Raw genomic sequence first — 576,716 nt, 5'->3', positions numbered from 1 at the left:
CCAGTTCCTACAGGTTGCTTTCAGGTCCTCACCATATATCTCCTTCCACATCATCAACAGAGAGCTTCCTTCAGGTTGAATACATCTCATGCTTTGAATCTCTCTAGTTTATCCCTTTTCAACCAGGTAGAGAAAATGTCTTGCTTTTAAAGGACTCATGTGATTAGGTTAGGCCCACTTAGATAATCTCCCCATCTTAAGGTCAGCTGTGCCATTTGACAATCTGATCACAGGAGTAAAATCCATTATCTTTACAACTGTGGGAATGATATAGTGTGCATACACCAGGGGTGCAGAAAATCTTAGGGAACATAGGAGCCTGGGGGCTCATGCTTATCGTGGCATCTCTCTCCAACACCAAGTTCTTTGACATCCTATTGTTAGCTTGAAATTAACCATGTTGGGAGTATCTACACCATGAAAGTTAGTGAATGCTGTTAAGTCAGGGCTTCCCCCTCCCACCTCCATCCCAGAGAGCAGGTTTACCAACACATACTGAATAAATCTAATAAAAGTTGTGCAAGACCTTTATCATTGAAAACTACAAAGCATGGTTAAAGGAAAATAAAGATGACCTAAATAAATGGAGGCAATATACCTTGTCAGTGGATTGGGAGAGTTGATATTGTTAAGCTATCAGTTCTCCACAGATGATCTATAGATACAAACCAATCTCAGTCAAAATCTACTAGTCATTTGTGTGTAAATTATTATGTGATTCTAAAATTAATAAAGAAATGCAAAAACCTAGAATAGCCATGACAATTTTGAAGTAAGAAATCTGAAAAACAAAACAAACAAATAAACAAACAAAAAGAAACTCATAAATACAGGCAACAAACTGGTGGCTGCCAGAGGAGAGGTTGGTGGAGAGATGGGCAAAATAGGTGAAGGGGATTAAGAGGTACAAACTTCCAGTTATAAAATAAGTAAGTCACAGAAATGAAAAGTACTGCATAGAGAATATAGTCAATAATATATAACGTTCTATGGTGACAAACAGTAACTACACTAATTGTGATAAGCACTGTATAATGTATAGAATTGTCAAATCACTATGTTGTATGCCTGAAACTAATATAACATTGTATGTCAACTCTACTTCAATTAAAAAAAAAAAGTGAAGAGACTACCAAATGTCAAGGCATACTATAAAACCACAGTAAAGACAATGTAACACTGTCATAAGGTAAAGATAAAACCAATAGAATAGAATTTTTTAAATCCCAGAAAAAGACCCACACACATATATATAGTCATTTTATTCATGGCAGAGGCAGCTACAGTTCAGTAGGAGAAAGAATGATCTTTTCAATAAATGATACTGGAGCAGTTCGATACTCATAGGAAAAAATAAACCTCAACCTTTCCCCTACAAAAATGAATTTGTGAAAGATAATAGACCAAAATATGAAAAGTAAAAATACTAAAGATTCTCAAGAAAAATACAAGAGAATATCTTTATGGACTTAGGGTAGGAAAATTTCTTAAACAGAACACATTTAAAAAATGAAAGTTAAAATTGGTTAAAATTAAGAGCTTCTGTTCACCAAAAGACAACATTAAAACAGTAAGAATATGAACCACTAGAAGATATTTGCATTAAATAAATTCAGGATAGGACTTGTATCCAGAATATATAAAGAACTCTTAAAAATTGATTGTTTTTTAAGACAATCAACCCCAGAGGAAAATAAGCAAAAGACTTGTACTTTATAAAAGAGAACATCTGAATGACCAATAGGTTTATAAAAAGGTGTGAACACCTTTACTTCTCAGAAAAACAAATTAAAACCATCACAAGATACCACTATATGCCTTGAAAAGCTAAAATTCAAGGTACTTGTTGACAAAAGCAAATACTGGCAAGGATATGTCATTCTATACAGAAGTTTGTATATATGATGGTTCTTAGAAGGGTTTTTTTTTTTCTTTTTTTGGTCCTTCCATTTATTATAATGGGTGTCCACAAATGATTCTAAATATGTGTTCTTCATTTTTAACTGCTGGAAGTGTAAAAAAAACACAAATTAAGTTTTGTTGATTTTTTTTCCCCTAAACTCCAAAGTCCTGAAAATGTTTGTGGACAACGATTTTTTTAAAAAATAGTAAAATAATAGAATCTTGATCATAGCTTTACTTATAAATGGAAGACAACTCAATTATCTATCAGCAGTAGGCTGGATATATAATTTATAGTGTGTTCATACAATGAAATACTTCATAGCAATGAACAAAAACAAACTACAGCCACACATAAGTGAATTATTCAAATAAAACAATAAGTGAAAGCAGACACAAAAGAGTATATAAATATGATCCCATTTATATGAAATTTAAGAAGAAGCAAAGTAATCCTACATATCAAAAGCATTTTGGGGATAATTAGGGAAATAGAAATAAGTTCTGGATATCTGGCAGTATTAGGTATTTATTTATTAATTTTCTTAGGTGTGATGAAGGTATTGTTACCTTTCATCTGAAATAATTAAGAGTAAAATGTCATGACATTTGGAACCTAGTTTTAAATAGTCCTTGTGAGTGTGTGTGTGTGTGTGTGTGCAAAGCAACTACTAGAACCACCTATTTTTATTATCAGAGAAAAGTAAAACTATTACATTTGGGGAAAAAAAGGAAAAGAACTACAATTTTCTCATAAAAATACAATATAAACACTTCATTTTGGAATAAATTTCTAATCAGGCCATAAAGGGAAGAATTGATATATCTGACTATTTTAGAATTAAGAACTTCTTTCATCTAAAGATACAGTTAAGAAAGAGAAAGGATAGGGCACCTTTGTGGCTCAGTCGGTTAAGCATCTGCCTTCAGCTCAGGTCACGATCCCAGGGTTCTGGGATCGCGTCCCACATTGGACTCCCTGCTCAGCAGGGAGTCTCCTTCTGCCTGCCACTCCCCCTGCTTGTGCTCTCTCTCTGTCTCTCTCTGTCAAATAGATAAATAAAATCTTAGAAAAAGAAAAAAAAGAGAAAGAGAAAGGATAAGCCACAGAATGGGAGAAGATTTTCAGGAGTGCTGCTTTAGAATAACTCATTCGCTTGCATATATATATATCTTTTATGTACTTCTCCATATGGTTTTTGTATTTGGACCGGGTGGATTTGACTCAGCCAGTAGTGGCCCTAAAGAGGTTTTCATCATGCTTGTTAAATGGGTCATTTAGCTGCAAGGAGGGGTAGCATTGTTGCCTGTGGTAGCACTGAAAATAAACAAATAAATAAAACAAACAAGGGGCACCTGGGTGGCTCAGTCGTTAAGCATCTGCCTTCAGCTCAGGTCATGATCCCAGGCTCCTGGGATCGAGCCCCACATTGGGCTCCCTGCTCAGCGGGAAGCCTGCTTCTCTCTCTCCCGCTCCCCCTGCTTGTGTTTCCTCTCTCGCTGTGTCTCTCCCTGTCAAATAAATAAATAAAATCTTAAAAAAAATAAATAAATAAATAAATTTAGTACTGGGGACAAAAGAGCCTGAGGCTGGGAAGATGTGGGGGCCATGCCTGGGGAGCCCTACCTGGAAAATTTGACACATCATGAAGCCAATTAATTTTCCCTGATTGGCATGAAAATTAATTTGCTTAGAATTATTCACACTGGAGGGTTCTAATTATTCATCTCCATCAAGATGCAAATTGAGTTTTGCACAAAGAGAACTAGGGGGAGGCCAGAGGGGAATGGTGGGGTGTGGTGGGCAGGCCTGTGTTGGAGGAAAATCTGGGACCCAGGTGGTGCTGAAACCATAGGAATTCTGAGCTACAGCTTTGGTAGGAGAGACTCAGGGCCAGCTAGCTTGCTGTCTACATGAAATATACCCCCCTGGGAGGAGACACTGAAACAGAGGAGAAGCATGCTCGAAGTGCACATTGTGTACCAGCGTCATCACATCGTGCTCCTTATGCTGGAAACAGAGAGATGCCTGATGCTGGAGAGACCCCAGAGATGCTCTTTCAGCTGGAGACAGTTACATAACAAAATAAAAAGGATGTGCTTTATATGCATCCTTGCCTGTTATGGTGTCCAATAAATGTTTGATGACTCACTGCTGCATTATTAATCTTTTGGCAGACCACTGAAAAAGTTACCCTCTGTATGAGTAATAAAATTTATTAAGTTATGCAAGAAATATCTGTTACACAGCTACTCTGGGCCAGCCTGTGTTAGGTGCCAGGAATACAGAGGCGAAATCAGCATTTATACCCTCAGGGAGCTCACTGTCTGTGCTGAGACCTCAAAAGACCTGTAAAATGCCTAAGGGTGTTATTAAGGAGGAAAGATTTGTAAGACCCCTTCCTTCCACTGAAAAACACACAGCATTGTTGAGGAAAAATGAACACCTGCATAAATGGAAATGCAAAGGACCCAGATTAACCAGGGCATCCTTTAAAAAAAACAATAATAGAAGTTTACCATGGAACATTATTCAGACATTAAAAATGAGATCTTTCCATTTGCAATAACATGGATGGGTCTAGAGGGTATAATGCTAAGTGAAATAAGTCAGACAGAGGAAGACAAACACCATATAATTTCACTTGAGTGTGGAATTTAAGAAACAAAACAAATGAACAAAGAAAAAAGACAAACAAAAAACAGGTTCTTAAATACAGAGAACAAACTAGCGGTTGCCAGAGGGGAGGTGGGCGGGTGGGGGGTGAAATAGGCGAAGAGGATTAAGAGAATTAAAAATACACTTATTTTGGGGTGCCTGGGTGGCTTCATCAGCTGGGCATGTGCCTTCAGCTCAAGTCATGATCTCAGGGTCCTGGGATAGAGCCCCACATTGGGGTCCCTGCTCAGCGGGGAGTTTTTCCCTCTCCCTCGGCCCCTCTCCTTCGCTCATGCTTGCTCTCTCTCTCATATAAATAAATAAAATCTTTTTTAAAAAAAGAATACACTTATCTTGATGACCACAGAAAAATGTATAGAACTGTTGGATCAGGGCCCCTGGGTAGCTCAGTCGGTTAACCATGGGACTCTTGATTTTGACTCAGGCCATGAACTCAGGGTCCTGGGATCAACCGCATGCCAGGCTGCCTGCTCAGAAGGGAGTCTGCTTGTCTCCCTCCCCCGCTGCTCCTCCCCCTGCTCACACACTCTCTCTCAATAAATAAATAATAAATAAATAAATAAATAAATCTTGAAAAAAAAAGAATTGTTGAATCATTAAATTGTACACCTGAAACTAATATAGCACCATATGTTAATTATACCTCAATTTTAAAAAAGAATTTAAAAAGTGAATCCACTTGCTCTATTGACTATCAAAATATTATAATATCATGGTGTATTAGTAAGGTTTCTTCAGCCAGAATCAACAGGATGTGTACATGTGCAGAGACTTATTTTAAGGAATTGTCCCACATGATTATGGATTTGGTAAGTCCTAAATCTACAGGGTAGACTGGCAGGCTGGAGACCCAGAGAAGAGCTGCAGTTTGAATCCAAAGACAGTCTGCTCAGGTAATGTATGGAAGGGTTGAATCACTATATTGTACACCTGAAATTATTTTAATACTGTATGTTAATTATACAGGAATCAAAATAAAAACTTAATTAAAAAAAAAAAAAAAAGACTGCCTGCTGGCAGAATTCCTTCCTGCTTAGAAAAAGCCAGTCCTTGCTCTATTAAGGCCTTAACTGATTGGATGAGATTTACCCACATTATGGAGGACAATCTGCTTTACTCAAAGTCCTCCAATTTAAATGTTAATCTCATCCCAAAAGTACTTTCACAGAAACCTCCAGAATAATGTTTGAGCAAATATTTGGGCACCATGGTCCAGCCAAGTTAAATTAACCATCAAATATGGGAATTAAGAAAGCATGGTATTGGCACAAAGACAGACCAACAGGCCAATGGAAAATATTCAAAACTCTAGGAAAAAATCCCAAAAATATATAAACACTTGATAAATGAACAATGTGATACTGCAGAGCATTAAAGAAAGGTTAGCTTTGCATCAAATGGTGCTAGAACAACTAGAAATCCATATGAAAAAAACTTTGATCTTTACATCAGCCCATTCCCAAATATCAATACCAATTAGATCATAAATCTAAAAGAGAAAAGCAAAACAATAAATATTTAAGAAGACAATCCAGGAGAATATCTTCCATGACTTCAAGGTAGAGAAAGATTTCGTAAACAGGACACAGTAGGCACCAGACATAGAAGAAAGGACTCATAAATTTAGCTACGTTAAAATTAAGAACACTGTGGGCGCCTGGGTGGCTCAGTCGTTAAGTGTCTGCCTTTGGCTCAGGTCATGATCCCAGGGTCCTGGGATCGAGTCCCACATCGGGCTCCCTGCTCGGCAGGAAGCCTGCTTCTCGCTCTCCCACTCCCCCTGCTTGTGTTCCTGCTCTCGCTATCTCTCTCTCTGTCAAATAAATAAATAAAATCTTTTAAAAAAAAATTTAAGAACACTGTTTTATAAAAAGACACTATAATAGTGTGAAAAGCAAGCCACTGAGTGAAAGAAGGTGATGAATGTCAAAAAGCCTGTTACCAGCAAATGTAAAGAATACCCCAAATCATATGGTATTTGTCTTTCCTGACTGACTTATTTCATTTAGCATTACACTCTCTAGCTCCATCCATGTTGCAAAAAAGAGAGTTAAACCAAGAAACAGACTCTTAACTATAGAGAATAAACAGATGGTTACCAGAGGGGAGGTGCGTAGAGAGATGGGTGAAACAGGTAAAGGGGATTAAGGAGGGCACTTGTCATAATGAGCACTGGGTGATGTATGGAAGTCTTGACTCACTATATTGTACACCTGAAACTAATACAACATTGTATGTTAACTAACTGGAATTGAAATTGAAAACTTAATAAGGTAAGTAAATATAAAAGGCAAAAAAAAATTATCCCAAATCAATAAGAAAAAGGCAAAGACCAAGTAGAAAAACAGGCAAAAACTAGAAGAGCAGGCAAAATAAGTAAAGGGAATTAAGAGGTACAAACTTCCAGTTATAAAATAAATAAGCCACAGGGATGAAGAGTACAACATAAGGAATATAGTCAATAATATTGTAACAACTTTGAATGGTGACAGATGATGACTACAGTTATCACAGGGAGCATTTTGTAATGTACATAATTGTTGAATCACTATTTGTACACCTAAAACTAATATTATATGTCAGTGATAATACTTCAATTAGAAATTTTTTAATTAAAAAAATTAGAACAGGCACTGCATGAAAAAGAATATCCAAATCAACAATAAAAATATAAATACAGGTTCATCCTCACTGGTAATTAGGAAAATGCAAATTAAGACCACAGTGAATAATGTTACACACCAACCAGATAGGCAAAAATTTTAAAGTCTGACTATACCAGGTGTCAGTGAGGATGTGAAGCAATAAGGCCTATTATACATTGCTGGTACGAGTGTAATATGATGCTGCCACACTGGGGAAAATGTTGGTAATGTTCAGCCAATCTCACCCAACAATTTTGCTATTGGATATATACCTTATGGAAACACTTGATTATGTGCACTAGAATACATTTTGAAAAATGCCAAAATAGCCACAGTGGCAGCAACTCAAATGTCCATCAATGGCAGAAATGATAAACTGAGGTATACTCATGCAAAGGAATACTATACAGCAATGAAAATGAGTAAGTCTCAGATACACAGATACACACAACATAGATTCATCTTCAAAACATATTAAACAAAAAGAAATCAGATACAACAGAATGTCACTGTGCAATTTCATTGTATCATATTGAAGAATGGCAAAATTAAATTATAGGTTTAGAGATGACTACTTAGGTTGTAAAACAAACCAAAACCAAAACCAAACCCAAACAAACAAGCCAAGAAAAAGAATCCCATGGGAGCTGAGATTGTGGTTACTGCTGAGGAAGGGAGAGGGCCTGATTAAGAAGAGCCGTGCAGAGACTGCCAGGGGTGGCAGAACTCTATTTCTTCCATTCATGCAATTACACAGGTGTTCGCCACAGTTTGTTAAGCTGATATGTTTGTGTTTTACACACTTTCCTCTATGTTTACAATCTTTTTTTTGAAGATTTTATTTATTTATTTATTAGACAGAGACAGAGAGAGAGCACAAGCAGGAGGAGTGGCAGGCAGAGGGAGAGGGAGAAGCGGACTTCCCACTGAGCTGGGAGCCCAACGTGGGACTCAATCCCAGGACCCTGGGATCATGACCTGAGCCGAAGGCAGACGATTAACTGCCTTATGTTTACAATCATTAACAATATAGGCAAATGAGTGCACTGAGTATACAACTCCATGTTGATGGTTATTTTGTGCCCTATTTACAATCATTAACAATATAAAAGTTTATTTGTATTGCACCATAAAAAAAACACTCAATGGATGGGTTCAACAGCATATTATACACAACTGGAGAACTGGTACACCGGAAGAAAGATTTGAAAAAAATAAGTCAGAACACAGCACTGAGAACCAAAGTCATGGCCTCTCAGAAAAGGGAGGTTAAGATGGAGATTAGAGGGGAAGGGACTAACTTACACATAATCAGCTTTCCAGGATGAGACAGTAGAGAAAAGGTTTAAGAAAGGATGTTCAAACAGATAATGGCGTAGAGTTTTTCCAGAATTGATGAAAGGCACACATTCTCAGATTCAGAAGCCCAATAAATCCCAAACAGAATAAATAAAAAGAAATCCAAACCCAGATATTTGAGAGTAAAAGTGCAGGTAGCTAGAAACAGAGAAGATTTCAAAACCAATGAAGAAGAAAATAGAGATTGGTTACCAAGGAACAACAGTTAGATCAACAGTGAACTTTGAGCAAAGGCAATCAGGAAGACTGGAATAACACGCTTCTTATGTTCAGAGCAAAATAACCATCAACATGGAGTTGTATACTCAGTGCACTCATTTCCTAGGGCTGCTGTACAAATAAGCACAAACTGGGGGGCTGATTCTTTTCACAATTCTGGAGGTTCGAAGTCAAGGTGTCAACAGAGCCGTGTTCCCTCGAAAGCTCCAGGGATGAATACGTCCGTATCTTGTCCCAGTTTCTGGCACTTGCCAACAGCCCTTGTAGTTCTTTGGCTTTGTCTGCCTCTGTCATTAAGGGCTTCTTCCCTGTGTCCATGTCCCTTTTCCCTCTTCTTATAAGGACACTCTCGCTGCATTAGGACCCATACTAATCCAGTATGACCTCATCTTATCTTGATTACTTCTGCAAAGATCCCATTTCCAAATGAGGTCTCATTCATAGGTACCAAGGATTAGGACTTGAACATATCTTTGGGGGGCCACAGTTCAACTCACAGCACCTGATAAAACTATCTTCCAACACTGAGAGAGAAATTCAGAAATTTTCAGACCAAAAACTGAGAAAGTTTACCTTTACAGAAAGAAATTCTAAAGGAGGTACCTCCTACAGGAGTAGAATGATTACAAATATAACGCAGTAGATATAAGAACAAATACCAAGGACATAAAATTTTTAAATATGTGGATAAATGAAATGTGGAATAGCCATACAACAGATTATCTGGCGATTAAAATGAATGAAGTACTAACACGTGCTACAGCATGGATAAACTTGGTAAACATGACATTAATTGAAAGAAGCCAGGCACAAAAGATCACACGTATGATTTCATTTCTATGAAATGTCCATAATAGGCAGTTAATGCTTGCCAGGAACTAGAAGGGAAGAATAAGGAGTGACTGCTAATGAGAACGGGGTTTCTTTTGGGGGATGATGAAAACACTGCACAATTCGATTACAGAGATGATTGCACAACTCTGTAAATATAGCAAAAGCTAAGGAAATAGGCATTTTAAATGAGTGAACTCTATAGTATGTAAACTATATCCTGATAAAGCTGTTTTTAAAAAAACCAAGAGAGATTTAAAAAAAAAAAAAACTGCCAAACAACGGCATATAGCAGCTAGAGCTTCAGCCATCCCAAAAGCAAGATGGAGCAAAGGAAAGAAAACAAGTATGGCCATACTTTTAAAGAGATTTCCTGAAAGGACCACAAAATGTCCTGGTACATTTCATTATCCAGAACTTTTCCAAGCTCTCACACAGTGAGCAAGGAAAATCGAGAAATGTAATTTATAAGTGGGCACCTTATGCCCCAAATTTCTCCGTTAGCAAAGAGAAGGGGTAAGTAAAGTGGCTGTCGGGGAAGACGAAGAGCAGTGTGTCCACATCCTCGTACCTTTGATGTGTTCTGGTGCCCTTACCTTTAAGCCACCAACAGACAGCCGTGAGAGGGAGCTACCTCTAATCTGCTTTGACCGTACACTCATCTTGCCAGAGACAACTGAATCTGAGCTGTGTGAGCAAGTCCAGGGCCCACAGTTCACTTTCTGCTAAGGCTGTTTCAAAGAGCCATGTCTGTTTGAAACTTTCAACCTTGCAACACTGCAACTTGTAGGACACTTAGCCAATTTACAGTTCAGGCTGTGAGCAAAGAATGTTCTCTCAGTACAACATAGTCCCTCACATCTGCCGGTAGACTGGCTAGCTCCAGTCTGAGTTTATCCTTCTTCTTCCGCTCATTACTGAAAGCTTCACGTGCCAACATCTCACTAGCGGTGCGCAGACCTGCATCCTGAGGTCCTCGGGAGACAGTTGGCCCCGGTGTTCCGTCTGCTGCAGAACAGAGCAATCAGCTCTCCCACCTGCAATGTCTGTGTGCCCAGTGCCAGAAGCCAAACGTCCTCCACTTTTAGATTCCATTTCTTATAGCACCCCACCTTCAGATTCAGTTAAGAATAGATTCGGAAGGTCATTTCAAAATATTTTGCCCTAGAAGATAACAACTTTACTTAACAGCACAGCTTTAACCATACAAAGCAAAAGTTGGCCGAATTACAAGAAAAAAAGAACAGGGTCATAATCATAATGGGAGGTTTTAACAGGCGTCTGCTGGAAAATAAGTCAAGCCAATACAGGGAGAGAAGGATATAGAATAATAAACAACATAATAAATGATTTTGATTTAATGAATATAGTCACATAAATCCTTTTACTCAAAAATTACAGAATACATATTCTTTTCAAAACCTGATCATTGAAGAGACCAATAAAATAGAAAAATCCCTGACAAGAATGATTAAGAAGGAAAAAAAGCAAGTGCAAAATAAGTAACACTGGGTTGGGAAAGAGGAAGGGACTTAATTACAAATATGATAGAAATAATGTTTAAATCCTAAGAGATTATGTACAACTTTACATCAAAAAATTTGAAATTTAGGTATAATGGGAAATTCTCCAGAAATAATATAAATCACCAAATGTGGCTCAAGAAGAAAATTAAAACCCTGAAAGGGATCCTGCACTCCCACTTCTGGGTATGTACCCAAAGGACACAAAAACAGGATATCGAAGAGTTAAATGCACCCCCACCTTCATTGTAGCATTAGTCACCATAGCCAAGATAAGGAAACAACCAAACTGTCTGTGGATGAATGGATAAAGAAGATGTGGTATATATACATATACAATGGAATATTGTACACAAGAAATTTTGTATATGAGAAAGAAGGAAATCCTGCCATTTGCAACAACATGGATGGACTTTGAGGAAATTATACTAAATGAGCTAAGTCTAAAAGAGATCTAATGCATAGCATAGTGAATATAGACAACCATATTTTATTATAATCATCAAATTTGCTAAGAGAATAGATCTTAATTATTCCCACCACAGAAAAGAAATGATAATTATGCGCCATGATAGAGGTGTCAGTTATCACTATAATGGCAATCATTTTATATCAATGTACTAAATCAACATGTTGTATACCTTAGATTTATACAATGTCATATGTCAAATACACTTCAATAAAAAAAAAGCCTGAATGAGTTTCTCGCTATTAAAGACATTGAACTCATATTTAAAATTCAATCCACAAAATAAACTAAGTCCAGAAAGTTTTACTAGTGAGTTCCATTAGATTCATTTTATAGACTAGCAAAACCTCAAATACAAGACAGGAAAATAACAGTATAAGAAAGGAAAATTATAGCCAATCTTACCCTTGAATATGCAGAGAAAAGTACAAAAAAAAAGCCCACATCAATCCAGGAATAAATATTATAAACATTCAAATTCAGACATATACCCATGTGTGTGCCCATTCATGATAAAGGAGAAAAACAGAAAAATAATGTCAGCAAATGCAAAAAAATCATCTTAGAAAATTCGACGCTCTTTCATGATTTAAGAAAAAATTCTAGAAATAAAACTAGAAATAAAAACAAACTTTCTTAACATGGTAAAGTGCATTTCAAAAACCTATAGCAGTACCACAAACTACTCAAATAAACAAAACCTTGAAAACCAAAAAAAAACCCAAAAAACCTATAGCAGCAATTGTTGTCAATAGTGCAGCTGTAGGCCATCCCTTCAAAGCCTGGAACAAGACAAAGGTGACTGGCTATTGCATCTGTGGACTCAATGCTGTCATCTCTTCTATTTATCCTTGTCCTGGAGCTCCTGGCTGTCAAAATAACGTAAGAATAAATATAAGTATTCCAAAGGAAGTTTTTAAAAAAACACAATATGCCAATGATGATTTGCAGATGTCTCAAAGAGATTGACACAACAAATATTGTAAAAAATGAGAGCACTCAGCAGGTCGCCCAAGCTCTTCTACCCAAGAGCAGCAATCAATTAGAACATGAAATCCTACAAAGGACGGATTTTACCTTAGCAACAAAACAGTCAGTTACTGGGAATTAATGTAACAAAACATGTGCAAGGCCTTTACAGGTAAGAATTTCAAAAACTATCAAAAGAGAAAAGTTAAAATGAATGGAGAGAGAAAGCACATTCGTGTATGGGAAGACTCAAAAAGATGGCAGTTCTCTAAATCAGTCTATGAATTCACTGCAGTTTCAGCTAAAATTCCAAGGGATTATAGACATACAGTATAGTGCCATTTATGTAATTATCCTGTCTACATTTCTTTCCCATTTTGCAAGTTTTGGGTCCCTGTCCTGTTTGTCTTTCCCTCCTCTGTTCTAACCAAAGGAGTTCTAGTACTTAGCCTTAGAATGATAGAATCTTATAAAATGCTTATAAAATAAAATCTCAATGAGATAAGAAGCAAATTTTGCCTCTTTCCCAATAGGTTTAGAAAAGTATCATTAAATATCCTTACTCTTTCCTCTTTTTAACAAAGTATATACCTGTACTTCAGAAATTATCACTATGGCCTATGAAACTAATTTTGACTCCTAAGTATGTGATTATGATCCCTTTTCTTTTTTAATAATTTATTTTCCTTGGTAATAATATTTAAATATTCAACACCCTTGTTTCTAAATGATAAAAATTTGGGGTATTTTTTAATTAAGGCAGGAAATGACCATTTTTATTTTCCTCTTCTCTTGCTTACATAGAATTTTTTTTTAAAATAAAATCTTTAAGGTGCACCTGGGTGGCTCAGTTGGTTAAGCATCTGCCTTCAGTTCAGGTCATGATCCCAAGATCCTGGGATCGAGCCCCATGTCTGGCTCCCTGCTCAACAGGGAATCTGCTTCTCCCTCTTCCTCTGCCTCTCCCCCCGCTCGGGTTCTCTCTCTCTTTCTCTCTCAAATAAATAACAATCTTTAAAAATAAATAAAATAAAATCTTTAAGTCCATGGAATTTCTCATCTACATAAAAAATGTAAATCTCATTTAAATTAGTGCTTGCATTTCTATAATGATGGGTGATGTTGATCATCTTTTCATGCGCTTATTGGTCATTTGTATATCTTCCTTGATGAAATGTTTATTCAAATCCTTTGCTCTTTTTTTAATTGGTTTTCTTGGTTTTTTGTTGTTGTTGTTATTGAGTTGTAGGAGTTCTCTATATATTCTGGATAGTAATCCCTTATTAGAAATGTGATTTACAATTATTTTCTGCCATTCTGTGGATTGCCTTTTTATTCTATTGACAATGTTCTTTGATGAACAAAAGTTTTTAATTTTGATAGAGTCCAATTCACCTATTTTTTTGTTTGTTCTGTTGCCTGTCCTCTGGTGTCATATCCAAGAAATCATTGCTAAATTCAATGTCATGAAGATTTTGTCCTATGTTTTCTCCTAAGACTTTTATAGTTTTAGCCCTTACATTTAGGTCTTTGATCCATTTTTAAGTTAATTTTTGTATATGGTATAAGGTAAGGGACAAGCTTCATTCTTCAGGATGTGGACCTCAAGTTTCCCCGCCATCATTTGTTGACACCCTTGTCAAAAATCATATGCAAGTGTTTATTTCTGGGCTCTCTATTTTATTCCATTGGTCTATGTGTCTGTCTTTTATGCCAGTACCACACAGTTTTGATTATTGCTGCTTTGTAATAGGTTTTGAAATTAAAAAGTGTGAGTACTCCAATTTTGTTCCTCTTTCTCAAGTTTGTTTTGGCTATTCATGGTACCTTGAGATTCCATTTGAATTTTAAGATGCATTTTTTTAAATTTCTGCCAAAAGCATCATGGAGATTTTGATAAAGATTGTTTTGATTCTATATCTTGCTCTTTGGAAAGTATTGACACCTTAGCAATATTAAGTCTTCTAATCCATGAACATGTCTTTCCATTTATTTATGTCTTCTTTAATTTCTTTCAGCAATGTTTTATAATTTACATTGTACAAGTTTTTCACCTCCCTGTTAATTCCTGAGTATTTTATTCTTTTTGATGCTATTATAAATGGAACTGTCTTAAATTCCTTTTAGAATTGTTCATTGTTGGTGTATAGGAATGCAACTGATTTTTGCATGTTGATTTTGTATCCTCTTACTTTGTTGCATTTGTTTATTAGTTCTAATAGTTTTATATAAAATCTTTAGCATTTTCCGGGCACCTGGGTGGCTCAGTCGTTAAGCGTCTGCCTTCGGCTCAGGTCATGATCCCAGGGTCCTGGGATCGAGTCCCACATCGGGCTCCCTGCTCCGCAGGAAGCCTGCTTCTCCCTCTCCCACTTCCCCTGCTTGTGTTCCTGCTCTCGCTATCTCTCTCTCTGTCAAATAAATAAATAAAATCTTTAAAAAAAAATCTTTAGCATTTTCCACTATAAGATCATAAAATCTGGGAACAGAAATAATTTTACTTCTTCCTTTCCATGTCCTTTATTTTTTCTTCTTGCCTAATTACTCTGGCTAGAACTTTCAGTAGTATGTTGAATAAAAGTGGTAATAGTGGACATACTTGTCTTATTCCTGATCTTAGAGGAAAAGTTTCTGTCTTCCCCCATTGAGTATGATGTTAGCTAAGGGGTTTTCATATACGGGTTTTATTATGTTGAGACAGTTTTTTCCATTCCTAGTTTTTTGAGTGCTTTATCATGAAAGAATATCGGATTTTGTCAAATGCTTTTTCTGCATCAATTGAGATGGTCATGTGTTTTTCTTTCCTCCATTCTGTTAATGTGGTATATTATACTGATCAAGTTAATCTGTTGAAACATCCTTGCATTACAGGCATAAATCCCATTTGATCATGGTGTTATTTCTTTCAATATGCAGCTAAATTCAATTTGTTAGTATTTTGTTGAGGATTTTTGCATCAATGTTCATAAGGATATTGGTCTATAGTTTTCTTTATTCATTGTGTCTTTGTCAACTTTGTCATCAAAGAAATGCTGGCCTCAGAATAATTAGGAAGTGTTTTCTCCTTTACAATTTTTTGGGAAAGTTTGAGAAGGGTGGGTATTAGTTCTTCATTAAATGTCTGGTAGAATTCACCAATAAAGCCATCAGATCCAAGCCTTTTCTCTAATAGGAGGTTTTGGTTACTGATAAAATGTCCTTATGAGTTATAGGTCTACTCAGATGTTCTATTTCTTCATAATTCCATCTTGGTAGGTTCTGTGTTTCTAGGAATCTGTCCATTTCACCTAGGTTATCCAATATTTTGGCTTACCATTATACCATAATATTTGGCTTACTCTCTTACAATCCTTGGCAATAATAATTCCAATTTCATTTCTGATTTTAGTAATTTAGTAATTTGAGTCATCTTTTTTTCCTTATTTAATCTTATAAGTTTATTTTCAAAGTGTGAATTTGCTTAAATTCTGTTCCAACAGTGGGTGAGTGAATGTATCATATAATTCCTTTCTTATCCCAGTGCTCCCCAACCACCATGTATGGACATTGGAAAAAAAGAATGATGTTCAGAAAAGAATAAGATCCCAAAAGCCAGTTTTTCTTAGAGACCCATTCAGAATATCCACACCAACCTCTGGAACTGAGACTATTCTCAGGCTTATATTTTTCTTTCTAGTTCTTTGAAAATTTGCCCACAATTCTGAGCCAGTTTCCACTGGGTAGAGGAAAAGCAAGCACCTCTAATTCAGCACAGACTGGACAGCTGACCTGGGAAGAAAGTAACTTGTCTCCACAGGGCTCACTCTTCCCTCAGCATGGCCAGGGTCCTCTTCTTCTACCCTGGTGCATCCTCACTGCAGTCTTCCCTTCTCTCCTCCAAGTACAAGTTACTGTGTCCCAGGCTGGGGCACTGCTTCAGGGACTGACTAATCCAATGAAGTTATCCAGGCTAAGACTCTAATGAGCCATAACAGCTTAATGGACTCTGTCTTCCATAAAACACTTGAATTTTAATTCAGTCTGAGTGCATTAAGCCAAAGGAGGAAATAATCAAGTTTCATTTGCCATGGCAGGTCGGTGGAAGGAGAGGCTTGGGATGTGGGAAATACCTTCTTAGTAATGGCCATGATACTGAACAACACCTAAGAAACTGGAAGCACTGAAGAATCTTAGGGACATCAGTGGCCAGCAAGGGTCAGGGCTGGAAAGTGGGAGTAGAGAGGGATGATGGAGGCAAACTTTTTTGGAGCAGTCCAGGACAAATCACAAAATATTTCCAAAACCGCTTCATCTGTCTGTTCACTCTCCCTCCAAGAATTTCAGAAGAGAGTCTCAACACCTATTATGCTCGTACATTGTCCCTACCTGGGAATCACTAAATCAGTTCTGACTTATGGGATGACCGACCTTCCTGGTTTGCCTGGGACTTTCTTAATTTTAGCACTGAAAGTCTCATTTCCCAGGAAACCACTCAGTTCCAGGCAAACAGGGATGATTAGCCACCCCAGATCTGACAGACACCTTTGGGATGCCCATCAACACACCCCTGCCTCTCCAGAGGTCCACCTGTCTCCCTCACCCCTTCCCATCCTCATGGGTGGCACCCTAGCATAGGCTTTCACGCAGCTGATTGGACCAATTATACCAAATATACAGGCCAACATAAACTGGGCCAGCCAAAGTCTGGTTCCCAGAAACTCTCATTGGAATTGAGAGAGAGCAACAACAATGGCAAGAAGTGGAAGAAGATTCATTAATACTATTTGAATATTTGCCATGTGCCAGGTTCGGTTCTAAGTGTTCTGCATGTAGTAACTTACTCCTCACACTGACCCTGAGTGAGTGCTACTGTTCTCATCATTTTGTTGGAAAAGTGAGGTAACGTGCCCAAGTGGTACAGTTAGTAAATGGTAGTCCTGAGTTTGAAATCCAGGCAGAGTGCTTCCAGAATTCTCTCATTCAAATATTTAATCTACCCAGCTTGACCCCTCTACTTGGTTTCCACAAGGGATATTCCTAGGAGAAGAGTCAAATTTGGGCTCAGCAGCCATGTTTTTCTATGTCTGGAGGAGCAGAGGCGGCCAGTATATGTGAGGGAGGGAGACAGAGGGAGAAGGACCATGTGCCCCAGGGCTGGGGTACCCCTAAAGCCTGACCACATCCAGACTCAGTTCTAGGCATTACCCAGGCTTGGGCACATTCCAGCCCCATGGCTCTGTGGAGCACCCCTGAGCCCTTACATTTGTGGGGAAGCTGGTTGGACTTGGTTTCTGGTTCTGAAAACCAAGTAGTCCCAATCCAACAAGATTAAGAGTTGGTAAGGCATGGTAATTAAGAGCAGGCTAAAATTAAAACTGGCTGCACTCATATCCCAGCTTCCCACTGCCTAGCTGAACATCCCTGGACAAGTTTTATGACTGCTTGGAACTTCAGTTTGCCTTTACAGAGTATAAAGCAGGAGCCCAATTCTACCTTTGCCACTGGTCCTTGAGAATACTAAGTGAGATAAATTCTGCAGAAGAGATATTTGCCTCTTTATGAACCACGTGGTAGGGCCTCCTTCCGCCTGTCAGGAGTGGGAAGTTGTTTCTCTCTATCCTGGGCAGGAGATGGCAGGGAGAGACCAAGCCCTTCCTTGCAGCAGTCTCTGAGTGGGGGATTCACCTGGGGTTGGTCAGGACCTCCGCCTGAGATCCCTGAGGAGAGCATCCCTGGCAGCACGGGACCCGAGTTCTCTAATTTGAAGCCTGCAGGACTAGGAAAGCTGAATTTTTTGGCTCAAGTGGAAATGGAGGAAAGCTTATTAGCTGGAGACAAAGCTGGGGCAAAGACCACCCCGTGCCCCTCCATACACCCCCAGTGAGCATTTTCCAGCCTGACTACAGGAACTTTCACTAGAAAGTTGTCTCTGGGATGCAGCAGAGGGGTAGAGAACACACACACACACGCAACCTAGAGGCCAAGATGAAGGTAGAAGCCTTTAAAGTTAGATCCAACTTGGTTCTCAAAGTGTGTCCCTGGACCAGCAGCATCAGCAGCTCCAGGAAATGTATTAGAAATACAAATTCTCAGGCTCTTACTCCAGACCTACTGGATTCAAAACATGAGGGTGGGGATTCAGTACTCCATGTTCTAATAAGCCCTCCAGACAATTCTGGTACAGGCCCAAGTCTGAAAAGCACTGATCCAAGGACAATGGCTTGTCAGAAAGAGGAAGAAACTCCCAGACTCAAAGATTAAAACCAGATAAGATCTCTGACTGTGAGAACAGCCCAAAGCAAATAGATGAGAGGCTGAGCCTGGCTGACCACAGCCTGTGAACCCTTATGCCCCATGCAATATCCAAACCAGCAAGAAGTGGGCAGCACTACAGCCTGCTGATGGAGCCCCCCAGACCTGGATCCTGGACTTCACAGAAGTTAATGGCTACAGAGATGTGCAGGGGGCACTGCAGGGGCTGCTCAGTGGCTGGCCCTGGAACAGGAGCCTTACCATGCTTCTCCAGTCTTGTGTGCACTGTATAGGCCCATGACAGCTGTGAGCACATTCCCATGTTCCCCTTCACCAACAGGTAGTTTTTGTTCTTAACAGCCATCCTGTTCTTACTCTACCATTGCACATCTGGTGTTCTGCAGCTGAACTGAAAGTCTTTCAGCCATAGATGGCTGCACTAGAAGGCATTCCATTTAAAGCTAATTGGATTAGTGACCAGATACTAAATTCCGGCACAGAGTGCCTATCTCAGTCTTGACTCCTTTTGGGGAGTTCCCCATGGGTATGTGAGTGTCTTTGAAGGCATAGGTGTGGGGGCTATTGGTAGCCAGGGAAATAGACCCAGTGGACACTGACAGCTGCCTCCTCTGTATCCATCTTACTCTTCTTGATTAGGACACATTCAGATATCCACCGTCCAGCCTCCCATGATTCAAGGGAAGCTGACCTGCTCTGTAGTTCCAGGGGTAGAGTGTAAAGGTAATCCAACCACCCTCTTCAGTAACTGGCTTAGGAATATGGTTCGTCCTCGCCAAACAGCCTCCACACCACAAGGCATAGATACATGGCCCAACCATGGGAGAAGGGCTGCTAGAGCTTTCTGGGCTAGTTTTCTTACCCTTAAGAAAGAGCCACTGTAATTCTTTCTCTCTTAGACCAAAAATGTCCCTCTCTTCTGATTAATCCCATCATCAAAGAAACATACTATTACTCCTCTCACCTTAAATTCTCGTGATTCCTTTTCCCTGCTAGTTATCCCACATTTCTCTGCTCCCTTGGCAGCACAGCTCTTAGAATCACTCATACCAGCTATTGTTTCTCCCTTCCCTCTCACACCCACTCATTAGGGTTTCTCTCCCCACCACCCCACTCACACTGCCTTTGTTAATGTCATGACACCTGATGTGCTAAATCTGACCTCCGTCCCCCTCCTCTATGCCTGCTGGATAGCACCAGACACGGCAGGTAAACCCCCTCCTTTGTACCTTCTCTTCACTGGCTTCCAGAACATCCTTCTTCCTCCTGAAAACTTCTCAACGAGGCCTAACTACCCTGTGGAGTCCCACACCCTATCATCCCTTTCTCCTGCCTTCCTCTTATCACTTTCTGACACCCACATAATAGACTGACTTACCCCAGTTACTCCCATCTGCCTCCCCCTGCATAAGCTTCGTGGGCAAGGCATCTCCACCTGTTCTGTTCACTGATTTAACTCCAGCACCTAGAACAGTATTGTGCATGCAGTAGGTACCCAATAAATATTTGTTGAATGAATGAGTGAATGAATGAATGAGATGGTCTCTCTTCCTCTAGACACTGTGAGGCACATACACAAAGTCTGAAATGTGCTCCCAACCTGACATTGGTTCCCACACAAAGAAGAAGGCAGAGCCAGGAAAATGGCACAGGATGGATGTGGAGCTCAAGGATCTGAGCCTGATGCCTCAGCCCATCAGTCCCCTGTGCTGGGTAAGCTTCTTGACCAGACGTCTTTGCTACTAACAGCTAATACACCCCTGTGACCAAGGGTTTAGACGGTTGTTTATGAAGACTAAGAAATCACTCCTCAGTGGTAAGGAGTTAAAGCAGTGATGGACAGCTTGTGGGGTGAGGGGAGTGGGCTGGTGGGGCTCAGATTTGCCCACCATATCAGTCTGCAGACCCCCAATTCGTTATTCTTTCTGCTGACTAATCCCTTTGGCCACACTGCAAGTCCCATGTGGAATTTATTCTAATATCAACCCATGTAAACAATGGCCTCATTTGTTTTCATCCCAGTTAAAGTAAACTCCATGCTTGCAGTTCAAGAAGTACCAGCCATCAGAGGACGCAGCTCCTTCTTGAGCAAGGGCACAGGTGGGTGGGCAGGCACTTGAGGATATGGGCAAGTGTGTGAGGATGCTATGAAAACATTAGGGTCTTCATGAAAGCCTCACTGAGGCCTGTCTCCTCTTCATCCCACATTACCAGCAGTTCTCTCTTCAGCATGCCTGTCCATCCTCAGCCTCTTCAGTGCCTCTCCTCCACTCTGACAGAGGCCTCCTGGGCTTCCTCTGGCCCCCTGGCTCTCTCCCAACATGCACCTTGCCACAAAGTGGGTCTTCCCACAGGCACATGGCAACTGGTTTTTGGGAGGCTGCTCACTAGCAGTTAAAGCACAACTCTGTGCTCAGAGATCTGACCCCCAGTTCTGGCTCCTTCATCTCCTCCTGAGTGACCCCAGATGAACCCAACACTTCTCTGAGTCTTGGTTTCTCCACTGTGAAAGGGGCATGAACCAAGATTTTGTCTGCAATCTATAAGCCCCTCATCTGAGCAGGGCAGCCCCCAGAACCTGTTGAATTGTTCTGCTATCATTCCCTGCTATGCAGCTTTCTGTGGCCTTCTATTGCTCCTGCTTCCAGTCTAAGCCCCTTCACCACCTTTGGGCCACCCCTGATCTGGCCCTCCCTGCCACCCATGTGTCCTCTACTTAATCCAGGCTGGAACCCTCCCAGAATGCTTAGCCTACACTCTCTTCCTACCCAAACACCAACTGTCTTTCCCCTTCCAGGGTTCTCCTCATGCTCTGCTTCCTCCAGGAAGCCCTCTCTGATAACCAGCTCAACCTGAGCTCTCCTTTCTCTTGGCCCCTGCAGAGTTTTGGTCTATCTTCTCATATTTAGAACACTGTGTATGACAGAGTAACCTCTCCACCTACACTCCTCAGACTTTTGACCAGTCTCATGCTTGTAGCTTGCAGAAGTTTGCCAAAAAGGCAGATCAGTGATGTAATCAAGTTATAGACCACATAACTGTGTGGCCTTGGGTAAGCTACTCAGCATCGCTCAGTCTCAGGTTGGTTGTCAAGAGAAATGGGAATTAAAAAAATGTTCTTATGTACAATGGAATAGATTACTCCACCATAAAAAAGAATGAGATTGTGCCATTTGCAACAATGTGGTTGGAACTAGAGGGTATTATGCTAAGGGAAATAAGTCAAACAAAGACAAATACCATATGATTTCACCTATATGTGGAATCTAAAAAACAAACAAACAAACAAAAAAAAAAACAAAAAGCAGAAATAGACCCATAAATATAGGGAACAAACTGATGGTTGCCAGAAGAGGGGTGTGGGGAGGAGGGGTGTGGACAAAATGGGTGAGGGGGCATGGGAGGTACAGGCTTCCAGTTATGGAATGAATAAGTCACAGGGAATAAAGGCATAGCATAAGGAATATAGTCAATAATAATGTAATAGCATTCTATGGTGAAAGATGGCAGCCACACTTGTGGTGAGAATAGCATTACCTATAGACTTGTCCAATCACTATGTTGTACACCTGAAACTAATGTAACATTGTGTGTCAACTATACTTCAATTAAAAAAAAAAAAGATGTGTTTATGGGGACACTATGAAGATTAAATGAAGGAACATATATAAGGCACCTACCACAGTTTCTGGCACTTAATAGATGGAAACCAATATTTCTGTCACCATTGAAGGGGGCTTCTTTCCTCTCTGTTGCAAAAATCTACATTCCAAGTGTTTTCTCTGGGCTTTACTAACCAGTTCTTTAGATAAGTTATAAAGTATTCCAATGTTTACAAAATTGCTTCCCTTTCTGAGAATTCTATGCAGGGATGTCAAAGAAGGGACATGAGTGCTCCTACCACCTCCATCCACCATGACATTCTCCTCTACTGAACCTAAGTCTTGCCTCAGAATCTTTCGTAGGAAAGTTATCAAAGCAGTCACTACTAACAAATCAGAATTGGCATATGTTGAACAATAAAGAATTTCACTGATCTTTGCCCTTGGTTCCTGGGAGGTCATTTCTAAATCCTTGGGATTTCCTGAGTACCCGGAACATCTTGGCTATTCATGGTGGTCCCTGATAGTTTATGCTGACTAGGCAACTCCTGGCAGCCCTGAGATAGTTTCAGGATCAGGGTCAGCCACCCCAGAAAGACCAACCATGATCAGAGGGACGGGGCTTTGAGCTACATGATACCATGACCTTGAAGGTGTTGCGCTAAGCAAATAAGTCAAAGAAAGAAAGACAAAAGCTGTATGATTTCACTTATATGTGGAATCTAATGAAACAAACTAAACAATATGAAAACAAACTCATAGATACAGAGAACAGATTGACAGTTACCAGAAGAGAAAGGGATTAGAGGTGAGCAAAATGAGTGAAGGGGGTCAACTGTATGGTAATGGATGGTAACTAGACTTTTGGTGGCGATCACTTGGTAGTGTATATAGATGTCAAATTATAATGTTGTACACTTGAAATTTATATAATGTTTTATACCAGTTTTACTTCAATTTAAAAAAAAGAAAGGAAAAACAGAGTAAGCAGGAGCTGTGTGTCTGTCCACCTTCACCAAAGTTCATTATGAATGCCTCTGGGGACCACCCCAACCAGTGGGAGACAGAAGCAGAAAATGTCCCAGCTCCTGATCTTCCAGTGAATAATCCTTGGAAGTGAACCCATTACATGCAGTGACAACCTCAAAATCCTATCTGATACTGGTTTTGTCTACTTCCCTGTCTCACTCTGTCCCATCTTCTATGTCCTGCTTCCCTTTGGGACCAGTTCCCAAATAAACTTCCTGTACCCACGTGCTTCCTCAAAGTCTGTTTCCAAAAGAACACCAACTACAGCTGAAGGCTGGTCTCTGCAGTGCTATGCTCTGTAGTATGGTTGGAGAGGTCCAGAGCTCTCTGCCAGCCTCCAGGCTTCGAGAGTCTGGAGGGAAAGACAATGGTGGTGTGGCCTTCCCAGGGACAACAAAGGAATTCTGAGGACCTGTGGGTCTTTGAGTAGGTCACAAACACAGTGGGAGCTGCCTCAGTCCCTCCCAGCACGATGCCAGGCTGGACAAGAGGACTCCACGGGAGCAGCCCAAGGAAGGCTACAGGGGGAGTAGACCCCAGTTAGACCAAGAGCAGGCTGCCCTGTCTTGAGTCCATTGGACACCACTCCTCACTGGACCTAATGACCTGGGGACCTTTGCCAGACCCATCTACAGGGCAGTCTCTAGCCCATGTCAGGGCTCTTTTCCTGTGTGTGTAGATCATATTCTGTCCAAAAGTGCCTTCCAAGGTGTGAGGGGTGGACACTCACCCTGCTCAACATCAGCCAGGGTAATAGGGGTCTTTCCTGAGCCTTCCACCTGAGGGCATCCTATTTTAATTCAAAGAACCACCCTGCACATACCAGCAGAGGTTCTGACTCACTCATTTACCTGAGAGGGCTCCAGAGGGAAAGACCCCCTGGAGAAGAGTGCTGCGGGAGGAAGCACACCACCATCAGCTTCATTCTCGGGGCCCTCTCCAGGATTCACTGCCAGCCTCAGACCTGAAGAAAATGCCAACAGAGATTTTAGTGGTTAAGGGAGAGTGTGTGAGAGGACTGCTCTCTAGCTGCCCAAAAGAAGGTATGGAGTGGATGTCTCCCCAGACCCTGCCTCCCCAGCTACCCTGTGGGCTCCTGATAGACCAGTGGGTCATGTCTTCCGACTTCAGGGCCCTCCAGGAGGCTTGGCACAGAGCAGGTGCTCCCAAAACGATGACAGCTGAATGCCTCGAGACGTTCACTCTCCTTTTTCACGAAATGTAATCCAAGTTCCTTCACATATGGTCTGCATCTCTCATCTTAGCCCTGAGCGAGTGCCGAGCACCACCCAGCCCACCCCCCCAACCCCCCCACACACACCCTCCAAGAGGATGCCCACCTTCAGCTCCCCCTTATCACTGTCCATCCTTAAAGCCAGGCTTCTCTCGCTGCCACCATCCCAGCAAGCACTTGTGTCTTGACCTTGTTCTTCCTCTGCCCTTGCAGTGTGAAATAGATGGTTTATTCTGGGATCCAGGCCTTTTATAGAAACACATCCAATAGTAATGAGATGGGAACCCTCATGGAATGTCAGCTCTAGCTCCTCCCTGTGGCAGATTTAATGCAAAAAAAAAAATCATAATAGACAAAATTATCAAATTTCTCATTAGAAACAGGATCAGTATTACTGATTTCTCTTCCTTAGATTCTAATATGATTCGGCACCAATCCTGTCTGTAAAATTTTGGCATTTGGGGGGCACCTGGGTGGCTCAGTCAGTTAAGCGTTTGCTTTCACCTCAGGTTGTGATCCCAGGGTCTTGGGATCGAGCCCCACATCAGGCTTCCGGCTCAGCGGAGAGTCTGTTTCTCCCTCTCCCTCTGTCCCTCCCTCCAGCTTGTGCTCTCTCTCTCATTCTGTTCTCTTGCTCACTCTCTCAAATAAATAAATAAAATCTTAAGAAAAAAAAGAAATTTTGCCTTCATTTTCTTTTCTTTTTTTTTTTTTTGATGTTGAACATTTTTTTTAATTTTTTTTGTTCTTATGTTAATCCCCATACATTACATCATTAGTTTTAGATGAAGTGTTCCATGATTCATTGTTTGTGCATAACACCCAGTGCTCCATGCAGAATGTGCCCTCCTCAATACCCATCACCAGGCTAACCCATCCTCCCACCCCCTCCCCTCTAGAACCCTGTTTGTTTTTCAGAGTCCATCATCTCTCATGGTTCGTCTACCCCTCCGATTTCCCCTGCTTCATTCTTCCCCTCCTGCTACCTTCTTCTTCTTCTTTTTTTTTTCTTAACATACATTGCATTATTTGTCTCAGAGGTACAGATCTGAGATTCAACAGTCTTGCACAATTCACAGCGCTTACCAGAGCACATACCCTCCCCAGTGTCTATCACCCAGTCACCCCATCCCTCCCACCCCACCCCCCACTCCAACAACACTCAGTTTGTTTCCTGCGATTAAGAATTCCTCATATCAGTGAGATCATATGATACATGTCTTTCTCTGTTTGACTTATTTCACTCAACATAATACCCTCCAGTTCCATCTACATCGTTGCAAATGGCAAGATCTCATTCCTTTTGATGGCTGCATAATATTCCATTCTATATATATACCACCTCTTCTTTATCCAGTCATCTGTCGATGGACATCTTGGCTCTTTCCACAGTTTGGCTATTGTGGACATTGCTGCTATAAACATCGGGGTGCACGTACCCCTTCGGATCCCTACTTTTGTATCTTTGGGGTAAATACCCAGTAGTGCAATTGCTGGGTCATAGGGTAGCTCTATTTTCAACTTTTTGAGGAACCTCCATACTGTTTTCCAGAGTGGCTGCACCAGCTCACATTCCCACCAACAGTGTAGGAGGGTTCCCCTTTCTCCGCATCCCCACCAACATCTGTTGTTTCCTGACTTGTTCATTTTAGCCATTCTGACTGGTGTGAGGTGGTATCTCATTGAGGTTTTGATTTGGATTTCCCTGATGCTGAGCGATATTGAGCACTTTTTCATGTGTCTGTTGGCCATTTGGATGTCTTCTTTGGAGAAATGTCTGTTCATGTCTTCTGCCCATTTCTTGATTGGATTCTTTGTTCTTTGGGTGTTGAGTTTGATGAGTTCTTTATAGATTTTGGATATTAGCCCTTTATCTGATATGTCATTTGCAAATATCTTCTCCCATTCTGTCGGTTGTCTTTTGGTTTTGTTGACTGTTTCCTTTGCTTTTCAAAAGCTTTTTATCTTGATGAAGTCCCAATAGTTCATTTTTGCCCTTGCTTCCCTTGCCTTTGGCGATGTTTCTAGGAAGAAGTTGCTGTGGCTGAGGTTGAAGAGGTTGCTGCCTGTGTTCTCCTTTAGGATTTGGATGGACTCCTGTCTCACATTGAGGTCTTTCAACCACCTGGAGTCTATTTTTGTGTGTGGTGTAAGGAAATGGTCCAGTTTCATTCTTCTGCATGTGGCTATCCAATTTTCCCAACACCATTTGTTGAAGAGACTGTCTTTGTTCCATTGAACATTCTTTCCTGCTTTGTCGAAGATTAGTTGACCATAGAGTTGAGGGTCCATTTCTGGGCTCTCTCTTCTGTTCCATTGATCTATGTGTCTGTTTTTGTGCCAGTACCATGCTGTTCCATTTTCTTTTCTTAAATATAGCATTAAAATATTATATATCTTGATTACCGGGTTTTTTGGTGTCCTTCTAAATTTTACAGCCATGGCAATGCCCTCATTCCCCTCACCCTAGTGCCAGCCCTGCTCCAAAGCAAGCTTTTCCCTCTAACAGAAGGTGGCTCCAGATAAGTGTTTCCTGCCAAATGGTATTCTGCAAATCAGCTGGAACCCAAAGTAATTAAGTCAGCCATGGGAGAACAGACAGGACCAGAGAGAAATGGAGAAGAAAGACAAAGACACAAAAGCAGAAAGAGAGAAGTAGAAAACACAAAAGATTAAAGAGAAGAGAAAGGACCAGGTCGAAGCCAGTGACTGTAGGATTTATGCAAATGACCTCTTCCGGCTGATGCAGGCTTCCTCCAGGGTTTGAAGGCTTTCCCTTCAGAGAGCTAGTATTTGTAATTGGCAGACATAGTAGCAGGACTAAAGTGTGTAATTTAGTGGCTTCCAAAAACAAATCTACTTTTATCTTGAATTCTCTAAGAAGTTGATATAATTTCCACAGAGACCTAAAACACATATCAATTTACAAACGCATTTTTCACCCCACCTTTTCATGGCAGCCCCTTAGCCCTTCACTGCTGGGTTATCTGTAAAAGCAAAAGCCACAGTGTAGAGAAAGATGGCCCTCCACACGCAGAGTGCCAGACATCCCACCTTGCACCTGTTGTCCCTCTATAATTATGAATACTACCCAAAAGGAGGCAAATTGGCAGCTAAAAGGAGTCAGTTTCATTTCTTAAAACCCACTGTTTCCACTAACAGCAGGTGCCCTGTTTCCAAGTAGTAGGTTTGTGATAATAGATAGGACAGACTCTTCCAAAGTCTATGTTCCACAAGACTGGTACCAAATAACCTCCTTCTTGGCCAAGCCCATTTTCTTCAGTGAAACTAGAGTCAGAGCAGAGAGTGGGACAAGAGAAGGCAGGAGAGGTGGGCAAGGGTCAGACATGGTGAGCCCTGATGGCCCTATTACTGAATGTGTTTTTTAATCCCAAGAGCAATGGACAGCTACTGAAGAACTATAAGCAAAGGGGTGGTATCAGGAGATCCGTGTCCTTGGAGGATTGCAGGGAACTGAAATTGTCACCAGCTAGACCCCAAGACCTGACATTTACTGCCCACCTGCTTGTACTCACCTCTGTCCCACATTTTCCCTTAAGCTCTTCTTTCCACCTTATCTCTTAACTCAGGCAAATGGAAAGCAAAACTGGCTCTGAGCGATAGCGACTGCCAAGACCTCCCTCCAGCTCAAACCACCCAGACAATTTGAGTAACTCCTGACTCATGCCTGCACAGATGGACAATGGAGTGACCTCTAAAATGCCCCACAACTACCTTTACCTCATTATAATACTAAAATCTCTGCCCAAGGAGGAGCATAAGCCTCATTTACATAACATACTATGTGTGTATAGGCATGTTTCCTTAAGGTGCATGCACAACCTTGTGCCCTCCTCCACAGATCATGACAGAAACCCCCTTTTTAAATATTCATCCTGACCCTAAATAAAAGGAACCTCTCTACCCTTGCCTAGGGAGTCATAGTCTGGAAGTTATTCCTCATGAGCTCCTTATTTGCTGCAAATTAAGTTTCCTTTGTACAACAACTCACCTGGTCTAATTTCTATCTATGACTCACCAAGAAGTGAGCTCACATTGGTTCTGTTACAAAATGGGGAAAGAGTATATGCAATCTGGAGATAGAGGTGAGACTGATCAGACCTGGTTAGGATTGGCCCTGGGAGAGAAGAGGAGGAGGGGGAGTGTCCAAATGACTCCCAGATTCTGGGTGGAAGATAATAATTCTCACTGAAGGATAAGCAGGTTTGGGGGCACCTCAAGCCAGGCATTTTGTCTTATGTGGTGGGCCAGATCCAAGATGTCTTTGAGAAACCTGTGGTAAATGCCAGGTGAGCAGCTGGGTATTTCCATGTAAAGCTCAGAGGAGAGGGTTAAGCTAGAGATTAGAAGAAATGGAGAGCCATCTGCATATATACATGGTAAATTTACCATATAACAGCTCCCAGGCAGTGGGTTCACTTGAGTTCACAATCTCCAGTACAGGTTGGAGTGAGGCTATAATCAATTCATTCCTTTGCCCAAAATACAGCAGGCCCAACATATTGTAGCCAATAAATTGCTTAGAAGTTAAAATATTTACTCACCAAAACAACCTCTTCAAACCCTCCATTCCCTTCTCTTTGCTCAGACCATTTATTCTTCCTGGGCTATGCTGACCACCATCTTGGCCACTCCCCTAACCATCCAGAACCCTCCAGCCCTAGTTTATCTCCTTTTGTAAATTCCTTCAGTGGACTTCATTTCCAAAGTGCTCCTGGGAGGTGCGGGAAGCTTTGGAGGCACTTCAGGCACTGGGGTGGGCAACTTCAGCTGGTTTACTCCTCACTACCTCCTGAGAGACCAGGGTTACCCCTGGATAACAGACAGAAAGTCAAGGAACCCTGCCCGTTGCACAGCCAGCAGGAGCAGACCTCACACTGGAACCCAGCACTGCAGAAGAGATGGCACATGTGAGTCATGGGGGAAATGGCCTGGCACGGCCGGCAACAGTGACTAAAAAATGCCCAAATGTAGACCTTCAGCTTTGGCTTTGATTTCAAAAGAAATTTTTCCACTTTCATTTTCAAAGGGAATTTTTTTAGAATTCTTACTTGTAAAGATTGTGAGCACTTCATTCAGGTTACCAAAGATACTAGCACAAAAAAAAAAAAAAAAAAAAAAAAGGTCTGCTAAAGGTGTATCTGCTTAAAGCAGAAACTGAAATTCATTGGAAATAATAGGGATAAAATCATATATTTAGAATTTACTTGAAAAATAAAACTAAAAATTATAAAAATAATATTATTTCACCATATCTTAAATAAAACCTGTTTATAAGTATAATGGCTCCTTACTTTTGTGGATTTTTTTTTTACTTTATATTATAAAAAATTTCAAGCAAAAGAAGAAAGAGAATGGTAACAAAATTCCATATATCCATTACCTCGATTTAATACTTAATTTTATATATATTTAATATATTTTGGCTAAAGCGCTTTAACAGGTATTGTGACATTTCAATGTGAATCTTTTTTTTTTTTGAGATTTTATTTATTTATTTGACAGAGAAAGACACAGCAAGAGAGGGAACACAAGCAGACGGAGTGGGAGAGGGAGAAGCAGGCTTTCCACTGAGCAGAGAGCCTGATGTGGGGATCGATCCCAGGACCTTAGAATCATGACCTGAGCCAAAGGCAGATGCTTAATGACTGAGCCACCCAGGCACCCCTCAACGTGAATCTTTTTAAAATAACATTAACCTATATATACACAATGCCATCATCACACCTTAGAAAATCAACAAAAATTTCCTAATGTTATCTAATACCCAGAACACACTTAAATTTCCCCCAATAACCTCCCAAAACTGTCTTATGGTCATTTTGTTCAAATATCCAGTCATATATACAATGGAATATTACACAGCCATAAAAAGAATGAAATCTTGTCATTTGTGACAACGTGGGTGGACCTAGAGAGTATTATGCTAAATGAAGTAAGTCAGAAAGAGAAAGAAATACCATATAATTTTGCTTATATATGGAACCAAAACAAACAAACAAACAAAAACAAAAACAGAATCATAAATACAGAGAACAAAGTGGTGGTTGCCTGCCTGGGTGCAGGGGGGACAGTGATGGGTGAAATAGGTGAAGGGGATTAAGAGGCACAAACTTTCAGTTATAAAATAAATAAATCAAAGAGTTGAAAAGTACAGCACACAGAATATAGTCGATAATATTGTAATACCATTGTGTGGTGACAGAAGGTGAGTACACTCATAGTGGTGAGCAATGCATAATGCACAGAATTGTTGAATCACTATGTTGTACCTGAAACTAATAAAACATTGTATGTCAACTATACTTCAATAATAAAAAAGAAAAGATCCAATCAAGAAGCACTCATTGCATGCAGCTGCTACAAATTCTATATATCTTTTACTCTAAATATTGCACTGTCCAAAACAGTGGACACTGGCCACATGTAGCTATCTAAATTAATCAAAAATAAATAAATAATAATAATGAAGTGATACTGGGGGGAGGAGGCAAGATGGTGGAAGAGTAGGGGACCTTGTTTCATCTCATCCCTTGAATTTAGCTGGATAACTGTCAAACCATTCTGAATACCCACGAATTCAGCCTGAAATGTAAGAAAAAAATGTCTGGAACTCTACAAGTAGAAAAGTGACTGCTTTTGCAAGGTAAGAGGTGCAGAGATGTAACTCTAAGGGGAGATATCAGAAGATAAATGGAGTGGGGAAGCAGCCTCCATAAGCCAGTTACCAGAAAGTGATATAGCCCCAGAAGGCAAAATCAGAACTCTCAGAAATCTGATCCAGTGAGAGACATCCCTGTCTGGAAAGGTGCTCAGGGGATGAAAAGAGCAGAATTCTACGTGGGTCAGTGTGGTCTCAGGATCCCAGGAGTCACAGAACTAACAAGGGTGCCTGAGCCAGTAGAGTGCCCAAGTCATGGAGTGGGGAAACTGGTTACAGTCAGCAAGCCCAGGAGGGGAGTCTCAGCTCCAATCACCATAAACCGGGAGCCCAGCAGATGGGGTGACCACTTTCTGCCTGAGCACCCTGAAAAGGACTGGAATTCGAGGACCATCTGCCATCCCCCAGGAGGGGCGAAACAGGTGTGCCCACGATCAGGTAACAGCTCTCAGGGCAGCAGCCCCAGAAAGGACAATAAGGCGACACTCAGCAGTCCCCCAGGAATGGCAGAGCAGGTACATGCATGAGCCAGTAACTGATCTCAGCCCCAGAGCACTACAAAGGGCAGTAACACCAGACCCTTGGACTCCCCCAGGAGGACTGCTGTGGGCACACACCGCAGGAGTCTGTGGAGTTTAGCAATGTGAAGACTGTTTGTCCCAGAGTGTTTACTACAGAGGGGGAACAGCAATCTTTCAATCTTTCAGCTCTGGGGCTGGAGATCAGGGCATGGCCATTTTTATTCTGATCCTCTAAAGAGGCACAGAAAGCCTTCAGAGAAAAAAAGCCACACAGAAGACCAGCTTACACTGAGCCCAGCCTCATGGCAAGGGGTGGTGCAACTCCACCCAGGCAAAGACCCTTGAGAATCAGCACAGCAGGCCCCTCCCCCAGAAGACCAACTAGAAGAACAGGTGAGCAACTAGTTTACAGATCTCAGAAGACTGTAAAACTCCAGCACCAGGGACAATAGTGTATAGAACTTGAGGTTTTTTCTCATGATTAGTTTATCTTTTAGTCTAAAATTTTCCATTTCTTTTTTTTTCTTTTTTCCTATTTCAACTAGTTTCTTATTTTATCAATTCTTTGTTTTGAAGCTGCTTTTTAACTTTCATTTTTTGCATCTACATTTTATAAATATATCCTTCATTTTTGGCCTTTTTTCACTTCATTCAATTTTATTTTTGTACATATATATAAGTTTTGCTTTCTTTGCAATTTTGGGACTTAGTGTCTTCTAACACACAGACCAAAATTCACTCAGGAACAAGTGGATCACGCTGCTTTGTCCACCCTGTGAAATTATATTCTCTTTTCCTTCCCATTTTTGTTTTGTTTGGTTTTGTTTTAGTTTGCTTTTCTGTTTTGGTTTCTGACTGCTTTGGATTTGTCTAGTGTATACTTTGCTTGGGTCTTGGTTGACATTTTTGATTCTTCTCACTCACTCACCCATTCTTCTCTGGGAAAAATGATTAGAAGGAGGAATTCATAACAAAAGAAAGAACTGAAAGTAATGTTCTCTACCACAGATCTAATCAATATGGATATAAGTAAGATGTCAGAGATGGAATTCAGGATAACAATTATAAAGTTAATAGCTGGGCTTGAAAAAAGCATAAAAGACTCTAAAGAATTTCTTAGTGCAGAAATGAGATGTAATCAGGCCAAACTTAAAAATGGTATAATTGAGATGCAGTTTAAATTGGATGCTCTAACAGCTAGAGTGAATGAGGCAGAAGAAAGAGTAAGTGACTTGGAGACAGGCAGATGGAAAGGAAGGAAGTTGAGGAAAAGAGAGAAAAACAACTAATAGCCCATGAAGAAAGACTTTGAGAAACTAATGATGCCATGAGATGTAACAATGTCAGAATTATTGGGGTGCCTGAGGGTGAAGAGAGAGAGGGACCACAAAGTATATTTGAGCAAATCATAGCTGAGAACTTCCCTAATCTGGGGAAGGAAACAAGCATTCATGTCTAAGACACTGAGAGGAACCTCCCCAAAATCAATAAAAATAGATCAATACCCTGACATATAATAGTGAAGCTTGCAAATTTTAGAGAAAAAGAGAGAATTCTGAGAGCAGCATGACACAAGAGGCTCCTTACCTACAGAGGGAGGAACATCAGACTAACCTCAGATCTAGCCACAGAAACCTGGCAGGCCAGAAAGAGCTGGCATGATATGTTCAGGGTACAAAATGAGAAGAACATACAGCCAAGAATACTTTATCCAGCAAGGCTTCATTCAGAATGGAGGAAGAGACAAAGAGCTTCCAGGACAGAAACTGAAAGAATATGTGACCACCAAGCCAGCCCTGCAAGAAATATAAAGGGGAATCCTGGAAGTGAAGAGAGACCCCAATAGTCGCATAGCTCAGAAAGTAACAGAAACAATCTACAGCAACAGGGACTTTACACACAATACAATGACACTAAATTCATATCTTTCAGTAGTAACTCTGAATTTAAATGGGTTGAATGCTTCAATCAAAAGACAAAGGGCATCAGATTGAATAAAAAAGCAAGATCCATCCATATGCTGTCTACAAGAGACTCAATTTCGACCTAAAGTCACCTCCAGATTGAAAGTGAGGGGGTGGAGAACTATTTACCATGCTAATGGACACCAAAAGAAAGCTGGGGTAACAATCCTCATATCAGAAAAATTAGATTTTAAACCAAAGACTGTAATAAGAGGTGAGGAAGGACACTATATCCTACTTAAAGGGTCTATCCAACAAGAAGATCTAACAATTGTAAATATTTATGCCCCCAACATGGGAGCAGCCAAATATATAAACCAATTAATAACCAAAGTAAAGAAAGACATTGATAATAATACATTAATAGAATGGGACTTCAAGCACCCCACTCATAGCAATGGACAGTTCATCTAAGCAGATTATCAACAAAGAAACAAGAGCTTTGAATGACACACTGAACCAGTTGGACTTCACAGATATATACAGAACATTCCATATTAAAACAACAGAATACTCATTCTTCTTGAGTGCACATAGAACGTTCTTTAGAATAGATCACATACTGGGTCACAAATCAGGTCTCAACTGATACCAAAAGATTAGGATTATTCCCTTAATATTTTCAGACCACAGTGCTTTGAAACTGGAACTCAATTACAAGAGGAAATTTGGAAGGAACTCAAACACTTGGAGGTTAAAGAGCATACGACTAAAGAATGAATGGGTCAAACAGGAAATTATTTATGGAAACAAAAATTTATGGAAACTAATTAGAATGAAAACACAACTGTTCAAAACCTTTAGGATACAGCAAAGGCAGCCCTAAGAGAACAAGACTCTCTCTAGAATTAAGAAAAAATCAAATACACAAGCTAACCTTACACCTAAAGGAGCTGGAGAAAGAACAGCAAATAAAGCCTAAACCAAGCAAGAGAAGAGAAATAATGAAGATTAGAGCAGAAACCAATGAACTAGAAACCAGAAGAACTTTATCTTTATCTGTTGATAAAAGAAAACTAGAAGCTGGTTCTTTGAAAGAATAAGATCGATAAACCTCTAGCAAGACTTATCCAAAAGAAGAGAAAGGACCCAAATTAATAAAATCATGAATGAAAAAGAAGAGATCACAACTAACACCAAGGAAACACAGACAATTTAAGAACATATTATAAGCAACTATATGCCAACAAATTAGGCAATCTGGAAGAAAAGGATGCATTCTTGGACACTTAGAAACTACCAAAACTGAAACAGGAAGAAATAGAAAATCTGAACAGACCAATAACCAGCAAGGATCTTGAAGCAGTAATCAAAAACCTCTCAAAAACTAGTGTCCAGTGCCAGATGGCCTCCCAGGGGAATTCCACCAAACATCGAAAGAAGAAATAATACCTATTCTACTGAAGCTGTTTCAAAAAATAGAAATGGAAGGAAAACTTCCAAACTTGTTCTACAAGGCCAGCATTACCCTGATCCCAAAACCAAAGACCCCATCAAAAAGAATTATAGACCAATATCCCTGATGAACATGGTTGCCAAAATATTCACCAAGATACTAGCTAATAGGATCCAACAATATGATAAAAGGATTATTCACCATGACCAAATGGGATTTATTCCTAGGATGCAAGCGTGGTTCAACATCTGCAAATCAATTGATGTGATAGATCACATTAATAAAAGAAAAGACAAGAACCATATGATCCTCTCAATTGTTGCAGAAAAAGCATTTGACAAAATACAGCATCCTTTCTTGATTAAAACTTTTTTAAAAGTGTAGGAATAGAGAGAACATACTTCAATATCACAAAATCCATCTATGAAAAGCTCACAGCAAATATCATTCTCAATAGGGAAAAACTGAGAGCTTTTCTCCTAAGGTCAGGAACGCGACAGGGATGCCCATTCTCACCACAGTTGCTCAACATAGTATTAGAAGTCCTAGCCTCTGCAATCAAACAACAAAAAGAAATAAAAGGCATTCAAATTGGCAAAGAAGTCAAACTCTCTCTCTCTTCGCAGATGACATGATACTTTATGTGGAAAACATAGATTCCAACCCAAAACTGCTAGAACTCATACAGAAATTCAGCAACATGGCAGGACACAAGATCAATGCACAGAAATCAGTTGTATTTCTGTACACTAACAATGTGACTGAAGAAAGAGAAATTAAGGAATCAATCCCATTTACAATTGCACCAAAAACCATAAGCTACCTCGGAATAAACCTAACCCAAAGAGGCAAGGATCTATACTCTAAAAACTACAGAACACTTATGAAAGAAATTGAGGAAGACACAAAGAGATGGAAAAACATTCCATGCTAATGGATTGGAAGAATAAATATTGCTAAAATGTCTATGCTACCCAGAGCAATCTACACATTCAATGCAATCTCTATCAAAATACCATCGACATTTTTCAAAGTGCTGGAACAAACAATCCTAAAATTTGTATGGAACCAGAAAAGACCCCAAATAGCCAAGGGACTGTTGAAAAAGAAAACCAAAGCTGGGGACATCACAATGCCTGACTTCAAGCTATATTATAAAGCTGTGATCCTCAAGACAGCCTGGTACTGGCACAAAAACAGACACATAGATCAATGGAACAGAATAGAGAACTCAGAAATGGACCCTCAACTCTATGGTCAACTAATATTCAACAAAGCAGGAAAAAATATCCAATGGAAAAAAGTCTCTTCAATAAATGGTGCTGGGAAAATTGGACAGCCACATGGAGAAGAATGAAACTGGACAATTCTCTTACACCATACACAAAGACAAATTAAAAATGGATGAAAGACCTAAACGTGAGGCAGGAATCCATCAAAATCCTAGAGGAGAACACAGGCAGCAACCTCTTTGACCTCAGCTGCAGCAACTTCTTGTAAGACACATTTCCAAAGGCAAGGGGAAAAAAAGCAAAAATGAACTGTTGGGACTTCATCAAGATAAAAACCTTCTGCATAAGGAAGGAAACAGTCAGCAGAACTAAAAAAACCTATGGAATGGTAGAAGATATTTGCAAATGACATATCAGATAAGGGGCTAGTATCCAAGATCTAGAAAGAACTTATCCAACTCAACACCCAAAAACCAAATAATCCAATCAAGAAATGGACAGAAGACATGAACAGACATTTCTCCAAAGAAGACATACAAATGGCCAACAGACATATGAGAAAATGCTCCATATCACTTGGCATCAGGGAAATACTGATCAAAACCACAATGAGATACCACCTCACACCAGTCAGAATTGGCTAAAATTAACAAGTCAGGAAAAAATAAATGTTGGCGAGGATGTGGAGAAAGGAGAACCTTCTTACACTATTGGTGGGAATGCTGGTACAGCCACTCTGGGAACCAGTATGGAGGTTCCTCAAGAAAAGCTAAAAATGAGCTACCCTATGTAATGATCTGAAGGGCCACCTGCACCCCAATGTTCATAGAAGCAATAGCCACAATAGCCAAACTGTGGAAAGAGCCTAGATGTCCATCAACAGATGAATAGATAAAGAAGATGTGGTTTATATATACAATGGCATATTACTCAGCCTTCGGAAAGGATGAATACCTGCCATTTACACTGATGTGAATGGAATTGGAGGGTATTATGTTAAGTGAAATAAGTCAGTCAGAGAAAGACAATTATCATATGGTTTCACTCATATGTGGAATATAAGAAACAGCTCAGAGGATCATAGGGGAAGGGAGGGAAAATGGAATGGAAGTCATCAGAGAGGGAGACAAACCATGAGAGATACTTAACTATAGGGAACAAACTGAGGATTGCTGGAGGGGAGGTGGGGGGATAACTGGGTGACTGGCATTAAGGAGGGCACATGATGTGATGAGCACTGGTTGTTATACGCAACTGATGAATCATTGGACTCTACATCTGAAACTAATGATGTTCTATATGTTGGCTAATTGAATTTAAATTTTCAAAAATGAAGTGATATTAAAAATGCAGTTCCTCAGTCTCACTAACCACACTTCTAGTGCTTAACAATCACACCTATATGATAGAACATTTCCATCATCACAGAAAATTCTACTCCACAGTGCTAATCTAGAACATTCCCCTTGCTTTGAGCACCCTCACTCTGTCTTCTTTTTATATTTAACATTGACCTGTTGAAGAGATCTGGCCAGTTGTTACATAGAATGCCCCACCTTCTGGACTCACCTCACTGTTTCTTTGTGGTGTCATTTAATTCATTCCTTTATCCCCTGCATTGCTTACAAACTCTAAGTTGGAGCTAAAGGTTTGATTAAACTTAATTATTAGAGCAAGAGAAAGCAGCAAGTGTTGTTTGGGGTGGAGGGGTGATTTTTCCTTAAAAAGCATGCTAGCGGAATTGTGGGATACTCAGGAGCTCTTGCCTTCACACTGAACTTGTCCAGTAAAATTATACACTATCCGGGCTTTATGGTTTTAAGAGTCAAGTTGTTTATTTCTTTTTTAAGATTTTTTTATTCATTTGAGAGAGAGAGACAGAGAGAGCACAAGCAGGGGGAGAGGCAGAGAGACAGGCAGAAGCAGACTCCCCACTGAGCTGAGAGCCTGACGTGGGGCTTGATCCCAGGACCCTGAGATCACGACCTGAGCCGAAAGCAGATGCTTAACCATCTGAGCCACCCAGGTGCCCCTGTTCATTCTGTTGCACATAGTATTTTGACTGCTTCATAAAATTTTGTACCTTCTACAAGATCCTAATTTGGCTCAGCAGTATGTTTGCCCTGTATCCATCCATCAGTGGAAGGCTGGGCAGTAAGGGACTCCACCGCCAGGAGACAGGCTTCCCACAGCAGTGAGAGATGCTTGCATGAGGACTAGGGTCACACACGATGAGCCCAGCAATGAGCGTTCTCATGTGATGGCAACTTGAAATGCCCTGTGCACCCTCAGATTTTTTTTAAAATACCTCATTTAAGGAACTCTGACAAATAAAAATCAAAAATTTTAAAATACTCATTTGTTTGGTTCCTTAAATTTCACATATGAGTGAAATCATATGGCATTTGTCTTTCTCTGACTTATTTCACTTAGCATTATACTCTCTAGCTCCATCCATGTTGTTGCAAATGGCAAGATTTCATTCTTTTTTATGGCTGAGTAATATTCCACTCCACTCTTTACCCATTCATCAGTCAGTGAACATTTGGGCTCTATCTGTAATTTGGCTTTGTAGATAATGCTGCTATAAACATCAGGGTGCATGTATCCCTTTGAATTAATATTTTTGTATTCTTTGGGTAAATACCTAAAAGGGCAATTGCTGGATCGTAGGGTAGCAAACAAACAAAACAAATGAGCATAGAAGAAAAAGAGAGAGAAGCAAACCATGAAAAAGACTCTTAACTGTAGAGAACAAACTGATGGTTACCAGAGGGAGGTGGGTGGGGGGATGGGGGAAATGGATGATGGGGATTAAGGATGGCACTTGTGATGAGCACCAGGTGTTTCTACATCTGAAACTAATATTACACTGTATGTTAACCAATTGGCATTGAAGTGAAAACTTAAAAAAAATTTTAAGATAAACCATGGGAGGGATTTTTTTTTATTTGAATTCTTCACTTTAAAAATTTATTAAAATGACTTGAAAGGTAGAAATCATAAGAGAAAAGTGACTATAAGGCTTAAACCAGTGCAGGGGACTGACTGAATAAACTATGTTTCAGCCACACAAGAGAGTAATGAGCAGCTGTAACTAGAAATGGGGAATATCTCTATGTACTGATGGGGAGAAGAAATAAGATGAAAGAAGTAAGCAAGCAGAGCAGTGGTTATAATACAGTACCTTTTGTGTAAGAAAAGGGGGGAATTAGATAGATACATAGATCATTTACTTATAGTATAATAAGAAACAATGGAAGGATAAACCAAAAACCAATATTTTTAAATGGTTATCGAGGAAAAAAAGAGTGAAGAGGATAGCTATAAAGACAAGACTCCTGTGGATGCAATTTATTAAATGCTTTTTATTTTGGACTGTAAATGTCTTACATAATTTTTTAAAGTTTAGTCACAAAAGAAAAACAAACAATCCCTTAAAATCTGAAAGTACACCTAAATGAAGGAGCCTAACTGCATATAAAGTATGTGGCATACCACATAAAAAAAGCAATTACTTGAAGTGGCTTTAAAACACGGCATTTTGACTATACATCCCAAGTAGGAGTTATTCTATGGATAATAAAAATGGAAATAAATGATAAACTGCATTCAGTAGTCATGTGATTAGTATTGATATTTGTATTAAATGACTATGTTGCCATCATTAGGTACCATAATTTTCAGCATAAAAATGATACAGTATAAAATCAAGGAAGTTAAGTAAAAACCCTACAATCTTAAAAATCAATCAGGAATAGCATTACGAACTCATGTTGTATATTTCTCTTTAAAAATACATATGTCCTAGCTCTGTTCACTGAAAGGCCTAGAAGCAATGACCACAAAATAACAATGAGTAATACTTATAGCCAGGCTGGGCTCTCTAGATACCCTTTACCAGGGAAATGGCTAATTCCAGGTGCAGGGTGAAAAATGTACAAAATGAGACAGGTCTTGAAGATGGTGGAGGAGTAGGACACCTGGATTTCGTCTCCTCTCAGGAATTCAGCTGGATAGGGATCAAACCATTCTGAACACCTACAAACTCAACAGGAGATCGAAGAAAAGAATAGCAACAACCCTCTGAACAAAAAAGCGACCACTTTCTGGAAGGTAGGACGTGTGGATCCGAGGCGATATTCGGGAGGATAGACGGCGGGGGAAGGGCCTCCATCGGCCGCTTCTGGCAAGTGATAGAACCACGGAGCACAAAATCGGAACTTTTAAAAGTCTGCTCCGCTGAGGGACGTCACTCTGGTGGCTAAGCGGGGGGTGGAACCCTCCGGGACACTGTGGTCTCAGGACCCTCAGGGTCACAGAAACACCGGGGGTGCCTGAGTGTGGCAGAGCTCCCAGGTAACGGAGCAGGGAAGCCGGCTGCAGAGACGGAGCCGAGGCGCCATAAACTGTGATCCACAGCACAGTCGGGCCACTGCTCCTGCAGCACGGACCCAACAAGCGGCAGATCCGGGGAGACTCACCTTGCTTCCCCGGGAGGAGCCACGCAGGAGTGCACCACAGGGATCTGCTGGGTTTGGAGACTCCACCCGGGGTTGGGTGCCAGAGATAGAAAAGCGCGGTCACAGGCGGGGTGAGCACGGAGTGCGGCTGGAGACCGGGGAGACGGGAGTGACTGACGGCTTTTCTCTGGGGGCTCGCTGAGAAGCGGGGCCCTGAGTTCTCAGCTCCTCCGGGGCGGAGATTGGGAGGCCGCCATTTTCACTCTCCGCCTCCAAAGCTGTACGGAAAGCTTGCAGGGAACAAAAGCTCCAGAGAGCAAACCCGAGCAGATTACTTAGCCCAGACCGGGCAAGGGCGGGGCAATTCGGGGCAATTCCACTTCAGGCAGAGACATTTGGAAACCACGGCAACAGGCCCCTCGCCAGAAGATCAGCGAGAACCGCCAGCCAAGACCAAGTTTACTGATCAATGAGAACAGCAGAACTCCAGCGCTAGGGGAATACTGCACATAGAATCCATGGCTTTTTTACCATGATACTTTAGTCTTTCAAAGTTAATTTTTTTTAACTCTTTTTTTTTTTAATTTTTCTTTTTCCCTTTTTCAACCAACATCTTATCAATCCCTTTTTTAAAAAACATTTTTATTTTTCATTTTTACAGTCATATTCTATCCCTTCATAGTAGTTACCCGTATTTTTGGCATATATATATAAGTTGTTCTCTCTTTAAAATTTTGAGATAGTTTCTTCTAACAGATCAAAATATACCCTAAATCTATAGTGTATGGTTTTTTTCTACTCCCCTGCCTGATCACATTCTCCCCCTTTTTTTCTTTTTTTTTTAAATCCTCTTCTTTCAAACAACTTCTTATCAATTCCTTTTATAAAACTTTTTATAATTTCCATCTTTACAGTCATATTCCATCCCTTCATCATATCAACCCTTATTTTTGTACATATATAAGTTTTTCTTTCTTTAAAATTTTGGGAGGCACTTTCTTCTAAAAGACCAAAATACACCCCAAAGCTAGTGTGTGGCACTGATCTATATACCAGCCTGAACATATTTGATCACATTCTGGGTTTTTTTGTTGTTGTTGTTTTGTTTTGTTTGTTTTTGTTTGTTTTTATCTTTATCTTTTTCTTTTTCTTTTTTTTTCTTTTTCTTTTCTCTCTCTTTCCCTTTCTTTTCCCACTGCTTCAGGTCTTTTCTGATTTGTTTAGAGTATATTTTCTGGGGATATTGTTACCCTGTTAGCATTTTGTTCTCTCATTAATCAATTCTCCTCTGGACAAAATGACAAGATGGAAAAAATCACCTCAACAAAAAGAACAAGAGGTAGCACCGAATGCCAGGGACCTACTCAATACGGACATTAGTACAATGTCAGATCTAGAGTTCAGAATCATCACTTTAAAAATACTAGCTGGGCTTGAAAAAAGCATGGAAGTTATTAGAGAAACCCTTTCTGGAGAAGTAAAAGAACTAAAATCTAACCAAGCAGAAATCAAAAAGGCTATTAATGAGGTGCAATCAAAAATGGGGGCGCTAACTGCTAGGATAAATGAGGCAGAAGAGAGAATCAGTGATATAGAAGACCAAATGATGGAAAATAAAGAAGCTGAGAAAAAGACAGATAAACAACTACTGGATCAAGAGGGCAGAATTCAAGAGATAAGCGATACCATAAGACGAAACAACATTAGAATAATTGGGATCCGAGAAGAAGAAGAAAGAGAGAGGGGCAGAAGGTATAATGGAGCAAATTATAGCAGAGAACTTCCCTAATTTGGGGAAGGAAACAGGCATCAAAATCCAGGAAGCACAGAGAACCCCTCTCAAAATCAATAAGAATAGGTCAACACCCCAACATGTAATAGTAAAACTTACGAGTCTCAGAGACAAAGAGAAAATCCTGAAAGCAGCTTGGGAGAAGAGATATGTAACCTACAATGGTAGAAACATTAGATTGGCAACAGACCTATCCAGAGAGACCTGGCAGGCCAGAAATGACTGGCAGGATATATTCAGAGCACTAAATGAGAAAAATATGCAGCCAAGAATACTATATCCAGCTAGGCTGTCATTGAAAATTGAAGGAGAGAGAAAAATCTTCCAGGACAAACAAAAACTAAAGGAATTTGCAAACACAAAACCAGCCTTACAAGAAATCTTGAAAGGGGTCCTCTAAGCAAAGAGAGAGCCTAAAAGCAACATAGACCAGAAAGGAACACAGACAATATACAGTAACAGTCACCTTACAGGCAATACAATGGCACTAAATTCCTATCTTTCAATAGTTACCCTGAATGTAAATGGGCTAAATGCCCCAATCAAAAGACACAGGCCATCAGATTGGATTAAAAAACAAGACCCATTGATATGCTGTCTGCAAGAGACTCATTTTAGACACAAAGACACCCCCAGATTGAAAGTGAGGGGGTGGAAAACCATTGACCATGCTAATGGACACCAAAAGAAAGCTGGGGTGGCAATCCTTATATCAGACAAATTAGATTTAAAACCAAAGACTGTAATAAGAGATGAGGAAAGGGCGCGTGGGTGGCTCAGTTGGTTAAACGATTGCCTTTGGCTCAGGTCATGATCCTGGAGTCCCGGGATCGAGTCCCGCATCAGGCTCCCTGCTCGGCAGGGAGTCTGCTTCTCCCTCTGACTCTCCCCCCTCTCATGTACTCTCTCTCTCCCTCTCATTCTCGCTCTCTCAAATAAATAATCTTTAAAAAAAAAAAAAGAGATGAGGAAGGACACTATATCCTACTTAAAGGGTCTATCCAACAAGAAGACCTAACAATTGTAAATATCTATGCCCCTAACATGGGAGCAGCTGATTATATACGGCAATTGATAGCAAAAGCAAAGAAACACATCGACAACAATACAATAATAGTGGGAGACTTTAACACCCCCCCTCACTGAAATGGACAGATCGTCTAAGCAAAAGATCAACAAGGAAATAAAGACTTTAAATGACACACTGGACCAAATGGACTTCACAGACATATTCAGAACATTCCATCCCAAAGCAACGGAATACACATTCTTCTCTAGTGCTCAAGGAACATTCTCCAGAATTGATCACATCCTAGGTCATAAATCAGGTCTCAACTGGTACCAAAAGATTGGGATCATTCCCTGCCTATTTTCAGACCACAATGCTTTGAAACTAGAACTCAATCACAAGAGGAAAGTCGGAAAGAACTCAAATACATGGAGGCTACAGAGCATCCTACTAAAGAATGAATGGGTCAACCAGGAAATTAAAGAATTAAAAAAATTCATGGAAACCAATGAAAATGAAAACACAACTATTCAAAATCTTTGGGATGCAGCAAAGGCAGTCCTAAGAGGAAAGTATATAGCAATACAAGCCTTTCTCAAGAAACAAGAAAGGTCTCAAGTACACAACCTAACCCTCCACCTAAAGGAGCTGGAGAAAGAACAGCAAATAAAGCCTAAACCCAGCAGGAGAAGAGAAATAATAAAGATCAGAGCAGAAATCAATGAAATAGAAACTAAAAGAAGAGTAGAACAGATCAATGGAACTAGGAGCTGGTTCTTTGAAAGAATTAACAAGATTGATAAACCCCTGGCCAGACTTATCAAAAAGAGAAGAGAAATGACCCAAATCAACAAAATCATGAATGAAAGAGGAGAGATCACAACCAACACCAAAGAAATACAAACAATTATAAGAACATATTATGAGCAACTCTATGCCAGCAAATTAGATAACCTGGAAGTAATGGAGGCATTCCTAGAGATGTATCAACTACCAAAACTGAACCAGGAAGACATAGAAAACCTGAACAGACCTATAACCACTAAAGAAATTAAAGCAGTCATCAAAAATCTCCCAAAAAACAAAAGCCCAGGGCCAGATGGCTTCCCAGGGGAATTCTACCAAACATTTCAAGAAGAATTAATACCTATTCTTCTAAAACTGTTCCAAAAAATAGAAATGGAAGGAAAACTTCCAAACTCATTTTATGAGGCCACTATTACCTTGATCCCAAAACCAGACAAAGACCCTATCAAAAAGGAGAATTACAGACCAATACCCCTGATGAACATGGATGTAAAAATTCTCACCAAAATACTAGCCAATAGGATCCAACAGTACATTAAAAGGATTATTCACCAGGACCAAGTGGGATTTATCCCTGGGCTGCAAGGTTGGTTCAACATCTGCAAATCAATCAACGTGATACAATACATTAACAAAAGAAAGAACAAGATCATATGATCCTCTCAATAGATGCAGAAAAAGCTTTTGACAAAGTACAGCATCCTTTCTTGATCAAAACTCTTCAGAGTACAGGCATAGAGGGTACATACCTCAATATCATAAAAGCCATCTATGAAAAACCTACAGCAAATATCATTCTCAATGGGGAAAAACTGAGAGCTTTCCCCCTAAGGTCAGGAACGCGGCAGAGATGTCCACTATCACCACTGCTATTCAACATAGTATTGGAAGTCCTAGCCACAGCAATCAGACAACAAAAAGAAATAAAAGGCATCCAAATTAACAAAGAAGAAGTCAAACTCTCACTCTTTGCTGACGATATGATATTTTATGTGGAAAACCCAAAAGACTCCACCCCAAAACTGCTAGAACTCCTACAGGAATTCAGTAAAGTGGCAGGATATAAAATCAATGCACAGAAGTCAGTGGCATTCCTATACACCAACAACAAGACAGAAGAAAGAGAAATTAAGGAGTTGATCCCATTTACAATTGCACCCAAAACCATAAGATACCTAGGAATAAATCTAACCAAAGAGGCAAAGGATCTGTACTCAGAAAACTATAAAATACTCATGAAAGAAATTGAGGAAGATACAAAGAAATGGAAAAATGTTCCATGCTCATGGATTGAAAGAACAAATATTGTGAAGATGTCAATGCTACCTAGAGCAATCTACACATTCAATGCAATCCCTATCAAAATACCATCCACCTTTTTCAAAGAAATGGAACAAATAATCCTAAAATTTGTATGGAACCAGAAAAGACCCCGAATAGCCAGAGGAATGTTGAAAAAGAAAAGCAAAGCTGGCAGCATCACAATTCCGGACTTCCAACTCTATTACAAAGCTGTCATCATCAAGACAGTATGGTACTGGCACAAAAAGAGACACATAGATCAATGGAACAGAATAGAGAGCCCAGAAATGGACCCTCAACTTTATGGTCAACTCATCTTTGACAAGGCAGGGAAGAATGTCCAATGGAAAAAAGACAGTCTCTTCAACAAATGGTCTTGGGAAAATTGGATAGCCACATGCAGAAGAATGAAACTGGACCATTTCCTTACACCACACACAAAAATAGACTCCAAATGGTTGAAAGACCTCAATGTGAGACAGGAGTCCATCCAAATCCTAAAGGAGAACACAGGCAGCAACCTCTTCGACCTCAGCCGCAGCAACTTCTTCCTAGAAACATCGCAAAGGCAAGGGAAGCAAGGGCAAAAATGAACTATTGGGACTTCATCAAGATAAAAAGCTTTTGCAAAGCAAAGGAAACAGTCAACAAAACCAAAAGACAACCGACAGAATGGGAGAAGATATTTGCAAATGACATATTAGATAAAGGACTAGTATCCAAAATCTATAAAGAATTTATCAAACTCAACACCCAAAGAACAAAGAATCCAATCAAGAAATGGGCAGAAGAGATGAACAGACATTTCTCCAAAGAAGACATCCAAATGGCCAACAGACACATGAAAAAGTGCTCAACATCGCTCGGCATCAGGGAAATCCAAATCAAAACCTCAATGAGATACCACCTCACACCAGTCAGAATGGCTAAAATGAACAACTCAGGAAATGACAGATGTTGGCGGGGATGTGGAGAAAGGGGAACCCTGCTACACTGTTGGTGGGAATGCAAGCTGGTGCAGCCACTCTGGAAAACAGTATGGAGGTTCCTCAAAAAGTTGAAAATAGAGCTACCCTATGACCCAGCAATTGCACTACTGGGTATTTACCCCAAAGATACAAATGTAGGGATCTGAAGGGGTACGTGCACCCCGATGTTTATAGCAGCAATGTCCACAATAGCCAAACTGTGGAAAGAGCCAAGATGTCCATCGACAGATGAATGGATAAAGAAGAGGTGGTATATATATATACAATGGAATATTATGCAGCCATCAAAAAGAATGAGATCTTGCCATTTGCAATGACATGGATGGAACTGGAGGGTATTATGCTGAGTGAAATAAGTCAAACAGAGAAAGACATGTATCATATGACCTCACTGATATGAGGAATTCTTAATCTCAGGAAACAAACTGAGGGTTGCTGGAGTGGGGGGTGGGGTGGGAGGGATGGGGTGGCTGGGTGATAGACACTGGGGAGGGTATGTGCTCTGGTAAGCGCTGTGAATTGTGCAAGACTGTTGAATCTCAGATCTGTACCTCTGAGACAAATAATGCAATATATGTTAAGAAAAAAAGAAGAAGAAGATAGCAGGAAGGGAAGAATGAAGGGGGGAAATCGGAGGGGTAGACGAACCATGAGAGACAATGGACTCTGAAAAACAAACTGAGGGTTCTAGAGGGGAGGGGTTGGGAGGATGGGTTAGCCTGGTGATGGGTATTAAAGAAGACACGTTCTGCATGGAGCACTGGGTGTTACGCACAAACAATGAATCATGGAACACTACATCTAAAACTAATGATGTAATGTATTGGGATTAACATAACAATAAAAAAATTTTTTTTTTTAATGTACAAAATGAGACTGAGTCATCTTGCACCAGAAAGCCAGGGAGCTATCAAAGACTGATGAGGTCATATTGAAGTGATACAGGACAGCACCGGCAGCCTGTAGCAGCTGCTCAGTAATGAACAAATTGATGAATCCATGGCTGCAAGACTCATCTGAGACAGGGGTGAGGACTGCAGGGTGGAAGTGAGACAAGGAGGAGTCCCAGCACCAGCAGGGTGGGCCTGGGTGGGCACAGCAGGGAGGGTCGGATAGAAACCCAGCCCTAATGGGCACAAGCTCTGAACAAGGAACAGAACAAGAATGAGGATGCAAGAACCTTAGTATCTCAGGGGACGCAACCAACCCCAGACTGTAGGCAAGGAATAGCAGCAGGGTCTGGAGAAACTATTTGAAAAAGAGAGCTCCCTCCACCCAGGAGGAGCTGGGGTAAGGGGTGGAGGCCTGAGCACCAGTCTCAACCTGCAGGAACACCAAGAGCAGGTTTGGTTCAAGACCCGCAGGACCTGGGCACCTGGGTGGCTCAGTTGGCCGAGTGTCTGCCTTCAGCTCAGGTCATGATCCCAGGGTCCTCAGATGGAGCCCTGCATGTGTCTCTGGGCTCAGTGGGGAGTCTGCTTCTTCCTCTCCCTTTGCCCCTCCCACCACAGGCTCTCTCCTTCTCAAATAAATAAATAAAATCTTTAAAAAAAAAGAACACAGGACTAAATGCTCTAAAAAAGGCAGGGGCACCAGGGCAGCCAGGCCAGTGGGAGCCACTCCTGCACACACATTGTCTGAGTCCCCGTCTCTGCAGACCCATATTCCCCAGGGTCCCAGGTGTCTGCAGCACCCCTCTCCTACCCCTCCTTCCACCCCAGGGCCAGCTCCCCAGCAGCAGAACCCATTGCCTCCAGCCCCAGCCTGGGCTCAGACCCTTCTGTTTGGGACCCATGCCAGACCCAGTGTCATTCCTTGACCTGGCAGGGCTCCTCCACCCAAGGCCCCTTGGGGGATCCTCCTTGTCCCCCAGGACATCTGGATACTATGAGGAAGCTATAGTGGATGGAAGGACTCCCCCAGCAGAACGTTTTACTGAATTTCTGGGAGAGTCTCCTGCAGATGTCCCGGGAGCCCCAGGGGACCAGGTGCGCTCCCCTTGCGACCTATGCCCACAAGTGCCTGAGGCTGTGGTTGGTGGTCTTTCCTATTCTTTACTCTTCCACAGCATGAAAGCACCTGCCTTTATCCATCCAAACTGAGGGAGGGGCGCATTGCTTGTTTTTACTATGCAGCCATAAGTGGTTCTACTAGGCATGTCCCGCCTCATCATCTGGGGTCTTTTGGGTCCTGCATGAGCATTTGTGTTGGCACCCAGGGCTAGCATGCAACTGCTGCTCCAGGGTTGCGGATATTTAGATGGAGGGGATGCTGCAGAGCTCTCAGGAGAGCTTGACAGCCTCACTCTCCCATCCACCAGGTTTTCAGAGGGTGCATGACCCTCAGCCTCCTCGCTGACACCTTTGTGGGACTTTTCAACTTTTGCTGATCTGCTGACTGTGCCTTCCTGGTGGTTTTAGTGTTCACGTCCAGGAAGACAGAGAGGCTGGCCAGTTCTCACGTGTTGATCCTGCATTAAAAATCTTCATGTAGTGTGTGTTCATGGTTTTCTGCCCATCTTTCTTGATTTTTTTTATTGATTCTTATAGATTCTTGGCACCTAAAGTGTTGTAAAAACTTTTTCCATTTATGGGGTTTTTTTCTTTAGTGGAATTTCTTGATTTCTTGATTTTTGTGTTATCTATTTCAGTGCTTTCAAGTTATCTGTGGTGATAGATCAGTTGCTTTTTCTCTTTTTTTTTTTTTTTCATTTCCAACAGCGGCAGACTAATAAAAAATAAAATAGTTGGGCGCCTGGGTGGCTCAGTCGTTAAGCGTCTGCCTTCGGCTCAGGTCATGATCCCAGGGTCCTGGGATAGAGTCCCACATCGGGCTCCCTGCTCGGCAGGAAGCCTGCTTCTCCCTCTCCCACTCCCCCTGCTTGTGTTCCTGCTCTCGCTGTCTCTCTGTCAAATAAATAAATAAAATCTTTAAAAAAAATAAAATAAAATAGTTAATACAAATTTTAAAATGACATTCACAATCTAAGATAGATAGATGATGATAGATAGATGATAGATGATAGATGATAGATAGATAGATGGATGATAGATAGATAGATAGATGATAGATAGATAGATAGATAGATAGATAGAAATAGATAGAGTGGGTTTCTAAGTAAATACAGTGAGACAGAATAGAATCATAAAAAATGGATGGCAGGAAAAGACTTTTATTAAAGAGAAAATAGAATTAAATTTTTAATTACAGATGAAGCAGATATAAAATATACTGTCAAAATGACATCAATGTTTCTGAAAGCTGACTTCCAGTGTGTCTACTTGCCCAATCACAAACTAAAACCAGAGTTTACAAATGCCAGCAGTCTGAGATTTTCCACATACTACATTGAAAATAGCACAGTTTGTCTTATGTTTCCCCCTAGCATTAATGCTTCTTTCTTGTTTAAGAAATCTTTCAGGGGCACCTGGGTGGCTCAGTTGGTTAAGTGTCTGCCTTTGGCTCAGGTCATGATCCCAGGGTCCTGGGATCCAGCCCCTCATCGAGCTCCTTGCTAGCCTCCTTCTCCTTCTGCCTCTGCCCTTCCCCACTGCTCATGCTCACTCTCGCTCCCTGAAAAATACATAAATAGAATCTTTAAAAAAGAAAAAAAAGAGGGGCGCCTGGGTGGCGCAGTTGGTTAAGCGACTGCCTTCGGCTCAGGTCATGATCCTGGAGTCCCGGGATCGAGTCCCACATCGGGGTCCCTGCTCGGCCGGGAGTCTGCTTCTCCCTCTGACCCTCCCCCCTCTCGTGTGTGCTCTCTCTCTCTCTCTCTCTCTCACTCTCAAATAAATGAATAAATAAAATCTTTAAAAAAAAAAAAAAGAAAGAAATCTTTCACTATCGCAAGGTCATGAAGTTTTAGTTTCTAAAATTTTTTTATAGCTTTACCCTCCATATTTAGGTATTTAAGACATCTAGAAGAGATTATGTATTGTGCAAGGTAGAGAGATTCCATTTCATTTTTTTTTCTCATGGATTTCCACTTGTCACTTTATTGAGAAGTTTATAATTCATATTATCATAAATCAAAGGTCTATGAAAGTATGGGTCTGTATCTAAACTATATTTTGGGTCAATGGTCTATATTTCTTTTTTTTTATTATGTTATGTTAATCACCATACATTACATCATTAGTTTTTTATGTAGTGTTCCATGATACGGAAGTGTTCCACTTCATTATTTGCATATAACACCCAGTGCTCCATGCAGAATGTGCCCTTCTCAATACCCATCACCAGGCTAACCCATCCTCCCACCCCCCTCCCCTCTAGAACCCTCAGTTTGTTTTTCAGAGTCCATCATCTCTCATGGTTCATCTCCCCCTCCGATTTCTCCCCCTTCATTCTTCCCTCCTCCTTCTTTTTTTTTTCCTTTTTTTTTTTAACGGTCTATATTTCTATTCTTGCACCAATAACATGCTGCCTCAATTACTATAGCTTTACAATAGGTCTTGGTATCTGGCAGCTGAAGTCCTCCTACCCTGTTCTTTTTAAATAGTGTCTTTGTTTGGCCTTTGCATTTCCATATAAATTTTTAAGTGAATCTGGCCAGTTCTCCCAAGAAGTTTATTGGAATTTTAATTACAATTGCATTAAATCTATAAATGCATTTGGAGAAAATGGCACATTTAATACTACTGACCGAGTCTTCCAATCCTGAACATAGTTTATCTCTTCATTTATTTAGGTCTTTTTTTTTTTTTTAAGTAGGTTCCACACCCAGCGTGGAGCCCAATGTAGGACTGAACTCACGACCCTGGAGAGATCAAGACCTGAGCTGAGATCAAGAGTCAGACACTTAACCGACAGAGCCAAATGTTGTAATTTGAAAAGAAAAAAGAGATACAGGAGTAAATTTGAAAGACTACACTGGCTTAAGATGGGACCATTTGAGCACCAAAAAGTGAAGCGATTGACATGGAATGAAACACAACAAATATATAAAAGTTCATGAGTTCATAAAACATTTTTAAAAACTCTTCAGTTGGGGAGCCTGGGTGGCTCAGTCCATTAAGCATCTGCCTTCAGCTCAGGTCATGATCCCAGAGTCCTGTGATTGAGCCCCACGTCAGGCTCCCTATTCAGCAGGGAGTCTGCTTCTCCCTCTGCCTCTCCACTCCTGCCCCTGGCTTGTGCACTCTCTCTCACTCACTCTCTCTCAAATAAATAATAAAATCTTTAAAAAAAAATAAAAATAAAAAATACAAATAAAAACTCTTAAATCATCATGGGAAATTGTTAGGACATTGACTCATTACTCTGAAAATTGACAAATTGATAAAGGGACAAAATCAAGCATTCATTCCACCTTCCTTTATGAACTATATTTCAGAGGAACCAAAGAATCTATTAGGTGAAATTTTGATGGAGAGCTTTATAACAGAAGGAGCAGGTTGACCCCACTTGAACCTATGATCAATCTTATCATCACTAAAAAGACAACAAATGGCTGATAAACTTACAAAAATTAGAGAAAGTCACTAATTATCAAAGGAATCAAGTTAAAAGTGATGAAATATTATTTTTCAATTTTTTTTAATCATCACAGTGTGATGACAAATACACACACATGCTGCTGGGTAGATTATAAATTGTATAAACTTTCTGGCAGATAATTTGACAACATGTATTAAAGACCCTTAAAACTGTGTGCCCTGGGCACCTCAGAGAAATGACTGCTTCTATAACAGGAGGAGGAAATATTCAAGATGAGCCTGGAGCAAAGTGAAGAAGGGAAAAACGAAAAACCCACAATGATGGGGTTATGTCAAAGGGACACAAGAGTCAACTGAAAGAGATCCAAATGACCAAAGCTGGAACAATCTTAGCAACAAAATAAAGTAGCATTGGATAGTAACCCAGAGTATAAAATCAATAACCATGAGTCCATTCTGATATAAATGAACAATTGAATGCATAAGTAATTAAATTAATGGGGCAAACAGGCAAATATCCCATGCATTCCAAATAACTTGTATTGTACTCCCCCCTCAAGGAGGTAGAGCATAATTCCCCATCTCTTTTTTCCTTAAGATTTTATTTACTTATTTGTTTGTTTGTTTGTTTGCTTATTTATTTATTTGAGAGAGAGAGAGCACGCAAAATAAGGGGAGAGAAATAAGGGGAAGAGCGGAGGGGGAAGAATCTCAAGTAGACTCCAAGCTGAGTGCAAAGCCCCTTGCACGGCTCAATCCCACGACCCTGAGATCACGACCTGAGCTGAAACCAAGAGTCTGTCACTTACCTGACTAGCCACCCAGGTGCCCCAAATTCCCCATCTCTTAAATGCAGGTTGTGCATAATGACTTCCTTCCAGAGACCATGAAAAGAAGAGTAAAAAGAGAGTAACTTTACATTGGAGAAACCTAACAAACACTACCTATAGACAGTTATCAGACATATGGAGGGTGTTTCAGATACACACGTAGCTGATATTCTCCATATTTCATTTTAATTGCAAAATAACAGATAGTATTAATCCGTATTTGAAAGTAGAGATGTAGTGAAATACAGATAAATAGAAAAACTTCAAAGAATATGCACAAGATATTAACTGAAACTGTATTCCTTTGGAGCATTTTCTGATTTTTTTCTATAATGAGCAAGTTGAAATTTCCAGGAAGGAACTGGGTAGGCCAAAATGATCTAATGGGTCCAGAACCCACATCCATTCTCATCAGTCAGCACGGGGACTTAATTGTCACCGTCTGTGCCATTTGGTTGTTCAAAACTTTTTAAATCACTTCTGTAAGAAAAATAGTATATTTATTTTTGAACTATTATAATGTTCAACTCTGTGTAAACTCTAATACATTCAAGATAAATGTTTATTTGTGAACAGTCTGTTCAATTTTCCAGAAAAACAGAGGGACTAGGGGGACAACTGTACCTTCCTTCAGGAAGCCAGCAAGCCCATGTCCTTAGCTGATGTCCCCCTCCCCTCTCACCCCCTTTCTTTCCCCACCCTCATCAGCACTTACCTCTCTTTCCCAGGAAGAAAAGAAATCAATTCAGAGAAGCCAGGGCATGAGCCAAGTGTGGACAATGCCCTGGAGTATAGCTCCTTCCCTCCTGAAAAATTTGTGGAGCACCTGATGAGTCCTAGCCACTGGACTTGACCAACAGTTGTCATTTACCTGGCCTCTCCTCTGTGACAGGTGCACTTCTGCCTCCTTCTGTCAGGAAACATACTGGAAGGGAAAAAAGATTACAGGGTATCCTTTCAATGGAATACTGGCTAGCAGACCCTCCAGGAACTGTCTGATTCTGTGAGGATGTGTGCCTTTGGTTGTTTTTAGTGGGGTTGTTTGGCAAGCCTGTAGAGAGAGAAATTAACTTTTGGAGGGCTGATGGTGATGAAGATTTTTTTGTCCATAGCAATGCAGATGGATTGAATCCAGTGGAGAATGTAATCTCTGTAAATCCAATTATCATTTGAACTAGGGCTCCCTTGTTCACTAGTAGTTAAATAAAATCTTCAATGTGTTTATATCTGTATGAGAGTCATAATATCAGCTCTTTGAAAATTATCCTGTAGTAGTTTCAAAGGTCCCATGAGATACCCAATGGACTCACTGGACAGCCAAGTAAAACACATGCTGGAGAGGACATTTTCCAGGATGCTGAGCTCTGACATAGCCCTTCTAGGCCCCCAGAGTGAGTTCCGACCAGTAACAGAACTTTGGCTTTGCTCACCCTCTGCTTCTCTGGTTCTGTTTTAATCTTTACTGAATTTGTGTTTGTGTTTTTAGTTCTGGTCCTTGCATGACTGCTAAGTAATTCTCCATTCTTGGCAATGGTGGTTTAAAATTTGGTTTTATGGTTTGACCATTTGGTGATCTCTGTAGACAGATGATAGAAATCTATTCCCCTTTTCATGAGAAACAACAGAAAATACAGCTTGTTAGTCTTTGTCTATTTGGGGCTCAAGTCCATTAAGAATTCAGTGCCCGGGGTGCCTGGGTGGCTCAGCCGGTTAAGCGGCTGCCTTCGGCTCAGGTCACGATCCCAGGGTCCTGGGATCGAGCCCTGCATCGGGCTCCCTGCTCAGCGGGGAGCCTGCTTCTCCCTCTCCCTCTGCCTGTCTCTCTGCCTACTTGTTCTCTCTCTCTGTCTGTCAGATAAATAAATAAAATCTTTAAAAAAAAAAAAAAGAATTCAGTGCCCACTGGGGAGAATATCTCTTTGAGATCTAGGATTGGTCAAATTTTGTGTTTATTTTTGGCCTGTGGCTGAAACTGTGGAACTGAAGTCAAAATCTCTCAATGTATCTGTCCATCCCTGTGTCTATGAGCCTACTGTGAGAAAGGACTTGACCTCTTGGTGCATGAGTGTACAATACATTAGGATATTATGTCTCTTAAATCAAAGGAGCCCTATTCTGATTAGTTTATAGAAAAAAAAATAAGCACTTACTAAATCTAATATTCCTAACCTGTAATACTTTCAAGTGTTAGGCTTTGAAAAAATAGCCATCATAAAAAAACTGCTAACTTAAAAAACGTTTTCTAAATCCACATACAGTAAATCATATTAGCTTAATAATTTTGGTTTTAAAAAAAGAGATATGTCTTTTCTTCGATTTGTCATTGTCAAGTATAATGCAAGTACACATTTCTTTTGGTTTGCTTTATCATGAAGAAAATAGTTCATCTGAACTTCCCAAATAGTTTACTGATCAAAGATCAAAAAGCTAGCCTTACTCTTACATGGTACAATGAAAACTGTAAATTGACGTTCTTCTAAATTGAATGGTTATTCAGACAAACTTATCATGTAATGTATCTGATTGAGTAAATTTCCAGTATCTTCGGATAACTTAAAACCCTAAACTAATGTTGAATGGAGCTAATTGATGGATAATCATGGGCTACCTAGGTAATTTCCAAGCTATGATACTAAAATATAATTACTAAGCATAACTTTGTTTATGTTATTTTGTTCTTATTTTTATATGCTACAGAAACACTATGTATTTAGGTCATGTTGATAAACCTATTCATATTTGCCACTTTAAGAGAAGGTAAAATGGATTCACGTGACTGCAGAAACGTGTGCGTGTGTACTCAAACGCATTGCTCATCTGCGCTCATGCTCATCTGCACACAGGCTGGCCAGAGATGGTTCTCAATTTTCCACCCACCTCCTGGATTTTTTTCTGGATAAAAGAAGTTGGTTACTTTGGATAAAAGTTATCTTTAATATGGGTAGTTGATGCTGTACACTAAGCAATAGTAACAAAGAAATACAACTGTGTATGTGCTTTTGTTCTGTGAGGCAGTAAAGAGCAGTTTCCTTCCCGAATGTAAAAGAGAACAGTGAAGGACAAAACTGAAAAAGTACAGTTTATTTGTCCTGGTTTATAATACCTGAGTCTGAAATGAAACCATGAAATATGTTAAAGATTTAGCAAAACTCATTCATTGTTGATGGGTTTGCTGCCTCGGTTCATGGGTAAGTGCCTTTGTCTACCATGTGGAAGCGATTCTTCACTTGTGTGTAATCTGCCCCCATTGCGGATAGTTTGTGTCCTACCATAAAAATTGCTGTGCTTTATGTTGACTTTATTACATCCCTGATTATCAAAAAACAAAATACACACAAAACCTCACTTGTGAAAGAGATGTCAGTCTTCAAAATTATATCACCTTCTATGTTCACTTTACAATTTTCCTTTTTCTCTTTTTATTTTTTAAAGTTTTTATTTTAATTCCAGCTAGTGAACATACAGTGTTATATGAGTTTTGGGTGTGCAATATAGTGATTCAACACTTGCATACATCACCCAGTGCTCATCACAGCAAATGGCCTCCTTAACCCCATCACCTATTTCACCCATCCCCCACCCACTTCCCCACTGGTAACCATCAGAGTGTTTTTTTTCTTTCTTTTTTTTAATATTTTATTTATTTATTTGAGAGAGAGAGAGAGCAGAAGTTGGGGGGAAGGGCAGAGGAAGAGAGAGAAGCAGGCTCCCTGCTGATCAGGGAGCCCAGGACAGGGCTCTATTCCAGGATCCCAGGGTCACGACCTGAGCCCAAGGAAGATGCTTAACTGACTCAGCCACCCAGATGCCCCCATCAGTGTGTTTTCTATAGTTAAGAGTCTGTTTCTTGGTTTGTCTCTCTCTCTCTCTTATTTTTTCTGTCTGCTTGTTTGTTTTGTTTCTTAAATTCTACATATGAGTAAAATCATACAGTATTTGTCTTCCTCTGACTGACCTATTTTGCTTATTTTATACTCTCTAGTTCCATCCATGTCGTTGCAAATGGCAGCAATTTCATTCTTTTTTTTATGGTTGAGTAATATTCTATCATATATATACCACATCTTTTTTATCCATTCATCAGTCAACGGACACTTGGGCTGCTTCCATATTGTGGAATACACATAAGGGCGCTATAAACATATACTATACTGCTAACATATACTGCTATAAACATAAGGGCGCATGTATTCCTTTGAATTAATGCTGTTTTATTCTTTGGGTAAATACCCAGTAGTGCAATTGCTGGATCATAAGGTAGCTCTATTTTTAATTTTTTGAGGAAACTCCATACTGTTTTCCAGTGGCTGCACCAGTTTGCATTCCCACCAACAGTGCGCAAGTGTTCCTTTTACTCCACATCCTCACGATACTTACTGTTTCTTGTGTTTTTTATTTTAGCCATTCTGACAGGTGTGAGGTGATCTCATTGTAGTTTTGATTTGTATTTCCCTGATGGCAAGTGATGTGGAGCATTTTTTCATGTGTCTGTTGGCCATCTCTATGTCTTCTTTAGATAAATGTCTATTTATGTCTTCTGTCCATTTTTAAGTGGATTATTTGTTTGGGGGGGGTGTTGAGTTTGATAAGTTCTTCATATATTTTGGATCCTAACCCTTTGTCAGATATGTCATTTGCAGATATCTTCTACCATTCCATAGGTTTTTTTAGTTCTGCTGACTGTTTCCTTCCTTATGCAGAAGGTTTTTATCTTGATGAAGTCCCAACAGTTCATTTTTGCTTTTGTTTTCCTTGCCTTTGGAAATGTGTCTTGCAAGAAGTTGCTGCGGTTAAGGTCAAAGAGGTTGCTGCCTGTGTTCTCCTCTAGGATTTTGATGGATTCCTGCCTCACGTTTAGGTCTTTCATCCGTTTTTAATTTATCTTTGTGTATGGTGTAAGAGAATTGTCCAGTTTCATTCTTCTGCATATGGCTGTCCAATTTTCCCAGCACCACTTATTGAAGAGACTGTCTTTTTTCCATTGGATATTTTTTCCTGCTTTGTTGAATATTAGTTGACCATATAATTGTGGGTCCACGTCTGGGTTCTCTATTGTGTTCCATTGATCTCTGTGTCTGTTTTTGTGCTAATACCATACTGTCTTGACGACTACAGCTTTGTAATCTAACTTGAAGTCTGGAATCGTGATGCCTCCAGCTTTGCTTTTCTTTTTTCAAGATTGCTTTGTCTGAATAATCTGAAAGAGTTGTGGTTCCACACAAAATTTTAGGATTGTTCTAGTTCTGTGAAAAATGCTGTTGGCATTTTTTTGCCAGCAAAGATTGCTTTGGGTAGTATAGACATTGTAATAATATTTGTTCTTCCAATCCATGAGCACGGAATGTCTTTCCATTTCTTTGTGTTGTCTTCAATTTCTTTCATCAATGTTTTATAGTTTTCAGAGTACAAGTCTTTCACCTCTTCGGTTAGATTTATTCCTAAGTCTTATTGTTTTTGGTGTGACAGTAAATGGGATTGTTTTCTTCATTTCTCTTTCTGTTCCTTCATTATTGATGTATAGAAATGCAACAGATTTCTGCACATTGATTTTGTATCCTGCAACCTTACTGAATTCATATATCAGTGTTTTGGTGGAGTCTTTCAGGTTTTCTACAGATAATATCATGTCATTTTCAAATAATGAAAGTTTACTTCTTCCTTGCTGATTTGGATGCCTTCCATTTCTTTTTGTCATCTGACTGTTGTGGCTAGAACTTCCAGTACTATGTTGAATAAAAGTGGTAAGAGTGGCATCCTCATCTTTTTCCTGATCTTAGGGGAAAAGCTCTCAGTTTTTCCCCATTGAAGTTGATGTTTGCTGTGGGTTTTTCATATATGGTATTTGTCATATTGAGGTATGTTCCCTCCAGACCTACTTTATTGAGGGCTTTTATCATGAATGGGTATTGTACTTTGTCAAATGCTTTTTCTGCATCTAAAGAGAGGATCATATGGTTTTATCCTTTCTTTTATTAATGTGATGTATCACATTGATTGATTTGTAAATACTGAACCAAGCTTGCAACCCTACAATTTCCTTTAGTACTAAATAGGTGAACAAGGATTTTTTCTGGGGACCCATGATATTTTCTTAATCAAGCACCCAAATATCCTCTGGCAACTCTTTTTTTTTTTTTTTTTTTTTTTTTTTTTTTTGACAGAGAGAGACACAGCGAGAAAGGGAACACAAGCAGGGGGAGTCGGGGCGGGGGAGAAGCAGGTTTCCCGCTGAGCAGGGAGCCTGATGCTGGGCTTGATCCCAGGACCCTGGGATCATGACCTGAGCCAAAGGCAGATGCTTAACAACTGAGCCACCAAGGTGCCCGAGCTGACAACTCTTGATTTCTCCTTAAGACCAGATCCTAAATACAGAAACAGTAAAAACAAAACTTTCAGCTATCTTCAGCTAAAACATTCTTTGAAACTTCCCAGAAAGCCCCTGGAAACTCACAAAGATTTGTTCCTTCACCTTATAAAACAAGGACAAGAGATGCTAAGTCACTATGTTTTTTAAATGGGTTCCATCTTCCTTCATCAGAACTGTATTGGAAGTGTTGTCACATCAGAAGAGATCCTCAGCCTTCCCTAGGTTAAGGTTGTCTCTGTAAATGTCATCGGTATGACTATTACAGACATCGTAGGTTTTATGGGAAGGCCCTGAAGGTTTGTCAGTGCCCTCAGGGTGAAGTAGAGTATTTTATACTCTTCCGTCTTTGTATTACTGGCTACTATAAAAAATTAGCCACAGTTTTGTCACAGGTTGTTCTTAGTTAACTCTGTTTGTCTGGAAGCTCTGCTAATCAGCTGCAGGCCAGGCACAGTGTCCAGCACAGAAGGGCAGCCTCAGGTCCTCATGAAGAGAATGTACCAGCGGCTCCAACCACCAACACTTGAGTGAGTCACCTCTGGGGACAGACTGCTTAGCTGGCCCTCGCCTGGACAAACTTCAGACCACACCAGCAGATGGATCAGGATTTCTAGGACACAGTTCAGAGCAGAAGCTTTCCGAAAGCCAACAAGGAACGAGAATTAATTCAGATTGAACAAGGTCATTTTATTGTGATTATTTTTTGGAACGTTGTTGATGTTGCTTTAGTTATCTTTCATTTACAGATCTGTGAGGGAGCCCTTCCTCTTCCTTCTTAACCTGCAATTTAATAGACTTTGCTTTTGTATATTGAAAAGAAACATTTTTTTCCCCAGAAATGACTAAAAGTCCTTGGATGCATTTTCTCCCATGTACCTCCCTCCACAGAGGTGGCTATTCATTTGAATTTAATATATATTATCCCCATGCAATTTTGAACACTTTGTTACGGATAGATACCCATTAGTAATAGATGGCATAGTTTTCAAGCTTTTAATCTTCATAAAATTGGAAGCATGTTGTAACTCTCCCTCTGCAGTTTTCTCTTCTGGGAAGAAGGTGGTGAATATTTTTGAGATTTGTCCATACTGATATATGTAGTTCTCGCTCATTCATTTTTCCCATCATGTGACCATATTCTATCCATTTCTTGTTGGTGGACATTTAGGTTTTGGCATTGTTTGTCTATATAAGTGGTGCTGCCCTAAACATTTTGTACAGATCTGATGACCTATTTACTGAGTAGAAGAATGTCCAGTGGAAAACAGGGACTGGTTTTAGCTGTTAAACAACTCATAGCTGTGCATGAAAAGAAACATTTTCATCTGATTCCCACTGACCAGCCAGAGTTCAGAAACTCCTACTTAGTTCTTTCAACTTTTCATGGAAGTGTAGTTATTGTCATAGGTTCAATGAGAAACTGTCCTCCTTTTTACTGAAATATAATTGGACTGTGCATTTGGGATGCCATACCTGGGGATAATTGTCATTTAACCAGGTATGATGAGCCACTTTATGTACAAAATCAATGCCACCAAGCCCTCCCCAGAGAGCGTATCGGGTGCCGGCCTCACGGGTGGAAAATAAGGTGGCTTCCTGCCAGCAGCATTCCCCCATCTCAGGAAGCTTGAAAAGAGAGGAAATCATCCAGTCACCTGGTGTTGACAGCTTCTTGGGCTCCGTTTCCTAGCAAATAATAGAAATTTTTAAAAATCCAGGCTGAGGGCCCTTATGAAAACTCGCAGACCGACACTAATTCCAGGGCCTTTGCTGTCGCTCGATGCTGAATGGTTCCCTAGATTTGAAAGCAAACTCAAGGAGGCCTGTAAATTAATGAACATTAATTTACTCACTGCACCTATGTAAATAATAAGGCCAAGCCTGATCAGACCCATTGGTTGGAGATCAAGAATAATTTTTGGAGATTATTATGACCCTGGGCTGGGGGTGGGGTGGGGGGGTGGAGACTGTTCTTTAAAAAATGTGAACGACTTTAAATAGGCAAAAGAATTACTGTATGTCTCTTCGCTGAAAATCTGGACATGACTTAGTGGACCTTGGGGTTGTCTGATTCTATGGGGTGCATGCCTTTGACTCCCTAGGCCTGGGCTGTTTTGTAGCTCTGTAGAGATGGAGTGAGCTAATGTGGGCTAACAGAGACGTACATAAGTATTGTCCAGGAGAAACTATAAATCTCTGTAAACGCAGTTCTCGTGTAGACTGCCTGTAGCAGCTCACTGGCTCCTCACTAATTAGTTAAATAAAATGTGTTGCAGTTCTATTTGCATGAGACGTATGTGGATACGTATGCATGGTTTTACTTTTTCTAAATATTCTGTAATACTTTGGGGGGCCTGGGGGGCTCAGTCAGTTAAGCATCTGACTTTGGCTCAGGTCATGATTTCAGGGTCTTGGGATTGAACCTCCAGTCCTGCTCCATGCTCAGCGGAGAGTCTGCTTCCCTCACCCTCAGCCCCTCCCCCTCCCCTGCTCATACTCGCTTTCTCAAATTTTTTTTTTTTTTAAAGATTTTTATTTATTTGAGACAGAGAGAATGAGAGAGAGAGCACATGAGAGGGGGGGAGGGTCAGAGGGAGAAGCAGGCTCCTTGCCGAGCAGGGAGCCCGATGCGGGACTCGATCCAGGGACTCCAGGATCATGACCTGAGCCGAAGGCAGTCGCTTAACCAACTGAGCCACCCAGGCGCCCTCAAATTTTTTTTAAATAAATAAAATATTCTGTAATACTTCTTAATTCCCACAACTACTCTGTGAATTAAGTTTTGTCACCACAAACTGAAACCCAAGGCTGGGAAACAAACTGAGACCCAAGGCACCATTAAGGCTAGATGCCTCCAGTGCCAGAGCCCAGTTCTCAAGCACCCCCACGCCTGCTTGCAGGTGCCTGGATACAATTCAGACATCCATCTTGTCAGTGCCCTGCACCTTGTTCCCTCTGGAATCACCCTTTCCTCTGCTCCTGAGTGAAACAGCTCACTGTCCCTTCCCTACATATTTTGAAAATTTCAGCTCCTGCCCCACTATCTCCTAGGGCTTCCTCTGGGCAGAGGGCTGGGGGGAGAGTGGTTTTTTTGCCATGCATGTCTGTCCTCTGTTCCCAGCGAGTGGCTGGCTCACTGCCACCTCCTCAGGCCCCTGTCTTCTTCCAGATTCCTCCATCTCTCCCCACCCTGCCCCTGGTGGGGTCCCCACACCCACCTCCCTCACCCCCCACAGGCAGAGGCAAAATTACTTTATCATGAAGAACAACTCACCTCTTTGGCTTCTGCTATCCAGGCCATATGGGAGAGAGAGGGAGAATCATGTTTCAGAAGGAAACAGATCTTACAGTTGGTTTTTTTATCCCAACAAATGACCTTTTGACTCTGTTAGAGGAATTTTTTGTTTCCTGCTGGCCCAATCCTTTCCAACTTCAAACTATGGCAACTTTTCTAATAGAAATTGTTTTCTTCCTATTATACAAAAATCGAATTCCCTGACAGAAGGTGATAATCTTTCAGCATGGAATGCACCCAAACAACGTTGCCACCAGCCTGAAGATGCTTCCCACAGAGGAAATTCTAGAATGTGCTGAGCAACTGCAGTTTTTTGTTCAAATAAGGACACATACACACAGCACACTATTTTGAAAGATTTTAAATGTAAATCTTGCCTATGGTCTCTCAAAAAAATTCTTGTGAACAAAATAAAAATTTTCAGCTCACAGGACAGTGGGCAGGGGGTGGGTGTCAAACTGGGGAAACCAACATTTCAAAAGAGAATATCTGAGCAAGCATGAGTCTATGGTGGGTGTGCCTCAGGGCTCTGCAGGAGGTGGCTCTGTAGAGTTCAGTGATTTTATTACAACTGATCATATCACTGGTCTCCTGTCCACCATTGGTGCACCACCCTGGGTGCCCGGCTTCACCAGAGTTAGGACACAGGCTGAGACAGAAGACGGCTGTGACAGATTCAGAGTCCACAGATCGCTGACAAGGCTCAGTCATTTGGGTCAAATTAACCAGGCAAAATGCAACCAGGAGAAGTGCCAGTCTGCCTTTGAGTATTAAAAACCACAATCCCAAACAGGCAAAAATGAAACAGGTTGCTGGGTTGGGTGATGGGATTGGCGCTCCTTTGCTCCAGTTTCTAGCAAACAATGCCCCCTGGCTTCTGCAATTAGCTGTGGTGGCCACAGCGCAGGGTCCAAGCAGAGCATGGTGGAGCACCACACTCTGAGCACCCTGAGGCAAGACCCTGACCTGGATAGAGCCAGGGGACACAGAGGGCTCCTGCTGCAGGGGGGTCAGAGGAGGGAGCAGCTAAGCTCAGCCCACTACCTGCAGCACGACAAACACCAGGACAGAGAAATGGACTGATGGGGGTGAGCTCAGAGGAGGTGGCTGACTCCTGGGGCTGGGCACTCAGGTCTAGAGGGGAGTGGGTGTCAATAGGAGAAGAGAGGGCCAGTCTCTGAGGGCACTTGGCCACAGCATGACAGAGAAAAGTGGGACAGCGGGAAGAGGCCAGGTGGTTCAGCTATGCCACTGAGACAGTAGATTCAAGACAGGGAGTGGAGGAAGATGGGGTAGAGAGATGGTCAGGAGCCAGCTCCTAAAGGGTCTGGATGAGGGAGCAGCCTTGTGTGGGAAAACACAGGAGCTATGTGGTCAGGAATGAGTCTCTGAAAAATTCCTTTGGCAGCCATGGTTCACTCCAGGGATGGACTGGAGGGAGACACCAGAGTGGCAGCGAGACCCACAAGAACACTGTGGCATGACTGCCGGAGGAGGTGACAGAACCTGAACCAGGAGGAAGGGGAGATGGGCAGGAAGACACCGATTCAGAACTCTTTAAGAGTCCAATCAGAGAACTCAGTGGCAGACACGGGAACATGGAGCAATCGAGAACACTTCAAGTAACAAACCGCCCCCCCCAAGATGTGACGGGCTTATTTGTTTCACATGCCAAGTCAGGAGATGGCAGGCAGGTTGGAATGAACACAGCTCTGGGATGCTATCCCTTCACCTTTCCATTCTGTCATCCTCAGTGACTGGTTCTTTGTCCTTATGCATGTGGCCTCGGGCTCACAAGATAGCTGCTGTGCCTCCAGCCTTCCTTCTAGGCAGGGAAGGAGGCAAGGACCTTTCTGTTGAACAGGCTTTGACTTTTTTTTTTATGTTATGTTAATCGCCATACATTACATCATTAGTTTTTGATGTAGTGTTCCATGATTTATTGTTTGTGATAACACCCAGTGCTCCATGTAGAACGTGCCCTCTTTAATACCCATCACCAGGCTAAGCCACCCCCCACCCCCTCCCCTCTAGAACCCTCAGTTTGTTTCTCAGAGTCCATAGTCTCTCATGGTTTGTCTCCCCCTTCGATTCCCCCCCCTTCATTTTTCCCTTCCTGCTATCTTCTTCTCTTTTTTTAACATATAATATATTTGTTTCAGAGGTACAGGTCTGTGATTCAACAGTCTTGCACAATTCACAGTGCTCACCATAGCACATACCCTCCCCAGTGTCTATCACCCAGCCACCCCATCCCTCCCACCCACCCCCACTCCAGCAACCTTCAGTTTGTTTCCTGAGATTAAGAATTCCTCATATCAGTGAGGTCATATGATACATGTCTTTCTCCGATTGACTTATTTCACTCAGAATAATAACCTCCAGTTCACGTCATTGCAAATGGCAAGATCTCATTCCTTTTGATGGCTGCATAATATTCCATTGTATATATATACCACTTCTTCTTTATCCATTCATCTGTCAATGGACATCTTGGCTCTTTCCATAGTTTGGCTATTGTGGACATTGCTGCTATAAACATCGGGGTGCACGTACCCCTTTGGATCCCTACATTTGTATCTTTGGGGTAAATACCCAGGAGTGCAATTGCTGGGTCATAGGGTAGCTCTATTTACAACTTTTTGAGGAACCTCCATGCTGTTTTCCAGAGGGGCTGCACCAGCTTGCATTCCCACCAACAGTGTAGGAGGGCTCCCCTTTCTCCACATCCCCGCCAACATCTGTCGTTTCCTGACTTGTTAATTTTAGCCATTCTGACTGGTGTGAGCTGGTATCTCATTGAGGTTTTGATTTGGATTTCCCTGATGCCGAGCGATGTTGAGCACTTTTTCATGTGTCTGTTGGCCATTTGGATATCTTCTTTGGAAAAATATCTGTTTATGTCTTCTGCCCATTTCTTGATTGGATCATTTGTTCTTTGGGTGTTGAGTTTGATAAGTTCTTCATAGATTTTGGATACTAGCCCTTTATATGATGTGTCATTTGCAAATATCTTCTCCCGTTCTGTCGGTTGTCTTTTGGTTTTGTTGACTGTTTCTTTTGCTGTGCAGAAGCTTTTTATCTTGATGAAGTCCCAATAGTTCATTTTTGCCCTTGCTTCCCTTGGAAAAGGCTTTGACTTTTTAATTGGGAAGGGATGCCCTCCTTGATCTCATTGGCCAGGACTGTGTCATAAAGCCACCTGTAACTGCAAGGAAGGCTGAGGGACTTTTGTGGAGTTCATTGGTACCCTGAAAACAATCAGCGTTTGGTTAGAGAGGAGAAACACAGGAGTATTGGCTGGGTACCTAGCAGTGTCTGCCCCTGGGGGAGGTGGCAGGTGGGGGGTGTCTAGGGGACACTGCAGGTTTGACAAGCCCAGCTTAGAGGCATAAACAGTTTGAGATGCCCGCTGGCCTCCAGAGAAGATGGGCAATTGGATACACCCTCCTGAAGCTTCAGTGAGGACAGTCTCCTGAAGCAATAGATTTGGAGTCACCAGCTCATGATGAAGGAGGGCCTTCCCAGCGCATTCCATGACTCTGCTCTAGAGAAACCATGCATCCTCCAGAACGACCAAAGTAAGAATGGTAGTGTTGTATCAGGCTTCCAGAGGAAGGAATCTCATCGCCTTGGTTCTAGGGTGGTTTCTGTGTATGAACCTTGACCCACCATGAGGTTATCATCTCCTTGGGGAAGAGCTCGCCTCCTTCCTGGTTGCCTCCAGTGGTTCACACAGAGCAGGGCACATCAAGGACATGAGATAAACACTGGAGGCCGACAGGCTGGGGGACAGGACCTCCGCCACCCCGGGACTCAAACAAAGTGTTTCCTTGAGCAAGACTTAATGTCCGTCTTTGTCACTGTGTGTTGACCTTGGCTGGCTGGGACAGGGGATCTTCCCCCATCTCCCGCCGCAGCCAGGGTCCTCATCTGTAATCAGCATTGTCAGGAAGGCCACTTCTTTGCTTGGTAATTATCCTCTCTAATCATGCTGAGAAGGCCCCTTCCTCAGTGATTTGCTCGTCCGCAGCCTGAGCTGGGCCGGGGATGCCGCTGGGAGCAGCCTGCCCCGTCTGCCAACAGGCCTGCAGGGGCCCCTCCCAGGAGCCCGGCCTGAGAGCAGGCCAGGCAGGCTGTCTTGACTGCCTTGCCCCTCTCCGGCCTCATGGACCATAAACGGCTTCTGAAGGAGCTTTTCTTAAAGCAAGGTGTTTCTCCGCTCCTCAGCAGTCCTGCCTCGAAACCTCTTCCTCCCTCCTGATGTTGGTGGTCAGGCTGCCCCAAGTCCCTCCCCCTGCCTCCTCTACAAATTCCCCCAGGTGCCCTCATTCGTTCCCTGGCCCCAGTCTCCACCTCAGTGCCCCTCAGCCTCGACCTCTCTCCTGAGCTCCGGGCTCCCCAGCGAGAGCCTGAACCCCCACAGGCCTCTTCAACTGGCCCCCTCCTCTTGCCCAGGCTTGCCTCCTCTTCCACTTGTGTGGGATGGAACCTCCCTGCATCAACTCCTGGAGATGCCTGTCACCTCGACAGGCTCAGCAGAGACTCCTTCTCCCATGTGAAGCCAGAGTGCTAGCTCCTTTTTGTCTGCAGAGCCTTGACCACACAACCACGATAGCCCCTATTGTGGTCCTTTTTTGCCCAATTTCCCCCAAACTGTGAGTGCCTCAGGGATAGGAACCACACCTGAATCTTCTCTGTAATCTCAGGGACTGTGTGGGAGATGGCTGGTTAGTGAATGAATGAATGAGCAAGTGAATAAATGCTCAGGAGACTGGATCTGTACAGACTCAGATGTATCCTCAACCACACAGGCTGAGGAAGACAGCACACTGTCTATACCATCTCCCGTGGTGGGGCAAGTTCTGGGGTGAGGGGGTCAGATGACTATTCCTTCTGGAACACGAGAAACAGCCCCACATGTGTTATGTCCCCTGGTCACACACTGACCCTCTTGAGGTGAGTAAAGTAAGGGTTTCCCAAGACTCACACACACACTCACACTCACAAACACACACACACAAACACCCATTTGTAGCCTCCATCCAGTCACATTCCCTGGTCTCATGGCCCCTTCTGGAAGACACCATAATGCAGTGCACATTCACTGGTTTGAGCTCCTAGAACCCATTCCCCATCTCCTTGGAAGCCATGCCCAAATTTGCATTCAGGAGTCCACCCTCCTCCATTTGACCCAGCCCCACCTCCGGCTCAAGGCCTTGTAACTTTGGGGCCAATCAGAAGCCCCACCCCCAGCCACAGAAACTGACTCAGCCCTGGGGACTCAGGCCAATGAGACAAAGATTTGCTGAGGGGCTTCTGGGAAGGAAGACTCGTGTCACTCTGCGGAGGTCTTTTCTGTACAGTGCAGTGCACAGACATCAAACCTGAAACTGTTGGGAACCCTGTCCAAAGATGAAGCCAATACCCAGGGAAGAGGGTACCCAAGAGCATCATGGAAGGTCTGAGCTATAGCCCGAGTGCCCACCTACTTTAGATGCCAAGAATGCCCAGCCAAGGCTTGCTGAGCAAATGAGCCCAAGGTTTGGTCACAATGTCCCAGTTCAGACCTGGTGTTTAGGAGTGGGTGAGACTAGAGGTGTGAATACTTAAATTCCCAGAGGCAGAACCACGGGTGTCAGGGCCAGGGGGACCAAGAGAAGCAATGCCAGTGTGGTCTCCAAATCCAACCAAAGATGAGGAACAAGAGGCCGGCCAGAGCTGGCCAGTGTCTGAGTCGCTGTGGAAGGGCTTGGGAGCTGGCAGGAGGGAGGGGAGACCAGGGGGAGTTCCCAGAGATGGGCTGGGGCCTTCTGAAATAGTCTGGTCACTGTTTGTGCAGAGTCTGTGGCCTTGGGCAAGGAGAGGGAGGGGCCATTAGCACTGACAAGGTATGTGCTGCTCGCCTCTCTCAGACAGACACAAACCTGGTAGTGTCCCAGCTCCCAGACACTCGGCCCAGCTCAGGCTTCAGGCCAACTGCCTACCCACTTGGGCAGGGGGTACTGCACCCAGCTCCAGCAGCTATGAGCTGTTAGTGTGGGAAGAGTGGACGAACGAATGAAAAGCTAAAGCTTCCGAAACAGGGGTAACTGGAAATGAGCTCCGTGTGCCTCCCCGGACTCACGGAAACCACGGCGGTCAGGCCAACAGTATCGGCCACAGACAAGGCAGGGCCACGGCAGTGACTACCCTGCTACCTGAAGCAAAGCTCAGGGGTTTTACCCAAAAATAAAGCTAAGATTCTGACGTTTGTCTCCTTCACCGGCTTTTCACCACTATCCAGAGTTATGTAGACAGAAGTCCCTTCCAGGGCGCCTGGGTGGCTCAGTTGGTTAAGCGACTGCCTTTAGCTCAGGTCATGATCCTGGAGTCCCGGGATCGAGTCCCGCATCGGGCTCCCTGCTCAGCAGGGAGTCTGCTTCTCCCTCTGACCTTCCTCCTTCTCATGCTCTCTGTCTCTCATTCTCTCTCTCTCAAATAAATAAATAAAATCTTTAAAAAAAAAAAAAAAGAAGAAGTCCCTTCCACCTGGAAGTCCAGCTGGTCCCTGGGCCCACGAGCACAGCTCCGGACCCGGGCCAGCCCTATGTGTGTCACAGGCTTGCTCACAGCAGCCCAAGCTCACTGAGGAGCTGAAGAACTGGGCTGCGTGCAGTGGGGACCTTCTTGCTGGAAAGCAAGGCAGGCAGCATGAAGAGGGAGAAGCTGGGCCATCTGGGCTTGTCCTTCCTGGCGCCAGGCTCAGGCCTTCCCCCATGCACCCGAGGCCAGCTGTGCAGGTTCAGAACCCTGTACCACTACTTACCAGCAAGCCACCAACCCTCCTTGGGCCTCAGTTTCTTCATCTGGGAAATGGAGTCCTGGCACCTGACCCTGGAATTCTCACACATATCAAATAATGTCACTTAGGGCGGCACCTAGCTGGCTCTTCAAGCACCTTCCCTGCCCGCCTCTCAGCCCCCATCACCTGCACCCCACCAACCACCAGTCAAAAGACCAGGGGGCAGGGGCTGAAGCTGTCAGTGGGGCCGGAGGAACTCAAATGGAGGTGGCATGCATGCCGCAGCTGGTGGGGGAACTGCGAGAATGGAGCCTCTTGACCAGCAAAACTTGCCCTGGCAGAGGGTTGAGGGAGCGGACTGTCTCGGGAGAAAATCATTGATAATCACAGTGTCATCACACTGCAGACAGAAACGGAGGGAGGACAAATAAATGGACATAGGTTTTCTGAGTGTCTTTGTCAGTTTGTTTCATTTTGTTTGGAACACTAAGATTTATTTTCAAACAGCACACAGACGGTCTGCGGGGCAGGGTCAGGCCGGGCTGATGTCTGGGCCCTGAGGTCTCTGGAGAGACCCAACCCCACCCACAGCAGCTGCCAGAAAAAAGAGGACCCTTGCCCAGGCTGCTCGGCCGAAGCTTCAGGCAAGCGTGGTGGCTCGGCAGCCCCCAGGCCCCGCCCTGCAGCCAGGCACACATGCAGGCGCAGTTGGGGGGGCGGCCGGGAACTAACTAGGGGACACAGCAGCTTCAGGAACACTGGTGATTCCACTGGACTTGCCGAAAACAGGCTCTTTGGAAAACAACCTAATCTTTGGGAGAATACCTCTTGGCTTAGGTCTCTCCTCTCAATTTCCCTTTGCTTTTCAGAAGTTTAAAAACAAAATCAAAAAAAAAAAAAAAAAACCACACATTTTTCGGGAAAAGGTGTTCTTCACACGCCCAGAGAGCCACACCAGCCGCTCACTGAACCCGCTCGGTGAAGTTCTCGGGGAAGACGCCCCGGCATTTCTCCAGCTCCTTGTGCTGGTTCCAGTCACTCTCCTTCACGCCCATGAGCCAGCCTTCATCCTGAGAGTGAAACGGAGCACCCAGGTCACATGGGGTTGGGGACAGAGGGCACTCAAACCCTGCAGGGCATGGATCTCACTGGAGATCTGCTGGGAGGATGTCCCCTCCTTCTTCCTGATCATTTCCTCCAGCCTATCATACCCACCTGAAAGAATGCCTCCTCCAGGCAGCATTCCCTGCTACCCCAGACCCAATCCCACCCAAGCTAGGAGCCATCTGCCCTTTAGCAGGTGGCTTTAACTCTGGCATTTGGGTGAGTCCTCCTCTCTCTAGAAAGGCAGCCTGATGGCTGCACTGGTCTGAATGTGTCTAAACGCCCTCAATCCCAGGCCAAGGAGTTTCCCACTGTCTGGTACCCACAGAGCACACATTTGCTTTCATATTGACCCCTCACAGGGACCACCTACCCAAGCCCTGACAAGTTCCCTAGCCCCAGACCCTGATCCCTGGGCCTGTAGGGGCCATCCATCCCTGCCCAGGGTGGAGGCCATCACTGACCATGCTAAGCCTGGGATCTCCCTAGGTCTTCATTATGTCATTGCCTGTCACAGAGCCTATGCATGTCCTCTCTGACCCATGTCCACCCACCTACATGACCCCCACTGTGGGCCGGGAGCCAGGATTCTGCTTCTTAAAATCCCACCCAGTCCAGAGTTGGCCCAGGGAGGACATGAGTGGAGACCCCGGGGGTTGAGGGGAATTGGCAGATTTAGCACTGGGCCCAGGAAATCCTTGTTACTCAAACCTCCCAGCCCTTGTGGCCTCAGTCAGTACCTGCTGCCCTCAAGTCCCAGCTCACTGAGCCCCACAGTGAGGTTCCTGCTGAGAAGCCACAGCGACCCGAAGCAAGCAGCCTGTCCGAATTTAGGAGGGAGTCCCTGCTCTGTGCCAGCCCCAGTCTCCACCGGGAGCTCACTCTGAGATTGACTAACAAGGAGAAGCCACAGCAGAGGGAGGGTCTGGGAGGTATTTGGCCTGGGAAACAGTTGGGGACACAGCTGGGGCTGTTCAGGGGTCCTGCAGGAAACCACACACTGCCCCTGTGGGCAGGGGGCAAAGCCAGCCTGGAGGAGGCAGCCCAAAGTTGGGCTGCCGAGCGGGCACCTCACCAGCTCACTGCCGGGCAGGAGGGCTCAGTGAGAGGTGGCTCAGGGATCCTGTCCTAGGAAGGGAAGGAGACCTTGAGGGGTAGGGGAGGAGGAGGGGAGAAAGACACCTAGATGCAAAAAAAACTGAGACAAAGGCAGAGCCAAGGAAGGAGGAAGCAAGAAGGAAAGCTGACAGTCCGAAGAGACGGACAGAGGGTCCACGGAGACGGGCGGGGGGAGGCAGAGAGACCCAGGGAAATGTGACAGCACGGGAGAAGGGGCCAAAGGGAAGGGAGAGAAATGGGGGAGAGGCAAAGGGAGGGGAAAATGAGTAAGGGGAGAAGAGAAAAGGAAAGAGGAGGAGGAGGGGTGAGCCGCCACGTGCTGGGCCTGTGGGTCTGCAGCTGGTCGGTCTCTGCTGCCCCCTGCTGGCCACTCCCGCCCCAGCCGGCCGGGGCCCTCACCTGCTCCTCCGGGTTCTGGAAGGGGATCACCAGCACCACGTCACCAGCCTTCAGTTGCAGCTCGTCCGTGTCAGTGGCCACGTAGTCGTGCTGGGCCTGTACCTGCAGAGGTTGGGCGAGAGCTCAACACCCCTTTCCTCCGAGGCCTTTGGTCCCACCTGCAACCTAGCGCAGTGCACCAGGCCTCGTGGTGGCTTCAGTGTGCCCTGGAAACATGGTGACCAGGAGCATGCAAAAGCGGCAGGACCAGGGCTCAAGATACCACCTTGACAACTGGGTAGCAGGGGTAGTGGGGGCAGGGGGGCTTTGGGCACACCCACATAGCCTCCCAGCTCAGTGTCCTCATCTGTAAAAGGGCACTGTCGGGTCAGATGGAGGCTGTGGGGTCAGCTGGCCTGGGCTTACCTTGAACATGAACCCCGGGGGCAGGTCCAAGCGTCCCACCCCGCTGCCACCCTCCACGGTGCCGTTCACAGTTGCTGAGAAGGTCTCTACCACCACCGCAGGGAGAGAGCTCTGGGGGGGGAGGGGAGGAAGCACAGTCAGCATGTGGGGAGCTGGTCGCGGGAGGGCAGGGACCACAGGGGCAAGGGAAGGGGAGGGTCTCTGTGACTGATGCCAGACTGGTGTGCCTCCGGGTTCCTCGACAGGAACTGTGACCTGGACCAGCACAGAGCAAGGAGCACAGGCAAGACACGGGGCTGGGGAGCCACGAGCGGGAGGGTAGGTGGACAGCAGGAAATAAAAGACAGGGCCTTGGTCCCTGTCATCTTACGGACGCCGCTTCACTTGCTGCTGTCTCCCCGGGCTCTTGGGCTCCAGCCGCAGGGTGGGTCCCACCCGCCACCTCCGAGGCCTCCGCTGGCTGCAACATAAATGCCAGCATGGGGTCAGACACAGGACAGACGCTGTAACCAGGACAAGGAAAGGGGCCATGGAGGGCAGCACCCCGAGTGGTGTCTAGAGCTCGCCAGTGCCTCTGTGTGGTACAGGGAGCCCCTGGAGGAAAGGCCAGGTCCCTGCCATGGGAAGCAGCTGGAGAAGGTGCTGGCAGCACAGAGATGCCAAGTGATGGGCCGCACAGGCCCCTGGATGCCACCAAGACCCCCCCCTCACAGGCCCTGCCCTCTATGCCCAAGACCTGGCCAAGCCTCAGCTTCTTCCCACCTGACTGGCCTGGTGGCTGAGCCAGCAGCCAGCACCTGTCCCAGCCCGAACAACGCAGGGCAGGTCAAGCAGCCCTTGCCTGGCCCTGGACACCGGCTCCCCGAGGAGGGGGCAGCACCGTGCTGGGCACCATGGTGGGGGCCCGGCCAAGGCAGAGTGGACACTGCCCAGCCTCCGTCAGGCTGACCTGGGCCAACACTCACACTCAGCCACTTCCGAGCTCTGGGATCAATCACTCAAGCTTCCTAGCCCCCACTTCCTCATCTGTAAAAGGAGGAAATGTCTAGGTTAGGGTGAAAATTAAATGAGAAAATCCTGGAAAGTGCCTGCTATAAATCAGTGGATGCTCTGACCACTCCTCCCTCTCTCTGTGGAAGGCCTGAGCTGGGAGGCTGGGGCTGGCGAGGAGGAGAAGGGCCCATGTGGCCTGAATCACTGCAAGCAGGAGTGACAGGCCCCATCCAGGGGCCTCTTGGCTCATGGCCCTGGCCTCACCCTCAGGCCCACAGCGGCCTTGTCCATCCTGTGCCCCTCCTCCAGGCTCTTCCTCGCGGCCACACCCCCAGAGACTGGGGTAAGGTGGGGGCTGGCGGGTGGACACTTACTTGGGCAGGCCCCGGCTCGGCCGTCTGGCTGGGCCAGGCCACAGCAAAGGTGCCCTCGGCAGCGCTGGGCTCCCTGGAAGGCAGGCTGCCAGCTGGACTCTCTGTGGGCTAGTGATGGGCCACCAGGGAAAACAGGGCGGGAGGGGTGGGAGACCAGGGAGGAGAGGGTGTTGGGCAAGGGCACGAGACAAGAGAAGAGAGTCGTGAGCAGCCCAGTGTTGGCAGAAGGGAGACTGGGTACCTGCGGCAGGCAGCCTGGCCCAACGGGGGGCAGACATGGAACCCCTAAAGGGAAAACCACTCCCACCTCCTTGCTCCTAGCACTGCCAAGGGGATGAGCAGGTGCAAATGAGCCTCACCCAGCTCAGCACCCACCCAAATCCACTCATCAGGATGGCTGCCCGCACCAGGCTCTCTCTGGCCTCCTCCAGAGCAAGGCTATCCGGAGCCTTCAAGCTCCTGGGAGAATATGCTACCAGCACTCCCACGCCAGCTGCTCCTGCTCCTGCTCCTGCAGAAGCTGCATCGTGGCTGCTGACGAAGTCCCATGCCCCCCTGAGCCTCATGCCCGAGCCACCCAGTGAGGATGACACCGGCCCAGCAGGACGGCTCACATAAGGACACCTGGCCTCACCCTGCTTCTCCTGCGTCTCAAGCCACCCTCCTTCTCTCCCCTGTCCCAACAGCTCCCTGATGCCGCCGCCCTGTAGGGCCCCCACAGACAGACAACTCCTCAAGGACAAAGACCCGCCACCCCAAGGCCCCCCTCATGGGCCTCAGCCCAGCATGAGGGCACCACATCCATCCCAGGCGACCACTCACAGACCCTGACTACTGAGCCGAACCACAGAGGACCCTCTTCTCTGACTAAACTGAGGAGCCCCTTCCCCATGGGGTCTGGCTGAGGGGCAGTTTCTCCGCAGATGGGAAGCAGTGGGGCCGCTGGAGACAAGCAGTGATGGCCGGCTCCCTGTGCACATGAGCACCGGGCCCTGCGTGCCCATGCATGCCCCTGTGAACGGGCTAGGTGCAGGACCGGGCAGGGTGGGCCGGGCGCACACGGAGGAGCAGCTCCCCCCGGGGGTGGGCACAGAGCAAACACGGCTTACCTCCCAGAGGTCCCACGGAATTGACTAAGCGCAGCAGAGAGGGAGAAGGACAGAGTTAGTACAGAGGTTCGTGATGGGGGGTGGGCAAGCAGTCCCCAGTGACCCCCCCACCCCAGGTCCTTAGAGTCCAGCAGGCACAGGGCAGCACGGAGCCAGGCTCCAAGGTCTCCAGAGAGCCAAGTCCTGGACGCCTGCCAGGGGGCTGAGACCCCAGGCCAGGCAGTGCCCAGACACGGAGCTGCTGCCAGGAGACGGGCAGGATGCTGCCAGGGGCCATAAGTTACCAAGTGAGTGTTCAGCTGACCCTCCTTCTGAGGGTCTTCCCCCTGACCTGTGTCTGCCCTTCCCGTCCTCATGTTCAGGGCTGGAGGAGGTGACAAGAGCTGGGGGCCAGGGGAAGGTCAGTGAGTGGGAGGAGAGCCTGTTGACCCTAGACCCCAAAGGCCTGGCTCAGATGGGCACACGTGGCCAGACATGAGCCCACGACCCGGTGCCCCAGAGACCCATGGGCCCGCAGGTGCTGGTGGACTCAGACCAACCTGACCAGAGGGCGTGGGCGCCTTCACAGGGCTCGCCACAGGCGGGAGGGGGTCAAAGTCCAGGTCCAGCAGACTGGCCTGCTCCGAGAAAGGCCCCGGGGCCTCAAACTTGGCAGCGTGGCAGAGGAGGACGGCAGTTAGTGACAGGCCAGGAGCATTCCACAGGGTGCCCACGGCAGGCGCACACGCTCACAGACACGTCCGCCTCACACACAAAGACGGCACTCGCCACCCACCTCAGACAGCAGCAACAGACCCAGCGGGCAACAGCCACCAGCCCAGCACCACCCCCAGCTCTGCCGTCAGTCTCCGTCCCGCAGGCCGAGACCGTCTCCCGGGGCCTGCTCCTCCTCCCTGCCCCCCCAGCCCGCGCCCACGGGCTCTCCCAGCGTCCCCACCCGCCCTCCCCAGAAGCAGTACAGTCCCCCACCCGGGCTGGACAAGACCACACACGCCCCCTCTAACTGAGAGGGCCCCTAGGACAGGCACTGGCCTCCCCTCGCTGCCCCATTCAGACAGGTCACCTGTGGCGACACCCACCCAGCAGCCAGCCCCACAGAATGAGGACAGGGCTGAGCCCTGGGCACACTGCCTAGGAGCCCAATCTTAAGTGCAGGTTCCCCAACACTGGGGGCAGCTGTGCTCAACCTGCAGGTGCTACCCCAGCCACGCCCAGAGATTCCCATTCAGTGGGCCCGAGCGCAGCCCAGGAAAATGCTTGTACCAGGCATGGCCCCAGGAGACTGTGTTCACACTGTGAGAAGCCAGCCCCACGGTAAGCTGGGCAGGATGATCGAGGGAGAGTTGCTCTTGAGGGGGATGGGCTGGGTGAGCACCAGCGCTCAGAGGACACACTGTCCTCTGAGGAGGCGGGGCCTGCTCAGTGGCACCTCCAGCTCATACACAGGGTTTCCCTTTGGGGGCCAGGGAGCACTTTGCCCGAGAGAAAAGGACCCTGGCTTGGCCCTGGGTCCTCCTGCCCTACTTCAGGGTGCTAGGAGGGCCATAGCCCAGCAGCCCAGGCCAGCCCAGCTTCCCACGTCTACTCGCTCTTGATGGTGCCCAGTGCTGACAGGAGCACCCTCCCCACCTGTGTCCACCTGAGGTCTTCCAGCAAGAAGGACCCAAGGTTTGGGTCCTGGGGAGACAGTCTCCCCAGGAAGGCCTTTACAGCTGAGCTGTGGCCCAGCAGGAGAGACCCAAGACTCTCAGTTCTGAGAACACAAGGCACCAGCTGTCCCACAGCTCGGAGGACCAGGCATCCAGTCTGGGCCAAGCTACAGACCTCAGAGGGCCCAGGCCGAGTGGTCTCACTTCCCGGACATGGGTCCCCACCCCCAAGCCCCTGCCCTAGGCTCACCCCCAGCCACTAACTTTCCTTAGGTTGGTCCCTGTCTAATGAGCCAGGCACGGGGCCGCGGCGGGGAGGGGGGCGGTCACTGCTCTGTCCCCATAACCCTGCCCTCTCTGAGCGAGGGAGTGCTCAAGACTCCATGAGTGCATGGCTTTTAGGTGCCCTCCCGCCGGCTGGCAGCAGCAGTTCCCTCCGCCAGTAGCCCCACCACCAGCCCCTTGTCAGAAGTCCATCAAGCCCTGACAGCTGCCCTCTCACGCTCCAAGGGGACAGCGCCACCCGGCCAAAGGGCAGACCACATCCTCCTGCCCTGCCGCCCAGCCGGCCAGCCTCCCCACCACGCAGGATCAGAACTGTCCTTCGGGGCAGGGACGCAGGCTACTCACCTGAGCCCTGAAGAGCAGCCCTGTTAGCACAGCATCACGGACAGCCCACCCCAGCCCCGGGCAGCAGCACCCACGGTGGACACGTCCCACCCTCGGGGCAGAGACCTGGCCCCCCGGAGTGGGCAGACGGGGTGGCAAGGCAGGCATGCAGCAAGCACGAGCACGGAAAGGCCGACACGCTCGGTGCAGGCAGTCTGGCTGCAGGGCAGACCCGTGGGTTCCTCACCTGTTAAATGGGGCAACAACCCCTCCCGGAGCATAGTTGAAACCCAACAAGGTCGCGTAGGCCAGTGGCTGGCGCCATTCCCTACTAAGTGTTTACCAGCGCTCTGCGTCCCCGTCTCCCTTGTGTGCACGGCCAGGGTGGAGACATACTCCAGCTGGAGAGCGTTCCGGCAGCACGCTGCCCCAGACGCCGTGCCAACAGGTTTCCTCACCGCTCAGGAGCACCCCTGGACCAGCCTTGGCCACCTTCTACAGAGAGGAGCTCCCCTGCCTCCCAGGGCCCTGAGCCAGGGGGTCACCCACCTGCCCACCAGCCACCCTGTGGTGAAAGCTCCTACTTCTAACTTGGAGTCCTCCTGCTGGGGCTTGAGGCCTACTCACCCCAGGCCCCTCCTAGCAGAGACCACTGTCCTCAGGTCCCAACTGCCTCTCCCTCCGCACTTGGAACCTCTGGCCCTGCCCCTCCCCTCCAGGCCTCTGAGCTCGGGCAAAGGAGCCTTAAGGGGGCAGAGCCCAGAGGCCCTAGGCAGAGCAACTCTACGGCAGTGCTCCGGAGCAAGGGGTGGCCACAGCCTGGGACGAGCCGGCCTGCACCACAAGTGAGGCCCCTAGTGGGAAGGGCCCTGGCTGCAAGGCTTGGAGACGTGGCTTGGAGGGGTGAGCACAGTGTGGCCTCTGTGAGCTGATCTGACAGTGTGCAGCCCACTCCCGTGCCACCACGGGGACCTTCCTGCTCAGCCCTCCTTCTGTCCATCTGTGGGCAGGCATGACATAGCTTCTCGGGGCACTAACAAGCAGCAGCCCTGCTCTGTGACCCAAGCACGGTCCCAGCGCCAAAGCCAGTCAGCAGCTCTGGGAGCTCAAGTCTAGATGCCTTGGCCGGACATTCCAGAGTCTTCCCAACTATGTTCCCACTGCCTCCTCCTACTGCCCCACTGCAGCACTCTGCAGACACACTGAACTCCCAGAAGTCACCCCTCCTGGCCTATACACATGCTGCTATCTCTGGCTAAAGCGATGCGTCTGCTTGCAGCCACCTGGCAAATGTCACCTGCTCCAGGAAGCCTTCCCTGACTGGCACGAGTCCTCCCCACTTCCCGCTCTCCCCTCCGGCCATCGCATCAGTGGAGGTACAAGGCCGCTACTGAGCTGACCGGCTCCACAACAACCACCCACCCGTGTCCCTGCGTCTGGCCACAGTACATGCTCAGAGATGGATGAGGGAGGATGGATGGAGGGATGGATGAATGAGCAAGGGGGAGGCTCTGGGCCAACCTCTAGGGCCAGATTCTGGCTCTTGAGGCAGAGGCGCAGGGCATGGGATGAAGGAAGAAGGCCATGCACACCCCGAGAGAGCAAGAGAGAGCTGGGCCGCGGTGGCCGCGGCTGACCTGGGAGGGGGTGGTCACGCTGATCTCAGGGACAAACGTGTCATCAAACAGGCTGAGGATCTGCTCTTGCTTGACCTCCTTGGACGGGGTGTGTTTGGGAGGCGGAGGGACTGGTGGCCCTTTCCGGAGCTGTGGGTCGGCGGGTGAGGGGCCGCACAGGGAGGCCCAGCGGAGCGTGGGGGCGGGGCAGACAGACAGAGACAAAGCCACGGTTAGTCACACCCTAGGCCATGGCTGCACCCAGGCAACTGAAGAAGATGAAGCAAGAGGAATCACTGCTGCCCAAGGCACAGACACCAGGACTACAGGACCACCCCCAGAGGGAGACTGAGGCAGGAGGCCCAGAAATGCTGTACAGAGAGAGAGAGGATGAGGGGAGGGGATAGAAGGGGGAGAAGTGAAAAGAGAAAGACAGGGAGAGGACAGAAAAGAAGAGGAGAAAAAAGGAAGAGCATGCCGGCCGCCCAGGGGCCACTGGAGGAGGTCTGTGCTGACCCCCAGCTGGGTGAGACACTGCAGAGAGAAGCCGTAGCTGAGAAACAGCCTCCCTCCCAGCCTGGGCTCTGCCCTCCCAGCCTGGGCTCTGCCTTCCCGGGATCCTCCCTGCACCTCCAGCTGGAGGAACTCTGGCTCGCCTATCACCTGGGGGTCCAGCACAGAGCCGGAGCCAGTGCCCGGCGTGGGCCCGGGCAGGACAGCCACACGCCTGCCCACTTGGGGGGCCTCAGGCAAGTCAGGAAACCCCCCAAGCCTGGGTTTCCTCAGATGTCGAGCTGGGGTGGGCATCCGCCTCCCAGAGTGGTTGTGAGGATTTAATGTATGACAGTGTAGAAAGTGCTAGCACAGTGTCGGCCCGGAGCAAGTGCTATTCAAGTGTGGACTCTCGTCACACTCTTCACATCATTATCCGAATCAGCTGCGGGACGGGCGACGGCCCGCCACCAAGAGGGCTGCTGCCAGGAGCGGAAGGCTGGGGGAAGGCGGACAGCTCAGACAGAGCCGCAGGCCGGCTCCTGGGGACGGGGCGGAAACCTGGAGAAGCCGGCGAGGGTGCGGGCCGGGCTTCAGGGGGCTTCCAGAAGCTCAGGGCCTGTCCCCTTGGCTACTTCATACTCCCCTCACTGCGCCCTTTCCCTTGCTGACCCTGGAAAGGTCCTGCATGGCCCACGCCAAGGGAGACGGTGAGGAGGAGGGAAAGCAGCCACCTCCGCAGATCTGGATTGCCCCCGGGGCTGAGGGCCCCGGAGCCTGAACCGAAAGGAAAGGAAGATGGAGGAAGTCAACAGCCCCAAGGGCCAGGGAGAAAGGGAAGGAGAGGGTGCTGCAGGGGGTAGAGGGAGAGACACAGTCACAGGTCTCAAGGCAGAGTCACTGAGGGGAATCCTGGCCAGAGTTGGGGACGGAAGACTGGGAAGCAGGGGCACACGGGTAATGCAGGAGGAAGAAGAGGGCGGAGAACGGACATGGTGCCTACCTGAGATGGGGACTTGGGGAGGGAGGCCCCGGCTGTGGCCGAGCTAGGCGGCTCAGGCTCGTGGTTGACTCTGATCTCTGGGGTGGCGGCAGGGGAGCCATCTGGCGGAGGCGAAGGGCTCTTGTTCCCTTTTGCAGGGGCGTTGTCACTGTGGAGGTAAGACCAGAGAGGAAGGCTGATGGAGGGAGGTCACCGCTTACAAGAGGGAATGTACGAACCCACAGGTGTGCATGGGATGGGATGTGTGCCCCAGAATCCCTGTGTGGAAGTGTGTGTCCATGTGTGTATGCACGTGTGTCCATCAACGTGTGGAAAGGAGGGGGGGGTGTGTCCACATAGGTTTGCTGCGAAAATGTGATGTCCATGTGTGCATGAGTGGATGTCCCTGTGCTTACATGTGAGAAATGCACGTGCACGTGTATCAGAATGGGGGGGAACGAAGGGGCGTGGGCACAGGGCCTGCCTTGGAGACAGTGACAGCCCCAGGCGGAACTCCAAGCTGGAGGTCTTCGATCCCCAGGGAAGCCACCCCACAGGCCGCTGCCAGGCTCCACCAGGGAGCCCAGCTCCACAGCACAAGAAAGCCAAACATCCTAGAGGCAAATGAGTCTCATCCCACACGTCACGTCACGCAGCAGCCCCTGTGCCCACTCCTCAGCCAGCCCCCAAATGCCTCGTCCGGCCTCCCTGCCTGTCCACCCACTCACACCAAGACACCAACCACTGCCCCGCTCCCAGGGTCCCCACTCCCCACCCATACCGCAGTCACCAGCTCCACACCTTTGCTCCCACAGACCCTTTGGGGGAAAACAAAAGAAGCCAACCAGAGACCACAGGGAGAATGGCTGCTGGGGATGGAGGGGAGGTCTCCCAGCCATATCGTTCGGTATAGAATAGAGAACAAGGGCAAACAGTGTGCATAACCAGCCACTTGGGTGCGAGGGGGCAGGAAATAAAAACGTGTATTTGTTCTTGCATCAGGAAACTCCAGAAGGGCGCTGACGAAGACTAGCCACTGGCCACAGGCAGGCAGCTGTTTGAATTTATATTTAAATTAAGTGAAATTAAAAGTTCAGCTGCTCAGTCACACCGGCCACATTTCAAGTGCTCACCAGCCTCCTGAGGCAAATGTCAGACAGGGCAGCTCTGGAAGGCTACAAAGAAGCTAGCGACCGCATCACCCGGGGGGCGTTTAGATGATGGGACAGGCGACAGGCGTGTGAGGGACATCGTGGTCCCTCCTCATCTCTAGTGAATTTGTGCTTCACGGGAACGTATTTGCCTCCTTACACACACACACACACACACACACACACACACACACACACACACACAACTTTTAAAAACCAGCACTGTGCTACCAGAGCCCTTCCCCTGGGCCTCGCCAGGCCTCCTTTCTGGCTACATTCCCCGTTAGCCTCCTGGTCTGGGCCACAGCCAGGAGGACACGCTGTGGTACAGAGAAGAATACACTCAGCTGAGCTCAGGCCATCTGCCCCCCTCATTCCCACCTGACAGCCCCTGAGCCCTCTGCCCCCCACAACACACACAGGACACAGCGCAGCCCTGCCGCCCTGCCCTGCCGGCCCCTCCCACCAGCATCCCTGCCCACAGCACCACACACAGGAAGACAGGTTAGGGGTTAGTGGCACCCTCCCAGGGCAGGGTGCTAGGCGCATGCACGGGGACCGGCCAGCCAGGGTGCTGGCCTCAGACATCCCCACAAGGCAGCACTCGGTGCTGGTACCTGTTCTTCTTTCTGAGCAGCCGGGAGAGCAGTTTAGTTTTCTTTCTGTGGGAACGGACGGGACGCGGAGGCCTTCGTTTTGGGCACGAATCAGGTCTGATTTGAGGCTGGACTGTTCCCTTCCCTCATCAGCAACCCCTCTGCTCTGAGGAGTGCCACAGGGCGAAGCCTCCCCTGATACTCAAAGGCCATGCAGAGGGCCTGACCTTGCCCTCAGAGCCCCATAGCCCAGTCCTGAGGACCCCACTGGCCTCGGCCCTGGGATGGAGCTGAAAAAAGGAGCAAAAGGAGCAGGCCCGAAAATGGGCCTAATGAGCTGGGGAGACTGCCGGCCACCCACCCTGCCTGTGGCTCGGCACACAGGGGCTCTGGGGGCCCGTAGTGCCAGGAGGGAGTAGTGGGGGGCAGCTGGCTGGCGTGGGGCCTGGGAAAGGGGGCAACCAGGCCGCAAAATGGGCCACAGTGGTGTAAAGGAGGTTCACAAAGTTCCACTTCCCTCCCTGTCGGCTCAGACCAGCCTTCTCCCCCAGGAAGCACGCATCTGGCAGTTGCACCACCCAGGCGGGGGGGGGGGGGGGGGGGGGGGGGGAGGGGGGGCGCTCACCCGCCCCCCTCACCCGTCCTGACCCTCCCACCATTTCCCAGAGGCCTTTCCTCCCTGCAGGGACCTGGGAATGGCCTTCTGGCCTTTATTCCCCACCCCCGCCTGCCCCCTGTGCACTCCTTGCCTCAGGGCCCCCTGCGGGCCCCTTTCTCTCAGCCGCACATATTCGGTCTTATTTTTGGGGAGAAGAGGAGCAGCAACATTTACTGAATACCTTCTCAGTCCTAGGTGACACCCCAGTTACCCTGGGCACAGATACACTCAGCAGTTTTACAGCGAGGAAAGCGAGGGCCGTCCATGCTCTCCACACCGTGCTGCCACAGGTTCAAGCCAGGAAGGAAGGGAGATCCCAGACTCGCTATTGTTTCCCCTGAGCCACAGCCAGAGGGCAAGGCACGTCCCCCCGCCCTCGCGGTTTCCCCTCAGGAAGCAGGAATCTCCTTGCAGCTGGAGGGGCCCTGCGAGGCCAGGCCAGGCCAAAGACAGGAACCAGGATGCTTTTGTGGGTGTGCAGAATGCCAACTTCCAGGGACTGGGGCTTTCCCAGGAGCAGGAGAGGGGAAAGGAGGAAGGCTCACCTTCCAGGGGGCTCTGCCACCAGCACTGAATCATTTAGTTCCTGGGCCCCTGCTGCTCCAGCCCCCTGTTGGGGGAGCTGGGGGGGGGGGGGCGGCGGGGGCGGGGGGGGGTGCGGGGCGCAGGGCCCAGGCTCAGGTGATACGCAGACGGCCCAGGAGTGCTCCTTCCCTGATAGGACACACCAGAGGAAACGGGGGTGCCCTACCCTGCTCCCCCGAGCACAGAGAGGCCAAACCCCCGGCGGCGGCGGCGGCGGCGGCGGGACATGCGAGCCTTGCCCTGGCCTGGCAGGAATGAGGGACCCCGGGACACCTCCCCCCAGCCACCTACAGCCAGAGGGCAGGGGGCGTCACACACCTGGGCTGGGCCTTGACTGTGAAGGTGTTGCTTCCGTGCTGCTTCTCCAGGCTGACCAGCACATCGTTGAGGTTCTGATTGAGCTGCAGGATGATCGGCAAGTAGGCGGGGAGCACCTCTGGGGCCACCAAACAGCCCCACTCTCCCCAGTAACATCCCTGCTTCTCTCAGTCCCCTAGCCCCTTCCTTGCACCCTTGTCCCCTGCCAGGAATAAGCTTTCCTTACCGCCTGAGTGGGAACTGGGAACTGCCCACCAAACCCAGACAAACAAAGGGGAAAGATGGAGGAAATGGGCTACACTGCTAATCGTTACTGTTTCGGAGAACTATCTTTTCCTTTCTTTCTACTTGTAGAAATTTCCTAAAATGGCTCTCACCGCTTATACTGTTTTTAAATTTTTTTAATTGTTTCTGCAAGTTAACTGTTGATTCTAATTGTTAAGCACATTTTGCCAAGATGTTTTCAGGCCACATTACTACTGCCAGAGATTTCACCAAAAGCACCAAGGCAAGACAAGAGGTTTACCTCATGTACATGTACATAGGACATTCTCACTACTGAGAAAATTTCCCTCTTTTGCTTTGGCCACCAGGAAGCTCAGAACTGAATTTTCTTCCTACTTTATAAATGTTTCCTTCCCCCCAAACACCTCTTTCTGTTTGTTTGGATTTTTTTTTTTTTTTAATTTTTCATTAAGTTGTCTCAAATCTTTAAAGGGAGGAAGGAAAAGAAAGGGAAGACCAAAAAGGCAGGAAACCATAGTCAGGGAGGTGACTCAGCAGGCCCCAAGCTGCTTTTCCTCCTCCCGCCCTGGGCCTGGAATCCACTACCATCACTTTGTTCCTCTGGGGCCAAGAGACAGAGGAGTTTCTCCAACTCTGCTTTGCAAGTTTAACTGCCAGTTAAGTTAAAATTAAAATAACACAACACAGGAATTTGAGCTAATCAGACCCCTTCTTACACCAGATTCTGGCAGATAAAGCAGACATGCTTCAATGTCTTAAGAAACATGAGAGACAAATTGAGAAAACTCCAGTATTTTATTGATTATTTGCCTACGAACTGGGAAAGGGTGCCACCATTCTCTGACCCGGAGCTCCCTGAGCCAACATTGACAGCTCCAGAGGGGCCGGCTCTGTCCAGGCAGGAGGACTGAACTGGGGGCAGAAGGGGGGCAGGGGCCGGGCCTATGGGTCCTGCTCACAGCCTCCCCAGCACTCCCAATGGGGCTAGACACTCTAGAATGGAGAGCTCCTGGAAGGCAGGGCAAGGTGGCACCTCCCCAGGGCCCAGAGGCAGTATTGTGGTCACTCGCGTGTACCAAACCCCAAGGGGAAAGAGGGAGCTTGGCCGGCCCGTTGCATGCCTCTGCCCCGGCCCTTGGCAGCAGAGCACGGCCCAAGGCCTGAGGCCCCCAGGGGTCACCAGGACCTACCTTACTCATCTCCTTGTGGAAGTTCTCCTCCAGGCCCGCAATGCTCTGAAACGTGTTCACATAAAAACCTACACGGCTGAGGGAGGGAGGGAGGGAAGGGAAAGGGCAAAGTGAACACACGGATCAGTGCAGACGGCCCAGGAGAGCCACACACGCACTGATACCCCTCCAACCCTCCCCAGAGACACAAACCGCGGGAGGGCCCGGGGCCCAGTGGACAGACACAGGAAGACACCTCGGGCAGCCCCGGGAGGGAAGCCAAGGCTCAGCCCCATGACCTCCCAGCACTCACCTGTTCCACAGGGACGGCAGCTCTTCCTGCAGATCCACGTTCATCTCCTCAAACACTTTCTGGGCTTTGATGAGCTCCTCCTCTGCCTGAGGGGCGGGACTGGTCATTCCCTTCTGCTGGGCCTCTGTCCCAGCCAGCCCAGGCCAGGCCAAGCCCACCCCCCAAGACCTGCTCCCTCTAACCTCCCACCCAGTGCACTGGGACCAGGGCTCTGGGCAAGATGGGAGTGAACCAGATGAGGACACTCAGGGGGCCTTCCCCATGCAGCTCCTTGGCACCTGCAGCTAGGTATGTAAGGTCTGCTCCAGGAAGGGGAAAGCAGGGCAGCCGTGGCTGGAGGGAGAAGCCCCCTATCAGGCCCAGGTGGGCCAGGAGGGAGATGAGGGGTGAGCAGGGCACAACAAGAAGGCTTGAGACAAGGGGGCCAGGAGCTGGGGCCCAGGAAGGAGGCAGGGGCAGACCCCAGACCCAGCAGGGACTCTGCCCACTTACATGTGAACCCCTCTCAGGCTAAGCATCAGCCTACTGTCCAGCCCCCTCGGCCTTGCCCTGCTGTCCCTGCTTGAGTATCCCTTTCTCAAAGCGGGTCCTACTCAGCCTCAGCCACCTCCCTGTAGGATGTGGCAGCAGTATTTCCCATGCCTACCCCTCTCTCCTCGGTGACCTGTCCCCACCAGCCAGAGGCCAGAGGCAGCAGCTCAGGCACATCCAGGAAAGACGGGGGAAAGATGGGGGAGAGGGCAGGGCCAAGGGAGGGGGGCGCTAGGCTGCTGGGCAGGATGCCTGTGCTCACCCACGAAGCCCTCACCCTACCCAGTCAGGCCCAGTGCCTTCCGGGCCTGCTCATACCCACCAGCAGGTGGCGCTAAGGCCCCATCCCACAACGGAAGACCGTAGGGAACAGGGCAGCAGGCTGCGGCCGAGGCAAGGGCAGGGGTGAGTCACAGACCCTGGGCAGAGAAGGGGCTCTACTAGCTCACTTGGAGGGTGCTGCTGGAAACAGTGACTCAGTTGGGTGACTTGGATTCAGGGTCTGAATCACAACCCAGGAACGTGGCAGGCCCCTCCCCGGAGAACACTTCCCGCCTGCATCCTTACATTTTCAGGCCTTCTGGCAAAGGCTGCCAACTGGCCAGAATGCCAAACTGCCACAAAGCACACGATTTCCCCAGCCCACCCAGCTGTCCCATCCAGCTTCAGGCACCAGGTCAGCCCCAGTCAGCCCGTACCTCGGCCAGCCCAGCCTTGGTGGTGGGGGTGGGGCTGGAGGAGAGAGAGGGGCCACCTCGCTCCTGACTACAATTACCTTCACGCTGTCAGAACTTGCTAGAATGAACATAAGCTCCATGCCTAACTTTTTAAAATCTAATTTAAAAATTGAAGGTAAAGTAGGAAAAGAAAGAAAGAAAGAAAGAAAGAAAGAAAGAAAGAAAGAAAGAAAGAAAGAAAGAAAAGAAATGTCTGTTTGAACATGCATGCCTTGGGCAGCTCCTGCAGAGGATCAGATCCAGCAGGCCCTCCCTGCCTTACCCCACTGGGCATCCCAGCACCCGAGTGGAGGCCACTAATGTGAGTCTCTACAACCCACAGAATGAGAGACTTTCACCACAGGTCTAACCATGAGTGCTGACACTCTCACACACCCAACTGCCGAGGGTCTGGCTCAAGGCCCATGTTCCCCAGCTCCCATGCCCCCCAGAGACCAGCTCAACATCAGCCACCACCCCACGATGCTGGTCCTAACTCCTCAATGAACATCCGTGACAATGACACGCAGCTCATTGCCGTAGGCCGAGCCCTAGTCACACGCCCAGCAGTGCTGCAAAGAACAGGGTGGCTCTGTTTTAATGTTCCTGGAACTCAGGGCCTGTGTCTGTTATTCCCTTTGGGTCCCATTCCTCATATTCTGGCTGTTTCAGAAACACTTGGGGTGGCAGGAAGTGGGGGGAAAGCTGTCCATTGTTGGGCAGGCTTTGCAGCCCCGGTGGCTCGGCTAGATGCTGACGGACACATAGAGCAGGCCAAAACAGTCCTGCTTACCAGGCTGCAGAGCACCAGGGTCCTGCAGGCAGGTTTGAGGGGACTGTGGCCGGTGCAGACAGCAGCTCAGAACGAGCCCACAGGATATGTGGTGCTGGTCAGCTTGAGAGAGCACAGCTCTCTCAAGGGGAGGGGTCACATTCCCTCCCCAAAGTCAAGTCAGCCAGCAGGGCAGTCCCAGGACCCCAGTGCCCCAGCTCACAGCCAGCCAGCTGCACATGGGAACTCAAAGGCTCCCCAGCTTCCAGCCAGGCATGAGGCAGGGTGGGGGCAGAAAGAGGATATGCTCAAATAAAAATTGCATCCAAATGGGAAAGCCAATTTGGCCAAAAGGCCAAACATCTGCAGTCCAACAACCAGAAATGAGATCATGAGCCTTAGCCTCCCTAGTGGCTCCCCTGAGGTAGGGGTGTGGGGCCCTCCCACCAGGATCCCCCACCCACACCCATCTCAGGAGCCCAAAAACAGCCATGGGCACTACCCCCAAGCCCCACAGTCTCTCAGGGGCAACAAAAATTTTCACCTGGTCTCCTGCCAAACCCACTTCAGGGAAAATTATGCAGAAACCCTGGCTCTGGGTCAGTGGCCCCATCCTCCTCCAGCCAGAAGTCCTGAACTCTACAGGCAGGGCTGGTGCTCCAGCCTCCAGCTCCTCCCCACCTCCCACGGACCATCTCCCCCAGACTTCGGAGATCCAGGGTCACCCCAGCGTCACGGTGGGGCTGTCACCAACTCCAAAGTCAGCCCATAACTTTGGCCTACAATAAATCAGGCAGCAAGTCAGGTAAGAAATTGGGCCACGAGCCCATGCTGAGCCCTGAGCTCTCCACATCACAGGCATTCAACACATGTGGGTTGAAGATGATGAAATGAGGAGTTGGCCCAGAAAAAATAGGGCAGCTGCCCAAAGAGAAACCCAACCTTGTGGGTCAGGGCTCCGTTGCCCGCCCCCACCTCAGGACCATGAGGGGTGCTGGAGTCCTGTCAGTTTCACTGGAGAGAAAACCATGAGGCCACCTCTCGCAGAGTATATCTAGCAGTCCCCGGCCACACTGTGCTCACCCAGAACCCAGCCTGTCCCGAGGGCAGAGGGCTGAAAAGAGTGAAGTATTGCCAGGGAAATAGGATCAATCAGGAGTTTTGTACAAAGAGCCTCCTCCGAGAAGCCCTCCAGAACCACTGTGGTGCCTAGTTTGCCCTTCATGAAACTCCCAAAGAGCAGACCCTTTAGGCCCCAGGTCTCAGCATCCCAGCCACACTTGAAGAGCCTTGCCAGGGCTCCCTGTCCAGGAGCACCATGAAGGCCCACAGGTCCCAGGGGTCCCTATGAGCTGGGGTTTTGCCTCTCTGGGCAGGTTTGTCTCTTCAATAAATTTTGGATAGCCTCACAGTTTCTATGAGGCTTGAAGGACAACACATGTTAGGACAGGAGCCCTCAGAGAGGACAAATGGCTCAGAGGCTTTCCTGCGTTCCCAGAGGCTAGGATTTCATAGAGTCTCAGGACTACCAGAGACTCGGGCATGAACCAACAGACCGGGGCCCTCCCCAGGTTAACCAGAGCCCCAAACCTCTCTCAGCCCCCCACATTTGACCTCAGGTCTCATCTGAAGTAGGAGCTCTCTCAGCAGAGACATTTGTAAACGGCCCTGCCCCCCAACCCAGGAAAGGGACTAAGCCCTCCCCCGCCCTGGGCAGTGCAAGACAGGCGCCCAGTGCCAAGGACAGGACAACAGACCAGAAGGCGCCAGCACGTGCAAGGTTAGAAGCCAGTGTCACCTGATTTCGGAGCAGGTTAGTTTGAGCTACGAGATGAGCCTGCAGTTTGCCTTGGCACCACTGGGGGGCAGCTTTCTCAAGCAGCGAGACAGGCTGGGGGTGGGGAGGGGAGGTCAAGGCAAAGGAGAGTGGAGAAACAGGAGGGAGATGGGGAGAGAGAAACAAAGACACAGATATTAAACACGAAGTCCAAACGTCCCAAATGCAATGACAGACAAGCTGGCCACCCCTCCAGGGGGCCAGCCCCCCAGCAGGTAAAGGCCCCTGGAGGCTAAAATAATTAAGGGGAGCCCTGGGCAAGGGGCAGAGAAAGGGGTGAACTCCAACTGCAAAGCAAAATGTGAGAGTCGTTAGCAGGGGCAAAGGGGCTCAGCAAGCTTGGTCCTGCCCCGGGGTGGGCTGGGGAGAGGGGAGCCACCCTCAACCCCTCACTTGTGGACAGCGTGACCAGCTCAAGCCCTGTGCCCTCAGGCTTGTTCCAGCAGAGACAGGGTCACATGGGATCCCATGACAGAATTCCACTCAGAGCACGCCAGTTCGGGTGGGGCTGTTCCAGTGAAACCCAAGCCAGGCCTGTTCTCATCCTGGAAAGTGGCCTCAGAGCAGGGTGGAGGGCCCAGGGCCCAGGGCAAGCACGACAGGATAGGCAGGAAGTGGACCCTCACCCAGGTGCCCACAAAGGCCTTTCCCTCAACCTGCCGTGAGCCCAGCAGCATCCCTCACCCCTCTTACTACCTGGGACTAGTCACCAGCTGTAAACCCATCTGCAAGTGGGGTTGATGATTCCTGCCCCAGGGGAGCAGTGATAACCAACAGTGCAAAAGGGTGCAGTGAGTACAGCACAAGAAGGCCCCTCCAGGGGACTTGGGTACCCCCGTTTAGGCTCTCCCCCAACCCTGCCCTCCAGCCCTTACCTTGGCAATTTTGGCTTCATCCTTCTTTTTGGCGGTTTGAAGGGACTCGTAATGGTGCCGGGCACTGTCATAGTCCACCAGCTTCCGCCCTCGCTTGGCAATGCGTGACTGAGGACAGACGGAGGTGAGGGGGTTGCTGGGATGCTGACCCAGGCTGGGCTCAGAGAAACTGGGCTGTGGGCACTGGGAGTTGGATGAAGCCAAAGGGCCCAGGGCAGTCGACCCCAGGCTCAAGAAGTGCATCTAATGCATGCTTGAAACACTTCCTCCAGCATTTCTGGGGGCAAAGAGCTCACCCCTTCAAGGCGACCCATGCCCTCGGGGTGTCCTTTCTTATGCAGAGGTCAAACCACTGTCTTCAATATTCAGCCACTTTTGCCAGGACAAACCAGCCAGTACTGTGTGCGATACGCCTCCCGCTCCTGGACCCCAGGCTGCTCTACTGGTAGGCTACCACCATTGGCCTCCCTTGCACACTCCCCATAAGGCATCTTGAGGGCCCGGGGCATCTGCATTGGGTGGCCACGGGGGCCAGCATGGAGCCCAACCCCCAGGGGCTCAGGTCCAGCGCAACAGTCACCACCTAGCCTCAACACCTCTGCTTCCATGTCTGAAGCACCTGGGGCCCGCTGGCTGCAGTGGAGGGCACCTATCAGGCCCCCATTCTCAGGCCTTACATCCCCTTAATATACCTTATACAACCCTATAGTCACTCCACAGTGACACGGCCACACAGACGTACATGCACCATGGGGTCTCTTCCCCAAGTCCGGAGACCCAAAGCCCTCAGCTCAGAAAGGCCCAGGTCTGGGGGCTGGTGGGCTGTCCTCCGAGGAAGCAGCCCTGGAGGGATGAATTGCCAGGTGAGGGAGATGCCAGCCTTCAGGGCAGAGTCACCTCAGTGCCTGAGCCAGCCCTAGGCTGACCCCTTCCCCCCATCCTTCTATCCCCGCTTCAACTCCCCTGCACAGGCTACCAGGCCAGAGCACGACAGATCTACAAAAAGTGCCTCTCACCTTGATGTCAGGGAACTGGCCCAGGTATGTGTCCATGGTCAGCAGCGCCTGGTCCACCAGCTTCTGATGGTAATCCAGCCAGAGGAGGTCATTGTTCTGAAGGAGGTGAGAGCTCATGAGTATACGGCCCGGGGAGCTGGGCCACACCAAGTCCCCAGCTCTCTCCTCCCAGAGACCTGGGGTTCACAGCCCAGAGGCTTCTCAGAACCTCAGGTCCCTTGGCTGTAAAATGAGGGTAGTAACTCCTGCCCTCTAGCCTCTCACAGGGCAAGTATAAGGAACAGATAAGCCCAGGGCTGGTAGGTCAGGGAGGGGAGGTGACTTGCCCAAGGGCACACAGCATGTGAATGCCCGAAAACCAGAAGGGCTTGTCCCAGAGGGCAAGGCAGGGCGGAATAGGCCTGGGGCTGAAACCAGAGGGCCCTCTGGGAAGGACCGAGGTCACCTGCCTCACGCTCACCTCAGCTATCTTGTTTGCTTCATCCCTGCCAGGCCAGTCGGGCTCATACACCTCCTGCAGACATTCGTTCAGTTTCTTGGAGGCCTCATGCATGGCTGTGGGGCAGAAGGGCCATGCTGCAGCCAGGGCCATGGGGCAGGGGGCGGGGACGAAGGTGGGGGCAAGGAAGGGACAGGGAGGGTCACCCTTGCCCCCACCTCCTAAGGCCCCACTGTCAGCGCTTACCGCTCCGTCACAAACCCTGGTCCCCATCCCAGCTCTGCCCCCATCACCTTCATGGGGCAAAGGCCCCTCAGTGTCCCATGAAGCCCACTACCCAGACCAGGTCTGCCCTGCCTGCCCCTCACCCTTGACTGAGGCCAGGTAAGTCCGGAGATCCTTCTGCAGTCGAGTGCCCTCAGTCTGCAAAGAGAAAGCCAAGGCCAGGGTGAGGGCCCGGGGCACACGCTGTACCCGGCCCTGTCCTCCCTGCACTCCCGTGTGGACAAACACAGGCTGCTCCTGACGGCCGCCCCAGATCCGCTGGACTCATCAGGGCAGGACTGGAGAAGACAAGACATGAGCGACAGCTCCTGGGCACGGCCTGGCCCGGAGCGCCCCTCAGAGCCGGCAGCTACTGTCTCTAGCAGCAAGCGCCTACTGAGCATCCAGTGCTTCTCAGCACCATCCCTGCCTCAGGAGCCCTGTGCGCCATGGGGTATTCCTCCTGGTTTGTCAGCACCTGTCTCTTCCGGGCAGTGTCCTCAGCCCTGTAAGGAAGGCAGGAAAGTAGAGACCCCTCCACCCTAAACAAGGCACCAGGGGCACAGGCTGAATGACAGGTATGATGCAGCACACATGTACAATGGGACTGGCGTACATACGAGGCATGCCCCCAGACAACCACGGACCAGAGGACCAATGAGCACAGAACACAGGAGTGGAACACCCAGCACCTTGCCCCAAAAGCTTAGGCCAGCACGCTCCCACTGCATGGTGCCAGGGACAGAGGATGGCTCTGGAAGGACCAGGGGAGGTAGGCTGTGGGAGGTGGAAGGGAATGGCTTAGCCAGGCTGCACAGAAGCGGCAGGTCATGCCCACAACTCTCAGACACTGGCCCAGCCAAGAGGGAGGATGTAGGATGTAAGAGGAAAAGATTGGCCAGGGGACTGGGCCAGACAGTGAAGGCCCTGAGCTGGGGAGACAGCCCCAGGGACTTGCTGAGACAGCAGGACCAGCAGAGAGGATGGACCCATAGGCAAAACCTCCAGTTCCTCTGGATTATCAATGCCACACAAGGCAGGAGCAAGAAAACTGAGCCCCAGGTGAGAGGGGGTAAACAGGCTGAGGCAACAGGTGAGGTGTGAGAGCACCAACAGTGAGATGCTGGAGTTTCCAGAAGCCATGTGCAAAGGGGTCTCAGAGAGCACACTGGCTTTGGGGTTATGAAGACCCGCCCAACTCTGGCCCTCACTAGACATATAGCCCTAAGCAAGTGACCAAACCTCTCTGAGCCTTGGTCTCTTCATCCGTCAGCTGGGATGACTGACCCCTGCCTGCCTGGCAGACCACCAGCTAGTGTACGCTCAGGAAGAACAGCCTAAGTGGCCAGACCCCTAGCCTTGAAGGCCAGCTCCAAGCGATGGGCTTTATGCTGAGGATGGTGATGTGGGGCAGTGAGGGAACCTGAGGAGAGAGGACTTCTGGAGGGCCAAGGATGGCAGTGCCAGAAGCCGGTTTCTTCGGGGGATGAGCACCCTCCTGGCGTCTCCCTGCCTGATGCTGCTCACATCTCAGCAACACCCTTGTTTTGGATTCCCTTGCCCTGGTGAAGGGTTAGACAGACACAGACCCACAAGCAGCCACAGTCCCGCTCCTGGACTGCCTGGCGCCTCTGCAGGAGATGAAAAGTGGTCTCCACTCCAGCTGAGGGCAAGCAGGAACACAACCAGCCTTCTAGGTGCACCCCAGGCACACTCAAACCTCTCCAACCCCCCCCAAACAGGCTCTCCCTCCTCATAGCCAGGGCCTGCTCTTCCTCTCCCAGTGTGCTCAGAGCATCACGTATCACCTGCCCAGTGGGGCTGGCTCTTTCCTGCATCCATCTCCATATCATCACCGTCCCTACCTGAAATATGAGGGAGCTGAGAGGTTCAGTGACTTGCCCAGTGCGACACAGACTGGTAGAACTAGTGAGAACCCCCACAGCCTGGGCACTCAGGCGCCCCAGGTAGCTGCCTGTTTATCATGATGGGTGCTTCCAGAAGATAATAGAGGTGTCATGCAGGGAGGGTTCCAGGGCAGTGCATAAGATGTACAATTAGAAAAAAACAAAAAAACAAGGGGTGGTGGGAAAAAAAAAAAAAACCTCTCCAAAATTGCTTGAATCCCCATAGACCACAGAGTAGCCTAGAGAAGCCTGGCCACACGGAATTCTGAGGAACTTCAAAGATCGAGGCCCGCTGATTAAAGATTAAAGGCCAATCCACAGCATCCTAACCTCTCTGGAATTCCATCAGGGATCAGATGTGGGCCTTGTGGGACTGGGAATGGGGAAGTGCCCATCCCACTCTTGATGCTTTGGTGATGGAGATGAGGATTCAAACGTGTTCATGACTCAAGGCTATTGCATTCATCTGATGCCACAGAATCTTCCAGACTCAGTTTCTCTTCCTGCCAAGCCTCCGTCATCTCACTCCCCTCCCCACCATCCTGCGAGCGCCTGTCTACTCTGCACCCCGAGGAAGGGGTCTCCCGAGGGGCGGGTTGCTGTGCTTGCCCGGGCCTCAGGCAGTACCAGGGCCCCTTGTGCTTCCCGAACAAGGCCACGCTGTGAGCAGGCACCCTGGGCACAGATGTGCAAGGGGCCGCCCAGAGCTCTGCCTCGCACATGCCAACTGCAGCTGGGCCCCTAAGCCACACTCCCCAGTCAGTCCCCAGGATCAGGCACAGCCGTCCCCCATGCAGCTGCCTCCTGCAGGGCAGCGCCCAGGCAGGCCAGCACAGAACCTATGTGTTTGCTCCCAAACTGGCTCCCTTGGCCCTCCACATAGGGCACCTAAGAAACAACTCTCTGGAGGTTCCTAGGGCTTTAATAGACTCCTTGAAGAGCAGCTGAGGGAAGAATAAAGTTCTGGAGCACAGTCCCTTCAGCCTGCTCTCCTGGCTCTGGACTCAGGAGTCTGGAAGGACACCACAACCCAGTACCAACACCTAGTATAACTCCACGGGGGTGGCTTGGCCAGCACCTCACATCCCTGCTGTACCTTCCTTCAAAGGGTGCTCCCTGCCTCCCCTGACATCAGCCCCCACCAGTGGTCTGAAGACCCAAGCCCTCATCTTCCCAGTGGGTCTAGGGGGCAGGGACATCCCTCCTGCAGGACTCCCTCTGGCCCCAGCTGACTTGCGCCCCTCTGCAGTCCATTCCAGAGGATCTTCATGCAATAGCCAGGGATGCCCTCTTTGAGCAGAGCAGGCCCTAAGAACAAGAAGGAATCCGACCTGCCGCACCTCAGCAACAGACAAGCAATAATGAGCGCTGGGGTGCAAGCTACAGGTCGTCCCAGGGGGAAGAGCTTGACCCATTCACCTCCCCCCTCCACTGCCCCCCAGCTCAGGTTCAACTCAGGCCCTCCTGGGAGCCATCCTGGGTCCTCTGAGTGGGCCAAGCTGTTTCTCAGTGCAGGGACAGAGGGCAGGAGTGCCAAGACAGGTGCTGAGTGGGCCCAGGAAGGGCTATGAAACCTGTCCCTTGTGAGAGCCGGCGACAGCAAGGTGACCTACGCCCTCACCTAGGGCACCTGTAGGAAGGGGTAGGAGATTTACTTCCTTGAAGCCCATATTCCCCTGCCAGCCTAGTCCCCGACTAGCATGGGGCTCACCGCGCTTGGTGTTCACAGATAAGGAGCAGGAGAACACTCAGCTTCCAGACTTCCCACACTCAACCTCCACCCCCTCTTTCCCAGGGTCGCCCACGCCCAGGGCTCCAGCCACCCACACACACCCATCAAATCCAGAACCACATGGCTGCCTTAACCCCCAAGAGAGGGTTACCCAAGTCTCAAATGAGACCTCAAATCTACCCCCTCTTACTTGGCCCCTGAAAAGCCAGCCACCCCACCTAACCTGAAGGCAGACAGCCCCAGCTCAAGTGCCCACTCCATGTCCACCTCCAGGGAGCCACCAGCACTGACTATCTTCAGCACTGGCCTCACTGCCTGGCCCCTCTGCCCAAGGATCACTGAGTGACTCCTTGTCCAGGGCCGGGACCCAGAGGGGGTGACTCTGAGGGACAAAAGTGGACAGTAACGCTCTGGCCCCAGCACTGGGGCCAGGCCACAGGGAACCTCAGCTCCCAGACATGTACTTTGCTCACCTTCTGCCAAAGAGCCCAGCTGATGGGGCAGCCCCATCACCCCCACCCAGCTCAGGAGCTGCCCTAATCTTTCTCCCCAGCCCAGCCAGTCATCCTCAGGATTGGGGCTCGGCTCCAGAGAGCCGACCTGAGAGTGGACAGATCTGGACACCACACACTGTGTGTCCTTGGAAAAGTCGCTGAACCCCACTGGGCTTCAAGTACCTCCTCTATAAAATGAAGAGACTATCAGCATCCGCCTCAGGAATGCAAGGTTCAGATCTGTAAAACACAAGCAGTACCTAGTCTAGAGTAGGGACTCTAGAAACAGTGATTTCCTAAAAGACTTTCAGAGCATCCCATAACCTGAGGAAGCCAGCTGAGTAGGGGACGTACCCCAGGGGCTTTCAGCAGAAAGAGTCAGAAGCAACGACTTCAGGCTTCTTGTCCAAGCCTCATTTTGCAAAACTGACGCCCAGGGAGCAGGGGCTCACCCAGGGCCACAGGGGCAGTAGATGGCTCTGACATGGCACATACCTGGGCCTTGAAACACCTCCCATTCATGGCCTGGGGGACAAGCAGCCATGAGCGCTCCCATTCCTGCCCTAAGGAGCCTCTCCATTGAGCTCCTCTGGCAGGCGAGAGTGGACTTGGCCCTGGAGACTTTCCCAGCTGCTCTCCGCACCCCTCTCTTCAATCATGCGTCCGCCCAACCCCAGGCGCTCTCCCATCATGCCCCCTACCCTATGGCCCTCTCCCAGAATGCTCCCTGGGCCTCTCCCAGCTTGCCCCCTGGCCTTTTCCCAGCATGCTCTCCAGCCCTCTGCCAGCATGCCCCCCCCACCGCTTTCACCCAGCATGCCCCCTACTCTTTCCCAGCATGCCCCTCAGGCCTCTCCTAGCATACCCCCCATTCTCTCCCAGCATGCCCCCTACTCTCCCAGCATGGCCCACAGGCCTCTGCTAGCATACCCACCTCCCCGACTCTCTCCCAGCATGCCCCCTCCCAGCCCTCTCCCAGCATGCCCCTTACTCTCTCCCAGCATGCCCCTGGCCTTTTCCCAGCATGCTCTCCAGCCCTCTGCCAGCATGCCCCCCCACCGCTTTCACCCAGCATGCCCCCTACTCTCTCCCAGCATGCCCCCTACTCTCCCAGCATGGCCCACAGGCCTCTGCTAGCATACCCACCCCCCCGACTCTCTCCCAGCATGCCCCCTCCCAGCCCTCTCCCAGCATGCCCCTTACTCTCTCCCAGCATGCCCCTGGCCCTTTCCCAGCATGCTCGCCAGCACTCTGCCAGCATGGCGCCCACTCTTACCCAGCATGCCCCCTACTCTCCCAGCATGCCCCTCAGGCCTCTCCTAGCATACCTCCCACTCTCTCCCAGCATGCCCCCTACTCTCTCCCATCATGGCCCACAGGCCTCTGCTAGCATACCCCCCACTCTCTCCCAGCATGCCCCCTACTCTCCCAGCATGGCCCACAGGCCTCTGCTAGCATACCCACCCCCCCAACTCTCTCCCAGCATGCCCCTTACTCTCTCCCAGCATGCCCCTGGCCCTTTCCCAGCATGCTCGCCAGCACTCTGCCAGCATGGCGCCCACTCTTACCCAGCATGCCCCCTACTCTCCCAGCATGCCCCTCAGGCCTCTCCTAGCATACCTCCCACTCTCTCCCAGCATGCCCCCTACTCTCTCCCATCATGGCCCACAGGCCTCTGCTAGCATACCCCCCACTCTCTCCCAGCATGCCCCCTACTCTCCCAGCATGGCCCACAGGCCTCTGCTAGCATACCCACCCCCCCACTCTCTCCCAGCATGCCCCCTACTCTCCCAGCATGGCCCACAGGCCTCTGCTAGCATACCCACCCCCCCACTCTCTCCCAGCATGCCCCCTACTCTCCCAGCATGGCCCACAGGCCTCTGCTAGCATACCCACCCCCCCAACTCTCTCCCAGCATGCCCCCTACTCTCCCCCAGCATGGCCCGTGGGCCTCTCCTAGCATGCCCCTGTCCCTCTCCCAGCATGCTCCCCAGCTCCCAGCTCCTGGCCAGTGGACTGTCAAAGTTCTCCAAAGAAAGCCCCCTCCCCCGGGTTTAATTCCAGTTGCAGAGGTATTGGTGGGCACCTTTAGTGCTTTCAGAGGGCTCAGGCATAAACGAGGAGTAGGGAGAGGCCTGGTCCTTCCCAGCCCCAAGTCTGGGCCTATTTGGCCCCTTTCCTAGCACAGCTTAGACCATGACCCCACCCCCCATGCCCATTCCCATTCCCTGTGGCCCCTGCTGGCCTCCATCCCCATCTGTTCTCACTGGGGGCTGGCCTGCAGAAGCCACAGGGCCATGGCCCAGCTCTCCCTCACTTCCTGCCACCAGGCCCTTCCCAGAGAGGGGAGAACCACCAGGGTCATCTCATTCCCCCCCCTTCCATATCTTCAGATACACCCACAGAAATGGCTAATTCTAGGGGCACCTGGGTGGCCAGTAGGTTAAGCGTCTGACTCTTGATCTCAGCTCAGGTCTTGATCTCAGGGTCATGGAAAAAAAAAAAGTGGCTAATTTTAGACTTAGCAGATTTATGTGAGGGAAAAGGTTTCAGGGACATCCCAGTTAAGGTATTCAGGGTCCTTCAGTCAGGAAGTCCTCCCTTGCATCTAACCACTGCCCCCAGGCTGCCAACCTGATTAAGCCCCTTCTGTCACTGGTCTCTGAACTATCTAAAGGAATTTGGTAAGGGTGCCATTTCAATCTTTGGAACCAAACAAGTATGGATCTAAATCCACTCCCAAAGCAGGATGGCCTTGGGCAAATTACCCAACTTCTCTGAGCCTCAACTTCATCTATAAAAGGGGAACGATGATACTGGATGCCTTACAGGGCTGTTGGGAGGCATCCATAGGCCATGCTCAGCAGGTGCTCAAATCAGATCCTGTCTGCTCTGCTCCCACAGTAAATTCTGCAAACGCCACTCTCCTCACAAGAAGCTTCTTTAGCTCCTACTTGCTTTGACATTCAAGGTTTTCCAGAGTCTGGCCAAAATCTATTGCCTGCTCCCCGCCCAACCCCTACCACCCCCCCAACCTGCCCCAGGCCTTCATATGCCTTATCAAAGACCTAAAGTATACCCCCCAGCCCTCCCTCCTATTGCCCTTTGTCCATGCCCAGAGCCAGTGCTCCCTCTTCCAGGAAGTCTTCCATGACTTTGCCAGCCCACACTGGCCCCTTCTCCCAACTCTCTAACTCCACAAACTCAGCTCTTGACATTTTTTACCTGGCAGCCTCACTTCCACTTTGCACAAGCTCCCTAAGGCCAAAGGCCACCCACACTCACCAACTGCTTGTTGAAATTCTGGACACACTGTTCAAACTGCTCATCCTTTGTCTCATCTGCCTTTCCCAGTTTCTGGAGGACCTGCCAAGGCAGCGGGAGAAGGGAAGCGTTACCATGAGAAAGAGGGTGGCCAAACCAAGAGTGCCCAATCACCAATACCACAGATGGCTTCCCACCCCAGCCAGCGTCCTGGGGGCCCACAGCCAGCATCATGCAGCCCAGGGCACTGGGACCATCAGAAGATTTCATGGCTGCTGTGATCCCCAAAAGCAACCCTGAGTCCACCAAGTCTTGAGACCTCCTCACCCTCTACCGGCCAAGCGGAGGAGCTTAGGTCAGGCTTGCTGGAGTGATTGAAACCAGGAGGAGGGGGATACCCTCAAAGAAAGCTTGAGGGGTCAGGCACCCCTCCTTGCTGATCTCACACTACACCCCTGGGGGCTCCACCCCAACCCTGGCGGCTAAAAAGTGAGCTGAACACAAGAGGGCCCACGTAAGGGCAGCCCCACCGCCCCACATGACTCCATTTCCTGGGCCCAAGACTCAGGAATACCAGAGGGAGGAGCAGAGCAGCCCTGAGCAGGAGGTAACCACCCCAGGACACGGAGGGCAGCGAGGGGCGGCCAGGGGTCAGGCTCTTCATGTCAGTGGGAGCCAGCTCGCAATCTGACTAGATTTTCAGATGTGACCTGCTCCCTTCTCTACAGCCCAGAGGGCCAAGCTGGGCCCACTCCTGGCACTCACACTCACACTCACACACACACTCACACACACACACACACAGTCGCACACATGGGTTCACAGCTACCCGCTCTACCCCCAACTAGACATCTCAGAGGCGGACTCTCCCCCTGATGAGTCACAACTGTGCTTTCTCAGCTGTGTGGGGAGAGTGGGAGGGGAGGGCAGAGGTGGGAAGAGGGCTGGGTAGCGGCAGAGAGACCCAGGGCCAGAAGAGGGGGAAAGACTTAGAAAAAGGAGCTGGATCAGGAGACTGAGAGGAAGTATGATGGGAGGGTGGAGGCGAGGAAGGGCGAGGGCAACAGGGGAGGGGAGGGCACGCAAAGAGAAAGAGGAGAGATAGGGTGCAGAAAGGGGAAGCTGGGGCGCCTGGGTGTCTCAGTCATTAAGCGTCTGCCTTCGGCTCAGGTCATGATCTCCAGGTCCCGGGATCGAGCCCCACGTCGGACTCTTTGCTCAGCGGGGAATCTGATTCTCCCTCTCCCACTCCCCCTGCTTGTATTCCTACTTTCTCTCTCTGTCAAATAAATAAATAAAATCTTTTAAAAAAAAAAAAAAAAAGAAAGGGGAAGCTGAAGCAGAGGTGGGGTGGGTTTGCCGGAAGAGAGGTCGGCAGAGACCAAGATGGAGAGAGACAGACTCCCACTTACAGCACCTCCTTAGGACGCAGAAAGACAGCACTGAGATGTTCAGCAGAGGCAGTGGCCAAAGCCCAACAAGAAGGAGAAGGAAAGAGCGCCTGGGTGGCTCAGTCGTTAAGCATCTGCCTTCGGCTCAGGTCATGATCCCAGGATCCTGGGATTGAGCCCCGCATCGGGCTCCCTGCTCACTGGGGAGTCTGTTTGTCTCTCTCCCTCTGCCCCTCCCCCATGCTCATGTGCTCTCTCTCTCTCTCTTTCTCAAATAAATAAATAAAATTTTAAAAACAAACAAACAAACAAAAACGAATGAGAAGAAAGGTGGCAATGGGTGGGGGTGGCAGGAGGAGGGAAAATTGGCAGCCTGAACCGAGGGATGCCCTGTCCCAGAACAGAGAGCCCGGACCCTTCCCAGCCCTGACTGGCCCTAGGATGGCCTAGGCCGCCTGCTGCACCATCTCCAGCAGGCTCGGGGGCCACGGCCAGACCTTCTCTCAGCGTGTTCATTTAGCCACCTCACCAAGTGCCGGCTCTGTGAACAGCCATGGGCCCCTCTGCTGGGGTAGTAGACATCAATCGGACATGGATCCAGACAGAGGGAAGCACACAGCACTGCAGGAGCCTGGGGTGGAGAGCCCATGCAGCCTGGGCAATCAGGGAAGACTTCCTAGGGGAAGTGGCAGCTCAATAGCAGGGAGAGCATGCAGCAAAGGCGAGGAGACCAGAGAGATGTGAGGTACATGACCAGGGAATTTCAAATAGCTCGAGGTGACCACAAGTCACAGAGGATGGTGAGGGAGGATATATGCAGCAGGAGGAGCAGGGGTAGGCCTGGGAGAGGAGCCCACCAACAACTTTGCACTGTAATGGCCACAGCACAGTTTATTGGGCAAGTGCAGCTGTAGGCCAAGGGCTGACACTGAGGTGAGAGGCAAAAAGCAAAACAAAACCACCAAGAGCAAGAAAATCAGCACTTCCTGCCAGCCACAGGCTCCCCCCCACCTCCCCCTTGGCAACCATACCCAGCTGGTCCTGTGGAAATGGGGTGGAGCTGTTGGAGGCGCCTGGCCCACTCTGCATGGAGCTTGAGTGGGTGACTCACCCCACTATCAGACGCCAGCCCCTTGGCCCCACCACCTCCAAAGACAGAAATGGAACACCAGGTGGAAAAGAACTTCCAGAAGTCAACAGAGGCCACTGGAGTGGGCAAGAGGCTCCCAGGAAGCAGGATCAAGGCCTGGTCGGCCCTCAAGACAGGAGGACTGGGAAGTGGCCCCGTCCAACCCCTTCCTCTCTTCTCCCTGAGGAGATGTACGCAGTCAGCAAAAGGTCCCTAATCCCAGTCCTGCCACCAGAGTGCCCGAGGGCTCCAAGCCCCCAGATCTGCACCCAGACACGCACACCTGGGCCCAGTTCCCCAACCGTGCTCCACCAGGGAGATGGTCAGGCCAGCTACAGCGAGCCAGGCCTGGCAGTGAGAAGACACTGAGAAAGGGGACTTTCTCTCTGAGCCTCAAGGGCATTGTCTGGAAAATACAGGGAACACTGGCACCCACCTGAAGGGCAGCTTCACGGGGGAGTCACCTGAACCAAGGTTTGAAGGATGGTTAGGAGTTTATAAGGCACATACTATCCATCCTTCAAAACCTGGCTCAGATGACACCCCTGTGAAGCTGCCCTGCCCTCTCTCCCCCACACACCCCAGAGCAGTTAGGGCCGGGGACCTACTCTCCTCACTACTCTGTAATGTGCCCATGCATCTGCCTCTGGCTCTGCACCAGCCATATGAAAAGTGTGAGGTCACAGACAGCATCCAGCCTTTTCCATGTCCCCGGCTCCTGCAGAGGGCTGGGGACAGGCCCGACACACCGCTTGCTCTTGGTGGCTGCTGGCTAATCTAAGCCGTGAGCTGTGAGGACAGAGTCAAGACCTTGAACAAAACATCCCATCTCTCAGATGAAGTATCCTCTTCTGCAAAATAGAAAGGTTGTGTACAGAAGGCACCCAGCCTGACTCATGGCCAGAAAGCTCACCGTGAAAGGTCACCCTTGAAACTTGGGCTAGAGGGGCGCCTGGGTGGCTCAGTCGTTAAGCGTCTGCCTTCGGCTCAGGTCATGATCACAGGGTCCTGGGATCGAGCCCCGCATCGGGCTCCCTGCTCGGCGGGGGGCCTGCTTCTCCCTCTCCCACTCCCCCTGCTTGTGTTCCCTCTCTCGCTGTGTCTCTCTCTGTCAAATAAATAAATAAAATCTTAAAAAAAAAAAAAAAAGAAAAAAAGAAACTAGGGCTAGAGCTAGCACTCACATTAATCTGAGGTCTGGTCTTGGGTGACGTGGGCCTGACAAGGCAGTGTGCAAGGGGGTGGCCAGCACAGGAAGGTGGGCCAGGTTCCTGGCTCCACATGACCTCAGGCTAACTGCTTAACCTCTCCACACCTCAAACGGTGACCACCGTGGGGCCAAGGCTTGAGAAAATGCGTGGTGAGTGCGTGCTGGCCTTGGCCTTGGCCTTGTTAATCCTCACTGTACCCACCCCCATTTTACAGATGACAGGAGGGCACACAGCCTGGGTCCCCGACCTCAAGGCGCTGCTGGAATGGCTAGTGGGGGAAACACAAGCTGGGCGTGCCTGCCTCGAAGAGGCACCAGGACAAAATTTGGTCCAGTAAAATCCCACAACCTCCCGCTACCAGCTTCCTTTTGTCCACCCTCTGTAACTGGAACCCCTGATCAGCTGCTGGCTGACCATGACCAATCCCCTCCCCACCACCTGAAAGCTATTCAGCCATGCTGCCATCTGCCCCATCCCCAGGAGAGGCGCCAAGGTTGCGCTCTTCAGCCCCCACCAGTGCCTTCACCTCGGACACACACGCATGCACTCAGCCCTCTACTCAGCAAGAGGGAAGCTGTGGCCACGGACATGGTGCTCCACCCATTCAATACACGGTTAGTGGAGCCTCCTTGTCCCAAGCTCACACACAGACCACTGAGAGCAGCAGGGGAACTCTGGGTGTCCAGAGGGGCTGGCTTCCCGGGGGGCTCAGAGAATGCAGGACAGCCAAGGTGGGTTCAAAGGATGAGCAGGAGTCAGGTGGGCAGGAGGGCCTGGTGGCCGAGAGGCAGGATTCCCACTGTCTGTCCAGGGTTATGTAGGGGGAGGGCCCCAGACACTCTGGTGTCACACACACTTACACACTTGTCACACATGTCTCCCTTTGTAATAAACACAGGGAGCCTCTCTGACGATGGGACAGAGGACAGGTGCACAGGCCCTGCCACACCTTGGTGTTAGCCCAGGGGCAGGGAGTGGGGACGGTTCAGCAGCCCAGCGGCCAGCAGTCCAGAAAGCCTCATCGGGGCCACGGCTTCTCAACACGTCCTCAGCCCAGCCAGATAGCAGTGGCGCCCACCTGCCTCAGAAGGGACAGTCCGGCGCAGGGCAGAGCCGGGCAGCTGGTGGCAGAAACAAAGCCGCCTCTGACAGCATCCACACTTCAGCCTCACTGAGCCTGGGCCGTGACCCGGGGCCAGCAGCCCCTCCCGGAGCAGGGTAGGAGGCTCCCCAGGGCTCGGGCGAAGCTTCGGAGGAGGCAGGTGCCCCTTTCCCAGCCTCTCTGCTGTGACCTTACTCACAGCCCAGAGCATCCCACTCCCACGGCCCGTGTGGGGAGTCCTGCCAAACCCTCACCTCTCCTCCTCCCAGCCAGCAAATGACCCCTGGGACAAGGCGCTGTGTCTCTGCACAGTCACACTTGCGTGACCACCGACCCCAGAGGAACAGGAAGGTCCCTGGGGGCCAGGCTTGTTTGAACTAGGAGCAGTTGATCACTTACTACTCACGGAGCACTGAACAAAGCACTTTACAGTCACCAAGCGCTCCCTCTTACAGGTGAGCGTCTTCACCTCCATGTGACAGATGGCAGGTGAGCACAGATAAATCAGGACACATAGCCTAAGGTCTTACACTCAGGAGTAAGCTCTGAGCTTCTCTGCCACTCCCAGCCCCCAAAACTGGAGGAGGGGCACCCAGTAGGCCTCATCGGGCATAAGGCACTCCAGCCCAGCTGATACAGTGTGGATAAGCATGTCTGCGGGCACTCACCCACTGGGCTGACAGCGGGTGGCCCTGCCTGGAGCCCTGAACTCAGGGCAATCCCCTCCCAGGGGCTCTAACCCCTCCTTCCTCCAGGGAGGGACCGGGTTCTCCTGCATTGAGGGGACACACACTCACATCTGAATGGCATGGCACAGGGCAGGAGTAAGTGCTTTCTAGAACCCAAGGTTGGGGAAAAGAGCCAAGTCCAGAGGCCCAGGAGGGAAGCCCAAGGGAGGCAGGGCCCATGTTCCCAGTCAGCCCTGGTCCCCAGGCTCTGGGCCAGACAGGAAAGCTGGGGGCTCCTCCAGCAGCTACAGCACCCCTTGTCATGGCTGCAGCAGAGGCATCTCACACAGCCAGCCAAGATGGGGACCCACTCACACCTCACCCCGAGCGTCCCCAGAACCCCAACCCCTCCACACACACACACACACACACTCACACACACACACTCACACACACACAAGCGGTGGGGAGGGGCCTCGCCCAGCTCCCCTCCAAGAACCCACCGCCCAGCTGCTGAGACCCCAACAGACCTGCACCTTTCTCATCATCTCCTCCAGGCACCTGCCCGGTCACTGCCTCCGACAGGGTTGGTGGCGAAGTGAGCTGTACCCGGGGGGCTGGGCGTTACCACCTCACTGCTTCCTCCCAGGAGAGCTTGCGGTCCGGGGGACCACAGCAACAGGATGCACGTCCTCGCACCTCACACACACCTCCCAGACAGGCAGGACAGGCAGACCGACAGACAGATGGGCAGGCAGGTGTAAGGCCAGGTTTTCCCCTGTACAGATTGCTCAGCACACACAGCTGGGTCCTCTTCTGAGGGATACTCCCCAAGAGGCGAAAGGCCAGAGCTGCCCCCTCCCCCAGGCAGACATGCCAGTCTGGCATATTCTGCCCCCTCTGCCCACGGGCCTCTGGGTTTCTGGCTCCCTCCCTGTCACCCTGGGGCTTTCTCTCTGGGTTCAGCTCTGGCTGCCTCCTTCTCCTCCATCTCTGCCACACAGAGCAGGGGTGGGCCATGTTAGGGAGCTCTGTGGGCACTGCAGAGCTGGGCCCCTGTTCCCCCTGTTCCTATGTTGCAGGGCCCCTCGACCCACGGGATGGGCCCTGACACTAGTGGCTGAGCCTGTTCCCACGCTCCTCTCAGACCCTCTGGCAACCCAGGAGCTGGGAAGGACCCCCCAGCAGCACCCACAAGAGAGCACAGGAGAGAAAGGAGGTAGGCCCCCAAGCCCACCACTCTCTGACACGTTGCATCTGCCCCTAAAATCAGCCATTTCTCCAAGGGGCCCTGGTTGTCTTCAGGGGGAGGTGTGTTCATTGCTACTGGGTAGCCTTGCTCCTGAGTATCTCATTTAATCTTGAGGCCATGTCCTGAGCTACATATTCTTAGCCCCACTTTAGAGATAAGAAAGGTAAGGCTGAGACATTAAGTAATTCGGCCACATGGCTAAGAAGGAGCAAAGCCAGGACACTGTGGCTTTGCAGTGGCCGTGAACATGTGGCTCAGATCTCATCTGCTGTGGCAAATGAGCTAGACCATCACTGGGTCCCAGCTGAGGCCACACTGCCCATGGGCTGCTCTAGCCAGTGACTGAGTGGGGGTGGGGGGGTGGCAGAGGCAATGGGCTCCAACAAGTAAGTCTGGCCTGAGGATACCCCACCAGCCTTGCTGAACCCTGCTGTGCTGCAGGCTGAGGCCCTTCCCCAGGACCCTCCTCCCCTGGCCCCTTCTTCTACAGTGGGCCCCTGGCACTCTCACTTAACGAGAAAGAAGAGGGAGGCAAGAGTGCGGAGGTAGCCTGTTGCCTGGCCAAGGCTAGACCCAGGGCTCCTGACTCCTGGGTCCTTTCTACCGGGTGCCCCTCCAGGGCTGTGGCTCTTGCCCCTGGGCACAAGGAAGTGGCTGCATCTTCTCATCTAGCATGCAGCCCCAGCAAAGTCTGCCCCTCCTCCCGGAGAGCCCGGTGAACGAACTCACAGAGCAGTCAGGCAGCTCTGCCTTCAGAGCAGGCAGCCGTGCTTCCCCCAAAGGCTGGGGGTCTCCCAGGGACCAGTCTGTCATGGTGAGCAGCCCCAGAGCTGCTGCTGTGCTTTTGGGTTGTGCAAAGGGGAGAGGGGGAGAATGAGGGGCCTGACCTCTCCGGGAAGGAGTGTGGCCCCACTCCAGGCCCGCTGCAGCCGGCAGTAGGGAGAAACCACTGAGGCTCCTGCCTGGGAGCAGAGCCCAGGGTCCCAGAAAGCGAGTCCAGAAGACACAGCAGAGTGGCCCTGGCCAATAAAACTCCTTAGCCCTCCTGCAGTGCCGGGCTGGCCGCACATCAGGCTTTCCCTTACAACTTCCCAAACGCTCCAAGACTTTTGAAGAAAGATAAATGTTGAAACACGAGCCTTGGGCAAGAGCCAGGAACAGCATTCCATCCCCGGGAGGCAAGAATGCTCCCCAGCACCGAGGCCCCCCACGCAGCAACTGTCTGCACACTCCCAGGCTCCCATGAGCAGGCCACAGGAGCACCCAATACCCTCGTGTTCACGTGCTGATGCTTGCCCACGTGTCTATGCACACACACTCACACACACTTCCTCGTGGGGCTCCTGCCCACGGCCCTTCAGTCGCCCCCAGGCACGGTAGGAAGGCGGAGGGAACCACAAAGGGGCTGCAGAGCCAGGCGAGAAGCAGAGTAGAGACCAGGAGATGCTGTGCAAGGAGAAGCCAGAATGAGGAAGGGGAAATGGAGAGAAAACCAGAGAAAGGGAAACCAACAGTAGCTCAGACGGCAAGCAAGCAGGGCTCCAGGCCAGGCAAGGACCTAGCAGACCCAGGCAGGTGGGTCTCAGGGAGGAGAGAGAGCCTCCAGACTCCAGCTCCCTCTCCCCACCCAAACACACACACACACTCATGCACACACGCACGCACACACACACACTTCTGCCCCCAAAAAACAAGCCTGGCCAAGGGGCCCTGGTCCCTTCTCTTGGTCTTGCTGTATCCCCATCCTAGGACCTCCATTTCCCCAGGCTGGCTGCAAGGTGGTGGCAAGAGAGGCTGGCTCTGAGGACTGGCATCTGACATCCTGCCTTCCTCCCAGGGGAAAAGTGTTGCTAGCTCACCTCCCACTCTGGAGCGGTCCCCTCACCGTCAGATCGCAGCCCAGCTGGGCTCCCCCTCCTCCTGAGCTCCATGAAGATCACACTGCAAGGCATGACCCCGGGGAGCCAGGTCCGAGGACGTACCTTGAGGGGGCCCACCACCTCTGACACCCCCTTCCGGCTGGGCTCACATCAGCAGGATTTCCTGAGGTGAGCACTGTTGTCTCATTTTACAGATGAAGGAACTGAGGCTCAGGGAGATCACTCGGCTGATGAGTGGCAGAGCCAGGCCCCCAAACCTGATGGACTCCAAAGCCCAAACTCAACTTGTAATTCTCAAGTGGGGAGTACACAGATGCCCAGCCATCACAGGCGGTATGTTTAGAGTTTACTACAAAAGATTCATTTTGCTGCGACTCCACTTGCTGCATTCCAAAGATTTAGCTGCTAAAGAAAGCACTTTTGAAGGGGCGCCTGGGTGGCTCAGTCGGTTAAGCATCTGACCCTTGATTTCGGCTTAGATCCTGATCTCAGGGTTGTGGGATTGAGCTCTGCGCTGGGCGTGGAGCCTGCTTAGGATTCTCTCTCTCCCTTTCCCTCTGTCCCCAACTCTCTCTCTCCCTCTCTAAAAACAAAAAAGCACTTTTGTGACATAACCAACACAGATAGATTGTGTAGCAGAATGCAAAGTTTGCAAAGATTTTGCCATGAAATACAAAACTAGAAAAACATTTCCACATTCCTACTGGCCAACTGAGGTGGGGCTGGGCACACACCCTGCCCCTCCCCCAACCCAGGAAGCTCCTCACCTCACCCCCACTTGGTGATCTGTTTTTTTAACAAGTCCTCGTGCTCTGGAAGTCACTGTTCCCTGACACCAGTCCACAAAGACTCATCATCTTTTTCTGTGGGGCCCCAGTAAGAACTGGCTGAGGAAGCCAACTGGCCTTGCTTGGGAGACAGTCACTCTAAAATTACCTCCTTCCTCTTTTAGCGATTTTCCCTTTCCTTTACGAAACACTGGTGAGAGTGAAGAGCAATGTTTGGTTTTCTTTTTTACATCCTTAACTGGATTTATAAAAACTTGGCCGCCACAGATATCGCCCCACCACAATGCCTTGAAATGTGACTCATTGGTCAAAAGCCAGAGTGCAGAGAGCTCTATGGCCCTCGTCAGTTGTCAGTCCGTCAGTCCCAGGGCTGGAAGCCTAACCCCCGAGACAGGTGGGGGGGCCGGGGGCTGCTCTTCCTCCATACCCACCTCTCCAGGTGGAAGGGAAGGCTCCCTCCCCAGGGACTGCGGATGAAAGCCTCCCCTTCCCTTCTCCCCTCCCCTCCCAGGGGGCCTGAAATTCCAGCCTGTTCAGCAGATAAGCGTGTGGCCAGTGGCCAGGCTAGGGCCACCCAGAGCCCAGGGGAAGCTACGGTGGGCTGGGGTGGGGAGGCTGGAACAGCCCCGAACAGAGCACAGGGGAGCAGAGGCAGCAGGGCCAACGTCAGGATGGGGAAGGGGTTAGGGAGAGCCAGAAGGGCCCAGCTGAGCTCGGGTGGGTGAGCTGGAAGCCACAAAACAGCAGCAGTCACTCATCCAAAGGCATCCTAAAGGCTTACAGGTGTTCTCCAAATCCGTGAGAAGAGATGAGGAGACTGAGGCCCAAAGCCCATGATCTCAGGGCCAAGTCAGCAGAAAGGAGGTTTAGGCTAAAAGAAGCACTGGAGGCCCGAGGGAGTGCTGGAGGGGCCCAGGCTGGGGAAAGGCGCCCCTCCCCTCAGGGACCACCCACCAAGCTGAGCCCCTCCCTAGTCGACAGCAGAACTAGTCTTCCATGTGAGTAGGAGGTCTTCTGGAAGGGCCAGAACCACCCAGACAGAGGCAGGCCTCCCCCTTCCACAATCAGAAACCACCCAACTGTCCAGACCTCCCCAAAGAGCCCTCCACTCCTCCCATCCACACTCCAGGGGGAGAAAGGAACTTTTACCAACTTTCCAGGAGGGCCAAAGCTGCTCCCTCCTCGGGAGCTCCCACTTGATTTTGCCCCTCACATGCTGTCCATGGTAAGGAGTCCCTACCCCTGGACTCCGGGATGCAGCCCCCTGGGCTGGGAGAGCTCTCATGGGGGCTCATCTTGAACACCCTCCCCCAGCCTGCCTGGCTCTGTTCTTCAGGGAGCGAAGCAAGATCCTGAGCCAACACTCTGAAGAAGAGGCATGACTGGTGGTAATACAAGTCTCTAAACAAAAATACGGCAGTGCACAGAAAGAGTGAGGCAAGGGAGGTGCTGTTCTTAGGAAGTAGCTCAGGGAAGTGACAGCTGAGACCTGATGAAGGAGAGAGAGCTTGCCAAACAGAAGACAAGCAAGTGCAAAGACCCTGAGGTCGGAAGAGCAAGGTCAGCGCAAAGGGAAAGTAAGAGGGTGGGTGAAGGAGGAAGAAGTCCTAAAACGCCAGGTGCTGAGCACTTCACCTGATTCATCTATCTATCTCCCCAAATCCTCAAAAAGGAATACTAGTATTATCCCCACTTTGCAGATGAAGAAACTGAGGCACTGCTTTAAAATCTCCCCAGGGTTACACAGCCAGCCAGCTGGGTGGCTGGAATCCAAACCCCAAGCCTGGTTCCAAAGGCCATGTGCTCTCACCACTGCACAAACTGCCCTAACAGCAAGGGCCAGACCACAGGGCCTTAGCTGGACGCCCCTGGAAGACTCTGGCTTTGAATCTCTGCATGGAATAGGAAGCCCTGGGGAGCTCTGACCTGACCCTCAGTGTTAGAACACCCAGGCTACTGTGTGGGGACAGACTCAAGAGCAGGGTGAAGCAGGGAGCCCATTTAAAAGGTGTCTGCAATGGCCCAGGTAGAGCTAAAGGTGGTTTGGCAAAGGCAGGAAATGGTGAGAAGTGGCTGAATTTGGGGTGACAGAGAGAAGCAAAGGAGACTCCAGGATTTGAGCAACAAGAGGGAAGGAGCAGTCATCACCCAAGACAGGGACAGCTGAGGGTTGTGGTGAGTCTGAGGTGCCCAGAGATGTCGGGGAGGGAGGTGGGGACACAACAGCCAGGACCCCAGGGCGGCCAGGGCAGACCCCACCATCAGGCTCCTGAACTCCCCATTCCCTGCCCACTTTCCCCCTCAGCCACTCCTGCTCTGGGACGTCCAGCTCAGGGTGTCTGGTCGCAACAGCTGCTAAGAGGAGAGAGGGCGGAGCATCTCCCGCTCAGGACCTCTTCTGCTATGAGAGGCCCCACAACAGAAGATTCAGGGAGCAGGCCCAGGCTGTGCAACCCTGGGCAGGGAGTACCCCTTTCTGAGCCCTGAGCTTCATCAGTAAAATGGAGCCAAGACCTCTCCCTCAAGGGGAGGATTAAGGATGAAGAATGGTTGAGTAGGTAAGAGGGCCCAGCACAAAGTGGTGGCTGATTTCCTTTCTATTCCTTTACTCCTATCTTGACCTGGGATTCCTTATCCCGAAGCCAGAAATTCAGGCAGCCTCTCCCACCTAGTCCCCACCCTGCCCCACCCTCCCACCCCCAGCCCACACACGCCTTCCCTGGTGCCTGCCACCAAGCGCACCTACTCCCTGTGACTCACTCAGGCTTAGGCACTCCTGGTGGACGGCAAACACCAATCCACCTCCCCTCAGCAGCCTCCTCTACCCCAAGGCTCTGCAGGGACCCTACACGCCACCCCCTTACCCTGGCCCCCTTTGGTAGTAAGAGGCTAAAACGGTAGATCCCGTGGAAACCAAACAGCAGCTATGACCAGCAGCAGCCACCATTAGTAGCCCTGATGCACCTGGACATTCCTGGCATGGACCTGGGATACAGCCCACTCTATGAACAGGCCCAGAGAAGGCTCGAAGCCAGGGCATCTGAGTGACACAGGGCCTCCTGTCATGCTGCATGGGGCCTGCAGAGGGCAGGAACGACCCCACCCTTGGCCCAACACCCCACACCACCTGTTCAGAGATGTCAGCACAACCACCCCCAGGGCCACCACCCACCCCATCTGTCCCTTCCATGCATGTGTGGGTGCTATTCTCAGCCCGAGGCTCCAGGACTTAGGCCATCGACAGAGGGGTGGACTCTGCCCCTCCAGTGCACCGCCTCCCACAGACCCCTCATCGGCTGCTTCCTTAGCTCAGTGGGGGAACGGCCTGCGTGGAAGAGCAACAAAGCACGCGCCCAGCCCACAGCTCAGCAGGGTACAAAGCCAGGGCCAGGGGAAGAGAGGGTCAAGTACCCACCTGCATTGGGACCAAGAAAGTTCAGCCCTGGGTGCCCACAAGCTCCACAAGGAGACAGGCCCTTCTTCCTTAATGATGCCAGCCCATGCTGGCCTTTCAAATGACCTCTTCCAGGCAGGCTTCCCTGACTCCACCCCATGCACAGGGGCTCACTTGCCCCTCCAGATGCCCTAAGCCCTTTGGATATGTCTGTTTCTATCAGAGAAGTTCGACCTAAATATGCAAACAGGTCATTCATTTATTTCACCAGTTGGAATCCTCCATGTCCACATCTGTGAAATTGGAACTATTAAACAGTACTTAAAGGAGATAAGATATGTGGTATTTTTTTCCAAACACATTATTGCTACTATTTTGGTTATTGTTACTTTTGTTATTCAAAGGAGCAACGCCCACAATCACCTTTAAATAGCTCCCACCCAGTCCAGCCCACCAAAGTGCAGACAATCCACACATGGCCCAGCAGTCAGTGGGGAGGGGGGCCTCACCCCGGTCCCTGTGTTCACTCCCAGGCCGCCCTCTGCCCCAAAGCCGTGCTCGAGACGTCCCTGCCTCAGCCCTGGACTGTCCACAAGTCCCCAGTACCTGTGAGGGCACCGCAGGGATCCCCAACTTCACAGATGGGGAATCAACAGGTGAGGACTGGCTAGTTCAGTGCTCCCCAGCAGACGAGGACTAGTTCCACTGCATTTCACTAGTGGAGGCAGGGGGAGATTTGATAAGGGACCGGAGGGGAAGGGGTGTTTGACCACCTGGTAATCCAGTAATCCGGTGGAGAGTGAAGGCTGGAGTCAGGAAAGCAAGTGGGACCATCCACAGACTGGGGGACGTCACATGGCTGCCCCTGCCCCTGGGAGATGGAATGAATATTCAGGGGCCAGGACAGGCTTTTGCAGGCTTCCTTCTGCTGATCCTGCATCCTGTTTTTCTGCGCTTCTGGGGGGAGGTTAAAGCAATGGGTGGGCAAGGGGCAGACTGAGGGGGAAGGCACCACCCCCCCAAGCCCCGGCAGACACAGGAGGTCGGTGCACAGGAACAGAGGGCTGGAGGCCTCGCTGGCGCCGGGGACAGCTCAGGGGGATGACGTGGGGCCCACAGAGACCTGGGCATGTCATCACTTCTCAGGTCTCAGAGTCCTACCTCTATAACCAAAGGAGGGAAGTGAGGACCAGGTGACCGTGAAAGACCTGTCCAACTTGGCTTCCCGGGGCTCATGCAGACCATCAGCCTTGGAACCCCTGTCTCACCAACTAAGGAGGGACCCCAGGGATCTCGCCTGTATCCCTCCACTCAACACATCCAAGCTCCCACCAAGGTTCCAGAAGGGCTGAGGCAGTGAGGACAGGGAGGGATGGCAAAGACCCCCCAAAATCATAGCAAACACCAGAACACCCTCTATGCCTGCTGGAGAGGGTTTCATGCCCACCTGTCCCTTCCTCCCCTGGGGCCCTCCTTACCAGAAGAAACACAATTCAACACAAAGGGGAAGTTGAACAGCCAGACAGAGTTACCAATCCTTTTTAAAAAAAAAAATTTTTTAAATCATGGGATGGGGCCAGGAGAAGCAAACAGGAAAGATCACAGTGGGGCAAGGCCTGGGGATGGACACCCGATCCCAGATTCTGAAGGTTGGCCCCTGGCCACCCTGTGCTACAGCTCTGGACACTTCTGGATCGTCTATAAGCTGGAAGGGATTCTGTTGCCTACAGGGAGAGGAAATCAGAGTGGGAGAGCTGAAAGGGTGGGAAGTAAAGGGGGGGGCATGTTGTCACCCAGCGCCCCACCCCCGCCCCCATGAGGTCCTCTCCAAGCAATGCCTCCTTCCTTCCTCCTTGAAGGCCTCAGGCCCACCATCTAGATTTCACGCTGGGTCTGGACTCCTGCACCACCGGTGGGCCAAGGTTGGCCTAGACTTGGCCAAGATGGCCCAACAAGACACACACAAAGTGCCAAGGCACAGTCCAACACTCCACACCCACCTAAGGCACCTCAGCCACCCCCACCCCAGAGTAGAGCTGGCTCCGGGAGCTGGCACCCCAACTTTCTGTCCTTGGTGTGAAATGGAGACACCATTCTCCCATTTAATCCTCGCAAAGAGGCAAACTGAAGCTCGGAGGGGATAAGTAACTTGCCCAAGTTCAAGGGCTTGAGAGCAACAGAGCTGGGATTTGAACCCGAGCCTTTGACCTTGCCACCCCGCATAAGGTGCTTTGTAAAACCTTTACCACTGCTTCTCCGCTGGAGCCTCACTCCAACTCACTTAGCATTAAGTGTCTACTGTGTGCAGGTGACAGGGTCACAGACTTACCATGGGACCAGCCTCCACCCTCAAAGACTCTGGGTCTAGCAGGGAGGATGGTTACCCCATTCTACGGAGGAGCAAACCAAAGCAGGAAGGGTTAAGTAGCTGGCCCAGGTCCCAGATAAAAGAGAAGGAGAACAGGAGCTAGAATCTCGGGTCTCAGGGTGTGCTGACAGCGCCTGACTCCTAGAGGCTTCTCTCTCTACCGCATTGCTCAGGAGCAGCACCGCGCTGGCTGCAGAATGTGGTGGCGGCCTCCCCAGCTCTCCTGGAGTGCACAACGGGCAGGGTGACCTGTGAGTGCAGTGGCACAAAGCAGGAATGCAGGCACCAGGTTCTGCCCTGCTGCTGACCATGGGTTTCCCATGGTGCTGACTCAGCTCTCCCTCAAGGTAATTTCTGCAGCGCCCTGGGCCAGCAGTGCCAGGATCAGACATGAGGATGCGGCCCCCACCGGTCCACCAGATCCAAGGCAGGGCCTCCCCCAACGTCCTCAGGAAGGACCCGGGGCTGCCTTGGTCGTGGCCTCCTCCAGACTCACAGTCCACTCAACCAGGTGGGCTAGACAGTCAGCTTGGGGAAGGTGGTGACATTCTAGCTCAGCCAAGCCCACTGCCAGGACAGACTGCTAGACTGTCCTTGTGGGGGTGGGGAGGGGATGCAAATTAATAACCCCAGGGCTTAGTTTATATTTCAGAAAAACAACAGTATTTGGATCCTGTCCTAGGTTCAGCAAATGCATCCAATTAATTGTGGATTTTGTTTCTCATTTCAGATCAGGACTCAGCTCACACCCCCAGCCATTAGCTCATCCTTAAGTGTCCCCTGCCCCAGGATCCCCCAACTCTTTCTTAGTGGGAGGTGGGAGCTATGGTGCCTGTGCTCAGCTCCTTCTCTACCTTTGGGCTTCCCAAGGAGTGCAGATCAGGCCAGCTCTGTCCAAATCTGACCCTCTTGGGTCCCTTGATTCCTGGGGGCAGCCAGGTTCCCGCCTCCCTCATGGAGCTGGTTGGTGGATGCCAAGCTATGAGGAAACCCCTGACTCAGGGAAGGGCCAGCTCTGCAGCTTCACCTTCTCCTCTGATGTGCCAGCCTCCTGGGGCAACCAAGGGTCAGCATCCCCACCATACACATACACACACACACACACACACACAGAGGCATGCACATTTGCACTTCAATAGTCTCCCCCTAGGGGAGCCTGGCTGACCTGGCTGGCTCTGTAGGTAGAGCTCTTGACCTCAAGCCCCTTAGGTGTGGAGATTACTTAAAAAAAAAAAAAAAAGTCTCTCCCTAGCCCTGGATTCAGGGATGGGAGGGGCAGCACCTAGGAAAGACCAACCTAGGGCCAAGTCTGATGGCTGGAAGGTAGGAAATCCCAGGGCTTCCCTGAGCCTCAGTGCTCTCATCTGCCAAATGGAACCATAATCCCGTCCTGCCTACCTCACAGGTCAGCGAGACAACGAATCAAATGAAAAAAGGTGGGTGTGAGGGTTCTTCATAGAATTACACAATGCCACAGAGATAAGAAGACTGTGTTTCCCCCCCGCCCCCGCCCCCGGAACCCTCTAAAGCCAGCTGGACCCAGCAGAGACACAGCTCTGCCACGAGCAGAGTTCACCTTATCTCCCTTGATAAGAGGATCTCAGGTTTCTCAGTTCCCAGATGGGCATGCTGGGGTTCGGAGGCCCAGCCAGGGTTCAAGCCAGGTCTCTCAAGCCTGTGCTCTTCTGCTGCACATCAGGCTCCCAGAGTAAATGAATGATGGGAGACCCCTCACCTCTGTCCCCCGCTCCATGCCCCGCATCTGGTCCCTGAAAGCACAGCCCCCCTGGAACCGTGTGTCCTTCCCCAACCTCATTCAACGGGGCTCTGGCTCAGGGGGCTCTGACTTCCCTCCTGGAGGAGATGATACCACCCCCTCCCAATTAAGCTTTTTCAGCCAGTACAGGAAAAAAGAGGGAAAAAAGGTACACTGCAGCTCAATTTCAAGAATCCTGTCATATACAAAACAAAAAGCTCAAAACACAAAAGCCAGAATGGTTCATACCTGTGGGTTCTCAGGGGTTTCCCCAAGATGCTCCCTGGGAAAAAACCCGTGTGTCAGCACCCACCAGGGACCAGGCATTGATCACATCACTTCCTCCTGGGCCCTATCCACAAGCCCGTGGGGGCAGGAACTCTTGTTCCCATGTACAGAGGAGGAAAGAGGGGCGCAGCTTGCCCTGGACCACAGAGGAGGCAAGTGGTCACTGGGGCCACACTCCATCCTCCCACACACACCTCTTAACCCCGGTTAGATCTGTCCTCTGTCCTTGCCCAGCTACCAATGTTCCGGGGCCCCGGGTTAGCACCTGCATCCACACACCACCTAGATCTGGCCCCAAGATAGTTAACATGTCCTGGCAGAGTGGATGCCATCCCAGAGCAGAGACTAGCGGCGCCATGGCAGATGTGGGTGGGGAGCGGGGGTCCCCTTGAGGGGCCTCTCCCGGCCCAGGTCTCCTGTGCCAGGTCTGTCCCCAGTGCCCAATGGCAGGCCCAGGCTCGTCCAGGGCTCAGGCATGTTGGCGACGGTCCTGAGGAGAGGCTGAGCTGACCAAAGGGTCCAAAGAAAGTAGCAGCAGCTGTTGGAAAAGGGGCCAGTCTGACAAAGGCTCTACCGTCACCCGATCCCCCTTCCGGCCCCACAGCCTCTGATGGCTCCTCCAGCCTCAGGCCTGAGTGGAAACCCCAACGTGCCTCACCAGCCAGCGCTGCCCCCTGAGCCTCCATCCGTACAACATTACCGACATTACTGTTCCTGTTGTCCACGCCTCTCCCAGCAGTCTGCGCTTACAGCCAGAGGCCCCCACCCGCTGGCATGACCCCTCCTCCCCTGAGGACCCTCCTCTTCTGAGGACCCTCCCCTGCTCTGACCCAGGAGCTAGGGGACGCCCCCCCATGGCCATCTGACCAGTGGCCTGGCCACGAAGGACAGAGCACACAGGAGTGCCGGAAGAGGGGTGAACTGATGCACTGATGGCCCCTCCCAGCTGTTAGGCTCTCCAAGCCTAGTGGTGTCACCCCCCCTCAGTGTCACCTTGGGGCCCCAAAACAAAGAAGCAGTACACATGTGGGGTGGGGACTATAGGATGTTGTGCCTTTCTAGCAAGCCTGGGAAACAGACATCACCCAGCCCCTGTGATCCCAGCCCTGACAGGGTAGACTCCAGGATGGCAGCCCGACCCAAGATCCCCTTGTGCCTTCCTGGGCACACCTGGATCCTACCCTGGCCAAGCCTGAGGTCATTCCCTTAGGGGACTCAGGACTCACCCCCTCACCCCGGGTGGGTCTCCTTTTCCTCAGAAAGCCAGGGGCTCCCTCAGCCCTAGACAGTGACACACCGGGTTCTCGGCTAAGCCCAGACTGGAAGACAGACAAACAGACAAATTGCTCAGGCAACATATGAGGAAGAAAGGTGAGCAGGCTGAGGCACACAGGGGCCTGGGGTCCCTCCCGGCCCTCCAGGGCCTGCTCTCCCCCATCTATCCTTTCGGTCTTGGGCCTCATCCCGACCACCCTCACTCACACACATTCCAGCCACCCTGGAAAAGTCCAGCCACCCAGTCTGCCAAAAACGTCCCTGCCCTCCCCACAACCCACCTCCTCTGCCTTTCAAACCCAGCTCAGGTGCCTCCTCCTCCGAGGAGACTTCCTTGATTGCCCTGGCTGGATGAGAAGCTCTTTAGCACCAGCACCCTTGCCTCGATCTCTCCCCAGTGCTGTGACGGGCTCTGGGAGCTCCTTGAGGACAGGGGCAGGTTCTCTCTCAGTACCCTCAGCACCTCAGCATCCTGGGCCACAGTGGGCAAGCCACAAACAAGGGAATGACAGCCAGAATAAATAAGGTCATCCCAACCTGAGAGAATTAATTCAATGTAAGTTGAGGCATCTGAAACAAGGAGCCAGCAGGGACATCCCTAAGAAGACACCCTGGCATCTCCAGGTCAGGGAGGCCTGCAGGGGCCCAGAAGGCCTCGGAGCCCTGGCCTCACACCAGCTGGTACACGTCCCTCCCTGTGGTGGTTGTTGCTGCCCACTCACTCCCCAGCCCAGGGGGCTCAGCCCAGAGCCACTGCGGCCCTCACCCTGCAGAGGCGGGCATGTCTGCCGCTCACCACCCTTCGGTGGAGGCAGCGGTGGGGGGCTGGCCCGTGGCCCCAGGCTTGGGCACAGCATGGGAGGCACAAAGGCCCACCCCCAGGGCACCATGGCTCTCTGTGCCCTGAGGCCACTGTCTGTAGCCAGGCTCCAACTCCCACTCTTGGCCCACGCTGGGGCCCCAATCCCACCCCATCTGCTGAGCAGCAGGGTTGAAGGTAAGGTCCAGGAAGCGGAGGGAAGAAGGCCTGCAGAGAGTACGGTGGAAATGGGTCTGAGGGCAGCCTCTCACTGGCCCTAACAGTGAAGTCATGGTCCAGCAAACCACGCAGGCCCCCAGGTCAGCAATCCCTGGCATTTCTGTCACCCAAAGCTGCCTCAGGTTGGAAGAAGACTCTGGCAGAGGGCTCAGGCCAAGGCCTCTCTGGCATCTGGCCTAAAGCCAGGCAGGGCTCCCCAGCAAGGCCCCTGCCCACTCCTGAGAACCTCAGTTTCTGGGCCCAAGCACTGCAGCCCCTGGCTCAGGTAAGCTCCACCACAGTCCTGGGCCCTTTTACTGTGGGAGATGGTATTTGCTGTGATGCCTGAGTCCCTCCGAATGGCCTGTGGAGGGGGGCAGGGGCCCCCCTCCATCCGACTCCAAGCCCTCAGCTCTTACTATGGCCTCCTTTGCTCTCTGAAGGCCTGAAATCCTACAGCCCCAGCTGCCCTACCCCACCCACCCTGTACCCCGAAAACCCAGGGGATCTCCCGGGCCTCTGCCAGGCCTGCCTGAAGAATCCATGCATCCCTGTGAGCACACACAGCGCGCTGAGCTGGAGAAGCCACAGCCACCGCAGGAAGCAGCACCCACCCTCAGGGAGCAGGTATTCTAGGAGGCTGGCCCCAGGCTACCATGGGCCGGACTCAAGCCTGGACCCAGGAGAGCTGCCTTCCCACTCCACACAGCCAGTCCACAAGGATGGGCAGCAAGCTCCCCCAGGGCAGTGGGTCCCAGACTTTTAGATTCCACTCCAGGAAAAGGTGTGTGTGTATGTGTGTGTGTGTGTGTGTGTGTTCAACTGCATGACTATTTCTTCCCCCAAGAACATTAAAAAATAACTAGTATTAACATCATTTCATAAAAGAAACACTGTTGCAACAACATAAACAAAAGGAGACAGACTCTCAGAATAAAGATGGTTTCTTTATACTGAATGAACTGGATGCGGCTTTTATATTTGGGAAAACATACACTCACATACACACCACATTGCCTCCTTTGTCCTCATTTTCTTGCAGAAACTCTTGTGTTAGACTGCATCAGGAAAGCTCAGGCCATCCCCTCACCCCAGAGCCCACCACACATCTCAAAAGGGTAAAGGTCATACTCAGGTGAGGATCCAGTGGGGGACAAGGGCCCTCAAATCTCCTTTAATGGGGGAGGAAGAAGGTCTTGGGGACCCAAACCTGTCAAATGATTCCCCTAATAGACAAGGCCTTCTTGATCAGGAGAGGTCAGGAAGGGTCACTAGAGATTCATATCTCATTTGCATGGCTCCACCAGAGACGTGGTAAGCCAGACAGTTGACTGGGAGAGCCCATGGGCAAGTCACACCACTGCTCAGGCTCAGTTTCTTCATCTGCTCAATGGGAATCAGCATGACCTCACCTGGTTGCAGTGGGATGAGAATTTTTACCAAGCACCTGGCACTCAGCAGGTACACAATAAACCATGGCTGTTATCACTAAGTTAATATTTGACAAAGGCTTCCCTTGGAGAAAGAAGAGCCTGCCTTTCCCTTTTCAACTGCCCAGCACTGACCCCTGTCAGCCCTCAGCATGGAGCCAGCTTTGCTGCCCAGTCCACAAGTGGGTGGCCTCTTTGGGAGGTGGCAGTCTCTTTGGAGAGGCCCCAAGGGCCCCAGGTACCAGCCAGTTCCCATGAGAGGGCCCCCTCCACGGCACAAGACCAGCTCCTCTGGGAAATGATGAGCCCTGTCCTCCACTTCAGTCCACTTAATCTGCACAGCATGCTCCGTGGCATATGTCGTCTAGATCAGGTGAGGAAACAGGCTCAGAGAGGTGAACAAGACTTACCCAAAGGCAGCAAGGCCTGGGGAGAGTTTTGTAAACTCAGCTTTCTCAAAAGTCTTCCAAGAGCCTGCCCCCAAGTCTGGGCCATCTTCGGTGCCTCCCTCTTCCTCTTTCAGGGTCCCCCCGCCTTTGTCTTCCCATCCTACATCCAGAGCCCCTGCCCAGCCTCCGAAGCTGCCCAGGCCTGTCCTCTGTCAGTGACCTGCTGAGTGGTTTTAGCATTGGCATCCTTTTCTTTGTACCTTTAATCCCAAAAGGAGACTTGCCAAAGAGGCTGTAGAAAAACACAACATACCAGAGTGGCATCCAACAGAAAGCCTTCCTCCCCCAGGTGCCCTCTTACCTGGAGACCAGAAGCTTCCACTCAGCCTCCCCCTGGCCAATCCCATGAACTGTGTGAGCACCCACATTCACAGCCCCACCTGAGTCCTCAGCAGGGGTACTTGGGATGCTCAGGAAAGGCTGAGCCCATTCATCAGACTCCACTGAGCAAAAGTGAAGGGCCACCTCCTGTTCACTACCCGCCAGCACAGTTGCTTGCTTCTCTACCATCTTCCCCCCACCCCTCCGCCCTCCCTGATGGCTCAGCTCCCTGAGGGTAGGGCATGGTTTTGTTCAGCCCTGTATCCCCTGTCCCTAGAAGAATGCCCAGCACCTAGTAGGTGCTTGATGTTCATTTCATGAATAGAAGAATAAATAAGCAACCCCCCATTACTTTACTGAGGGCCAAAATGAGGAAGCCCAGAGAGAGGGGGGATACTTACCCAGAGCCACCGAGTTTATGCGGAAGGTGAATTAAGATTCACTCCAGAAGCGTCTGATTCCCTCCCCTGCTGTAGGCTGCCCGTCTACACATACACACACACCACCACCACCACCACCACCACCACCCAGGCACTGGGGCATCATAAGCCCTGATCAGCTAAGGGCTCAGCAGGGATTAGCTGTCTATAGAGGCCTGAAATGGACACTCGCAGGGAAGCAGGCCTAGGCAGGGACAGCGGGCTCCTGGGTCGCTTCATTGTACTGCCCTGCCCCACAGAGTGGGCATTTAGTGAGCACTTGCCTTGTGCTGGGCCCTGTCCAAGGCTTTACTCTCCAAAATGAATATGTGCAGAGGAACCATTATTGCCCCATTTTATACATGAATGTCCTGCAACTTGCCCAAGGTCCTAGCTAGACAGGGAAACTGAGGACTACCTCAGAAACTGAGGACTGCCTGCCTGCCAAGCCCATGCATGTTGTCTCTCCCATGCGCCCTTGTAGTCTCTTCTCCTGTGGTAAGAAAGAGGCCTAATGCAGAGGGTAGGACCCAGGGATTCTAGAACCTGATGGAAACAGAACTATGCAAGGCCTGGCCTTGGGTTAAGGCAGGAGGGAGGGACAGAAGCATTCTCTTCATGTTGTCCAAGTCACACAGCTTCTAAGGGACAAAATGGATCAAGACTGCCTAGTCCAGGGGCAGGGACCTGAAATTGGAGGTGGGAAGAGGGCCCCTGACGGGGTCATCTGCAAAGAAGGGAGGAGAAGCGTTCAAACCTCGGCTTCTCTGAGAATCCAAGAGATACACAGATTTCCCCACAAGACTTGATCAAATCTGGCCCACATCTACCACCCAGCCACCCCTCACCACTCCCAACACACTGGGCCCCTTCTCTTTAAGTGAACTAGTGGCCTCCTGTCCTCACTCTCACCCCACACCTTGGCCACACAGACCCTCCCAGAACACCTTCTCCAGGCCCCATGTAGCCCAGGAAGCATACCCTTCTCCGCAGGCCCCTGGGTAAAACAGCCTTTGCCTCACCCTGAGCCCCGGCATGAGCCAGCAGACTCACCTGAGTGGAGACTCCTCTCCCCCCAGGGCACACTGGAGCTCAGGGAATTCTGGAGGCCATGTTTCCAACCTCTCCATGCCCACATTCCTTAGCCAAATGTCCCCCAAGTCCCCATAGACACCCTACCAGAAATGATGGCTGGCTCAGAAGCCTTCCCTCCAGCGGGCAAGGTGAACCACAACCACCTGCACCGATAATTCAGGTTCAGGGAGAAGCTGCTCTGAGGGTAGAGAGGGGCAAGAGCCTTGTGCCAGCTCAGAGGAAAGAGACACAGAGCAGGGAGATAGAGAGAGGCTGAGGGAAAGGGGACACTGGGTGGGGTATGGGCACTGCAAGAGAGGGACAGGAAGAGTCCTCAGAGACCCAGGGACAGAGAGAGGGACACCAAGATGAGGAAAGAGAAATGCAGAATGTGGGGGGAGAGGAGCAACTTTTGGCTGGGCCCTGGGGAAGCAGGGAGGTGAGAGGAGCCTGGTGCCTCACAGGCCCTCCCGCAGACCCAGATGGACCCCCTCCCAGGGCACCTGCTCTTCCGCATGGCGTGGCTCCTCTTAAGGCTGTCGTGAGGGTAAGGATTGGTTGTACAGGCCTGGCTCCAGCTGAGGCCCATACGGCTACTTTGTTAGGAGACCTTGACCACCAGACGAGCATGGTGCCATCATGGCCATGTGTCAGGGTCCTATAAATAACTGCCATTGCACCTTCCCTCTGGGGAGCATCTACTCCAACTTGCCGGCCCTGGGCCCTGCCCCCTCCCAGCTGGGCCTCCCCACTCCCAGCAGGCTCAGGGCCTGCCACAGGGGACAGAAGGAGTGCACACTCCCACCTCCCGCCAGAGCCTTCTTCCTTGTGCTCATCATCAGCCCAGCTCTGGCCTCCCTCCATGAGGACTCCTAAGCAGTGGGCCTCAGGAGCAGGGGCCAGCGGGCCAGATTCCACCCCCACCCCAGCTGTCCCTTCTCCCCCACCTACCCCTCCCCCAAGGGGCCCAGCCAGCCAACCTCTAATCCTCTGTCATCTGACCCAGGCTCCACCCTACATTGGTTCTGCCCAGCCACCCTACTGAGGCCCAAAAATGGATAAAGTCATTCACAGAGGGTCCAACAAGCCAAATGCAATAGGAAGATGACCTCATGACGCCCCCGAGCCCAAGCTCCAGGCACACGCTCTGTACCCCAGCACTCTGGGGGCAGCCAGGGGCTAGGAGGCAAGGAGTGCAGTGCCATGCTCAGACCCTGGTGACCCTTCCAATATACTCTTATGCCTCCTCATGGCCAGAGGCCCCAGGACCTTACAGCAGTAAGCTCCACAGCAGTCACAACCACCCATACCACGCTCCCCACTGCACCCCGGGCTCGGCCCAGGGCCAGGCGCACAGCGCATGTCCAAGGCAGGGTTTGCTGAACGGGGGAAAGCAGAGAACACAGCACAAATCAGCCCACCCACAGGACTGCACCAGGGCTGCCAAGCAAGCCCCCAAATGCCCTTGTTTGTCCATAAACAGTCACTCGGCACCTGCTGGGGCCAGGTAAATGCCTGGGTACACACACAGATCTGCCCTCCCCTCCGGGAGAGCACCCAGACCAGTGATGCATGGGTCAAGGGAGGATGAGATGGGTAATGCCAAGCCAAGACCCATGGAGAGACGCACTAAGCTGGGGGCACAGGAGAGCTGGCTCCACAGACACCAGAGGGTAAGCTTTCCTTGACCACACTGTCACCCTCTGAGTCCTGGTGGATATTTGGGCTGAGACGGGAAACTGGGAAAGAAGAAAAGGAGAGATGAGGCCCTTCTACCTATGGGGATAGTATCCAGGCCCTGCACCAAAGCTACCACTTGTCCCTGGTCAGGAAATGCCTTCCTATGGCAACACAACTGGAATTGCCCCCATTACTGATTGATTCGGCCGAGGCGAGGCGGGAGCAGGGGTGCCTGTGAGACCACTGGCAATGTGAATTAGACAGGGTCCTGAACACCACCAGAAGGTGCTAGGGAGGCAGCCGTTGACCCATGCTGCAACAGACTCTGAACCACAGGAGGGCAAAGGGGAGAGGCTGGTGTGGGTTGAGGCATCAGGCTTCCCCAGAAGGGGGTACGGCTGCAGGGCCAACAAGGGAGGGGACCGAAGGAAGGCTACTCTCCGACTTCTGATGGGGGAGGGTCTCCTAACCAGCGCCCAGTGTCGGAGGGGAAGAGAGCAGCAGTACCACTAAACAACTCCAGTCCCCTGCAGCCCAGGCTTGGAAGGGCCAGCCTTTGGCCAAGGCCAGCGTCCATGGCCGACCAGCTGTCAGCCAACTGCCCAGGCCACGGAACAGGAGCTGAAGAGGGAGGGGAGGAGGCTCAGTGGGGTCAGTGATGACGTACTACCACTTACAAGGAGGGGACACAGCTCATGCCTACTGCCCCTGAAATTAGTGAAAGATGCTGATGCAGAGACAAGGCTGGCAGCCAGGGCAAAGGGGACACTGAAAGAGCAAAGGGGAGCCAGAGAAGAGTAGGACATCAGTGGAGTGGGGGCAGGAAACTCATCTCAGCTAACCTGCTTCCCATTCATCTTCCTCAGCCCCTGAGGAGCAGGAAGTCGGCTTAGCCCAGAGCTGCCGGCTCCAGGCACCTAGATGGATTACCCAGTCCTGGGCAGGAGGGGGGTGGGGGGAGGAAGCAACGGCAGCAGCATCTGCCCCCCTCCACCACCACCAGCGCTTACTGAAGTCTTCCCAGCCCCCAGCCAGCTATCTGTGGTGCTCTAATCCCTCCTCCCGCCGGGGCAGGAGTGGGTGGGGGCGGTGGGAAGGGTGTACAGCTGCTGGGGCCGGCCAGTTCTGGAGCTTGGCTGAGGGCCCTAACCTCCACGCACACCCACCCATCTCCTTAGCTTGCGGACTACAAGGATGAGCAGCGGGACTCTTGGGGAGGCGCTGAGGAAGCTCTAGCCCCTGGCCCCCCATCACGTGGCTGCATCCTTAGGGAACCCGCAGGTCTCAGCTGCAAAAGTCATTGTTTATAAACAGCCACAGACTGGCTGGAGGAGGCCGGCCTGTCCCCGAGTTCCCACTCTTGGCTGAGCATCGGGTGGGAGAGAAGGCAGACTCCGCTGGGGGGCACTGGGGGACCACCCTGGCTGGAGCAGATTCTGCAATCCTAGATTTCAGAGTCCGAGTCGGCAGGGGAAGTGGCGTCAGCAGCTGGCGTGATCCAATTCAATGAACCAGAGGTGGCTTGGGATAGAAAGCTGAACGGGTGCGGACCCCCGCCCCCCAATACTGCATTTCCTGCACTGTCAGGGTGCCAGGGGAAGCCCTGGCTCCATCCCTTCGCCTGCTGCCAGTTGCTCTGGGCACTGAGGGGCCAGGTTTCCTGCGGCGCCCTCCACGCCCCCGGTGTGGCCCCAGCTCCTTCGGGCCAGCTCCCCAACCAGGTGGTGGGCTCCCAAAGCCGGAGCCACCACTCCCTCCCCAGCCGCCGGAAACGCGAAGCCCAGGCTCGGACGAAGGCACCTCCCCGTGGGGCGCGCAGTGCTGTGCTCCCCAGGGGCCGGGCCGGAGCGTCCAGGCCTCGGGCACCTCTCAGGAAAGGAAACCCGATCCTTCCTTCGGCCGGCGGGGACAGAAGGTGGAGAGGCGGCTGGGGAGGAGGGAACGGCGGGCTCAGGAAGTGCCCAGGGGCCTGGAGCTACCGCGCTGGCACCCGAAGGCTGAGGGGCAGCCTCGGGATTCCCGGAGCAGAGAGGCCCTGGGACACAAGGGGCAGACTCCCTCCCCCCAGCGCCGGCCCCGCCCGCGTGGCCCGAGTGGGGCCGGGGGGCTGGGGGCGCCACCTCGCCTCCCAGCCTCCGGGCCCTCGGCCTCCAGGGTGGGATTTACTGGACCTCGCGCCCCGAGAAGAGCGTGGGCCGCCTCTTCCCTGCAGAAAGACGAAGAAGATACAAAGCCGGGGGTGGGGGGAGCCGGGGGACCCGCGGGAGGGGGGGTGAGGGGACAGCTGCGCCCTCTTCTGCCCCCGCTGGGGGTGGGGAGACAGAAGACGCGGACCCGAGAGGCGCCCAGAACGCTGGGGGCCGCAGCCTATGGACCCCCGAAGGCCCTCGGCGCGGTCGTCCGGAGGTGACAGCGCCGGATCCCGGGTGAGGACCAGCCCCTGGAGGGGGAGGGGGGGCAGGTGGCCCGGACCGCGCGGAGGCCGGGGATCGGGCTTGCTCACCTTCTCCTGCGCGCGCGTGAGCTTCTTCTGCACGTTGCTGGCGATCTTCCCTGCCGTCACCCCCTTGCTGCCCATCTCGGCCATCGCGGCTCAGGCCCGGCCCGGTGGCGGGAGCCGATCTCCCAGCCCCCAGCCCCTAGCCGCGCGTCCGGCCCCGGCTTCGGCTCCACGCCGCGCGCTAGACAGCCGAGCCGACTGACGGAGGCGGAGCGTGCGCCCGGCGAGCGAGCGAGCGGCCGAGCGACGCGGGGACCCAGGGAGGGACAGACCGAGGGAGGGGCAGGGAGGAGGGGCCGGGCCTCGGGCGGCGGTCAGTGCCCCCCGCCCGCCCCCTCTGGACTAGACTCTGCCTTTTAAAGGGCCATTGCGGGCTCCGGAACGCTTGGCTAAGAAGGAGCGAGCGGTGCGCGCGGGTGCCGGGAGCTGCGGCGAGTGGGACTCCTGGGACGCTCCTATGACACCGCCCCGGGGCGGAGACTAAGATGCCAGTCTTCCCGGGAGAGGAGGCCACTTTGAGACCGGTGCGTTCAAACACCGGGGTTTAAGTGCTGCGATTGGTGCGTGCCCCTGGAATCGGAGAGCCCCGGCTGCGAGCGCGCGGCAGGAGCCCACTCTCCTGCCTGGGGCTTGGGTCTGGCCTCACGCTGGACTTTCCGCCTCCTCCTGGCCTATAGACTCACCGGTTTCCACCTGGGTTCTCTGGGGGCCCCTAGGACAACTTCACATCTCTGTCCCTGGCACCTAGTTCCATGCCAACCAGGCGCTCCATCTTCCCATTTGCTGATTATTATTATTATTATTATTATTATTATTATTATTATTATTATTATAACAATTTAACATTACTGAGCTCTTACTGTGTGCCTGGCACTCTGCTAAGTGCCTCCACGACAGCCCTAGGAGGTGGGTACTATTATCATTTCCATTTTACAAATGGGGCACAGACAGGCCTGAAACCAAATCTCTTGATTCTGCGTTCCAGGGTCTCAACCACTACCCTGTGGGCTGTCTTCTCTTCCGTGCTGGGGGGGAAAAAAAAAAATGATTGATGATAATTATTCAAAGAGAAGATAAGGTTATTGCTAACCAGCTTTGCCAACAAATCAATGACACATTCGAAATTTATAAATATGTATTGAATCTACTGATCCCACTCACACCCCTCCCCCAAATCATGTCAGAGACTATGAAGGATGCCACAGCCCTTTGCTGTCCTGGAGGCCAGGGACAGCCCTGGAAGATTTCTCAGGGACTGTTGGTGGAGCTGAGTGGAGAAAGGAGTCCTGAAGGCCCTGCTGAGGAGAATGGACAGAAGCCAGGGCAGGGGTCTCTGGGAGGAGCAGGAAAGGCTTTGCAGACCATACACCAAGAGCCCTGCCCATACAAATGGAGAAACTGAGGCCCAGGAGTAAAAGGTTCTGGCTTCCCTCTGCCTGGAAGGCCTCCTGAACTCTGGCTACTCCTCCTGGTTCTTCCCATTACTGCTTAACGCCCATAGGGGATGATCTTAACCAGTCCTCCCTCCTGGCCTATTATTACTCCTATTTTGCAGAAAGATAGACTGAGGCTTGCTGAAGGTCACAAGAGATAAGCAGATATCCAAATCCAGGTCTTCCTGCACTAAAGTCCTCAGCTGAGACACTGAAATGCTTCCCAGAAAAAATACCAAGCACTGCACGAATGGAAAGCATTTTGTCAAAATTATTATAAACTCATGACCAATTCGTGAGCTACAAAAACAAAACCTAAACAACCCGGCCTGAGTTGCTAAAGCAACTTTCTTCTAAAGGCTTAATGTGCTTTTACCTCATGGTCTCTTTTCCTAATTTTATGGTTATCGTTTTCCTAACCATTCCCTAAGAGTGATTTCTCCCAACATTCCTCTGAAGAAAGGAGGAAATGGGCAGAAGTCAAACTGTATTCCAGTTGGCTCCCAGGGAACAGTGGGAGATTCTGCTTCGCTGGACTTCGGTGTTTCAAAATATCACTTGACAAAAAAATTAGAAGCAACTTAGATGGTTATCAGCAGGATAGAATCTTGCACAGCGACCGAAGGGGCCATTGGGGGATCATTCTAAACAACCATTACAGAGATGTAGCAACATAAAAATAATGCTTACGGTATAATTGTGAGTGAAAAGGAGAAGACCAAAAACTGTGCATGCACTATCCTTGCAACCACTAAAAATAAATACAAGTGCTCATGATCCAAGACTCAAAAGGACCATGCACAAAAGAAATAGACGTGTTTAATGTTAAAGCATTATGGCTGATTTTTTTCCTCTTAATTTCCTAAATATTCAGTAATATGCTATATGGCCTTCATAACTAAACACACATACACAGCTCCATCTTTAAACAAGGTAATTCTTAATGTGATCTCTAGATTAGAAAGGCTTTTTTAAATGCAAAAGCATTGGAAGATATTTTGAAATAAACAATGCTAGCTTGAGGATACATAAAAATTTCAGTTTTTTAAACTTCAAAAAATACTGTTAACATATAAGGTTAAAAGTTTGGAAGGACATGCTCCAAAAATGTTAGTTACAAGTCCAAGAGGGTAGGAATGTAGGAGATTTTTACTTTCTGCTTTATGATTTGCTATAATGTCTAATTTTTTTTTTACCATGATAGTCCATTGTTTTCACTATCACACGCACACACAAAAAATAAAGGTATTTCTATGAAAAGAAATTTGACATAAAAAAAATCAAAGTGTTAGAAACTGGGGAAATATTTTTGAAAATAAAATAGAACTCTCACAATTCACAACAAAAACACTAAGATCCCAATATAACTGGGCAAATGGCACAAATGGACAATTCACAAAACTGGAGATTCAAATGATCAATAAACAGGTTTTAAAAGTTCAGTCTTGGGGCGCCTGGGTGGCTCAGGTCGTGATACTGGGTCCTGGGATCGAGACCCTGCATCAGCCTCCCAGCTTCTCTCTCTCCCTCTACCATTCCCCCTGCTCGTGTTCGTGCTCCCTCTCTCTCTTTCTCTCATAAATAAATAAAATCTTTTAAAAAAAAATAAAGGTTCAGTCTTGGGGTGCCTGGCTGGCTCAGTGAGAGGAGCATGTGACTCTTGATCTCAGGGTCATGAGTTCGAGCCCCACATTGGGTATAGAGATTACTTAAAAAAAAAAAAAAAACTTTAAAATTCCAGTCTTACCAGAAAACTAAAAAAGCATTCATTAAATCAATGAAATATATCATTCCTGCCTCTACTTTCATCAAATCAGTGAACAGTTTTTTAAATTACATTACTTACAACCAGAGAGATAGACACTCACAAGCACTGCTTCTGAGAGTATAACAGATAATGGAATTTCTGGAAAGCGGTCTTGCAATATGTATAAAGACTCATCAAAATGCCTACATTCTTCAATCTTAGAATTTCAAGTCCAGGAAATAATTTAAAATTTTAGCAAAGCTTTAATCACACAGATTTCTGTCATCTTAACTATAATAATGCAAAACTGAAAACATGAGTGTTAGCTATTTATTGCCATTGTTTGCTGTTATTGTTCACGTTAGTTCAGTCCCTCAGTCTCCAAACATTTCTGAGCACCTATTAAGTACTGATCCTGAGCTGGGCTCTGCAGAAACAGCCGTGGGTTCCGTGGGGCCCCTTTGCCAGGAGTGCACTACATCTGGGACAGGATGGGGTCTGGGAAGGGTCAGGGAGGCTCTTTGAGGGAGGGATGTTGAAGACCTGAAGTGGGCATTGACAGGAGAACAGGAAGGGAACCTGGTGCCTAGTGGAGCCTCAAATATCGAGGCAAGAATAAATGAACAGACAAGCAAATATGCAACGTGTTCTGGGCCTGCCTTTCCTTCTGTCCCTTCAGGGCCCAGGTCTCCCCCTCTGTGTCCCTCCAGCTCCGCACAGAAGACCCCGAGGGCCTAGCTGTCCAGCCTACTTCCAGACCTCTGCACAAAGGCCTATTACCACGTGCAATTAACTATAGTATAGCAATGCATGAAATATTTGCCAAAACAATGCTTATGAAGTTTTTTGTGTTGGGGAAATGTCGTTAATGTGTTGTTAACAGAATAATGCAGGATATTAACTTGTATATGAATATGGTGTCAGCTGCTATCCAAATGTGGTTGGTATCTCTGGGTGGAGGAATTCAGGGTGAGTTTTTTTCCTCACTTTTTTATTTTCCAAATTTTGTGCAAACACTGTTTTTGTGATCAGAAAAAAATGCTATTAAAAATATGAATCGAAATGAGGAAGCTGTCCCCTGGGGTGCTGGTTGGGAAACTACAATATGGCAACACAGATAGAGTAAGCATTAAGGCAGACTATGTGTGCTGTGCCTGCCGACCTGCATGGCTAAACTGTGAAGTCTGTGGAAAGGATTTTCCAAATCACGAAGAACTCACACAAGCAAAGGGCAGTCCTCTTTTCCCTTGGAGAGAAAATAACACTGCCCCCATATTTTCCTTCTGTTCTTCAAGAATTGAATAAGAAGCTCTCATGATCACCATCATCATTCCAGCTTATGAAGCAATATTTTTTATTTATATTCTTGTGACTGTCAGAAGAATCCTGTGTTCGATAGCAGTAAGACTTCTTGCCATCATTATATAACGATGAGGACTCACAGAAGACAGGGTGGGTTTACCCAAAGCCACAGGGCACAGTGTAGGTCCAAGGCTGAGCTCACTCAGCACCTGGCCATCTCCAGTGACTGGAATGGGCCAGCTTCCTACCTCCCTCCTGGGACAGCAGGCTTCATCTCCAAGAGAGATGGAGAATCCGGGAGAATCTACAGGCAGAACCAGAAGGGGATTTGTCTTTCCAGAAGCATTATTTCAGGGCAAACTATGTGTGATCTACGTCCAAGAAGGGCCCCCTGACAGATTATCCTCACTCCCTCTCACTTGTAAAAGGCCACCAGGATATTGTAGGAGGATCAGACAGATCTGGAGTCAGAAGTCAGTTCCTGCATTGACCACTTTTCCATCCTTGGCTATATTATTTAAACAGTTCAAGCCTCATCTGTAATATGGGGGTGAATCTCTTTACATAATTGTGAAAATGATGAACATTATACATAAAACCCCCGGAGTATCAGAAGTGACCATGTAAATGATGGCTGAATACAATGGATAGCAGATGTCATCAATTTGGTCTGCTCAGCTAATTGACCTACTTTCTTTATAGACTCATTCCTCGTTTGGTGTGGTTTAGTGCAGCCCTGTCCCTTGTGCCATTATGTGTAGGTACCGCAGGAGAGCCATTCACCCAAGCTGTAACAGCTGGCTCAGAGATGAGCACATGACCCAGGCAGAGCCAATCAGAGCCTTCCCTGGGCATGAAGGCATCTAGGCCTGTAGGACAGGAAACTTCCTCTTTTCAAGAGAGTTGCTAAGCAGGGAGGAGGTGAGTCTAAAGTCCCCGGGGGGCCAGTTTGCCCACCATGTGGAGGATTCTGCCTAGAAGATGAAATCAACAAGAGTTGGAGAGATGTGGACAGAGAGAGAAACAGAGACAGAGAGACATATGTAACAATACTGTTTGAGAACTTGTTTCCAATCAGGCTTGAGTCCTGCCCACCCCTCACCTCCAACAGTCTAGCTATGACAACCAATACATCTTTTTTTCTTGCTGAGGCCAACTGGAAGTCACTTACAATCAAAAGAGTCAGGGCTAATGTATGTTCTCATAATAATGCCCTTCTGAGAGACAACCCTAATGACTCCCTGATGTATCATCAAGTGAGGGTTTCTCTGCAGTGCCTCTCCCTGAACTGTCTGAATCAATATAAACGAAAAGGGGTTGGGGCAGTGGATTACAACTGATAGTAGACATAAACCAGGAGTGTTCTGGGCAAATCAGGACATATGAGTACCTAGTGAAGGGATAGGAGTCAAGACTAAAGGTGGAAAAGGAGGCTGAAGACATGCAGTTCACAATCTCTGTTCAAGCTGGTGTCGAGCACTGACATCTATCCGCTTTCCCAGGCCTGTGCAGCCATAATCTAGGAGATCCTTGCAGAAACGGGAGGGCGACCATCCAGAGGACCTTCTGACAGGAGACTTGTCCCAGGCTTTGCCTCCTGGTTTTCAAACCTACCACTCCAGATGTTTAGCTCCAACCCTGATCTGATTTAACCAGACGCTGCAGGAAGAGTCAGGGGTAGGCCAGTCGCTGGGCCACCAACTGGCTCCGGGATATTTCCAAGGCTTCTGGGAAACAAGGTTTCCAGTAGGAACCACTTACTCCCTTTTGCCACCAGCAAATGAAGTCTCCAAGAGCAAAGCAAAATTTTTAAGATAATCAACCTCCATATCTTTAAACTTTTGCTGTCATGTGTGTGGTGTATAGCTAAAATGTAGTAGAGCAAGAAAACAACATCATAGGCTTCAGAGCCAGAAGGCCCAGGCTCTGCCACTGTTAGTCATGTGACCTTGGGCCAGTCACTGCCTGTAGCTTCTAAGTGAAGCAAGGCTGCTGTTGAGAATTAGAGGTAACATAGGCCCCGCAGCCCTGGGCTTAGTGGCCTCGATAAATGGTAGTTACTATCATGACACACTGTCCTAAAGGCCAGGAACTCTGTCTGTCAGTTAATCTGGTCTATGGCCCTCTTTGTGGGGAGACACAGCAGGCTGACCTTTTCCAGCTTTACGAATGGGCAAATAGAGACGCAGAAAAGCAAACAGCCCTTTGCCCAGTGCTCCTTCAATAAATCACTGCTGACTTCCTTAGAAATAAGATTCTAGCCTTTGGAAATGCTCACTGGAAATTTACCAGCATTGCCTTTGTATTATCTATGAAAAAAAAATGCTTTCCCAAACAGAGCAGGGACAAAATGGCACATGTATGTCTTCAGGCATTTCTAGTTTCATTTATCTATAAACAAACTAACAAGCTGTGGGACATTCAAGAGGACTGGATGGTCCCTTGAAACTGAGCTTCACATACAAGGAACCAGGAGCTCTCTCTAGGAAAGCCATTTCAGGGTGTGTAACAAAAGCCTTGCAAGCACTGGCATCCTGAGAACACAGAACACAGGTTTAAGTACGGTGACATTCCTCACAACAAGTAAAACAGTAAGAAGTGGGAAGCAGCCTAAACGTCCAAGCATGGGCTCATTAGATAAGTAAATTTCTAAATTTTGGCTTATCTAGATTTTGAAGATTAAGCTCCCACTAAAAAGTGATAAATAGGATTTCTTCAACATTTAAAAAGTCTGCTCTTTTAAAGAGACCATTATGAGGTCATCCAGTTGGATAAAAACTACCCAGGATGCATACAAGCAAAGGACTTGTATCGAGAATATATGAACAACTGTTGTAGCTCTGTAACAAGAAGGTGAACAACCTGTTTTAAGAAACAACAACAAAAAGGCAGGTAAATGATTTGAAGAGACCCTTCATCAAAGATGGCAAAATGCACATGAGAAGATGCTGAACTTCATTAGTCTTTAGGGAAATGCAAATTAAAACCATGATGAGCCAACACTACACACACACACACACACACATACACACACACACAAATGGCTAAAATTTAAGATGGACAACACCAAATGTTGGCGAGGATGTGGAGCAAATACAAGTCCATCCAGAACCACTTCTCCCCTTATACCAGATTCTTCCTTCTTTCTTTATGATGAATTTTTCTCTTCTCATCTTCTTCTCCTACCTATTCTACTCTAGTTCATCATATATGCCTGAAACATAATTGTGGTCCAGCTGAGTGTTTTGCTCCCCGAGCATCCTTGTGGCTGCAAGCAAACACCTGGGTACAGTAGGGCTGCCTGATTCATGTCACCCTTGTCCACACAGCCCCCAGGTGTGCTGGGGCTTTGAATGTACCCTTCCTAAAGACTCATATGCACCTGCTGCCATGCCCAGCCCCCACCCCCATGTCTTCACCTGGGTACCTAGCATCGCCTCCTCACCCTTCAGACCCAGCTCACATGTCATCTCCTCTTGCGAGCCTTCTTCACCCATCTAACTCAGGCAGGGCTAAGTGACCCTCCTCTGCATTTCTCTGTGCCTGCCTTTCTCCTATACCTGGCATCTCCCAAAAGTCAATCTGTGATTGTAGAGGGAAAACGCTTTAGGACCCAGTTCTTAATTCTGACAGTGAGTGGATATGCATCCATTGTGTTCCTCCTGACCTGATGGTGACCAGAGTAGAAGGTGAAGGTTATGCTTCTTCATGGGGAAGAATCATTTCTTTCTCAGACAATGAGCTGCGAAATGACAGCCAGGATCCTACACAGAACTGTGGTAGCCTTTGAGTGGAGGTCATGCTCCATTTGAGAACACAACCCCCAACTGACCCTCCTAGGGAGCAGGCTCTAGGTCTGGTTAGGTCTGACTCCCAACAATCTCCATGAAGCACAGACCAGACACTCGGCAAATCCATGCTAGAATGCTGCCACTGCACCTGGTTCTGGGCATGGTCCACCCAAGGTCAGCAAAGGCACTCAGCACCAAAGTGGGGGAGACCTACCTGGAGCTTGTGGGCAAGCTGCATTCAGTCAAAGTCACCTGCCTTTCTGTCTTCACATATGTCCCACCCTTATCACCTCCTCTCTCTCTTTAACTTACACTTGCTGCATTCAGCATGCTGCATTTGCTTATGGTTTTATAAGTCACTGGCTATGCTTCACTCACTTGTTTCCTGCTGACCCGCATTGCTTCTAAAGCCGGTTTCTACCACCCCAGCCTAGTTCCTGGCCCCCGGGAGCTGGTAGAAGCAGCGAGGGTATGGCTGAGCCCTGACTGGTGGGCCTGCGTGTCGGGTGCAGCAGGGCAGACAGTGAGGCACATTCACAGAGTGCAGGTGGCCAGCATCACTCTTTCCATGAAATCATGTTTCTCGCATTTTATATTTTACGGAGTGGGACACAGAACATAATAATAGTTTTTGTTCATTCTAAGTAAACATCTGACAATGTCCAATTCAATGGCTTCTGCCTCCAAAACACAATGCTTCCTTAAATAAAAATGTCTGAATATATGCACATTCATAGGTAGTAGGGACAGAGCTCAATCCACAGTCTGAGCTATGCAAGAACTAACTGACTTCCTTTACTCTTCTCTCTCAGAGCCTTATTTCACCATTCCTGCCCCCATTCTCATTTCTCCAGACTTAGAAAGCTCTGGCCCTCACATTTGTCTTCTGGCCACTTCTACACCAGAGTGTGCCTTTCCCTTCTCTCCCCAGCCTGGGTCACCCACAAGGCTGCATCCCAGGTCTGGTCCAGGGCTCGAGAGAAACATCCTACATCCCTCATGACTAAAGTTTTAAGATACCTCTCAGGCAGGGGGGCAGACATAGGAATCTTTTTGTCTGTCCCTCCATGTTGCGGCCATAGGTAACCTTCTGAGGCTTCCTTAGCCTATTACCCAGACAGGACAGCAGAGTTTCCCCTGCCTTGTGCATGACTCCTGGGAGTACTCTGGAAAAAGTGTACTCTGCTCTCAGATTCTTCCAGACCTGGCTGGGATTTCTGCCACCCTCCCTGTCCCTGGGGATTGGTCTGGGCAGCAGGGCCAGGGTCTCTCTCAGAACCCAGCACATCTAATTTGTGTTCACTTTCCCTCTGACTCTCCACAATCCCACCCTAAGAGTAGCTTTCTGGTCTGATAGGAGGAAGACTTGCTCGAGGCTAACTCATAAGGCGCTATCTCCAGTATACTGGCTTGTGAACAGGTCCTGGCTTTCAAATGTCAGAAACAAAAAATTTGACCCATCCCTTGAAGCAATGAAAGCAGAGAGCTCATCTGTTTGAGCCAGGAAAGGTTGGGGGCAGCAGAAATGCCGAGTGGCTAAGCAGTGGTTAGCATTCCCAATACTATCCTGTGTATATCATATATAGTTTATGCAAACTATGCATATATATATATATATATATATATATATATATATATATATATATAAAGTTTATGTAAACCCCACCATAAACATGAAGCAGGGATGTGTTTTTTACAGCCTAATTAGACCCCAACACAGCCTGCCTGTAAGTATGGAAACAAAGGCTGCTGGAAGAGATGTCTGGCCCCAGGCAGTGAAATCTCCAGACCAGCAATCAGCAAGCACTGAGCTGTCTGGCCCCAGACACTGGGGACACACACAGCAGAGAATAAAGCAGGTCCCTGCCTGCAAGGAGTCCTCAGTCTGGAAGGGTACAGACAATACTCTATGACATAATTACCCATAGTAGATGATAATCTGTAACATAATAAAGTGTTGCCTGTTGCCCAAAATTCGACAAGTGGGGGAAAAAAAACGTGAACAAGGTAGATATTTTGAATTGATTGACTTTTACAGACACACAAATGTAGACACCTTTGGAGGAAAGCAACTGCCTTGTGTGGGACCTATGCCTGAGGTCTTCACCTACCGCAGTAGCAAGCCCCTGGAGAGGGGGAGGTCCTTGCAGTGAACACCTTGACATACCCATTCTAAAATTCTGATGCTGGTGCAAGTCATCTACAGAAATTAAGACATTCCGAAGCCATGACCAGGCACTTAGCTCAGCATCTCTGAGAATGCTATGAGGTAGCCCCGGGGCTGGACCCACCCTGCCCCAGGGTCCAGGCAGGGACAATTTGGCAGCCAGGAGGAAGTTGTGTTCCAGAGACTCTTTGAGGGGGCCTGGCTTGGGCTCTGAAACCATCATAGCCACATTGTGTCTACACAGCCCTGGTTAACTTTGCCCCTCCAGACTGCCTCCCTCTGAATCCTCTTCCCCGTGCCCATAGCCTGTCCTCCTTCAGGCCTCCCACCTCTCACCTGCCTTGCCCTCCTGACTGGACCCTGGCCTTTCCCCTCCCACCCACCCTTTTTCTAAAATGTTATTCTGACAATGCCACTCTCTTGCCCTTCACTGCCTCCTGAGATTCTAGAATAAATTCCAAATACTTTATATTAATGCACAGGCTCTTGGTGGTCCAGCTCCCACCTGCCTCTGCACCTTCCTCTCCCTGAACTCCTAGGCTCAAGCCCAAACCCTTACCTGCCAACCTTCCCCTACAGACCTCAGCACAAGCTGTTCCCTGCATCTGACCCACATCCTCCCCTTTGCCTCACTGTTTCCAGCTCAACGCTAGATCCAGTGCAAGAATCCCGACATCCAGGAAGCCTCCTCGGGTCGACTAGTTGGCCCAGTGCCCTTGCTCTGTGATCCTGCAGCACTTATTCTGTTTTATTGTCTGTCTCTCCAAGGAGAGGTCAGTGCCCGCAGTATCTGATGCAGAATGCACTCAAATGCATGGGAGAAACTGACAAGGAGAATGAGAGAGCAAGAGCTGTTTTATTACTCGTACCTTTTTCGACTAGATGGAGCCCTCCTCTGGGACAAGCTTCGCCAACCATCAGGGTCTCTTCAGGCCAAGCAGGCAGCATCTGCACACAGGAGCACTCAAACTCAGCCTCTCCACCTCTGTGATTCTCAAACTGGGGTTGTGGGCTCTGGAGGGGAGCAAAGTACACTGAGGTGCGCAAAGCAGTCCATATCCTTTATTATAATTTTTTTTCTGGAAAAGTCTTTATTTTACCCCATTTTTTCTATACTTTTAACCTTGAAATAATAGCAAGTTCACAGGAAGTTGCAAGATACTAGAGAGACAGCCCATGTACCCTTCACCCAGTTTCCCCCAGAGCTAACATCTCACATAACTGTAATACAATATAAAACCAGACCCTGACATTGGTACAACATATGTGTGTAGCTCTTTGTCATTTTGTCACATGTGTAGATTAATATAAATCACCATCATGGCCACACGTGTGGGTCTATTTCTGGGTTCTTTATTTTGTTCCACTGACCTATGTGTCTATCTCTTCACCAATACCACGTAGTCTTAATAACAGTAGCTATATAGTAAGTCTTAAAAACAGATAAAGTGGGGCGCCTGGGTGGCTCAGTTAGTTAAGCGACTGCCTTCGGCTCAGGTCATGATCCCAGAGCCCTGGCCTGCGGGGAGCCTGCTTCTGCCTCTGCCTCTGCCTCTGCCTGCCCCTCTCCCTGCTTGTGCTCTCTCTCTCTCTCTGTCAAATAAATAAATAAAATCTTAAAAAAAAAAAAAAAAAACAGATAAAGTGGTTCCTCCCCCTTTATTCTTCTTTTTCAAAGTTATTTTAGCTATTATTATATAATACATAAAGAAATTTATACTATATCACATAATATACTATAATATATAGTATAATATTAGCTATTATCATATAATAGCATATATAAAGAAATTTATACTGTAATATTATATATTATACTATATATTATATCATTTACTATAATTATATCATTTACTATAATATATAGTATAATATACCAAAGAATTTGACTGGCATCTGTCCCTTGTTCCTAGAAGAGAGAGTAAATCCTTGGAATTTCCAAAGTAATAGGAGTGTCTGTTATTCATGAGCCCCTTGGATCTCATCTGAGTTTATGCTAAGAGATAAAATGACTCTGGATAAAGGCTGGTCACCAAAAAGACTAATCATGTGATCAGAGGCCTGGGACTTTGGGCCAAATGATATCAGCCCAAACTCTGCCCACAGAGGAAGCAGGGGGAACCAGAGATTGAATCCATTCACGTGGCCAGTGATTCAATATATAATGACACCCCAATAAAAACTGTGGATACTGAAGCTCAATGGAGCTTCCTGAATGGTGAACACATCGATGTGCCAAGAGAGTGACATGCCTTGATTCCACAGGCAGACAAGTGTAGAGGTTCTGCATTCCCTCCCAGACTGTGTCCTGTGTGTCTTTTAATTTGACTGTCCCTAATTTGTATAATAAAACTATAATCATAAGCATAGTACTTTCCTGAGTTCTGGGAGTCATTCTAGTGCATCAATGAGCCCAAGGAGGTTATGGGAACCCCCCAATTTGTAGCCAGTTGATGAGAAGTGTGAGTGCCCTGGGACCCCACTTGTGGCTGGCATTTGAAGAGGGAGCACTCTTGTTGGGGACCATGACCTTTAATTTGTGGGGTCCAACTCTACATAGCTAGTCTCAGAATTGTACTATAGCACCTCCACCGGTGTAGAATAGTTGGAATTGAAATGGAATAGCAATTCTCATTCCTTTGCCTTTTCACATAAATTTTAGGATAATCTTGTTTATATCTACAAAATTTCTTGCTGTGATTTTGATAGGAATTGCACTGTATGTCAACTTGGGGAGAACTGACATCTTTTCAATGTTGAGTCTTCCAACCCATGGCCACTGCAATGTCTCTCAATTTATTTAGATCTTCTTTGACTTCTTTCATCAGGATTTTCTATGTAGAAAATCATGTCAGTTGCAAATAAGGATAGTTTTATTTCTACCTTTCTCATCTGTATGCCTTTAACTTCCTTTCCTTGATTTTATTGCCCTGGCTAGATCTTCCAGTACTGTGTTGGACAGCAGTAGTGAGAGTGGAGATTCTTGCCTTGTTCCCAGTGTTAGGGGAAAATCACTCAGTCTTTACCATTAAGTATGGTGTTGGTTGTAGGTTTTCTTAAGATGTTCTTTTTTTTTTTAAGATTTTATTTATTTTTTTGAGAGAGAGAGAATGAGAGAGAGAGCATGAGAGGGGGAAGGGTCAGAGGGAGTAACAGACTCCCTGCTGAGCAGGGAGCCGAATGTGGGACTCGATCTTGGACTCCAGGATCATGACCTGAGCTGAAGGCAGTCGTTTAACCAACTGAGCCACCCAGGCACCCCAAGATGTTCTTTATCAAACTGAGAAAGCTCCCTCTATTCCTAGTTATCTGAGTTTTTATCATAACAGGTATTGAATTTTGTGAAATGATTTTTCTGCATCAATTGATATTATATAATTTTTCTTTAGACTGTTAATGTGATAGATTACATTGGCTGATTTTTTAATATTGAGCCAGACCTGCATCCCTGGAATAAATCTCACTTGGTCACGGTGTATAATTCTTTGTATATATTGCTAAATTCTATTTCCTAATATTTTGTTAAGAATTTTTGCATCCACATTCATGTCACATACCATAATCTAAATATCTAACATTAGTATATTCAGAATGAATCATTCAGGGATGTATTTATTTGCAAGTTAAGTCAGTAAACACTGGCTTAAACACATGAGAGTATTTTACCTCTGTAATAAGATATCTGGAGAAAGGCAGTCTAGGGCAGATGCAACTGTTCAAGGGTATTGTTAAGGGCATAGTTTTCTTTCCGTCTTCTTTTCTTTTTTTTTTTTTTCTTCCACCTTCTGACTAAGATACTCTAGTTAGTTTATGGGACATTTATGCTCACAGCAGCAAGATGACTACTGGACTTCCAGTTTTAGTCAGGGAAAATAGAGGAGCAAAGAGTACAAGACTGAAGCCACATGCCCTCCAACTGTGTCCCTTGTACAGAGGTTATCCAGGAGCCTCAGCCCATGAGAGACTTGCTTCATCCCATTGGCCAGAACTGGGTCATCTGCCATGCTTCACAACAAGAGAATTTGGGAACATGAGCATTAAAGCTGGCACTGTGCTAGGGGTACCTGGGTGGCTCAGTCGGTTAAGCATCCAACTTTGGGCTCAGGTCATGATCTCAGGGTCATGAGATCAAGCCCCACCTCAGGCTCTGCGCTCAGCACAGAGTCTGCTAGAGATTCTCTCTCTCTCCCTCTCCCTCCACCCCTACCCCCACTTATGCTCTCTCTAAATAAATAGATAAATAAATAAAATTAAAAAAAAAAAAAAAGGTGGCACCGTGCTATAATCAGTGTGCTGATAGAAGGGAGGCAGAACAGGCAAACACCAATGTTGGCACCTGGATTATCTGCATGACCATCTTATAACTGAGTGCTGTCCGCCACATCAGGCTAGAATCTCTGGAATCTGTTTCCATTTAGAATCATACTGGCACCAAGTAAATTACTGTGTCTTAACAGTAAATAGAAGGAAAATACCCAAGCAGATTTCATATGTCAATGTTGGCATCAAGTTAAGAGAAGACCAAACAATGTCATACTGCCCCATGAAAAGTTTGACAGTAGTTTGAAGGGAGAGAGTGGTTGGAGAATTGAGTTTTCTCATAGTATTACATTCTGTGGTCATGCTGCACGTGAAAATTAAAACAGCCGCCACAGCTGACATCCAGCTGGTCACTCTGGAGAGCAAGACTTATTTTTCATGAGGCAAGATCCTTTATTATGTTACATTTATGTTGTTATTTTGATTTTTTTTTTTTTTTTTTTGGTTTTACAGGGTTTTTTCCAACTTTCCCTAATGGAAATTTTCAAACATAAAGAAATATAGAAAGAATAACACAACCATCCCAAATTTCAAGCTATAGTACAAAGCTGTAGTAATCAAAAGAGTATGGTGCTGGCTCAAAAATAGACACATAGATCAACAGAATAAGACAGTGAGCCTAAAAATAAGTCCTCGTTTATATGGAGGCAAGAATACACAATGGGGGAAAGATAGTCTCTTCAACAAATGGTGCTGGGAAAATTGGTCAGCTACATATAAAAGAATGAAACTGGACCATTTTCTTACACCACACACAAAAGTAAACTAAAAATGGATTAAAGACCTAAATGTGAGGTCTGAAACCATAGAACTCCTGAAAGAAAACATAGACAATAATCTCTTAGACAACCGCCTTAGCAATTTTTTTCTTGACCTGTCTCCTCAGGCAAGGGAAACAAAAGCAAAAAAAGCTTTTGCACACTGGGACTCCTGGTGGCTCAGTTGGTTAAGCATCTGCCTTCAATTCAGGTCATGATCCTGGGGTCCTGGGATTGAGTCCCTCATTGGGCTCCTTGCTCAGCGGGGAGCCTGCTTCTCCCTCTGTCTGCTGCTCCCCTCACTTGTACGTGCTCTCTCTCTCACTCTGACAAATAAGTAAAATCTTAAAAAAAAAAAAAAAAGCTTTTTCACAGGAAAGGAAACCATTAACAGAATGAAAAGGCAGCCTACTCAAAGGGAAAAGATATTGCAAATGACATAGCCAATAAGGGGTTAATATCCAAAATGCATAAAGAAATCCTACAACTCAACACACACACAAAAAGCAAAAAACCACACAAATAATTCTATCTAAAATGGGAGAGGACCTGAAAAGACATTTTTCCCAAGAAGAAATCCAGATGGCCAATAGACACATGAAAAGATATGCAACATCACTCACCATCAGAGAAATGCAAATCATAACCACATTGAGATATAACCGCACACCTGTCACAATGCTAGTATCAGAAAGACAAGAAATAACAAGTGTTGGTAAGAATGTAGAGAAAAAACCCTGGTATAGTGTTGGTGGAATGTAAATTTGTGCAGCCACTGTGGAAAACAGTATAAGGTTTCCTCAAAAAACTAAAAATAGTTAATTCCACTGCTGGGTACTTACCCAAAGCAAATGAAGACACTAGTTTGCACAGATTGAAAAGATGCACCCCTATGTTTATTGCAGCAGTATTTATAAAAGCCAAGATACGGAAGGAACCTAAGTGCCCATGATAGATGAATGGATAAAGACGTGGTATACATACACAATGGAATATTACTCAGGCATAACAAATAATGGAATCTTGGCATTCAAGACAACATGGATGGACCCTGAGGTTATTATGCTAAATGAAATAAGTCAAACAGAGAAAGACAGACACCATATGATTTCACTTACAGGTGGAGTCTAAAGCCTAAAAAATAAATCAAACACACACACACAGTGTCATAAATACAGAAAACAAACTGGTGGTTGACAGAGGAAGGGAATAGAGGAATGGGAAAAATAGGTAAAGGGGATTAAGGGGTACAAACTTCCAGTTGTAAAATAAATAAGTCCCAGGGATAAAAAAAATACAGCCTAGGGAATACAGTCGATATTGTAATAACCTTGTATGGTGCCAGATGGTGACTACCCTTACTGCCGTGAGCACTGCGTAATGTATACAGTTGCCAAATCACTACGTTGTACACCTGAAACTAATATAATGTATCTTAACTATACTTTGACTTTAAAATATGTGTTTCATTAGCATTAATCTTACATTTATCCATACATACTAGAATTTCTTTTGAAAAAAATAACACAACACTCATATACCCATCACCTCAATGCAACAGTTGTGAACATTTGGCCACATATTACATATGTAGTAAAATACTACATTTATATGATATACATATAACACATATATAATATATATAACTTATATGTATAATATACATAATTTCTGTATTATATGTAATGTATACACAATTTATTATATATAATTTAAATAAATATATAATATATATATGACCTGTTTGAAGTGTAGCTGCAGGTATCATGACACTTCACTTGTAGAAGCTTCAGTACACATCTCATAAATTATACAACCATTATCATACCTAAGAAATTTAACAATAATACGTCTATAGCATCTTATATCCAATCCATATTAAATTTAATTTAATTCTACCAGTTTTACCAGTTTAATTTTACCCTTATTGGGTTTGTTTTTTTCTTTTCTTCCTTTTTTTTGAAACAGGAGTCAATTAAGTTTCACATGTTACATTTATTCCTGGGACATTTTAGGCCATCTCAAACAGTCTTCCCTTGGGGGTTGGGAGTATGATATTACCTGTTTGAAGAAACCAGGTCAGCTGTCCTATAGATTGTCCCATATTCTGAACTGTGCTTCCTCGAGGTTTGTTTGACTTGTTTCCCTGCACTTACTATCAACTAGTCTAACCACTCTTCAGCAGGCTCACTTGACCCCTGAGGCTATGTACCTCACACCATATCACAACAGGAAGTGCCTGATGTCGGCTCATGCCATTATTAGTGATACTTCATTTACTCACTTGGCTAAGGTGGTGACAGCCTACTCTTTCCATTGTGGAGCTATGCTTTTGCTTTGCAATCAGCAGATGAGCTGAGAAATGTCAGTGTGGCACCATACAAGTATCCTAATCCTAACACACTTTCAACTAAATGGTTTTAGCATCTATTGATGAGCCATTCCAAAGTCAGTTATTTCACTGGGGATTGCAAAATAATTGTTCATTCTAACATTCCTTCTACACTTTCTGCTAAAAAGATAGTCTGAATGCTTAATTCTTTCTCTTTATTTCCAGGATAAGGAATTGGTATAATAGCCATCTAGGGTAATAAGTAAGGTGGGGTTTTCCTCTTCCTCTTTCTCTTTCTTTTTAAACATTACTAGGGACTCATGGGTTTTTACTTATTGAGAGCTTTCAATCACTTCAGTCCTTTTTTTTGATACTCAAATTGTCCCAAATTTGGCCAATGGGAGGCCCATCTAGCTGGTCCCTTGTTCTTTTGCTACGTCTTTATTAGTCTTTTTTTTTTTAAGATTTTATTTATTTATTTGAGAGAGAGAAAGTGAGAGAGAAAGCACAAGCAGAGGGGGAGGGGCAGAGGGAGAGGGATAAGCAGGCTCCCTGCTGAGTAGGGGGCTCAATGCGATGTGGGGCTAGATCCCAGGACCCTGGGATCATGACCTGAGTGAAAGCAGATGCTTAACTAACTGAGCCACCCAGGCACCCCTCTCCCTATTAGTCTTTAAAGGGATGTCAGTCAGGGTTCTCCAGAGAAACAGAACCAATAATTTATAATATTATTATAATTATTATAGTTATTTATATATTATAATGTGTTAATATATTATTATGTATTAATTTAATAGGTAATTATATTTGTATATAGATGTATAAATATATTTAAGTATTATATATTTGTTATATAATTATAATTATAATATAATTCACACAATTGGACAAACAAGTTTGAAATCTGTAGGGTAGGCCAGCAGGCTGGAAACTCAGGCAGGATTTTTATGTTATAGTCAGGCAGAATGTCTTCTGCTCCAGGAAACCTCTATTTTTGCTCATAAGGCTTTCAACTGAAGGGATGAGGCTAACACATTATCAAGGGTGAACTCCTCTATTTAAAATCAGTTGATTATAGATGTTAACCACATCCATAAAACACCTTCACAACAACCTCTAGATTAGTGTTTGACCAAACAACTGGGCACCATAACCTGCCTAAGCTGACACATAAAATTTACCATTCTGATATATGTGTCGAAAGCTTACCTTGTATTTTCTCTCTCTGTTCCTAGAATCAGCCATTTCTCCAAAAGTTCTAATTTCTTTCAGTGGAAAATGGTAGGAAAAAACAAAATCTGGGTGCTATGTTTGCCCATTGCTCCTGAGATATGATTGCTCATTGGACCTTTTCATGGATGGAGCTAGAAAATTCACATTTTTAAAAATCATACATTCTTATAGATATTTCAAATTCAAATTTAATACTGCAAATATTACATATCTCCCTCAACTTCTTTGATTTTATATTTATATCTCTTTTCCCTTAAGCTGAAAATCTTGGTTTTAATTAGTACATTTACTTATTCACTTTCCCCTACACCATGCATCAAATAAGTCCAAAATTCATTACTAATATTACCTAGAGGACTAAAACTCTTAAATAAAGTTTAAGATTTTTTTCAATTGTTTTAAAGTATAGGTATGCTGAACAAAAAACGAAAACAACCGTAAAGCGTTACGCTTCCCAGTCGTATTGTGAGTTATTCATTTTCAGTAAAACATGAACATCCTTCATGTTAAATTAATGTTATTTTGAATCTTACTGGTTTTGTCATTTTGTTTATGTATGGTTTCTTTTTTATTTATTTATTTATTTATTTATTTGGGAGAGAGAGAACAAGCACAAGGGGGAAGCAGCAGCAGAGGGAGAGAGAGTAACAGGCTCCCCACAGGGCAGGGAGCCCTGAGAGACTCAATCCCAGGACCCTGAAATCATGACCTGAGCCTAAGGCCAATGCTTAACTAACTGAGCCACGCAGATGCCCTGTTTATATATGGTTTCTAACTTTGCTTTGGTTTTATAGTAGTATAAGAGCCATAAGCATAAGGAGTTTATGCTTAATTTTATATTTGTACATATGTAAGAAACATTATAATCAAAACAATTTAGGTCATAGTTTCAAGTAAAGATCTCACAACAAACCCAATTATAGGCTCTTGTTTCCTGAGCAGCAAGAAAACGTACCAAGTTAGTAAAAAAGAAAACACAACAAAAATTTACATATTCAGTTTTTTTATTTTTCTACAGTGAGTGACCTCTTTATAATTAGCCTAGATCGTTCTCACAAACTAAAAAATAATAATTAAACAAAGCTACTTTAAAAATGTAATTTAAGCCCACACTTGGGGTAAGGGAGAATTTCTTCCTTTAAGAGATGGCAGACACTGCTGTAAGCCCAGACTTGGCTGTTAGAAAAAGTGGAAAACACAGACAAGCTCAAGAAAAAGATTGCATTTGGAGCTAATAATAAATAGGTGCCTCCCTAGAAGGAAGAGGCAGGCAAAAGGAGTCCAAGACACCCTGACTCATTCTTTCATAAGGGCCCGTGCTGCCCTCTCTTCCCCAGCAGGCTAGATCAGCGCGGCTGGAGCCCTCTCTGAGGCCCAGGTCTGCCTGTCACAGGTAGTAACCCACAACTTTCTCACTCCTACCTCAGTTGACCCAGCACAGGGGATGCTTCAAACCAGCATTTCTGTTCCTGTTGTCTACAGATGCATCTATACCTACGTGCACATAATCATACCTATTGCTGTTTTTAACCCTTTGCCTTCCACCCTATTCTTCCTCTCGGCACTCCATGCACTGATTTCATGAAGCTAGACCGTAATAGCTGGAGGGGCCATCAGACACCATCCTGTCCAGTTAGGCTCATTAAGGAGCCTGGCAGCCAAAGTCCAGAGAGAGGGATGGACTAACCAATGGCCACACTTTCTAGTGAGACAAACCTCTGGACCCATCCCAAATCCTACACTTGACTTTCTCTCTTGTGTACTCTAGGCATTATCCTGATAAGCTCACAAAATGCCTCTATCCCACAATTCCGTCAGAAAGGGGAGGACAGGAGCACCACAAACTGGGGCAGACTGCAGTAGGATTTCTCCCCTGTCTCTTGCCACCTCCCTTAAGAGCTTGGGAAAGTTAAGTACTTTACCAGCCTCCCCTGAAACCAAGTGGACATTTGACATAGCTCTGGGAAATGAGACTTAAGTGAACATTTTCTGGGATTGGGAAAGGTTTCTGCTTTTCTTGATTAAAAGGAAATTGCAGGGGCGCCTGGGTGGCTCAGTTGGTTAAGCGACTGCCTTCGGCTCAGGTCGTGATCCTGGAGTCCCGGGATCAAGTCCTGCATCGGGCTCCCTGCTCAGCAGGGAGTCTGCTTCTCCCTCTGACCCTCCCCGCCTCTCATGTACTCTCTCTCTCTCTCATTCTCGCTCTCTCAAATAAATAAATCTTTAAAAAAAAAAAAAAGGAAATTGCAGCTCTTCCTCCTTCATGCTGCCTTGAACACAAATGGAATGTCTGGAGCCCCAGCAGCTATTTTGTGATCACAAGACAACAAGCAAGAGATTTGCCCATAAGCTTGTACTGATGCCATGAGTTACTAAACCAATGCAAGTAGTTACATGATTTGGAGAATCTTTATATGTGACTAGGCCTCTATAGAGAGTATTTTTCATTTCTTGTAGCAAAAACATTCATGTGTGTGTGTGTTTATTTAAATATTTTATGCAGAAAGCACAAGTTACAGTGATATTTATGTGAATCACAATTGGTAAATACATTTAAATATTATTTTAATCAGAATACCTTTTATGTCTTATTTTTATTTATTTACTTTTTAATTTTGAAGTGTACTGACATACAATATTGTATTTCAGGTGTGCAACATAGTGATTCAACATTTTATATACATTGTGAAGTGGTTACCATGACAAATCTAGCTGCCAATCTGTCACCATACAAAGTTGTTACCTATTATCAACTACATTCCCTATGCTGTACTTTGTATTCCCAAATCTAATTTATGTTATAACTGGAAGTTTGTATCTTTTAATCCCCTTCTCCTATTTTGCCCTTCCCCCAAACCCCAGAAAGTATTCATAACTGATACATACACGTACCACTTAGAAACAAGTTAATTCAACAGACAGGTATTGAGCACTTACCTGAACCCCAATCTAAGGATCCAGACATAAATAAGACATTGTCCCTGGTCTCAAGGAATTCCCAGCGCCTGGATTATATTTGTATTCTTCACATAATTCTGTAAGATAAATATCATTGTCCCATTTGGCAGATGGGATAAATGGAAGCTCAGAGAGGTGAAGGAATTTGCTCAAGATCCCCCAGTACTTAGACTTGACTCCTGACCCATATAGGGCAATCAATCCATGAGCAGGCCAGCAACCAAAGACAGGAGCCAAATCAACCAGAAACTTTCTCAGATTTCCTCCTCTCAGGTGTCTTCTTCTTTGAACTGGGAACTTGGAGAAGTTCCTTCAGTGAGGGGTGGAAGGGGTGGGTACTGAGAGGAAGGAGGAGGAAGAGGGAGGTGGGGAGAGGGGAAGACAGGAAAGGGGAGGAGGAGGGAAGGGGAGAGGGGAGCACACTAGCAGGAGCAGGAGCAGTGCCAAGGCCCCATCCCTGCCCACTGGCCCTGGGGAGAGGGAGTTGGAGCTGGACCTACAGCAGTCACCAGAGAGGCAGAAGCTCTAGTGACATCACAGGAAGCAAGCAGAGCCCTGGGGTCCCACGGTGAGCCCCTCCTCAGTCTATAAGAATGTGGGCAAATCATTGCTCCCTGGAACCAAAACCACTCCACCTGGGATTCAAATAACAGAAACTAACTGAGGTCAACTCAAGCAACCAGGGAGATGTTTGACAGGAACACAGATGGAAACCAAGGGCCTTCCTGTCCCCGTGCTATGGAGTGGATGATCGCCCCTGCTTCCTTGTTCCCCCACAACACTCACTGAGCAGATACTTGGAGGAGGAAAGGCTTCTGAGAATAGGGGTTCCCAGTACCCTAGGCTCTGACACCCCATAAAGTCAAGCTCTTTTATTCCCTACACTTACCACATGATCTATGCTGACTTTTCTGGAAACCGGGATTTTAAATAAGCTTAAAAAGCAAACAAAAAATAAAACCAAATCCTCTGTTCTGCTTTTTAAAAATTCCTTTTTCCCCTTTTCATTTTCAGCAGAAGGAACCAAAAAAGACTAGGGGTGGATGCCAAGGGAAGGTGGAAGGAGAGAAAGGGAAGTCTAGGTACTGACTGGGAGGCCCGTCGTCCTTGTCCTCATCCTCGGAGCTTGCTGGGGCCAGCCGCACTGAAGTCAGCACCACCAAGCCTGTAGGGTCCTCACTGCCCATGCCCACCACTGGGCCAGGACCAGAGCAGAAAATTTGCTACTCCCAAAGCAATAACAACAGCTACCCATTGGAGCATGTGTTCCAAGTAGGCACTGTGCAGTGTTTTTCATGCATTAGCCACTTCAGCCCTCACATCAACCCTGTAATGAGGAAACTGAGGTTCAAAGTGGTTGAATGCCTTGCCCCGAATCTCTCAGATAGCCAGTGCTAGAGCAGGCTCTATATCTAACTCCAAAGCCTGTGTTTTAGATCCCATGCCAGATGGGGGTCCCAGGGCTGATTCCAGCCCATACATGTTTTGCTTGACTTGCACAATTGGAGCCTGCCCAATGTTGTTGTTTTTTTTTAATATTTTATTTATTTGACAGAGAAAGACACAGCGAGAGAGGGAACACAAGCAGGGGGAGTGGGAGAGGGAGAAGCAGGCTTCCCGTGAGCAGGGAGCCCAATGTGGGGCTCCATCCCAGGACCCTGGGATCATGACCTGAGCCGAAGGCAGACGCTTAATGACTGAGCCACCCAGGCACCCCTGCCCAATGTTTTTAATTTGATTAGTTGTTGACATTTAACAATTGGGAGAGTTTACATAAAAGCTCACATTTCTGGATTCTCTAGAAAAATCAGGATATCAGGTCCCATTGGGTGCATATTTCCTCTTAGCAATAATTGGCTGAGTTGACCCCTTTATATCAGATTCTGCTCCCTACTTTTCCCCCAGTCCTCGCTACTCCCTATTGCACCTCCAGCACCAAAAGCAAGTGTCAAAGGCTAGTGATCATCCTCCTCCTTGTCTGCTCCACTCAGTCATTGTACCCACATGGTCCTGTACACAACAAAGTTTGGAAGCCTGCACTAAGTTACATTGTTTTATGGATGGATGGATGGATGGATGGATGGATGGATGGATGGATGGACGGACGGACAGATGGAAGGATAGGAAGGGTTCAGAGGATCTCAGCTGCCTGTCCAGGAAATATCTATGGACAATGGCCCAGCATCCTGTCAGCCAGCTTACCATCTCCAGGGTATCTGTCCTAACAAGTCAGCCTGGCTACTTATCCCCTTGCCCCTGAAGCCCAAGCATTGAGTCCCTAGTACCATGAGATGATTCAGCCCTACTCTCAGAGCATCACTCTGTCAAAGCTTGAGGCAGGCAGGCCCTGGAGAAGACCTCACCTATAAGAAGGGCAGGCATTCACATGTTCATCCCCACTGCGCAGGCCCACAAATGGTGTTGTGAGAATGCAGTGAGGTGAGGTGGGCCAGGCCTGGCTCCTACCTGTGCCCAGTATAACCTGGCCATAATAAGAAGTGGGAAGTCAGGGAATGGTGAGGCTGGCTAGACAGGCCATGGAGCAGATGGCCCATTGACCCCGATGCTGGCAGGAGTTGAAATGGGAGAAGCAGAGCTTCAGTGAACAGAGAGGGCTCAGGGTTGGGGAACAGGAAAAGATGTAGAGAGGATGGAATGTACAGTGGAAAAGGAGGGGTGTGAGAACTAAATGAGGAAGGATGAGCAAAGGCCTGAAAATGGCCATTAGAGAAGCTGAGAGTCGCTGCCCCCATCTCCCCCCCAAGATGGAATGGGACAAAGGAAAGAGTGACCAAGTGAATCATATGATCTAGTGACCATTCCCATCCATTATGAGAAGGAAAGGATGGAAGTTTACACAAAGGCTTATGATATAGGCACGTCTTGGTTATGGAACAGGAACTCCAGGTGGTGGGAGAGAGAAGGAATGGGGTGGGGAGGATAGGCAGAGAGGTGCCTTGCAGGGTTGGACTCTGCTCAGGCAGTATGGATGGGGTGTGGGAGGCAGAGGGTTGAGGGGACATCTCTCCTGCAGGGGAGATGGGCATAACTAGCTCCAAGGATGAGCCTGGAAGCACTCCTGGTCCAACAGCCATGACAGTGTTGGCGATGTTGGAAAGCCTCAAACCCATGTCTCCCAAATGCCAGTTCACCCACAAGGTCTAATTTAGAGCGGAAGTTGGTCATGAGGCTCATGGCAATTTTCCCTTCAGTCTTTGAAGTCACTGACACACTAATAATCTCTTCCTGGGGAATCCGACTGAAGGTGCTCTCCATCTAGAGAGACAGGAAGCAGTTTGGGGAGGGACTTGCCCCTCCAATCAATGGCCAAAGCATGTTATTCTCTCAGAGCTCCTGCAGGACTGAGGTCTGGCGCCCACAGTGTCGCTGCCCGGGAGAGCTGGAAGAGACGGAGTGGCCTCAGGAAGCTAGTGGACATTCTGTGCAGAGGTGAGTGGTCTCAGTCAGGCAGGCTCAGAGGCCACCTGACAGCACCCAGTCCCAAGGACTGGAGGAGGGAAATCTAAAACGTCTTATATCAAACCCTGACCCAAACAGCCTGACACCATAAGGGCATTTATCATCAGCTATGACAAGGTGCCTGGAAGTACCACAGACCCCAGGGCATGCTCATTCAGCAGCCTGGCCCTGTCATATGTGACCAGGTTTGCCCTATTTTTCTGCTCTGTGTTTCTTACTATTGGCTTCTTCCTCAGGCTGCTCCTCTCACTGTGACACAAAGAGAGGTAACACCTTCTTTGGTAAAACACACATAATGAAATTTACCATTAGCTGCATTTAGTATATTCACAGTGTTGGGCAGTCTCCACCCCTGTCTAGTTCCAGAACATTTTCACCACCCAGGAAGGAGCCCTCGTAACCAGTAAGCGGTAACTCACCATCTCATGCATTCATGTTGTAGCATGCATCAGTATTTCATTCCTTTTTATGACTGAATAATCTTCCAGAACTGCTAGATTTTCAGCAGCCTCACCCCCAAGACTTCTCAGGTCTCATTGGGCAGAACCGGGTCACAAGCCCAATTCTGAGCCCATCACTGGCAAGGGCAATGGGGCCACCCTTAAGTAATGAATGTCTTCACTGCACATCGGATCACCTGGGCACCTTCAAAAAAACATGAGCTTAGGGACCTACCCCAAGAGATTTGTATTTAATTGGTCTGGGGCACTGGCATGGGCACTGGGATTTTTTTTTTAATTGGTTGTTGCCATCATTAATGGTGGAGATGAAGAGAAGATGATGAAAAAATGGCTAAGTCAGGAGAAGGTGAAGAGAGCCAATGATGGGGCCCCAGGAGTGAGGAGATGTCAAAGAGAGGACAAGTCACACTTCTAGTTTCGGACTCAAGCAGCTGGACCTGCTGTGGGCTGATGTGGCAGAAGAGGTCCCCACCCCTGCTTATGCATGAGTTTAGGGGCTGGGTTTCCCTGTTTTGCTGCATACCAGACCCCCTCAGGACTCCTAAGGGTGGGGTGCCCTGGCATCTGCGTTCTGCTGCTCCTCCCCAGTCAGCGGTTCTGGGGGTACAAAAGGTTGAGAAGCACTGGCTTAGGCATTAACCCTTCTGTTGGAACACATCCTCCATTTCTTGGACTTTGCCCTGCACTCAGAGGCTCTTGATGAGTTCCAGCCAGGGAAGGCAGAGGCCTGGAGGAGGGTCCGTTCCCACCGGAGAGCCGGTTCAGTGTGACCCTGGCTGCAGTCCCATTGGAGATTACTTAACCTCCTCTCTCTCCCTGCGTGGCCTCCCCTCCCTCTCACCGATAGTGGAATGCTCCTCCATGCTGCCAGCTTCCGTTCTGCCTAAACGAGCAACTCTTCCAGGGTAAGGAAGATTCAAGGGAGGACCATAGTCGTCCCCTCGCTGCCTGCACCCTTTGACCCCACATGTCCTCCCTTCATCCACCTGGGCGGGCCTCTTCCCAGCTGCTCTCCCCACTCTGGAGAGGAGCCATCCAACCTGAGACATTAGGGTATTAAAGATGGCTATTCTGGAGCTTAATTTTAGAGGACAGTTTGGAAGAAAACAAACTACCAATGGTGGATTGTTGGTGTTGTCGCATTTTCAACCTGATTGTCAGTGGGACCTGAGAAAGCGCCGCATTCGCCTCATATTATAACGTGACCAGCATGCTAAATTCTCTTATTCACTTTAACCATTGCCAAAATAATGCTCCTGGTGAGCCAGGTAGAAGGTTGTACTATCTGCCAACAAGAACAGTTTTGTCTCTACCTTTCCAGTATTTTCGCATTTTATTTCCTCTTTGGGTCACAGGAACGTGTATTACAAGAGGTACAAAAGTGGAAGGGCAGTCTCTCTCCTTCCTATCCCCTTATCACCCAGGTCCCCTCCCTGGGAAGTAGCTACTGTGGCCAGTTTCTTGTGGGCCCTTCAGAGATAGTTCATGTGTGTACAAACACCAACATGTGTTCTTCCCCTCCACCCCACAAAAGGAGACTTCCAGGTATTTATAGTTGGGTAAAAAAACACTCCAAACTTAGCAGCATAAAATAACAACCATTGTAAAAAGCCACAGATTGTGGGTGAGGAATTTTGCAGGGTTCTGGGGAAATGGTTTTCCTCTGCTCCGACTGTGTCTAGGATCTCAACTGGAAAGCCCCAAATGGCTGCGAGCTGGAATTGCTTGGAAGTTTCTTCCCTCACAGGTCTGGTCCCCGTGCACAGTCAGGACTGCTGACCACGTGTCCCCTATGTGGTGTCTCTGGGTGGCTTGGGCTTCCTCACAGCATAGAGGCCTCAGGCTCCAAAAGTAAATGTTAGATTAAGGAAGGCAGAAGAAGCTGCATGACCCTTTATGACAGAAATCACATAGAATCACTATGGTCAAAATGGTCACAAAGCTCTGCCCTATTTCAAAAAGTGAGGCACAGACTTCACCTTTTAATGGGAGAAGTATCAGAGAATCTGTGGCTATGTGTTTAAACCACCAGAGGTATAATACTATCACATTACTGTTCATGTCATTTTGGGTTTGTTTTGGGTTTTTTTGTATGTTTTTTTGTTTTGCTTAATATATCTTGGTGAGTTTTATATACACATTTATCAGAAGCTCATGTAAGGCTTCCTTATTCTTTTTTATAGCTACACAGTAGTCCATTATAAGAATGTAACATACTTCGTTCTTACCAATATGGTAGGTGAAAAAGTTCTTCATTCTAGTTTATTTTTTTATTTTTAGTTGTAAGAAAATACACATGACATAAAATTTACCGTCTTAAGCATCTGTAGTTGTACAGTTCAGTAAGTGTTAAGTACATTCGCACTGTTGTACAACAGATCCCCAGAACTCTTTTCCTTTGCAAACTGAAACTCTGTACCCATAGAGAACTACTCCCCATTCCCTCCTCTGCCAGCCCTGGCAACCACCCTTCTACTTTCTGTCTCTGGGAATTTGTCTGCTTTAGGTACTTCATATAAGTGAAACCATACAGTATTTCTTTTTGTAACTGACTATTTCACTTAGCATAATGTACTCAGTGTACAGTATCCATGTTGTAGATTGTATCAGAATTTCTGTTCTTTTTAACGCTGAATAATATTCCAATGTGTGTATATACCACATTTTGTTTATCCAGTCATCCATGGACAACTGAGTTGCTTCCAACTTTTGGCTATTATGAATAATGCTACTATAAAGATGGATGTACAAATATCTTTGCTTTAAGTTCTTTTGGATATGTATCCAGACATGGAAATGCTGGATGAAATGGTAAGTCTATTTTTCAAAGTTTTGGGGAAACCACCCTACCATAGTTTCAGCTGCTGTATCATCTTACATTCCCACCAACAGTGCACAAGGGCTCCAATTTCACATCCTCACCAACACTTGTTATTCTCTGTTTGCTTTTTTATACAGTAGCCATCTAGTAGGTATGAGATGGTATCTCACTGTGGTTTTGATTTGCCTTTCTCTAATGATTTAGTGATGTTGAACATCTTTTCATGTGCTTATTGGCCATTTGTATATCTTCTTTGGAGAAATGTCTATGCAAGTCCTTTACCCAATTTTTTTAAAGGTTTATTTATTTATTTTACAGAGAGAGAGACAGAGGGGGCACAGGAGGGGGAGAAGGACAGGGAAAGAAAGTCTCAAGCAGACTCCACGTTGAGCGCAAGGCCTGACTCGGGGTTTGATCTCATTACCCTGAGATCACGATCTGAGAAGAAACCAGTCCGATGCTTAACTGACTGTGCCACCCAGGCACCCCAAATATGACTCATTTTTTTTTAAGATTTATTTATTTATTTGAGGGGGCGGGGCAGAGCAAGAGAGAGAATCTCAAGCAGACTCCCTGCTGAGTGCAGAGTCTGACACAGGGGGCTTGATCTCAAGACCACAAGATCATAACCTGAGCTGAAATCAAGGGTAGGACACATCTGACTAAGCCACCCAGGGGCCCCTGGTGCCCATTTTTTAAATTAGGTTGTCTGTTTTGTTTTTGTGAGTTGTAGGAGTTAAACATATATATATATATACTGGATGTTTTATATGTATATATATATTCTGGATGTTAACCCTTTATCAGATATATGATTTGCAAATATTTTCCCCTATTCTATAGGTCACCTTTTCACTCTGTTGATTATGTCCTTTGATTCACAAAAGTTTTTAAGGTTGATGTGATCCAATTCATCTGTTTTTACTTTTGTTGACTGTGCTCTTGGTGTCATATTAAGATATCATCGCAAAATCCAATGTCAAGAGGCTTTTTTCCCTATGCTTTCTTCTAAATTTTAGCTCTTACATTTAGGTTTTTATTGATTTTTAGTTAATTTTGGTGTATAGTGTAAGATAAGAGCCCAGCATCATTCTTTTGCAGGTGGAAATCCAGTTTTCCCAACACCTTTGTTTAAAAGTTTATCTTTTTCCCTATTCAACAGTCTTGGCACCATATATGCAAGGGTTTATTTCTAGGCTTTCTATTCTATTCTACTGATCTATATGTGTGTCTTTGTGTCAGTAACATTGTTTTGATTACTATAGTTTTAAAGTAAGTTTTGAAATCAAGACATGTGAGTCTTCTAACTTCGTTCTTTTTCAAGATTATTTTGGCTACTCAGGGTCCCTTGAGATTCCATGTGAATTTTAGTATGGAATTTTCTATTTCTGCAAAAACCATTGTTAGGAGGTTGATAGGGATTGCATTAAATCTGTAGATTGCTTTGGGTAATAGTGATATTTTAATAATATTAAGTTTTCCAGTCCATGACCAAGGGCTTTTAATTTATGTGTTTGTTTATTTATCTGTGTCTTCTTTAATTCTTTCAGCAATTTTTTGTAGCTTTCAGGGTACAAGTATTTTTTTATGCTATTGTAAATGGAATTGTTTTCTTAATTTCCTTTTTAGATTATTCATTAGTGTATAGAAATGCAACTGGGTTTTGTATGTTGATTTTGTATCCTGCAACTTTGCTGAATTTATTAGTTCCAACCAGGGGCTTTTTAATGGAATATTTTAAGGTTTTCTTTTTTTTTTTTTTTAAGATTTTATTTATTTATTTGAGAGAGAGAGAATGAGAGACAGAGAGCATGAGAGGGAGGAGGGTTAGAGGGAGAAGCAGACTCCCTGCCGAGCAGGGAGCCCGATGTGGGACTCGATCCAGGGACTCCAGGATCATGACCTGAGCCGAAGGCAGTCGCTTAACCAACTGAGCCACCCAGGTGCCCCGAATATTTTAAGGTTTTCTACCTAAAAAAACAAACAAACAAAACAAAACCTTACTTCTCCTGTGTGTCCCTTCTACTCTTAATTTGCTACTACCACACTACCTCACTTCTGACACCAGATATGTTTTCCACACACCAAGCAATCCTGCAACACCAGCTGTGTGTCTGTCCCATGATTTAACTCAATTCTGACACCACCTACCTTAGCATTTCATCTCTTTTATTGCTATTGTAAGTCAAGTCATTTCTTCCATTATAATTTTTGATTGTTGTTTATATATATGTAGTTTATTGTGCTCTGTATATTAATTAATTAATACCAAACTTACTGAATTTTCTATCATGTGTTATAATTTTCCAATAAATTATCTTGAGTTTCCCTGGTAATCAACAATAATGTTTACAAGTAAAGATAATATTACTTTTTTCCCATTTTTAGAGCTCTTATTTCATTTTCCAGTTCTATTATGTTAGCTGATATATCCAGAACAATGTTAAATAATATTACTGATAAGAGGCAGCCTCTCTTCTTAACCGTAGCAGGAACATTTTTAGTGTGTCCCCTTCTTGGTGGCACTATGTACATATTTTATCATGTTAAATAGGAGTTCATCTACTCTTAGTTCATTAAATTATTCTATTAATAATATTGAATTTTATCAAATATCCTTCCAGCATCTACAGGAAATATCTTATAGTCTTCTGAACTTTGGATTTATTAACACATATTATATTTATTAAACAAACCCTATTTGGTTATGGCTTCCATTTTTTTAAGTATGCTTTCTTTTCTATATAGTAATGTTAGATAGTTAGGTGAATAAAATTCATAATTGTTATATCATTATGAACTTTTTTATTCCTTGTAACATTTGTTTTGCCTTATATTCCATTTTCTTCTGATGGTAATATCATTAGACATTCTTCCCTTTTTTGTCAGCATATATTCACCATATCTTCTACCCCTTCATTTCAATGTCTCTGTCATTTTGTTTTAGCTATCTCTCTTAGAAACAGTATGAAGCTACATTTTGGAGACTTCTTTTCCTCCTGATTTGCTGGGTTTTTTTCATAAGTCAATTTAACCTACTCACATTTATTATGATTACTGACATGTGCAGGCCTGCTGTTGCCCTCTTATTTTGTATTTGTGTTGACCATGCTTTCTATTTTTCCCCACTTTTTTCCTTTTCATCAATGGATTGGGTCTTCTTGATTTAATTTCTTTTTTTAAAAATTAATTTATTTATTTGAAGACAGAGACACCGTGAGAGAGGGAACACAAGCAGGGGGAGTGGGAGTGGGAGAGGCAGGCTTCCCGCCGAGCCGGGAGCCCGATGCGGGGCTCGATCCCAGGACTCTGGGATCATGACCTGAGCTGAAGGCAGACGCTCAACAACTGAGCCACCCAGGCGCCCCTAATTTCTGATGTTCAAGTGCTTACTTTTAAATTTTAACTTCAATATATGATCATTATTTTTTTCCATTTCTTGGCCCATGTAAGTATAGTGCCTCTCGTGAGCAGCCACTACACACCCCATAGACCTTGCTCCACTCATACTTCCTTCCTCCACTTCTCTCCCCACCTACAATTCTATGTTTTAGGGTTTCAATTCCAGATGGCAAAGTTGTTGGGTTTTTTCAGTTAACACTTATTTAGATATCAACAATTTCTACTGATTTCTGTATTCATCACTGCTACTTGAATCCTATAGCTTTCTCTTGCATTTATTTTCTGTGTTGGAGTACATCCTCTTGCAGGAAAAACTGAAGGTAATTTATTTAATCATCCTTGGATGCCTGAAATTGTCTTTATATATTTTACCCTCAAACTTGAATGATAGCTAAGCTGGTTCAAATGATTTTTTCTTGGATCTCTGAAGATATTCCAGCATGCAGTGTTGTAGTTGAATCTGACATTTATCTGCTTTCCTTTATGAGTAATCTGTTTTCCTTTTCTCTATCCTTCATGTTCCAAATTTCACCATGGCATATCTATTCGTCATATTAAGATTTTTGTTCTGCTTGTCATGTGGTGGACCCTTTCAGGATGAGGACTTTTGTTTTTCATCAACTTGATAAATTTCCTTCTGTACTTATTTCCGTCTTCCTCACTTTTATTCTCTATTTCTCTTTCTGGAACCTCTATTTGATGGATACTGAAACTTTTGAATCTACTCTTCATATACCCTAACTTGTATTTTATGCCTTCTCTTTTTTTTCAGTGTATGTAAAAGAATTCCTCAATTTGATCTTCCAGCTCACTTATATGCTATTGTTCATCTATGTCCAACCTATGCCCATTTATTGAGGATGCCTTTGAGAATTTTATTTCCTTTTATTTCTGAGATCTCAGACTTTAATGATTCTCTGAGGGTATTTATGCTCATTCTAAATGTTCAACCTGTCTGCTCTGCCAGTTCTGCTTCTTTGGGAGCCAGTGTTTCTGTTTATTGTACTCTGAGCCTATGTCATCGTGGTGGTTTTTCTCAGTGTCTAGTGGCTCTTGGTTGTGAACTCATCTTGGATTTGAGATTCTTTGTTACCCAATCTATGGGTGATGTCTCCAGTCATTCTATGGGAGAGATGATAGAAGGTAAGAAACAAACTGATAAACAAACTGATGTCTGTTCTTCCTAGGTGTTGCCTTGCCTCTCCAGCTTGAGTGCCCACATTTGCATGATGGAGGCAGGTATCTCTGATGCTGCTGTTTGGCTAAGGGGAGAAGATGGGGTGGGAGGAGTAAATAGCTGGTTGTCTTGATTGTTCCTACTGCCCATTACCCTGTCAGTTACCACCACCCCCACATCCACTGTCTTCAAGCTTGAAGCACCTTCAAAGCCTCCCCCACCTTTCATGGCAGCCTCTCCTGCACATGTTTTAGACCCTGCTTTCATTCTTCCACCTCCACCATCTTTTTTGCTTTCATCAAATCCTCACAATTTCAATTCCACTGAGGCTGCCCCTTCTTGTTTGCCAGAACATGTATGGATTATATATATTTCTTTTTTCTGGTGTTTCTAAAGATTTGGGATAGAAAAAAGTGGCTTGAGTTTAGCCTACCATTTTGAACTAATTTCTTTTTTTTTTATTTTATTATGTTATGTTAGTCATCATACATTACATCATTAGCTTTTGATGCAGTGTTCCATGATTCATTGTTTGTGTATAACACCCAGTGCTCCATGCAGTACGTGCCCTCTTTAATACCCATCACCAGGCTAACCCATGCCCCCACCCCCCTCCCCTCTAGAACCCTCAGTTTGTTTCTCAGAGTAGTTTCTCATGGTTTGTCTCCCCCTCCGATTTCCACCCCCTTCATTTTTCCCTTCCTACTATCTTCTTTTTTTTTTTTTTTAACATATAATGTATTATTTGTTTCAGAGGTACGGGTCTGTGATTCAACAGTCTTGCACACTTCACAGTGTTCACCACAGCACATACCCTCCCCAATGTCTATCACCCAGCCACCCCATCCCTCCCACACCCCACCACTCCAGCAACCCTCAGGTTGTTTCCTGAGATTAAGAATTCTTCATATCAGTGAGATTATATGATACTTGTCTTTCTCTGATTGACTTATTTCGCTTAGCATAATATCTTCTAGTTCCATCCACGTCGTCGCAAATGGCAGGATTTTGGGTTTTTTGATGGCTGCATAATATTCCACTGTATATATACACCACATCTTCTTGATCCATTCATCTGTTGATGGACATCTTTGAACTAATTTCTAAACAGAGTGTTTAAATGCTCCAAGCAACCCTGAGCTAAATGTTAATTATTACTCTCGTTACACAGATGAGAAAACAAGTTCAGAAAAAGATATATAATTTCCTTAAGATTTCACAGCTGGCAAAGAGCAGTATAGGGACTAGAACTCAAGTCCATTCAACACTAAGCCCAGAGCTGAACCAACTTCCCAAGCTGGCAAATTGAATGTAACAGAGACCAGTCTCGTGATTATTTCACAGTGTGCACAAAAAGTTCCACAACCTCTAGGTCTCCTGCCTCTGGATCACATTTGAGGACCACTGCTGCATGCCATGTCTCTGAAACTCTCCCACCCACCACAGTCCTGAATTCTTGAATCTCATATCATTCATTCATTAATTCACTATTTACTGAGTACAGCCTCTGTTACAAACACTTCGAAGACAAAATAGACATGGTCTTTACTCTCATGGGCTTTCCTGTCTACTAAGCAATCACTCATGTTATAAATGGAGATGCCAAAACCCACCAGGAAAAGGACTTGCTCAAAATAAGTCAGAGGCAGAGCTTGCATTAGAACACAGAATTTCCTTATTTCCAGACCGGTATTCCCTTTTTCTCTGTCCTTTTTTTTTTATTATTATGTTCAATTAGCTAGCATACAGTACATCACTAGTTTTTTAATGATTCGTTGGGTATAACACCCAGTTGCTCATCACCTCTGTCTTTTTATAAAAAGTAATACACGGATACTTTGGAAAACTAGAAAATAGAAGTGAACAATGAAGAAGTAAAAATCACCCACAATCCCACTTTGCAAAGGTCTAAGACTAACATTTTGGCATTTATACTTCTAGACATCTTTCTTTGCATACATGATTTTTTTTTACCTAACAATATTTGTAAGGTCTTAGAACATTTGTTTTATCTTTCAAAAATAGAATCATACTATATATTTCTCCTTGAAAATACACTGTGAAAACATTCCCATGTCAATAAATGCCACACTGTCAGTCTTAATCACTGTACAATACTCTATTGTATGGGTGTATTACACGTTATGTAATCAATATCCTATTGTTGGAAATTAAGGCCAATTTCCAATTTTTGTGATTATACATCAATCTTCCAATAATATTCTCTGATTTCATAATACCAACCTTCAAGACAGATACACTGTGATCGATACTAGCTTTGCCGTCTGTGTGAACTTGGGACAAATTCTAACCGCTTTGGTTCTCAGTTTCCTCACCTGCAAAATGAGATAAATGACATATTGCACATTGTATTTACCATTATTAAATGACATAAGGTACATAAAAGGTATGGCTCTTGGTTCATTGTAGGTGCTAAATTAACAGCTGTTGTGTGATGGTGATGATTAGATTTGCCACCTTATCTCCTAAGAGTCCTGCCTAGTGTAAATGAGAACCCAAGGTCCACTTAAAGCATTCCCCCAAAAGAATTAGCTTATTTGAGTGTCCCACCCAAAGGATGTTACAAATTGAGCCAGCTCAAGGCTAAGGAGAATCGTCTGTCACTAGCTTTCCTCTGCCACCATCCCCTGGCCAGTCTCACCCCCAAGGAGCAGTTGGACTGGTGGATTTCTGGGAGTGGGTAGTCTGGGCGCTGTAGGGAAGTGGGCAGTCAGAAGCCTCCATTACAGAATGAGAAAGGCACACCAGGACCAGGATCTTACAATAGCTAGTTCAAGCTTTAAGCATACTCTCCAGGGAATTCTACACAGAACACACAGGAAGTCCTGTTGGCTGCCCTCAAAGAGCCCATATTGAAGATGAGGGTGGATGGGAGCCCACTCAATCAGGTGACATCCTTATTCTACAAGAAAAGGTCCTTTTCCTTTCTGCCTTTGATTGCTTTCACTTCCTGTTCCTCCTTGGAGTGAAAAGTAGGATCGTGGGAGAGAATGTAAAGAGGGAGACAGGGAGGAGAAGAAGAGGAGCCAAAGGAACATGAGGAGTCTGCCCACCTGGGAGTGAGGCAGGGGCCAGAGGCTCCTGAGACAGCCCTGAGCTCAGAACGTACCCACGGGCGCCCTCTCTCATTCCTACTGGGAGCTACATGTTTGAAACGTGGTTCTAAGTGATTAGCCACTAATATTAATTGCTAATATTTATGGAGTGCTAATCAAATGCCAGGATGCTGTCAAACTCATTTAATTCTCACTATGAGAATAAATATCATAATTATTCCTGTTTGGCTGATGATTTAACTGAACCAGTGAGAGAGAATCTGAAGTCGTGTTGACTTCTAAGTTGTTAGGACATAAATATTTAAGTTGTTTGGACAGAACTACTTAATAAATGAAATTATTAAGTGCTTCTTTTGGCCTAGGAGGAGCTGTGAAAAATTTCTGAGACACTGAAGGCAACCAAGAACCAAGAAAGTTTGGGAAGCTCTTTTATAGCATAAATTCCTACAATTCATTTGCTGCCTCAAGGGGTAAGCAGGATTGTTTTTTTCAATACATAACCCCAAATTGCCTTCCAGAAGGTTCTCATTTATAATTTAACCAACAGACTATGAAAGTGAATGATGGTTGGGTTTTTTTTTAAGATTTTATTTATTTATTTGACAGAGAGAGACACAGCGAGAGAGGGAACACAAGCAGGGGGAGTGGGAGAGGGAGAAGCAGGCTTCCCACGGATCAGGCAGCCCGATGTGGGGCTCGATCCCAGGATCCTGGGATCATGACCTGAGCCGAAGGCAGACGCTTAATGACTGAGCCACCCAGGCGCCCTGAAAGTGAAAGACGGTTTAAAAGTAACATTGATGTAGAGACTCTAAATATCTGATTTCTTCCTTCCAGGAGACTGTCCTGGACAAAGAAGCCAAAGACTTTCTTGGGCTTGCCATTTATGCATTTTTATTTTTTTTAAATGAGTGGAATTTAAGAATTTGTTAAAAAAAAAAATTAGGAGTACATGTACCAATATGCCAGCAATTATTTATCTCTGGATGATAAATTTCCAATAATTACTACTTTCTTCTTTAGAACTTTCTGTATTATCTGATTTTTTACAACGATTATATACAACTATTTTAATTTAAAAAAAAACTTTTAAAAAAGCTCTGAATATTTTGGATTAAATTTGTACCTTAATTCCATTAATAAGAACTAAGGACATGGTACTAAAATATCTACTGCCTGTCATCCTCCTTTTGAGAAATGAAACCCCTGGCCATATAAATAGCCTTTGCTTGCAATTGGAAGGGAAAGAATTTAAAAGAAAAAGAAAAGAAAAAGCAGAAGGAAAACTGTCTGTTAGCAAGTCTAAATTCAGACAAATGTCTGAGGGGCTGAAAGATGGAGATAGTCCAGTCCCAGCTCCCCCAAGTTACCAAACCCTCCATGGGGCAAGGAGGGAGCTGGTGACTTTGTGGGAGGTGCTGATTTTAGATGTGGCTACAGATTAATTTTAGAAGGTCCTGACATTCAAACTGAGTCATCCTGGCCTGATTGGAACTAACCCGGCAAGCCCATTTCAAGCTGGCTGTCTTCTCAAGTGTCCCAGACCTCTGGGGCTCTGCCAGCTCCTGGAATTGGGAGGCCTTGTTCCCATCAGCAAGTGGCATGTCACCAACAAGGAGGACCTGGGTCACTAACTGAAAGTAGCAGGACCACCTCAAAACACACAGAGAGAATCCTGGCAGCTCTATTCAAAGGGCAACTAAAGATAGCTAGTATGATCACACCTGGAAAACTGACCCCAGCCTTTCCAGTATACCAGCAGCCATAAAGCACCTACTGTATACAAACATGGTGGAGCAATGATACCCAAACCCAATCATCCCTATTCACTAGGGAGCTTATTAAAGGGGTAGGCAGGATTGTTTTTTTCAATACATATTAATAAATGGAACTATTACATGCTTCTTTTGGCCTAGGAGAAAAAAGGGGAATAGGAGTAGAGTAGTTCCCCAGAGGAAACTGGAGTGGTTGTTATGCAAAAGGTGAATGAGTGCTGTGTAGGCAAAAAATAGTAAATATCACTCTTGGTCTGCTATACCAGGAGTTTATCAACCTGAGCAGCTTCCGCATCAAAGAATCCAATCAGCATCATGTAACAGACATCAGTTGCTTTTCTGCCTCTACCACTCCCATTCCTCTAAAAACAGCACCTCTTTCCTTGGAGGATTTTCCCCTCCCCTTATCAGTGTAGTCTCTCTTACCTCCCAGCCACAGTAATGGATTCACAGGTGAGCACCTGACTCAGGCTGGGATAATCAGAGCTCTTCCCAGGGACTTTCTGAACTGGGAATAAGAAGGAAAGCCCACTCCTCTCAGGTGGCAAATACATGAGGAGGCAATCCTGGAAGTTTCTAGGGCCATGCTCTAGAAAAAAGCCAATGTGCCATAGAAGAGAATGAAGGCAATGCTAAAAGAGAGCAGAAGCCACGAAGGAGAGGATGTCGTTGTAGCCCTGCCACCCTAGATTCATCGGCCCAGCTACTACTCAAGTTTGGGTTGAGTTTTTGTCACTTGCAACCAGAGTTATACCTAATATTCATGTCATATATTATTTTATCCACAAAGAGGGTAACTAGGCTAAGAAATGTTGGGGCCAGAGTCCTCCCTCATATAGCCCAGCAGACCTGCTTTTCAAGCTGCACTGACCTATTCATCAGCCAAATTCAGGTTTCATCATTCCAAAAATTCAATTAGAAGGCTGTGGTAAAATCAAGATATGCTTCCTGGTGGAGAGGAATTTAAGGCTGGATTTTGAAGAGAGAGACCACTCAAAGCAGTACTGCAGGCTGAAGATCTCTTTATTATAGGAAAGGTTGTAAAAATTCATGACTCTATGGGAAGATCTTTAGAGGCACATATACTGTACTCTTACTATTCTTAGCAGCATGCCTTGGTTCAGGAAGGGAGCAGAATCCCTGTGGCTGCACATCCTGGGGAAAAATGAGCTGGCCCCTCAGTTGTGCTACCCTGCTTAGCTCATGAGCTTAGCAGAATGAACTTGACTCACATTGCAGCTGGGGATTAAAGCTGAGGGGCTCCAGGAGGCCTCTCTTGAGCATGGCTGACTTGGAAGTGTGTCCAATTGACATACCTCTTAAAGCCTGAAGAATGGAGCTGATGCATCCTGACAACTTGGAAGGAACCCTGCCCCCATGGTCTATACAACACTAGCAAGTTAATCTTCATCACAGTAACTTTGCCTGGGATCCTAGACTCAGCTCACTTCCAACATGGGTTACAGGATTCTTTGCCTATTTTTAATTGGGTTATTTGTCTTTTTATTATTGAGTTGTAAGAGTTATTTTTATATTCTAGATACAAGTTTCTTGTTAAATATATGACTTACAAATATTTCTTCTCATTCTGTGGGTTGGCTTTTACTTTTTTTTTTTTTAAGATTTTATTTATTTATTTGAGAGAAAGAGAGAGGGAAAGAGCACCAGCAGGGAGAATAGCAGAGGGTGAGGGAGAAGCAGGCTTCCCGCCGAGCAGGGAGCCTGATGTGGGGCTTGAGCCCAGGACCCTGGGATCATGACCTGAGCCAAAGGCAGACATTTAACCATCTGAGCCACCCAGGCACCTTTACTTTTTTTTTTTTAATGGTCTCTACACTCAACATGGGGCTCACACTCCCATAACCCTGAGGTCAAGAGTCACATACTCTACCAACTGAGCCAACCAGGTTCCCCAGCTTTTACTTTCTCGATGGTGCTCTTTGAAGCACAAAAGTGTTTAATTTTGATGTTTAATTTATTTACTTTTTATTTTGTTTTGTGTGCTTTTGATGTCATATTTAAGAAACCATTATCAAATCCAAAGTCCTAAATGTTATCTTATGCTTTCTCCTAAAATTTTTATAGCTTTCACTTTTCCATTAGGTCTTTAATCCATTTTGAGTTCACTTTTACATGTGGTAAGAGGTAGGGGTCCAATTTCTTTCATTTGTGTGCAAATATCTAGTTGTCTTAGCACATTTGTGGAAAGGACTAGTCTTTGCCCATTGAATTAGTTTGATACTTTTGACAATAATCAACTAACTGTAAATGTGAGAGTTCATTTCCAGACTCTCATCTATTCCATTGATCTATACGTCTCTCCTTATGCCCATACCACACTGTCTTGATTACTATAGCTTTGTAGTAGGTTTTGAAATTGGGAAATGTGAGTTGTCTGACATTGTTTTTCCTTTAAAGATTATTTTGGCTATTCTGGGTCCCTTGGGCTTCCACAGGAGCTTTAGGATCAGCTTGTTAATTTCTATGAAAAATCCAACTCAAAATCTGATAAGGATTGTGTTGAATCTGTAGATCTATTTGGGGAGTATTGTCTTCTGATCCATGAACATGGGATGTGTTTCCATTTAAGTTTTATGTAATTTCTTTCAGTGATATTTTGTGGTTTTCCATGTGCAAGTCTTACACTCCTTTTGTTAAATTTACTCCAGAGTATTTTATTCCTCTTAATGCTGTGGTAAGTAGAACTGTTTTCTTAATTTTGTTTTTGTATTTTTCATTCCTAATGTATGGAAATACACCTGGTTTGTTTTTTAGTTCTTGTTTTTGTATATTGTGTTGGTATCCTGCAACCTGATGAACTTATATATTAGCTCTAACAGTTTTTTGTGTGTGTGGATTCCTTAGAATTTGCTTTTTATATGGTTATGTCATCTGTGAACTGAGAAACTTTTATTTCTTCCTTTCCAATCTGGATTCCAGTTATTTCCTTTTCTTGCCTAATTTCCCTGGCTAGAATCTCCATTACAATATGGAATAGAAAGAGTGAAAGCCAACATCCGTGTCTCGTTCCTGATCCTATCCTGATGCACCCAATCTTTCACTATTAAGTATGATGTTAGTTGTAGATTTGGGTTTGTTTGTTTTGTAGCTGTCTTTACTAAGTGGAGGAAGTTCCAAGTTCCCTTCTACTCCTAGTTTGTTAAATGCCTTATAATGAAAGGGGTTGGATTTTGTTGAATGGTTTTTCTGCTGTCTGATCTATTGACAGCTGATAAATAAACATGTGGTTGTTATTTTCAATCTATTAATATGAGGTATTACATTAATTATTTTTTGGATGTTAAACCAATCTTGCATTCTGGGACGAATCTCATTTGGTCCAAGTGTATAAATATTTTCATGTGTTGCTCAATTTGGTTTGCTAGTATTTCGTTGAGGAATTTTGCATTTATAGTCATAAGAGATAATGTCTGTAGTTTTCTTTTTTTGTGATGTCCTTGTCTTGTTTTAATATCAAAATAATATTGACTTTATAGGGGCACTTGGTGGCTCAGTCAGTTAAGCATCTGACTCTTGATTTTGGCTCAGGTCATAATCTCAGGGTTGTGAGATCAAGCCCTGCATGGGGCTCCGTACTGGGCATGGAGCCGGCTTAAGATTCTCTTTCTCCCTCTCCCTCTGCCCCCTCCCCTACCCTCTCTCCCTCTCTAAAGAATATATATATTGACTTTATAGAATGTTTTGTTCCTTTCTATTCCAGTTTTTGGAAGGGTTTGTAAATAATTGGTATTAATTCTTCTTTAAATGTTTGGTGGGATTTACCAATAAAGCCATCTGGGCCTGGGTTTTTCTGTGTGAATAGTTTGGGATTTTTTATTACAAATTCAGTCTCTTTCTTGTTTTAAGTCTATTTAGATTTTCTATTTCTTTTTGAGTCAGTTTTGGTGGTTTGTATCTTTCTAAAAATTTATCCATTTCATCTGTTATCTAATTTATTAACATACAATTGTTCATAATATTCCTCTATAGTCCTTTTTATTTCTGTCAGTAATAATATCCCCTATTTCATTTATGATTTTAGTTATTTGAATTTTCTCTCTTTTTTCTTGACCAAAGTAGGTAGGTTTGTCCATTTTGATGACCTTTCTAAAAGACTAACTTTTGGTTGTATTGATTTTTCTCTATTATTTTTTCTGCTCCCTGCATCATTTATATTCACTCTGTTCTTTATTAATCACCTTCCTTTGCTTGCTTTAAGTTTAGTTTGTTCTTTTTCTAGTGTCTTAAAGTGGAAGGTTAGTTTATCTGATTTTAGATCTTGTTTTTTTTTTAACATAGGTGTTTACACCTATAAATCTCCCCCTAAGCTCTGCTTTAGCTGCATCTTATAAGTTTGGTATGTTGTATCTTCATTTATCTCAAAGCATTTTCTAATTTCACTTGTGATTTCTTCTTAGATCCATTGGGTATTTAGAAGTCGTATTGTTAATTTCTACATATTTGTGAGTTTCTCAAATTTCTTTCAGTTATTGATTTGCAATTGTATACCATTGTGGTGAGGGGATGTACTTTGTATTATTTGAATCTTTAAAAATTTATTTCAATTTGTTTTATGGCTTAACATTTGGTCTATTCTTCAGAATGTTGCGTGTGCACTTGAAAAGAATGTACATTCTAATGTTGTTGGGTGGGAAGTTCTATTGATGTCTGTTAGTTCTACTTGGTTTATAATGATATTCAGGTCTTTTATTTGTTGATTTTTTTGCATTGTCCTATCCATTATTGAGTATGGCATATGAAGTCTCCCAATTATTACTGTTGAATTGTCTATTTCTTCCTTCAATTATGTCTTGTTTCATGTATTTTGTGGCTTTGCTGTTAGTTGCATCTATGTTTATAATTGTTACATCTTACTGATGACTTGACCCTTTTATCATTATAAAATGACCCTCCTTATCTCTAGTAATATTTTTAAAGTATATTTTGTCCACTGAATAGCCACTCCATCTTTCTTATCTTTGCTGTTTTCATCACATATCTTTTTTCCATTCCTTTACTTTTTTTTTTAAAGATTTTATTTATTTATTTGACAGAGAGAGAGACATCGATAGCAGGAACACAAGCAGCGAGAGTGGGAGAAGGAGAAGCAGGCTTCCCACTGAGCAGGGAGCCCAATGCAGGGCTCGATCCCAGGACCCCGGGATCATGATCTGAGCCGAAGGCAGATGCTTAACGACTGAGCCACCCAGGCGCCCCTCCATTACTCTTTTTTTTTTTAAGATTTATTTACTTATTTGAGAGAGAGAGAGCATGAGTGAGGGGAGGGGCAGAGAAAGAGTGAGAGAGAGAGAATCTCAAGCAGACTCCACACTGAGCACAGAGCCCTACACGGGGCTTGATCTCACAACCCTGAAATCATGACCTGAGCCAAAACCAAGAGTCAGATGCTTAACCAACTGAGCCACCCAGGCATCCCATCCATTCTTTTACTTTTAATCAATTTGTATCTTTGGATCTAAAGCATGTCTCCTGTAGACAACATATAGTTGAGTCTTGTGTTTTTTGTTTTGTTTTGTTTTGTTTGATCCAGCCTGAAACTCTCTGCTTTTGATTGGAATCCTTAATTCATTTACATTTAATGTGATCACTAATATGGTTGGAATTATGTCTGCCCTTTTATTTTGTTTTCTATATTTCTTATATATTTTTGTTCCTCTATTCCTCTGCTACTACCTTCTTTTGTATTAAATAGATATTTCCTAATGTATCATTTCTATTTTCTTAATGTTTCTTTTACTCTATACACTCTAAGTTCTTTCTCAGTGGTTACTCAGGGGATTACAATTAGCATGTTAATTTATATCAATCTAGTTCAGATTAATACCAAGTTAGTTTCAATAGTATATAAAACTTTGCTCCTATAAAGCTCCATTCCCTTCCCTCTGCTTTGTGGCTTTATCTTCATATAAATTATATCTTTATACATTTTGTGGACATTGACACAGATTTTTAATTGGTGCTTTATGCAGTTGTCTTGTAGGTCAGATTAAAAAAAGATATTTATACTCTCTTTTTTATGTACCTATTAGATACTTTACCAGTGATTTTTATTTCTTCATACAGATTCAAGTTGCTGTCTGGTGTTTCTTTTATTTCACCCCAAAGGACCCCCATTAATATATCTTGTAAGGCAAATTTCCTAGTGATGAATTCTCTCAGTGTTTGTTTATATGGTAAAATCTTAATTTCTTCATCTTTGAAGGACAGCTTTGCTGGATATAAAATCTTTGTTTGACAGGTTTTTTTTTTCTTTCACAACTTCGAATATATCATCCCACAGTTTCCTGGCCCCCATTGTTTCTAACGAGAAATCAGCTTCGAATCTTATTGAGGATCACTTGTACATGATGAGTCATTTCTCTCTTATTGCTTTCAAGATTTTCTTTTCCTTCTTTGTCTTTTGACAGTTTGATTATGATGTTTATAGGTGTGGGTCTCTTTGAATTCACCATACTTGAAGTTTGTTGACCACTTGGAAGTTTGTTGAGCACTCATAAATCTAGATCTATAGTATTTACAATACTTGATGTAAAATGTGAAATGATTTTTTTCACCAAATTTTGGAGTTTTCATCCAATATATCTTCAAGTATTTTTTCTGCCCCTTTTCCTCTCGCATCTCCTGCTGAGATTCCCATTATGCATATGTTGATATGTTTGATGGGGCCCACAGGACTCTGGGAATATGTTAATATTTCCTCATTCTTGTTTCTTTCTGCTTCTCAGACTGGATAATCTCAATTGAATTATCATCAAAATTTCATTGACTTTTTTCTTCTGTCTGCTCAAATATGGTGTTGAGCACTTCTGGTGAAGATTTCGTTTTAGTTATTGCACTTTTCAACTGTAGAATTTATATATATATATGACCATGTCATGTTAAAAGAAAATAAGAGAATGATGATGGCACAACAAATACAGAACACCAATAAAGAGGTGGAAATTATACATATGTTTTCTTTTAGTATGACATGTTTTCTAATTCTTTGAACATATTTAAAATAGCTAATTTAAAGTCTTTGACTAGTAAGTCCAACATCTGGACTTCCTCAGGGACAGTTTTTATTGATTATTTTCTTCTTCCTGTGACTAGGTCATGCTTTCTTATTTCTTTCCATGTCTCACAATTTTTTGTTGAAACCTGAATATTTTAAGTAATATGCTATGGCAATTCTGAAAATCAGATTCTCTCTCTCCCCAGAATTTGTTGTTTTTGTTGTTTATTGTAGTTGGCTTTTGTTTTGTTTTAGTGCTTTTTTTGAACTAATCCTGCATAGTAGGTATTCTTTGTCATATATGGACACTGAAGTTTCTGTTAAGTTAGTCTGGTGATCAGTTAATGGTTGGAGATAAATTTCCTTTAAGACCTGGAACCAATAAGTTCCCCAGCCTTTGCAGGGAAGAGTTCTGTATGTGTTGGGCATGCTTTCAATACTCAGTCAGGCAGTTTACAACTCAGCCAGGCAGTTGTACAACTCAACTCTTAAAGCTTTTACTTCCTGCTTACAGAGATTCAAGATCAGCCAGAGGTGAGAGTTTAGAGCCTTTTCAAGTCTTTCTTGAGTGTGCATACAGCCCTTAATATGCTCACAGCCCTACACATAAGCATGGCCTTCTCTTGTAGATTCCCAGGAATATTTTAGAGCTTTTCAATATCCCATGGACATTGCATTTCCCAGATTTTCTTCTTAAACCTCTTGATTAGTCTATTATTTGACCCAACTATAATCAATTGCCTGTAAATTTTTTTAAGATTTATTTATTTATTTGAGAGAGAGCAGGTGCAAGTGGGGGGAGAGGCAGAGGGAGAGGGAGAGAGAGAATCCCAAGCAGATTCCCCACTGATGCAGGGTTCAATCCCACAACCCATGAGATCACGACCTGAGCCAAAATAATGAGTCTGGTGCTTAACCCACTGAGCCACCCAGATGCCCTGCCTGTAATTGTTTTTTAAAAATTCTCTGTGAAAAGGCTTTTCACACTGTGTGTGCTCAGAGTCCAGTCAAATACAGACAGCCTAGTAAATGAGGTCTTCCAAGGAACCATCAGCATGTCAAATTATGACAGTTTTCTGGTAATGGGGCTTTGGAAGTGCTCCAGGCCAGTTTTGCTCCATTAGGTGGCTGCCAGGCTGCTGATTTTCACTGCAAATGTGGGCTGTTATTTTTCAAGGCTATCCTGGGGGTGGGATTAGGGCAGAATAAAATGCCACAAAACTTACCATTCTTACCAAGATTCAGGTATTTGTCTTAATAAAAGCTCCCCAAATTTCTGCAAGCTTGTAGTTAATTTCCAGAGTTCTAAAGAAGCTGATTCTCACCATTTTTGCCGATTTTCTCATTGTTTTTATAGAGAGAAATGTCAGAGGTCTTTATTTCACCATTTTAACCAACAACCACTTCATATTTTACATTCAACTCCACCATATAGCCAAGTGTTTTTTTCCAAGTGTCTTAATATAACATTATCTGATTTTAAATTATTTAACATGGAATGAAATCAACTCTCTAGAAAGATACACTGAGTAGTCTATTCTGGGACTTCACACCCACCAGCATACTGCTAAGAAGTATAGCACATTATAACGTTCTAATTATGTGTTGTCTGCTGTACCAGACTGTAACTTCCCTGGGTGCAGAACAAAGTAGCCTTCATTTCTGTCAATGATGCTTGGCACAAGAACTTGAAATAAGGTGGTTATAAATGTGGAGACAAGGGGCACCTGGGTGGCTCAGTCGATTAGCATCCAACTCTTGATTTTGGCTCAGGTCATGATCTCAGGATTGTGAAATCGATCCCTGCATTGGGCTCTGTGCTCAGCATCCATGCTGCTTGGGATTCTCTCTCTCCCTCTCCCTCTGCCCCTGCTCCTGCTTACTCATGTGCTCTCTCTCTCTCTCGTTCTCTCTCTCTCCCAAATAAATAAATAAAAATTTTTTTAAAAAAAGAAAATAAATAAAAATGAAAATAAATGTGGAACCAAAATTAATAGTCCATGTTCTTATTTATCTGAAGATCCCAACATTGGGCGGGATAGCCCAATAACCTCTGGGGGAAATGCCCTGAATTACCATCTTGAAATTCTAGGTTAGAAGCCTCTGATGCCAACAAAAGAGAGATATTTCTTCCAAAATGAATAAAATCAAGTAGTATATGTAATGTTATATATTGCTATATATAATTATAATATATAGTACATATATTATATATACATATACTATTCAGCAACATATATACATATACATACAGAACTCTTTTACCAGTCATTTCAAATGCATGACTAAATAACCACAATCTCTTGGCCACTGTCCTGGACATTTGATATTTAGGGATACTCAGCCAGGGGAGCAGTCTTCTTATCTGTCTGGTGGAAGCCAGGCTTTGCCTCCCACTGTGTGGCTGGAGGAAGCCAAGGCCTCTCCCTCCTCTCTCCCTGGTAGCCAGGGAAGGTTACACGACTCAGGTTCAGCTGACTGGGTGCTTCTGCCAGGGTCACTGAGCCAGCGAGATCATCTATTCCAGCATAGGAGCTGAGGATCCAGGGAGGGTGGCACCATCTCCAGATGGCTTCTGGGACAAAGCCTGGGCAGTGATCAGGCCACCCTTTGTTCCTGCCCACTCTGCCATTGCCTCCCCAGTCTGCTTCTGTAATCCACAGTGCTCTCCAAACACACCCCTGCTCTGCTTCAGCAGCCAGAATCAAGTGCACTACACGCCCCTCTTGGACCTTTGGCCATTTCCCATTTTTATTATTAACAGTCTTGTACATTTCCTTAACAATTAAGGACCAAGAATCCACTGACATAGGATTTGTGATCCTGAGTCTAAGCAGTAGCATTTCAAGCCTACAGAAGGTGGGCTCATGACTAGTTTCTGTTGATGAACTCCAATGTACACATGTATTCTCTGGATCCCAAAAGCTTTTTCAGGACCCTCAGGTGCTGGAGTAATCCCTACATGTGCAATTCCTCCCGATCCTCCTCCTCAGCTCAGGTCTTGAAGTCAGCCTCACAGGGGCCTCACAGACACAACTACACTTGTGCACACCTGACACTCTTTGTGCTGCTACGGTGGTAGGACCCTGGGGGCCAGGGGAACCATGCTGCTTTCTCAGATACATTAAGAAGTGTCTCCCTCTGGGCTGGCCAGGGGATTCCCCAAAGAGATGATGAGGAAAATGAGCTCCTTCATGGTCCTGCCCCCACTGCCCACTAGGGTCTAAGTCAAGGGCAGGTCAGCCCAGCGAAGCCTGGGAAGGGAGGCCCTGGAGTTGAGTCCCTCAAGGCCTTACTTGGAACTTGGAGGGGTCCCCAAGGGCTTCTTCTGTGGATGGAGGTCAGAAGCTTTTGGTCCCTGGGTAGGGAGGTAAGGAACAGAGGCCAGGAGAGCTCTGGTCACCAAGATCCCAGGTAAAGGGCACTGCTTCTGCATGGCTAGCTTCTGTGTTTCCAAAGAGTGGCTTTTCTATTTCATTCTCAGCTTTTTTTCTTAATACAAAGTCCAAGCCACATTCCCCCCTGACCCCACGCCATCGTGCCTAATTATGCAGATCACTAATGAAGATACTCACTGCCAAGAAATTGTGTAACAGTCTCTCCAGCCACTACTGTGACTGATTCCAAACACACAATGAACTCTGCCAAAAAGACCAAGCACTGCAACACAAGCCTCCAGAGCTCGTGAGAGCTGTATTAGCGCAAGCACATTGAGCTTGCAGGGCTGGAGTGAGGAGGCCTCCAGAAGACAGGGTAGCATGGCCACAACGACACATTATAGAAATCGTATACAAAACCCCAAAACAGAACAACAGGAAAGAACCACAAGGCACTCAAACATATTTCATGAATTAATATGATTTTCTTTACGAGTTCAATACTGAAATACTTACCTGTTGTGCTGCTAAGGTGGTGGGCTCTGGGGCCCTCAGTGGGAGGCCTGGAGTGGGGCTGCCAAGGGACCCAGCTCAGCTGGGCCTAGACTCCTGACCACAGGCACTGGGGGATAATCAAGGTGTATTATTTGCAGCTGTTAAGTTTTGACTTAATTTGTAATGCAGCAATGGATAACTAAGAGATCCTCTCTATCATGACCGTCATGCAAAAAAAAAAAACAAAACAAAACTTTCTTTTTAATTCTTTCCATTGTCAAATTTTAAGAAAATTTTAGGAGGAAAGACAAATTAAAATCACCACGTTTGTCACCATGCAACTGCCATCATATTAATGATTTGATTCTATTTCTATTTTTTTTTCTACTTGAAGGTATCAACATTCAGTATATATTACTTAAAACTTTGGGGTTTGTTATTAACATTCGTCTTTATTAATTTTATTCTAAATGCAATAAAGGTGTCCTGAATCTGAGACAGAGTTCTCATTAATGATCTTACAGTAAATAACAAGCCTGTGGCCCCTCCTTGCTCCACCCAGGTGCCACGAGGAAAGCCCCACTCCCGGCCTCCCACCGAGGGCTGAAATGTACCCCCAGCTTAGAGAGGTAGCCTCTCTAGAGTTGTCTCACTATCTTCACATTGTAAATTAACTTCTAAGGCTTGCTTTTAGCCCAGTATTATAGACAGACTGCTTACCCTCTAAAGAAGATCTCCAGGGAGCAGAGGACACCCCTTGGCTGATGGATGGAGAATGATGCATCTATAAGCCCTCTTCTCCTACAAGGAGGGAAAATACCCTTGCCCCTTAGAGACCGTATGGCAGGTAACCTGGATCCTTACTCTTACTTTCTGGAGTGTAAATATAGCTGACCTTTGCACAACACCAGGGTTAGGGGCATTGACTCCAAAACAGTTAACAATCATCATATAACTTTTGACGCCCCCAGAATTTAACTATTAACAGCCTACTGTTGACTGGAAGTATGTATTATATACTATATTCTTACAGTATATAGTAAATATACAGTAAATACTCCATATACAGTATATTGTAAACAAAGTAAGCTAGAGAATAGAAAATGTTACTAAGAAAATCATAAAGAAAAGAAAATACATTAATAGAAATGTACTGCATTTCTTGGAAGAAAATCCACCTGTTAGTGGACCCACGCAGATCACACCCTTGTTGTTCAAGAGCCAACTGTTTACCTCTCCAGGGCAGATAACCTAGAGTCAGTTGTCTCCAAGCCTAGGCCTCACTCCTGGCTGAAATGTAAACACATATCCCCAGCTTAGAAAGGTAAGCCTCTCTAGAGTTGTCTCACTAGCTTCACAATTGTAAATTAACTTCTAAGGCTTGCTTTTAGCCCAGTATTATGGACAGACTGCTTGCCTACCCTCTAAACTCCTGTGTTAAAGTCCTACCTCACAATGTGATGATACCTGGAGATGGGCCTTGGGAAGGTGGTTAGGGCCAGATGAGCTTGCTCGAGTGGGGCCCCACGATGACATTAGTGCCTGTATAAGAAGAGACACCCCAAGCTTGCTCACTCGCTCTGTCCTGGGAGGACCCGCAAGATGGCGGCCATCTGCAAGGAGGAAGGGAGCCCTCACCAGGGACTGAATCAGCCAGCACCTGGATCTGTGACTCCCAGCCTCCAGGACTGTGAGAAATACATTTCTGTTGTTTAAACCACCCAGCCTGTGGTATTCTGTTGCAACACCCTGAGCCCACTAAGACAACCAAATTCCAAGTTTCAGCAAAATTTGTTCAGAAAGCCTATAGAAACACAAAAATATTTTCTCTACACTCCACAATATTATAAAATAATGCGACTTTTCTTACAAGCCCATACTGCTATTGAGAAACTGGGTCTTCAAGATTTCATACACTTCTTTGGTACTGATCACAGAAAGACAAACATAAGCAATGAAAGTGTTAACCAAATTTCAACTACAGTTCTGGCTTACTAATCTATATAGGTAAACTACATAGAAACATACTGCTTTTTTTTTTTAATTGCATAACCACATGTGGGGTACATATCTCTGGTTTCCACCTCGATCTCAAAATATCTTCCCTGGTTTCCCTACTGAATAATCAGTATTGAGAAATAATAAACAAAGCCAGGTCCTCCCCCTGGCCATGCATTAGGATAACCTAGGAAGGTTTTTAGACAAGCAGCCCCGAGTTGCTCTCTGGAGGGCACAAGACACTTGCAAAAAAGAAATTATAAGCATCACCAGGAACAAAAATAGCCTTGCTCTCACTGGCTTCTTCTGCCCCGTCACAGCCACAGAAATATGCTCAGGAGGGAGGCTCACAGATGGGTGGTGGAGCCTGCAGGGTTCCAGGCCTTGAGCCCTACGTTTGGACAGAGAGAGCCCAGGACTAGAGAGCAGGGAGGCTGCCCTGAAGTGCGACATGGGCACAGAATTAAAATCACTCCCACCTGGGTGACTTGCTAAGAGTCCCTTGGGAAGAAGCAGGGCCACAGAGAAGGTTCTTGGAATTTTGGGGGGACCTCTCTCAGAGTGAGAAGAATAGGCAGACCCCCAGCAGAGGGCTGGAGGGCAGAGCTGCATGAACAGCACCTTGCCCAGCATGGCCCCAAACTTCTGTAGCAGAACCAAGGCATCTGCCCTGGAGCCCCATCTGCTCCTGGCTCAAGATCCCATCCGCCTATGATTCCAACAGCACCCAGAGGAGCCAGCGCCCCAGTCCCTCCAGGGCCTCGAGAGCCCACCTCACGCCCCCTCACCCCTCTCCACACATTCTGCAGGAAGGCCCTGAAAGTCACCTGACAACGTACAAGACTGCATGGTCCAAGGTCAAGGTGCTCCGTCTTGACTGTTTTAAGCAGAAGCAAAGGAAGGCAAGAGATGCCATTTGGTTTCTATGCCTTATAGTTAGGTTGCCTTTCTGTTCTTGGCCTGACAGCCCTGTAGTGAGTTCTCTTGTTGCAGGATTTTTAAATACTTTAAATATTTAAAAAATACCAATACCTGGGCACTGCCCCAAACCAACCAGTCTCCAGGGAGTATCTCCCAGGCTCTGGACATTAATGACATGTACTCCCATGACAAGTACCTTTATCCAGACTCTATCCCCTAACCTTGCATCACAGAGATGCCAAACATTCAGCCAGCACGCATTTGTGGAACTTCTGCTGGGTGCCCAGCCCACGGGGACTTGGAGACGTGCTAAGAGATAGTGAGAGAACATACCTATCACTGGCTTGAAGATGCTTCCATCTGCAGGTGTTCAGAGTACAGTCCAGGCAGGCTGGAAATCCCATGAGACCTTTATGGGAATGCAAGAGGTCAAAACTGTTTTATCAGCATTTGCACTGAAAGCCACAAACATTGGTGGATAAAGCTGTAGGGTCTTTGCACGACTCACGCAGTGGTTCCAAACTGTAGTCATTTTCTTCTCCACTACACGCACTCACAAATTCTTAAAAGTGCCTGTTCTCCTTAAGATTGTCCTTGATGAAGCAGTAAAATATATTAATTGTATTAAATTCAAGTTGGCATAGAACCCACAAGCGAGGGTGACAGTTGTCCCGAAGAAAGCACCTGTGGGACTGTGTGCCTTACAAGTCGATCTGGCTGCTTTTTTTTCATAGAATACCATTTTTACTTGAGAGAATGAAATTTCATTTTACTTGAAAGAATGACAAACAAACAATGGTTATTCAGACTTGGGTATTTGACAGACATTTCTTGGAAAATGAACAAAGTGAGCTTGTCATTTCAAGGGAAACAATGACAGTTTTTGTTGCCAATAATAAAATCTGAGCATTCAAGGAAAAATTAGAATTTTGCAAAACTATAACTGCCATCCTAAGCTTGACAGCCTCTGAATATATGAAGACTTTTCTGATGCAATCGGTGGCCGTGTTACCAAATTTGATTTTTTGATATTGTATGAAGGTGAAAAGGGTCAACAGTGGGGAAACACTGCGTAGCTCCATGAATCTTCCCCAGGACTCATGCGTGACTGTGCATGCCTGGGTAAGATATCCGTTCACAAAGCAAGTTAGACAAGTGGTTTAAGGGCAAACAGAGGATAAATGGTTTCAGATTCCACGTGGAAATTAACCTTTAAGAAACCACTACCTGTCACATTTTGGCACAGTAACAAGGAAGCACATCTACAACCACCTGAAAAGGCTTTGAAAGAAAATCTGCCCCCTTCTCCAGTGGCACGTTTTCTCAACGCTGCAACCAGAACAGCCCACGGCACCGTATTGCCTACAGAGACAGCTGGGAGAATCCAGCTGTTTCCCATTAAAGCCAGATGTTAAAGAGACTTGCAAAATCTGTAAAAAAAAAAAAAAGACACTAAATTTATTTTGAGACCTGCAGTTTTTTTTCACAAAATATGTTATTTTATGTTTATATGCAATGGATTTATTTTTTAATTAATTAATAAATAAATATTTAAAACTTGCTCAGGTTCAAATGGGAAAAATATGGGTAGATATAGTCCACACAAACAAAAGCTCCTTGGGGTCCTGAAACATTTTGAAGATTGAAAAGGAACCTGAGATCAAAAATTTGAGACCTGCAGCTTTAATGCAAACTGAAATCCATGAGGCGAGAGGTGAAGCCCAGCTGCGCCCTCATGGAGGTCCTGACGCATGACAGGCACTTGGTTCATTCACTCCCGGGCTTAGGTGTTGGCATGGTGCCCACTGCTGCACGTCCATTCATGACTAGACACCCTGGGGGCTCCAGGCCCAAGTGGGGAAAATCGTTTTTGTTTTTGTTTTTTGTTTTTCGTTTTTTAAAGATTTTATTTATTTATTTGACAGAGAGAGACACAGCTAGAGAGGGAACACAAGCAGGGGGAGTGGGAGAGAGAGAAGGCTTCCTGCGGAGCAGGGAGCCCAATGCGGGGCTCGATCCCAGGACCCTGGGATCATGACCTGAGCCAAAGGCAGATGCTTAACAACTGAGCCACCCAGGCAACCCCCAAGGGGGGAAAATCATTTTAAAGGGCTTAAAGTGGAAGAGTAGAAGCAGCTCTGAAGAGCAGAAAGGGTCTAGGAAATTGGAGTCTAAAGACTCCCACAGAGGTGGGTAGAATGTTCATTCCATTGTCAGCTTGCTGGAAAAGCCAAAGAGGGAGAGAATTATTTGTATTAACCTGACCCCTTTTCTGATCAGGTTTTTCCTACAAGGTCTGGGACTAGCAGTCATGTACACCTTAGTAAGACATACTGAGGTGAACTATAGCTTTTCTTCCCTGAGACCAGCTGACTGGCCGAGTGAGACTTTTGCTACACGGGCACATGGGGAGAAGGGGTAGATCGTCTCTCAGCCTGCAACCTCTGAGTGAGGAGCAGAGGACACGCTTGAAGTGGCTAAGGATACTGAGGGCCGGAGAATAAAAGCACTCGATGAAGGGATTAATATTTCTAAACTTTCTCTTTTAATTTCTAATATGCTAAATACTATAAATATGATCAATAGGAGCTAAAGCTCTTTAGGGTCTTTTATAACTTTTAAGAGTTGAATGAGCTCCTGAGACCAAACAGTTGGAGGACCACTCCTCCATGGTGGTGGCCAGGCACCCCTAGGTCTCACTTGGGTGCCATGATTACTCATCAGCTTCATAGCAAGCATCCGAAGGGGGAGGACTGCTGTTCCCAGCAGTCAGTCCTCCATCTGCCCTGAAATTCTATCACAGCCGGGCCACCAACACATGGATGCAGGAAAGCTTGTTTGTGAGCACCCTGCTGGTCGGTCCATCCCACATGGAGGGCAAGAGTGAACTGCGGCGCGTTTCCAAAGAAGTTAGGGCAGGGCAGCAAAAAAAAGGGAGACCCCAGCTGCTCTGTGTCCCCAGAATTATTTCTTAGATAAAAGACTCCGGAAACAGTCCTGCTCCCAGAGCACGGGAGACTGCTCAAACAGCACATACCAAGAGGTTCAGGCCTACATCCTTACAGGGCATCTCCCAGGAGAATACCGGCATGGCGAGGAGACCACCAAAGGCAGGCTGGGGCATAGAAGCATGAGGACCAGGTGCCCCAGGGCACTGAAAGCCCAGTGAGGCCCATGAGCTGGGCACGCAGGCCCTCTGGACTGTGTACTCTGGGGACCAGACACCACCGAGGCCCCTCCCCACCTCTGTGTTGATATTACCAAATATCAATGCCTGATTAGTCTGGATTAATTCCTGGCAGTTTTATAATACCTGGGTGCTGGACTGAGTGTATCTATGTGTTCTTTTCTTTATTCTGAGAACAGTTTGAGTGTGTGTGTCTTCTTTCCCTGTGTGGCAGGGCCAAACACAGCCTGGTCTGCATTCAAATGTCAAGAGGGCTGAAAACCAAGCTTGGCCTCATGGCGTGCAATCAAGAGGGACTGCCCAAGACAGCTTGAAGGGTGTGGACAGAAACTCAGAGGTCCTTCCAGAGGCCACTGAACATGCAAGAAGCAACCTAGAGAGGGTTCCTGACCTCCCAAGGGTCTGCCTGTCCTCCAGCAAGGACCAGTCTTCTGTGACAGACAGGCTTCTTGGCCAGGGCAGTGCTTAGGGTAGTGGCCCCAAGAAGCTTCCACTCAAGCTGGGGTCTACGTGCTCTAAATGGAAGTTTTCCTTCCCAACAAACAAACAGCAGCTCTTCCCTGCCCCTCACATGCAGGCCAGCACGAGCTGGGTCTGGAACAGTGAGCCCTCAGCCCAGCTCTATGCCCTGCCTTCTCCCCCATCCTCTTCACAAAGAAACATGGTGACAAGCCCCCTCTCCAGAGCTCCCAGTCCCTGCTTCCTTTAGCAGGAGCAGTGTTCAGCATGCCATGTTGACCACCAACCCCCCACCCCAGTTCTCTGCTTTGGAAGAAGACATTTCCTCAGTGCTCTGTCCCAGCCATTATTTCTCTGAGAATCACCCTTCCAGGTGCTTTTCTGGAATCCTGGGACAGCTGAGCCACTTCCTGCACCTGGAACTCTCAGTGGGCTATGCCTCTGCGTTCAGGCCTCCTGAGCGTAGGCCAAGGCCGGGCTGCGGCCATTTCTGTGCTATCCACCATGCACAGAGCTCCTGCCTGCAAGGCCCCAGGGGCTGTGTCTTTTGTAAATCCACCTTTTGTTGGGGGGGGCGGTGGTCAGGCACAGGCCTGTCCTCGGGAGCACCCAGCCTAATCCATGGCCAAGCCTAAAATTTCTCTCAAAGCACGTGAGGGAGGGCTGAATCTTTAAACTGGCTTCCTAATGTATTCATTCTTGGCAAGCAGATCTCACTGGGGATTATTCAAGTTCTTAAGCCAAGTACATTTTCCCTTCTTAAAAAGTAATACCACCAAGAACAGCATCAGGGTTGTGTCGGAGAATGTCCTTGTCTTTAGGGGACGCATGTGGAAATGTTCAGAGTAGAAGTCCCATGTTGGCAACTGACTGTTGTGTGGTACACACACACACACACACACACAGTGTGAGAAAGAGACCAGGCAGGCCTGGCCACATGTTAACAAGTAGTGAATCTTGGTGAGACAGAAATGGGTGTTCACTGTACGATTCTTTCAGCTTTTCTACAGGCTTGAAATTTTTCAAAATTAAGTTTGCAGGAAAAAAATGAAACCCTCTAAAGTAATCCCACAGTTCCAGGGTCATCTCTGTTGACCTCCTGTCAGTAGAAGTGTGGCTTAGCGTCTATCCTCCAGCGTCTTCTTGGGCTCACCCACCTTCTGGAGCCTTCTGGAGTCTTCTAGAGCTGCAACTTGTGAGAAATCAAAATACATGTTCTGAGACAGGGGACTCCAAGTCCCCTCAGCCTCCAGCTTTCCAGATGCAATAACTCTCTTGGTGGCTTCCTGGCTGCCTGAAAGTGCTCTGCTGGCATGCCTGGAGTGTCCCTGCTTTCAGGAACAACAAGGGCCTAGAGCGGGGCTGAGCGTGGACGGTTTATCCATCCTTCGCCTCCGCGGGTCAGACCAGTAGCTCCACCTAGTGGTGAGACCGGGCCAGCGCCTCCCCTGAGGGCCCGGCACCCACCCCAGGCCTCCCTTCCTCAAGGGTCCTGCTCAGCAGTTTGAGAGGCAGCACGCTGCAGACAAAAAACATGGGTTTTGGAAGCAGACAGCTTGCGGAGGTGCCCAATAAATATCTGTTGACTGCATGGACAACTCGGATTCAAACCTAGACCCTCGACCTACCGTCGTTACAATTTTTGAGCAAGCTATTTAATATCCCTGAGCCTCTGTTTCCTTATCTGAAAAGTGGGGATAATAAACACAATACAGGGCGCCTGGATGGCTCAGTCGTTAAGCGTCTGCCTTCGGCTCAGGTCATGATCCCAGGGTCCTGGGATCGAGTCCCACATCGGGCTCCCTGCTCCGCAGGAAGCCTGCTTCTCCCTCTCCCACTCCCCCTGCTTGTGTTCCTGCTCTCGCTATCTATCTCTCTGTCAAATAAATAAATAAAATCTTAAATAAATAAATAAATAAATAAATAAATAAATAAATAAACAAACACAATACAGGTGGCAGTGGTGAAGACTAAGAGGAAGATGGAAGCCCTGGAAAAGGCAGTAATTCTTCAGTCGTGATTGTCCAAATTAAGTGCAGCCAGAGAAGCCCCCAGTTAAGGAGAAAGTTTTGTGCAAGGTCCCTGGGGACAGAGGCAAGGGAGACGTGAGCCTGGTGTCTGTGCCCCATCTGCAAAGGCTCAGGGTGAAGGGCCAAAAGAGGCTCAAAGTGGGGGAAAGGAGCCTTCTCCCCATGTCCACACTGATCCTGGCCAAGCTCTGCACGAAGAGACAGCAGGAATGCAGGGTGTGGGCTCAAAGCTCAGGCAGCCAAAAGAGGTGGCATCTGAGGCAGCATCCAGAGGGCAGGGGACCTAAACTGAGGTTGGACAGAACAATAACCCCAGAGAACTGGAGACAGAAGAGAGGGGCAGACGCTCTTAGTCATAGGGTCTCCAAGTGGTGAAGTGTGGGGAGCCATGCAGTAGACCCAGTTCCCACCCAGAGGCTGAGGAGGCCTACAGCAATCAGTTTCATGTGTTTTTGCCAGTGACTTGCACGAACATAGGGACTGTGGTTGCCAAGATTGTGACCCACACGATGCCAGCCGAACCATTCAACATTTCACTTAACAAAACCAGGATATAAAAATGATCCAATCAGCTAAACAGACTAAAACCAGCAAACATCAAATCTGGCAGGGACAGAACTGGGGGGAGAGCCCCCAGTAAAAGGTGGTTCCTGTGGGAGGACAGACGGAGCTACATCTTTCTCAGCCTCCCAGAGGACTGACGGGGATGGGGTACTGAGAAGACTAACCACATCCTGGCTGGATCAGTGGGTGTACAACACTCCAAACAAGGGAGGTATCGGCCAACCTGACCTCAGGGTTGGCCACATCCCAGGCTTCCCCTGGGTCCTGGGCCCAGCTCTGAGGACCACGCTTTAAGGAGGGCAGGGATATGTCAGATGGAACACATCCAAAGGAAGAAGGAAGGGGGCATGGCGGCTTAAGGGGCTAAAAGCCACAGCACGTGTCATGGCCAGGAGAAGACCTGGAGAAGAAAAGACATTGTGGAGACACAAGTGACAGCATGACACATGTTGACTGAGGGGCTGCCGTGTGGAAAGGAGAGGATCCACTGTGGGACACACACCTGGCCTGGGTGAGGAAGGGTTGGTGCACAGTGAAGTTGCTGGTTTCCCTGCACAGCCACGGGTCGTGGGAAGGAGGCAGTCAAGCCATGTGCCTACACTCAGGAGGGCCAGAACGAGGAGGGGAGCGCAGGCATCCCCCCGGGTCTTCCCCCTCTACCACGGCATCCTTCTATGAATCTTGGATGCTTAGTCTAACCTATCTTAAGACTCATATTCCTAGGCAATCTTTCCATTTGAGCATAAATTGCTCTTTACTTGTTAAACCCAAACCAGGGTGATCAAGGAAATAAGGAGAAGCCAAGGCATGCTCCATATGATTCTTGAAGAATTAATATAAACAGCAGGAGACCACATCAAAATAAAAAGTTTCTGCACAGCAAAGGAAACAATCAACAAAACTAAAAGACAAAAAAAAAAAAAAAAAAACCCTAAAAGATAGCCTACTGAATGGTAGGAGATTATTGCAAATGACATATCCAATAAAAGGTTAGTATCCAAAATCTAGACAGAACTTATCAAACTCAACACCAAAATAAACAAATTAAAAAATGGGCAGAAGACATAAACAGACATTTCTCTGAAGAAAACATACAGATGACCAATAGACACATGAGAAGATGCTCAACATCAGTAGTTATCAGGGAAATGCAAATCAAAACCACAACGCGATATCACCTAACACCTGTCAAAATGACTAAAATCAAAAGTTCAAAAAACAACGTGTTGGTGAGGACGTGGAGAAAAAGGAATCTTCTTGCACTCTTGGTGGGAATGCAAACTAGTTTGGCCACTGTGGAAAACAATATGGAGCTTCCTCAAAAAATTAAAAATAGAACTACCTATGATCCAGTAATTGCAACTACTGGGTATTTACCCCCAAAAATAGAAAAACACTAAATCAAAGGGATACATGCACCCCTGTGTTTATTGCAGCATTATCTACAATAACAAAACTATGGAAGCCGCCCAAGTGTCCATCAACTGATGAGTGGATAAAGAAGATGTGGCATACACACACACACACACACACACAATGGAATATTACTCAGCCATAAAGAAGAATGAAATCTTGCCATTTGCAATAACATGGATAGAACTAGAGAGTATAATGCTAAACAAAACAAGTCAGTCAGAGAAAGACAAATACCATATGATTTCACTCACATGTGGAATTTAAGAAACCAAACAAATGAGCAAAGGAAAAAAAGAGAGAGACAAACCAAGAAACAGACTTTTTTTTCAAGGGGGGTAGGGGCAGAGGGAGAGGGAGAGAGAGAATCTTAAGCAGGCTTCACACCCAGCATGGAGCCCAATGCCAGGCTCAATCTCACGACCCTGAGATCATGACCTGAGCCGAAATCAAAAGTCAGATACTTAACCAACTGAGCCACCCAGGTGCCCCAAAGCAGATTCTTAACTATAGAGACACACTGATGATTACCAGAGGGAAGGTGGGGAGGGGGGTGGGTAGAGTAAGTGATTGGGATTAAGGAGTGCACCTGTCATGACGGAAAAAAAAAAAAAAAACCAAGTTCCCAGAAATGTTGGTGCTGCTTCTCTGTTGAACCCCACCTTGAGTGAACATGGCTCCACTGTGGAGTGTTAAATAAATATTTAATGAATAAAGTAAGAAATAAAGGGGAAAAAAAGGAAAAAAAAGTAGAGAAATAGGAACTCTCATACATTACTGATGAGAGTGCAAAATGGTACAGCCACTCTGGAAAACAGTTTGGTAGTTTCTTTTTTTTTTTTTTTTTTAAGATTTTATTTATTCATTTGAGACACAGAAATACAGAGAGAGAGAGAGCATGAGCTGGGAGAGAGGCAGAGGGAGAGGGAGAAGCAGGCTCCCCGCTGAGCCAGGAGCCTGATGTGGGGGCTCGATCCCAGGACCCTGGGATCATGACCTGAGCCGAAGGCAGACGCTTAACGACTGAGCCACCCAGACGCCCCAGTTTGGTAGTTTCTTATAAAGTTAAAATTGTAATTACCATATGATCCTGGAATCCCACTTTTAAGCATTCACCTAAGAGGAATTAAACTTCTGTTAACACACACACACACACACACACTATAGTGTGTGTGTGTGTGTGTGTGTGTGTGTGGCAGGAAGCCTAGAAAGGTGTTTCCCATCTATGGTCAAATACATCTGGACATATCCCACTTTTAGAGATTCATGAAGCCTACTAATATGCTAACATTAAGTTCCTGAGAAGTCCTGCAGTAAAGAAATCTGATTGTTCCCCAAATGTATTTGATCACCAATAATTCTGCTACATTAACAAGGTTATACAGACAGCCCATGAAATGAGCGTTCTAGCTGCTAACTAACACACTGGGAAGCCTTAGCCCATACAACGGACAGTGGTCTTTGTCGGCTGGATGTGACCTTAGGATTTCCTCACTAGAATTCTGGTCAAAGTGGGTCAGGAGCCAACTTACCATCTTCATCTGTGTCACTGCTTCAAGTCTCTGAGAACAGAGAATAAGCTATTTATTAATCACCTGCCCCAAGCCATGTAGAATCTCACTTACCCCTCCCAACCATGCTGTGTATGTATTATTATCCGTGCGCCACAGAGAAGAAACAGTGGCTCGGCAGGACTGGTAACTTGCCAGGAAGCAGTGAGCATATACACACACATACAATATATAAACTATAACATAAATATAGTAAATATATTAAAGCATGTAATATATAATATATATATAATAAACATGTAGTTGTATGTCCAGTATGGCCACCACTGACCACAGGAGGCTGCTGAGCACTTGAACTGGGGCTAGCCCACATTGATATAAACATTACCAATGTGGTATTTTACAATTTTTTTCAACAAAAGAATTTTTTCACGAAAAAATTGTAAAATATGGGCACCTGGGTGGCTCAGTGGGTTAAGTGTCTGCCTTCAGCTCAGGTCATGATCCCAGGGTCCTGGGATCGAACCCTGTCTGGGGTTCCCAGCTCAGCAAGGAGTCTGCTTCTCCCTCTGCCTCCCCCATGCGCATGCGTGCTCTCTCTGGGGGGCGGGGAATCAATCAATCAATCAAAATCTTTTAAAAACTGTAAAATACCAGATTAGTAATATTTATATCAATGACATGTTGAAAAGATAATATTTTGGGTATATTGGGTTAAATAAAACACATTATTAAAATTAATTTTGCATCTCTTTGTACTTTTTTAGTGTGGTTGTAGAAAATTTAAAATTGCTCTGTAAGTTGTACCAAAACATCTACTTAACTTCTTTCATTTGTACCATTCCTTCAAATAAAGTAAATGGTACCAAACAAAAAAATTTTTAAATTGCATACATGGCTCACATTTTCTTTCGATCAGACAGCACCGTTCTGGAGTTTTATACACCTCTTCTTCCTTGTGACCTGCTGCCTAGTAGGTGCTTCATAATTTTTGCCATTTTTGAGACAAATGTTGATTGATGTCTTGATTTCTGAAAATACACTTGATCCAGTCTCCTTGGCCTCAGCCTCAGAAGAATGAACTGCAAGTGGGAAGGAGACCCCACAGACCATGCTGTGTGTGGTGTGCCACAAGACTGAGAACACTGGTGAAGAAACTTTTAAAAGAAAGACACACACACACATACACACAGGATCAGCCTCCCCTGGGAGAACAGTGTGATGTCAGAGCCCTTTAAGAAGCCAAAATGAGAACCACGCCCACCTGATCCCTCATCTGACATTTCTTCCCTAACACAGCAAATACACCAATCAGGGAGCCCTAGTGATGGGGAAACGGCCACTCCATAGCTGAAGACAAGGACTAGGTGGTCATGGTTATACCCTATGACACCCTTCCCCTCTCCCCCACCTCACCCCCCTGATTGAACCAGTGACTCGTGACCAGAGGCTTGCTGTCAACTTGAGACATTGCCTGGTAGGGAATGAGTCTTTGTCTGTCCAGGGCTTGCTCTTAGAAACAGGGGTGGGGAACCACAGAAAGGAGCAATGGTGGGAGGGACAGGGGGCACTAACTTGGAGTGTATTATATATAATAGAGAAATTGGCTGGCCATTGCCCCTAGTCCCTGGGAGGCAGCCCCTAAACCTTTGGAATTTCCCAAGCATTATTCATGGCGGGTCCCTTGGACCATGCCTGATGGTTTATGCTAACAAGGTGACTCAGGAAGGAGTCTGGTCACCTCAAAAAGACCAAGCATGTGGTTACAGGGTTAGGACTTCGAGCAACGTGATATGAGGCTGACCTTGGGGGGAAAAGGGGTAGGAGATGGAGTCACACGGGCCCAGTTCAATCAATCATGATTACATAATAAAATCCCAATAAAAACTCTGACACCAGAGCTCAGGTGAACTTCCTCCGTTAGCAATGCTCTGCATATGGTCACACTTCAATGTGCTAGGAAGAAAATATGTCCCTGTGGACGACTCCCCCTAATGCAGCTCTCACTTTGACAGGTTCTGACTAGCATCCCGGTGTCCTAATAAAACTGTAATTGGAAGTACAGCACTTTCTTGAACACTTTCTGTGAGTCTTCTAGCAAATTATTGAACATGAGAGGGTAGTGAATGCCCCCAAATTTGTAGCCAGCTGATCAGAAGTGAGGGTGGCCTGGGGACCCTTGAACTTGGGGCTGGTGTCTAAAGTAAGGGCAATCTTGTGAAGGACAGTGCCCTTAACCTGTGAAGTTTGGCCCATCTCTGGGTGGCTGGCTGAGAAACAGGGACAGAAGCCCCGAGGAGCATCAGGACCATGCAGGAAAGCCAAGGTGCCATGTAGTCAGGAGCTGCAGGTCAACTGAGGCTCTGGTAAAGACAGGATGTGCAGAGGGGAAGGGAGGAGAGAAGCAGACTCAGAGAGAGTCATGATAATAGGAACCTTCTTCCCATGGCCAGGCAGCTGCAGAGGAAGCTCCGAGAGGTCAACACTGCCACCAGAGGGGAGCTGACGGGGAGCTGGGGCACAGGGCGGTGGGGGGAGGTGGGGTCACTTCACAAGTCCTGCAATGTGTCAGCAGGGAGCCCGGGACTCGAGCCCAGGCAGCCCACAAACCATGCTGTGCGCTTCCAATGCCACCTGGCCTTCATCTCAGCCACTTGTGCCCTTTTCCCATCTGGGCCATAACTTTGTAATGGCTCAGTCCCTAAGAACAACCCCTAATGGGACACGCTGTTCCTGTCCTCAGAGCCAGCACACTAACCTGCAGCTCAAAACTCAGACTGTGTCCCATTCCCCAAGGCAGACAGTGCTGAGTGGTTGTCCTGGGAGGCCTGCTTCATTAAGCCCCATGGGAGGAGCCATGCCCTTACCCTTTCCTGAGTCCCAGCTATGTGCCAGGTGCTTTGATTTCATGACCTAACGAATCCCCACCCAGCAAAATAGCCGTGCCATCCCTCGTGTCTATGTGAAGGCCTCAAGGTCCCTAAGGGCTTGCCAAGGTCAAGTGCCGGACAGACCTGAGGTCTAGTCAGACCCAAACCCCCATGTGTCTGCATCAAACCTCAGAGGTGTCTCCGGCATCCTACTGCTCATCTCAGGAGCTTCAGGGCAGGGGGAAGATGGCAAGCTTTTGGGGAACCCTCACCTGGCACCGGTGTTTGGGACAAGAGTGAGGAGATAGAACTTTGGGACCCAACAGATGCCCACCTGCTGCCAAGATGGATCACATTCACGGCACCCTGTCCCCAGGCCTCCTTTGAAGCAGGGCTAGCTGGGAGTCGTTTGCTCAGGGAGCCCCATGCTGCTCTTCCCGAATAACCTATTTATGGAAATTGTTTCCACACCCTGGAGGAGGGTGTTATTTATCTCTTTCTGTCTCTACCAAAAGTCAAAACACTTTGTTTTCTTTTAAAAAACTTAGTTTTAAGAGAAATATGTTCTGGCCATATTTTCTGTCATACAGAAGGCACTTTCAAACACCCTTGGGGGTCCCTGGGGCTTGTCTTAACATCCTGTTCCAGGAGCAGCCCACTAGCTCTTGCCTCTCCAATCCCACTAGGGCTATGGGGGATCCAGGAGGGCCTCTGTAAGCAACACTGTAATCCTAAATTTTCACTGAGGCTGTAATTTAAAATCCGTATGGGTGGTAATATTAACACAACCACCTACAACATGTCTGACATTTAAAAACCCACGCTGGGTACCCAGGGAGTACTCGTGGTTTTACCACACCCGCAAATGCAGACCTACCCTGGCAGCCAGCATTTACTCATGACAGCAGGCTCGCTCTCTACGGGGCCTTCCACTCCCGCTGCCCTGCCCACCCGACGGCCAAAGCAGGACCAGCTCCTCGGCAGACAGCTTAAGGACGAAACAAGTCAACAAAGTTCTAGAGAAGGTTTTTTATTATCCAAAAGCTAAATTAGAGCCTTTAGAGAAAACAAAGCATTTGTCAGTGACTAAAATCTTCTGCCTCTTCTATATGTCACCCTGAGAGATGCATACAATGGGAGTTTGGGCCATTGCCATTGTGTGTGATACCATTGACCTTAGAACCCGTCATGATCATTCTTATTCAAGGCCTCACTTCCTGCACTTGTGTTTGTTCCAAAATGTGCCCCTTATGGAGAACCGAGCTGTCCTTCTTGCTCTTATGCTCCAGGAGCTTATACAGGACACACTGGATTGAGAAGGAGGAATACAAGGAAGGGGGCCCTCCTGCTGTGAAGACAGAAGACATGTCCTGAGCAAAGAATTAGAACTGAGCCCCACCCCCTCCAAAGCCAAGGGCCCTGAAGGGCTACACTTTCAGGGATAAATAAAAATTCTCCCAGTGGCAAAATGACAAAGAAGATTGTCCAGAATGTCTCATAATGTTCCCATAAGAATAACATAGCCACAGGGGTGCCATCATGCCTTATCCAGGAACCCCACTGCCGAGAAATAAGAAAATAGCTGTCCCAAGCGTTTAATACCCTGGATGTGTCTGGCAAACGCAAATGTAAAGCTCCTTTGGAGGAACACCCTCATCTGGGTTGCATGTGCTTTACAGATGAGGCACCACCAACAGGGATGCATAATCCAAAACCATGAAGCAGTGAGGAAACTAGCCATGGTGAGCAAGAGTCAAAGGAAACAGTGAGCCACTGAACTGGACTCCTAAGAACTCCAGATAATAGGACAAGCTGATCTGATTATAAAATAATTATCTTTACATTTATTTTTTTAAAAGATTTTATTTGACAGAGAGAAAGAGAGAGAGAGAGCACAGGGGAAGAGCAGAGGGAGAAGTGCCTATCTTTACATTTATTAAAGAATAAAAGAAGGAATCAAAGCATGACAAAAGAGTAACATATTATTAAAATATGTTATCAGGGGGCACCTGGGTGGCTCAGTCAGTTACATCTGCCTTCCGCTCAGGTCATGATCTCAGGGTCCTGGGATCGAGCCCTCAGTCTCCTTGTCAGCAGGGAGCCTGCTTCTCCCTCTCCCTCTGCCACTCCCATTTGTGCTCTCTCTCTCTCAAATAAATAAATAAAATCTTAAAAAATAATATTACCAGGTATGCAAGAAAATGAACTAAACAGTGTTTAGAGAATGGTTATTGAACTGGAACACTCCGTGTGTGTGTTCAGTAGCAGGTAAAACAGCTGAAAGAACAATGGTAAGCTGAAAAATAAGTCTGAAGAGATCCCCAAGAATCCCAATCAGGAGAGACAGAGATGGAAATTCTGAAAGAAAAGATAAGAGATGTGGAAGGCAGAATGAGAAGAGCCAACTAACATTTAATAGAAGTTCCTGAAGGAGAGTACAGAAAGAATAGGAAAAAGAAAATTTTTTTAAAAAATAATGGCTGAGAATTTCCCAGATTTGATGAAGGACAAGAATCTTCTAGTTCAGGGGTTTATAATAGCTGTATGTAAGATCAATAAAAATAATGAAATTGGAGGACTCGAAGGCCAAGACCAAGGACTGTTGGACAGAAAAGATAAATTGCCTACAAAGTAAGAATAGACTGACTTCAGACTTCTCAACAGCACTAACTGAAGCCTAATGACAACAGAATAATATCTCCAAAGTGTTGAGAGAGAATAATCACCAATGCAGTTTCAGACTCAATTAAATTATTCAAGGAGGAGGGTGGCCTCTAGATCTAGCCACAAATACATAGGAAAAAGAGAGGATGGAAGAACATGCTAAATGATACCAAAAGAATGAGATCACCAACATTCATATTGGGGGTGGGGGCCTTTCACAGGACAAATGACTTGGTTTCTTCAACAAACAAATTGCAAGGGAATTTGAGGAAGAAAGAAGAAGAGGAAGAGAAGGAGAGCCCTAAAAAAGACTTAAGAGACGTATCAGCCGATCTCAACAAATGGACCTTATTTGAATTGATTCAACCATGTTAAAAATTATATTCATGAGACAACTGGAAGTTTGAACACCAACTGGATATTTCATAACAATAACGAATCACTGTTAACTTTTTAGGTGTTATTATGGTACTATGGCTATCTGTTTTAAATAATCTTTATGTTTGAGAGATGTACATTGAATTATTAACACATGTAATGATATGAAGTATAGTGTTTGCTTCAAAATAATCTAGTAAGTGGAGATAAACATAAAACCAGATTGGCTGTGAGTTGATGATTGTTGAGGCTGATACAAGGGAGCTCATTATATGTGTGGCTGCTTGAAATTTTTCACAGTAAAAGTATAATAGCAGTAATAATAAAATAAATCATTAGTTGAAAAACATCTTTCAAGTATATGAATAAATATGTTACACCGTATTAATATAATGAAACATTATGGTGAATTAAAATTAAAGAAACAGCAACATGTAACAACATGAGTACATAACATAATGTTGAGAGAATAAAGCAGGCTGTGGAGTATGACACTATTTATATAAAGTTTGAAAACAAAACAAATGAGCATGAAACAAGACATTTCCAGACAAAGCTGAGTTCACTACCAATAAATTTGTTTTGTTTTGTTTTATGTGGAATTTTCTTAGATTTTTTCCAGTTTTATTGAGATACAATTGATAGACAGCACTATATAAGTTTAAGGTGTACAGCATATCAATTTGACTTATATATATTGTGAAATGATTACCATAATAAATTGACTTAACATCCTCATCTCTTATAGATACAAAAAAAAGATGTTTTCTCCTTGTGATGAGAACTCTTAGGATCTACTCTCTTAACAATTTTTGAATATACCAAATGGCAGTGTTAACTGCAGTCATCATGTTGACTGACATCCCTAGGTTACCACTAACAGATTTTTATTGCTACAACTTCTAAATGATGTACTTCAGGAAAAAGGAATTAAAACCAGAAGGAGGATCTGAGATGCAAGAAATAAATGGATGGCAGAGAGACAGGTAAATATGTGGGTAAATCTAAATGAGTGTTTATGCCATAAAACCATAATTATAATAGTAAGTAATATGGAGGGTAGAAAAGGTGAACCTAAAAGACAAGGCAGGAGAGATATATAAGACAGAGCAGGGGGCAGGGGTGCCTGGGTGGCTCAGTCAGTTAAATGTCTGCCTTCAGCTCAGGTCATGATCCCAGGGTCCTGGGATGGAGCCCCGTGTTGGGCTCCCTGTTCAGTGGGGAGTCTGCTTCTCCCTCTCCCTTTGCCTACTCCTCCTCCTGCTTGTGCACACGTTTTCTCTCTCTCTCTCTCTCTGTGTCAAATAAATAAATAAAATCTTAATAATAAAATAAAAACTAAAAAGAGTAGGAAAAGAATATGTCATTGCCAAGCCAGTGGGGAGGGGAAAGGGAAAGAAAACTCAATCAAATCAGAAAGAAGTCAGGAAAGGAGAATCAAAGACAGAGAGAGAGAAGTTAAAAAGAAAGCGCAAAATAAAATGTAAGATAAATCCAAATGTATCAGTGGTAACAAAATGTTAAGAGTTAAATGACAGAGATCACCAAATGAGATTTTTTTCAATCAAGCTACGTTCCATTTACAAGAGATACATCTGGGACATAAGAACACAGCAAGATTGAAAATAAAAGAACTGGGGTGGGGGATAAAATGGGAATAGAAATGCCAAGCAAATAAATAAAGCTGCAGTAGCCAAAGAAATGGCAGACGAAAATGGACTTTGAGGCAAAAGTACCTGGAGGGGATCAATAATAATGACAATGGTAATGACAAATGGGATAGCTCCCCAGGAAGATAAAACAACACTTTACTTGGATGCACCTAATAACATGAACTAAGAATATATTAAGCAAAAACTGATAAATCCACAATTATAGTGGGAATTTTTAACACAGCATTTTCAATTAATTGGCAGGCAAACATTAGTAAGTAGACAGATGTTCTCAACAACACAACACCAAGCCTGGCCTAATAAACATATGTTGAACTCTGCACTCAACAGCATACATGCAACATTTTTAAAAATTAACCCTGTATGAGACCACAAAGCAAGTCTCAACATCATGCAGATCAAAATACAATCAAATTAGCAATTTAAATCAAAAGGTCACAGAGGAGCACCAGGATGGCTCAGTCAGTGGAGCATGTGACTCTTGATCTCAGGGTTGTGAGTTCAAGCCCCATGTTGGGATTACTTTAGAGATTACTTAAAAACAAAATCTTAAGGGGCACCTGGGTGGCTCAGTCAGTTGGGCATCTGCCTTCAGCTCAGGTCACAATCTCAAGGTCCTGGGATCGAGCCCCATATCGAGCTCCCTGCTCAGCAGGAGCCTGCTTCTCCCTCTCCTCCCTGCTCATGCTCTCTTCTCGCTGTCTCTGCCTGTCTCTCTCTCAAATAAATAAATAAAATCTTACAGAGAAAAAAAAAAAAAGAAGGTCATAGAATTAGAAGACATGACAACAGGTGTGGCTCTAAATGGCCCCCTTTCCACCCTGGGCAGATTCATATGGCCCATTCCAGGCAACAGCCCTGACCCTTATCTAAAAAAGTAAGGAAGCCCTAGCACAGACTTCCATGCTTGTCACTTTGTCCAGTGTGGGTCTGTCCTGTCCCTGGTGTCAACTGGGGCCAGTCCCTGTGGGTTCCTGGAGGTCCCAAGGAGGAGCATCACAGGGTCTCCCCGGATAGCAGCTATGACTGGGGCAACAGGACTCTATCTCTTTCAGCTGAGGCAGCAGGTGGCGAGTACCCCGCATTCACACTCAGGCAACCCCAGCCTGGGGTTATCTCCTCACCCCAGGCTGAGTGAGCCACTCACAGGGAGCCTGCCCCTCGTTGCCCTTAGGCTGTGGGGTGGGCACTGGTGAGAGTCCCCGCACAAGCCTGGGCACGCAGGAGAGCAACTAGATCCACCAAGAGTGGGGACAACGGAGTCGGGCAGGGGTTTTAGAGTCTGCCCAAGGGGAGAGCTTGGATGGGCCATGGGACCCAGGCAGAAGTGGACCCTGGGTGCCCCATGGCGTGGGGACAGTCGTAAGAAGCCACTTGGAGGAAAGGCACTGCCTGCTTCTTGGCGGTACACTTAGAGGTTCCTCATTTAGAAAAACTCCAAAGGAGGGAGAGTGAGCTTTGCATGTCCACTCAGGCCAAAGAGCCTGAAGCCAGATCTCCTGTGGCCATCAGAAGCCACCCTTCCCCTTCCTGCCACCTCCTCTTCCTCTGCCAGCTCCAAACCCAGAGGAGGAGGGGGGAGGGGGCATGGCAGAAAAGAGGCACCAGCCTGTCCCTCCCTCCTTGGCTTCCCTGAACCACCCAGAGCTGAGGGGGCTGGGGGCTTGTCTGTGAGTGAGGTTCAGGGATGTTTTATTTCTACAGGACTGGATATCTTCATTATTAAATGAGAGGGTTATGATGGCTAAGAGTAACTGGAAACTTTTCCAGCAGTAACTTTGGGTCAAGGTGCCTGTCACAGGCCAAGCCAGTCAAACACCTGATGGAAGATGAACCCAGGGTGGGGAGGGGGTCGCCTACAGATCCTGCAGCCCAGGGCCTTGACCTTCCTGGTGTCTGGCTGTTCAGCTGTCGCTCAGTGTGGAGGATGGCCAGTGTCCCTCCAGTCAGTCTGTGCCGTCGGCCCTGCTACCTTGGCAGAGCAGCTTTGAGCTGATTCTCACCACGCACCCGGCACCTCCATCAGCTCTCAGACACCCCCAGCGCGGACGCCTTTCACGGGACTGGCACATTTTTAGAAATGGAGTTTGGGGGCGCCTGGGTGGCTCAGTCAGTTAAGCGGCTGCCTTTAGCTCAGGTCATGATCCCAGGGTCCTGTGATGGAGCCCTGCATCGGGCTCCCTGCTCCATGGGAAGCCTGCTTCTCCCTCTCCCTCTGCCTGCCGCTCCCCCTGCTTGTGCTCTCTCTCTCTCTGTCAAATAAATGAAAGAAAGAAAGAAGAAAGAAAGAAAGAAAGAAAGAAAGAAAGAAAGAAAGAAAGAAAGAAAGAAAGAAAGAAAGAAAGAAAGAAAGAAAGAAAAAGAAAGAGAGAGAGAGAGAGAGAGAAAGGAAGGAAGGAAGGAAGGAAGGAAGGAAGGAAGGAAGGAAGGAAGGAAGGAAAGAAAGAAAGAAGGAAAGAAAGAAAGAAAGAAAGAAAGAAAGAAAGAAAGAAAGAAAGAAAGAAAGAAAGAAAGAGGAAGAAAGAGAGAGAGGAAGAAAGAAAGAAAGAAGAAAGAAATGGAAGGGAAAGAAAGGAAAGGACAAGAAAAGAAAAGAAAATAGAAAAGAAAAGAAATGGAGTTTGGAGTCTGAGAACCCTGAGGCAGGGAACAGACTCTGCAGGGCCCACCACTCTGCTGTCCCACAGCCAGGGTTCCATCCCAGTCCCAGCTTGGCTGCAGTGCCCACCCTGCTCCTCCCTTCCTCACTCGTATCCCTGGATCTGTCCTCAGCTCCGAAGGCTGACCCAAGTTGGCAGGTCCCCAGAATCCTAACACAGCAGCTATCCGGTACCTAAATCGATCATTGCTAACAATTACTGAAAAAAAAAAAAAAAAGGTGTAGCTCCCTGAAGAACCTAATTTATAGTCAGTTTGGCTGGTTAGTGAATAGTAATGAAAAAGAAATGAATAATGAGGTAATTAATCAATCCAGTCGCTGGCTTTTGAAGACACGTTTTATTATGGAAATGCACCCACACACGTACACAAAGCTGGGAGAATGTCATGAATCCTCCATGTACCCTTCACCCAGCTCCAAGAGTTCTCAGCACTGGGCTGATCTCGGTTCACCTCGTCCTCCCCACACCCCCCACCACCCCCACACGTCACTCACCCCCCCACAGCGGCACTATTTTAAAGCAAATCCAAGATGTCTTAGCAGCTCATCCACAAATATGGCCCATTGGTATCTCTAAGAGCTGTCTCCAAGAGATAAGATCTCTCTCTTTTTAATGTAATAACTACCACTAGCACACTAAAAAAAAAAAACCCAGTAATTCCTTAATATCATTCAAATGCACAGTCAGCGTCCAAATTTCCCTAATTATTTCTTAAATGTCTCTTTACGAGCGGTTTATTTAAATCTGGATTCAAAGTCCAGCATCACGTGTGGTCAATACGTCTCTTAATTCTCTCGTAATCTGCAACAGTCTCCTTCCTCTTTTTCTTTTTCCTTGTCACTTATTTGCTGAAAAAAATGGAGTCATTTGTCATGTAGACTTCACCATATTCTGGATTCTACTGACTGCATCTGCATGGAGTTGTTTTGTTTTGGGGTTTTGGGGGTTTTTTTTTTGAAAGCTGTTGTGTATTTTATTTTTCCATTTAGGGGCGCCTGGGTGGCTCAGATGTTTAAGTGTCTGCCCTCGGCTCAGGTCATGAACCCAGGGTCCTGGGATGGAGCCCCGCATCGGGCTTCCAGTTCAGCTGGGAGTCTGCTTCTCCTTCTCCCTCTGCCTCTCCCCCTGTTTGTGCTGTCTCTCTCTTTCTCAAATGAATAAATAAAATCTTTAAAAAACATAATTTTTCCATTTAAAGACCACTTTTTTTTTTTCATTTCAAAACCATTTTTTTATGTGAGTATAGTCGACACAGTGTTGCCTTAGTTTCAGGTGTACAGCACAGTGATTCCCCAACTTGATACATTACGTTACACACACCACACATGTAGCTCCCATCTGTCACCATACAACCCATTACAATACCACTGACTGTGTGCCCTGTGCTGGGCCTTTTACTCCAGTGACTTACTCATCCCATAACTGGAAGCCTGTGCCTCTCTCTCTCCCCTTCACCCATTTTGCCCACACCCTGCCCCCTTCCCTCGGGCATCCATCAGTTTGTTCTCTGTATTTACAGGTCTGACACTGCTTTTTGTTGTCATTTGGTTTTTGTTTATAGATTCCACTTATGAGGGAAATGATATGGTATCTGTCCTGGAGTTTTAACACGTCCCTCTATAACTTGTGTTTCTACAAACTGGTAGTCGATCTACAGACCTCTCCGATACAATTTCCATTTCTTCAGTAAGAATACCATAGTTGTGCTGGGTGCTTCCTGTTGTGTCACATCAGGAGGCTCCTAAGGTCTGTCTGTCCCTCTCCCCAGGGAGACGGGACAGCGGGCTCGAGTGTTACCACCACCTTCACCGCAGGCCCGTCACCGGGCGCGGCCCCGCTTCACCAGAGGGGTCGCTTTGCAGAATAAGAGTCACTTCAAGTTGCTTCATTCGTCTCAATACTTCTTAATTTCAGTCACAAACAGAATAAAATTGTAGCTAGCTTATAAAAGTCTATAAACCTCAAAGTAATCCAACATCTTGTCAGTCATTATGACACAATTTCGTATTTAACTGTACATATTTTTACTGCGCTCAGACTAGAGTTATTCTGTCTTCACATGCAGATTTAACGTTGTCATGTTGTTTTGTTTTTTTTTTTTTTTTGAAAGTTGACAGTGGTTTATTAGGGTGGTAGAAATATGGGTGATTTTAATTTTCATCTTGAGTATTTTGTTTTGTTTTAATCAAAAAAGATACCTATTTTATACTGTGGAGTGAAAAAAGAAAAAGAAAATAACTGGTATGATTGAGAGATGGTGCAAGTACAGAAATATAGTCTTCCAAGTACTGAAAGGAAAGACTCCCATGCCCCACAAAAGGCTTAGAAAAAAAAAAAAGATGCAATAAGATTTGGTGAAAAACCATGAACTTTGGAGTTCTGCAGTTGGCTCTGTGGCTGTGCCACTTACCAACTATGACATATCAGGCAAAATACTTCATCTCTCTGTCTTAGATTTCTTATCCATAAAAGAGAGGAGAGAAAGACCTGCACACAAATTGGCTTACTCCAGAGGCTTAAGGAAACATGAACTCCTTTTTTTAAGACCCAACCCCTGTTTTCAAAATCCTCTGGGGGATTTCTCCAGCTTTAACAAAGATTTCTACATACTTTAACAAAGATGGTATGTGAAATGGCTATTATTTCTATTTTATTTAAGGGTTACTTTGCGGCATGACTAAAGTGCAGGGGGAGATGTATGGTATGTATTAGTAGGCAAGTGATTTGGGGGAAGGACTCTGTGAAAAGATTTGTGGGATTGAGAAGAAGCAGTTTCAAGCATGACTATGCAAGGAGAATGTTACAAAATGGTGTTCTTTCTTATTAGCGATCAGCAAGTAGCATGAAAGGCAACAGAGCTTGGCGTGAGCGAACAATCCTGAGGCCCAAGGCGTCTGGTTGGAGCCTTACATAAGCACCAACAGCTGGATCACATTTCCGGTTCAGATATTTAAAATAACACCATGAAGATCAAAATATTATTTTATCTATAGCATGTCCACTTTTATGTTTATTTTTCCTTGAAATAAAAATGTTCTAAAGTTACATGGCTTTCCACAATCCTTGTCTAATTCATTTTTCTCAACTGAGGCAATGAAATTCCACACAGTCAGATTTTCTTATACATCTTAGTGTTTACACTTGGTTAGAAAATCCAATTATTCTGGATTTCACAGGAGTTCTATTTTTTATTGATAATTTCTTTCAAACAAAAGCTAATCTTCAACTTCTTTAGGAGTTACTAGAAAAGGAAGCACCAGTTTGGAGAGAAAAATAAGAATATGGTTCTTTTAATTTTGAACCCTTCGGCAGGATCTAAATCTCAGGTGCTCAGGATAAAATGTTGACTCTGGTGCTTTCTTCCCATACTCACAGTATTACAGAGACATTCGTAATGTTCCCTCTTCTAATTAGAAACAGTAAGTTGCATTTGCCTCCTGATATAGAGTCCTGGTACAGTATGACAGAACATATATTCAAGCACGGAATTTACAAGTAAACCAACATTTCCTTGCACAAATGCATAGGAGACTATTGAATATCAAGTATAGCACAAGGGTAAGACCACAGAGGAGACACCAGGATTCAGTGCCCCTCGTTTTTAAACAGTCGTTTCTCCAAAGAAAAAGCAACACTGGTTTGCAAAAGTCATATAATCTTTTCAAATTACTCTGCATAAAGATGTACAAGTTCCCCAGAACATGGGGGGCCAGTTTATTACCAAGACGGCCTCTAAAAGGGATGGCTTCCCTCCTCCGCCATCATCAGTGACATTGGAACACCCGGTCTGTGTCAGGAGGCTGGCTGGGTTTAAAAATCCAGGCTCACTTTCTGTTAACAAAACGCACGTGGATGGGCCCCCCTGGCATCAGCAGCCCATGGGTTTTTGCAGGAACGGCTTTAGTCCAAGAGGATGTTTTGATCTCAAAATGCTGAAGCAACTAAGAAGAGAAAGAGAGATGGGGGATTCAAAATGGGGACAACAGAGGCCTCGCAGTGCTCTGAATAAGTGCCCCTCATCTTCCTGCAGTGGCCATGGGCTGCAGGGAACCCAGGAAGCGGGCACGGCCATGGTGCAGGACACCAATCGCCGGTCAGGGGGATGCTGTGGGTCTGAAAGTAGCACTAGGTCCTGCACAGGAGCCCAGCCTGTCCACTGAGCAACTGGGAAGTTCACGTGACAAAGATATGCAAACACAATATTCAAATTACTTCCATTTTCTCAGCCATTTCAAAACTCCAACTCCTCTGCTTCCTCTTTAGGTTGAGGTAAAGAAGGAATCAAAGGAGCAAAGAGGACAGAGGGACAAGGTTTCCCTCCGGCTGGGAACCTGAGGTGATATAGGCCCAGGGGAGCATACTGCTGTTGGCAGGTGAATCATCCAAACAGGCTTCAGTGATTAATGTCCTCAATTTAAATATTCTCCATCTGTACCTTTGATTCCATTTCTCATTTCTGCGGTTCAAAAGGAGAACCAGCTCTACCATTCAGGGTAAACTGGAAAGTACCTCAACAGTGAGTTTTAGGGGCGCTGGGTGGCTCAGTCGGTTAAGCGTCTGCCTTCAGCTCAGGTCCTGATCTCAGGGTCCTGGGATCAAGCCCTGTGTCTAGCTCCCTGCTCAGCAGGGGAGTCTGCTTCTCTTTTTGCCCTTGCCCCCACTCATGCTCTCTCTCTCTCTCTCTCTCTCTCAAATAAATAAAATCTTTAAAAACACACACACAGTGAGTTTTAAAGAGCACCAAAATATCCATCAGCCTAAAGCAATAACCTCTGCCACCAACTGGCCCTGGCCTGATGTTCAAGGTCAGGTTGGCTTAGGGAACTGAAGGCAACCTGCTCTAAAGACCCATGTCAGGGGCGCCTGGGTGGCTCAGTCGTTAAGCGTCTGCCTTCGGCTCAGGTCATGATCCCAGGGTCGTGGGATCGAGCCCCACGTCGGGCTCCCTGCTCCATGGGAAGCCTGCTTCTCCCTCTCCCACTCCCCCTGCTTGTGTTCCCTCTCTCGCTGTATCTCTCTCTGTCAAATAAATAAATAAAATCTTAAAAAAAAAAAAAAAAAAAGACCGTGTCAGAGCACACATGGGTTCCTGGTGGGGGTGGAAGGGCCGTGCTCACAAGCACACTAGCTGCTGGCCCCTACCCTGCTGCCCACTGGGTCCAGAATAAAGTCCAGCCTAACGAAGTGTCAGTTTTGGAGAACATATAATGTCACATGGGATCCAAGCTGCCCACCCCCGCCCTGCCCCGACTCCCTCTCTAGCCTCGTCCCCCAAGCGAAGCAGCAGGACCCACTGACGGGTCCTCAGGTGGGCTGGGGTTCCAGGGGAGGTCAGGCAGGGGAAGGGGCAGGGCTGACTGGGGACATATGTTGGACCCCCTTCGTTGTCACATTTCAAAAGCCAAGCTGAATGACCCGTATTTCGGCAGCTCCAACACGTTATAGCATCGAGATAGCTTCAGCACAACATCGAACCTCTGACCTTCGGTTCTGACTTTGCAGAACTGCTTGCACATCCCACAGGGCAGGGAGAACTCACGTGTAGGTCTCCTCACTTCAGGGCCAATATGCCACATGGCCTTCTTCCCTTTCTGAGTGGGCAACACTATGCTCACTAAAAAAAATCCAAACTACACAGGAAACGTACGAGCAAAACACAAAGCCCTCTTGCGCCTCAAATCCCAACTCCCAAGGAGCTAAAGCGTACTTCCTAAAAATTCTCTGTGTGATACAAATACCCTGTTCCCGTTTGACGGAGCTCCATTAATGTCCTTTCCCTTTCCGAAGCCAAAGGCATGTGCCCTGTCCTACTGGGGGAGACTCCATTTATTTGGTTAAGGAAAGCCCGTCCGTTAAGTGTGCTAAGAGATTTTCTTCATGAATGTGTGTGGAATGCTATCAATTCTTTCTGGGGGTGGTCATATAATTTTCCTCCTTCAATTAGCTACTGTGGCGAATGATATCAACAGATGTCCCTGAGGTGGGCCATCCTTGCATTCCTGAATACACGTGATGTGCTTGGGGATGCACTTCTGTTTCCTACGCTGCTGGATTCGGTTTACCAATTTCTCATTTAGGATATTTTCCGTCTTTGTTTTGTTTTTTTGTTTTTTTGTTTTTTGGGGTTTTTTTTATTTTTTTTTTTAAAGATTTCATTTATTTATTTGAGACAGAATGAGAGAGAGAGAGCACATGAGACGGGGGAGGGTCAGAGGGAGAAGCAGGCTCCCTGCCAAGCAGGGAGCCTGATGCGGGACTCGATCCTGGGACTCCAGGATCATGACCTGAGCCGAAGGCAGTCGCTTAACCAACTGAGCCACCCAGGCGCCCTTTTCCGTCTTTGTTAATAAATCAGATTGGCCGGTAGTTTTCCTTTCTTGTATTATCCTCTCCAGGTTTTGAATATTGGGGCTATGCCAGTCTCATAAAAATGAGACTTCCTTTTTCTAGTCTCTGTTTGTATAAGATGATGATTACCCATTCATCAAGGTTTGATAAAACTTGCAATGAAACTGTCTAGGTCTGGAACACTTGGGAGGTAAATCTTAACACCAACTCCATGTATTCAGTATCTGAGGTCTATTCTCTTTTGAGTCAATTTGGGCAACCTATGTTTTCTAGTACATTGTACATTTTATCTAAGTCTTCAAATGTATTAGCAAAAAAAAAAAAAAAAGCCATTTGTGGTATTTTCTTGATTTAAAAAAATCAACGACTGCATTTTTAGCCATGTCTCCTTTCTCATTCCTAGCATGGCTCATTTGTGCCCACTCTCTCTTTTTTTTTCCTTGACAATTACGAATAATGATGCTCCGTTTCTCTATTTGCACAAGTAGAAATGAGGACTCAAGGAAAAACTGCAGCAGGTACATTTGTATGTTAATAGCACCAAACAAACAAAACCCCACCGCTGCCACCAAACACCCCATTTCTGACCCCTTCCAACGGGAGCACCGGGCAGGGCTGGCCTCTGTGCCCTCAGCTGCCATCTTGCTCTCGTGGTGTCCCCTCTGGTTCTTCAGGCAGCCAGAGCGGGGGGAGCAGTAAGCTCCACGGCCGACTCTCTGTAGGAAGCGGCCTCTGCCTGTCCTGGAGGCGGCTGCAGAATCTATGGAGCCAATTTTACGGAACATGAGACCTTCCTGAACACCCAAGGGCAGACACTCAGAGCAGGTGCAGGGACAACCGCCGCTTCCACTTCTCTGGCACAGACTGTGTCCTCACACACCCAAGAAGTAGGTATTTGGCCCATTTCGTGCATAAGGGAGTAGGCTTCGCATGGCTGAGAAACCTGCCCGGAGTGTCGGAACCGCAAACAGCAGAGCTGGGATTTGAGTCCGCTTGCCCCGGAACTGCCATCCACGCCGCACCGAGCTGCCTCTCACGTCAGACGCCACCGGGATGGGCCAGTGTCCGCAGGGCCCACACCGTCCCCAGGAACGGCTGCGCTGGTAGCAACACCATTGAGCCTGGCCAGCAGCCACCGCATCTCCACTGAGGGGGAGATGACCATGTGACACACTGGTCACCGGGCTTCCTCCCACCTGAGCCACCCACCTGGAGAGGTGTTCTGCTCCCACGCCTCCTGCCGCATGCTCTCTGGCTGGGCAGAAGCCCCTCAACTTCCCAGCTCTCAGAGCCGTCCCCAAGTGCTGACCGTCCAGAATCCCTCTCCACCCCTGCCAGGCTGGCCAGGCTTCCATAGCGCCTTACGCTCTCTCAGGCCATCTGTCATCAAGGTCCTAACCGCTCAGTGTCCTGCCCTAAGCTCTGTGAGGCTGCAGGAGAGCACCCCCGTGACATGGGGGGGAATGGAGGAAGGAGTCGAGACACCTGGATCGTGCCACGCACCTGCCACTCTGTGACCATGGCAAGTGGCTCCAACTCTCTGAGCTTCAGTTGCCCCCTCAATAAAATGGGGATCCTGGGTCACCAGGTAATCTCTACATTCTTCCAATGCAATGTCAATGGCAGTAGCTCCCAAACCTTGGGCCAAGGTCTTCCACGGCTATGTTAACAGTAGTCTTCCTAAACTTGCAGGGAAACCTAATGAGTAGAATTTTCTCTACTAAAGTGTTTTCTTTTATAAAATTTCCTTCAGAGATGATTTAGCTCGTGCTACAGCACAAACTGAAATACAGTATAGGCAGAAGAGCAACATTTTAATAGTAAGAGATTAAATATAACAAAGCCAAGCCTTCCTGCTGTTTCACAACCTAAACAAGTGTGAGAACCGCCGCGCGGCCTAAGTGGCTGGTTCACATGTCTCTCAGAGTGCGGCCCAGCCATCACCGGCGTCAGAACCCCCTGGCAGCCCCACCCCAGACCCACCCAATCCCTCTCTCTGTGCTGGCCCAGGAACCTGCATTCTAAGGGTCCTCCTAATGCCCTCGCTGCTCCAAAACGTTCGAAGACCACTGGTTTGACACCTTCCCATTCATTTCTGTCGAGAGCTCCTCATGCGATGAAGAGCTGAGCTCTTGGACCCCTGTAGACCCACCACAGCATGCATACCTCCCAGCCCTCAGGCCTCCAAGAGCCCCAACTGCTGCTCCACGGTTCCAAGGAGAAAAGAGGCTCGGTGGGTGGTCAGGGGACCCAAGGAGGTGGCATTTTAAAATATAAAAGGGATTTAACATGAAGCTGGTGCACTTGAGTTCTCCAAATCACATCTCCTTTCCCACCTAAGCCTTGGTCTGGTGGAGCCCAGGAAATGAGGCCGAGGCAGAAGGCTGACGTCTGGCCCCCACACGCCTACCTGGATCAAGAGGAGGTGGATCTCCAGCTCTGCGATTCTCTGCCCGATGCAGCTCCGAACCCCGTACCCAAAGGGGATGGACCCAAAGTTGTCAACTCGGTCCAGGCTTCCCTTCCGCAGCCAGCGCTCCGGCCGGAACTCCCTGGGCCGAGGGAAGTTCTCATCCGCATAGGACGTGGCATAGTGGCAGAGGGCCAGCTGGGTCTGAGGACACCATATGCAATATTAAAGGAATAAAGAATAGGATCAGGCAAAAGCAGAGCAGAGGCAAGAACCCGGTTGGCCAGTCCCTCCCGAGGTGCTTCTGGCCAGGAGGAGCCACATAAGGGCCCCCACGGAGAGCAGTCCTCCTTCAGTGGACGCCCACCTCTCATCCACTGCAGCCACTGAGGAGATTCAAGTCCTTCAAACTTCTCCCCCCACCCCCACAGCTGCTGTGTCCACCAGCCCCTGAGGGAGGGAGGAGGAGAAAGGCCTGCGAGCTACAGAAACATCTGGCTTTGCTTTTGCCAGGGCAATGAGCACCTCCTTGCTTCCAAAGCCCCATCTTCATTATAAAATACATGCAGTAGGAAAGGAACTTATTGATATTTGCTTGGGCTCAAGGACTTCCTAATATACCAGCAGATTTCCCTCTCAGCCACCATGGCAGAGCCCAAGTCCCATACCCTGGCAACCAAACTCACGCCTTTGGGAATCAGGTACCCGCCAATGACCAGGTCTTCCTGGGTGATTCGGCCATTCCCCGGCAGCACTGGAAACAGCCTGGAAAAGAAGCAGGAATGGGAGGGCGCCTGGGTGGCTCAGTTGGTTAAGCGACTGCCTTCGGCTCAGGTCATGATCCTGGAATCCCTGGATCGAGTCCTGCATCGGGCTCCCTGCTCAGCAGGGAGTCTGCTTCTCCCTCTCCCACTCCCCCTGCTTGTGTTCCCTCTCTCACTGTGTCTTTCTCTGTCAAATAAATAAATAAAATCTTTAAAAAAAAAAAAAAAAAGAAGCAGGAATGGGGTGGTCACTTTTAAATTACTTTGCTAAACTTTCAAAAATCTGGACATTTTGCCATTTTCATTTTTCTAAAACGTAACTTGCGGTCCAGTTTCAACTAGGAAATCTCATAAGGATCTTCGTGGCTCCTTAGCTTTGGCCAGGGAGTAGTCTAAGGAATGGGAAAACAGGTCCCCTAGTCAAAAATGTTTATGAAACACAAAGCAGAGTTTTGAACGTGCTACTGTGTTCCCAGAAGGGATAATCCCAAGTCTGGGAAATTTATGTGTGCATGGGACCCCCTTTATCAAGGAACAGTCCACAGGACTCAGGGGCCCTGGAAACACATGTTGAGAAATGCTCTACTTCAGCTTTTGGGCTGTCTCCGAGAGGCAATCCAGAGAAAACTCTGAATAAAGCTGCAATCGACGAATACCAGTAAACACACAGCTAGCCTTTTCCCCCCCGAGGTTAAACAACATGCTGTGGATTAAGGATGCACCACAACTTGAAACACCATTATCAAGTCAAGTTTAAAAGAATTATTGTAGGGTATACCATGTATCCACTTCTGCTCTTCTACGTGGCAGTTCCTCAACAAAATCCTTGAACCTCAGAATCCTCGAACCTCAAAGGAGGAAGAAATCTCACTGGCCACCTGATCCTACCTCCCACCCAAACCCACCCAAGGCCACCCATATCCCTCACGTCCAGGCTTTTCCAAGTGTTGGTAAAGCCCTGTCCAGGAGCGCATGAGTCCACTTGGTGTCACCAATCTAACTAGCATAGCCACACAAGAACCACAGTAAGCAGGTTTGTTAATTAGCCAAACAGCCCAAACTATTTTCCTGATCAATCCGTCTTGTTCTGCTTTGCTTTCAGAGGAACAGGAACCATGGAGTACTGATCCCGGAGCATGCTGGGGAGCTTGGTGAACCAAATGACTAAAGCAGGTACCATGTCATGGGGTGATGGCTCCAAAGAGCTTTATGAAGAACAACGAGTATTTCATGCCGTAAAGCAGAACAGCCTGTCTGCTATTCTGACAAGGGCAGAGAGGAAACAGATAGTTGTAACCATCTCCTTCCCTAACATTTTGGCCCCTGAAGGTTGTTGGCCCACTTGTTTTGGACCTGGTTTTTAAGTCCAAAGCACAAAATCATAGTGATAAAGAATCAGAGACTTAAAAGACAGTTTTTGTTTTTTTTTTTTCTTTGTTTTTTTTTTATTCTTATGTTAATCCCCATACATTACATCATTAGTTTTAGATGAAGTGTTCCATGATTCATTGTTTGTGCACAACACCCAGTGCTCCATGCAGAATGTGCCCTCCTCAATACCCACCACCAGGCTAACCCATCCTCCCACCCCCCTCCCCTCCAGAACCCTGTTTGTTTTTCAGAGTCCATCGTAAAAGACAGTTTTTGACATGAATTTTGGTGAGCCTTTTACCTCAGCGTTTCCTTCAGCAGAGCTCTGACCAGTGGGACTTTGGGGACGTCGGCTGCCGTTGGGACGTGCCTTTCCCCCAAATTCTTAACGATCTCCCGGTACACGGTCTGCTGCACTTCTGGGTGCCTCGCGAGGAGATACACTGCCCAGGATAAGGTGAAGGATGTCTGATAAAGAAACAGGCAGGCACGGGCACGTAGGTGAATAACACCAGGGCTTAAGCAGCAGGCAACCTCGGCCAGGAAGTCACGTAAGCATAAGCCCACGTGCAAAGTCATGTCCATTCAACTCTATCTGAGCACGTTAGGGCTTAGCAAAGCAAAAGCTGACTTTCCCTAAATCATGCCAGAAAAAAAAACAAATATTTTTGGAAAGTAGCATCAGCTATGTGATTCAATCGCTCTTTCAATGAAGGGCTGCAGGAGAAATTATTTTTGAACTTTTTTGGATCACATAAGAGCAATCCTCTTCGATGGCGTCCGAGAGGACCTAAGGATGCTGGTCAAGCCTGGAAGTGGTGCCTGGAACTTTCCGTGACCTTCTTTGCAAGGGTCATCTGGTTTCTTGCTAGGAAGGGCCGGAGCCTGCCGGTCAGCCCAGAACTGTTCAGTCTGGCACTGCGCAGGCCCACGATGGCTGGGCGGGGCCTGCTCTGGCTGCCTCCTGGTGGGGGGAGGGGCGGTATTTGTCCTCCACTGTTTCCATGCTCTTCTCAAGTAAAGCAACTTGTAAGAATTTAATAGATCATTTATGCAAAACAGTACCATTTTTTTTATACCACGTCTCAGACTGAAGAATTAAATTTCTGGTTATTGAAAATAATTATATCTTATTCTCCTAGTTTCCAAGACTCTCACTACAATTTTCCCAATTATCTATGTGACTGTATTTCACTCTCATAAACAAGGAAAGTCCACAGTATAAATGCCTTTTCTTTTACCTAAAAAAGTCAGTAGACCATACTGATATCATTTCCCTGTAATAGATATTTTAAATTTTTAGAGGGCAAGCTCTCCTATAATATATAATGTTCAAGTTCTTCCTTATAAATGATAAGGAAAAAATTTAGAAATTTCTATTAAAATCACATTTCTGTGGAAAAACCAAATGCGGTATATCCATACAATGGAATACTACAGGCGTACCTTGGAGATATTGTGGATTGGGTTCCATACCACCACAATAAAACGAGTATCACAATAAAGCAAGTCAAATGAATTGTTTGCTTTCCTAGTGCAAATAAAAGCTATGTTTACATTATACTGTAACCTATTTAGTATGCAATAACATTATGTCTAAAACAACAATGTGCCCACTTTAATTTAAAAATACTTTATTCCTAAAAAATGTTAACCATCACCTGAGCTTTCAGCAAGTCCTAATCACCCACTGAGCACAGACCAATGATTCTATTTTTATATGTTATTATAACAAATATAATATATACTTATATATTATACAATATAACGTGTATTATATATTGTTATAACAGATATAATAATAATGAAAATGTTTGAAATATCATGAGAATTAGCAAAACGTGACATGGAGACACAAAGTGAGCAGATGCTGTTGTAAAAATAGAGCCGATAGACTTGCTCAATGCAGGGTGGCCACAAACCTTCAATTTGTAAAATAAAAACAACACATTAATCTGTGAAGCACAGTAAAGCGAGGGATGCCTGTACTCCATAATAAAAAAGAATAAACTACTTTGATATGCAACTACATCGGTGAATCCTGAAATCATCTGCTGACTGAATGAAGCTGGATGCAAAATACACACTGAATAATTCCATTCCTATAAATTTCTAGAAAAGTGCGAACTGATGCTCAGCATCAGAAAGCAGATCAGCGGTTGCCTGGGGCAGGGAGAGACGGACGGAAATGGGGGTAAGGAAATTCCAAGGGTGGTAGAAATGTTCAGGATCTTGATGGTGGTGGTAGTTTCATAAATGATTGCATTTGTGCTTATCCAGTATCTGCCAACAACTTATATCAAATTGTACGGTTTAAAAGGATGCAGTTTCTTTTGCATAAATTATACTGAAATAAAGTTTTTTAAGTAATATTTTAGAAAATGAATATGAATTGTAAGAACGCTTCTGCTGATGTGGCCTCCAGGGGCCTCTGGTAGGAACGGTCCTTTCTGCGCTCCACCTCATGTGATGCTCTTAGTTACCACAAGGGGGCAGGAGGGACAACGCACCCAAATTCGTTCAGAGGCAAGGTCAACCACTCACTCATCCCTTCCCCATTCAAGCAAACCCACACCACCCATCACATTCACATGACTGATTAGAATTTTCATTGATCACATTGATTTCATTGGTTAAATTGTTTTATTGTTGTAGAAGATCCATAAGAATAAGGAGTTTTTACTGTTTTTTGCTTTTACATGTTTATGTGACATCATAATAAAAACAATGTCAACCCTGGGGGAGGGGGTTCTCCCTTTAAACAGAAGGTCTGTGCCTTATTCAAGTTCAGGAAGCACTCCTGTAAAGGAAAAGGTTTGAGTTCATGAGCTTATTTGTTTAGTTTTGAAGGGCTTTGGAAAGAATAAAGCACCAGGCAAATCTTAATTATTTCACGCAACTAACTTTTCCTCCACCAAATACTAAAAGCCTAGCCCTGCTTTTTCCTGTTTCACTACTTCTTTTAGCAAATTTAAAAATTTCTCTGTACATATATCCATATGTATATCATTTTTCATACATGAATAAATGTATCCTATTACACATATGTTTTAGAAGGAAACTTGGCTCCTATCCCCCCACCACTCCCCACCCCCCAGGCAGGTAACCCATGTTAACAACCCAGTGTGCACCCTCCATACTTCCTCCACACTCATAAAATCACATACAGGTACGGACGTGCACACAGACGGGCAGGGGCCGGGCCACTGTTTGTTTTACCAACGGGAGCACGGCATACACAGTTTCTGTGGCTTCATTTCTCACTTAACAACAGGGGATGCAATTCCCACCCAGTCCACTGACAGTGCTTTGTTTCATTTGGATATTCATCCTTCCTTGGTCACAGTAGGTTATTCATCTGTTACAATAAATCTATTCATCGGGATCTTACTTAAGACTGATAGACATGGGGTGCCTGGATGGCTCAGTTGGTTAAGTGTCTGCCTTCAGCTCAGGTCATGATCCCAGGGTCTGGGATCCAGTCCCACTCTGGGCTCTTTGCTCAGTGGAGAGTCTGCCTCTCCCTCTCCATCTGCTTCTCCCCCCAGCTCATGCACTCTCTCGCTCTCTCTGACAAATAAATAAATAAAATCTTAAAAAAAAAAAGACTGATAGACACATATTCATAAGTCGAACTGTTTATTAAACGTTTCTTTCTTTGTGCTCTCATTAGCAGGTTTTGGTTTAAAAGTGACGGTGGCTTTATAAAATGAATTGGGGAGTCCTCCATGACCTGCAACACTTTAAATGATAAATAATAAGGTTTCTAACGTCTGTGCCTTCTTCATTTTTGATATTATGAAGCAATGGACCAATGCTTGCAAATCGGGAATGATTTTTAAACTTTAAAACATATTGTTACTTTGTGTGCATGATAACTGAATGGGGGTTGCATTTTTTTTGCAGAATTATGGTTTTACATTTTAAAATACATGTATATTATTTAAATGTTAGAGTTTCCTCCTGGAGACATTCAGCAGTGAAGCAGATGTTCAGTTAGCACCAACACAAATGCACATATGAGATTACTCGGAAAGGCCCCCGGCTTCAGCTGTGCTTTGCTTATCAAGAAGAGAGCAAGGCTGAGACGCTCACCGTGTCAACACCAGCCAGCAGCATCTCTGTGGTGTTGGCGTAGATCTCCTCCAGCGTCAGCTCCTGACTGAGGAAGAGGCATGTGAGCAGCCCCCCACTCACGCTCTCCCCACGGTCCATGTGGCACTGTATGTCCCTCAGCTTGTTGTCAACGTGGATTTGGCCTGTTTGAAAAGAGTTATTTCTTTTGAAAAAAGTTTTGGTTGAGAGTAATCTCTTCATCCTCCCAATAACTTAATCTGTGGCAGGTTCCAAAGCTAAACGAAACCCAGGTCGATTTACTGTCAACCTGGGAAGCTCATCCACGTGCTTGTTTGTATAAATGAATGAAAAGTTAAAGACATGGGCACCTGGGTGGCTCAGTCGGTTAGGCATCTTCCTTTGGCTCAGGTCATGATCCCAAGGTCCTGGGATCGAGTCCCAGGTCAGGCTCCCTGCTCTGCGGGAAGCCTGTTTCTCCCTCTCCGACCCCCATTCATGCTCTCTCTCACTATCTCTTTCTTTCTCTCAAGTAAATAAATAAAATCTTGAAAAAAAAGTTAAAGACAAGCTAAGCATCTCTTCCTCTCTAAAAATAATGCAAAAGATACTTGCAAATGTTTGCTTTACTCATCAAAGAGCCAAGAAAGCTTTGGAGTAACAGAACTACAGATCCCTTCTTTTTTTTTTTTTCCTACTATGTTTCCAGAAGACAGAATGGAGTGAGCGTAAAGGCCATGTTACATAAAAAGATAGTGGCACTTTCAATCCATTAGAACTTACATATTCAAATAAATGTTGGCCTTCAAAAGACACTATGGGACACATCTTTCAATGTCAGTGTTGTTCTAAAAACATTGTTCTAACAAACATTTTGCAAAGCTTTTCTTTTTGGAAATTCTTGGTTAGCTATGTAGGGAAACTAATCTCGCTTTGCTGGGTTTGAACACAGTATTGTTTCCTAGTTTGTTTTGCCAGAGGAAGTTGTCTCTTTCCAAAAAGCTGCAAATGAGAATGTTCGAGTGAAAGTGCACAGGCCCAAAACGCTGTCCATCTCAAGCACTGACAGAATTACTGGACCAAAGTCATCATCTCCCTTAGACAACATTTACTTGCATAAATCACCGCTAGCATGTTTGTCACAATAAAAAGAATTTAAAAAGGAGAACTCCGTCGTGTTGCTGATAGTGGCAACCCACATGCATCTCGTCATCTGAGAAGCCGAGCCAAATACCGACCGGGTCCAAGTAAAAACGCGCAACTGCATCAGGCCACCCTCCGGAACGTCACCCCGCCGGCAGCATGAGCATCAGATGCACCACGATCCACGCAGTTGTGTCAACTGGTGAGACAACAGGTGCCCCTCGATTCTTCTCTTACTGAATTTGAAGAGTCCGTCCCAGGACCTGCAGAACTCCCGCCAGGGTTTCGGGATGAAGGGGCGCAGCCACCTGGGGATGGCGCCCGCGTACATGGAGGTCTTGAACATGCTGAACATGAGCCCCAGAGCCTCGATGTAGTCCACGGTGGGCTGTGGGACGCTATTCTCCAGGCAGCCCAGGCGGCTCTCATAAAGGATGGTGGCCACCCCTGCACAGGAGAGAGAGTTTAAAAACCCTCTTCTTCTCCATTACTCACAGTATCAACATGCAATATCCAGCCATAAAAGTAAGTTGCAAAAGTAATCGAGGTGCCTTCCTCCAGCGAGGTTCTACTGTATCACCAGAGGTTTCCTCTACCAGGTCCTGAGCTACAGGGCTCTGAGTATTCAGTGCTGATGGAAAACAGGTCGGCAGGTCATTCCTTCTGCCTGGCAGGGCTCAGCCGCATCACACCCCCTCCCTCCCTCCCCTCCCGAGGGTTTGTTCAAGACCCAGGATGCAAAGTCCCCAACCTTTTGGCCACTTGCCCAACGTTGGGGAATTGAAAGGTGGCTCCTCTGGGCCAGGAAGGGGGGAGCCCCAGAGAGCCTCAGGAGCAGAGGAAACAGCCTCAATGAATCAGGAAAAGCAGGATTTTCCACTGTTTTTACAACTCATCTCTCTGTTGATTTCGTTACTTTGTTCAGGGAGCATTAATATAACTTTAAAAAGTTAACTTAAAAATTAAATTTGAAATAAGGTAAACTCACTTTTAAAAAAGGAGAACCCTGATAGAAGGTCCTTGGGAAAAAGCAAAGTACAAAACAAGATGTTTGGTTCACTACTGTTTTGTTTTGGTTTTTTTTTAAGTAAAAGGTAGGGACACCTGTCGGCTCAGTAGGTTAAGCGTCTGCCTTCGGCTCAGGTCATGATCCCAGAGTCCTGGGATGGAGCCCCACATCAGGCTCCTTGCTCAGCGGGGAGGCTGCTTCTCCCTCTGCCTTGCCTGTCCCTCCCCCTGCTTGTGCTCTGTCTCTCTCTCCTCCTCTAACCAAAAAAAAAAAAAAAAAAAAGAATATTCACATGTATCCCTTAAAGAAACTGGTGACCTCCCCAGGTCAAGAGAGAGGGAGAGGGCGGGGACTTTTCAATGACTACCTTTGGGGTTTGATTTTTGACTTTAGGACATGGATGGGAATGTCCTACCCATCCCACATGAATTTTAAAAGCCAGAATGACTGTGGTAGAGGCCCTCCAAACTTCTGTTTGCTACAAACTGTGCTAAAGCAAAATGTGCAGGAATAAGGAGCATGATTCTTGAGTTAAATAGACCTGGATTTGAAACTAAGTTTCTGTCACTAAAAATGGAGGCAGGTTTTCAGTTTCCCCACTTGTAAACCAGTGGCGGTGGAACACCTGGCTAAGTTTGCACCGTGAGGGCTATGGGTGTGTATGTGCGGGGCTCAGCACAGTGCCTGCCGGGGACACAGGGCATGCCCAGTGGATGAGAACTATCATTTTGGGCAAATGTCCTTTCTTCCATCTACCTCCTGACTTCACCTCACCTTCCATTGAATATTTGAAGAAAAGTTCATTGACATTGGTCACAGTTTCTCCATCTCCTGCCTGGCTCTTGAGGATGTAGATTCTTTTAATTAAATCAGCAATAACTTGGTTGATTTCTCCTGAAAAAACGGCCACATCTCTTGGTTTCAGAATTCTTTGTCTCAATACACGTCTCATCTTGAGCCACTGTTCACCCTCCCTAGAAGAGTAAAGTGAGCTTCAAATAATCTTACTTCCACTGACATTCTGGAAAAGAACTCAGGGAACCTCTAAGAGTTTCCCCAGCAATAAAAAAGCCAACAAGGTCTGCCGATCCAAATGGAATTAAGATACTGTGCAGGGAGAGGAGAGTAACTTCAGCCTTGCCGTCTGTTCCCCTTGAAGCAAACTTTAAGGGGAAAAACTGCCCCTGGGAATCATCTTTATGAAAGTAATATGATTTCCTTTGAAAAACCTTGCAAAACTGTTATAATAATGAGACACGAGGCTGTTGTGATTAGCAAAAGAGAAAAAGGTTTATGTGTATAAACTCCTGAACCCTGAGTCCTGAACTGAGCTCCTGGGCAGAGAGTGGATAGTGGATGCCAAGCCGCAGGTGATGGTGCAGAGAGCAAAGAGCTTTTGCAGCATTTGGCCACTCCCCTCCAGGGCTGGACCAATGGGGAGGAGGTATTTGATTATTTCCCTCAGAGCAGAAGTTGAGGGACTCTGGTGATGTCCAGTCCCAGCTTTTATTTACCTCATTTGAGAATCCTATGGTTGTGTTTCTCCCCAATTCATGCATAGGGCATATATATATATATATATATATATATATATATATATATATATATATATATATATATATATATATATATATAAAGAATCACAAATAAAATTCCTAACCAAAGGGATTTGGACCAGGGGATCCACAGATGCTCTGTGTTCTCCTTCCTGCCTGGGACTGGGCTGATTAGCTCTTAGGGGCACAGAGGTGTCGGTGAGCCTTGTTTACAAGTAATAATCATAGCCTGTTATGAGACGAGAACTGCATCACATAGTGATCCATGCAGGAAGGATCTTAGCCCCTCTTCAGGGCCTCCTAAAGCAGCTGCCTGCCTCCTTCCCTGCCCACAGATCAGCTCTGTGATCCACCCCCCACTTGGTTGTCACTGAGAGGACACCTACAGCCTCCGAGCACTGCTTGAGAAACAATTCCTCCCCTCTCCCAAGCTCGTGTGACCCGACCTTGTCCCTGCCATCAAATCTCTTCCCAGAGGAGAAGGGACAGGGCCCTCAGCACCAGTATTTAGGAGATCATGCAAAGACGCTATTTTGACACTACTCCACTGGGAGTTGTGCAGTTTATTAAAGACTGGTTTTCAGAGCCCAGCCTCGAGGCAGGGGTCTCCCAACCATGGTCCACCCAGGCCACATACTCACGCCGAGATGAGCCCGGTGGATCTCCCTCGTAAGTGTCGGTACTCCTGCCAGGACCCCATGTCGGCTCTCTGGGGCATGGCCCCCTCTGCCCGGAGCACCTGAGCCACCATGTCTCGGTCTGCAATAGATACTACAGACTGAAGACCAAAGTGAGACTTGAAGATTTTTCCATATTCCTGTGTGTGCTTCTGCTGCAATACCATGGAGAAACCAAAAAAGGAAAAAATACAGATATGATATACCTTTGACATAAACATTTCTATGTGTTAGGGGAGAGAAAATTGGGGCAGAGGAAAGCTCTACATTATAGAGAGCTGAATCAGAGTTGTAACTTTACATATTCCTGAGATAAATGTACTTGCACGTCATTAACCATATTCACATAAGTTTTCTTATTCTTTAGAGCTATGTTTTTAACAATACTTAGCTGTGTGGAGCAACAGGAGAGAAATGTCATTATGGATGGAAATGAACTGCAGAGCCTTCAATGGCCTGAGCCGAAAAGACTGTGCCAGCCCCTGACCCAGACCCTCAGCAGCTCTGCCACCCTGTTCTGCAGAGAGAGAGCCCTCTGCAGGCAATCTGTAATGAACCTGTAAAAATGGCCCCCAGCAAGAAAATGAAAGAAAGCATCCAGATTAGAAAGAGAGAAGTAAAGCTACCTTTAATCAGAGAAGACATGGATCTCCCATATAGAAAATTCTAAGGAATCCACTAGAAAACTATCTGAGCTAATAAACAAGTTCAGCAAGCTTGCAGGATATAAGATCAATATACAAAAGTCAGTTGTATTTCCATATACTAGCAATGAACAATCCCAAAAGAAAAGTAAGAAAACAATTCCATTTATAATAGCATCAAAAACAATAAAATGCTTAGAAATAAATTTAACAAAGAAAGTGCAAAACTTATACTTTGAAAGCCATAAGAGATCATTGAAAGAAATTAAAGGAGACATATCCCATGTTCATGGGTTGGAAGACTTAATATTATTAAGATGGGAATACTCCCCAAATTGACCCATAGATTCAACATAATCTCTATCAGAATTTCTGTTGACCTCTTTGTAGAAAATTAACAAGCTTAAAATGGAAATGCAAGGGACCAAGAATAGAAAACAACCCTAAAAAAAAAAAAAAGAGCAAAGTTGAAGACTTCCCTTTTCTCTATTTCAAAACTTGCTACAAAAGCAACAGTAAGAGAGAAGGAAAGATGGCGGAGAAGTAGGGGACCCTATTCCAACTGGTCCCCGGAATTGAGCTGGATATCCACCAGACCACTCTGAGCACCCACGAAACCAGCCTGAGGTGTAAGAAGATCTGGATCTCTACAAACAATATCACAGGTGGTTGGTTTTGAGGTATGAAGCAGGGAGCTGTGATTCCATGGGCAGGTATCAGAGGAAAAACGGCAGCGGGAGGGTGCCTGGCCATGGGGATCCTACACCACCAGTGAGTGACAGCCTCGCACGCTGCGGACGGGGCACAGACTCACAGACTGGTAGCATCAGGAAAGGACTTTAGGGCAGCCCCCGGGGCGGAAACCAGGAGCAGCGGGGTCGAGGGGGCGAACTGGGAGCAGCTGGTGGTTTTAGAAGCACGAAGGGCAGAGACGTGCCCTGACCTGGAGGCAGGACTGGGAGCGCTGCGGAGGGGCGCACAACCCAGGACATTGCTGTTTATAGCAACACGGACAGAGACGGAGAGGGTTCGGACAGAGACGGAGATGATGTGGCCTGGAGAGCTCACTGAAGAACAGACTGTGATCTCTCCGCTCTGAGGCAGAGGGCTGGAAATGGTCTCTTCTGCTCTGACTCATGGGAGAGTTGCGGAAAGTCACCAGGGAAAGGCACCAGAGAACAAAAGCCCCAAAGACTGATTCCCACTGAGCCCATCCCCTGCCACAGGGGCGCAGGGCAATTCCACCCGAACAGGGTTGCCTGAGTAACAGCGCGGCAGGCCCCTCCCGCAGAAGACAGGCTGAGAAAACAAGAGGCCAGCAACCCTAAGGTCCCAAGAAAACAGGTGCATCTTGCTTGGGTTCTGGTCAATAATTTCGACTCTATACATTCCCTCAAACACCCGTCAACAGAATGACTAGGAGGAGGAACCCCCAAAATAGAAAAGACTCAGAGATTATGACTTATGCTGCAGATTTACAAATGGATGCAGACATAACCAAGATGTCAGAGATGGAATTCAGGCTAGCAATTGTGAAGACAATGGCTAGAATGGAGAAATCAATTAATGGCAACATAGAGCCTCTAAGGGCAGAAATGAAAGGTGAATTAGCAGAACTTAAAAATGCTATCAATGAGGGCGCCTGAGTGGCTCAGTTGGTTAAGCGACTGCCTTCGGTTCAGGTCATGATCCTGGAGTCCCTGGATCGAGTCCCACATCGGGCTCCCTGCTCGGCAGGGAGTCTGCTTCTCCCTCCGACCCTCCCCCCTTCATGCTCTCTCTCTCTCAGTCTCTCTCTCTCAAATAAATAAATAAAATCTTTAAAAAAAAATGCTATCAATGAGATCCAATCCAATCTAGATAATCTAACAGCTAGGGTAACTGAGACAGAAGAGAGAATAAGCGATCTGGAAGACAGTATAATAGATAAAAAGGGAAAAGAGGAGACCAGGGAAAAAAAACTCAGAATCCATGAAAATAGAATCAGAGAAATAAGTGACACCATGAGGCATTCCAATGTCAGAATAATTGGAATCCCGGAGGGAGTGGAAAGAGAGAGAGGACTAGAAGATGTATTTGAGCAAATCGTAGCTGAGAACTTCCCTAATCTGGGGAATGAAACATTCACATCCTAGAGGCAGAGAGGACCCCTCCCAAGATCAAGGAAAACAGGCCAACACCCCAGCATGTAATAGAAAAACTTGCAAATCTTAGAACCAAGGAAACCATCTTAAGGGCAGTTAGGGGGAAGAGATTCCTTACGTACAGAGGGAGGAACATCAGAATAACATCAGACCTATCCACAGAGACCTGGCAAGCCAGAAAGGCCTGGCAAGACATATTCAGGGTACTAAATGAGAAGAACATGCAGCCAAGAATACTTTATCCGACAAGGCTGTCATTTAGAATGGATGGAGAGATGCAGAGTTTCCACAACCGGCAGAAACTGAAAGAATATGTGACCACTAAGCCGGCCCTGCAAGAAATATTAAGGGGGGTTCTATAAAAGGAGAAAGACCCTAACAGTGATATACAACAGGAATTTACAGGGACAATCTATAAAAACAAGGTCTTCACAGGCAACATGATGACAATTAATTCATATCTTTCGATAATCACTCTCAATGTGAATGGCCTAAACGCTCCCATAAAACGGCCCAGGGTTGCAGACTGGATAAAAAGACAGGACTCATTCATACGCTGTCTACAAGAGACTCATTTTGAACCTAAAGATACATCCAGACTGAAAGTGAAGGGATGGAGATCCATGTTCCATGCCAGCGGACCTCAAAAGAAAGCTGGGGTAGCAATTCTTATATCAGACAAATTCGATTTTAAACTAAAGTCTGTAATAAGAGACACAGAAGGACACTCTATCATTCTTAAAGGGTCAATCCAACAAGAAGATCTAACAATTGTAAATATCTATGCCCCCAACATGGGAGCAGCCATCTACATAAGCCAATTGTTAACCAAAATAAAGAGTCATATTGATAACAATACGTTAATTGTAGGAGACCTCCATACTCCACTCTCAGCAATGGATAGATCATCTAAGTAGAAAATCAACAAGGAAATAAGAGCTTTGAATGATACATTGGACCAGATGGACCTCATAGATATTTACAGAACATTCCACCCTAAACAACAGAATACTCATTCTTCTCGAGCGCACATGGAACTTTCTCCAGAATAGACCACATACTGGGTCACAAATCAGGTCTCAACCAATACCAAAAGATTGAGATTATTCCCTGCATATTCTCAGACCACAATGCTCTAAAACTGGAACTCAATCACAAGAAAAAATTTGGCAGAAATTCAAACACTTGGAAGCTGAAGACACTCTGCTCAAGAATGTTTGGGTCAACCAAGAAATCAAAGAAGAACTTAAACAATTCATGGAAATCAATGAGAATGAAAACACATCGGTCCAAAACCTATGGGATACTGAAAAGGCGGTCCTAAGGGGGAAATACATAGCCATCCAAGCCTCACTCAAAAAATTAGAAAAATCCCGAATTCACCAACAAACTCTACACCTTAAATTACTAGAGAAAAAGCAACAAACGATGCCTAAGCCACGCATTAGAAGAGAAATAATTAAAATTAGAGCAGAAATCAATGAATTAGAAACCAGAAACACAGTAGATCAGATCAACAAAACTAGAAGTTGGTTCTATGAAAGAATTAATAAGATTGATAAACCACTGGCCAGACTTATCCAAAAGAAGAGAGAGAATTAATAAAATTATGAATGAAAGGGGAGAGATCACGACTAACACCAAGGAAATAGAAACAATTATTAGAAATTATTATCAACAACTATATGCCAATAAACCGAGCAATCTGGATGAAATGGAGGCCTTCCTGGAAACCTACAAGCTGCCAAGACTGAAACAGGAAGAAATTGACAACCTGAGTAGGCCAATAACCAGTAACCAGATTGAAGCAGTGATCAAAAACCTCCCAAAAAACAAGAGTCCAGGGCCTGATGGATTCCCTGGGAATTCTATCAAACATTCAAAGAAGAAATAATACCTATTCTACTGAAGCTGTTTCAAAAAATAGAAACAGAAGGAAAACTTCCAGACTCATTCTATGAGGCCAGCATTACCTTAATCCCCAAGCCAGGCAAAGACCCCATCAAAAAGGAGAATTTCAGACCGATATCCCTGATGAATATGGATTCCAAAATCCTCAACAAAATCCTAGCTAATAGGATCCAACAATACATTAAAAGGATCATCCACGACAACCAAGTGGGATTTAGCCCCGGGATGCAAGGGTGGTTCAACATTCGCAAATCAATCAATGTGATAGAACACATTAATAAGAGGAGGGAGAAGAACCATATGGTCCTCTCAATTGATGCAGAAAAAGCATTTGACAAAATACAACATCCTTTCCTGATTAAAACTCTCCAGAGTATAGGGATAGAGGGAACATTCCTCAAGCTCATAAAATCCATCTATGAAAAACCCACAGCGAATATCATCCTCAATGGGGAAAAGCTGAGAGCCTTTCCCTTAAGATCAGGAACACGTCAAGGGTGCCCACTCTCACCACTGTTGTTCAACATAGTACTAGAAGTCCTAGCAACAGCAATCAGACAACAAAAAGAAATAAAAGGTATTCAAATTGGCAAAGAAGAAGTCAAACTCTCTCTTTTCACAGACGACATGATACTTTATGTGGAAAACCCAAAAGACTCCACCCCCAAATTACTAGAACTCATCCAGCAACTCAGTAATGTGGCAGGATACAAAATCAATGCACAGAAATCAGTTGCTTTCTTATACACTAACAATGTAACTGTAGAAAGAGAAATTAAAGAAACGATTCCATTTGCAATAGCACCAAAAACCATAAGATACCTCGGAATAAAGCTAACCAAAGAGGTAAAGGATCTGTACTCTAGGAACTACAAAACACTCACAAAAGAAATTGAAGAAGACACAAAAAGATGGAAAAATATTCCATGCTCATGGATCGGAAGAATAAACGTTGTTAAAATGTCTATGCTACCCAGAGCAATCTATACCTTCAATGCCATCCCGATCAAAATTCCAATGACATGTTTCAAAGTGCTGGAACAAACAATCCTAAAATTTGTATGGAATCAGAAAAGACCCCGAATCGCCAAGGAGATGTTGAAAAAGAAAAACAAAGCTGGGGGCATCACGTTGCCCGATTTCAAGCTATATTACAAATCAGTGATCACCAAGACAGCATGGTACTGGCACAAAAACAGACATACAGACCAATGGAACAGAATAGAGAACCCAGATATGGACCCTCAACTCTATGGTCAAATAATCTTTGACAAAGCAGGAAAAAACATGCAATGGAAAAAAGACAGTCTCTTCAATAAATGGTGCTGGGAAAATTGGACAGCCACATGCAGAAGAATGAAACTCGACCATTTTCTAACACCACTCACAAAGATAAACTCAAAGTGGATGAAAGACCTCAATGTGAGACAGGAATCCATCCAAATCCTAGAGGAGAACATAGGCAGTAACCTCTTTGACATCGGCCACAGCAACTTCTTTCAAGATACATCTCCAAAAGCTAGTGAAACAAAAGCAAAAATGAACTTTTGGGACTGCATCAAGATAAAAAGCTTCTGCACAGCAAAGGAAACAGTCAACAAAACAAAGAGGCAACCCACAGAATGGGAGAAGATACTTGCAAATGACGCTACAGATAAAGGGCTGGTATCCAAAATCTATAAAGAACTTCTCAAACTCAACACCCAAAAAACAAATAATCAAGTCAAAAAGTGGGCAGAAGATACTAAAAGACACTTCTCTGAAGAAGACATACAAATGGCTAACAGACACATGAAAAAATGTTCATCATCATTAGCCATCAGGGAAATCCAAATCAAAACCACACTGAGATACCACCTTACACCAGTTAGAATGGCAAAAATGGACAGGGAAAGAAACAACAAATGTTGGAGAGGTTGTGGAGAAAGGGGAACCCTCTTACACTGTTGGTGGGAATGCAAGTTGGTACAGCCACATTGGAAAACAGTGTGGAGGTGCCTCAAAAATTTAAAAATAGAGCTACCCTATGACCCAGGAATAGCACTCCTGGGCATTTACCCCAAAGACACAGATGTAGTGAAAGGAAGGGCCATATGCACCCCAATGTTCATAGCAGCAATGTCCACAATAGCCAAACTGTGGAAAGAGCCAAGATGCCCTTCAACAGGTGATTGGATAAAGAAGATGTGGTCCATATATACAATGGAATATTACTCATCCATCAGGAAAGATGAATACCCAACTTTTTCATCAACATGGATGGGACTGGAGGCGATTATGCTAAGTGAAATAAGTCAAGCAGAGAAAGTCAATTATCATATGGTTTCACTTATTTGTGGAACATAACGAATAGCATGGAGGACATTAGTAGAAGGAAGGGAAAAATGTGGGGGGAGGAGAATTAGAGGGAGAGATGAACCATGAGAGACTATGGACCCTGAGAGACAAACAGGGTTTTAGAGAGGAGGGGGGAGGGGTTAGGCCGGTGATGGGTATTAAGGAGGGTGCATACTGCATGGAGCACTGGGTGTTATACGAAAACAATGGATGGTGGATCACCACATCAAAAACTAATGATGTATTGTATGGTGACTAACGTACCATAATAAAATTAAAAAAAAAAAAGCAACAGTAACCAAGACAATGTAATACTGACATGAGGATGAACATCTAAACCACGGGAGTAGAACTGAGAATTCAGAAATAAACCCGTACATCTCTGTCAATTGATTTTCAACAAGGGTGCCAGTGCCAAGACAATTAAATAGGGGAAGAATAGTCTCTTCAACAAATGCAGGGACAAATGGGTATCTACAGGCAAAGAATGAACTTATACCCTTCTCTCATACCAGATATAAATATTACCTCAAAAGGGTTCAAGTCCTAAAGGTAAGAGCCAAAACTATAAAATTCTTAGAAGAAAAGATAGGGGTAAATCTTCATAACCTTGAATTTGGCAATGGTGTCTTAAGATATAATACCAAAACCACAAACAACAAAAGAAAAAGTAGATAATTGGACTTCATTAAAATTTAAAACTTTGGTGTTTCAAAGGACACTATAAAGAAAGTAAAGGATAATCCCCAGAACTGAGAAAATATTTGCAAAGCACATATCTGATAAGGGACTTGTATGTAAAACATATAAAGAACTATGACAACTCAATAAAACAATGAACCAATTAAAGACTGGGCAATTATTTGAATGGACATTTCTCCAAAGAAGATATACAAATGGATAATAAGCAGATGAAAAGAAACTCAACATCATTAGTCATCAGGGAAATGCAAATCATAATCACAATGAGATGCCACTTCACACCCACTAGAATGGTTGTAATCAAAAGGATAGGTAATAACAAGCCCTGGCAAGAATGTGGAGAAATCACAACCTCTTACACTTGCTGGCTGGAATGTACATACTGCAGCCACTTTGAGAAACGGTCTGGCAGATTCTCAAAAGGTTAAAATTGAGTTACTATTTGACCCTGAAATTCCACTCCTAGATATATATCCAAAGAAATGAAAACATATGTCTATACAAAAATAAACTTATATTGAACGTTCATAGCTGCATTTTTCACAATTAGGAAAAAGGTGGAAACAATCCACGTGTCTGTCAACTGATGAATGGACAAGCAAAATGTAGTATGTCCTCACACTGGAATATTATTTGCCCATAAAAAGAAATGAGGCACTGGTACACACCACAACATAGATGAACCTTGAAAATGTGATGCTCAGTGAAAGAAGCCAGACACAAAAGACCACATGTTATGACCCAGTTATATGAAATGTCCAGAATAGGCCAGTCTACAAAGACAAAAAGTAAATTAGTGGTTGCTTATGGCTGGGGGGATGGAGAGTTGGGGAGTGACAGCTAAATGAAACAATATGGGGTTTCTTTTCAAAGTTATGAACATGTTCTGGGGCACCTGGGTGACTCAGTCATTAAGCGTCTGCCTTTGGCTCAGGTCATGATCCCAGGGTCCTAGGATCAAGGCCCGCATCGGGCTCCCTGCTCGGAGGGAAGCCTGCTTCTCCCTCCTCCACTCCCCCTGCTTGTGTTCCCTCTCTCGCTGTCTCTCTCTCTCTGTCAAATAAATAAAATCTTTGAAAAAAATAAATGAATAAATAATAAAAAATAAATAAAGTTATGAACATGTTCTAAGGTTAAGTGGGGTGACTGTTGTATGGTATGTGAATTATATCTCAATAGCTCTAGTACCAAAAAACAAAGAGAAATCACAATAAATGTAAATGGGTTAAATAAATAAATAAACGAGAGAGAGAGAGAAAGTCCCTTCCAGCCTGGCTCAGCATGGCACAGCCAGGTCTGAGCATATGGGGAAAATGACTAAGTCTCTCTTTGGTGTCTGCCAACATTTCTCATCACCCCAATTCTCAACCTCAAAAATAGCAGGCCAAAGAGTCCATTGTCTCTCCATTCTTCCTTCTACTCCTCAGGTAGAAGATACTCACTTTCTTATCAACCTGGGTGAAGTCCTCCCACCCAGAGATGAAAACACTCAGACTCAACTGGAAGGTGTTCCTCTGGGTCTCTGAATGGGTGCCATGGTTGAGATGACTGTTAATAGCCAACTACTGGGAAATGGGTCACTCCCCAGGCAAATCCAGCTACTGAACAGGCACCATCAGCACTAAGGAGCAACTGACCAGGCACGAGAAAGAACAAGATGGATGACCCAGATAGTGTACAGCACTTTTTTGCTAGTGGACCACAGAAGAGTACAGTCAGTCCTGGTACTTAGAATTTGCATAGACATTAAGAGCACAGACACTGGAGTTTGAATCTTAGCTCAGTGTGTACTAGCTAGGCAAACTTACCCACTGTACTTCAGTTTCCTCACCTGTGAAATGAACAAATAATAGAACTTCCCTCATGTGTAGGACTAGAACTGTGCCTGGCACATGAAAAGAGTTCTAGAAATGTTCATTATTCATATTTACATGTTATGATTATAGCTTACGAAGCCCCTCCACAGCCCTAATCTCATTTGATCACATAATAACTTGTGAGATGGATGAGGATTGTCAGACTCCTGCACAGACAAGGAAAATGAGGTCTAGAGAGAATAAGTGATTAGCCAAGACTCCACAGGTGCATGTAGAGGGCCAGCATTTGAACACAGGGCCCTCCTGCTCTGTCACATCTGAAACAGCCTCTAGCGACACAGGCTAGGATGTTGCTCTGTCACTAATTAGCTGCAAGACCTCGGGCAAGTCACTCAGCCAACACTTGGGTCTTTCCCACCTGTACGGGAAAGACTTGAACCATATAGATGACTGGCAAGCTAACACTGTGTGATCACGAGTCTAGTAAAGTATACTGGAGGTAATGGTCACAGAGTAACTGTCTTCCTCCTACAAGGGTCTCAGGAGCAAGCTGGAGAGCAGGGCAGAGGGTTTTACTAGAATCTTATTCAGTCTAGAGCAACCTGAGCACACCTGCAGTGGGGTAACCCCAGGCCATAAAGCACTCCCTGAGGTCCTCAGAGGGGTTGCAGGAGGATTCCCGCTCTTGTAAATGAGTGCTATTTGGAGAATAAAGGAAAAGGGGAGCCCAGAAGGACAACGGAGCTGGGAACAGTTGGGGCCTGTCTACTGTGTTTTGAGAAAGCACGGGTGAGTCAGTTCCGTGACTGTCCTCTGGCAGGTGTGTGCCACCACTCAGGACCATCACGGTGATAGGTGTAGTCTGAGCCTTGGGCAGGAGGGTTGCGTGTCGGGTGATGGCGGGAAGCAGGGCAGATGCAGGGAAAATGCCCCTCTGAACTGAGACACTTTCTGGCGGTGGAGAGGTGGCTCTCTAGGCCGCTTCTGCTAGACATGCAGGTTTAACAGTGGTCAGCTTCTCAAAGAAACCTGTGCTGCGGAACAAACTGTGGGCTTATGCTGTGAGGATAAAAGCAGATGGCAACAGAAGTGGATAAAAGTAAAAAAAATTAATTAATTAAAATTAAAAAAAAAAAAGCAGAAACAAAAATACCAAGCTGTACTGACTTGTCCACAGTCAATAACAAAACATGTTTTTCCCCATTTGAAAACTATCACATCCTGATATCTTATGTCCAGATCCCACAGGGAAAAGAAAGAAAATCCTTTTTGACCCCTAGAAGCATGTCAGGTGGAAAACTGTGTAAGGTTGGTGTGGGGGATGGAGAGGAGGGTCTGGAATTTCAGTCAAATTAAACTTGCTCCTGAGTTGGGTTTTTTCTCCCAATGAGGTTTCTGCTTCTCTAGCCCAATCAGGGCCTCTGCACCATCAGGTATGTTTCTTGGTTGAGGGAATGAATGAATGACCATGACCACAGGCCAAGTGGGTGGTCACGGAAGGCTTCCTTGGAGAAGTGCTTTGAAGGATGACCCATGAGTTTTGAACAAAAGTAAGTGGGACAGGGGTGGAGGGAGGGTGTTCTTGGAAGCGGTTAGAAGGCCCAGATCCCAGAAAGAAGTGTGCGCAGGGGTGGGAGCCTGAGGAAATGAAGAAGTCAAGTAAGGAAGCAGCTGCCAGAGCGAGAGGAAAGGAGATCCCATGACCCTTGCAGGTGGAGGGTCCCACCTTGCAATGAAAGGCGCAATTTGGGATGGGTAAAAGAAGGGAAAACTCAGGGTCAAGATGAGAAACTGTAGGCTGACGTGTCCCAAAACTCCCACAGGTTGTTGGAACGACTGGGTTCTTCCTAGATCCCTGCCCGAGTCCGGGCTTGCAGCCGAGGTTCATTTACATTCGTGTGGCGACCCCATCACTTGGAGGCTAAGCAACCTGTGGCCTCCGAACCTCAGATGTTTGGGGGAGGGGGGCGTGTTTGTTTTCCATTTATAAAATACAAGCAAAAAGGACCAGAAACGGACGCAACATGACCTCGGCCGGCCGCGTAGACACGGTGCTCTGGAGAGCTCAGAGCTGCTCGCAGCGCTCCCGGGCCGGGCCCCCGACGTCCCCGCGAGAGAAGGAGTTCTTCTGGGCCCCCCTCGGGGCCATCCCGGGGCTGGACCGCGACTCCCTCCGCTGGGCTCCGCAAGCCTCAACCCGCGCCTCCGCCCGCGGGGGTCCACCCCGAGCGGGTCTCCTACCTGGGGACACCTCCCAGGCACCCCTCCTCGGGCTCACTCCCCAGAACCCTCTCCCCGGCTCGCCCAGCGCGGAGACCCTGCCCTGGCGCCCTTCCTTGAAGCCCCTTTCTTGGCGCCCCCTGCCCGGCGTCCCCTCCCCGGCATCCGCTGCCCGGTGCCTCCTTCTTGGGGTCCCTCCCGGGGGACCCTCCTTGACGTCCCCTTCCCGGCCGGGCTTGGCGCCCCCTCCCCGGCGTCCCCCTCCCGGTACCCCCTCCCTGGAGTTCCTTCGGGCACCCTCCACGGCGCCTCCTTCCGGACGCCCTCCAGCGCGCGCGAGGCCTCCGCGCTCAGAGGAACAGTCCCCTGGCCCGCTCCTCTTCCCACCCCGCGCGCGCTGCTACCTGGATCTCGTGGATGCGGCTGAAGCCGTCCTTCCAGAAGAACTCCACCAGGTTGGAGAGGCTGCGGGGCCCCGGCATGGCGGCGAGGCTGCGGGGCCCTTCGGCCCGGCCCCCGGCCCGCGGCGCTCCCGGCCTCCCCGCTCCTTTGTCCTCGGCCCGCGTCCCCGCCGGCAGCCGGGCGCCCTCGGGCCGGGAGGGCCGTGAAGCCCCGGCGCTCAGGAACCCGCCTCGCCCGGCAGCCGGGCTCACTCGGGCGTTCAGGATTCGCGCCAGGAGAGCCATTGCAGCCGTTTGGGTTGGTTGGTTGGTCGAAGCAATTGTTTTGTTTGGGGAGATGCTGCCCTTTGGGGTTCCTCTTTGCTTCAGTGTGTTCGAGCAGCACTTCGAACTCATACCGCCTGGGCATCAGTTTACACAGACCATTATTAAAGGCTCCCTCCCCTAAGGCTGGGGGGAAAAAAAGGGGGTGGTCTGTGATTAGACTGCAAGAGAATGAGGCGGTTACCTTTTCTTCACATCACATTAATTCACCACTTAAGCGTTCTTCAAAACCACAAAATTTTAAGTTCAACCCCACTTCCGACCATGGCCAAAAAAAAAAGAAAAGTCTACTGGAATTTTCAAAAGTATTTTCTTCCTTAAAAATTACTATGGAGAGTACACCCAAAAAATCTAATTCACCATATATATATATATATATTTTAGAAACCGCTCTTCATGATTTCAAGCTATACAGTTATAATTCAACATGCAAAAATGTTAGATGATTTGTGCATGTAGTTCGTGATATTGTAAAATGGCCACATTATTATTTTACCATAAGTTTCCATAAGAATTGTGCAGTCTCAGGGGCGCCTGGGTGGCTCAGTTGGTTAAGCAACTGCCTTCGGCTCAGGTCATGATCCCGGAGTCCTGGGATCGAGTCCCACGTTGGGCTCCTGGCTCAGCGGGGAGCCTGCTTCTCCCTCTGACCCTCTCCCTTCTCATGCTGTTTCTCTCTCCCTCCCTCTCTGATAAATAAATAAAATCTTAAAAAAAAAAAAAAAAAAAAGAATTGTGCAGTCTCCGTCTGGCTTTTATGAGTCTCCTGGATTTTATCCCAGCACACCACTGCAAGTAGTGAGGAAGTGTGGTGCTTGAACATTGGCTTGCGCATTTGTCAAGTTTCTGGTCTCTGGCAAGGATCGCCAAGGCTCGGTCCTGTTAAACGCAATGCTTAGAGAAAGGAACACACCTACAGGGGAAAGTGAGAAGAGAGAGGATCTTGCCAGAATAGGTTCAGAGCCCAGTGCCTTGACTCAGAGAGGAAGTGGGCCACTGAGGGAGGGACTTGGCATGGGAAGGGCAAGAAGTGTGTCATCTGGTTTCAGGAAGGGAGCCCAGATTCTGAATGAGCAGTTCAACAACTTACCCTGAAAACTGAGAACGTTACTTAAAGATTTTATACAGTTTGTACTCATGCAGCTGAAGGAGAAAAAAAACACACACACCAACTACAAACACCAAGTATTGTTACTAAGCAAAACTAGATCTATTTTTTGATTAATAATTTATGCCTTTACAGTTCTGTTAAATCTATACTGGGCTTATAATAATTGTAAGTATGTAGGTGAAGCAAAGATGGCCACAGTTATTCAATTTCTAGAACTTACTAATAAGTAATCAGCAACTCTTATTTATAAAGCATTGTAGCTGCAAGGGATTCAAAGAGTAAGCCATTGAACCTGCCCGTGAGGGCTCATAACCTATAAGAGGAATACAACAGGCACACAAATCCAAGCGGGATTACCATCAGTGTCATAAAGCTGGTACAGAATATGATTGGATTTTGTGGGAAGGAGCGATCACACCTACTTGAAGGGCTGGTGCAGAAGAAAGACCTCCCAAGAGAAGCAGCATTTCCGGCAAGGTTTGAAGACCGGGCTCAATTTCACTAATCAGAAGTGGGGCAGCCGTTGTTGGAGGAGAGTATGAAGAATGGCACAATGACTTTGTTTTGAGAGACTTTTTTTAAGTATTTCTGAGGGTTACTGGTCCTCCGGAATGAAGATTTCATTAAAGGGACCTTACGTATAAAAGGCAATTCAGTCCATTCTAGACAAGAAACTGTTAAATATAGAATTATATATAAAGTGATTTGGGGCGCCTGGGTGGCTCAGTTGGTTAAGCGTCTGCCTTGGGCTCAGGTCATGATCCCAGGGTCCTGGGATGAGCCCTGAGTTGGGCTCCCTGCTCCTCCCCCCACTCATGCTCACTCTCTCACTCTCAAATAAATAAAATGTGTTTAAAAAAATATAGTGATTTAAAACATGGCTACATCTTTATTAGGGCTAACTAAGAAAAAGCCTGTGGTTGAAGACAGGAAGGTAGAGGGGAGTAAAAGAATACAGAGAAAGACAAGGAGGAAGAAAGATTTAATCATGCACAGAAACAGGTTTTCAGGGAGCACTCTTGCTCTCCTATGTCTTAGGATGTCATCTCTGATGATGTCTAAAGCTCATTCCATAATTGTGGATACAGATAAAGTTATCAGTTCTTCATATTTGCTTCAAGCCCTAATGAAACTGAGCCAAAGGCTATTTTAGAATCTCAGTACAGTGGTATAAATTATCAATCTGAAATTCTTCAATAGAATAGTATGTTGTTGTTGTTTTTTCCTGTTTTCTTATTACTGTTTTGTAGCTAATTATTATTATTAGTGGAAAATGTATATAAAACCAGAAATAGAATAAATCATTCTGATTGGGAGACTTTCTTTCACTCTAACCTAAATAAATAAATAAATAAAAATTATAAAGTAACTATTACTTTGGTCTTTGTGCAGTTTTTTCAATGAATATTGCTTTTATAATAAAAAATAGTTTATTTGAAATGAATGATTCTCATAGTTATGGGGAAGTTTAATGGGAGAAAATAAAGGGTGGACTGTTATAAGAATCTGAAATGCAAGTAAAAAATGACTGAAAAAAATTTTTTTCCAAATAGGAAAATACTGTTCGTTTGTTTGTTCCTTTCTCCCCCAGTGAACAAGAGAAACAAAAATGAGACTCTGATTTCTAGTAGACAGGACAGCACTCTCTGTCCTCATCTGACCTGAAACCAGGAGATTTTGCACAGCTGGTTTCCTTCAACAAAACCAGCTTATTGGCAGTACATAGGGAAACAATGAGGTGCCCTTACCCAAGAGAAAAAAAGGGAAATAAAGTTGCCCTCTAGAAGTTGGACGAATAAACTCTACACACATTAACTATCTATCTGTGGAAGTAAAACCAAGATATATAGTCTTTAAAATCTCCCAGAACTCAAATCAAGGTGACCTCAGATGAATCTCTAGGATGCAAAACTGGAATGTGGGGGCTGGTAGGTAAAAAAAGCTTAATGAGGGGCACCTGGGTGGCTCAGTCATTAAGCGTCTGCCTTCGGCTCAGGTCATGATCCCAGGGTCCTGGGATCGAGCCCCACATTGGGCTCCCTGCTCCGCGGGAGGCCTGCTTCTCCCTCTCCCACTCCCCCTGCTTGTGTTCCTGCACTTGCTGTCTCTCTGTGTCAAATAAATAAATAAAAATCTTAAAAAAAAAAAAAAGCTTAATGACGTGTATTCGTGGAATAGAGTAGGGATGATCAAACAATCTCAGAAAAGAGAACTAGTGTACAAGATGTTCTAGGAAGCAAGGCTTTCCATTCCCAAACCCAAACTTGCTGGTCACGGTGAGGCAGGAATAATTTGCCAAGCTTCATATGGTCTGGGGGAATATCTCTCCCTCATGCTGGCTTCCCGTGCTGATTCCTTGCCCCTGATTGGTTTCATTTTCCATCTTTAGAATTAATGATGCCTCTAAAAAAAATTAATGGTATGATCTTGCTACTTCCCCACACCCGTCAATTAAAAGACAAAACAGAAAGAAAATGAAATGAAGATGTTCTGGAAGACAGAACTGGGAGATCTCAAATCCTCTTTCTGTGAGTAAGCTGGGGCTCTTTAAGCCACTGCTGACATGTAGCCCCAACCATCCACGTCAGCTGAGGCAAAGAGAAAAACTTCCCTCTTTCTCAAAGGTATGTGGGAATTCTCCAGTGAGGTTCATTAGCCAGCAAAGCTTTAGAAGTGGTTGTCTAGCTGCCAAAATACCTCTAACTTATGGGGCAGAGAGCGAACAAAGGCTAACTGATGTGCTGGGCATGAGCAGGGGTGCCCAGTGGTAGACCACTAGGCGTGGGAGGCAGCCTCCTGCCACCCTTGGCCTTCCCTTCCCCATGTGCCCATGTTCAAGAGGAACAAAGGGATAACCTGGAAACCTCAGCCTGTTCAGCGGTGGGGTATGGGCTTCTGGGACCGGCATGCCCACAGGAAACAGGAAGAGAAGCAGACCTCTGGTTGACTCTCAACTCAGGGATGCCTTGGGTCTGTCACTGCATTATTGTTATTTTATGTCTAATCCTTTTTAAGGATCCACAGTTCTCCCTAGCCTGAGAATCAGTATTTCCCCACAAAATCACCCTAAGTTCATGGAGGCCTGAGGCCCTTGCCAGGCCAATGAGAAGAGTGCACAGGCTTCCACTATCCACAAAAGTCTTCTCAGCATGTAAAGCAGGCCCTGAAATATGAGGAGCCCAGGTGCTGAAATACACCCTGACGAAAGCAGACCATAGCAAGATGTTCTGTGCAAGACAGACCTACTCAGAATCAAACTGTCCTCCCTTCACCAGTGGAAGGAACAGTGTTAATAATAACTGTAATTTATTGAGCATTTACTATATGCCAGGCATTACACAGAGATCCTCACGCAGCTTTTCAATGCTCATAAAAATCTCCATTTTATACATGAAAAAACAGACACAGAAGTTCAATAAGCCCATGGTCACCCAGCAGTAAGCAGTGCAATCAGGATTCAACCAGGCCTGGGCTCCAAGCCCATAAATTTAGCCAAGCACTGTACACTCTCAGCTAAGCTTTCACACAACAGCATCAGAGGGCAAAGCAGGAGCAGTAAATGGTCTCTGAAAAATGCCCTAACATGTAGGAAGCAATACTGTATGGAAAAAACAGTTCTGTAGACATCTAATGTCCCATATATTAGACCCAGATCTGAGTTTTGACCAAGCCTGTACCTTACTACTTGACCTTGGGGAATTCACCCAAACCTCTTAGCCCTGTCAGATATGTTTATCTCATTTATTAGGTAAGAACAAAGGATGGTCTGAAGAAATATCTGAATTCTAAACTGAGATCTTAATATATCTCAGAAAACCTTCTTTAAGATGAGAAATTTGTCAGGATGCAGTAGAGTTTATTATTAGTGAAGATCCACTATGGAAATCTTTTAAAGGAAAACAAAAATTCCAGATAAGAAACTGGAAGAAGAAAAGCAAAAAGTAAAAGATCATTTGTTTGCACCCAGCAAGCACATTACTTCCCCAGCAAGCACTTTTACCCAGGGACTCTACAGCCTCAGGAGAAGAGACAGAGACAGTGGACAGGACCCATCTCAAATGGCACTGATGTTGCCAATGCTCAGCAACCGCCGCCAACAAAAAAGTAGAGAGGCCACACCCAAAACTTGCCTTGGTCTCAGGCTAGGAGGGCCTGGTGGGACATAGGCTAATTATGTGAATGGGTGATTCCCAAAGTCACCTGTAGGGTGGAGAAAATCCACTCTTAGCCACTGAACCCTCACTGTCTCCCTTCTCTTCCTGGGCCCTCTTCTTGCTGGCCACTCCCAAGCAGAAGAGGAAAGTACCAAGAGCCTTTGGAGACCACTGACCCGGTTCAAATCCTGGGTTTTCCAGCAACCTAATCAACCTCTCTGAGCCCCAGTGTTTTCATCTGAAAAATGGAGACAATAATAATTGGGTGCCTGGTAAAGATCATCCATAAGAAAATCCATAATCTCATATTTAATGAAGAAAGACTAAAGTTTTCTCCCTAATATCAAAAACAAGGATATCTGTTCTTGCCATTTTTATTCAGCATTGTACTAGAGGTTCTAGCCAAGGCAATTAGATAAGGAAAAGAAAAAGGAAAAAAAAAAAGGAACCCATATTAGAAAGGAAGAAGTAAAACCATGTGTTCACAAATTGTAAGGAATCCATACACACACATATTTAAGCTAATACCAATCCATACACACCAAATATATAAGCTAATAAATGAGTTCAGCAAATTTGCAGGACTCAAGATCAATGTACAAAATTGGTTGTATCTCTACACGCTAGCAATGAACAATCCAAAGATAAAATTAAGAAAACAATTCCCCTTAAAATAGCATCAAAAAGATTAAAATATTTAAGAATAAATTTAACAAAAGAAGTACAAGACTTGGACACTAAAAACTATAAAATATCATTGAAAGAAATTTTAAAAATAGTCAATGGAAAGTCATCCATATACATGAGTTGAGAGACCTGACTTAATATCATTAAGATGGCAATATACCTCCAAATGATCTATTGATTCAGTGTAATCCCTAACAAAATTGTAGCTGCCTTTTTTACAGAAACTGACAACCAGATCCTAAAATTGATATAGAAATGCAAGGGGCCCAGAATAGCCAAAACAATCTTGAAAAAGAAGAACAAAGTTGGAGGAGTCATATTTCCTCATTTCAAAACTTACTATATAATCAAGGTGATGCAGTGCCGGCATAATGATAAACACTTCAGCAATGAGATAGAATTGAGAGCCCAGAAATAAACCCATAAAACTATGGGCAATTTATTTTCAACAAGTGTGCCAATACAATTAAGTGGGGAAAGAATTCTTTTCAACAGATGGTGCTGGGACAACTGGATATTCACATGCAAAAGAATGAAGTTTGACTCCTACCTCATGCCATTTGCAAAAAGCAACTCAAATATAGGCCAATGATTTAAATGTGATGAGCCAAAACTATAAAACCCTTGAAAGGAAACAGGTGTAAATGTTTATGACCTTTGATTAGGCAATGATTTCTTTTTTATTTATTTATTTTATTTTTTTTAAAGATTTCTATTTTTTGGACAGAGAGAGAGAACACAAGCAGGGGGAGTGGGACAGGGAGAAGCAGGCTTCCTGCTGAGCAGGGAACCTGATGTGGGGCTTGATCCCAGGATCCTGGGATCATGACCTGAGCCCAAGGCAGACGCTTAACAACTGAGCCACCTAGGCACCCCTAGGCGATGCTTTCTTAGATATGACAGCTAAAGCACAGACAAGAAAAGAAAAATAAGGGACAACTGGCTGGCTCAGTTGGTAGAGCATGTGACACTTGATCTCGGGGTGGTGAGTTCAAGATCCACACTGGGTGTAGAGCCTACTTAAAAAAAAAGTAAGTTGCAGTTCATCAAAATTTAAAATCCTTGTGCTTCAAAGAAAGTGAAGGAAAGTGAAATGGCAACCCAGATTTCCAGTTTCTGGTCTGACATATAAGGAGCTTGGAAGTCATCACTCTTGTACCAACAACAAGAAACTGAAAACTAAGTTTCTTAGATTCAAGAGAGAACTGAGGTCATAGGGCAAGCTGCTACCCCATACATTGATGAGACCAACACATGAGTACAGAGAATCACAACATACAAAAGATGAAGCCCAAGAGCAGAAGCTCGGCAGGAAGCAGAACCAGAGTAGGGAAACTGAAACTGTAAATGATGAACTGCTGGAGGCTCAGTGTGGGCAAGTTTGAGACTAAAACACCAGATGTCCTCTCTTACGGAAGCCTCAAACTTTTGTGAGTCTTACCTCCAGGAGCCCTACCAGGTTCTGACAATGAAGATCAGAGAAAAATACCGCCATACTTCCAGAATTGGGAGGGGTGTTGAGGGAAGTCATTGAGATGTGACCACCAGTCAACCTACAAGTGGAACTGGGCACTTGGAGGTTCCCCACCCCTCCCCTGTCCTTTGGAATGTCTGTTCCACTTGTTTTTCCTGTTTCCAGAAGCTGCCCCAAGGATACAACCTTGAGATAGAAATGTGGTGTTGGGACTATCTGGATGGTATGCATGACTGCACCCAGTTAAGGCATCTATAAAAACTTTAAGATTCTGGTGAAGTAAGTGCAGAAGTCTACTTATTTTGAGCTGCCTAAGACAAGCCCCATTAGTAGATTTCCTTGCATATGAAACCTGCCACCTACCAATCTGGAGGGCTCTGCCTCTCACTTTGGTCTCTCCTTGCCCTCCATGTACCAGGGGCTGATTTCAGATTTCACTCAGGACTCTCCCAAAGAAGTTGCAAATTAGCAAGGGGAAATACATTAGAACACTCTGTTTTTAATAAGGCCAGCTTTCAAGAAAAGCTATTTTACGAGAGCCTAACTGACTGAGGGTTTACCGGAGCGTAGCCAACCTACAGGAAGGGGAGTACTCAACAGCAGCCCATGCTAGCCTTCCTGTCCCGCCGAAGTGGGCAGTGGATCTAAGAAGCACTTGAGCAGGTCACTGCACAGGCTCACTAAAAGACTGAGCCCTAATCATGAGCTGAGAGAATGTTTCCCTTCCCACACATCTTACTGGGACATCAGTGGGCTCCTGTGCAATAAAGGGAGGCAAAACCAAAAAAAAACAGAGGAAGTTTAGCCTCTGACACAACTAGAACAAACAGTAAACACAGTCTAAGTCCTAGACAGGTAAAGCCTCACACTAATGGCATCTTTACCTAAGTTCCTTTTAACCACTACATCATGTCAGGCTTTCAACAGAAAATTATAAGGAAATGCTAAAAGACATAAAACACTCTGAAGAGACAGAGCAAACATCAGAACCAGACTCAGGTATGGCAGAGATGTGGGAATTATCTGACTATGAATTTAAAATAACTATGATTAATATGCTAAGGGCTGTTATGGAAAAAAGTAGACAACATGAAAGAATAGATGGGCAATGTAAGCAGAGAGATGGAGACTGTAAGAAAGAATTGGAAGTTAATGCTAGAAATCAAAAACACTATAAAGAAATGAAAAATGCCAGGCTTATCAACAGACTGATCACAGCCCAAGAAAGAATCAGTGAGCTTGAAGAAATGTCAATAGACACTTCTAAAACTGAAATACAAAGAGAAATATGAATGACAAAAAGAACAGAATATCTAAGAACTGTGAGGCAATTTTAAAAGGTGTAACATGGCGGGGAGGGGAAAGATGGCGGAGGAGTAGGGGACACTATTTCAACTGGTCCCCGGAATTGAGCTGGATATCTACCAGACCACTCTGAGCACCCACGAAACCAGCCTGAGATGTAAGATCTGGATCTCTACAAACAGAATATCACAGGCAGTTGGTTTTGAGGTACAAAGCAGAGAGCCGTGATCCTGTGGGCAGATATCGGAGGATAAACGGCGGGGGGATGCCTGGACATGGGGATCCTACACCGCCGGTGAGCAACAGCCTCGCGCGCTGCGGACGGGGCACAGACTTGCAGATCGGTAGCGTCAGGAAAGAACTTTAGGGCAGCCCCCGGGGTGGAAAACCAGACTGGTGGGGTCATGCGCACACGAACCGCAAACCCCCCCCCCCCGACAGAAACTGGAGCGACGGTCGCGCACACGTGAACTGCAGACTCCGAGACGGAAACCCAGGCTGCCGGGGTCGTGCAGGTGAACTGCAACCCCTGGGGGTAGAAACCCCAAGCGGCAGAGTCGCGAGGGCGCAAAGGAGCGGCTGGCGCTTTTAGAAGCGCAAAGGGCAGAGATGTGCTCCGACCTGGAGGCAGGACTGGGAGTGCTGCGGAGGGGCTCACAACCCAGGACGCTGCAGTTTATAGCAGCACGGACAGAAACAGAGACAGTGTGGCCTGGAGAGCTCACTGAAGAACAGACTGAGGTCTCTCTGCTCTGAGGCAGAGGGTTGGAAACGGTCTCTTCTGCTCTGACTCGCGGAAGAGACGCGGAAAGCCGCCAGGGAAAGGTGCCAGAAAACAAAAGCCCCAAAGACTGATTCCCACTGAGCCCATCCCCCACCACAGGGGCGCAGGGTAACTCCGCCCAAACAGGGTTGCCTGAGTAACAGCGCGGCAGGCCCCTCCCGCAGAAGACAGGCTGAGGTCCCAAGAAAACAGGTGCATCTTGCTTGGGTTCTGGTCAATAATTTCGACTCTATACATTCCCTCAAACACCCATCAACAGAATGACTAGGAGGAGGAACCCCCAAAATAGAAAAGACTCAGAGATTATGACTTATGCTGCAGATTTACAAATGGATGCAGACAAAACCAAGATGTCAGAGATGGAATTCAGGCTAGCAATTGTGAAGACAATAGCTAGAATGGAGAAATCAATTAATGGCAACATAGAGTCTCTAAGGGCAGAAATGAAAGGTGAATTGGCAGAACTTAAAAATGATATCAGTGAGATCCAATCCACTCTAGATAATCTAACAGCTAGGGTAACTGAGACAAAAGAGAGAATAAACGATCTGGAAGACAGTATAGTAGATAAAAAGGGAAAAGAGGAGGCCAGGGGAAAAAAAACTCAGAATCCATGAAAATAGAATCAGAGAAATAAGTGACACCATGAGGCGTTCCAATGTCAGAATAATTGGAATTCCAGAGGGAGTGGAGAGAGAGAGAGGGCTAGAAGATGTATTTGAGCAAATCGTAGCTGAGAACTTCCCTAATCTGGGGAATGAAACAAACATTCAAGTCCTAGAGGCAGAGAGGACCCCTCCTAAGATCAAGGAAAACAGGCCAACACCACAGCATGTAATAGTAAAATTTGCAAATCTTAGAACCAAGGAAACCATCTTAAGGGCAGTTAGGGGGAAGAGATTCCTTGCGTACAGAGGGAGGAACATCAGAATAACGTCAGACCTATCCACAGAGACCTGGCAAGCCAGAAAGGCCTGGCAAGACATATTCAGGGTACTAAATGAGAAGAACATGCAGCCAAGAATACTTTATCCAGCAAGGCTTTCATTTAGAATGGATGGAGAGATGCAGAGCTTCCACGACCAGCAGAAGTTGAAAGAATATGTGACCACTAAGCCGGCCCTGCAAGAAATATTAAGGGGGGTTCTATAAAAGGAGAAAGACCCCAACAGTGATATACAACAGGAATTTACAGGGACAATCTATAAAAACAAGGTCTTCACAGGCAACATGATGACAATTAATTCATATCTTTCGATAATCACTCTAAACGTGAATGGCCTAAACGCTCCCATAAAACGGCCCAGGGTTGCAGATTGGATAAAAAGACAGGACCCATCCATACGCTGTCTACAAGAGACTCATTTTGAACCTAAAGATACATCCAGACTGAAAGTGAAGGGATGGAGATCCATGTTCCATGCCAGCGGACCTCAAAAGAAAGCTGGGGTAGCAATTCTTATATCAGACAAATTCGATTTTAAACTAAAGTCTGTAATAAGAGACACAGAAGGACACTCTATCATTCTTAAAGGGTCAATCCAACAAGAAGATCTAACAATTGTAAATATCTATGCCCCCAACATGGGAGCAACCATCTACATAAGCCAATTGTTAACCAAAATAAAGAGTCATATTGATAACAATACGTTAATTGTAGGAGACCTCCATACTCCACTCTCAGCAATGGATAGATCATCTAAGTAGAAAATCAACAAGGAAATAAGAGCTTTGAATGATACATTGGACCAGATGGACCTCATAGATATTTACAGAACATTCCACCCTAAACAACAGAATACTCATTCTTCTCGAGCGCACATGGAACTTTCTCCAGAATAGACCACATACTGGGTCACAAATCAGGTCTCAACCAATACCAAAAGATTGAGATTATTCCCTGCATATTCTCAGACCACAATGCTCTAAAACTGGAACTCAATCACAAGAAAAAATTTGGCAGAAATTCAAACACTTGGAAGCTGAAGACACTCTGCTCAAGAATGTTTGGGTCAACCAAGAAATCAAAGAAGAACTTAAACAATTCATGGAAATCAATGAGAATGAAAACACATCGGTCCAAAACCTATGGGATACTGAAAAGGCGGTCCTAAGGGGGAAATACATAGCCATCCAAGCCTCACTCAAAAAATTAGAAAAATCCCGAATTCACCAACAAACTCTACACCTTAAATTACTAGAGAAAAAGCAACAAACGATGCCTAAGCCACGCATTAGAAGAGAAATAATTAAAATTAGAGCAGAAATCAATGAATTAGAAACCAGAAACACAGTAGATCAGATCAACAAAACTAGAAGTTGGTTCTATGAAAGAATTAATAAGATTGATAAACCACTGGCCAGACTTATCCAAAAGAAGAGAGAGAATTAATAAAATTATGAATGAAAGGGGAGAGATCACGACTAACACCAAGGAAATAGAAACAATTATTAGAAATTATTATCAACAACTATATGCCAATAAACCGAGCAATCTGGATGAAATGGAGGCCTTCCTGGAAACCTACAAGCTGCCAAGACTGAAACAGGAAGAAATTGACAACCTGAGTAGGCCAATAACCAGTAACCAGATTGAAGCAGTGATCAAAAACCTCCCAAAAAACAAGAGTCCAGGGCCTGATGGATTCCCTGGGAATTCTATCAAACATTCAAAGAAGAAATAATACCTATTCTACTGAAGCTGTTTCAAAAAATAGAAACAGAAGGAAAACTTCCAGACTCATTCTATGAGGCCAGCATTACCTTAATCCCCAAGCCAGGCAAAGACCCCATCAAAAAGGAGAATTTCAGACCGATATCCCTGATGAATATGGATTCCAAAATCCTCAACAAAATCCTAGCTAATAGGATCCAACAATACATTAAAAGGATCATCCACGACAACCAAGTGGGATTTAGCCCCGGGATGCAAGGGTGGTTCAACATTCGCAAATCAATCAATGTGATAGAACACATTAATAAGAGGAGGGAGAAGAACCATATGGTCCTCTCAATTGATGCAGAAAAAGCATTTGACAAAATACAACATCCTTTCCTGATTAAAACTCTCCAGAGTATAGGGATAGAGGGAACATTCCTCAAGCTCATAAAATCCATCTATGAAAAACCCACAGCGAATATCATCCTCAATGGGGAAAAGCTGAGAGCCTTTCCCTTAAGATCAGGAACACGTCAAGGGTGCCCACTCTCACCACTGTTGTTCAACATAGTACTAGAAGTCCTAGCAACAGCAATCAGACAACAAAAAGAAATAAAAGGTATTCAAATTGGCAAAGAAGAAGTCAAACTCTCTCTTTTCACAGACGACATGATACTTTATGTGGAAAACCCAAAAGACTCCACCCCCAAATTACTAGAACTCATCCAGCAACTCAGTAATGTGGCAGGATACAAAATCAATGCACAGAAATCAGTTGCTTTCTTATACACTAACAATGTAACTGTAGAAAGAGAAATTAAAGAAACGATTCCATTTGCAATAGCACCAAAAACCATAAGATACCTCGGAATAAAGCTAACCAAAGAGGTAAAGGATCTGTACTCTAGGAACTACAAAACACTCACAAAAGAAATTGAAGAAGACACAAAAAGATGGAAAAATATTCCATGCTCATGGATCGGAAGAATAAACGTTGTTAAAATGTCTATGCTACCCAGAGCAATCTATACCTTCAATGCCATCCCGATCAAAATTCCAATGACATGTTTCAAAGTGCTGGAACAAACAATCCTAAAATTTGTATGGAATCAGAAAAGACCCCGAATCGCCAAGGAGATGTTGAAAAAGAAAAACAAAGCTGGGGGCATCACGTTGCCCGATTTCAAGCTATATTACAAATCAGTGATCACCAAGACAGCATGGTACTGGCACAAAAACAGACATACAGACCAATGGAACAGAATAGAGAACCCAGATATGGACCCTCAACTCTATGGTCAAATAATCTTTGACAAAGCAGGAAAAAACATGCAATGGAAAAAAGACAGTCTCTTCAATAAATGGTGCTGGGAAAATTGGACAGCCACATGCAGAAGAATGAAACTCGACCATTTTCTAACACCACTCACAAAGATAAACTCAAAGTGGATGAAAGACCTCAATGTGAGACAGGAATCCATCCAAATCCTAGAGGAGAACATAGGCAGTAACCTCTTTGACATCGGCCACAGCAACTTCTTTCAAGATACATCTCCAAAAGCTAGTGAAACAAAAGCAAAAATGAACTTTTGGGACTGCATCAAGATAAAAAGCTTCTGCACAGCAAAGGAAACAGTCAACAAAACAAAGAGGCAACCCACAGAATGGGAGAAGATATTTGCAAATGACACTACATATAAAGGGCTAGTATCCAAAATCTATAAAGAACTTCTCAAACTCAACACCCAAAAAACAATCAAGTCAAAAAGTGGGCAGAAGAGATGAACAGACACTTCTCTGAAGAAGACATACAAATGGCTAACAGACACATGAAAAAATGTTCATCATCATTAGCCATCAGGGAAATCCAAATCAAAACCACACTGAGATACCACCTTACACCAGTTAGAATGGCAAAAATGGACAGGGAAAGAAACAACAAATGTTGGAGAGGTTGTGGAGAAAGGGGAACCCTCTTACACTGTTGGTGGGAATGCAAGTTGGTACAGCCACTTTGGAAAACAGTGTGGAGGTTCCTCAAAAATTTAAAAATAGAGCTACCCTATGACCCAGCAATTGCACTCCTGGGCATTTACCCCAAAGACACAGATGTAGTGAAAAGAAGGGCCATATGCACCCCAGTGTTCATAGCAGCAATGTCTGCAATAGCCAAACTGTGGAAAGAGCCGAGATGCCCTTCAACAGATGAATGGATAAAGAAGATGTGGTCCATATATACAATGGAATATTACTCAGCCATCAGAAAAGATGAATACCCGGGCGCCTGGGTGGCTCAGATGGTTAAGCGTCTGCCTTCAGTTCAGGTCATGATCCCAGGGTCCTGGGATCGAGTCCCACATCGGGCTCCCGGCTCAGCAGGGAGCCTGCTTCTCCCTCTGACCCTCTCCCCTCTCATGCTGTTTCTCTCTCGCTCGCTCTCTAAAAAATAAATAAAATCTTTAAAAAAAAAAAAGAAAAGAAAAGAAAAGATGAATACCCAACTTTTACATCAATATGGATGGGACTGGAGGAGATTATGCTAAGTGAAATAAGTCAAGCAGAGAAAGTCAATTATCATATGGTTTCACTTATTTGTGGAACAAAAGGAATAACATGGAGGACATTAGGAGAAGGAAGGGAAAAATGCAGGGAGGAATTGGAGGGAGAGATGAACCATGAGAGACTATGGACCTGAGAAACAAACAGGGTTCTAGAGGGGAGGGGGAGGGGGGATTGGTTAGCCCCGTAATGGGTATTAAGGAGGGCACGTACTGCATGGAGCACTGGGTGTTATACGAAAACAATGGATCGTGGATCACTACATCAAAAACTAATGATGTATTGTATGGTGACTAACATAATATAATAAAATTAAAAACTACAAAAAAAAAGAGAAAAAATTAATTTTATCATTGGTTCAGTAATATGGAAGTATTTGATACTAAGTAAATAAAGATAAAATACACAAGTTTGTAATTACAAATGTACCTAGTAAAGCAAAAATACAGCATTCTTAATTAGTAAAAGAAAAATCAATGGAACAATAAAAACAGAACTATTACTAAAAAAAAAGGTGTAACATACACATAATGTAAATACAAGAAAAATAATAAAGGAAATAAGAAATATTTGAAGTAATAATGACTGAGAATTTTCCAAAATTAATAACAACTAATTAATTTTCCAAATTACTGACCAAACTACTGATCTGGAGGCTCAGAAAACATCAAACAAGATAAATACCAAAAAAAAAATCTTTACCTAGACATGTCTTATTCAAATTGCTAAAAATTAAAGACAAAGAGAAAATCTTGAAAGAGACAGGGAAAAAATACCATACCTGTAGAGGAGAAAGGATACAAATTATACCAGACCTCTCTTCAGAAACCATGGAAGCAAAAGGAGAGTGGTGTGAAAAATTTAAGGCAATAAAAAAAGAAAAGAAAACCCACCAACTCAGAATTCTGTACTAGAAAAATTATTTTTAAAAAGTGAAAGAAACGGGGCACCTGGGTGGCTCAGTTGGTTAAGCGACTGCCTTCGGCTCAGGTCATGATCCTGGAGTCCTGGGATCGAGTCCCACATCGGGCTCCCTGCTCAGCAGGGGGTCTGCTTCTCCCTCTGCCCTCTTCCCTCTCGTGCTCTCTGTCTCTCATTCTCTCTCTTTCAAATAAATAAATAAAATCTTAAAAAAAAAAAAAAGTGAAAGAAGGGTGCCTGGCTGGCTCAGTCAAAGAAGCATGGGTCCTGAGTTATCAGGGGTCATGAGTTTGAGCCCCACATTGGGTGGGGCTCAAATAAATAAAACTTTTAAAAAGAGTGAGAGGGATGCCTGGGTGGTTCAGTTGGTGAAGCGTCTGCCTTCAGCTCAGGTCATGATCCCAGGGTCCTGGGATCGAGTCCCACGTCGGGTTCCTTGCTCAGCGAGGAGCCTGCTTCTCCCTCTGCCTGCCACTCTGTTTGTGTTCTGTCTCTCTCTCTCTGTCTCAAATAAAGATAAACTCTTAACAAAAAAGGAATAAGTGAAGATAAAGTAAAATATTTTATTTGTAGTATTCCTAATTGATATAATAGATAAGTTTGTTCAAAAAAATAGCAACAAAATATCCAGTGATGACAGTTTATAGAGAAGTGAAATAAATGACAGCAATGTTGTAAGGGGCAAGAGGAAGGATTTAGGAATCCTCAATTATAAAGTACTTGCACTACCTGTGAATTGGTATAGTGTTAATTGAAAAAAGACTTGAATCTGTTGTAAATGTATATTGCAAATTCAAATGCAACCATTACAAAAAGTAAACAAAGAAATATAATTGATATGCTAAGAAAGGGGAGAAAGTGGAATTCTATAAAATGCTCAATTAAAACCAGGGAAGGTAGAAAGAGTGGAACAACAACAAAAAAGAAATGAAGAACAGGGCAAGGAATAGAAAATGGTAACAAATATGGTAAGACAGTAATCCAACCATATCTATAATCACTTAAACATCAATGGTCTAACACATCAGTTAAAAGACAGAAACATCAGAGTGGATAAAAAGCCAGGCCCAACTGTATGCTGTCCACAAAAAGAAAACTCACTTTAAATATAGATAGATTTGAAAGAAAGGGGATGGAAAAATTTGAGTGTTGAGAGAGAGAGAGAGAAGGAGGGAAAGCTGGAGTAATTATACTCATTTCACACAAAACAGTTCAGGAGTGCCTGGGTGGTTCAGTTGGTTAAGCATCCGACTCCTGGTTTTGGCTCAGGTCGTGATCTAATGTGGTGGGAACGAACCCCATGTCAGGCTCCACACTCAGCACAGAGTCTGCTGGAGATTCTCTCTCCCTCTCCCTTTGCCCCTCACACTCATGTGCTCGCTCTCTCTCTCTCAAATAAATAAATAAATCTTTTTAAAAAAACAGTTCAGAGCAAGGAAATAGTATCAGGAATAAAGAAGGGCATTACATAACAATAAAGGAACCAATTTTCCAAGAAGACAATGATCCTTACTGTGTATGTACCTAACAATAGAGCATCAAAATACATGAAGCAAAAACTGATAGAACTGCAAAGAGCAACAGATGAGTTGACTATTATAGTTGGAAAGTTCAATACCCCTCTATTAGTAATTGACAGATCCAGCAGGCAGAAAATCAGTAGGGATGTAGTTGAACTGAACAGCACCACCAATCAAACTGCATCTAATTGACATCTATAGACGACTACAACCAACAAGAGCAGAATATATATTTTTCTCAAGCTTATACAAAATATCTACCAATATAGACATATTCTGGGCTGTAAAACACACCTTAACAAATTCAAAAGAATGGAAATGATACAAAGTATGCCATCAGACCACAACAGAATTAAATTAGAAATCAGTACCAGAAAAATAGCTATAAAACCCCAAAATACTTGGAAATTAAACAACATGCCTCTAAATAATTCATGAACCAAAGTAGTCTCAAGATAAATTTCAAACTAAATGAAAATAAACATGCAGCTCATCAAAAGTTGTGGGAGGAATGCAATGAAAGTAGTGCTTAGAAGGAAATGTATAGCAATGAATTCACATATTAGAAAAGAAAGAAGATTTAAAATCAATACTCTAAGTTTCCACCTCAGGAAGCTAGAAAGGAAGAACACATTAAATCCAAAACAAGCAAAAGAAAATAAATAATAAAAATTAGAGCAGAGGGGTGCCTGGCTGGCTCAGTTTGTAGAGCATCTGACTCTTCATCTCAGGGTTGTGAGTTTGAGTCCCACGTTGGATGTAGAGATTACTTAAAAAAAAATTAGAGCAAATATTAATGCAATTGAAATCAGGAAATCAATAGAGAAAATAAAACCAAGAGCTTTGGAAAGATCAATAAAAATGATAAACCTCTAGTCATGTTGACCAATAAGCAGAAAAAAGAGATAAATTACTAATATCAGAAATAAAAGAGGAGCCATGAACATCAAAAGGATAATAAAGGAGTATCATGAACAATTCTATGCCTATAAACTTGATAGCCTGGATGAAATGGACCAATTCCTTGAAACACACAGTCTACCAAACTCAAACAAGGAGAAATAGATAATCTAAAGAGGACTATATCTATGAAATAAATTGAATCAACAATAACCTTCAAAAACAGAAAGCACCAGGCCCAGATGGATTCACTGCTGAATTCTACCAAACATTAAGGAAGAAATTATACTAATTTCTTATAATCTCTTCTAAAATATAGAAACAGAGGGAATGCTTTCTAACTCATTCTATGAGACCAGTATTACCCTAATATAAAAAAACAGAAAAAGTCATTATGAGAAAGGAAAATTATAAAACCAATATCTTTCATGCACATAGATGCAAAAATTCTTAACAAAATATTAATAAATTGATTCCAACCATGTATAAAAAGAATTATATTCCACAATCAAGTGGGAATGATTGCAGGTACATAAGGCTGGTTCAAGATTTGAAAATTAATTAATGTAATCCATCACATCAACATGCTAAATAAGAAAAATCATGATTATATCAATAGGAATATAAAAAGCATTTGACAAAATCCAGCACCCATTCATGATAAAAACTCTCAACACTGGAATAGAGGGAAAACTCAGTTTGATAAAGGACATCCACAGCTAACATCATACTTATGGTAAGAAACTGAATGTCTTCCTGCTAAGATCAGGAATAAGGGAAAGATGTCTGTTCTCACCACTTCTGTCCAACATCATACTTGAAGTCCATGCTAGTGCAATATGGTAAGAAAAGGAAATAAAAGGCATACACGTTAGGAAGGAAGGAATAAAACCATCTTTGTTTGCAAATGACATGATTATCCATGTAGAAAATCCCAAAGGACCAACCAAAAAACTCCTGGAATGAATAAGCAATTACAGTAAGGTTGCAAGATACAAGATTAATATGTAAGTCAGTTGTTTTCTTATATACTAGCAACGAACAATTGGAAATTGAAATTAAATACTCAATACCATTTACATTACCAAATGAAATATTAAGTATACATCTAATAAAATATGTACAAGATCTATATGAAGAATACTACAGAGGGGGGCGGAGCAAGATGGCAGAGGAGTAGGAGACCTGGATTTCGTCTCCTCTCAGGAATTCAGCTGGATAGGGATCAAACCATTCTGAACAACTACAAACTCAACAGGAGATCGAAGAAAAGAAGAGCAACAACTCTCTCATCAGAAAAGCGACCACTTTCTGGAAGGTAGGACGTGCAGAGAAGTGAATCCGAGGCAATATTCGGGAGGATAGATGGCGGGGGAGGGGCCTCCATTGGCCGCCTCTGGCAAGTGATAGAACCACGGAGCACAAAATCGGAACTTTTAAAAGTCTGCTTCGCTGAGGGACGTCACTCTGGTGGCTAAGCGGGGGGTGGAACCCTCCGGGACAGTGTGGTCTCAGGACCCTTGGGGTCACAGAAAGACCGGGGGTGCCTGAGTGTGGCAGAGCTCCCAGGTAACGGAGCAGGGAAGCTGGCTGCAGAGGCGGAGCCCAGGCGTGGGGTCTCAGGTTGGGGTTGCCATAAACCGTGATCCGCGGCACAGTCGGGCCACTGCTCCTCCAACAGGGACCCAACAAGCGGCAGATCCGGGGACACTCACCTTCCTTCCCCGGGAGGAGCCGCACGGGAGAGCACCGCAGGGAACTGCTGGGTTTAGAGACTCCACCCGGGGTCGGGTGCCAGAGATAGAAACGCGCGGTCACAGGCCGGGCGAGCACGGAGTGCGGCCGGAGACCGGGGAGACGGGAGTGAATGACGGCTTTTCTCTGGGGGCTCACTGAGGAGCGGGGCCCCGAGTTCTCCGCTCCTCCGGGGAGGAGATTGGGAGGCCGCCATTTTCACTCTCCGCCTCCAAAGCTATACGGAAAGCTCGCAGGGAACAAAAGCCCCGGAGAGCAAACCCGAGCAGATTACTTAGCCGGGAGGGGGCAAGGGTGGGGCAATTCCGCCTCCAGCAGAGACATTTGGAAACCACGGCAACAGGCCCCTCCCCAGAAGATCAGCGAGAACAGCCAGCCAAGACCAAGTTTACCGATCAATGAGAACGGCAGAACTCCAGCGCTAGGGGACTACTGCACATAGAATTCATGGCTTTTTTACCATGATTCTTTAGTCTTTTAAAGTTAATTTTTTTAACTGTCTTTTTCTCTTTTTATTTCTTTTTAAATTTTTCTTTTTCCCTTTTTCAAACAACATCTTATCAATCCCTTTTTTTAAAAAAAACATTTTTATTTTTCGTTTTTAGAGTCATATTCTATCCCTTCATACTAGTTACCCATATTTTTGGCTTATATATATAAGTTGTTCTCTCTTTAAAATTTTGAGATAGTTTCTTCTAACAGATTAAAATATACCCTAAATCTCTAGTATATGGTGTTTTCTATTCCCCTGCCTGATCACATCCTCTCCCTTTTTTTTTTCTTTTTCTTTTTTGTTTTTTTAAATCCTCTTCTTTCTTTTTTCAAACAACTTCTTATCAATTCCTTTTATAAAATTTTTTATAATTTCCATTTTTACAGTCATATTCCATCCCTTCATCATATCAACCCTTATTTTTGTACATATATAAGTTTTTCTTTCTTTAAAATTTTGGGAGGCACTTTCTTCTAAAAGACCAAAATACACCCCAAATCTAGTGTATGGCACTGATCTATATACCATATAGATCATATTTGATCACATTCTGGTTTTTCTTTTGTTGTTGTTGTTTTGTTTTGTTTGTTTTTGTTTTTATCTTTATCTTTATCTTTTTCTTTTTTTTTCTTTTTCTTTTTTCTCTCTTTCCCTTTCTTATCCCACTGCTTCAGGTCTTTTCTGATTTGTTTAGAGTATATTTTCTGGGGACGTGGTTACTCTGCTAGCATTTTGTTCCCTCATTAATCTATTCTCCTCTGCACAAAATGACGAGACAGAAAAAATCACCTCAACAAAAAAACAAGAGGTAGTACCGACTGCCAGGGACCTACTCAATACGGACATTAGTACGATGTCAGATCTAGAGTTCAGAATCATCACTTTAAAGATACTAGCTGGGCTTGAAAAAAATATGGAAGTTATTAGAGAAACCCTTTCTGTAGAAGTAAAAGAGCTAAAATCCAACCAAGTAGAAATCAAAAAGGCTATTAATGAGGTGCAATCAAAAATGGGGGCGTTAACTGCTAGAATAAATGAGGCAGAAGAGAGAATCAGTAATATAGAAGATGAAATGATGGAAAATAAAGAAGCTGAGAAAAAGACAGATAAACAACTACTGGATCACAAGGGCAGAATTCGAGAGATAAGCGATACCATAAGACGAAACAACATTAGAATAATTGGGATCCCAGAAGAAGAAGAAAGAGAGAGAGGGCCAGAAGGTATAATGGAGCAAATTATAGCAGAGAACTTCCCTAATTTGGGGAAAGAAACAGGCATGAAAATCCAGGAAGCACAGAGAACCCCTCTCAAAATCAATAAAAATAGGTCAACTCCCCGACATCTAATAGTAAAACTTACGAGTCTCAGAGACAAAGAGAAAATCCTGAAAGCAGCTCAGGAGAAGAGATATGTAACCTACAAGGGTAGAAAGATTAGATTGGCAACAGACCTATCCACAGAGACCTGGCAGGCCAGAAAGGACTGGCAGGATATATTCAGAGCACTAAATAAGAAAAATATGCAGCCAAGAATACTCTATCCAGCTAGGCTGTCATTGAAAATTGAAGGAGAAATAAAAAGCTTCCAGGACAAACAAAAACTAAAGGAATTTGCAAACACAAAACCAGCCCTACAGGAAATCTTGAAAGGGGTCCTCTAAGCAAAGAGAGACCCTAAAAGCAACATAGACGAGAAAGGAACACAGACAATATACAGTAACAGTCACCTTACAGGCAATACAATGGCACTAAATTCCTATCTTTCAATAGTTACCCTGAATGTAAATGGGCTCAATGCCCCAATCAAAAGACACAGGCTAACAGACTGGATTAAAAAACAAGACCCATCGATATGCTGTCTGCAAGAGACTCATTTTAGAACCAAAGACCCCCCAGATTGAAAGTGAGGGGGTGGAAAACCATTTACCATGCTAATGGACACCAAAAGAAAGCTGGGGTGGCAATCCTTCTATCAGACAAATTAGATTTTAAACCAAAGACTGTAATAAGAGATGAGGAAGGACACTATATCATACTTAAAGGATCTATCCAACAAGAAGATCTAACAATTGTAAATATCTATGCCCCTAACATGGGAGCAGCCAATTATATAAGGCAATTAATAACAAAAGCAAAGAAACACATCGACAACAATACAATAATAGTGGGGGACTTTAACATCCCCCTCACTGAAATGGACAGATCGTCTAAGCAAAAGATCAACAAGGAAATAAAGACTTTAAATGACACACTGGACCAAATGGACTTCACAGACATATTCAGAACATTCCACCCCAAAGCAACGGAATACACATTCTTCTCTAGTGACCATGGAACATTCTCCAGAATAGATCACATCCTAGGTCATAAATCAGGTCTCAACCGGTACCAAAAGATTGGGATCATTCCCTGCCTATTTTCAGACCACAATGCTTTGAAACTAGAACTCAATCACAAGAGGAAAGTCGGAAAGAACTCAAATACATGGAGGCTACAGAGCATCCTACTGGAGAATGAATGGGTCAACCAGGAAATTAAAGAAGAATTAAAAAAATACATGGAAACCAATGAAAATGAAAACACAACTGTTCAAAATCTTTGGGATGCAGCAAAGGCAGTCCTAAGAGGAAAGTATATAGCAATACAAGCCTTTCTCAAGAAACAAGAAAGGTCTCAAGTACACAACCTAACCCTCCACCTAAAGGAGCTGGAGAAAGAACAGCAAATAAAGCCTAAACCCAGCAGGAGAAGAGAAATCATAAAGATCAGAGCAGAAATCAATGAAATAGAAACTAAAAGAACAGTAGAACAGATCACTACTAAAAACTAGGAGCTGGTTCTTTGAAAGAATTAACAAGATTGATAAACCCCTGGCCAGACTTATCAAAAAGCGAAGAGAAATGACCCAAATCAACAAAATCATGAATGAAAGAGGAGAGATCACAACCAACACCAAGGAAATACAAACAATTATAAGAACATATTATGAGCAACTCTATGCCAGCAAATTAGATAACCTGGAAGAGAAGGATGCATTCCTAGAGATGTATCAACTACCAAAACTGAACCAGGAAGAAATAGAAAACCTGAACAGACCTATAACCACTAACGAAATTGAAGCAGTCATCAAAAATCTCCCAAAAAAACAAAAGCCCAGGGCCAGATGGCTTCCCAGGGGAATTCTACCAAACATTTCAAGAAGAATTAATACCTATTGTTCTGAAACTGTTCCAAAAAATATAAACGGAAGGAAAACTTCCAAACTCATTTTATGAGGCCAGCATTACCTTGATCCCAAAACCAGACAAAGACCCCATCAAAAAGGAGAATTACAGACCAATATCCCTGATGAACATGGATGCAAAAATTCTCAGCAAAATACTAGCCAATAGGATCCAACAGTACATTAAAAGGATTATTCACCATGACCAAGTGGGATTTATTCCTGGGCTGCAAGGTTGGTTCAACATCCGCAAATCAATCAATGTGATACAATACATTAACAAAAGAAAGAACAAGAATCATATGATCTTCTCAATAGATGCAGAAAAAGCTTTTGACAAAGTACAGCATCCTTTCTTGATCAAAACTCTTCAGAGTATAGGGATAGAGGGTACATACCTCAATATCATAAAAGCCATCTATGAAAAACCTACAGCAAATATTATTCTCAATGGGGAAAAACTGAGAGCTCTCCCCCTAAGGTCAGGAATGCGGCAGGGATGTCCACTATCACCACTGCTATTCAACATAGTATTGGAAGTCCTAGCCACAGAAATCAGACAACAAAAAGAAATCAAAGGCATCCAAATTGGCAAAGAAGAAGTCAAACCCTCACTCTTTGCAGATGATTTGATACTTTATGTGGAAAACCCAAAAACTCCACCCCAAAACTGCTAAAACTCATACAGGAATTCAGTAAAGTGGCAGGATATAAAATCAATGCACAGAAGTCAGTGGCATTCCTATACACCAACAACAAGACAGAAGAAAGAGAAATTAAGGAGTCGATCCCATTTACGATTGCACCCAAAACCACAAGATACCTAGGAGTAAATCTAACCAAAGAGACAAAGGATCTGTACTCAGAAAACTATAAAATACTCATGAAAGAAATTGAAGAAGACACAAAGAAATGGAAAAACGTTCCATGCTCATGGATTGGAAGAACAAATATTGTGAAGATGTCAATGCTACCTAGAGCAATCTACACATTCAATGCAATCCCCATCAAAATACCATCCACTTTTTTCAAAGAAATGGAACAAATAATCCTAAAATTTGTATGGAACCAGAAAAGACCCCACATAGCCAGAGGAATATTGAAGAAGAAAAGCAAAGCCGGCGGCATCACAATTCCGGACTTCAAGCTCTATTACAAAGCTGTCATCATCAAGACAGCATGGTACTGGCACAAAAACAGACACATAGATCAATGGAACAGAATAGAGAGCCCAGAAATGGACCCTCAACTGTGTGGTCAACTAATCTTTGACAAAGCAGGAAAGAATGTCCAATGGAACAAAGACAGTCTCTTCAACAAATGGTGTTGGGAAAATTGGATAGCCACATGCAGAAGAATGAAACTGGACCATTTCCTTACACCACACACAAAAATAGACTCCAAATGGTTGAAAGACCTAAATGTGAGACAGAAGTCCATCAAAATCCTAAAAGAGAACACAGGCAGCAACCTCTTCAACCTCAGCCAAAGCAACTTCTTCCTAGAAACATCGCCAAAGGCAAGGGAAACAAGGGCAAAAATGAACTATTGGGACTTCATCAAGATAAAAAGCTTTTGCAAAACAAAGGAAACAGTCAACAAAACCAAAAGACAACCGACAGAATGGGAGAAGATATTTGCAAATGACATATCAGATAAAGGGCTAGTATCCAAAATCTATAAAGAACTCATCAAACTCAACACCCAAAGAACAAAGAATCCAATCAAGAAATGGGCAGAAGACATGAACAGACATTTTTCCAAAGAAGACATCCAAATGGCCAACAGACACATGAAAAAGTGCTCAATATCGCTCGGCATCAGGGAAATCCAAATCAAAACCTCCATGAGATACCACCTCACACCAGTCAGAATGGCTAAAATGAACAACTCAGGAAACGACAGATGTTGGCAGGGATGCGGAGAAAGGGGAACCCTCCTACACTGTTGGTGGGAATGCAAGCTGGTGCAGTCACTCTGGAAAACTGTATGGAGGTTCCTCAAAAAGTTGAAAATAGAGCTACCCTATGATCCAGCAATTGCACTACTGGGTATTTACCCCAAAGATACAAGAGTAGGGATCCGAAGGGGTACGTGCACCCCGATGTTTATAGCAGCAATGTCCACAATAGCCAAACTGTGGAAAGAGCCAAGATGTCCATCGACAGATGAATAGATAAAGAAGAAGTGGTATATATATACAATGGAATATTATGCAGCCATCAAAAAGGAATGAGATCTTGCCATTTGCAACGACGTGGATGGAACTGGAGGGTATTATGTTGAGTGAAATAAGTCAGAGAAAGACATGTATCATATGATCTCACTGATATGAGGAATTCTTAATCACAGGAAACAAACTGAGTGTTGTTGGAGTGGGGGGTGGGGTGGGAGGGATGGGGTGACTGGGTGATAGACACTGGGGACGGTATGTGCTCTGGTAAGCGCTGTGAATTGTGCAAGACTGTTGAATCTCAGATCTGTACCTCTGAAACAAATAATGCAATATATGTTAAGGAAAAAAAAAGAAGAAGAAGAAGAAGAAGGTAGCGGGAGGGGAAGAATGAAGTGGGGGAAATCGGAGGGGTAGACGAACCATGAGAGACGATAGACTCTGAAAAACAAACTGAGGGTTCTAGAGGGGAGGGGGGTGGGAGGATGGGTTAGCTTGGTGGTGGGTATTGAGGAGGGCACATTCTGCATGGATCACTGGGTGTTGTGCACAAACAATGAATCATGGAACACTTCATCTAAAACTAATGATGTAATGTATGGGGATTAACATAAGAATAAAAAAAAATACTACAAAACTTTGATGAAAGAAATCAAAATTCTAAATAAATGGAGAGAGAGACCATTACACGGATAGGAAGACCCAATATTTTCAATATGCCGGTTCTTCCCAATTTGATCTATAGATTCAGTTCCAATCAAAATCCTAGCAAGTTATTTTGTGGCTATCGAAAAAGTGATCCTAAAGTTTATTTGGAGATGCAAAAGACCTAGAATACCCAACAAAATACTAAAGAACAAAGTTAGAGGACTGACACTACCCAACTTCAAGACCTACATAAAGCTACCATAATCAAGACTGTGTGGTATTGGTGAAAAAATAAACAAGTATTTTGATGAAAGAGAATAGAGAGCCCAGAAATAGATCCTCACAATATCCACTGACCTTTGACAAAGGAGCAAAAGGCAATATTATGGAGAAAGTCTTTCAACAAATGGTGCTAGAACATAAGAACAAAAAATTATTAATAAAATTTTTAAAAAGACCCCTCCACCTGGAAATTAAATAATCTTCTATTAAACTCCTTGAGCGGGGCACCTATGTGGCTCAGTCTTTTAAGCATCTGCCTTCAGCTCAGGTCATGATCCCAGGGTCCTGGGATCAAGTCCCACATCGGGCTCCCTGCTCGTCAGGAGGCCTGCTTCTCCCTCTCCCACTCTCCCTGCTTGTGTTCCTGCTCTCGCTATCTCTCTCTCTGTCAAATAAATAAAATCTTTAAAAAAAAAATGTTCAAGGGTACAAATTTTCTTCTGATCACTACTTTAAATGAATTTAATGGATCATATATTTTCATGATCAATTTTTTTAGAAATTTCATAATTTTGGTTTGTATTTTCCCCTTTGCTCAAGGAGGTTTTTTTTTTATTTTTTATTGTTATGTTAATCACTATACATTACATCATTAGTTTTTGATGTAGTGTTCCATGATTCATTGTTTGTGCATAATACCCAGTGCTCCATGCAGAATGTGCCCTCCTTAATACCCATCACCAGACTAACCCATCCTCCCACCCCCCTCCCCTCTAGAACTCTCAGTTTGTTTTTCAGAGTCCATCTCTCTCATGGTTCGTCTCTCTCTCCGATTTCCCGCCCCTTCATTCTTCCCCTCCTATCTTCTTCTTCTTTTTTTTTTTAACATATATTATATTATTTGTTTCAGAGGTACAGATCTGAGATTCAACAGTCTTGCACAATTCACAGCGCTCACCATAGCACATACCCTCCCCAATGCCTATCACTATCACCAGGCACCCCAACCCTCCCACCCCCCACCACTCCAGCAACCCTCAGTTTGTTTCCTGAGATCAAGAATTCCTCATATCAGTGAGGTCATATGATACATGTCTTTCTCTGATTTACTTATTTCACTCAGCATAACACCTTCCAGTTCCATCCACGTCATTGCAAATGGCAAGATTTCATTCTTTTTGATGGCTGCATAATATTCCATTGTATATATATACCACCTCTTCTTTATCTATTCATCTGTCGATGGACATCTTGGCTTTTTCCACAGTTTGGCTATTGTGGATATTGCTCCTATAACCATAGGGGTGCACATAACCCTTCAGATTCCTAAATTTGTATCTTTGGGGTAAATACCCAGTAGTGCAATTGCTGGATCATATGGTAGCTCTATTTTCAACTTTTTGAGGAACCTCCATACTGTTTTCCAGAGTGACTGCACCAGCTTGCATTCCCACTAACAGTGTAGGAGGGTTCCCCTTTCTCCGCATCCCCGCCAACATCTGTCATTTCCTGACTTGTTGATTTTAGCCATTCTGACTGGTGTGAGGTGGTATCTCATTGAGGTTTTGATTTGGATTTCCCTGATGCCGAGCGATATTGAGCACTTTTTCATGTGTCTGTTGGCCATTTGGATATCTTCTTTGGAAAAATGTCTGTTCATGTCTTCTGCCCATTTCTTGATTGGATCATTTGCTCTTTGCGTGTTGAGTTTGATAAGTTCTTTATAGATTTTGTATACTAGTCCTTTATCTGATATGTCATTTGCAAATATCTTCTCCTATTCTCTCAGTTGTCTTTTGGTTTTGTTGATTGTTTCTTTTGCTGTGCAAAAGCATTTTATCCTGATGAAGTCCCAGTAGTTCATTTTTGCCCTTGCTTCCCTTGCCTTTGGCAATGTTTCTAGGAAGAAGTTGCTGTGGCTGAGGTCGAAGAGGTTGCTGCCTGTGTTCTCCTTTAGGATTTTGATGGACTCCTGTCTCACATTGAGGTCTTTCAACCGTTTGGAGTCTATTTTTGTGTGTGGTGTAAGGAAATGGTCCAGTTTCATTCTTCTGCATGTGGCTATCCAATTTTCCCAACACCATTTGTTGAAGAGACTGTCTTTGTTCCACTGGACATTCTTTCCTGCTTTGTCAAAGATTAGTTGACCACAGAGTTGAGGGTCCATTTCTGGGCTCTCTATTCTGTTCCATTGATCTATGTGTCTGTTTTTGTGCCAGTACCATGCTGCCTTGATGATGACAGCTTTGTAATAGAGCTGGAAGTCCAGAATTGTGATGCTGCCAGCTTTGCTTTTCTTTTTCAACATTCCTCTGGCTATCGGGGTCTTCTCTATTTCCATACAAATTTTAGGATGATTTGTTCCATTTCTTTGAAAAAAGTGGATGGTATTTTGATAGGGATTGTATTGAATGTGTAGATTGCTCTAGGTAGCATTGACATCTTCACAATATTTGTTCTTCCAATCCATGAGCATAGAACATTTTTCCATTTCTTTCTGTCTTTCTCAATTTCTTCCATGAGTATTTTATTGTTTTTTTTTTTTTAAGATTTTATTTATTTATTTGACAGAGAGACACACAGCGAGAAAGGGAACATAGGCAGGGGGAGTGGGAGAGGGAGAAGCAGGCTTCCCGCCGAGCAGGGAGCCTGATGCGGGGCTCGATCCCAGGACCCTGGGATCATGACCTGAGTTGAAGGCAGACGCTTAACGACTGAGCCACCCAGGCGCCCCAGTATTTTATTGTTTTCTGAGTATAGACTCTTTGCCTCTTTGGTTAGATTTATTCCTAGGTATCTTATGGTTTTGGGTGCAATTGTAAATGGGATCGACTCCTTAATTTCTTTCTTCTGTCTTGTTGTTGGTGTATAGGAATGCCACTGATTTCTGAGCATTGATTTTATATCCTGCCATATCATCTGCAAAGAGTAAGAGGTTGACTTCTTCTTTGCTGATTTGGATGCCTTTTATTTCTTTTTGTTGTCTGATTGCTGTGGCTAGTGGCGTGAGCCAAGCTACTCATGCTGTTTGACAAAGTCCAAGTATGGGGGACGATCCTGAAAACAGGAGACTCCACAGCTGGCTCCTGCTATTCTCCTTCATTTTGTTTATGGCAATCTTTATAATTGTGGGAATATTTCTGGGGTTTCATGATAATGTGACTACTCATCTTAGTTACACCTGTCTAAGCAATCATAATGAAACTAATTCCACGAAGAATTAGTTTCTATAGAACAAAATAACAAGACAGTCACGCTCTGTCTAGCACCTTTCTCTTTGCGTACTGTTTTTTAGTTTTAGTGAAAGTCAATAAGCGGAAATCAATAAAGGTCATGTTAATCATTACAAAGGAAAAATGAAAGAAGGCTATGTCTGTAATCCAGAGAATGACCTAAGATTATCTTGATAAACTGTAAAAAAAAAACATAATCACATGTTACGAAAGTATGGAAAAACAAAAATATCCTAACATATAAAGTTCCTCCAAGGCCATCAGGAGGAGATGCTTGCAACCTGATCCTGTGTCTGTGTCTCCTCATTCACTGACACCGTCCTTTCTTATGAGAAACCCACCCCGGCTGGAGCTGGACTCCGGCAGGCTAGGACTTCTAATACTATGTTGAATACAGTGGTGACAGTGGACATCCCTGCCACGTTCCTGACCTTAGGGGGAAAGTTCTCAGTTTTTCCCCATTGAGAATAATATTCACTGTGTGTTTTTCTTAGATGGCTTTTATGATATTGAGGTGTGTACCCTCTATCCCTACACTCTGAAGAGTTTCGATCAAGAAAGGATGCTGTACTTTGTCAAATGCTTTTTCTGCATCTATTGAGAAGATCATATGGTTCTTGTTCTTTCTTTTATTAATGTATTGTATCACATTGATTGATTTGCGGATGTTGAACCAACCTTGCAGCCCAGGTATAAATCCCACTTGGTCGTGGTGAATAATCCTTTTAATGTACTGTTGGATCCTATTGGCTAGTATTTTGCTGAGAATTTTTGCATCCATATTCATCAAGGATATTGGTTTGAAATTCTCCTTTTTGATGGGTCCGGTTTTGGGATCAAGGTAATGGTGGCCTCATAAAACGAGTTTGGAAGTTTTCCTTCCATTTCTATTTTTTGGAACAGTTTCAGAACAATAGGTATTAATTCTTCTTGAAATGTTTGGTAGAATTCCCCTGGGAAGCCATCTGGCCCTGGGCTTTTGTTTGTTGGGAGATTTTTGATGACTGCTTCAATTTCCTTCATGGTTATGGGTCTGTTCAGGTTTTCTATTTCTTCCTGGTTCAGTTTTGGTAGTTGATACATCTCTAGGAATGCATCCATTTCTTCCAGATTATCTAATTTGCTGGCATAGAGTTGCTCATAATATGTTCTTATAATTGTTTGTATTTCTTTGGTGTTGGTTGTGATCTCTCCTCTTTCATTCATGATTTTATTTATTTGGGTCTTTCTGTTTTCTTTTTGATAAGTCTGGCCAGGGGTTTATCAATCTTCTTAATTCTTTCAAAGAACCAGCTCCTAGTTTCATTGATCTGTTCTACTGTTCTTTTGGTTTCTGTTTCATTGATTTCTGCTCTGATCTTTATGATTTTTCTTCTCCTGCTGGGTTTAGGCTTTATTTGCTGTTCTTTCTCCAGCTTCTTTAGGTGTAGGGTTAGGTTGTGTATTTGAGACCTTTCTTGTTTCTTGAGAAAGGCTTGTATTGCTATGTACTTTCCTCTTAGGACTGCCTTTGCTGTATCCCAAAGATTTTGAACAGTTGTGCTTTCATTTTCGTTTGTTTCCATGAATTTTTTAAATTCTTCTTTAATTTCCTGGTTGACCCATTCATTCTTCAGTAGGATGCTCTGTAGCCTCCATGTATTTGAGTTCTTTCCGACTTTCCTCTTGTGATTGAGTTCTAGTTTCAAAGCATTGTGGTCTGAAAATCGGCAGGGAATGATCCCAATCTTTTGGTACCGGTTGAGACCTGATTTATGACCTAGGATGTGATCTATTCTGGAGAATGTTCCATGGGCACTAGAGAAGAATATTTATTCTGTTGCTTTGGGATGGAATGTTCTGAATATATCTGTGAAATCTATTTGGTCCAGTGTGTCATTTAAAGTCTTTATTTCCTTGTTGATCTTTGCTTAGATGATCTGTCCATTCCTGTGAGGGGGGTGTTAAAGTCCCCCACTATTATTGTATTGTTGTCGATGTGTTTCTTTGCTTTTGTTATTAATTGGCTTATATAATTGGCTGCTACCATGTTAGGGGCATAGATATTTACAATTGTTAGATCTTCTTGTTGGATAGACCCTTTAAGTAGGATATAATGTCCTTCCTCATCTCTTATTACAGTCTTTGGTTTTAAATCTAATTTGTCTGATATAAAGATTGCCACCCCAGCTTTCTTTTGGTGTCCATTAGCATGGTAAATCATTTTCCACCCCTTCACTTTCAATCTGGGGGTGTCTTTGGGTCTAAAATGAGTTTCTTGCAGACAGCATATTGATGGGTCTTGTTTTTTTTATCCAATCTGATAGCCTCTCTCTTTTGATTGGGGCATTTATCCCATTTACATTCAGGGCAACTATTGAAAGAGATGAATTTAGTGCCATTGTATTGCCTCTAAGGTGACTATTACTGTATATTGTCTGTGTTCCTTTCTGGTCTATGTTACTTTTAGGCTCTCTCTTTGCTTAGAGGACCCCTTTCAATATTTCTTGTAGGGCTGGTTTTGTGTTTTCAAATTCCTTTAGTTTTTGTTTGTCCTGGAAGATTTTTATCTCTCCTTCTATTTTCAGTAACAGCCTAGCTGGATATAGGATTTTTGGCTGCATATTTTTCTCATTTAGTGCTCTGAATATATCCTGCCAGTCCTTTCTGGCCTGCCAGGTCTCTGTGGATAGGTCTGTTGCCAATCTAATGTTTCTACCATTGTAGGTTACATATCTCTTCTCCCAAGCTGCTTTCAGGATTTTCTCTTTGTCTCTGAGACTCATAAGTTTTACTATTAGATGTCGGGGTGTTGACGTATTTTTATTGATTTTGAGAGGGGTTCTCTGTGCCTCCTGCTTTTGATGCCTGTTTCCTTCCCCAAATTAGGGAAGTTCTCTGCTATAATTTGCTCCAATATACCTTCTGCCCCTCTCTCTTTCTTCTTCTTCTGGGATCCCAATTATTCTAATGTTGTTTCATCTTATGGTATCGCTTATCTCTCGAATTCTGCCCTCGTGATCCAGTAGTTGTTTATCTCTCTTTTTCTCAGCTTCTTTATTTTCCATCATTTGGTCTTCTATATCACTGATTCTCTCTTCTGCCTTATTTATCCTAGCAGTTAGAGCCTCCATTTTTTATTGCACATCATTAATACCCTTTTGATTTTGACTTGGTTAGATTTTAGTTCTTTTATTTCTCCAGAAAGGGTTTCTCTAATAACTTCCATGCTTTTTCCAAGCCCAGCTAGTATCTTTAAAATCATCATTCTAAACTCTAGTTCTGACATCGTACTAATGTCCGTATTGAGTAGGTCCCTGGCAATTGGTACTGCCGTTCTTTTTGTTGAGGTGGTTTTTTCCGTCTTGTCATTTTGTCCAGAGTAGAATAGATGAATGAGGGCACAAAATGCTAACAGGGTAACAACGTTCCCAGAAAATATACTCTAAACAAATCAGAAAAGATCTGAAACTGGAGGAAAAGAAAGGGAAAGAAAGAAAAAAGAAAAAGATAAAGATAAAAACTAACAAAAACAGAACAACAACAACAAAAAAGAATATGATCAAATATGATCAGGCTGGTGCATAGATCAGTGCCACACACTGTATTTTGGGTGTATTTTGGTCTGTTAGAAGAAAGTGCCTCCCAAAATTTTAAAGAAAGAAAAACTTATATATGTACAAAAATAAGGGTTAATACGATGAAGGGATAGAATATGACTGTAAAGATGAAAATTATAAAAGATTTTATAAAAGGAATTGATAAAATAAAAAGTTGATTGAAAAAGAAAGAAGAGGATTTAAAAAAAGGAAAAAAAAGGAAGAGAATGTGATCAGGCAGGAGACTAGAACAGAACCATACACTAGAGATTTAGGGTATATATTAATCTGTTAGAAGAAACTGTATTTCAAAATTTTAAAGAGAGAACAACTTATATATATATGCCAAAAATAAGGGTAACTACTATGAAGGGATAGAATGTCTCTAAAAATGAAAAATAAAAAATGTTTTTTAAAAAAAGGGATTGATAAGATGTTGGTTGAAAAAGAGAAAAAGAAAAGTTCAAAAAAAAAGTTAAAAAAATTAACTTTGAAAGGCTAAAGAATCATGGTAAAAAAGCCATGGATTCTATGTGCAGTATTCCCCTAGCGCTGGAGTTCCTTCTTTCTCATTGATTGGGAAACTTGGTCTTGGCTGGCTGCTCTTGCTGATCTTCTTGGGGAGGAGCCTGTTGCTGTGGTTCCCAAATGTCTTTGCCGGAGCCGGAATTGACCTGCTCTTGCCGGTCGGGGCTAAGTAATCTGCTCAGGTTTGCTCTCGGGAGCTTTTGTTCCCTGCAAGTTTTCCGTACAGCTTTGGAGGACGAGAGTGAAAACGGTGGCCTCCCAACCTCTGCCCCGGAGGAGCCGAGAACTCGGGGCCCCATTCCTCAGTGCACCCCCAGAGAAAAGCAGTCAGTCACTCCCATCTCCCCGGTCTCCGGCCGCACTCTGTGCTCACCCGGCCTGTGACCGAGCATTTCTATCTCTGGCACACAACCCCATGTGGAGTCTCCAAACCCAGCAGATCCCTGCAGTGCACTCCTCCCGGGGGAGGAAGGGGAGTCTCCCCGGATCTGCCGCTTGTTGGGTCCCCGCTGGAGGAGCAGTGGTCTAACCAAGCCGCGGATCATGGTTTATGGCAACCCCGAGCTGAGAGCCTGCGCCTCGGCTCCGTCTCTGCAGCCGGCTTCCCCGATCCGATACCTGGGAGCTCTGCCGCACTCAGGCACCCCTGGTCTTTCTGTGACCCTGAGGGTCCTGAGACCACACTGTCCCACGAGGGTTCCATCCCCCACTTAGCCACTGGAGCAACGTCCCTTAGCAGAGCCGATTTCTAAAAGTTCCGATTTTGTGCTCCACGGCTCTATCACTTGCCAGAAGCAGTCAACAGAGGCCCCCTCCCCCGCCGTCTATTCTCCCAAATACCACCTCGGATTCACTTCTCCACACGTCCTACCTTCCAGAAAGCGGTCACTTTTCTGTTCAGAGAGTTGTTGCTATTCTTTTCTTCAATCTCCTGTTGAGTTCGCAGGTGTTCAGAATGTTTTGATCCCTATCCAGCTGAATTCCTGAGACCAGAAGAAATCCAGGTCTCCTACTCCTCCGCCATCTTCAGTCTTGAACATTTTTATCAATAAAATGAAAGAACTTAAGTTCTCAGCTCAAAGAGAAATTAATGAGGCAAAGAATCAAGAAACAATAGATCCAATTAGTAAATCAAAATCCTGGTTTCTTGGGGAAAAAATTAACAAAACAAACTGCTACTTACATTTACTCAAGGAAAAAAAAGGAGAAAGTATAAATATACAAAATAAGAAATACTAAATGGGGAAATAACCATTGAAACAGAAGATATTTTTAAAATCCTAAAGGATCATTTCTCAGGCCTCTATGAAAATATTGAAAACCTATATGAAGTGGATAACTTCCTATGAAAATACAGTTCATCAAAGCTGACCCCATTAGATGTAGACAGTTTAAACAGACTAATTTCCCTAGAAGTAGTAAAAATTATCAAGGAACTTTCACATTAAAAAAGAACCAAGTCCTCAAGGTTTCACAGGGTTATCCTACCAAATCTTCAAGACTAGAAAGTCACAGCGCTTTACAAATTTTTCCAGAGGACTCAAAATGAAGGAACATTTCTTAACTCTTTTTATAAAAGAGGAACACTACCAAAACCTGATTAAGACAGTAAAAAAGGATTATAAATATCATTCACGAATATCCATGAAAACATTCTAAATAAAATACTAGTGAATAGAAATCCAACATGACATTAAGAAAGTGATACAATGTAACCAAGTGGGATTTATTCCAGGAATACAAGGTTGATTACATATTAATAAATGAACACACCATATTTATAGATATAAGGAGAAAAATCACATTTATTTCCAAAGATACTGAAAAAGTCTTCGACAAAATTCATCACCCAAAATTCATTAAAAACACTCAAGAAAAGAGAAACTGGTGGATACTTTCTTAATATGTAAATAGACACGTGTGCGTGTCTAAACACACACACACACACACAAAACTTCTGTGCTACAACCAGCATTTCATTTAATGGGGAAGCACTAGGAACTTTCCACTAAAATCAGGAACAAAGCAAGTTTTCCCACCATCTCCACTGCTATTCAACATTACATTGGCGATACTAGCCAATAAGACAAGAGACTCAATTACAGACAAGAGATTTGTTAAAGAAAAGTAGAACTATCTCTATTTTGTAGAAGATATGAATGTACATAGAAACCCCTAGGGAATCAGTGATAAAACTACTTCAATAAATTAGCAGGCTATCAAATTAGCACATAGAAATCAATAGTCTTCCAGGTGCCTGGGTGGCTCAGACGTTAAGCGTCTGCCTTCAGCTCAGGTCATGATCTCAGGGTCCTGGGATTGAGCCCCACTTTGGGCTCTTTGCTCAGCGGGGAGTCCACATCCCCCTCTCCATCTGCCTCTCCCCCCAGCTCATGTGCTCTCTCACTCTCTCTCTCTGGCAAATAAATAAATAAAATCTTTAAAAAATCAGTAGCCTTCAACTTAAACAAACAATAAGCAGTACGAATATATAATACAGAAAATCCCACTTATATGGTAAGAAAATAAATTACTTAGGAGTAAATATAGTAAGAAATATTTTAAAAGTACATGAGGAAAATTTTAAAAATATAAAAATAGACTTGAACAAATGGGAAAACATTTCTTGTTCTTGAATATAATGACTCAGTATTGTAAAAATGTCAGGTTTCCCTAAATTACTTTATAAATTTAATGCAATCCCAAGAAAGACACTAACAAGTTTTTTTAAATGGAACTATACAAGTTGATGCTAAATTTCATATGGAAAAATAAACATTCAAGAACATTCAAGAATAGCAAGGAAAACACTAAGAGGAAATGATATAGGGTGACTAGCCCTATAAATTATTAAAGCATGCTATAAAATTTCTATAATTAGAAAAGTGTGGGGCTAACACATGAATAGACAGGCAAGTCTATCATAGTTCATCACGTCTAGCATGGAAAAACCAGAAATAATTTCAAATACGTATGAAGCTTTAGTGTATGATAAAGGTAGCAACTCAAATCACTAGGGAAAAATTGACTTTTTAATAAGTGATGTTGGAACAAATGGTTAGCCATTTGGGAAAAAGATAAGACTGAGCTTTACCCCAAACCATATTCAAGAATAAACTCCGAATGATCAGGATCTAAATGTAAACTGAATCCTAAATAAGTATTAGGAGAATACTAGATGAATTTCTCTTTAGCCTGCATATGGGGAAAGGCTTTCTAACTATGATTCGAAATCCAGATTCACTAAATGCACTAAAAGATGGATAAATTTGATTAAAACAAAAAACTGTGGTTTTGCATGGCAAATATCACCATAAACAAAGTCATAAGACTATCAACACCCTGGGAGAAAATATTTGCAACATATATTACAGAGCTAGGACCAGTATGCCAATATATAAGTAACTTAAAAATTGAAGGGAAAGAAGAAGGGGGGGAAGAAAGAAGAAAAACTGGCAGAAGATGGGAAAAGGCAATTTAAAATTTATGTGAAAATGAAAAGATTTTTAACCTCACTCATAAGAGAAAAGCAAATTAAAGCTACACTAAAATACCATTTCTCACCTATCACATTGGCAAAATTTTAAAATTATAATACATTCTGATGGCAAGGCAGTGGATAAACAAGCATCTCATACATTGCTGGAGGGAATGTGAATCCATACAACCATCATAAAGAGTGATTTGGGAGTAACCAACAAAACTACACTTGCCTTTACCTTTTGAATTAGCGATCCCAATTCTAGGAATTTTTCCTGAAGATATACTTCCAACAATAAGAAAATATATTGCCCAGTGTTTATTACTGAAGCATTGTTTGCAGTTGCAGAATATTTTCAGTAATCTACATGCCAAATATAAGACTGTTATTCTGAAAGATGGGAGGGCCAGCAGATTTGATGTCTGGTGTGGACCCACTTGCTGGCTTGCAGGTGTCCCCTTCTCTGTATGCTCACATCGCCTTTCCCCTGTGCAAGCTTATGGAGAGAGGGAGAGAGCACTTGTGTTTCTTGCTCTTCTTACAAGGGCACTGACCCCATTATGGGGACTCTACCCACATCTAAATCTAATCACCTTCGAAAAGCCCCACCTTCTAACACCATCACAGTGGGGGTTAGGACTTCAACATGGGCATTTTGAGAGGACACAAACATTCAGTCCATAGTAACAGTGGTTAAATGAACATGGTCCCTTCCCAAAATAGACTACCGTCAGTTGTTAAAAAAAAAAAAAAAAACACACACACACAGAAGACCATCTCCATGAATTGATAGGATTTTCCAAAATTTATTAAGTTAAAAAAAAAAAAAAAAAGCAAGGGTGCCTGCCTGGCTAGGTCAATAGAGCATGTGACTCTTGATCTCAGGGTTGTGACTTCAAGCCTCACATTGGGTGTAGAGATTACTTAAATAAAAATTTTAAAAAGCAAAATGCAAAGGATGATCTACAATATACTACCTATTGTGTAAGAAAGAAGAAATAATAATAAAGAAGGAAAAATAAGAAAATATACATGTATTTACTCATTTGAGGAGAAGGAAACACATGCTAGATAAACTATAAGCTTAGATGGATGGCTATTGGGCATGTCAGGAAATGGATGGAAAAGACAAAGGAAATTAGGGGGCCTGGGGAGTGAAAAAGACACTTCTCTGATGTTATTTTTGGTAAAGTCCAGACTTTTGGAGTCATGTTAGTGTTTCACATATCAAAAAAGGAAAATAAGTAAAATCTACAAGGAGGGAGAAAATTTAATACAAATTGAAATTTAACACCACTAATAAAAAAACTCCAAATGAGCCAAACTGCGTATCCAATGAATAACATAACCACTCTGAAGGGGGATTAGGGAAGAATCCAAATTATGTTTGAATACAGTATTAGGATGTACACCCTCAGGCTAAAACCCCCAAATATCCCTGAACAAACACTGAACTCTAATAGGCTTCTCTTCTACAGAGGCAAAAATTAACATCTCTGAAACTATGTACTTTCTAGGACTGAGAAAATAGGAAAATAAATTGTATAAGATGGGAATCAGTTTTCTCACTGTCTGAGAAGGGAGTTGTATATATGAAAGATAAACCCTGTGTGTTGAGCTAGAATTATAGGTATCAATGTGAATTCATGGGGAGATACATAGGTAGGAGGAAGGAAAGAAAAGGAAGGAAGGATAGAAGGATGGAAGGAAGAAGGAAGGAAGGAAGGAAGGAAGGAAGGAAGGGAGGGAGGGAGGGAGGGAGGGAGGAAGGAAAGGGGAGAGATAGATAATTAGATAATACTGAAATGGATATAGGTGTATAAGGGTGTGTATATGTATGTGTATATACACTCATATAATGCTATTTTTTTGTCAACATGTTGACATAGAAGATATAAAAACCCATGTCATACTTCTAGAGATTAAAACTACAATGTCTAAAATGAAAAATCTACTTTAGAGGCACCTGGGTGGCTCAGTCGTTAAGTGTCTGCCTTCGGCTCAGGTCATGATCCCAGGGTCCTGGGATCGAGCCCTGCGTTGGGCTCCCTGCTCCACGGGAAGCCTGCTTCTCCCCCTCCCACTCCCCCTGCTTGTGTTCCCTCTCTCGCTGTGTCTCTCTCTGTCAAATAAATAAATAAAATCTTAAAAAAAAAAATCTTTCTTTTGTTGGCTTTGTGTTTTATTTGCTCTTTCTTTTCTAGTTTCTTAAAGTGGAAGCTGAGTTCATTGACTTAAGATCTTTCTTCATTTCTATTATAGTTTAATGCTATACATTTCCCCCTAAGAACTGGATTGGCTACATGTCCCAATTATTGATATGCTGGGTTCTGTTCTATGTACTTTTATGTCATGGTCAGCCAGGTGTAGCTACAAGAGAAGACACAGGAGAGGTTCAGGAAAACGAGTTTATTTTACTCACAGGTCCTAGAAACATGAGGCATGGCACACCATGCCACACAGGGCCACCTGGGGAAGCCTCAGCATGGTCAGCGGGCAGATAGCAGGAGTTGAGTGGGGGGAGGCTGGGGCTAGAACCTTTACTGGAGTGTCTGTGGGACAGGCGAGGCAAGGCAGGATAAACACTTTAGGGTTGGCTAATTTGAATAATTCCAGCAGGCTCTGAACTAGAGGGATGGTCCCTAGTTGCCCTTACCTGGCTTTGGAATGATTAATATTACCTCTTAGGGTATCTGGGCCAGATAGAGGAGGGATGGCTCTGGATTGGTTAGTTTGCTGATCAAAGACATGCTCCTGGCTGGACCCTTTGCCGTCTCAAGAACTGGCTAGCCCTAGGAGAGCCAGTCTCTTCCCAGCCAGAAAGGTTAAGATACCAAACATTGTAATATGCAGAAATAAAAAAATATAAACAACATGGTTTTCATTTTCACTCAATTCAAAAATACTAAATTCCCTTTTGAGGTTTTTAATTTAGAATTGCACTACTTGGTTTTCAAATATTTGGGGGTTTTCAGAGATCTTTCTTTTATTGATTTTTAATTTAATTCCATTGTGATCACAAAACATAGCATGACTTTAATCCTTTTGAATTTATTGGGACCTGCTATATGGTCCAGAATGGAATCTGTCTTAGCAAATGATCTGTCTGAACTTGGAAAGAATGTGTATTCTGCTGTTAGTGGATGGTATTCTAGAACGTCAATTAGGTCAAGTTGGTGGATAGTGTTGTCTTCTGTATCTTAACTGATTTTTGGTCTTTTTACTCTATCAATTATTGAGAGAAAGATATTAAAATCTCTGAATATAATTGTAAATTTGTCTTATTCCTTCTTGCAGGTCTACCAACTTTTGCTTCATGTATTTTTAAACTGTTATTTGGTACACAAATATTTAAAGTTATTCCCTCTTTGTGAATTGACCTCTTTATAAAATAACATCATTATAAAATGATGCTCTTTATCTGGGGTAATAGTCTATGATCTGAAATCTACTTCACCCAATATTAGTATAGCTACTCCAGCTTTCTTTTAACCTATTCGCATCCTAATATTTCATCTTGTAGGCAGCATAATTTGGTTCTTGTTCTCAGAATTTGAAAATCTCTGCCTTTTAATTGAAGATGTTCAGACCATTTCCTATTTATTATCTATTTTTTCCATCTACCTCTTATTTCCTTTTTCATCTTTTTTAGGGTTCAGTATTTTTCATGATTCCATCTCCTATGTTGGCTTATTAGCCATAATTCTTTGCTGTGCTATTTTAGTGGTTGCTTCAGAAGTTGCTTTAACTTACCACAGACTACTTCCAAGTAATATTGTTCCACTTTATATATAATACAAGAACTTTACAAAAGCATACTTCCACCCTCTTGGCTTTTGTGCTATTGTTATACAATTTATTTTTATAAACTCCACAATACAACATTGTTGCTTTAAAGTTATTTTTTATTGTGCTGAAATATATATAACATAAAAGTTACCATTCTACCCACTTTTTTTTTTTTTAAGATTTTACTTATTTATTTGAGAGAGAGAATGAGTGGTGAGGAGGGGCAGAGGAGAGGGAGAAGTAGACTCCCTGCTGAGCAGGGAGCCCGATGCGGGGCTTGATCCCAGGACCCTGAGATCATGACATGAGCCGAAGGCAAATGCTTAACCGACTGAGCCACTCAGTCCTGAAGCATTTTTAAGTGCACAGTTCAGTGGCATTAATTATAGTCACCTTGTTGCACAATAATGACCACTATCTCTCCAGAACTATGCAATAAATTCTTTACAAAAAGAGATGTAAAGAATAAGAAAATCGGGGCCACCTGGGTGGCTCAGTTGTTTAGCGTCTGCCTTCGGCTCAGGTCATGATCCCAGGGTCCTGGGATCGAGCCCCACGTTGGGCTCCTTGCTCTGCAGGAAGCCTGCTTCTCCCTCTCCCACTCCCCCTGCTTGTGTTCCCTCTCTCGCTGTGTCTCTCTGTGTCAAATAAATAAATAAAATCTTTAAAAAATAAAAGAATAAGAAAATCTTTTCTATTCACCAATGCCGTTTGCAGTGCTCTTCCTTCTTTTGCATAGATACAGATTTCAAACTAGGATTATTTTCCTTTCTTTGGAAGAACTTCCTTAAACACGACCTGTAGTGCAGGTTTGCTAGTGATGAATTCTTTCTGCTGCCATCTTTATCTGTGTTCCCTGTACATAACGTTGTCCTCTCTCTGGCTCCTTTTTAAGATTTTCTTTTTATCACTGGTTTTAAGCAATTTGATTTTGATGTATCCTGGGTGTTGTTTCCTTTGTATTTCCTGTGCTTGGAGTTTATTTTCTTTCTTGTTACTGAGGGCTTACAGTTTGCATCAAGTTTAGAAAAATCTCAGCCATTATATCTTCAACCCTTTTTTCTGTCTTCCCTTCTTCCCTTTTCTGCTTCCAGGATTCCAAATTGATGCACCTGAAGTCGCCCCCACAGCTCACGGATGCCCTGCTCATTTTATTTCAGTCTTTTTTCTGTGTTTCATTTTGGACATTTAAGTTGATGTGTTTTCAAGTTCACTAATCTTTCCTCCCACAGTATCTGATTTCCAATAACCAGACTGTTTTAGCTGTCAGTTGCTGTTGGGAGAGGCTGGGAATTTTTTAAACCATCTAGAAATGGCTCCTTTTTAAAACAGTTCTGTCCTCCGTTTGCATTTTACTACTTAAGCAGCAAGAAGAAATCAGGTGGCACCTTGAACACTGCTTGCAAATCTTGCAAACCTAGATCACAAAGCTCATTAGAACGTTCTGCTCTCCACAGAACCACAGACAATAGCGCCACTAAGTTTTCTGCCACTGTGTGAGAGATCCCCCTTCCGCTAGCTTCCGATACTGTGTCCCTCACTTCCTTTTGAGCACTCACTGGCATAGTCCAGATTGCTACTAATAGTCTGTTGAAGGCAGTTCAGGTGCGCTCTCCTCCAAATCTCAGCAGGCGCCGCCCACTTCTAGGTTCAAAGCCACACCCACTACTCCCAGGTATTGGTTAGAGCAGCATTCCGCCCTCAGTACCACCCTTGGTATTTGTTCTGTTGCTGTGTTAACTATATGCAGCCAGGACCACTGTTTGTCTCCAGAACCTAGCAATCAATTCTACTTTTTAAAAAAAGGACATGTAAATAATAGGAAAGTTTTTTAATTTAAAATTCAGTGACCTAAAATGACATTTACTCTCATTGTTTCTGTGCCTCTGGAATCCAGGAGTCCAGGGCCTCAGCTGGGTCCTCTGGCTCAAGGTTTCTCACAGGTTGTAATCAGGGCTAGGTCAGGGCGGCAGCCAGCGCAAGGCTCAACTGGGGGATGACCCGTTTCCAAGCTCACTCATGGGGCCGTTGGCAGGATTAAGTCCCTCCCAGGCTGTTGGGCGAGCCACCTGCCAAGTGGGATTCTCCACAGGGCAGCTTGCTTCGTCAAAGCCAGCAAATGAGGAGTGTGAGAGAAGAGTACGGAAACAAGATAGAAGTCAAAGTCTTTTGTAACCTGATCTTAGAAGGGATAGCCATCTCTTTTGATAGATTTTATCCATTAGAAGCAAGTCTGTATTTCTAGCTCACCTTTAAGGGAGGAGATTATACCAGGGCCTGAATGCCAAAGATGGGATAATGGGGAGTCATTTCAGACGCTGCCCAAGACACCCATAAAATAGATTTTTCATTTTAGACATTGTAGTTTTAATCTCTAGAAGTCTGACGTGGGTTTTTATTATCTTCTATGTCAAACATGTTGAATTTTTCTGGCTTTGTGAGCATCTGAAACACAGCTACAACTTTCAATGGCCTGTGTACTAATTGTATCATCTGGGCTATTTCTGGGTCCATTTTATTTCCCTTTTCATTATGGGTTGTATTTTACTGGCTCTTTGCTTGCCTGGTAATTTTTTTTCTTTTCTTTTTTAAGAGAGAGAGCATTCATGAGCGGGCGGAGGGGGGAAGAGGGGCAGAGGGAGAGGGAAAGATTCTTAAGTAGACTCCACACCCAGCATGGAGCCTGATACAGGTCTCGATCTCACGACCCTGGGATCATGACCTGAGCCGAAATCAAGAGTTGGATGCTTCATCGACTGAGCCACCAGGCTCCCCAGCTGCCTGGTAATCTCTGGTTGGAAGTCAGACATCAGGAATTTTACCTTATTGGTTGCTGGATATTTCTGTATTGCAGCAATTAGCTTTGTTCTGGGACACAGTAAGTTACGGGCAGTTTGATCCTTTTGGGTGGTGCTTTTAAACTTTGACAGGACTGAGGCAGCATTACTTTAGTTCTCACTTCACACACTGCTGAGGCAGAACCTTGCTGCATGTTCTACTAGATGCCCTGTGAATTAGGGGGTTTCTCGCTCTGGCTGACAGGAACAGAAACAACCAGGCCCTGGGTGGGCTCCCCTAATCCTCTCATGTGGCTCCTTCTATGCCCGTGCTGACCAGTGCTCGGTGTGAGACTCAGGCAACCCTAAGCAAATCTCTGCAGTTCTTTGTGCAGCTCTCCTCTTTGGTACTTTATCCTGCCATCCCATTTGCCATGGCTGTGAGGGCTCGTTCAGAGCAAAGGCAGGAGGAAGGGATAGTGGGGTGGATGGTTACCACTAGGTGATTCACTCAATAAGCAGGCAGGGGTCATAGGTCTCCTTTGAAGTCCACAAATTTTAAAGAAGTGTTTAAAGATTTTTTTTAACTTCTCTTAAGTCTATAAATTCTTTTCAGAACCCAATTTGGGGGCGCCTGGGTGGCTCAGTCGGTTAAGCGTCTGCCTTCGGCTCAGGTCATGATCCCAGGGTCCTGGGATCAAGTCTCGTATCAGGCTCCCTGCTCAGCGGGGAGTCTGCTTCTCCCTCTCTCTCTCCCCCCGCTGTGTGCATGCTCTTGTGCTCTCTAATAAAACCTTTAAAAGAAAAATAAGAACCCAATTCATAGTCACTGGGCACCTACTATACACCAGCTCCTAAGGTACAAACCAGAACTCAGACTAATAGGGTACAAATACAAAAAATGAAGAAAACCAGCAACATACAGGATATAGCACAGCAGAGGCAAAAAATGGGAATATGGAAGATCTGTGTCTGGCCTTGTCACGGGTAAACAAAGGGGGCATCTGCGAGTCTTGTCCAAGTCATATATGGAAGGGTGGTTCTCTGCAGTTAGCAGTTTTCCAGAACACAAAAGATGGAGGATTTAACAGTCCCCGTTTTCCAGAATCACAGGGCTTGGGTGAAAGTCCACATTATCAGTAGACAGGTTATAGAACAAGAAAACGGTGAGCACCAAGGCAGGAATTTGAAAATACAAGTTATCTGATACTGTTTGAGTATCTCAAGCATAAAGGTGTGACAGGAGATAAGAATCTGCAAATAACACAGGTTGTGATTAAGTCTGAGACATTTCTGTGCCAGCCCATCAGGGTGAGTAATGAGCAGGTCTACGGGCCTCAGCGCATACATGCCTGAGCACAGGCCTCAGCTCTGGGGTTTGCATGGACAGAGCGGCTAGCCGCTGGTGAAACTATGAGTGTTTATCTCCAAAAGTCAGCTCAGGGAAGTGGAATTCGGGCAAGGTGGCTCTTGCTTCAAAGCACTCCTGACCAAATAGGCACTGTCTTCCCAGGCCTGGTCTGCAGGTGCTTCAAAGAACAGACGTACAGGCGTGTCTGCTGACACAGGAAACAGAATGCTGAGCCACGGGGGGCAGGGACTCCAAATTTAAAGGCCTTATTTATTTAGCACAGACTTTCAACACTCCCCAGGTGTGAGCGCTGTGGCCTATTAGGATAAGCCTCCTCCTCAAAATAACAAGTTTTTCTTCGTGACCCATGTATGCCTTGTGTGTCTCTTTTTTATGAAACAATCCTGCCTTTTCTGTCTTTCCCTCTTTTCTTTCATACCAGGAACAAGAGAGAAAAAGACATTTCTCAGAATAAAGGAACTAGCCATTAAAGACCCAAGGGCAACACACTGCTATCTGAAGAGGAACCCAGCCTCCCAACAATATCAAAAATGAATCTGGGGGAGAAATAAGGTCACTCTCTCAGAGAAGCCCAACTGTAGGAGCTGTGTGTGTGGGGACTTCCTAGGCGTGTGATGGCCTTCAGGTGACCTAGAGGACCTGCACACAGAGGCGCCTAGCGTGGAAGGCACAGAGGCTAAACAGTGAACAGGCAGCTCTAGCCCGTCCCTCTCTCTGGCCTTGGCCGTGTCCGTGCCTCAACAACCAAGTAGCAAGTCTTCTTTATCTTGGGGTGTGTCTCCCCAGTAGAGCTCCTCAGGGATGGGCCCCATCTTACTCCTCGGTGCCCGCTACAAAAGGGGCTTCGATGGAGGTTTGTCACCTAGACGTAGCCCATGCCTGTGACAAGGCAGAAGAACACCTGTAATCAAGAGTGGTCAAATGCTCCATTTCTGTTTATTCAGAACATTAAGATAAATACATCTTAAATATTACAAATATTTATATACAGGAATGACCACTGCCCATGACTGAAAAGGGATCTGAAAAAAAAAAACCCAAAAATAGTCTCCCAACTTTTTTTAAGCCCTGGACGACCCATGAAGACAGAACTGAGCTCTCGATGCATTTTCTTCAACACAGTTAACAAACATTGCATCTAGAACAGTTTGGCCAATGCTAGAGGAAAGAATGAGGATGTGGAAAGTCTCTATCCAATGTTGGTGCTGAGCACCCAGCTTTCACCCACATGACCCTACAGACGTCATTTCCTGAAGCGCTTGAAAAGCGGGTGCACATGCTTCGTGGAAGCCTTGCTCCGAGCCGAGTGGTACTCCATGTACACAGTGTCGTCAGCCCCAGACATGGAGCTCATGGTTCCAAAGCGCCGAGATACCTGCAGCAGCACCCAGCCCATGGTTAGTTTCCAAGGGAAAAAACACTCCTTTTAAAACATTTATTATCGTAATAAGTTTTATAAAGTTTTTAAGTTTAGTAAATACTAATTTAAGAACATTTATTGACTACTTACTGTGTCTCAGGCATTGTCTGAAGCAGTTTACATGTATTTACATGTGATAACTCATCCAATCCTCACAATTATTACAATTCCCATCCTACAGATGAGGAAACTGAGGCACAGAGAGATTAAGTAACTTGTCCAAGATCACACAGCTCTTAAAGAGATGGGACTTGAACCCAGGCAGCTGGCTTCAGATTCCCTATTCTTTTTTTTTTTTTTTTTTTCAGATTCCCTATTCTTAGCCATAAAGCTACTCTGCCTCTCTTAATGACAATTTATAAACAGAATTTTTCAACAGCAAGGGCAGCATCCCCCAACACCTCGAGACTTCACCATTAGGCTCTGAATCAAGTGGAAATCCAGAACGCCCTGGGCTTGAATCTTGGCTCTACCTCTCACCGGGTGACTTTGGACAATACTGAATGTCTGAGCCTCAATGAACTCATCTATAAAATGGGGATAGCCTCATCTGTCTTGACATAAGTGGTGTGAACAGAAATCGCACAGGCAAGGGTCTGACCCAGAGTCTGGCACACTACTTGCACCAGATTATAAGCCAAGTATGCAGAAAGGCACTGAGCAATGCCATCAACAGCCTGACCTTAGGTGGCTCACTGGTTGGTGGGAATGGCCTTAGCACACAGAGGCAAGAAATTTCCCTGAAGCATCCATCCATGGAGAGTGCCCAGAGGGGGATCCAGCCCCCACATTTGGGGGCAGAATGGCTTCAGGCTGGAGGGAGAACAGCACCTCCCCAGGGGACGCTGCTTTTCTTTCCTTGTCCCAACCGTTGCTCACCTTTTGGCTCTAATATCAATTTAATTTGTTTTAAGTACCTGACAAAACTGTAGTTTTCTCTGGAAGGGCTGGTAAGGACTCCCCATAATGGTACTTTCATTAATTATACCATATTATATTGGCCTAGCACATGGTAGTGAATATACAGTATCTGCAGAATAAATGGAAAGTTCACTATTTTCAGAGAATTCTAAATGTTTCAAGATAATATAGTCAAACTACCATGTGAGCTGATCCTCAGACCCACCTTACAGGCTGGAAGGCCCAGCTCTATTACTGAAGAGGGGGCCAGAGCTGAAGTGACCTGCCCGAGGCCCCGGACGGTGGGCCCAGGCACAAGAGCCCATCCCGCAGCCCCCCGCTGTAAGCCTGGGGCCGCCTGTGCCATCCCGGGCCCCACCGGCAAGGCGCTACCAAAACCCGAACCAGACCGTGAGGTGAACTGCGCAGGAGGCCAGCTACAGCGGCCGTGGACTTGGCCATGTGGAACAATATGTGAGGAAGGAAGGAGGCGCACCAAAGGGCTAACAGGGGCTGTTTCTGTTACTCTCTCCTCTGTGGCCCTCTGGGCTTTCCAAGTCGTCACAGATGTCACACGTCTAAGACGTCACACAGACACACACAACTAAGTACGCGCACACACAAGACTTCTGTCCTTCGGGAGGACGGACAGCTGCAGCCTTGCCCACCCACTCACCTGGCTGGATCTGGAGGCAAACTCCCCTGCCACCACCTCCTCCTCAGCATCCAGGTCGGTGGCCGCCAGGACTTTCTGTAAGAGCTGCTGCTGCTCTTCCCTCGTGGAAAATGCCAGCTCTTCGTCCTCCAGGCCAGCAAGCTTTGTGATCACCTGCAGAGCCCAAAGCCGCAGGCCCCATGTCCCCTTCTGTTTGCCCTCCCCCAGGCCCAGCTGAGCAGGCGCCCAACCACGGAGAGCTCCTCCCCGGCATTTCAGAGACCAGCTTGGGAGCCCCCTGCAATGTGGGGCTCAACTAGTGACTGCAGGGCACGAGAGGCGAAGGGGATTCCAGAGAAAGCCACTCCCCCAACAGCAGATACAGGATCGCTTACAGAAGATCACTGGGGGCCTCGGTGGCTCTAAAATGTCCCTTCTGGCAGTTTTCCAGCCTGCGCCAGATAAAGGAAGGGACCAAAGACAGGCACGGCCTGCTGCCCGAGGGCACGGTCTTCAGCCTCCCGGGCTCGGTGGCCAGGGCTTCCAGCGGGAGGGAGCACTTAGAAATGAGAGCCTGTCCACATGGATTTACAAGATTTTTTCTAAGACAGAGGTTTGGTTTTCCTTTCTTTGGGGGTAACTTACTACACAGCCTACCTATCCCTCAGGAAAGCCTGGGCTGATGGTGTAGAGAAATCTTTTTGCCCCCCTTTAATTCTTCTCATCATTTTAATTGAAAGAAAAGTCCCAGAAGTAGGGACGTGGCTGAGCCCTTCAAGTGGCCGCAGACCCGGAGCACAGATACCGGGCATTTCTGCCCTGGCCCGACCACCCCTCTGGGAACTCCGGCGTCAGGATTCTGGGAACTCTGACCTGGCTGCTCTCAGTGCACAGTGCTGAAGGCAAGGCCAGGAAGGCAAAGACTGCTCCACCCAACACAGACCATCACACGCCCATGTGCCTTTCTGCCCGGCTCTCCTTTCAAAGAACCCAGAACACTCCCTCATTTGGTGCTTGTCTCGTCCTTGACTCTCCCACGGATCAGGAGGTATGAATGCTGCCATCACCGCATACTTTTTACAGATACATAAACAGGCCATCATGCAAATCCTTCAAAATGCGGTCAAGTATCCTGTCCTCCAGCTCAGCATGACAAGTCGGAAACTGTCACTGCTTCTGGCTAAGGAAGGAGGGGCTGGACAGCCCTGACCTCTTGTCTGTGGCTAATAAAGGGAATTCACCAACCTGTAACAAGACACGATCAAAAGCACCTGAAAAGGCAGCCTGTAGTCTTTTGTAAACCAAGAACCTGGGAACCTGCATGTTCTAGGGGCACCCTTTTAGTTCTCTGCTTCCAGCACCCCCATCCACTCCCACAAATGAAAATCTTTAGAGGCACGAAAGCCTGACCTGAACAGGAAAGAGAGCAAACGCCCCAGCCGACGGAGGCCAGCCACAGCTTCGGCAGCCCCAGAGCTGTCCGACTGCCCGTCCGACTGCCCATCCGTCACATGCGGACAGCTCTGGCGCGAGGCCCACTGAGGCCCGGGCTCACAGCTGACTAAAGGAAGGGCTCACCCTGGGGGGGGTGCCCCATCACAGCCTTCCTCGCTCACATTACAAATCAGGTCTGTGGGCAATGGGAAGTCCTAAGGCTTGCGCTGACAGCCATTGCTGGTGCAGGAAAGTAACCCAAGGGGCTCAGAGTAGCATAGGGATGGCCACAGCTCCGGGGCATCTCAAGTCCTGCAAGGCTAGCACATTTTCCCACTAACAACTAACACTCTTTTGGCAAGACAACTATAAAATGTTAACAAGTACAGAACCCAAGCCCCTCGCTTCAGAGGCCCTGTTCTTTGACCAGTCACTGTGGGAAGCTCGGTGCTGCACAATATTTTCCCTCAAAGTCCCCGGCAACTCATGCCGAGAGGAAGGGAATCTGAGGCAGGGCTTCCAATGCCCTAATGTTCTGTGCCTGTCTGAGTTCTGTCCCACACTGGGGCCCACAGCAGTTCCTACTTCTCTTAGAGGCGTGGGTACCAAAACACCCCTGGTTCTATTCTGACCGGAGATCAATGAATACATACCTTAAAGCTATAACCCTGATCTACCAAAAACCTCTGCCGCTTGGTCGAGTAAGCCATTTCCTGTGTGTCCTGGGACACCAACGAGTAGAAGAAGGCATTGTACTCCTCGGCAACCATCCCTTAAGAGAGGAAAGGAGAAAGGACAACATTAGCTGTTACAGTGCCAGGAACCGAGGGTCCAGGGCTCAAAAGTAAGTATAGCTGACCCCTGAACAACACGACAGTTAGGGGTACCAACCCCCCGCACAGCTGAAAATCCACATGTAACTTCTGACTCCCCCAACACTTAACTCCTCATAGCCTCCTGCGGACTGGAAGGCTTACCAATAACACGAACAGCTGACTAACACCTACTCTGTATATGTATTACATAGTATTTTTAACATAAAGTAAGATAGAGAAAACATTATTAAGAAAATTGTAAAGAAGAGAAAATACACCTACAGTATTGAACTACAGTTATCAAAAAAATCCCTCACAGTTCAAACCCGTGCTATTCAAGGGCCAGCTTTGCAGTCAGGGGGCTAATGGCCCTGACTTTGCTTGGGCACTTCATCAAAATTAGAAACATTTGTGCTTTTTTTTTTTTTTTAAAGATTTATTTATTTATTTGACAGCGAGAAACACAAGGGGGAACACAAGCAGGGGGAGTGGGAGAGGGAAAAGCAGGCTTCCTGGCCGAGCAGGGAGCCCGATGCGGGGCTCGATCCCAGGACCCTGGGATCACGACCCGAGCCCAAGGCAGACGCCTAATGACTGAGCCACCCAGGCGCCCAAAACGTTTGTGCTTTAAAGGACACCCCCCCACGAAAGTAAAAAGACAACCCACAGAATGGGAAAAGATATTTACAAAGCATGTATCTGATAAGGGATTTGTATCTGAACTATATAAATAACTATTACAAATCAATAATGAAAAGACAAATGACCCAATTATTAAAAGGGCAAAGAATCTGAACAGACATTTCTCCAAAGAAAATCTACAAATGGCCAACATCCCATGAAAAGCACTCGACATCATTAGTCATCAGGGAAATGCAAACCAAAATCACAGTGAGGTACCACCTGGCACTCCCTAGGATGGCCAGAGTCAAAAAAGATAATTACAGTAATTATCAAGGATGTAGAGAAACTGGATTCCTCATACACTGCTGGTAACAGTGTAAAATGGTGCGGCCATTTTGGAAGATAGTCTGGCAGCTAATTAAAATGTTAAAAAGAGAGTTACCATAGCTGACCCAACAATCTCCTTCCCCCTAGATATATACCCAACAGAATTGAAAGCATATGTCCACACAAAATTTGCACATGAATTTCATAGCAGCAGTATTCCAAATAACCAAAAAGTGGAAACGACGCAAATGCCCATCAACAGAAGAACAAATAAACAAGATGTGGCATGTCTGCTCAATGGAGGATCATTCGGCAATAAAAAGAAGGAAGTACCGGGGCGCCTGGGTGGCTCAGCCGGTTAACCGTCTGCCTTCAGCTCAGGTCATGATCCCAGGGTCCTGGGATCAAGCCCCACATCGGGCTCCCTGCTCCACGGGAAGTCTGCTTCTCCCTCTCCTCCCCGCTTGTGCTCTCTATCTCTCTCTCTCTCAAATAAATAAATAAAACCTTAAAAAAAAAAAAAAAAGAAGGAAGTACTACTACATGCTACTATGGAGGACCCTTTGGAAAACACGCTAGTCAAAGAAGGCAGCTGCAGAGGGCCCAGACTGCATGATTCTGTATGTATGCAATGTCAAGAATGGGCATGTTTATCAAGGTAAAAATAAGAGTCCCTTGTTAGGGCTAGGAGGCAAGGAGAAAGGAGTGACTGCCAGTGGGAAAGGGTTTCTTTTCTGGAGTGATGAGAATATTCTAAACACAGCCTATGGTGATGGTGACGTGACACACTTTGCAATTATATTATAAACCACTGTGGGCACCTGGGTGGCTCAGTCGGTTAAGGGTTCAATTTGGCTCAGGTCATGATCTGGGGGTGATGAGATCGAGCCCCAAGTTGGGCTCTGTACTGGGTGTGGAACCTGCTTAAGATTCTCTCTCTCCCTCTCCCTCTGCCCCTCCCCACCCCACTGTGCACACATGTGTGCTCTAAAAAAAAAAAAGAAAAAGGAAAACCACTGAACTGTACCCTTCCAATGGACCAACTATATGGTATATGAATTCTATCTCAATAAAGTTACCAAAAAAAAAAAAAAAAGGCTCAGAGAGAAAACCTAGGACAGAATTATCACAGAAACTGGGCCAGAGATACTGCAGCCTATAAAAGCTGATCCTTCTGGACAATCTGCAGATTTTTGCTTCACAGTTCAATTGTCAGCAGGTTCCATATCTGTGTACTGCCTCTGAGTTCAACTATTTCTTAGTCTTACAAGAGCTCAGAGATGCAAAGAAAGCAGCCAAATACCTTATATCAAATAGTATTTTTTTAAAAACAGAATTCTACTCAAATTCAAAGTGGTTTTCAAGTTAGATTTGTTTCTTTTTTGGGAGGTGGTGAGTAAGGCATAAGTTACGAATTACGTTCACATATGCTAGGCAGATTCTATTCCTGTCAGCTTATAAAAGCCGCCATTTATCCAGCAGCCTCCTATATTCTGTTACATAAGGCTTACTCCTCACAACAGCCCTGCAAGGCAGGATGTACTCCCACTCTGGATGGAAAAGCAAGGCTCAGAGGGGCAAACTACCTGCCCAAGGTCCCAAGGTTGGCCTGGTGCCCATGTGCATGCTCTTTCTACTAATATGCCCTGCCTCCATATTAAATACAGTTAGCTCCCTCTTACACATATTCTAACACGGTATGACTCCAACCTACGCCCACTAACCCTGTTTCCGGACACCCTACCAGTCCGGCTGTCTCCTAAGAAAGGAAAGCGAACACCCCGAGGACAAGGCCTGTGCCCCTGTCTTAGGGCCTCCCTGGTCCCAGGAGGGGGGCCGTGGCCATCTCTAAGCAGCAGCGCCAGTGCCTGTCACACCCACTGTTGGGGTGTGGGCCCTTCGACCACAGTTATGAGGCACAGACTCCGACATCCTGCATCCTCATGCGCTGAGCATGTGACAGCCCGGCTGCAAGCTGCCACCCAGGACGGGGCTCTTCCCAGGTGCTGTGTGAGGCAGCCAGCTATGGCTGCCCAAGCTGCTCCTACCAAGCCCTCCCCTTACTCCAGACTCAAGATCCAGGCTCCAGGTCCTAGACATCACTGGTGGCCCAGCTCTGCTTTCTCCCGGTACGTCTACACCACGCACACCACGCTCCTGGCTCCTCTTACAATCTACCATTGCAAGCACTCAGCTGAGCGGATATCCATGTGAACCAGGCAGCTGCCAGGGAAAATATGCACACAGTAACCCTAAGGCATGGTGGCGCGAGCCAAGCTACTCATGCTGTTTGACAAGGTCCAAGTATGGGGGACGATCCTGAAAACAGGAGACTCCACAGCTGACTCCTGCTATTCTCTTTCATTTTGTTTATGGCAATCTTTATAATTGTGGGAATATTTCTGGGCTGGCTCCTGCTATTCTCTTTCATTTTGTTTATGGCAATCTTTATAATTGTGGGAATATTTCTGGGGTTTCATGATAAAGTGACTACTCATCTTAATTATGCCTATCTAAGCAATCATAATGAAACTAATTCCACAAAGAATTAGTTTCTATAGAACAAAATAACAAGACGGTCACGCTCTGTCTAATATCTTTCTCTTTGCGTACTGTTTTTTAGTTTTAGCGAAAGTCAATAAGCGGAAATCAATAAAGGTCATGTTAATCATTGCAAAGGAAAAATGAAAGAAGGCGGTGTCTGTAATCCAGAGAATGATCTAAGATTATATCGATAAACTGTAAAAAAAAACATAATCACATGTTACGAAAGCATGGAAAAACAAAAATATCCTAACATATAAATAAAGTTCCTCTGAGGCTGCCAGGAGGAGATGCTTGCAACCTGATCCTGTGTCTGTGTCTCCTCATTCCCCGACACCGTCCTTTGCTACGAGAGACCCACCCCGGCTGGAGCTGGACTCCGGCAGGTGGCGCCACAATGTGGGGCTCGACTAGGTAAGCCTTCCTACAGGGACGGATAGGACTCTGCTTGTGGGTACTGCAGACCTCTCTGTGAAGGAATACAGAGTAAGAGTGAGCAGAAACACAGAACTTAGAGAAGCTATGGGCCATAATAAGTCAAAGGAACGACGACTCTTTATTGATATTATTAAGCATATGATTGAAAAAAGAGGTGTTAAGGTTACTCATGCTCAACTGGCTAGATTTTTGACCTTTGTAGAGACCTGTTGCCCTTGGTTTCCGAAAGATGGTAGTCTCGGTATTAGAACATGGAACAAGATAGGGGAGGAAATGCAGTTATACTATTCTAACCATGGTCCTGAAAATGTACCCGTGGAGGCATTCTCTTTATGGACATTGTTAAGAGATATGTTAGATCCTATGCCTAGCTCACAGGCTTTACACAAAAAATTACGGGAGACACATAATGCTGCCCCCACTGAAGAGACACCTCTATTACAAAAATCAGCCTCTCAAGTACTGGTAATAAATGAAATGAAATCAGAAGATGAGGACAAAGATAATAAAAGAGTTGAAGAGAGACGATCAATTGTCCTCCAAAGATTAGGTAGCCCTTGAGGAGGAGGCTGCTAAATATCATGAACAAGACTGGGAACTTTTTGCAAATGCCACAGCCCCTGAATGCGGCTCTGTGATTAACCTACATAGACAGTTAAAAGTTCCACAGAACAAGGTCTTAGTTCGTAAAAAACCCTTGCCACCTATTAAGAATATTGGCTTTAAGGGAGCAATACAGGAGGCCTTGCGAGATGGGGATTTAACCTTTAAATGTTTTCCAGTGACTTTTTTTTTTTAAGATTTTATTTATTTATCTGAGACAGAGAGAATGAGAGAGAGAGAGCACATGAGAGGGGTGAGGGTCAGAGGGAAAAGCAGGCTCCCCGCTGAGCAGGGAGCCCAATGCGGGACTCGATCCCAGGACTCCAGGATCATGACCTGAGCCGAAAGCAGTCGCCCAACCAACTGAGCCACCCAGGCACCCCTTCCAGTGACTTTTGATGATGAATGGGACAAACCTCAGGGGGAACCACTCCCTTATAAGGTCTTAAAGGAACTAAAAAAGGCAGTTTCTGACTATGGTTCTACATCTCCTTATACGATGCAGTTGGTGGAGGCAATTGCTAGCCAGTGGATGACTCCTTATGATTGGCATCAAACTGCCAAATCTTGTCTCCCTGCGGGGGTATATTTACTTTGGAAGGCTGAATATGAGGAGTTGGCAAAACAACAAATTGCTATTAATAGAAAGTCAGGCCGCCGCTCCGTAACATTTAATATGCTTCTGGGCCTAGAGGAATGGTCACAAGCCCGTGATCAACTAAATTTATCTAAGGAGGCTCTCAGCCAAAGCTCCAGCCTAGCTGTTAATGCCTGGAGACACCTACCTGCTGGAGAGGTAAAAACTACAGGCTTAAGTAATATCAAACAAAGTCCAAAAGAACCTTACCAGGTCCTTCCCACTACTCACACTCCGACTGGAGTATTATGGCAGGAGGGACCCTTGGAATGGATTCACCTCCCCGGAACCACCAAGAAGGTCGTCTGTGCCTATACCACCTCAGTTGCCCTATTAATCATTAAAGGAAGAACTAGGAGTGTTGAGCTATTTGGAAGAGAATTTCAATCATTAACCCTGCCTTATAAAAGGGAGCAACTTGATTATTTATTCCAACTGGATGATGACTGGCAAATTGCTATCCAATCTTTTAATGGGACTATTAAATATCATTTGCCTTCCAACCCTCTACTTCAATTCTTAAAAGAACAATCAATTATCTTTCCAAAAATTGTCAACTCCTCACCCTTAGCTCACCCAGCTGCTCTCGTCTTTACTGACGACTCCTCAACCAGAAGAGCAGCTTATGTCATTAATAACCATAAAACAGCTGTACAAACTACCGAAACTTCAGCCCAAAGAACTGAACTCTTTGCGGTGACAGAAGTCTTTAAGACTTTACATGACCAACCATTTAATCTTTTCACTGATTCTCAATATGTGGCCAGGCTGTTCCCCGTTATAGAAACCGCTATTATAGCTCAAAACAAAACTACTATTGCTCCTCGCTTATAGGAACTCCAAGATCTGATCAGAAAGAGAATGCACAAGGTGTATGTGGGCCATATCCGAGGTCACTCCAAATTGCCAGGACCCCTAGCAGAAGGAAATAATATAGCTGATTTACTTACCAGAGAGGCAATCTTTACAATTAAAGAAGCAACTGCCAACCATGCCCTCCATCATCAAAATGCAGCCTCTTTAAGAAGGCAATTTCACATAACAAGAGAAGCGGCCAGAGAGAGTTCGGAAATGCTCTATATGTCCAACCACTCAGCCCTCTTTGCCTATGGGGGTTAATCCCCGAGGCCTTAGACCCAATGATCTCTGGCAGATGGATGTAACACCTGTTCCCTCCCAGCTTTGGTGAACTGAGCTATGTACATGTTTCTGTGGACACTTTCTCTCATTTAATTATGGCGACAGCTCGCACCGGAGAAGCTTTTAAAGATGTGTCTCAACAATTTGATGTTTTGTTTCGCCTATGCAGGAATGCCCAAAGCTATTAAGACAGATAATGCACCTGCATATACTTCATCTGCATTCAAAAAATTCTGTGATTCGTTTAAAATCTCCCATAATACGGGGATTCCCTATAACCCGCAGGGACAAGCTATAGTAGAAAGAGCACACCAGACCTTAAAAACCCAAATCTCCAAACTACAGAGTTCAGAATATAAATATAGTTCTGTGCATCATATTCTAATTCATGCACTATTCGTCATCAATTATCTAAATTGTGACTCTCATGAGATTTCTCCCATTATGAAACATTGGGAAACTGATGACATTAAACCCAAACCACTGGTTATATGGAAAGATCTCTTAACAGAATCTTGGAAAGGCCCCGATATATTATTAATGTGTGGGCAAGGCTATGCTTGTGTCTTTCCACAGGACGCTGACTCACCTATCTGGATTCCTGATAGACTAATCCGGTATCATGTCTCGCAGACACCCTCCACTCCCACGTCCGATACGTAGACCTTTACCCCCTATAAATATCCCACTTAGAGAAAGTTCTGCCCGATCTCCAGAAGCCGCTGACCCTCTGATTCCACCTTTACGCCGGCTGCGCCTTGAAGAATCGCAAACCAGTCCTACTGCGCCACCTACTCCAACCACACTGCGCAGCAACCCACCAACCTGGGGACAACTGAAACAACTCTCCAATCAAGCACAGCGTCTCGTGGAAGGACAAGGTGTTAACGTAACCCCTGAGAATATGTTTGTGGCTATGCTTGCGATCATCTCATGCCAGGTGATATGTGTTTCTGCTTCTCAATATTGGGCATATATTCCGGATCCACCAATCTTGCATCCTACACCTTGGGGATCCTCTTCTATTCGTGTGTTTACTAATAATTCTGATCTTTTGGGGGGAGAATCAAATTCATTTATCTTGCATAAAACAGATGCAAATTTCTCTTTCCACGGGAGACTTGATGATCCTCCTATATGCTTTAGTACCAATACAACAAATTTACCTGATGGCTGCCTTCCCCTCAATTATAGAAGTTTATTAACTGATTCTCCCAATAGGAATCCAAAAACTAGGGATCTTTGGGTACTTAATCTACAGCATATAGGAAGTTATAATTATCAAGATACTGTGGTCCATGATAAACCTCCTGCATCCATTCCTCTGTGTGAGGCCTTGCTAGGAGACCTAAATAATGCTTAGGGCAATATTGATAAATTTAAAGGGTTTCCCTTATGGCATGAATGTATGTTCCAATCTAAAGGACTGCGATTTTCACCTCGCAACTCTCAGATGTCCATTTATGACTACTCCGTATCTAGCCCAGACCATGACTATAGAAGACATTTAAATAATCGACAAAGTATTATTGGAATGATAATCTAATAAAAAAGCCAGAAAAAATAAACAGATGGTTCTCATTAGGATGGGTTAGTCCTATATTTGTTGCTAAAACTTGGAATAGTACTCAAATATATCCTGAATTATATAGATTATTAGCTGCTACAGGAATGATTTTTCTAAAAAGGCCTAGACGCCCTGACCATATGGAGGGGGTCATGGCATGTGTGGGTCGCCCTCATGCTCTCTTGGTGCAAGGTCATGGCCAATTACAGGTAAACAAGACTAATCATACCTATTATGTATCCTGTTCAAAATGTACATTAACTAATTGCATTGATCCAACTGTTGGACCAACTGTCTTTATAGTTGTTCATCAACCTCCTTATGTAGTGTTACCTGTAAAATTAGAAGAACATTGGTATGATGATCCTGGCATGTATACGATTCAACTTGTAGATAAAGCCTTACGCCACCCTAAGAGATTTATTGCAGCACTTAAATTAGGTATTACTGCTCTTATAGGAATCATAAGCTCTTTTGCTATATCTACAACTGCTTTAGTACAGGAAATACATACTGCACATCATGTGGATAGATTAATCCAGAATATTTCAACTGCACTTTATTTGCAGGAACAAATAGTCAAGAAGTTTGAGGCACGATTAAAGGTTCTAGAAGAAACTATATTATATGTAGGAAATCAAATTCAAAATCTCAAAACTCGGTTAACCACTAGATGCCATGCACAATATAAATGGATCTGTGTTACTCCCCACCATTATGATTCCTCATCTGTCCCTTGGGACAATGTCAAAAATCACCTACTGGGAATATGGAGCAATGATAATATATCCTTGGACTTAAACTCCTTGCAAGAAAAAATTAAAGACATTAGTTTGGCACATGTGTCCTCAGCCACAGCCTCAGAAGTTGCAGATTCCTTTCTTGCCACTTTGCAGAAATACACCTCCACTACTGCCTGGTTTCCATTCCTCATCAATCTAGGTATATCAGCACTAATTATTATCTCCCTTTTGTTTCTCTTTCCAGTCTTCATCAAATTACTAAGTAGAGGAATAAAACAAATTCATTTGGAATTGAAGACTTTGTAACTGAAGGCCAAAAATAAAAAAGGGGGAGATGGCGCGAGCCAAGCTACTCATGCTGTTTGACAAGGTCCAAGTATGGGGGACGATCCTGAAAACAGGAGACTCCACAGCTGGCTCCTGCTATTCTCCTTCATTTTGTTTATGGCAATCTTTATAATTGTGGGAATATTTCTAGGGTTTCATGATAAAGTGACTACTCATCTTAGTTACACCTATCTAAGCAATCATAATGAAACTAATTCCACAAAGAATTAGTTTCTATAGAACAAAATAACAAGACGGTCACGCTCTGTCTAGCACCTTTCTCTTTGCGTACTGTTTTTTAGTTTTAGTGAAAGTCAGTAAGCAGAAATCAATAAAGGTCATGTTAATCATTACAAAGGAAAAATGAAAGAAGGCTATGTCTGTAATCCAGAAAATGATCTAAGATTATCTCGATAAACTGTAAAAAAAACATAATCACATGTTACGAAAGTATGGAAAAACAAAAATATCCTAACATATAAATAAAGTTCCTCCAAGGCCCTCAGGAGGAGATGCTTGCAACCTGATCCTGTGTCTGTGTCTCCTCATTCGCTGACGCCGTCCTTTGCTACGAGAGACCCACCCCGGCTGGAGCTGGACTCCGGCAGCATGGAGATAATACGAACCAGGCAGATCTTGGTCCTTGCTCTGGGATCCCTCCCTGCAGTCTACTAGGCCCAGGGGCGCGACCTCGCCACCGTGAACACACAGGCAGCTTAGACCTACCCTCTTCCCAACCAACGTGGTTCAAAAGGAGAGACTTCCTGTAGCAGAAGGGGTAAGACCACCTTTACCTTTTTTGGCTCGGAGCACTCGCCCCAGCCTCTGGGCCTCCTGCCGCCGGGAGCCACCATGAGATGAGATCTGAATGAGAACATTTGCTTCTGGCAGATCAAACGATGTGTCGCCCACCTACAGAAATGAAACAGCTTTGAGTCTGGGAAGGTTTTTTATTTGGGACAGAAAGAAAGGCCACTGAAACCACCGGCACGTGCGGGACACATGACCTGGTAACGGCCACTGTCCACACTGGGCTGGATCTGGCTCTGGGTAACGGCCTCTGCTTGAGGGTTCCAACCACCGAGGTTCCCAAGCACACATCAAAGTTTGGCACTTACTGACCCAGCCATGATCACTTTATTAGTAAATCTCATTTATTTTGAGCTTTGGGTCTGTTCTAATCTGAATGACCGCTCTACACTATTGGGCCACAGCTTCTAAGAGCATCACCCAGCTGGGCCTTCATGAGTTTGCGTCGTGCTTACCTTGACCACCCACCATCAAGGCACACGAGGAGCCCAGAGAAAGGCTGCCTGAAGCCCACAGCAATCTCTAACTCCACAAAGAGAACCTCATCTGAATGCCTACTTTGGCCACAATAGGTAATGAAAATTTCCCCCTTAGATAAATAAAATATAATTTAAAATTCCCATATCCTCAAAGGAAGCGGGAAAAATCTCAGTCAAGCAGAGACTTTATAGATCATCCACAGTACATTAAACCCTGCATCTGCTCCTTCTGCTACCCCATCAGGAAGCACTCTCTGTCTCCAGACACAGAAACACTGGAATGAAAACTGACATGTCACGTCCCTTCAACAAACATGAATTCACTGTCTAGAAATCCCCCAGTGTCCCCCTAACCCGGGGGGTGCTGGTACCTCACCACCACCCTGCATGCCACACAGACCTTGGATATGAAGATGGTGTTGATTTTGGGGTTGTGCTTGAAATTCTGGAGAATCTGCATCCTCTCTCCTTGGGATGTAGGACCATAGATATAGGGTCTAAAGAAGAATGAAGCTGCATTAGGAAGGCCACAGAATCACCCCCTCAATTATCCTGAAAGCACATTAGAGGGAAAGGGAGCTCCTGCAAGGTTTCTCTCTTCCAGGAAGCCCTCCGTCATGCAAGCGTATCAGGAGAAGGCCCATAAAAATGAGTGGCTACAGACCCTCCGCCAACGTTCTGGTCACCACTCTCCTCAGGATTCCTTTACTTTTTCCTTTTTTCTTTGTTTATACTTTTTCCTGAGTCAACATCCCTCGATCTAAGCATCATGTCGACACAAGTAGTGCTAACACAGAATCCAGGTGGGACTGTGGGCTAGTGAGGACGTTGCTGGTGATTCCTGAGAAGCTCTTTCTAGCTGTAGGGCCGTAGCTGGGATGCTGGCCCAGTCAGCCTTGCCTTCCTGGCCCCCGGCCCATACAGTCTGACCCCAGCTCCACCACAGTGCTCACTCGGCCTGCCACTCCTGATGCCAACTTGCTCCCACCTTTGGAGCCCAGCTCAAAGATGGTGCCCCACCAAAGCAGCGCAACTCTAGCCCCTGATCCCTGGGCTGAGGGTGACCGGGCACCCTTTTCTATTTGCTCTGACCTCTGAGTCTGACCACCTGCTCCTCTGTCTCACCTGGTTCCTGGCCCTGGGGCCACAGAACCAGACCTTTAGATCCTAAGAAGCTCCTGAGAGCTTCTAGAGGAAGAGAAAAAAAAAAACCAAACAAACAAACCGAGCACCTTCTGCATTCTGGCTTGGGGAAGAGAAGCCGCCTGGCGGCAACTCCAACTTTTCAGTTCTTACTTGTTCAGCCTAATGGCATATTCCTTCAGGGCAAACACGTTGTCAGCAAAGACAATAATCTTGTCATTCCTCCTTTCATGAAATTTGATCAGAAACTGGCAAGCTCTGAATTTGTTGGGGTTCATGGTGTACAGCAAGATTCGTTTCTTGGTTTTAATTGCCACATACTCCCGGTAAAACTCAGGAGACATTGGGCACCAGACCTGTGATACAGTAAGAACCACAGGTCAGTTTGCAAGTTGAAACATCACATGATTAGAAACATTTGAAGACCATTCACTTAGCAGTACTAGCTTTAAAATAAATCAAAAAGGGGTGCATGAGTGGCTCAGTCGGTTAAGCGTTGGACTCTTGATTTCGGCTCAAGTTGTGCGATCGAACCCCATGTCAGGCTCCAAGTTGGGCATGGAGTCTGCTTAAGATTCTCTCTCCCGGGGCGCCTGGGTGGCTCAGTCGTTAAGCATCTGCCTTCGGCTCAGGTCATGATCCCAGGGTCGTGGGATCGAGCCCCGCATCGGGCTCCCTGCTTGGCGGGAAGCCTGCTTCTCCCTCTCCCACTCCCGCTGCTTGTGTTCCCTCTCTCGCTGTATCTCTCTCTGTCAAATAAATGAAATCTTTAAAAAAAAAAAAAAAAAAAAAAAAAAAGATTCTCTCTCCCTCTCCCTCTGCCCCTTTCTAAAAAATAAAAAAATAAAAAATAAATAAAATATATATATATATATATATATATAAACCAAATCAAGTACCTAATGGTGAACCAGGACACTCTCATATTTCTCTCTTAACACACAGATTTTTAAATGTATCGATATCCAGGGAATTACCTTTACACAAGCTCCAGGTAAGGGAAATCAGGTTCTCAACCAGTGGTCCAAGTAATCCCTCCTGTTTAGACCACCCCTTCACACACAAGTCTACGCACAGCACTGGTATGGAGAACCACACACACAAACTTCCTACCTCTGTTGTTGAGTCAGTCTAGCAAGGACATCCTAGGAGTAATGAACTCACCTAGCACCTAGATCCTGGTTTGTAAATTTCATTCTCTACTAAAAGGGCACCCTGGAGAAATGGCTGATTCCAGGACCAGGGTGGGTAGGGAAAGGACCAGCTGAGTCTAAAACACCCTGCTGTGCCAGAAAGCAAGGAAGTGCTCAAAGAATGATGGGGACATGTCAAACGGATACAGAAGCCAGCTGGAAGGGGGTCCCGTTGGTTGCATCGGAGACAATTTGATCATTCGAGTAAGAATGACAGTAACACTCCTGAGGGCCTCCTCTGTGCTGGGCCCTGTGCATGGGCTGCCAGCACGGTAAAGGAAGCTCAGACAAATACACTGAAGTGCCATGGGTTTTAAAGGTCTCAAGGCTGTGAACACACAAAAAGGACCCTCTGGAAATCTGTACTGAACAGGCCATAAAGCCTATCCTGACAGGCTCAGAATTCTGACCAGTGCCACTTCTGTGTGATCATCATAGGCCCTTTCCTCACGCTGCAACCAACGTGGAATTAGCTGCCATCGTTACATGCCGAAACGGGGCTGAGCTCAAATTCCTAGGTTTTGCTGCTGCTGCTGCCGCTGTATTTTCTGGTTCCTCTCAGGCCACGTCCTGTCCACGTCCACATTGGAATTTCTCGTTCCTTACCAAAAAAGCAATTCTTTTTTCAAGTAAAATCTTTAAAATTATGCATTTCACAGAACATGAATGGTCCATAAACGTATGAAACAATACTCAACGTCATTAGTAAACAGGAAAATACATATTGAGATCAAAAAGGAATACCATTTTCATACTTACCACGTCAGCAAAAATTAAACAAAAATAAAACTATTATGTGTTGGAGAAGATGTGGAAAAACCTCGCTCACCCTTGATGAGAAGGTCAACTGATACAAAACAGAGTTTTCTAGGATGCCTAGTAAAGTGAACATCCACATAGCCTTTGACCCAGAAATGTTATTCCTAGGTGTATCTGCCAGAGCAGTGGACTTCACAGTTGAATCATTTTACATCACAAACTAAACATTCATATGTACAAATGATTTTATTAAGTAACATATATCCTTAAAATGTATTATGCTTTCTGGCAGAATCTATTCTATACTGGTCATGACCCAATAAAGTAATGTCACCAACTACTACGGAATCACAGTCCACAGTGTGAACAACACTGCTTTAGAAAAGATTACCCAAGGCCCCAAAAAACAGGTATAAAAATATTTGCAGCAACACTGTCATAACAGCAAAAAAAAACTAAGCTCCAAATTTACAGAAACAAAATAAATCAGTGGCTCACTAGGGCTGGGAGCAGAAGCAAGGATTCATGGCAAATGGGCATGAGGGAACTCTGTGGTGGTGGGAAGTTCAATTCTAAAACTGGAGTGTGAGGATGGCTACAGAACTCTTTACACTTACTAAGATCACAGAATTTCTAAATCACAGTATTTACTTACAACAGGTGAATGTTAAGAAACATGAACTTATACCTCAGTAAATACTGCTACTGAAAAGACAAGTTAGCAACCTAAATGTCTGTCAACATTAGAGATTTTATTTTTACTTGCTGTGTAATATTCCATTATATATCAAATTGTGGTGTATTTGTACAATGGAATACTACAGCGCAATTCAAAAAAATAAACTACAGCTACTTGCATCTTCAAAAAAGTAATACATTCTGCAAGAAATAAAAGCACTAACAGACATATATAACCAGGTTCTATTTATATACACACACTTTTTTTTTCTAAGATTTTATTTATTTGAGAGAGAGAGTAAGCAAGCACAAGCAGGGGAGGAGTAGAGGGAGAGGGAGAAGCAGACTCCCCAGTGAGTAGGGAGCCCAATGTGGGGCTCCACACCAGGACTCCAGAATCACAACGTGAGCCAAAGGCAGACGCTTAACTGACTGAGCCACCCAGGCATCCCTGAAGACTTTTTTTTAAGGCAAAGCTAAACAAAATAGGTGAGGGAAATATACACAGGAGATAAAATAATAAAGGGAAGCAAGAGAGTGACAAACCCAAGTTCCACAACAGTGGATACCCTGGCAGGGGGAGAAGAGAAGCAACTGGAGAGGAATAGGGGGCCTCACAGATTTCTGCAACACTCTGCTTTGTAAAATGGGTGCTGATTATGAAGATGCAACCACAGGGTAGGGAAGTTTTCAGCAGAGCAAGTCCACCTGCACAGGTTCTTCACACTCACCTTTACCCGAGAGGCCCCCTTCTGCCCTTTCACCCCAGCCAGTGAGTGACAGTCACTTCAAGGTGCCAGAAAGGATTTTTGTTGTCGTTCCTTGTAAGGAGACTTACCTTTGAACATGTACTTTAAGCATTTACCCGTGCAGGTATTCACTGCAGAATAAGATCGGGACAATGTGTTTCCCAGTGTGTTCAGAAATAAAATGATCTAGGCCACAGGTGCCTTCTGGGGGCATCAAATCCAAGAGGCTTGCACACTGGGGTGGCCTGGATGGTTGCCCATGCAGGACAATCCAAGAATCCCTCAAGGGTGAGGGTGGGTGGGAACAGCCTGAGGTGCTCCATCCCAGAGAAGAGGAGCATGGATTTTGGAGGCAAACCAGCCTGGATTAGCATCCCAACTTGTGCACTTACTCACTGTGTGCCCCTGGAACATTGATTCTGCTTCCCAAGTCTGCGGAGTGGGAAGAACACTGCCCACCACACCAGGGTGGGAGTGGGGGGCCTGAAGCAACAGGATGAGGTGGCGGCACTTTTGTGCAAGTCCTGACCTGTGTATCTGCCCATGGGGAGGTGACCTGATTCCTTTCCCCTGAACCCCGGGGGGAGTCCCTCCCTTGGAGACAGTGCTGGGAAGGAGCCGGCTACCTCAGCACACTGGACTTTGGCTATGTAGCCGTTGTTCTGCAGCTCCATCCAGTTGGCTTCGTAGAGCTTGGGCCCAATCAGAAAATTTAAATCGACGATTTTGTCATCTTCCCGGACGAGGGTTGCAGTCAAACCCAGCTTGCAGTGGGCCTGCACGATGGTGAGCACCCGTCGGAACATCTTGGCTAGGGAGACAATCAGTGCATTCACACCGTCATTTTTTTAAATGCTCAAGGACTACACACAGCCTTGTGACTTCACACTGGCCTGGGACACTATGGAGACTAACCCCCACATTTCTGAATCACAGGAATCTGGCTCTAGACAAGAATGACTAGGCAAGAACGCTTAATCACCACTTTCAGACCCGTCCAAAAGAGGGAAGACAAAGAGAACAAAAGGGAGAAATGGCTTTAGGGAAGCTCCAAGTTAGGGAACCCCAGGATCCTTCCTTGCAACAGCTAAGCTACCAGCAGGAGCAATTTGAAACATAACCTACAACACTTAAAATACCATTGAGCTCTAAACGATGCAAGGAATTTGCTGGCCCTGAAACTTATATCCAGGTTACAGTAATATGGCTGGGTAACTGGGGGATCAGAGGATAGGAGCTGGATCTGCCCGACTTCCCACCATCTTCCCAGAAACCAAGGAAACAAAAGGGAGACATGAAACCCCAGGCACACCCTGACCCTGGAAACTCCCTTCTCCGCGTTTTTCCAATTAGATTCATCTGGTCAACCAGCAACCCCGTCTTTCTCTCTTTGGAATGTTACAATTCTTTCTGATTTATCAAATTCAATAAACACATAAGTGGGCATGAGACATTAATTTCAAAACACCCAACTGTGGGTTTCCATGGGCTCATCTTTTAAAAATCCTAATACTCTGAAAGAAGGTTAAAATGTTTGAGTCATGCTTATCTTCTAATATAATTAAAGGTAAAGCTAGTAATACTGCAGAACCAGACGTTAACAATCTGAGGAAAGATTGCACCAGAACATAAGCCAAAAACCTAAGAACAGCAAAACAGCAGAATACTGTCTAACGCCCAAGTACCAGGACTTCCAAGCCTAACGTGGTTTGCACATACACTTGGAAGACGAAGACCAGAAGCACGGTTATGTCCGAGGACTGTGCCACTCCAGAAAAGGGTAGCCAAGGACCCCAGACCAGGCTCCTCATGTCAGAAGGGCATGCGAGCCAAGGCAATGGAGACACCAACCTAATGCAGGAGCCGGGAAGGCTGCACCAGATAGCCCAGAGATTCTATCAACCCAAGGGAAGCACGAGTCTCGACCCCGCCTGGACACTCTGCAGCCAGAAAGTCCTTCCTATGGCATCTGCCCTGCAAACGGGTCACGTCCCACTACCACATTCTCTAACAGCCCTATGGCTGTCAGGAGGAAGAACTCACATACAATATAGTGCATGGCTTGACAAATTTTACACAGGTATGTGCCTGTGGAATCACCCAGGTCAAGGTAAGCGCTCTTAACACCTGGAAGTCTCTCCTCTGACCCCTCCTGTCAATACCAGCACTCTCCCTCAACGGAGCCAGATCCGATTTCAGTCATCCAAACTTTCTAGAAATACAATCACAATACACACTTTGTGGGTATGACTTATTTCACTGTACGTTATGTCACAGTTGTCACTTGACATTTATTTGTGTGACATTTTTGTCCCTCCCACTTCATCTCTAGTCCAAGCACAATGCCTGTGAGCTCTTAATGAATACTTGCTAAAATAATGAAGTTGGCACAGTGTCCTGCATGCAGTAAGCACTTAATATATGCAAGTCCTGCAGTGCAAATTTCTTATTAATATAGTGACCCAATAGGACCCTTCTTGGAAGATGTATAAAACCACCACAGCAACCTTTACATTTTGAGATAGATCTCAAAGATTTATCATTCTACCTAATCCAACATGGCAGATGTTTAACAATCAAGAAACTTACTGTGATTTATTAGAATTCCCTTATTTAACATTGGCTCTCTGGCCCAGTGAGTGTGGCCAGGCCAAGGGGTGCACAAGACAGAACTCAGAATTCTTTACGGCTGTTTGGTTTTACTCTCCTATCCAGCCAGAGACAAACTGACCCAGTGAACCAGGGAAGAAAGATACACACAGACACCCACGGCGAGCGTAAAATTTTGTGGGGGTACACCTCTGTATCCTCATCACCAGGCAACCAATCCCAAGCCTGGCAGCCACCCTCTAAAACCTGGGACATAGGCTAAAGAGGAACATCAACATAAACTAAATACACACACAAGCAGAAAGCCTCAAGTTTTCCCAAGCTTCAAACACAGCCTCCAACTAAACCGCTACATGGCAATTCCAAATTCATCTGTAGGATGTGATTCTCTAGGTCACCAATTTCTAATCCAATCAGATGCAATACCCCCCACTCCTTAATTTTTTTTTTCTTTTGGTTTTTAAATTAGCACACAGTAAAACTGGTGGGTGGGTGGGATTGGTTCTATAAATTTTAACACATGCATAGATTCATGTAACCACTCCCATAATCAGGATACAGACCAATGCATTACCCCAAACGCTCCCTTGTGCTCTCCCTGTACTGTCACACCCTCCTCAACCCCTGGCACCCACTGATCTGCTCTCCATCACTATCCTTTTGTCTTTTTAAAGGCACCATACACTATATAACCTTCTGAGATGGGTTGATTTCACTCAACACGTACCTCTGGAGATTTATTTAAGCTGTTGCACACAGCAACCGTGTGTTCCGTTTCATGGCTGAGTAGTGTTCCAGGGGAGGGATGGACCCATTTGTCTATCTGGTCACCCACTGCCAGGCATTTCAGTTGCTTCCAGGTTTTGGAGACTCTGACTAGAGCCACTATAAACATTCAGGAGCAGCTTTTTGTGTAAACCTGAGTTTTCATTCTCTAGGATGAATGCCCAGGGGTGCGCCTGCTGAGTCATATGGCAATTTTCTAAGGAACTGCCCAACTTTTCCACAGTGACCATACATTTTGCAATTCCCCTGGTGACACATGCTAGCTGCTCTGTCCTCTTGTCAGTATTCATTACTGTCACTAGTTTCCATTGTAGCCACTGTGATGGGTGTGTAGCGGCATCTCATCTCCTGGTATTAAGTTGCATTTCCCTCAGGGCTAATGATGCGAAACATCTCTTCCGATGCTTCTTGGCATCTGTACATTCTCTTCGGTGAAATGTCTATTCTTGTCTTTTGCCCATTTACTAACATCTTTGCCACTACCAGAATGTCCAACTGGCAATCAAATGAATGTGTTTAAAGCCTAACCTTCCCTCTATGGCTTTCAACATCTCAATTAATGGCCACTCCTTCCAATTACTAAAGCCAAAAAATTTACAGTTGTCCTTCATTTCTCTTTCTCTCAGATCCCACATCCAGCCGGTCAGCTTCACCCTCACAATACATCCAGAAGTAGATTACCTTTATTCTTACTCTTGCTGGTACCCACCCCACCGCTTCTACCCTTGCCTCCTCCAGTCTACTCTCAGCACAGCAGCGAGGGTGGTATTTTTATAGCCATAAATCAGATCATGTCACCCTCTGCTCAGATCCCTCAAATGGCTTCCCACCCACTCCCAATACAAGCCAAAGGCCATACAGTGACCTATGAGGTCCTATGGCATTTGGCCCACACTCTATCCTGCCTGCCCCTCTCTAACCTTGGCTTTGACTGTTCTCGTCTATGTCCCTCCCACCACACGGGCACCTTGCTGTGCTGGACCATGCCAAGTACTCTCCCACCTCAGGACTAACACCCTGTTCCTTCAACCTGAAAGACCCCTGATCCCTACCTGGCTTGCTGTGAACATCTCTAGGTATATTCAGACATCCAGGAGTGCTGGAGGGGCTCTCATTGCACCGAAAAAAAAGGATGCTAGGGCCATTTTGGCCATATTTCAAATATATGAAAATGCCTCTGATTTCATTTCTTTCAGAGAAATCTCTAATTTACACTTCTTAATTTATCAGGGCTCCCCCTTCATTTGTTTTATCAAAAAAGATTTGCCTAGACTACTACTCAGCAATAAAAGGGAAGACCCTATCAATACATGTTATAATATTGATAAATCATCATGCGAAGTAAAAGCAGGCACATGTAAGAAAATATGTATTATATGATTCTGTTAATAAGATGTTTCCAGAAAAGGCAAATCTACAGAGACAGGAAGCACTTCAATGGCCCCTGGGGCTGGGGGTGAAAGCACTGACTATAAATGAGTATGAGGGAGAGGTTCTAAAACTGGATCATGGTGATAGCTGCACAAGTTCACAAATTAACTAAAAATCTTGAATTGTTGGGCGCCTGGGTGGCTCAGTTGGTTAAGCGACTGCCTTCAGCTCAGGTCATGATCCTGGAGTCCCTGGATCGAGTCCCGCATCGGGCTCCCTGCTCGGCAGGGAGCCTGCTTCTGCCTCTGACCCTCCCCCCTCTCATGTGCTCTCTCTCTCTCATTCTCTCTGTCTCAAATAAATAAATAAAATCTTTAAAAAAAAAAAAAAATCTTGAATTGTACACTTACAATGGGTGGATTTTATCAGTGGATATTATATCAATATAGCTGTTATTTAAAAAAAAAAAAGATTGCTTGCAACACTTGGAGAAGTAGGGCTTCTATAATATATTAAGAATCAATACTTTGGGCTTCAAATAAAACAAACACCACTACGGCAAGGACTTCAGTGCTCCTGGTCCAGTTTTCATGGCACCACAAACCAGTGGGTTAAGGGTAAGCGGAGCTGCAACAGTAAGATGGAGGAAGAAGGGAAATACCATCTTCTGAAAGACTATGCTGGGCCCATGATTAAGGAAGCTGTGAAGGGATACACCCATCCACCACCCACCCTCATCCCCACCCCCACATGCTTATGACTTACTTTAAACCTCTACCCAGCAAGCCTTTCTACCAAGACGGATGTACTACACAGCAGTCCTTCCCTCAACCCAACAAGTGGAGATCAATTTCTGTCTCTGAAATGAGAGGGCAACTCAGCTCTCAGCCTGCTTACCTGGTATGGTATGGACTTCATCCAGGATCATGAGGCCCCACTCCTGAGTTTTGAGCCACTCCATGACTCGCTCAGCCTCCCAGGACCTTTTGGTGGTGTGGCCCAGCATGGAGTAGGTGCTAATGGCAATGGAGCAGCCTATGGGCTTGTCCTTGGCGTCGGAGGTGAAGCGGCAGATCTGGCTGTCGTCGATGGCGGACCACATCTTGAACTGGGCTTTCCACTGCTCCACAGACACAGCTGAGTTGCCCAGCACCAGACAGCGCTTTCTCACCGTGCATGCAGCTGTCACGCCAACCAGGGACTTCCCAGCACCTGTGCAAAACCAAAGGGCAATGAGAACCAGGCCAGGTTGCAATGGACACAGACAGAATGACTCATCAACACACGAATCTGGGTGAATCCTCACAGCTGATGTTGTGATGCACTTATTGCTCCAGAGCCTCTGTTTTCTTCTTTATAAAAAGGAGACATGCTCAGCTCATGCCAAACACGAGAATTAAGAGACAAGCCCCAGGCCCTCCTGTACCATTTTCCATGAATTCTGTTCAAACGTTGAAATCTCCAAACAAACCAGAGGTGAGAGACATTCCCATTGTTTGCCATTTTGAACGTGAGAAAATGAAAGCTGAGGACAACTTGCCCAAGCCATGGGGAGGTGGTGCTGCTGGGGCACACGGACCACACAGAGGGCTCGGTACACAGCAGCTGGGCTGAGAGCTCAGGATTATGGGAAAGGCGGACCCTACTGGCACAGACAAAAGCGAAATTCCAGGGCTTCCAAGTTTACTATCACCCATCATTTGAAGATCAAGATAAAAATCAAGCTCTTCCTTTTAAACAGCAATTCCTCTTTTACCAGGCATGTGCATCAAAATCACCCAGGGTAATTTAAAAAAAAAAGAAAGAACCTGAAGGCACAGGCCTCTCCCATGGAGATTCTAACCTCCTTAAGTCTGAAGTAGGGCCCCCAGGTGAATCTGTTGTGACCTGTGGCCAAGAATGCTGGCCAGGACCTGACATGACTTAGGACAAATGACATCAGACAGGTGCCAGGGGGGCTGTACGGCCTTTCTTGGACGTGTACACTGTAATAAGCCATCCAGGAACAAGCAAGCAAAGTTTCTGTGCTAGGAAGTCCCCATATACACACAACTCACAAGACTGATTGCAAAGAACGAGACCCTAGCCCCAGTGTGTAAAATAGCACCTTCCCCTCCTCACTGTCTAACCACTCACCCTGCCTCTTCTCCAGTGCCCAAGATCTGACACTTGACTTAGTTGATCTGTTTACCCTCTCTCTACCACCAAAACAAGCTCCGTGAGGTCAGAAGTGTTGTTCTATCTACCAATGCATCCCCAGTGCTGAGCTCAGAGCCCTGCACACAGCAGGCACTCAAATGTTTAAGTCATGAATGAGGGAATCATCTGACCTTCACTGCTCACAGGTGTAATTTAGAGAAAGGCACACAAAAGAGAGTGAGGGGAAGCTGTCAGACCGAGATGAAGGAGCCTGACCCACCTTCTTCACTCAGGTGTCACTTACCACAAGGAAGAACAATGACCCCAGAACGAGCACGTCCATTCCCAAACATCTTCCGCAAGCTCTTCTCCTGATAAGGTCTAAGGACAGCTGTGGGTTTCAGGTCAATGTTGATATCAGGGTTAACAGAATCATTCCGGAAGTCATATTCTGCCAACAGAGGGTACTCCAGGTGGATGCAACGTTTCTGGAGTTCCTCAATCATTTCCTGGGGAGTGAGCATGAAAGAGGTTTTATAATCTTAAGTCCAAAGCGTGCTCATAAACTGTACATAATCCAAGGGGCCATTTCCTACATCTCCCTAGGACTTGTGAAGACTGCCACACCAGCCTGAGGGATAAGACATGCAGGACTAACTCCATTAGGAGGAATGATGCTACAGCCCACAGACACCAAAATTGAGAAAGCATACAGGAACAGACAGGGACCCCCTCTCCCACAGACTGCATAGTCCACGCAGCGCTGGGCCAGCTTAAGCAGGGATACATGCACTAACCTGCTTGACTTCAAAAGACACTGTCTGGGTCTCTTCTTCTTCTTCTTCATCCTTGTCCATTTGTTCATAAAAGTCAAACAGGTCCGTGGGGATGTCAGATTTACCCTGTGGGTCTGTCACCCGGGAAGTAGAAGGCCCACCACTGCCTTCAGCAGTCTTGGCAATCTGTAAAAGAAAGGCAGGATCTGGAGCTCTATATGATGAGCCCTCCTGCTACCAGACGAGAGCCAAAGTTGCAAGGGGAACTGCAGCTGTAAGAAGACTGTAGGGTCCCAAGTTTGCAAATGCTGAACTAACAGCCCCTGAGAGAGCTGACATCCCAAATGCTCCCACCCCCAAGGGTGACCCAGGAGGCCACCTACAGCAGACTTGCTGGTGAAGGTCTCTGTGATGAGCTCTGTAGCCTCCCCCTCAGAGTTCCGCAGGCGGCATTCCCGGATCACTGGATCCTGGAGAAGATGCTGGATGACATCAGGGTGGGAACTTTCAACGAAGTACCTGCAAGAGGGGATGAAAGAGGGGACTACTGACCGGTACACCATTTCCAGAAGGTTCTGTTGCTCATTTGATCAGATGGTCTGGAAAGAGTGGCTTTGTACACCTCTCTGCTCTTACTCTCCCACAGCCTTGGCCAAATCTGAGCTGTGAGCTACGGGCCAAGATATGGCAAATGAGGAGCAAAACCCTGCTTTAAGTCAAATAAGGAGGGGTCTGAGTCCCAGCTCCACTGCCAGGGAGAACACAGTGGCCAGTGAACGAAATCTCCAGTCTGGGTCACTTCACTTTGCTTATTCCTTTGATCCCCTTACTCAGGGGAGTAGGTGCTAGTGCAGACAGTCCACAAACGTGAGCTCCTTGCCCCCTTCTGTGCACAGGGTGAAAATGCCTCGGGCCAGCCTGTCACAGAATCCCTTACCTGTTGTGCTTCAGGACCAGCTTGACTTTTCCATAGCTGACAGTACACAACTGCAAGGAGTGACATCAAACAGGTACGATTAGCAATGCGCGGCTCACTCAGGACACATTCATTACTGGGCACGGCTTACTACTTACCAAGTGAAGAGCTCATTTTACTTTAGGAAAGCCCAACATGCAACCCTAAAGAGGTCAGGTCTGCCTAAATTGAGCTTTTTCTTATTAATCTCTACTTTTGAAAGTAAAACCTTGCTCTTGCCTAGCTCTGATACACATCCCTTGATTTATAAAATGCTATGTAAAATCTTTCTTTCCCTTTCCCCTTTCTTCTCCATTCCCACAGGCCCCATCCTAACCCAACGGTTCATCCAGCCACACCAGCATTATTACAGCCCCCAGCACAAAGCTGGCACAGAGTAAGGGCTCAGTAATGGTTGCCTAAATTAAATGGAAAGCCTCCCGGCCTGCTCACCAATGGTCCTATTTCCCCAACTAGAATCTAAGTTTCTTGATGGAAGAGAATACAGCTAAAATCTTCCAGGTGCCCAACAATCTTTAGGATGGAACGCAGCAGAGGTTGTGTGGCGGCCATGGAAATTCACCACTCAGATCTCGGGCCGCGGCCTGTCCCTGCTGCTGCCCTCTGAATCTAGCACTGCACTGTACCAACACCTACATTCCTGCAGGCAGCTCCCGGCCAAGACTGAGCACAGCTAGTGCACTGATGCAGGGTTCATTCCAGCAAGGTGCAGGACTTCTCCCTGGGCATCTTTCCACATCACAAGAAGAGAGAACTCTCACCAGGGCTCCTGTCAGCTTCTCTGAGATTGGATGCTCTACTGTACTGGATGCCTGTGGCACTCACCTGCCACTCCAGATTTGGCGGTCTGAATCCAACTCCCTTTAGATCAGCCAAGGGCAACAAACTCACTGTCCATCTCTTCTGAATGGCATTCACCTCTCAGGACAAACCCAAGCATGTTCAACTGCTCTTCATATGGAACCCTAGCCACCTCAACACTTGGAAGTTCTTTTTGACATTCCCAAACAGAAATTGTTGACTATTGGTCCCATGCAGGTATTCAGCCCTAGACAGTTTACCAGTTATATTAGTCTATTCAGCTGCCATACAGACCACCAGAGACTGGGAGATTTAACAACAGAAACATTTCTACAAGTCCACAATCAAGAAGCCAGTGATTAGTTTCTAATTAAGGCTCTCTTCCTGGCTACCTTTTCACCATGTGCTCCTATGACCTCTTCCTTGTGCACACACGAAGAGAAAGAGAGCATGTGAGCTTTCTGGCTGACTCTTCTTAAAAGGATGCTAATCCTACTGGATCAGGGCCCCACTCTTGTGACTTCATTTAAACTTAATTATTTCCTCATTCCAAATACAATCACATTAGGGGTTACGGCTTCAGCGTATGAATTTTGGAGGGGACCAAAATTCAGTCCAAAACACCATTACCTTTCGGCTGCATTCCCAAATAACCCTGGCCAAAAGGGCTGAATTGGTATCGCCAGTGCGCTAGTATCCATTGTCTCAGAGCAGCTCATGGGACGTGTGGCCTCAGCAAGAACACCACGCTGGATCCAGAAGAGCAGGAGCTGGGGTAATCAGTTATGCGAGCTCCCCACATGAGATCTGAATGGCATTTTCATGACTGCCACAGGCTGACAGAGTGCAGCATCTGTCTCCACTATTACTACGTTAACAAGGAAGGCAAAAGAGCTGGCCTTAGCCCCCACTTGCCTTAATAAACTGAATAATTCCATCAGGGACTCCCGTCTTGCTGAGCTTCCTGAGGTACTCAGTGATGTCACTGGTTTGCAACCCAACACTGACAGCTGCATACAGGGAGTAGGCAGTCAGTTTGTACTCATGCACGTGGGTTGGTCGGCACACTGGCTCTGCGATGGCCACCAGGAAGTCTTGAGCATATTTGTAAACTGGAGAGAAGGCTTCTAAGAAGATGTGGCCATCAGGAGCCTAAGAAACACCAAATGGGCACAACAGACAAAGAAATTAATGAGTTGTAAAGACTATTAGACTCTTTCCCAGATCATTATCCAGAAAAGAGAAGCTGCCCAAAAAGTCTTTAACACCCGGGATGTTTTTGTAAGCACTCCTTCGGCCAACCGTGAGACCTGTTACTTTAATCAGATACAAGGAATGGAGAGACAAGGACAGGCTTCCAAAGTCAGGAGCTGCTTCCCACTATTCTTCACAGGGAAAGCCCACCTTATTGGCTATCCTCAAAGTACCTTTTGGCCAGGTTTCAAATGAAGGTAGAGTATTAATTACTTCAAGTTGAGCAAAAGAGCTGCCTAGCAAATACATAACTCCCATTAATTTTTTAAATGGAGAATTAAAATAATACATAGTAAATGGCATTTATTCGATAAATAAAAAAGTATTTCCATGCAGGCGGTAGAAATGGAGGGAAGGTGAGTAAGAGGGAGGGCTGGAGATGAAGGCAGCCCAAGTCTAGCCAGCACATGTGTGCCGCACCTGCTCATTCCTATCTTGGGCTGCTCCACCAGTATGTATGAAGGCTCTCTTCCGGCCAGCTCCGGAGAGTGGTACCCTGCATTTCTATTTTGGGTCCACAAACTCTCGGTCCTGCCCTAGCTGAGGGTATGCTTACCACCCAGAGAGGCCTCGAGGTGTGGTCGTCCTTCAGCGGCATCTGCAGCCTGTAGTCCTTGGCTCCATATTCATCCACTTTGGTGCCGGACTCATCCACCTGCTTCCCGGCCGCCGAGGGGACCGCTTCCTGAGAGTCGTTCCCAGGGACGTCGTCTTCATCATCTTCTTCATCCTCGTAGTGCCGCTTCTTGGACTTCTTCTTATCTGCAGATACGGATACAGAAGTGAGCCCAGCAGGAGGAACCTAGGGCTCCCTCCTAGCGGCATTTCGAGGAAGCCTGGCAGCAGCCGTATTTCACAAACGCCGCACACTCCTAGCCAAGAGCCACCTGCGTGCCGCTGGCATGCGCTCCCTCAAATGCTTCCCACCCGGCCCACGACCCAGAGCGACCAAAGGTCAAGGATCGCCCCTGGCCCAGCGGCCTGTCGCGACAGCATGTACAGGCCGCGCGCTAGACACTGTGGGATCGGCAGCCGCTGAGAAACCCGGAGCAGCTACGACACAGGACGATGAGGACGGCGAACGCAGGCAGGCCCCAGCGCGCCCGCGCCACGTCTCACCGCGGTCCCCCCGGTCTCTTTTGCCCATGGCAGCGACAGCACCAAACAGCCGGTGCCACGGGTCTCCGCGGCGGCTGCTCCCAGGGGGACTTCCGCTTCACACCGGAAGCTCTTTCGGCGAGCACACAGGAAGTCCCGCCTCTGAGCTCCCGGTCGCACGGTGGGCGAGCGAACCTTGGGACTGCGTTTCGTCCGTGGTGTGCTCCTACCGGAGCCCGTTTTTCGCTCCCATTCCTTCCTGTAGTCAGTCAATGAAATATTTATTGAGCATGTCTATGGAAGTCCAGGCACTGTTTTTAGCCGCTGGGGTAGGACAGTGGACAAAGTAAGGCCCTGGCCGCCTGGAACTTAAATTCTGAAAGAGATGTGGGCCGTAAACAGATAACGGCGTTAAGAGCTCCAAGAAGAAATAAAACAGGGCCCAGAGGACAAGCAGTGCCATTCTAAATAGAGTGACCTCAGAGTGCCTCTCTCTGGGGTAACTGGGTAATGGACGTTGGGGAAGGTATGTGTTGTAATGAGCACTGGGTATTACATAAGACTGATGAATCACCTGTACCCCTGAAACAAATAATACATTATGTTAATTGAATCTAAATTTTTAAAAATGAAAAAAATAGATCAGGAGAGTTCCCAGGGGAAAAAAAAAAAAAAAGAATGCCTCTCTTGAGTGGCATTATTCGAGCAAAAGCTCTGAAAAAGCGAGGCAGTGTCCTACGTAAATCCCAAGGGAGAAGCAGTGTGAGCCCAGGACTCCACCACACAGGTTTGACCTCTAACAGGAAGCTGAGAGGGGAGCAGTGTGGCTGCAAGAAGTGGGGGAGAAGACTCAGTACCCAGTACTGTACGTGTAGTTTAGTGGTTCTCAAAGCGAGGTCCCCTGGCTGCATCAACATCAGACGGAAACGTTCAAACTGAATAGAGGCACAAATGCAAAGTATCAGACCCCACCCCAGACCTATTGAATCAAAACTCTAGGGACACAACAGTCTTGTCCTCCACAAGATGCTGATGGTCAGGTTTGAGAACCACTGATGTAGAGCTTTGTAGGCTCTTGCAAAAACTTTGAATTTTATTATGAAATAGGAAACTGTTAGAGATTTTTGAGCAGAGAAATGACAATTTGATTCAATATGAAAAAGTCAATCTACACGAGCTGCTGTGTTGAAGATAGCCGTTACAAGGTCAAGGGCAGCGATTGCAGCACTCCAGTTGAGAAATGCTGGCTTTACCAGGGTGGTAGGGGTAAAGGTGATGAACAGTGGTTCCAGTCTGAATGTATTTTGAAGGTAGAGTGGGAGTTGCTGACTGACAGTATATGCAAAGTGAGAGAGAGGAGTAAAGGATAACTCTAAGATTTTTGGCTTTGGCAACTGTAAAAATGATGTACCTTAAAGAAGGTACAGGTTTGAAGGGTGGTTTTAAACATACTGAATTGTGAGTGGCTGTATTAGTCCACTTGAGTGCCATAATAAAATGTCACAGACTGTGTGACTTAACAGAAATTTATTTTCCCACAACTCTGGAGGTTGGAAGTCCAAGATCAATGTCCTGCTCTCTTCCTGGCTTGCAGATTACCACCTTCTTGCTTTCTTGCTGTGTCCTCACTGTGGGGTTGAGGAAAGGGCAAGAACTCTGGTGTCTCTTCCTCTTCACATAAGGACCCCAGCTCTTCCAGATTAGGGCCCCACCCTTATGACTTCGTTTAAATTTTATCACTTCCTTACAGGTTCTGTCTCCAAATACAGTTCACAATTTCAGTTAGGGCTTCAACATATGGGTTTGGGGGAGAATACAATTCTTTCTGTCCCTAGCAGTGTGCTAATAGACAATTAAATAAAATGTCAAGAAGGCAGTTCGATGTAAGCCTGAAGCTCAGGGACCTAGAAATAAAGTTTGGGAATTGTCAACATATGTATGGTACTAAAGCTATAGAACTGATGGAGGCTGCCTAGGGAATGAATGTAGGTAAAGAAAAGTTTGGGATACATTTCACAGTGAAGAAGCTGGAAGGTGGAGAACTGAGGCAACACCAGTCAAGGAACAGAGAGGTAGCGAAATAAGGAGACCTGGAAGTCCTGCTTTCATTTGACAGCATTTCAGGGTAGAGGAAGTGATCAGCTGTATTAGATGCTGCTGATCAGCTGAGCAAATTGAAGACTGAGATTCAGCCATAGAATTTGCAATGTAGAGATCAGTTCTCTGCTAAATGGCTTTCAGTAAATTGAAGAGTTTTTTGGTCCCTGCTCTAAATGAATTTCACTCAAGAAGTGGAGGAACCATAGCTTTAAAACTGGATTTTCCACTTTTCTATTTTCCATCTGATTCAAGTACTACATGCCATGTAAAAATCTTGGAAAACAGAGAAAAGCATTGTGAAGACTATTTAAATCATACATAATACCACCCCTAGCTATTTACATTTCGGTTTATTTTCTTCCAGGCTTTTTTTTTCTGTAAGTAGGTGTTTTTACACTGTAAAGATGTTATTTGGACATACGATTTTATAATCCTAACAAGCTTTTTTCACCCTTTGTTAGAATGAGTGTTTAATGACTTTAATTTTTCATGGTATCACAATATCATGATTTATTTAGCCAAGCCCTAATTTGGGGGCATTGGAGTAGTGACAATTTATCCTATTATATAAGTAGTTCTGTGATGAGTATCATTGGATATAAATCTTTAACTGTATCTTAGATTATTTTCCCAAGTCAAGTTTTGAGAAATAGAAATACTGGGTTAAATATATGGCCTTTTTTAAAGTTCTTACTGCCAAACTTGCTTAATTTTAGTGAAGGAAGTGATGAGGAAGAATGGCTAATCTAACATTTTCATAGTTAAAATATTTTGTGAACTAATATTTCACAAGAATACTCAATGGGGAAAGCATAACCTCTTCAATAAATGGTGTTGGAGAAACTGGACAATAACATGCAAATGAATGAAATTGGACCCCTATCTTACACTACTCACAAAAATCAACTCTAAGTGGATTAAAGGCTTAAATATTAGATCTGAGACCATATATAACTCCTAAAAGAAAACATAGGGGAAAAACTCCTTGACATTGTTCTTGACAACAATTTTTGGATGTGATACCAAAAGCACAAGCAACAAAGGCAAAAATAAATAAATGGGACTACAATAAACTAAAAAGTTTCTGCATAGCAAAAGAAACGATCACAAAATGAGAAGGCAATTTTTGAAATGGGAGGAAATATTTTCAAACTATATATTTGATAAATGGTTACTATCCCAAAATAGATTTTAAAAACTCAATAGCATAAACTCAACCCTATAGCATAAAAATAAACAATCCAATTTAAAAATAGGCAGAAGAACTGAATATTTTTCCGAAGAAGTCATACAAATGGTCAACTGACATATGAAAAGATGCTCAACATCACTAATCATCAAGGAAATGCAAGTTAAAACCCCAAAGAGCTATCACCCCACACCTGTTAGAATGGCTATAAGATATAACAGATGTTAGCAAGGATGTGGAGAAAAGGGAATTCTGGTGCACTGTTGGTGGGAACATAAATTGGAGCAGCCACTATGGAAAACAGTATGGAGGTACCTCAAAAAATAAAAAATAGAACTACCATGTGATCCAGCAATCTCACTTCTGGGTATTATTCTAAGGAAATGAAAACAGGGTCTCAAAGAAATATCTGCACTCCCATGTTTACTGCAGGATTATTCACTATAGCCAAGATATGAAAACAACCTAAGTGTTTGTCAATGTATGAATATATAAAGAAGATGTGGTGCATGTATATATACAATGAAATAGCCATGAGAAAGAGGAAAATCCTGACATTTATGACAAAATGGATGGACTATGAGGGCCTTATGCTAAGGGAAGTCAGATGGAGAAATACAAATACTGTATGATGTCACTTATAAGTGAAATCTAAAAAATATCTGGGCTCATAGAAACAGAGTAGTGGTGGTTACCAGGGGCCGAGGGGGTGGAGGAAATAGGGAGTTGCTGGTCAAGTAATAATATTTCCAGTTAGAAAATAAATTAGTTCTAGGGAGCTAATCTATAGGATAGTGATTATGGTTGATAATACTGTATTATAGGCTTGAAAGTTGCTAAGACGGTAAATCTTAATGTTCTCACCAAAATAAAGAAATGGAAGCCATGTGATATAATGGATAATGCTTTGGCGGTAATCATATTGCAGTATATAAATGTATCAGGTCAACAGATCGTATTTCTCAAACTTACATAATGTTATATGTTAATTATATCTCAATTAAGCTGGGGGGGTATTTTGTAATATGAAAGAACACCTACATTTATCACAGAAGTTTAAAAATTACATATAAGCACAAATAATAACCACTCATAACTCCACCACTTGAGTGACATATATATCCTCCTGATATTTTTTCTATTTTTTTAAAAGATTTTATTTATTTATTTGACAAAGAGACACAGCCAGAGAGGGAACACAAGCAGGGGGAGTGGGAGAGGGAGAAGCAGTCTTCCCGCTGAGCAGGGAGCCGGATGCGGGGCTCGATCCCAGGACCCTGGGATCATGACCTGAGCCGAAAGCAGATGCTTAACGACTGAGCCACCCAGGTGCCCTTTTTCTAACTATTTTTAAGTAAAAAGTGGGATCATACTATACATCTCATGTAACTTGCTTTCTTTTAGTCAGTAATAATACATGGTGAAGCGTTCCACTGTATGGATATACTAGTTTATTTGCTCAATCCCTGTGATGGTTCATTTTGTGTGTCAACCTGGCTAGATTATGGTGTCCAGTTGTTTGGTCAAACACCAGCTTAGATGTTGTTAATTAAGTTAGTTTTTAGATATAATTAACATTTACAAGCAGTAGACTTTAAGTAAAGCAGAATATCTTCAATAACGTGGGTGGGCCGCATCCATTCAGTGAAGACCCCAAGAGAAAAACAGGTTTCCCAAGGAAAAAGGAATTCTGCAACACAGAAGTTTTGCCTCTCTGGAGAACCCTAATACAGATTTTGGTAAAGGGAAGTGAGGTGCTGCTGTAACAAATACCTAAATATGGGACCTAGAGGGTGTTATGCTAAGTACAATAAGACAGAAAAAGACAAACCCCTTATGATTTTACTTATATGCAGAATCTGAAAAACAAAACAAATGAACCAAGAAAAACAGAAACAGACCCATAAATACAGAGAACTAGTGACTGACAGAGCAGAGTGGGTGGGGGTGGGCGGGCAACAACATAGTTGAAGGGGATTAAGAGGTACAAATTTCCAGCTATAAAAAAATAAGGCCCAGGAATGAAAAGTCAACAGGGAATATAGTCAGTAACACTGTAATAACTCTGTATGCTGACAGATGGTAACTACACTTATCATGGTGAGCATTTCATAATGTATAGAATTGTTGAATCACTATGTTGTACACCTGAAACTAATATATTTTCTGTCAACTATATTTCAATTTTAAATATTTTTAAATAAAAATGTGGGAGTGGCTTTAGAATTGGGTAATGGGTAAAGGATGGGGGGATTTTGAGATGCAGGATAGAAAAAGCCTAGATTGCCTATTGATAGAAATATAGACGTTAAATGTGATTCTGGTGAGGTTCAGAGGGAAATGAGGAAGATGAATTGGAAACTACAGGAAAGGTGATCCTTGTTACAAAGCTGCAGAGAACTTGGCTGCATTGTGTTCTTTTGGGTGGAAGGTAGAACTTATAAGCAATGAAGTTGGATATTTAGCAAAGGTTGAAGGTGTGGCCTGCTAATAGTAAAATGTGAGAGGAAAAAGATAAATTGAAGAAGGAATTGTGAAGCAAAAAGGAACTAGAATTTGAAGATTTGTAAAATTCTCAGCCTATCGGTATCGCAAATAATAAGAAAGTATGCTCTGGAGAAAACACAAAGGCTGTGGCTGGACAACCATTTGCTAAAGACATTAGGCTTGTGATCCATGGACCCAGTAAACTATCTCAGCAGAAATGCTGATGGCTTGGAAGGGAATAGAAATGGGATGAAAAACAGGCTGTCAGACTTTTGTGATTCTGTAGGCAGGAAAAGAACTGATAGAACTATTTGGCTGTAGACCTGTTATCCTTCAAGAAGAGGGAAGAATGATTTGAGGGCAGCTCAGAGGCCCCCCAGAGGGGACAGGCCCAGGATGCAAGTCTGCTGAGTCTTCGGGTCATTCCTTGGTTGTGAGGGGCAAAGTCACCACGCCAGCAGGCTCCTCAGAACACAGCATGGAGATTGTGAAGATTCTTCTCAAGTCTTAAAATCTAGTGGAACTTGCCCTGCTAGGTTTCATACTTGCTTGGGACCCATGCCCCCCTTTTCCTCCTGCCCTGTCCCTTCTGGAATGGAAACGTTCATGTTCTGGAAGCAGATCACTAGTCTGGTTTCAGAGGTTCCCAGATGGAAAGGAATCTTGCTCCAGCATGACTCTTACCCCAGGTCTTCCCCGTAACTGATTTGGATGACTTAAATGAGAGTTGAGTTGGTGGTGTGTGGGATGAAATACTGGCCTTAGAGGTGATGCTAGAATGATGAAGACTGGGAGATGTTGTGATTGGCTGTATTTTCCATGTGGGAAGGATATAAATTCTTAGGAGCCACAGGGTGAGACTGTAATGGGTTTGTTTCACCCCAAGAAGATATTTTGAGGTCCTAATCTCCAGTACCTCGGAATGTGACCTTGATGGAAATAGGGTCTTTAGAGAGGTAATCAAGTTAAAATAAGGGCACTAGGGTGGGCCCTTATCCATTATGACTGGTGTCCTTATAAAAAAGGGAAACAGAGGGACACCACCACATGAAGATACTACTTACATTGCCATAAGCCAAGGAATGCTTTGGGGCCACCAGAAGCTAGAAGAGGCAAGGAAGGATTCCCTTACAGGTTTCAGTGGGAGCATGTTCCTGCAGACACCTTGATGCCAGACTTCTAGCCTCCAGAGCAGAGACAATAAATTTGTTATAAGCCACCCACTTTGTAATACTTTGTTATAACAGCCCTTATTGTTGGGATATATACAGCCTCAATTTTGAGCTTTTATAGATAAACCTTAGCACATCTGCAATCATTTCCACAGGATTAATTCTTAGAGAATTGCTGGCTGAGAGGATATACCAGATTCTGAGGCTTTTGACTTGTCACTAAGTTGCCCTCTATATGAAGGTATTAATTTAAACGATCTCTAATACTGTGGGAGCATCCATTCCTTACACTCTGATAGTAGGCTTTGTTTTTGTTTTTAATCACTGTTAATTTCTGATTTGGATAACTGAAGTGTCCGTTAAAAGACATGCCAGAGCGAGACGCCTGGATGGCTCAGTCGGTTAAGCGTCTGCCTTTGGCTCAGGTCATGATCCCAGGGTCCTGGGATCGAATCCCACATCGGGCTCCTTGCTCAGCAGGGGGTCTGCTTCTCCCTCTGCCTACTGCTTCCCCTGCTATGCTTTCTCTCTCTGACAAATAAATAAATTAAAAAAAAAAAAAAAAAAGACATGCCAGAGTATGTTGGGTAGGATTACAGACATATCCTGGGAGGATTTAGTTGCAATGTTTCCCAGGTCAGTCTGTGCTTGGTCTCCTAGAAAGTGATCAACTCAGGCAAAGGAGGGAAAACTGAGAACACAGTGTGTCCAAGAACAGATCGGGACAAATCAATCACAGTGGAAATAAATATCAGCTTTATTAACACTCAAAGTGCCATTCATTTATATTCATTCCAAAGTCCAGAAGGTTACTCAGAGTAAGCCTTTGCACCACAATCTTTCAAAAAATGAACATGTAAGAAAAAGCAATTTTCATTGTGCTAATTATTGCAGGCCTTCATGCACGATAAATCTAAACAAAGATGTGAGCCAACAATATACAAATTTCCATATAAACAAAGTCATTGATCACTAACAAAATATAAACATGGTTTCTTTCACATTAGATTTAAAAAAAAAGCTATTTACCAGCAAGAAAAAATAAGTACAAAAAATTGTAAAACTCAGAAATTTTATACATTTTTACAAGCACAATTTTGAATGAACAACACAAAGTCAAAATGTGCATGAAATGTGGCACATACCACACTGTATCTGGCTTCTGGTAGGTTTTTCTAATCATACCGGCTCCTTGTAACATAATACGCTTAGTGACATTCAACTTCAACAGTGGACTTTATTCCTAATACAAATAATTTTTACGTGGTACCGCATATTAAAAACAAGGTTTTCCTTAAGTACAAGAACATTGTCAGATTGGAAATTAAATTTCCAATTCTTTTTCTGCCAGTTACTTAAAATACACAGTACAGTCTAAAGACACAACAATGTATGTTCAAACATTTCTAAACCAATTTATAGTCAATTACAGAGGATATGTCACAATATGTCAATGTACTGTTTTATAAATGTGGTCTGACTTTGCCCAGTAAGAGAAAAACTAAAAGTTGAAATCTTTAGGGTAGAATATAGGAAATATTCAAAAACAACAGGACAGGCCAACAGCAATTGGAGATATAAAAAATCTTGACATCTCTTCAAGACAATTTAGTTTCTCACATTTTTTCATAGCTTTGAGAATTCAAAGGCCATTTTAATGGACAGTGTGTTTTTGCTACTGCCTATTTTTCCTCTTAATTTGCATTTCACAGAATTCTCAAAAGAGAATTCAATGCCCTTCCTTGCAAGAGTATTTTAGTTGATATCTAAGTAAATTTGCATCCAATTCTGGAAATACAAACGCATTTTAAATGGTTAAAAACAAAATTAAAAAAATATTTTTGATCAGCCAGCTGAAAATATATTCATATAGTAAATAATCTCTCAGAAAGCTTTTATATATATTTAATTATTCTAACTAAACAGTACCCTTATAAAACAAGTTCATAAAAATGTAGAAATGAAATGAAAGTAAGAAATTACTGGGATATATACATGTGCCTACAGACAGACAAAGACATCTCCACACACACCCCCTGATACGCAGAGTTACAGGCATACTTTCAACTTAGTCATGGATTTTAGAATACATATAAAATCAGAAAGTGATGTTGAACTCCTGAGTTCTTCAACAAAGATAGAACCATAGATAAGTATACTTTGTAAAAGCAAGAAGGTCCATTTAAGTCAGTAATAGCAGTGCAGTTACTGATGGCTACATCTTGAAAGAAGTTAAAACAAAGACACAGACAGTAGTTCAATGCACGCATTCATGATACTCATACATCCATCAACAATTATTGGTCAGAGTAGTAAATCAGTGTACAAATTAAACATTTCCAAAAATGTGCAAAAGTCAACTTTGATAGGAAAAAAACACCTTTGTACATAATTATAAACTGCCCAGCATTCAACTGAGATTAAAAACGTTTACAGAGAGAAACTAATAGATTAAATATAGACAATTTAATGACTACATTAAAAAATGTACATTAGGTCAAAGGGTAAATTTACAAATTGATAATCATAGTTTGCAACAATTAGAAGTCTATTCTCAAATTTATCCAAGTTTACTTTTATTTACAATGATATTTGAATAAAAAGAACCATGTGAAATGTAAGAGATGTCAGACATTAAAAGTATTTTTGGTATTAACTCTTATAATATTTCAGAATGCAGGGTAGCAAATTTTAAAACCAATAGCAATAGAAAAAATGTAAACTTTTTACTTACTAATTAAGATTGTATTACAAACAATTGTTTGTTTTTAAAGTATTCTTAATCCGTAGACACTGTACTTGCACTTGAACAGGGTATATTGCAAGGGTTTGGCCCACTTTCCTTTGCCCATAAGCCTTTCCAACTCAGATGTTTCCACTAGTCCTTTCTTCTTATTCCAAGTGGAAAAAGTCTTTGGAAAAATGAGAATATGTCAAATCCATTTTTGGAGCCTAAGAATCTAATAGAGCTTAAGATGTGACTCTGTTACTTATCTCTCCCCTCCAAGTAATGCTTATGCTAAAATTACCACTAGTTACATGTTTTTTTTTAATTCTAAAAATATATAAATAAATGAACACAAAAGTGCTTTTCAGTATATTCATAAACTTTACTGTTCTCAACTGGCATGAAGGGACTCAGAAATCCTTATCTGGGGACAAATTCTGCATGTATACTGGAGAGCAGGCTCTTCCTTACGTTCCAAAATGTCTATGGCACAAAGCAGACATCAGCCCATAACCTACTTTTCTTCACAGCTTTCCTAAAATGCCCCTCAAGTCAAACACAAGTTCATAAATGTTAAGACACTAGGAAGAAAGTATGCCACCAACCTGAGGCATCATATGTCAACGTATATGTATATGCATCTATGGTCAAATGACAGTAAGATTGGCACATGTACAAGCTCAAATTTGTAATGTTTATGTAGTTCTGTAATAGTTGAAGTAAGTTCTGTATGTCTAAATGCAAACACTGAGCACCTGTCTTTTTACTTGAAGGATAGATTGAGATACAAATTCTACAAGGATCTGCTTTAACATGTTTATACGATTAGCTTACAGGTGGGCAGAAGTAACAGTGATAATCATTTTGGCTATGTGTGCAGGGAATATAAAAGCTTTGGTTTAAAGTGATTCCGATAATACAGATTGTAAATACAAACAAGGAGTCATCAGGCATAGGGAATAACAGTACTCACTGACTCAATGCCTTTGCTGTTATTAACAAAAATATCATATTACAATCAGTTAAAATGCATACTTATGAAAAATATGGAAGAGTTACATATGAGACTGTATATAGGCAACAAATAAAAATTTATTCTCTTTAACTATGACTCCTCCGTCAACTTTCTGAAACTGAACCATGTCTGCTCTCACTATCACCAAGAAGATTCTCTAGACTCCCCTGAAAGCTCATCACCATCTACAGCTCTGAAAGGTGAGTATGGAGAGATGGCTGGCCCTGGTACTTCCCCTACCTATTATGGCATCCTGTCCAGGCTGTGGCAGAAGTCAAAGCAAAGCTAAAGACAACTATGAAGTAGGAACAGTGGCTTCACAGCACGCCTTCCCTAGCCAACCAAAAAGAGGTATAAGACAATTTCCTTTCGAACACTTGGTAAGCTAAGGAAGCCTGTTTTCATAAAGTCTGGAAGAATTTCTATTCCAAAGAGCTCATGAAGAACTATGCAAAATCAATTATTTTCTATTTCAGAATTATATATAAGCTATTATACACACATACAAATTCAATTTTAATCTACTTTTACCAACCAAGAGCTTGGCAATTTACAATAAATACCTTTATTAAACAATCACTTGTACTAGCTACTTGTGGAAAATGTGCTGGCGTTCCTACCTGAAGACGATTACACTTACCCATCATTAGTAGGTCATACACATTTCAGTTGTTCTTCTAAGAACAGAGACTAATCTAATTGAACATTCATACCTTTCCTTCTTTCCCACCCTTGCCCCAACCCCCAAACACACACACACACACACACACACACACACTTTCTCTCTCTCTTCACAGAAAAGTAAGCTAGAGCTTTAGTCAAAATGCTAGTTAAAAAGTAAGGATAAGAACTGCTATCCCTGGATTCCTTGCACATTGCCCTAAGTCTCATTGCCTTAACATTTGTAAACCATTTAAATTTCCTCTTTAGGGCAAAATTAACCATTCTAGCTCTGCTATGAAAATCATAACTGAACCATGATATACAAAGAATTTGGACAGTGCCAATGTGATTGAAAGTCAAGTTACCAAACTGGAAAACAATTTGCTATGTCTCTTTAGAATTAGAATACCTCTTTCTATCCTTATTGTAGGCATTCATGTCTAGTGGAGACCGCAGTGTGTCTATCACAGACTAATGCTAATGTTTCTCTTTGAACATATATATATGTAAAATATGGACATATATATACACACACACACACACACACACACATATATATGTAAAATAAAAAGAGGTAGAAAAGGGTAGGAGGAGGAAGCAGGCATTAAGAAAGGTTTATGGGCCAATATACAGTCCTAAGGCCAAATGAACTCTTGAAGCCTACTGATTTTGGAAAAACCTTCATTGCGGTGGGTAACTTGAATTATTATTGATATAAAATAAAATTAAGGCATAAAGAGAAAAAGGCACTACCAAAAATGAACAATTAAATTGCTTTTCATTAACTTAATCTTAAAATTCAAATAAATATGAGCATTATATTTGTAAAAAAGCCAAACTTAATATAACAATAAGGTCTCAAGAAACTGTCCTGATCCTAGCACATGTAACACTGTTGACAGAATTCAACTTCTATCAAATGTTTTGGGCATTTTAACAATTTAGATTTAAAAAATTGTTTTCCCTTTAAAAGAAAAAGCAGGAAAAAACCCTCACTATGTTATGGGATATATGCCCCTCACCACTAGAATTGAGTAGGGGCTGGACTTTTATATAAGAGGGAGTCCTGAGACAGAGGCCGCCTGACCTATGGGGTCCCTCCAATTTGGGGATACTTTTAATCCCTGTTAATAGGATTTTAGTTTATAACAGCCAATGATTGCCCAAATTGCTTTCCCCTCATTTCATAAAAAAACAGTAACATTTTAAAACATCACTGAACTTTCAGAGTTAGGGCATGCCATAAAATAAGTCTATCTGTTTGCCCAGGTTCCTCCTAGACTGTGACCTACTTAGGGATAAGTTAATCTAGTACCTGACATAATAAGCCACAATTATTGAATAAGCAAGTGAAAAAGATTCACCCTCTTTAAAAGAAATTGATAGATTCCTCTATTTGACTGACACCAGGTGATTCTGTATCAAGCTATTGGTCTCTAGACCTCAAATGAAACCACTGGCACAGAGCTCTGCTGTGGCTCAGAGTTTGCATCTGACAAACACCCTGGCTTTTGCACCCAAGCCTGGTCATCCCTATAAACTTATCCAGATTTGATTTTCTTAGTGATTTCACATATCTTATAGCCACTCCATCTCAGAAGTACTACAGACCAGACCTGACATATGTAAGAACTAAAGTAGCAGAGAGCTCTTGTAAAAAAAAATAATTCCATCTTTTTAATGTACTTTCTATTGGGAATAAAATAAAGGCTCTCTCAAACTGAAAGCCAATTCAATTTACTCTGAAATAAGTTTTAACTTTTCTTTTACATTTCAGCCTGTGCATTAACATTTCAATCTCTTATATAAATTATGTAAGGCTGACTGCCTTTGAGAACTTTCTAAGGCAATCGTCTTTAACCATTTTCAAGTTAGAAACATGTTTTGTAAAAGAGAAAAATGGAAAAATTTTCAAGATAGTCATACTGAAAATTTCAAAGTCTGTATACTTTTAAATACATTTTAAAGAATTACCAACCATCAAAATTTCCATTAGTCTTTATGATATTTTTCAACCCTTTTATTCAATAGTTTGTTTGCAATGTAAAAGATCTTATATTTGGTCCAAGCCTAAGTCATGCCATTCTGAATCTCTCAAGGCCTAAGTAGAAAGCTATTTCCTGAAAAGCACATATAAGACTGCTAGTGAATCTTCTCCAGCACCAAAAAGTCTGCCACTATCAAAGCAGAATGCATTTTAAAGGCACAAAGTCAGCAGTCTGGCCATTTTCCAGCCTCAGCAAAGAAACATTACAGTATAGAAGAATCAGTTGTGCATTTAAAAAACAAAATACATTTAGAGTCATTTTTAAAAGTTCAAATTTCATTTGTTGATCCATACCATTAGAAAGAAAAAAATTGGAGTGTCATATTTAACTGCCCCTAATAGCGGGGTTTCCTTTCAAAGATTTTTTTTAAATTTACTTTTGGTCTTTCATACCTCATCCCACTTCAAGCTTTTTTCTTCTAGTAGTTCTTATATATATTAACTTTTATTGTCATTTTTGGTACCTTTACAACTTTTTTGAAATAAATTCACATCACATTTTATATAATAATTCTGTAAACTATTAGTCTACTTTTAAGTCTTTACATAAAGAACAATACTTTCCCATATTTTTCTTATAAAACAAAGGTCTCCTGCAGCAGTGTTAAAGTAATAGTTTCTTTTCAGGTGATTTTATCTTCCATAGCATTTAGAGAAGAAAAAAGAGACTGGAAAAAGCAAATGATTTTGCTTTGGGTTTCACAGCCCCCCAAGATTTCTCTCTAAAAAGCATTTGTCTCATATTCTGCACTGCTGGTTACCCTGGCAGACCAAAAATGAGCTAAAAGGAAATCAAAACCACACAAGACAAAGGAATGAAGGAAAAGCCCACTGGTCCAGATACCATGATCTTACTCAAGCAGAAGAGATGCCTTCACTCATAAAAGACAAAGAAATTATAATAGATCCACATCCTTGGGGACTATGTTTATAGCACAAGATTTGGCAGTTGATTTTCAAGGGGGAGGGGCCACTAATTAATATTCTTCCTTGCAAGCTGCTTCCTTTGATCATAAAGGTATGGGAGAAGCTTTGACAACCATATTTGTGCTTTGACTTTTTCTCAGACTAGCTAGTGGAATTTCAAATATTCCTAGAGAAAATGCCAGATAGGACCTTGATACAGGAAACCAAGATCTACCTAACTTCAGAAACAAAGTATTTTAAAAGAGTTCCTAGAAGAGCATACCTTTTAGCAGAAAATAAAATACCAGAGTCCCTTATGAATCCCATGAAAGGCTTCACATTTAGGGCCTCCAGAAAGACTAATATTTCCTAACCTTTAAAAATAAAGTACTTAGCACTTGCTTTAATATGCTGAAACAAACTGCAAGTAGCTAAATTACTGCTATTATTCATATTTTTCAGTAGCAGAAGTCAGAGATAGTGGGAGTTTCCCAGCTGCCTCTTTCCACTGGATGTCCTTGCTCTTGGTGGATATGTTATACTAGAAATACCTGGCAGTTTTAAACCTTCCTATAAAGTAGTTAATAATTTGTTTTGATATGCTTTTCTTTTCCCACAATTATGAACTGACTTTTGAGGAAAGAATATATACAGATGGCTGGGTTTAATAGGCTCCATGTTTAAATTCATTTTGTTTCTACAATAGAAGTTATTGATTTGGGTGTAATATACAGCTGGTAAGGAAAGGATTGTTATTTGATGTTTGTTGAGATCGTTCACCCTTGACTTGAAGTAGTGGTATCTGCTCCTGTAAAACCCTTATTCTGCATTGCATCACTTTCTCTCTGAAATTTACTTTTTGCAAGGAATCTACTCTGTGAATGGCTATTTTCAGTTTATAACTGAGGCTGGTCTTTGCATCAGGTTCTCAACTTCGGAACTTTCAACATTTTGGTCAGGATAATTCTTTGTTGGCAGAGGAGGATGCTGTATTTGTATAGTGTAGTTTTTTTGGCAGCATCCCTGGCCTCAAGACTACCCAATGCCACTAGCATCCTTCTAGTTGTGACATGAAAAACTATCTCCAGGCATTGCCAAATGCAAAGCAAAATTATCCCCACCCAACACTGGAGAACCACTATTTTACACAGTAGCTATTTTTTGAGGTGCTTTAGTATTCTGTGATCCCAAGAACAAGGATTTTTATCTCATGACACTAGCTTTAACATGTGGATAACCCAAGTTAAATTCTTAGTTCCCAAAGAATATCTATGGGGAATCAGGAGTTAGAAACAGGAAGATATAGTATACATGATTTTGATTATTTCTCTTTTCCCTTAATTTTGGAACTTCCTCCCTCCAATAAAGACCATAGTTTAAAATATACTAAACAACCTTTAGTTCTTCTTTTCATTATTTCTATTAACTGGCAAATGTGGATTCTTCTGCCCACACACTGAATTAGAGCAATCTCTTTTTGCCTTTTAATTTGGATTTGCTCACTGACTTCCCATATCTGCTTTACTCTAAAATAGTATTTTTTTTTTTTTTTTTTTAAGCAGAAAGCTATCCCTCAAGGTTTACAGATTCCAGTAACATGGATCTATTATAGTGTATTTGCTTATTATACTGGTTAGGATTAACAAATAAACATACCTCTTAGAGATTCATATTTTCTATCAAGATTCCTACTGAGCAAAAAGCTTGGTAGACAGAGGTTAGATCTAAAGAATACAGATCTAAGAAGGAACCTATATTCTTTAAGTTGAGTACCTACCCTAAACTCAAGTTTAGGGCTCAACCTCACAAATGAGGACCTATTTTAAATACTAATCACTAAAAACTACAAATCATACATCATTTTCTTCTTCTTGTTTTCCGTGTCTCCCCATCACCACCAATCTGTCAGTGACATGGGGAAAGACTCTACAATCCTTAGGTATTCTAAATGATTTGTTTGTACTAAAAAGAGCAACTATGTACTAAAGTGCTTTATCTCTCTGAACCACATCAGTACATTATAAAAAATTAAAAAAAAAAAAGGAGTTTCAAGTTCTTGTAAGGGAAAAAAAAGATTAAATATAAAAAATTTAGGTTACTATTATTATTAAACAATTTAACCAAGAATCAAGAGAAATACTTTCCCTCTTGTCTTTTTTTCTCCCCATCTCTCTTTTTTATAAAAAAGAAAAGTGCAGTCAGAGAGAAGGTGAATGAATTGATGGGAGCTGGGTAGAGGCACAGGAGAGGTTACTGGCTGCTAGTGATAATGCACAAACATGTGCCTTAACAGTTCATCAGCTGAAGGTCTCAGTTTGGCCTCTATAAAGATCCGTTTGAGGAAATCTCGAGTATAGTCTGAGACATGAGGTGGCAGCTTTGGGTTTGTTGGCTGAGTGGCGATTTTAAAGATGGCAGCCATAGCTTCAAATTCCGCCCAAGGAGGCTTTTCAGTTAGCATTTCCACCACAGTACAGCCCACACTCCTAGGGGGAAAAAAATTACAAAAATAGTATCATCATGAAGGAAAGCCACTTAACTACAACATGAGAAACAGAACTGAAGTCCATTTACATTTAAATACAACTTGATTTTAAGTTTAAAGTTTCATTAAAAGGTTGTAATTATATAAAGCTATAATTTAAACATAAAAATTAATGAAAATAAACCACAATTTAAGGACTAACTCAAATGGTTAGGCAAAGAACATTATTCATCTTATAATTTTTGCTTTATATATAATTCTCTAACTTGACATTAAATATAATCTTTTGTCTTTATCTTACAAAGAACACAAACACTAGAAATCCCGTTTGCCTTTAGGTGCCTAAAATGAATATCTATTAAACACATTTCTGGGTGGGAAGTGGGCCATTTTATGTTCTAACTTAAAGTTATTAAGCAATTAAAGATTAACTGAATTACATGATACTAACAAAGATTAATAACTCTTAAAGTTCTTCAGGGAAATAAAACAAAGATAGTTTTCTAATGCTGAAATTTGCTTCAGATGAAATCCTTCCTAAAGAAAGGAAGACAGGTTCAAGAACTCCATTTATTTAGCAATCATTAAGCTACAAAGAGGCAAAATTAAAAATAAAAGTAATCCTTGTAATCCTGACATCCTATTTCAAAAGTACAAAAGATCATTTAAATCTGGCTCAGTAATTTCCACTTTGGGTGGAATTATGTAAGGTGTTTTTAGGCAAACCTAGCATCAAAACCTACCAGATGTCTGCTTTTCTGCCATAGCCTTCTCCACTAATTACTTCGGGGCTCATCCAGTATGGTGTGCCTGTGACAGACTTCATCCCTGTCCCTGAAAGACAGATGGTTTGAAGCCGTTTGCTGGCCCCAAAATCTCCTAGTTTGACGTTGCCTGTTGAATCCCGCAGAATATTTGCACCTAAAAATATGAAAACATCCTCAATTCATTACTTTTATTGGCTGTTTGGAATTTAAAAAAATAATAATAATGGCAAAGAATTACTTAGCAGACTCATCAGTCTGTCTCCAAAATTAGGCTGCTTTTTGTCTTCCCAACAGTACCTGGCATAATGCCAGTCACACAACCAGGGCTCATTAAGGATTTACTGCACAAACACTAAATTTTTAGAGTCAGCTGTGTGCGCTTTAGAACCTAAGAAGGTTCTCCCACTGAAAAGGACGGGGCCGGTAGGAGGTAAGGATGACAAAGAAGAAAAAGGAGAAAAGGGCTAAGAATATGAAGCTCAGAGAAGGATACAGAAAGCAATAGCAGGCTCTCGGCCCCAGTTTCTCTGTGACAAAGCGAGAAGCCCATGCTGCAGCTTATTTCCCTGAGAAGCTAGCTTCTCCTTAGGAACTTCCTGTAGGACCTTCATAATCAACAACTTCTAGCCCTTTCCCCTCTACTGTAAATTTAATGTTGGTTATCTTACACTTTACAGTTTTTCTTAGTATTGGATTTTGTTTTATACTAATTTTATTTCTCAATGTCTCTCTATATTTTAAATCTCTTCTAAGTAAGCTCTGAGCTTTGTTTTAAAATTTCGTTTACTTTTATAATAAACTTTTCATTTTATTTACTACAAATGGACCTTGATCATAGGGTGTGAGGTAGTGTCTGCTGAACTCCCCACTGAGTTACTCATTCCCCCTTTCCATACTGCACTCTTTGGAAGAAGTTCATTATGCACAGCCCACAATCAAGGTGTGAGGATTTATGCTCCAGGCTGAGTGGCTACATAAATTATTTGTAATTATTCTGCATGGGACATTTGTCTCCTCTCTTGCATTTATTCATTCAACCTTTCATTTATATTAGTATGACCACATGGATATTTATTTTATACTCTGAATCATAATCAAATATTACTTTATTTTTTTGCTCAAGTTGTTCCAGCTTTGGCCACTGGGAGCTCTTTGTATTGGCTTCTGTGTCCCTCGGCCATACTCTGAATTACTGTGTTCTTGTTTGGTTTGGGGTTTTTGTTATTGTGGTTGTTTTTAAGCATTTTCTTACTTTCTGGCACTAAAAGATGCTCTGGGCTCAACTTGTGTATTTGCTGCACCAGTCCTAGAATCAGTCATTCCTCCAAGGAACCCTGGTTCCTTTTAGTGGAGAATGGTCTCAGAAATCAAGATCTAGGTGCTAGATTCATTTATTTTTTATTCTCTCTTCTCCCTTTTATCACTTTTTGAACTCAGTCTTTCTTCTGGGATTATAAAGGTGGTTTCCGTCTTACATAAAATATTTTTATTCTCATTTTTAAGTCTTCTATAACTTTAACCATATTTCAAAAAAAAAATCCTTAATTGTCCTTTTATCCTTTTTTTTAATGGCCTCTAGGAAGTAGAGTGACTAGTAGATAAAATCTGCATTACAGTACAGAGAGAATGTAGACTGTGCATCCCCACCATGGGCTTCTGTACTAGTCTTTCTGTTCTCCCAGTTCCTCAGCCGAGTCAATGATGGCTCCCAAAAGCCTCTCTCCAGGGGAGGGTCCTGGATCCATTCTCTGCATGCCATAAGCCTAAGCGTGCCATGGTACCAGACCCTCAAAAAAAGCACTGCCTAATTAACATCTCCCACCATCTAAAACTTACAGAAAGATTCTGTCAAAAAAGCCATTGCCTGTAAAATATTTAGCCAAAGGAAGGACAACAAACAAAGTAGTTTTTTCTGTCTATGAGCTGGGAAGGAACAGTCCTGGACAGGTCACAGACTGGGAGAGCCATGAAATAATCACCAGCGGTGAACCAATGCCTACTCATATGAAGGGATGAAGAGAAAATGTATAGCCAAGCTCCCAAAATAACTTCCTAATTTTTTAAAGCTCATTTTAACTACATTAAAAGCTTTTAAGGAGACTTTTCAAACATACAAAAGCAGACAGGATAGTGTATGTACCCATAACCCAGCCCCAACATCCATCAGGACAATCTTCCCCCACCATACATACTGCTAGCCACTCCTTCCACCCTCTCATATTATCTGAAGCAAATTCAACACATTATGATCAACAAACAGTTTACACATGTCTTTAAAATATAAACTTATCACACCTAAGAGAATGGACAATAACTCCTTAGTATTACTAAATATATACTAAAAAATTAGCATTATTTTATTTTATTTTTTTTTATTTTCTATTTTTTTTTAAGATTTTATTTATTTATTTGAGACAGAATGAGAGAGAGAGAGAGCACATGAGAGGGGGGAGGGTCAGAGGGAGAAGCAGGCTCCCCGCCGAGCAGGGAGCCCGATGCGGGACTCAATCCCGGGACTCCAGGATCATGACCTGAGCTGAAGGCAGTCGCTTAACCGACTGAGCCACCCAGGCGCCCTAGCATTATTTTAAAGATTTTATTTATTCATTTGAGACACAGAGATAGAGAGAGAGAGAGAGCATGAGCAAGGGGAGAGGCAGAGGGAGAGGGAGAAGCAGGCTCCCCACTGAGCCAGGAGCCCGATGTGGGGCTCGATCCCAGGACTCTGGGATCATGACCTGAGCTGAAGGCAGATGCTTAACCATCTGAGCCACCCAGATGCCCCAATATATACTATTTTTAACATTAAAAAAAAAATCAGAATCCAAATAAAGTCCATACATTGAGACTCACTGATATATATCTTTTAAGTCTTTCCTAATAAGTTCCCTCTAATCTCTTTTTTTTCTTTATAATTTATGAAGAATCTAAGTTGTTTCCTATAGCTTTCTTATGGTCTAGATCTTGCTGACTCCATCCCAAGGAGTCATTTAACATGTTCGTCTGTCCTATATATGTTCTATAACTCAGTAGCTGAATCTAGAGGCTTGATCAGATTCAGGTCCAATTTATTTAGCAAAACTACTTACATAGATGATGTATTATTCTACAAATAGGAAGTACATAATGCTGGACTATCTCTGTTTTAGTGATGTCAGCAACTATTTATATTTAGTACTTATATCTATTAATTCCTTAGTGGTTACAAAATGGTACTATTCTATTATTCCTTTTTAATTTGTTAGCCAACATACTTCTATAAAGATAAGTTTCCTTTCATCTAGTATTTAGTCCTCCGTAGTATAGTTTGTAAAACAAAAGCAGAGTAAAGGAACCCTATTATGAAATAACAAGTTGGTTCCCTAGCAACAATGATCAGTTTTTATCTTTTTAAAAAATTTTTTTTAAAGATCTTATTTATTTATTTGAGAGAGATAATGAGAGAGAGAGAGAGCACAAGAGTGGGGAGGGTCAGAGGGAGAAGCAGACTCCTGCTGAGCAGGGAGCTCGATGTGGGCCTCGATCCTGACACTGACTCCGGGATCATGACCTGAGCTGAAGAGCAGTCGCTTAACCAACTGAGCCACCCAGGCGCCCAGTTAGTTTTTATCTTAAGTTTCACTATGAACTCATGGGTTTAAACTTTAAAAGCAACCAACTATCTTTCCTTTTCCCTCACCATTTAAAAATTGCACAATGAAAAAAATAAAAGTAAAAATAAATAAAAATTGTACATTATAAAAATTTGGGAAATACAGAAAAAGTAAAAAGCATGCCAAGGAAAACAACCATCACTCATCCTGCCATTTGGAAATAATTACTGTTAATTATATGGAAATTCTTCTCCTAGGTCGTACTTTAATTTTGCACACTTGAAATCATATTGCATATCCAGTTTTATATCTTGTTTTTCTCTTACAAATCTATTTGCCCTGTAATGCTTTTAAATCTGCTTCCTTCCAGCCTCATTTACGAGAATGGTTTATCACTCTTTCTGGCAAGGTTAGAAGAGGACCCCCTGGGGGGTTGCTGCCCTCAGTTCCTTTACCTTTTCTCATTATGAAAGCTAGAGAGAAACTGGCTTGAACAGAAATTATTCCTAATAGAATAATTCACAATCAAACAATTTCCCTATGTGGTCCTTTAAGCTGTCAGGTTTTGTACTTGACTAGTGAGGTCTGCCTAAACTGGGGAGATCTTGAGATGAAAGGTTCCTATTTCTTTTAGATCATGAGCCATGTCCTCATCCTCTCAGATTCACCAGCAAGCTCCATTCCATACAAGCGATCTGGCTCAGGCATTCTGCAGCAGATTTTACTTTGTCACCAGAAAATGGGTAGAAGTGTTCTCTTTGGCCTGAATATGACCATATTTGTGATGTGACACTACTAGTAGCCTACTGCTGACTGAAAATCTTACTAATAACATACATTTAACATATATTTTGTATATTATATGTATTATATACTGTATTCTTACAATAAAGTAAGCTAGAGAAATGAAAATGTTAAATAAGGAGAATACACTTACAGTACTGCAGTTTATATTAAAAAAAAATCTACAAATAGGTGGACCCACACAGTTCAAACCTGAGTTGTTCAAGGGTCAACTGTATATGTATGTAAGTATTTATTCTTACTGACTAAGTGATTTTACATGTGGGTCACAACCCAGTATTTACAGAATCAGACCTCTGGGTATACTCTGCAGTACAAAGTTTTAAGCACTCTCAAATTTGAAACACCTCCGCCAATTGCTTTTGTCTCACGTCATGCACTTCCCTTACATACCTGCTCCCTGACAGTTGAGTTTCTGAGTTTTAAAAAGTGAGTTTAACTGAGTTGGAGTTCATCAAAGCTCAGTCTTGGCCTCTCTTCTTCCCTCTTCATATTCTCTCCCTAGGTAATGACATCCATTCCCATGGCTTTAAAAATGATCTCAACATACAGTATATCATCAGCATAGCTAACTTTTGAGTGTTTTCTAAATACAATGTTTTAGGCATATTATATACATAAACTCATTTAATTCTTATAAAAACCCTATGAGTTTGTAGACACTATTATTCTCCTCCTTAAAAATGAGGAACTGGGGCGCCTGGGTGGCTCAGTTGGTTAAGCGACTGCCTTCGGCTCAGGTCATGATCCTGGAGTCCCAGGATCGAGTCCCACATCGGGCTCCCTGCTCGGCAGGGAGTCTGCTTCTCCCTCTGCCCCTCCCCCTCTCATGTGCTCTCTCTCATTCTCTCTCTCAAATAAATAAATAAAATCTTTAAAAAAAAAAAAAAAATGAGGAACTGAGGCATAGAGAGATTATGTGTCTTCTCCAACGTCACACAGTGACCAAATCAAGCCCAAACTTGCATCAGGCCAGCTGATGTCAGGGCCCCTACTCTTAACCACTATATTCTAATGCCTATGTTCCCATGTATGAAAACATGTTCTCATTTTCATGATAATCTGAACTTGACTGATTCTGTGGACCCCCCCACAAATGAGCTACCCACTTGTAGAGACGTGAACATCAGGGCAAGTCAGAACACTGACTGTGTCAGTGAGAAAGCAGAATTGTTTCCTAAGGTGTTTTAAAGGTAGATGTGGTAATTTAAATGCTATATTTCTTAATCATATCACTAGTTTCATTCAGATTCACACAAAAAAACTGTGTACTTGAAATAAAAAATAGCTCGTTACTTACCTTTGATATCTCTATGAACAATCATATTACTGTGCAAATAATGTACGCCCTCCAGAATCTGACGGGTGTATTTCCTAGTCACATTCTCAGTAAGAGCTCCGTATGCTTTTAATTGGTCCTTAATTGAGCCCTAAGACAGAAAAAAAAAGAAAACTATGGTATGGTTTGAAATGAAAAATACTATTAAATCTTTATTTTTAAAAGGATCTGTAGTTCATGAGTGGGAGGCTTTAGCTGGAGAGTACAGGAATTCTCAGTAAGGACATTATATGCCATCTAATTTAACATAAACTCTACTATATTCCCTGAGTACAACTTTGGAAGAATATGGTCATAGCTGAAAGAAGCCTTTAAACTATTTTTTGACTGATGCCCTTGTTTCCATGACTAAGTTGGTTCTAACTATCTCTTGTTCCTTGCAATCGTGTTTTTTAAAATCTTGTTTTTGCCCTGAATATATTTTTGTTTTTCCTACTTGTTCTTCTCAATATGCCCTACTTGAATCTTATTTATTTTGTTTGATATCTGCGACTTTATTTCTCAGAAGAATGGATATGACTAAAAAATCAGAACACATATGAGATTTTTAAAAAGTTTTTCCTTTATATACATACTCAACATTCTAGTTCAAAACATGTGAAAATATATTAAAGAAGAATTTCAAATTTTCTTACATGTTTTTTAAGGCAAGATGAGACGCCATCTTGAGAATGTTGAATCACTCTGAGGTGAGACACTGGCACTTGAATTTTGAAAAACCTTCCCTACTGTAGATTCCAATATACTAATTTGATGACTAATCACCACTTTAAAAGATGGGAATAAAATGCTTCCTGAGGGACAAAATCTTTTAAACAGAGAATATATCCAAATGTTTCTGCTTTTCCTTGAGTTCTGGCCAATGGTTATGAAAGTAGATCCTTAGACTTTACAGGTTTAACCATTTGCTGTTTCCACTATTCATGAGCAATCCCTGAAGGGAAAGCAAGATGCAATTCTGCTGACTCAAACTTGCAAAAACATGTGTGGAAAGCCTCAGACAGTCAAGAACCTGTATGTCAATGTGGCTTGTTTGTTCAGTCCATTTACTGTGTCTCTACTTGTAGTAATACACAAAATAACACACCTAGAACTGAGCTGTCCAAATAATAAGCCCCCAAATACTTGTAGGCTGCAAAATGAGTGACAGACTTGAGGCTTTTCTGGGCCTTGGGCAGTTGGGCCAGTGGCCTACTGCACTGGTGCTGTCTATTTACTCCTGTGTACCAAAAAAACAGTTATCGTCCTCAGTGTGAACAAGCAGATTGGGTTGCAAAGTACTGTGCCAGCAAAAAACTCTGTGTGTGTGTGCGTGCATGCACGTGCATGTGTGTGTCAAAGAAATCAACTGCTAGTCCAGGGACTGAAAATAAAGTTATGGTTTTGTTCTGAAAGTAGTTCTAGATAAACTAAGGAAGAGAATGCTACATTTGGGAAAACTGAAAAACAGAGTAACAATTTGGGCAAAGCATGAAATCTAGGGTACAAAGAGATCCACTATACTAAATTTAATGAGAGAAATTATATAGCATCATTCACAAACTTGGAAATTCAGTAAAGTCTAAGATCATGTATGTCTGGCCCATATATGCCTGGGCTTGGCATATGTATAATTCATTTTAAGATTGTTGATGAACTATTATTAATTTAGTAAAACGATTTCAATGACAACCTATACTTTGAAGAGATAGTTGCCCTTACAAAAGTAAGTAGAGCTAATGAGAAACATGATCTAACACCTCTTCCTCCCATCCAAGTACTAACCAGGCCCGACCCTGCTTAGCTTCCGAGATCAGACGAGATCAGCGCCTTCAGGGTGGTACCACTGTAGACCTAACACCTCTTCCTGAATAGTCCTGGCTTAGTCTTAAGATTGCTAAATCTGTAAGATTACCCACCTCCATTTGTGATGTAAATCAGTTCTAGCAATTAACCATTTAATCTTATCTTCAACAATCTGGGTCCCTATTCACACTTATTCAGAATTATTCTTTTATTTCTAATTTAAATATTTATTGCACAAACAGTAATGGAAATCTGAATAAAAGAGAAAATCACAATCCCAACATAACACATTTTCAAATTTCTTCTGTCCTTGTCCAAATACAGATACTTTTAAAATATCAAAATCTTTATTTAAAAGTATCTTATATTCTTTTCTCTATCTTATTATAAGTACTTCCTCCAACTTTGCTACATAGCCTTCACAATCCTCTTGGGCAATGCCATCATAATTTACTTCCACTGTGGGAACTGATATTTCCATCACAGATAATACTAAAATAAATGTACATAGCTTTTTCTTTCCTTTGGATTACTTCTTTAAAATGAATTTCTGTGAAATCACCAGGTCAAAAGGCTTCAAAATTTCTATGGCATTTAATATATCCCACCCATTTGTTTTCCAAAGGAATTAAAAAAAAACCAATTTACTTTGTCAACAGGATCTTTGAAATAAACAATTATTCATGATGATAAGAAAGAAAGTAAACTTAACTGCTGGTCTTGTGAAACAGGATGATTAAGACCATGACTATCGGATACTAATCCAGTTTTTACTGACCCATAAGCTTAAACTGCAACCTTGTACTGAAACATATAATTCTAATAATCCACTTAAAGACCCATAAATCAAATCTTTTCCTAATATATACAACTGATTAAATTATATGAATGCCTGTGTTTTTAAATGAATAAATATACCACCATCTTGAAAATCAGTATTAAAATGTACCCTACAAATTCTAAAAATAACATAGAAGGCATGACAGTTTGCAAGTCACATTTTGCAACTCCTACTGAAACTACTGACTCAGGCAATGATTACCAATCTGTGTTAAAAAACCTTAGATAGATGGTTGAAACAGAACTGGATACTCTTTTTTTAAGATTTATTCATTTGAGAGAGAGAGAGAGAAGGATGGGGGTGAGAGAGAGAGAGAGCACAAGCACATGAGTGGGGGGAGGGGCAGAGGGAGAGCATCTTCAAGCAGGCTGCCTACTGAGCGTGGAGCTGGATGTGGGGCGTGAGGCTGATCTCCCAACCCAATGGGATCATGACCTGAGCTGAAATCATGAGTCGGACATTTAACTGACTGAGCCACCCAGGCACCCCAGGAACTAGATATTCTATGAGCTATTGCTAATAGCTCAGATTACTTTCTGTTCTTCAGGAAAAAACAAAACCTTACACTGGAGGACTCTGGATGTCGATCATCCTAATTTAGCATTCAATCTTCGCATCACTAACAGTGAACAACCAGAAATTGTATGTCTCCTAATGGGATGCAACATGAAATGCACAGCATCATATATGATGCATTCTAATAAAAAATGTTGAATCTTAATCTAACTTAGATATTAGATCTAACTTGGGAGTTTATAGGAAATAAGAGGATAAAGGAACAAATTAAACACCACGAGGATGCAATTAGAGAAATCTATGAGATGAGATTGTCAACAGAACTAGCCCAGTCTCTTTGTCAAACCTGTCATGTAAAAATGTTCTAGAGTAAAAAAGAAGTAAGGGACGTAACAGTTAAAGGTAACATGTGGTCCTGGACTGGATCCTGGTTTGGATAAATCAGCTATTATGGTTATTTTAAGAGCATTTAGGGAAATCTGTGTATGGACTGCTATGGTAACTATAACCTATTTTAGTATACCTCAGCATTTTTTTAAAATGAGTTAAAAAAACAAATACATAAAAATAAAAGTGAGTTAAAAAATACAAATATAAATGAAGAAAGAAAATAAAATTATATTACCCAGCTCTAATTTAAAACTTCCAAAATGTCCTTAATGTCCTTAACTAGTTTAACATTTTATAATTAAAGTTCTGTTGTTTTTCTTTCCTCATCTAAGACTTTAAAGAGATGTCTATTTTCAAAGGATGTACTAACTTACCCCTGGCATATATTCCATAAATATGGAAAGTGTTTTTTCCTGGGGATCCCTCAAACAGCCATAATACTGAACAATTCGCTCATGCAGCAAGTTTTTCAACAACTGAATTTCACACTCAAGTGCATTTACTTCCTGAAAGACAGAACTCACTGTTAAGTCTTTACAGCATTGCTAATAAAAGCAAAACATTCGAACTTCACGGACCATTAAGGTGGTTTCATTCTGAAATTTTTACTTCCCAAGGAATAAACATTTTAAAGTCTCTAAACAGTAACTTTTGTAATATACCTTGATGGTATATTAAAGCAACACTAAATCAGATTAGGAATATAACTGAGCACTAAAAGAGAAAAAAAATTCACAGTACAAAGTAGATAAATATATCTAATTATAGACTGATTTGTTTTGCAAATAATTTGCATTAAGAAAAAAACAAAAATTCTACTGTGTTATATTTATTTAGTAAAAATGCTTCTTATAAATGTGACAAAGTAGTGTGTGCAGTGATTCTTACCTTGCTGGTCTCAGGGCTATCAGGGTCAAACTGAACTTGTTTAACTGCCAATTCTCTTCCTGTATCGACATCATAACAGAGGTAGACCCTGCCAAATGCTCCCTGGCCAAGCAGTTTGCCCAATCTCCAGTTGGTTGGAGCACGAGGTGCTAAAAAAGAACACCTTCTTAAAATGGAACAGCCAGATGGCACACAAATGGTTAAGGACTAAATGAGTAAACTGCATTAGTGATATCCTTAATTGAGTATACTTGGATACAAGGGAAAATCATGATCATCCGAATTCACAATGATCATCACTTTGAAAATTTTTCTCCTTAGTCAATTTTCTAAGAATTCTAAACCCAAACAAGGTTCATATAGCCCCACGTCTTATTTTTTCCAATGAGATTATACTCCCCCCCGATTAAAAATGTAATAGCATCTTTCACTCAATCCAGGATACCACTGATTGTCAGATGCACTATTTCTAATCTTTATTGCAGCAATATTTGTAGTTAGTTTTCCATCTGCTTACAATGTAGAAAGCTGGAAAGAGTATCAGTCTCATTCTAACAAGAGAAAATCTTGAAAGCAGCCAGAGGGTAGAATAAAGAAGAATAAATACATACATAAATATACATATATAAATTATAAATAAATACAGAAGAATAAAGATAAGAATTACAGCAGAGCTTTCCTCAAAAAGTATACAAGCCAGAAGGAGACAATGGAGAAATAGCTTTAAAGTGCTAACAGAAAAAAAAACTGCCCAGCATTCTATACCCAGAAAAATCTTTCTGAAATAAAGGGAGAAAAAAAGATCTTTTTCAAACAAACAAAAGCTGAAAGAATTCATTACTAGCAGAGTTACATTACAAGAAAGGTTAAAAGCAATTCTTTTAAGAATTTGATACCTGACAGAATCCCACATCTACATAATCTATAATCTACAAACTCCTGGGTCTACAGAAATAAAGTGAAGGATATATAAAAGATATTCTCTTATTTTTAATTACTTCAAAAATAGCTGTCTAAAGCAAAAATAGCAACAATGTAGTGTGAGGTCACAAATGTAAAAGTAAAATATGACAATACTAGCACAAAAGGGATGAACGTGAAGTATGCAAATACTGCTGCAATAAATACCTTTGAGCACAAATCTTGGTATGCACTACTTACATGATAAAATCCAAATACTCCACGATCTGGCCTTAATTACCATTCTAGTCCTTTACCTATTGTTTCAAGTAAGATATCCTCCACTTTAGCCAAAAATGAACTATTCCCCATTCTCAGAACATGCCATGTCTTCCTGCATATATCACCTTCTGAACTGGTGAATCCTACTCACATTCAAGATCTAGATTAAATACTGTACTGTAATCGTTTCTCCACACACCATTCTTCCCCAATAGATTACATCTTAAAGGTCATATTTGAATAAAAGACAAGTTGGTAACAATTTTACTAACAAAAGAGAAAAGAAACAGCTACGTAATTAGCAGTAATACTGTGCTTATACCTGATATTTCAACCAACTTTAAAAATATTCTTTTTACCTTTTTTTGAGAAGTCTGTCTCACCCTGAGGACTGGTTTGGTATTTATTCCTTTTAATACTATAAAGTTCTGCAGAGGTTCTAAAAACATTCACTGTGCCAAATGCTATTACTTACAGCGGCTGGGTGGGCTGATGTCCATTACAGTCAAAGTAGGATTGTCTATGTCACTTCCCCTTCTCCTTATTCGACTATCATCATACTCTGGGGTAAAGATACTGCTTCCACTGCTAGTGCTTAAAGAGTGGTCAGTAGGACTGAAACTCACAGGAGACCGGAAGCTGGTCCCCTGGGTCCTTCTAGCTCTTGGAAAAGTTTTACGACCTACAAAATCAAAATAGAATTACCTTACAACTTTTATTCATGTTCTAACTGAAAGTATTTAAAATTTGTAACATAAAGTACAGATGTTTGCCTTGTGACTAGACTTGACTAGGCTAAGAAACAGAAATAGCGATACTTATTTGATTACATGTTTTAAACTTAAGAGTATTTTCAAGTTCAAGGAAATATCCTTAACACTGAATCATGAAGTCAAAAATGAAAATACAAGGAAGAGAAAAGGTAAAAAAAAAAAGCAGAAATGAAAAGTGGGGAAGAACAAGATCTGAATATGAATTCAAACAATCTCTTTTGTTAAAACACACACACATTCTAAAATCACTGCACTCCCTTATTTCTGGATAAAAAGAAAAAAAAATCTACTTTATTCTTATTCTTTATTCTTATTCCTATTTGTTCTTATAAGAACAAAAATTAGAAAATTTATAAGTAGCACTTTTTTTTCCTTATAAGTACAATGCAAGTGTGAATTTCGTCATCAAGGAGTAATTTTCTAGTTAATATCATTTTTAATTACAACTTTTCTTTTAAGGGAAAGGTAAGTATTACGAGGTAAGTTGGCATAAACCTAAGATGTTATTATAGTTTTAGCTACCTAATTCCTAATTCCTTTCAAAAACTGTTTTCAGCAGAAAACTAAATGATTTAGGAACAAATTTATTTCTAATGGTTTATGATATTTTGTAAAATTTTTATTTTATTTTTGAGATCTTTAACAAGCTGTTCTTGTGGTCTAACTGCCAGAAACTTACCATCATTATAGTCTTGATGGTGATATGAAACATGATACCTTCTTGGGTATGTTCCTCCTTTTCCAAATTTCTCAAAGATAGGGTTATCATAGTCTATTGAGAAATAAGAAAATCATAGGTTATAAAAAAGTAAAATATCCCTAATTTTAAATAAAAAACACATTTACACATTTTTATTCATTTTTTAAAAAAATTCCCCTCTCCCTCACAGCCAAAGCATTGTTTAATGACATAAATATTTAAACATTTAGAATACGGATAGTCTAACCTGAAAATTCCTGATGATTATCTGGGTAGCTCTGAGCCCTAGGCATTCGTGATTTTGGATAGCTCTCTCTAAAAATAAAAAATGTCACGTTAAATGAACAGAAAGTATGTGAATAAGACATTTAAAATATAAGTATCTGTATGTATGTGTAGAAATTATACATATATATACATATACATAAGAATAAAGGAGCTCAGTCTGAAATGTTAACTGAAAAAAAGAGACTTCTTTTTTAACACTAATTTGGTGCATGGAGGCAAAAGCCTGGCTTTTAAAATCAACCCACAGGGTATAGCAGTAAAAATGGTAAGTTTTGGAATTATGGATGTTGGCAAACACCTGTGTTTCAAACCTAGCTCTACCACTTAACTAGCAGTTGCAACCTTGGCCTATCACCTTTCTGAGACTTTCCATATCTATCAAAACAAGATAATAATTTCCAACTCATCAAGTGGGTATGTATACATAGTGCTCAGGACAGTGTCTTTTAAATATTAAGTGCTCAATATACAGCTTTCACATTACTATTTTCCTGAATTTCTTAAATGTTTCAAATATCTATCTTGAGGTAGACATGGGCACAAAGGTTTCATGTGTACAGGTAAAAGAAAATTAAATGTGTACTCCCATAAAGTATTAGTTATATTTTCAGAATTTGCTCCAAAAAGAAATCCTAGAGGAGATCAAATAGGTAAAGATTTTATGGACTCTGTGTGCTATATGTAAACACTGTCTTATTGAGACCCGGAGAGGAGCACCTATAACAAAAAATTCACAGTTGCAACTTCACCCAGGTTATATTCCTGAACAGCTATTTCACAAAACAAAAGTACTTAAATTTTAAATGACACTCAACATATTGGGCCACAATTACCAAGAAAGTAAGCTATCTATAATTTAGTGCCAGAATGAACGTAATCCTGAACAGGTGAAACAATTCAAGAAACCTCCAAAACTAAATGTATTTTTTTAAAAGATTTATTTATTTATTTGAGAGAGTGCGTGCACACATGCACGCATGCGGGGGGGGGGGGGGAACGGGGAGGGAGAGAGAGTCCCAAGCAGACTCCACGCTGAGCACAGAGCCCTACATGGGGCTTGATCTCACGACCCTGAGATCATGACCTGAGCTGAAATCAAGAGTTGGAAGCTCAACCAACTGTGCCACCCAGGCACCCCACAAACAGAGTTTTAAAAGTAAACATACATAAATTCTAAGTTTGCATTTAGCTTCAAACACACAATTTTAGGAAGCAAAATACTCATTATAATCAGATATCATTTTATCTGATAGAGATACTGAGCTCCAGGAGGTTAAACGATTTGTCCAAACTGAAAAAATTCATTTGCCCTAAGTATAGACAAGTACCAATTACATTCCTCTGACATGCTATATATACACATATTTACCCACATATATTAAAAAATAAAAAGTACAATCAATATTACCCATCCAAAGGACTATCAAGTGATGGACAACTTCCTGAGCCAGAATTTTCAGGGCTGCTCAAAGACAATGGGTCCAGCATCTAGAAAAATAAAGAGTTCCTCCATGATTCAATATGATATAACCAGAAGTTACTGGTTTCTTTTAAACAGCTTTACTGAGATATAATTCATATAACATAAAATTCACCCATTTAAAGTGTATAATTTAGTGGTTTTTAGTATATTGAGAGTTGTGCAACCCTCCTCAGTATCTGAGAACACTTTCAGTACCCAAAAGACCCCATATCCAATAGCAGTCACCTCCCCCCAGAGTTACTAATTTTTTAATGTTTTAAATGTAGTGATCCCTTATAGGTAGGTAACTTCAAAATTTCCTAAGAGAAAAATATTTTCTCTATAGACTGCTGGCTAAACAATTAAAAGCTAAAAGATTTCACATAACTTTGCTCTCTCAACACTGAACAATAGCCCCACTCAAACTGAGAATAATGACACCATGACTACTACATTATTAAAACATTTAAAAATGTTTTACAAAGTTGACAAACCTAAGCTTCACAAAGTTAAATATCTGTAGTTTTACTGTATCTTTCAAATGTCAAAAATCTGAATGTTAACCCCACGATTACAAACAAATGCATTCATTTATTTATAGATGAGCAAAGTAAGAAAACCAGCCTTATTCCAGCTTTGTTTATACATGAATGCACACAGGCACATGTAAGTTAGTTGGCATTTTCCTGTGTGTTTTACTATTTTGTTCATGTAAGAGGGAAGATATGGGATGGGAGAAGAAGTCACACACACAAAGGAAACCAGCCAAACCACACAAATCCTGACAACAACCCTTTAAACAAAATGAAAAATGACATCCAACTTTTGCTTACTTGGTCCATGCTCTCTGGAATGAACTCTCCTTCACTGTTGATACTGGTGAATGACCCATTCCGGGCAACCTGGTGTAATTCATCTGGAATGTATCCTGGAGGAGGGGAGCTTCTATCTCTACTAGTGGGACCTCAAAGGAAAAAAATTATACAATTTTACAAATTTCAACGGGGAACTAATTTTTGTTTCAATTAAATATGCACACAAGATTTCTGGACTGCAGTACCAATAATTTTAGCTACTGAAATTCAGTTTTATTAAAACTTCTCCAAACATTCATTTCTATAAATCTTCAAATGTATTTATACATTTTTTAACTCCCATCCCACTATAATTATTAACCTCACTGTAATATTCATTTATACTTATTAGGTGGTATGTTCCTCTAACTGCTGACAACTGCATCATGGGGCTGATATTATAATAAAGATTTTTAGATGCCACTGCTTCTGAAGTTCCAAGGGTCATTTGCACCTAGATATATGTTACCCTTTAACAGAACTGATGGAAGGCATCATAATGTAGTGGAAAAAATGTGGGCTTTAGACCTCAGACTGTTTAAATCTCAGTTCTAGCTATTTACCAACTGTATGTCTTTAGTAAAGTTACCCAATCCCCAGAAACCTATTTCCTCATCTGTCAACATAAGACTAAATCCCTCCTCTCTTAGAGAACAAACTGGTAGTTGCCAGAGGGAAGGTGGGTATGGGCATAGGTCAAACAGGTGAGGGGAATTAAGAGTACACTTATCTTTTTTTTTTTTTTTAAAGATTTTATTTATTTGACAGAGAGGCAGTGAGAGAGGGAACACAAGCAGGGGGAGTGGGAGAGGGAGAAGCAGTCTTCCCGCGGAGCAGGGAGCCCGATGCGGGGCTCGATTCCAGGACCCTGAGATCATGACCTGAGCCGAAGGCAGACGCTTAACGACTGAGCCCCCAGGCGCCCCAAGAGTACACTTATCTTGATGAGCACTGAGAAATGTACAGAATTGTTGAATCACTAAATTGTACGCCTGAAACTAACATAACACTGTATGTTAATTATACTTGAATTTAAAAAATAGATTAAATAATATATAAAGCCAACACCTAGGGTAAACAAACAAAAAAAGACTAAATCCCTCCTTTGCAAGGGTATTGTGGTGGTAAAATTATTCATACTGAACATATGCTATGCACGTTTGGCTCCGTGATGCTCTTTCCATTCCCTTTCCTTAATCTTTAGAAACCTAAAGGGACGCCTGAGTGGCTCACACGTTAAGCGTCTGCCTTCAGCTCAGGTCATGAGCACTCTGAGCCCTGTGTCTGGCTCCCCGCTCAGCGGAAAGCCTGCTTCTCCCTCTCACACTCCCCCTGCTTGTGTTCCCTCTCTCACTGTCTCTCTCTCTGTCAAATAAATAAATAAAATCTTTAGAAACCTAAAGTGATATACGCAACTAATGAATCGTTGAACACTACATCAAAAACTAATGATGTACTGTATGTTAGCTAACTGCAAAAAAAATAAATAAATTTTAAAAAAACCATAGAAACCTAAAGTGAGATTACTTCTTAAATCACTTAGGCCATAGTAGTGTTTTCAAATTGGAATCCTGAATCCTATTCTTGGGTACTTTAAAATTAGGTTTTATGACAAGCCATATTCCTGGCATTTAAATTTCTTCACAGTTCAGAAAATGAGAAAATCTAATATAGCTCATCTAATAAATCACATCATTTCTTATGAGACAATAATCCACCTTATTTTTACCTGGTTTACAGAAATAACACTATGTTTAGTAACACAACTCTCCCCTTTTCTCTGAATATTTTGAAATTAAACTATTAAAAAAAAAAGACACGAGGAAGTTATGTAAGCATTTAAGTTTTGGTCAGATTTAAAGCAAAAAGGCTTTGCCTTATAAAAAGGGGTCGCTGTAAGATATGCCGCATTTGTCAGTGAGGAGATAGGGAGAAAGAGAACAAAATGATTACCAAGAGATGTGCAAAGAAAAGATAACTTTCTACTTGGTTCTGAAATAATTAGGAACTCAACTCTGAGCCAGGGGTTTACTTAAGCTTTGTAACAGCTATGATCACACTGTTGCTAGTATTTTTATTCCTTCCATATACTCTTGTTTATAAAAAAAGATCAATATACTCATTACTAAAAGGAGATAGGGAAGAAAAACTGCTAGATGAAGTTTCTTCATCTCCTTACTTGATAACCCATTTTTCTTCTCATTTATTTATTTTATTTTTACTGAAGTCTAGTTGACACACATGTTAAAACAGTTTCAGGTATACAACATAGTGATCTGACGATTCTTTTTTTTTTATTATTCTTATGTTAATCCCCATACATTACATCATTAGTTCTAGATGTAGTGTTCCATGATTCATTCTTTGTGCATAACACCCTGTGCTCCATGCAGAATGTGCCCTCCTCAATACCCACCACCAGGCCAACCCATCCTCCCACCCCCCTCCCCCCCAGAACCCTCAGTTTGTTTTTCAGAGTCCATCGTCTCTCATGGTTTGTCTACCCCTCCGATTTCCCCCGCTTCATTCTTCCCCTCCTGCTACCTTCTTCTTCTTCTTTTTTTTTCTTAACATATATTGCATTATTTGTTTCAGAGGTACAGTGATCTGACAATTCTAATGCTCACCACTGTAAGTGTAGTTAGCATCTATCGCCATGTTATTACAGTATTATTGACTATATTCCCTACACTATGCTTTCATTCTCCGTGACTTACTTATTTTATATGTTATTACAGTATTATTGACTATACTCCCTACACAATGCTTTCATTCTCTGTGACTTACTTATTTTATATGTTATTACAGTATTATTGACTATATTCCCTACACTATGCTTTCATTCTCCATGACTTACTTATTTTATAACTGGAAGTCTGTGCCTCTTAATCCCCTTCACCTATTTTGCCCAACTCCCCAATCCCCTGACAACCACTAGTTTGTTCTCTGTATCTAATAGTCTGGTTATTTGCTTGTTTATTCATTTGTTTTTTAGATTCAACATATAAGTGAAATCATATGGTATCTGTCTTTCTCTGACTTATTTCACTTAGCATAATACCCTCTAGGTCCATCTGTGTTACTGCAAATGGCATGATCTCATTCTTTTTTATGGCTCAGTAATATAGCATTGTGTGTGTGTATATATATATATAAATATATATACACACCGCATCTTATCTATTCATCTATCCATGGACACTTAGGTTGTATCCATATCTTGGCTATTGTAAATAATGCTACAATAAATACAGAGATGCATATATCTTTTCAAATTAGTTTTTCTTCGAATTTCTTCACATTTCATTTTCTTTACCAAAAGACACAAGATGTTCAATATCACCATCATCAGGGAAATGTAAATCAAACCACAATGAGACATCACCTCACACCAATCAAAATGGCTAAAATCAACAGCACAAGAAACAACAGCTAGAGAAAAAGGATGTGGAAGAAACCTTCATGAACTATTGGTGGCAACATAAATTGGTGTATCCACTGTGGGAAAACGTATGGAAGTTCCTCAAAAAATGAGAAATTAAACTACCATATGACCATGCAATTCCACTATTGGATATGTATACCCAAAGATAACCCATTTTTCTTAACTTTTGTTGGTAATGGGTATCCCAATGCACTCTTGGTTAAGACCTCCACACCAGCATACACTCCATCCCAAAGGCAGTTTTTCCTATAGCTATCTTTTATGAAAATAATTGAAGAGAGTAACTGTCAATAAATAAGGAAAAAAGATGATGGTCGTATCTATCAAAGCCATTCCAAGTGTAAACAGGTGCCAATAAAAGGTCAATAATTTTCTACATTACAATTTCCAGTTTCTTCTTATGCTAGCACTGAACTCAAATAAGAATATTTATTAGTAGGACAAGAGGTATTTAGTACAGTTTTAATTCAAAATGAACTTAAAATGTCAATTTAACTAGTGCATTCAGCTTATTCTAATGCAACTAGAGTGAATTGGCAGTTTTTTACTTTAAGATGATAAATACTATAATGTGATAAGGGAATGAAAAAAGAAATGTATGCTTAATAATAGCAGTCATGTTTTCTAGTTTGAAAAGCAAAATGTTCTTTAAAAGTGTTCTCTTAATTTATTGCCACAAGAATCTCATGATTTAAAGATGAGAACAAAGTTACTGGTCTCAAGTTAATTAGAGAGCTGGAATTTGAATTTAGGTATCCCTAATGTTCTTTCACCAAAATTCTAAACTATAACAAAATATATCTGAATGAAGGTAAGCAATTTCTATTTTACTTGTATATCATATCTCTGCTGCTCACATTTCCAGCATTTCTGGAACCAAAAGTAGGACTTATGTAAGACAGATACTTAGAAGGAAGTAAGTCATAAAATAGCTTCTTCTGGGGGACCAAAACAGAAGATGAATAACAGATTTTGGGGGAGTCCCACACACCAATTTAATCTTTTGTTATTAACAATCCTCTTCTCTTACCTGTCTTTTTTTTTTTTTTTTTTAAGATTTTATTTATTTATTTGAGAGAGAGCACAGGTGGGGGAGGATCAGAGGGAGAAGCAGACTCCCCGCTGAGCAGGGAGCCCCATGCAGGACTCGATCCAGGGACTCCAGGATCATGACCTGAGCTGAAGGCAATCGCTTAACCAACTGAGCCACCCAGGCATCCTGTTACCGGTCCTGGATTCCTAACCACATCTCTTATTCTGCCCCCTCTTCTGCTTTCTCCCTCTCCAGTCATCTGTTTCACCTCCTCTTCTACTTTTCCCTTTCACATCCATCCCTCACATGTTTTCATGCTGTCTTTAATGATCACATTCAATGCCCTTTCTATTAAAAAACATTTATACCAGTGGTTTTTGAGCAATGTAATATTTTTATCATATAAAAATAGAGATTATCAATGTTTTACACTAACTGTGGTATGAAGTTAGAGCCAAAGAACTGGGGAGTTTAGAGCACCTCTGCCTTGCCCACACCTCTCTACTAGACCTCCTTCAAAACTGACAATACACAGGATCCACTGTTTCTCTGTATACTACAAGTTTAATTTTAACAATCTATTATTAATGGCAAATACTGAATACTAATAAAGCAATAATCTGGAAACTCTTAGCAATTCATTTTGATAGTACTGCAATGACTAAAACTTTGAGAAAGGCTTATGAACTTAGTCCATCTATTTATTTTAGTATATTAGAATTACTTATTTTAATTTCTTCCCTCCGATTTGTACAATTAAGACCTCTTTGAGGTTCTACTTAAATTTGTTAAATATTAAAATACCCTAGATACATAAAGAAAACAAATATTTAAGTTGGAGATTGCTAATCTTTTAACACTTGACATAACTTTTCAAGGAACATCAGAAACTAGAACATAGTTGAGAAAAATTACAGAGTACAGAGGTAGGCTACTATTTATCATGGCTATGTTTAGGTGTTACCCTACATTAAAGAATGGAGAAGAAACAGAAATTGCCCATTTTATGGTTCAGACACTAGCATTCTTACCTATTATAGAAAGCCGCTTTTTCCTCTCTGCTCCAAATACTGTGTTATCTAAATCTTCTAGTGATGGCAATGGTTCTAAATTAGTAGCCTACAAAGGAAAAAGGATGATTAATGCTATTCTTCCCCTTTGGGGCTTCAAACAGAATCCTTTCCCCTATCAAATACAACCTAGATATTCTATATCATTTGTAGGTCTTATCAAATCTACTCTTTGAAATTATAATTCCAGTATAATTCTTCCCAAGTTCTCAGTATTTCTATTAGTTTCATATGTACAGTATATTATACTCATTTATAATTTTGGCTAGTTTTGAAGAGCAAGGATATTAAGCTATAGCAATTCAATATATAAGTTTACATTTCATTATACTGAAAAAGTATCAATGATTACAGAACGTAACTATGTTTCATATACTGACTTTCACTGGCATAAATCCTATAATCCTTATTGAAAGAAGTCTCAATTCATACCTGTGTACTTCCGTTTATTACAAGTAATATCTTGAGGCTCTTCATATGAATACTACGATCCAGCAGTTCCACAGCTTTGTCCAAGTCATCTTGGGTAGTTAATGGAATTACCAACTAAACAAAAAGGAACATAATGAATCATGCCAACCATCCCACCAGGTCAAGTCCTTTCAGGAGCATCTCTGTTACTATGGAATTACAAATTTCAAAATACCCTGGCTCTTTGATTTGTTAGTATAATGAAATTCTGAATAAATAAATGTATTTAGATCATTTCACTCTTCCCATCCTACCACTAAAATCATAGACTGAATAAGGACAATTTTTTTTTTGCTTTATTAATTAAATTCTTCTAGAAAACACATTTAAAAATTAATTTCCTAGGATATTCCCATAAAGTTCCAAAACATAAAGTATAATATCTTCATCCCAAAACAGCATTAAAGAACACACACAAAAACTATATAAAATAAAGGTACTATCTTTCATCTGCATTGATGAAACTCACGTTTTTCTCTATAGTAACTACGTATTTGCATTCTCAACTAGAGTGCTTATCAACATCTCAAATACAATAAACATCTATAGCAGTTGCCATGGAGGGGGCCACTAGCAATGTACCTGCAATCTACAATCCACTTGGGGCTCTCATCTCTGACCCTGGTAACTTGACTGAACTCTAAACAAATAAGCTAAATGGGTCAGCCACCCAAAGTAAACCCTAAATGTGGATATGTGCTTTCACTAGTTCTCTCATGGGTCAGATGTTATAAAGGACAAAAGCAGGGGTGCCTGGGTGGCTCAGTGGATTAAGCAGCTGACTCCTCATTTCAGCTCAGGTAATGATCTCAGGGTCCTGGGATCGAGTCCCGTGTTGGGTTCCACACTCAGCAGGCAGTCTGCTTGAGGATTCTCTTTCCCTCTCCCCCTCTTGGCCACCCCCCACCCCCCGGTTCACATGCATGCATACTCACTCTCTAAAATAAATAAATCTTTAAAATAAATAAAGGACAAGAACACCTAAGAAGTCTATGAGAAACAAGACACTAAGAAGTCTATGATTTACACAACTTAAGAAAATAAAATTTTTTTTTAAAGATTTTATTTATTTATTTGAGAGAGAGAATGAGAGAGAGAGAGCACATGAGAGGGGGGAGGGTCAGAGGGAGAAGCAGACTCCCTGCTGAGCAGGGAGTCCGATGCGGGACTCGATCCCAGGACTCCAGGATCATGACCTGAGCCAAAGGCAGTCGCTTAACCAACTGAGCTGAGCCACCCAGGCGCCCGAAAATTAAATTTTTTTTAAATGTAAACTTAGTAGCTAAAGACAACTGTCAATAATCTTCCTCAATTCTAGGAGCTAAACAGATAAAATATTAACAAATTATGTCAAACTAATTTCATTTTTCTTGATAGACCTACAAGACTGGTAGATCAAGACAATACTGCAGTCTTAAAATATCTTGACACTTTAGAGTTTTCCATTATATAATTTTAGACCAAACAAAAACAAAGATATAACCTGATTTCCCTAAAATCATACCATGAAATAAAGAATCAAATTCAAGCCTATTTATATAGGAAAAGATTCTAGGAAACACTGGTAGGGGATTGGGGAAGCCAGGGAAGGAGGCCCATAAAGGGTGTGTTATCCAGCAAGTTACCACTGTGGTTAAGAGGAACCCATCCATCCCCACCTCCCACCCCATCCTTGAGTCTCATTCTCCCATCACCCCGTGGCACCCCCACATGTACTTTAGTGTAGACACTACAGCTGTACCTCTGAAAAGCCCTCAGAGTCTTAGGGGCTGGCAGCTGGAAATAAGGCCAGGACAACAGAAATAATAAGTGCCAACACAGGGCCAGGCAACAAGAGGTGTTCATGGCTAATTAAAAACCCAAAAAGTATTTGAAAAATAAAATCTTAAGGTATTACTATAGTATGATACTCATCACTTTGTTCAGGGATATTATTTGTTTGTATACAGATTTTTACTTTATCAAAATATTTTCTGCTTTCATCTATAAGTGGTTTCTTTAGACAAACTAATTAGCATATTTTTGCTTTAAATAATAATTCATTTGAAAATCTCATATTTGAAAATATTTTATTTGCACAATTCTTTAACATTTGCAAAGAACTTTCACATGTTTTCAAAAGTTAATTTTTACTAAGCTCTCTAGAGTTACTCCATTCCCATTGGCATTTTTTCTATTCTTAAAACACATTAGTCTTTTCCATCTTAGGATCTCTGTAGGTACTTTTCTCAGCTGCTCTCAGCCCTCTCTCTTGAGGGGTATGTTCTTCCCCTCAAAACTATTTGCAAGTTTGGCTTTTCAACCTCAAGTCTCAGTAATTAAATATTACCACCAGAGTTCTTAGTACTATCTAAACAGAACACCTACTGCCTTGCCTTTATTCTTTTTCACGGTATTTTATGCATGTCCTTCAAAGAACCTCATATATTTGAACAACTCATTGTTTAATTGCCTGCTTTTACCACAAGTCTATAAACTCCATGTGGGCTGCAATTCATAAATCACATCATTATGCCTGCCAAATTCAGCAAGTATTTTCTGAGGAAAACAACAAATTAACCAATCAACCAAACTGTCCCTGAAAATTTTAAGATTCAAGATCTTGAGATCTCATAGGATCTGAAAGAAACCTCAGAGATTATCTAATCCAATCTGAGTTTTACAGAACATTCAAAAGGGGATTTTCCAGAACACAGAGCTCCTCACTGCCAGAGCAAGCCCTGGGATCACATGTACTGACTCACAAACATAAACATAATGATCTAATCATGTCCTAACCAACACGAAAATAATCCTTTTAAACTTTTAACTAAACTACCTGACTACTAAAGCTCTATTGTCTCTATAGCCAAGTGCAGAGTATGAGAAAAAAATATAGTTCATCAAAAAGTACACAGCGTGATAATAAAACATAAATAAGTAGCAAACTTTTTTTAAAAAAAGAGAGTGTGTGCACGTGCAAACTGGGGGAGGAGCAGAGGGAGAGGGAGAGAGAGAATCTCTAGCAGACTCCCCACTGAACAGGGACCCTGACTTGGAGCTTGATCTCACAATCCTGAGATCATAACCTGAGCCAAAATCAAGAGTCAGACACTTAACTGACTGAGCCACCCAGATGCCCCAGCAGCAAACTTCTAAGTAATACATATATTTCCTCCTTCAGTATATTCTCATTCAATTATTTGCACAGTAGCATCTTTAAACACCTTCCACAATGGAAAAAAAATCCATTTCAGTTAGTTAAAATTTACAAATTTACTTGGAGTATTTTATTTCTCTAACATACCATAACCTTATCAATCCCTAAATAAACATTCCTAAAAGTCTCTTAAATGAACATACTACTTTCCAAAATAAGAGCTACTGAAAGTTAAACTGTGCTAGTTTACCTCATTATTGGTATAATGGAGATCCATAGACTGTCCAAAGGCAATTTTAGCTTTAGATCTCAGGTCTTCCAGTTTAACTGGTCTGGGGAACTGAAGAATTCTATACAGACAGAATTTTAAGATAATTAGTTTTCTTAAATATATTAAGTAACATATTTACAACAGTTATCTCTTCGGTAGAGAAAGACAAAATTAAGTCTGGAATTGTTTTATGAATATTAAAAAGCAACTGTAAAACGTTCATTGAAGAAAGTGATTAAAATTAAACTTAACTATTTGACATCTATATAATGGAATGCAATGAAACTGTTAAAAAGAATAAAGTTGTTCCTTGGGGATTTAAATTTTGATTTCTGTACCCTTATCAACTCAACATTTCTGAACACCTATATATCATTTAAGTCTATCCCCAAAATAATAATTTTTTAAAAGTTAAAAATTTTAAATTCTAATATTTTCTTCCTCTGTAGCAAAGGATTAGCCTGTACTGCCCATGGGGAGCATTGCACCTAAGCTTGGAGATTTCTACACCAGACTGTAAAACTCTGTAAGTGGGAGGGACCATGTCTGTTTCACTCACCTTATTCCTTCATGGCCCAGTACTTATAGTACTTAATAAATAGTGCTCAGTGAATGGAAAAGAACTGAAGTAATATCCATAAAAGAACAATAAATAGGGGAAAAGTAAATTGGACAGCAGGATGGTATATCTGGTATAACCCATTTTTACAGACATCTCTGTGTAAAGCATTTTTACATCTTCAGGTTATATGACTTACAAGCCTTGTTAAAGTCTTAAAATGGATAGCTCTTTCATTAAATGAATTTAATGAGACACTAATAACAAATGAAATCCCATCTTCTTTAACTCCTACTAGGCCTTGTTAGGAATTTTGTTGTCAACCACCACCCCGCCCCCGACCACTGCACTAAGATAGAGATACCCAGTGGAAGACTAGGCTTATCCCTTTGCTGATTAATTTATAGCCACCATTCCAACTCATCTTTCTCAAAGCTATTAATTAAATACATGTCATATGACTGAAGTCTCTCAATCAAAATTATGAATGTTAACTCCATGTACGTAAGTTCTACATAATATCTGAAGGGATGATACAATTACAATAGGAGAAATATATTTAATTTCCCCTGAGTAAAAATAAAAGGAAATGGTAATGTTTAAAGGCTGCATTATGCAATGACCTTTTTTATTTCCTAAAATAAAAACATTAATCGTTTCTTATGTTTAGCCTAAATTTTGACAGATTCTATTTTAAGTCTAAGTACATGTTACACATTACCAAACACTATTCCATTCTCAATTTGTAAGCCATGAACCTCCACTAAAGTCCAGAAAAAAAACCTCTAATGGCTTTAATTATGACTCATTTGATTAAATCAATAAACTGACATGTAATGTTTCTTTCCTTACCTTTTTTCCCCTCTATGTTCAAATTTGACTCGAACATCATTCTGTAATGAAAGAATAAATCATTTCAGAGATCAGATAAAATTTCTAGAATTTCTAGGTCATTTTTTTTCTTAGTCACTCGTTTTTTTGTTTTTTTCCACTTGGTCACTCATTTAAAATAGAGCAGGAGGAAAGGAGGTTTCATTTTTAGTGTGAACTCCAATCAACTGATAGTGTCCACCAAAGAGCTGACTTGAGAACTGTGTTGCTGAATCTGGGCTGAAAGCAAAGAGCACCAAGATCTCTTAGTGTTAGCACCATGGGTATGAGACACTTGCTAATCCTGTTGGATGGAAATATAGAATACTATAGCCCTACTTTTTGTGTTGAACATCCCAAACAAATTTTATTTATAAAAATCAAAATGATACTCATTTGTAAATAGAATATACTATTTTTAAACAAAAACAATTTGCTTATCTTAAGTGCTTTAAGAATGGATGAAATATCAGCATTAGAGAGCAGTTACCACATTAAATGAAACTCTAGCATACCCATTTGGAAAAATGTATGACAAACAACAAAATATTTGACTTAAAAGTGTTAAAAGATGGGCGCCTGGGTGGCTCAGTTGGTTGAGCGACTGCCTTAGGCTCAGGTCATGATCCTGGAGTCCCGGGATCGAGTCCCGCATCGGGCTCCCTGCTCAGCGGGGGGTCTGTTTCTCCCTCTGACCCTCCCCCCTCTCATGCTCTATCTCATTCTCTCTCTCAAGTAAATAAATGAAATCTTTAAAAAAAAAAAAAAGTGTAAAAGACAAGACACTTTAACAAACCGTCTATAAGCTCATGATATTCAAGACAACTCATATAACAACAATATGTATTTATTAAAATATTAAAACAAATACCTGCTTTTTTGGTGATGAAGATTTTGTTTTTCTGGTTTCCTGTAAAGATAAAGCTGGTCGACTGGCTTTATGAAGAACAGCCAAATCTTGCATGATTGAGTTCAAAGCTTGCTGATCATCTAAGTATTTTCAAAATAATATATACACAGAATTATAATTTCAATATTTATCACAGATATCAAACACAAAATTGATCATGAAATTTAATGCAAAATGCATTAATTTAACACAAAAAATGCATCTAGGACATTTTCAATGCCTACACTGTTATTTTGGTGAAATAAAATTTTTAATTATTTAAAAACTAAAGGCAGGGGCGCCTGGGTGGCTCAGTCGTTAAGCACATCTGCGGCTCAAGTCATGGTCCCAGGGTCCTGGGATCGAGCCCCACATCGGGCTCCCTGCTCAGCGGGAAGCCTGCTTCTCCCTCTCCCTCTCCCCCTGCTTGTGTTCCTTCTCTCGCTGTGTCTCTGTCAAATAAATAAATGAAATCTTTAAAAAAGATAAAAATAAAAAATAAAAACTGAAGACAAATAACATTAAAACTGCACTAGACTCAAGCACTAGCATCACACTAGATTTGACATTTAAGGCAAGATAAAGCCATTCTGATTCTTCTAACAATGTAACATCCTAGTATATGTGTCAAAACAGCCCCATCACAACAAATTACTCTCTGTGACTCCTAAATAAAACATCAAAAGAACATCTAAAATTTTAATTAAAGCAAGTTGGGTGGGGAAAAATTAAAAGACTTTCATCATTATTTGGCATTTATGTTCAAAGTACGAATTGCTTTTAGAGTTTTTCATCAATACTTCAAGTCAGAAACAAAAGGCTTTATCTGTGGATAATGACCTACTGATATTTGGAAGTGTTTTCTTGAACTTCCTCACCATAAAGTTCAACAAGACTACAAACATTTAACAGACTATTTAATGATCTCAGCCAGTAACAACTTAAAAGGTAATAATGTAAGAAAAACGCATTCCTTAGAAAACAGTAGTGAATCCATAAAACTAAGTGAAAAGATCATGAACCATGAACTTTTAATTTCTTCCAAATATATCAAAAATTTCTTTCTAAGATGTAAGCATGAATCTCCTAGTAATACCAATTACATGTTCTCTGGAAAAGTTCAGAGACAATTTAATTGATTTTCACTAGTAAATCAATTCTACTAATGATAATCAGCAAATGGTCAATAAAGGAACTGAGGGACTTTTACGGTTTACATTTTAAAATGTAACTACTTTGGTGAGCAGTAATTATATGTTTCAGAGTAGTAATAATTAAAACATCTTTATTCTGTAAGGAGAAACCACTAAAAAGAATGTGGCAATTCATGGCTTCATTAGCCTTTCAAACACACAAATAGCTAACTTCTCTAATGTATTATTTTTTTATAACACTCAATATATTCTGCTCTATAATGAAACTATTTGCATATTAAAATTAAAATTAATGGTGCCAGAGGCTTATTAATAAATTCCAGGTTTTAAATTTTATAATCTTTTACAAACTATTCTTTAAAAAAATAAAATTTCATCATGTTAGCTTAGCCAAACAGCAACTGAGCTAGTTGGGTATAATGTAATCACAAAGTGCGTTCTGTCCACAGGTCTAAACCAGACTGTGTTATTTATTGATAAAAATAAATCTGCCCTTAAGGAAAAAAATTAGCTGAAAATGATCTCAATTGCAATAAAATTATCTCATGTAACCTTCTTGAGAAAAGTAAGATCCTTAATCCTATACTGGGGAGAAGGGAATTCTAATACTTACATGTATGTATATACATTCTAATTATTTTCTTCATTAGGAAAAACTTAAACACTTGAATTTAGAAATTTTCTCATGTTTAACATCACAATACCAAAATAAATGTCTGGCTTAAATCTCCTATCACATTTATATATACTAATTTCCTTGTTTAAAAAAAATGAGTACATTTTTTCTACTGTAGATGTAAAAAAGTAAAGAGGACCATTTGAATAAAAGTAACTTCTTAGGTAGATGACATACAAACGAAGGGCAATTTAAAAGGTTTCTTCATCTAGTATTCCCTCTGGACATCAGACTCTAAGTAAGTCCCAATCCATCTTAGCAGTTTATTTTGAATGTCCCTACTAGGATATCCTGCATGACATGCTTATTCCAAATCTGTAACTTAACTCAAAAAGTGCTTTAATCAAAAATCTATTAAGTAAATAAATACAAAACATTATATAAGTCTACATCATAAAACTTCATTTTAAAAATGTTTTTCATACACACAGAGAAAAATTTTTCTTCCCCATTTTATCCCTTAATTACAGACAAAGTTGCTTTTAGTTTGAACTCACCCATCATGGCAACCAGCTCAACAATTTGAAAATTAGGAAAATGGTTCTTCCATCAGCATTCTTTACTGCCTTAGGAAGAGAAAAAATGAACACATTAGTAATAAAAAGAAAGAGAAGAGGCAGCCACACACAAAAAAGTCAGAATAAATAACAATGAGAATAATACAATATTAATACTTTATACACTTTGCTGGGGAGAAGTGTTTTTTGCAAAATACTGAATTATTGAGAATGAACTAAGGATCATTATTATATCCCACATTAAATTTTTTTTTTAAAAGATTTTATTTATTTATTTGAGACAGAGAGAATGAGAGACAGAGAGCATGAGAGGGAGGAAGGTCAGAGGGAGAAGCAGACTCCCTGCTGAGCAGGGAGCCCGATGCGGGACTCGATCCCGGGACTCCAGGATCATGACCTGAGCCGAAGGCAGTTGCTTAACCAACTGAGCCACCCAGGCGCCCCCAATTTTTGTTTTTTAAAGATTTTATTTATTTATATGACAGAGAGAGACAGCAAGAACAGGAACACAAGCAGGGGGAGTGGGAGAGGGAGAAGCAGGCTTCCCGCTGAGCAGGGAGCCCAGTGTGGGACTCGATCCCAGGACCCTGGGATCATGACCTGAGCCGAAGGCAGACGCTTAATGACTGAGCCACCCAGGCGCCCCCCACATTAAATTTAACTCAGTATTTTTCAGGATCCTATCTAAGCTAGAAAAAAACCCAGAATTTTTCAAAGTAAAAAATCTTTTTTTCCTTCCCCTTGCCCAAAATAAAAAATCTTTTTTTATTAAAAGATTTTATTTATTTATTTGAGAGAGAGAGCAGGGGAGGAGGAGCGGGAGAGGGAGAAAGAAGGGGAAAGAATCTTAGGCAGACTCTGCGCTGAGTTCAGAGTCTGACTCAGGGCTTGATCTCACAACCCATGACATGATGACCTGAGCCAAAACCAAGAGTTGGACTCTCAACTGAGCCACCCAGGTGCCCCAGAAAAGTCAAAAATCTTAGGAATAATCCAATAAACTCAAATTCCTACAGGGCAGATATAAAAATGGACAGAAAAAGGGCGCCTGGGTGGCTCAGTTGGTTAAGCGACTGCCTTCAGCTCAGGTCATGATCCTGGAGTCCCGGGATCGAGTCCCACATCGGGCTCCCTGCTCAGCGGGGGTCTGCTTCTCCCTCTGACCCTCTTCCCTCTCTTGCTATCTGTCTCTCATTCTCTCTCTCTCAAATAAATAAAAATCTTAAAAAAAAAAAAAAATGAACAGAAAAGGTCATGTTTAAGGACAAAAAAGGAGAACATCAAAAAAATAGTAAATATCTACAAAAATTCTCTCTTCCAAAAAAGAAAAAATTGTCAGAATCAACTTTTTCAGAACTCTAGAACTACCCAAAGGCTTGCAGCAATCTGGGCAGCACTTAAGAATCTTGGTAAAAAGAGAGCCTCTGGGGGCACCTGGGTGGCTCAGGTGGTTAAGCAGCGTCTGCCTTCGGCTCAGGTCATGATCCTGGAGTCCCTGGATCGAGTCCCGCATCGGGCTCCCTGCTCAGCAAGGAGCCTGCTTCTCCCTCTCCCTCTGCCTCTCTCCCTGCTCATGCTCTCTCTCTCTCTCTCTCTCTGTATCTCTGTGTCTCAAATGAATAAATAAAAAAATCTTTAAAAAAAAAAAAAGAGAGAGCCTCTGACCTTTCCTATTCCTATCTCTACCCTTACCCCTAGCTCCAAAATAGCAATGTAAACCAACAGTCCACAGTCACTGTGAAAATAAGCAGCTTGACTGCCACTGGAGAGGGCAGAAAGGGACTGGAACTTCTTCAAAGTCCGATTCCAAAAAAAATGCCATACGACCTATCTAGTGGTTGGTCAATAGAACCAACGTGGAAGGCTGATTTTATTTAACCTGACTAAATAAAGTTCTTCCAGTGCAAAGAGCTTGGGGTGTTTGCTGAAACCTACCAAGAACAACTGCTGCTATCTCAATGGTCTGAGAAAGGGGAGAAGTGCTGGGGCAAAAAATAGGTTTTAGACACGTTGAGGAATGAGATTTCAGTAAAGAGGTCTGAATAGCTCCAACAGATTCCTGGGACTCTGAAAGTCAAACATATGCCCAGAACTGTTGCATAATCAAGAAAGGCCAAAGGAGGCCCTAGGCTTTCACCTAACAACTGAACTGAGCAATCTTCAATGACCACACACAACACAGAATATAAACTTTAAAAAAATTAGTGCCCAAAAGTCACTAAACAAATTAAGAATAAACAAAACACACCGGAATGGGAGGGAAATCTGATTTCCAGAGGTGACATACTATTTTTTTCAAGAAAAAATTATGAGATATATAAATACAGTATGACCCATACATGGGGGAAAAAAGAAACCAGCAGAAACTGACTGTGAGGGAGCCCAAATGTTGGACTAACTAGACAGAGAGATTAAATCAGCTATTTTAAATATGTTCAAAGAACTAAGGAAGTCATGACTAAAAAACTGAAGAATGTATGAGAATGAGGACTCATCACAGAGAATGTCAACAAAAAAACAAAAATTTTAAAAAAGTACCAGACAGATATTTCAGAGTTGGAAAATAAAGTATCTGAAACCATTAAGCACACCAACATATGCATAATGGGAGTCCCAAAACAAGAGGAGAAAAAGAAAGGTGCATAAAGACTATTTCAAAAAATAGTAGTGAAAAACTTTCCAAATTTGGTGAGAAACAATTTACACACCCAAGAAGCTCAACCAACTACAGGTAGGATAAAATCAAAGTGATCTACACCTAGACACATCACACTAAAACTGTTAAAAGATGAAGAATCTGAGAGCATCAAGAAAGAAGGAACTCATCATGTACAAGGGATGCTTAAGTGATTTTCTGTGATAACCTAGGAAGGCAGAAAGCAGTGGATAACATTCAGAGTTCTGAAAGAAAAAGACTACCAACCAAGAATTCTATATCCAGCAAAACCATCCTACAAAACTGAAAACAAAATTAAGACATTCTTACATAAACAAACACAGAGAATTCATTCTAACTAGAGCTGCCCTACAATAAAATCTTTAAAAAAAAAAAAAATACAAAAGGAGTCCTTCAGGCTAAAATATAAAGGACACTGGACAGTAAATCCAATCTACATGCAGAAAGAGCACGAGTAATGGTTATTAATTATATATCTAAAGATAAAAGACCACAAAAATGTTTGTTTCTTTTCATTTCTTCTATATATGAATGTGATAGGCACAAAAATGTTCCACCCCAAAGGTGTCCACATCTCATTTCCTAGAACGTTTACATATATATTACCTTACATGGCAAAAGGAACTTTGAAAATATGATACATTAACAAATTTTTTTTTAAAGATTTTATTTATTTTACAGAGAGAGACACAGCAAGAGAGGGAACACAAGCAGGGGGAGTGGGAGAGGGAGAAGCAGGCTTCCCGCAGAGCAGGGAGCCTGATGCGGGGCTTGATCCCACGACCTTGGGATCATGACCTGAGCTGAAGGCAGTCGCTTAACGACTGAGCCACCCAGGCGCCCCGATACATTAACAAATTTAAGATGAGGATTACCCTGGATCATTGGGGTCAGACCTAACATAATCACAGGGATCATTATAAATAAAGGAATAAGCAGGAAAGTGAATGTCAGAGTGATGCTGCATAATAAAGTCTTGATCAGTCACTTTTGGCTTTGAAGATGGACTGGGATAGCCATGAGCTAATGAATATGGCAGCTGCTAGAAAGTGGGAAAGACAAGAAAAATGAATTTTCCCCTAGAGCCTCCAAAAGGAGTACAGCAATGCTGACAACTTGATTTTAGCCCAGTGAGACTCATTTCAGACTTCTGACTTCCAAAACTTTAAGACAATAAACTTAGGTTGTTTTAAGCCACCAAATTTGTGGTAACCTGTTACAGCAGTATGTAGTGAGTATTTAAGACCACACCCAGTTTTTATGACTTGCTAGAGAACTCAAAAGACTCAGCATTAGAGCGCCTGGGTGGCTCAGATGGTTAAGCATCTGCCTTCGGCTCAGGTCATGATCCCAGGGTCCTGGGATCAAGTCCCGCATCGGGCTCCCTGCTCAGCTGGGAGCCTGCTTCTCCCTCTGCCTCTCTCTCTCTCTCTGTCTCTTATGAATAAATAAATAAAATCTTTAAAAAAAAAAAAAGACTCAGCAATATAGTCACACTGACAAGCTATAATTTATTATGGCAAAAGGATACAGAGAAAAATCAGCAAAGGGAAAAGGCACATGGGGCAAAGTCCAGGGAAGATCAGGGCTAGTTCTTAAGGATCTTTTTTTAATAGAGTCACATAGGACACAGTTAATTGTTCCTGCCCCCACCCAGACATGAGTTATGACAACACATGTAAAATGTCACCAACCAGGAAAGATTAAGAAACTCGGTACCTAGGGTTTTTATTAGAAGCTGATCAATAGATATCCTCTGCCCAGCACATACGAAAATTCCTAACTCCCAGAAGAAAAGCAGGTGTCCAGCATAAACTATACTGTTTGTATAAGGAGCTTAGGCACAGTGAGCCATTATTAGCAGTTAGGCAGGTGTGGACCCTGATAAGTCTTCAGATGCTAGCCAAGGGTGGACCTCTGAAGCAGTTCATTCTAACGATATGCAATGAGGCCTACTATGTTAATTCTCTTCTACACAAGCAACAACAAGAAATACACAGGTTTAAAGAAACTGCATAAAGCAATGATGTAAAGTGTTTTGTTGGGCACATAATATATAATTTGTATAACAACAGCACAAAGAAGAAGAGTGGAGTTATATAAAAAAGTGTATGTGTATCACTATAATTAAGTTGGTATAAACCCAAACTACATTGTGTTAAATTATTAATTTTAATCCTAGCTCAACTATACAAATAAACTTTTAAAAAATTGCAAAAAAACCAGAAGAAATAAATTAGCATACTAGAAAATATCTAATGCAAAAGAAAGCAATAAAAGAAAAATGAGGAACAAAAAAAAGACATAACACACATAAAACACCAATATAAAGTACCAGATATAATTCTACCCACATATAATTACATTAAATATAAGTGGAATAAACAAACCATTTAAAGAATAGAGATTAGCACAACAGATTAAAAAGCACTGATCCAACCATATGCTGTCTACAACAGACACACTTCAGATTCAAAGACAAAAAAGAATAAAAGTAAAAGATGGAAAAAGATATACCATACAAGCAGGAGTCAGAAAAGCCCTGCAGTGGTTATACTAATAGAAAACAAAATGGAATGCAAAAATTGTTATTAGACACAAAGGAGAACATTTATAATGAAAACATGGCCAGCTCATCAACAATATATAGCAAATATAAACATGTATGCACCTAACAACAAACTCTCAAAATACAGGGAAAAAAAATTACAAAATTGAAAGAAATAGATAATTAAAAAATAATAGTTGCAAAAAATAAAAATAAAAAATAATAGTTGCAGATTTCAAACCCCATTTTCAACAATGGATAAAATAGAAAAATCAGTGAGAAAACAGAAGACTTGAGTAACACTATAAAACTTTGACTATTAATAGACATTTATACAACTTCAACCCCAAAACAGCAGAATACACATTCTTCAGAAATGCACATAAAACATTTTCCAAAACAGACCATATGTTAGGCAATAAAACTAATCCTGGTAAGTATAAATGGACTGAAGTCGTATGAAGTATGTTCCCTGACAACAATGCAATGCAATCAGAAACTGATAACAGAAGGAAATTTGGGAAATTCACAAATGTGTGAAAATTAAACACACCACTAAAAAACCAGAGTCAAAAAAGAAGTGATGAAAAAAATCAGAAAATACTTTTGGATAAATGAAAATGAAAACATACTGACACTTACCGGATGCGCCTAAAGTACAACTTAGAGAGAAATTTGTAACTATAAATGCTCATATTAAAAAATGGCAAGGATCTTAAATCAGTAACCTAAACATCTACCTTAAGACCCTGGAAAAAAGAGCATTTGAAACCCAAAGCAAGCAGAAGGAAGGAAACGATAAGGATTAGAGTGGAAATAAACTAGGAAATAAAACAATATAAATTTTTAAAACCAATGAGACAAAAAATTGGTTCTTTAAAAAGAGAAATAAAATTAACAAACTTTTAGCTAGACTAATGAAAAAAGGAGAAAAACACAAACAACTAAGCTCAGGATTAAAGACAGAGCATTACTATCAACCTTACAGAAAGAAAAATAAGCAAATACTATGAACTATATTTCCAATAAACTAGATCACCTGGATGAAATAAATTACTACAAACTACCAAAACTAACTCAAGAAGAAATTTAGAAATCTGAATTCAATATAAAAATTAATGAGACTGATTTAGAAATGAAAACTTTCGGCAAATAGAAGTCAAAACCAGATGCCTTCAAACTTTTAAGGAAAACTTACCACAAATTATTAAAAGACAGACAAAGAGAAAGAGTACTGAAACCAGTATTACTCTGATAACCAAACCAGACAAAAACATTACAAGAAAACTAAATACCCAAATGAATATAGATATAAAAGTCCTCAACAAAATACTAAAAAAACCTAATCTAGAACATGAAAAAAAGAAATTATACACTATGAACATGTGGGATATATCCCACAAAAGCAAGGTAGGTTCAGCATATAAATATCAATGTAATAAACAGCATTAATAGAATAAAGGACAAATTTTTTTTTACTGGGGAAGATGGCAGAGGAGTAGGAGACCTAAATTTCGTCTGGTCCCAGGAATTCAGCTAGATAGGGATCAAACCATTCTGAACACTTACGAACTCAACAGGAGATCAAAGAAAAGAATAGCAGCAACTCTCTGAACAGAAAAGCGACCACATTCTGGAAGGTAGGACGTGCAGAGAAGTGAATCGAGGCGATGTTCGGGAAGACAGACGGTAGGGGGGGCCTCTGTCAGCCCTATGGGCAAGTAATAGAGCAGCAGAGCACAAAATCAAAAATTTTACACGTCCGCTCCGCTGAGAGACGTCCCTCCAGGGGCTAAGCGGGAGGTAGAATCCTTGCTGGGACACTGTGGTCCCAGCACCCCCGGGGTCACAGAAACACCAGGGGTGCCTGAGTGTGGCAGAGCTCCCAGGTATTGGAGCAGGGAAGCCAGCTACAGAGACGGAGCCAAGGAGTGGGCTCTCAGGTCAGGGTTGCCATAAACCGTGACACAGTAGGGCCACTGCTCTTCCAGCAGGGACTCAACAAGTGGAAGATCTGGGGAGACTCCCCTTCCTCCCTGGGGAGGAGTGGCACAGGAGCGCACTAAAAAGGATTTGCTGGGTTTGGAGACTCCACATGGGGTCATGTGCCAGAGAGAGAAACGCTGAGTCACAAGCCAGGTGAGCACAGAGTACAGCCGGAGACTGGGGAGACAGGAATGACGGACTGCTTTTCTCTGGGGGCTCACTGAGGAGTAGGGCCCCTGAGTTCTTGGTCCCTCCCGGGAGGAGACTGGAAGGCCGCCACTTCACTCTCATCCTCCAAAGCTGTAAGGAAAGCTCGCAGGGAACAAAAGCTCCCAAGAGCAAACCCGAGCAGATTACTTAGCACGGACCGGCAAGGGGGGTGCAATTCCGCCTCTGGCAAAGACGTTTGGGAACCACGGCAACAGGCCCCTCCCCCAGAAGATCAGGAGGAACAGCCAGTCAAGACCAAGTTTACCAATCAATGAGAACGGCAGAACTCCAGCGCTAGGGGAATACTGCACATAGAAATCATGGCTTTTTTCCCATGATTCCCTTTATCAACCAAAATCTTATCAATTCCTTTTTTAAAAAATCTTTTTTATTTTTCATTTTTAGAGTCATATTCTATCCCTTCATAGTAGTTAACCTTATTTTTGGTATATATGTATAATATGTTCTCTCTTTAAAATTTTGGGATACAGTTTCTTCTAAGAGACCAAAATATACCCAAAATCTCTAGTGTATGACTTTGTTCTATTCTGCTGCCTGATCACATTCTCTTTTTTAATCCTCTTCTTTCTTTATTCAACCAACTTCTAATTAATTCTTTTTATAAAATTACAATCATATTCCATCCCTTCATAGTATTAACCCTTATTTTTGTACATATATTTTTCTTTCTTTAAAAATTTGAGAGGCACTTTCTTCTAACAGAACAAAATACGCCCAAAATCTAGTGTGTGGCACTGATCTATGCACCAGACTGATCATATTTGATCATACTCTGTTTTGTTTTTTGTTTTTGGCTTTGTTTTTATCTTTTTCTTTTTCTTTTTTTCTTTCCCTTTCTCTTCCCCCAGTTTCAGGTCTCTTCTGATTTGTTTAGTGTATATTTTCTGGGGACGCTCTTACCGTTAGCATTTTGTTCTCTCATTCATCTATTCTCCTCTGGACAAAATGACAAGATGGAAAAAAATCACCTCAAAAAAAAGAACAAGAGGGAATACCAATTGCCAGGGACCTAATCAATACGGACATTAGTAAAATGTCGGAACTAGAGTTCAGAAGGACGATCTGAAAGATACTAGCTGGGCTTGAGAAAAGCATAGAAGATATTAGAGAAACCCTTTCTGCAGGAATAAAACAACTAAAATCTAACCAAGTCGAAATCAAAAAGGCTACTAATGAGGTGCAATCAAAAATGGAGGCTCTAACTGCTAGGTTAAATGAGGCAGAAGAGAGAATCAGTGATATAGAAGACCAAATAATGGAAAATAAAGAAGCTGAGGGCGCCTGGGTGGCTCAGTTGGTTAAGCGACTGCCTTCGGCTCAGGTCATGATCCTGGAGTCCCGGGATCGAGTCCCGCATCGGGCTCCCTGCTCGGCAGGGATTCTGCTTCTCCCTCTGACCCTCCTCCCTCTCATGCTGTCTCTCATTCTCTCTCTCTCAAATAAATAAATAAAATCTTAAAAAAAAAAAAGAAAGAAAGAAAATAAAGAAGCTGAGAAAAAGAGAAATAAACAAGTACTGGATCACGAGGGCAGAATTCGAGAGATAAGCGATAGCATAAGATGAAACAATAATAGAATACTTGAGATCCCAAAAGAAGAAAGAGAGAGAGGGGCAGAAGGTATATTGGAGCAAATTATAGCAGAGAACTTCCCTAATTTGGGGAAGGAAACAGGCATCAAAAGCCAGGAAGCACAGAGAATCCCCCTCAAAATCAATAAAAACAGGTCAACACCCCAACATCTAAATGGAAAACTTACGAGGCTCAGCAACAAAGAGAAAATCCTGAAAGCAGCTTGGGAAAAGAGATCTGTAACCTAGAATGGTAGAAACATTAGATTGGCAACAGACCTATCCACAGAGACCTGGCAGACCAGAAAGGATTGGCATGATTATTCAGAGCACTAAATGAGAAAAATATGTAGCCAAGAATATACTATATCCAGCTAGGCTGTCACTGAAAATAGGAGAGATAAAAAAGCTTCCAGGACAAACAAAAACTAAAGGAATTTGAAAACACGAAACCAGCCCTACAAGAAATATTGAAAGGGGTCCTCTAAGCAAAGAGAGACCCTAAAAGTAACACAGACCAGAAAGGAATACAGACAATATACAGTAACAGTCACCTTACAGGCAATACAATGGCACTAAATTCCTATCTTTCAATAGTTACCCTGAATGTAAGTGGGCTAAATGCCCCAATCAAAGACACAGGCTATCAGACTAGATAAAAAGGCAAGACCCATTGATATGCTGTCTGCAAGAAACTCATTTTAGACCTCAAGACACCTACAAATTGAAAGTGAGGGGGTGGAAAACAATTTATCATGCCAATGGACATCAAAAGCAAGCTGGGGTGGCAATCCTTATATCAGACAAATTAGATTTTAAACCAAAGACTGGAATAAGAAACGAGGAAGGACACTATATCATAATTAAAGGGTCTATCCAACAAGAAGATCTAACAATTGTAAATATTTATGCCCCTAACATGGGAGCAGCCAATTAATAAAAGCTGATTAATAACAAAATCAAAGAAACACATCTACACTAATACAATAATAGTCGGGGACTTTAACACCCCCCTCACTGCAATGGACAGATAATCTAAGCAAAAGATCAACAAGGAAGTAAGAACTTTAAATGACACACTGGACCAAATGGACTTCAGATATATTCAGAACATTCCATCCCAAAGCAAAAGAATACACATTCTTCTCAACCAACAGAATACACATTCTTCTCAAGTGCACATGGAACATTCTCCAGAATAGATCACATCCTAGGTCACAAATCAGGTCTCATCTGGTACCAAAAGACTGGGATCATTCCCTGCATGTTTTCAGACCACAATGCTTTGAAACTAGAACTCAGTCACAAGAGGAAAGTCGGAAAGAACTCAAATACATGGAGGCTAAAGAGCATCCTACTAAAGAATGAATGGGTCAACTAGGAAATTAAAGAAGAATTTAAAAAATTCATGGAAACAAATGAAAATGAAAACACAACTGTTCAAAATCTTTGGGATACAGCAAAGGAAAGTATATAGCAATACAAGCCTTTCTCAAGAAACAAGGAAGGTCTCAAATACACAACCTAACCCTCCACCTAAAGGAGCTGGAGAAAGAACAGTAAATAAAGCCTAAACCCAGCAGAAGAAAAATAATAAAGATCAGAGCAGAAATCAATGAAACAGAAACCAAAAGAACAGTAGAAGAGATCAACGCAACTAGGAGCTGGTTCTTTGAAAGAATTAAGAAGATTGATAAACCCCTGGCCAGACTTATCAAAAAGAAAACAGAAAGACCCAAATAAATAAAATCATGAATGAAAGAGGAGAGATCACAACCAACCTCAAAGAAAAACAATTATAAGAACATATTATGAGCAACTCTATGCCAGCAAATTAGATAATCTGGAAGAAAAATGGATGCATTCCTAGAGATGTACCAACTACCAAAACTGAACCAGGAAGAAATAGAAAACCCGAACAGACCTATAACCACGAAGGAAATTGAAGCAGTAATCAAAAATCTCCCAACAAAAAAAAGCCCAAGGCCAGATGGCTTCCCAGGGGAATTCTACCAAACATTTAAAGAAGAATTAAAACCTATTCTTCTGGGCGCCTGGGTGGCTCAGTTGGTTAAGCGACTGCCTTCGGCTCAGGTCATGATCCTGGAGTCCCGGGATCGAGTCCCTCTGACCCTCCCACCTCTCATGTGCTCTCTCTCTCTCATTCTCTCTGTCTCAAATAAATAAAAAAAACTTAAAAAAAAAAAATTTAAAAAAATAAATAAATAAATAAAACCTATTCTTCTGAAACTGTTCCAAAAAATAGAAATGGAAGGAAAACTTCCAAATTCGTTTTATGAGGCCACCATTACCTTGATGCCAAAACCAGACAAAGACCCCATCAAAAAGGAGAATTCCAGACCAATATCCTTGATGAATATGGATGCAAAAATTCTCACCAAAATACTAGGCAATAGGATCCAACAGTACATTAAAAGGATTATGCACCACGACCAAGTGGGATTTGTTCCTGGGCTGCAAGGTTGGTTCAACATCCGCAAATCAATCAATGTGATACAATACATTAACAAAAGAAAGAACAAGAATCATATGATCCTCTCAATAGATGCAGAAAAAGCATTTGACAAAGTACAGCATCTTTTCTTGATCAAAACTCTTCAGAGTGTAGGGATAGAGGGTATACATATCTCAATATCATAAAAGCCATCTATGAAAAATCCACGGTGAATATCATACTCAATGGGGAGAAATTGAGAGCTTCCCCCCTAAGGTCAGGAATGCGGCAGGGATGTCCACTATCACCACTGCTATTCAACATAGTATTAGAAGTCCTAGCCACAGCAATCAGACAACAAAAAGAAATAAAAGGCATCCGAATCAGCAAAGAAGAAGTCAAACTCCCACTCTTTGCAGATGATATGATACTTTATGTGGAAAACCCAAAGACTCCACCCCAGAACTGCTAAAACTCATACAGGAATTCAGTAAAGTGGCAGGATATAAAATCAATGCACAGAAGTCAGTGGCATTCCTATACACCCACAACAAGACAAAAGAAAAATTAAGGCGTCAATCCCATTTACAATTGCACCCAAAACCATAAGATACCTAGGAATAAATCTAACCAAAGAGGCAAAAGATCTGTACTCAGAAAACTATAAAATACTCATGGAAGAAACTGAGGAAGACACAAAGAAATGGAAAAACGTTCCATGCTCATGGATTGGAAGAACAAATATTGTGAAGATGTCAATGCTACCTAGAGCAATCTACACATTCAATGCAATCCCTGTCAAAATACCATCAACTTTTTTCAAAGAAATGGAACAAATAATCCTAAAATTTGTATGGAACCAGAAGAGACCCCAAATAGCCAGAAGAATGTTGAAGAAGAAAAGCAAAGCTGGTAGCATCACAATAAGACTTCAAGTTCTACTACAAAGCTGTAATCATCAAGACAGTATGGTACTGGCACAAAAACAGGCACACAGATCAGTGGAACATAATAGAGAACCCAGAAATGGACCATCAACTCTATGGTCAACTAATCTTCATTAAAGCAGGAAAGAATGTCCAATGGAAAAAAGACAGTCTCTTCAACAAATGGTGTTGGGAAAATTGGACAGTCACATGCAGAAGAATGAAACTGGACCATTTCCTTACACCACACACAAAAATAGACTCAAAACGGTTGAAAGACCTAAATGTGAGACAGGAGTCCGTCAAAATCCTAGAGGAGAACACAGGCAGCAACCTCTTTGACCTCAGCCACAGCACCTTCTTCCTAGAAACATTGCCAAAGGGAAGGGAAGCAAGGGCAAAAATGAACTATTGGGACTTCATCAAGATAAAAAGCTTTTGTACAGCAAAAGAAACAATCAACAAAACCAAAAAACAACTGACAGAATGGGAGAAGATATTTGCAAATGATCTATCAGATAAAGGACTAGTATCCAAAATCTATAAAGAACTTCTTAAACTCAACACCCAAAGAACAAATGATCCAATCAAGAAATGGGCAAAAGACATGAGCAGACATTTTTCCAAAGAAGATATCCAAATGGCCAACAGACCCATGAAAAAGTGCTCAACATCGCTCAGCATCCGGGAAATCCAAATCAAAACCTCAATGAGATATTACCTCACACCAGTCAGAATGGCTAAAATTAACAAGTCAGGAAACAACAGATGTTGGTGGGGATGCAGAGAAAGGGGAACCTTCCTACACTGCTGGTGGGAATGCAAGCTGGTGCAGCCACTCTGGAAAACAGTATGGAGGGTCCTCAAAAAGTTGAAAATAGAGCTACCATAAGATCCAGCAATTGCACTACTGGGTATTTACCCCAAAGATACAAATGTAGGGATCCGAAGGGGTATGTGCACCCCAATGTTTATAGCAGCAATGTCCCCAATAGCCAAAGTATGGAAAGAGCCAAGATGTCCATCAACAGATGAATGGATAAAGAAGACGTGGTATCTATATACAATGGAATATTATGCAGTCATCAAAAGGAATGAGATCTTGCCATTTGCAATGACGTGGATGGAACTGGAGGGTGTTACGCTGAGTGAAATAAGTCAATCAGAGAAAGACACATATCATATGACCTCACTGATATAAGGAATTCTTAATCTCAGTAAACAAACTAAGGGTTGCTGGAGTGGTGGGGGTTGGGAGGGATGGGGTCGCTGGGTGATAGACATTGGGGAGGGTATGTGCTATGGTGAGTGCTGTGAATTGTGTAAGACTGTTGAATCACAGACCTGTACCTCTGAAACAAATAATACGTTATATGATTAAAACAAGAAGAAGAAGAAGATAGCAGGAAGGGAAGAATGAAGAGCGGGAAATCGGAGGGGGAGACGAACCATGAGAGACTATGGACTCTTGAGAAACAAACTGAGGATTCTAGAGGGGAGGTTGTTGGGGGGATGGGTTAGCCTGCTTCTGGGTATTAAAGAAGGCACATATTGCATGGAGCACTGGGTGTTACATGCAAACAATGAATCATGGAACACTACATCAAAAACTAATGATGTATGGTGATTAACATAACAAATAATAAAGGACAAAAACCAAATGATCACTTCAATAGACAAAGAAAAAGCATTTGCCAAAATCCAACGGCCTTAAATACTCAAAAGACTAGAAAGAGAAGGGAATTGCTCAAGTTGATAAAGGGCACCCATGAAAAACCCACAGCTAACAGCATACTTAATGGTGAAAGACTAGATGCATGCCCCCTAAGATTAGAAACAAAATAAGGATGACCAGTCTTGCCACTCCTTTTTAATACTGTACTGCAGGTTCTATCCAGAAGATGAGGCAAGAAAATGAAATAAATGAAATCCAGACTGGATAAGAAATGAAAGCATCCCTATTTGTAGGTGATAATGTTGTATACAAAAATAATAATAATAATAATTTCACAAAAACATTATTAGAGTTAATGAACAAGCTCCATACAGTTGCAGGATGACAATATTTTTTAAAAATCAGTTGTATTTCTATATACTAGTAATGACTTTATGAAAATGAAATTAAATTCCATTTGAATATTATTTGGCCATTAAAAAGGATGAAATCTTGGGGCGCCTGGGTGGCTCAGTCGTTAAGCGTCTGCCTTCGGCTCAGGTCATGATTCCAGGGTCCTGGGATCGAGCCCCTCGTTGGGCTCTCTGCACAGCGGGGAGCCTGCGTCTCCCTCTCTCACTCCACCTGCTTGTGTTCCCTCTCTCACTGTGTCTGTCAAATAAATAAATAAAATCTTAAAAAAAAAGAAGGATGAAATCTTGCCATATGCAACAATGTGGATGGAGCTAGACAGTATAATGCTAAGTGAGGTCAGTCAGAGAAAGAAATATACCACATGATTTCACTCATATGTGGAATTTAAGAAACAAAACAAATGAGCAAAGGAAAAAAAGACAAACCAAAAAACAGATTCTTAACTATAAAGAACAAACAGATGGTTACCAGAGGGGAGGTGGGTGTGGGGGATGAGTGAAATAGGTGAAGAGGATTATCTTGATGACCACTAAGTAACACACAGAAATGCTGAATCACTACATTGTGATTCACAAACATCTGAAACTAATTTAACACCGCATGTTAACTATATAGTTAATATATATATATAAATATATGTATAAATATATATACATAAAAGTATAGTATATATATAAAATATAAATAAGATTTTTAAAAATCACATAAAAAAATAAAGTCCATTTATAATATCAAAAAGAATAAATTACTTAGGAATATACTTAAAAAAACACAAATAATATATACACTGTTTATAAAACATTACTGAATAAACTTGAAGATTTAAATGTACAGAAAGGTATCCCACATTCATGGATGGAAGACGGTATTTTTTTTTAAAGATTTTTTTTAATTTATTCATTTGAGACACAGAGAGAGAGAGAGAGAACATGAGCAGGGGGAGAAGCAGAGGGAGGGGGAGAAGCAGGCCCCCTGCTAAGCAGGGAGCCTAATGCGGGGCTTGATCCCAGGACACTGGGATCATGACCTGAGCCAAAGGCAGATGCTTAACCATCTGAGCCACCCAGGCGCCCTGGAAGACAGTATCTTTAAGTTGGGAATATTCCCATAGTGATCTACAGATTCGATGCAATCGCTATCAAAATTCCACTGGCGCTTTTTTTTTTTTTTCCAGAAATGGGAAAGCTGATTCTTAAATTCATAAGGAACTACAAGAGGCCCTGAAGAGCCAAAACAATATTGAAAAAGAAATGGGAAAGCTGATTCTTAAATTCATAAGGAACTACAAGAGGCCCTGAAGAGCCAAAACAATATTGAAAAAGAAAAAGTTGGAAGATTCACATATCCTGATTTCAAAGCTTATTAAAAAGCTATAGAACCAAAACAGTGGGAGTACTGACATAAGGATAGAGATTGGTGGAGTAGAACTCAGTCCCAAAGTAAACCCAAACATCTATGGTCAAATGATTTTTGACAAGGTTGTCAAGACAACAGTGAATGAACAGTATTCAGTAATGTCACTGAACTGGGTATCTACATACCAAAGCATGAAGAGGGACCCCTACCTCATACAATATGCCAAAAAAAAAAAAAAAAAAACCCACTCAAAATGGATCAAAGACCTAAATGTAAAAGCTAAACCCATAAAACGCTTAGAAGGGAACAGAGGTGTAAATCTTCACGACCTTGTATTAGGCAATAGTTTCTTAAATATGACACCAAAAGCAGAAGTAACAAATGAATAAATTGGTTTTCATCAAAATTAAACATTTTTCTACATCAAAGGACACTATCAACATAGTGAAAAGACTATGCATAGACTGGTAGAAAATATTTCCAAATCATATATTTGATAAGGTACTAGTATACTGAATATATAAAGAACTACTACAGTTCAACAATTAAAGGACTAACCCAATTATAAAATGGACAATGAATTTCAATAGACATTTCTCCAAAGATGATATAAAAATGACCAATAAGCACTTGAGAAGATGCTTAATATCACCAGTCATCAGGGAAATGAAAATCAAAACCACAATGGCATACCACTTCACACCCAATAGTATGGCTATAACCAAATGACAGACAATGACAAGTGTTGATGAAAATGTGGGAAAACATGGCTCAGTTGTTAAGCGTCTGCCTTCGGCTCAGGTCATGATCCCAGGGTCCTGGGATCGAGCCCCACATCAGAGCAGGAAGCCTGCTTCTTCTCCCTCTCCCACTCCCCCTGCTTGTGTTCCCTCTCTCCCTGTGTCTCTCTCTGTCAAATAAATAAATAAAATCTTCAAAAAAAAAAAAAAGAAAGAAAGAATATGTGGAAAAATGAACTATATGAATCACTATTTCACTTGTTAGGTATATACCCAAGAATAGTGAAAACATATAACCACACAAAAACGTGTACACTAATATTCAATGCAGCATTATTTATAAGAATCCAAAAGCAGAAACTCAAGTGTCCATCAACTGATGGATGAATAAACAATATATATCCATATCCTTTAAGTCATTAAAAGGAATGAAGAACTGATACATGTTCCAACACTGATGAATCCTAAAACATTATGCTAAGTGAGATAAGCCAGATACAAAATGCCACATACATATGACTGCATTTATATGAAATGTCCAGAATAGGCAAATCTATAGACACAGAAAGATTAACGGTTTCCCAGGATAGGGGTATGGGAAGTAGGGAATGACTATGATATGTTCTGGAATGGTTATACAACTTTGTGAATATACTAAAAAATAGTGAGTTTTATGCATACTTTTAAAAAAGTGTATTTCATGGTATATGAATTATATCCTGGAAGAACAGAACAGAGAAAGGGAGAGAGACAGGGAGGCAGAAAGAGAAGGGGAGAGGAAGAAATAATAGAAGTGGGAAATTCTGTTAATAACTAGAGATCATCTGCCCATCTAGAGGAGCAACAGCTACTCAGCTCTAGTCAACAGCTGCCTACAGGAATTCAGGCTCAGTTATTGTCAGATAAGCTGATTTTTCAAAAAGCTCCAAATTTTAATGTGAGATGTCCTCATTTTCAAATATTAGCAGCTAATTCAAATTTTTAAAAAACCTTTTATGCTGCCACTTTGCAACCACTGACACTATTTTAGTAATTCTCTACTGGGGGGTGGCATACATATAGTTTGAAAAAACAAATTAAACATTACAACTACTTTTTTAGTTGTAATGTTATTCTGAAATGTCAAGTAACAGTAAAGAATTGTCAAAGAAAAATTTAAATATATATTAATACAGGGATATAACAAAAAAACATAAAAATGCCCTTTATGTCACCCTGGCAATACCATACCCAAGGGCAATTACTATGCTACCTCAGTTGTTAGGGCATTTTAATTAAGTCAAGTAGATGGCTAAATTTTAAATAGTTGAGAAACAAAGATCTAGGCTAAACCCCCTATTTTACAAATAAGAAATCTGAGGACCGAAAAGATAATATAATTTACTCAAGGTCACAGAGCTGGGCAAAGTTAGGACCTGAATACTCATTTCTTATATCTCAAACTTTCTATAACACTGTGTATGTCACTCAAATTCACCTTTCAAAAAACGCTAGCATGGGAATTTTCCTCCCATATACATGCACATAGAGAATGTCACAAAATGATCGAGGAGGGTTTATTCAGTATATTGTCTTTCTACAAATTTAAATTCTCAACTGAATTCTTCAGTTTTTAACTTAAAATGTTTAAGTCAAATCTTGACTAACCTCAAAAATAAAGTATTGTGAATACAAAATTTTTTTCCAGTAAACAAAACATCCCTTTCAGGAATAACAATAAAAATTCCCCAAACCACAACAGTTAAGTCAAAGTGGCATAAACCTAATGGAAATCAGCTCAAGGCTGCACTTATATAAACAGCTATGGTACTTTTACCAATATTGAGGCTAAAATTGGCAAAAACATGAAAATATACAAAATTAAATGTACAAGTTAATAGGAAAAAAACTAAACAAAGTGGAATCATATCTGTACCTGAAAATTCTTATCCACAACTTATTTTTTATTTTATCATTTTGACATTTATTACCATAGATTAAGTTTTGTCTCTTCTTAAATTTCATATTAATTAATTCACACAAGCCATATTCTTTTGTATTTATTTTCACTCGATATTTCTTATGGCTCTGAGATTCTTCCACATTACCTATATATTTTGTTCATTTTCATTGCTGTGTAATAGTCCATTATATGACCATATATCAGTTAATTTACCCACCCTTTTACTGATGGACATAAATGTTTCCAGTTTTTGACTTACAAATATCAGTTCTACAAAGCTCCTTGAACATATCTTTTGGTGAACATAAACACATATTTCTGTTGGATATACACCCAGAAGAAATTGCTAGGTCACTAAGACATATATAGTTAACTTTAGCAGATATTGCCAAATGCTTTTCAAAGTAGCTGTCAATCTCTATACTCCCACCAGTAATGTAAAAGAGCTCCAGTTCTTCCACATCCTCACCAACCCTATTAGTCATTCTGGTGATTATGTAGTATCTCACTATAGTTTTAACTTACAATCACCTGGGGGCATTTGGGTGGCTCAGTTGTTAGGCATCTGCCTTCAGCTCAGGTCATGATCCCAGTGTCCTAGGATCAAGCCTCACATCGGGCTCCCTGCTCCGCAGGAAGCCTGCTTCTCCCTCTCCCACTCCCCCTGCTTGTGTTCCCTCTCTCACTGTGTCTCTCCCTTGTCAAATAAAAAAATAAAATCTTAAAAAAAAATTTACAATCACCTGATAATTAATGATATTGAGTACAATTTCAGAATGCTGTCTACAAGATCAAAGGACACAACAGGTTGAAAGTGAAAGGACAGAAAAAGATATCCCATGCAAACAGTAACCAGGAGAACTGCAGTGGCTACACTAATATCAGACAAAATAAACTATAAGTCAAAACTGTTACAAGACACAAAGAAGGACATTAAATATTGATAAAATGGTCACTTCATGAAGAAGATATAACAATTATAAACATATATGCACCACACAGCAGAGCTCCAAAATATATGAAGCAAGCATGGACGGAATTAAAGAGAAATACATACCTACACTATAACAACTGAAAGCCCAATACCCCACTTTCAATAATAGAGCAACCACACAAATCAACAAGGAAATAGAGGACTTGAACAACACTATAGACCAACTGGACCTAACAGACCTATATGAACATTCCACTCAAAAACAGTAGAATATATATTCTTCTCAAGTCCACATGGAATATTTTTCTGGATAGACCATATGTTGGGCCACAAAAAAGTCTTAATAATTTAATAAGTTTGAAATCAAAGTACCTTTTCCAATCATAGTGGAATGAAACTGCAAATAGCAGAAGGAAAACTGGAAAATTCACAAAGATGTGGAAATTGTACAGCAAATTCTTAACCAATGTTTCAAAGAAGAAATCACAGGGAAATAAAATATCTTGAAAAAGATGAAAATGAAAACACAACATATCAAAACTTATGGGATGGGGCACCTGGGTGGCTCAGTCATTAAGCGTCTGCCTTCAGCTCAGGTCATGATTCCAGGGTCCTGGGACTGAGTCCCACATCGGGCTCCCTGCTCCACGGGAGGCCTGCTTCTCCCTCTCCCACTCCCCCTGCTTGTGTTCCCTCTCTTGCTGTCTCTCTCTCAGTCAAATAAATAAATAAAATCTTAAAAAAAAAAAAAAACCAACTTATGGGATGCAGCAAAAGCAATACTGAGAGAAACTTAGAGCTATAAATACTTAAGATTTCAAAACAACCTAACTAGTTTTGTTGACTGTTTCCTTTGCTGTGTGAAAGTTTTTATCTTGATGAAGCCCCAACAGTTAATTTTTGCTTTTGTTTCCCTTGCCTTCGGAGACGTGTCTAGCAACAAGTTGCTGTGGCCGAGGTTGAAGAGGTTGCAGCCTATGTTCTCCAGGATTCTGACAGATTCCTGTCTCACATTTAGGTCTTTCATCCATTTTGAGTTTATCTTTGTGTATGGTGTAAAGAAATGATCCAGTTTCATTCTTCTACATGTGGCTGTCCAATTTTCCCAACACCATTTGTTGAAGAGATGGTCTTTTTTCCATTGGACATTCTTTCCTGATTTGTCAAAGATTAGTTTGACCATAGAGTTGAGGGTCCATTTCTGGGTTTTCTACTCTGTTCCACTGATTTATGTGTTTTTGTGCCAGTACCATACTGTCTTGATGATGACAGCTTTGTAATAGAGCTTGAAGTCCGGAATTGTGATGCCACCAGCTTTGCTTTTCTTTTTCAATATTCCTCTGGCTATTGGGGTCTTTTTTGATCCCATACAAATTTTAGGATTATTTGTTCTAGTTCTATGAAAAATGTCAAAGGTATTGATAGGGATTGCACTGAATGTGTAGATTGCTCTGGGTAGCACAGACATTTTAACAATATTTGTTCTTCCAATCCATGAGCATGAAATGTTTTTCCATTTCTTTGTGTCTTCCTCGATTTCCTTCATAAGTGTTCTGTAGTTTTTAGGATACAGATCCTTTACCTCTTTGGTCAGGTTTATTCCTAAGATCTTATGGTTTTGGGTGCAACTGTAAATGGGATTAATTCCTTAATTTCCCCTACTTCTGTCTAATTGTTAGTGTATAGAAATGCAACTGATTTCTGTGCATTAATTTTATATCCTGCCATGTTGCTGAATTCCTGTATAGAGTTCTCCCAGATGTCCAGTGACAGATGAATGGATAAAGAAGATGTAGTGTGTACACACACACACACACACACACACACACACACACACACACTGGAATATTACTCAGCCATCAAAAAGGATGAAATCTTACCATTTACATCAACGTGGATGGAACTGGAGGGTATGATGCTGAGCAAAATAAGTCAATAAGTCAATCAGAGAAAGACAATTATATGGTTTCACTCATATGTGGAATATAAGAAATAGCGCAGAGGATCATAGGGGAAGGGAGCGAAAACTGAATGGGAAGAAATCAGAGAGGGAAACAAACCATGAGAGACTCTTAACTATAGGAAACAAACTGAGGGTTGCTGCAGGGGAGGTGGGTGGGGGAATGGGGTAACTGGGTGACAGGCATTAAGGAGGATATGTGACGTAGTGAGTACTGGGTGTTATATGCAACTGATGAATTACTGAACTCTACATTTGAAACTAACGATGTACTTACTCTATGATGGCTACTTGAATTTAAATTAAAAAAGAAAAGAAAAAACCAACCTAACTCTACATCTTAACTAGTAAAAGAAAAACAAACTACACCTAAACCTTACAGAAGGAAAGAAATAATAAAGGTTAGACCAGCGATAAACAGAGAAGAGAGAAATAAAGCAAATCAGTAAAACCAAGAGTTGGCTCTTTAAAAAGATAAACCTTTAGCTAAGACTAAGAAAAACAGAAAAGATTCAAATAAACTAAAATCAGAAATGAAAGAGGGAACATAACAGAAATAAACACCATATGGGAGCAGTATAAACTGTACATGAAAAACTGTATAACCTAGATGAAATGGACAAATGTCTAGAAACCTAAAACCTACCAAGGCTGAATAATGAATAGAAAATCTGAACAGACCTATGATCAATAAAGCTATTGAACCAGTAATCATAAAACTCCCAACAAGAAAAGCTCAGGAATTTATCAAACATTGATAGACTATTTCTTCTGAAAAAATCCTTCCAAATTCTGAAACATTCTTCCAAAAAACTGAAGAGTAAGGAGCACTTCTTAACTCACTGAATGAGGCCAACATTACCCTAATACCAAAGTCAGACAAAGACATTACAAGAGAACTATAGACCAATTATTCCTTATGAATATTGATGAAAAATTCAACAAAGTAACTAGCAGACCAAATTCAGCAGCATATTAAAAGGATTATACACCATTAACCAAGTGGGACTGATTACTGAAAGGCAAGGATAGTTCAACATATGAAAAATCAATGTAATATGTCACTAACATAATAAAGGGGAGAAAACACAAGATATCCTCATGTGATACAGAAAAAGCATCTGACAAAATTCAACACCCTTTCATGATAAAAACACTCAACAAACTAGCAATAAGAGTAAACTTCCTAACCTTAATAAAGATCATATAAGAAAAGCCTGTACTTAATATCAAATCCAGTAAACAAAATGAAAAATACTAGAAATGATAAATACAAGAGTAAGTTTCAAAGATTAAAAATTTTTTTGTTTGTTTTTGTTTCAAGATTTTGTCCAAGAAAGAGAGAGAGAGCACATGCATAAGCAGGGGAAGCAGCAGGCAGAGGGAGAAGCATGCTCCCCACTGAGCAGGAAGCCCGATGCGGGATTCAATCCCAGGAGCCTGGGATCATGACCTGAGCCAAAGGCAGACACTTACTGACTGAGTCACCCAGGCATCCCTAAAATGGTTTTTTTTTTTCCTTCTCTTAAGCTCCTTAAGAAACACTGTATAAAGCTCACATACACACACACACACACACACACACACGCCCCATTCCACTCAATACAAAAATATATACGTTCTTTTCAAGCACCCATAGAACATTCACCAAAATGGACCTAGGCCATATCCTGGGCCACAAAATAACTCTCAACACATTTTTAAAAAATTGAAGTTATACAAACTATGTTCCCTGATGATAATACAAGCAAATAAAAATAGACAACAAAAAAATCTCCAAACATCTGGAAATAGAACAGCTAAAAGAGAAAGTCTCAAAAATTTTTAATATACAGAATTAAATGGAACTAAAATATGTAAAACTATGTAAAACATGGATAAAGGAGTGATAAGAGGGAAAATTATAGTATCATGCTGGGCTGCTGCTGTACCATACACCTCCCTCCCCCAACAGATGCCCTACCTAATGTCCTTTGGGCTCTTGCAAATATGGAAAGGGGTAAAGCAGAAATGAACCCTGTGGTACTGGATGGGACTGGAGGTTTCATTATGAAATAATTTTTTTTAAATATGTACAGATAAAGAAACAGATAAATACAGATGTACATACACACAAACACACACACATATTGTACCTATATGTTTTATAGCTCTGTCTACTGAGACCTGAGAGCACTGACATCCTACTCAGAAGGTGTACACCTGCTAGATGCTGGTTTCTAAACACCAATCTCTAAGAGGTACCAAGGCTCCTTGAAAATGTTATTCTCAGGTATGAATCAGGTAACTGTACGATGAGCCTGAAACATCTTACTGTGTCAGAAAGAAAGGATACAAAGAGTTATGGGACAAGTCAAAAGGACAGAGGAATCAGTTTGAAGAGATTCTCACTGGCCAAATACAAGACATTTTGAGCAACAAAATGATACATTACAACCACTGAATAAAAAAGGAATCCATGAGTGCACAGAAACATTATTTTAAAAACGAATCAATAAAAGGGAGAAGAGGAAGTTTTCTCTTTCTTTGACACTCAAAGTACAGGTGCTTGAATGTAAACTAATAAATTATATGTAATGAAATTATGAAATCACCATTTGGCAATTATCAACAGTAAAAATTCAGCCAAGAAAAATCAATGAGTGCTGAAACTCGTGTGTAAAAGTGTGATGAAGAATGAAATATTTAGTCTCAAAATACCTTCCCCCCGATATTCATTAACTATAAAGAAAAAAAAGAGTACCCTTTTTAGTGTAGAAACTTGGCAGAAAGCTTAGTGAACTGATTGATATTACAATCACCAATAATGGGCAAACTACAGTCATTTACCACCTGACAGGATGCATTGAGAAGAATATTCACCTCTGTGATGTTTCTGCCAAAATAAAACAACCTAAACTGAATCATGGGGAAGCATTATTAGACAAACTCCAACTGAGAAATATTCTAAAAATTAATTACTCTATAAACTTCAAAACTGTCAAGATCAGGAAAGTCAAGGATCATGGAGGAACTGCTCCAGATGGAAAAACACCAAAGAGTCACAACAATAAAATACAAAATATGATCCTGATTTTTGCTAAAAAGGATATTATTTGAGACTACCCAACTTTGAATGCATTCTGTGGATTAGATGATACTACTCTATCAATGTTAACTTTTTTTTTTTTTTTAAAAGATTTTATTTATTTATTTGACAGAGAGAGGCAGTGAGAGAGGGAATACAAGCAGGGGGAGTGGGAGAGGGAGAAGCAGGCTCCCAGCAGACCAGGGAGCCCGATGTGGGACTCGATCCCAGGACCCTGGGATCATGACCTGAGCCGAAGGCAGACGCTTAACTGACTGAGCCACCCAGGCACCCTATCAATGTTAACTTTCTGATTTTGATGGATGTATCCTGGATATGTAAGAAAATGACTTTGTTGATAGCAATTACAAACTAGTATTCTACAGTGATGAGGCCTCATATGTTGGCAACTCACTCTCAAATGATCAGAAAAGAAACTTCTTTATAACCATTTTTGCAGCTTCTAGAACTTAAGGTTATTTCTAAAGAAAAAAAAATTCAAACCAAGAACAAAGTTGAAAAAACATAAATATTACCTATTCATTCACAGTCTTCTCCATCTCATCAAAAACGGGAAAAAAAAATTAAAACCCTCTATTTTTCCAGTTGCTCAAGACAAAAATCTTGGAATATCCTTAACTCCTATCATTCTCTCATTCTACATTCCAAATCCTGTTAGATTTTCCTTAAAAATATGTATCTCTGCCACTATCATTCCATTCCAACCCATGATTACCTCCTTACAAATTACTGCAAAAGCTTCCTATCTAACCAGGCTGTTTTCACCCCAAGCACTCATACAATTTATTTCCCATACAGCAGTGGATAAAAGCCAGTGGATAACAAATTGTAACACATTCAGACAATCAAATATTATTCAGTGTTAAAAGAAATGAGCTATCAAGCTGTGAAAAGACATGAAGAAATCTTAAATCTGTATTACTAAGTGAAAGACACCAATCTAAAAGACTACTATATGAGTCCAACTGTATGATATTCTGAAAAAAACAGAACTCTGAAGACAGTAAAAAAGTCACTAGTGACCAAAAAAAATAGAAAAAGAAAAATCAGTGGTTGCCAGGGGTTGGAAGAGGACGGGCAGGAAGAGAGATGTGTAAGAGGAGCCATCAAAATGGACACAAATCGTTATGTACTTGTCCAAACCCAGAGAATATATAATACTAGGAGTAATCCCTAATGTAAACTATGAACTTGGGTGATTATGAGGTATCAGTCTAGGTTCATCAATTATAACAAATGTACCACACTGGTGGGAGATGTTGATAATGGAAGAGTCTATGCATAAGGGGGTGAGGGGCAGAAAGTATGTGTGAAATCTCTGTACTTTCCCTTTAATTTGGCTGTGGAACTAAAATTGCTCTAAGAAAAGGTCTTAATTAAAAAACAAAACAGAGGAAAAAATAAAGTCAGAGCACGTTAATTCTCTCTCTGCTCAGAACTTTTCAGTAGTTTCTCATCAAATCTTGAATAAGATCAACAGTCCTTGCCAGGGGTTATATACCCATATATAATCTTGTCTTCCCAATCTGTACCTCCCCCACCCTGGTTTTACTGAGATATAACTGACTTCCCTACCTCTTGCCATTAGGTTCTACTACAGTAAAGGTTACATTAAATGACACTGCTGGATGACTCCTCTCAAAAAAAGAAGGCTGCAGCACCTGGGTGGCTCAGTCAGTTAAACATCCGCCTTAGGCTCAGGTCATGATCCCAGGGTCCTGGAATCAAGTCCTGCATCAGGCTCCCTGCTCAGTGGGGAGTCTGCTGCTCCTTCTGCCCCTCCCCTCTGCCCATGCTCTTCTCTCTCTCTCTCACTCACTCTCTCTTGCTCTCAAATAAATAAAAATCTTAAAAAAAAAAAAAAAAGCTATTTAGATGCTGGTAGCTGAAAACATAGATATTCACAGCAATACACTCTCATGATTCTCCATTCCTACCCCACCCCCCACATCTCACCTGTCTTCTTTAGAATCCCTTCCTCCATTATCTGGATGTTAAATATCAGTGTTATTTGAGGTCTGATTCTCACACTATCGCTCTTTTCATTCTACTGGCTCTCTTGGAGCAACATCTTTTCCTTTGATTACAACAACCACTACCTGTAAGCTAATAACCCTCAAATCTTTATCTCCAATCTATAGCTCACCTTCACATTTCAAATTACAGAAAATAGTCTGAAATTTCCATCCAGGGCCATATGCTAAGGATGGCAAGCAATAAGCTAAAAAGGGCACTGACTTATTTCCCTCAGTCTCCAGACTGATTATATCAAAAAATTAATTTGGTAAACCTTTGTATTTATTACACACAACCAAATATATTCCCTGATATACTGAGATATTGAGAAGATGAGGCTCTGGGCAATTACTCCCTGATTTTACCATTTACATATGGGATTCCCTCATAAAACTGTCAGAGTGTCAGACTGGAAAACCTTATAATTTACAGGGCACTGGACAAAAAGTATTCTAAAGGGTTTGGCCTCAACAATGGAAAAAATTTTGTGATGGACTAATTGCTGCTCTGGTTCCGCCTAACAAGCTTAAAAGTTAAAAACAAAATACAAAAGGATCTGTTTCTAAGTAACTTACCTAAATCCCAGAACAAAGAATATTTGTAAGAACACAAAACTGCAGGGCCCAAGAAGGTAAAATTCATAATTTGTGGTATCAAATCACAAAGTACCAAGTATGAAAAGGAAAAAAACATGATTCAATCAATACAGACCCAGAAACAAAGTCATTAAAACAGTTGTCATAGCTACATACCATATGTTCAAGTAGAGAAAAGATGTTAAGTACACACAAGGAAGATAACTACTTATTTATGTGTTTAAGATTTATTTACTTTAGAGAGAGCTCACATGCATGAGTGAGGGGAGGGGCAAAGGGAGAGGGAGAGAATGTCAAGCAGACCCTCCACTGAGCACAGAGCACAATCCCACAACACTGAGATCATGACTAAGGCTCAATCCCACAACACTGAGGCTCAATCCCACAACACTGAGATCATGACTAAGCCTAAATCAAGAGTTGGATGCTTAACTGAGCCACCCAGGCACCCCGAGAAGATTATTTTTTAACGGAATTTTTATAGATGAAAAATATAAAGTTTAAGACCAAAAAATACAGTGAATAGGATTAACAACAGTAAATCAAACAGCAGAAAAAAAAATTAGTGAAGACATAACCAAAAAGTGATTTAAAAAATGAAAAAGTAGAAAGAGTGGGGAAAAAATGGAGAGAACATCAATTAATGCTAAAAAAAAAAAAATTGAAGCAGCCTAATAAACATGTAACCAATATCCTGAAATGAGAGCAGGGCTAGATGGAAAGTATATTTGAAGAAATATCTAAACCATTCCAAAACTGTGTGTACAAGAAATATGAAGAATACTATACCAAAGTAAATCACAATCAAATTACTTAAAAGACACATTATATACATGGAAACAATAATGATGACAGCGGACTTCTCAACAAGAACAATGTAAGCCAGGGATGCCTGGGTGGCTCAGTCAATTAAGCTTCTGCCTTCAGCTCAGGTCATGATCTCAGGGTTCTGGGATCAAGTCCTGCATTGGGCTCCCTGCTCAGCTGGGGGTCTGCTTCTCCCTCTGCCTCTGCCCCTCCTCCATGCTTGTGTTCTCTCTCTCTCTGACCAATAAATAAATAAAATCTTAAAAAAAAAAAAAAAACAATGTAAACCAGAAGATGGGGGAACAACATCTTTAAAATACAGATCATCCTCATCTTACAATGGGGTTATGTTCCTATAAATCCATCGTAAGTTGAAAACACTGTAAGTCAAAAATGCATTTAATATACCTAACCTACCGAACAACGTAGCTTGGTATAGCCTCCCTCACATATACTCAGAATACTTATATTAGCCTACAGTTTGATAAAATCATCTAACATGAAGCCTATTTTATAAAAAAAAAAAAAAGTGTTGCATATCTCAGGTAATTTATTAAATAATGTACTGAAAGTGAAAACCAGAATGGCTGCATAAATACACAATGGTTGTGAGTGTATTGGATGCCTTCCCTCATAGTCGTGTGGCTGACCAGGAGTTGTGGCTGGCTGACCAGTATCAAGAGAATATTTATTGTACCACATATCACTAGCCTGGGAAAATATAAAAATTCAAATATCAAAGGACAGTTTCTACTGAATGTATACCATTTTCAAACTACCCATAAAGTCAAAATATCATTAGGTGGAACCATTACAAGTAAGGGACCATCTGTCCTAAAAAAACAAAGAAACCGTCAACCTAGAATTCTAGACCCAAAAACATACCTTTCAAAAATAAAGGGGAAAAAAAAAAAAGCCTTTTACAGATTTTTTTTTTTTTTTTTTTTAAAGCTGAAGGAAATCTTCACAAGATCTGCTCCAAAAGACAAAAAAAAGTTAAAGGGAGTCATTCAGGGAGAAGGATAATGCCATCAAATATAAGTGAGGCACAACACAGAGAAATGAAGAGTACAGGAAATGGTAAATATGTAGATATACATACAAGAAATGTTTTTCCTATTTTAAAAATCTCTTTAAGGGGTGCCTGGGTGGCTCAGATGGTTAAACGTCTGCCTTCGGCTCAGGTCATGATCCTGGAGTCCTGGGATCAAGTCCCACATCAGGCTCCTTGCTCAGCAGGAAGCCTGCTTCTCCCTCTGCCTGCCACTTGCCCCTGTTTGTGCTTCTCTCTCTCTTACAAATAAATAAAACCTTTAAAAAAAAAAATCTCTTTAAAAAGGTAAATGTGGGGGTGCCTGGATGGCTCAGTTGGTTGAGTGTCCAACTCTTGATTTCGGCTCAGGTCATGGTCTCCAGGTCATGGGATCAAGCCCCACATCGGGCTCTGCGCTCAGCGTGGAGACTGCTTGTCCTTCTCCTCCATCTCCTCCCCCCGCCTGTGTTCCTTCTCTCATTTTCTCTCTCTCCCTAAAATAAATAAAATCTTTTAAAAAATAAAATAAAAGACATAAAAAAAAACAACTGAGACACCAATATACCTCATTACCATAGACACAAAAATACATAACTAAATTTTAGCAAACTGGATCCAGGAACACTTAAAAAGAATAATATATCAAGACAAGTAATATTTATTCTAGGAATGCAGAATTGGTTTACACTGGAAAATAAATCAATGGAATTCACTATATTAGCAAACTAAGAAAAGAAAAACCATCATCTCAGCAGACATAGAAAAATGCATGACAAAACTGAACACCCATTCCTGATTTAAAAAAAAAAAGGTTCCTATCAAAGAATAAAAGGAACCTTCCTCAACCTGATAAAGGCATCTAGGAAAAACAGCTAAAATCTTTTTTACTGATGAAAGACTGAATGCTTTCCTCAAGATCAAAAACAAGGTAAATGACAAAGGGGTCTAAATGACTCAATAAGAAAAGAATAGTCTTTTCAACAAACGGTGCTGGGACAACTAGATAGCCACATACAGAAGAATGAAGTTAAGCCCTTTCCTTACCATATACAAAAAATTAACTCAAAATGGATCAAAGACAGACATGTAAGAGCTAAACCTGGAAAATTCTCAGGAAAAAAAAAACAGCACTAAATCTTTATGACCTTGGGCTAAGTAATGGTTTCTTAGACATGACACCAAAAGTACAAGCAACAAATGAAAAAATAGGTAAAGATTTCATCAGAAGTAAAGACCTTTGTGTTCCAATGGATACCATCAAGTAAGTGAAAAGATGCACAGCAAAGGAAACCAACAAAATGAAAAGGCAACCTATCAAATGAGAAATATTTGCAAATCATGTATCTGATAAAGGACTAATATCCAAAATATGTAAGGACCTCATAAATATGAGTGAACATTTTCCAAAAAAAGAAATACAGATGGCCAACAGACACATGAAAAGATGCTCAACATTACTAATCAGGAAAATGCAAATCAAAACCACAATGAGATATTAACTCACACCTGTCAGAATGGCTATCAGCAAATAGACAAAAAATAACAAGTGTTGGCAAGGATGTGGAGAAAAGGAACCTTGGTGTACTGTTGATGGGAATGTAAACATGTAAACTGGTATAGCCATTATGGGAAACAATATGAAGATCTTCAAAAAATGTAAAACTGGAAATACCATATGATCCAATAATTCTACTTCTGGAGATTTACCTGAAGAAAATAAAAACACTAACTTGAAAAAATATATGCATCCCTACGTCTATTACAGCATTATTTACTTGTAATAGCGAAGATACGGAAGCAACCTAAGTGTCCATAGATTGCTGAATGGATAAAGAAGATGTCTCTCTCTCTCTCTCACACACACACACACACACACACACACACACACACACAGGAATATTGCTCAGTCATTTAAAAGAATGAAAGCTTGCCATTTGCAACACCACAGATGGACCCTGAGGGCATTATCTTAAATGAAACAGGTCAGAGAAGGACAAATACATATGATCTCACCTATATGTGGAATCTACAAAATCCAAAGGAAGAAAAAAAAACAAAAAACCAAGCTCATAAATACAGAAAACAGACTGGTGGATGCTGGAGGCTGTAAGTTGAAGGGTGAGTGAAATGAGTAAGAGTGGTCAAAAAGTACAAAATTTCAGTTATAAAATAAATAAGTCCTGGGGATGTAATGTACAGCATAGTGACCATAGTTAATACTGCATTGTATATTTGAAAGTTGCTGAGACTAGATCTTAAAAGTGCCTATCACCAGAAAAAAAAAAAATGTAACTGTGTGTTGATGGATGTTAACTAGATTTATTGTGATCATTTCACTATACAAATATCAAATCATTAAGTTGTACATCTGAAACTAATATAATGTTTTATGTCCATAACTCAATAAAAAATAAGGAAGCAACAAAAAGAAAACAGAGATGTTTAATGCTTACAGTGCGCACCCCAGGGTCCTGCAGCTATCAGTAAAGAAGCTGAAATCAAACCCCATTTGTTTTGACTCTACATCGTTATTCTTTATTACAATGTTATGCCATCTCCTACAGAGGTATTTTTTAAATTTTGCTGATAAAATTTTAACTTTTACAGTAGAGTTAATGTATTTAATTAGAACTGGCTTAACATTCTAAATAAACGTCTCTTATTGAAAAAACTGATTAGGAAACATAACTCTCCTCCAAAACACCTAAAATAAACAGATTTTTTAAAAGTAGAAAGAAAATCCACAGAAAGGGAAAAAAATTTGCAAAGCATATATATAATAAAGGACTTGTATCTAGAATATATAAAGAACTCTTACAATTCACTAATAAAAAGACAACCCACTTTTTTAATGTGCAAAGGATCTGAATAGGTATTTCTCTGAAGAAGTTACAGATTATGGCCAATAAATATATGAAAATATGCTCAACATCACTAGCTCTCAGGGAAAAGCAAATCAAAATACAATGAGATGCCACTTCACATACCCGAGGATGGTTATCATAAAAAACAGTAACAAGTGTTGACCAGGATGTGCAAAAACTGCAATCTTCACACACTTATGGCAGAAATTTAAATTGGTGCAGTCACTTTGGAAAATAGTCCACCAGTTCCTCATCAAAAGCTTTAACATAGGGTCCAGCAATTACTACCGCAGAGAACTGAAAACATATGTTCATACAAAAACTTGTAAGTAAATGTTCCAACCCAAATGTCCCTCAACTGATGAATGAATAAACAAAAGTGCTATATCCACAAAATGGAGTATATTTCAGCCATAAAAAGAAATGAAGTACTGATACATCAGACAACATGGATGAACCCTGAAAACATTACACTAAGTGAAAGAAACCAATCATAAAAGACCACAAATTATACAATTTCACTTATGAAACGTCCAGAATAGGCAAATCTATAGAGCCAGAAAGTGTTTGCCCAGGGCTAGGAAGATAAGAGGATTGGGGGTGACGGTGAAAGGGTACAAAGTATCTTTTTGTTGTGATAAAAATGTTATAAAATTGATTGCAATTCTGGTTGCACAGCTCTGTAAATATTACTAAAAACCAATGAATTATACACTTCAAATAGGTGAACTATATATGTGAATTACAGCTCAATGACAACGTGTTAGAGAGTTATTCAATGGGGAAAGAAAAATCTTATCGATAAATGGTGGCAGAACAATTGGATACCTCCCCCCTTATCTCATATACAAAAATTAATTCAGAATGGATCACACATCTGAATATAAGAGCTAAAACTACAAAAATACTAGAAAAAAATTTTGCGACCTTGAGTTTGGTAAAGATTTCATTTTCTTTTTTTTTTTTTTTAAGATTTTTTATTTAGGGCGCCTGGGTGGCTCAGTTGGTTAAGCGACTGCCTTCGCTCAGGTCATGATCCTGGAGTCCTGGGATCGAGTCCCGCATCGGGCTCCCTGCTCGGCAGGGAGCCTGCTTCTCCCTCTGACCCTCCCCCCTCTCATGTGCTCTCTGTCTCTCTCATTCTCTCTGTCTCAAATAAATAAATAAAATCTTTAAAAAAAAAAAGATTTTTTATTTATTTGACAGAGAGAGTGAGAAAGAACAAGCAGGGGGAGCGGCAGGCAGAGGGAGAGGGAGAGGAAGAAGCAGGGTCCCCACTGAGCAAGGAGCCCAATGCAGGGCTCAATCACAGGAGCCTGATATCAAGAGACAGGAGGAAGGGATGAATAGGTGAACCACAGATTTATAGGGCAGTGAAACTGTTCACATTACAGCATAATATTGTAATAATGGTAAGTACGTGTAAACAAAATATTCAACACAGAGAGTGAATCCTAATATAAACTACGGACTTTAATTAATAATAATGTTATCAATATAGGCTCATCGATTATAACAAATGTGTCACACTAACGCAAGATGTTAATAAATTGGAGAACTAGGAAGGGGTAAGAGAGTATGTGGGAACTCTGTACTTTACCCTCAATTTTTCTGTAAACCTAAAACTGCTCCAAAAAAAAAAAAAAGGTAAAATTCCCTCCTTTTCATCTTTGGAAAGAAGGCAGGGAGAAAAACCACACTGAGATTCAAAGGAATGGGCAATCTAAAGTGCTGACAAGGATGTTGTGCAACTAAAACGTTCACGTTGCCAGTAAGAATGTCAAACGGTACAACCCCTTTAGAAAAGAGTTTAGCAATTTGCTACAACCCACCCCTTCCATTCGAGAAATGGTATTTACTGGGTGGCTCAGTCGGTTTGAGTCTGCCTTTGCTTGGGTCATGATCCTGGGGTCCTGGGATCCAGTCCCATGTCGGCCTCCCTGCTTGCAGGGAGTCTGCTTCTCCCTCTCCCTGTGCCCCTCCCCACTGTTTATGCTGTCTCTCTCTCTCATGCTCTCTCTCAAATAAATGGAAAAAATTCTTAAAAAGAAATGGTATTTACTCAAAAAAAAAAAAAAACCAGGAAGCATATGTCTACACAAATACTTGTACACAAATGTTCACAGCAACTTTATGTGTAATAGCCCCAAACTGGAAACTCAAATGTCCATCACCAAGTGAATAGTTAATTTACAGTGACAAAAAGCATATCCCTGGTTACCTAGGGATAATGGATAGAAGCAAGATAGTAATGGGATTACAAAAAGGCATGAAGAAACTTTTGGGGGTGGGACGCCTGGGTGGCTCAGTCGGTTAAGCGTCTGCCTTTTTGGCTCGGGTCATGATCCCAGAGTTCTGGGATCAAGTCCCGCACTGGGCTCCTTGTTCAGGGAGGAGCCTGCTTCTCCCTCTGCCTGCCACTCCCCCTGCTTGTGCTCTCTCTTTGACAAATAAAATCTTAAAAGAATAAAAAAAATATTTAAAAAAAAAGAAGAAAAACTTTTGGGCGTGATGGATACATTCACAATCTTAATAAGGGTGACAGTTTCACAGGTATATACATATGTCTAAATTTACCAAATTATATATTTTAAATGTGCAGTTTATGTCAATATCTCTATCAAGCTACAAAAATTTTATTCTATAACGCTACAAGCACTGCAACGTTGACCATGATTAAGCCAATTTATGTCATACCAGGAATCTCACTACCTTGCAGATACCCCTCGTCTGATTTTTAAGAAATATTACTCAGACTGGTAGCTCCTTTATTTGCCAGACTACAAATGAATTCTGATCCTAAAAAATAAAATTCGCCATCATTGGTCAGATATATCCTAATTGCAAGTTTTCAAAAACTCTGAAGACAATTTCTTTTTTTAAGATTTTATTTATTTATTGAGAGAGAGCGAGAGAGCACTAGCAGGGGTGGGGGAGGTGGAGAGGGAGAAGCAGGCTCCCCACTGAGCAGGAAACCCCATGTGGGGCTTTTAGGACCTAAGCCAAAGGCAGCCGTTTAACTGACTGAGCCACTCAGGCGCCCCTGAAGACAATATGATGGATTTTCCTTAGTAATACTGGTCACCTCTGGTTAAGAAGAACGGGATGGCTGGGGAGAAAGACTTTCACTGTGTATCTTTTCATATTTTTTAAACTTTGTACCACAGAATCTACTCGAAACCATAAAAATTCAAATTTAAAGAGAATTTTAAAAGTGTTCCCAAAACATTTAAATAATATAATGACAATAGTCTCCCATAACGATTAAAGAAAACAGTATTTACCTAGATGCAATAAATGGTTAATTCTTAACGATAACTTATTAGCCACAACTCATATGTAATCTCAAATTGGTTGAATGATCACACCTCATATACAATGGTAATCATTTGTAAACATGCCTGCACATCCTTAAAAGATAAAGTCTAATTTCCATCGAGCGATCCCTGTTGACATGATAGTTATTATATTTAGGATTTGCTTCCTTCCTCTTAACAAGTTCTGAAGGATTTTTTAGTTAAAATGTTTTATCATTTCTTGAATTCATATTTCAAAAGAATATGTAGTTTATTTGGCAAATCAAATATGAGTTTTCACATCTCCTTGGGAAACAGAGTATTGCAGTAGAATGTTTTAGAATCACATAGGAATCTGAATGCAAAACCTGGCCATTCTGAATGCAGAGTATCAATTTTTATGAAATTAGCAAATTCTGATTTTTCTCCTTTTTAAATTTTTTTTAAAGATTTTATTTGAAAGAGAGCATGCGCGCACAGGTAGAGGGAGGGGCAGAGGGAGAGGAACAAGCAGACTTCCTGCAGAGTGGGGAGCCTGGCATGGGGCTCAATCCCAGGACCCTGAGATCATGACCTCAGTCAAAGTCAGACGCTTAAATGACTGAGCCACCCAGGCACCCCTGATTTTTCTTTTTAAAGTATTATACAAAAACTGAATATATTTGTCATCTCTAACATTACTTCATACTCATCCACATTTAATCTCTCAGTGGGTCATGCTCCCTACAAAAATAAAAACAGCAGAGATCAATGGAACAGACTAGAAAAACCAGAAGTGGAGCCACAGCTCTATGGTCAACTAATCTTCGACAAAACAGGAAAGAATATTCAATGGAAAAAAGTCTCTTCAACAAATGGTGTTGGGAAAACTGGATGGCAACACACAAAAGAATGAAATTGGACCACATTCTTATATCATACACAAAAATAAATTCAAAATGGATGAAAGACCTAAATGTGAGATAGGAAACCATCAAAATCCTAGAGGACACAGGCAGGAACCTCTTTGACATCGGCTGCAGCAACTTCTTACTAGGTATGTCTCCTGAGTCAAGGGAAACAAAAGCAAAAATAAACTATTGGGACTACATCAGCATAAAAAGCACAGCAAAGGAAACAACAAAACTAAAAGGCCAACTCTGGAATGGGAGAAGATATTTGCAAATGACTTATCTGATAAAGGGTTAGCATCCAAAATCTATAAAGAACTGATCAAAGTCAACACCCAAAAAGCAAATACTCCAGTTTAAAAATGGGCAGAAGAACAGACATTTTTCCAAAGAACACATACAGATGGCTAACAGAAACATAAAAGATACTCAACATCACTCATCATCAGGGAAATACAAAACTACAATGAGATACCACCTCACACCTGTCAGAATGGCTAAAATTAACAACACAGGAAACAACAGATGTTGGCAAGGATGTGGAGAAAGGGGAACCCTCTTACACTGTTGGTGGGAATGCAAACTGGTGCAGCCACTCTAGGAAACACTATGGAGGTTCCTCAAAAAAATTAAAACTAGAACTGCCCTAGGATCCAGGAACTGCACTACTAGGTATTTACCCAAAGGATACAAAAATACAGATTAGAAGGGGTACATGCAACCCAATGTTTACAGCAGCATTATCAACAATAGCCAAATTATAGAAAGAGCCTGAATGTCCACTGACTCAACTGACTGATGAATGGATAAAGGGTGGTATAATGTATATATACTGTGTACACACACACACAATGGAATGTTACTCAGCCATAAAAAAAAAATCTTGCCATTTGAAATTATGTGGCTGAAGCTAGAGAGTATTATGCTAAGCAAACTAAGTCAGAGAAAGACAAATACCATATGATTTCACTCATGTGGAATTTAAGAAACAAAACAGATGAATATAGGAGAAAAAGAGAGAGGCAAACCATTAAAGAGACTCTTAACAGAGAACAAAGTGAGAGATGCTGGAGGGAAGGTGGGCAGGGGGATGGGTTAAATGTTTAATGGGTATTAAGGACACTTTTTTTTTTTTAAGATTTTACTTATTTATTTGTTTGAGAGAGTGTGTGAGAGAGATCAAAGTAGCGGGGAGAGGTGGAGGGAGAAGCAGGCCCCCGCTGAGCAAGGAGTCCTATGCAGGGCTCAATCCCAAGATCCCGGAATCATGACCTGAGCCCAAGGCAGACACTTAACTGACTGAGCCATCCAGGCGCTCTAAGGACACTTGTTTTGATGAGCACTGAGTGTTGTATTTAAGTGATGAATCACTAAACTCTACTCCTGAAACTAATATTACACTGTATGTTAACTAACTGGAATTTAAATAAAAACAAAACTACAAAAAGAAAGGAAGAAAGGAAGGGAGGGAGGAAGGGGAAAAAAAAAAAAAGAAAAAAACAGCAAGGATAGTGGTTAAGAGCTCAAACTTCAAAGCCAAATTCCCTGGGTTTGAAATCTGCATCTGCCACTCACTAGCGTTGTGACGTTAGGCAAATGACTCAATCTCTCTTAGTTTCCCTATCTGTAATACAAAGATTTGTATTGGTATACTGGGTATAATACCATCACTGGATTGCCATAGGAATTAAACAAGTTAATGTTTATAAAGTGCTTAGAGGGGCCTGGCATAAGGTAATAATTACATAAACATTTGTTAATTTGATATACTTAAATTTTTTTCTCTTACTTCCTAAACCATACTGAGAATACTAGGAAATTTTAAATGTGTATGAATCTTAATTTTTTTCCTGCATTAGATTATCTTAAAGAGAGTAGCTCTTAAATCAATACTCTAATGAAAAACTTTTGGGCGTGATGGGTACATTCACAATCTTAATAAGGGTGACAGTTTCACACGTATATACATATGTCTAAATTTACTAAAGTACATATTTTAAATGTGGTTTATGTCAATATCTCAATCAAGCTACAAAAATTTTATTCTATAACACTACAAACACTGCAACGCTGACCATGATTAACCCAATTTATGTCATACCAGGAATCTCACTACCTTACAGATACCCCTCGTCTGATTTTTAGAAATATTACTCAGACTGGTAGCCCCTTTGTCAGACTATAAATGAATTCTGACTCTAAAAAATAAAATTTGCCATCATTGGTCAGATATATCCTAATTGCAAGTATTCAAAAACTCTGAAGACAATTTTTTTTTTTTCCAAAAACTCTCAAATCACTATAGGCTGATGTAGATAAGATATCTGCATCCTGGCTGTCATTCCTTGATATTTGTATCAGGCACTAGAAAAAAAAGACTAATAAATGATTTTCCAAAAACATTACTCAATGGTTCACTGACAAAATAATAATAATGGCTCTCAGTGCCCATTTCCTTAAATGTAAACTGGGGAAAGTAACTGTACCCACTTCATATGATTACTATAAGTTTTGAATCAAGTATTTATAAGGCACTTATTAGAACAATACCAGAGCGGGGCGCCTGGGTGGCTCAGTCGTTAAGCGCCTGCCCTCCGCTCAGGTCATGATCCCAGTGTCCTGGGATTGAGCCCCGCATCGGGCTCCCTGCTTGGCAGGGAGCCTGCTTCTCCCTCTCCCACTCCCCCTGCTTGTGTTCCCTCTCTCACTGTGTCTCTCTCTGTCAAATAAATAAATAAAATCTTTAAAAAAAAAAAAGAACAATACCAGAGCATAGTGAACACCCAAAAAATAACAACAGCTAACATTTACTAAGTTCAGTATCGGAGCCCAGACAATCTTGTTTAGAATCCATTTTTACATGCTACATTATATTGTCTCTCATTTGTTTATTTGTTCAACCAGTATTTAATACATGCCTACTGTGTATGCTCCCCTCACTGATCACCTGAATTATGAAAATGATGAAATGTCTTCTTAAAATTCCAAAATCTTTCCAAAGCTTAGAAAGGCAAATACTTATACTTTAATACTGGTGTAATAAAATCATGACCAGGGTTATGGTCAAAATAGGATTATATTGAACATACTCATTCTGCTGATAGGAGTTGAACACTTTGCTGCTTATCATATCAAAAATCCCAAATAATATCAAGCATAGTACTTCTCTGTCAGAACTCTGAAGTCAGTATATATTGCCAGAACCTCAAACTCCAACATAAAACCCCAAGACTAGATATTTTCATCAAATTAATTCCCATAATCCCTTTCATTTCATGCTTTGTAAAAAGGCTGTATGTGGGCACCTGGCTGTCTTCATTATAATAAGCTCCTTGAGGACAAGAAATATTACTTACATATCTTTCTATCTCCCACAGGACCTAAAAGCACTTTCTACATGGCAAGCCCACTAACAATACCTTAAATAAACAAATATCAAATCTTACTCTCCTTACAACCACAACATGACACAGCACACATCTGTCTTAGTCAATCCAACCTACCTGCCTTTCCCAAATGACTTAACAGATCCCACCCCCTGGTCCTTGGCTTCTGCCTGTCCCCTGAATGCCCATCTCTCCCTCCTCTCTAGGAATTCTTACTCCTAATATCCATCTCAGAACAACTTATTCAGAAAACCTTCTCTAGTTAACTTAATTGCCACTATGAGCACTTTGGACCCCATTTTCTTTCATTTCTGGGCATGGTCTCCTATGTATCCAATTAGAGATTTCTTAAAATTTTTTGTCAACTGTGGCTTTTGTCATATTTTCATTAGGTTAGGCTGACATCTAGGTATGCTTCATTCCTAGGAAATCAGAAGTATTACAGCTATCATTAATTAAATATTGCTTTAGTATTTGGATATTTACATACTACTACTTATACTTTTGTATTCAATATTTTTTTTTAAAGATTTTATTTATTTATTTGAAAGAGAGAGAGAGAGATAGCAAGAAAGCATGAATGGGGAGGAGAGGGAGAAGAAGGCTCCCCACGAACAGGGAGCCCAACGCAGGGCTCGATCCCAGGACCCCAGGATCATGACCTAAGCCGAAGGCAGACGCTCAACCCACCGAGCCACCCAGGCACCCCTATAAATATTATTTTTGTATTTTATAATACTGTATTATTTATAATGTTCTCATGGTACTTTGTACATATTTCCTGTAACATATTTCCTGTAACTCATCTGCACATAGGTAGGGTAAACCATATGTCCCAGTTTGCTAAGGACAGTCCCAGATTATTTCTGTGGTCCCAGGATAATTATTAAGACAGTCTCCTTTCGGGGCACCTAGGTGGCTCAGTCGTTAAGCGTCTGCCTTCGGCTCAGGTCACGATCCCAGAGTCCTGGGATCGAGCCCCACATTGGGCTCCCTGCTCAGCAGGGAGCCTGCTTCTCCTTCTCCCTCTGTCTACCACTCTGCCTACTTGTGCTCTCTCTCTGTCAAATAAATAAATAAAATCTTAAAAAAAGACAGTCTCCTTTCACTCTCAAAAGTAGCATACTTTGGATAATAAGTTGTATAGTCACCCTAAAGTGTATGCCTCCCTTTCACCAAAATGAAGCTCTAGAATTATAGAAATAATGACCAGTTTATCTATCTTCAGTGCTAAAACAGAGAAGGTAGTCAAAAATTTTAGAAACTGTGCATGTAAACAAGTTTAGAAACTGTGCATGTGAAAAATTTGAGAAACTGTGCATGTGAACAACTGTGTATTATAAAACTATAATACAAATTGTTTAAAGGCTTATTTTACTCATCCCTTTGATATTCCTAAGATTTTCAATAAATATTCAGTGAATTTTTTTTTTTAAGATTTATTTAGGGGTGCCTGGGTGGCCCAGTCAGCTGGGCAACATACTCTTGGTTTTGGCCCAGGTTGTGATATTGTGGGTTGCAGGATCAAGCCCCAGGTCAGGCTCCACACTCAGCCAGAGTCTGCTCAGGATTCTCTCTCCTCTCCCTCTGCCCCACCCTCACTCGCATGCTCACACACTCTCTCAATCTCTCTCTCTCAAATAAACAAATCTTTAAAAAAAATTATTTATTTATTTGAGAGAGAGTGCACATGCAGGAGAGGGGCAAAGGGAGAACCAGAGGAAAAGAATCCCAAGCCAACTCACCACCGAGCCTGGAGCCCATCATTGGGCTCAATCCCCTGACCCTGAGATCATGACCTGAGCTGAAACCAAGAGCTGGACACCCAACCAATTGAGCCACCCAAGCACCCCATTACTCGGTGAATTTTTAAATTAAAATAGTAAGATAAAGAAAACCAACACAAATATTTCCATTCAAAAGTCAATTATATACTAACAACACAATAAAATACATTATCACTAATAAAACATCCATACAGCCCTTTATGTCCGATTATATGGCAGAAAACTAAATGGAATAGTATCTTCAAAATGCGAGGGAAAAATAACTGCCAATTTAGATTTTCATGTACAACTAAAATATTATTCAAGAACAAGAGCTAAAGATTTCTGACAATTATAATTTACCACCAAAAGATCCTTAATTAAGGAACTTCTAAAGGATATACTTCAAGAAAAAAGAAAGTGATTCCAGGAGAACAAATGCTAGCCAAAAAAAAAAACCTGGCAAATGTGGTAAACCTAAATAAATATTAATTGTATGAAACAAGATTAAAATGCTTAATTCGAGGAACTGAAGAGGACAAGGTGGAATTACTGGGCGCCTGGGTGGCTCAGTCAGTTAAGCATCCAGACTCTTGGTTTCGGCTCAGGTCATGATCTCAGGGTCCTGAGATCAAGCCCCGCGTTGAGCTCTGTGTTAAGATTCTCTCTCCCCCTCTCTCTCTACCCCTCCCAGCCCACCCCACCACTCCCACCCTGCTTGTGCTATGGAAAAAAAAAGGGGGGGGGGGAGCAAGGTAGAATTATAATAGGAAACAACTACAACAAAGGGAGTGACTGAAGTTATTTAGCCATCATAGTGGCCTTCTGGAAACTTGTCCCTTTGACCATCCCCACCTCCAATCACCCACTGAATTACTGAGTGTCACCAAACTAGCACAGTGTGGTCCCACACCCCTCACTAAACTGATGGCCTAGAGGTAGGCAACTGACTCAAGCAGGAGCAAACAGAGACAATCTCTAGAAATTACAAACAGATTACCAAAAGCAAACAGTAGGAATCAACAGGTACTGAGCTGTGCTAATGAAGTACTACATGTCTTGTTGATGCCCACCTTTTATTTCTTCTGTCTGAAATGCTTCCTCCCTTTTTTCTACCTGTCCAAACCATCTTTTAGAGACTCAGTTTAAACCTTCCCTATTGTCCTCACCTGGTCATCTTTCCCTCTATAAATGACAGAAGTGGAAAATAATTATCCTCTCTATGTATGCTAGGCATTTCACATACATTACCACTTAACCTAAACTACACTAAAATGACAGCACTTGCTGTCTCTCCACTCACCATGACAAAGAACCATCTTTCTTAAAGGATATTACTTCCTAGAATAGCTTCCTAAATCGCCTATGTGTCTACATGAGTTCCCTGCAACCAGACTACAACATTCTCAAATACAGGAACCATGTCTTCTACTTTATTCTTCTCACCATCCATGTCTCTTCCCTGCACTTCACCCCTCCCCTTTCAAAATATACTTTTCCCTTCTCACTACTAATTACTACTCTTAATAAAAGCTACTATTTATAATAGCTTGCACTGTGCTTATACTCTACTAAATGCTTTCAAACATTTCACTTAATCTTTAGAACACTCCCATGAGGTAGATATTAGCTCCCCATTTCAGAGAGATGGAAAAAGCCTTGGAGAATTTAAAGAACTTGCTCTCATAGTAGAATGAACCTAGATCTATAAAGTATCACTGTCACCACAATCACATCCCACACTGTAGTTCCCCACCCACCCCACACTCACCTGCTGTGGCAGTTTGTACTATGCCAACTTGGTTAAGTTTAAACTACATTTCCCAGAATCCTCTTCCCATATGGCTCCAGGTTAGAGTTGGCCAAAGGAGGAAATTACTCTGAAGATCAGGGTTAGATAAACAGCACAGAGTTGCCAGCAGATTCCACCATGTTTCTGCTCTCCCCTGCTCTGCATACAGCTCTTCCTGATTGCACCTTGCTGACCAAACAGCACCCGCAGGTTCACCACCAAAAACTTGACTGAAAAACACAGAAGAGGTAGCTATGCAGAGGCAACAGCTTTCCACAGACTCTCCACCAGCTCTACTTTATGGCTGTACTCCAGCACCTGGCATACCAGACTCCTCAGATTTATCTACATTCTCACTTACCCATTGCACCACTGCTTCAGAACGCCTGATGACTCACTTTGATCTGCCAATTCCCCCTTACAGACTCTGATTTCTGAGTTTCTCCCATAACTGTGTAAGGTTTTACTCCTTTCATAAATCCCTTATTCCATAATATAGCACTTCTCCTTCTCTGGTTGAACCCTAACTAATGCAACTACTCGAACCCCCTCCCAATCTTTTTTTTTTTTTTTAATTTTTAAGTAATCTCTACACCCAACATGGGGTTCAAACTCACAACCCCAAGATCAGGAATCACATGCTTGATGTAATGAGCACTGCGTATTATAGAAACTGATGAATCACTGAACTCTACCTCTGAAACTAATAATACACTATATGTTAATTAACTGAATTTAAAGAGTCACATGCTCTACCAGCTGCCCCAAGCCTCCTCCCAATCCAATGACCAAGAAATCTCTGCAAACTTTCCTTCTGAAATCTTCCGGCATAACCAAATCTAGGCCACTTGGTCTTTTCACAGCCTCCAATAAAGCCTTCTTTTATAATTCTACACTGCCCATCCTTGCTTCCAAACAGGCTGAAGTGTCCCTTATTCTAAAGAAACCATGGGGCACCTGGTGGCTCAGTCAGTTAAGCATCTGTCTTCAGCTCAGGTCATGATCCCAGGGTCCTGGGACTGAGCCCTGAGTCAGGACTCCCTGCTCAGCAGGGAACCTGCTTCTCCCTCTCCCTCCCACGCCCCACGCCCGAGCTCATGCTCAGGCTCATTCTCTCACTCACTCTCAAATAAAATCTTAAAAAAAGAAAAGAAAAGAAAAAAGAAACCGTATCTCCCTATTTGATCATCCCATTTACAAAAAAGCAAGATTTAAATGACAGAAAACATTAGAGTGGGCATCAGATTAACATGTCAGTATCAATTTATTAACTAAGAACAAAATAAGCTAAGAATACTTAAGGTACTTCTATGCTCTGGTTGGAGATGTGAAGATGGAGAAACAAAGAACAAGGATATGGAAGGATTCTGAGAAGAAAAATATTTGTTAATGTGTGGTTTGTCCCAAATGTTTTTCAACTGGGAAGTAGGGAAGCTTCATTTTTTTTATGTAATCATTTTGGGCTTATCCAAATATATCCCTAAATTATTTAAAAATTTCTAATGGGCATTAGAGACTGAATGTACAATTTTTCCAATATTTTTTTGTTCCTTTTCCAAAAAGATCTTCCCTCTCTTTTCAGCTATAGTATTCCAAAGTCTTGGTTCCCTGTTCATAACATGAGAATACTTCAGTTCTTTGTTACTTTCTAGGGCTCAATGTTTACTATCCTGGATTTTATCACTAAACTGTCCACAAATGATTCTGATTTCTATCACATTAGTTCTGAAGTTATTCATTCACTCTTTCAACAAGCATTTTACTGAAAGCCTACTATACGTCAAGCTCAATGCAAGGTATCTGGCTATAAAACAACTTTAAGATATCTTATTCTGACAAATTAGTCACACTTAAACAGAGTTATTTAGCCTCCAAATGCTGCCCTGTAACAAATCTTCCCTGGACTACTGTCATCTTAACCCCCTCAAGCAGGAGAACTTCAATCTCTTTTGACTCTCTACTATCTTCTATTATGTTATGGGTCTCACAGGCTAGACAGGTCCTTAAAAATCACCTAGAGCAACTTTTTCAAATTCAGAAATGTTGAAGCCCTCTGTCACAGTCTATTTCTAATTAATGTCAGATTTAAGACTGAAGGCTTTCCACCTACCATCAGTGTTCAACAAACAGTATGGAATGCAGTTTGTGGTACTCCCTTCAGAAAAACTCTAGGCAAGAAATCCCTCTGGCACATCCCTGAATAAACCTCTCAACAGTACAGTATGCAACAGTCCATGACTACAGGGCAAACTCTGTAATACTAATTAATAATATACATGATCTCAGGCCGCATAACTAATCTACCCTTTCCCAAATCATGAGACAAGATTATATAAACAGGGACATGGTTTAGGGGTGAAGTTGTTAGAATGCAGCCATGTACTGCTTACAGACTAGTTAACATCATACCATCTCTCAAAGTAGATTTTTATCAACACTAAGGCTCAGCTACCTTCTACTTCTTTTGTTTCCCTATAGTGTCTAAGCAACTCAGAAATTTTATATATAGTTTGATGTACTCTTCTTATATATTATGTCATACAATAAAATATTAATTTTTTTTGTAGTTTTTAATTTTATTATGTTATGTTAGTCACCATACATCATTAGTTTTTGATGTAGTGATCCACGATCCATTGTTCTCGTATAACACCCAGTACTCCATGCAGTACGTGCCCTCCTTAATACCCATCACCAGGCTAACCAATCCCCCCTCCCCTCTAAAACCCTATTTCTCAGGTCCATAGTCTCTCATGGTTCATTTCTCCCTCCAATTCCCCCCGCCCATTTTTCCCTTCCTTCTCTTAATGTCCTCCATGTTATTCCTTATGTTCCACAAATAAGTGAAACCATATGATAATTGACATTCTCTGCTTGACTTATTTCACTTAGCATAATCTCCTCCAGTCCCATCCATGTTGATGTAAAAGTTGGGTATTCATCTTTTCTGATGGCTGAGTAATATTCCATTGTATATATGGACCACATCTTCTTTATCCATTCATCTGTTGAAGGGCATCTCGGCTCTTTCCACAGTTTGGCTATTGCGGACATTGCTGCTATGAACATTGGGGTGCATATGGCCCTTCTTTTCACTACATCTGTGTCTTTGGGGTAAATACCCAGGAGTGCAATTGCTGGGTCATAGGGTAGCTCTATTTTTAAATTTTTGAGGCACCTCCACACTGTTTTCCAAAGTGGCTGTACCAACTTGCATTCCCACCAACAGTGTAAGAGAGTTCCCTTCTCCACAACCTCTCCAACATTTGTTGTTTCTTTCCCTGTCCATTTTTGCCATTCTAACTGGTGTAAGGTGGTATCTTCAGTGTGGTTTTGATTTGGATTTCCCTGATGGCTAATGATGAACATTTTTTCATGTGTCTGTTAGCCATTTGTATGTCTTCTTCAGAGAAGTGTCTGTTCATCTCTTCTGCCCACTTTTTGACTTGATTATTTGTTTTTTGGGTGTTGAGTTTGAGAAGTTCTTTTTTTTTTTTAAAGATTTTATTTATTTATTTGAGAGAGAGAGAATGAGAGAGAGCACATGAGAGGGGGGAGGGTCAGAGGGAGAAGCAGGCTCCCCGCCGAGCAGGGAGCCCGATGCGGGACTCGATCCCGGGACTCCAGGATCATGACCTGAGCCGAAGGCAGTCGCTTAACCAACTGAGCCACCCAGGCGCCCCTGAGAAGTTCTTTATAGATTTTGGATACCAGCCCTTTATCTGTAGCGTCATTTGCAAGTATCTTCTCCCATTCTGTGGGTTGCCTCTTTGTTTTGTTGACTGTTTCCTTTGCTGTGCAGAAGGTTTTTATCTTGATGCAGTCCCAAAAGTTCATTTTTGCTTTTGTTTCACTAGCTTTTGGAGATGTATCTTGAAAGAAGTTGCTGTGGCCGATGTCAAAGAGGTTACTGCCTATGTTCTCCTCTAGGATTTTGATGGATTCCTGTCTCACATTGAGGTCTTTCATCCACTTTGAGTTTATCTTTGTGAGTGGTGTTAGAAAATGGTCGAGTTTCATTCTTCTGCATGTGGCTGTCCAATTGTCCCAGCACCATTTATTGAAGAGACTGTCTTTTTTCCATTGCATGTTTTTTCCTGCTTTGTCAAAGATTATTTGACCATAGAGTTGAGGGTCCATATCTGGGTTCTCTATTCTGTTCCATTGGTCTGTATGTCTGTTTTTGTGCCAGTACCATGCTGTCTTGGTGATCACTGATTTGTAATATAGCTTGAAATCGGGCAACGTGATGCCCCCAGCTTTGTTTTTCTTTTTCAACATCTCCTTGGCGATTCGGGGTCTTTTCTGATTCCATACAAATTTTAGGATTGTTTGTTCCAGCACTTTGAAACATGTCATTGGAATTTTGATCGGGATGGCATTGAAGGTATAGATTGCTCTGGGTAGCATAGACATTTTAACAACGTTTATTCTTCCGATCCATGAGCATGGAATATTTTTCCATCTTTTTGTGTCTTCTTCAATTTCTCTTGTGAGTGTTTTGTAGTTCCTAGAGTACAGATCCTTTACCTCTTTGGTTAGGTTTATTCCAAGGTATCTTATGGTTTTTGGTGCTATTGCAAATGGAATCGTTTCTTTAATTTCTCTTTCTACAGTTGCGTTGTTAGTGTATAAGAAAGCAACTGATTTCTGTGCATTGATTTTGTATCCTGCCACATTACTGAATTGCTGGATGAGTTCTAGTAATTTGGGGGTGGAGTCTTTTGGGTTTTCCACATAAAGTATCATGTCGTCTGTGAAAAGAGAGAGTTTGACTTCTTCTTTGCCAATTTGAATACCTTTTATTTCTTTTTGTTGTCTGATTGCTGTTGCTAGGACTTCTAGCACTATGTTGAACAACAGTGGTGAGAGTGGGCACCCTTGACGTGTTCCTGATCTTAAGGGAAAGGCTCTCAGCTTTTCCCCATTGAGGATGATATTCGCTGTGGGTTTTTCATAGATGGATTTTATGAGCTTGAGGAATGTTCCCTCTATCCCTATACTCTGGAGAGTTTTAATCAGGAAAGGATGTTGTATTTTATCAAATGCTTTTTCTGCATCAATTGAGAGGACCATATGGTTCTTCTCCCTCCTCTAATTAATGTGTTCTATCACATTGATTGATTTGCGAATGTTGAACCACCCTTGCATCCCGGGGCTAAATCCCACTTGGTCATCGTGGATGATCCTTTTAATGTATTGTTGGATCCTATTAGCTAGGATTTTGTTAAGGATTTTGGAATCCATATTCATCAGGGATATCGGTCTGAAATTCTCCTTTTTGATGGGGTCTTTGCCTGGTTTGGGGATTAAGGTAATGCTGGCCTCATAGAATGAGTCTGGAAGTTTTCCTTCTGTTTCTATTTTTTGAAACAGCTTCAGTAGAATAGGTATTATTTCTTCTTTGAAAGTCTGGTAGAATTCCCAGGGAATCCATCAGGCCCTGGACTCTTGTTTTTTGGGAGGTTTTTGATCACTGCTTCAATCTCGTTACTGGTTATTGGCCTCTTCAAGTTGTCAATTTCTTCCTGTTTCAGTCTTGGCAGCTTGTAGGTTTCCAGGAAGGCCTCCATTTCATCCAGATTGCTCGGTTTATTGGCATATAGTTGTTGATAATAATTTCTAATAATTGTTTCTATTTCCTTGGTGTTAGTCGTGATCTCTCCCCTTTCATTCATAATTTCATTAATTTGGGTCCTTTCTCTCTTCTTTTGGATAAGTCTGGCCAGTGGTTTATCAATCTTATTAATTCTTTCAAAGAACCAACTTCTAGTTTTGTTGATCTGATCTACTGTGTTTCTGGTTTCTAATTCATTGATTTCTGCTCTAATTTTAATTATTTCTCTTCTAATGCGTGGCTTAGGCATCATTTGTTGCTTTTTCTCTAGTTCTTTAAGGTGTAGAGTTAGTTGGTGAATTCGGGATTTTTCTATTTTTTTGAGTGAAGCTTGGATGGCTATGTATTTCCCCCTTAGGACCACCTTTGCAGTATCCCATAGGTTTTGGACCGATGTGCTTTCGTTCTCATTGATTTCCATGAATTGTTTAAGTTCTTCTTTGATTTCTTGGTTGACCCAAACATTCTTGAGCAGAGTGGTCTTTAGCTTCCAAGTGTTTGAATTTCTGCCAAATTTTTTCTTGTGATTGAGTTCCAGTTTTAGAGCATTGTGGTCTGAGAATATCCAGGGAATAATCTCAATCTTTTGGTATCGGTTGAGACTTGATTTGTGACCCAGTATATGGTCTATTCTGGAGAAAGTTCCATGTGTGCTCGAGAAGAATGAGTATTCTGTTGTTTTAGGGTGGAATGTTCTGTAAATATCTATGAGGTCTATCTGGTCCAATGTATCATTCAAAGCTCTTGTTTCCTTGTTGATTTTCTACTTAGATGATCTGTCCATTGCTGAGAGTGGAGTATGGAGGTCTCCTACAATTAACGTATTGTTATCAATATGACTCTTTACTTTGGTTAACAGTTGGCTTATGTAGATGGCTGCTCCCATGTTGGGGGCATAGATATTTACAATTGTTAGATCTTCTTGATGGATAGACCCTTTAAGAATGATAGAGTGTCCTTCTGTGTCTCTTATTACAGACTTTAGTTTAAAATCGAATTTGTCTGATATAAGAATTGCTACCCCAGCTTTCTTTTGAGGTCCGCTGGCATGGAAGATACATCTCCATCCCTTCACTTTCAGTCTGTATGTATCTTTAGGTTCAAAATGAGTCTCTTGTAGACAGCATATGGATGGGTCCTGTCTTTTTATCCAATCTGCAACCCTGGGCCGTTTTATGGGAGCGTTTAGGCCATTCACGTTGAGAGTGATTATCGAAAGATATGAATTAATTGTCATCATGTTGCCTGTGAAGACGTTGTTCTTCTAGATCGTCCCTGTAAATTTCTGTTGTAGATCACTCTTGGGGTCTTTCTCCTTTTATAGAACCCCCCTTAATATTTCTTGCAGGGCCGGCTTAGTGGTCACATATTCTTTCAACTTCTGCCGGTTGTGGAAGCTCTGCATCTCTCCATCCATTCTAAATGAAAGCCTTGCCAGATAAAGTATTCTTGGCTGCATGTTCTTCTCATTTAGTACTCTGAATATGTCTTGCCAGGCCTTTCTGGCTTGCCAGGTCTCTGTGGATAGGTCTGACGTTATTCTGATGTTCCTCCTTCTGTACGTAAGGAATCTCTTCCCCCTAACTGCCCTTAAGATGGTTTCCTTGGTTCTAAGATTTGCAAGTTTTTCTATTACATGCCGGGGTGTTGGCCTGTTTTCCTTGATCTTAGGAGGGGTCCTCTCTGCCTCTAGGACTCAAATGTTTGTTTCATTCCCCAGATTAGGGAAGTTCTCAGCTACGATTTGCTCAAATACATCTTCTAGCCCTCTCTCTCTCTCCACTCCCTCCGGGATTCCAATTATTCTGACATTGGAACGCCTCATGGTGTCACTTATTTCTCTGATTCTATTTTCATGGATTCTGAGTGTTTTTCCCTGGCCTCCTCTTTTCCCTTTTTATCTATTATACTGTCTTCCAGATCGCTTATTCTCTCTTCTGTCTCAGTTACCCTAGCTGTTAGATTATCTAGATTGGATTGGATCTCATTGATAGCATTTTTAAGTTCTGCCAATTCACCTTTTATTTCTGTCCTTAGAGGCTCTATGTTGCCATTAATTGATTTCTCCATTCTAGCCACTGCCTTCACAATTGCTAGCCTGAATTCCATCTCTGACATCTTGGTTATGTCTGCATCCATTTGTAAATCTGCAGCATAAGTCATAATCTCTGAGTCTTTTCTATTTTGGGGGTTCCTCCTCCTAGTCATTCTGTTGATGGGTGTTTGAGGGAATGTATAGAGTCGAAATTATTGACCAGAACCCAAGCAAGATGCACCTGCTTTCTTGGGACCTTAGGGTTGATGGCCTCTTGTTTTCTCAGCATGTCTTCTGCAGGAGGGGCCTGCCGCGCTGTTACTCAGGCAACCCTGTTTGGGCGGAGTTACCCTGCGCTCCTGTGGTGGGGGACGGGCTCAGTGGGAATCAGTCTTTGGGGCTTTTGTTCTCTGGCGCCTTTCCCTGGCGGCTTTCTGCGTCTCTTCCGCGAGTCAGAGCAGAAGAGACCGTTTCCAACCCTCTGCCTCAGAGCAGAGAGACCGCACTCTGTTCTTCAGTGAGCTCTCCAGGCCACACTGTCTCCGTTTCTGTCCGTGCTGCTATAAACTGAAGCGTCCTGGGTTGTGCGCCCCTCCACAGCGCTCCGAGTCCTGCCTCCAGGTAGGGGCACGTCTCTGCCCCTTGTGCTTCTCAAACCGCCAGCCGCTCCCAATTCGCGCACGTGTGACTCCGCCGCTTGGGGTTTCCACCCCCGGGGGTTGCAGTTCACTGGCGCGACCCTGGCACACCGGGTTTCTGTCTCAGAGGCTGCAGTTCGTGTGCGCGCGACTGTCGCTCCGGTTTCTGTCCAGGGGGCCTGCGGTTCGCGTGCGCGCGACCCCGCCGGTCTGGTTTTCCACCCCGGGGGCTGCCCTAATGTTCTTTCCCGACACTACCGGTCTGCGAGTCTGGAGTCTGTACCCCATCCGCAGCGCGCGAGGCTGTCACTCACCGGCGGCTTAGGATCCCCACATCCAGGCACCCTCCCGCCTCCGTTTATCCTCCGATATCTGCCCGCAGGATCACGGCTCTCCACTTTGTACCTCAAAACCAACTGCCTGCGATATTCTGTTTGTAGAGATCCAGATCTTCTTACATCTCAGGCTGGTTTCGTGGGTGCTCAAAGTGGTCTGGTAGTTATCCAGCTCAATTCTGGGGACCAGTTGAAATAGGGTCCCCTACTCCTCCGCCATCTTTCCCCCCTCCCCTATTATTAATTTTAAAAAGGAGTCCACAGGCTATTTTTAAATGTCTAAACTGATTTAAAAATACATTAAAGCCACCACATATATCATGATGTTAATCTCTCCTTAAATTAAATCAGAGGCCATTAGTCTCATTTCCTTATTGTATTAAAATAAAAAACCAAAATATTTTGTATTAAAACTCCACAGGGGTGCCTGGGTGGCTCAGTCAGCTAAGCATCTGACTCTTGATCTCAGCTCAGATCTTGAACTTAGGGTCATGAGTTCAAGCCCCAAGTTGGGCTCCACGCTAGGCATGAGGCCTACTTCATAAAAGGGGAGCGGCGCCTGGGTGGCTTAGTCGATTAGGCGCCCCACTCTTGATTTAGGCTGAGGTGGTGATCTCAGGATCCTGGGATCAAGCCCCACGTCAGGCTCCGTACTCAGCTCAGAGTCTACTTGAGATTCTCTCTCTCTCCCTCTACCCCTCCACACCCCCTCCCGCACGTGCTCTAAAATAAATAAATCTTAAAAAAAAAAAAAACCCTCCACAAATACCATTAAAATGCAGTCAAGTCAGTCAAACTTAATTATAGTAATCACAAACTTACCAAATAATGATAATTAAGCATCTTTAGATCAAATCTAAAATACAGTATGACTTGAGAACATTTAGCAATTATTAAATAATAGCATAGAAACAATTACAAACTGACTTCATTTTAAGCTGTAGATCTGTTCCCAAAGACTTATAAAAAAAAAAATCAAGTCATACTTTACCCACTGGCTCCTATTAATAATTTCCAAAAATAATTTTTGAACAGTTTTCCACAGTGCTGTTTCTGTGGTAGGGCTGTTCACAAATACTTGATGTTCTCCTTCTGGGTATTTGGAAATATTGAACTTTCTCACCCTGTTCAACTCAGGTACAGCCATAAGACTTCCTCTGGCCAATACATGTGGGTGGAAGTGGTGAACGTTTCTCCGAGGTAAAAGCTTTAAAAAGCCAGAGTATGCTTTCACACATTGTATTTTCCTTCTGTCCTGGTGTGAGATTGTAATTTATAATAAAAAATATGTATCTGGTCTTTGTCCCCATTTCTGGCAAAGAGCTCAGAAAAACCAGGTCTTTTTTTTTTTTTTTAATTGAAGTATAGTTGACATGCAATGTTACCTTAATTTCAGGTGAACAATATAGTGATTCAACAAGTTCGCTTTATGATATGCTCATTACAGGTGTAACTAGAATAATGTAGGTGTCTTTTGTTATTCATAACAAATAGCTTTAAGCCACATCTCAGTTTATATTAATGAAATGACTTTTGAAAAGCGCCTAGTGATGAAAGCTGGTTGCCAAGGGGAACCATGTGATTAGAGGATTGGAACTTTGAGCTCCTTCCCATGGCTTTTAGGGAGGGGAAAGGGGCCGGAGATTAAGCTCAACTACCAATGGCCAACTGATTTAATCAACATGCCTAGGTAAGAAGCCTACATTAAAAACCAAAGAGGATGGGGTTTGGAGAACTTCCAGGTTGGTAGACACCCAGAGGTGTTGGAAGAGTGGCACACTGGAAGTAAGGATGAAAGCTCCATGGCTTCCTCCTTTTCCCAAACATTGCCCTATGCATCTCTTCCATCTGCTTGTTTCTGGGTTATATCCTTTTATAATAAACCAGTAATCTAGTATTTTCCAGAATTCTGTGAGTTGCTGTAGCAAAGTAATTGAACCCAAAAAATCCCAAAGATGGGAACCTCTGATTTACAGCCCATTGGTCTGAAGCATAGGCAACTACCTAGCCTTGCCACTAGGTCTGAAGGGAGGGCAGTCTTACTCTGTGGGATCTGACAATATCTTTGGCTGGATATTACAGAATTGTTTAAGGTGTGGAAACCCCTCCCACATACACATTTCTGGTGACAACAGGTGTCAAAGTGTTAAGTGTGAAGGGGTTCAGAACATGCCCCCTCCAAATATGCCACTTTGGCATGTGGATTAGTTTGAACTGAAGTCAATCAAGGCCCAAAAGATTCAGGAAGAGCTTTTTACCTCCCCTTAACTGCCTAAAAGAATTTAGATAGAGGGTCTGGTCTATCTAAACTATCACCAGAGATAACTACAAAGAATATGGGGCAGCATGGTAATTGCAAGAGAACTAGCAGGACCTGGAGATCAAATTCCTCTCTGTCCCAATGTCTCCACAAAGCATGGCTAACATGTTTACCAAACATTGGCTCTTCCCATCCTCCCATAAATTGTTGTCTTCCTCCCCCACTTTGAGGTCCCAGACCCCTACCCCTTCTCCTCTGCTCAGGACAGCATATAAGCCTCAACTGCCTGACTACCTGTGGGTCTCATATTCTTATGGGGCTCCCGTACATATGTAATTCAATTCAGTTTATCAGTCTTATGACAATTTATCAAAGAACCTAGAAGGATAAAGAAAAAGATTTTTCCTTCCCAGGAAGCACAAGATAAAGGAAAAACACACTAGAGTGTATTTTTCCTTTACCTATGGCAACCAGTTATGTTCCAGATAGTGGCTGCTCCCAAGTGAGGTCCCAAAGTAAGGATCCAAAGTGGAATTCAAACTAAGGATGACAATGTTGAGCAGAAGCAGGCCAACTGACGCTCAATGAACACACACCATGAGCAAAAAATAAATCTTTGTTGTTTTAAGCCCCTGAGTTTGAGGGTTACTATTCATAGCCTATTCAGAATGATAGTCTAAAACTTAATTTAAAAATTACACTGGAAATTCTTCATGTTCATTCAAGAAATTTCATCAATTCTCTGACCAAGTACATTAAGCTCTCTCATATCACTTCTCCTAGATACCAGAAAAATTAACATACTTCCCATACCATTCACTTAAAATGGACCAGTTTATTCTCATTCCACTGAAAATTATGCCTAACACAAACAAAGAAATCATTCAGGTTTGCCCAAATATTTATCAGACCTCTCTGATTTAGCAATTATAAAGAATGAGAGATAAGAATAATATCTGTATTGAGTGTGTTTTCCAAAAACTATGCTGGCCCTACCCCCAGGAGATTCCATTGAAGATACTTCCAAGGGGAATGCTTCCTGCAAATAATGTGGAGGCAGAGAGAAAGCTAAGGACCCCTTGCTCTAAATAGAAGAGCCATGCACAATCCCCAACTGTACTATGTGACTATGAACAAGATTCTTAACACCTCTAAGCCTCAATTTCTTTGCCTGTAAAATCAGAATATGGTCTACCATGGTTACTGTAAAATTAGTGTGTGTAAAGCCTCTGGCATGTAAAAGACATTCCAATGTTACTTCTTCCTCCCAAGATACAGTCTGAAATTTGTAGAAAATTGTGGGATATCCTCAATGCCAGAAGACATGCCCTTATGAAATATAAATGAAAGTTAAAGGAAAGACCTTTAGATGCAAAACAAGGATGAGAGGGGAAAAAAATGGGAAAGACCAAGGATTACTAAGATAATAGAAATTCAACTACAGAATTAAAATACTCATGAGATGGGCGCCTGGATGGCTCAGCCGGTTAAGCGTCTGCCTTCGGCTCAGGTCATGATCCCAGGGTCTTGGGATCGAGTCCCGCATCGGGCTCTCTGCTCCTTGGGAGCCTGCTTCTCCCTCTGCCTCTCTCTCCCTCTCTCTGTCTCTCATGAATAAATAAATAAACTCTTTAAGAAAATAAAAAAATAAAAAATAAAATACTCATGAGATGAAAAATATTTTTTAGTACACACTGGAGGGCAAAAGAGCAGAACTGTGAATGTGGTTTGCAGCCACACTGTGTCAAACACAAGCAGCTCTCCTAGGATGCAAAGTAAAATAACAGAGATGAAAATATTGAGAGATGATGACAAATATGAAGAATGGAGAATGAAAATCTGAAAACTATACACACTGCCAAAGAACCATAATACAAAGAAAAAGCAAAGACACAGATTGGGGGGGAAAAAAAAAAACCTTAAAGAACTGAGGTAAAATTGAGATATTATGACTATTAGCTTTCAATCTACATTCCCTATTCGTTTAAATATCTGTATAATACATACATCCATAAACTCAGAAATAGCAGGCAAGGAATCAACATTTTCTCTTATCCAACCTCCTTAACAAACCAACTTGGCAAATTAACCAACACTCTCTACCTCTCTATAATGTCTTCTGATAAAATGCTGAACATTTGATATTAATTAAGCTCATTTTTTACCAAACCAGTACATTTCTGCACTCATCAATTTACCAAGAATCAAACATGTTTATGTGCTTGTTATAATTATATAGTTTAAATAGTGTATAAACCAATGAAATTGTGAATGTGAATAGAGTTTTTGTTTCTATGAAAATGAAGTTGAGTGTTTAGAAAGACTCAAAAGCTAGTTTCAAAAAAAACTGTTGTGAAAGTGGGCATAGGTGAAAAAACTGTAAAAGACTAAGGGGAATAATCATACAATTCTAGATGGATCACATAACTCAGACGTCTTTACATATCCATTTTTTTAAATAAAATATTTAAAGTAAAAATGTGTCATTTTTAATTCCCCTTATATATTTAAAAAATTAAACTAAACACCACCAGTCTTAATCACATCAAAGAGAATGGTTTCTATATACATTAAAATAGATATAACCTAAGTGAACTATGGGAGATTTTTACAATGATGTTTTTTGAACACTTTTTATATGCAAGGCACTATACTAAACATATTATCTCATGTAAACCTCATGACAAACCTATGAGTTAAGTACTATTATCTCTATTTTACAGATAAGTGAGGTATAGAAAGGTTAAACCACAGAGCTGGGACTCACATTCAGGTCTGACTCCCAAGTACATACTCTTAACTGATTATTAATGTTTTCTTCTTTACCTTTTCTGTATTTAATTTTTTTCAATAAACATTATAATCACAGTCAGTTAATCTGTAGAGTTTACTAATTTTGTTAACTCAGTTTAGTACTGCCTCCTTTTCAAGGCCTTCTGAAGTGCCCTCCCCATCCTGGCACATAGTAGGCACTCCATGAATGGTAATGACAGTACTCTGGCAAAGCAAATCTAATTTTCTGGTTGCCCTGATAAAGCAGAGAGGCAACATGGTGCGATTGTTAAGAGCACAGATTGTGGAGCTAGGCTGCCTGCATTCAAGTTTCACCTCCACCAAGCACAAGAAGTGTGAACATGCGCAAATTACTCACTGTCTCTGCTTCAGTTCCCTAATCTGTAATAGGAGTATAATAACAGTAACTAATTCATTTGGTTGTTAAAAGGGATTAAATGAGTATCTTTAGCATAGTACTTAAATCAGTGCCCATAATGTAGAAAGTGCTTAAATTTGCTAAATAAACAATACCACAAAAGAGAACAAAGAAAACTTAACCAGCAAATTAAGAAGAAACATTTTGTAAATGATCAGTGATTTGGTAGGCACCATCTTTTAAGAATCTTAGGACACTATAAAAAGAGGTCCCTTCTGTCTGTCAATTCTGTATTTATTTAATAAACATTTGGCTCCAGGCATTGTCCTAGGTGCACCAAAATCAACAAAACACTGCCTCTGTCCTTGAAAGAGCTAACTTCCTAGTGGAGGATGCGGAAATAATTACAGCACAATGTGGTGAGTACCCTGGTAGAGGCAGGTGCAGTGTGCTTGAGGAGCATTCTGAGGTAGTGGTGATGAGGGGACCTAATTTGGGAATTACCAAAGAATACTGATAAAATCATATCTTAAACTATTATATTAATTAGTCATTATTAATTAAACTCCAAATGACTAACTGCACAAATGGGAAAAATTACCTTTAGAAAAACCTCCCAGGGCGCCTGGGTGGCTCAGTTGGTTAAGCGACTGCTTTCAGCTCAGGTCATGATCCCAGAGTCCTGGGATCGAGTCCCGCATCGGGCTCCCTGCTCTGTGGGGAGCCTGCTTCTCCCTCTCCCACTCCCCCTGCTTGTGTTCCCTCTCTCGCTGTGTCTCTCTCTGTCAAATAAATAAATAAAATCTTTTAATAAAAAAAAAAAAAAGAAAAACCTCCCAAAGTTTATAAACCACACAGTGCTTATAAAATTTATGGTACTATGAATCTCAAACAAAACACTCTTGAGCACTTGTAAGAAAGGCTGCGTGCAAGTGAGAGGAAGGACTCCAAAGATTCTATCCTATCCTGTCAGTTGGGAAGACAAAGTGTAACAAAAAAATTAAGCAACAACCTGAGAGTTAAGTAACAATAAAGACAACAATACAAAATACGTTACAAAGCCAATCCGTAATTAACATCACAAAAAATGCAGTCAACCAATGTTCCCAATAAATCCCAGGGATGTACAAGGCAAAAAGCACAAAACTATACAGACACGTTTCTTATAAACGTGTGTACAGACAGAGAGCTATATACCTTACACAACACTGGAGAATAAGGGGAAAGAGTCTTTATTTCAATATATACAGTTCATTCTGACTTACAAAAGAAATGTGCGAAAAAACTTCATGTAAACTGTTTAATGAATTAAATCCTATTTTTTAAAAAGATTATTTATTTTAAAGAGAGAAGAGAGAGCACTCATGCCTGCAAGCACCCACCAGCAGTGGGGGAGGGGAAAGGAAGGGGAAGAGGGAGAGAGAGAGAGAGAATCCCAAGCAGACAACCAGAGAAGAAATCAAGAGCTGGACGCCTAACCAACTGAGTCACACAGGCACCCCTAAATCATATTTTTTAATAAGAGAATGTGTTACTTAAGTAAACCCTATTATGAAACCTTCTTTGAAACAGTAACCTAAAAATAATTTTTAAAAAAATCAATAACCTATTAAATGTCAGTTAATTAGTTGGGAAATAAATTCAATTTTATATTACATATATTTATTTCTACCTGAATTAAAATGAGGTTCACCTCTAAATGTAGCCAACATACCTCATTATCAGAAATCATAGTATTCATAAAATAAGTAAGTCACAGGAATTTAATATACCACATAGAGAATATAGCCAATAATATTATAATAAATTTGTAAGGTGAGCAATGGTATCTAGACTAATTGTGGGGATCATTCTGTAATGTATAAAAATACTGAATAACAATGATATAGACCTAAAACTAATAGAATACTGTGTGTCAATTATATTTCAATAAAAAGAAATTCACAAATGTTTACTAACTTGATCATTATAGAATGAGAACACTGAGTGATGTTAAAATTTTAATTTAAAATTTTTAATTCTTAAACTTCACATAGTGGTAGAATTACAATTAGAATTTAGATCTTCTGGGGGCGCCTGGGTGGCTCAGTCGTTAAGCATCTGCCTTCGGCTCTGGTCATGATCCCAGGGTCCTGGGATTGAGCCCCGCATCGGGCTCCCTGCTCCACGGGCAGCCTGCTTCTCCCTCTCCCACTCCCCCACTTGTGTTCCCTCTCTCGCTGTGTCTCTCTCTGTCAAATAAATAAATAAATCTTTAAAAAAAAAAAAAAAGAATTTAGATCTTCTGACCCTCAATCCAGTGCTCCTTGCATTATACCAGAAAATAGACAGTTTTCTCAAATTGTTTTTTAGTAAATCCATTCTTCCTTTATTATATTTCTAGTTATTTGTCTGTCAACAAATAATGGCTAAGAAAAACTTAAACGCACTCCTTCAGTGAGATTCCAGGAAAAGACAGGCATTGAGTTTTTCCCATTTTTCACAAGCCAGGTTTTTTGTTTTTTTTTTAATTCATAACAGGAGATACCTTGAATTCATAATTACAAAATTTTAAAACCCACAAAATCAGAATCTAATATAGCTGTATAGGATATTTTATAATTCCTGCGATTTTCACTGAAATTATCAAAAGTTAGCCTAACAAGGGTCAGCAATATATGCTACAACTATTCAGTGACAGATTATTGGAGAACAGCTAGCACTACAGTGCTAATTTATCATGCCAGATTGCTAATTGCAGTGGGGAAAATATACCTTACCTTAACCCCCATTACCAAGTGATCAAACTCAGCATCACAAATAATGGGACTTGACAGTATATGACCTGATGGGAAGCAATATGAACTACACAGTATCACTTAAGGGTTAGTCTTGCCAAAATATTTAATTTGAAATTAATCAAGCCTTTAAAGCTAGTTTATAGTTAATACAGGGGAATAGAGGAACACACTAAATGACACCATGGGGGGGGGAATCAGACAAACAGAAAATGTGACTCATTTTATAAGACAACTGGCTTGATCTCTTTTAAAGATTTTTTATTTATTTATTCATGAGAGATAGAGAGAGAGAGAGAGAGGCAGAGGGAGAAGTAGGCTCCCCGCGGAGCAGGGAGCCCAATGCGGGACTCGATCCCAGGACCCTGGGATCATGACCTGAGCTGAAGGCAGACGCTTAACCGACTGAGCCACCCAGGCGTCCCTGGCTTGATCTCTTTAAAAAAAAAAAAAAAAAAAAGGCAACCTCATTTTAAAAGGGGGAGGTAAAACTGTTCTAGATTCAAAGAGATCAAAGAGACTTAACCAAACGCAGTGAATAAACCCTGTATCTTGGTTTGGTGTGGCTGGGTGTAAAAAAACCATAAAAGACCAAACAGTATAAATAGGGAGATTTAAATATGAATGTTAGATTACATTAAGGAATTATCAATTAAGAAACTATCAATTACTGATTAGAAAATATGAACTAAAAAAATTAACAATAATGGTATTTTGGCTATGTTAGGAAATGTCCATCTTTGGAAATGTATGCTGACATATTTAGGATAAGTGTCATAATGTTTACAGCTTAGTCTCAAATGGCTGAGCCAAAAATAATACACACATATTTACAGATAAAGCAAATACAACAAGATGTCAACAAATACCGAATCTAGAGGATCATGATAAGGATGTTCACTCTATTAGCAATTTCCTATATGCTTGAAATTGTTTCATAATAAAAAAAGTTGGGGGAGAGTGTTGAGGGGCCCAGAGAACTCCAATTCTACAAGGGGAAAAAAAAAAATCCACCCAAAACCAAAGCTGTCATGACCCTAACAAGACTTCACTTTAATACAGGATCTATTAAATACAGTTTACCGCTTTGGTAGCAGGAAGGTGAACTAAAAATGAAAGATCCATTAATAGACTTGAGTCCATAATGTAATCCAATTTTTAAAAATAAGCCTTTAACAGCTACTTCTCTCAAAAGAGACACACGGAGATCGTGCCAAGATACCCATTCTATGAGATCACACTCAACATAAATCAACAGGAATCAACATAGTTCACATTTTAACCAAACAACAAATCAATCTATGAACCAACCATTTGTCAACTCTATAATTTGACCTTTTCTCTAAAGACAATACAAAAACATTCAACTACAAATTTTCTTAAACCTGATAATATACTGGAGAAAATTAGAGAGTAGTGTAATTGGGCATCAATACATTTCTTAAACATTTGCAACTATACGTGAAGCCTCGACTACTCAAAGGAATCTATCAATATTTTCTTCTGTAAAGAGAAATATTTTCTTTTTCACTAACCATAATCAAAGAAATAATACAGGCCAATGCTAAAATGACAAATTTTAGTTTATAAACACTTACCAGTCACCACACACAAATGAAAGGGAAAAAAATCACACCATTAAAAGGTAACTTTCTACGATATTCTACACACTAATTTTAACAATTCAGAAATATTGCATAAGATTGCACCAATTACTAAGTATGTTCAGCCATTGCCACATAATTCAGCAACAAGTTTTGCAATAAGGAAATCTCAAGCTAATAATCCAACTGCGAGTTCCCCGTATGTGTCAAGAATAAACTGCACAAGTAAAATTGTAACTTTTCAGGAAATATGCATTTTACCAATTATATTTCTTCTTTTTTGTGTCATCTTTTTTCATAGTGTTAGTCTTTATTACATTTCTTCTCTTAATAAAAGTGAAATTTGTTTTCTGTTCTGTCCTACTGCAAAAGGGTAAAGGTGCCCTGCGCCACCTTTTAAAAGTAATTTTTAAAAAGAAGAAAAAAAGCCAAGAAAATGATTTGGCTAGGCTGCAGCAAAACACATCGAACAGCCTACGCTAGGTACAAAACTACATCTACCAATGATGTTCAGAATTTTACTCCCAGGAAGAAACTCTCCAACTATTCTAATTTTCCTATTTATTTTTTCAAGACTCAAAAATACAGTCCTACAGAAAAGACATCATATTAGAATCAAGGCTTCCCGGATTACCAGCTGCATGACCTTGGGCAATTTCCCTAATCTCTCCGAGACTCAATTTTTCATCTGTAAAATGGGGAGACATGTACCGACCTCATTGTGCTGAGAAGATGAAGGCAGACAATGCAAGACAACTGCCCGCCGCACCGTAGGTGCTAGCTAAAGCTAGACGGAAAAATCAACCCCCCAATCAATAGATTATCACAGTGTGACAGTGCAAAGACAAGCACTTTTTCGCTTACTGCATATAACATTTCTTCTCCAAGGGACCAGCTGCAATCTTCCTTCTAAAATCCCTGCAGAGTACGTGTCTGACAGCTACACAGCCCAGCAGTCTACTTCGCTCAGACCTGGGGTTCAGGAAAGGATGCGAGAACCCCGAGATCTGTCCACCCGGCGCAGAACAAGCACCTAGCGAAATCCCAGCCTCGGGAGCTGCGCACAGGCCCACCGCGCCCCCGCCCCACACAAACACAGGCACGTACCGGCCGCTCCGCGGGGACGTAGGGAGCCGCAGGCCCGAGGAGGGGCTGCCACCGCCTCCGAGCCCGCCCCTCCGCCCCCGCGCGGCCTGTCACCGCGCCCCCCGGTCGGGGGAGGCCGCGGGCCCCCGGGGGCCGGAGGGGCGCGCGAGGAGTCTGGCGCGGGCCGGATCCCTCCTTCACATGGAGCCCGCGCCGGGTGGAGGGCGCGTGGACCGCCGCGGCCGGCCGGGGCCTCTCGGCGCCCCTCGGTACTTCTCGCCGCCGCGGCCCCGAGGCCCGCGCGAAGCTGAGCAGGAAAGGAGGAAGCCGTGGGCAGGGCGCCGCCAGAGGCCGGAGAAGGGGCGGGAGCGGCTACTCCGCGGCTGGAGGTGCCCGGCCTGCCGGTCGTGGTCCTCGTCGCCGCCGCACGCCGCGCGACCCCTGAACGCCGCACCCAGCGGCCGCACCACCTTCGTCAAGCGCCGCCGCTGAGGGCAGCCGGGCCGCCACTACACACGGACCCGTGACGTCCGGCGTAGCGCGGCGCACGTCACGGCTGGCTCGCCCGTGCGCGCGCAGCCCTCCGCCCGCCGGGAGCGGAACCCGCCGCGGGCGCGCGCGCCCAGCCTGCAACGCCGCACGGAGGCCGAGGGGAGCGTGCCCGCGCCTGCGCAGTGGCTGGCTGCGCCCACGCACGCTCTGCTGCCCCCACCGCTCGGCAGTGCGGGGATTCCCAGCCCCGGTCAGCCCCGGTACCAGCCCCGCTCCGAGCTCCCGGACGCCACTCTAGGCCCGGTGCGCCGCGCACACGCACGCGCGCCTGTGTCCACCTCCTGCGGGAGTCCTCGGCGCCGGAGATTTCCAAGCAAACCCAGGGGAGGGTCTCCTGCGTGGGCTTTGAGCCGGGCGCGGAGCAGCAGAGCAAGGAAAGGCTGGGACCAACTCTTGAGTCCATGGCATGTTGTTTGCAAGCAAAAAGCCATCTGCCTCTTAATTTTCGGACTTTATTGCAGAATTTTTTTCTCAAGGACTTCAGAAATTATTGTCGGCTTGTCAACTGACAGTAAACCACCACGCCCCCCCCCCCACGCACACCCGAGATCGGCCTTCCAAGGTTTACAGCTCTTCTCTGTTTAGTTCCTATCACCATTCTAGGTCGGCCCAGCAAGTACTACTTTCCCAGGTTAACAGATGCGGAAACAGCTCAGAGAGATGAGTTGACACCTCACCCCTAGAGCTAGTGGCAGAATCAGAAACCTGAATCTTTCACTGAATCCCTTCTGCGCTCCCATCGCCCACAGGATGAAACACAAACTAATCGCGTTGGCGTTGGAGGCCCTCGAAGTGACTAACCTGTATTCCGACTGTTTTTAGCCCACGCTACTCTGACCCAGACAGCATCTTTTCCGTCCCATCTCTTCTTTCCTCAAGTACCCCCTTACAATTTCCTGTACTATTTTTTCCCTCACTCAGCGTCTACTTGGTTTCTCGGTACATTATGGATCCCACCCCCTTCCTGCCTTTTCCAGACCACATTTCCACTCCAGCAGTTGAATTGAGAGAGATGGGAGCCGCACCCGCCAGGCCTGGAGGTAAGCGACTGCTCCAACTCAGGGAGCCCTAGCTGCTCAAGGGAGCTGGCATCCGTAGGGCAGGGACTGAGGGAGAGAGTATTGCGTAACAACAAAGTATCTGGGTCCGCTTCCAGGAATTCTCATCACAGACGCTTTCACAGAGATGTAAAAGGCGCGGAGCGAAGTTGCCATTTGACAGGTGTCTGTAATAGTGAAAGCCTCAAAACAACCCAAATGACTATCAGATTGAGCTGATAGTGGTTCATCTGCTCTGCAGAGAATTAGGCAGCCAACACAAAGAAGGGCCAATACCAAAGAATCTCAAAAATACAGAGCTCAATAGAAAATCAATTTGCTCCCCACTTGTTTAGGAAGTAGAGGATTTTGAAGCTTAAGTACATACAAAATCAAGGTCTTTAACTGTTTTGACTCTAACATTCTAAGCCTGGTATGCCACAGAAAGGAGGCTCTCAGTATTTTTGAGGGCAAGCTTTAAATCCTGTATTGCTTTCCACAGTTCCTGGCCTGACTGCATAGCAGACATGCAATAAATACTATTTACTAAGTAATGTAGAGATGGATTTTTCCTCATATTTCTGCTTACTTCTTCCCTCACCAACCTTACCTGGGGACTTCATTCACATCTGGTTCCTAGAAACATCCTACATGTGTATTAATATTTTTTTTCTCCATTCTCTTTTTACATTGGTGACTTTTTCTCTTGCTTACACATTAAATCTCCTGCATCTTTGGCAATTTTGGTGTATAAGATTACAAATTAGTAATCTTGGGATTTTTTTTTTTTTTCTTGATGAAACATTCATTTAACCAGTATTTTTTGCTTTCCTGCTCTGTGCCTGAGCTTGCAATGATGAAGTGATAGGTGCCAACATTTCTCAGGAACTCTGGAATCTTGTGAGGAGGGTAGACTGCTAAGTGGATCATTATAATACTTAGTGACTTGCCCTGTAGCATGGCTGTGTATGAGGTGCCTCGGCAGCAGAGAGAAGTCACTGGTGTGCCTGAGGAATGAGGGAAGACTTCAGAGAGGAAGCATGGTGAGTTTTCTATTGCTACATAACCGACTGCCACAGACTCAGTGGCTAAAAACAGCACCTATTTATTAGTTCATAGCTCCCTAGGTCAGAGTTTGCATGGCATCATGGCTGAGTTCTCTGTTCAGTATCACAAGGCTGAAATCAGGATGTCAGCTGGACTGTTCTTATCTGGAGGCTCTGGAGAAGATCTGCCTCCATCCTCATTCGTGTTGTTGGCAGAATTCAGTTCCTTGTGGTTGTAGGGTTGAGGTCCCCATTTCCCTGTTGGCAGTCAGCCAGGGCCTGCTGTCAGCTTCTAGAGCCCACCAGCATTCTTTATCATGTGACCCCTCCATGCTCAAAGCCAGCAACGGAGAATGTCTTGAAAATCAAGTGCCCCTCACATGTTGAATCTCTGCCTGACTTCCTCTTTTGTTACCAGCCAGAGAAAACTCTGCTTTTTAAAAGTTCATGTGATTAAATCGGGCCCTCCCAGATAACCTGTTCTTAAAATCAGTTGTGTCGGGTGCTTGGGTGGTGCAGTCAGTTAGGAGTCCGACTCTTGGTTTCAGCTCGGTCATGAGATCGAAACTTGTGTGAGGCTCTGCATGGAGTCTGCTTGGGGCTCTCTCGCCCTCTGCCCCTGCCCCCTCTAAAATAAATAAATCTTTTTTAAAAAATGAACTGTGTAGGGGCACCTGGGTGGCTCAGTCGTTAAACGTCTGCCTTTGGATCAGGTCATGATCCCAGGGTCCTGGGATCGAGCCCCACATTGGGCTCCCTGCTCCACGGGAAGCCTGCCTCTCTCTCTCCCTCTGTCTGCTGCTCCCCCTGCTTGTGTTCCCTCTCTGGCTGTTTCTCTCTCTGTCAAAGAAATAAATAAAATCTTAAAAAAAAATTTTTTTAATGAACTGTGTCATACCACATAACCTAATCATAGAAGTATAGCTCATTATATTCACAGTACCAAGAGTTATGCAGACCATGTTTACCAGGGGGATCTTCAGGGACATATGAGAATCCTGCCCATCACACAGGGTGAGCTGAACCTTGAATTCGGGAAGTTATTTGCTGGGAGGAATAAGGATGGAAGAATGGGCATCCCAGGCAGAAGGACTCAAGTGTGCACAAGCTTGGAAGGGTGAGAGAATAACCCTGTCCTGGGAAGGGCAGGAGTTGCCGGCCTTGGGGTGTTGAGAGAAATGTAGCCAGGGGGTAAATCCAGAGAAGAGAGCAACCAGATGAGGAAGGAAGTGTGGTTAAGTAGGGAGTAAGAAGATAAAGGTCTAAACCACAGCAGTAGCTGTGAAAGTGATATGAGGACTGTCAGTTGGGAAGCATTCAGCTGCAAGGAACAAGACATCTGGCCCAAAACAGCTTTGTTTTGTGAAGCTCTGTTTGTGAAGTTTATTTTCTTATATAATAAAAACCCAATAGAGGGGTCCAAAGTTGGTTTGGGCCATGAATTTTCATCTCCACAGTCAGAAGATGACTCCCTTAGCTCCAGATACCTTGGACTCCTACACAGGGAAGGGGAAGGACTCATATATTCTCTTTCTCTCTCTCTCTCATACTCTTTTAGAACAGGTTTAGATTTACAGAGAAATTGAGCAGATAATACAGAGAGTTCCCATATACCCCACATCCGTTTTCCCCAATTATTAATATCTGAAACATTTGTCAAATTAGGGAACCAATATTAATACATTATCATTAACTGAAGTCCATACTTTATTCAGATTTCCATAATTTTTGCTTAATGTCCTTTTTCTGTGTCAGAATGCCATCCAGCATCCCACATTATATGTAGTCCTCCTGTCGACTTAGGCTCCTCTTGGCTATGACATCCCTCGTTTTTGATGACCTTGACAGTTTTGAGAAGCACTGGTCAGGTATTTTGTGGACTATTCCTGCACTGTGGTGTGTCTTATGTTTTTCTCATGCTTAACCTAGGGTTATGAATTTGGGGGTGAAGATCACAGAGGTGAAGTGCCTTTCTTATCACAACTTATCAACATGATTTATGGCTGTTGAAGTTGACCTTGGTTGCCTGTTTGAATCCTCACTTGTCAGATTTCTCACACTCTTTTTCCCCCCCTTTCCATATTGTATTCTTTGAAAGGAAATCACTGTGCTCCCACTTAAGGAATGGGGAGTTGTGTTTCGCTTCCTAAGAGTGCAGAGTATCTATGTAAATTCCTTGGAATTCTCCATGGAAAATGTGTCTCTTGTCCCTCAGTTATTATTTATGCAATCATTTACTTATATGGACTTACAGATATTTATTTTATACTTTAGGTTGTAATCCAATATAATATATTTATTTTGTTGCTCAAATTGTTCTAGATTTGGCCATTTGGAGCTCTTTCCGTTGGTTCCTGTGACCCTTGAACATATACCTCCATCATTGTGGGATTTTCTTTTCTTTTTCTACTTTTTGAGTACTTCCTTACTTTTTGGCATTACCAGATGTGCCAGACTCATCTTGAATATTTCCTGCCCCAGTCCTAGAATCAGCCATTCTCCACGGAGCCCTGTTTTTTCTTATTGGGGAATAACATTAAAAACCTGTCATGTGATGAGCACTAGGTATTATATAAGACTGGTGAATCACTGAATTCTACCTCTGAAACTAATAACACATCATATGTTAATGTTAAACAAACAAACAAACAAAAAAAAAAACCCAAATCTGAAGCTAGGTGTGCTTGGGATTCTCTTCATCAAAGACAATCTCACATCAGCCCTCCAGCAGACTGCCCCTTTTGTTCTTGCTAAAAATCTGCTAATGGTGCCCCTGAGTTCATTCTCCTCTTTCCTTAAAAATCGAATTTTAGCTGAGTAATAGACCTCCCATAATAAACAGCCTCCCTTGCAGCTAAATGTGGTCATGTGACCAAGTACTAGTAAAAGGGAAATCAGTGGAAGTGTCCATCCAAGAACCTTCTTGAGAGCCCCTTCCTCAAGAGAAGCTGCTTTGGCTTCTCTCTCTTCATCCCTTTCTCCATCCTCGAATACCTTACAGGCTATCTTGGAGAATGAGGACAAGGGGCCACACACAGAAGTGGTAGAAGCAGGACCCCCATCCCAGTCTGTACCACAGGGCTCTGTACTTTCACATAAGAGAGGAGGACGTGTCTGCCACTGGTAGCTGAACCTATGCCTGAGAGCATCTCATTGACTGGAGCCGGGCCAGCCCCTTTCCTGTGTCTGCAAAGGAGTCAGCACTACCGTGATGGGTTCCGCGCACATGAGGTGTGCCCCAGGGCTGGGCACACTGCTGGGCCGTGTCTGACCACACACCCAGGCTAGAGGTCACAAGGGAGCCAAGGGATAGACGGCTGTTGCATAGCAGCCAGCCATGTCTTCCCTGAGAAGCACGTGGAGAGCTGCGACTTGGGGAGCTAGAACGGGACCCCGTAGGTATACCATGTGCTGTATAAATGATCTGAGGCAAGTCCATTATTTATTTTTATTTATTTTTATTTTTATTATTGTCGTCATCATCCCCAGGGCAGTTGGGGTGGACACTCACTTTGCTGTGTCAAAAAGCAAAACCTTAGTAAGGTAAATCTCCTGATAAAAAGTCCACAGTGCTTCCACAAGCAAAGTCAAGTCATTTCTGGGATTTCCACTGTTTAGGATTGCCCAAGAAGCTTTCTGAGTGTGGAAAGAGGCCATATGACAAGATTTCCCCCAGAGGCTTCTCTTGAATTTTCTGTGATCTTGGTCATCTCTAATTCTTTCTTTTATCAGTTGCTAGTATGTGTATTTCTTTAAAATTGTGTTTGTTGTGTATTTTCCATTATGATACATATATTAATGGAAAATGTGGGAAACACAAGGAAGAAAACCCTCTCATTCCATCTATAGCTGTTTCCATTCAGTCTTTTCTCCCTGCAAAGATCTTTGTCGTGATGGTATTTTTTTTCTTTTAGGTACATTTTTAGATAGTTTTTAGGTAGTTGCAATCCTATACGTGCAATTTTATATCCTACTTTTTTTATTTATGCAACCTAAGTAGTTTTACTTTATTTTCTACTATGATTACAAATTTGATAGCTGGCATGTATACTTAAATTTTAACTCTTTTATTCTAATTTTTGTTAATGAAAGATGTTTATATAATGACTAGAGAGCTAATGACAGCTTCTTGGCTGCCAGAGGACATAATAGAGATTTCTTTTTGCCCTTGGTATTTATGGCAAAATGACAGATCACATGAGACACTGATGCTAAGTGAAATCTGAGAAGTGAAATTCATCCAGAAGATGACTGATCCTTTCACATTCCCTTAGCCCTCGTCCCGGCGTTACATAGGACATGATACAGTGCACAAGGAAATTATGGACTGTCATTGGGGGAGAACTTCCTGTTTTGGAAAAGGACCCAGAGATGCTTAAATCCACGGGTTATCGGAGTTAGTGCATTCTAAGACTTTATAGTAAAAGATATGTCTTTAAAACATCAAATTGTTAACAATAATTCATTGTTTTAGAAGTTGGCCCTTTGCTTGGGGCCTCCTGGAGGCCTCCACCACTGCAGCACCCCCTAATGGCCCATCGTTGCTTCCGATCTCTGTAACTTGACAGCAGAATGAAGAGTATGTTTCTTCCCTTTCTCCTGTTTATATTGTCTTCTCGTTCTCTTCCTGTTCCTCTTTTTCCTTCCCCCTCTGCCTCTTCCCCACTCTCTTTACCATGTTTTATTAGGTGTTTTTCACCCACATCCCGAGAAATACGTCAGCAGAATTATTATTCTCCTTTTGCATATAAGGAAAAAGCGGCAGACAAAGGTGGGGTTGCTGTTACCAGGCTGCTGGGACACCTAAAGGAGCAGCCCTGAATGGAGTCCAGCGTCCAGTCCTCCCCAGTGCCTGGTGTCTCAGGGTTCCTCCCTAATGCCAGGTCCCGGAGCCCCTCCCTGATTGCCTAATGCCGCAGGGTACCACTCCCTGTCTTGCCTTCAGCTGCCCCTCCCAGCACCTGGGGCTCCTCCCCCCAGGTTCAGCCTGGCCTGTGGTGAAACCACTGGCTTCCTTCCCTCCAGGATCCCCCAAGCCCCCTTTCAGAGCTGGTTTGCAGGACCCTCCCCCATCCCACGCCAGTACACCTTCATGGGTGTTGACGCCAACAGACACCAGTGAAGAATTAGTCGTCTTCATCCTTCTGGCTCATGACGCCCCTCAACCCAGTGTGATGCAGCTCCTTCCACAGCTGGTTCCTGCCAGTCTGCTCAAAGGGTTGACGTCCTTTCTTCATCTGAAGGTCTCGTTCTTCATCAGAGGCCAGCCTGTCTGGAGCTGCCCTGGAGAGGGTTCTGCGTCCTGAGAGATGGCAGTGCCATGGACCCTCGGCCCCTCCAGACTGCTGAGGTTGCTCAGAGCTGTCTCAGAGAGTGGGGTTCCCTGTGCCCTCACACATTGGCTGCCCTGCTGTGGCCAAGCCTAGTGGCTCTGGCCAGGCTGAACCGTGAACACTGGAGTTGGCAGGGACCGGTGCCTGACCCTCCCGGCCTGGCTCACTCAGCAGAAGACAGGATTGTGTTGGACACCAGTGGGGCAAGGCATGTGAAAGCCACTGGAAACAGACAGCCTCGTCCCCACTGCTGCCCAGGAGAGGCCCAGCGCTGCACCTGCCCCAGTGGACTGTAGAGCTAGCAGCCCCTTAAGAATGGAGGGTGCGGGGGCGCCTGGGTGGCTCAGTCATTAAGGGTCTGCCTTTGGCTCAGGTCATGGTCCCAGGGTCCTGGGATCGAGCCCTGCATCGGGCTCCCCGCTCCACGGGAAGCCTGCTTCTCCCTCTGCCACTCCCCCTGCTTGTGTTACCTCTCTCGCTGTGTCTCTCTCTTCAAATAAATAAATAAAATCTTTAAAAAAAAAAAAAAGAATGGAGGGTGCGGGGCACCTGGGTGCCTCAGTCAGTTAAGTGACTGCCTTCAGCTCGGGTCATGATCCCAGGGTCCTGGAATCGAGCCCCACATCGGGCTCTCTGCTGATCAGGGAGCCTGCTTCTCCCTCTCCCTCTGCCTGCCACTCTGCCTACTTGTGCTTTCTCTCTCTCTCTATGTCAAATAAATAAATCTTTAAAAAAAAAAAAATGGAGGGTGCCCAAATACAACCAGAAGGCGGTTATTTCCAGGGAGACTGACTCTGAGATGGTGGCCCCATGTTATGAGTCCCCACCTCTAATTTTGGAGTTCATTCTGATCAGACTCATGAGCCAGCTGGTGCATCAGCCTTGAGCATAGCACAGGGGCCTTGCCGGGAGAACTTGGGCAGTTTTCTGTCACCACTGAAGATACAATGTACCTGCTAGAGCCCCTAAGACCCTCCCTTCCCCTGCCATGCCTGCCCCTATACTCCCTGGCCCTCCACCACCAGCCTCTCATGTCCTCTGCCCTGGAAGTTATTCATGCCAAAGCAAGAAAAGCTGAAAGATGTTACCCGCCCCCTCAACCCTTGAGGTTGTTGCCTCAAACTGTGAAGTTTGTGGAGGGATTTCTTTCTTTTTTTTTTTTTTTTTTTATTTGACAGACAACGAGAATGGGAACACAAGCAGGGGGAGTGGGAGAGGGAGAAGCAGGCTTCCCGCCGAGGAGGGAGCCCGATGTAGGGCTCAATCCCAGGACCCTGGGATCATGACCTGGGCCAAAGGCAGACGCTTAATGACTGAGCCATCCAGTCGCCCCTGTGGAGGGATTTCTGAGCCGAGAAGCCACCCTGCCTGGTTGGCTTGGCCTGGGTCCCGCCATCCAGTGGACCTGGCACCTAGTGTAGAGTCCCTTAGAAACTGGTGCCCGATTTTGCTGAGTCCTCACTTACAAGTTTAGTCTCACAGCCCTGCCTTTTCTGTAACCCTGCTGCCTTAAAACCCTGTAGCCTGAGGAGGCCTAGAAGTGGGACATCCCAGCCCTAATGAGTATACCTAGAGCCCCATTCTGGGTTTCTGAATGCCGTTCTCTATCTAAAGGGACTGGGGCTGCTACAGAAGTACAAAAGCCTGGGTCATTGTACGTGTGTGAAAAGGACACAGGAGGCAGCTGCAAGGGGCTGATTTGGGCCAAATCTGGGACATGTGGAACATTAAAACGATGATAATAAGGGATCATCTCCCATATAATCATTTATGAGGCATAGTGATCTAAATCTATGCGAGGAAGAAGGGAAAGCTCTCCCTAACAGGAAAATGCCAACAACCAACAGACGTAAAAGTGAGGATGGACTCAGACCTTCACAATGGACATTCAGACCAGTGGGTAAAAGCTTGATGAGGAGCAGGGTGCTTCCACTCAAAGTCTCTCCTCTCAAGTAATTAATTAGAGAAAACAGTCATTTCACAGTGGAGAAGGCTGGCAAACACCTTCAGAAAACAAAAGCCTGCAGCCCTGCCACCCAGGCTTCTGGAAGTCACCTGCTGAAATGCCTCCCAAGAGTGACCTACGCCCCTGGTGCACTCAGCAGGTTGTGCTGAGCAGCAGGTGACTTCTGCCAGCTAAGAGCCTGAATCCAGCTGAACCCAGCCCAGGTATGCACTACCACAGGAATTACTGGCCAAAGAAGTACTTTCAACTAAAAAAATACCTATTTCCTATGGGTGACTGCCTGCCACGGAGGTCAGGCTTGGCTGTGAATTTCTGCCAAGGTGTGTCAGCTCAGGCAAGTTTCTTAACCTCTCTGAGCTTCAGTCTCTCATCTCTTGAATGAACCGAAAGTTCCACTCCTAGAGAAATGAAAACACATGTCTATACAAATGCTTGTACATATATGTTCGGTGCTGCTTTTTTCATAATAGCCCCCAAATGGAAACAGCCCAGATATTCATTAGCTGGTTAGCAAAGAAAGGACCAAAACAATGATAACATTTCAAAAGCATTATGGTAAGTGAAAGAAGACTTTCGCAAGACTTTCACCAGACAAAGGACTACATGTGGTATTATTCCATTTCATGTTGCTGGTATAGTGGTTAGCGTAGCCGCCTTGCATTTCAATGGACATCTGGGAAAGGTAAAACTCTAGTGGTCAGTTGTGGTGGCCAGGGGCCAAGGGTAGAGGACAGGCTGCAGAGGGGTGATGGAAATGTTCTAGGTCATGAACACGGTGATGCTGGTTACAACACTGTATACTTTTTTTTTTAAAGATTTTATTTATTTATTTGAGAGAGAGAGCATGAGAGGCGAGAGGGTCAGAGGGAGAAGCAGACTCCCCACTGAGTGGGGAGCCCGATGCGGAACTCAATCCTGGGACTCCAGGATCATGACCCGAGCCGAAGGCAGTCGCTTAAAGCCACCCAGGCGCCCCACAACATTGTATACTTTTGTCAAAACTCATCAAGTTGTACAGGTAAAAACGGTATATTTTATTGTGTGTAAATTAAGCCTAATAAAACTGATGAAAAAAGAATACCAACGTTGCATTGTCATTGTGAGGATTAATAGGATGACATATATGCAGCGCCAAGTTCATTGCCTGACCGCAAGAGGAGTCCTAAAATGATAACTGCTACCACATATGCTGTCTTGGGCATAAGCAGGGCCAGTGTGTAGGCAAGAGGCCCTCCCAGGGGAGCCCCCTGCTCAAGATACTCGGCAGCTGAACTGGTAATGCAAAGTGGAATGAGAAAAGCACAGGTTCGAGAGGAGATGGCATGAGACCCACACAGGAGGCTGTCACCACCCTTGGGGCACCCAGAGCAGCAGAAGGCCCTCCTGCCCCGAGGAAATAGGTGTGCACCCCCATCTGAGGAGCCTCCTTCTGCCATGCTCCTGCCTCAGAGTCCAGAAGTCATGTCCTTGCCCCCACCGCCCTTATCCAGCCTGGATGGTAAAAGTCCATCCTGTCTGCTGCCACCGCCCACACCTTCTGCACCCTCCCACCCTGCCCTGTGCAGCCTTGTCCCATTCATCACCCAGGCAGAGCTCCACACCCACCCTTAGCAACCCACCTCTGCAGTCCGCATTCACTCTGGTCGTGCAGCTCTTAGCTTGAGGAACAAACAAACCTGCTGCCCCAGGGGAAGCTGGAGGGAAGGCCGAGGGGCAGAGGGGAAAAGCAAGGAAAAGACAGCTGTGCAAGAAACAGGCCTCATGGTTATAGCAAGAGACTGGGTTGTATTTATATATGTTATGTCTTGTTGCTTGGCAACCAGGTCTCAGCCCAAGTGCTGGCTGGGGAGGAGGGGGTCTCTGTTGGAGCTGTTCAGGGTGACTCATCGCTACACACTCTGGTCCCTGGGACTAGGTTAATAGTCACACGTCATTTCAGGCAGGGTGCAGGCCGCAGGGCTCTGCTTGCTGTGGACAGAGAAACGCCAGCTCCTCGAAGGAACGTGGGCTGCATACAGTCAGACCACGCTGCCGGGCTCCTGGTTCCACCAGCTGGGTAGCCTTGGGCAAGTCACTTAACCTCTCTGACCTTGACCTCCTCATCTTTAAATGATTATGAGAGTGACTCCTCACTGGGGGTTTACAACAGACCTCAAACACATTAACTCATCCATACTTACCCCCTTCTCCCCGTTGGACAATGAGGAAACTATATATAGTCCAGGGCAGAGTTAACCAACTTTCCTAAAGTCACCCATTTGTATGTGGAAGAGGCAGGATTCAAACCCAGGTCTGTGCAGAACAGCGCACTGTATGTCTTTTCACTGTAATACCCCACCTCGTGTTCAAGTGCCTAGCCCTCCGAGGGGCGCAGGGACTGAGTTCTGGGGTGTGGGCTGGTGTGATTCTCTGGGGCAGCGCCTCAGGATAGAGGGTCTGAAAACTCTCTCTGATGTCAGCTCTATGTCCTTAGAAAAGCGCCCATGGTCTCTGCACTCCGGGGTGGGGGTGGGGGTGCAAAGCTGCCCTTGTGCCTCAGCCTGCCGGCTCTTGCTGTCAGCTATTCACTGAAAACTCCAGCTCCCTTTTTCTAGACCTGGGTCACCTCCCAGGGTGGCCTCCATGCACTGCAGTGTCAGATTTTGGCCACCGGCTTCCCGTGGCTACCCGAGTCATTGTAATGGATCTGGCCAGGTCACTCCCCTTCTCAGAGCACATCACAGGGCCCCACTGCCCATAGGATGAAGTTCAAATTCCGTGGGATGGCAGGCAGAGAAGGCCTCCATCATGGAGCTTCTGTGTCTCCAGCCCCTCCTTGTCCTTCCCACCACACTTCACTCTCCAGGCCTCAGATCCTCAGCCTGCCCCACCCCCACCCTGTACATCTCTTCCTGCAAGATCCTCTGCGGCTCCCAAGGACGCTGAGAGCACCCAGAGGGCAAGGCACTCACACCTTCATCCTGCAAGCCCGCCTCTGCAGGTGCCTGCTCAGAGCTTTAGCTGAGTAAGTCGTGAAGGGACGGATGAAGGACAGAATATTTACTTTATTTCCAAGAGCCTAGGGCCTCCAACATTAGGCATTTCAGGCTATTGAATAAGGCCAGGAAATCTGGTTCAAGACCATTAGCCTAATTTCATCCAACTCTTCACACTTTCCAAAAATCTACTCTCATTATCCAGACCTATTTCCCCCCCAGTAGCTATACAAATGTAGCATTGTTTGAAAGGTCATAAGTAAAAAGGTCCTCTTGAAAAGCGATAGCATTTGGGGCACTCAGTTCCCTTCTTAGGGCCGCAGTTACCCTGTTTGCACAATAAGAGGATGGCCTGGAGGGGTGTTTTTCAAACTGCAGTTTCAGATCCATTCATTAGCATGTTCTGGAATCAAACTAGTGGGAAATAACCTGCCTGGAAGAGAAAACAGCTTGTGTCATACATAACAACGGTGGATACTGGTTTGAGTGGAATATGTGTCTGTATGTTAGGATATGTTGTAAGATGTACTTCTTGTGCCGTGTGACAAGCAGTGCAGTTTGAAAGCTGCACTCCCTCTGAGCCCCAAGGATTTCAGCATTTGGAACTGCAACGTGGCTGGCCCCCCATGGAAAGACTGTCTGTGCTGGGTGAACCCCACTGCACTGGTCCATTGGCGCCCCTTCCATTGTTCTTCAGTTTGAGAAAAGGAAACAACACAGACATTGTTAAAGACAAAAATGAAGGGCACCTGTGTGGTTCAGTCGGTTAAGCGTCTGCCTTCGGCGCAGGTCATGATCCCAGGGTTCTGGGATCGAGCCCCACATCGGGCTCCCTGCTCAGTGGGAAGCCTGCTTCTCCCTCTCCCTCTGCCTGCCTCTTTGCATACTTGTGCTCTATCTCTCTGTCAAATAAATAAAATCTTTAAAAAAAATAATAAAAGGACAAAAATGAAAGGTCATCCCCTCCCTCCCAACTCCAGGCCCCAGGTTGCACACCCCAGGTGCATATCCCTGCCTGCAGCCCAGTGTTCCTTGATTTTTTTTTAAAATTTTTTAAAGATGTATTTATTTATTTTAGAGAGGGGAGAGGGTCAGAAAGAGAGGGAAAGAGAGAATCTCCAGCAGACTCCCCCTGAGTTTGGAGCCCGACATGGGATTTGATCACAGGACCCTGAGATCATGACCTGAGCTAAAACCAAGAGTCAGATGCTCACCGACTGAGCCACCCAGGCATCCCTCCTTGGTTTTTTTTTAATTGAAGTATAGTTGATATACAATGGGACTTTAGTTTCAGATGTACAAAATAGTGATTCCGTAAGTCTACGTGTATGCTCACAAGCGTAGCTCCCATCTGTCACCATACAATGCATTACAGTGCCATTGGTGATAGTCCTTATGCCGTACCTTTTATCCCCATGACTTACTCATTCCATAACTGGAAATCTGTATCTCCCACCCCCCTTCACTCATTTTGCCCACCCCACCCCCAGCAACCGTCAGTTTGTTTCCTGTATTTATGGGTCTATTTCTGCCTTTTCTTTGTTTTTTTGATTCCACACATAAGTAAAATCATATGGTATTTCTTTCTCTAAGTTTATTTCACTTAGCATAATACCCTCTAGATCCATCCATGTTGTCACCAATGGCAAGATTTCATTCTTTTCTATGGCTGACTAATATTCTGTTGTATATATATACCACGTCTTTTTTATCTATTCATCTATCAATGGACACTTGGGTTGCTTCCATATCTTGGCCATTGTCAATAATGCTACCATAAAGATAGGGATGCATGTGTCTTTTTGAATTAGTGTTTTTTTTTCTTTGGGTAAATATCCAGTAGTGGGTATTTGGATCATATGGTACTGGATCATATGGTAATCCTATTTTTAATTTTTTAGGAACCTCCATACTGTTTTCCACAACGGCTACACCAATTTACCTTCCCACCAACAGTGCACCAGAGTCCCCTTTCCTCCACATCCTCACCAACATTTGTTATTTCTTGTGTTTTTGAGTCTTGTGTTTTGAGTTTTTGAGCCATTCTGACAGGTGTGAGGTAATAGCTCATTGTGGTTTTGATTTGCATTTCCCTAATGATCAGTGATGTGGAGCACCATTTCATGTGTCTGTTGGTCATCTGTATTTTTTCTTTGGAGAAATGTCTGTTCAAGTCCTCCATACATTTTTAAAATCAGGTTTTTGGTTTTTTTGGTGTTGAGTTGTGTAAGTTATTCAAATACTTTGAATATTAATCCTTTATTGGATAGATTATTTGCAACTATCTTCTCCCATTCAGTAGGTTGCCTTTTTTTGTTTTGTTGATGGTTTCTTTCTGAATCCTTCCTTTTATCTGCATGGAGGCCATGCTTCCCACAGGTACTCCCAGCCAAGGACTGAATGAACAGTCATGCTGCCCTCCCTACCTTGGCTCACTCTGTTCTGCCCACTCTCTCTCAACCTCAGTATCTGTTTGTGTCCCCGCCTCTCACCTCCCCCCTCTGCCCTGCATAGCTTGCCCCTGTCCTTCCCAAGCTATTCCAAAGGCCAGTCCAGTTTTGCATTTTCATTTAACCAAGTTAAATCTGATTTGTGCCTAGATCCTACTTCCTAAATACCATTCTCCAATAAAACAAACTAGGGCTCCTAGAGAAATGGCTGATTCCAGGGCTGGGGCAGGGAAAGTACCAGAAGAGCCTGGAACATCTTGTGTCAGACAGTAAGGAAGCACTCCAGAAATAATGGAGGCAGGTCAAGGAGCACAGAAGCCAACTTAGAGGAGCTCTCAATCACCAAATCTGGTACGATTTGAGTGAAAAATAAGAGTAATGGATTATAACCCACAGAATGAAATAAATATCTAAGAGACCATCCATAAAGATATAAAAATAATGGACTAAGTAAATAAACAGGGGAAAGAGACAGTTCCTTTTTACAGTAGAATTCCCATTTAATGTAAAAAGAATAGTGGAAATAGAAAAATCACTATTTGATAAAAACCACAGTAATAAGTGTTGCAAACAAGAATCATCAAGGGATAGTAAAATTAGCAGGAAAAAGTACGAGAGAACAGGATATTTATATAGTCATAAAGCATCTCCCCACAGAATGTTTATTAATTACAAAGGAAAACAGTGACTTTATTGTGGAGAAACGTCAGGGAGATACCACTTTTACCAAGTGATCAAAATTATTATGAGAGTAATTAGACACATCAGGACCACCTGATAAGGGTATCCAGAGAAGGACACATCACTTCTGTGGTATTCTTGCCAAAAATGGGTAACTTCAATCTAGGAAGGAGAGAACAGGGAGATCCGTCCTACAACATAACTGGCCAAAGGGCTGAGGTGGCAAGGGGAGACTGAGGAACTCTCCCAGGTGGGGGTTGAAGGGAACAGGACAACGAAATGCCACGTGGGATTCCAAATGGGATCCTGGGCCAGAAACAGGATGCTGGTGGGACATCTGGCAAAATCCAAATAAGGCTAGTAGATGAGTGAACAGTGTTATATCATTGTGAATCGCCTGGCTTTGGTCCTTCTGTGGTTAACATTAGGGGCATCTGAGCGGAGCGTGCTATCCTGGCAGCTTTTTTGTAAGCCTAAATTTTCAAAATAAAAAGACTGCATGCTGGTAGGCAGTCTACAGGATGGCAACCAACTTCCTTTTTTCCCCCTTTTTTCTTTTTTAAAGGTTTCATTTATTTATCTGACAGAGAGAGAGAGCAGAAGCAGGGGGAGTGACAGGCAGAGGGAGAGGCAGGCTCCTTGCTGAGCAGGGAGCCTCATGTGGGGCTCGATCCCAAGACCCTAGGTTCATGACCTGTGCCAAAGACAGACGCTTAACCGCTTAACCAACTGAGCCACCCAGGTGCCCCTGGATGGCAACTAACTTTCAACTGGACTTCTGACATATCAGTTGTCAGCACTGCTCACTGCTGGGAATGTTAAGCATTCTGAGGCTTCATTCACTCCCAGGGGCAGATGCAGGGGGTGGTTGAAGAGGTCTGTGGGGAGGGGGTGGGGAGAAAGGAGTGGGAGGAAGGTAGAGTACATGAACTTGTTGCTGGGCGCAGGACGGTTGCATGTGTTCCTGACACCTTTCTGTAGGTTCCAAATGTTTTTAAATACCAAATGTAAAGTAATATGTATGTGACAGAATTCAAACAGCACTTACTTAAGCAGAGTGAAGACTAAGTCCTCTTCCTATCCCCAATTCCTCCCGTCCTCCCCCACTCCAGGTAATCAAGGTTACCAGGATTCAATACACATGGGGTAGAAACAAACAGGTATGCGGATTTATTCCTCATGGAGGTTGAGGGCTCTGTCTTAGGTCAAGGGCGGCAAGGAGAGACATGAAGACTGAGAGCCAGGAAGCCTCTGCCGACAGGTGAAGGAGGCCCTCTGCTGCTGCTGTGCTTTGTACTGTAAAAGAGAAAAGACAGATATGTCTGAATACCATCAAACGCATTTTTCGTATTGCTGGTTGCAACCCGTTAGTAGTTCATAAAGTCAATTTCGTGTTTCATGATCATCATTTTTAAAAAACAGAAAAGGAACACTGGCAAGAGTACATCACCTGTAATAGGGGTAGATAGTTTTGTGAAACTTTGCTACAATGTAAAATGTATTTCTAACTGAGGGTTGAGGTTTAAAAAAAAAAAAAAAACAAAGTCTCGGGGCGCCTGGGTGGCTCAGTCATGAAGCGTCTGCCTACAGCTCAGGTCATGATCCCGGGGTCCTGGGATCGAGCCCCGCGTCAGGCTCCCTGCTCCATGGGAAGCCTGCTTCTCCCTCTCCCACTCCCCCTGCTTGTGTTCCCTCTCTCACTGTCTCTCTCTCTGTCAAATAAATAAATAAAATCTTTAAAAATAAATAAATAAATAATAAATAATAAATAAATAAATAAATAAATAAAGTCTCAAACACTGCCTTAGGCAATAGCTTGCACAAGGCCAGAACCTGGATCACCAAGACCGTTTGTCCTGGGGTGCAGGTGACAGGGCTTGTCACGTTCCCGGGAGCAACAAGGCAATAAATGTGTAGGCCTGACTTCCTTGAAACTTTGGGTAAGGACTAGCTGGTTAATGGGTAACCAGAAGGAACAACCACTTAGCTGGGAGTACACGGTCCCACGGCCCCGCCCACCACATGGGGAAAGGCTCCCAAAGATGGTGTGGGACAAACCTGGGTCCCCGGGCTGCAGGGAGGAGCTCGCCCACGTGCCCCCACAGAGGGTGGCCTGCGGGGCAGGTAAGGAGGGCTCTCCCGCCAGCTGACAAGCCCTAGGGTAAGGCTGAGCAGGGCTGGGATGGCTCCCCAGCTTGGGACTCCTCCCTCAGACCGAGGCCCAACACCCCCTCCTTAACAGCCAGGGCCTTGAGCAGCCCCTGGAATGTGGGCAGCAAACCTGTAAAGGTACAGGTAGTAAACACTTTAGGCTTTGGGGGCCTCATGGTCTCTCATAATGGCTCAATTCTGCTGTTCTGCAAAGCAGTCATGGACAGACATAACAAATGAGCATTACTGTTCCAATAAAACTCCTCGTAGACGCTGAAATTTGAATTTTATATAATTTTCATTTGTTACAAAATATTAATCTCTGTATTTTTCAACAGTTACAAAATGTGAAAACCATTCTCGGCTCCTGAGCTGAACAAAAACAGAAGACAGGCCAAATTTGGCCCGTAGGCCAAAGGTTTGGAACCCTTACTTTGGACCTTGCCCTTGTTCTCCCCTCCTCTCTTCTCTTCCTCCTCCCCTCCTCCTCTCCCTCCTCCTTCCCTCCTCTTTTCTCCCCCTCCTCCCTCCCTCCTTCCTCCTCCCACCTCCTCCTTCCCTCCCCTCCCCCTCCTCACTTCCTACCCCTGCCCACTACTCCTCCTTTCCTCCTCCCCTCCCCTCCCTCTTTTCTCCTCCCTTCCCTCCCTTCCCCATTCTTCCCTCCCTCCCCTCCCCCTCCTCCTTTCGGCCCCTGCCCACTACTCCTCCTTCCCTCCTCCCTGCCCCTCTCCCCTCCCTTCTCCCCTCCCCTCTTTCCTCCTCCCTGCCCTCCCGTCCCCATTCTCCCCGCCCCCGCCCCGCGTCCCTAACCGGGGCCCAGACGCGGCGGGCCGGCGCGGTCAGGGGGCGCTGACTCACAGGCTGACTCAGCGGGAGGCGCGCTGCCAGCAGACGCCCGCGGGAGGCCGGCGGGGCGCCAGGCGTGCTGGCGGCGGTGTCCGCGGCCGTGCTCGCGACGGGAGCGGACGCCCCGCCGCAGGAGCGGCCCTTCCGGCTTCCGACCTCCGCGGAGCGGGACGGAGGGCCGCCTGGAGGACGCGGGGCACTGGGCGCGAGGGGCGGCCGGAGGGGGACCGGGCTGTGCACCTGCCCCGGGAGACCCCGGTGCCGCGCTCCGCCCGGCACTTCACACGCCCTCTCCCCGGACTCCAAGCACCACCGCCGCCACCCCGCGTCCCGTCCTTCGCCTCCGCGCGCCAGCCCAAGGCCCGCCTCCTCCAGGAAGCCTTCCCAGAAGACCTCCTCCGGGCTGGGTTACCTGGGGGAGCCTCCATCCTGGCACCTTCGGCGTTGCTCTGTGCCGTCCTGTTTTGGGTCTGGCTTCATCACCAGGCTGTGGGCCCCTTGAGGACAGCGGCCAGGCCTTCGTAGGCTCTGCATCCCTTGGCTTAAACAGAGCCCAGGCAGAGGAGGAGGTGGGACATGTATACGCGTGACCAACTTTAGAGATCCAGCCTGGGACACAGCCACGCCAGACCCCCAAAACCCGTAATAATATGTTAAAAATAATTATACACATACATGTGTATATGTTGCTTTAACATAGAAATATGAAAAAGTTTATTTGAAATCATGTTAGAATTATAAATAGCATCAAAATATGAAAAATAGGTGTTTATTGTAAATTATATATTCTGTATTATTTACTTTTGTGTTACACAAATGCTATTACTTAAACAGAACAATAGGATTAGTAACAATGGCAAATAATAATTAGTAGGACTACTTTGTGAGAAAGAAATATAAAAATATGTTTCTAATCTCTGATACAGCAATTTATTTTAACTCATTGGATACTTAAAATTTGTATTGAGATACATACATGTAAAAGGCTACATATGGTATGATTCCATGACATTCTTATATGACATTTAGCAAAATGCAGAAGTATGGAGATGGTTAAAAAAGATCAGTAGTTGCCAGGGGTTGTTGGGGGGAGGCAGGGCTAAACAGATGAAGCACAGACGATTTTAGGGCAGTGGAAATACTCTGTATGATACTATAATGATGAATGGTGTCATTATACATGTGTCCAAACCCACAGAATGTACCACATCAGGAGCAAACCCAAATGTAAGCTATGGGCTTTGGCTGATTATGATGTATTAATGTAGGTTCATCAGTTATAACAAATGTACGCTCTGATGGGGATGTTGATGATGGGGAGTCTGTACATGTGGGGGTGCAGCATTGGGGGGTATATGGGAAATCTCTGTACCGTCCCCTCAATTTTTTGTGAACCTAAAACTGCTCTACACAAATAGTCTTTTTAAAAAAAGATACATGCATGTAAGACTTTTTAAGAGAATGTGAATCCAGTAGGACTAAACATAGTACCAATATTTAATTTAAAAAAATAACAACAACATTTCTGTCCTATGATGCAGAGGAGATTTTTACCTCTCTCTGTTTCCTTGCCCGCAGCTTTTAGGAAACCCTTCTCTGATGTAGTGATCAAACTGAATATCACCAAACAAAATTCTTTGACTTGCAGTCCTGCTCTTAGTAAGCCCACATTACACTAATTCCTACTGTCAGTCCAGTGTGATGGCGAGCTAATGACTCTCTCAACAAAATCGTTTGAGCATGGAATACTTCGGATCTTACTAGCAACAGCAGGTTTTTAGACTTGTAGGGATTAGCTTCCAGCTCTCCAAAAGTGCCCATCCTCTTTGTATCTATAGGCTGATTTTGGTAAAACAGCTTTTGGTCAGCTCCTTTGCATCAATAAATTCAACATCCAAAGTTCCATCTTTTTAAACATTTTGAAGCACACCGGGCGTCATCAGTCAGAGCGCGTGCGCTCTCTCTCATACTTGCATGTGTCTCCGAGAAAATGGCTTTACAGCAAAGAAGTATTTGGACCTGTGATATTAAAGTTGCGTCACAAATAAGTTCCAGTCTTAGTAAAGAAGTGAGAAAGTCCTGTTTAAATTGGCCGTCCCTCTCCTGGAGACATTTTGTTTTATTTCCCCCAAACCGAGTTAACTTTTTACTACATGAGTTTTTGTTACTTCCTGTACAGAACATTGAACAACTCAGGTGCCATCGGGTCATCCTTTTTCAAGATCCTGCTGGCCTTTTCAAAGATCAGCAGTTTTGGAAGAACCATTCATAAATGTCCACCCAGGCGGCCCACGTTTAGCTTTCTAAATGACCATGACGTCTGGTGCGTGCTGGCATTGGTTTTGTAATCATGCTCGTGTTCATAATCTGAACTCAAAAAAAACATGGTCGCAATATTCATCATGTTAAAAATTAAACTAGCACTGTCTAGATACAAAGCACAACAGTGAATCCACAGGCAAAGTGGATGTTCGCCCTCCAGATGCCAGCACTCTTAAGTGATGGGAGCGGGGGTTTAATAATGGCTGATGCATGCCCACGAACTGCCAATCATGGCTGTCACCGTCAGCAGCAGCAGGGACTGGGGCAAGTCCTGGGTCCATTTGGTACTAAAACCAGTGTTGCTTTCAGCCCCTCTTTTGGGGATCACCTTTGTGTTTTGTACCTTTCCCCTAACCTTCTGTACCTGTCAGTGAAAACTGGGAGTTTTCTGATCCGAGGGTAGAGTTTACCAGATGTAGGGCTTTTAGGGCTAAAGTCAGAACAGTCCCAGACAAACTAGGATGGTCGGTCACACCAGCACATGCTTGTGGAATCAAGAAATAAGTCGAAGATAAATACTGTATGATCTCACTTACATGTGGAGCATAAAAATCTATGAGTTCATCATAGATTCAAAAACAGACGAGTAGGGATGCTATGGGTCGTCTGCCTTCGGCTCAGGTCATGATCCCAGGGTCTAGGATCAAGTCCTGCATCGGGCTCCTTGCTCAGTGTGGAGCCTGCTTCTCCCTCTGCCTGCTCCCCCCGCTTGTGTTCTCTCTCTCCATCTCTCTCTGACAAATAAATAAATAAAATCCTTAAAAAAAAACAAAACGGATTAGTGGTTACCAGAGGTGGGGGACGAGAGGGAAGGTGGGTCAAAGGGTACAGACTTCCAGTTATAAATAAGTTCTGGGGATGTAATGTGCAGCATGGTAATTAGAGTTAATCATTCTGTATTGTATTTGTGAAAGTCATGAAGACAGTAGATTTAAAAAATTCTCATCTCGGAATGCCTGGGTGGCTCAGTCGGTTAAGGGTCTGCCTTCGGCTTAGGTCATGATCCCAGGGTCCTGGGATCGAGCCCCACATCGGGCTCCCTGCTCAGCGGGGAGGCTGCTTCTCCCTCTCCCGCTCCCCCTGCTTGTGCTCTCTCTCTCTCTGTCAAATAAATAAAATATTAAAAAAAAATTTCTCAAGAAAAAAATTGTAACTATGTGAGGTGATGGATGTCAACTCTACTTAATGTGGTAATCATTTTGCAATGTATACATATATTAAATCATATTGTATGCCTTTATATCTAATACAATGTTATATGTTAGTTTTATCTCAGTAAAACTGAAAAAAATAAGTCTCAATATAAAACAATCAATGTATTTCTGTATACTAGCAACACAAAATTGTAATTGAAATATGTAAAAATGCCATTTACAATAGCATTAAAAAAACATAAAATAAGTAGGGATAAATTTATCAAAATATGTTCAAGATCTATATACTAAGAACTATCAAACATTGGGGAGACAGGTTAACAAAGACCTAAATGGGAATACCAGGCTAACGGATCAAAAGACCCACCAGGAAGATGTCTCTTCTCTCCAGATTGTTCTATAGAATCAACTCAGTCCCATTCAAAATCCCAGCAAGCTTTTTTTAGGTTTTAAAGAAACTGACAAGCTGAGTCTAAAATGTGTATACAAATGCAAAGGACCGGGGTGCCTGGGTGGCTCAGTCGGTTAAGCATCTGCCTTCCGCTCAGGTCATGGTCCCCAGTCCTGGGATCCAGCCCTCATTGGGCTCCCTGTTTGCCTGGGAGTCTGATTCTCTCTCTCCCTCTGCCACACCGCCCACTCTTGCACTCTCTCTCTCTCAAATAAATAAAATCTTTAAAAAAAAAAACCCTCAATTTTAAAAAACAGGCCAAATATTGAAACAGCCACATCACCAAAGAGGATATATGAATGGCAACTAGGCACATGAAAAGATGACTAACATCATTAGTGACTGGGGAAATGAAATGAGATCCTACCACACACCTATTAGAATGGCCAAAAATAACAAAATAAAAAACTGACCACGCAAGTGCTGGAGCAGATGCAGAACGACTGGAACACTCATATTTTGCTTGTGGGAATGCAAAATGGTACAGCCACTTTATATAACTGTTTGTTTTTGTTTTTTAATAGAAATAAATGTACTTACCACATGACTCAGCAGTCCCATTCCTAGAGACTTGCCCAAGAGACATGAAAACATATCCACACAAAGACCTGTACATGAATGTTCCAGTAGCTTTATTTAATAATAGCCAAGAAGTGGTGAATGGGTAACCAATTGTGGTATATCCATATAATGGAAACTACTCAGCTATAGAAACTACTGATACACACATCCACATGGAAGAATCTCAAAAGCTTTGGTGAGTGATAGAAGCCAGTCCTAAAAGGCTACATACTGTAGGATTCCATTTATATGCCATTCTAGAGAAAGCAACAGAAACCAGATCAACGGTTGCCAGGGTGGCAGTGGGGCACAGGGAACTTCTGAGGGTGACAGAAATGTCCCATAATCCTAACCGTGGTGGTGGTTACGCTACTACATACATTTGTCTAAACAACAGAACTGAATATTTAAAAAGCAAATTTTATTGTATGTATATTATTCCTCAAACCTGATTAAAAAAAAAAGATTCAATGTATAGTGCCGTTGACCTTGGCTGCATCCATCCACCTCCGCTTCTTCCCAGTGGGGGAGGGGGCTCCCCAGGGCCTCTGGTTTCTCTGTTCCCTGGCCTCCCTGGGCTGAGCCCTGAGCAGCTCCAGGCCTTCCCCAGCAGAGAGAATGGACAAGACGCCCACCAAGGAGCAGGCCTGGGGTGAGCGCCAGCGGCAGTGCTGTGAGCCCTCCATCCCACCCCCTGATCAGGAGAGGTAGCTCAGGTTCTACGAGATTCTATTTGAGATTCGAGATTGGGGGCCAGTGCTGGATAAGAGCACACCCCAGCCCTGGGGAGTGCGGGGGCCCTGGATACTCGGAGCCGGTGGCTGCACAGACAGCAGCTGGCCCTTCCTGTCCCCCTCCTGGGTCACCTCCCCCATGCCTTCACAGGCATTCATGAAGGGGGGGGCACCCATTTTCCCCAGGTGGCTGATCCTCACAAAGCTTCATGTGGTACCTCACTTTCTCTCTAGGATACTTGGGGAGTCAAGAGAGGACACTGCTGTTGGTTGATCACCTAAGTCTCTGTCTACCTTGTAGAAAATATTTAATTGAACCCTCATAACAACCACCTGGGGCGCACACTATTATTGGCCTCATTTTACAGATGTGGAAACTGAAGCTGAGGGAAGGAACAAAGTTGAAGTTTAAACCTGTGTGAGGGGGCGCCTGGGTCACTCAGTTGGTTGAGCATCTGCCTTCCGCTCAGGTCATGATCCCAGGATCCTGGGATCGAGCCCCACATCGGGCTCCCTGCTCAGCAGGGAGTCTGCTTCTCACTCTGCTGGTGCTCTCTCTCTCTCTCAAATAAATAAATAAAATCTTAAAAATTAATTAATTAATTAATTAGAAAACAATAAACCTGTGTGAGCCTGACATCAAAGATGAAGTTTCTGAATACCCCACTGCTTGATGCCATCTCCTAGTTTTGGCTTTCTTTCTGCAGCCCTTCCCGCAAACTCCTCTCCCCCTTCACCCCGAACCCCACACCTTTGCTTCTTAGTCCTCTGCCCACGTCCTCACAAATGCAGTCCGTTCCCTGCACACAGACGTCCTTCCGCTCTCTGAATCATGGCTGGCTGTGACGCCAAAGTCCTGCTCTGGCATCGGGAGAGTGGGCCTGACTGAATTCAGGCCCAACAGGGCTGACTCACATCTGGGAAGGAAAACCCCAGCGTCAGACAAGGCAAATGAGCAGCGGCCAAGCAGCCAGGCGAGGCCGCCCCTTGGAAGGGCAGCCCGCACCCTCCCAAGGGACCAGAGCAGTGGCCCCCCGCTGGAACCTGTTGCCAGTGAGCACAGACACCTGGATTCCTGGCCGCACTCTCCCGGGGGATGGCAGCCGTTCAGCCAGCACAAACCTGGGGAGCAGCTGGTGGGGGGGAGCATCCCTGCTTCAGGGAGGTGGCTCGCGTTCCCTGCGCTGCCCGCCGGGAAGGAGGCCTGAGGAAGGCACCCCTGCTCAGGTGCCCCAGCCGGCCAACAAGCAAGAGGAGCCCTCCTGCCCCCGCTCCGGGCAGCCTTCAAGGCCTGGCCAGACCCCCACACTGGTCACCTCTCCCCCTGCAGCTGCCCTGGCACTTCTGGCTGCCGGTGCTTTGGGCGTCTGGGCCGGCTTGGATGTGGGGGCCTCAGACACAGTCCCTCATCCACCTTCAGGATCAGTGTGTGGACCCTACGTAGACGTCCCGTGGAACCGATCGCCGCTGCCAGCTGTGGGGCAGGTGGCAGGTGAGGAGTCTGGGGGGGGGGGGGGAAGGCAAGGAGGACGGAGCCCCAGGGAACAGCCAGAGAGCCTGGCGAAGGGGGCAGCGGGAAGTAAGTGCGCGTGAGGAGAGCCCAGGACGGCATCTGCGGCGGACTCACAGGGAGGCCGCCTATAGAGCGAGAACGTGGGCGCCGGAGGCATTTACAAGGTCCGGGGCTGCCGAGCTGCCCTCTTGTGTGGCCAAGCGCACGGACTCCGAGCTTCCTGCCTGACCTGCGAGGACCGCCCGGCCCCTTCCCGAGGCGGCCGCCGGAGCCCCTGGCAAGACAGCCGCTGGCGCCCCACTTGCCCCAGGCTGCACTCCAAACTCCATTATCTCCTCCTCCCCTCCCTCTCACCCTCTCCTCTGCTTCCCCGTTCTGGGTCTCCTGTGCCTCCCCTCCCTCCCCTCCTCAGGGCCCTTCCTCTATTCCCGGGTCCTGCCTGCCCTGGGACCTCCAGCTGAAGCTCCACCTCACCCAGGCAGCCTTCCCTGGCCACCCCAGCTTGTGTGACGTCCCTTCGTCCCTTCGCCCTGCTCCTCTTGCCTTCTCCGGCAGCTGCGGGCCTGTCCTACGGAACACAAGCTGCCCCAGTCAATTTAAGGGAACTTAAGGGTTAAGAGGGGGTTTCCTAGGAGGGCAGGGGACCCTCATGAGCCCAGAGCCAGGATGTGCCCACCCTGGAGGGTAGGGGCCTGCCCTGCTGCTCCCTCCCACTCCTGAGTGTCCAAGGTCTCCTGTCTCAGCCTCTCTCCTGCGTCTGTGTCTTCCTCCTCCTCAGTTTCCTCTGCTTTGGGCCCAAACATGGATGCCCGGGCTCTGGGCTTCAGAATCTCCCCAGTCCAGCGCTCACAGTGGAACGAGGGCTCTGAGGCCCTACTCCTGCGGGCTGGGGTGGAGAACTGGATTGACCCCTGGGTCAGGCGACTTTCCTGGGCAGGCCTGGAGGCCAGTGGGACAGGGTCACATGACCCCTGAAGGAGCTCCGGCTTTGAGGGGTGTGGTCAAGCCCTCACAGCAGGTACAGGAACGTGAGATGCCTAATAAATGTCGACAGACTTAAGGACTGGCGCCAAGGCTTCAAGCTGGACCTTGTACTTCTGTCCTTCTCTTCCCCAGCGTCCCAGCCAGGGACTGACAGCAGCCTTTCCAGAACCAGGTTTGTTTTTCTCACTTGTTTGCAAAGGTGGCCAAGAGGTGCCAGGAAGACCTGAGTCGATGCCAGGCCGGCCACTTCGCAGCTTGGTGAATTTGGGCAGCTAATAAGAGATTTCTGAGGGTCCTCATCTGCAAAGTAGAGATTATGGGAGTAGCCACGTGCCCTTGTGCGGGCAGCTACAGGAGCTACTGGAGCCGAGGGTCGAGCTGAGTGGCCAGCGCTCATGTGGCAGGGACCCTGAGAGGGGTATCTTTTCATCATGAAAATTGGAAATCGGGACATTGCGTCCCTGTGTAATTGACAGTGTTACTGCCACATAAAATAGGTGCATCTTATAATTAATGGCATCCTAGGTTTGGTGAAATATGGAATCATTACCAGTTGAGCTGATCTGGGGAAAACTGCAATATCTCTGGGTAAAAATGTCCCCATCTGCCACATAGACACAATGTCCCTCCTTCAGCCAACCACCTGTGAGGCCAAAATGAGACCTCATCTGTAGACAGTTTGACAGTCGCCCATCCCTCCCCGCCCTCCCTCTTGGATGGCACCAACTGGGGGACAAAGGTGGGCTTTGGGCAAACAGGGCCATCCAGAGCTGGGAGGCTCTTTGTTTATCTGTGGAGGGGGAGGCCTCAGCACTGAGGGCCAAGCAAATATTTGAGGTTATGGATTAACTCACGCCCGGTTCAGGCTGTCATGGCAGTGGGACGGCGACCCTGCAGTTTCTCCCTGGCCCACCCCAGTAAGTCCCCTTCATGGCAGGTCTGTGACGGGGGATGGAGGAGGGATGAGCAGATGTGAAGGTCGAATCCTCCAGCCAGGGTTCCAGAGGCTGGCTAGAGCTTGGGCTAATGGGATATCAGGGCTCTGCCACGGGCCAGGCCAGGACGTCGGCTGGCATTCCTCAGGCCTGGGTGCCACAGTCCCCAGGGGCCTTTTTCCCAGACTTGGAGGCAAGTGGAAGTGGTCTGAGGGCCGCCAGGGCCAAGGGACATCGTCAGGGGCAGCTTGGAGCCCAGGACTCCCCATTCTCCCCACCTCACCCCCACCTCTAAACCTAGGGTGTCTGATTTAAACAAATGTCAGAAACTCCGGGGGAGTCAGTGAAGACAGAAAGTGATGTCAGATGGAGCGGGGGAGGTTGCAGGTGGGGCAGGCAGGCCTAGCCCTCGGGCTTGGAGGCAGTGGAGGGCTCCCTCCTCCGTTTACAGCCAGCAGGGTTACTTCTGGGGCTTTGTGGGGCACCCGGTAGTTTGGGGCAGGGGTTAAGATTCCAAGCCTGGAGTCACATAGGCCTGGGCTCGGGTCCTAGCTCTGTCACGTCCTGGTTGTGTGTTTTCAATAAGCTATTTCCCTCCTCCAAGCTTCAATGTGACCACCCTCTATAAAATGGGGTGATGACATTAATACCTCCCTCGTGGGCGTTATGAGTTTTAACTGAGATAATAAAAGCTAATATTTCCTGAGCATTTGCTGTATACAAACCCCGTCTTAAGAGCATTATGTGGGTTAACTCATTTAATTCTCACAATAACCCTATAAGGCAGAAACACAGTTTTTCTAACCAGGAAACTGAGGCATGGAACAGTTAGGTATCTTGCCCAGTGTTGCTGTCCCAGAGCTGGGATTTGCACCAAGTGGTCTGACTTTGGTGTCTTGCCTTCTGAACCATGTATAAATTGCTTGAAAAACGCCATGAATGTCAGATAAATGTTAGGTATGCCTCTCAGCCTGGCCATTAGATCAGCAAAGGCACCACCCCCTGACCCTCAAAGAACAGGGCAAGAGAGGACACCTGCCATGGCCCTTTTGTGCTGAGTCCCCTTTGATCTTCCCCAGGACTCCGTGCCCTTTCCACTTTTTCTCTTCAGCCCTCCGATGCTGGGCAGCTGCTGTGATCCTAGCCCCACACAGGCAAGGACACTGAGGCACCAGCGGCTGTCCGTCTAGTGAACAGGGACCACCAGCCCCAGCCCCAGCCCTTGCAGTCAGCTCCCATCTGGCACCGGGGCGGCAGGCAGAGCAGGGGCCAGTGGGGCTGTTGGAAGCTCAGAAGTCCTCCTCAGACAGGTGGCAGCAACTCCAGAATGTGGCAGCTCGCAAGCCTCTTACTGTTGGTGACCATCTGGGGAACTTCCGGCACACCAGTTCCTCCTGGTAAGGCCACTGTCCCCCTTCCCTGGGGCCCTCGGGGTCCTCACGAGACCCTCTCTGGCGCCGCATGAGGCCCCCACCCCGTGCAGCATCTCTTCTGAGCCTCAGTGTGAAACGAGAGGCACCGTGGGGAGGAACTGCCTGACAGTCCCCTGTTGGAATCCAGCAGCTGCCCCCGCTGGGCAGGGGCCGGTGGGGGGGGGGTTACTGTGATGACAGAGTACTGTGGTGACCTCAAGGAGCCCCCGGGGTGGGGGCATGTCCTGAAGCTCCTTCCTCCAGTCTGGGAGTGCCCCACACAGTCCCCTGGGCCTTTCCCCTCCACCCACCCAGTCCCGTAAGTGCCAAAGCTGGGCCTGGCCAGCACCCACGCCACCGCAGGGCAGCCTATCCTCCAAGGCTCGAGTGCAGGGACTGCCCCGCTCCACCCCTCCCTTGCCGCCTCCCCCCCCCCCCCAACAGGAGGAAGCCAGGGTGCCTGGGAGGTCTGAGGGGGAATGAGCTGCCAGTACCTTCTAGCAGGCCCCGCCCCGAGGCTCCTGGAAGCGCACGGCTGCTGCTATAGCATTTAAGCCCCTTCCTGAGCTTCTTGATCTTTGAGACAGGGCTGCCGTCCTCCTGGTTTGCCCGCCAGATGGGAAGGCAGGGGAAATGCTCCACTCGGGGGAGGCCAGGGAGGGGAGCGGAGGGAGGCGGGACAGCGGCAAGATAGGGTTGTACAGGGGGACTCGAGAGCAACGAGACAGAGTGAACCTTGCAGGCCTGGTAATAACCCCAACATCCAGCCAACACGCGTCCCTGGGTGCTCATTCCTAGGTCAGACACTGCGCGGCTTGGCACCATTATCTCATCCTCAGGGTTGCGCGAAGAAACTGAAGTTTAGAGAGGCAAAGGCACTGGCTCAAGGTCACACAGAGGTCAGGCTGGGTCCAAAGGGAGGGCTGTCTGTCCAGCGCATGTACTCTGAATGGCCAAGTCTCCTGTCTTCCAAGGCTGGCCATCTGCTGTGTGTGGAGGAAGAGAGCAGAGGAGCAGGGGAGCTTTAAGGCCTGAGGGCCCAAGACAAAAATATCTCCTGGGACTAACCACAGAGTGGCCCCCACCCCAGACCCCTCCCCCCAATGAGCTTCCCCTCCCCCCAATGAGCTTCCCCTCCCCCCCAACCAGACTCAGTGTTCTCCAGCAGCAAGAGGGCCCACCAGGTTCTGCGGATCCACAAGCGTGCCAACTCCTTCCTAGAGGAGATCCGGGCAGGCAGCCTGGAGCGGGAGTGCATAGAGGAGATCTGTGACTTCGAGGAGGCCCAGGAGATTTTCCAAAATGTGGATGACACAGTAAGGCCATCTGGCTGGGTGCAGAGGACAAGCCTCAGGGGCAGGCTGGTGGCCAGCAGGGGTCTGGAGGAGCAAGCTGGGGCCCCACTGCTGAGGCCCTCTTAGGAGTCCGGGGAGGCAGTGGGCACCAGCCCCTTCTCCATCCAGCTCGCTCGGGGGGGCCGGGGTGTGCGAGTGGAATGAAGAGGACGCTGGCCCTACGGTCTTGGTCAGGGCACATGTGACTGCAAGGAACAGAACTCTGCAATTAGCTCCAGGAATAGGGAGTTTGGGGAAGCTGGGATTCCCAACAACCCCACTGGAGGAAGTTCAGAACGTCCTCTGCCCACAACTGGCCACTGCTGTGTCCCCCTGTTCTCTGTGACCAAAATGCCACCCTCTCTGCTTCCAGCCAAGCACCTGCTGGTCAGGGGCTGTGTGACCCAAGACTCCCTGATGTCTATATACACTCCCTCTGTGCCTCAGTTCAAATTCTCGAGAGGCAAAATTTGATTGCTCAGGGAATCAGAGGGAAGAGTTCATGTCCTCTCTGGCTCCCAGGGCCCCGTGGTGGCAGCGCTGAGGTGGAAGGATGGACTGGGAAAGGAGGTGGCTATCCCATACAAGGCTCGGACCCACTCCATCCCCAAGGGCTTACTTGAGCTACTAGGACCATAATTTGTGCTGTTACCTGGGGTCCCCTTCTAAGCTGTCTATAGGGATGCCCTTCCTTCCAAGGCTAAGGGGGGAATTCTGGTCTGCCTTTTCAGCGGCTACCTCCTTGCCTAGATCCCCACTGCCTCTTTTCCCAAATGCGCTCCTCAACAGATGCCCAAAGGACTTTCTGCAGCCACAATCTGAGCACCTTACCCTAAGTTCTCCCAGGCCCAGCAGGGCAGAGCCACTGCTAAAGGGACCATCAGGCTGGATGGTCCCAGACCAGCAGCAGCAGCAGGGCCTCAGCTGGACAAGCAGACCTTCTAAATCAGCAATCAACTTCTAACCAACAAGGTCTCCACTTTGAGAACATGGCTCAGGGAAAGATCACATCCATGAGAGGTCCAGAGAAGCCTAAAGGAGTGATGGAGGCTGGAAGGAGGCAGAGCAGCTGGGTGGGAGATTTGGGTCCCTTCCAGTGTAAAGGCTGTTGTGGTCACAGACCGTCCAGAGAGCAAGCTTCCAGCCGCATTGCGGGGTGGGGGGTGGGGGTGCCTGGGATGTGGGGTGGAGATGGGCAGCAGGGGCAAGGAGGACTGTAGGCCTGCTCAGAGTGCAGTTGCCCCAGCGGCTGGCAACAAGCAGGGGTAGACCCCTCTTTGTCCAGAAGCCCTTCCCTCCCCTGCCCCACGTGGGCCAGACTCAGGAGGCGCCCCTGGGCTCCCCAATACTTATACATGGGAGGATGGCCTCTGACCCTGTCCCTTTTCTCCACAGCTGACCTACTGGTCCAAGTACGTCGGTGAGTGCGCTCTAGATTCCGGGCTGCGGTGCCCCTAACACCCTCGGGTTCTTTGGGCCGCTGCAGGGACGGGGAGGGGGCTGGCGGCACCAGTGACGCCCCTCCTCCCATGTTGCAGACGGGGACCAGTGCGCGGCCCTACCCCCGGAGCACCCGTGCGACAGCCCGTGCTGCGGGCACGGCACGTGCATCGACGGCATCAGCGCCTTCCGCTGCTACTGCGGCCGGGGCTGGGAGGGTCGCTTCTGCCGGCACGGTGAGAGGGCCGGCCGCGGAGGGGGGCAGGGGGCGGGCCGGGGGCCCGGGGGCGGGGCGGGCCGGGGGCCGGGACGCGCCGCGCCACCGTGCGCTCCCCGCGCCTCGTCCCCGGTCCGCCCAGAGGTGAGCTACTTCAACTGCTCGGTGGACAACGGCGGCTGCGCGCACCACTGCCTGGAGGGGGAGGGCCGGCGCCGCTGCAGCTGCGCGCCGGGCTACAGGCTGGGGGACGACCACCTGCAGTGCGAGCCCACAGGTGAGCCCCCTCCCCGCCCATCCCAGGGGTGGGGGCGGCACCGGGAGGCTCCCAGAGAGGGGGCGAGGAGGCGGGCCGCCACGTAGCTCATCTCCCAAACTCTGAGCGGGTGTAGGGGGCCAGGCCTCCAGCATCTTCCTCCATCTACCTTGGATGGCTTTATTTTCTGAAGACACCGTGTCCAGCCTGGCATCCCATTTCCTCTTTTACCTCTGGCTTCTGTGAGGAGAGACAGGAACCATGAGTCTGCCTTCTCCTTCTTATACCTTTTAATTTTTATCAACTTTGTATATGTCCTAGGAAGTGAGAATTTTACAACTCTTATCATGAATTTCAGCAGGTTGCTCCTCAGTGTGGGTCTTTTCTTATTCGTTGTACAAGGCCCTTGATGGACCCTTTTCATGTGGAAATTCGTATCTACTGCCTCAGGCACGTTTCCTTAGTTATTTCTTTGATATCCTCCCCCTGCTGTCTCTATTCTCGCCTCCTGGACCTCCTGTTACTCAGATCTCTTTCCTCGGGACTGCCCCTCTAGGTTTATTATCACTTCTGTTTTCCATCGCTTTGACTTTGTGTTCGTCTTTCAGGGAACCTTCCACAATGTTATATTCCAACCCTTTTCCTGGGAAGAAATGTCTAACTTTTTATTTTGAAATAGAGATTCACAGGAACTTACAAGGAAATGACTGTGGACCAGCTGGCCTGGGGGCTTTCCTGAGAGGCCCTTGGAAAGCCCAGGTCACTGGCAGAACCCCTACTGCCCAGCTCCTCAGGTCTCAAGGTCGTGTCCTGAGAGGAATCCTCCAGGCTCATGTTAGAGTGGGCACAGCCTGCCTTCCAGCCCCCTGGAGCAGAGTAGGGAAGAGGAGCTGGCGTCTGCCCAGTCTGCAGATACCTGTGTGACTCCCTCTGGTCAGCCTTGCATGTGGCTGGAGCCCCAGATCACAGTCTCTGGTTCACCCTGTGCAGAGAAGACACCTGTGGTCTTTTGCAGGGCTGAGAGAGGAGAGTCAAGCCACTGGGTGCCAGGGACAGAGGTCTAGGGCTCTAGCAGTTTCGCTTCCAAACTCAACATTCCTGTTTGTAGTCCCAACCTACACTGTGTCCTTCAGAAGCACTGAGGCTTCTGGGGGGTTCTGTAACAAAAGAATCCCCTATTACTGGCTGAGGTTTTCACTTTCTCAGTCAGCCAAGTCAGTTACCATGTCCAGCTTCTGGAGTTTTGTTGCTGTTGTCTGCCTCTATTCTCTGCCGCTATGCAATTCCCCTGCTGATGGTTGCCCACTGCTCCTACAACAAGTCTAAAGCTCTCAACCTCGCATGCATGGTCCATCATGAGCAGATGCTGGAAGCCCTCCCAGCCCTCAGCTCTCTGTCCTGTGCTCTCTCCTCTTGGCAGAGGACCTCACGACCATGCTCAGAGCTACTTTGGGGGCCCTCCAGGAATGCCCACCACTTCCTCCCCATAATTTCTTACCTGTGTTAAGAGCTTGGTGGCATCCCAGCATGAGACTTTACTTATGTACCTCAGGGATTACTCCCAGCAGCCCTGGGTATACTGAACTCTGAGAAGTTTAATCTGTCCAAGGACACACAGATAGGTAGTGATGCTGCTTGGTGTGGCTCTTACCATTAGGTGGCACTGTTTGTTGACTGACTCACTAACCCAAGGGGATTGGCAGGTTACTGGAATTGGGTGCCTCAGCATCTCCTATCCCTTTACCCCTACAATGGAGCAAACTAGCCTGCAGGCAGGAAGTAGACAAAGATTGGAGGGCAGTCTTGGGGAGTAGTGCCTGGCAGGAACTCACTTGCTTCCCCCTATCTTCAGTGAAGTTCCCTTGCGGGAAGCCAGGGAAGCGACTGGAGAAGAAGCGCAAGCACTTGAAACGTGACACAAACCAAACTGACCAAGTAGATCCAAGGCTCGTCAATGGGAAGGAGACCAAATGGGGAGAGAGCCCCTGGCAGGTGAGAGGAGAAGCAGCTGTTCAGCAGTTGGGTCAGGAATCACTGAGCCCCTGCAGGGAGTTCCTGGTCAGGATGCACAGATGGAGAGAGGAAATGCTGCCTTCACTTGGGGTAGGGGGCTGTGCTAATGGTGAAGCAGTTTCAGGGAAAGATGGGGGTACCTGACAGGAGAGTAGTGGTCAGGATGGGGCAGATGTGCAGGAAGGTGAGTCATAGTTTTAACAAAGAGCTGGAAAGATACTGCGCTGCTGGTGGCATTTTAGGCAGAGGCCTTGCCAGTGGGAGAGGTGTTTTGCTTGGGAGAGAGCTGGGAGGGAGGGTTGACCCTGAGGTACCTCTCCAGACTCACCATGGGAACTAACACTTTTATTTGGTCCCAGGTACTGGGTGGTGGTGGTGGGGGGGTACGGAAATCAATAAGCAGGGGATTGGCAGGCCTTGGGGAGCTCATAGATCCTGGGAGGGTCAGGCCCCTAAACAAGCCGCTCAGTGGGACCAAAGCCAGGATGGCCAGTGGGATAGGGGCTTATGGAACCCTGAGGGGGATACTCAATGCAGCCTGCAGGCTTCAAAGGCTTCTCAGAGGACTTGAGTCCCAGCCTGAGCCCCAAGGGTGAGCAGAACTCTCTGGGTGCTGCTAAGGATGACTATAGCAATGGCAGGGCAAAGGCAAGGAGATGCCCTCCAACCGTCCAACTCTGTAAGACACACAAAAGTAGAAAGTGCCAGCCAAGGACTGTAAGTCCACACCTGTGTGACCAGGGAACCTAGGAAAGACCTAGCTACGCAGCCAGTGCCTCGGGCTTGAGAACCATGCTGGGGCTGTGCCGAGAGCCGCAGGCCCTGACTTGGAGTTGTCAGAGGTAGGCTTGTGATGTCACTGCCCACTCCCATTCCAGGTGATCCTGCTGGACTCAAAGAAGAAGCTGGCCTGCGGGGCAGTGCTCATCCACACCTCCTGGGTGCTGACAGCGGCCCACTGCATGGAGGACTCAAAGAAGCTCACCGTCAGGCTTGGTGCGGGCTGGAGCAGGCAGGAGGGGGCCGCCAGAGGCCTCCGGGAGGGGTGGCACCAGACAGGCTAGCCAGGTTTGGGGACCCTCGTCTTTGGGGTGCTTGCGCAAGAGGCTGCTTAAGGTCCCATGGAGGGTGTCTGGGGAGAAGAGGCCTATGTGCTCCCTCCAGCCACTCTTAGGGTGAAATTTTAGACACAGTGGCACCTGGTGTTTGGCAGGTAGGGGATTCTCTTCACATCTGGTGCCCAGGCGCTTACAGACATGTGTTTGCAAAGTGAGGGGGTCCCACTCACATAGCCGGCTGTGTGTGTGGACCTCCAGCACCCTTGGTGAGGAGACTCACAAGGCTTCTTTCTACATGGCCTGGCCTCAGGGCCATGCTTTGCACAGACTGACGAGAACAGAGCTGAGCGGTCCAGGGCCACAAACCTGGGCCCCACTCTACCAAGTTCTGGAGGGGGCTCTCCCCACTGTGTAGGCAGAAAAGAAGGAGAAGATGTATTGAGAATGACCAAATTCATATTCCCTACGATTACCTCCAGCACGGGCAATGGCCAGTGGCCTCCCGTGGCACTCGGTTTAGGATTTCCAACTCCCCCACCCCCACCCCCACCACTGCCCCTGTCCCTGCAGCAGCCATCAGCCTTGCTGGAGAGGATCTTGTCTCCTGTGTGTGATCCAGATCTTCCCTGGCAGAGCCTGTGGGTCCTCCCTGGGTCTTGCTGCTCTTGCCCTGACCCCATCGTGGCTTGTCACTACCTTGCTCTCGGGCCAGCACTGCTAGATGAGAGTTGTGTCTCTCCACTGCAGTTGCTCCACGTTCCCTTTGGGGCTCTGGTGTGTGTCCTGGGCTTCCCTGCTGACTGTCCACTGCTGCTTACTTGCCAGGCCTCGCTGCTCCGTCTGGGAGTGAGTACCGAATTCCAACCAGCATTCGGCCCCCTTAGGCCTGACACCACAGCCGTTACCACTGGCAGGGATCTGAGGCACAGACTTATGGCACTCGTGACAGTGCCTAGGAGACACAGCGACCACTCCTGGTGTGGACCCACTGGCTGCCCCAAAACACTCTAACTGCTCCTCTGCCCCACAGGGGAGTATGACCTGCGGCGCTGGGAGAAGTGGGAGATGGATGTGGACATCAAGGAGATCCTCGTGCACCCCAACTACAGCAAAAGCACCACGGACAATGACATCGCGCTGCTCCGCCTGGCCCAGCCCGCTATCCTCTCACAGACCATTGTGCCCATCTGCCTCCCAGACAGTGGCCTTGCAGAGCGTGAACTCACCCAGGTGGGCCAGGAGACCGTGGTGACCGGCTGGGGCTATCGCAGTGAGACCAAAAGAAACCGTACCTTCGTCCTCAACTTCATCAATATCCCTGTCGCCCCGCACAACGAGTGCATCCAGGCCATGCACAACATGATCTCTGAGAACATGCTGTGCGCGGGCATCCTTGGGGACTCACGGGATGCCTGTGAGGGTGACAGTGGGGGGCCTATGGTTGTATCCTTCCGTGGCACCTGGTTCCTGGTGGGCCTGGTGAGCTGGGGTGAGGGCTGCGGGCGCCTCCACAATTACGGCATATACACTAAAGTCAGCCGCTACCTTGACTGGATCCATGGCCACATTAGAGCTGAGGAGGCCTCCCCCGAGAACTAGGTACCTTAGCATCCCTCAGGCTTGTGTCCGAACCCCAGAGGCCACTCGTGGAATGGGGGCTGGATTGCTGAATGGCAATATTTGAGACATTAAAGGGGACATGTAACATGCACACCAGCTACAGTTCTGTCTGTCTTTGTGTCCCTTTTCTGCGCTGTTCTGGAGGGAAGTAACGTTTGTGGAGCATCTACTGCATTTCTCACACTTTATGAACACAATCTTATTTAACTTCCGAAACAACTCTGTGGGGTGGGGAAGAGTAGGTCCAAGTTCGGTGAAGTCTGAGGCCGATAACATTTGGAGGGGCCTCTCTATATGAAAAAGAATAAAAAATGTGCCTATAAAACTGTGAGAGCTCCTCCCAGGGTCTTGGAAGGAGCCTACACGAAACAGAGATATGGAGGCCAGAGCTTTACGGCAAACCCAACAATGAAGGGAGAGGTTTTGAGCTCATATTACAGAGGAGGAAACTGAAGTTCAGGAGTGTTTACATGGTAGAACCAGAATTCCAAGTCTAGGTCTGACTCCCAAACCGCTGTGCCCCTGTCTGTTCTTGGAGGGCAGCTGTGTTGAGCACCTGCTGGGTATAGAGGCCATTATCAGTCCAGTGGAGGAAGTAGCCAGAGACCAAGAAGGTGTTGGTTCAGCTCAGCATGAGCTCACAGTGTAGTTGGGGAAGCTGTTTAAGGACAATGTCACACAATCGTGAACAGCAGTAAGCAAGAAGTTCTGTCTTGACCCAGCCTTCTAGGCATAACTGGATGAGACAGAGAAAGAAGTAAGGATATACCTGATAAAAAGGGATAGAGGTGAGACAAGCTGAGACAATTAGCTGAAAGTCATACAAGTCATCTAACTCTGTGTGGCCTTGGCCAAGTCATTCTCTTCTCTGGGCATCAGTAAAATAAAGGGATTAAATGAAAGCAGTGGTTCTCAATCCTATCTATACATTTGAACCCCCTGGGGAACTTTCACAAACATCTACCTCCAGTTGCACCCTCAGAGACTCTGGTTTAACTGTTTTAGAGTAGGGGACCCAGACATTGGTATTTTAAAAACTCCCTAGGTCATTTAAAAGTGTGACTTGGGTTAAAAGCCACTAGACCAGATGGTCTTTAAGGGCCATTTCTGCTTGGATAGGTGCTAGTTCCAAGCGTCAGGACCAATGAGAATGAAGACCAGCAATCTCAGAAAGGATAGCACAAGTGAGTTAATAGTGAAGGAGGCCCTGACTTGGGATTATACCCAGCTTGTCAGAACCACAGCTGCTAATTACAGACCAGAGAGCTACCAGGACCCATGGAGTTATCTATGTGCAACCACAAGAGAAGAGGTGTGCCTGAGAAGGAGCCTGCCAAATTCATCTCCTAACAGACCCAGGAAAAGAATAGATGGGACAGCTAGGAACTGGGAGGAAGTCAGGTCCAGGGTTGGAACCACCTCCCCATTAGTGCATTGGGCCAGAGTCCCTGACACTTGCAGTGGGACATAATGGATTGAGAGAGTGACAGCATGCTGGATGTCTTTGCACCAGGTGAGCTTCCTGTAAAGACAGTTAACTAGCATGGGTGAGAAAACTCTGGTATGACAGCATGAGGAGATCTACTGACCTGCTCCCTAGTGAAACTAGTGAAAATTATAAAAACAAATATTTAAAGTCTCTGGGAATGGTTCTAAAGGCAAACAAAACAAGAACAAAGATACATCTTTTAAACACACACAAGAAAACTTGATCTGTCCAACAGAAAACAAAGAAGGAGAATAAAAATAAATAAGGAGCCCACATATATACATTTCATTCCTATATAACAATGAACATGTGCAAATCAAAATTAAAAACACAATACCACTTCCAACCACCCTAAAGAAAATGAAGTACTTAGATATAAATTAAACACACAACTATGGCCATCTGATTTTTTACAAAGCTGCAAAAGCAATTCAATGGAGGAAGGAGAGATTTTCAACCCATAAAGCTGGTACCGTTGGGCATCTGTAGGCCAAAAAATGAAACCCAATCTAAGTCTCACACCTTATACAAAAAGTAAATCAAAATGGACATAAACTACAAAATGAGACAAGAAGAAAGTATAGTTAATGGAAACTATGGAATAAGATGGAAATAATAATAAATATAATTAGGTTAAACTTACCAATTAAAAGAGAGAAGTCACATGGACCAGATGGACTTAACAGATATATTCAGAACATTTCATCCTAAAGCAGCAGAATAAACATTCTTTTCAAGTGCACACGGAACATTCTCCAGAATAGATCACATACTGGGTCACAAATCAGCCTTCAACAATACAAAAAGATTGAGATCATACCATGCATATTTTCAACCACAGCATTTTGAAACTTGAAGTCAACCACAAGAAAAATTTGGAAAGACTGCAAATACACGGAGGTTAAAGAAAATCCTACTAAAGAATGAATGGGTAGGCCACCTGGGTGGCTCAGTCATTAGGTGTCTACCTTCGGCTCAGGTCATGATCCCAGGGTCCTGGGATTGAGTCCCACATCGGGCTCCCTGCTCCATGGGAAGCCTGCTTCTCCCTCTCCCACTCCCCTGCTTGTGTTCCCTCTTTCACTGTGTCTCTCTCTGTCAAATAATCAACCAGCAAATTAAAGAAGAAATTTTTTAAAAATGTATTGAAGCAGATGAAAATGAAAATATGACAGTCCAAAACCTTTAGGATGCAGCAAGGACGGTCCTAAGAAGGAAGTATATTGTAATATAGGCCTAACTCAAGAAGCAAGAAAAGTCTCAAATATACAACCTATACACCTAAAAGAGCTGGAAAAGGAACAGCAAATAAAGCCTAAAGCCAGCAGAAGAGGGGAAATAATTAAGATTAGAGCAGAAATAAATGATATATAAACAAACAAACAAAACCAGAACAGATCAACAAAACCAGGAGTTGGTTCTTTGAAAGAATTAATAAAATTGATAAACCCCTAGCCAGACTTATAAAAAAGAAAAGAGAAGGGACCCAAATAAATAAAATCACAAATCAAAGAGATAGATCACAACCAACACCACAAAAATACAAACAGTTACAAGAGAATATTATGAAAAATTACAGCCAATAAACCTAGCAATCTGGAAGAAATGGACAAATTCTTAGAAACATACAAACTACCAAATCTGAAACAGGAAGATATAGAACATTTGAACAGACCCAAAGCCAGCAAAGAAATTGAATCAGTAATCAAAAAACTCCCAAAAAAACAAAAGTCCAGGGCCAGATGGCTTCCCAGGGGAATTCCACCAAACATTCAAAGAATTACTACCTACTCTTCTTGAACTGTTCTAAAAAAAAGAAGAAGAAAGAAAGAAATGGACGGAAAACTTCCAATCTCCTTCTACAAGGCCAGCATTACCTTGATTCCAAAATCAGACAAAGACCCCACTGAAAAGGAGAACTACAGCCCAATGTTCCTGATGAACATGGGTGCAAAAATTCTCAACAGGATACTAGCAAATCAAATCCAACAGTACATTAAAAGAATTATTCACCACGATCAAGTGGGACTTATTCCTGGCTGCAGGTGTGGTTCAATATTCACAAATCAATCAATGTGATATACCACATTACTAAAAGAAAGGATAAGAACTATATGATCCTCTCAATAGATGCAGAAACATCATTTGACAATATACAGTAGCCATTCTTGATAAAAACCTTCAAAAAAGTAGGGATAGATGGAACATACCTCAACATCATACAGGCCATATATGAAAGACCCACAACTATTATCATCCTCAATGGGGAAAAGCTGAGGGCCACTTTCACCATTACTTTTTAACACAGTACTGGAAGTCTTAGCCTCAGCAGACAACAAAAAGAAACAAAAGGTATCCAAGTCAACAAGGAAGAAGTCTAACTTCCACTATTTACAGACAACATGTTACTCCATGTAGAAACCCAACAAACTCCACCAAAAAGTTGCTATAACTAATAAATGAATTCAGCAAATTCACAGGATATAAAACCAATGCACAGAAGTCTGTTGCATTTGTATTCACTAATAATGAAGCAGCAGAAAGAGAAATCAAGGAATCGGTCCCATTTACCATTACACCAAGAACCAGAAGATACCTAGGAATAAACTTAACCAAAGATGTAAAATATCTGAACTCTGAAAACTAGAGAACACTTATGAAAGAAATTGAAGAGGGCACAAAGAAATGGAAAAGCACATGGATTGGAAGAAAAAACATTGTTAAAATGTCTATACTCCCCAAAGCAATCTACACATTTAGTGCAATCCCTGTCAAAATACTACCAACATTTTTCACAGAGCTAGAACACATAATCCTAAAATTTGTATGGAACCAAAAGACCCTGAATAGCCAAAGCAATTCTGAAAAGAAAAGCAAAGCTGGAGGCATCACAATTCTGGATTTAAAGCTTTATTACAAAACTGTAGTTATCAAGACGGTATGGTACTGGCACAAAAACAGACACATAGATCAAGGAAACAGAATAGAAAACCCAGAAATGGACCCACAACTACATGGTCAACTAATATTGGACAAAGCAGGAAAGAATATTCAATGGAAAAAAGACAGTCTCTTCCACAAATGGTGTTGGGAAAACTGGTCAGCAACATGCAGAAGAATGAAACTGGACCACTTTATTACACCATATACAAAAATAAATTCAAAATGAATGAAGGACCTAAATATGAGATAGGAAGCCATCAAAATCCTAGAGGAGAACACAGGCAACAATCTCTTTGACCTCAGCCATAGCAGCTTCTTACTAGACATGTCACTGGAGGCAAGGGAAACAAAAGCAAAAATGAACTATTGGGACTTCATCAAGATAAAAAGCTTCTGTACAGTGAAGGAAACAATCAACTAAACTAAACTGTACAGTGAAGGAAACAATCAACCAACTATACTGGGCCTATGGGAGAAGATATTTGCAAATGACATATCTGATAAAAGGTTAGTAGCCAAAATCTATAAAGAATTTATCAAACTCAACTCCCCAAAAAACAAATAATCCAGTTTAAAAATGGGCAGAAGACATGAATAGACATTTTTCCAAAGAAGACATAGAAATGGTCAACAGACACATGAAAAAATGCTCATTATCACTTATCATCAGAGCAATACAAATCAAAGCCATAATGAGGTACCACCTCACACCTGTCAGAATGGCTAAAGTTAACAACACAGGAAACAACAGATGTTGGCGAGGATGTAGAGAAAGAGGAACCCTCTTACATTGTTGGTAGGAATACAAACTGGTACAGCCACTCTAGAAAACAGTATGAAAGTTCCTCAAAAAGCTAAAACTAGAACAACCCTGAGATCCAGCAATTGCACTATTAGGTATTTACCCAAAGGATACAAGAATACAGATTTGAAGGGGTACATGCACTCTAATATTTATAGAAGTATTATCAACAATAGCCAAACTATGGAAAGAGCCCAACTGTCCATCAATTGATGACAAATGGATAAAGAAGATGTGGTTTATATATATATAAAAACATGGAATGGAATGGAATAAAATGGAATATTACTTGGCCATCAAAAGAATGAAATCTTGCCATTTGCAATGACATGGATGGAGCTAGAGTGTATTATGCTAAGTGAAATAAGTCAGTCATAGAAAGACAAACACCATATGATTTCAGTCATATGTGGAACTTAAGAAACAAAGCAGATGAACATGTGGGAAGGAAAAGAGAGAGAGAGAGAGAGAGAGGGAAGCAAACCATAAGAGACCCTTAAAGATAAAGAATAAACTGAAGGTTGGTGGAGGGAGGTGGGTAGCGGGTGGGCTAAATGGGTGATGGGTATTAAGGAGGGCACTTGTTATGATGAGCACTGGGTGTTGTATGTAAGTGATGAATCACTAAATAAAATTTTAAAAAAAGAAAAGGGAGAACTCTCAGAATTAAAAAATTAATCTGGCCATATATTATTTACACACAACCTAAAAACAAAAACACTGAAATATTGAAAATAAATAATACTAGAAATTCCACATCATCTTGAATGAAAAGAAAGCTAAGACAGTGATTTTAATAATAGATAAAATGGAAATCATAAACAACAAAGATGGATATTAAATACTGATGAAAGAATCAATCATGTAATCATCATATGTGCCTCTAAAAATATAACCTCAAAATATATAAACTAACAATTGACAGAAGTGCAAGGAGAAATAAACAATTATATTGCAGATTTTAAAAACTCTCTCAGAAACCAATAAATCAAACAGATCTAAAAAACAAGTAGCAAATAGAATATCTGGACAATAAAATTAGTAAGCTTGAGTGATTCTTTTTTAGCATACTAGGAACATTTATAAAAATATACTGGGCCATGAAGGAAACCTGAATAAATTCCAAGGGCTCAATATGATCCAGAACATATCCTCTAGCCAAAAGGCAATGCAAATATAAATTAACAAAAAAATGTTTTAAAATCTCTTATGTTTTCAAAGTAACATATTAGTAAAAAATCATAAGAAAAATTAAGAAATAGTAAGACAAATGTCAAATTGTGAGACACAGCTAAAGCAAGGCATAGAGGGAAATTATATCTTTAAACATACTTATCAAGAAACAAAAGTTAACAACAAGGATATATATATAATAATTATAATACATATTATATATAATACACATATATAATTATATAATATATAATATTATAATATATATTATATATATCCTTCATAGCCCAAGAGAGAGGAAAGGAGAGAGAGACAGGAGAGAGAGAGAGATGGAGAAAGAGAGAAAGAGAGAGATGGAGAGAGAGAGACTGATTGACTAATTGATTTTAACAAATTGACTTGTGTGATTATGAAGGCCTGGCCAGTCCAAAATCCGATGGGATAGACTGCCAGGATGGAGACTCAGGGGAGAATTACAGTTCTAGTCCAAAGATCATCTGCTGGCAGAATTCCTTCTTGCATAGGGGAGGTCAGTCTTTGTCCTATTAAGGCCTTCAGCTGATTGAATGAGGCTGACCCACATTATGGAGGGTAATCTGCTTTACTCAGTCTACCAATTTAAACATTATTCTCGTCTAAAAGTGCTCTTCAAAGATTTTATTTATTTATTTGACAGAGAGAGCACAAGCAGGGGGAGAGGCAGGCAGAGGGAAAAGCAGACTCCCCGCTGAACAGGGAGCCCGATGTGGAGCTCGATCCCAGGACCCTGGGATCATGACCCGAGCCAGAGGCAGACACTTAACCAACTGAGCCACCCAGGTGCCCCTAAAAGTGCTCTTCAAAGAAAACATTCAGAATAATGTTTACTAAATATCTGGGCACTATAGTCCTGCTAACTTGACACATAAAATTAACCATCAGCAAAAGGTTGAACTGTGCCACCCCTCACTGGAATTCAATTGTTGAAATCTTAATTCCCCAGAACCTCAGAGGGTAACCTTATTTGGAAATAGGGTTATTGCAGATGTAATTAGCTAAGGTGAGGCAATACAGGAGTAGGACGGACCCCTAATATGACTGGTGTTCCTAAAAAGGGGGAAATTTGAATATAGACACACCAAGAGGGAAAACAATGTGAACACATAGGGAGAATGCTAGGTGAACATAAAGTCAGACATTGGGGTGATGTGCCTACAGGCCAAGGAACTCCAAAGATTGTCATCAAGCCACCAGAAGCTAGGGGAGAAGCATAGAACAGATTTTCCTCACAGCCAACAGAAGGAACCAACGCTGCTGACACTTTGATCTTGGACTTCTAGCCCCTAGAACTGTGAGACAATACATTTCTGTGTTTAGGCTGCCCAGTTTGTGGTACTTTGTTACAGTAGCAAACTAATATATACAGCAAGTGACACAAGAATTCTACTTAAGAAGCTGTGAAAAGTAACATAAACCCAAAGGAACAAGAAGGAAGGAACTATAAAGATAAAGGAGCAGAAATCAGTGTAATAACAGAAAGGGAAATGGTGAACTGGAGATGAGAAACAAAACTAAAACTGGTGCACTGAAAAATTACTTCTAGCAAGGGTAAAAGTGGGAAGTGCAGATCAAAAACATAAGAATGAAGAGAGCCTATCTGCGGTTCCAGTTCAAGACAGCAATGGAGAAGGATGTTGAACTCACTCCTACCCATATATGCATTGAATTTACAGCTACATATGGAACAATTTCCTCTGGGGGGAAAAATAAACACACACACACACACAAAACAGACCAAAAGCTAGCTGAGTGACTCCTACACATCAGCCAAATAAGAAAAAAATTCACATCGAAGTGGGTAGGAGACGCTGAGACACAGTCTTGCCATAAACCCCACCCCTGGTGCTGCAACCCACAACTGGGAGGGAATGCAAAACCCTGAGCTTCTCCCTGAGGAGAGAAGAGTCTGAACTCCACACCAGGCATCCCAACTTTTAAGACCTACACCTGAGAGATGAGCCCCCAAAACATCTACCTTTGAAAGCCAATGGGGCTTGTGTCCATAAGACCCACAAGGCTATAGCAAACTGAGAAACAGTTCCTAAAAAGGCTCCCATGCACAAATTCATCTACCCCAGAGCCCAACACAAAGGCAGCTGAATGAAAAGTGCCCAGACTTTCTGTGAAAGAGGATTGTTTGCTTATCTTAAAGCACTGGCCTGAGGGGCAGATGTCTAATTAAACACATGCCTAGGGGTCTGCTGAATTACTCTCCAAAGACAGAGGCCAATGGGCACCATCTTTGCACTTTCCTTCTGCCTTGCTCCAGCTCACCAGTATCTCCCTGAAAGGAGCTTGTACCCTCATCTGGCACCTTGATTTTTGCAGCTGCTACCCAGAGGACAACTCTAGATCATGTGGCTCTGATGGCCAATGGGCCTTATGCTCACAGGTCCTACAGGACTGTAACAAAGTGGGAGACAGTTCTTCGCTACTTACCTCTCCCAGGGCACAGCTCAGAGACAGCAGACTGAAATATACCCCCAGTCTTTCTGTGAAAGAGGCCCATTTACTCATCTCAAAGCTTCAGCGTAAAAGCAGGCTTCTGGTTTGGCACATATCTAGGAACCTACTGAGGTGCTCTCTAGGGATGGAGGCTGGTGGGTACCACCTTTTTGCTCTCCCTCTGGCTCATTCTGGGTTGTTGGTACCTGTGAGAGGCCTAATTACTTATTTTTATGGCTGTGGTCTGAGGGCAGGCTTCTAATTAAACACATTTCTAGGGGCTGATTGCAATCCTCTCCAGAGACAAAGGAAGCCAGTGCATGCCATCTTCATGTTCTCCCTCTGCTCAGCCCTGGGTTGTACATGTCTTTGAGAAAGGAAAGTGTGTACAAGTCTGGTGCCCTGGCTTTTGTGTCTGCTACCCAGAGGATATATCCTTTGGTAGCCTGGCTCTGGTGGCCAATGGGGCTTGTGCACATGGGTTCAGTGGGAGAGTAGCAAAAAAAAAAAAAAAGAAAAGAAAAAGAAAAAAAAAAAGCTTTTAACTGGCTATCACCCCAGGGCTCAGCACAAAGGAAGCAGATAGAAATGTCCATCTCCCTGTCTTCCCCTGAAAAAGGTATATTTGCATACTTTAAAAGTTGCTGCTCGAGGGTCTGGTTTCCAACAACCTGAATCTAGGTGCTGACTGAGATCCTTCCCTTTGGGACATTGACAGTCTTGGCACACCCTCAACTACTGGGACACACTAAAAAATAAAATAGGCTTAGAAAATTACAGGGGTTTGAGAGACAACTAAGATCTAGGGCAGGGTCAAATGATAAGATTTATCTCCCACACCAAGCCACCCCTTCAAAGCTGGGAGAGGTTGCTCTTATATTTAATGCATAAAAAACAACAAAGGGTGGAGTAAAATGAAGAAACACAGGAATATATCCCAAAAAAAGAACAAGATAAAACCTCAGAAAAATAGATTAATGAAATGGAGATAAGTGACTCATCTGATAGAATTCAAAATAATGTTCATAAAGATGCTTACTGAACCTGGGGACAAAAAATGGAAGAAGAGACAGAAATTTTTTTTAAAGTACCAAACAGAAGTCACAGAGCTAAAGGATACAATAACTGACCTGAAAAATAGCCTACAGGGGCTCAACTGTAGACTGGATGATGCAGAATAAAGGATCAGTGAAATCAAAGATGGGGTAAGGAACTCATATAATCAGAACAGGAAAAAGAAAAAAGAATGAAAAAGAGCAAAGATAGCTTAAGGGACCTATGGAACAACATCAGGTGGATCAACATTTGCATTATAGGTGTCCTAGAAGAAGAGAGCAATTGAGTCAGAAAACATATGTGAAAAAATAATAGCTAAAAACTTTCCCAGCCCGGGAAAGGAAACAGACATCCAGATCTAGGAAGCCTAGAGGTGTAAAAAAAAATAAACCCAAAGAGACTCACACCAAAATATATTACACTTAAAGTGTTGAAAGTTAATGACAGAATCTTAAAAGCAACAAGAAAAAAACAACTTGTTAAGTATAAGGGAGCCCCCCAAAAGCTATCAGCTGATTTTTCACCAGAAACTTTGCAGGCCAGAAAGGAATGGCATGATATATTCAAAGTGTTGAAAGTTAAAAATTGCCAACTAAGAATACTCTATCTGGTAAAGCTGTCCTCAGAATTAAAGGAGAGATAAAGAGTTTTCCAGATACGAAAAAGCTAAAGGAATTCATCACCATTAAAGCAGACTTACAGGGACATTTTTGAAATGAAAGGGACTTCTTTAACCTGAAACAAAAGGGCACTAATTAGTGAAACATTAGGAGAACATATGAATGTAAAAATCTCACTGGTAAAGGTAAATATATGATAAAATTTAGAATAATCTTGTAAAAGTGGAGAATTAATCACTTATCATGCTAGTATAAAGGTTAAAAGACAGAAGCAGTAAAAGTACAACTTCAATAATTATTTAATGGACACACAAGATTAAAAAAAGATATAAATTGTGCCCCCCCAAACATAAAATGTGGTAGGTGGGTGAGTAAAAATGTAGGGCTTTAGAATGCATTCAACTTTAAGTTGTTATCAACTTAAAATAGGTTGTTACAAATATAACTTGTTTTATGTAAGCCTTATGGTACCCACAAAACCTACAGTAGATACACAAAAAGAGAAAAGACTCTAACATACCACTACAGAAAATCATCAAATTACAAAAGAAAAGAGCAGCAGAAGAAGAAAGGAACAAAGGAATTACAAAACAGTCAGAAAACAATTAACAAAATGGAAATAAGTACATAACTTTCAATAACTGCTTTAAATATAAATGAACTAAATTTTCCAATAAAAAGATATAGAGTGACTGAATGGAATAAAAAAAACAAGATCCATCTACATGCTGCCTACGAGAAATTCATGTCAGCTTTAAGGATACACACACACAGACTAAAAATGAAGAGATGGAAAGATATATTCTATACAAATGGAAACCAAAAGAAAGGTGAGGCAGCTACACTTATATCAAACAAATAGACTTTAAGACAAAACTAATAAGAGACAAAAAATGTCATTACATAAAAATAAAGGGGTCAATCCAACAAGAGGATAAATATCTGTAAATATTTATTCACCAACATCAGAGCACCTAAATATATAAAGCAAACATTAACAAACCTAAAGAGAGAAATAATGCAATAATAGTAGGGAACTTTAATACCCTACTTTCATCAATGTGATAGATGCTCCAAATAGAATATCATTAAGAAAACATTGGCCTTAAATGAAATGTTAGACCAGGTGGATTTAACAGACATATAAAACATTCTATCCAAATGCAACAGAATATACAGTCTTCTCAAGTGCTCAAGTGTAGGATAGATCACATGTTAGGACGCAAAACAAGTCTTAATAAATTTAAGAAGATTGAAATCATATTAAGCATCTTTTTTGACCACAATGGTATGAGACTAGAAATCAATTACAAAAAGAACTCTGGAAAATTCACAAAAATGTGGATATTAAACAATATGCTTTTGAACAACCAAGGGGTCAAAGAAGAAATCAAAAGAGAAAGAAAAAAAAAAAAACCTTGACTCAAATGAAAATGGAAAGACAACATACCAAACTTATGGAATGTAGCAAAAACAGTTCTAAGAGGGAAGTTCATAGTGATAAATGCCTACTTCAACAAACAAGAAAGATCTCAACCAACCTAACTTCACACCTTAAAAACTAGAAAAAGAACAAAGCCCAAAGTTAGTAGAAGAAAGGCAATATGTTATCAGAGAGGAAATAAATGAAATAGAGACTAAAAAGAAAATAGAAAAGATCAATGAAACTAAGAACTATTTCTTTGAAAAGATAAATTCAACAAATACTTAGCTAGACTGCCAAAGAAAAAGAGAGGAATCAAATAAATAAAAATAGAAATGAAAGAAGAGATGTTACAATGGTTACCAAAGAAATACAAAGGATTAGAGACTACTGTGAACTATTAGATGCCACCAAATTGGACAATCTACAAGAAATGGATAAATTCCTAAAAACATACAACTTACAAAGATTAATCATGAAGAAATAGAAAGTCTGAACATAACAACTACTGGTAAGAAGATTGAATCAATAATCAAAAGCCTCCCAATAAAGAAAAGTTCAGGACTAGATGTCTTCACCAGTGAATTCTACCAAACATTTAAAGAAGAATCAATACCAATCTTTCTCAAACTCTTCCAAAAACTAGAAAAGGAGAAAACACTTCCAAATTCGTTTTATGAGGTCAGCATTAGCCTGGTACTAAAACCAGACAAGGACAACACTAAAGAAGAAAATTACCAGCCAGTATCCCTCATGAACATAGATGCAGAAATCTTCAACAAAATATTAGCAAGCCAAAGTCAATAATACATTAAAAGGATCATATACAGTGATCAAGTGGGATTTATTCCAGGGATGTAAGGATAGTTCAACATCTGCAAATCAGCCAATGTGATACACCACATTAGCAAAATGAAGGATCAAAATCATATGATCATCTCAAGAGATGCAAAAAAAGCATTTGACAAAATTCAACATCCATCTCATCAAAGTGGATATAGAGAAAATGTACTTCAACATAATAACGGCCATATATGGCAAACCCAAAGCCGATGTCACTCAGTGATAAAAATCTGAGAGCTTTTCCTCTAAGATCAGGAAAAAGACAAGGATGTCCATTCTCCCCACTTCCATTCTGTATAATACTGGAAGTCCTAGTCACAGAATTAAGTAAGAAAAAGAAATAAAAGACATCCAATTTGGGAAAGGAAGAAGTAAAACTGTCACTATATGCAGGTGACCTGATATATATAGAAAACCCTAAAGACTCCACCAGAAAACTGTTAGAACTAATCAATGAATCTGTAAATTTGCAGAATACAAAATCAATATACAAAAATCTGTTGCATTTCTATGTACTATAGTGAGCTATCAGAAAGAGAAATTAAGAGAACAACCCCATTTACAATTGTACCAAAAAGAATATTTCTTAGGAATAAATATAACCAAGGAGGCAAAAGACCTGTACACTAAAAACTGTAAGACATTGATGAAACAAAGCAAAGAGACAAATAAGTGGAAGCTGTTCCATGCTTATGATTTAAAGAATTAAAATTTTTAGAATGTCCATATTACCCAAAGCAATGTAGAGATTCAATGTTATTCTTATCAAAATTCAAATTATATTTTTCACAGAAATAGAAAAAAACAATCCTAAAATTTGTATAGAACCACAGAAGACCTTGAATTGCCAAAGCAATCTTGAGGAAGAAGAACAAAGCTGGAGATATCACACTTCCTGATTTCAAACTACATTACAAAGCTACAGTAATCAAAACAGTACATACATGGCATAAAAACAGATTAATGGAACAGAAAAGAGAGCCCAGAAATAAACCCATACATACATGATCAATTAATTTACAAGAAGGCCAGAATATAGACTGGAAAAAGGACAATCTATTCAATAAATAGTATTGGGAAAACTGGAGAGCCATATGCACAAGAATGAAACTGGACCACTATCTTACACCATACACAAATATTAATTCATAATGGATTAAAGTCTTAAGTGTAAGACCTGAAACCATAAAACTCCTAGAAGAAAACATAGGAAGTAAACTCCTTGACATGAGTCTCTGTGATGATTTTTTGGGGGGGGGATTTGACACCAAAAGTAAAAGTAGCAAAACCAAAAATAAACAAGTGGGACTACATAAAATTAAAAAGCATCTGCACAGAAAAGGACATCATCAACAAAATGAAAAGGCAACTACTGAATAGGAGAAAGTATTTGCTAATCATATATCTGATAAGGGATTAATAGCCAAAATATATAAAGAGCTTATACAACTCAACAGCAAAAAACCCAACCTGATTAAAAATAGGCAGAGGATCTGAATAGACCTTTTCTCAAAGAAGACATACAGATAGCCAATAGGTATGTGAAAAGGTGCTCAACATCACTAATCATCAGAGAAATACAAATCAAAACCACAATGAGATAACACCTCATACCTGTTAGAATGGCTAGTATCAAAAAGATAAGAACTAATAAGTATTGGCAAAGATGTGGAGAAAAGGGAACCCTGTGTACTGTTGGGTGGGAATGCAAATTGCTGCAGCCACTGTGGAAAACATCATGGAGGTCCTCAAAAATTAATAGAAATACCGGGGCGCCTGGGTGGCTCGGTTGGTTAAGTGACTGCCTTCGGCTCAGGTCATGATCCTGGAGTCCCGGGATCGAGTCCTGCATCGGGCTCCCTGCTCAGCGGGGAGTTTGCTTCTCCCTCTGACCCTCCTCCCTCTCATGCTCTCTGTCTCTCATTCTCTCTGTCTCAAATAAATAAATAAAATCTTAAAAAAAAAAAAAGAAATACCATATGATCCAGTAATTCCACTTCTGGGTATTTATCTGAAGGAAAGAAAACACTAACTTGAAAAGATATCTGTACCTCCATGTTTTTTGCAGCATTATTTATAATAGCCAAGACCTAAAAGCAACCACATTGTACCTCGATGGATGAATGGATAAAGATGTGATACACACACACACACACACACACACACTCACTCACTCACACAAAATGGAATATTATTCAGCTTTAAAAAGGAAATCTTGCCATTTGTGCAACAATGAATGGACCCTGAGGTTACTATGCTAAGTGACATGAGTCAGACAAAGAAAGACAAATACTATAGTTTCTCACTTATATATGCAACCTAACTAACTAACTAATTAAACAACCAACTAACCAACTAAATTCATAGATACAGACTGGTGGTGGCCAGAGGAGGAGATTTGGGGGTGGGAAAAATGGGTGAAGGGGGTCAAAAGGCACAAACTTCCAGCTATAAAATAAATAAGTCTTGAGGATGTAAGTGCAACATGGTGACTACAGTTAATAATATTGTATTGTAATTGTACTTTTAGAAAGTAGATCTTGAATGTTCTCCTCACTTTTAGAAAGTAGATCTTGAATGTTCTCCTATAGTTTGTAACTATATATGGTGATGGATGTTAACTAGACTTATTGTGGTGATCATTTTAAAATATATACAAATAGTAAATCATTATTTTGTACACCTGAAACTAATATAATGTTAAATGTCAATTATATCTCAATAAAAAAAATAAAATAGAAAGGAGAGGGAATTAGGAACTGTTTTGCTAGAACCTAATAAACTCGAAAACATAAATGAAATAGATACATTCTTGAAAACACAAGAAGAAAATTGAAGTGGTGCTGAAAGCCATCCCTTCTTCCCTTCCAAACCCCAGACACATGTTGTTTTGTGTCTGTGAATTCTACCAAACTTTTAAAGAACAGGCAGTTCCCATCTTAAACAAATTCATACTTCAAAATGAACAACAACAAAAAAACCAGCAGCAGCTGCCCAGATCATTTTATATGTAGTGCCATAGATCTCCCAGTTGGTGCCTAAGGCTTGCTGCCTGACCCTGAACCTTCATATCCTCATCTAAGAACTTGGGTTTATATCCACTATATCCCTAGTGGTTGTTAGGATAAAACAAAATAAAAATCTGCAGGGTGCCTGGAGGTATCAGTGACTCTTCCTTCCCCTTCTGTCCTTACTCTGTGCAAAGTCTAGGAATGAGGGTCACAGCAACTAAAACTTCTTCAGAGATGGAAGATCTGCACAGGCTGAGTCATCTATGAAAGTGGGAGTGCAGTTCTCCAGTGGAAGCCAGCCATGAGCAGAGAATCCTGCTCTGGGGTCGCTGGGCTGAGGGGTTGGGGTTTCTGCTTCCTGAGGAGTCCTCCACCCAGCTTAACCAGGAGGCAGAGCAGGGGTGGAAGGACAGATAGGAAACTGCTAGCTAAACTGAGGCCAAGAGGACCAGGGAGAGATGGGGGGAGGTGGCAGGATGGTGGGGCTGGTGAGCTGGTGGGCACAGGTTCAGGAATAGGTGGACCAAATCCCGAGGGAGGCTAGGAGAGGCTAAGCAAGGAGATGGGCCCCAGGGAAGAGATGGCTTGCCAACCCCAGCTGTCTCAGGGGAGGCTGCAGGCTGAGGGCAGGGATGAGAGTAGCTGTATTGATCACCCTCACTTAGTTAACCTTGTGATGACAGTTGTCTCACAGCAACTGGGGCGGGGGGGGGGTAACTGCTGACTCTCCTCATATTGATGAGGAGGAAAGAGGCTCAGAGGGACTCCCTAAGTTGTCCCTAATGGGGGAGTTGGGTGGAATCTGTGGTAGGCCTCAAAGTCCCTGTTCTGTCCCCTGTGACATGGAGCCAATTTGCAGGTGGAAATTATGTACGGTTGGGCAATGGCAGGACTTGGGCTCTGTCAATATTTGGAATAGGTCAGTCATTAGCCAACGTCAGCCTTGCCCCTTGGCAGGCTCCACTGGCAGGTGCTGGGCTAGGCCTGGTCCTGGCTGTAGCCCTTCTGGGGACTCCATGGGGCTTGGTCAGGAATGGATATGGAAGGGCAAGCAGGTGACAGTGCCTGCCCTCTCTGTTCAGGGTATTTCCCCATGGTAGGTGGTTCCTCATCTGTTCCCACCCAGAGGGCTGCAGTCCTGTCTTAGGGGACAAATAAGCAGATGCTTAGGTCACTGAAACAGTTGAAAAAGTAAGTTTTAAAAGGATCTGTCAAGAATGAAAAAAAGGCATTGAAAGTAGTCATCATGGGGGCATTTAGTTGGCTTGGTTGGTAGAACATATGACTCTTGAGCTTGGGGTTGTAAATTTGAGCCCCACGTTGGATGAAGAGATTATTTAAAAATAAAAATCTTAAGAAAAAAGAATGTAGTCATCATGGGAAAGTCAGAATTTTAATGGAATTTATTGCACTTATTTTGTGTTTTAGTATTATTTTTATTTTAAATTATAGATCGGGGGAGTAGGAACACACCATAATCTTTCTAGTTCCCAGAAATTCTCAGGTCAGACTCTGTTCTGGACCTGTGCTAAGAAAGAGGGATTTTTCTAGGCCCTTTATATGCACTGTTTGATTTAATCTTCTAAGTGATTATAAGAGATGCACACTGTTGCTCTTCCACTTTACCCAGATGAGGAAACTGAAGCTCAGAGAGGTTAAATACTTTCCAAATGCACATGGTAAGTATGGAGAGAATGAAGATCTGCCCCCAAATTTGTCTGACTCCAGGTGAGGATTCTTACTTAATGTCAGTCCTGGAGATACCTCAGCAGAGCAAGGAATTAACAGGACAGGTGAGGGCATCCTTAGGTTCTGGCAGAGGCTGGAGCTGAATGGGGCTGGCTATGGCAACACAGGGTCCTAAAGGCTGACACATCACTGTTGTGTGGTCTCCACAGAGTCCTGCTTTTATTATAAAGTGAGATGTAGGACAGGGTGATAGCAGCTTTCCCAAGACAAGTTATGTGTGCTACAGCTGGGTTGCAGTAACTGGATAGTAACAAGTCTAACTTGGCTCTAGAGAATCTACATTGGGGGCTAGTTACTTCAGCCCACTAGGCCACAGTACTCATCAGTTGTCCCTCATTCGGAAGGCAAGCAAACCCAGATCACACAGCAAGTTGATGGGAGAGCTAAGCCTGAAGCCCAGGTCCCCTGGTTTCTAGCCTATGTCCTTTCCCCTCCCACCACCCTACGTTATGAGCACAAGGGCCAATGTGGGCACTGAGTTCCCACAGAACCCCTCATCAGGCAGGAGAGCATTGCACATGTTTTAAAAAATCATGCATGTGGTTAAACAATCAAATGGTGCAGAGGACTTCATATGAGTAGTCACAGTCTGCCATCTCATCTTTCCTCATTTCTTTCTTTCTGTGTATGCTGATTTGAGGAATTTCTATCGATCTGTCTTCAAGTTCACTAATTCTGTCTTCTGTGTCCAATCTCTGTGAAAGTTGTACAATGAGTTATTAATTTCAGATATCAAAGTTTTCAGTTCTAGAATGTCCACATGATTTTTATTTGCATATTCCATTTCTCTGTAGAAAATCTCCACCTTTTCACCCATTTGGCCCACTGTTTTCTCTATCTTCTTTAATATATTGTGGGTCTATTTGTGGGTCTACATATATTGGCTCCTTTCTTCTTGATTATTGGTTACATTTTTGCTTTTTTCCTGTCTCATAATTTTTATAGAATGCTGATAATTATTTAAAAAGGAATCATAGCAGCTGAAGATTGTATTTTTTTTCCTATCAGAAAATGTTTCTCCTTTCTGGTTCAATCAAGAACTAAGCTGGTATCAGCTGGTCTTTCAGCAGATATTGCAGGCCAGAAAGGAGTGGAATGATACATTCAAAGTGCTGACAGGAAAAAAAAAAATACAACCAAGAATACTCTATCTAGCAAGGTTATTGTTTAGAATAGAAGGAGAGATAAACAGGGTAGGGGCAAAAAAAAAAAAAAAAAAAAGAAGAAGAAGAGATAAAGTGTTTCCCTGACAAGCAAAAGTTAAAGTTCATCAACAATAAACCAGCCTTACAAGAAGAAATGTTAAAGGGAATTCTTTACATGGAAAGAGAAGGCCATGAGTAGAAGTAAAAAAAAATATGAAAGGAAAAAATTCATAGGTAAAAGCAAACATACAGTAAGGTGGTAGGTTAATCATTTATAAAGCCAGTATGGAGGTTAAAACACAAAAAGAGTAAAATCAATTATATCTACAAAAAATTAGTCATGGGATACACAAAATAAAAAGATGAAAAACATGACACCATATATATAAAATGTTGATGGGGGAGTAAAAATTTAGTTATTTTAGAGTGTGCTTAAACCACTTGGACCATCAACTTAATATAGACTGTTACACACATATAATGTTCTATATGGACCCAATGATAACCACAAATTAAAAAAAAATTACACAAAAAATAAAAAGAAAGGAATCCAAGTATAACACTAAAGAAAGCCATCAAGCCACAAGGGAAGAAAGCAACAGAAGAAGAAACAGAGAAGAACTACAAACACAGCCAGAAAACAATTAACAAAATGGTGATAATTACTTTAATTATAAAAGGACTAAATAAGTGCTCAAGTCAAAAGTCATAGGGTCACTAAATGGCTAGAAACAAAAACAAAAACAAAAGTCATCTATATGTTGCCTGCAAGAGACTCACTTCAGACCTACACAACACAGATTGAAAATAAAGGAATAGAAAAATATATACCATACAAATAAAAAAGGCTGGGATAGCAATACTTATATGAGACAAAATAGACTTTAAAATAAAGACTATAGCAAGAGACAAAGAAGGACACTACATAATGATTAAAGGGTCAATCCAACAAGAGGATATAACAATTGTAAATATCTATACATCCAAAGTAAGAGCACCTAATACATAAAGCAAATGTTAGCAGACATAAAGGAAGAAATCAAAAGTAATACAACAATAGTAGGGGACTTTAACATCCCACTTACATCAATGGATAGATCATTCAGACAGAAAATCAACAAGGAAACAGTGGTTTTGAATAACACATTACACTAGATAGACTTTAAATTTTTAAATAGTAATTTAAAAAAAAACTCCCAACAAAAAAAAGATATATCTGTATATATATAGATATATACAGAACATTCCACCCAAAACAAATAGAATATATGTTCTTTTCATGTACATATGGAGCATTCCCCAGGACTGATCACATTAGGCCACAAAACAAGTCTCAATACATTTAAGAAGACTGAAATCATATCAAACATCTTTTCCAACCACAACTGTATGAATCTAGAAATCAGTTACAAAAAAATCTGGAACGAACCCAAAAACATGGAGGCTAAACAACATGCTACTAAATCATGAATGTGTCAACTAAGATATCAAAGAGGAAACCAACAAATACATGGAGACAAATGAAAATAAAAACACAAGGGTCTAATATCTTGGACCAGCAAAAGCAGTTCTAAGAGGGGAGTTTATAGCATTACAGAACTAACTAAAAAACAAGAAAAATCTCAAATAAACACCTAAAGGAGTTGGGAAAGGAGAACAAACAAAGCTAGCAGAAGGAAGGGAACAATAAAGATCAGAGCAGAAATAATGAAATAAAAATTAAAAACACAATAAAAAAGAACAATGAAACCAAGAGCTGGTTCTTTGAAAAGATAAACAAAATTGATCCACTTTTAGCAAGATTTATCAAGAAAAAAACTCAAAATCAGAAATGAAGGAGGAGAAATAGCAGACACCACAGAATCACAAGATTATAAGAGAATATTATGAAAAAACATATGCCAACAAATTGGACAACCTAGAAAAAAGGATAAATTCCTAGAAACACACCATCTTCCAAGGGCGCCTGGGTGGCTCAGTTGGTTAAGCGACTGCCTTCGGCTCAGGTCATGATCCTGGAGTCCCGGGATCGAGTCCCGCATCAGGCTCCCTGCTTGGCAGGGAGTCTGCTTCTCCCTCTGACCCTCCTCCTCTCATGCTCTCTGTCTCTCATTCTCTCTCTCAAATAAATAAATAAAATCTTTAAAAAAAAAAAAAAAGAAACACACCATCTTCCAAAACTGAATCAGGAGGAAATAGAAAATTTGAACAGATTAATTACTAGTAATCAAATTGAATCAGTAATTTAAAAAAAAAACTCCCAACAAAAAAAAAGTCCAGGAACAGAAGTCTTCACTGATGAATTCTACCAACTTTTAGAGTTAAGACCTATTCTTCTTAAACTATTGCAAAAAAATAGCAGAGGAAGGAAAATGTCCAAATTTATTCTATGAGACTGGCCTTACCCTAATACCAAAAACCAGACAAAGACATGACAAAAAAAGAAAACTACAGGCCAATATCTCTGATGAACATAGATGCAAAAATCCTCAACAAAATATTAACAAACCAAATTTAACAATACATTAAAAAAGTCATCCACCACAATCAAATGGGATTTATTCCAGGTTGCAAGAGTGGTTCAATATTCATAAATCAATCAATGTGATAGATCACATTAACAAAGAGAAAGGATAAAAACTGTATGATCACCTCAATAAATTCAGAAGAAACATTTGACAAAATACAACATATATTCATGAAAAGAACTCTCAACAAAGTGAGTTTAGAGGGAACATACCTCAACATAGTAATGGCCATATATGAAAACCCATAGTAACAACATAATTAATGGTGAATAACTGAAACCTTATTATCTATGATAAGGAACAAGACAAGGATGTCCATACTCAACACTTCTATTCAACATAGTATTAGCAGTCTTGGCTGCAGCAATCAGAATAATAATAATAATAATAATAATAAATAAAAGGCATCCATCCACATTGGTAAAGAAGGAGTAAAACTGTCACTATTTGCAGATGACAGATGACATGATACTATATATAGAAAACCCTAAAGACTCCACCAAAAATCTACGAGAACTGATAAATGAATTCAGTAAATTTGCAGGACACAGAATTAATATACAGAAATCTGTTCCATTCCTATACACCAATAATGAGGTAGCAGAAAGAGAAATTAAGAAAACACTCTCATTTAAAATTACACCATGCTCTCCTCCAGCCATCCAATATGCCAAAAGGAGAGAAGGCTAAGGGGAAGAAGGTGGTCCCAGCCCCTGCTTTTCTGAAGAGCAGGAGGCTAAGAAGGTTGTCAGGCCCCTGTTTGAGAAAAGACCCAAGAATTTTGGCATTGGACAAGACATCCAGCCCAAAAGTTACCTCACCTTCATTGTCAAATGTCCCTGCTACATCTGGCTGCAGTGGCAAAGGGCTATTTTCTATAAATGTCTAAAAGTGCCTCCTTCGAGGGGTACCTGGGTGGCTCAGTCATTGGGTGTCTGCCTTCGGTTCAGGTCATGATCCCAGGGTCCTGGGATCGAGCCCAGCATTGGTCTCCCTGCTCCGTGGGAAGCCTGCTTCCCCCCCTCCCACTCCCCCTGCTTATGTTCCCTCTCTCACTGTGTCTCTGTCAAATAAATAAAATCTTAAAAAAATAGAATTAAAAAAAAAAGTGCCTCCTTTGATTAACCAGTTCACCCAGGTCTTAGACTGCTAAACGGCTACTCAACTGCTTAAGCCGGCCCACAAATACAGACCAGAGACAAAGCAAGAGAGGAAGCAGAGATTGTTGGCCTAGACTGAGAAGAAAGCTGCTGGCAAAGGGATGTCTTCACTAAGAGGCCACCTGTCCTTCAAGCTAGGGTTAATACTGTCACCACCTTGGTGGAAAACAAGAAGGTTCAGCTGGTAGTGGTTGCACATGATGTGGATCCCATTGAGCTGGTTGTCTTCCTGCCTGCTCTGTGTCATAAGATGGGGGTTTCTTACTGCATTATCAAGGGGAAGGCCAGGCTGGGGTTTCTGGTCCACAAGAAGACCTTCAGCACTGTTGCCTTCACAAAGGCTAACTTGGAAGACAAAGGAGCTCTGGCTAAGCTGGTGGAAGTTATTAAGACCAATTACAATGACAGATATGGTGAGATCCACTGCCATTGGGGAAGCAATGTCTTAGGTCCGAAGTCAGTAGTTCGCATTGCCAAGTTGGAAAAAGCAAAGGCTAAAGAACTGGCCACCAAACTGGACTGAGTGGATGCTGTTGAATTTTCTGTATTTACCACAAAGACACAGATGTAGTGAAAAGAAGGGCCATATGCACCCCAATGTTCATAGCAGCAATGTCCGCAATAGCCAAACTGTGGAAAGAGCTGAGATGCCCTTCAACAGATGAATGGATAAAGAAGATGTGGTCCATATACACAATGGAATATTACTCAGCCATCAGAAAGGATGAATACCCAACTTTTACATCAACATGGATGGGACTGGAGGAGATTATGCTAAGTGAAATAAGTCAAGCAGAGAAAGTCAATTATCATATGGTTTTACTTTTTTGTGGAACAAAAGGAATAGCATGGAGGACATTAGAAGAAAGAAGGGAAAAATGAAGGGGGGGAATTGGAGGGGGAGACAAACCATGAGAGACTATGGACTCTGAGAAACAAACTGAGGGTTTTAGAGGGGAGGGGGTGGGGGGATGGGTTAGCCCGGTGATGGGTATTAAGGAGGGCACGTACTGCATGGAGCACTGGGTGTTGTATGAAAACAATGAATCGTGGATCACTGCATCAAAAACTGGTGATGTATTATATGGTGACTAACATAACATTAAAATAAAATTAAAATAAAATAATAAAATAAAATAAAAATAAAATAAAATAAAATAAAAATAAAATAAAATAATTTTCTGTACATAAAAGTAATGAAAATTCTCTTTAAAAAGATAATAAATAAAATTACACCAAAAAAATACCTAAGAATAAATTAAACCAAAGAGGTGAAAGACCTATACTCTGAAAACTATAAGACACTGATGAAAGAAATTAAAGATGACCAGAACAAACAGAAAGGTATGCCATGGCCATGGATTAGAAGAATTAATATAATTAAAATGTCCATACTACCCAAAGCAATATACAGATTCAGTGCAATCCTTATCAATACAAACAGCATCTTTTACAGAACTGCAACAAATAATTATAAAATTTGTATAGAGATTATTATGCTAAACAAAATAAGTCAGAGAAAGACAGATACCATATGATTTCACTTATATGTGGAATTTAAGAAACAAAACAAATGGGAGGGAGAAAAAGAGAGAGAGGCAGACAAAGAAGCAGACTCTTAACTATAGAGAACAAACTGATGGTTACCAGAGGGGAGGTGGGTGTTGGATGGGTTAAATAGGTGATGGGGATTAAAGAATGCATTTGTTGTGGTGAGCACTGGGTGTTGTATGAAAATGTTGAATCACTATATTGTACACCTGAAATTAATATTACTCTGATGTGAACTAACTGGAATTTAAGTAAAAACTTTTCTTTTCAGTAGGCTACATGCCCAGCACAGAGCCCAATGTGGGGCTTGAACTCACAACCCTGAGATCAAGACCTAAACTGAGATTGAGTCCAATCCTCAACACACTGAGCCACCCATGTGCCCCTTAAGTAAAAACTTTTTAAAAATATTTTAAATATTAAAAAATTGTATGGAACCACAAAAGACCTTGAATAGCTAAAGCAATCCTGAGAAAGAAGAACAATGCTGGAGGTATCACAATCTCAGATTTCATGATATACTACAAAGCTATAGTAGTCAAAACAGTATGATACTAACACAAAAAGAGACACACAGATCAATAGTACAGGAGAGTGCCAAAATGGATCCACATCTATATGATCCATTAATCTACAGCACGGGAGGCAAGAATATTGTATAATAGGGAAAAGACAGTCTTTTCAATAAATGGTTTTGGAGAAACTAGACAATTACCTGCAGAAGAATGAACCTGAGGCACCTGGGGAGCTCAGTCAGTTAAGTGGCTGACTTTTGATCTCAACTCAGGTCTTGATCTCAGGGTTTTGAGTTCAAGCCCCACATTGGGTTCCACCCTGGGCATGGAGCCTATTTAAAAAAAATTTTTTTTTAATTAAGAAAAAAAAAAGAATGAACCTGGACCACTATCTTACACCATGCACAAAAATTTAATCAATGAATTAAAGACTTCAATGTAAGACCTGAAACCATAAAACTCCTAGAAGAAAACATAGGTAATAAACTCCTTGGCATTGGTCTTAGTGATTTTTTTTTTTTTTTTTTTTTTGGATCTTACTGCAAAGGCAAAGGAAACAAAAGAAAAACTAAACAAATGAAACTACACTGAACTAAGAAGCTTTCACACAGTGAAGGAAATTATCAACAAAACGAAGAAGCAACCCACTGAATGGGAGAAGATATTTGCAAATCATACATTTGATAAGTGATTAATATCCAAAATATACAAAGAACTTATATAACTCAATGCCAAATAAACAATCTGATTTTTAAAAAGTGGGTGGAGAATCTGAATAGAAATTTTTCAAAAGAAGACATACAGATATCCAACAGACATATGAAAAGGTGTTCAACATCACTAATCATCAGGGAAATACAATAAAAACCACAATGAGATGTATCACACCTGTCAGAATGGCTATCATCAAAAAGACAAGAAATAGCAAGTGTTGGCGAGAATGTGGAGAAAAGGGAACCCTGGTTTATTGTTGGTGGGAATGTAAATAGGTGCAGTCACTATGGGAAACAGTATAAGGTTCCTCAAATTAAAATAGAATTACTATATGATCTAGGAATTCCACTACTGGGTATCTATCTGAAGAAAATGAAAACACTAATTTAAAAAAGATATATTCACCCTTATGTTCACTGCAGCATTATTTACAATGGCCAAGATATGGAAACAACTTAAGTGTCCACGAATGAAGATGATGTGGCATATACACACAATAGAATACCACTTGGCCATAAAAAAGAATGAAATCTTACTATGTGCAACAACACAGATGGACCTAGTAGGTATTATTTTAAGTGAAATAAGTCAGAGAAAGACAAATACTGCATGATTTCACTTATACGTGGGATCTACAAAACGAACAAACAAACAAAATAAAACCCAGACTCATAAATATAGAGAACAGATTGGTGACTGCCAGGGGGAAAGGGGATTTGTAGAAGCGTGCAATGGAGAAGAGGATCAAGAAGTACAAACTTCCAGTTATAAAATGAATAAGTAATGGGGATATAATGTACAGCATGGGGAATATAGTCAATAATATTGTATTAACTGTGTGGTGACAGATAGTAACTACTCTTACTTTGGAGATAATTTTGTAATGTATGCAAATGTCAAATCACTATGTTCTATACCTGAACATAATATTATATATCCATCATATCTCAATAATAATAATAAAAAAAAAAAACTATGCTGGATGAAGCTTGACCTTAGTTGTAGTTAGACTCAGACCCCATCTTGTTTCAAATGATGGTAAGACACTCTCAGCTTTGGACTGAGAGCCTGATGGGTCTGCTTTGTCCCCACCCTAAAGACACAGAAAGTTGTTCTTCCTCTTGGCAGTTTTAAACTCTGCTCTTCTGTTTCCTACCCCAGGCTGCTTCCAAACTTGTCAAATATTTTATGAAAGAGACTGGCACTTTGCTTGAGCTAAGCCCTTTTTCTGGATAGGACTTTGTCTCCCAGATACCAAAGACTAAGGGAGATTAGGTTCTACCATTTAAAAACACTCCAGTGTCCTGGGAAGCCTCCAGATGCAGCAAATCAGCAAATTAATTGAAGGGGGTATAAAATGACTGCCACATTTAAAAATTTTAATAGGAGAGAGGGAAGATGGTGATGGAGTAGGAGGACCCAAGACTCACCTCGTCCCATGAACACAGCTAGATAACTATCAAATCATCCTAAATACCCCATAAATCAACCTGAAGACTGGCAAAACAAACTCCACAACTAAAGGGAGAGAAGAGGGGTGCCTGGGTGGTTCAGTCAATTAAGTGTCTGCTGTCAGCTCAGGTCATGATCCCAGGGTCCTGCGATTGAGCCCCACATTGGGCTCCCTGCTCAGTGGGGAATCTCCTTCTTCCTCTCCCTTGGCCCCTCCCCCCCCACATGATCTCCCTCACTCTCTCTCAAATAAATAAATAAATAAATAAATAAAATCTTTATAAACAAACAAATAAATGGAGAGAAGAGGTCGCATTGAAGAAGGTAGGAAGTGCAGGGACATGGTTTGGGAGCGAAACAGATTGTGGTTATGGAGAAGAGCAAGACAGAGACTAACACACAGGAGAGTACACAAAGAAAATGAATCCCCATAGAAATTGGCTTGGAATGTGAGTGGGCCCAAATGTCATGAGTCTAGCAACAGTAGGCCTTAAACCTAGAGTTTTAAGGTCAGTGGGCTTGGTGCCTAGGAAGAGCCCAGAGGCACTGAGGCTGCTCTTGGAGAAGGCAGGGCAAAAAGCCTGTAGACATACAATGTGGAAACAGGAATCTGAACAGCACCTGGGACACACAGTGGGGAGCTTATTTGCTCATTTTGGACCATGTCCCAGAGAGGCAGTGTTCATGAAGAGATCCTTCCGGGAACAAAGGAACTGGTAGGTGTCATTTCCCACCCCCACCCCTCAGCATAAGCACAGGGCCACCTGTGGGAACCAGCACGGCACTGATACTCGCTACCTAACTTGCTTATATCAAGCCCTGACCGCCCCCACCCCGCCCCACACTCTGGTGGAACCACCCTTCCTAGTCATGCTTGCCTCAGTCCCAGCACCATGGGCCACCTCCTCCAGAAGACTGGTCCAAACCCATGCTCACACCACAGATCCAGATTTTGGAGTTTTGTGGAGCCTTGGTCCTTGTGGTGGTGGTGACACATCTCATTTCACAAGTAGACTGGAGCACACCTAGTTAAAAATGCACCACATTCAGGCCAGGGACAAAAAACTGCCCACAACAGGCAAAGAGAGCCTTTGCTGACAACTGGCCTGAAGGATAAAGCAGCCAGGACAAAACAGTGGAGTGCATGCAGCACACATTGGAGACACTCCTGGAAGCACCAGGCCTGGGGAACAGGGAACAGTACATGTCAGGGGCACAATAGGGCCTCTTCTCCATAAGGCCATTACCCTCAAGAACAGAAGATGTAGCTGACTGTTCTAACACAGAGAAACATGCACAGAGACTTAAATAAAATGAGAAGACAGAGAAATTTATCCCAAATGCAAGAAGAGGACAAGGCCACAGCCAGAGACTGAAGTGAAACAGATAGAAGTAACATACCTGATGGAGTGCTTAAAGCAATGATCATAAGAGAAATCCACTAGGCTTGAGAAGAGTGGAAGACATCAGTGAGGCCCTTAACATAGAGTTAAAAAAGAACCAATCAGAGGTGAAGAGTGCAACAAATGAGATTAGAAACACATTTGATGGAATAAAAAGCAGGCTGGAAGAACCAGAAGAGCGCATTAATGACCTAGAAGACAGAGTAATGGAAAGTAATCAAGCTGAGCAAAAAAGAGAAAAAAAATTATGCAAATATAAGAATAGACTCCATCAAATGTAATAACATTCACATTATGGGAGTCCCAGAAAAAAAGGGAGAGAAAGGGGGGCAGAAAAATTATTTCAAGAAATAAAAGCTGAAAACTTACCTAATCTGGGGAAGGAAACAGATATCCTAGATCCAGGAGGCACAGGGAACCCCCCAGGAAATCAACAAAAGCAGATCTATGCCAAGACATATTGTAATTAAATGGGAAAAATATAATGATAAAGAAAAAAAATTTTTAAGTAAATTTTTAAAAAGTAACATACAAGGGAAACCCTCTAAAGCTATTGTGGGATTTTTCAGCAGAAACTTTCCAAGCCAGAAGGGAATGGCATAATATATTCAAAGTGCTGAATGGGAAAAATCTACAGCCAAGAATACTCTATCCAGCAAGGCTATCATTCAGAATAGAAGGAGAGATAAAGAGTTTACCAGAAAAACAAAAACTAAAGGAGTTCACAACCACTCAACTAGCTTTGCAAGAAATATTAAAGGGTTCTCTGAATGGAAAGGAAAGAGCAAAAGTGACAGTATGAAGGTAGGAAACACAAAAGCAGTTAAAATGAATATTTCTGTAAAAAAAATCAGTCAAGGAACTCACAAAATAAAAGGATGTAAAACATGACACCATACAGCTAAAACTTAGGGAGGAGTAAAGAATGGGTTCAAACTTTTTTTTTTTGAAATTTTTTTATTGTTATGTTAATCACCATACATTACATCATTAGTTTTTTATATAGTGTTCCATGATTCATTGTTTGTGCATAACAACCAGTGCTCCATGCAGAACGTGCCCTCTTCAATACCCATCACCAGGCTAACCCATCCTCCCACCCCCCTCCCCTCTAGAACCCTCAGTTTGTTTTTCAGAGTCCATCATCTCTCATGGTTCATCTCCCCCTCTGATTTCCCCCCCTTCATTCTTCCCCTCCTGCTATCTTTTTTTTTTCTTAATATATATTGCATTATTTGTTTCAGAGGTACAGATCTGAGATTCAACAGTCTTGCACAATTCACAGCACTCACCATAGCACATAACCTCCCCAGGGTTTATCACCCAGTCACCCCATCCCTCCCACCCCACCCCACACCCCAGCAACCCTCAGTTTGTTTCCTGAGATTAAGAATTCCTCATATCACTGAGGTCATATGATACATGTCTTTCTATGATTGATTTATTTCACTCAGTATAACACCCTCCAGTTCCATCCACGTCATTGCAAATGGCAAGATCTCATTCCTTTTGATAGCTGCATAATATTCCATTGTATATATATACCACATCTTCTTTATCCAGAATGGGTTCAAACTTAAATGACCATCAACTGAATTTAGACTCTTATTTGCAGAAGAAGTTATATAAAAACCTACTGGTAACAATCAAAAACCACTACTAAATATGCAAATAATGAAGAGAAAGAAATCCAAATATATCACTAAAGGAAACAAGTAAATCATGAAAAAGAGAAAGAAAAAGGATCAGAGAAAATTTTCAGAAACAGCTACAAAACTAGTAATAAAATGGCAATATATATCTATCAATGATTACTTTGAATGTAAATGGACTAAACACTCCAATCAAAAGACAGAGAGGGACAGAATAGATTAAAAAACAAGACTCATTAATATGCTGCCTAAAAGAGGGGTGCCTGGGTGGCTCAGTTGGTTAAGCGGCTGCCTTCGGCTCAGGTCACGATCCTGGAGTCCCGGGATCGAGTCCCATAACGGGCTCCCTGCTCGGCGGGGAGTCTGCTTCTCCCTCTGACCCTCCTCCCTCTCATGCTCTCTGTCTTTCATTCTCTCTCTCTCAAGTAAATAAATAAAATCTTTTAAAAAAAATTTTAAAAATATGCTGCCTAAAAGAGACTCATTACAGGGGATGGAGAAATATATACCATGCAAATGGATATCAAAAGCAAGCCAGAGTAGCAATACTAATATCAGAGAAAACAGACTTTCAAAGGTGTAAAAAGAGACAAATGACACTATATAATAATAAAAGGAACAATCCAACAAGAAGATATAGCAATTGTAAATATTTATGCACCCCAACATGGGAGCATCCAAATATGTAGAACAGTTAATAGCATAAAAAAATGAATCCATAATAATACAATAATATAGGGGATTTTAACACTCTGCTTTCATCAATGGACAGATCATCTAAACAGAAAATCAACAAGGAAACAGTGGCTTTCAATGACACAGTGGACCAGATGGATTTAACAGATATATTCAGAATATTCCATCCTAAAAAGGCAGAATACACATTCTTTTCAAGTGCACATGGAACGTTCTCTAGAATAGATCACATACTAACCTACAAAACAAGCTTCAACAAATTCAAGACTGAAATCATACCATGCATCTTTTCTTTTTTTTTTTTTAAGATTTTATTTATTTATGTTGAGAGAGCTAGAGAGAGAGAGAGAGCACAAGCAGGGGGAGGGGCAGAGGGAGAGGGAGAAGCAGACTCCCTGTTGAGTTTGGAGCCCGAATACCATGCATCTTTTCTGACCACAATGTTATGAAACCAGAAGTCAACCACAAGAAAAAATCTGGAAAGACCACAAATACATAGAGGTTAAATAACATGCTACTAAACAATGAAGAGGTCAACCAGGAAATGAAAGAAGAAATTAAAAAGTACATGGAAACAAGTGAAAGTGAAACACAATGGTCCAAAACCTTTGGGATGCAGCAGAAGTGGTGCTAAGAGGAACGTTTATAGCAATACAGGCCTACCTCAAGAAGTAAAATAAATCTCAAATACACAACCTAACCTTACACCTAAAGGAACAAAAAAAATGAAGCCTAAAGCTAGCATAAGGAAGGAAATAATAAAGATTAGAGCAGAAATAAATTTTAAAAAACCCAAAAAACAGAATAAAACAAAATTTTTAAAACCCACAATAGAGTAGATCAATGAAACCAGGAACTGATTCCTTGAAAAAAATCAATAAAATTGATAAGCCCCTAGCCAGACTTATCAAGAAAAAAAGAGAAAGGATTCAAATAAATAAAATCACAAATGAGAGAGGAGAAAAAACAACTAACACCACAGAAATACAATTATAAGAGATTATTATAATAAACTATATGCCAGTAAATTGCACAACATGAAAGAAATGGATAAATTCCTAGAAACATATAACCTACCAAAACTGAAACAGAAAGAAATAGAAAATTTAAAGAGACTGACATCCAGCAAAGAAACTGAATCAGTAATCAAAAAACTTCCAACAAAGTCCAGGGCCAGATGGCTTCACAGGCAAATTCTAACAAACATTTAAAGAAGAGTTAATACCTATTCTTCCCAAACTATTCCAAAAAATAGAAAGGGAAGGAAAACTTCCAAATTCATTCTATGAAGCCAACATTACCCTGATACCAAAACCAGATAAAGAAACCACACACACACATACACACACACATGCACACATGCACCCACACACACACACACAAGAGAATTACAGGACACTATCTCTGATGAACATAGATGTGAAAACCCTCAACAAAATACTAGCACACATAATCCAACAATACATTTAAAGATTTTTTTTTAAGATTTTATTTATTTATTTGAGAGAGTACGAGCAAGTGGGGTGGGTAGGAGCAGAGTGAGAGGGAGAAGCAGATTCCCCACTGAGCAGGAAGCCAGATGCGGGGCTTGATCCCAGAACCCCAGGATCATGATCTGAGCTGAAGGCAGTCGCTTAACCAACTGAACTAGCCAGGTGCCCCCAACAATACATTTTAAAAAATCATTCACCACAATCATATGGGATTTATTTCTGGGTTGCAAAGATGGTTCAATATTCACAGATCAATCAATGTGATAAGAGAAAGGATAAGAACCATTAGATCATTTCAATAGACACAGAAAAAGCATTTGACAAAGTACAACATCCATTCGTGATAAAAACCTCAACAAAGTAGGTTTAGAGATGACATATCTCAACATAATAAAGGCCATATATGAAAAATCCACAGCTAACATGATCCTTAATGGGGAAAAACCTGAGAATTTTTCTCCTAAGTTCAGGAACAAGAGAAGGGGTCCACTCTTACCACTTTTATTCAACACAGTACTGGAATTCCTAGCCACAGCAAACAGACAACAAAAAGAAATAAAAGGCATCCAAATCAGTAAGAAAGAAGCAAAACTGTCACTATTTGCAGATGATATGCTACAATATATACAAAACCCAAAAGACTCCACCAAAAAACTGCTAGAACTGATAAGCAAATTTAGTAAAGCCACAGGATACAAAATCAGTATACAGAAATCTGTTGCATTTCTATATAGCCATAATGAAGCAGCAGAAAAAGAAATTAAGAAAACAATCCCATTTACATCTGTACCAAAAATAATAAGATATCTAGGAATAAGCCTAACCAAAGAGGGGAAAGATCTCTACTCTGAAAACTATAAAACACTGATGAAAAAAATTGAAAAGGATACAAAAAATGGAAAGACATTCTATGCTCATGGATTAGAAGAACAAATATTGTTAAAATGTCTATACTACCCAATGCAATCTACACAATTAAAGCAATCCCTAACAAAATACCAACAGCATTTGTCACAGAGTTAGAACAAACAATTCTAAAATTTGTATGGAACCAAAAAAGACCCCAAATAGCCAAATCAGTCTTGGAAGAAAAAAAAAGCAAACCTGGAGGCATCACAATTCCATACATTGGGTTATATTATAAAGCTGTAGTAATCAAAATAGTATGATACTGGCACAAAATAGACACATAGATCAGTGCAACAGATTAGAAAATGCAGAAATAAGCCCACAGACACATGAAAAGATGCTCATCATCACTTATCATCAGGGACAGGCAAACAAAACTACAATGAGGTATCACCTCACACCTGTCAGAATGGCTAAAATTAACAACACAGGAATCAACAGATGTTGGTGAAGATGCAGAGAAAGGAGAACCCTCTTGCACTGTTGGTGGGAATGCAAACTGGTGCAGCCACTCTAGAAAAAAGTATGGAGGTTCCTCAAAATGTTAAAAAATAGAACTACCTATGATCCAACAACTGCACTACTAGGTATTTACCCAAAGTATACAAAAATACAGATTAGAAGGGATACATGCAACCCAATGTTTACAGCAGCATTATCAACAATAGCCAAATCATGGAAAGAGCCCAAACATCCATTGAGTGAAGAATGGATAAAGATGTTGTATATATACACAATGAAATATTACTCAGCCATAAGAAAGAATGAAATCTTGCCATTTGCAATGCCGTGTATGGCGCTAGAGAGTATTATGCTAAACAAAAATCAACAATGCAAGAAACAACAGATGTTGGCAAGGATATGGAGAAAAAGGAACCCTAGTGCACTGTTGGTGGGAATGCAAACAGTATGGAGATTCTTCAAAAAGTTAAAAATAGAACTACCCTATGACCCAGCAATCTCACTACTGGCTATTTACCCAAAGAATTAAAAAAAAAAAACAACCATTAATTCAAAGGAATACATGTACCCCTATGTTTATTGCAGTATTATTTACAATAGCCAAATTATGGAAGCAGCCTAAGTGTCCACTGATTGATAAATGGATAAAGAAGATGTGGTATATATATACACAATGGAATATTTATTCAGCCATATAAAAGAATGAATTCTTGCCATTTGCAATGACATAGATGGAGCTAGAGAGTATAACGCTAAGTGAAATAAGTCTGAGAAAGACAAATACTATATGATTTCACACATGTTAAGTTTAAGAAACAAAAGAATGAGCAAGGGGGGGGTAGGGAAGAGTGAGAGACAAGCCAAGAAACAGACTCTTAATTATAGAGAACAAACTGATGATTACCAGAGGGGAGGTAGGTGGGGGGATGGGTGAGATAGGTGATGGGGATTAAGGGCATTTCTAATGAGCACCAGGTGATGTATGGATTTGTTGAATCATTGTACACCTGAAAATAATGTAACACTGTGTGTTAACTGGAATTAAAAACTTTAAAAAATAAAAACATTAACAAACCTTTTTTTTTTTTAGATTTTATTTATTTATTTGACAAAGAGAGAACAGAGAAAGAGGGAACACAAGCAGGGGTAGTGGGAGAGGGAGAAGCAGGCTTCCCGCCGAGCAGGGAGCCTGATGCCAGGTTCGATCCCAGGATCCTGGGATCATGACCTGAGCCAAAGGCAGACGATTAACAAATGAGCCACCCAGGGGCCCCTTAACAAACTTTTTAAGGAGTTTTTGTTTTACAGAAAAATTGAATGGAAGATACAGAGAGTTCCCATATATTTCTCTCCCCTCCCCCAGTTTCCCCTCTTATTAACATCTTGCATTGGCATGGTACATTTGTTACAGCTGATGAGTCAATATTTATACATTATTATTAACTAAAGTCCATGGTTTACATGAGAGCTCAATCTTTGGGTTGTACATTGTATGGGTCTTGACAAATGTATAATGACATGTATTCAACATTACAGTATCATAGAAAATAGTTTCACTGCCCTAAAAAATCCCGTGGTTCACCAACGCATCCCTCCTCCCTCCCTTCCTCTGAGCCTTAGCAACCACTAATGTTTTTACTGTCTCCATATTTTTGCCTCTCTCAAAATGTCATATACTTGGAATCATACAGTATGCAACCTTTTCAAATTGGCTTCTTTCACTAAGCAATATCCATTTAAGTTTCCTCTGTGTATTTTGTGGCTTGATAGCTCATTTCTTTTTATTAATGAAGAATATTTGATTGTCTGGATGTCCCATGGTTTGTTTATCCATTCACCTTTTGAAGGAATTCTTCGTTGCTTCCAAGTTTTGGTAATTATATATTTTATTTTATTTTTATAGAGGGGGAGAAAGTGTGGGCAGGGGCAGAGGGAGAGAGAGCATCTTAAGCAGATTCCATGCCCAAAACAGAGCCTGACTTGGAGCTTGATTTCACAACCCTGAGATCAAGACCTAAGCTGAGATCAAGAGTGAGATGCTTAACTGACTGAGCCACCCAGGCATCCTTGTATGCAGCTGTATTTAGTAGCTTTATTTAAAATTACCAAAACTGGGGCACCTGGGTGGCTCAGTCCGTTAGGCCTCTGACTCTTGATGTGGGCTCAGGTCATGATCTCAGGGTTGTGAGTTCAAGCCCTATATTGGGCTGTACACTGGGCATGGAGCCTACTTTAAAAAAGAAAAATTGTCATGCAGGTTTTTCTGTGAATATAAGTTAACATTTGGGAAAATACCAAGGAACATGATTGCTGGATTGTATGGTAAGATTATGTTTAGTTTGTAAGCAACTGCCAAACTGTCTTAAAAAGTGGCTGTAACAGTTCACATTTCCAACAACAACAAATGAGAATTCCTGTTGTTGCACATCCTCATCAGCATATGGCGTTGCCAGTGTTTTAGATTTTTGCCATTCTCATAGGTGCATAGTGGTATCTCACTGTTGTTTTAATTTGCAATTCCCTATTTACATATATCTTTCAAATGCTTATTTGCCATCTGTATATCTTCCTTGATGAGGTATTTGTTCAGATCTTTTGCCCTTTTTAATATATATATATATATATACACACACACATACATAGAGAGAGAGAGATTTTTCTCTCAGTCTGCAGCTTGTCTTTTCATTGTCGTGGCAGTGTCTCTTGCAGAGCAGTTTTTAATTTTAATGAAGTCTACATTATTGGTTATTTTTTCCATGCTTTTGCTATTGTATTTGAAAAGTCATCCCAAACCCAAGTTCACCCAGATTTTCTTCTAAATTATCTTCTAGATATTTTATAGTTTTAAGTTTTTCATTTAGGTCTATGATCCATTTTGAATTAAGTTTTGTAAAAGATGTATGGTTGCAGCCAAGAATACTTTATCCAGCTAGGCTGTCATTGAAAATAGAAGGAGAGATAAAAAGCTTCCAGGACAAACAAAAACTAAAAGAACGTGCAATCACCAAACCAGTCCTACAAGAAATATTGAAAGGGGTTCTCTAAGCAAAGAGAGAACCCAAAAGTAACATAGACCAGAAAGAAGCACAGACAATATAGAGTAACAGTCACCTTACAGGCAATATAATGGCACTAAATTCATATCTTTCCATAGTTACCTTGAATATAAATGGGCTAAATGCCCCAATCAAAAGACACAGGGTATCAGATTTGATAAAAAAGCAAGACCCATCAATATGCTGTCTGCAAGAGACTCATTTTAGACCCCAAGACACCTCCAGATTGAAAGTGAGGGAGTGGAAAACCATTTATCATGCCAATGGACATCAAAAGAAAGCTGGGGTGGCAATCCTTATATCAGACAAATTAGATTTTAAACCAAAGAATGGAATAAGAGATGAGGAAGGACACTATAACATAATTAAAGGGTCTATCCAACAAGCAGATCTAACAATTGTAAATATTTATGCCCCTAAATGGGAGCAGCCAATTAATATAAGGTGATTAATAACAAAATCAAAGAAACACATCTACACTAATACAATAATAGTAGGGGACTTTAACACCCCCCCCCCTCACTGCAGTGGATGGATAATCTAAGCAAAAGATCAACAAGGAAATAAGAGCTTTAAATGACACACTGGACCAGATGGACTTCATAGATATATTCAGAACATTCCATTCCAAAGCAACAGAATACACATTCTTCTCTAGTGCCCATGGATCATTCTCCAGAATAGATCACATCCTTAGTCACAAATCAGGTCTCAACTGGTACCAAAAGATTGGGATTAAAAAAAAAAAAAAAGATTGGGATCATTCCCTGCATATTTTTGGACCACAATGCTTTGAAACTAGAACTCAATCACAAGAGGAAAGTCGGAAAGAACTCAAATACATGGAGGCTAAAGAGCATCCTACTAAAGAATGAATGAGTCAACCAGGAAACTAAAGAAGAAATTTAAAAATTCATGGAAACAAATGAAAATGAAAACACAACTGTTCAAAACCTTTGGGATACAGCAAAGGCAGTCCTAAAAGGGAAGTGTATAGCACTACAAGCCTTTCTCAAGAAACAAGAAAGGTCTCAAATACACAACCTAACCCTACACCTAAAGGAGCTGGAGAAAGAACAGCAAATAAAGCCTAAACCCAGCAGGAGAAGAAAAATAATAAAGATCAGAGCAGAAATCAATGAAACAGAAACCAAAAGAACAGTAGAACAGATCAACAAAACTAGGAGCTGGTCCTTTGAAAGAATTAAGAAGATTGATAAACCCCTGGCCAGACTTATCAAAAAGAAAGGACCCAAATAAATAAAATCATGAATGAAAGAGGAGAGATCACAACCAACACCAAAGAAATACAAACAGTTATAAGAATATATTATGAGCAACTATATGCCAAAAAATTAGACAATCTGGAAGAAATGGATGCATTCCTAGAGACATATAAAGTACCAAAACTGAACCAGGAAGAAATAGAAAACCTGAAAAGACCCATAACCAGCAAAGAAATTGAAGCAGCAATCAAAAATCTCCCAACAAACAAGAGCCCACGGCCAGATGGCTTCCTAGGGGAATTCTACCAAACATTTAAAGAAAAATTAATACCTATTTCTTCTGAAACTGTTCCAAAAATAGAAATGGAAGGAAAACTTCTAAACTCTTTTTAAGAGGCCAGCATTACCTTGACCCCAAAACCAGACAAAGACCCCATCAAAAAGGAGAATTACAGACCAATATCCCTGATGAATATGGATGAAAATTTCTCACCAAAATACTAGCCAATAGGATCCAACAGTACATTAAAAGGATTATTCACCACAACCAAGTGGGATTTATCCCTGGGATGCAAGTTTGGTTCAACATCTACAAATCAATCAATGTGATATAATACATTAATAAAAGAAAGAACAAGAACCACATGATCCTCTCGATAGATGCATAAAAAGCATTTGACAAAGTACAGCATCCTTTCTTGATCAAAACTCTTCACAGTGTAGGGATAGAGGGTACATACCTCAATATCATAAAAGCCATCTATGAAAAACCCACAGTGAATATCATACTCAGTGGGGGAAAACTGAGAGCTTTTCCCCCAAGGTCAGGATCACAGCAGGGATGTCCACTATCACCACTGCTCTTCAACATAAGTCCTATAAGTCCTAGCCTCAGCAATCAGACAACAAAAAGAAATAAAATGCATCCAAATTGGCAAAGAAGTCAAACTTTTTGCAGATGATATGATACTTTATGTGGAAAACCCAAAAGACTTCACCCCAGAACTGCTAGAACTCATACAGGAACTCTGTAAAGTCACAGGATATAAAATCAATGAACAGAAATCAGTTGCATTTCTATACACCAATGAGACAGAAGTAAGAGAAATTAAGGAGTCGATCCCATTTACAATTGCACCCAAAACCATATGATACCTAGGAATAAATCTCACCAAAGAGGCAAAGGATCTGTACTCAGAAAACTATAGAATACTCTTGAAAGAAATTGAGGAAGACACAAAGAAATGGAAAAACGTTCCACGCTCATGGATTGGAAGAACAAATATTGTTAAAATGTCTATGCTACCTAGAGCAATCTACACATTCAATGCAATCTCTATCAAAATACCATCAACTTTTTTTCACAGAAATGGAACAAATAATCCTAAAATTTGTATGGAATCAGAAAAGACCCCAAATAGGGGCACCTGGGTGGCTCAGTCATTAAGCGTCTGCCTTCGGCTCAGGTCATGGTCCCAGGGTCCTGGGATCGAGCCCCGCATCGGGCTCCCTGCTCCGCGGAAAGCCTGCTTCTCCCTCTCTCACTTCCTCTGCTTGTGTTCCCTCTCTCACTGTGTCTCTCTCTCTCTGTCAAATAAATAAATAAATAAATCTTTAAAAAAAAAAAAAAGAAAAGAAAAGACCCCGAATAGCCAGAGGAATGTTGAAAAAGAAAACCAAAGCTAGTGGCATCACAATTCTGGACTTCAAACTCTATTACAAAGCTGTAATCATCAAGACAGTATGGACTGGCACAAAAACAGACACACAAATCAATGGAACATAATAGAGAGCCCAGAAATGGACCCTCAACTCTATGGCTAACTAATCTTCTACAAAGCAAGAAAGAATAGCCAATGGAAAAAAGACATCTCTTCAACAAATGGTGTTGGGAAAATTGGACAGTCACATGCAGAAGAATGAAACTGGACCATTTCTTTAAACCATACACAAAAATAGACTCAAAATGGATGAAAGACCTAAATGTGAGACAGGAATCCATCAAAATCCTAGAGGAGAACACAGGCAGAAATCTCTGTGACCTCGGGTGCAGCAACTTCTTGCTAGACACCTCTCCAAAGGCAAGGGAAACAAAGGCAAAAATTAACTATTGGGACATCATCAAATTAAAAAGGTTTTGCACAGCAAAGAAAACAGTCAAGAAAACCAAAAGACAACCAACAGAATGGGAGAAGATATTTGCAAATGACATATCAGATAAAAGGCTAGTATCCAAAATCTATAAAGAACTTTTTTTAAAAATTTTATTCTTATGTTAATCCCCATACATTACATCATTAGTTTTAGATGTAGTGTTCCATGATTCAGTGTTTGTGCATAACACCCAGTGCTCCATGCAGAATGTGCCCTCCTCAATACCCATCACCAGGCTAACCCATCCTCCCACCCCCCTCCCCTCTAGAACCCTCCGTTTGTTTTTCAGTGTCCATCGTCTCTCATGGTTCATCTACCCCTCTGATTTCCCCCCCTTCATTCTTCCCCTCCCGCTACCTTCTTCTTCTTCTTTTTTTTTTTTCTTAACATATATTGCATTATTTGTTTCAGAGGTACAGATCTGAGATTCAACAGTCTTGCACAATTCACAGTGCTTAGCAAAGCACATACCCTCCCCAGTGTCTATCACCCAGTCACCCCATCCCTCCCACCCCACCCCCCACTCCAGCAACCCTCAGTTTGTTTCCTGAGATTAAGAATTCCTCATATCAGTGAGGTCATATGATACATGTCTTTCTCTGTTTGACTTATTTCGCTCAACATAATACCCTCCAGTTCCATCCACGTCGTTGCAAATGGCAAGATCTCATTCCTTTTGATGGCTGCATAATATTCCATTGTATATATATACCACTTCTTCTTTATCCATTCATCTGTTGATGGACATCTTGGCTCTTTCCACAGTTTGGCTGTTGTGGACATTGCTGCTATAAACATCGGGGTGCACGTACCCTTTCGGATCCCTACTTTTGTATCTTTGGGGTAAATACCCAGTAGTGCAATTGCTGGATCATATGGTAGCTCTATTTTCAACTTTTTGAGGAACCTCCATACTGTTTTCCAGAGTGGCTGCACCAGCTTGCATTCTCACCAACAGTGTAGGAGGGTTCCCCTTTCTCCGCATCCCTGCCAACATCTGTCGTTTCCTGACTTGTTAATTTTAGCCATTCTGACTGGTGTGAGGTGGTATCTCACTGAGGTTTTGATTTGGATTTCCCTGATGCCGAGCAATATTGAGCACTTTTTCATGTGTCTGTTGGCCATTTGGATGTCTTCTTATAAAGAACTTCTCGAAAGAAGACATCCAAATGGCCAACCAACACATGAAAAAATGCTCAACATCACTCAGCATCAGGGAAATACAAATCAAAACCACAATGAGATACCACCTCACACCAGTCAGAATGGCTAAGACTAACAAGTCAGGAAATAAGAGATATTGGCAATGATTCAGAGAAAGGAGAACCCATTCCCATCTTGTAGGTGGGAATGCAAGCTGGTGTAGCCACTCTAGAAAATAGTATGGAGGTTCCTCAGAAAGTTGAAAATAGAGCTACCCTACAACCCAGCACTTACACCACTGGGTATTTACCCCAAAGATACAAATGTAGTGATCCAAAGGGGCACCTGCACTCCAATGTTTATAGCAGCAATGTCCACAATAGCCAAACTATGGAAAGAGCCCAGACGTCCGTCGACAGATGAATGAATAAAAGAGATGTGGTATATATATACAATGGAATATTATGCAGTCACCAAAAAAAAAAAAAAAAAAAGAAATCTTGCCATTTGCAACAACGTGGATGGAACTAGACAGTATTATGCTAAGTGAAATAAGTCAATCAGAGAAAGACAATTATCATATGATCTCACTGATAGGTGGAATTTAAGAAACAAGGCAGAGGATCATAGGGGAAGAGAGGAAAAAATAAAACAAGACAAAACCAGAGAAGGAGAAAAACCATAAGAGACTCTTAATCTCAGGAAACAAACTGAGGGTTGCTGGAGGAGAGGTGGGTAGGGGGATGGTGTGCCTGGGTGATGGACATTGGAGAGGGTATATGTTGGGGTGAGCACTGTGTATTGCATAAGACTGATGAATCACAGGCCTGTACCCCTGAAAATAATGAAATAAATGGAAATCATATTTGTCTAAAAAAAAGATGTATGGTCTATCTCTATATTAATTTTTTTTATATATGGATGTCCAGTTGTTCCAAAACCATCTGTTGAAAAAGATTATCCTTAACCATCCAATTGCCTTTGCTCTTTTGTCTACAATAAATAAATTACAGTTATGTGGATCTATTTCTGGGCTCTTTACTCTCTTCCATTAATCTATTTATCTATTCACTAATACAAAACTGTTTTGATTACTGTAGCTTTATAGTAATTACTGAAGTCAAATAGTGGTGATCTCCAATTTTGTTCTTTTCTTCTAATGTTGTATAGGCTATTCTGAGTTTTTTGTCTCTCCATATAAATTTTAGAATCAGTTTCCCAATATCCATAAAATAACTTGCTGGGATTTTAATTGGGATTGTGCTGAAAGTATAGATCAAGTTGGTAAGAACTGACATCTTGGCAATATTGAATCTTCCTATTCATATAATGGAATGTCTCTTCATTTATTCAGATCCTTAACTTCTTTCATGAGAATTTTATAGTTTTTCTCATATAGATCTTATACATATCTATATACTAGATGTATACCTAAATATTTCATTTTGGGAGGCATTAATGTCAATGATACTACATTTTAAATTTGAAATTCCAGTTGTTCAGTGCTGGTATATAAGAAAGCAATTGACTTTTGTACATTAACTTTATATCCTGCAATCTTGCTATAATTCTTTATTCATTCAAGGAGGGTTTTTTGTTCTTGATGATTCTTTGGGATTTTCTAGATAGGCAATCTTGTCATCTGTGAACAAAGAAAGTTTTACGTCTTCCTTCCCAATCTATATTTTCTTGTCCTATTGCATTAACTAGGACTTCCAGTATCATGTTGAATATGGGTAGTGAGATTGGACATCCTTGCCTGTTCCTGATCTTAGTCAGAAAGCATCATTTCCCAAAATCAAGTATAATGTTAGCTTTAGGTTTTTTATAGATGTTCTTTATCAAGTTGAGGAAGTTCCCCTGTACTCCTAGTTTACGGTTGGATTTTGTAAAGTATTCCCACAACTAGTGATATGATCATGTGATTTTTCTTCTTTAGAATGTTGATGTGATGAATTGCATTAATTGATCTTGCAATGTTGAAGCAGGCTTGCATACTGAGAATCAATCCCTCTTGGTTGTGGTGTGTAATTCTTTTTATGCATTGTTGGATTTGATTTTCTAATATTTTGTTGAGAATTTTTGCATCTATTTCATGGGACATATTAGTCTGTAGTTTTCCATTCTTGTAATATCTTTTATCTCATAAAACCAGTTGTGAAGCATTCCATCTTCTATTTGGGGAATATATTGTATATACATGGTATAATTTATTCATTAAGTGAATGGTAGAATTCACCAGTGAGCCCATCTGAGTTTGGTGCTTTCTGTTTTGGAAGATTGGTAATTATTGATTCAATTTCTTTTGAATATTAGCCTATTTGGATTATATATGTCTTTTTGTGTGAGTTTTAGCAGATTGCATCCTTCAAGGAATTGGTCCATTTCATCTAGGTTATCAAATTTGTGAGCATAGAGTTGTTCATAGCATTTCTTTATTATTCCTTTAATGACCTTGGGATCAGTAAGTATGGCCCCTCTTTCATTTTTGTATTAGTTATTTGTGTCTTCTCTCTTTTTTTCTTAGTTAACCTGTCCAGAGGTTATCAATTTTGTTGCAAGAACGAACTTTGGTTGTGTTGATTTTCTTCATTGATTTCCTGTTCTCAATTTCATGGATTTCTGCTCTAATTTTTATTATTTCTTTTATTCTGCTTAATTTGTATGCGATTTGCTCTTCTTTTTGTAGTTTTGTAAGGTATGAAGACTCAGATTTTGTTTTATATCTTTCTTATTTTCTAATATATGCATTCAATGCTCTAAATTTCCCTCTAATACTGTTCTTGATATCTAACAAATTTTGATAAGTTGAATTTTCGTTTTCATTTAGTTGAAAATATTTTAAACTTCCCTTGAGACTCTTTGACCCATGTGGTATTTAGCAGTACACTGTTAATCTCCAAATATTTTGGGGTTTTCCAGTTATCTTTCTGTTATTAACTTCTAGTTTAATTCTACCATACTCTGAAAGCAAACATTGTATGATTTCTATTCTTTTAAAGTCTATTTTTAAGGTGTGCTTTATGGCAAAGAATGTGGTCTATCTTAGTGAAAATTCCATGTGAGCTTGAGAAGAATGTGTATTCTGCAGTCATTGGATGAAGTATTCTATAGATGTCAATTAGGTCCAGTTGATTAATGGTACTATTCATTTCAACTATGTCCTTACTGATTTTATGCCTACTGGATCTGTCAGTCACTAATAGAAGGAATTTGAAATCTCCAACTGTAAAAGTGAACTCATCTATTTCTTACTGCATGTTTATCAAGTTTTTGCTTCACATAATTTGACACTCTGTTGTTAGGTACAAACATGTTAAGTATTGTCATGCCTTTTTATTTATTTTTTTAATTTTTTTAAGATTTTATTTATTTATTTGACACACAGAGAGAGCCAGAGAGACAAGTGGGGGAAATAGCAGAGAGGGAGAAGCAGACTCCCCGCTGAACAAGGAGCCCCATGCGGGGCTCGATCCCAGGACCCTGAGATCATGACCTGAGCTGAAGGCAGCCGCTTAACCGACTGAGCCACCCAGGCGCCCCTGTCATGTCTTTTTAAAGTATTGACCCTTTTATCATTATGTAAGCCTCTCTTTATCCCTCACAATTTTCTTTGCTCTAAAGTCTGCTTTGTCTGAAATTAATATAACTACTCCAGCTTTCTTTTGATTAGTCTTGGTATGGTATATCTTTCTTTATCCCTTTACTTTTACTTTGTCTGTGTCTTTATCTATTAAGTAGACCTTGTCTGTTTTCTATTCATTGCCCTTGTTCTTTGTTTCTTTTTTCCTTATAATATTTTTCTGCCTTCTGTGATTTTAACTGAGCATTTTTATGTTTCCCTTTTTCTTCTCTCTTAGCATATCAATTATACTTTCTTGGAAATATATGTATTTATTGCCATTTTATTACTTGTTTTGTTGTTTCTGGAGATTTTTCTGATCCTTTGTTTTTGTCACTTTTGGTCTTTCCTTTCCACTCAAAGAGTCCTTTTTAATATTTCTTGCAGGCCTGATTTAGTGGTCATGAATTCCTTTAGTTTTTATTTGTCTAGGAAAACTTTTTTATTGTGTTTCCCTTTAGTTTGTAATATACATTTACATCTAACCCAAATCATCTTTCAAATAATACTATAGCACTTCATGGAGAGTGCGAATACCTTATAAGAGATTATTCTCAATTCCTCTCTCTCATCTTTTATAACATTTTAGTCATTCATTTCACTTATCCATAAGCTACAATCACTATTATTATTTGGAACAAATGGTTACCTGTTAGATCAATTAAGAATTTAAAAATTAAATAATTTTAATCTTTTAATATAGACAAGAAATAACAAGTGTTGGCAAGGATGTGGAGGAAAGGGAACCCTTGTGCACTATTGGTGGGAAAGTGAATTGGTACAGCCACTCTGGAAGCCAGTATGGTGGCCCCTCAAAAAATTAAAAATAGAAAAATTCAGAAATTCCACTGCTGGATATTTACCAAGAAAACTATACATGTGTGTGTGTGTGTGTGTGTGTGTGTGTACATAACTCAGCCATAAAAAAGAATGAAATCTTGCCATCCATAAGAACATGAATGGAGGGGCGCCTGGGTGGCTCAGTTGGTTAAGCGACTGCCTTCGGCTCAGGTCATGATCCTGGAGTCCCTGGATCGAGTCCCGCATCGGGCTCCCTGCTCAGCAAGGAGCCTGCCTCTCCCTCTAACCCTCCCCCCTCTCATGTACTCTCTCTCTCTCATTCTTGCTCTCTCAAATAAATAAATAAATCTTTAAAAAAAAAAAAAAAGAACATGGGTGGACCTAGAGTGTATTTTTTTTTTAAGATTTTATTTATTTATTTGTCAGAGAGAGAGAGCACAAGCAGGGGGAGCAGCAGGCAGAGGGAGGGAGCCTGGTATGGAACTCAATCCCAGGACCCTGAGATCATGACCTGAGCTGAAGGCAGAAGGCAGACGTTTAACAACTGAGCCACCCAGGCGTCCCAGACCTAGAGTGTATTATCCTAATGAAATAAGTCAGAGAAACACAAATACCATATGACTTCACTTATATATGGAATCTAAAAAACAAAACACACACATGCACATAAAACAGAAACAGTATCATAAATACAGGGGACAAACTAGTGGTTGCCAGAGGGGAGGGAGTGGAGGGTGGGTAAATTGGTGAAGGGAATTGAGAGGCACAAACTTCCAGTTATAAAATAAATAAGTCATAGGGATGAAAAGTACAGCATAGGCAATATAGTCAATAATATTGTAATAACTTTGTATAGTGACAGATGGTGACTACCATGACTTATCATGAGCACTGCTTAACATATAGAATTGTCAAATCACTATGTTGTACATCTGAAACTAATATAACACTGTATGTCAATTATACTCCAATTTATTTTTTATTACTTTTTAAAGATTTTATACTCCAATTTTAAAAATAAAGTAAAATTTAAAAATTTCATTTTACCTTGATTTATTTCTTCCCTTTCTTTATGTAGATTTGAGGTTCTGACTTACATACTTTTCCTTCTCTCTGAAGAATTTAACATTTCCTGCAAGGCAAGTGTACTGGTGACAACTTCTGTCAATTTTTTTCTAAGGAAGTGTCTATTTCTCCTTCATCTTTCAAGGATAATTTGCTGAATGTGGAATTCTAGATTGGTAGTTCTTTTCTTTCAACAGTTTAAATATTTCATACCACTCTCTTCTTGCTTGCATGGTTTCTGAAAAGAAATTTGATGTAATTCTTACTCTTGTTTCTGTATAGGTAAGGTGTTTTTCCCCTCTGGCTTCTTTCAAGATTTTCTCTTTGTGTTTGATTTCTGTGGTTTGAAATGTTATGCCTAGATGTATATTTTTGGTATTTATTATCCTTGGTGTTCTGTGGTATCTGAAATTAATTTGAATAATTCTCAATCATTATTACTGAAACTGTATCTTCCTTCCTTCCTTCTTCTTTCTTTCTTTTTCTTTCTTTCTTTTCTTTCTTTCTCTTTCTTTCTTTCTTTCTTTCTTTCTTTCTTTCTTTCGTTCATTCGTTCGTTCATTCTTGTTTTGGTATTCCCATTATGCATATGTTACACCTTTTGGAATTTTCTCACAGTTCTTGGATATTCTGTTCCATCTTTTTCATTCTTGTTTCTCTTTGCATTTCAGCTTTGGAAGTTTCTATTGATGTATCTTTAAGCTGATTTAATCCTTCCTGGGCTAGTGTCCAGTCTATTGACGAGTTCATCAAAGGCATTCTTCATTTTTTATTACAGTGCTTTTTGATTTCTAGTATATCCATTTGCTTCCATCTTTCTGCTTATTTGTTCTTGCACACTTTTTCCATTAAAGATCATAGCATATGAGTCATGTTGTTTTAAATCCCCAGTTTGGCAATTTCAGTATCTCTGCCATAACTGAGTCTTATTCTGATCCTTGCTCTGTCTCTTCAAAATGTATTATTTCTTGTCTTTTAGTACAACTTGTAATTTTTTTGTTGGAAGCCAACATGATGCACTGAATAAAAACGAACTGAGGTAAATAGGGTTTCATGTGAGGTGTTATGTTTATGTGGCTATAGGTTAGGCTGTGTTTATTGTTTGTTATGGATATCAGAGGATAAAATTTCCTCTGGTATTTTTGTTTTTATCTCTTCTATTGTCTTTGAGCTTCTCTGGAGCCTTTTTCTTAAGTTAGGTCTGAGACATGCAGTTCTTTTAGTTGTGTCCCCCTGTTATTATACAGGAGCCCTACTGATATGGGTGTGAGGTGTGAAGAGAGGTAAGTGTTCTATAGTCCTATGATTAAGCCTCAATCTTTTAATGAGCCTGTGATCCTGGGCTGTGACCCCCACAAGTGCTTTTCAATTGTTTCCCTCCTAGGTGAGACAGGAAGGCTAGAGGAGGCTGGAGTTGGGTATTTCCCTTCCCCCAGGTCAATTAAGCTCTGGTAAAAACAGTTTCTGTTCATCTGGTAAAACAGATGAACGGAACGCTCTGAATGTATTTCAGAATGGCTGTTTTCCCCACCCCCTGCCAGAAGCATAAGGGGATTTTTCTCTGTCTCTAACTGTGAGAACTTGGTAGCTCTTTTGAAGATAAAGCTCAGATAAGCATGGGCAACCTTGAAAGACTGGCCTTCTTGGAGTTTTTAACTCAAACTTGTCCACACCAAATTCCAGCAAACCATCAATTACAGTTTAGGTTTTCCTACCCTGGTACTTGTTCCTGTGGAGTTCCTTAATCCTGTAAGTTGTGATTGTCTTTATCTGCTTCTCTGTCTCGCAAATTTGAGTGGGGGGGGGGGGGCGCAGCACTTGTGATCTTGAAACTCTGATGCATCTAAGAACAGTTGCTAATTTTCAGTTTGCTCATCTTTTTTTCTTGTGGTGAGGTTGGCAATGATGACTTTCAAGCTCCTTACATGGCAGACTGAAAACTAACAGTGTTTTTGAAGAGCAAAAGTTTTTAATTCTTAAGAAGTCAAATTTATTGATTTTTTTCTTTTTATAGTGTCTGCTTTTTGTGTCATGTTTAAAAATCCTTGCCAAACCCAAGTTCACTAAGATTTTCTCCTAGAAGTTTTATAGTTTTATCTCTTACATATAGATCTACAATCCATTTTGAGTTATTTTTTGCAAATGGTGTAAGGTAAGGTCAAAGGCTTAATTTTTTGCATATTCAGTTATTGAGAAGATTTCTTGTAAAGATTTCTTTCTTGAAAACATTATCCTTCCTCGTTTAAGTGTCTCAGCATCTTTGGCAAAAGTCATATGTGTGTGTCTAGAGATTCTATTCTGTTCCTTTGATCTCTTTGTCTCTATGCCTGGACTACAGTTTTGATTCTGGAGCTTTATAATAAGTCTTTAAATGGTGTTATTAATGTTAGTTATCCAAAATTCAACATTCTTTTTCAAATTTGTTTTGGGTAGTCTAAGTCCTTTCCGTTTCTATATAAATTTTAGAATTCCTTTGTCAAATTTTATTAAAAAGTCTGCTGATATTTTTATTGGTATTGCAATAAATTTATAGATCAACTGGGGGGGAATTTATACTTTAGAAATAGTGAGTCTTCTGAAACATGAACATAGTATATCTCTCAGTTTATTTAGGTCTTAGTTTTTCCCAGCAATCGAAGATTTCAATGTACAAGACTTACACATCTTTTGTCAAAGTTATTCATAAATATTCAATAATTTCAATACTATTTTAACAATGCATTTAAAAATTAAACTTCTAAGTGTTTGTTCCTAATATGAAGACATATGAGTGAATTTTGATTTTGATAGTGTCCTGCGACTATGCTAACTTACTCATTAGTGCTTTTTTTTTTTTTGTAGTTTTATATTTTTATTAGCACATATACAATGTGCACATAATACTGTCTATTCATTTTCTTTGATGTGCAGCCTCAAAGATTGGTGACTCTCATGGTCATCTGGGATGCTCTTTCCACAATGGCTCTGTGGTTCTTGGAGGAGACATTGTGAGCAATCTCTGCACAGTAAGATTTGTTGCACATCAGCAGCACCTCAAGCTCCTTGATGTTGCAGACTAGAAACTTCTGGAAGCCACTGGGCCGCATGTGCTTTGCTTTCTTGTTTCTCCCATAACCAATGTTGGGCATCAAGATCTGGCTCTTCTTCTGCACAGCCTATTGTCAATGCCTCTGATTTCCAATAGTTGCACTTAATTTTGACATAGCAGTCTGACTGGTACCAGATGAACTTCTTGGTCCCCTTTTTAACTATCTTGGGCTTCATTGGAAGTCTGAGGGTAGCCATGATGCTGAGTAGAGATGGCTGCCACCTCTGCAGGCAGTACCAAGGAAGAGCTAAACTTACTCATTAGTTCTAAAAGTTCTTCTGTACATTCCATGAAACTTTCTACATAGGTAATCAGTGTTTTTGAATGAAGACCATTTTATCCTTCTTCTCCATAACATATAAGTGACTTCAAAAATCTTAACTTATAGTACTGGCTAGAATCTCCAGCACAATGTTGAATAGAAGTGAGAGTAAATATCCTTGCACTAAACACTAAGATTAGTGAAAAGTATTCAGTATTCAGTCTTGCACCCTTAAGTAGGGTGTCAGCTATACGTTTTTTAATAGATGCTCTTTATCAGATTGAAAAGTTCCCTTCTTTCTCCTAATTTGCTGAAGAGTTTATATTGGGAATATATGGTGGGTTTTGTCAAATGCTTTTTCTGCATACATGAGAATATCCTATGGTTGCTCTATTTTAGTCTTTTTCACTGATTTTGAAATTCCAACCACCCTTGCATTCAGGATGAACTCCACTCGTTCATAGTGTACTATCTTCCTACACATTGTTAGATTCAATTTATTGAAATTTTGATAGTTCATGAAAGATAATTTTCAGTTTTGTCTTCTTTTCATGTCTTTCTTTCTGGTTTTGGTACCAGTATAATGCTGTCTCACATAATAAGTTTGCAAGTGTTCCTTCCTCTTCAATTTTCTGATAAAGTGTGTGTAGAATTAACATTATTTCTTTCCTTAAATGTTTACTAGAATTCACTAGTAAAGACTTTTGAGTCTGGAGTTTTCTTCTTGAAAAGGCTTTTCGCTACAAAGTCTATTTTAAAAAACAGATATACGGCTATTCAGATTGTCTGTTTCTTCTTGAGTAAGCTTTAGTGGTTTGTATTTTACAAGGAATTTGTCTAAGTTGTCAAATTTATTGGCATAAAATTATTTGTAATATTCTCTTTCTATTCTTTTAGTATATACAAAATAGTGCTATTCCCTCTGTCATTTCTGACATTGTTGATCTGTGTCTTTTCTGTTTCCTGATCAGGCTCTTCTATATAAATGAGCCAAAGATAACTTCTGTACATTAACCCTATATTGTTTCTTTAAAGCAGGCTGGGACCTGTTAGCTCAGGTGCCAAAGTCAAATTTTACACATCTGGTTGTTTTAAATATAGCCCAAATGAACAGATTTTTAGCTTTTAGAGCCTTCTACTTTGCATACCCCAGGATACAGCACCCAACATCTGCTAGCTACAGATAAAATACCCCTGGAAATCTCTGATCCAAATACCCTCCATTGTGCTGCTGAGCGACACCCTGTGGACACATAAGTCCTCTCTCTTCAATTCTCCTCCTCCTCAGGAATTCTCTTGCCCTCCCCCCTTCTGGCACGTGGTCCCTGTATAGAAGACTCTGGATGGCCTCATGCAATAAGGGAATTCCCCATATGCCACCCAGTGTTGCCCAAATAGAGCTCATTGTGTGCTATTGCTACTTCATGGTCATTTCTTTTTTCTTATTTAGCCCCTAAATCTCTTGAACTCAATATAATTGGTGATAAAAAAAAAAAAAAGGCGGGGGGAGGTAGAATTTTGGAAATGATGAAGAAATTGATATGGGGTCCATCCAGTCAGTGGGACAATCAAATGGCAAAATGATCATGGACAGCCTTAGTGGTTGGGACTCAAATTTTGGAACACTGCCACATCATTTTGGTGTGGCATTGCTCTGTGTCATATTGTACTCTATATTTTTTGTAGTCTCTCCCAGTGCCTCATCAGCTTGGACAAATGGTGCCACCAGTATTTGAGTGAACTCATGCCATTGGAACAGACTTCTGAGCCCAGAGGCCCAGAGCAGCCCCAAGAGGGAGGTCAGTCCACCCACCTGGTCTTCCACTAGGCAAGCATTGGACAATATAAGACTTTCGGGTCTGAATAGTAAAAAAGTCAGAACACAGCCTCTGGAGAAAAGGTGGGCTAATTCCAACTCCATAACAGGCTATAACAAGAGGGACTCCCCACAGTGGACTGGTGATTTAGTGAATGCCTGAGATGGGAGAGGGGTAGGTAAAAGTGATGAGGCCAAAATGTCAGGCTGGGCTGGTCTCCTTAGCAATGTTGGGAAGTGTCTTTGTAAAGAGCTAGCATGCCTCTGCTGCTTGGATCTGCAGTAGCCAACAGTTGGGCTGAGCTGGCTAAAGCATTACTTAATGTGACTAAAAATGCAAGGAAGTTTATATTCCTGCCCCTCCCAGGACTCCAAAGGAGGTGGTTGTCCTAGGTGCTCCAAACCTTGGGAGGAGACACTTGTTGGGCTCTGTTTGCCACTGCTTCTCACGGAGACACTGTCTCTTCAGAATGCCACTGGGGAGTAGGCAGGAGCTGGAACTCCTAGGGAGATGACCTAAGGGAGGGTTCCCGGGAAGATGACTGGTGCCCTCTAGAGGAAAAGGCCGCATAATACCACCACGATAGTCAAAAAGGGTTCTGCTTCTAAAGAAACAAACTATCTGGGGAGGATTAGGGCAGTTAGTGGAGATGTTGGCATCTCAGAGTTAAGTACTCCTCATTCTGGTATTCCTGATAAGGGCTGGCTTTTGCCTCAATACCCTAATGCAAAGCCTGCCAGTCAGTGGGCTGTGCCAATGCATACAGTATTTGCCAATGCATTTCCCTGTATTTTAAAAATGCCAATGCATTTCCCTGTATTTTAAAAAAATTACCTCCTTCTTAAATTTTAAAAGATGACTGACTACCCAACTACAGTGTTTATACATGCATATTTGCATGGTGTCAAAACTATTTTTTCAAAGGAGAGGATTATGGTTAGCCAGGATAGTAATTAGCTGGTAGAGAGGAAGTTAGAGTATAATGATAGGCAAGAGGCATACAGAAGGCTTCTAGAGTGCTGGCAATGTTCTATTTATTGATCTGGACAAAAATTCATTCAGCTGAACATTTGTGTTTCATACTTCCTTTTTTCTGTACATGTGTTATTTATTTTCCACAATAAGAAGGTTTAAAGGAAAAAATATGAACTAAGACTCACTGGATATTTGAAGAAAACCCTTGATGTGAAAGTAAAAAACCCAAATAAAGAAAAACAGACTCCAGAGGAAATACAGAATTCAGGAAATGAAAGAACTTAAAAAGAAAAAGTTAACTTTGCCAAAGAGATTCTTTTAAAAATTACATCCTTAAGCAAAAAGAAAATGTAATTAAAAATGAAATAGAGAGGGCAGAGCAAGATGGCAGAGGAGTAGGAGACCTGGATTTCGTCTCCTCTCAGGAATTCAGCTGGATAGGGATCAAACCATTCTGAACACCTACAAACTCAACAGGAGATCGAAGAAAAGAAGAGCAACAACTCTCTCATCAGAAAAGCAACCACTTTCTGGAAGGTAGGATGTGCGGAGAAGTGAATCCGAGGCGATATTCGGGAGGATAGATGGTGGGGGAGGGGCCCCCGTCTGCCGCTTCTAGCAAGTGATAGAGCCACGGAGCACAAAATCGGAACATTTAAAAGTCTGCTCCGCTGAGGGATGTCACCCTGGTGGCTAAGGAGGGGGGGGAACCCTCCGGACAGTATGGTCCCAGGACCCTTGGGGTCACAGAAAGACCGGGGGTGCCTGAGTGTGGCAGAGCTCCCAGGTAATGGAGCAGGGAAGCCGGCTGCAGAGGCGGAGCCCAGGCGCGGGCTCTCAGCTCGGGGTCGCCATAAACCGTGATCCGCGGCACAGTTGGGCCCCTGCTCCTCCAGCAGGGACCCAACAAGCGACAGATCTGGGGAGACTCACCTTCCTCCCCCGGGAGGAACCGCACGGGAGTGCACCACAGGGATCTGCTGGGTTTGGAGACTCCACCCGGAGTCAGGTGCCAGAGATAGAAACGCGCGGTCACAGGCCGGGTGAGCACGGAGTGCGGCCGGAGACCGGGGAGACGAGAGTGACTGATGGCTTTTCTCTGGGGGCTCACTGAGGAGCGGGGCCCTGAGTTCTCGGCTCCTCCGGGGCAGAGATTGGGAGGCCGCCATTTTCACTCTCTGCCTCCAAAGCTATACGGAAAGCTCGCAGGGAACAAAAGCTCCAGAGAGCAAACCCGAGCAGATTACTTAGCCGGGAGGGGGCAAGGGCGGGGCAATTCCACCTCCGGCAAAGACATTTGGAAACTACGGCAACAGGCCCCTCCCCAGAAGATCAGGGAGAACAGCCAGCCAAGACCAAGTTTACCGATCAATGAGAACAGCAGAACTCCAGCGCTAGAGGAATACTGCACATAGAATTCATGGCTTTTTTACCATGATTCTTTAGTCTTTCAAAGTTAATTTTTTTTAACTGTCTTTTTTTCTTTTTTCTTTTTTTTTTTTTTTGAATTTTTCTTTTTCCCTTTTTCAACCAATGTCTTATCAATCCCTTTTTTTAAAAAACATTTTTATTTTTCATTTTTACAGTCATATTCTATCCCTTCATAGTAGTTACCCGTATTTTTGGCATATATATATAAGTTGTTCTCTCTTTAAATTTTTGAGATAGTTTCTTCTAACAGATTAAAATATAGCCTAAATCTCTAGTATATGGTTTTTTCTACTCCCCTGCCTGATCACATTCTCTCTCTTTTTTTTTCTTTTTTCTTTTTTTAAATCTTCTTCTTTCTTTTTTCAAACAACTTCTTATCAATTCCTTTTATAAAATTTTTTATAATTTCCATCTTTACAGTCATATTCCATCCCTTCATCATATCAACCCTTATTTTTGTCCATATATAAGTTTTTCTTTCTTCAAAATTTTGGGAGGCACTTTCTTCTAAAAGACCAAAATACACCCCAAATCTAGTGTGTGGCACTGATCTATATACCAGCATGATCATATTTGATCACATTCTGGTTTTTTTTGTTGTTGTTGTTTTGTTTTGTTTGTTTTTGTTTGTTTTTATCTTTATCTTTATCTTTTTCTTTTTTTTTTCTTTTTCTTTTTTCTCTCTTTCCCTTTCTTTTCCCACTGCTTCAGGTCTTTTCTGATTTGTTTAGAGTATATTTTCTGGGGACATTGTTACTCTGCTAGCATTTTGTTCTCTCATTAATCTATTCTCCTCTGCACAAAATGAAAAGACGGAAAAAATCACCTCAACAAAAAGAACAAGAGGTAGTACCGACTGCCAGGGACCTACTCAATACAGACATTAGTACAATGTCAGATCTAGAGTTCAGAATCATCACTTTAAAGATACTAGCTGGGCTTGAAAAAAATATGGAAGTTATTAGAGAAACCCTTTCTGGAGAAGTAAAAGAACTAAACTCTAACCAAGTAGAAATCAAAAAGGCTATTAATGAGGTGCAATCAAAAATGGGGGTGCTAACTGCTAGGATAAATGAGGCAGAAGAGAGAATCAGTGATATAGAAGACCAAATGATGGAAAATAAAGAAGCTGAGAAAAAGAGAGATAAACAACTACTGGATCACGAGGGCAGAATTCGAGAGATAAGCGATACCATAAGACGAAACAACATTAGAATAATTGGGATCCCAGAAGAAGAAGAAAGAGAGAGAGGGGCAGAAGGTATAATGGAGCAAATTATAGCAGAGAACTTCCCTAATTTGGGGAAGGAAACAGGCATCAAAATGCAGGAAGCACAGAGAACCCCTCTCAAAATCAATAAAAATAGGTCAACACCCCGACATCTAATAGTAAAACTTACAAGTCTCATAGACAAAGAGAAAATCCTGAAAGCAGCTCGGGAGAAGAGATATGTAACCCACAATGGTAGAAACATTAGATTGGCAACAGACCTATCCACAGAGACCTGGCAGGCCAGAAAGGACTGGCAGGATATATTCAGAGCACTAAATGAGAAAAATATGCAGCCAAGGATACTATATTCAGCTAGGCTGTCATTGAAAATTGAAGGAGAGATAAAAAGCTTCCAGGACAAACAAAAACTAAAGGAATTTGAAAACACAAAACCAGCCCTACAAGAAATCTTGAAAGGGGTCCTCTAAGCAAAGAGAGACCCTAAAAGCAACATAGACCAGAAAGGAACACAGACAATATACAGTAACAGTCACCTTACAGGCAATACAATGGCACTAAATTCCTATCTTTCAATAGTTACCCTGAATGTAAATGGGCTAAATGCCCCAATCAAAAGACACAGGCTATCAGACTGGATTAAAAAACAAGACCCATCGATATGCTGTCTGCAAGAGACTCATTTTAGACCCAAAGACACCCCCAGACTGAAAGTGAGGGGGTGGAAAACCATTGACCATGCTAATGGACACCAAAAGAAAGCTGGGGTGGCAATCCTTATATCAGACAAATTAGATTTTAAACCAAAGACTGTAATAAGAGATGAGGAAGGACATTATATCCTACTTAAAGGGTCTATCCAACAAGAAGATCTAACAATTGTAAATATCTATGCCCCTAACATGGGAGCAGCCAATTATATAAGCCAATTAATAACAAAAGCAAAGAAACACATCGATAACAATACAATAATAGTGGGGGACTTTAACACCCCCCTCACTGAAATGGACAGATCATCTAACCAAAAGATCAACAAGGAAATAAAGACTTTAAATGACACACTGGACCAAATGGACTTCACAGACATATTCAGAACATTCCATCCCAAAGCAACGGAATACACATTCTTCTCTAGTCCCCATGGAACATTCTCCAGAATAGATCACATCCTAGGTCATAAATCAGGTCTCAACTGGTACCAAAAGATTGGGATCATTCCCTGCCTATTTTCAGACCACAATGCTTTGAAACTAGAACTCAATCACAAGAGGAAATTCAGAAAGAACTCAAATACATGGAGGCTAAAGAGCATCCTACTGAAGAATGAATGGGTCAACCAGGAAACTAAAGAAGAATTAAAAAAATACATGGAAACCAATGAAAATGAAAACACAACTATTCAAAATCTTTGGGATGCAGCAAAGGCAGTCCTAAGAGGAAAGTATATAGCAATACAAGCCTTTCTCAAGAAACAAGAAAGGTCTCAAGTACACAACCTAACCCTACACCTAAAGGAACTGGAGAAAGAACAGCAAATAAAGCCTAAACCCAGCAGGAGAAGAGAAATAATGAAGATCAGAGCAGAAATCAATGAAATAGAAACTAAAAGAACAGTAGAACAGATCAACGAAACTAGGAGCTGGTTCTTTGAAAGAATTAAGAAGATTGATAAACCCCTGGCCAGACTTATCAAAAAGAAAAGAGAAATGACCCAAATCAACAAAATCATGAATGAAAGAGGAGAGATCACCACCAACACCAAAGAAATACAAACAATTATAAGAACATATTATGAGCAACTCTAGGCCAGCCAATTAGATAACCTGGAAGAAATGGATGCATTCCTAGAGATGTATCAACTACCAAAACTGAACCAGGAAGAAATAGAAAATCTGAACAGACCTATAACCACTAAGGAAATTGAAGCAGTCATCAAAAATCTCCCAAAAAACAAAAGCCCAGGGCCAGATGTCTTCCCAGGGGAATTCTACCAAACATTTAAAGAATTAATACCTATTGTTCTGAAACTGTTCCAAAAAATAGAAATGGAAGGAAAACTTCCAAACTCATTTTATGAGGCCAGCATTACCTTGATCCCAAAACCAGACAAAGACCCCATCAAAAAGGAGAATTATAGACCAATATCCTTGATGAACATGGATGCAAAAATTCTCACCAAAATACTAGCCAATAGGATCCAACAGTAAATTAAAAGGATTATTCACCACGACCAAGTGGGATTTATCCCTGGGCTGCAAGGTTGGTTCAACATCTGCAAATCAATCAATGTGATACAATACATTAACAAAAGAAAGAACAAGAATCATATGATCCTCTCAATAGATGCAGAAAAAGCTTTTGACAAAGTACAGCATCCTTTCTTGATCAAAACTCTTCAGAGTATAGGCATAGAGGGGGTACATACCTCAATATCATAAAAGCCATCTCTGAAAAACCTACAGCGAATATCATTCTCAATGGGGAAAAACTGAGAGCTTTCCCCCTAAGGTCAGGAACGCGGCAGGGATGTCCACTATCACCACTGCTATTCAACATAGTATTGGAAGTCCTAGCCACAGCAATCAGACAACAAAAAGAAATAAAAGGCATCCAAATCGGCAAAGAAGAAGTCAAACTCTCACTCTTTGCAGATGATATGATACTTTATGTGGAAAAACCCAAAGACTCCACCCCAAAACTGCTAGAACTCATACAGGAATTCAGTAAAGTGGCAGGATATAAAATCAATGCACAGAAGTCAGTGGCATTCCTATACACCAACAACAAGACAGAATAAAGAGAAATTAAGGAGTCGATCCCATTTACAATTGCACCCAAAACCATAAGATACCTAGGAATAAATCTAACCAAAGAGACAAAGGATCTGTACTCAGAAAACTATAAAATACTCATGAAAGAAATTGAAGAAGACACAAAGAAATGGAAAAACATTCCATGCTCATGGATTGGAAGAAAAAATATTGTGAAGATGTCAATGCTACCTAGAGCCATCTACACATTCAATGCAATCCCCATCAAAATACCATCCACTTTTTTCAAAGAAATGGAACAAATCATCCTAAAATTTGTATGGAACCAGAAAAGACCCCGCATAGCCAGAGGAATGTTGAAAAAGAAAAGCAAAGCCGGCGGCATCACAATTCCGGACCTCCAGCTCTATTACAAAGCTGTCATCATCAAGACAGCATGGTACTGGCACAAAAACAGACACATAGATCAATGGAACAGAATAGAGAGCCCAGAAATGGACCCTCAACTCTATGGTCAACTCATCTTTGACAAAGCAGGAAAGAATGTCCAATGGAACAAAGACAGTCTCTTCAACAAATGGTGTTGGGAAAATTGGATAGCCACATGCAGAAGAATGAAACTGGACCATTTCCTTACACCACACACAAAAATAGACTCCAGATGGTTGAAAGACCTCAATGTGAGACAGGAGTCCATCAAAATCCTAAAGGAGAACACAGGCAGCAACCTCTTTGACCTCAGCCGAAGCAACTTCTTCCTAGAAACATTGCCAAAGGCAAGGGAAGCAAGGGCAAAAATGAACTATTGGGACTTCATCAAGATAAAAAGCTTTTGCAAAGCAAAGGAAACAGTCAACAAAACCAAAAGACAACCAACAGAATGGGAGAAGATATTTGCAAATGACATATCAGATAAAGGGCTAGTATCTAAAATCTATAAAGAACTCATCAAACTCAACACCCAAAGAACAAAGAATCCAATCAAGAAATGGGCAGAAGACATGAACAGACATTTTTCCAAAGAAGACATCCAAATGGCCAACAGACACATGAAAAAGTGCTCAATATCACTCGGCATCAGGGAAATCCAAATCAAAACCTCAATGAGATACCACCTCACACCAGTCAGAATGGCTAAAATTAACAAGTCAGGAAACGACAGATGTTGGCGGGGATGCGGAGAAAGGGGAACCCTCCTACACTGCTGGTGGGAATGCAAGCTGGTGCAGCCACTCTGGAAAACAGTATGGAGGTTCCTCAAAAAGTTGAAAATAGAGCTACCATATGATCCAGCAATTGCACTACTGGGTATTTACCCCAAAGATACAAAAGTAGGGATCCAAAAGGGTACGTGCACCCCGATGTTTATAGCAGCAATGTCCACAACAGCCAAACTGTGGAGAGCCAAGATGTCCATCGACAGATGAATGGATAAAGAAGAAGTGGTATATATATACAATGGAATATTATGCAGCCATCAAAAGGAATGAGATCTTGCCATCTGCAACGACGTGGATGGAACTGGAGGGTATTATGTTGAGCGAAATAAGTCAAACAGAGAAAGACATGTATCATATGACCTCACTGATATGAGGAATTCTTAATCTCAGGAAACAAACTGAGGGTTGCTGGAGTGGGGGGTGGGGTGGGAGGGATGGGGTGACTCGGTGATAGACACTAGGGAGGGTATGTGCTCTGGTAAGCACTGTGAATTGTGCAAGACTGTTGAATCTCAGATCTGTACCTCTGAAACAAATAATGCAATATATGTTAAGAAGAAAAAAAAAGAAGAAGAAGGTAGCGGGAGGGGAAGAATGAAGGGGGGGAAATCGGAGGGGTAGACGAACCATGAGAGACGATGGACTCTGAAAAACAAACGGAGGGTTCTAGAGGGGAGGGGGGTGGGAGGATGGGTTAGCCTGGTGATGGGTATTGAGGAGGGCACATTCTGCATGGAGCACTGGGTGTTATGCACAAACAATGAATCATGGAACACTACATCTAAAACTAATGATGTAATGTATGGGGATTAACATAAGAATAAAAAAAAATGAAATAGAGACCCAATTTTAAAAATGGGCAAAACATCTAAATAGACACCTCATCATAGAAAATATACAAGTGGCAAATAAGCATATGAAAGGGTGCTGAACATATATGCCATTAGTGAATTTCAAATTAAAACAACGAGATACCATTACACACCTATTAGAATGGCTGGAATCCAAAGAACTGACCACAACAAATGCTATCAAGGATGTGGAGCAACGGGAAATTTCATTCATTGCTGGTGGGAATGCAAAATAGTGCAGCCACTTTGGAAGGTAGATTGGCAGTTTCTTACAAAGCTAATCATAGCCTTACCACATGATCTAGCAATTGTGCTCCTAGATATTTACCCAACTGATTTGAAAACTTATGTCCAAGCAAAACCTACATAGACATATTTATAGCAGCTTTATTTATATTTGCCAAAAAATAGAAACAACTAAGCTATCCTTCAATAGGTAAACAAATAAACAAATTGTGCTATGACCATAAATGGAATATTATTTTGGTATTTGAAAATGAGCCATCAAGCCATCAAAAGATATGGATGAACCTTAAATGCTAATTGAAATAAGTCAGTCTGAAAATGCTACTTACTGTATGAGTCCAACTAAGGAGGTTAAATGGATGAAGCAAAAGGGATTTTTTAGGGCTGTGAAACTACACTACTACTATAATACTGAAATGATGGATACATGACACTATTCATTTGTCAAAACCCATAGGACTTTACAGTATGCAAATTTAAAAAATTGTTTAGGAGGTTGGGAAAATCCTATGATGGAATACAGACTGTGACCAAAAAAATCTAATGTATTACTAATGTATGAAACAACCTCACTGAAGGGGGTTGGAGTAAAGGTGCTGACCTACATAACTTTGGAAATGAGTGGAGTCTGTAAGACTAAAGGCAAAAAGGACTGCATGTAAGCACTATACTTTTGTTGATAAAGTTGTTTCCTAGAGGTGAATGAGTTAGCAATTCTGATATTGCTCTCTATATATTCTAGAATTGAACTGTAAAGGGATGACAGGGAGTGAAATCCAGATTCCTCACTGGTAGACTTGGAGTTTACAGATAAGGAAGAGGAAAGGTTAGAATAATCCATATGGCAATAGAGTAGAGAACACCAGTATGAACTCATGCGTAGCTTAACACAGATACAGATGGTTACATACAGAAATATTTAGAGATCTGTTTATACACACAGGTTAGTACATGCACACATATATCCTTGCTCTGTCAGCAGAGAAGACCTAGATGCAACAACACCCCAGTAGCAACAAGCACACTTAATGCCCAGATCTTGGTTTCTAATACCATCCTCCAATAACAAGAACCAGAGATCTTTGGAGAAATGGGTGATTCTACAGCTGGAGTAAGAAATATCCAAGATGAGCTTGCAGCATCTTACAATGCCTGAAAGGAAGGAATTGCTCATCAAACACACACACACACACGCACACACACACAGATGAGGTTATATCAAAGGGACACAGGAGCCAACTGAAAGAGCTCCCAATGGCCAAAGCCAGATCAGTGGAACAACAAAATAAAGTAGTACTGGATTACAACCCAAAATATAAAATAAATACTCTGAGAGTCTACATTGACATAAATGATTAGATAAATTAAAAATGGGGGATACAAATCTCCTATGCAGAAAAATTCAAAATAATTTCTGTAGATACTTTACCCTCAGGAAGTGGAGCATAATTCCCCACTCCTTAAGTGTGGGCTGGAGATAGTGATTTCCTGCCCAAAAGTACACTATAGAAAAGGGAGAAAGGAATAGCTTTATAGTGGAAAACATGGCATATACTATGTCAGCCAGGTGATCAAGATGATAATATGTTGCCTTGATATGATGTGATGAAAATGGTGCTTTACCTCCATGGCCTTCCTCCCCAAAACCAGTAACAGCAGCCTAACCATGAGGAAAACACCAGACAAATTCCAGTACAGGAACAGTCTACAAACACCTGACCAGCACTCCTCAAAACTGTCAAGGTCATCAAAAACAAAGGAAGTTTGAGAAACTATCATAGTCAAGAGGAGCCTAAGAAGACATGATGACTAACTGTAATATATCCTGGATGGGATTCTGAAGCAGAAAAGGAGATTAGATAAAAAAAATTAAGGAAATCTGAATAAAGTATGGACTTCAGTTAACAATAATGTATCAAAATTGGTTCATTAAATGTAACAAATGTACCACACTAATGTAAGATGTAAATAAACTGGATGTGGAGTATGCAGGAACTGTCTGTACTATCTTCTCAGTTTTTCTGTAAATCTAAAATGGTTTTTGAAAATAAAGTCTGTTTGTAAAAAATGAAACAGAGGACAACAAAGAGAACTTAGAAATAAAAAAATAATTACCATGAGTAAAGAGTTGAAAAATAAAGTTGAGGAAATCTCAATGTCCATAAGAAGAAAAAATGCATAAACACAGATGTCCAGCATCTAATAGGCATACCAGAAAGAGAGAACAGAAAAATAAAAAAAATGAAAGACTGGAAGTCACTGAAGAAATAATAGAAGAAAATGTCCCAGAACTGAGGAGATGTCTTCAAATTGAAAGAGCCCTTCAAGCACCAAGCAAATGAATAGAAAAGGACCTAGGGCACCTGGGTGGCTCAGCTGGTTAAGCATCTGCCTTTGGCTCAGGTCATGATCCCAGAGTCTGGGATTGAGCTCCCTGCTGAGCAGGAAGCCCGCTTCTCCCTCTTTCAAAAAAAAAAAAAAAGACCCACACCTATACACACTCTTGTGAACTTTCTGATTAGAGACAAATAATCCAGAAAACTTCTAGAGAGATTTTTTTAAAAGGTCACCTTTAAAGGAATAAGCAAATTTCTTTTTTAGCAACATCGGATACTAGAAAAGATTGACAAGATCTTCAAAAATTTGGGGGAAAATTATCTTGTATCTTGAACTCTAAAACCTGCCAAATGATGAATCAAATTTGAAGGCAAACTAAAGTCATTTTCAGATGTGCAGGTCTCAGTTTTCTTCCCAAGACCTTTTCTCAAAGAAGTTACTATACTCTTGCAAAATAACCCTTTAAGGACAAGAAATAATCCTATAAGAACAAGAAAACTGTGGGATCCAAGATATACTGGAACTTTCAAGGGAGGAGACAACGGTATTATATAAAGCTTTCATATAAAGGAAGCAAATAGAATGATAACACAAACTTTTATTAGTATCAAAAGAATTACAATAAAAAAACCAAAAAATATCTGTCAAATCAATAAAGGTAAGTGAATTTAATTCATCAATTAAGAGAAAAAAATTCAGATTAGATCACAAAGTAAAACCCAATATTGTGCTGCGCATAAAGCAAAATGACACCAAAAGCATGAGAAACAAAAGAAAAAATAAACTGAATTCCATTAAAATTAAAACCTTTTATGCTTCAAAGTGAAATGATAACTCATCGAATGGGAGAACATTTTGGCAAATCATATATCTCATAAGCGACTGATATCTAGAGCATATAAAGAACTTTTATAACTCCATAGAAAGACAAAAAAAACAATTAAAAATGTGCAAATTATCTGAATAGACATTTCTCCAAAGAAGATATACAAATGGTCAATAAGTCTCAAATATTATTAGCTATCAGGAAAATGCAAATCAAAAGCATTAAGAAGATAGTAACAACTGTTGGAAAGGATATGGAAAAATTGAAGCCCTCATACATTGTTGGTGGGAATGTGAAATTATACAGCCACTGTAGAAAAAAGTTCCTCGGGCGCCTGGGTGGCTCAGTTGGTTAAGCGACTGCCTTCGGCTCAGGTCATGATCCTGGAGTCCCTGGATCGAGTCCCGCATCGGGCTCCCTGCTCGGCGGGGAGTCTGCTTCTCCCTCTGACCCTCCCCCCTCTCATGTGCTCTCTCTCATTCTCTCTCTCTCAAATAAATAAATAAAATCTTTAAAAAAAAAAGAAAGAAAAAAGAAAAAAGTTCCTCAGTAGTTAAATTATATGAGCCAGAAATTCTACTCTTACATATCTATCCAAGAGACAAAAAATACATGTCCTTGTACATAATAACTTGTACACAAATATTCATAATAACATTATTCAAATTAGCTCAAAAGTGGAAACAACCCAAATATCCATATACTCTTAAATAAATAAAATGTGATACAGCCATTTAATAGAGTATTTATTTGGCAATTAAAAAGGTGAAGTGCTGAGGGCGCCTGGGTGGCTCAGTTGGTTAAGCGACTGCCTTCGGCTCAGGTCATGATCCTGGAGTCCCGCATCGGGCTCCCTGCTCGGCAGGGAGTCTGCTTCTCCCTCTGACCCTCCTCCCTCTCATGCTGTCTCTCATTCTCTCTCTCTCAAATAAATAAATAAAATCTTAAAAAAAAACAAAAAGGTGAAGTGCTGATACTTGCAAGTATAAAAGATTTTATTTCTTATTTTGAAGTTTCTTTAAAAAATAATGAGTTGTTTAAAGCAGTATAATAATAATATATTTGTGCTATTATGGGTTGAGAATTATGTTCTTTAAAATTCATATGTTGGGGCACCTGGGTGGCTCAGTTGTTAAGCGTCTGCCTTCGGCTCAGGTCATGATCCCAGGGTCCTGGGATCGAGCCCCACATCGGGCTCCCTGCTTGGCGGGAAGCCTGCTTCTCCCACTCCCACTGCTTGTGTTCCCTCTCTGGCTGTGTCTCTCTGTCAAATAAATAAATAAAATCTTAAAAAAAAAAATTCGTATGTTGAAGTACTAATCCCCAGTACCTCCAGAGGTAACCTTATCTGGAAACAGGATCATTGCTGATGTAATTAGTTAAGTTAGGATGAGGTCTTAACTGGTTGGAGTAGGGTGGGTCTCTAATCCAATATAACTGGCATCCTTATAAAAAGGGGAAATTTATTTATTTATTTATTTTTTTAAAGATTTTATTTGAGAGAGTGAGCAAGAGAGAGAGCACGAGCAGGGGAGGAACAGAGAGAGAGGGAGAAGCAGGCTCCCAGTTGAGCAGGGAGCCCAACCTGGGGCTCAATCCCTGGACTCGGGGATCATGACCTGAGCCAAAGGCAGACACTTAACCAACTGAGCCACCCAAAAAAGGGGAAATTTAGACAAAGAAATGCACACAGGAAGAATGACATGTGAAGACTGAGTTATGCTGCCACAGCAAAGGAGCTACCATAAACTGAGAAAGAGTCCTGGACCAGATCCTTCCCTAGCACCTTCAGAGGGTATATGGCCCTGTCCACACTTCGATCTTGGACTTCCAGCTTCGAGAACTGTGATATGATAAATTTCTATGGTTTAAGTAACTCAGCTTGAAGTACTTTGTTATGGCAGTCTTACCAAACTAATACATGGAATTAAGAACATGTAAAAATAAAATGTATAACAATAGCACAAAGGCTGGGGGAAGAGAAAAAGACGTATACTGTTAGAGTGCCATGTGTCAGCAGACTGACATAAATTAGGAATCTATACTCTAAATCCTAAAGAAGTGCCTCAAAAAGGTTATAGCTAATAAATCAACAAAGAAGATAATGTGGAATTATAAAACTATATTCAATTAATCTAAAACAAGTGTCCCCCACACACACAAAAAGAGGAAAAAGAATAGATGAGATAAATAGCTAGAAAATAAATAGCACTATGGTAGATTTAAATCTTATCACATCAACTATCACATTAAATGTGAAGGTCTAAATATTCAAATGACAAGGGCAGAGATTGTCAGATTGGATGAAAAGTAAGGCTCAAATTGCCTACAAGAGGCCTACTTTAAACACACACAAAAAAACTGGGGTGTCTGGGTGGCTCAGTCAGTTAAGCGTCTGCCTTCAGCTCAGGTCATGATCCTAGAATCCTGGGATCGAACTCCTCGTTGGGCTCTCCACTCAGCGAGGAGTCTGCTTCTCCCTCTCCTTCTGTGATCTCTCTTGCTTTCACTCTCTCTCAAATAAATAAATTTTAAAAAATTAAACACAAAGAAACAAATAGGGTAAAAGTAAAAGAATGGAAAAATACACACCACAATAATATTATCAAAAGAAAATTGGGTGACTATATTAATAACAGACAAAGTAGATTTCAAAGCAAAGAATATAACCAGGGATAAGAAGGACAACTTCATAATGACAAAGAGAAAAGCCAATTTGTCAAGATGACATAATAATCCTAAACATTAATGCACCTGATAATAGAGCTTCAAAATACATGAAGCAAAAATTTATGTAATAGAAAGAAATAAACACATCCACAATTATAGTCAGAGATTTCAATACCCCTCTCAATATTTGACAGAACAAGTAGAATAAAAATCAGTAGATATACAAAACTAGAACACTACCAACCTACTTGACCTAGTTGACATTTGTGGAACACTCCTCCAACCACAGCAAATACACATTGTATTCAAGTACACAAAAAATGCTTACCATAGTAGATCCTATTCTATGCCATTAAACAACTCAAAACTGTAAAGTTATTCATACCATACTAAGTATGTTCTCTGACTATAATGGCGTTAAATTATAAGTAAATGACAAAAATGTGGAAAATTCCCCAAATATTGGAAACTAAATACCACACTTCTAAATAACATGTGAGTCAAATAAATTAATTCAAAAGGAAATGAGAAAGTATTTTGACTTGAATGAAAATGAAAACACAATATATCAAAATTTGTGGGATGCAGCTGAAACAGTATTTAGAGGGAAATTTTTATAACACTAAACACCTCTATTGGAAAAGAAGAAAGATCCCAAATCTATGATTGCTGTTCTACCTTAGGAAACTAAAGAAGGATAAATGAAATACAAATTAAGAAGAATAAGGAAATAATAAAGATTACAACAGAAGCCAATTAAATAGAAAACAGAAAAACAACAGAGAAAAATAATAAAACCCCAAACTGGTATTTGAAAAGATCCATAAACCTGGTAACTGTCTAGACCACGAGTTGGAGGAATTTGGGGGTTGAGCACAGAAAAAGATATGACCACCAGGTGGCAGTAGCACATAGTGAACTTTATTTGGCTAACACCTGGACAGGTTGGCATGATGAGGGAAGTCCTTCACAGGATGAAACTGTCCAGCCAGAAGGAGAAGAGGAAGAGCACAGAGCATGCTTGTGTGTTTAGATGATGTCACTCAGTAGCAACACTGAGAGTCTCTAGAACATGGTGCTCTGAAGGGCAGTCTTTTATAGCTACTGGGTTTATTTTATCTATGGCTAGCAGATGTTAGGTGTAGTTTCCTGGGGTATACAAAGCAGATAGCCTGCGAATGGCTAAAAATCTGCTTATTTGAGCTATGTTCAAAACTCTTGCAAGAGTAAAATCTGAGTTTGGCATCCACAGGCTTTTGAGCTAACGGGTCACAGGCTGCTATTAATAAGCTAGACAACACAGGGCCAATCTACAAGAGGTTATCTTTGGCTCATAATGTAATAATCCATCCCTTGGGCCCATGTTGCTTTAAAATTTTAGTTATATGTAAATGCATTATGCCTCAGTTTTTGCCCATGATAAAGCATTTTAAAGCCCCAGAATCCTATGAGAGTAAAAACAAGGATTTCAAAGCCCATTTGCAGCCAGTCTGTCAGGAGAGTAAGTTAGAAAATTCTGATTTGTTCAATTTGTTTAATCTGTAAACTGTCATTAAAGGGACATGGCCCTTTATTGCATGTCCCTGGCTATCTTCAAGAAATGCTAAAGGTGGTCCTCCAGGTTGAAAGGATACTAGTAACTCAAAGCCAAACAAAAATGTGAATTTTTCCAGTAGAGGTAAATACATGGACAAATATAAAACCCAGTATTGTAACTTCTTTTACAGGATTTAAAGTAGAAAAGCATAAAAAATAACTGTAAATCCATGTTAGTGGGTACACAATATATATATTCTGTATATACATATAGTGATTTGTGACATCAATAACATAAAGGCAGGCCGACTACAAAGTAGTTTTTGTATGTGATTGAAATTATTTAAAAATATTTATAACTTAGCATGTTAGAAGTAATTGCCATAACTACAAAGAAAATGTCTATAGAATAGACCCTGAAGTGTTGCTCAAAGAAATGAGATTATACAGAAAGACATCGTGTGTTCATAGACTGGAAGACTTCATATTGTTAAAATGTCAATACTACCCAAAGTGATCTATAGAACCAATGCAGTCCTTGTCAACATCCCAATGATGTTTCTTGAAGAAACAATAATCCATCCTAAAATTCATATGAAATCTCAAAGGACCCCAAACAGCCAAAACAATCTTGAAAAAGAACAAAGTTGGAGGACTCACAATTCTGGATTTCAAAATTTACAAAGCTATAGTAGTCAAAACAGTGTCATGCTCTTTCCCTGCCACCACCAAGCTGCTCAGAGGCAGGGTTTCAGGTACACTCAAGATTGGGCTCTACCCTAGCCCACCACCATGGCTGAGGAAGGCATTGCTGCTGAAGGTGTAATGGATGTTAATACTGCTTTGCAAGAGGTGCTGAAAACCACCCTCATCCACAATGGCCTAGCACATGAAATTCACAAAGCTGCCAAAGCCTTAGTCAGGCGCTAAACCCATCTTTGTGTGCTTGCATCCCACTGTGATGAGTTTATATATGTCAAATTGGTGGAGGCCCTTTGTGCTGAACACCAAAATCAATCTAATTAAGGTTGATGACAAGAAATGAGGGGAATGGGTAGGCCTCTATGAAGAGAGGGAAACCCCATAAAGTAGTTGGTTGCAGTTGTGTGGTGGTTAAGGACTACGGCAAAGAGTCTCAGGCCAAGGATGTCATCCAGGAATACTTCAAAATCAAGAAATGGACAAATAAAAAACTTGGTTCTTGTTCCTAAAAGTGTCACGCTAGTGCAAAGACAGCCGGATAGACTGATGGAAGTAAGCCCAGAAATAAACCCTTGTATACATGGCCAAATGATGTTTGACAAGGGTATCAAGACCATTCAATGGGAATAAAGAGTGAAAAGGCAATCCACAAAATGGGAAAAATATCTGCAAATCATTCATCTGATTAGTTATTATCCAGAATATATACAGAACTCCAACAACTTACTTTAAAAATGGGCAAAATACTTGGGGCGCCTGGGTGGCTCAGTCGGTTAAGCGTCTGCCTTCGGCTCAGGTCATGATCCTGGGGTCCTGGGATCGAGCCCCGCATTGGGCACCCTGCTTGGCGGGAAGCCTGCTTCTCCCTCTCCCACTCCCCCTGCTTGTGTTCCCTCTCTCGCTGTGCTCTCTCTGTCAAATAAATAAAATATTTAATAAATAAATAAATAAATAAAAATGGGCAAAATATTTGAATAGGTAATTCTCCAAAGAAGGCATCAAAAGCACTAATAAGAATATGGAAAGATGTTCAATGTCACTAATCATCAGAAAAATACAAATCAAAACCACAATGACATACCATCTTGCACCCATTAGGACGGCTACTATCAAAAAAACAGGAACAAAACCAAAAATAACCCAAAAAACAAAACATAAGTAAGTGCTGATGTGGCTGTGGACAAATCAGAACCCTTTGCACTATCGGTAGAAATAAAATGGTGCAGCCGTTTTGGAAAACAGCATGGCAGTTCCATAAATTAGAATCGCCATATGATCCAATAATTCTACGTCTGGGTATATACTTAAAAGAACTCACAGCAGGGTCTCAAAGAAGTATTTGCACACCCATATTCATGGCAGCATTTTTCACAACAGCCAAAAGGTAAAAGCAACCCAAATATCCATCAACAGATGATGCATGAATAAACAAACCAGGGGCGCCTGGGTGGCTCAGTCGTTAAGCGTCTGCCTTCGGCTCGGGTCATGATCCCAGGGTCCTGGGATCGAGCCCCGCATCGGGCTCCCTGCTCTGCGGGAAGCCTGCTTCTCCCTCTCCCACTCCCGCTGCTTGTGTTCCCTCTCTCGCTGTATCTCTCTCTGTCAAATAAATAAAATCTTTAAAAAAAAAAAAAAAAAAAAACCATGGTATATACATACAATACAGTATTATCCAGCCTTAAAATAGAAGGAAATTCTGACCCATGCTTCAAAATGAATAAAACTTGAGGACATTATGCTAAGTGAATACACCAGTCACAAAGGATAAACAATGTATGATTTCATTTACATGAGACAGAGTAGCCAAAACCAGAGACAAAGTAGTATGGTGACTGCCAGGGCTGGGGCAGGAGGAAGAGAATGTGGAGTTACTATCCAATGAGTAGTTTCATTTTTTAAGATGAAAAGATTTCTGTAGAGGAAAGGCAGTTGATGGTTGCAAACAAAAGTGAGTGGACTTGTATCAACTACCAAAACTGAACCAGGATGAAATAGAAAACCTGAACAGACCTATAACCACTAAGGAAATTGAAGCAGTCATCAAAAATCTCCCAAAAAACAAAAGCCCAGGGCCAGATGGCTTCCCAGGGGAATTCTACCAAACATTTCAAGAAGAATTAATACCTATTCTTCTGAAACTGTTCCAAAAAATCGAAACGGAAGGAAAACTTCCAAACTCATTTTATGAGGCCAGCATTACCTTGATCCCCAAACCAGACAAAGACCCCATCAAAAAGGAGAATTACAGACCAATATCCCTGATGAACATGGATGCAAAAATTCTCACCAAAATACTAGCCAATAGGATCCAACAGTACATTAAAAGGATTATTCACCATGACCAAGTGGGATTTATCCCTGGGCTGCAAGGTTGGTTCAACATCCGCAAATCAATCAATGTGATACAGTACATTAACAAAGGAAAGAACAAGAATCATATGATCCTCTCAATAGATGCAGAAAAAGCTTTTGACAAAGTACAGCATCCTTTCTTGATCAAAACTCTTCAGAGTATAGGGATAGAGGGTACATACCTCAATATCATAAAAGCCATCTATGAAAAACCTACAGCAAATATTATTCTCAATGGGGAAAAACTGAGAGCTTTCCCCCTAAGGTCAGGAACGCGGCAGGGATGTCCACTATCACCACTGCTATTCAACATAGTATTGGAAGTCCTAGCCACAGCAATCAGACAACAAAAAGAAATCAAAGGCATCCAAATTGGCAAAGAAGAAGTCAAACTCTCACTCTTTGCAGATGATATGATACTTTATGTGGAAAACCCAAAAGACTCCACCCCAAAACTGCTAGAACTCATACAGGAATTCAGTAAAGTGGCAGGATATAAAATCAATGCACAGAAGTCAGTGGCATTCCTATACACCAACAACAAGACAGAAGAAAGAGAAATTAAGGAGTCGATCCCATTTACAATTGCACCCAAAACCATAAGATACCTAGGAATAAATCTAACCAAAGAGACAAAGGATCTTTACTCAGAAAACTATAAAATACTCATGAAAGAAATTGAGGAAGACACAAAGAAATGGAAAAACGTTCCATGCTCATGGATTGGAAGAACAAATATTGTGAAGATGTCAATGCTACCTAGAGCAATCTACACATTCAATGCAATCCCCATCAAAATACCATCCACTTTTTTCAAAGAAATGGAACAAATAATCCTAAAATTTGTATGGAACCAGAAAAGACCCCGCATAGCCAGAGGAATATTGAAAAAGAAAAGCAAAGCCGGTGGCATCACAATTCCGGACTTCAAGCTCTATTACAAAGCTGTCATCATCAAGACAGCATGGTACTGGCACAAAAACAGACACATAGATCAATGGAACAGAATAGAGAGCCCAGAAATGGACCCTCAACTCTATGGTCAACTAATCTTCGACAAAGCAGGAAAGAATGTCCAATGGAACAAAGACAGTCTCTTCAACAAATGGTGTTGGGAAAATTGGATAGCCACATGCAGAAGAATGAAACTGGACCACTTCCTTACACCACACACAAAAATAGACTCCAAATGGCTGAAAGACCTCAATGTGAGACAGGAGTCCATCAAAATCCTAAAGGAGAACACAGGCAACAACCTCTTTGACCTCAGCCGAAGCAACTTCTTCCTAGAAACATCGCCAAAGGCAAGGGAAGCAAGGGCAAAAATGAACTATTGGGACTTCATCAAGATAAAAAGCTTTTGCAAAGCAAAGGAAACAGTTAAGAAAACCAAAAGACAACCGACAGAATGGGAGAAGATATTTGCAAATGACATATCAGATAAAGGGCTAGTATCCAAAATCTATAAAGAACTCATCAAACTCAACACCCAAAGAACAAAGAATCCAATTAAGAAATGGGCAGAAGACATGAACAGACATTTTTCCAAAGAAGACATCCAAATGGCCAACAGACACATGAAAAAGTGCTCAATATCGCTCAGCATCAGGGAAATCCAAATCAAAACCTCAATGAGGTATCACCTCACACCAGTCAGAATGGCTAAAATTAACAAGTCAGGAAACGACAGATGTTGGCGGGGATGCGGAGAAAGGGGAACCCTCCTACACTGTTGGTGGGAATGCAAACTGGTGCAGCCACTCTGGAAAACTGTATGGAGGTTCCTCAAAAAGTTGAAAATAGAGCTACCATATGATCCAGCAATTGCACTACTGGGTATTTACCCCAAAGATACAAAAGTAGGGATCCGAAGGGGTACGTGCACCCCGATGTTTATAGCAGCAATGTCCACTATAGCCAAACTGTGGAAAGAGCCAAGATGTCCATCGACAGATGAATGGATAAAGAAGATGTGGTATATATATACAATGGAATATTATGCAGCCATCAAAAGGAATGAGATATTGCCATTTGCAACAACGTGGATGGAACTGGAGGGTACTATGTTGAGTGAAATAAGTCAAACAGAGAAAGACATGTATCATATGTTCTCACTGATATGAGGAATTCTTAATCGCAGGAAACAAACTGAGTGTTGTTGGAGTGGGGGGTGGGGTGGGAGGGATGGGGTGACTGGGTGATAGACACTGGGGAGTGTATGTGCTCTGGTAAGCGCTGTGAATTGTGCAAGACTGTTGAATCTCAGATCTGTACCTCTGAAACAAATAATGCAATATATGTTAAGAAAAAAAAAAAGAAGAAGAAGAAGAAGAAGGTAGCAGGAGGGGAAGAATGAAGCGGGGGAAATCGGAGGGGTAGACGAACCATGAGAGACGATGGACTCTGAAAAACAAACAGGGTTCTAGAGGGGAGGGGGGTGGGAGGATGGGTTAGCCTGGTGGTGGGTATTTAGGAGGGCACATTCTGCATGGAGCACTGGGTGTTGTGCACAAACAATGAATCATGGAACACTTCATCTAAAACTAATGTTGTAATGTAAGGGGATTAACATAAGAATAAAAAAATTAAAAAAAAAAGAAAAAAAAAAAAAAAAAGTGAGTGGACTTAATGCCACCAACTGTACACTTAAAAACTGTCCTTTAAGATGTCAAATGTTATGTGTATTTTATGTATTTATAATTAATGTAAAATAATTAAAATTAGTCCACAATTAATTTTAACTGGAAAAAAATGATTCTGCATCATTCCATTCAAGTGGTCAATGTTACCACCACCAACACTGGAACAAACTAAAGGTCTTTGTGGAGAGAAATATGCTTAAATATTTGGGGACCAAGAGGCAAGCTGTCAGCAAGTTACTCACATGTATACAGTAAATGCTACAAATATGAACAATTGGTTAAATATAGGGAAAGGGTCTATGGGAGTTTATTCTACCATTCTTGCAACATAGAATTCTAAGTTAGAAATATTTCCAAAATTAAAAATTTTTTAAAAAGCCATTCTGTTAGGCCAGGTTTGAGAGTTTCTAACCCATGGACCAAGGATCATTTATATAGAAACAACCTTTTCTTCAACATAGTATTAAGAGAACCTTCCACATCATTTTGAATTTCTCACTTACGATTATCACTTTACTATCTGGCACGTTTTACCCCGTATCGGTGAAATAATCAGATAATTGGAACTTACCCCATCAAATGGCAAAATGCTATATCAGTAAGTTTAAATCTTTTTTAAAAAGCACAACTCTCACCTTTCTTGTTTAGAATTTTTAATGACCAGGGTCATCAACATCTGCTTCAATAGGTGGCTGTGCTTTTATTGCTCTCACAAGCTTTTTTAAAGGCTATTTATATAAAGCAAAATGACTGTAGAAAATAATTGTTTCCACCTCCACCTAGAGATTAGTAATCACCTCGTAACATTTTTATGCACCTGCCTTTTACAGCTCACTGTCCCATCTGTGCTAAGCATGTTGAGTGTAAATGCAGGGGCGCCTGGGTGGCTCAGTTGGTTAAGCATCTGCCTTTGGCTCAGGTCATGATCCTGGAGTCCCAGGATGTAGCTCGCCACCCCCACCCCCACTTCAGCCCTGGCTCAGCAGGGAGTCTGCTTCTCCCTCTCCCCTCTGCTACCCCCACCTCATGCTCTCTCTCTAATAAATAAATAAAATCTTTTTTAAAAAGAAAGTAAATGCAGAGATTCTGAGAGATTCTTTTGAGTAAGTGCATACACTTCATGCCATTTTGGCTGTTCAAAGGCTTTTATGGCAAGTATGATTTTCACGTTTTTTTTAAAATCAAGGTTTTCACGTTTTTTTTTTTAAATCAAGGTTGTCAAAAACCCTATTCCAATTTGTGAGTAGAATTTCTATAACTAAAATGAATTATTAGTTCTTGGATTTTGTCATTTTGACTAACTGGAGATTTTTCATAATTAAATCTGCAGAGACTAAGGTAAGTTTAAAGTATCACAAAAATAGAACAGTATAGCCATAAATATAATTATCTCTAACCCAACTGCCCAACTGCCATCAGTAACTGGTACAGTGATTTTCAGTTACATCCACATTTCCTCTAAGGCAGTATTTCACCACCTTTTTTTTTTTTTCATTATAGCACACTTCCCATGAGAAAACATCAATGTAATTTAATTAAAATCAAGTAATTAAAATTTCCCTAACAAGAGAAATAGTAAGAATTAAGATTTTGTCATTATTTCATTTCAACCCCAACTAGAATATTGCAATTCAATTCTGACACTAACCACCTGGGGTTAGCAATGGACTCAACAGGTTTAAGGGCTCAGTCCTCCACAAGACCGTTCCCATTTTGGATGCCAGCTGCCAGTGGGTCCATTACCACTTCTGACTGACTGGTTACAAATCTGGGGGTTCCCATGATCCCCTTAGGTTCAAGAATTTGCTAAAATGACTGACAGAACTCAGGAAAGCACTATGTTTATGATTAGTTTTATTACAAAGGACTCAAAGTAGGAGGATCAGCCAAATGAAGAGACAAAGGGTGAGTTCTGGGAGGCAACAGAGCTTCCATACCCTCCCTTTGTGGAATGAAGGCATATCATCATCTCAGCTTATCACTGTGCTCACCAATCTGGAAGCCCCAGTGCGCTTGAGTGTCCAGAGTTTTTAACTGGGGTTTCACTATTCAGGCACGACCAATTACATCATTGGGCACATGACTGAACTCAATCCCCTCACTCCAATCCGTCAGGCCTGCCCAAAATCCCAACCCTTGAATTACTTGGTAGATCTTTCTGGTGACAGCCCCCATTCTAAAGCTGTCTAGGGGCCTACCAAGAGTCACCTCATTAGCATCACAAATACATTCTTATCATCCAGGAAATGCCAAGGGTTTTAGAAGCTCCTTGTCAGGAACCCAAAACAGAAACCAAATTCCTTATTATACCACAGTCAGGAAGGCTGAACATGGAAGATGGAAGGGTCACAAACCACTGAAATATCTAAGATTTTTTTTTCCCCTCACCAAGAACCAATTTTCACCCCCGCTGAGAATACATCCTCTAAGACAATGAAGAGACAGTCCCCCAAAACCAGAATGAAACTTTATTGTGTAAAGTTTATAGAAGTATGACTAGTATTCTTCTGTACAAAGTACACAACAAACAGTTTTAAATACAAGTGAGAGAAATGCGAATCCTATGACAACATCTGATATAAGCAGAACCATTTACAGATACACTAAAAAATTTTTTAAAATATCATCTTTCTCCAAAGAGTCCATTGCGCATTTCTTAGAGATGGGGACACATCCCAGGCAAGGTCACAATGGCATTTTATTGCCCTCGATGCTGATTTTCACTGCGTGTGCAGATCTGCTTTTTTTCCTGATATCTGTGAACTTTCTCATCTGTTTATCCAGTCGACTGATACCCTTCTTGGAGGTCCCCTGAAACTAAGAGTGGGGTAAAAATTAAAGAGCGAATTATTGAAATACACAAATCTAGTTTTGTCTTTCATGTTCTTTTATCTGAAAGTTAACAGCCAGAAGAGCTTCAATCTTTGTAATAATCATAATATGCTTTGGTGATCTCAGGAACAACAGATCAAGTGTACACACCAGTGTTAGCCATGTACACATATTAAACTCTCTCAATATAGATTAACAGTTGTCTGTGTCTTATTTTAAAATTCTGCCTCAGTCCATAGAAACCTCCTAGATGAAAGGGGGAAAATTTAAACTATGATCACCCCAATTCCATTAAATTACATTTTGACTATATGCTTTTCCCTTTCGAAGGTCAAACATGGACCAGACCACTTGAGATATTCACCTCCCAACAGTGCTGGCATGAAGAATAGTGATCTTTGAAAGTCATCTGAGAAAAAGCCTTAAAGCATAATGAATGAGGTGAGAGGTGAGTAAAGTGAACCCACTAAGTGCTGAAGCTCTAGTTTCAGACTTGGGGTGAATCCCCACTTTGACTTAGCAAGTTCTAGAACCCTGGGCAAATCAGGCCCCTGGTCTGTACTCCTTTCAAGACTGCCGGGAGAAGTAAATGAGATAAGAGTGTCAAATACCAGCACACAGTGCTCAAAATAAATATCAGCTATTACTACTACTTTGGAACCAATTAGATTTATGTTAAATAAGTACACCTGATACAAAAAGAAAAGTAAATGAAATCTTTTGATCCAAGGGGCTTACTACTTCTTGCATCTCTTCCTGCTTGCCTTATATGTTTAAAGGTTTGTTGTTAGGTTATTTCTTTTATAATCTGAAATGACTATGGGTCTTGAAAAGATGCAGTCTCCAAGAAATTGACCTTTAGAAATGATGAAAAGGTCTGCCACTTACGTCAAAGACCAGGGGGAACTCTTCTTGTTGACTACAGTGTTACTGACGATTCCTATCTTTAAGAATGTTTAGTGGTTAAAAAGAAACTGAGTTTTTCTACTTCTCCCCAGATGTTTACTACTGAACCACCTGTGAAGCTCAATTCCAAGACTGCTCAAAAAAGGTAGGGCTCAGGAGGAGACACTCTGGGGTTGGTTACCAGTGTGGTGATGTTCCTTTTGAGTTGAGAACCCTCCCAAGTCTTATCCCACCTCTAGACTCAGCATGCACCTCAGACAAGGGCAAAGAACCCTAAGTCAGTCTTGAACAAGAGCAATCACCCACCCTAGATTTTCTAAAACAATCCCAAGTCCAAATATTCATGTCAATTTAACACCTGGCACTAGTACTCTGAGTTAGCATAAACATTCATTATCAGATGAGAAGCAGCTATGCTACCATCACCCTATCAAATCCCCAGATTTCCTGGACAGTCCTAAACATGTGACCTCCTTTCAGACAATGTGCCCTGATTCTTAGTACTTATAGTCAGTCCACATCAGAAGCCTTACCCGCTCAGATCTCCAATTACCCAACTCCCAGCAGCTTTACACACCAGCAGGAATGTCTCCCAGCACCCTAACCATGTGAGCCCTCTAGCCTCTCTGCAAAAGGGACACACCCAGGTAACGCTGATCCATTCTTATTTATATAACTTTTAAGACTTGTAGCTGGCAGACGCCTAGTTTCCCCAAATCGGAGAACACATAGGATATAGTACCTGACATGCCAAATTCAATAACCTCTCTCCTGATTCAACTCTGTACCACACCTCCTTAGGACATTAAAAGTGTATGCTGCACTGTTTTATCAGTGAAAAAACAAAACAGCTTAAAAGATTAGCAAGACGGGTGTGCTTAAAAAAAATTATGGTACAATTGTATTTTGACAGAATATTAAGTCACTGAAGAATGTTTACTTAAATGAATTTTTATCATGTTAAGTAAAACACAAATCCAACAAAGTATAAAACAATTTTGCATAAAAGTTGAAAACAAAAACACCAAACCACAAAACTAGTAATGTTTATGTACAATATAAAAAGGACAAAAAGGAAATATCCCAAAATGTTAATATTAAGGTGTGGTGGAATTACAAGCGACATTAATTTTATTTGTGCTTTCTGCATTTAAACGTTTGTATAAAAACATACATTGCATTTGTCATTTTACTGTTATCTTAAAAGCACTCCATGGAATAAATTAACATATAAACATACAATGTAGGGTAAGTTACTGCATTATTTAGGAGTGAAAAATCAGAAACCACAGAGGAATAAATAAACAAATTATATATTCACAAGATAGACTATTATGCAGCCATTATAAATGATAAATGATACGGTGGTTTAATGAGGGGAAGCGACCAAAATTATATACAGTATAATTTTATGAAAGTATCAGTAGGGAAAAAAGGGCAAAAACTGTAACAAACTGCTTTTGAATGGTGGGTGATTTCTCTTTCTAATCTCAAAATTTTCTGTAATTATAAACAGAAAAAAACAAGTTTGAAGCATTACTGGAAATACATTTAACACATCAAACTGTTAACAGTGGGGACTTCGAGGAAGGGCTTTAGGAATGGGGTTATTCTATAGTGTTTTATATGTACTTATGTACTTTCAAAAATAAAAATGACATTTAAAACAAAGAGAGTTTCATTTGAAAGCCATTTACTCACTCCAATCTTCTTCTGGAAAATACATTTTCTAATAATACTCATTAGTGTCTGCAATGTGGAAGCCCTGAGTGAATTCGTAAGGACTCTTCCTGAACAGGAAAACAGCGTCAGGTGGTTTAAGGATAACACCCTAAACTGTAACATGAAACCACCAGCCCCCAAAACATGCCTAGACTCGGGCCTAGATAAATACTGGCACATTATGATCTTGGGAGTGCTAGGATGAAGGAAAGGAAAGCAGCTTGAATTTCCCTCTTCTCCTGCTAGTCATCTCTCTGCTCTAGCTGGGCCACTTGTTCCCACCTGCCCATCACCTACTGGGAGAATGGGATCAGAACCAGTAACACTGGCAGACAGACACATGCCCTTCAGGACACAGGCTTCCAAAGAAGACTGGCCACTGAGAGTTTTTTATTACATTTTCTCTGCCTTACTGTAGTTCTCAATTCTCAAACGTAAGTGTGCTGGGGAAGAAAAAATACTACTAAGAGAGGGATAGCAAGAGGGGAAAAGACAGTGAAAAAAGTAAAGATAAAAAGTAAAGATAAAAAGAAAAGAGGGGAGGCCGAGGAAGAGCAGGGGTATCAAGGGATGTGGATATGGGTAAAAGTACAAAAAAGGGGAAGGAAGTATGAAAAAGTTCTTGGCACTGAAGTAATGCTCTTCTATCTCTCATTTATTCTCAGTAAGTAAGAAAAGTGTGCTTTGTTCTGATTGCAGCTTAACAGCAAAAATGAACTGGCACAAAGGTGAGTGTTGTCCGTGAAAACAGCTGCCCAAGCAGGGGTCATGGAGAAGTGACAAAGGGAAGGAAACACACTCAGACTCTCATCAAGAACACACTGCTACAAAGGTAGCGCTATTCATCTCAGAGCACAGCAGGGAGTGAGTGTGGCTTTAAGGAATGGTCCCAACATTTTCATTTCCAACCATGTATTAAATATGTAATAATCAAATTTATCTCTTAAATATTCAGTGTAAGGCTTTATGCAATGGGTCCTCTCAAATGCACACTGATGAGCCACTGACAATGGAGGGAAAAGTCACCTCCCTTCCACCAAGAAGCTACTCATTACTTGTGTACATGCCTGTAATGCAGACCACTATGATTCTGGACCCTAAAAAAGCCTTTTTAATAAAAATGGGTAACAGGAAGATCAAAATGCTTATCGGGGAATTAATTATGAGTTTCCGGGGTACTAATAAAGGAAGGGACTTCCATTTCAATTTCTAAATATTCAATAGGACTCGAAAGTCACGAAGTGTTTGTTAAGGTCATTATTTCAGTAACTGTAAGTGGGCCGGGCCTTTTCTGGTTAAGAAAGCACACGCACACTTGTTTCCACTCTAGCTGCTGACAATTCAAGCTCATGCACAGAGCATGCTTCCTTGGGGATACCTCCCGGATACACTCTGGTAGGGCCAGGACTACAGGGGCATCCTGTTGCCTTCAATGCTGAACTTGACAGCACGGTGCACTTTGCTGAGTCGTTTCTGTTCTGCAAATCGCCTCTTATGCTTTTCCAATCGGCTTAGGCCCTTTTTAAGAATACCAGGCTAGAAAGAGTAGTTTGAATGGAGAATAAAAAAAGATTACTGAAGAGCAATGAAGATCACAGAGTAGTATTTACAATGATGACAGAGGAAGTGTTTACCCTAAATATTTCACAACAGAATTACTTAAAACAGTTGAAGAGAAAGGGAGGGGTAGATTGAAGAAGCAGGGAGTACTGTTTCTCATGGTTCTAAAAAATGACTGCATGAGAACACTCTAGGCTTCAAGATTCAGTTGAAATAAAGGGATCGATAATGTTGCTTTAAGTCTGAAGTAAAGCTCACAAGCAATGAATGATCTGGCTAGCTAAGAGACCAGAAAACAGCTCTCTTTAAATCAGATAAACCTCAAGAGCTGTTAAGAGTTATTACACATGAAGTAAAAGACAAAATAGTAACTTGCACTTGAGATCCACCTCGCTATTTCCCTGCCTGCTTACCCTGGATGACTCCATTTCCACATTCCACTTAGGTCTGACAACGTAGTCCTTGTTTGAGGGCATGGGGACCCTCGCACGGGCACAGAATCCAGGATCTCCAGGTCTGAGAGCCCTGAGAATGGGAAGAAGAGCATGCTATTATGTAGCCAACCACAGCTGGGTCAGCTGATTCAGCTGCCCAGGTATTTCAAACTTCCTCTGCCTCCCCAGGTTACCCAATCCACCCTCCTGCTGTAGCTGACTTCGCCATCACTCACATTACTCTAAAAATTCTTCAACTTCCCTCCCAAAACCAACTTCCTCTGCATTTTCAGGAGTCCTTTTAGCCTCTCCTCAGCTTCAGATATAATCAAGCCTCTCTCCTTTCCAGGGCTGGTTCCCACATCAGAACCCCAAATTCCAATTTCCTGGCCTAGTGGAGTCCCTCATGGGCTCACTTGTGAGGTGAAAAATCTGGTAGCCAAAATGATCCCCCAAAACTCAGTATGCCCATAAAGTAGTTTTTATGGTGTTTCATACGCAACTAATACAATAATTTTTGCTTCTTTTTAAAAGTTGAGATAATCAGAGATTCACATGTAGTTTTAAGAAATAAGAGAGAGCCAGTGTCTCTCCCAATGGTCAAAGATGCAAAACTATCCTACAAGAACTAGGATACTGATGTTGATATAAGTCCATCGGTTTTATTTACACTTCCCCAGTTTTACCTGCATTCATTTGTGTGTGTTTCTGTGTTTATTAGTTCTATGCAATTTTATCACATGTGCAGGTTCGTGTATTCACAAGGGTCCTTCCTATTGCCCTTTTATAAAAACACATCCACCCTCCTACCCCATCTGCCAGCCCCTAGCACCTGGTGACTACGAATTCTGTTCTTCATTTCTGTAATTTTAGCATTTCAAGAATGTTATATAAATGGAATACACTACATAATCTTTAGAAACTGGCTTTATCCACTAAACACAATGCCCATGAGGATCCGTTGTTACATCTAACAATATTTTATTCCTTTTAATTGCTGAGCAGTACTCTATGGTACCAATGTACCATAGTTTGACTATTCACCTGCTTAAGGACATCTAGGTTGTTTCCAGTTCTGGACTATTATGAATAAAGCTGTACACTCATATATAGGTTTTTTGCACAAACATAACTGTTCATTTCTCTGGGAAAAATACCCAGGAGTGCAAGTGCTGGGTCATATGGTGGTTGCATGTTTAACTTTATATGCAACTGCCAAACTGTTTTCCAGAGTAGCTGTATCATTTTACCTACAGCAAGGTATGAATGAGGTTTCTCAACATCCTTGCCAGCATTTGATGGTGTGATATACAGTTACTTTTATGTACAAATTTGAGACTAAATTAAGACTAGCATCCTTTAAAAGTAAAGCCTATTTGTAAATGTCTGGGTATTCCAATCACTCAACCTTTAGGTAACTATTCACCCTACCAGTAAATGAAGAGTGGGTATACGTGTGTCTGTGTGGGGGAAGGCTGGAGTGGGAGAGAAGGATAAAAAATTCTAAATAATTTTTATTCCCTTGTACAGAGTACAATCTTTTTTTAAGAGAGAGACAGCGTGACAGAGAGCGAGGGAGTTGGGAGGGGAGAGGGGGGAATCTTTAGCAGGCTCCACCCCCGGTGCACAGCCCGATCTCACAACCCTGAGATCATGACCTGAGCCAAAATCTAGAGTCAGACACTTAACTGATTGAGCCACCCAGGCACCCGAGTTTAATCTATTCTTAATATCAAGTTTCTATAAGCTTCAAATACATGAATAAATTAAGTGGCTAGCCAAAGAAAATTCTCGTAACTTATTCTCCCCTAAAGTTGCCACCTGTCCCATCATCAAACCTATCCATAAACCAACAACACTGGCGCCCTCTAGCTCCTCTCCCTCTCTCTTGCAATCTGGGTGCTGCCTGACTGCCAACACTCACTGCACAAACTCCTCTGTAGCCTCTGCAATGGCCCATGCCCTTTGCCACTGCCCCTCTCCAGCATGGCCTCATTCTCTAGGGTCTCCTCCAACATGCAGGACAATACCCACTCACTTACCTTCACTGGTTACACCCAGTGGTGTGGTTTATTTCTTACTCTATACTTTCTCGATTCCATAATGGTTTCTGTGGAGATAACTATCAAATCTATTATGTCTCTAGCCCCAAATCCAAGTTTTAGACCCATGATATTTATAGGACTATTTCATTAGGCATCTCACATTTACTAATGCCCAAAGCAGAATGCACCTATGTCCAAAAAATCTACTCTTCCTCTCCACTTGAGCAAATGGTAATACCACTGTCTTGGTTACTTGGGGTAAAATTTTGATTGGTGTCTTCAACGTTAGCCAAACTCCTCGCCCACGGAGTCACCAACTCTTGGCAATTTTGCTCCTGCTAAGTCTCCTAACCTTCCGCTTCCCCATTACCACCTCAGTTTCACTACCTTCAGCTCCTCTGCACTCTAACCCACCCTACACCACAATGCCACCAGCACCAGTGTTCCAAATAAATCTGGAACTTCACATCTATGTCCACTTTCCACGGAATCACAAAGAGAAGTGACAATTCCTCATCTTGATTTAAAGCCGTTCAAAATCTAGCCCACATCTATATTCTCAAACTCATCTTCCACCATCTCAATCTTTACTGAAGGAACTATTTCTAAATCTTATATCCTCCAGAGCACCACCTTATTTGTGGATATTCACTAAATGTTAAACTAAAAACCATCCCCCACCAACATAAACATAACATTGTTTCATTTGCCATTTTTCTTAAAGCAGCAAGCAGAAGATTTTCTATTTGAAGTCTAAGAATTAGAACAATTAATAAAAAAATCTTACTTCTCTTCTCCTGTTAGCACCTTTTCCAGGTCTCTTCGGGGTGTCTGACCGCCAGTGCTGTGAAAAAAGTAATCAATTACCAGGAACGTTAGAACCTTATAACTAAGAAAAAAAAAAGAGAGAAGCGAAATATCAAACTTGGACCACAACTAGGTCCTTTACACTGAATCTGGGAAAATTACTCCAAATCTTGTAGAAGTATGACTTCTTTTAATGATTGTTTGCATACCAGGTTTCATCATGGGTGAGCAGTAACTGCCATTTTTGTAACTTATAACCCTGCCAACCTGGATGCAACTGTATCCGGTTTGCTGATACAAACAACCAGCAACAATCTTTTTTCTCCTAAGAATCTGAAAATGGGCCTGAGAAAGTTTTTCTTGCAACTGGCTGGAACAACACAAGCAACCTCTGAAACTGTGGCAGAGACCACAATCCGCCAGATCAAACCAAAAAAGAAGGGAGTGTGGGCCTTCACTGTACAGTACCACATTTAAACTAAAAAGGTATGAATACACAGACATACCAAGCTGAGAGAAAAGACAAAATCCTATCACTTTGCAGGATTCTTTTTTTTTTTTTTTTAAGATTTTATTTATGTATTTGACAGAGAGAGACACAGCGAGAGAGGGAACACAAGTATGGGGAGAGGGAGAGGGAGAAGCAGGCCTCCCGCCTAGCAGGGAGTCCGATGTGGGGCTTGTTCCCAGGACCCTGGGACCATGACCTGAGCCGGAGGCAGACACTTAACGACCGAGCCACCCAGGCGCCCCGCTTTGCAGGATTCTTAATGACTTTATTTACAAAACAACTGAGTTATGAGAACAATATTTACTCCTCATACCTGTTCATTCTCCGTCGTTGAGGCATTTGTTCTAGATCTCTCTGCTCTCTTTCTTCTCTTGTCATACCTTTGTAGTTTGAAGTAAGACCAAATATAGGCCGAGACCATTCATCTGTAACAAGGAAAAATCAATTGTTTAGACTAGAAAGTAGCATTTCTGCTACCGTTCTCTGAAATAATCACACCCTAGTGTGATGTAATATTCCAGGCATTTAGAATATACTTTCCCTAAAGATACCATTATTTCAGGACCATTTTAGGATAAACACAGCATGTAATACCAGTATCATAACCATCTTCAGCTGATTCAGAAAATTCAGTGTCTTAAAGTCACTTAAGCCTTAATCACAGAGGTTTAAAGAAAGTAGTATCTGACTCACTTTGACAGTCATCAGCTAACTGTGTTGGTATTTCATAGACAGCCTAATTTGTAAATTTACTCTACTGAAAACAGAAAATCTTGAACTTCTTCTAGCTTCCTATTCTACCCAAAAACAAGCTCGCTTATTTCTTGTCAAATGGTCTAAATCTTCAAGAATTGCATTTTAACAGTGCAGCGCAGAGTCTAGATTTCATTAAGTCTAAGGAAGCTGCTACAGTGATGTGACCATGAACCAAAGTACAACATGCCCACTGTTTAGTCAGTAAAAGTCCATGGCTGACAACTGATGTTTTTGTTCTCAAACATAATGTAGCTTACTGCTGCATTTAATACACCATCAAAACAAGCAAGAACCTTCACAGACAGAATATTAGGTGTTATCAAATAAGGAAGCAGGGAGTCTCAGGGAGTCTATGTATCTTTACACATATAGTCTACCGACCCCACTATTAGATTCAGAATTACTGTTACAGTAAGTCATGGGTATTGGTGGGAATATTCTGCCTCTCTCAGATTAGCGCAAAATGAGAGTTGAGAACCACTGCATAAAAGCATTAGAAGTTTATCATATAATAGCGCACTGCAGATTAACAAGATCAAAAACGTTAATACTTCTCTGGTTCATAAAAAAAATAAATTTCTCTAAAAAATTTTGATAATCTCAAAAATCAGTAGAAAAATAATTACTGTATTCACATATAGGAGTATTTTTTGATATACCCTTGAAGTTTAAAAAATTCCTCTGCAACATGGAACACAGGAAGAATTAAGAATGACGAAAACATACATTGTTTTCATTCTTAAAACTAAAGGATTTCATAAATGATACAGTAATTGATTAAATTAATTCCAGTTAGACTCCTGGATTTCTCGGTTATCATTAAGTAAGAACATGCAGAACACTCTGGAGACCACTATAAAAGTAACAACAATAGCACTAGCGGCTAACATTTCTTGAGGCCTTACTATGTGCTAGGCCCTGTGCTTTACATATATCCTCTCACTTAATCTTTACAATTCAAAGTGAACACATCATTATTTTACAGAGGAGGAAACCAAGGCTTAGAGCTTAAATCACTTGCCTAAAGATAAGCAGTAGGGTAGGTGGTGAATTCAGGATTCGAACCCAGGTATGACTGACTCTAGGGCCTGTACACTAACCCCGTCTCTGTACATGCTCTTGATCCAGGATTAGAAAACTTTTCACTTGCTAACCTTAATACTGATAGCATACTTAAATATGCTGAGGAACACTTTAAGTCTAAGGCTAAAAAAGCTGGTACCCACAAGAAATTGCCAAAAAAAATTTCTATTCTACTTCATGAACTCATTTTAAATGAATATTGGTAAAAATATAGTTTGTTTTTATACATACATGTCTTTCTGATATACACAAACACAATAAACAAAAAGCAAAATGTACATACTGATTAATTTCCCTGCCATATCCTTGTTGGACCTTGATTCCTTGGGGTGTTTATAGAGATACATCACTGCTCGTCCAATCCCACTATGCTTCAGGGTCTCCTGGCTCACACTAGGTAGCTGGGGAACACAAACACATACATACACATTAATCACTGAAAAGCTGGGAGTCCTGCCAATCTATTCTAGAGGACCTCCAACACCTGGTTCTTTCACAATAGAATAATGAAAATTCCATTTTCAGGATCTGCAGACATTGAACACAAAGATACTCTGTGTTCACACCAAGAGTTGAGAGTTCAGTATTACACCGAGTCAAAGTAAAACTTAACAATGTGTAAAGTGTAAACTAACCATACTCAGAGGTTAGCAGTTTAATACAAGCATCAATACAGGCCTCTGAATCAAATAGACCTAAATCTGAACCCAAGCATAGCCATCTGCTAGGTATGTGACCTTGGACAAGTCATTTAACTTCTCTGAGTCTTCATTTCCTCATCTGTAGAATGAAAACAATACACCTACCCTGCAGGTTTGTTGTGAGGAATAAATGAAGCAATACATGTATAAACACCTAGCACACAGGAAGTTTCTTGGGAATTCCTTCAGAAGTTAAGTAGCCTGCCCAAGGTGTCACAGCCACATAAAGGTGGCCCAGCTCAAGATTCACAATCAAGTTTATCTGAATCTGAAGTTGGTGCCTTTTCTACTTCAAGTGCCTCCCTAAAACATGTCCACTGCTGTATGCTTCATCTCAGATAAATAATAGTAACTCCAAGATCTTTTTCCTTCAATACTATAGTTACATGAAATTTTATAAGGCCTTCCTTTTTATGTTCATTTTATTTGGTATGTTTCTAATAGACATACATAATGAAACCCCTCTTCTGGCAGACTACAGCAGAGAGAATGTGTACGTACATGGTGACACAGAGGCTGTGATGATACAAACCACATCAGATAATTAATGAAGAACATATACTCAGACTATTTGCCTCTAACCTCTTGCAGAATCTTCAACAGCTCCTCTCGAATCTTTAATGCTGGCAAACTCCTATCCGGTAGAGGGGAGAGCCATTCTTTGATGGCAGACATCACACCACTGTCGATAAATGTTTCTTTAAGGTCCTGTCTATAGTTAATTAAAAAAAAAAAAAAAGTCAAGTCTATGAACCTTGGTTCTACCATAGCTTCCTCTGGATTTTCTTACATATTTAGTGGTATTTCCAAAAACTGCTTCTCAAGTTACTCATATACATTATTTACTGAGTACCTATTCATGTTTCAAAAGCAATATAAAATTTAGTTCCTTCTTAAAAAAAAAAATAAACAGATTTGACAGGCAAAGATCATTTGTTAAAAACTTGAATTATACAAGATAGGCTAATGCTGATATGAATGGTACAGACAGTAAGAATAAAGAGCTCCAATTATTACAACTAAAAAAAGTAATCTTTAATCTCTCAGAATAGAGATTCTCAAACTGGCTTAGGTGAGAGAGAACCCAGAATTGTGCTATTCTTTGCAGGATACCTAACTTGGTTAGGTTCAAGGAGAAATCAGTTGCTCAGCAATATGAGTAAACCAATGAAAGAGCTATCAAGATCTATCAAAAAAGGGTCCTTATCCCAGAAGACCAGTGACATACTTCATGATATAACTGGTCATATAAGCCTCCTACAATACATGCTTCAAGTAGTCCCCCCAGAATTTGCTCTAGTGCTCAATCACACTGGGAAAAGAGATGCAATTTTACTAGACTCAAGAGTCGATAACTAAATTAGTGGTTTACATACTTTTCTTTCCTTAGTGTCAGTTTGCTATTTGTTTTGTTGTTTGTAACAGGCATCAAAGTTTAAGAAAAATTTGTGAGGGGGCACCTGGGTGGCTCAGTCGGTTAAGCACCAACTCTTGATTTCAGCTCAGGTCATAATCTCAGGGTTGTGAGATCAAGCCCTGCATCGGGCTCCAAGCTGGGCATGGAGCCTGCTTAAGATTCTCTCTCCCTCTGCCCCTCACCCACCTCTTAAAAAAAAAAAAATTAATTTAATTTAATAAAAAGAAAAATTTGTGAGGAAGTAACGTAATTTAGGAAATTCTATTATTATTTTTCTGTGAACTGATAGCAGTCATTACATGACATCTCTAGAACACCAGTATATAGTTTGAATATTATTCTATTAAAAGGAAAAAACTTTTTCAAGGAAACAGAATACTTACTTCTTAAGGTGCATGACCACAGTAGGTAATAATGTTAATTTTTTCAGTGCTGGCTTTTTTTGATTGTTCAACTGTCTGTCTTCCTACCCAGGAAGAAAAAGATTTTTTAAAAAAAGCAATACTTATTGTTAATAATGAATTGTAACCACTAAAGCAGCAGTGTCCCTGAGTAACAATTTTTTCTATAAGAAAGGATAACCAAAAATGAACTTTTTGTAGAACCCCAAATTCTGTGTGTTAATCAAACCCACAAAACTATTAGATTAGCTTAAAAAATTACTAATTTAGAGGAACAATGTTATTGTTACTAAAGAAGAGTTTCAATATTTACTTGGGTGCTTTTTCCTACTTTAATTATAGAAAATGTCAAATTCTACCAAGACAGAAAACAAACTAATATACTCCTATCACATACATTTCCACAATTAAACACCCATGACCAGTCTTATTTCAGCTATGTCTCCAGATACTTTTCCTTTCCCTTCCTTTAAAAGGCCACACAACCAATTAAGTAAGGAAAGAAAAGAGGAAGCAACCAGTGACTCGTCTCACCTCAGCAGCTTCATTCATCTTGACAATCATGGCACTCACTACATCGTCAGCGTCACTAATAAAAGTGCCACCATCACGGTTACGCCTGCGCTTGCCACTCATGCTCTTTTTCCGCTGCAGCATCATCTCAAAATCCGACAGAAAGTCCATACTAAGCAGCAACACAAAATCAAGTGAAATACAAATTCCCTTTTAAATACGTATTTCCTTTTGTCACTGTTAAGAACCACCCACTTTCTTAATTCTAACTCCACGAAATGCTACTTTCTTCCCAAGTGCAAATACTTACAACTTGGCACCTTTGCAGATACCAGACTTCTCTGAACACAGCTTCCAATCATCTCAACAAAAGTATGTGAAATTCAGTCAAGTAATATTTTGTAGTTAGAACTCTGCCTCATTGTCCCTGGGACCCCAAAGTCAACTTTTCTCTCAAAAAATGTATTTTTATGTTATTTTTCAGTAACTCAAGAAGAGCTTACTCAGTGAGGGTAACACCATAGAACCCCACAAATTAAGAAGCTGAGCACAGGGCAAATGAATGAAAAATAGTAAGAGTGAATATATTTTCAGACAGAAAATACTATACTCTACTATAGAGAAGTAGAAAGGAGAAAAAAGGAAAAGAGTCTTTGCTACACTTAGTAAGGAACCAAAATAAGTAAAAACAAAGTTTGATAGTCTCTACCTTCATTTTTAAAGTACTCTTTAACAAATTCTTTTATGATCTTTAAAATTTTTTAATTTAAATTCAATTAATTAACATATATTATTAGTTTCAGAAGTAGAGTTTAGTGATTCATCAGTCTTATATAATACCCAGTGCTCATTACATCACATGCCCTCCTTAATGCCCATCACCCAGTTACCCCATCCCTCCACCCCCTCCCCTCCAGCAACCCTCAGTTTTTAACAAATTCCTTTTTAAAAAATAAAGCAAACTTACTGTTTTCCTCTCTTTATGTTATCATCAGAATCTGAATCTTCTGCTTCTTTTACCTGTGTTTCACTTTTTTCTTCTTCTAAATCTTCTTGGTTAAAACCCTACAGGCCAGGTAAATTTGCCAGGGTTATCGCAACTTCCTTACAGATTTTCTTCGGTATAACTGCTCTTAATTTTTTTTTTTTTTTTTTTGCATTTTTAAAGTAATACATTCACAAAGAACAAAAATTAAATAGGTATCAAAAGGTATACAGCAAAAAAGCTCCCTCCCACCAGGCCACTAGTGTTACTAGTTTTCTTATGTCTCCTTCTAGAAATAGCCTACATTTACACACATTTCTACACATATGTATTTCTTTTCCCCTTTCATTATACAAATGACAGCATATTCTATACACTGGGTACAGTATATACTGGTCTGCACTTTCCACATTTAACAACAGAATATGGAGATCAATTCATATTGGCATAAAGAATCCTCATTCATTTTAAGGCTTTAGACTATTTCACACTAGGACTGCAACCATAATTTGTTTATTTTGCCACTGACATTTAGGTATACATATTTGAAATTTTGTGAAATATTTGCTAAACTTTTCATAGAGGTTATACTAATTAATTCTCTTTCCAGCAAAGCATAAGTACACCTGTTTCTCCAACTTCTCACTACTACAAGTTATCAAACATTGATATTTGCCAATCTCTGGACCGAAAACTAAAAGGCATTTTTCTTTATATTCTCTTAAGAGTAAGGGTGGGTATTTTGTTCATGTTTAAAGGTCATTTTTAATTCTTTCTCTATGGAACTCCCAATATCCTATGTCCATTTTCCTGTTGGATCTTTGTCTTATTGGTATGGAAAGTCTCCTTTAAACTCTGGAAAATTAGCCCTTTGTGACAGGGACTGCACAGTCCTCACATATGTACAGTTTCATTTTGTTTACGGTAATGTTTTCCGCATAATTTTTTATTTTTATGTAATTAAAATGGTCACTCTTGGGGTGCCTGGGTGGCTCAGTCGTTAAGCATCTGCCTTCGGCTCGGGTCATGATCCCAGAGTCCTGGGATCGAGCACCGCATCGGGCTCCCTGCTCCTCGGGAAGGCTGCTTGTCCCTCTCCCACTCCCCCGGCTTGTGTTCCCTCTCTCACTGTGTCTGCCAAATAAATAAATAAAATCTTAAAAAAAAAAAAAAATGGTCAGTCTTTTCTTTATAGCTTCTTCCATGTTGTACTTAGATCATTCCAATAGCTCACCTAGTATGTCGTTTTTCTCACTGAACTAAACCTATAATCAAGCTGATGTTAACTCTCTAGAGAAACACATTTTATTCTTGTAAAAATGCTGCTGAACTGAGTATGAACTCCATGAGGGCAACGTCCAAACAATCTCTGGCATACAGGCTCCCAAATATTTGTTGAATGAGTTATTCCTATTACTCCTATTTTCCTGAGGTTCACTTTGTTATTTTTCTACCATCTTGAATCAGCATCTAAATTCACTAGTTTCACTCTCTTTAGTAATTAAAGTACTATTTCTTTTTCAATGCAATAACTGTCTGACAAGGAAGTCTTAAATTTCTGGGTGGCGAGGATATTTTGCTGATTTTGTAATGAATTTCTAATTTCACTGCTCTGCATTCAGAAAATGTTGTTTATACTTTGTAATTTTGGCAAAAGCTTGGTTTAAAATTTATATGGGAATGCAAAAAAAGAAAGCCAAAGCAATCTTGAGGAATAACAAGCTTAGAGGACATAAACCACCAAATATCCACAGTTCTGTATTAATACTGCAAGGATAAAGAGACTAAAAGAACAGACAAGAAACTGCTAAAACAGACTGGAAATTACATAGACACCTCATTTATGACAAAGATGGCACTAGAGAGGAGCAAGAAAGGATGACCTGGGTGAACCGGATATTCCAAATGGGGGAAAAATTTTTTTTAAACATTTTAATTTTAAATAGCTCTATATACCCAACGTGGGGCTCGAACTTACAGTCCCAAGATCAAGAGTTGCATGCTCCACCAACTGAGCCAACTAGGAACCCCTTGACTGCTATCTCATACATACCCATTACAGGGGGATTGTACAACTAAATGTGAAATAAGCTTCTAGAGGATCATTCAAGAGAGTATCTTTATGACCTTAGGAATAAGCAAAAATTTGTGGGAATTCAAAAAGTTTCACCATAAAGGAAAAGGTGGATAAAGTTGATTTATAGTGAAATTTAAAACTTTTGTTCATCACAAGACTCCATTAAGAAAGTGAAAAGGAAAGCCAAAGAACAGAAAATAATTTTAACTTTTATAATCCCCAATCTTTTCTTTTGTATTCTTATTTGCATTTGTTTCCAGATTACATAAAGAGACTCTTCTGTGGCTTTTTGGTCTGCTTGTTCTATTGGTTACCTTCCACTCAGATAATAGATTTGTCCATTTCTCTTTGCAGTTCTGTCAATTTTTGTTTGTATATATGTATTTCAGCCACATTAGTATATATATACAATTCTAAAACCTTTTTATCAATATAAAGTGACCCTCTTTTTTAAAAAATATTTATTTATTTGCGAGAAAGAGAATCTCAAGCAGACTCTGCGCTGAGCACAGAGCCTGAGGGGGGGCCCGATCTCATGATCCTGAGATCATAACCTGAGCCGAAACCAAGAGTCGGATGCTTAACCAACTGTGCCACCCAAGCACCCCTTAAGTGACCCTCTTTATCTCAAATGTTTTTCTGCCTCAAAGTCTCATATTCATATAGCTGTGCCCGTTTTTTGATTACTGTTCATACATAGTATCTTTTTCCATCCTTTTATTTTCACCTTTTATCTTCTTTCAGATGAATCATGAAATGAGTAAACAGTTACATTTTAAAATCCAATCTGACCATCTTTGTCCTTTAATTAGAGCACTTGATACATTTCAATTTAATGTAATCTGAGATATTATCAAAGCTTAAATCTGCTATCTTACCATATACTACTTTCTAATTATTCCTGTTCTATACCTCTTTCTTTTTCTCTTGCCTTCTTTTGGACTGATAGCTTTTATTTATTTATTTTTTAAAGATTTTATTTATTTATTTGACAGAGACAGAGACAGCGAGAGGGAACACAAATGGGGGGAGAGTGAGAGGGAGAAGCAGGATTCCCACTGAACAGGGAGCCAGACACGGGACTCAATCCTAGGACCTTGGGACCATGACCTGAGCTGAAGGCAGACACTTAACGACTGAGCCACTCAGGCACCACCCCCCCCTTTTTTTTTGGATTAATAGCTTTTATTATTCTGCTTTTCCCCCTCGACTGGTTGCAGGCTACATATTCCCATTGTCTTTTCAGTGGCCACTGTAGAGATTACAATGCAAAGTCTACTAATGTCCTTTTACACACATTTGCAAAGACCATGTGTACTCCCAATTTATTACTGCTGTCATGTTTTAATTCTATATGTATTTCAATCCACACCAGACATGACTTTTTTTGTAGCATCAATACTCATTTAGACTTACCCACATTACTTCTGTTGCTTTTTTCTTCCTAAATCCCTGATTTTCTACCTGAGATTTTCTTTCTGCCTTTAAGACTATCAACTGGTATATTGGTAACATGAATTAGGAGGAAATCTTCATTCTTGACAAGTATTTTTTTTTTTTTTTAAAGATTTTATTTATTTGCGAGAGAGAGAATGAGAGACAGAGAGCATGAGAGGGAGGAGGGTCAGAGGGAGAAGCAGACTCCCTGCCGAGCAGGGAGCCCGATGCGGGACTCGATCCCGAGACTCCAGGATCATGACCTGAGCCGAAGGCAGTCGCTTAACCAACTGAGCCACCCAGGCGCCCTTGACAAGTATTTTTGCTGAATGGAACAGAACACTAAGTTTGCAGTTACTGGATTCTACGGTTTCTGTTTAGAAGTCAGCTGTTAATCTGATTTTGCCTCTCTGAATGTAATATTTCCCCCCCTGCCTACTTTTAAGATTTCCCTGTCTTCTCTGGCTTCTTGCAATTTTACTATGATGTATTTAGGTACAGATTTTCACTGTATCATTGCATTTATCCTGCTTATAATTTGTACAACTTCTAGAAACTCTCGCTTTACATATCATTTCTTTAAATGCTTCTGCTACATATATTTTTCCCTCTCCCGAGATTCCAATTCACTATGTTAAACCTTCTCATGTATAATTTGTATTTTATTTTTACATATCTCAATTCTTCATTCTAAATAGCTCCTTCTAACCTATCTTCCAGTTCACTCATTTTCTTTTCAAATGAATCTAATCTGTTGTTAAACTCACCCACCAAATTTTTAATTTGTTACTATAATTTTACAGTTCCAGAATTTCTACTTGGTTCTCTCCCAAATCTACCTTTTTAAAAATTGTTTGCTCTGGGGCGCCTGCCTGGCTCAGCTGGTAGACCATGCAACTCCTGATCTCAGGGTTGTGAGTTCAAGCCCCATGCTGGGTATAGAGATTACTTAAAAATAAAATCTTAAAAAAAAATTTTTTTTAATTAAAAAAAAGAAAATTGTTTGCTCTGACAAAATTTCTCATCTTTCATCTCCCTGAACAGTTTTGTTTTTTAAGGAAATAACTAAAATTACTGTATCTAGAACCTCTAGGTCTGTTTCTATTATCTGTTGTCACTATTGTTTCTTTTTAACATTATCTATGATTGTGTACCACACTGTGTATCTGATAAACTACAGAAATAATCTGAGGCCTGTGATAACCTTTGTCCTAAAGGGATTTGTTTGCATACTCCAAGTGCCTGAGAGCACTAGCCAATGAGTTAAGAGACACTGTGATCGAATCTCTGGGACTGAGGTTCTCTGTGTTGTTAGAAGACTCAAAACTGGGGCGCCTGGGTGGCTCAGCTGGTTAAGCGACTGCCTTCGGCTCAGGTCATGATCCTGGAGTCCCAGGATCAAGTCCTGCATCGGGCTCCCTGCTCGGCAGGGAGTCTGCTTCTCCCTCTGACCCTCCTCCCTCTCATGCTCTCTGTCTCTCATTCTCTCTCTCTCAAATAAATAAATAAAATCTTTAAAAAAAAAAAAAAAAAAAAGAAGACTCAAAACTGGCCTAAAATCTGAGCAGAGACTATTATCACTTCCACGTCATCCTTAATCCAAGGAGTCCTAAATCAGAGCATTAGGTTTTCAGGGTCTCCTAACCTCAGCAGGCTCTGACCTTCAAATTTTGTCTCTTGAGCCCTGAGGCTGTCAAAAATATGACCAGCCTCTCAGCCTAAACAGGCAAACATTCCAGAAAAAGCAGTTCTAAATGCTGAGCTCACCTCTTTAGATATCTGTCTGTTGCTGGGGTTTGGCTTAGTCATTCTTTGCTACCTTGTTCCTCTGCTGATGAGATTTTTAAACCTTTGCCTGGCTTTTCTAGTTGTCGTTAGCAGAAGGGTTGGTCCAAATCACCTAGCCTGCCATTGCTAGAATTAAAAGTTTCGTAAGTATTGTGAATCTTTCCCTTTAGCATTATAATGTACCTTCCATCATTTCTTAATATGTCCCCCCACTTAATTCAATTTTGCCTTTTATGCCTTTGTACACACTTTTATTTCATTTTCTGAATCCTCTCTTCTAGATTTTTCTACTGAATACATTACAATTGTTTATTTCTACTTATTGGAATTACCTATTTGGGAACCACTGCCACAGAAACAAAAAAGCACAGTCAAAGAGGAAATATCTCCCTTATACTTACTGTAAATTCTTCTTCCTCTTCATCACCAGATTCTCCAAATATGTCTGCAATAAGATTTCTAGAAGAGAAGGAAATCATTTGCTTTCTTCTCATTTGCACAGGAACTATAAAATCTTTTTCTAATAAGGTACAATTTACGTATAGTAAAATGTGCAGATCTTAAGCATCCATTTCAGTGGGTTTTGAGAAAAGTACCTTTTTGAGAAAAGGTAATGTAACCATTACCCTAATCAAAATACAGAACAATTTGATCTCCCCAGAGAGTTCAGTTGTGGCCCTTTCTAGTCAGTCCCCTACAGGAACATCCTAGAGCCAACCACCATTCTGATTTCCATCACTGCAGATTAACTTTGCCTACTCCTGAACCTCACATCAGTAGACTCAGACACGTCCTCTTCACTTCTTTCACTTAACACTGTTGAGATTCATCTATGTTATAGTGTGCAGCAATAGTTCAGGATTCCTGAATCCCCCAAAATCATGCAAATAGGCAGGTATTACCTCTCATTACGAAATTTTAATACAAGTTTAAGAAACTTAAAAGACAAACCCCTCTCTACCACCTCATATGAACCCTTGAAAACTCATGTTATACTGTCACTTACTCTTCTTCATTCCCCGACTCACTATCACTCCCAAACAGATCCTTCTCTTCATTTTTCTTATCAGACAACTCTTCTTTCCCTACTTCTTCTTCACTGTCAGATGCTAGAGTCTTCTCTCTTTTGCCTGATTTGTCTGATATAACATCACTGTCAGAGTCATCTGCATCAGAGACAACACGACTCTTCTTTGCTGCTGTCAAAAAAGGTGCAAAATATCATTAATCTTATTCATCACGGTCATGATATTACTAAGAGAAACAGATGCTTTAAAATGGCAATACTCGGCAAAAATCAAAGGGCTCCTAACACACAGCTTAGAATAATTAAAAATAAATAACCAGGGGCACCTGGCTGTCTCAATCAGACCATGTGACTCTTGATCTCCAGGTCGTGAGTTTGAGCCCCATACTGGGTATAGAGATTACTTAAATAAAAACTTTATTAAAAAAATAATAGTAACTAAAAGGTTCAGAGTCATCTTATAATTATGTTATTGTTTAGGAAAAAGTGACTAGAAGTTGAAGAACAAAATCATATTAAAAATGGACACCAAGAGCTACCTCTCCTTTGGTGGAATGGAGAAAATAAGACTACACTGATGTACAGAATTAGAGTCCCTTCTATTCTGCCGAGTATTAGCAGAACTGAAAAGGCTTAGATACACTTTTGTGGAATCCCCATACTCCCCCATCACTGCTGGTCAGTTTGGAATTTCTTATCTCTCTTAGTAAACTGGATGGCACATGTGTGATGGTCTTTTTCCTTCTTCTGTAACAACTGTCAGGTTATAAGGGAATAGGTCTCCCCACCCTACCAAGGAAGTTTCATAAAAAACTAAACAAGTAAAAATTATTATCCATGGGGCGCCTGGGTGGCTCAGTTGGTTAAGCGACTGCCTTCAGCTCAGGTCATGATCCTGGAGTCCCAGGATCAAGTCCCGCATCGGGCTCCCTGCTCAGCAGGGAGCCTGCTTCTCCCTCTGACCCTCCTCCCTCTCATGCTCTCTCTCTATCATTCTCTCTCTCTCAATAATAAATAAATAAAAATCTTTAAAAAAAAAAAATTATTATCCATGAAAACAGGGTCCCAGGTAACAAAGACTAGAACATGCTACAGAGACAGAGTCTCTAAATACAGTCCCCCTCACAAACTTCATCGTATTTGGGTATTCAACCATGTTTCACAAAAGATAGGTACCCAAAAAGACTTGGGAACGTAGTCACTATCTAGATGGAAACTACTGCACTAACTGTCACACCTGCAGCTAACTCTGGATACAGCTGGGTTTTCATGTAAACATATTTCTTTGAAATATTACCCTTCTCCCACAAAAAACTAAATCTTTCATATTCCCAATGAAACTCCCATTAGTTTACTATTTTGAACTAGTCAGATCTTAATACTCCTAGAACAAATCAAAGCAAATTTAATACTAAGATCAGCCACTGAAAACAAAGCAGAACTAGTGTCCTGGTAATATTTTAGAAGATCAAGTTGAATAAAGAGAATATAGATCTAACATTTCAGAAACACAGTGCTTCACAGTTACAAGCTTAGACAATAATTAAAAATACGCATAAACAGTCCAAAACAATGCCTTACATGCTTTCTCTTCATCTTCACTATCAGAAAGGACAGCAGCTTTTCGCTTCGCTACTTTCTCCTCCTCCCCCACCTTTTCATCATCTTCATCACTGTCAGTTTTTGGCCTTTTGGGTTCTTCTTCCTCGCTGTCAGAACTCTGGATCCTTTTTCTGTCTACATGGCTATCTGAATGAAAGGAGTCATTTTGCATTTCTGTATCCTCTCCCTTATTCTCCCCATCACTGTCATCATCTGACTCTGGCTTCTGTTTGTGTCTGGAGGCATCCTCAGTTTCAGAATCACTGGCAGGTCCCTTCTGAGGCTCCTCACTCTCAGAGTCACTGACTCGGGGCTTGGGAAGCTCCTCATTTTCTGAATCACTGGCCTGGTTCCTTGGGGGGTCCTCATTTTCCGAATCGCTAATCTGGGGTTTGGGAAGCTCCTCATTTTCTGAGTCACTGGCTTGATGCCTTGGGGGACCCTCACTTTCTGAGTCACTGATACGGGGTTTGGGAAGCTCCTCATTTTCTGAGTCACTGGCTTGGTGCCTTGGCGGGTCCTCACTTTCTGAGTCACTGATACGGGGTTTGGGAAGCTCCTCATTTTCTGAGTCACTGGCCTGAGTCCTCTGAGGCTCCTCACTTTCCGAGTCACTGACCCGAGGCTTAGGAAGCTCCTCACTTTCAGAATCACTAATTCGAGGTTTGGGAAGCTCCTCGTTTTCAGAATCACTGGCTTGGTGCCGTGGAGGTTCCTCACTTTCAGAGTCACTGATTTGAGGTTTTAGAGCATCCTCTGTTTCAGAGTCACTGGCAGGACTTTTAGGGAGCTCTTCCATTTCTGAATCACTGGCAGGATGCTTTCTAACGTCTTCATTTTCTGAGTCACTTGCATGCCCATTAAGAAGTTCCTCATTTTCAGAGTCACTGGCAGGTAACTTCCTGGTCTCCTCACTCTCAGAGTCGCTCCCATGCTGATTAGTGTCCTCATTTTCAGAATCACTTGCAGGAGGCCCTGCGTGCTCTTCAGATTCAGAGTCACTGTCCTTCTGCCTTTGAAGCTCCTCACTTTCAGAGTCACTGGCATTAAGATTTGAGGGGTCATCATTCTCAGAATCTGTCACATGGTGCCTTTTGTTGAGGCCATCCTCTCGATCACTAGGTTCATTCTGAAAAATCAAGGGTGAAAAAATTAGGAAAGTGCAAAAATTTTTGGTAGTGAAATGTTAAAATTTCTCAACAATTTTTTTAAATGTAGGAATATGCACACTTCAATATAAAATTGTTGTTTTATACTTATATGAAACATGCCACTTTAAAAAAGATCATCTACCTGTAAAACGGCTAACATGGTTTGGATTCCAAAATGGGAAAAGATAACCGATCTTCACCAAAACAAATCTGTAAAGTATACCCCCAGATTATTATATAGGAGACATAACTTGAAGAGCTGGACTTAAAACAAAAACAAAACTCTATAATGTTCTCACATAATTCTAGCTCCTAAATATATTGTTCAAAGAAATACAAGCAAACAAGTACCCAAGTTCTTTTTAAAAGAAACATTCTTGGGTTTTATAAAGTTAAAGTTATTTTAAGGAAAAGAACTATGAAACTGTAAGGCCAAATGATATACGGGACACATTCTCCCAGGCAAATCTAAACAAACAAGGAGAGGGATAGCTCACATGTACGGAGTACCTATTAAGAGCCCAATGCCGTTAGGCTCTCTCCTGTTAGTTCATTTACTCCTCATAACAGTACTTTTCATGATAACAAAACTGAGGCTTAGAGCAGTCTCAGTCATACATCTAATAAGCCTGGAACAAAAGTTTAAGTTTTAGGGACACTAGTTGACCCTTCAACAACATTAGGGGGGGTGGAATCTTTAGGGGCACTGACCCCCCCCACACAGTTGAAAATCATGTATAACTACTGACTTCCCAAAAACTTACACTACTAATTAGCCTCCTGTTGACTGGAAGCCTTACCAATAACATAACATGTCAACTAACACAGATTTTGTATATTATATGTATTATATACTATATTCTTACAATAAAGTAAGCTAGAAAAAAGTGCTATTAAGAAAATCATAACAGAAAATACATTTACAGTACTGTACTGTATTTATTGGGGGAAAAAATCCACAAATAAGTAGGCCTGCGCAGTTCAAACCCATATTGTTCAAGGGCCAACTATACTTTAAAGTGAAGAATAATTAACTCAGCAAGCTATGTGCAAGTGCTGGGAGTTAAGGCTGAACATGTCTCAATGCCTGATCCTAAGAAGCTGCTTTCTAATGAGCCAGACAAATGTATCATAACAACATAAACTAATATGCACTATCATGAAGGTATGCATGTTATTTTGAAAGCCAACAGGAAGTGATCTATATGAGACTGAGCTATAAAAGGTGTGTAGACAACAGGTATTTGCAACTAGTTTGTGATAAAAGAGTTAAAAAAATTAACAAGATTATTGAGGAGGGAAGGTGGGACATACAGGCACCAGCAGAGGAACTAAAGCAGGAGGCAAAAGGTAAAATTGTAACTGGCTTTTGGAATGCTGTCCATGACACACCCATAACATAATTCTAACAGCATGTTCGTGTGTGGCTCAATTTACTTTTACTGCAAACAACAGAAACCATCTTTGGCTATCTTCAGAAAAAAGAACAGTATTCCCAGAATCAAAGTGGAATGAATGACTAAAGACTCAGAAAGGGTAGGAACCAAGGCAGCTCAGAGTTTAGAAAAGGGAACTCAAGGACCTTTCTACTAGAGCACTATCAATACCATGACTCACTCTAACCATGCTAAATTTCTGTGTCTAGGATCTAAATTTTAAACTCCCAGGACAGGTGATCTAAATGGCCAGAGCAGTATCAGATGTCGTGACTCAGTATTCACTGGGTTATACAGCCAGAGCACGGACAGAGCACTGGGAGCCACTGCCAGAGAGGAAGAGATATCATGAACTAGACAGTCATCCCAAAACTTATCTGCTATATTCTACCCTGGATTTCCAGACACATGGTGTATACATTCTAAAACAAGCAACCATGGTGCGCCTGGGTGGCTTGGGAGGTTAAGCGTCTGCCTTCAGCTCAGGTCATGATCCCAGGGTCCTGGGATCCAGCCCCTTGTCGAGCTCCTGCTCAGCGGGGACTCTCCTCCCTCTCCCTCCCACCTCTCCCTCCCGCCTCTTGCTCTCTCTCTCAAATAAATAAATAAATCTTTAAAAATAAATAAATAAAACAAGCAACCATGACAAAGACATTACATATGGTCAGGATTGTGAAACTTAGGAATTCTCATCAATTTTTGAGGAATTTCATAAAAACTGGGTATCTATTCATTATGTGTGATATGGTGAAGACAAAAAGGTAAGAAATCACTGCTAAGCACACTAAGAAAGTGCTTGTCAACAGACTCAAGTTGAAGAATGCACTTAGGCAGTGACACCACAGGACTCAGGAAAAGTGTATTAGAAGTCATACAGTTACACTTAAAAGTTATCAGAATATTCAAAATTTTTAGGCTGGTTTCAACAATTAGTTTAAACTGCAAACTTAAAAAACCCAAAATACAGTTTTTTAAAAAGTCAGATATGAGTATAACAAATCAATTGTAGGAACTGCCATTTAAATGCCATGTTTTTAATAATTTAAAAAATTCCCTAATTGTTAACTGTCAAAGAAACTGACCACTCTGAGGTTTTTTAGAATCTTTAAAAATGTTTATAATGCCTCACATCTCCCTCTTATAATCGTTCACATTGTAGATACAAATAAATACTGGTTACCCATTAAGGAATGATCTGGTTGTTTGGCTCAGCATACAAACAGAAACCACACTCCACATGGACCGGGGCCACAATACACGTACCCAGAGATGATTAACATTTAAGAGTTATAAAGTAAATAATAAAACTGACATAAAGCAAGTATTAATTTGTAAATTTCAAAGTGTATAAATGTCAAATAGAAATCCCTTGTAAAGAACCAAACTCAGGATACTTGTTTCTTCCTAACCCATTAAAAGAGTCAAACAAAACTGTTGAACTTGCATACTAACCTACCATTATAAATTGGTAAAACATTCAATACCAAGTCACACAGTTAAATGCCATGAAGACATTTCTACAGGAGATTTCAAAAATATGTTTCAATGGACCTCAGTTCCAGAAGATGTATTTGAAAACCTCATCTTGGAAGTTGTCAATATATATCATCTTTACTAGCATATGAAAGAATCTAAGAAATCCAGCAACAAAATTACATAATGCTATTATACACAATGCTGTTTATCCAGTGTAGCTCCTGGAGTGGACTTTGAGAAACTCCCAATTTTACAGCAAGCATACACATAATAAAATGAAGCTATATACAAGCATTTCTTTGTCAAAAGCTGGTTGACCTTAGAATCAGATAGTCAAAAATAAAAGCACTCCTGATGAGTAGCAGAAAAAGCAAGTTGCACACAAAGCTTAAGAGTTCATAATGATGAAGCAAACTCCTACTCCTGCCTACTACCTCTCCAGACTCATTTCTGCCCTCTCTCCAATATCAACCCTGTGCACTGCACCAGCAGTTCCCAAACTTCCCAAATGATTCTATCTGCATTAGAATCATTTGGGGAGCTGTTGATGAAAAAGCTCCAGATATTAATCCAGTAAGTCTGAAGAAGAGGTCACAGAATCTGCATTTTGACATCTAATCCAAGTGATTCTAACCACACATTAAAATTCTACTGCAGACACATGGAACTACTACTTCATTACCTCCATGCCTTTACAAATGCTATTCCTTTTGCCTTGAATATCCTTTCCCCATCTTGCCTTTTTCATACCTCAAAACTGGGCAAAAATAGCCTCTTCCTGAGGACTCTTCCATTTTCCTCTCTAGACAGAATGGATTGTGTACAACATAACGTTAACAGTTAACAACACAGACTCTAGAACTGGAAAAATCTGGGGTCCAAACCCTAGCTCAGCCACCTTCTACTGTCATCTAGGAAAATTTTCTTAATTTCTCTAAGCCTCAGTGTTCTCAATCTCATGGAGTTAGGGATAGTACCAATACCTTAGAGGGATGTTTTGAGGATCATATGTATGAAAAGTAGTTAGCACAGTGCCTGTGAGCACTCAATAAATGCTATTAGCCATTCATAACAAAATATTTTATTACTAATTAATTGCAAAACATTCACCCTTTAAGACTCAGCTCAAACACATCATCTGAAAAGGCTGAGCTGGTTTACCATTCCTTCATACCCCCATAGCATCTTGTACCTCTACCTCACTGAAAGGTGATGTTTATTTTTTTTTTTTTTAAGATTTTATTTATTTATTTGACAGAGAGATAGAGAGCACAAGCAGGGGGAGCAGCAGGCAGAGGGAGAGGGAGAAGCAGACTCTCTGCTGAGCAGGGAGCCCAATGTGGGGCTTGATCCCAGGACCCTGGGATCATGACCTGAGCCACCTAGGCGCCCCGAAAGGTGATGTTTACACAATTATCTTTATAATACACTGACCTTAAGATCAGAGACCATTTTTTTTAAATGGTCTTTTACCTTTAGTATACAGAAGACACTTAAATTCACCAAAATGAAACAAAATCCCATAAGACAATGCTTAACGGCAAAGAACCAACACAAAATAACGTTTTCTCCTCAATTTGGTAGACTCAACGGCAAAGCCTGAGACCTAACACAAAGAAAAGAAAGTGTAGATGGAACTAAAAGAACTGGCAAGAAATATGGTAAACAAGGACAGCAGTGCCAAAAGAATATTCTAGTTGCTCTAATGTAGTCTCCATAGGAATGCTTCCCTTATATTAGGACAAACTCTTGTGGAAAGATCCAAGCAAGAGCAGACTGCAATTCAAAATGAGGCTGGGCTAATGGGACTGTCCCCAACTTCAACAGTAGATGGATGTGGGCCCACTCTGCTTTGTTAGAAAACAATGAGAAGCCAGGCTCCATTTCCAAACAACCTCTATGTCAATAGTCCCACATACTATTTTCTTGTGTGAGACCCTCTTCTACCTTCTACACAGATGAAATCTACAGGCTTCTGGATTTTAAAATACGTATTTCCTCCAATATATTTTCCATGGAACAAAAACCAGCTGACCATAAACCACAAAGCTAATTTCATGCTGTCCAAGAAAATATTCAAGTAAAACAACAAAAATTAGAACTGGCAACTAGTTATAACCAGTCGCATTCGTACTCAAATTGCTTTATTAAAAATGTATGGTTTTGGTGATAACTATTGAAAAAGATTTTTTTAAAAGCTTTCCCCTTTTCACTATCTGCCTGACCACAAAAGATATGTGAAGATTCTGAGTTTTCAACATGCACTACAAAGAACAAATACAGCTGATGAAAATCCCACTGATGTTTATATCCCTTTTAGGAACCTTGTCAAAAAGATGTTAATAAGTCACAGTTGAATTCTATCAAACATTTAAAGAAGAATTAATACCAATCCTTCTCCAACTTTTCTAAAAAGTAGAAGAGGAAGCTGAGGGAACACTTCCAAACTCATTTTATGAATCCATCATTACCCTAATAACAAAACCAGACAAAGATACTACAAGAAAAGAAAATTACTGGCCAGTATCTCTGATGAACACAAGTGAAAAAATCCTCAACAAAACAGTAAACCGGGGTGCCTGGGTGGCTCAGTCGTTAGGCGTCTGCCTTCAGCTCAGGTCATGATCCCAGGGTCCTGGGATCAAGCCCCACATCGGGCTCCCTGCTCCACGGGAAGCCTGCTTCTCCCTCTCCCACTCCCCCTGCTTGTGTTCCCTCTCTTGCTGTGTCTCTCTCTGTCAAATAAATAAATAAAATCTTTAAAAAAAAATTAGTAAACCAAATTCAACAGTACACCATGACTAAATGGTATTTATTCCAGTAATGCAAGGATAGTTCAACAAATCAATCAATGCATTAACAAAATGCAGGCTAACATTAACAAAATGAAGGCTAAAAATCATCATCTCAATAGATGCAGAAAAAGCATTTGACACAATCCAACATCCACTTATGATAAAACACCTCTCAACAAACTGGTAAAGAGGGAACTTATCTCAACATAATAAAAGCCATATATGACAAGCCCACAGATGACATCATAGTCAATGGGGAGAGCTAAAAGCTTTTCCTTTAAGATCAGGAAAAAGACAACATTCTCAACACTTTTATTCAACACAGTGGTGGGGCAGTCCTAGCTGCAGCAATTAGGCAAGAAAAAGAAATAAAGGCATCCAAATCAGAGGGGAAGAAGCAAAACTGTCATTATTTGCAGACGTCATGTTATATATAGAAGACCACCAAAAACTGTTAGAACTAATCAATGCATTCAATAGTTTCAGGATACAAAATCAATATACAAAAATCTGTTGCATTTTTATACACTTACAACAAAACCTCAAAAAAAAGAAAATAAGAGAGGTGCCTGGGTGGCTCAGTCGTTAAGTGGCTTTGGCTCAGGTCATGATCTGAGGGTCCTGGGATCCAGCCCCGCATCGGGCTCCCCGCTCCACGGGAAGCCTGCTTCTCCCTCTCCCACTGCTTGTGTTCCCTCTATCACAGTGTCTCTCTCTGTCAAATAAATAAAATCTTTAAAAAAAGAAAATAAGAAAATAATCTCATTAATAATACATCAAAAAGAATAAAATACCTAGGAATAAACTTAACCAAAGAGGTGAAAGAGAACTAGTCCAAGATGGTGGAAGAGTAGGAGACCTTAGTTTCATCTGGTCCCAGGAATTCAGCTAGACAGCTATCAAATCATTCTAAACACCTGTGAACTCAACCAGAGATCTAAGAAAATAGCTACAACTCTATAAATAGAAAAGCTACCACTTTCTGCAAGGTAGGAGGTGCGGAAAAGTGAATCCTAGGGGACATATGGGAAGATAAACTGTGGGGGGGGGGGCTCTGTAAGCTGGCCACTGGAAAATGATATAGCAGGGAAGCATAAAATCAGAACTTTTATAAGTCTGCTCTGGTGAGGGACTGCCCTGCCTGAAAGGCGCTCAGGTGGTGAAGAGGGTTGGAATCCTAGGTGGGACAGTATGGTCTCAGGATCCTTGGGATCACAGGAAGACCAGGGGTGCCTGAGTGCAGCAGAGTTCCCAGGCATCAAAGTGGGGGAAACCGGCTGTAAACAGTGAGCCCAGGAGTGGGCTCTCAGCTCAGGGTTGCCATAAATCACAAACCTAGGCACAGTCAGGCAACTGCTCTCTGAGCAGGGGCCCAGCAAGTGGCAGAACCCCTGAGAGGCCCCCTTCCTCCCTTGGGAGGAACGGCATGCATGTGTGCCGCAGGAGTCTGCAGGGTTTGGAGATTCCAAACAGGGTCACATGCCTGAGATAGAAACAGTCATAGGCTAGGTGAGCACAAGTGCGGAAGGAAACCAAGGAGACAGGAGTGATTGACTGCTTTTCCCTGGGGGGCTCTGAGAAGTGGGATCCCGAGGTTTTTGACTATGGGACTGGAGATTGGGAGGCCGCCATTTTCATCCTCAGCCTCTAAAGCAGCACAGAAAGCCTTCAGGGAACAAAAGCCACATAGAGCAATCCAGAGCTGCTTACCTAGCCTGGCCCCCTGGCAAGGACAGTGCAATTCTGCCCAGGCAAAGACACTTGAGAATCAAGGCAACAGACCCCACCCACACACAAGAAGATCAGCAAGAACATCTGGCTAAGACCAAGTTTACCCATCACAGAGAACTGCAAAACTCCAGCACTAGCAGAAAATTGTATATAGAATTCATGGGTTTTTTCCCCATGATTCTTTAGTCTTTCAAATTTTTTTTCTCTTTCCTTTTTCAGCCAATTTCTTATTTTATCAATTCTTTTTAAAAATATTTTGTAATTTTCATTTTTACAGCTACATCATTGTAATTAATTTTGTTTTTGTATATATATTTTCCTTTCTTTACAATTTTGGGATGCAGTTCTTCTAACAGACCAAAACAACCCAGAATCTAGTGTATGGCTCTGTTCTCTTCACCTATCTGATCATACTCTCCCTTTTCTTCTTCTTTTTTTTTTTGTTTTGTTAAAGTCTTTTTAAATCTTCATCTTTACATTCTACCCTTTCAATGTATTTAATTTTAATTTTGTATATATAAAAGTTTTTCTTTCTTTACAATTTTGAGATGTAGTTTCTTCTAACAAACCGACCAAAATACACTCAGGATATAGTGTATTGTTCTATTCTGTTCACCTGTCTGTTTATATTCCTTCTGTTTTTCTCTCTTTTTATCTTTTAATTTTCATTTTTACAGTTACATTCTATCCTTTCATTGTATTTAATTTTATTTTTGTACTTATATAAGTTTTTCTTTCTTTACAATTTTGGGATCTCGTTTTCTAACAGACCAAAATACATACAGGATCCGGTGTATTGCTCTATTCTGTTCACTTGTCTAATTATATTCTCTTTTAATTATTTATTTATTTATTTCCCCCCCAGTTTCAGGTCTCTTTTGATTTGTTTAGGGTATACTTCTCTGAGGTCATTGTTGCCATTTTAGTATTTTGTTCTCTCGTTCATTTAGCCTTCTCTGGACAGAATGACAAGACAGAAAAACTCACCTCAAAAAAGAACAAGAGACAGAACTGACTGCCAGGGACCTAATCAGTCTGGATATAAGATGTTGGAACTAGAGTTCAGAAGAACAATTACAAAGATACTAGCTGGGCTTAGGAAAAAAGCATAGAAGACACTAGAGTATCCCTTTCGGGAGAAATAAAAGAACTAAAATCTAATCAAGTCGAAATAAAAGAGACTATTAATGAGATGTAATAAAAAAATGGAGGCTCTTACTGCTAAGATAAATGAGGCAGAAGAGAGAATTAGTGATACAGAAGACCAAATGATGGAGAATAAAGAAGCTGAGAAAAAGAGAGATAAACAACTACTGGATCATGAGGGGAGAATTTGAGAGATAAGTGATGCCATAAAGCGAAACAATATTAGAATAATTGGGATCCTGGAAGAGAAAAGAGAGAGAGGGGCAGAAGATATACTGGAACAAATTACAGCAGAGAACTTCCCAAATCTGCGGAAGGAAACAGGCATTCAAGTCCAGGAGGCACAGAGAATCCCCCTCAAAATCAATAAAAATTGGTCAATGCCTCGACATATAATTGTGAAACTTGCAATCTCAGAGACAAAGAGGAAATCCTGAAAGCAGCTCGGGGACAAGAGGTCCGTAACTTACAACGGTAGAAACATTACACTGGCAGCAGACCTATACCAGAGACCTGGCAGGCCAGAAAAGACTGGCATGATATTTTTAGGGTGCTAAATGAGGTAAATATGCAGCCAAGAATACTTTACCCAGCAAGGAGGTCATTTAAAATAGGAGAGATAAAAAGCTTCCAGGTCAAACAGAAACGAAAAGAATTTGTGATCACTAAACCAGCCCTGCAAGTGATATTAAAAGGGATCCTTTAGGGGAAGAGATAGCCCAAAAGTAACATAGACCAGAAAGGAACAGAGACAATATACAGAAACAGTGACTTGTAAAATGGCACTAAATTCGTATCTGTCAATAGTTACTCTGCATGTAAATGAGCTAAATGACCCAATCAAAAGACACAGGGTATCAGATTCGATAAAAAAGGAAGACCATCTATATGCTGTCTGCAAGAGACTCATTTTAGAACCAAAGACACCTCCAGATTTAAAGTGAGGGGGTGGAAAACCATTTATCATGCTAATGGACATCAAAAAAAGCTGGGGTGGCAATCCTTATATCAGAGAAATTAGATTTTAAACCAAAGACTGTAATAAGAGATAACACTATAAAATACACATTAAAGTGGCAGACTGCAACTCTATCAAAAACATTAGATTGTGAATGGATTAAACAAGTCAGTCAAGAGACAGAAACCAGAGGGGCACCTGGTGGCTCAGTCAGTTAAGTGCTGGACTCCTGATTTCAGATCAAGTCATGATCTCAGGGTTGTGAGATCGAGCCCTCCATCGGGCTCTGCACTGGGCGTCGAGCCTGCTTAAGATTCTCTCTCTCCCTCTCCCTCTGCCCCTCCCCAACCAAAAAGAGACAGAAACCAGATTAAAAAAAATACATATCCAATAATATGCTGAGTACAGGAGACACACTGTGGATGCAAAGACAGATTATACATTCTTCTCAAGTGCACATGAAACATTCTCCAGGACAGACCATACACTAGGCCATAAAACAAACCTCAATAAATTTAAAAGAATAGGTGTTATACAAAGCATGTTCTCAGACCATAATACAATTAATTAGAATAGGAAAAATGGTAACAATCTGAATATGAAATTAATAAAACAATTCCACTCACTAAACAAAGAGAAAAATACAGGAATAAATTTTTTTAAAAATGCAGCATTTGTATACTGAAAATTACAATGAATTGTTGAAACTGAAGACCTAAATAAATGAATAAATACCCTATATTCAGGGATCAGTAGCTTCACATTGTCAAGATAATGAAACTACCCAAACTCATCTATAGATTCACTGCAATCCCTACTAGGACCCCAGCTAACTTCCTTGCAGAAATGGACAAGCCAATTCTAAAATACGTATGTAATTGCAAGGGACCCAGAAGAGGTAAAACAATGTTGGAAAAGAACAAGTAGCACTTGCATTCCTTGATATCAAAACTTACTCAAGATACTATGGCACTGGTGTAAGTACAGACAGAGATATGAATCAATTAGAACTGAAGATACAAAAATAAACCGTTAACATCTATGGCCAACAAGGGGCCAAGACCATTTAATGAGGAAAGAACAATCTCTTCAACAAATGGTGCTGACACAACTAGATATCCACAAACAAAAGAATGGAACTGGACACTTACCTCACAGTATATACAAAAAAATAACCCAATATGAACCCAAGATCTCAATGTAAGAACTAAAATTATAAAACTCTTAAAATAAAACACAGAGGTAAATCTTCATGACCCTGGATTTGGCAAAGAATTCTGACATGCCACTAAAAGTACAAGCAACAAAAGAAAAAAAAAACTGAACTTCATTAAAATTAGAAACGTTTTTGTGTCAAAAAATCACTAAAGTGAAAAGATAACTCATGTAACAGGAGAAAATATTTGCAAATCAGTCATCTAACGTGTATCCATACTATTTAAAGAACTCCTAGAACTCGATAATAAAAAAGACAAATTGCCCAGTTAAAAAATGAACAAGGGATCTGAATGGACATTTCTCCCAAGAGGTTACACAAATGGCCAATACCCACACATAAGTATAATGAACATCATTACTCATCAGGGAAATGCAAATCAAAACCACAATGAGATACTACTGCATATCCACTAAGATGTCTATAATCAAAGAGTCAGGTAATAACAAGAGTTGGCAAGGATATAGAGAAATCAGAACCTTCATACACTACTACTGGGAATGTAAAATGGTGCAGCCACTGCGGAAAACAGCCTGAGAGTTCCTCAAACAATTAAGAATAAAGTTACCATATGACCCAGTAATTCCACTCCTAGGCACATACCCAAGAGAAATAACATGTCCACACAAAAACTTCTATGTAAATGTTTATAGAAGCATTTCTTATAACAGCCAAAAGGCAAAAACTTAAATGTCCATCAACTGACAAATGGATAAACAAATGTGGTTTATCCATACAATGGAATATTACCTCAAAAAGAAATAAGTACTGATACATGCTACAACATATATGGGTATGGTGTATACATATATCCAACATATATGGTTTACAATGACTAAACCTTGAAAACATTAAGTGAACGAACCAGTCACAAAAGACCACATATTATGTAATTCCATTCACATGGAGTGCCCAGAAGGATGGGAAGGGGGGAAGGGTGTGAGTGATAAGCAGGTCATAGCTAAAGAGTTTCTTTTTGAAGTGACGAAAAGATTCTAAAATTGACTATGGTGACAGCTGCACTACTGTGAATATACTAAAGATGACTGAACTGCACATTTTAAATGGGCGAACTGTAGGGTATGTAAGTTTATCTCAATAAAGTGGTTTTTAAAAAAAGACAAGTGATAATTTTCAAGATCAGATGATGTAGAAAAATCCATAATGAACAAGATATCAAGATTTTAAAAATACAGTATTACTGATTTTTCCTTTTGTAGGCTCCAATATGGACCAGCAAAGCACTGTTACTTATCTTGACTTTCCATATTTTATATTTTTAATTTTAATTTTAAAAATATTATCTTGAATCAAAAACTAATGATGTAATGTATGGTGATTAACATAACAATAAAAAATTTTTAAAAAATAAAAATAAATTATCTTGAGTTTTTTCAAAACTTTCCTTAGAGATCTAAACAAATACACACAGAGTGAATACTATTAAGTGAAATGAATTTTTTCAGAAACCAGCCTAAACTCTAAAATGCTAATGGGAAAAACCTTTTTTGCATTATTGGAGAACCATGTTTTGAGTACCATCTTGTGGTAGGCAAAATAATGCCTCTCCAAAAGATGTCCACATCCTAATCCCCAGAACTTGTGCATGTTAACTTTACATGCAAAGGGGGCTGTGCAGATGTAATTAAGGAACCTGAGATAAGAAGATTATCCTGGACTATCTGAGTAGGCCCAATATAACTATGAGGGTCCTTATAAGAGGGAGACGGACTCTGGAAAACAGTATGGAGGATCCTCAAAAAGTTGAAAACAGAGCTATCCTACAACCGAGCAATTGCACTACTGAGTATTTACCCCAAAGATACAAATGTAGTGATCCGAAGGGGTATGTGCACCCCAATGTTTATAGCAGCAATGTCCACAACAGCCAAACTATGGAAAGAGCCAAGATGTCCATTAAGAGATGAATGGATAAAGATGTGATACACACACACACACACAGAGGAATATTATGCAGCCATCAAAAAAAAAAAAAAAAAAAAAACGAAACAAAATCTTGCCATTTGCAACAACATGGATGGAACTAGAGGGTATTATGCTAAGCGAAATACGTCAATCAGAGAAAGACAATTATCATATGATCTCACTGATACGAGGAATTTGAGAAACAAGATAGGGGATCATAGGGGAAGGGAGGGAAAAATGAAACAAGATGAAACCAGAGAGGGAGACAAACCACAAGAGACTTCTTAATCTCTGGAAACAAACTGAGAGTTGCTGGAGTGGAGGGGGGTGGGAGGGATGGGGTGGCTGGGTGATAGACATTGGGGAGGGTATGTACTATGGTGAGCATTGTGAATTATGTAAGACTGATAAATCACAGACCTGTACCCCTGAAACAAATAATACATTATATGTTAATAAAAAATAAAAAATAAAAAAAAAAGAGGGGGCAGGGGGGTCAGAGTAAGAGATAGAGAGATGTGACTGCAGAGGTCAAAGAGATTTGAAGATGCTATGGTGCTGGCTTTGATGATGAAGGAACCACAAGCCAACAAATGCAACTGATCTACAGAGTTGGAGAAGGCAAGGAAATGGATTCTCCTTTAGAGAAGGAACATGGCCCTGGTAATAACTTGATTTTAACCCATTAACCCCTTGAGACCCAATTTAGACTTCCAATTTCCTTAGAATTATAAGATAATAAATCTCTTTTATTTTAAGCCAGTGATTTGTGTCAAACTGTTATGGCAGCAAAAGGAAACTAATACACATTTTTTAGGTTTTGGGCCTGTCATCAGAATTGTTCAATTTAATACAAACAGTACTCTTTTAACACCCCACTACCTTCTAGAAAATATTTTTCATAGGAAAACAACCCAAAATTTCTCTTGAGAAGCCATTTTAAACAGCCAAAAGAGCATTAATGCAGCACTCAACACTTAATAAGGGTAAAAGTGGCATTCTCAAACTACACCCTAGTAGTTTAAAAAATTAGGATAATCCTCCTGGAAGGGATTATCTATGGAAAGAACAAAAATATGTTCACAGTAGACTTCATTTTTAATATCGAAACACTCTAAAGGCCAACAATCAGGAAAGTGTTGAACAATTAATGGTTCATCCATTTTATGAAATATTATATAAGCAATATAATTATGCTTAGTGAAACTCTTTAATGACATAGAGAAATTCTTATGTACAACCTTAAGTGAACAGATAAAAAACATTATATAGATACAAAATATACAGTAAAATCTCAAGTAACTTAAAATGTACACACACATTATATATATGAGACAATAAAAATGCAGGACAAATAATATAAAAAGTTAACAGTCATTTGTGATAACAGTATACCGATTTTAATTTTCTTCTTTAAGCTTTTAATACAGTTTCCAAATTTTCAGCAGGCACATTTATTTAGAATCCACCTCATTACAAAAAAGTAGTTGAAGATGCTTAAAGGTAAGCCTACATTACATTTACAACTGAATCGTGAAGCCCTGAGTCAATCATCTCATGCTATTTTCCTAAGTGGAAACGTTAATAAAGCCCTACACACTAATAAACTGTAACAATGTTTACATTATCAAGTAATTTCTACCTATCAATTAATACATTATTAGAATTTAGTCTAAATACTTAAGAGCATACAAAAAACTGAGCGGCATCAAAATAACCAAAAGATAAGCCTTTCTCCCAGTCCATTTAGCCTCCAATCTCATGTGCCCCCTCTTTACTCCCCTCTTGCCACACTGGCTCCTTGGCGTTCCTTGAACACATCAAGCACACTCACACCTAAGGGTCTTTGCCTGGAACAGTGTGTGTGTGTGTGTGTGTGTGTGTGTTCTTCTACACAGCCACAGGGCTATTCCTTTACCTCCCTTCACACCTTGATCAAAAGTCACTTTCTTAATAAGGCCTATGTGTACCTCCCTATTTAACAACAGAACCTGCCCTCTATTCTGGCACCCTTCATCCTTTTCTTTCTTCTTTCTCCACAGCACTTATCATCTCCTAACAAACTACACAATTTTAAAAAAATACTGTTTAATGTCTTTCTCCCCCTTATGAAAAATAAATCCAAGAAGAGAAGCACTTTGGTGATGGTGAGACCTCATCTAGTCCTGGATAGTTCAAAAGAACCCAACACATAGCAGATGCTCAATAAATATTTGTTGGATGTCTAAACACATGATATGTCAAAGAACAGAATCAATAATACAATCTCTAATTGTATCTCCTACTTAAAACTGGACAATTTTCTGTACCTGTGTAATCAAACAAAATATATGAGACATGAACTTCTTAAAAGAAAAATCTCATCATCTTTATCATTCCTATGGGTTTCAGTTTGTTTACCAAAAACGTATAGCTGAATTACCGGAAAAATGTCTCAATTTTATTTTGTTAACACTGTGTAGTACAGACTGTGAAACCAGGGAAGCAAATTAAATAGTTTTTAAAATGTTTATTAGGCCAAATATGTTGAAATGCTGTACACAAGATCAAACATTACTCTGTATTATTAATCAAAAACAGCTTTTTAAATTCTATTTAATGTCATTACATACATTATATACACTGGAACACTTCAGACTGAGAAAGCCAAATCCTGATAAGAATTCTAATAGGTGATAATCCCCATAACTTTCTATCCCAATTGATATTTCTTCAGCTTGCAAATGCTCATTGCCCCTATCAGACATCATTTTGGGATGGGGAGACCTACTCAAATATCAAAGGGCCTGGCCCATTTTCTGAATCAATATGCACATTTGAAAACTGCCTACTATCTGAAGAGGGGCCCAATCAGAAATTCTTTCCCTGTGATTTCCTAAGAAACCAGACTACCCCTGTTTATTTTTAAAGCAGTTCTCTATTAATTTAAAATCCTTTACTCCCAGGGTTTGAAGCCTACAACATGTGACAGGATCTCTACAACTCCTAAATAAAAACACGTCTCACAGAATGCAAGGGAAAAGCCTCCCCAAAGATGTTGTTTAGCCAATACCTCTGAATGACGTTCTACACTTCCAGTGTCTGATCCAGAGTGCTGCTCATTTACATCATCCTCAACGTCTGACCCTGAATCCCGTTCATCCTGTACTGGGGTAGCGCCACCATCATCTGCTTAAAAATAAAACAAAAACCCACTTAAGGTGTAAGATGGATGACATCTACAACTGAAATGAACACAATGAATCAAGAATAATGTAAGAGCAAAAGTTACCACTGATGAAGCATGACTAATGATGCTAATGGTGTAAATAAGACAACAGTATAACGCTTATATATAAATACCAACAATCAGAACACATATTGTGACATATGTGGCAGCAAAAATACATCATAAAAGAAATGTGAAGCTTAAGAAACATCACTAAGGACCAAGTCAACAACCTCTAAATAATAGTGTGCTCTTTAACTATTTCAACTTTACGTTAACACCTGAATCTATTCTCTCCACACCACTTACCACCTTCTAATGTACTACATGACTTACCAAGTTATTTTGTTTAATGTGGGTCTTTTCTCACTTGAATGAAAGAGCCAAAAGAGCAAGGATTTTGGTTCACTGCTGATTCCCTGGAGCCCAGAACACTGCCTGGCACAGTACAGTAAATATCTGTTTATGAATGAAGAGCACAAGGAACTCCAGTACAGAAATAGTATAAACTTAAAATAAAGCATATACTGTACTGTTACAAAATGGTAAAAATGAATTGCTACCTACCTTTAACCAATACTTTAAAAATATAAAGTAAAATTGTATTTTGAGAGGGATTTAGGGCTGTTGGAGCATATGGGAAGACTTGGTTAGAAGTTTAATAAAAATAAATGAAGCAGTCAACTACACAAAACCAAAAAGTTGTATAAGCATGAAATCACTATCATACTAACGAGCTACTCTACTTGGCTAAGAAGTAAAGAATATTTATACAAATTACAAATAGTTCTGATGTAATGAATAAATATGCTGCAATAGTGAGAGTGTGGGGGAGAAGAGGCTAAAATCCTGTCCTAGCACAAAAAGGAATCATTATGGAATGCCTAAAAATGATGCAACAAGAAAGAGCATAAATTAAGAATATGAAGGTAAAAATAATAAAAAAAACTGCTATAAGAATGAAAAGTCAGGGAACTGTTATTTTTTCAAGTCTTCCAGCACTTAACCCATAGACATGTATTACATATATTTATTTGAAAAATAATTTAACAATTTAGAAAGAACTATTTTTAAATCTATTTTGAAAATATCAGGCAAACATTCTAAGCAAAACAGCAGTGCATGCCTGGAAACGCGTTTTGTAGTCATCACTATTCGCTATCATATAGCGAAGCGAAGTGAACCCAAAAACAGAAAAGAGATTAACATTCAGACATTTAGGCACTCCGGACAGAGAATACTTCATGGAAGTAGGACACAAAGTGAAAGGAAATGTAAAGTTCTTCCCCACTAGGTCATGCCTTATTCGTCCTTGTATCTCCGGTGCCTAGTACAGTGTCAGCAAAGGGGGTGCCCAGTGTTTAATGAATAAACAGGAAACAAAGATTAAGAGGAAAGGTCTCAAGATGAAGGAAAGGCACAAAATCACCAGTGCCAGAGTACACGCCTTACTCTAAAATATTTATACAACTCAAACAAAGGTCCTACGTTTTCTTTACTTGGAAACCACTCTTACCGGCGAGATTAAACCAGCCCTAACTCCGTGTGAAAAGTCTAGGAAAGACTTTTCCGCACCCCCTACTGAACCGCTCCCTTGAATTCTCGCAAAACACTCGCAACTCCAGGGGAAAAAAAAAAAAAAAAAAATCCGTAACTGGAAAGACCGTCCCTAGGACTTTACACATAGAAGCACTTAAAATGTGGAAGTGGCTTCCCAGTTTCAGCAAAAAACTTCGCCGATTCAGAAGACGGCTCTCCGTCTAGAATCCCCTCTCCAAGGTTCTAACTTCGGGGCCGCAGCGGATCAGCGGGCTCTTCGCGCTCCGCTTCACAGTCCACGGAGGGCCCAGTCGGGGGAGGGAACGTCTCCGGGGCCTCCCTCCCCTACCCCGCGAGGATGAGAGGCCAAGCCCCGCTGAATAACTGCTCCGCCCCCCAAGCCCTGTCCCCCAAGTCCCTGCCCCACCTGACTGGTCGCCGCTGTAATATTCCGAATCCATGGCAGGCGGGCTCTCGGCGGGGAGTGTCCGCGCCCCGCGCCACCCCCGTCACCTCCTTCCTGGCGATGTGACCCCCCGATGGCGCGGCCCGATGCTCAGAAGCTCCCGCTCGACTAGAGGGTTTCGAGAGTGCGGAGAGTAAAACAGCAGCTGCGGCAGGCGCAAACACTTCGAACTAAAAGCCCCGGCACAAGAGGCCGTACCTGGCAAGCGGGCAGGCGTGTGGATCCGCGCTCTACTTCCCAGAAGCACCTCTGGGGCGAAAATGGCGTCTGCCCACGACCCTCAAAGGAATGCAGCGCGCAGGCGCCATCCCCTATCATCTGGCCAATGAGAAGACGCAATGGCAATGACGCACAGCGTGGCCGGAAAAGAGACTACTGGGTAAATTGAGCGGGAGCTCCAGCTTCAGTTAAATACCTTCTTTTGCAGGAGCCGGTTATGTTCGCCACGGAGATGATAACGTTACTTTATTGGTTCTCTGCCCGTGCGCCTTGTTGGAAGATCTTCTTGAATTATGCTTCTGGAAAATGAAGACCCGCTACAAGTACACTTTCATTTTACGGCAAATTAAGTATGCTTCCCGTCATGCAGCGAGGCGCTTGATTCCCGCCCTTAGTACGGGACGGAAGTGGCGCACTGCTCTCTGGGGCTTGTAGTTCGAAGCTTTGGCAACTCTGGTGCGTTACTAACTGGCGTGATTGAAAGGGTCCCCTTTCAAGGCATTTTTCTTCCTTTTTTAAATCTTTTTAAAATAACTTGAGGCGCCTGGGTGGATCAGTCGGTTAAGCGTCGGACTGCTTCGGCTCAGGTCTTGCAGGGTTGTGAGTTCAAGCCCCACCTTGGGGCTGTGAGTTCAAGCCCAAGCATGGAGCCTACTTAAAAATAATAATGACTTAATTCCCATCTTAAGAAACCATTTGGTCAGTAATACGGAGTAGAAGTTTTTACTTACAAAACGGCCCCCTTATGAAAGACATTGTTAAACTTTACTAGAGCCCTGTGCCCCTGGTGAAGAGCAATGGTTAAGAAACCTCGTGACCTATCAGTTATCTTTGAAGGGCTTTCTGTAAAGAACCACCCTTCTGCCTATGACTTAGATAAAACTCACTCTCCACTCTTTCATGACCCTTTTGTTAGCCTGTAACATAGGCCAGGCAAAGAAGACCTTTCCCCTTGTGTCTGAGCCTGCTCCTAAGGGCCACTCGGACCCTGCAACTTCCTGTTCTTTGTTTCATGAATAATTGGCTGAGATCAGAAGTCTGCCCTCCACACTGAAACTAGCTAGACACAGAGATAAACATTTTCTGTTCACCTGACTGACTGAAACTTCTTCTGATTGCAAATCATCCCACTTTCCTCCCTATGAAAGCCTAAGGCAAAAACAACCTCGGCAGGCACTCTGATCTTCATATCTGGAGAGCTCTCCCTATTACAATCTAAATAAAATCCATTTCCTTACTTGTTTGCTTTTGTCTCAGACAAAGCAGAGAATATTCTTGCCTTTGGATTAGAGGAGGGCCAGTAGAGGTAAGCAAAGATTCCCCAGGATGCGTAGACCTGCATGCATTGGGCCTTCTGTTAGCAAAGCATAGACTGGATTTCTAGGTATGCCTAGCCTGTTGTAAGGCCTCATTTGGTGCCCTGGAAAGTCCACCTCCTACCCTGGGCTTGAAAGATGTGGATTCTCTGATGCCATCTCTGCTATAAATTCTCAAAGTGCCCTTAGTCAAGACACATCCTTGCTTTGATATTCCTTGAACCCTTTGTTAGCCAGTCAGAATATGCTGGCAGAACCCAGTTCTAGGTTCCAGAAATGGGCACAGGAAGGGAAGGAAGAGAGAGGGGTGGTTTCTCTCTAGAAATTCTTATTTTCTTGTAAGAGAGTTCCCTCCTTCCCCTGTGTAATAGAAACAGCTTTGAAATCTAAGCCTGCCCCCTACTGTGGGAATGACATCTCAGGCTGTTACAAGAATCATAAGAACAAGGAATTAACAGTGCTTGAAACCAAAGGTATAAAATTAAAATATTAACTTCCCTTCATTTGATAGAGGAAACCCTAGGATCTATGCTCTCTTCTAAAGAGAATGGGTGAGAGTACACCTGTGTAAATAAGGCAAGATGAATAGGGGAGAAGTCCAGGGAGAGAGATTCAGTAGAGGGAACCCAGTGCAAATCCTGCCATAAAGAGCTTGTAATTTCACTGGAGGTACAAGACCAACAGCCATGAAAGAGATTGGGCTAAACAATGCAATTGGAAGAGGATAATTACTGAATTTTTTTTTTAAGATTTTTTTTATTTATTTGACAGAGTGAGAGAGGGAACACAAGCAGGGGGAGTGGGAGAGGGAGAAGCAGGCTTCCTATGGAGCAGGGAGCCCGAAGCGGGGCTCGATCCCAGGACCCTGGGATCATGACCTGAGTCGAAGGCAGACGCTTAACGACTGAGCTACCCAGGCACCCCTAATTACTGAATTTTAACATAAAGATTCTAACTGTTCCAGTGGTTGGAAGAATGGAGAGACAGAAGCCAACTGAACATGCAGCAATGTGCTGAGACCCAGAAGGCTGCAAAGAAGCATCAGATCTAGTTTTTGTACTCAGGAAGCCAACAATGTACTTAGTGAGACAGGACACACCTTTTGAATTAAATAAACAGAGTCTTAGTTAAAGTAGCATGCTTGTCAATGCAAATACAGGTCCCGGAGAGTTACCCGTAGCTTTTTCACCAACTGGCTGTCCCTTAGAGCCCCCAATAGAGAAATGCTAGAGCAGCACAGATACGCCTTTCTGAGTCTCAGCTGCCTTGCATTTTAAGGACTGGCGTCTCTCCAATCTCCATGCCCTACTCCAGCCCCAGCACAGTTGGTCCATGCTGGTGGAGGTGGAGAGGCACCCAAAAGGGAGGCTGTTTTTCCCACAAAAGATACTAAGGACAGAGAAGAGATGAAGGGAGGGAGGGCTTGCAGCAGTTCACTTTTTCCCTTAACTGATAACCCAAAGACAGTTCCCTAAGTGAATGCAAGATTTATTCAGCCAGCCTTTTGAGAGATTGTACCTTACCAAAAACGTGTCCGGGAATGAGAGGTCACACCATATAAGGAACAGCCTGGCACTGGCAGAGCTGCAAACTGGGGCTCAGAGATCTGGGTTCTGGGCCAACCTCTGGGGTTGTTGTGCTTGCTGAGCTGGGATGAGCTACTGTCCTCCTACATGAGTCTCAGTTTCCCTGTATGTCAAATGAGGGAGTTGAATCAGAAGATTTGAAGGCCCCTTAGTTTCATTATGCTGTATCACAGAAGCCCAGGCTCCCAAGTCTGATCCTCCTTCTTACACTTGAGCCACTAGGGAGCCCTGCTAGTGAAAAAACAAATGGAACAAGTACATCCTAAGCCTGCACCCCTGTGCTCTTTCTCACACATCCCAGCCTCACAACTCACTGGGACACATGCAAAATTTGTCCCGCCTAGTTGTTTGTAATACTGAAAACTGAGACTCACTTGAAAGCCATTAATAGTGGATAATCAATCACTAAGCAACAGTATCATGGCATAGCACACTAATATAATTGAAGTGGATCTTTAGTTCTCACAGGGATATCCAGATTAAGTGAAAAAAAAATACAGAATACTATAAGTGGTATAATTTTATTTATGTGAACAACTAAAACAGCACACAAAAACCCAGCCTAATAATTCCTTAGTAAATATGGAGAGAAAAAGACTTTCCAACAAAGATTGAAAAGCCAAAAGCCATAAAAACCTGAAACATTTGACATTAAAATAAAAACTTTAAAAAAGTAATGAAATGAAAACTTAAATGTGTGCATGGCAAAAACAACACATTATTAGCCCAACCAAAATATAAATGATTAGGAGAAGAATTTTTTTTTTCAACTCATTAGAGACCAAGGGCTAATCTCCCTAGAGAACACTATAGAAGAAATCAATGAGAAGACCAATAACTCAGGCACCTGGGTGGCTCAGTCGGTTAAGCGTCTGGCTTCGGCTCAGGTCATGATCCCAGGGTCCTGGGATGGAGTCCCACATAGGCCTCCTTGCTCAGCGGGGAGCTTGCTTCTCCCTCTCCCTCTGCCTCTCCCCCAACTCCTGCTCAGGCTCACGCACGCACTCTCTTTCACTCTCTGTCAAATAAAAAAATAAAATCTTTTTAAAAAAAGAGAAAATTGATAACAGAAAAATGGGTAACTAATATGACAATTCACAGAAGAGAAAATATTAGTGGCTCTAAGATACATGAAAAGATATTCACCCTAAAAGAAGATAAAAAATTAAAATCATATTGAGATATTATTTTTCACTTCTCAGATTGCAAAAATCCGGTAACATTCTACTGGTAAGGCCATAGAGAAAGAGGCCCTCTCATAAGGTGCTGTGGGGGTATATTGGTACAGTCCTCTACAAACACAATTTGGAAATATAAAAATTACAAATGCATATGGTCTTTGGCCCAGCACATGGGCCAATTTCACTTCAGCAAATGTATCCTACAAATATACTTGACCAAGTACAAATTACATATCTACAAAATTATTCATTGCAGCACTACTTGCAAAATATTGGCAATAACTGAAATATCCAAACAGGAATGATCACAAAATTATGATACATTTGTATAATGGAATGTTATGTAGCTATACCAAAAAATGAGGAAACTCTCTTATATATTGATACAAAAGATATCTAAGCTGGATTCAGTGAAAAAATGCAAAATGCAGAACAGTGTTAGAGTATCCCATCTTTTGTGACAAGGGGAGATAACATATATTTGTTGTTTCTTGTAACTATATTCTAAAAATTTGAAAAATATATAAAAAATGTATTTGTTGTCTGTTGGGGGAGGGAGGGAGAGGATGGGAATAAGCCGTTAAGTTTTTCTATAACACATAGTCCTTACTCTTGGTTCACATGATAGCGTCTATCTGATTCTATTTAATGTTGTCATGTCATATCAAATGATACAGCCCACTAATAGGTAGCCCACAGTTTGAAAACTGGGAGTGCCAGTCTTTACTTGCCCATGGTGTGGAAGCCACCCAGGTCGATTTGCTATGATTGGGCTTCATCTCCAGTCCCGACGATCCAAGCAAAGATGTCTTTGTGGACTCACTCTGGTCTCACCTTGTAGAGAAACCGTAGATGTGTGCCTGGCCCTGAGCAAAGCCCCACTTCAATATGTAATTATGTGTGTGGTTGAATAATTATTCAAGTTACAAAAGAATTCTTTGTTTTTGTTTTGTTTTAGTTTGGTTTGGTTTTGGTTTGGGGTTTGGGTTTTTTGTGGTGAGCTCTACATCACTGAACGTGTGTAAGCAGAGACTGCCAGTGTGTCAGAAAGGAATTCAGCTTTGGAACCATGGTTGCACCAAGTGACTTTCACATTTTTTTAAACTATTTTTTAAAATTGTGGCAAAATACATATAACATAAAACTTGCCTTTTTAGTCATTTTTAAGTGCACGATTTAGTGGTATTAATTACATTCAGAATGTTATGCAACCATCACCTCTATCTATTTCCAAATTTTTCATCACCCCAAACAGAAACTCTGTATCCATTAAGCAATAATTGCCCATTTTCCCTTCCCCCACAGGCCCTGGTAGCTTCTAACCTTTCTTCTCAGTGAATTTGGTTATTCTAGATCTCCCATGTAAGTGGGATCATGTAATATTTTTCTTTTTGTAACTGATTTATTTCACTTAGCATATTTTCAGGGTTCATCAGTGTTGTAGCATGTGTCAGGACTTCATTCTTTTTTACAGCTAAATAATATTCCATTGTATGTCTATACCACATTTTACAAAATCCATTTTTCTGTTGATGGACACTTGAATAGTTTCCACCTTTTGGCTACTGTGAATATAGATAGCAAAGTTGCAGGAGACAAAATCAACACACAAACATTAATTTTATTTATGTACACTAGTAGTGAACAATCTGAAAAGAAAATTAAGATGACAGTCTCATTTACAATAGCATCAAAAAGAATTAAGTACCTGGGAATAAACTTAACCGAAGAAGTGCAAGACTTG

The 576,716-nt window shown here is 42.8% G+C and overlaps 6 protein-coding genes, 1 long non-coding RNA gene and 3 pseudogenes across 64 annotated transcripts; 4 read left to right on the top strand and 6 right to left on the bottom strand.

Annotated features, from left to right (window-relative positions):
- Window positions 1–70,036: 70,036 nt before the first annotated feature.
- On the bottom strand, window positions 70,037–126,996 carry BIN1 (bridging integrator 1). 17 transcript variants are annotated; one of them, XM_045869050.3, is made up of 18 exons: window positions 126,716–126,996; window positions 99,341–99,421; window positions 92,027–92,081; window positions 91,680–91,774; window positions 91,220–91,315; window positions 90,204–90,311; window positions 85,473–85,558; window positions 85,181–85,256; window positions 83,745–83,827; window positions 80,458–80,605; window positions 78,984–79,112; window positions 75,628–75,735; window positions 75,089–75,112; window positions 73,980–74,087; window positions 72,983–73,072; window positions 72,613–72,723; window positions 72,208–72,309; window positions 70,037–70,655 (listed from the first exon to the last, which is right to left on the bottom strand). In XM_045869050.3, the coding sequence occupies exons 1-18, from the start codon at window positions 126,797–126,799 to the stop codon at window positions 70,548–70,550; spliced, it is 1,692 nt and encodes a 563-aa protein (XP_045725006.1). In that variant the 5' UTR covers window positions 126,800–126,996; the 3' UTR covers window positions 70,037–70,547. The 17 variants fall into 17 exon arrangements, with proteins under 17 accessions (XP_045725006.1, XP_045724992.1, XP_045724993.1 ...); XM_045869036.3 differs by lacking the exons at window positions 75,089–75,112; window positions 75,628–75,735 and adding an exon at window positions 82,205–82,276 and having other exon boundaries at window positions 126,716–126,995; XM_045869037.3 differs by lacking the exons at window positions 75,089–75,112; window positions 75,628–75,735 and adding an exon at window positions 82,205–82,249 and having other exon boundaries at window positions 126,716–126,994.
- A 71,732-nt stretch (window positions 126,997–198,728) lies between these two features.
- LOC123838570 (cytochrome P450 27C1) lies at window positions 198,729–231,243 on the bottom strand. Of its 3 annotated transcripts, XR_010410103.1 has the most exons (11): window positions 230,510–231,243; window positions 229,693–230,139; window positions 217,478–217,595; window positions 216,055–216,254; window positions 214,509–214,718; window positions 213,150–213,313; window positions 209,356–209,522; window positions 207,606–207,684; window positions 206,920–207,123; window positions 205,098–205,655; window positions 201,966–202,102 (listed from the first exon to the last, which is right to left on the bottom strand). XR_010410103.1 is itself a non-coding variant. In XM_064586397.1 (10 exons), exons 1-10 carry the CDS (start codon window positions 230,520–230,522, stop codon window positions 201,986–201,988), a joined length of 1,719 nt encoding a protein of 572 aa, XP_064442467.1. In that variant the 5' UTR covers window positions 230,523–231,243; the 3' UTR covers window positions 198,729–201,985. The 3 variants fall into 3 exon arrangements, 2 of the variants coding, with proteins under 2 accessions (XP_064442467.1, XP_045723465.1); XM_064586397.1 differs by lacking the exon at window positions 205,098–205,655 and having other exon boundaries at window positions 198,729–202,102; XM_045867509.3 differs by lacking the exons at window positions 205,098–205,655; window positions 230,510–231,243 and having other exon boundaries at window positions 198,729–202,102; window positions 217,478–217,668; window positions 229,693–229,974.
- Window positions 231,244–276,278: 45,035 nt separating this feature from the next.
- Window positions 276,279–307,333, bottom strand: ERCC3 (ERCC excision repair 3, TFIIH core complex helicase subunit). 2 transcript variants are annotated; one of them, XM_045869051.3, is made up of 15 exons: window positions 307,179–307,333; window positions 306,616–306,821; window positions 305,721–305,957; window positions 303,966–304,015; window positions 303,412–303,547; window positions 303,050–303,214; window positions 302,557–302,761; window positions 301,011–301,325; window positions 295,973–296,157; window positions 292,121–292,323; window positions 291,225–291,321; window positions 290,330–290,447; window positions 280,424–280,542; window positions 278,358–278,510; window positions 276,279–276,736 (listed from the first exon to the last, which is right to left on the bottom strand). In XM_045869051.3, the coding sequence occupies exons 1-15, from the start codon at window positions 307,204–307,206 to the stop codon at window positions 276,605–276,607; spliced, it is 2,349 nt and encodes a 782-aa protein (XP_045725007.1). In that variant the 5' UTR covers window positions 307,207–307,333; the 3' UTR covers window positions 276,279–276,604. The 2 variants fall into 2 exon arrangements, with proteins under 2 accessions (XP_045725007.1, XP_064442466.1); XM_064586396.1 differs by lacking the exons at window positions 276,279–276,736; window positions 278,358–278,510 and adding an exon at window positions 278,527–279,581.
- A 7,505-nt stretch (window positions 307,334–314,838) lies between these two features.
- Window positions 314,839–417,189, bottom strand: MAP3K2 (mitogen-activated protein kinase kinase kinase 2). Of its 5 annotated transcripts, XM_045869055.2 has the most exons (18): window positions 416,699–417,189; window positions 397,154–397,404; window positions 354,206–354,274; window positions 351,861–351,979; window positions 350,972–351,012; window positions 349,540–349,639; window positions 346,112–346,225; window positions 345,641–345,728; window positions 340,111–340,241; window positions 339,224–339,303; window positions 337,775–337,842; window positions 337,507–337,599; window positions 336,530–336,736; window positions 334,873–335,021; window positions 334,359–334,490; window positions 330,414–330,543; window positions 324,693–324,870; window positions 314,839–323,950 (listed from the first exon to the last, which is right to left on the bottom strand). In XM_045869055.2, exons 3-18 carry the CDS (start codon window positions 354,210–354,212, stop codon window positions 323,725–323,727), a joined length of 1,863 nt encoding a protein of 620 aa, XP_045725011.1. In that variant the 5' UTR covers window positions 354,213–354,274; window positions 397,154–397,404; window positions 416,699–417,189; the 3' UTR covers window positions 314,839–323,724. The 5 variants fall into 5 exon arrangements, with proteins under 5 accessions (XP_045725011.1, XP_045725008.1, XP_045725012.1 ...); XM_045869052.2 differs by lacking the exon at window positions 397,154–397,404; XM_045869056.2 differs by lacking the exon at window positions 397,154–397,404 and having other exon boundaries at window positions 354,206–354,270.
- Window positions 417,190–417,381: 192 nt separating this feature from the next.
- LOC135363864 (uncharacterized) lies at window positions 417,382–435,718 on the top strand. The gene is made up of 3 exons (XR_010410102.1): window positions 417,382–418,269; window positions 419,114–419,309; window positions 435,207–435,718. It is a non-coding gene; the product is annotated as an uncharacterized LOC135363864 (long non-coding RNA).
- On the bottom strand, window positions 433,865–571,003 carry IWS1 (interacts with SUPT6H, CTD assembly factor 1). Of its 11 annotated transcripts, none has more exons than XR_010410099.1 (15): window positions 570,632–570,971; window positions 568,510–568,628; window positions 551,602–552,751; window positions 550,000–550,192; window positions 549,395–549,452; window positions 543,674–543,771; window positions 542,728–542,878; window positions 542,176–542,258; window positions 540,958–541,087; window positions 539,958–540,075; window positions 538,149–538,260; window positions 537,305–537,361; window positions 534,452–534,563; window positions 522,752–522,936; window positions 433,865–434,013 (listed from the first exon to the last, which is right to left on the bottom strand). XR_010410099.1 is itself a non-coding variant. In XM_045869073.3 (15 exons), the coding sequence occupies exons 1-14, from the start codon at window positions 570,663–570,665 to the stop codon at window positions 533,886–533,888; spliced, it is 2,544 nt and encodes an 847-aa protein (XP_045725029.1). In that variant the 5' UTR covers window positions 570,666–570,971; the 3' UTR covers window positions 529,625–529,835; window positions 533,857–533,885. The 11 variants fall into 11 exon arrangements, 9 of the variants coding, with proteins under 9 accessions (XP_045725028.1, XP_045725024.1, XP_045725027.1 ...); XR_010410098.1 differs by lacking the exons at window positions 433,865–434,013; window positions 522,752–522,936 and adding exons at window positions 529,625–529,835; window positions 533,792–534,014; XM_045869073.3 differs by lacking the exons at window positions 433,865–434,013; window positions 522,752–522,936 and adding exons at window positions 529,625–529,835; window positions 533,857–534,014.
- PROC (protein C, inactivator of coagulation factors Va and VIIIa) lies at window positions 441,833–453,813 on the top strand. 24 transcript variants are annotated; one of them, XM_064586389.1, is made up of 10 exons: window positions 442,028–442,166; window positions 442,270–442,431; window positions 443,569–443,608; window positions 445,678–445,768; window positions 446,933–447,099; window positions 448,513–448,537; window positions 448,656–449,051; window positions 450,883–451,022; window positions 451,922–452,039; window positions 453,132–453,813. In XM_064586389.1, exons 4-10 carry the CDS (start codon window positions 445,699–445,701, stop codon window positions 453,698–453,700), a joined length of 1,485 nt encoding a protein of 494 aa, XP_064442459.1. In that variant the 5' UTR covers window positions 442,028–442,166; window positions 442,270–442,431; window positions 443,569–443,608; window positions 445,678–445,698; the 3' UTR covers window positions 453,701–453,813. The 24 variants fall into 24 exon arrangements, with proteins under 24 accessions (XP_064442451.1, XP_064442450.1, XP_064442464.1 ...); XM_064586385.1 differs by having other exon boundaries at window positions 445,483–445,768; XM_064586384.1 differs by having other exon boundaries at window positions 445,451–445,768.
- Window positions 475,649–476,670, top strand: LOC123839165 (large ribosomal subunit protein eL8-like; annotated as a pseudogene).
- LOC135363762 (large ribosomal subunit protein eL32-like) lies at window positions 500,568–503,721 on the bottom strand (annotated as a pseudogene). Its single transcript, XR_010409819.1, has one exon. The product of XR_010409819.1 is annotated as a large ribosomal subunit protein eL32-like (transcript).
- On the top strand, window positions 522,115–522,533 carry LOC123839166 (small ribosomal subunit protein eS12-like; annotated as a pseudogene).
- Window positions 571,004–576,716: the final 5,713 nt, after the last annotated feature.

The sequence above is a fragment of the Mirounga angustirostris genome, unplaced genomic scaffold, assembly GCF_029215605.1.
Source record: "Mirounga angustirostris isolate CCGP_5_RB_7025 unplaced genomic scaffold, mMirAng1.0.hap1 SCAF_3, whole genome shotgun sequence".
In the NCBI taxonomy this organism is placed as follows: Eukaryota; Metazoa; Chordata; class Mammalia; order Carnivora; family Phocidae; genus Mirounga; species Mirounga angustirostris.
Note: the sequence above shows the minus strand (reverse complement) of the source record. Positions and strands in the feature narration are given on the sequence as shown.

What these genes read in the sequence shown, in the direction of transcription:
- BIN1 (XM_045869050.3), bottom strand. Translation starts at nt 126,799, where the DNA reads ATGGCCGAGATGGGCAGCAAGGGGGTGACGGCAGGGAAGATCGCCAGC. An exon ending in TCCACAAGGAGATGAGTAAG is followed by an intron (nt 83,828 to 85,180) that starts GTAGGTCCTGGT and finishes ATCATCCTGCAG; the next exon opens with CTCAATCAGAACCTCAACGA. An exon ending in CCGAGCCGGGGCCTGCCCAA is followed by an intron (nt 73,073 to 73,979) that starts GTAAGTGTCCAC and finishes TTTATGTTGCAG; the next exon opens with CCAGCGGAGGCCTCGGAGGT.
- LOC123838570 (XM_064586397.1), bottom strand. An exon ending in CTTCAAATATTCAATGGAAG is followed by an intron (nt 214,719 to 216,054) that starts GTGAGGTGAAGT and finishes TCTCCTGTGCAG; the next exon opens with GGGTGGCCACCATCCTTTAT. An exon ending in GGTACCTGATTCCCAAAGGC is followed by an intron (nt 207,124 to 207,605) that starts GTGAGTTTGGTT and finishes TGGTGTCCTCAG; the next exon opens with ACCCAGCTGGCCCTCTGCCA.
- ERCC3 (XM_045869051.3), bottom strand. Translation starts at nt 307,206, where the DNA reads ATGGGCAAAAGAGACCGGGGGGACCGCG. An exon ending in GGTCATTGTTCTTCCTTGTG is followed by an intron (nt 301,326 to 302,556) that starts GTAAGTGACACC and finishes GGTTTTGCACAG; the next exon opens with GTGCTGGGAAGTCCCTGGTT. An exon ending in ATCAGGGTTATAGCTTTAAG is followed by an intron (nt 278,511 to 280,423) that starts GTATGTATTCAT and finishes TGGGCTCTGCAG; the next exon opens with GTGATCACAAAGCTTGCTGG.
- MAP3K2 (XM_045869055.2), bottom strand. An exon ending in GAACATAGAGGGGAAAAAAG is followed by an intron (nt 349,640 to 350,971) that starts GTAAGGAAAGAA and finishes CTGTCTGTATAG; the next exon opens with AATTCTTCAGTTCCCCAGAC. An exon ending in TTATGGAATATATGCCAGGG is followed by an intron (nt 330,544 to 334,358) that starts GTAAGTTAGTAC and finishes TTTCTGTCTTAG; the next exon opens with GGCTCAATTAAGGACCAATT.
- PROC (XM_064586375.1), top strand. Translation starts at nt 441,891, where the DNA reads ATGAGCAGCGGCCAAGCAGCCAGGCGAGGCCGCCCCTTGGAAGGGCAG. An exon ending in CGGCACACCAGTTCCTCCTG is followed by an intron (nt 445,769 to 446,932) that starts GTAAGGCCACTG and finishes CCCCCCAACCAG; the next exon opens with ACTCAGTGTTCTCCAGCAGC. An exon ending in GAAGCTCACCGTCAGGCTTG is followed by an intron (nt 452,040 to 453,131) that starts GTGCGGGCTGGA and finishes TCTGCCCCACAG; the next exon opens with GGGAGTATGACCTGCGGCGC.
- IWS1 (XM_045869068.3), bottom strand. Translation starts at nt 570,665, where the DNA reads ATGGATTCGGAATATTACAGCGGCGACCAGTCAG. An exon ending in AGATGAATGAAGCTGCTGAG is followed by an intron (nt 542,259 to 542,727) that starts GTGAGACGAGTC and finishes CTTCCTGGGTAG; the next exon opens with GAAGACAGACAGTTGAACAA. An exon ending in TGGAAATGGAGTCATCCAGG is followed by an intron (nt 529,836 to 534,451) that starts GTAAGCAGGCAG and finishes CCCCACTCTTAG; the next exon opens with TTTCAGGGGACCTCCAAGAA.